General features: G+C 42.4%; 2 protein-coding genes, 2 long non-coding RNA genes, 1 other non-coding gene and 2 pseudogenes across 15 annotated transcripts; 2 read left to right on the top strand and 5 right to left on the bottom strand.

Annotated features, from left to right (window-relative positions):
• Nucleotides 1–3643: 3643 nt before the first annotated feature.
• LOC134476295 (uncharacterized) lies at nt 3644–47307 on the bottom strand. Its single transcript, XR_010047871.1, has 4 exons — nt 47236–47307; nt 10121–10287; nt 9455–9589; nt 3644–5088 (listed from the first exon to the last, which is right to left on the bottom strand). It is a non-coding gene; the product is annotated as an uncharacterized LOC134476295 (long non-coding RNA).
• A 42583-nt stretch (nt 47308–89890) lies between these two features.
• Nucleotides 89891–94228, bottom strand: Rassf10 (Ras association domain family member 10). The gene is made up of 2 exons (XM_063251888.1): nt 92300–94228; nt 89891–90868 (listed from the first exon to the last, which is right to left on the bottom strand). Exon 1 carries the CDS (start codon nt 94014–94016, stop codon nt 92499–92501), a length of 1518 nt encoding a protein of 505 aa, XP_063107958.1. The 5' UTR covers nt 94017–94228; the 3' UTR covers nt 89891–90868; nt 92300–92498.
• Nucleotides 94229–100390: 6162 nt separating this feature from the next.
• On the top strand, nt 100391–105668 carry LOC134476582 (uncharacterized). Its single transcript, XR_010048409.1, has 2 exons — nt 100391–100430; nt 103736–105668. It is a non-coding gene; the product is annotated as an uncharacterized LOC134476582 (long non-coding RNA).
• Nucleotides 105669–184641: 78973 nt separating this feature from the next.
• Tead1 (TEA domain transcription factor 1) lies at nt 184642–431630 on the bottom strand. 11 transcript variants are annotated; one of them, XM_063251898.1, is made up of 14 exons: nt 431499–431630; nt 348723–348978; nt 257005–257069; nt 254268–254330; nt 254116–254178; nt 242163–242174; nt 241260–241394; nt 240295–240341; nt 239492–239553; nt 238309–238433; nt 222067–222240; nt 200633–200773; nt 196851–197003; nt 184642–192174 (listed from the first exon to the last, which is right to left on the bottom strand). In XM_063251898.1, the coding sequence occupies exons 2-14, from the start codon at nt 348877–348879 to the stop codon at nt 192061–192063; spliced, it is 1311 nt and encodes a 436-aa protein (XP_063107968.1). In that variant the 5' UTR covers nt 348880–348978; nt 431499–431630; the 3' UTR covers nt 184642–192060. The 11 variants fall into 11 exon arrangements, with proteins under 11 accessions (XP_063107968.1, XP_063107962.1, XP_063107960.1 ...); XM_063251892.1 differs by lacking the exon at nt 431499–431630 and adding an exon at nt 425887–429825; XM_063251890.1 differs by lacking the exon at nt 431499–431630 and adding an exon at nt 372727–373058.
• A 41608-nt stretch (nt 431631–473238) lies between these two features.
• Nucleotides 473239–510671, bottom strand: LOC134476337 (small ubiquitin-related modifier 2-like; annotated as a pseudogene).
• A 17574-nt stretch (nt 510672–528245) lies between these two features.
• On the top strand, nt 528246–529103 carry LOC101787840 (signal recognition particle 19 kDa protein-like; annotated as a pseudogene).
• Nucleotides 529104–532544: 3441 nt separating this feature from the next.
• LOC111755618 (small nucleolar RNA SNORA2/SNORA34 family) lies at nt 532545–532678 on the bottom strand. The gene has a single exon (XR_002790183.1). It is a non-coding gene; the product is annotated as a small nucleolar RNA SNORA2/SNORA34 family (small nucleolar RNA).
• Between the last annotated feature and the right edge of the window lie 44038 nt (nt 532679–576716).

The raw sequence follows: 576716 nt of genomic DNA on the forward strand, positions 1-576716 counted from the left end.
GACAGGATGCCAAGACTGAAGGGTGCTCTGGGTAAGGGGGAGGGCCTGGGCCCCTTCCTTGGCTCAGTCCCTGCCTGGAAACTATTGTACTTTTGTTTTAAATTCCATTTGTCTTTTTGCATATGTCTAGGAACATGAATAAATGGCCATACTTTGCTTCCAGGGTAATCACATCTTTTCCACTTTTGACCCAAGGTTTGAGACACTGTACTACGCAAGCCCGTCCTTGCTGGGTGTGAGCAAGGGGTGTGCATTCTCCAGATTCTGGAGAAAATGAAGTAATCTCCTGAAGGATGCGTCAGAATTGACAGCTGGCCTCTTGAGGGAAGGCAGGCACAGAGCTTTCTCAACACGCACTGGAGTGCATCATGGCTTTCCAGCTTAGTCATGCAAGATATTTCAATTTCTGCTCTAGGACAGAACCCACCAATTGGCGTGTGGGCATTTTATGCAGTGTGTGTTTCTTTGACTGTGTCCAAGAGTCTTCAATGTAGGTCAAATGTGCCAAAAGAGTTCTTATTCTTACTATCCTCTCTTTCCAGCCTGAAATTGAGTAGATTATGTTTATGCCTCCAGCCCCAGTCTGAATATAGTTCACTCTACTAGGATGACTGCATAGAAAAGAATTAACACAGGCCTACAGCAGAAACTTTAACTCAGGAGGAGAGAAATGGGCCAGTTATTCTGAAGTACAATGTAGATTTTTCTCCCTTTGAAATAAATTTTTAAAATTATTCAAAGTGCTTTTAGAAACTGTTTGCTATGTGTTTTCTATAAGCCAGTACTCAAGTAATCCTACTAGATAAGAACAAGGCATCTTCTTTGCAGCCTTTTGGCTAAGATCAAATTTAAGGACAAGCAAAGCATATTGAAATCCAAGAGGCTAAGTCAGCCACTTTGCAGAATTTAAAATGCAGTATGTAGTGTATCCACTCAGAATATAGAAAAAGAGTAAATGTAGCATTGTACACAAAAAACATATTAATGAGAGAACAAAATAGCAAAACTATACTAGAAAACAGAATATAGATTTATAAGTGAGGGATTAAAAATAATACAGAAAAGAGAGAACAGCATTTATCTGACTACTACTGCTGAGGAAGAAAAGCTGGGCAATAATAAATTAAAGTATTCTGGACTTTACAAAGGAAATCAAGCTAATTGAGTATGTATTTAATGTGGTTTATTTCAAATGATCAACAGCTACAAAACTCTCAGCAATACAAAATAAATTTCAACATAAGCAATATATAATCTAAAAAAGAGACTACTGATAACAAAAACAGAAATTGGCCTTACACTGTCCTTTCACGACTAGGGGTGTTAAAAAGTGTAGGCACCCTTCACTAACTCTGCACAGTGAGTGTAACCACTAGGGCCTGCGAGCACGTACTAATAAAAATTAAAATTCACAAACAGAAATGTCTAAACTGATCTGTGAGAATGAGGGCAGTATCTATAAATTCAGAAAAACTGATTATTTTTGTGATACAACAATGGATACTTAAAAGTGCAAGAACGCAGAAAATATGTCTCACTTCCTCCTCTTAAGAGTCCTTGAGAATCTCTACTAAAACATCACGAAATGAGTCCAAAGGAAGGTCTCAAGGCCAGTAGAAGGAAAAAATTGGGAGCAAGTAGTGATTTCTTTCTTACCCACAGGGGATATGTTACAAAACTCCAAATGGATGCTGAAACCATGGTTGGTACTGGGGTCCTGTAGATATAGTGAACTATGGTCTTTATACATACACTATTATGATAAAGTTTCACTTCTAAGTTAGTCACAGTACAAGATTAACAATTAACTAAAAATAGAACTATTGCAACAATGTGCATGTTCTCTCGTGTGTGTGTGTGTGTGTGTGTGTGTGTGTGTGTGTGTGTGTGTATTTTACTGAGTGTTGACCTCAGGCTTTCACATATTCTGGGAAAATGTTTTACGAGTAAACTACTTTTACTGGTGGCTGCACCTCTAGTCTTTTTTTATTTGTTTATGTTATTTAAATTTTGAGACTGGGCTCCCATAAGTTCCACAGGCTGGCCTTGAATTTGTGATACTCCTGCTTCAGCCTTCCAAGTAGCAGAGGTTATACATAGGTGTACAATCAGCTTGACGTCTGTCTCACCCTCCCATCCCCACTTTTTACCTTTTCACTTAAAGGGCGTATTTTGTGTGACTTCTCTTTGGCATTACTACTATCCCTATCCAAAATACTAGTATCACTGCTTTTGCACTTTGAGGCATTTTCAGGTATAATAGTGGTTGCTTAATCACAAGCAATAAAATACTATGACAGTCAATCTGATAACCATGATACTTTTCTCTTCATGGCACCCAGGAGGCAAAGGGGTTGGGGTCCCAATGTCCTCTTCAAGGTCGCACTCCCAATGACCTACTTCCTCCAATTAGCACCCCAAATACACTCTCAGTAGGGCCAGTCACTGTGGACCAAACCCTCAACTCTTGAGCTTTGCGGGATATTCAAGATCCAAACCATGACATGTGGTCTAGATTTGCTGGACAAAAGGGTGTTACTCCAGATGGAATAGCTTACAGCTTCTTCAAGCTACTCAGAACATTGTATAACCTAAGCTACTTGGTAGGACTTGGATCTTACATGAATCCCAAATTCTCACACTAACTTTGTTGCTTCAGCTGAGCAGCTGCTGGGTCCCCTGGTTCTGCAGTGCACAGAAACCCATTGTAGAAGCCTACCTTGTAACTCTCCTTGTGCAAATACACATATATTCTCTACTCTCTCTCCCTCTTCCTCCCCACCTCTCTTTTGCACATTTTGTCTTATTTCTCACTATGTTGTGCAAACTGGCCTTGAATTTGTTTTTGTAGCCCATGCTAGCATCCGGCCTCAGCCTCCCCTGAGTGCTGGGATTACAGGTGTACACCATCATGCCTGGCAGATTCTATTTCTCTAGAGAACTCTATTAGTACATGGGCAAGTATATTTTAAGTCATTTGGCTAAAATTACTAAAAATTGAGAGAGCTGAGGACGGAAGTACATTTGACTTCTCATTCCATATAATAAAGAGTAAAATTAGTGTTGTATATTTTCTTTTTTAAAAAAATTGTGTTGGGGTTTTGAGACAGTCACATTATGTAGTCCAGGTTGGCTTTGAACTCACAATTCTCTTGCCTTAGCCTCCTGAGTACTAGGACTACAGACCTGTGTTACCCTGCCCAGTTTTATTTAAATAAAACAATAAGTATGCTCTTCTGATTGTCTATTATCTACACATTAGCATTTCACATTGCTGCAGAGAAGCCCTGAACTACTGTTCCCAGGGTCACCTTCCCATGCACTTGTGGGTTGGCTTTTGCCCAGGAGAGATGCCCTTGAGAGGTCTGAAAGAAGTCATTGTTCTTCCGAGATACTTGCAGCTAGAAAACAAGACAGCCCAAGGTTCACAGTGGCTTCTAGGGAGTCCCATGAATCTCTTGCTTCATACCTTCTGGCTCAGGTGTTGAACGTGCGAGTGTTGACCTTTACACCCTGATACTTAAAGTTACACCAGTCCCTGGGTCCTGTACTAAACTTTTCATTCCTAGAATACTCAGACACTTGTTTTCCAGCCTGATGCATTTGAATTTAAAAAGTGGTTTATTGCACAGTCATCATTCACAGAATTTAAAGCAGGAAGTCTAGTTTCCAAATCATGGCAGAAATAAAAGCAAACACAATACTATACAGAAGCCCAAGAAAAAATAGAAAGTCAACAGAAAACTTGAGGCATAAAGCAAGATAGCAAAAATAACAGCAGGCACAATGGTTATGTCAACACATGTCAACACTTTTAAACCCTTTTAATAATTTTCAGATTCTCATTTGGAGTAAAAAAAAACAAGGTGATTCAATGGCTACTTACCAAAGATGACTTAAAATTATATCAAAAGGTTATAAGTAAAGGACGAGGCAAGAAAATGTAAACAAAGGAAGGATTTAAAGTAAAAAGTTTAAATAACATAACCAGAATTTTTTAAACTGTTCACACAACGAGATAACAAATTCAAGCTGGGTTTGGTGGCTTATGTCTGTAATCCCAGGACTCTTGGGAGGCTGAGGCATGAGAATTATTGCTAGTTTGATACCAGCCTGGGCTACACAGTGAACCCAAAGCCAATCTGAACTGCACAGTGAGACCCTGGCTCAAAAAGAAAAGAAAATTCATTCCCTTTATAAAAAGTTCAAATAAGGCTGGGGATTTAGCTCAGCGGCATAAGCGCCTGCCTTGCAAGTGTGCAGTCGTGAGTTCAATCCTGGTACCGATAAAAATGAAAAAGACAAAAAAAAAGTTCAAATAGAGTTTGACTAGCAAAATCAGTAAGCACTGCAAACATTTGCAGACTTCTATCACCCAGCTATGAAAAGGCACAGACTCTATAGCAAATCCAAAGAAATGAAGAGCATATTCCTCTATCTCTTTCTTAGAAATCAGAAAAAAAATTTCCCCCAAAACTCCAACACTCTTCTTATGTCACGCACCAATTATTCCTCAAGGAAATGTGATTGTCATGATTATTTTAGATTGTTCCCTGGGGAGTGAACTGATTCAAAGGGAGAGAGGGTCAAATAAAATGATTACCACAATTCTGTTAAATCTTTAATGTCTGTTTACCCGAAATTTATTTGTATGAGTACTAGGTAAGAATCTAGTTTTCTATGTTTGGTGAATATCAAATTATGTGAATAATGCCTAAGCTTTTTTTGTTATTGTTTTGAAAGTCCACCTTTAAAGCACATGCACACATACTCAAGTACACATGTATGTGTACACATGGAAACACTCATGTGTGAGGCTCTGCGTACTCTTCTGATTCACCCTGTGCCTACTTGTGTACCAAAGGCACAGAGTCTATCCTGCGTGGGAAGGAAGCCCACTCACACTCATTGTGTCAGTCAGCTTTCTGTTGCTGGAACAACTGCGCACAATAAACAATTTGAAGGAGGAAAATGGTTTCAGAGATTTTAGTTCATGGTCTTCTGGCTCCATTGATTGTAGGCCCATGACAAGACAGGAACATCATGTTGGACAGGTAAGGCAGAGCACAACTGCTGAACTCACGGCAGCTGGAAGAAGAGAGAGAAATGTCTGGGGACAAGATCTCTTTGCCTTCCAAGGCACCCTCCCAGTACCCACTTCCTGAACTGGGCCCCACCCTCTAACAGCTACTCTGCCATGAACTCATCCATGGGTCCGTCCACTGATGAGGTGAGAGTCCTCATCATCCACTCTGCTCTCTGGGCTCCACCTCTGAGCATCACTGCACTGTGGATGAAGCTTTGATACATGAGTTTTAGGGAAACATTTTATAATTAAACAATGACACTCACCATTTTTGTTTTCTAAGAAAATATTTTTTATTCTTGCATCATTTCTCTTGGGAAATTATTGGGTCCACATGCCACCATAAAAGAATAATCCTTTGTAATTTTAAATGCAATTCTACTAAACATCTATTCCTTGGGGAGAGAATTACCATTTACATGAAATAAAACCCCACAAATGAGGGTCTCTTGGGTCATTTTTCGTATTTCCCAGACAGATGCCTCATTTGCTTCATATCAGGTCTGTTTGGGTTATCAGAACAAAACATCACAAATGAAGTTGCTCAAACAACAGGAATTTATTTTCCCACAGTTCTGGAAACTGGGAAGTCCAAGATAATGTGCTAACAAATCTGTTGTTCATTGACAGCCAACTTTAAGGGCTACAAACAACTGATTTCTCACTGAGTCCTCACATAGGAGAAACAGCAGAAGCACTCACTGGGGCCTCTTTTATAAAGGCACTAACCCCATTCCTAAAGGCATCACTTTCTTATGTCATCATATAAGGCAGTAAGGCTTAGCCTAAGGATTTTGAAGGACTCCACATTCAGTCTACAGTGTCTCCTAAAACCTTATCTCCAACCATAGTGCCATCGATTGCATTGGGGTTAGAGCTTTCACAGCATTAGGCTTCCTATTGACATTTACAGTGTTAGAAGAGCCCATAATCAGAAGAATGACCATGAGGCAGAGCAGAGTTAAGGGGAGCTTTGAGGAAAAACATAAGTCCATCTCTGCTGGTGCCCTGCTGAGTTGTTTATCAATAAGGGTTTGTTTACAGACTTAATCTCCAAAATGGGTAAACTGACATACATTTCTGCCAGTAAAGCTCCTCCATTCCCACATCTTTTTGTGTCAGTTAAGCTGAATTGTCAACTTGATTGGCTTGAAGGTCTCCTAGGGGATTAGTAGAGCACATTTCTGGGTGTGTCTGGGTGGGCCATGGAGATATGACCCTTGCCCTCTGGCACAGTTGCTCTGTTTTGCTTCCCAGAAGTCACAAACCGAGCAGTTTCATTGTGCCACAGCTTTCTGCCATGATGCTCCTGCCTTGGAGCCAGGCGACCGTGGACTGAATCCTCTCAAACTATAAGCCAAATAAACCATTTCTTCCCTTAAGTAGTGGATGCTGAGTATTTGGTCCCAGCAAAAGCTGACTGATACACTTTTCATCTTTTCCACTTCCAAAACCTTTGCCACGCAGAAGAGCAAAAACCTATAACTTATTCATAGTTGCATGGTCTTGATTTATTAGTGAACTTAGCATTTTTCAAACGTGAATATTTCCTTCAGTTTTCTCTTCCTGGTGTTACTTATTTAACTTTTCCCATTTCTCTACTCAGTGGCTGCCTTTTTCTTATTAACTTAGAAAGCTTCTTTATATATTGAGATACAGGCTTTTGTAAGTTATGTGGTATGTGCAAATATTTCTCCCACGCTAAGGCTTATCTTTTTATATTCTAAAAATAATATCTTTTGATGTGCCAACGTTTTACATTTTAATGTAGCTGTAATTATAACTCTTTTCTTCATGGTATATCTTGTCAAGAAATTCTTTCCTACCCTAAGGACATAAAGATATCATCATATTTTTTCTTTGAATAAGCTTAAAGGATTGTGTTTTACATTTTGTATTTAGGTCTTTAATCCTTCTAAAAATTACTTTGGCTAAAGGGTGAAGTAGAAACTTATTTACATGTTTTCCATTTAAAATTGCAACAGTTCCAACACTGTTTATTGGCCGTTGTATCCTTTTCGTTCTCATTTGTCATATTGCTTCTGCCATATATCACTTTTCCTTTTCATTGTGTTTCAGTTTCTAATTCTTTTCTCTGCCTCTCCAATCTATTGGTCTCGCCCAGCATCTATAGGCAACTTTCTCCATGAAAAGGAAGTGTGTGTATGTGTGTGTGTGTTTGTGTGTGTGTGATGAAGCTGGGGGTAAGTCCTAAGGCAGAGTTTCAAGTCTGAAAGGTTTTCCTTAGCTATTTAAAAGAGGATCCATTTAAAGATGGTCCAGGACCCAAAATATTCAATAGCTTTAAAATTTCGAGTCCTATTGCAAATGGGAAAAATTTTTGCCAGCTATTCCTCAGACAGATGATGAATACTGTGTCTAGAATACATACAACATTCAAAGAAATTAGATGCCCCCCAAATAAAAGACCCAATCCAAAGGGAGCAACTAAGATGAATAGAAACTTCTTAGCAGAAGTGTCAATGGCCAATAAATTACATGAAAATTCACTCAACATTTCTAACCATTAGAGAAATACAAATTAAAATACTGACGTTCCATTTCACTCCAGAGAGAATGGCTATCATTAAGAAATTAAAAATAACAAATGCTGGCAAGACTGCAGGGGAAAAGGAAGCCTTCTATACTGCTTGTGGGAATGTAAACTAGTACCACCATCATGGAAATCAGTAGAGATTCTCAAAAAAAAAAAAAAAAAAGCTACAAATGGAAATTCTATTTGACCAGGTATTCTCCTTCTTGGTATCTTCCCGCAAAAGTTAAAGATAGTATTACAGTGATACATGCACACTCATGCTTATAACAGTGCAACTTGTGATAGCTAAATCTTGGAAATGGCCTGTATGTCCACCAACAGATGAGTGGACTAAAAAATGTAGTATACACAACAGAGTACTCTTCTGCTGTAAAGAAGAATAAACTTGAGTCATTTGTAGGAAAATGGATGTCCCTTAAAACCATAATACTAAGTGAAATAAATCAGACACAAAAGCTTACATATTGCATAGTTTCTTTGTATAAGAAACCCAGAATATAAATAAGGAACAAAATACAATGTAGATAATAGGAAATAAGGAGACAGATCTTTTGCAAATGAGAAGAGGACCAAGGGAAGGAAGCATGGGTAAGGGGAAAGAGAGGAGAAAAAATAATTAGGATGTGTTATGTACATGTACCAACTTCCTACAAGGTGAGGTAATCATTATGTCCTACAAACATGTACTAATATAAACATACAGTTGGGGGAAAAAAGAGTGGTGTTGCTCCAATGATGTAAAAACCTTATTTTGCAATATCCAGGGGTGTGTTTTTTTTTTTTTTTGCAAGAATATGTAAGGAAATTGGACTTGTCTTTTTGGTGCTTAGTACCCACGAGTATAATTACAGCTGCCTTGCAATGATCCAAGTAAGCTGGCTTAAAGGGTAGCTAAAGATGGCATCCTCATTTGGTGATATTAAATGCCTATGGATGGTGGTTCTGCACCTGATTTCCACCTCTACTTTCAACTCTTCTATATTTTATATTACTTTATATTGTATTATATTATTTTATTTTATTTTTTGTCCTGGGGATTGAACTCAACCTTGCGCTTGCCAGGCAGGTGCTTATGCTGCTGAGATAAATCCCCAGATCTCTTCTATATTTTAAGTATTTTTTTTACAGTGCACATGTGTTGTTTTTGTCTGCATGTCTATCAGGAGTATGCTCAGCTATACTAATAAAAAAGCCAACTGTGGCCTAAATAAATAATTTTATTTGCTATCGGGGGCTCTACTTGGTGCTCTGCCATCATTAGATCTAGGCCTCCATCTTCCTCCTCGTAACCTGACTGTCACCAGATAGCTGCTGCTCTCCCAGCTCTCATTCCCATATTAAAGGAAGAATAAGAAAAAGGAAGGAGGCCATGGCATCCTTGTTAGGAAAGCATAGGCTTTTCCAGAAATCCTTCCTGGCAGTCTGCTGCCGCCTTGTGGGGTACGACTACCCGCTTGGTGCAAAGGAGTGTGGGGAGGTGAACATTTCAATAAGGGGCCACAGTTGAATGGAACATTGTAAGGCTGGGCTTGTTAAAGGATAGTCAAATCTGGACTTGTAAATAAAGTTTTATTGAAATGCAGCAATACTCATGTATATATGTATATATGTATAGTCTATGGCTGCTTTTGCTAAACAGTAGAATTGAGTAGATGCAACAGGAACCACAGAGCCACAAAGCTGAAAATATTTACTACCCAGCCCTTTACATGAGAAATTTGCAGACTCCTAATCTAAATATATGCATCCCACCAAAAAGTGACAGGCGTTCAAAAAGAAAAACAAAAAACGTGAATTAGAGAGGAACTTACTGGAACAAATGTCCTTCTACGCAGTTTTCAGGCCCTGCTGGGCACTGGCCCTGACATCAGAGGGCATTGCTATAATCTTCCTTATTGGTGCAGATGAGAGATCTCCTTGGGTTTCTCGGGGTCCTTCTGGGGTTCCTTGGAAGGAGAGGTAAGGAGAGAAGGCTGGGTGAAGTCACCACTGAGGGAAAGGGAAATGGTCCTGCAAGCTACAGAGAGGAAATAGCTCCCACTGTGACAAAGACAGTGCGTTGACTTGCCCTCAGAAGTATGAGCCCAGTAAGCTGCAGTGTGAATGGGGAATGCTTTTCTTGATCCCAAATTAGAAAATAAATCACATCTGGAGCTAAGGTGCCACAAAATTCTCATACTAGTCCCTGGTTGGCCATAACTCAGTGAGGAGGGTTCACACAAGAACAGGAATCCACCGTTAGTCAGCAGGTGGGGGTGCTTCCTACAGTGACTGACTAATGTGCCAGTTCATAATTTACACTCCAGATGCCCAAGGGAGTGGTTTACTACTGAGGCCAACCGTAGACCCATGGCCAGCAGGGAATGCACCTTCCTTAAGTCTGTTAGACGGATTCATTTTCTTTCTTTTTTGAAAAGTGTTACTGGTATACTTTTGATCTATATATAATGCTCACATTCTTCTTAGGGAATTCATACCTGTACACAGTACATCTTGATTCTTCTTTCCCCCATCTCCTTTCTCTCTCTTCAACCCTTCTTCCCTTTATTTACAAAAGCTTCCATTTTCAAATATAACTCTGACCAGGGGCATCAGTGAGTTTCCAGGGAGTGAGCTGTGCCGAATCAGGTCACTTCTGGAGCTCCTGTGGGAGGAAGAGTGTGGTCTGCATGTGGGCACTACAGCGTCACCGGCTTGGAGAGATGCACACCAGTGGAGGGAAGAAGCACTGCCTTGCATGAAGCAGACTGGCTGCAGAATCATTAGCTGCCTGCATGTGGCTTCGGCCAATCTCTCCAGCCTCCTAATCTACCTTTACCAAAGCTCAAGTCCACTCAGCCCTAAACTTCCCCATGACCCTTTTCCTGCACTGTCCAGGCTTCCACTTTGGCATAACAGAAGGACCAACTATTTATCACAACAATTCCTTATTGATGTGATTATCTGTTTTGGTTTTCCAGTTCACCTATCAAAATTGTGAATTTTTAAAGAGATGCTCAGTAAGTTCTATGTTACCAGCACAACTCCTTGTGTATAGAGGACACTGAATAAGGTTTTGCATTTTGGCCCAAAGTCTTTTTGCAGGCATATGGTGGCTGTAGGCTTTGCCTAGGATAGAGAACTAAGCAAGGTAAAGCATGGAAATCTTTATCAAACAGGTGGTACTCTACCTGAGTCTCTGATGCCCAAAGTAGAATTAGGTGGCATAGGAGGGTGAGCTTGCTGGGGAAAGAAAATGGTACCTGCAAATGCCCAATGCATGACACAGTGTGGTGAGTCCAGTAAAGTAGAAGGAACCTAAAAAGGAGAGGCCAAGTCTGGTTAAGCAGGAAGAAACTGACCTGGGCAGACTTGTGAGCTAAATCAGAGACTCCAAACTTCATCTTAGAGCTGAGGAGGATCATTGAAAGTTTGTAAGCAGGTAGCAACATGGGCTGACACTGCATTTCAGAAAACTTGCTCAGTGGCCATGACTTGGAGGAGACGCTGGACCCAAGAATCACATGACAGTAGGAAGTAGAGAGGAGCAGCTACTTGCAGAGGGGCTAGAAGACAGGGCCACAGGACTTAGTGTCTGTGACTTAGGATAGAGGGAGGTGGATAGAGACACTGGCTTGGCAGCTAGGTAGAAAACAGTAACTTTTATCAAGATGGAGCCTCCAGAAAAAGAGTGAATGTGTGGACAAGGACAAGTATGTTTCTGGGCGTGTTCTTGCCACGTGTTTGGCCTCCCCAGTGGGAGCTACGTTACCCTCTACAGAATAATAATCAGCTTCTACTGCATGCTAAATTCATTTCCTTCTAACATCTACTGTTGTTGCTAAGAAGTAGAAAGCTGGTCTGATTTTTATTCCTCTGTCCCTGATTATTTCACTTCTTCAGAAGTTTTATAGTATCTCCATATGTGGGCTTTTGCTTTTTCTTTTGAGTTCACAAGGCCTTCCAATTCTAAGTCTCATGACTTCTTTCTATAAATTCTAAGTCGCATATCTTCCCTCTACTATGGAAAATATTGTTGTACTATTTATTAATTCCCTCCTCCTTGGCTTTTTCTCTTTTCTTACTTTTTGGAACTATTAGGACATTGGACCATCTGACTCAGTTCTCTGTGCATCTTTTGTTTTCATTCATATTTTCTATAATTGTGATGTTTCTTAAATTAAAAAAAAATTTATTTCATCATCTAAACTTTAAAAAATATTTTTGGCAATAATTTTCTTTTCATTTTCCAAACTTCTTTCTCTCTGGTATTTTTTTTCCCCCAACAATGCTGCTCTTAAAAATATTTTTTAAAAGAAAGACACAAACTCCTTGACTAACCCAGAAGGCTCTGCCTCACCTGACCTGACTTCCGCCTGTCATGGTGGATCCAGCACTCTCGCCCCGTAGCTTCTAATGCTTGGAGCTTGCTCCTGTTCAGAGCATCCCTTGTAGTCTTTTTCTTCCCTCTGCTTAAAACAACACTTCTTGTCTCCACACGACACTCCTTGCCCCTACTTGTCCTTTATTCCAAGATACAAAAGCCTTTTTGTAAATGTTGCAGTAAAGTTTTCACCCAGTTCCCATGGGTTCTGTGAATTTTAGAATACTCATCATACATTTTTGCTTGTTGATGTGTTAATGCGTTTGGCTCTTCTTCATGACTCCATGACCCATGATTGGCCAAAGTGGAAAATGTTTTCACTTAAACTTACCAAAAAGCATTCATTGCCTAATTAGTTTGTACGTATTAACTGGGATGACAAAAAGAAGCATCCATATTTTTACTGTGATAAGAATACATATCATGGACTCTACCCTCTCAACAGTTATTTGCATAGCAGAGTATTGAGGGTAACCACAACGCTGTGCAGCAGAATCCCTCCAGAACTCAAGAACTCATTCTGAGGATGCTTTTGGCACCACTCGTCTCCAGCATCTGAATTCTCAGGTGTGCGCAGCGTGGCTGCTCTGTAAATGCTGGTGAGATTCTCAGGGCTGTGGAGGAAGATGTCACCTCTGCACTTTGTTCTTTCAGTTTCCCAGTGAGGCCCACAATATACTCAAGCATCTAGGACAGGAAATGTGGGAGGTACACGGGACAAGTGTCTTCAGCAGAGCTCTGTTCGCCTCCCTGATGCAAAGATTAATGATTGTCCAAAAGCATTTGTTCTGTGCTGCAGGCCCGGAAGCTAAACACTGAGGCTCTCCTAGTGCCTGTGATCTGACCATCTCTCTGTGGAACAGCCATGACCTAAGCCATAAAGGACAAAAGGAGGAGCCTGCACAGGAAGCCATAGAAGGTTCTGCACATGGAGAGCTACAGCAGGAGGACACAGCCAAGCCACAGCAACACAGGAGGGAGAGATCCTGGGAAATGTATGTCCGGACTCCACCCTCTGCCCTTCCTCCCATCCTGCACCCAGTGCTTTCCACTGACTTTGCCCAACAGGAAGCTGGAAGGCAAAAAAGTCCACAGACGCAGCATCCTGCCTAGGCCAGCTTCCTGGGTACAGGGAGAGCAGAGTGCATCTGGGGGACATCAGGAGGGAACCAGCATGGCAGTGCTGATCACTTAGCTGTTTGCATGGAAAATCAAAACACCAGAGGATTGGCAATTTGGGGGCACAGGAGTGGGGTGGGGAAGGGGTGGGACCTTTTAATAACACCGGGTTTTCATAGATGTTTGGGAAGTCTGTACAGTCTTTTCAGAAAGCAATTTGGGAGCATGAGGAACTTTAAAGCTGTTATAACTTTGGTAAAGCCACTGCATTCCAAGCAATGCATTCTAATGAAATAATCAGATTTGCACAGAAAGACTTACGTACAAGACTCTTCAGGGCATTACTATTTTGGTAATGACACAATTTTGAAATAATTATAACTTCTAGAAAGGGGCAAGCAGTTAAATAAATGGTGGTACATTCATAGGACGCTGAGAAGTTCTAGTTTTTGCTGGTATGCGTGCATAGTCTGAGCTGAGAGGTACTACAGGTGAAAAACACACCTTGGATTTTTTAAGACAGCACACACACATTTAAAAAAAGAATGAACATCATCTCATTTAACAATTTCTACACTGATAATATGATAAAATTATATTTTGGATATGTGAGGTAATAGAATATATTATTAATATTAATTTGACTTGATTTTGTTGTTGAAATATAGACATTTGAAAACTTATAGTACTTCTCTATTGGACAATACTATTTTGGTCAAAATTACAAGATAAAAACAAGTATGCTTTTTTCAAATAGTATTACATGGCAGGATGTTTTGATGGCTTAATATTACATGTGAATCCACATACAAACTGATAATGGGGCACTCTGACATCATGGACCTCGTGGTGAGATGTACCAGGAACACAATATCACTCGGGAAGTTTTCCTGCCCAAAGTACATGACCTGCATCTAATCAGGAGGAAACATCAGACAGCTCTCATTGAGAGGCATTCTAAAAACACTAGCCTGCCCTCTCCAAAAATATCAATATCATAAAAGATAAAGGAAGATGAGAAATGGATGTTGATAAAAAGAATTTAAAGGAACATAATAGCCAATTGCCATGTTTAAAAAACAACAGTTGGCAAAGTCTGAATGTGAAATGTGCAGTAGACAATTATATTTTCCTTTTTTTTTTCTTTTTCCTTTTTATCGGTACCAGGGATCGAACTCACGACTGCCTGCTTGCAAGGCAGGCGCTTATGCTGCTGAGCTAAATCCCCAGCCCTGACAATTATATTTTCAATGTTAAGTTCCCCGTTTCGACCATTGTGCCATGCTAAGAGAAAATTCTTAGTCACAAAAATATACACTGAAAGATTTAGAAGTAAAATGCTGCAGTGTCTGTAACACATTCTCAAGTAGTTCAGCAAAATTTATTATAGGTATGTACACATATTTGGGAGGCTGAGACAGGAGGATTGTAAACTTGAGCCAACCTGGACACTTAGTGAGAATTTGTCTTGAAATAAAAAATAAAAATGGCTGGGGATGTTGCTTAGTGGTAAAGAGCCCTGGGGTTTGGTCCCTAATACTACTCCCAAGAAAAAGAGAGGAGAAAGTGGGAATTCATTGAGTGCTTTTTGCATCTTTTCTGCAAGCCTAATTTTTTTTTTTGAGAGTAAGGTTTTAAAAACTATTTTAAAGTAAAAGTTGTTTTTTTTTTTTTTTTGTCTTTTTCCTTTTTATCGGTACCAGGGATCGAACTCACGACTGCCTGCTTGCAAGGCAGGCACTTATGCTGAGCTAAATCCCCAGCCCCAGTAAAAGTTGTTTTAAAGCATAGAAGAGACAGGACTGTGGGAAAGTGCTTAGAAGCATCTCATTCCCAAACAGTAGCACCCTTAGATCGAGGCAAGATTGGCCCTGGCCTAGGCCTTTTACTTTGCGGTGGGGTGGGGCTTCTGTGCTTCTCTAGCTGTGTCCCCTGCCACACACAGGATGAATAATCTTCAGGGCCCAAGGGATGTGCCCAGCCGGGACCTATTTCCCCACTGCAGTGCGTGCTCCTGGTTCCTGGGACCTGGCATATCCCTACCATGGGACCCTGAGTACACCTATGCTCTCGTGTCTGTTGCCCAGGTCCATCCTCCTGTAAGCAGAACACAGTGATTTGTTATTTGGAGAGGGTGGGGCTGCTTGAAGCTCAGGCACCAGGCCAGGGTGTCCACATACAGGATGGAGTCATCTGTGGGAAGAGAAAGACAACAGGCTGCGGGTTCCAGCGTCCCCAGTGTCCCCAGAGTCCCCCTCTGGTATGGGACTTTCAATATGAGAAGTCTGAACTCAGGCCTGCACTGTAGATCCTTGGGAAGGTGTATTTGACTAAGATAAGGTTAAACCAGACAGTTTGCCAGCCCGATGTATAGTTTTTAAGTACTTTTGACATGTGGCCCTTGGTCGTGCTTGGGGTATGGGCAGGAAGAAGTCATGGAAGCCTGATTGTGTGGCCCTAGCATGACCTCACCCCCTGTCACCTCTGAAAAGGGCCCTGCTGCACCCTGGAGAGGTCAGAGCCCCTTGAAGGTGTGGGGAAATTGGGGGAACCTGCACCCCACACATAGTGAGAGGGGAGGACTGAGATCACCCAGTAGCCCTGCGGGGAAAACAAACACTTTCCAAGAAAATCTCTCCCAGGAAAAGGCAGGTCACAGCCAGAACAAAGAACTCTTTGTCTGGCAGGCATCTAATCTCTAGCCTCAAAGCAGTACAGATTATCTGGAAAACTCTTTTGAGTTATCTAATATCCCCACAGGGGCCTGTAGGTGGGACCAATTGCCAGGATCCTAGGGCAGGGACAAGGAACTCAACTGAGACCCTGAGACTTTTCCGGATTTTCGGAAACTCACCAGGGCTGAGAACAGAGCTCACTCACACCCCAGGAGGGCTTCCAGAGCAGACACAGCCCTGGGGGCTCCCGAGTTTAGTCCCTGGTGGTGACACTTGCTAGCAGGGCCACTGTGAAGAAGGCACAAGGTACCACGGAGTTGATAGTTATAACCATTTTAAAATTAATTTTTTTTTTACTTTTTCCTAGGATGGTGATGCACGCTTATAATCTCAGCACCAGGAGGGCTGTGGTAGGAGTTCAAGGCTAGCCTGGACCATATAGCAACTTCAAGACCAGCCTGGAATACACTGTAAGATCTTGTCTCAAAAAATAATTATTTTTACTAGTACACATATGCAGTGCACAATGATTACACCCATCTTGGAGAGCTGGTCCATGTACAAATATATCTTAATTTCTATCTCTTTCCCTTTCCCTCCGCCCACTCCTTCTATCTCTTGGTCCTCTTCTGATTTGCAAAAGGCCTATCTCCCTGTTTCCTATTATCCAGTTCTTTTTGCCCTTTAATTTATTTATATTTTGGGTTTTTCATATAAGAGAAGTCATGTGGTATTTAAGCTTGTGAGTCTGATTTATTTCACTTAACGTTATAGCCTCAAAGTGCACCCATTCTCTACAAATTACTCAGAATAGCATTGCATCATGTATACGTAACACATTTCTCCATCCATTCACCTGGTGATAGTCATATAGGCTGTTTTGAAGGTTTAGCTGAACTATAATGCAGTATCTTTTAACCCTTTCGGGAAGATAGCTAGAAGGGGACTAGCTGGGTTGAATAGAATTTCTATTTTTAGTTTTTTGAGAACTCTCCATACTGATTTCCATAAGGGTTATACAAGTTTGAGGTATAGAAGGGCTCCTTTCCCCTGGAGCCTCATCAGCATGTATTTTTCTGTTTCTTGGTGACACTTGTGAAATCTTGTATGGTGGGCTCGTTTTTCTCTCAGCTCCCTACTTGAAGGCAGCCTCTCCAAAGCCTCCCCAGCCCTCTGGGAGCTCCACATCCTGCAACTCCAGCCCTCCTCTGTCCTGTCTGGACTCCACCCCTCTTATTGATACAGTTAAAGCACAGTGACCTTATTTCCTCCTTTACTTATTTTTAGTCTCCCTGCTATTGGGCAGTGCCTTTAAAAATGGCTTGCCCAATGAAAATCCTCGGTCCTTGTCTTGAACCAAGAATTGGGCAAGACAAGCCAAAAACAGTGCCAAAGGTTATTTTAAAGGTGAGGAGTGAAGGGGTAAAGGAACAACGGACTCTGCAGAGCAAACCTGGACTGAATAAAAGAGAGAGAGAGAGAAAAGCAAAAATAAAAGTACACCCTGTTTCTGAAGACCAGGGTGGGGTACTGTGGAGAGCTGTGGTAGCGGGCTGCAGGCTTGGTGAAGTCCACATCTGGTGGGAACCTGAGAGACGGTCTACACCTGGGGCATTGGCCTTGTCCTGGGATCTTGTAATTGACGAATCCTTCCCAGGTCTCCAGCCGGTGCTGTCACACCCTGCCTCCTATGTCTCCTGTGCCCTTTTCGAAAACATGGCTTTGTTAGAGGAGAAAATTTTACCCCAATCCTTCAGTGCCATAGCCTTGGCCCAGTGCTTGACAGAATACACTTAGTCAATAAATATCTCTGAAAGGAGTAAAATTCATACCTGTAACTCCCCTTTCTCAGGCTTGCCCCCTAAGTTTCTTCCTGTAGCAGATGTCAATAGCCAACAACCTTTCACGGTCACTGAACAGGTGTCAAACAACCCACAGAAAGCCAGGAACTAGCAAGAAATATCTGGTATTCTAAAATGTCTATGGTTCAGTTTACTGTTTCCGTGAAACACATGAGCAGAAATTTAGCAGCTTAAAACAAAACCAATTTCTTCCTTCCATGTGTCAGGATCTAAAATGTAATGGCTGAGCCAACTCCCAGGGTCACAGGGGTGAAAACAAGGAGAAAGCAGTCTGTGTCTTATCCAGAGTCTTCACCAGGGAAGGAGATGCTTCTCTTCCACTCTGGCTGTTGGCAGAACTCAGTTCCTATGGCTGCAGGACTGAGGTCACCGCCGTCTTGCTGGCTTTGACTGGTAGCTAGAGCCCCTGTAATGTCCTGGCTGTACGACCTCCTGCAGCTAAGCATGCAGATCTGCTAGGGTTTGGGTCTGAAATGCTCCCTGAGCTCTGACGTGCTGAAGGTTTGGTCTCAGGGGCAGAAGAGTTCAGAGGTGGGGCTCTGGGAAGATGACAGGCCATGGGGGCTCTGGCTTCACCATGAATCGACCCTTGATTGTCTATAATTTGATGGCATTGTTGGGAGGCAATGAAAACTTAGGAGGTGTGGCCTACTTGAAGGAAGTAGGTTACAGGGACTTGCTTTTGGGGGCTGTGTCTCATCCCCAGCTCTTTCTTCTTTGGTTCTATTTTCTCTCTCTGCTTCCTTCTGTCATGAGGTGAACAGATTTCCTTTGCTGCAGCTTCCCTCTATGATGTTTCTACCTCACCAAAAAGCACTGCAGTCAGCTGACCATGGACTGAAACCTCGAAACTGTAAGCCAAAATATCTTTCTCCATGACATTGTTTTTCTCATGGCAACAAAAAGCTGGCACAAGAACTCCTGCATGTTGAGTCTGCTCACATTATAATTTCTCTGACTTTTCTTTCTATTGCTGGCTTTGCTTTTTAAGAGCTCAGGTACATATATCAGGTCACCTGCAATATCTCCCTGTCTTAAGGTCAACTGTGCCCTAAGCTAAAACCAGGAGTAAAATCCACCATACTCACAGTTTCGGGAATTATTCAGAGAATTTAGAACAGGGTCAGGAAATATTGAGGCACATTGCGGAAGTCTGCCTGCCACACTCAAGTTCATTTTTCTGTCTCTTTGTATTAATAAATGTACGTGTGTGTGTGTGTGTGTGTGTGTGTGTGTGTGTGTATAAAATCAGTTGAACAATTCATTGCCAGGGGTATGAGTCAGTCAGAGAAAGCAACCAGAGCTTCTGAATTTTTTTTTTTTTGAGTTTTGGCTTCTCATGTTAAAAAATAAAAAGGACAATTAGATTTACTCAATTGAGCAGCTATCAGAGCAAGTGAAATCATGTTTGAGTAAGTTCTCGGTCTAGGGGCTCAGACAGGGATTCACACTGTACAAATCCTGTGACTTTCAAATCAGGAGTTTCACTTCACTGAAATAAAGCTTTGGGTTTTGTGCCTCTGCAGGGCTTGTATCTCAAGGCGGAGAGATTCCCTTTAAGACGTTTAGCCTTGATTTCAGGTGCTTGCCCCTGACAACATTGATACAAGAAACCTCTTGGTCACGAGCTATCAGCTCTGGTGAAGGCGAGGGTGGAAGGTCCTAGCAGAGAGCTAGTGGCAGAGTTAAGGATGTCCAGGGTCAGGAACCCTGTGGTGGCAGGAGTGTGCATAAACGTCCTGGAGCATGACTGAGAACAGATCCAGGAAGCTCCAGGAATCTCTTCAGCAACAGGAACACTGCGCAAAGTGATTTCAGAGCATCGTGAAGGGAACCGCAGCCTGACCCAGGAGGTAAGGCAGAAAGTCAGGTCTCATTTGCAGGAGCCCAGAGGTTCTGGGAGTTGGATGACTGTGGAAGGGGACTGGGCTTCCTAACTCAGGGCAACAGAGCTGTCCACAAATATCCCAAAGGTCTCCTCTGGGAGCTGGGCTGGTTGAATTTCCCTGTTGCTGATTCAGGACTAAGGTGGAGAGGGAAAAAAGGGGATGAGGGGCAGAAGAGAAGAAAATATTTAGAATTCTTTTTCTGACTTCTTTACAAACTGAAGAAAGAAAATATCTGTGAAGGTTGTGGTGGTGAGATATGAGGAGGTGGCGTAGGGTGTGTGTCAGAGAAAGACAGAGGAGGGACAGACATGAAGGGGGATGGCACTCAAAATATCCAGCCAGGGCACCTTTCAAAGTGGGTCAGGCAAAGACCTAAGCTGAGTAGGAGGCAGCCAGGTCTTTTCAATGCTGAGATAAAGTCAAGGTGTCTGTCCTGCCCAGGACATAGGGCCATCATAAAACCTGGTCCAGGAATTACTTCCTAAATTGCAGGTTCCTTAACCCCATCCCCTGCTGACAGTACCCTGTTTGCTACAGAGGCATTTTTGCTAAGATTAAAGCTGCAAGGTTATGGAGCCCAGGGCGATAGGTCTCCTCAGTCTTATCCTTTCTCAAGACACTTAGATTTCCATCAAAACCACTGATGCTTCTGCAACTGGACACTGATTCAGAAAGAAGAGCCAACATTCTCCCACCAGCCCAAGACCATCAGGGGAGTCTGTGGCCCAGTGGGAACATGTGGAATTAACCTGGAACTGTGTGGAGTCAGGAGCAGGCATCAGACAGAGCAACTGCTCTAACACCTCGACTGCCTGCTTGTGTCCTGACCTGAATAGCAAAGCCTATAATTACCTATGCTGATCGTATTAGAATTAGCAAATCAGCTAATAAAGTTATGTGATAATTAGTTGTAAGACAAAGCAAAACAAAAATCCTGGTCTTGCAAATTCTTTAGCTCCCCATTGTGCCCCTCAGAGCCCCCCCAGCTGCCTGCCCTGAGTGTTTTGACCTGTCCTACCCACCTTGCAACTAAATGGAGACTCTGTGTAGATGAGAAAACCAGGGAAAAAAGAGGAGAGGGTGGAAAAAGAGAGGCAGGAGGAAAAAGTGGGAACAGATGTTACATTTCTCAACAAATAATCTGGGAAATTGTGAGCAAGGGTGGTATGGGAAACTAAGTCTGCCATCAGCATAAGAGAATGAAAGGAAGGCAGGAAAAAGGACCCAGAAAGGTCTGGCAGTGGGGCATTTGGAAGGTCTTTTGGTTTTCTCTGATACTTATCACCTATACAGAATTCCTACCATGCTGTGTGGTAGGGGAAAAAAAAAAAAAAAAAAACAGACCAATTCTGGACTGCTTGGCAAAGGATGTAGAAAGGACACCCAGGAAAAGCAATGGATACCCCGAGATGACTTTGCAGTCCTTGGTAGGAAGTTGGTAAACTGAAGTGTGGAGCTGCCAGCTCCAGGGGCTGAGGACATGGTTGAGGCCATGATCTGCGTAACAGGACAGCTATTTTCAACTCCAGGTCCCAAAAGAAATGATCCTCCTAGTTACACAAGAGTAAAACTCTCTCCCCAGAACCATGATGTGTCCCAAAATAGAGTCCACAGGGAAAATGAGGCCTCAAAGCTAGCAGAGAGCTGCTGAGAGGCAGCCTCATGCAACAGTGCTGAGTGGGGCAAGCTCCATGGAGAGCCCTTCCTCACAGTGCTAGGTTCCTCAAGGAAGAGCTGGCCAGGCCCCACTGCAAACAAAGTGAGCCACGGGTGGTGAGGAGCACATGGAGCACCCAAGAGAAGGGTTTTCCCACCTCATCTCAGCCAGCGTAGGATGCATCAGCAACAGACTTCAGGTCCACGCAATAATCTGAATCCAGACAGGGTTTGGGTCACTGACTTTGACTTCATTTCTGTGATCCTGTGGCTTGATGACAACCAGACTCAACTTAGACATATTCTTCTCTTTCAAACATTCTGCTCACTCGGGGCCAAGATCTCTTATCTCCTTGGGCTCCATGTTGTAATGGTTCCAAAATTGAGCTTCATAGGCCTCTGCCTCAAGTCCTACACCCATTACATCACCTGGTAGTCCATCTCCCACATTAAGTCCTGGCCTGCCTGTGCTTGTTCTTTCCCTTCTTGGGGCTGGATCCTGATTTTCTGTCTCCCTGGGGTTGGGTCACTCCCTAAATGCTCATTGCTCTCCCTCTGCCATGGATTCCTGGGTACACACCACTTCTAAAAGGCTCTTGTGCAAAGAACTTCACATTTAGAAAGAGAAAAGCTCTTTCAGACTTAAGGTTGTCTTGGAGGTTGCTCTCCTGGTTCTAGAATCAGAAATTTGCTTCTTAAACTCTGGTAATGGTTCTTAGGTTAAGCACTGACATTTAACAATATGAAACATTGAAGACTGGACTTGAAACTGCTTGAAGCTGTCACTGACAAAACTGAGAATGAGCAAGCCTGTGTTCACTAAGGACAATCATACCCCAAGAATGTGAAGGGTACAATTGGGCTTCTTTATTTCAGTTGCAGTCAGTAAGCATGTGGCTTTGTCCTCCCGTCAATTCTGCTGTGACCAGAGAGCCAAGCACTCAGCTTTCATCTTAACTCATTACCTCATGGACCTGTCTTGGCCTGAGTTGGTGATGCCTTTAGGACAGTATCTATCCATGTATTTATGGAGTATCTTGGTTACTTTTCTCTCATTGCTGAGATGAAATATCTGACATCCAAGATGAAGGAAGCAAAGGTTTATTAGCTCACTGATTGTGGAGGTTTCAATCCATAATCAGCTGGCTCAAAGGTAGGTGTGGCACTGGGGCAGCACTTCAAGGTAGCAGCCAGAGCAAAAGGGAAAAAAGGGGAAAACATGCCTTTTTCCCTCTCTTACATTGCCCGCCAGCTTCCCACCCCCGGGCAGGTGCAGCACTCACATTGTCAGTCCCAATGTCAAACAATGAGCCAATCACAAATGCTAGATTCAGCCACATCCATGACTGCATGAGGCTTGAAGAGTCCATCCAAACACAAACCATAACATGGAGTCATTATTCAATAAATAATTGCAGTGATCTGCTATGTGTAAGACATTGGCCTGAAGTTTGCAGCTTCTGCAGAAATTAGCATGGAGACTTTGCTAATCAGTGGAGACTTTTGCCTTAGTTTAAATCCTGGGATTTACCACAGAGGAGCTCTATGATTTATCTGATCATTAACACCATAATGCTTGTCTATTATCTCTGGGGCTGTCTGAACCCCTTGGGGTTGTGTCAGGACAATTTCTCCAATCCCAGCCCACCTAGTCCAGAGTCTTGGGTTTTAAAGGATCCAGCTCCTACTGGTGGTGTGATCCGAAGCACATCCCTCGTACAACCCTTTCCCAAAGCACAGGCCTGAACTTCAGCTAGGGAGCAGGGCTCAGCTTGAGAATCAACAGTGGGGCAGGAAGGGCTGCTGGACACTGTCTTTCTCTCCTTGCTTCTCTTCCAAATCTGTCATCAACCCCTCCAGGCTGTGCGAAGAGGGCCCTCATGTTGACCCATGCTCAGGTGCTTTCCTCTTGAGAGTTGAGCCCTCTGGGAGCCAGAGAGGTTCAAAGGCAGTTCTATTGTGGGTTCTGAGGATTCTTGGGATCTCAGACGTGGGAGCGCACTTTCTAGCCAACATTTTGCAACTCCTTCCAGCTTCCCCCAACAATGCCCCATTCAGTCTTTCCTGTCACCTCCACACTGGCAGGTGGCCCTCTCCGGCAGTGTCCCAACTCCATGCTTGTTATCTTCCCAGGTTATGTTTATCCCGAAGGAAAAAATCCTACTTCCTTTCACATTGATGCTGGCTTGTTGCTCTTCACTTCACTGCCTGTGTGAGTGACCTGGTGCCCTTTGCCTTTTAGTAGGAAGCAAGGCTGGGATTAAGCCCACGGCTCTACATTCAAACTAACTTCCAAATTAGGGAGCAAGCATCCCTTTGTCCCAACAACTCTCCTTTCTTTCTATAGAGAGCTCTTCTCAGTCCTCATCTGAGTCCGGGAAGTTTATATTTATAATCCCATGGAAAATTTATTGGAATTCCAATAAGTTAATTCCAATCTACCACTTCCAGTGCAACCCATGGTGAGAATAAAGACACTGAGACATATTTATAGTTATGGGGAGCCAAGAGGGTCCTAAGTCCAGCTAAGATGGTGGTTCACCAGAACAAAGGCCTTGCCCAGGGTACAACCTGGATTTTATTAACTCTTGAAGAAGGGAGTGGCCTGATGATGAGTGACTGTGTGAAAGGCACGAACTACAGAGTGCTATGAGCTGGCTTAGATAGATGGCTAGAGATCACCTCTGCACTAAGCAGAGGGAAAGATATGCAGAAAGAGTAACCTGCATTACACATTTGAGGTAACATATAATGTATTGGGGCTGATGCTTTAGTTCTAATATGTAAACTTTTCTGTCTTGGAAAGTCATAGCTGCTGTTACTTCTTCTGTTTCTTCTTCTTCTTCTTCTTCTTCTTCTTCTTCTTCTTCTTCTTCTTCTTCTTCTTCTTCTTCTTTTCTTCTTCTTCTTCTTCGTTGTCGTCATCATCTTTTGAGACAGGGTCTCACTATACAATTCAGGCTGCACTTAAACTCACTTTGTAGCCCAGGCTGGCCTTGACCTCACAGCAATGCTCCTGCCTCAGCCGCCCCAGTGCTGGGATTAGTGATGTGCACCACTACTCCTAGTTTTCATGGCCTCTTATCTTGAGGCTCGATCCCAGTTGACAGCGTGGAGCAGGTTCTTCATCCCACTCAACCATGTGTTTTGGGAGTCACAGGACAGAGAAATAGCATCTGTCACCCAGCTTCAAAGATTATTCATCAACCTCCCAGCTAGCCCTCTTTGCATTACTTAGAGCCAGTTGAAGGGATAAGGAAAAGGCCTAGCCAGCTCTGTGCACATCAGTACACAGAGCTAGGGTTAGGGTTGGCCAAAATGGAGATAATTTGTCTTTATTCAAGGAGCGTCATCCAGGTGGTTCTCTATGCTTTCTGAGTTCTGCCAGTGCCCCTCACTGGAGGTGATGGGAAATGAAGAGAAACACCATACAACTTCCTACTGAACTGTCAGTTCTTATCTCAAGGACTCCCCTGAATGGCCCCTTCTCATTTTGTGTTTTGTACATGAGCCTGGATAGGTTAGTATTTGCTGAACCTGCTTTTGCCCACCTTTGGAATGTCCTGCAGGGGTAAATTTAGCATCTCTTTTCAGGATATGTGGCCACTTCTCACCTGTCTTTGGCTTTCATGCTTCTTTGCCAAGATTTTGGGTTACCAGAGAGTTCCATTCAGTATCACTTTATGCTAAGAAATCAATGCCCCAGAGCACCCTCAAGTAGGGACACATTGGTGTACTAACACTGCTGACCTAACCAGACTTCTTCCTGGTTACTCTGTGTCTATGGAGGCACACAAGACCCACAGGGACCAGAACTCTTAATGGACATTGCTGTGTAGCCCTTCCTACTGGGCACAGCCATAAACCAAAATTCTGATGTCCACTTCTCAGTCATAAAGCTGCTGTGATTCTGTTGCTGCTTATCAAGTTCTATTGTTAATTGTTCACTGTCCTGGAGTAGATATGTTGAAGTTCTCATTCTTTTTATAGTAGATCTTACTATATCTTGCATTTAGCAAAAAAATCAAGAAGAGAGGAAGCATTGCAAGGAGAGAGAGAAAGGAAGAAAGAAAGGGAGGGAGGCAGGCTTAGAGTGGGGAGGGGGGAAAGAGCAAGATAAGTGTCCCGGGATGAATGCCACCTTCAGGCCTCTCACCAGTCCTCAGAAACCTGGCTCTCCTAAGATTCTCTTTACCTCGCCTCCCCAAATGTCTTCCAGCCACAGCATCCGTGTCATCCACTTCATGTCTCTTGGCAGTTTGCTGAGTGAATGTTTCATGCTTACTTTTCTATGCTGTGTTAATTATTTTTCTCATTGCTGAGACAAAATCCTGACACCCAAAGTTAAAAGAGGAAAAGCTTATTAAGCTCACAGTTTGTGGAGGTTTCAATTCATCATCAGCTGGCTCCTATTCAGGGTAGCATCACAGAAGAGAAACAGTTCATGGCAGGCAGAAGGTTTCAAAACAACAAGGGACAACCACAGCTCTTTCTATCCCTCGTATGCTATCCAGGCTAGTTAGGTCAGGTAGCAGTCATACCCTTAATCCTAGTGACCTTGGTACTAGCATTGCACCATGAAGTAAACCTAGTGTCACACACTCTAGATCCAACCATCTCTTTAAAAGCCCCCCTATGATCAGATGAGGCTTTAGGGGGCCATCTAGACACAAACCATAACATGAGGGTTACATATATTTTACTTTTCTTTCTCTCTTGATCCTTTACATTCTCTTAAGTTTAGTTATCTCTTTTGTTTGTTTTTTTTTCCTTCCTTTCCCATCTGGGCCTCAGTTATACCAGAGATCCTGAAGACCAAAGATGTTTCTGAGCCCTGACTAAAAGCTTGAAATGTTCACATCAGTGAGTCCAGAATACTCTGTGGCTTTGCCTCTTCTGAAAAGAAGGGGACCCAGTGCCAGCTCCAGGCCACACACCTGACGTAGTCACTTTGGTGAGGGCTGTGGACATCTCACCCCACTGCCTTGCCTTCCACCTCTGTGCATTCTAACCTGCTCTACCTGCACCACCTGGCCTGTGTGCTGTGGGTTCCTTCCAGCTGTGCAGTACAGCTGGGACACCCAGGTGTGAGAAACCAGCACCCTCCCTTTTCCCAGGAGCACCTCATCAACAGCAACTCATGGGAGCTGGCAGCTAAAGGGCCCATTTTCTTGTTCCCTGAAGAGGAAAATTACACTGCTCCCAGAGCCATGTGGAGGAATGAAGCTCCAGTGGCCTTTGTGCCTGCCTTTTGTGCCCTGGCTGTCACCACTGTCTCAGAATATGCTTGAAGAGGAACCCAAATCAGGAATGTTTCCAAGCTAGAAACAAACTGATCACGGACAGATTAAAGAGCTACCAAACTCTGGCTGGGATGGAACAGCCTTCCCATATTGATACTCAGCTGGTCATGTAAGACGGCATGGACAGGAAGTAGTTAGGACAGCAAACTAGAAGCGGGCACCCAGGAAAGTGGGGGGAGTTTACTCTTCTCTGCCTTCCCTTCCTGTTCTGTCGTGCTCCCCTTCCCTCTGCTCCCACTCTGGAACAGGACCTGGCCCTGAAACTGAGCTACCCGTACCCCAGTTTCATGCAGCAGCTGACCTGCCTGGAGGTGCCTGTTCCCCCGCTCTCTGCCGTCCTGGGAGCTGGTGTGCCATGGTCTGTGGGCCATGCCAATGTGCCAACCATTGCCTCAGGTCTTTTGGAAAGAGGTCAGCAAAAGTCATGAAAGATTCAGGTCCTAGGAAATATATCTAAAGTCAAACCTACGCATTTATTTCCTCTTGTCAGATGACAAGAAACCTCTTATCTGTCAGCTGGGTCAAGATGATGAGTGACTCATTATTTAACATTGGTAAAGGTGATTTAAGGGCCTCAGATAAAGCCGGTAAAATGCCTACTGAAGCAGAGATGGGCAAGCCCCATTCCTCCCTCCCAGCGCACCTGAATCGCAATGGGCGGCTCTTTCACTGCTTGCCCCAGATTCTTCAGAAACCTCCCAGGTTTCCTTAGATGCCCTGTGACTGGGGTAGCGGTGGCCTGCAGGCAGGGGCTGACCCTGCAGCCAAACACACCCGTAGCTCCCAGTGTTTGGAAATAAGAGGCTAAGGGGTGGAAGCTGGGGGTGTAGCTCAGCAGTAGAGCGCAAGTTCAGCATGCGTAAGGCCCATAGTTCGATCTCTAGTATGTACACAAAAAAAAAAAAGCAGAAAACAAACCAACAAACAGTGGGAGATGAAGGAGAGGTGGGACAGTGCACACAGCAGCACCCTACATGTCCCCACTGAGGACATGGTGTCTGGTACCATTGGTGGTACCATGGTGTCTGGTACATTGAGAGTGTGCATTTGGGGAAGGGCACAGGATAGAGTGGCCTCCATTTCTGGTGCAAGAGTAAGTTTGGGGTGGGAGGTGTGCCCGGAGGGTGCCTCTGTTCACAGAAGCAGTGTCTGCGGTGCACTGGGTTGGGTGCACGCATAGTCGTGTTCAGAGCTCAGTAGTTGGAGGGATGCTTTGCTGGTACGTTTAGCCGACGCACTCGAATTTTTTCTGCCAAGAGAATGATTCGCATGTATGTCTTCATTGAGGGTAATTATTTTTTAGCACCTTGCTGGGCATGCTGGGTGACCTCATCTCAGGAAAAAGAGCTTGTCTCCCTTGGAAGGAAAGTAAGAGGAGCAGCCTCCCTTCTCCTGTCTTAGCCAGAAATTCCTCATCTCTCTGTGTCTTGTTCTCTAGTGAGTCACTGTTTTACCCATAAAACTCATCTCGGAGAATATTCCAAAGGTGTTTCTTTTTAACAGAGAAACAACTTTCTAAGGCAGGAAGAAGAGCATTTCAATTCTCCTACTTTTAAGTCAAAGACAAGTGGTATAAAACTATATTCAGTAAGTACAGCTCACCCTACAAGTGTCTTAGACTTCTGGCTGTAGACAATGTAAGGAACAGCATGAGGCAGAGACCAGCTGAGACCATTAGGCTATGTAAAGACAACATAGTACGGAATTTATTGTGCTTGGGGACAGGCAGACAGAAGGTTAAAAGGTCATCTGTATGGAACAAAGCGATGTAGGCTGTTTTATAAAACTTGAAAGAAGACAAGGAACATTAGGCAAGATCTCAGTAAACCTTGGTGGTCAGTGTTCTCTGGCTGCTTTATGCCTCTGTGGACAAAGTCCTAGAGGAATCTGGTGTGAAAATTTGGGCATCTTTAGATGTCCAGGTGTTTGCAAGATTCTGTGTTCCACTGTCTGTCCTGTAAGACATCCTTCGTTTGCTAAGGGTACCAGTGTTGGGCTGAGAACAATGCTTCTGCTGAGAGACAGGTTGGGACTGGGAGAGTCGTGTCCCAATTGGGCTTTACAGACAGATGGGTGGAAGAAGAGGTAAAAAGAAGAAAGGGAAAGAGATGGCCCAGAGAAAGGGCCCTGGGGACAGGGGAATCTATGGGAAATGGAGCAGTGACAGAAACAGAGACAGAGGACATTGGAGCTAAAGAGAAGGAGAGGGAGAAAGAGAAGGAGAAGGAGGAGAAGGAGGAGGAGGAGGAGGAGGAGGAGGAGGAGGAGGCGGAGGAGGAGGAGGAGGAGGAGGAGGAGGCGGAGGAGGAGGAGGAGGAGGAGAAGAGGAGAGAGGTAGTCAGAGGAGCTCCACCAGGGCTCCCTCACCATGCTGGCCTCTTCTACCTCCACACCCTCCACCCCACTTCTCACCATCCTCCCACTACTGACCCTGCTCTTACAAGGCTCATGCTGACCACATGCGCCCAGGTATGTGGCTTTTTCTCAGGGAGCCTCCATCTTGTATCAACGCCAGATTTGATCCTGGCTCTACTCCCCTCTCCTGGCTGGCATCCATGGCCTACCCAGAAGGCTGAAGGGACAGTGGACCTGAACTCCCCTAACCCCCAACCCTTACTATCCTTGCCTCCTTTCAAGTTTTATAAAACAGCCTACATCGCTTTGTTCCATACAGATGACCTTTTAACCCTCCGTCTGCCTGTCCCCAAGCACAATAAATTCCGTGCTATGTTGTCTTTACATAAGCCTAACGGTCTCAGCTGTTCTCTGCCTCATGCTGTTCCTTACATTGTCTACAGCCAGAAGTCTAAGACACTTGTAGGGTGAGCTGTACTTGGGGCAAGAATAACAGATGAGGCATAGCTTACTTCCCACACTGGACTTGGGCTTTTTCAGCTGTGCACATAGAGTGTACATGTGTACTTCTGTATGAAGCCAGAGGCAGCAATCCACCAGGATCTATCTATTTACTTGTACAAGCAGGTGTCACTACCCTGGGAAGCTGCCCTTTCATCCATTCCCTTCTTCTGATGAGTCTTAGTCATTTTCCTCATTGCTGGGACAAATGCCCAACACTGGCAACTTAAAGGATCAGAGGATTACTTTGGCTCAGTTACACAAGTTTCAGTTCACGTTCACCAGGCTTAAACACAGAAATGGCAGATGAAAGGGCTTGGCACCAGTCAAGCTGCTCATGTCATGTGGATCAGGAAGCAGGGACAAAGGGAAAGGCTGGGGAAAAAGATAAACCTTCCAGATCACCCAAGCCCCATGACGCCTCTTCCTACCAGTCCCTGTCTCCTAACAGCAAGTCAGTTATGTCACGCCCCACCATTCAATTACCTTCCAAAGGCCCAGGTGTGCATAAGAGATATTCTCCAGGAGATATTCTAGACAAAACCATAGCACCCTGCTCTCTCACTGTCTATGAACAACCTTCCCAAGCCTGGCCTTGTGCTCTCTCGTGTTTACCTCTGTAGACCAGCCTTGGCCACCCATGATACCCTAAGGCCCAAATGTCCCCCAGAGTATGGATGGAATGTCTGGTTCATCTCAAACTAGGGGGTGGAGACTGGTGGGAAACACCTATCTGTGATGGGTAGACAGAGTTGGGTTCCAGGCCCAGCAACAATGCAGATCTGTGGCTTTGCAGAAGTCTCCCTGGGTTTCACTCTGCTCATTTCACCCAAAATAGGCAAGATAGGACCTGGCTGAGCAATGTCATGAGGCCAGGAGGATGTGTCTGCGGCTGGAAGTTCTGCAGGCACCTCCCAAGCACTAGGGATCCAGTGGCCTCATGAGGAGGATGCTTCTGGTGGCCAGTGGCGGGTCCGACTCTGGGAAGTTGACAGAAGTTAAAAGCATGGACTCAGGGGACAAATCCTGGCTCTGCTACTCACTGGAGTGCTTCTGTAGGTGAATTATTTATTTTTTCCTTGCCTCAGCTTTCTTAAGTACAAAATGAAGATCATAATAGTAATCACTGTAGAGCTGTCAGAGGGGTTAGATCAGATACATTAATGTGAGCTGCTTGCAACCATGCCTACCATACAAGTGTTATATTTAATAAACACTACATTCATTATTAGTGACAGTTACCAAAAAGTTACACACCAATTTCTACCCAGAAGACTGGTCACCCTGTGGTCTCTAGGAAAGAAGCCTGAGGATGGATCTGCTGTGCCTCCCACCAAGCCTTGCTTCATCCTGAGGGCACCACAACCATCTCCAGAAGTAAGACAGACAGGTGCCTTCCCCTCCTCTTGGAGCTCTAGAGTGGGGCCACTTCCTCTGGCCCCACATGCACCCAGGCCCCTGCGGTAACCAGGAAATAGGGATGTGCTTGTCTGGGCAAAGGGATGAGTGAGGGAAAGGTAGAAACACTCCCAGGCTGCCTCACCTGCTCTTAGATGTACACATGGCATCTCCAGGTGACTCAGCCATAGCCATGTGGTATCACAAGTTTGTCCTAGCATTGTGACCAGGAGGTGGGGGAAGATGGGACTTGGAGAAAGAAAGGAATGAGGGATGAGGCACCTGCCTGGTGCAGAAGGCTGTGCTTCTTCTAGGCACAGAGGCCTCCGGGATGTGGCTCTCTGGCTGCTGGATAGAAAGGACAATGTGCAGCACAGGTCAAGATGGGGAGGGAGCAAAGGAAGGCAGTCACAGAGCTGGGGTGGGAGGAAGACAGAGACCAAGGTCTAGGTGAAGGGCATGCGGAAGGAGCCCTTCAGGTGAATTCAACTTTATGCATGAATTGCCCAAATTTGGTGACCAATTAGGGGATGCCAGTGAGGAGGAGCTGAGAGTCGAGGGTGGCCCCAGTCTCCAGATGATGGATTGGAAGGGTTCAACTGTGGCAGTCTCTCTGCATGTCGTGGTGCTGCTCACATTGGGGACTCAGCCAGGCAAAGACTGGAGTGTGACGTCCTTACTTCTGTTGACGGGCCATGCTGGGAACGAGACTGCAGACCAAAGGATGGGCAGGGTGCTCCAAAAGTTACACACTCATTTCTACTCAGTCACTGGACAAGGGAGGCAGTTTCCATCTCAACCAGATTTCAGAAGCAGAGAGGTTCTGAACTCTCCCAGGGAGACCCCGGGAATGAACCACCAAAAGATCTCTTTTTCCTTATTCCTCACAAATTTACCTAGAGCATGGGAGTGGCACCGGTTGAATTCTCTCTCAGGCTTATTGTGACACCTGTCAGCTGACTGCTTTGTACATAAAATGGGGATGGTGATAAAAAGAGAGATAAGTTAAGCAACATATGCAAAGTGCCTCGCATAGTGTTTTGCACTGAAGTAGGAAGTTTTTAATTATGGAACATTCTCGAGTATGATAGCGAGTACCTGTAATCCCAGCTACTCAGGAGGCTGAGACAAGAGGCAAGTTCCAAGCCATCCTGAGCAAGTTAGCAGATCCTGTATCAAACTAAGTAGAAAGGGCTGAGGATGTGGCTCGGTGATAGAGACTTGCTTAGTATGCATCAATCTGTGGATTTAATTCCCAGTATTGCACTATGAAAATCAATATTGTACTGTGATTATCATTATTGCATCCTGATCTGGCCTCTTCTCTCTGTGACTGTAATATAACAACAGTGCCTATCTTCCTTCTCCCTTTAAGACTCACCCAAGCCCCAGTTGTATTCTTCTCACATACCCCAGGTCCGAGCAAGTCATTTTGGGTTCCTTGAATGGAAGTCCCAGCGAGAAAGAGATCAGAGCACAGAAAAATGGGATTGCATCAAACTCAATTATGTCCCCCAAGCCCACTGTACATTGAAAACACATTTAATGCACCCAACCTACTGACCATCACAGCTTAGCAACACTACATGGTAGGTCTTGGTTATGTTCCTGCTAATTTTATGGCTAATGGAGCTGCAGGTCTCTGTTACTGCCCAACATTATGAGAGACAATTATGTCACCTATCACTAGCCCAGGAGAAGATCAAAACTCAGAATGCAAAGCCCAGCGTCTACTAAGTTGTTATCACTTTCACACCATTGTAAAGTTGAAAACTCATGTCAGAACAGGGTAGGTGAATCAAGGACCCTCTGCACACTCATGTGCATGCATGCGTGTGTGCGCGCGCACACACACACACACACAGTGAAATATTATTCAGCTTTTGCAAAGGATATTTGCTGTTTGTGACAGCAGGGATAGACCCAGAGAAGAAAATATCAAGTGAAGTAACACAGACACAGAAAGAGGAATGATCTCACTCACAGCGGAATCTTGAAAAATGATCAAATCAGTAAAAGGAGAGAGTGTCGGTCACAGAAGGTAGAGATGTGGGAGGTGGGAGGAAGTGGAGCGATGCTGATCTAGGGTGCAAGCCTCAGTTGTGCAGGATGAGTAAGTTCTTGGAGCTCTGTCTTCCAGCACAGGGGCTATCGTTGCTAAAAATGCGCTGATATTTGAATTTTGTTCAGAAAGTGGCTCTTAAGAGTTCTCATCCCGCATCACCCAAAAAACTATCTCTTTGAGGTGATGAGCATGTTAATTAGTTTGGTTGTGGCAATCATTTCACAATGTATACATGTATGAAAACATCAAGCACCCTAAATTTATGTGGTTTTTATCTGTCAATTATGCGTGTGGGGAGAAAGAATGGGGGGAAGACCATAAGGGAGAGAGAGCGAGACTGCCATTTATTGGAAGATGAGTTCCAGGCACATTTCCACACCTGGCAGAATCCTGGTGGCCCTAGAAAGAGGAGGCAACTTGGTGCTTCCTTTACAGAAAATGTAAAGTGAAATGTGAAGAGACTAAGTGTGTAACTGAAGGTCATGAAGACCTTCTATTATACACTTAGGAGGCTGTCTGATTCTGAAGGATGAACCCTTATTTCTGGTCATCATGATCTCATAAAGCTTCCTCTCCCCTAGATGGTGAGCCCCTACCTTGGAATTGCCCAGAGAAAGAAATCAAGTCATGCAGAACCATATGACTTTCCATAGAGAATGCTCGAAGGACCAAAGTGTGTCTTAGACCTACATAATCTTTGGGGCCATCTTTGGGGAGCAGACTCCTTATTTCTAGAGAGGCCCCAATGCAGCCAGGGTTGTGAAACAGGAGATGTATGGAAGGATCCAGGCCAAGAATGCTCTTGGGTGGGCAGCTTATATGAGCTTATATGAGCAGCACCTCCACTATACCCAGAGCTGTTGCCCAGGCAACACAGCTTCTGCACAGCCAAGGCTGTGACACAGGGGTGCTCCTAAGTCACGAACCCTCACAAGTGCATGGTTGTGGCCACATTCTGCCTTGACTTAAGCAGACACACCCTCATCTGCCTGGCCCCTGCTTGCTAGCCTGCAGCCTTGCAGGAAACGATCATGGCCAGAGTCTGGATCGAAGGCCAAGCTCTAGCATTTATCAGCCACAGGTGTGGGGCAATACTTCTTGCACTAGAACCCTGTGACATTTGCCTCTGGTAGATGGGGATCTTGAGCTCAAAGAGGACACAGAGGTAAATGGCAAAAATGAGTTTTGTATCCAGGCCTTTGTGATTACAAATTCAAGGCTTTCTCCAAAAGCTCCTCAATATCCAGCCCAATGAGATGTCACCTATCACTAGCCCAGGAGAAGATCAAAACTCAGAATGCAAAGCCCAGTGTCTACTAAGTTTGCTAAGGAAATCTCAGCAAACAAAGCATCTTAGCTTATTTTCCTGCTATCCAAAACACAAACAACCAAACTCAACCAATTGCCAGCTCAATATATTAGGCAGAAGAGTTTGCCCTCCGTAGAACCAGAAAACAAGCCACCTCTGTCCCTTCAGGTCCACTGATAAAGATACTCACAGCTGTGTGACTGCATCCCCCTGGGGGATCCCACAACATCCTCTTGGGAGTATCTAGGTCAGCACAGACTGGCTATGCGAAGGCCTCTACCTTGGGAATACAGCTTCTCTCGGGAGTGCAAATGCTCAGGAATCACTCATGGTGGTGGGAGACTGGGAAGGGAGCAGAGGTGATCTGGCTACCCTGAGAAGAGTTTCAGAAAGGCACAGGTTGGCTAAAAACAATGCACAAGTTCCCCAGAAATGGAAAGCCTTCCGCTCTAAAATAGAACTGATTTGCTCACTGTATATGGAAAGGGAGCAAGCCAATGGCCTCTGGAGCCTGGGCTGCCAGCCAGCACCCACGTCTTACACCCCGGGGTGCACCTTCTCTCCCACTTTCCCTTCCTGCTCTCTTTCCCAGGAGGAGCTGGAGCTGTGCTTGGCAATACTGGATTTCAGAGTTCAGAACGGCAGGTTAGCGTTCAGTCATCCATTCAGCCATCCTGCCAGGCACTGGGGTGCTTAGCACTAAAACAAGACAAGACATGGCCCCTGCCCTGTCAGGCTTTGGGGAGGGACAGGTTTGGAAGCAGGTAGATTTCCCAGCCCAGCATTTACAACCCAGTGATTTCAGCAGCTCCTCAAGTCTCCACCTCTGTTCCCGTGCATCTGAGGTGTGTGGAATGAATTCTTCATGGAATTCAAGTGAGTGAAAAGATTTCATTAGTAAATGTGAAAGTGCTTTGCTAACCATAAAGATCATATCGATCATAATACAGTTAATAGTGTGGCTGGCATTATGATCACTGTTACGTTCTTCCGTTCAGGAAGTTTTGTCTATTTGATCTGCCTATTCTGTCCGGAATGTGGGTAATATTTTATGTGGCAGACCTCAATAATATTGATTAATATGCTCAGATCATTAGCCTACTCCTTTACCTTAAAAAATTTTATTAAGCTCTAATTCACATATTATTTAGTTCACAAATTTAAAATATATAATTTAGTGGTTTTGTTTTTAAGGTTATTCTCAAGAGTTGTATAACTATTACCACAATCTAACTTTAGAATATTTTCATCCACCTTTCTAAAAAAATTCTCTACCCATTACTATCCATTCTCTCTTATGAAGCCCTTCCCCATACTGCAAGCAAACACTTTCTACCTATTCTGGGCATTGCATATAAAAGAAGTCATATAAGCTGGGTGTGGCTGCGCATGCCTGAGATCTCGGCACTGTGGGAGCCTAAGGCAAGATGAGCACAAGTTCAAACCCAGTCTGGGAAATTTAACAAAAACCTACCTCAAAAAAAATTTTTTTTAAAGGGCTGGGAATATAGTTCAGTATGAAGGCCTTGGGTTCATCCTCCAGTTTTCAAAATAAAAGTAATAAACAATAGTAATAAAATAAAAGTCAATTTACTTATTTTTGGTCACTTTTTTGGGGGGGATGCTGCATGCAAAATCTTTCTAAATTGGTTCTGCCTTTTAAAACATGATCTACCCTCTAAACAAAACTTCGGATAGCAAATACATGACTTTAATTCCAAGTCAGGAAAAAAAAATCAATGAATCATCACCATAACCTTAAACGATCCAGATGTCATTGGAAAAAGTTAACTAAGCCATCCTGCTGGGGCAGAGATGGAAGCAGGTGCAGTTTCCAGCTGGGAAGGATGGCAAGTAAGCCAGGGAGATGACAACCTTTCTCTCTCTGTCCCCAACAGGAAATACTTGGTGGGGGGCTGATTGTAAAGCAGAAGGGAGTAGAAAGGTGTGCTCAGGAAAGATGACAAGAGTGATATTAACTGCTTAACTGAGGAAAGAAATTGACATGATACAAATCAAGGGACTAGAGCATGGCTTCCTGGTCATATTTCAATTTGAAACTTTTTAGCTAAGTGGATTTCATTGTCACCTGTAAAAGCAGAATAACATTAAAGCTTGCCTTGTTCTGCTGCCCTGCCCTGTAAAACAAAAGCCCAGCTCCAGGCAGTTGATGAATCTGGAGGAAGGGGCACAGGATAGGTGGTGGCATCCACTTAAATCCCTTCCCTGGCAAGAGCAAGGGGAGGACAGGAAGCCCCTGCAATCTTTTTGGAACTCTTGCAAAACTGACCTTTTGCAAACAAAATTAGCTTCCTGTCACCTTAGAACAATATTGACATGGCATGCCCCAAAGTCTAACACTGCCACCTCCTCCTCCTCCTGCACCTTCTCTCCTCACTTACCTGCACCAGTCACCTCCCTCTCCCTCTTGCTGTCCCTGTGGCTGGCAGAAGCCATTCTCTGCAGGGCCATCACCATTCCTGTCCCATATCAGGGGCCCTTCCTGCCCCCCTCTCACGTGATCTACCCCACCATGCTCCCTCTTATGGTTCTAATTTCAGATGAAATGTAGTAGTTCTACAGAGAAGTCTTCTCTAGTGACATCATCAGAGACAACTCACACCCCAGCCTAATCACACTCCACCGCTTACTCCAGTCTTTTTATAAGCAGGGCTTTTTATTATCATAGCTGCATTCAAAGGCTAAGTAATGAACTTGCGCCCAGAGTAGCCATATCATGAAACATGAGGACACCACGAAGCATGAGGACACCATCCCAAAGCATGAACCTACCAACCAATCCGAGATCCGGAATAGTAACAATGTCCGGTTTCTTTTCTGCATGATACTTACTATTGGAAATACATTGCATTTGTATTGTCTCTGTTTTCTATCATTCTTACCCAAATGCCAGCTCTGATGTATTTTATGAATCGCTGCATCTCCCAGGGTTAGAATGGTGCTTAAAAATCACCCATTCGTGTATGAATGCATAAACAGGATAAAACAACAAGGTCAGAGGAATAGGGTGCCAGTGGCGGTGGGGTCTGGGCTTTCTCTGTCTCCATGCAGAGATCCACCAGCCCACCAGATCCCACAGATGTGGCCACTCCCACCCCTTTTCTGAAAGCCTAGTTAATGTGCAGTTGTGTGAGGCGAAGTGTGACATGTGCTTATATACACGGAGGCACACCAGGCAATTTACGTTGCCATTTTAAGGCACAATTTCCGTGCCTGGTAGAGCAGAGACCTTAATACATATTTGCAGATGCCCAGGTTAGAAATGAGCATTCAGCAAACCATAATCTCTTTACCCAGCCCTGTGTCAGACTCAGAGCACAGACTCAAACATTGTTTGTGGAAATAAATTCAAAGTCTGAGCTAAAAAAAAAATAATAATACCCAAGTTCTATAAAATAACACTGAGCCAAATCAACTGGTAAAGGCATGTGTCCCAGCCCTAGGAGTCCTATTGTCAGGATTATGGTGGATCTTGCTGGGAGTGCGGGACTCCTGAAAGTAAGTTCTTTCACTTCCCAACATCACATTTGGCCATAAACTGATCAGTGGACTCATCCATTTATGAATATCATGTCCCAGTGACCTAGTCACCTCCCAATATCGCCTGCCTCTGAGTGCATGAGACATTCAGGGATATTTAGATATAAACTACAACACTAGCTTGTAACAGAAGATGCACCCTACCCCCAACTGGTATACTTTAGTGGGTTAGCTGTCCAGGTAATTGTTCCTATTCCAGGTCTGGTTGCTTCTGTCTTTTAGAAACAGCTGTGATGCAAAGCTAGTTACTATGATGCACGCAGTCCCCAGTTGACAAGCCATTCTGCTGCTGTACATCCTGCTTGCTTATCACACATAAGCCCTAGACCACCAGAGATCAGGGCCTGGTATTCTGGGAATGAGCCCAATCAGTGCCCATCAACGTAAATAAACCTGCCTGCAAATCCCAGGTGTCGCTTCAGTGTTTCTGTTTGCCATTGCAAACTAACTTAGGAAAACTGGGAATCTGATCATGAAGGAAATAACAGTTTCAAATACAATCCCTGGTGATTTGGAAGGAGGCATTCATTATCAGACATCTTAAGAAAAATAGAGCTGAAGAAATGAAGAATTCATTTAGCCCGTGTCATGGTTTATGTGGGTGGCCCCCAGGCCTCATGAGTTTGCATTGTGCATTTGTGATTGGTTCATTGTCTAGTGCTTGGATTGATGGTGTCAGTGCTCCACCACATAGGGGTGGAGCCAGCATACAGTGTAATGGCAGGAAGAAGGTGTGTGTCTCTCTCTTGCAGTTTCCACTTGCTGTTTGCAGCCACCACGAACTGTGGCCCTGCCATGCTACCCTTCCTTGGAGCCAACTGAGTATGGACTGAATCTCCAAAAACTATAAGAAATAAACCTTTCCTTTCTCAACTTTAGGTATCAGGTATTTTATCTCAGCGATGAGTAAAAAGTAACTATGACAGCCTGTATTGCTAAAACATTTTTATCATAATCTACAGTAGGAAATATGTTTTACATCACAATTCAGTACCCATATATATACACACATAATAAAAATAACTATTTAAATGCTGGTGTCAGAGCTGGGCATGTTGGCTCACACCTGTAATCCCAGCACTCGGGAGCCTAAGGCAGGAGGATCATTGCAAGTTTGAAACCAGCCTGGGCTACAAAGTGAGCACAAGGCCAGTCTGACCTGCTTAGAGACCCTGTCTCAAAAAGGTAATAAATAAATAAAATGCTGATATCAATGCATTCTATTGATTTTATAACTCACTTAAAATCTGTGATTTGCAATCTGAAAAACACTGTGCTAGTCTCCTCCATACACCATACCTGAAGCCCAGGCAGTCTTCATGGTCCGGGGTGAGTCGTAATTTGTAAAAAACTGAGAATGTTGACGCTGTGAGCTCTGAAGATGAAGTAACCCTGGCTCACCCTCCTCACTCCAATGCCAGGTATTTGGCAGGAATAAACCAATAGCAGATGGTCAAGAAATTGGTAAAACCACGATACATGAAAGTTATAGCTCCCAGAGCCACTTGGCAATGAATGGTGCCTCCTAGCCAGATGCAGCTGTGCACATCTGTGTCTCCAGCTACTTGGACCTGAGGCAGGAGAGTCGTTTGAGGCCAGGCCTTTAAGGCCAGCCTGGACAGCATAGTGAGACATTGTCCCTGAATAAACACCCCAAGAATGATGCTCCTTTCTTACACAAGCTAGAGCAATCACACTACGTTGGCTATAGAGAAATAGCAGCAATTTCACAGTTCCGAAGGAGAATAAATCTTAATCTCAAATGTGAAAATAAAGTGATCTGTACAGTACTTTAGATAATTACACATTGCTTCGTGAATGAACATCCTCTGCTTTCCATGGTCCCTTTCACTGGCTTGAACATGCCTGGCTGAAGACTCTTCTTTCTCTGCCTAACGGTGGGCTGGACAATTAAGGCTACAAATGCATTCAGGTAGAATCGATGAAATCATCCACAGGACTCCCTTCTCTCCACTGTTTCAGAGTAGCTTTAAGAAGTATAATTGATAAACATTATACAATAAGTCACACATATTCCGTATGCATGTTTCCACACAAATGTATACCTGTGAAACCATCATATAGTCAAGATAATACAAATATATTATACTTAAAAGTTAGTTTCATTTTTCCCTTTTGTAATCTCTTCCTCTAGTCTTTCTCCACACACTTTCTTCCTCCATTGCCAGGCAAGCACTGTATAAGTTTTCTATCACTAAAGAATAATTCATGTTTTCTGTAATTTTATGTAAGTATCATATAAGCATATTTACTCTCTTTTTATCTAGCACTTTCCACTGAAGATCATTATTTTGATCTTTACCTAAGGTTATATTTCATTGTTGTAGGAACTGGCCTTCACACAAGGCTATATCCCAAGCTCTATTTATTTTGTATTTTGAAACAAGGTCTGATTAAATTGCCTAGGCTGTACTTGAACTTAGCAATGCCTCCCGGTGTACTAGGGCTACAGCTGTGCATGCCTGGCTCATCCATGTTAGACTCATTCCTTTTTGAGTAGTTAAGCAGAAATATTTCATTCATATGCATATACCATAATTTGTTTATTTGTTTACCTATCAATGGGCTTTTGGCCTATTTCCTGTTAGGAATATTATAAATAAAAGTGGTACAAACATTTGTACATAAATTTTTAGATGAATATATGTTTCTCATGGATAAAGATCTAGTAGTGGAATGCCTGGATCACCCAGAAGATGTTTATTTCCTTTATAAAAACCTGCAAAATTGTTTTCCAAAGGGTTTGTTCCATTTTACATTCTCACTCAATCATACGAGAGTTCTAGTTTCTGCGTATCCTCACCAGCATTTGGGAGGACAGTTCTGTGTGTATGCTGTGTTTTAAGTCAATTAATAAATGTGTGTTGTTCTCTCACTGTGGCTTTAATTTGCATTTTCCAAAAGTTTCCAAATCATTTAATGAGCTTATTTGTCATCTACATGTACTTTTTGGGGGTCTGTTCTAGTCTTCACCTTTACAAAATGGGTTGTTTTCTCATTTTTGAATTTGAAGAATTCTAAATATAAATCTCTTATCAGTCATACATATGTGCATTTCTTTTTGCAAATATTTTCTACCAGTCTATTTCTCTTCTTTCTCTTACAGAATTTTACATAAAAGAACTTTTTAAGTTTAATCAATCTCAGTTTAGCAAAAGGTCACAGAGGATTTTTTCCTGTGCTTTCTCCTTTCAGTTTAATAGATTTAGGTCACACAATCTATGACTAAATTGAATTCATTTTTGTGTGTGATGCAAAAGACAGATAGAAATTTGATTTTTTTTGCATGTGGATATTTAATTGTTTCAGTACCATTTTTTAAAAGAATCCATTGTCTGCTGGATTCCCTTTGCAGCTTTAACAGAAATTTGTCATGGATTTATGTGTGTCTACTTATGTGATTTCTACTATGTTCTGTTTATGTACCATCTTTGTGCCAATATAATATTTTCATATTATAACTCTTAAATATAATAACTCTTAAAATCAGATAACATTATTGGTACTCTAATCTTAATCCTTCACAAAGTTGCTTTGACTATTGTAAGCTCTTTGCATCTCCATATAAATTTTAGAATTAGCTTGTCCATTTTTACCTAAAAAGCTTGGTATAATTTTGAACATTCTAGTCTATGAACAAAATACATCTCTTCCTTAATTTATTTAACTTTTCTGAATCATTTTCTATTACTTAGTTTATAGATCTTAAACATCTTTGTCAATTTCTCATTAAGTACCTCATAATTTGTTGTGTAATTATAAATACTATGATTTTTATGTTAATTTTGGGTTGTTTGTTACAAATAGATAGAAAAACAACTAATTTTTAAATAGTAATCTTGTACCTGGCAATCTTGTCAAAGTCACTTATTTGACCCAGTGCATTTTTTATAGGTTCAGATATGCTACATAACTAAACATGTCACCTGCAAAAAAAAAAAGACTTTTACTTCTTCCTTTCCAATCTGAATGTCTTTCTTTTTCTTGGCTCAATGCCCTGGCTGCAACCTTTGGTACAAACTTGCAAGAATAGAAATACTCATGATATTATTTTACTAGCATTTTGGGAGAGAGAACCAGGAATTGAATTCAGGACCTTGCACTTGTCAGGCAGGCACTTGTGCCACTGAGCTGTATCCCCAGCCCTTTTATTAACATTTTTATAGATACAGACATTCTCTTTCCTTCTTAATCCAGCCAGAGTCTTCTTAATTCTTTTCAAGTTCTACAAATTACTGATGCTCTTTTCTATTTTTGTATTTTTCTTTTATTTTGTTATATATTCATCATTATTGAGCTTTTCTGATACAATCTCCATTTGCTATTATTCATCTAGTGTATTTTCCATTCTATTCTTTGTAGTTTGACTTGATTCTTTTTATATATTCCACGTCTCTTCTTTAAAATTTAAAATGCAGTTATACTAATTTCTTTCTCTAGTCCCAACATCTGTGTTTGTTCTTTGCTGGTTTTAGCCATTTGCCTTTTTGCCTCATGATGAGTCCTGTTTTCTTGTTTCTTTACATTTCTGGAATTTTTAATTGGGTGCTAGATACTGTGAATTTTATCATGCTACAAATGGAAAATTTTTATTTTCCTATGAGCATTCTTACACCATATTCTAGTTAAGTTACATGGAAACAGTAATAATTTCAGGTCTTATGATTCATTAGAAGAATTCAGAGCAACATTCAATCAGGGATAATTATTCACCACTACTGAGGCAAGTGATCTTGCAAATAGAAGTATTCTTGCATATAAAAAATGTATCTTGTGAATAAAAAGTATTCTGTCTAATTACCCATGATGTGTGCATTTTCACTGTGTAATTGTGGGAACAAGACAAGAATTTGTGGCCCTTTGTGTGCATCTAGAACTATTTGTCTAAACTCTTTGGATGGCTCCTTAAGCCAAGAGTTGGGGAATTTCCTCACACATATGTGTTGGTCGTTACCTGGTAAAATCGTGACAAAGCAGATCTCAGGACTTTTGTCTCTGTGCAACTTTCTTTTGATAACTTTCCCCATCCTGCATACTGTAGTTGTTTCTGTCTCCTCATTTCTCTGTTCGATCTTCTCAACTCTGGATTCTTGTACTTTGACCTGGGAAATGTGACCTGGGAATTTCAAGGCAGTGAAATTGGGAATCACTCAGGAATCACTGCCTTTCCCTGCCTGATCTCAGTGTCTTCAATACAAGTCTTTTATCTATTTTGTCTTTTCTTTGTTGTTTCAAGTAAGAGGGTGTATGCAGTGACTAATACATCCATCTTGCTCAGAAGTGGGGTCTCTCTCCATTTTCCCCTCTTCTCTGCATGTGTCTTGCATAGGATGACTCCTTAGGAATTATCTACAGGTGACAAAAGGATCACAGTACTCTTCATTGGTCTAGGTCACATTAGTAATATGATTACATGTAATTTTTTTTAAAAAGACCACTTGACTCATTGGAAGCCTAAGAATTTTTTAAAGTTTAACACTTATGTACTGATGTACAGAAACTCAAAATTGAGTGAGTTATGGCTATGTTAACTGAAAAAAAAACTCTAGCAAGACTAACTACTCTGTCATCCTGTTGAAAACTTGATGTAGCACCTCTCCCTGCAGCCTGAGGGCTAAGAGCAGGGTGGGGTAGGGCCTGAAAGGGGTACACAATCCAGTGTGTTCATCCCTAGACTCAGAAATTTCAAAAGACTGACTGGTAAATGGATAGTCATAAATTTGTCTGTGATGCTTATCTTCAGAGATCTAGAGCAGCACTTGAAAGGCAATAATATAGATGTAATCTTAATTTCAAACAGTGCCAGGTGGCAGCCAGAGAACCCAAGATTAAAGTCTTCCCCTAGAAGCACCATCTTGCCATGTTCTGTTCTTGTCTGTGAGCAGTGAGCTTCAGGGCTCATTGCCCTGATGGGGAACTGAGCCACAGCGGCTGCAGGGAACATGGAGCACTGGGCTTTGAGAAGACAGCCTTGAGATGAAATCTCAGTATAGCCAGTCCCTTGTTCTGGGAGTTGGGCAAATCAATCAGTCAGTCTCTTAGAGTTTCAGTTTTCCCAGACTGTTCCTAGGACTGTTGAAATTACTACATGTCACACAATAGAATAAATCAGGAGTTCTTCCCTTTTTCAAGTCCATTCAAATCATCTGCTTTCTGTTAACAATCCTCTCCCACCCACTGATATACAGTGCAGTTGCTTATCTTTCAAGTTTCTTATTTTTTTTTAAAGCCATGTTTACCAGTCTCAGGAATCTTAGCTAAATTTGTGTGAAATCTTTAATTTACAGGCCTGATTACTTCTAGGGATGGTTACTCTCACCTGAGCCATTTCAATCATCCTAATTTCACTCCCCAAGAGCAATGGCAGAGATCTTCATGACAGTGCTTATTACAAGGCTTTGGGAATTATGTTTTATTTTTACTGGCTGTTCCACTAGAAAATGAAACCCTGAAAGGCTAGGAATATGTATTTTTCATGTTGGTGATACTAAAAGCATCTATATTAAAGGGACTATAGTAAGGGTTTTGTAACAAGAAATGAATGACGAATAGGTTAATGAAAAGGCAAATAGTCATGACCTCCAGAAAGTTTATTCCTGAACTAAAGACCAGGTTAAACTGAGAATAATTGCTCACAACCTGAAGAACATACAGGGAATTCTCTCTGGAAACCAGATGCAGTAAGATTGAGCAGAAGGAGCATAGACTCCTGAGAGAGACCTCAGTTCAAAATCAGGCTCTTCCATGACACTATTGTTAGGGTGCAATTATATGATTAGTAAAGTCACAGTTACAAAATAGCAGCCTTTAGGTATTTCATAATAATCGCTAGAGATCAATAAGAGCTCTTGCTGTGACCATGCTCCTGCTGCTTGTCATGTAGCTAGCTTGCTAACTTCAGTCAGGCTTGACTGAGTCCAGATGTTTTTCTTCTGATAACACACTGGATCAGCTTGACTATTCTTAGTTTATGTCTTCCTTAGTTAAGAAAATATATTGCTTCTAACTGGCTTCAAGGACTTTGTTTGGAGCAAAGTAACTCTGCCAAAGACACTTGTTAACTCTGCTTGCTTTGCTTGAACCACCCCCCCCCCCCACGCCATCTCCAGGATGTTCCTATGTTATGATAAACAACTCCTTTTAAGCAAAAGTATTTAGAGTTAATTTACCAGACAATATGACTTAACTCATATAACCAATCATGTAGTGCCTAGTACACTTCCTGCTTGCAAACTGTATTTAAACTGAACCCAAAACTGCCTCAGTGCTGATGACTTGGAACTGAGATTTCCATCAGCCCACTAGTGCCTTCTAGATTCCTCAGTATAGAGTCTTCTGTTTGGTAAAATGTGAGACTTTTCTGTTTGAAGACCCTGAGAGTTTAGGGCTATTTGTCATTACAGCATAGCCAAGATCATTCTTACTTACACAATATTCATGGACTATGGAAATAATTAAATGAAATGTTTTTAAATTGCCAAGTTTTCATGCGCTTATAGCTGCTGAGTTTAAAAAAGATGCAAATTTTCTACTTTGAATACAGCAATAGCACTGTAAAATGTATTATTAAGAGAAGTCTCAGCGTCAGAAACTCTTAGTGGAGTTGTGTGTGTGTGTGTGTGTGTGTGTGTGTTTGTAATATGCAAGAAAGTGCAAACTAACGGAGGACTGGATATCAGTACTTCGGATATCAGTAGTGCTGGCTATCAGTACTTTGCAGGGTGTTCAGATGGCAAAGAGAGTTAGCAAAAGGAGAGACCAGTTGGAGCTACAGGAAATAGGGAAGGGCATATTAATGAATCTTAAACATGGAAGATAGAGAATATTGAATTCCTAAAAATTCTAAGACACATATAATAACATCTTAATCTCTTCTTGTAATTATCTGATATGAAGTTGTTTCACAGTATGAAAACGTGTTTTTTTTCTTTTCAGGGGTTATAATATCATCAAAAGAGTATGGCTTAGCACAGTTCTTGGCACATAGTAAGGACTCAATAAACATGTATAAATAGATGATCGGGCTTTTGAATTCCAGCTCTCCCTTCCTGTGTGACTTCCTGTGTGACTTACCATCTCCATGGTTCAGTCTCTACATCTTAGCATATTTTGCATTTAAATGTGGCACACAGATCCACATGGTGGCTGTTCAATAAAAGGAATACTCTTGCTTTTTTCCATGTTGTAGCATGGTTTTCAAAGCCATCAGCATTTATACTCTTCACACTGTGTGTGTACATTCTTGACATGTAAAGAGGTCTCTAATTTATCACTGTCACAAGAACTATGCTAACAAACATTTGCCCAAGCTTCTTGCTGTTGTTGGTATTTTCATTAAGACTGACTTCAAAGTTTGGCTTCACTGAGTCAAAGGTAGTGAACACATCCATGGAAGGATCAGTCCAACAGGGGGACACAGGAAGCAGAATGAGGCCTAATTATAAGGGTCCAAATTCAGCTGATGAGCTTAGATTAGATCAACAGATCTGCTTAGGCTTGTTGGTAGATTCTGTGTAGCAAACTTGTTTTCCAGTGAAAACTTTCCAGGTTTTAAATTAACCTCCAGTCTTCCATCTCACAGTTCTTCCCACCTTCCAGACTTAACCACCATCACCTCTGGGGCGACTTCAATGCCTTATTAGCCACTGATACCATCTCAGGTGGTGTGGCTGGCTAGGGTGCTGGTTAATCATTTCCTGTGCATTGTGTGGGCCTGTTCTTGCCTCTCAGGTGTGCAGGGTTCCTTTGCACATCTTTCTATTCAAACTTTTCTACATGTTTGTCGTCTAAGTTATTCAGCCTGATTCAAGTTACAGCAAAAGAAAGTAAAATCTGGAAAGAGACAGCAGTAATAGATGGTGTTTCTCAGAGTGAGATGGAAGCACACAGCACTCCTCTTGGAATCAAATATGTGTGCATGTTTGTACACACGTATTTTTATCTAAATTTTTACTCCCCAGTATATTCATCTCATTAATAATTCAGGACTAAAAGAAAACTCACAATCTACTGTCTCATATTTGCTTTAACTCAGTGAATGGAAATACCACACATGCCACCAGGCAAAATAGAAACCAGGGAGCCGTTCTTGATGCCCCTTTTCCTTCAGCACCCCCATCACTTCCAATCCATCATCTCTCAACTCCTAGCCCACCCCTGCATCAGCCCACATTTCTCAGCCTCCACTGCCATTCAGTGGCTCAAGCTACCATCATTTTGCTTGGACTCTTTGGAAATGAGGGTTCCTGTTATCACGTGTGCTGCCAGGATAGATCTCCCTGAAAGAAAAGACAGGTTTCCAACTGTGGAGAGAAAAGAGATCAGACAGTCTCCAACTGCTAACTCCTGCATCCCTTACCAGCTACAGGCAGCCACCTCCCCCGGGGTCATGCCCTTCCTGGGTTATCCCAGGTGACACAATAGGAATTTATAAACCTTGTCTTAGTTACTTTTTACTCATTGCTGAGACGAAATACCTGAAGCCCAAGTTGGGAAAGGAAAGGTTTATTTCTTACAGTTTTTGGAGGTTTTAGTCCACACTCAGTTGGCTCCAAGGCAGGCGGGCATGGCTGGGCCACAGTTCATGGCGCTGCAAACAGTAAGCAGGAACCAACAAAAGAGCAAGACACGCCTTCTTCCTGCCATTACATCACATCCTGGCTCCACCCCTATGTGGGTGGAGCACTGACACCATCAATCCAAGCACTGGACAATGAACCAATCACAAATGCACAATGCAAACTCATGAGGCCTGGGGGCCACCGACATAAACCATGACAAACCTGGTCACATCAGCCAGTTGTGGTACAAATTTGACTGTCAGGTCTACTTAGCAACCAGAAGGCTGGCTGAGACATCATCAGCTGAGGATCTACCTAATACCTGTACCTGGGATCCCACTCTCATCCACCTCCACCTTTCCTGTGTACTGCAGCTATGGCGATCTTTCCTCCACTCTAGTGAAGCAGTCAGTTCGTTGCTTCCAAGCCTCGGTGCTGCCCAGCTGTTTCAAAGTTAAAGAACAAAGCCTTAAACATGGGCAAGATGCTTCTTCCCATCCTTCCCTTCCTACCTCACTCAGTCACATGGACTCTAGTAGATTCCTAGGGTTGTGACAATAAAATTCATAAACTAAGTGGCAAAAATGACAGAAATTCATTGTCTCACAGTTCTGGAGGCTAAAGATTGGTAACTAAAGTGTTACAGAGCTGAACGTCCTCCGAAACCTGCGGGAGATCCTTCTGGTGGCCTTCCAGCATTTCATGATTTACTGGCAGTCTTTGGCATTCCCTGGCTTGTGGGTGCGTAGTGTGGCTTCTGTCTTCCACCATCACATGCCACTGTCTGTATTTCTGTGTTCACCGGACTTTCTTCTAATGGCATCAGCAGTCATATTAGATTGGAGGCCTACTCCAGGGTGTTACATCTTAATTAATCGCATCTTACATGACCCTATTTGCAAAGAAGCGCAGGGCTGTGGTTTGAGTGTGTTCTTCAAAGGCTTGTACGTTGCAAGGTTGGTCCTTATTGTCATGGTGGTGAGAGCTTTAAAAGATGAGGCAGAGAGGCAGGCCATTAGTGGTCCCTCTCCACTTTTCTCTAGTTTCCTGTTTACCAAATGATCTCTGTGTGTGTGTGTGTGTGTGTATGTGTCTCTGTCTCTGTCTGTCTGTCTGTCTCTCTCTTTCTGCCCACCACCTGCCTCTGTGATATGTCCTCCACGAGGTCCTTACCAGAGCCAAGTTGGTGCCAGCACCACGCCCTTAAGTCTTCAGCATTGTGAAATAAACTTTTTTTGAAATGTACCCAGTCTTGGATATTTCATTACAGTAATGGAAGACAGGCTGATGCTATCATATTCTGGGATCCAGGGGGCTATGATTTCAATATATCTTTTTTGGAGGACACAGTTCAACCTGTAACACTGATACTCGTTTGATCCCTGAAAGTCTTCATACTCATCTTGCTTCAGGTCTTATGTATAACCCGTCCAAACTCCCCATTCCTTCCCCAGTCCACTTGTTCCTATTCAAGACCTTATCCTCTCAATCTCTGCTAAAAATTCATTCTCCTTAGTCAGATTTTTCTATCCTCCTCCTACCTTGAGCTAAGTCAGCTCTTCCCATTCATTGTACCCTGTATTTTCTTTCTCAGTGTATATCATCACTTGTAATTATATATTTTTGTGCAAATCTTTTAACCATGGCTGACACATGGTTGTATGCTCCTGCACCAGTACACAAGCTCCTTAAGGACACAAAGGTTGCCCCTGGACACCACTGTCTTCAGTGCTGAGCCTGAGCCCAGCACACCCTAGGTGCTCAGTAAGTAGTTATTAAATGAGCAATTTCAGAAAACTCATTGAGCTATTGGGTTTCATCTCTCCGTATAGTTTTGAAGTTGTGAGCGCTCTTGCTTCCAGATGTAGTGTTCTGCTGACCCAGTCAAGACAACAACATAGAGAGGGAAAGGGGCAAGGAAAATAAGCCCCAGACAGTGGTTGAAGTTGATTCCCAAGATCTTCACATGAAACAGAACACATCCCTAGCAGTCAGACCTGTTTCCAGCAATCTGCTGGAATTCCTACCCAACATGGAGCATGGGCTAGGACTAAGCTATCTTCCTGAATTGTGAACTTTCTTATAATCAGGACTGTACAGAAATCCAAGCTCCTCACTGGGAGCATGCCAGGAACTTAATGAATACCAAGGGGCAATATGCAGTCCATTGCATATACTGCCTTAAAAGCAGAGGCTGTCTCATTCATGCAGTGATACCCTAGCAGAGGAGCAACACAAATGCTCTAAATACATGAAAATACTATAGGAAGTTAGGATTGGAGGAAGTGGAGAAGATCTAGCTAAGAAGGGCTCTCTCCTCCCTGTCACAAGCTCTAGCTAAAGCCACCCTTGAATGTGACTGACATTTATCCAGCCTGAATGTGGCTACAAGTGTTTCCCATGGGGGGGGGGGGCGTGCCCCACCCCAAGCCCATAGCGCTGCACAGTGCCAGGGGAAGGACCTGTCTGGAGAATCAGGTCTGATAAGACTCATCATATTTTGAATTCTTTAAAAATGCTCATCTTTTGTACCTTCCCAACTCCTTGACTTTCCTCATAGAAGGCCTCAGGGAGAGAGAATACAAAGAGAATTTCCAAGGTGCAATTTAGCTCTGGCAGTCACAATTTAGGCAGCAGGATAACAGCCTTGCACCCCAGGCCACTCCCCTCTCCAGAGATGGCTTTCTCCCTCTAGAGCTACGAGGGTCTAAGCTACAGGACGTGGCACCATGAGCGCTTCCAGTCCCTTCTCATGCTGGAGCAGGTGAGCCTGTACTACAAGGAAATGAAGCGGGCAGAGTCAGGGCCAAGACCTCACCCTCCAGCCAGGAAACAGCAGCGGACTGAGCAAGTTTATCAAAGAGATTAATCTAAGTACTGATTTTAATATTAAATTGAACATCAATTTGAACAGTTAAATTGTCTCTTTGCTGATCAGTTGGGTCTGGGCTTGGGAGGAAGGCTGTATATAACCTTGGGGCATAACACCACTTTTGCCATAAAGATGCATTATTGTGGGTGCAAAATATCCACACTTTTCTTTAGAGTATTTCTAGTGATAAATTATTAATTTTAATTTTACGAGTTTTATTGGATTAAACAAAGAGCCCTCAGCAGGAAAAATGTAAAAAAAAGAAAGTATAGAATTTTTAATATTGGGGCTGGGGATTTAGCTCAGTGGCATAAGTGCCTGCCTGGCAGGCACGAGGTCATGAGTTCGATCCCCAGTACCGCAAAAAAAAAAAAAAAAAAAAAAAAAAAGAATTTTCAATATTGATTGTTTATAAAAAAAAGCATGAAAAATTTTCAATATAGACTATACCAATAGAACTCTACAAAAAAAAATTAAAATAACCTTTACTTCAATTATCATACCTGAAGCAGTCTTCACATATGACAACAAGTTCCATACACATGCGTCACTTACACTGACAGCACACGTGATTTGCTCTCCTGGCCTTTTTGTAGGACATACATGATATCTTTGTAGACTTGCTGTTTTGTGATGAGGCTCTTATCACATTACAAAACGTGTAATTAACAGGAGCATAAAATATCAACAAAGTATTAAATTCTATATACATATTGCACGCTTAGAATTTTCTTGCTTACAAAACTAAAAGAAAAATCAGGAAAACATTCCTATGTGAAAAACAGTGAAGCACCAATAGAACTCTATAACAAAAATCATCTTTGCTTCCACTGTCGCACCCCAGGCAGTGTTCACACATGACAACTGCATGCTCCATGCATACATCTCAATTACACTGACAACACATGTGCTTAGCTGTCCTTTCTTATGTGGCAGGCCTGTCACCTCTCTTGTCTTCCTGTTCTGTCAGGAGCTTCCCGCTATATTGTGCATTGTGCACTTAACGGGAAAATAAAATATCAATAAAATAGCAAATATGTTTGTAATGGGTAGTTAGAATAGACATAAATACTTTCATGTAGGTTATTGACTTGCTTACAAAACCTAAAGAATGACATCAAAAATAAAAACCTTTGTGAACTACAATGCAAACACAAACAAAAATCCACCACAGAAATAATTTTTGTTTCAACTGTCATGTCAAGGCAGTCTTCACACCTGACAACTGCATGCTTCATGCCCAAGTATGGCTTAAATAGACAGCACAAATGGCTTCTTTTTCCTGTCCTTTCCTGTAGAGCACTTTGACATCTTTTTGTTTCACTGTTGTCATAGTAGGTCCTTGTGAGGCTGTTCCTGCCTGTTCACCTGACAGCTCATCAGTGTGCTCCACGATTTTTTGCATAATTCCCTGGGCAGAAACATTTTGTTTTTCCTCTGCTGTAAATGATGTCTTAGGAGTTCCAGTCCCAATCATCTAAGAAAATTTCATTATATTTTTCACTTGTTATTTTCTTTGTAAACTATTAAAACAATGTGCATGATACATGTTTAGGATCAAGTAAAAATCATTGGCCAATGCTTTGTGTTGCCAGTGACATCATAATTGCTGCATAATTCATCAACAACATCTCCCCCATCTTTCATTTTGTTACAGGAAGTTACCACCTCAGACTTCCATTTTGTAGAGATTTGCCTATCAATATTTCCAACATGGTGCAATACTGACATCAGTAGTACCAGTTTGTTTTTCATTGCCATATACATGAGGTCAATGCTATATCTTTTTGAAACCCAAAGATTGTACTATATAATTGTCTGTTTTGAAATTGCAACATTTCATTTGAAATTTCTGTTTTGTTCCTGCGTATAAGTCCTATGCTGGTCAACTTGCACTCTGTTAGCAAATGTAATATCAATTGGAAACTGATAAATCAATGGTTGAATGTCACATTCTGATTATTTTGTGAGATGGAAGCAACAAGTCTTTTCACAACATCATTGGTTTGGTTTATTATTGTATGAATAAAGACCTGGTGGCTGAGTTCCAGGATAAATTTCTAAATTTAAAGCATAATGTCTTTGCATCTACAAAGCCATACATTTTTATGCCATATTTTGAAAGTGCGGGGGCGGGGGAGGATATATTGCCTGAAGCTTCAGTGACCATGAAATGCTGCAAAATGCTCATCAATAGTCAGGTATTCATATGGTATGCAAATTGCTTTACAATCACCCCAAATTTCTCAGACTATGAGTTAATAGCAGTTAGATTATCAGTTCCTTCTCTTTCTTGGCAGGCGGTTTTGTCATCAAACCTCAGGCAATTTTGAAGAAAACCAAATCTTCTCAATGTCATCATTATTCTAACTGGTGCCCACACCCACTGCTTATCCTTAAGTCTTTTACATTCTTGCAATTACCAATGGAAAGCCCTGGTTAGTACAGAAGACCTATGAATGCTTTCCTTTCAGTTATCCAGGTGTCATAATAAACATGTTTTTGGGCGCAGCTACTGGTGCATACAGAACATTTACTTGTATTTCAGCATTTGTGTATTTCATGACATCTTGTAGAATTTCATCTGTTACAAATAATTTCCAGTGTTGTATGACAGTACTGCCATTCTGTACAACAGGTTTCACACCTGACAAAATCATCACTATTTTCAGACCTAGTTCTAACATTAGATTATTCCATTTGGTTGCATGACCATTTTGTACCATTTCTACTAGTCACATATGTACTCACATTGCTGTTTTTTTTTTTTTGTCATCTGAATCAAGAAGTTCTGCATTTTCTGTGTCTGTATTGATCAATTCTTGCTTTGGTTCACTGTCACAGAAACTTTGGTTCACATGGCCAATGTCAAAGTCATTATCATCTTTATCATCCATGCATAAGTGATCTGATTGTTCACTTTTGACCTCCTTCAAAACTTATAAATCTGGTTTTTCATGTGCCATTATACTGAACTGGGCTACTTATATCAGAAAAATCAAAAGAAAACTTTTTAAGAAATAAATCCTAAATAATAATCCTATGCCCAGATAAATAATCCTATGCTCAGAAATCAGTGATGAGCATTTCATAGGTTAAACTCACCTGTTGCTGCTTGGATCTCCTCTACACACCTTGCCATTCATCTGTCAAGTGGGTGAATGCACAAATGGGTTTTTGCTTTCCTTAGGTACAGCTACCGTGAGTCACATCCACATTCCATTTATGGAAACATACATGTTTACAGAACAGAAGAGGGGTGTGGGCGTATTTTACCCCCTATGATGCTCAAGTAAACATATGCAAGACCTGTTAGATGAAGAATTATGTGGGTTAAAACCCTAGTTTGACACTTTTGCACACATGCACACACCTTGCTCTTCCTCATACTAAGTAGCTAAAACATGAAAATTGCTTTCTGTGTCCCCCAGTTATAGCTAATGAGACACACTGTCTGCTACTACTATGCTAAAATACAAATTTACAGTAGAAAAGTGTGGGGTGGGTTATTGTAATCCAGTGTTATGTTCCACAGGTTTTATGTAGAAAAAAAATATTCTTTCTCTAGGCATCCAAATATATGGCATGAAGTTAATGTTATGCTTCTGATCCACATGAACAAAATGACCACAAAATCACCTGTTAGAAATTTCAGCAGCGTTTTAACAATTATACAACCAGTTGCTACTGGGATGATTGGGTTCTATCCAAAAGTCTCTACAAATAGGCCCACTGCATTGTAGAAAATCTAGGAAGAAACTCAAGCAGTGAACCAGGATGGTAGATTCTTCCAGCAGTTACTGTGTTCCTCATTCATGAGAGAGGTGCTCACACTGGACGCTCAGTCAAACCCACCCTTTAAAGGACAGCTCAGACTGTCTACCCATGTGGCACCAGGCAGCTTCCATAAAGAGGGGACCTGCTCACTCGTGCCCTGCCCTTGGGAACGCCTGTAGGAATGTGTCAGCAAAAAGGTTTGTTTAAATGACTAAGTCCACAATATATGATAAACCCATGTTGCAAAACTGTTCATTTAAGGATAAATATAGTTCCAGCAGGGAAAAAAATAGTACACAATTAAAACACCTCCATGGATCTGGTGTTCATACCTGTTCCTCCTTGCATAAGCTAAAGTGTTTGTAGCAGTTTCTTGCCTGTTCTAGATGCCCCCTTTCCAGTCACCCCCCTGGTTCTGCCACATATCTTTCACATTTGGGGCTAGGCTATGTGCCCACCTTTCCAGCTGGTCCATAGCACAGGGTACTTCGCTGAATCAGGACTGAAACAGCGACAGTCAATGAATTTCAGTCCTCTTGCCTACAAAGTCTTCACCTTCTACAATTCTGGATATCCCTGGGCTTTCTTCTAATGGCTCAAGGATTTTAATAGGGAAGCTATGATTGACTTTTTGTGGAAAGTTATTTCATCAAATGCCTACAGCAAAAAACCAATGAAACAAGCTTTTCATTGTCCTAAAGGGATGGATGGGTTTTCTACTGCTCTAACTGCTAAGGAAAGAGGTCAAACTACAGCTAGGTGCCTCCACACCCTACCCCATATACAGAAGCTTTTATCCTGAAAACTGTGTATGTCACACTGTTAAGTGTTCCATCAGACAAGAAATAGGAATTTAAGATTGTCCATTTGCTTGTTTGACGTTTTCTTTTTTTAGCTTTATAATTCTCTTGGCATATGTAAATAAGCCCATTCTTATACTTGTACACTAACCTACATCCTTACTGTTAACAATTCTTAGCATTCAATATTATCACTAAAAATCTCTACAAGGTAGCAATCCAGATCTCTAGAAAACTCCTTGAGGACAGGATGTTGCTTTATACTTTTTTGATTCTTCCATGCTAAGCCAAAATAGCTCTTACTTTGATTTGACATCACTTCATATCCATTTAGCATTTGGTATCTAGCCAGTGTTTGCTAAGTGCTTGCAATAGGCCTACGCCTTTCTTATACATTATCCTGTTTAGCATTCACAGTACCATGGGAATTGCGGGCTAGAGTATAATCTCAGCTTTACAGATGAGACAACGCTGTTTGCAAGAAGTTAAGTGACTCGCCCAATCACTCAGCTAGAAGGATGCAAAGCTGGATTAAGAGCCTGCTCTCTGTGATTTTCCCACCCCACAGTTGTCTTCCAGAAGTAGGTCTTACCTTAAAGATGAGTTTCAAGACTGGGAGACTGGCCTCAACCAGAGGGAGTTCTTGACTGGAAAGGGGCAAGCTCAGTTTCATGGGCCAGGACCTAGAGACCCCAACTCATGGATGGCACCAGGCCAGCAGGTTTCCAGGTTTCTGGCTACATTAGAAAACAGGTCACTGAAGTAGTTTCTGATGAACATGGCAGGGCAAAGTGGACTCATTTCACAAAAGAGAGAGATAGAGGGAGATGAGGTCTGATTTTGTTACAGTTCAGTGGGCCAAAAATCATCCAGGCTCTTGAGTGCCTTGAGGTAAGAATTGCCTTGCACAGACTCTGTAGTAAATAGCCAGGTTTACTGAAGATCACTGGGAAGGGAGCAGCAGGAACAGGGGAAAGAGAAAAGGGCACAAAGGACCATGATAATGCAGGCTTCTAGAACTGAAAGGCCAGACACTTCAGACTCTTTGGTACCTCCTGTTGAATGTCTCACTGGCACCAGTGCTGTGCTGCCTAAGGCATGGCGCTCTCTTGGGGTTTTGTTATTATGCTTTGTTATTTGCTATTTTCTTTAAAGAAAATAGAAGCCTGGGCAACCATGAAGGTAGTGTTTGCAGTTGAATGTAAGGAAAGAGTGACTCCTTCAGTTCCTTTGTTTCTAACTCTACTGGCTGGGCAGAGACCTCTCACAAGGCCCAGCCAATGGTTTCAGCATTAGCACTTGACTCAAGAGAGTAATACAAAATCCAGGATGTTTTGGGGGCTTGGAGAGTGGACAGTGTCACACCCTGCCCATCCTTAACTATGACTATGCTGAATGCCAGACACCATCCTTTGAACAAGCAGTGGAGTCAGCTCACATTATACAACCAGGTTTGGCTGAAAAGAGAAAAAACAAATGGATGAGCCTGAGTCAGCAAGGACCCAGGGCAACTTGTCTTCCCACTGCATATGAGTCCCATGAGAGCTGAGATCTAGATTTTTCTGTCCACTCCTTTTCTCAGGGTCTTGAAATGTGCCCGGCATAAGCATTCAGTGGAAACACATCCAATGGATGCTTGAATGAATAGGCAAAAGAACCAAGACACTTGGGGTACCGATGTGCACAAAATCCCACCTCAGGGAAGTGCTTTTGTAAAAAAGCCTCCTCTAACCCCTCACCAGTCCCACACTTTTCTTTAATGCTCAGTTTCCTGGAAAAAAAATCTCTACAGGATCTCCAGGCATTGCCCTGATGCTGCACCTTCTTTCCAAAGGCAAGAAAAACTTGTCTATCAAGTTTCCCTTTGCTGCGGCAGAGGTGACTGTCTATGGCTTCAGAGCCCTGGCCCTGTTCAGCCAGGCGCTGCCACATCATGCTACTGCTCCGAGCTGGAAAGGTGGAGCCAGTCTTGGACGTCCCAGCCCTCCCCCCTCCCCCACACCTTCATGCTCCTTCAAGGCCGTTTGTCTCCAGGGAGTCTGCAGCACTAGTGACGAAGAGTCTCACAGACTCCTACTCCAAACACAAGTTTCTTAACTGGCAGAACCTCAGTTCTCTTATCTTCAGAATTAAAATAACAATAGTGTCTGCATCTTAGGGTCACCATGAGAAATAAATAAGAAAATGTATGTATGGTATTTGACAGATAGTGAGAGCTCGGTGGGCAATAGAGAGGGGAACTTGCAACTTCCCTCTTTTCCCTCTGAAGATTTAATGGATTTATGTTATGAAGTACATTGGCAATTGGATAGTGGCTGGAGGTATGTAAATTTATTAATGTGCAGAAACAAAGGGGCCAAGCACAAAGAATGAGAGTCAAACAGGCATGGGCTTCTGGAGAAGGGAGGCATGAGGGCTGTGGACAGCTGGAAGGGGAGGTGCATAGCCAGCAGGGGTGTCTGTCATGCACATATAGGACACACAGGACACAGCCACCTATGGCAAATCCTAATCCGTTCTTCCAGTGGAGAGTTTTCCCAGGCAAAAAAAGGAGCGCAGGTAGGAAAGCCTGCACTAGCCCTTCACTGGTGTGGAGAGAGGTAAATTTCTCTGCCCCAAAGGATGGCTTCCCTGAGCCACTCCAATGTCCCCAGAGGTCTGCATTCTTCTGAGCAACCAGCTTGAAATATGTCAAAGAAATATGTTTAGTGTAGGGTTTTTGACTTCTCCAGGTAGCTGTTATTCCTCCTGCTTGATATGATTTGTTCTTGTGCTTTTGTTGTAGACACAACTCACTAAATAAATGGGAAAAGCTCACTCGCCATTAGTAATTGTCTCAGCAAAAATCATGTTGAGCTCTGTGCTGCGTGCAGATGGGACAGGGAAGGTTTGCGAACATTGGGAGTGAGTTTGGAGTTGTCTGGGCCTTCATTTATGCGATCTCTTGGATGAATCACACAGCCTCTGTCTGCCTATCTCCTTTGTAGTTTCCCAGACTCAGCCAAACATAACCTCCTCCAGGACGCTTTCTCTGACTGGTCACATCCTGGGTTGCGTCCCCAGAGAGCAGCGTGTAGAAAATCCTAAGGGGATATTCTTGGGATCAGTGCCCATGCAAGGGAGAATCGGAGCACAGACTGGATAGAGGCTTGTCCCAAGTGAAGAGGAGTCAGGCAAGCCTTGATACCCCCGAGTGAGAGTGAGTGAATCACAGGATGTAGGCTGCCTCTAGACGGTGTGACCTTAGGTGAGGCAGTTTCCTCCACAAAACAACCCGCAGAGAGGGCTGGCAGCCTGGGGGATCTCCGAGCAAGTGGAGGAATGATCCTTTCATTTAGCACAGGAGATCTCAGTAGCGCTGCAAAGTGTCTACCACACAATCTAACCCAGTTTTTACTGTGAATAAGGACACATTAATTCTGACCTGCTGCCTCCTTTGCCTGCCTCTCAAGTGTGGTATTACACAGGTGGAAAAGTGGGGGAAAGGAATTTATGGAGTCCCTAAACATTCAGCCTTGAAATCTGGATGATCCAGCTCAGAGTAGTAAGGTTGTGCGGGGTAGGAATCTCTCCCATCCCAGGGCTCCCGATCCTTCCTTCATTGCAAAGCATTCCTGGCATCAAGGCTGGAAGCCAATTCATGTAGCAAAATTTACAATAAGCCAAGTGAGTCAGAATACGTGAACTGGGAATCATGGAAAAAGTGGGGAGGGGTGTCATGGAGCTTATCTCCAGATGGCTGGACATAGCTTAGGACAATTGTTGATACATCTGCTGCTTTTCTTGAAGGCAGAGGAAGGCCGGATGATTTCAGTCACCCTGAAGAGGACAGGACATTGTTCCCTGGGTGGATGGATGGACCCTGCACCATAAGTTGTGTGGCAACCTAGTGTCAGGAAGAGCAGCTGGCATCTCCAACAAGACTACATTCAAGATGCATTGAGTTTAAGTGGTCATTTAAGTGGACTCTGGTACTGCACAGTGGACTTGCAAGCATGCTTCCAATGAGAAGCTGCTCTCAGGAAACTACCACTGCCTTCCCACCTCAGAAAATCCAAATTTTGCAAATAATGCAAAATTTACTTTTGTAAGTTCGTATTGCAAGGGCTCAGGTGAAGTGATTCTGACCCTGCTGTGTCTGTAGAATGAAACTGAGAAATCTGTGAATACAGGGTGCTGTTGATGTCCAGGATTTTGTTAGGGAAAAGGAGGGCACAAATATGAATTGGGAGCAGTCAAGAAAGAATCCCACGGGCATGAGAATGGAGAAATCCATGTAAATTCATGATTCCCAAAACCTGTATGTGTGTGCAAATAGCCATGTTTAGTGCACACGTACATATATGTACATTTATATACATGCACGTTTTCCAGCTCTGTCTACAGAACGAATCAAGAAGAAAAGCCACCTCACTAGCAATGAGCACACATCTTGACCTTTAACACCACTCCTCCCCTCACAAAAAAATCAAACTCCTTGGCAAAATGAATGATTCCAGGGTTGAGGTAAGGTAGAGACCCAGGAAACCTAAATATCTTATTATGCCCAAAAGTAAGGAAGAGAGAGAGGAAAAGAGAGGGTTGAAATGTACCACAAGGACATGGGAACCAGATTAGAGGGAGCCTTACTGGGCAAATCGAAAATAGCAGTGAATTATAAATCATTTTTAAAAAGCAGAAATGCAGTAGTGTTCACCAATAATGAATGAATAAATAAATTCAGGGGACGGCAGAGCTCTTATTTTTTGCAAATTTTGAGGGACGAGCTAGTAAAAGCACAGGAAGGGCTACAGTTAAAAATCGTTAAAATTGATTAAAATCAGTTAAAATCGATTAAAATCAGTTAAAATCGTCCGTTTTGCAAATATGGTGATAATGACAGCATTAGGCAAAAACCACAAAGGAAGCTAAATCTGGGGAGAAATCTTGGTGATGAGAAGAGTATGTTGAACCATCTTTAAGTGTTTCCTATAGATTATTTATTAGTTGCAAGGAAGGAAAAAGAGTTGCAATTATAAGTGGAAAAAATAAACAACAACTCAACTGGGTGACCAAAATGAACATCACCTAGCTGAATAGAGGGACATCCTGAGTAAAGGGACAGCCTGAGAAGGGCACAGCATCTCTGCAGGATTCTGCCCGGGCAGAATGGTAAAGAATTGTCAGGTGGAACTAACATGAAACCCATTCTGTTGACACAAAGAGAAGAAGAGCTATATTCTTCAAAAATGCTAACTCCATGAAAGACAGGGAAAGACTGAAGGCCAAGGACAGACAAGAAAAGGTGTTAGAGAGGAGGTGAGGGAACCAAAAGTCACATGTGCTCTTGGCAGCATATAAAATGGTGCAGCCGCGCTGCGTAAGAAAATGGCCCTGTGTTTCCTCAAATCTTAAACACAGTCACCTGTGACTCAGCAGTTCCATTCCTACATACACCTCCATACCCCAGAGGAATGAAAACATATGTTCACACAAAAACATGCATGTTTATGGGCAGTATTACTTATAATGGGCAAAAAGAGGTTTACAGGCAAATGTCCAGTAGAAGACCAGACAAACAAAATATACTACATCCGTACAATGGGTCTTCTCTGGGTATAGACAGGAAAGAAGTACTGACACTCACTATGAGGTCCACGATGGTTGAAAATATTGTGGTAAATCAAAGAAGCCAGTCACAAAAAATAATATATCACATGATTGCATTTATATGAAACATCCAGAGCAGGCAAATCGATAAGGACAGAAGGTAGACCAGTGGTTGTCTCAGAGTAGGGGAGAAGGGGATGTTTGTTTTAGGGTGGTAAAAATATTCTAAACAGGCTGTATTGCTGGTTGCACAATCCTATGACTCTCTAGAAGCCACCGATTTATGCACTTCAGAAGGGTGAATTTGTGGCATGTGAATTATATCTTAATAAAGGTGGCTTTCAATGTCTATTGCTCTTTTATTTAAATTACTCGCATAGCAACAACCTTTAGCAGCATACTGTAGAAAGAGCCATTTCTAACAATAAATAAATAAAACATTCACGAAGATGACTGGAGAAACACAGAGCCATCTGTGTCCTTGGAGGTGGTTTTAACGGAGAAGTAGAGGCAGAGGGGCCTGGGTTACAGGAATGCAAGCCAGGGAGCAAGGGACACACCTGTGAGAGGATGGAGGAGAAGGGTTTTCCAGCGAGGGAGAGCAGCAGCGTGCCTGAGATGGGGAGGATTTGGTGGGAAAGGTCCTGGGGGCGACCCAGGAACTGAGAGAAGATAATCCATACAGCGAGGTCCAAGAGGAGCTCAGGGACCCGGAATCCATGTGATGGCCAGAAACGTACTTTCTCCACGACACCAGAAGGGAAGGAACAGGATGGATGCTGGTGCGGCCACAGTTGGGTTGTGGCTCTGGCGAGATGATAAAGCTTCCCATCAGCTGGCTTCTAATGCAGAAAAGAGGAGGGAAGCATGGGAAGGATGGTGGGGTTTATATCCTATGGCTGCACACACTGGGTGTGTAACCTTGGCAGTGTTGTGAGCTTCTCCGAGCTGTTTTCTCCTCTGCACAGGGAAAAACACCTTGAAGTGCTCTTGTGGAGATGAAATGAGAAACAGGTAAAGCAGAACCGCGCGCCAACCCCACGGCAGGCTCCGTTAGTTCAGTTTTTAGCTTATTCCTATACCCACGCTCATTCTGCTGTCACCCCAAAGTCACACAGAAGTAGGAGCTTCTTGGAAGTGGCAACTTTCTTTCCTTCATCTTTATGCCCCTACGACCTGTGACAAAGCCTTGGCACATAGTAGATGCTTGATAAATATTTATTTTCTCAGTTCAGATCATTTCCTCTCTCCTGATAGCTGTCATATAGATAGCATGCTGGGTATTCTCACTCATGTCCCATCAGCCACTTTTCACAGTGACGTTCTATGGGGCATGGTGTCATCTTGGCTTGATAGATCGAGTTCACGTCATCAGCTACCGGTGATGAGATGGATCCCCAACCAGTGTCCCCTCACCAGCTCCTGGCCATCTTCAGTTGTAGTGTTGCTGCTGATTCTCCCCTCTGAGGCTGGTGAGGCCAGCAAGTCTCTGGGAACTTGGCAAGGGCACCAGAGCCAGCCTGGCCCTCAGCCTTCTGCCCCACCTTCCCCTCCCTACCTCCTGCCTCCCAAACTAACACTTTGTGCTTAGCCTCACTATCAGTGGAGTTAGAGTCTTTCCTCTCAATATTTTCAGACCCAACTGCAAGTGTTTACAATAAGGGAATGAAGGATAACCTTGAAGACTAGTATGGATTATCGCTCCAAGCAAGCAAAATCCACCAGACAGTGCTGGCCTGATCACGACAGCTCCAGGGAGAGGAGGACCACAAATTCACTGCAGCTGGAGAGGGAGGAATTGCAAGGTCAACGAAGAACCTGAGTCTTCTGCTGTGTCTGGTCCTTTTTCTTTATTAAAATCTTAATCATGAAAAGTTTTAGACATAAAGCTCTACAGTAGGGTTACTGTGTAATGACCCAGTAGAGACTAGTGTCATGGACCCGTGTGTACAATTAGCAAGATTTGGTCACATTGGCTTCATCTATCTAATTTTTTTAAAATGCAACTCCTTGACTTCCTGTCCTTTCATTCCCTGCTCAGTTTTATCTTTTAAACATGAGCATTTATTTAACCTAAGTGTGGGGCCATTTCTTTCTTTTTTTTAAAATTTTTATTTAAAAGTATACAACAGAACAAGGCAGAATAAAGCCAACTAAGATCGTACAGTGAAATTGGTACAGAACTTCACAGCAGGTTACCGGGATAACAGTAATAGGTATCACAGTATATTTTGTTATCTTTATAATAGTTGTTCTTTCAATCCCGTATATCAAAATGAGATGAAATATAGAACACTATAGAACTTATCAAAACAGAATATTGAATAGAGCAGTACCATTAATCAGAAAAGAGCAAAAGAGTAATAAAAATATTTGCCTTCAAAGAAATGGTAGAAGGAAGTCTCCCTTATTTGCTATGGTCAACCTCCCAGGAGGTGCTCAGGTTTCTGGTTCCCATTTGCTAACTGGGCGTTGGGGTGAGGGGAGGGGGAGGAGAAGGAGGATAGGGGAAGTGGGATATTTGACTCTAGGCCATGTAGCAGTAAGTTCACTATTGCTAGGCAGGGAGGCAGAATGGTCATTTGTTTTCACAGCGTCCTAAGTTCCAACATGGCGCGGATCTCAGGAGACACTGCTAGTTCCCTGTGGGGCCATTTCTATAGAGAACACGTTGACAGTAATCTGTCACAAACATCTAATTCATCCCCATATTTAAACCCCTCTGGATGGTTTTCTTTTCCTTCCTTCCTTTGCTTCCTTTTATGCTGCTTCCTTTTTCTCACCTCTCTTCCTCCTTCCCTCTTTCCTTCCTCTTTTCTCTCCCTCATCTTCCTTCTTTCCTCTCTCATTCATTTCTCTCCCTTTCTCTTTCCTTTTTTATCTCTCTTTTCCTTCCCCTTCGGTGTATCGGAGTCCTAATTCCAGACCTTCAGAGTACACTTGACTATATCCTTGAAACGCTGTAGACTATGTACCTTGTTTCCTTGGGTTTGCTGCTATTGTTATTTTTTGTTTGGTTTTGGGGATTTTTTTGGGGGGGGGGTGGTACTGAGGATTGAACTCACAACCTCATGCTTGCCACGCAGGTGTTTGTGCCACTGAGCTGTATACCCAGCCCTCTCTCCCTTGGTTTTTAATGCCAAGATTTTGGAGAGAACCAGGTTCCTTTTCCTGTCAGAAGTCCCAATTCCAGGTTAGTCTAATTGTTTCCCAGGAGTGACATTTAACATATTCTCTCTCCCCAGTAATTCCTGTGAACTAGAGGTTGGCTTTAAACGTTCATTTACTTCAGGTGTCTTGGTCCTAGCACTGAGATGGTCTTGTGTTCTTCACATGGGACCATATCTAAGGCCACAACTCCCTCTTCTACTCTTGGTGATGCTGGTGATGGCAACATGGGTCAGTGGGTCCAATGGCTGCCCTCTCCTGTTCTGGGGCACAGCACTGATGCGAAGATACAGAGATCATAAAAGATGCTTCCTGTCTTTGAGAAAACTCGCTGGGGCAATGGAAACAAAGGGTGAGTTCTGGGCCCTTCCCCAGAGACAACTTCCGCTCTATGCACACAGCTCTATGAACCCCTATAAATACCACCCAAGACCAGCAGAGCTTGAAGGGCCAGGCATGGCTCGGCTTGTAGCTTGCAGCCTCACAGGGGTCTTGGAAGGGGTGCATCATGCACTTCTTGCTCTCCTGGGGAGTTGCAGTTTCTTAATAATCATAAAGCAAGGTTCTCTTGAAAAGTTTGGCTTCATGATGCAATAGGAAACTGCACTTTTTATTTTGTTTATAAGATTTTAAAAAGTAGAAACACCTATGGAGTGAAAGGGTCTTGGGCACAGCTCCTTTAACATTATACATTTCCTGAAGAAAGAAGCTTAACGCCTCCAACCACCAAGAAATGATAAGACAATAGACATGTAATTACCCTGATCTTATCAGTACACACAGTATATGTGCACCATACTATCACACTGCACCCAACGAATATATGATTGCATGTGTTCATCAAAAAAAATTTAAAGTACATTTAAAGAGAGTGAAATAACTTAGGCATTAAACACTTGATATGCATCGATTTATCACAGTACATCCATACATTCATACAATAAGATCTAATGCTCAAAACTGTCTTCCGGCTGTTCCTCTTCTAGGTATCTTTGTGATTCCTCTGTGTGATTCTTCTTCTAAGTATCTTTGTGAAAGAGTTAAAGACCTCATGCTATAAGTCTCCTCATGCTATAAGCATGTAGTTAAAGACCTACATGCTTATAGAGGCACAATTCATAGTAGTTAAATGTTGGTAGATTAACTAATGGTGAACATATAAGACCGAGTTCAACTGAATCAGCGTGGTGCTGGGTGTGGAAGGCCCACCTGAGGATTGATGTCAACAACGTAAAAAGGAGAACTAAAGGGGAAGAGGTGTGCTGTTGATTTCCCTGGTAAAGCTTGTCATGCTCACTGGCTTTCCTGATGTGAACTCAGCTGTTCTCACTGTCAGAGGAGCTCAGGACAAAAGGTCTTTTGCCTGAGGGACCATACACTGGGGAAGGGGGAGTGATCAGACATTTCACAGACTACTGGACATGAGTTCTGAACTAACACTGATGCCAGGGGGTCCAAAACATCACAGTGGCCCGCCAAAAACAAGAGTAGGGTCCTATGGAGGTCAGGTGATCAGTGGAGTTTTAGCAAAGGTCTGACTCACAGTAGGTCCAGTAGGCCCTTAAATCCATGCTGTTCCAGAATGTATAATTAGAATCCAGGCCCTCAGCTGGATGCTTTGGGTCTCTAGTGTGTGGCTAGATCTCCTGCACTCTTTTACATTTGACTCTTTGGGTGAGTGTTACAAAATAACCCTATCAATTATGTGTCCTGTATTAAGTTGCTTCCCTTGCCAACCCTGACTACAACACTAAACTTGGAAGCAGGCTATATGTTCATCAACAGATGAATGGGTAAAGAAAATGTGTATTTATATACAAGAAGTATTATCCTGCCATAAAGGAAGATAAACTTGAGTCATTTATAGGGAAATGGATGGACCTTGAGACCATAATTTTGAGTGAAATAAATCAGACACACAAGCTTAACTATCACCTAGTTTCTCTTATGAGAAGCCAAGATTACATGTAAAGAGTAAAATAAAAAAGAGAATAGGAAATAGGGAGATAGATCTTTCCTAATGGGAAGGAACCAAAGGACGGAGGGAGACAGAGGGAGGGGAGAGAAGGGAATGAAAGAGGAATTAAGATGTGTTACGTATGTGTACCGACTCCACATGGAATATAAACATTATTGCAAACATGTGCTAATTAAAAAACTGTTTATAAAAAAACTGTCTTAACACCATGCATCCACATGGAAACGGGGGAGACTTAAATCTGTATTTGTCAAAATTAGAGCTGTACAAGTTGATTGGCTTGGCTTTCACGCCCTGTCCCAGTGCCTTGCTCTGTGTGGCTCTGCAAGCCCAGATGGAGGACTGTTGTGTATTCTGCCACTGTGCAGGGGTAAACAGAAATGCAGCGGAGCTGCAGATTTAGCTCAGCGGCATAAGCACCTGCCTAGCAAGCAGGCGGTCGTGAGTTCAATCCCCGGTACCGATAAAAAAAAAAAAAAAACAGAAATGCAGCATGTGACCTGCTGCTAGTGTTCCCACCTCAGTGAAAGTAGCCCAGTGGCTTCAGACGCTCTGTGCCTTTTGAAAGGGGTTCTGCCCAGTTGCCTGGTATCCTGGGCCCTTCCTGGGGCTGTAAAGAGTGGACATAGCTAAGAGCCACTTTTATTGTAGATATTCATGCTTTGAAAGAGCAATGCAGACACTACTGCAAAGACTCCTGTTTGTATTTCTAGCAAAAATGCCTCGGTAGTTCTGGAGCTGAAACGAATTCATTCCTTCACCTGCCCCTCCTTTCCCATTTCTTCTGAATTCTGTGCCAGCCCTGAAACAACAAATGACACATCCAATCCAGAAGCTGACAGCTGGAGCGTAGGGCCACAGCCTCTTGGCGGCCCCACCCACTGCCCGGGGAAAGCTCACTCTGGTCCTCAGGGGGGCCAAGGTCTTCACACAGGGTGGGAGCTCAAATCAAGTTCCTTGACAACTTCCCTGGAGCCTGGGGAAGCAAGGAGGGGACGGGACTCTCTCCTGAAGCTGTGGCCAAACTGCCACCAAGGCCCAGCGCCCCCACACTGGGTGTGTCACACCCCGCCACCCAGTTTCACACTGCCTTTCTCTGTCCCATTGCTAACCTTACATAACTTTGGTTCCCATACAAAATAACTCCCAGGAGGCTTCTGAGTGTGTGCGTCTGGGGATTTGTGAAAAAATTCTGAAGACTCCACAGTAAGAGAAATGCAAATCCTCATTGCAGGGAGGAAGGGGCAAGTGGGAGTGGTGTTGTGTGGCACACGCTTGTGCACAGAATGTCCCTTGTAAATGCACAGGCCGTGAGTCCTTGCAGTGGCACAGATGAAGCCATCAACAGCTGCAGACACCATCCAATCTCTCCTTGTCTGGCTTCCAGCAGTTAGACATTTGAGTTGTGTATAGGCCCTCGTGTTTGGGTCATAAAGCAAGTCAGATGTTTTTCTCCTTTTAGCAAGAATGAGGAAAAGATGGGGAGACAGCCACCGACCTACAGCATTACTGAGTCCCTTCCTCATGCTTAGTTCTTCCTCTGGGGCAGGCTGGCCCCGCTCTGCCCACCAGATTCCATCAGCAACTCTATCTTGCTGTGTGTGCTCTGGCAGGTGCGGCCATGGGGACTCCACCCCCTCATGCTAAACTTGGGACGACAACACCTGGTGCTCATAAATGTATTGCCAGCCTTATATAAACAAAGAGAGTCTGTATGCAATCTCGGCTGCTAGCAGATATTTATTGCTGGTTAATTCTCTTTCCCAATACACTGAAAATGTAGAAGCTTTCCCAGAAATCACCAAACCAGTGTGCAACTCTGGAAATTGGGTGTCACAGTTCAATTTCCTGGATTTAAATCCTGTTTCCTTTTCCAAATAGGAGAAAAACTCATGCAGTATTAAGGAAGTGCTTGAGTTGAAATGTGCTATCCTTACTCTGATGGGTCCTGGAAAGTTCCGCTCAGCACACAGCTCGCGAAGTGAAGCAGGTGACACTTTTGTAAATTCTTCCCACCCTAAGAAGGTGAGTGCCATCAGGACTTCTGGGGGTGGGGAGAAAGACAATGCATGCTTTTGTTAGGGACTGACATTTAAAAGTGTTTGATTGTTCAGTAGATGTTGTTTGAAGAGTCACTTTACTACAATTTAATGGTAAATTCCATTCTAGATTTCTTGCCAACAAATCTATAAAGCTTTGTTCGAGACTGAAAGCATTCAGAAGCTTTTTTTTTTTGGTTTTTTTAAGTTGGGTGTACATTAAAAAGAAAAGAGAAACGAGGCGGGGGGGACAGGGGCAGTGCTGTGGGTGTACAGTGTGGGTCTGATGTGAGAACTGACTGGCCAGCCCAAGACCACTCCCATTAAGAAAGGCAGCAAAGGCCAGCCCAGCCAGCGGAGCAGAGGCAGCCCAGGTGCTCTCTGTGCCTCTGCTGCAGGTGGCCGTGTTCCTGACTCCTGCTGTGACCTAGTGTGATATGACAAAGCCCCTTCCAGCATATTCCTACCCCTCCCCTAACACCTGCTCCCCAGGCACTGCTATGATGTCAGAGGGTCACATCCAGCACTGGCACTGTAGCGTCAGGCTCGGGAATAAGCGTGGAGAGCTTCCCAGGCTAGTGTCCACAGATGCCACCTGGTCAGAGAGTGGTCAGAGGTGCCTGAAAGATGACAGCCACCACGAACATCATGCTGAGTGAAAACAGCAAGCTGTGAGAGGAACAGGAGCAATAGGAAGCGATGTGTGGGGATTTTAAAGCACAACTGTGTTACGTATTGTTTAAGAAGGAAACACACATGAGAACGCACAAAACCATAACGAAGGTCCATGTGCATCAGCTCCGGGGCAGTTAGCTCTGGAGGAGGTTAGAGAGATGCAGGAGGGGAGGAGGCCGGCCTCACCTGTATCTGAATTATTTAAATTCAAAAGAAAGCGTTCTAGGACTAAGATGCCAAGATATTCAACCTTCATTAAGTCTAATTGATAGATACTTGGCTCTCTGCTATAGATTCAGGACTTTTCTGTTTTTCAAGTATTTTGTAATTTAAGTGTAAAAATAATGGTACACGCATACAGGTAGAATACTTCGTGGCCATCCAAAAGGGGGAGTTCTGTATAGATTTTCAGAATAATATATACACAAAATATTTAAATCAAAAGACAAGATGCCATATGGTGGACTGCTATGATCTATTTTTGCTTGATATTACACACACACACACACACACACACACACACACACACACATCTCTTTAGAGTTTGCAGGTCTAGTCAAAACCACTCCCATGGGCTCTACATTCTATGCAACACCTGACAACTCCACGGGGATGTCACTCCCTCATGGCATCCAAGCCCTGCTAGGCCCCAGACCACCCTCTTTACCTTTCCCACCAGATATTCTCTCCCGCTCTTGCCCATCGCAGTACGTCACTATCCTCTACCAGTCGCTCAAGTGAAAATCCCAGGAATCAGTCATGGGCCTCCATTTCCCTCAAGCCCTGCCTGCCCTGCCAGTCTCCAGACTGCCCTTCCTGCTGCCTTTGGGGGACACAAAATTCTTCTATCCTAAGCCATGCCCTAAGGGACAAGGCTAAGGAGCCCCCATGGCGACCATGTTTCCCTTTTACATAGACAGTATAAGTCAAGAACCAGGCGAATGTCACCATGTTCCCGCTGACCACTTGTTCTGAGACTTCTGCATGAGCTCTCTTTTAAAATTGCTTCCTTCCTGTGCACAGAGGTATGCTTGTAATCTGGAGGCTGTGGGAGGACAATCACCAGTTCAAGGCCAGCCTAGGTTATATAGAAAGACCTTGTCTCCAAACAAGCAAACCCTGCTTCCTGTTGCTAACCTTTGTCATCTAGGTACTAGTTACTTGGTACCAAGGTTACCAGGAACTTGCTTACTAGGTACTTGCTGAGGAGCCTTAGGGTTGGAGCCTACAGTCATGTCCTCAGGGCGCTGTGTGCCCTCCTGTCAGAGCTGTTTTGTCTCCTGAGATGCAGCTCACACACATGGCTCATTTCAAAGTCTTCGGGGCAGGAAAGCTGAGAAAGCTTGCTCAGTACGTTTCACTCACGATTGGCTCTTGCTTCCAGATAAACTCCTACCTACCCATCAACACCCACCTTAAACATCACATTTGGAAAAAAAATTCCCCAGTTTGATCAGTCTGAGTAGGCAGTTCTTTTCTTCTCTTTGGTTTCCCAGAACACACCAATTATTTCCACTTTAGCACTTCCCATATTACCTTACAATTATTCATTTACTTGTGTGTCTCCCCAGTTGAATAACCGGTTCTGCCAAGGCCAGAAACATACCTGACTCTGGCTAGCATGAGGTCTGCCATCCTCAACAGTGGTCAGCTATGAGGGCTGGGTAGCTTGTTAGGGCGGATTAAAAACTGGACTCCCCTCTTTTCTCCCGTTTGACCATGTGAAGTTTATTAATCCCTGGAAGCCTCAGTTTTCATATTTAAAAGAGATCTATCTCTAAGGGGTGTTGAGAAAATTAAATCAGATATTACACATAAAAATTTTACATATAAAAGGTCAAGGCCGTGTGAAGAAGGCTTGGTCAACAGTCCGTGGTGCTCTGGAGAGGTGGTGGAACCTTCTGGAAGTAAGATCTAGTTGGAAGAATCGGGCCACTGGGGGTGCACTCTTGAAGGAGACATTTTGTCCCTAGCTCCTTCCCCTCTCTGTTTGCATGAGGTAAGCAGCCTCCTCCACCACCACACCTTCTGCCATGATGCTCTCCGCCTTGTCACCAGCCCCAAACCAATGGAGCTGCAGGACCATGGACTGAATCTTCTGAAACCATGAGCCAAAACAAACCTCTCCTCCTTCATGTTGTTTACCTCAGGTATCTTGTCACAGCCTTGGAAATCAGACTTAATATAAGACGGCAACTGATTTATGCTGAAGAATTCTTAACATTCAATGTTATTATTAACTGCACGCACATAACAAATACTATTAATTGCACACATAACAACTAAACAAATAACAAATAAATAAATTAGGCCAATAAATATACAGCCTAATTTCAGACTGCAACTCCTTCATGCCTGCAGAAGACGCTATATGAATGCAATGTAATAGGAATCTCACTGGCATAATGTCTATTTTTTTTTTTTAGTAGAATACAGTTAAAAATATCTTCCTTTATAAACTGCTTCCTGAGTTTGTAATAAAGAAATGCAACTTAGTGGAAGACAGAAGGTCTTCGAGGGTGCGCTTCACAGTCTACCTGTTCGGGCAGGTGATTTTCCTCCCGGAGCCTGCGAGAGACAGCTTAATAGGTGGTCCTTAGAATAGACGCAGCTGATTACACTGCACTTCAAGGGTGTTTCAAGCTTACATTTTTCACTTTGTAATCTTCTACACTTATCCTCTCCTGGCAACTTTTCTGCTTACTCCTCCTTGAAGTTGAAGAGAAAGACATGTTTTAATCAAAATTTATAGGCTGTTATTCTGCCTCAAGCTCTTCATTCTTTCTGTAGGTACCACAATAGCAGCACCAGTTCTGGAAGGGCCTCGATAGTATGCCAGGAAGCCCACTGTGTGCATGTTGCTTGGTGTCCACATGCCGGACAGACCTTATCTCTCCTCCCCCAGAGTTCTAACACAGCAGATCATGTGGTTTGTTGTTTCACTGTCTTCTAATCTCCTTCCCTCCTCCTGCCTCTCGACTCCTGGAAAGGTAAGGGTCCAAGGGCAAAGGGTTTTTTTGTTTGTTTGTTTCCTGAGACATCTCAAAAGCTCAGAATAAGGCCTGGCACATAATAGATGCTCAATAAGCATTTTTAAAATGAATGCATTGTTTCAGAACCATGAAGTAGGCAGTATTTTCTTCATTTTGAGGATAAGAAAACCAGGACCCAAAAATGTAAAATTACACAGCTCAACCATGGCCCTTGGTTCCAGATTTTTCTGCTTTTGAATCGATTTCCTGTGTGGAGCATGCCTTATTGCAATTGATTCTTCTCCATGCCCGGGCTGCTCTGAGACAGGATTTGAGACAAGGGCTCTGCAGTGCCAGGAATTCATGTGACCACGTTGACAGATGGGGACAAAGAAGCAGGCGGGCTTCTGGCTACAGGAGAGAGCTTAGCATAAGAGTGTTCGGCCCTAACTCCCTGGCCTCCTCAGAACTCCATTTCTCCTGGGAGCCATGACTCAGTATAATCTCCTCAGCATCTTACAGTATCCTTCACTCAGTGCCATGTCACAGTGCCCAGGCAAAGGTGCCAGTTCTTTGGAGGAAGGTGCTGAATAAATACCAGGGGTTATAAGGTACATTAAGTTATTAAATGTGTTATAATGTGCATTTATTACCACGGATTCCCTTTAATGTCAGCTCCTAGGCAGCTTGGTCTGCACCTGACCTCCCCCTGTTTTGTCCATCGCTGTGACAGTATGTTTCTGTCTAGACCTGTGGTGGCGATCCTGTGGCACGGGTGCCGCAACAGACTGTTTGTATCATTGAAATCTAAAAGCTTCGCCTTCGCTGTTCTAGACTGTAAGCTTGTTTGGTTCCCCTAGCTGTAAACCTGGATAATTATGATTAACATCTATTTCCCAGCTCTGAGAAAGATGCACATGTAAATATAGATGATAAAACGCTAATCTACTGTGAGGATTGTCACTGTCATCTTGGACTACCCCAGCCACCAGTCTCATGGCTGAAATTCATGCTTCCCGGGCCACCTTACGCTTTGCCACTGTTAGCATTCAAGAAGACAAGCGAACCTAAAGACTTGGACACCTATGTCCTTTGGTGACACCATGACATCTGAAGGTCACCATACAAAGTCTTTCAGTACAAACAGGGGCCCTGTGCTCCCTGGACCTGCTCCCCCAAAGGCATCTCCTGAGCAGTCACACGAAGCCAGGAGTCATCTGCCGGCCACACCCACGACCCATTCCCTCTCCCTTTGCTTGGTCTCTCCCTCACCCTGGCACGGCTTCTCCTTCACCTGCCCAGTGAACCTTTTCTCAGCCACCAGGACTCTACTCTGTGTCACCTATCTGGGGACACCGCCCTCAACATCCTCTGATAGCAGGAGGCCACTTTCTTCATGTAACCACAGCCCCTGGTGTGGTTTGGACCCATCCTTGTGCTAAAAAGGAAGCTTCACTAAGTCAGTTGCATTTAATTAAGTTTTGGAAGCGAGTGTCAGCGAGGCCTATCCGTTCCCTCGGGCAGTCGTAACTAAGCGCCACAAATTGGGTGGCTTAAGACAACAGAAATTTATTGTCTCAAAGTCCTGGAGGCTAGAAGTCTGAAATCAAAGTGTCAGCCTGTCGTGCTCTGACAGCTCTGGGAGGATCCATCCTTGACTCTCCAGCATCTGGTGCTGTGTGGCAGGCCTAGGTGGCTTGGTTGGTGCATACATCACTCCTATCTTTTCCCAGGGTGTCTTCGTGCCAGCCTCTGTGTACATCTCTGTTCTCAATTCTCCTTTTTATAAGGGCACCAGTCACATGTGGTAGGGCCCAGCCTAGTGACCTATTTTAATTTGATTACCTCTATATAGTCTCTACTTCCAAATAAGGTCACATTCTGAGGAATCGGAGGTTAGGACTTCAGTAAATCTTTGGAGGGAGAGAAACAATTCAGGGTGCAACCATGAGAAATCGTGTCACCTGTCCATTAGCTTTCACTTCAGACCCACAGACCATCAGGACTCTCCCAGAGGATCTTCCTTTCCCCCTGGCTCACTGGCTCACATTCCTGCCGTCCTCAGTCCTCACCTAGATTCGCATAGGCTGTTCTGGTCCTAACATGTGACACTTGTCATGTGTATCTTCAATATTTTCAACAATAGAGCCAGTAAGATCAGGCATTTCCTGTATACAGCACCTTGGTTAGGAAGAGGAGCTGGAAGCCAGGAGTGGAGGTGCACATCTGGAACTCTGGCTTTCCAAGAGGCTGAGGTCAGAAGGATGCAAGGTTGAGCTCAGTCTGGGTAATTTGGTGACTGAGACAGATCCCGTCTCAAAATAAAAAATATAAAAAGAGATGTAGCTCAGTGCAGAGGCCCTGGATCCAATCCCAAGAACAAAGACTGAGAGAGAGAGAGAGAGAGAGAGAGAAAGCGTCTGAGGCCCATGGAGGGATGGATCCAATTCACTGTTATATTCCAATGCCAAGCTCCTATGTGGCACACCGTTCATTTTGTCAAATACCTGCTAACTGAATGGCAATCTCCCATTGTGTGCATTCACCACCTAAAACATAACTGCCACCCTAGGGGAATGTCCTCAAGAGCCTCTCAGTTCTTTCCATCCTGCTGGCCACCAAGCGAATCACACCTGGTGCCCGGGTGTACATGGGGCTGTAAGTCATGAGGTGAAACACGCCCAGTAGTACAAGCTGAATGTCACATCCTGACAAGTCAAACCCAGCTACCCAGAACCTGGACTCTCCTTGAGCAAGACCCTTTGTCACCCAAGCTGCTTAAGGTTAGAAAAGAGAGAATCCTGCTGGGGCCTCCAATGGAGTCCAGCTCTTGTGGTAGGGACCCTTGAGCCAAGGGGTGGGACTGCCCCTCTGCCACAGACCTGGGAGCACCTGATGACACCAGCCTATATGTGGTAAGTATTGGCTCCCTGCATGGCTGGGCACTTGAAAAGGGCTTCAGGAAGAATGACCTCTGTAAAAGGGTGAATACAACATGTGATCAATATATGCAATGCTTACATTTTTAAAAAATTTACTATTAATTGCCATTAATGCCCCCCAATACCCCCCCATGCTTTGAATACACTTATCCCTTCTTGGCACTTTCTGACACCATTCTGGAAGGCTGCTTTAATGAGTGTCTGCTCTCACAAATGTGGTCAGAAATATGGTGACCACTGCATCCAAGTGCCATCCAACAGAAAGGCAGACGTGTAAAAACGTGTCTGTGTCCTTAGCCACCGTATTCATCGGCTCCATCCCTGTGAGACCTCTGGCTCTTCCCCAAATCAAAATGACCATGAAAGGGAAAGGTTTTAAGTTGATTCAGGACATAAAAGCCACCATGCCAGGGCAACTGAAGACGTTCAGTAGAGGACTTCCAGGACTTTTTCAAAAAGCAGAGTAGACTGAGTGCGTTTGAAGTGAGGAGAGTATTTTGAGGGGGACCAGTGGCAATGTATCTTTCACCGTAGCACATTTTAAAAATTAAACATTCACTGTATTTTTCTATTACACCGCATAGGGTTTTTTCCCAGGTGAGAAGAAGAGAGGAGCGTTCCAAACAGGGGGTCGGGTGGAGACAGCACAGCACATTCAGGAGCCCTCTTCAGGGTCAGTGACTCCAGGGAACCACAGGGATGGGGAACGGCCTGTCGCTGTGGGTTGTGCAGGACAGTGCTGAGGTGTGCAGGGAGTGTCAGAGAGTTCGCTGCTGCTGAGCAGGGCAGGAACGTGGTCACAGTGTCAGGCTTGTTCACCACTTTCCTCCTCAGTGGGTACCCAGTGCAACCTCCCCAGGTCACAGTCCTGCTTCCCCCTGACTCCCACCGTAGACCTTGTTTCTCCACCCCAGTTCTGATATCGCCAGGGGCTTTCAACATCCAGGAAGATGTATCACTCAGCACCTTTGGCCTCTCAGCTGCAGTGAGATTCCACCTTGGGCCACCCACTCCCAGGGCTGTCCCCTGGACCTGCTCCACCTCAGGAACCCACCAGAGGCCCACTGCTGCCCTGCTCTGTCATGACAGGCAGCCAGAGGGATGAATACATTGTGCTCCTGCTTAAAGCTCTTCTCTGATTGGCAGGGCGCTGCACAAAAAGCCAAGCTCCTTTCTGTGGCCTATGGGATCCCAGGCGCTGGCCACGCCCATTCTGCAGCTTGTGCCCAGGCCTCCTCCCCGCCCCTGCCCTCCTCCCTCTGTTCTTCATCCCTTTGCACTAAAGTACTCTGATGACTTCTCTAACCTACCATTCCCACTCACTCCACAAGCCACAGAATGTGGCTTCATCTCCCACCAGGCCACTGACATGCGAAAGTTAGGTTTATAAACTTCCAAAGCTGATGGGCACAGGTAGCCATCTTTGAAACTCACTTCCTCCTAAACATGGTGTCCGTGGTCTTCCATTTTTCTTCTTTTCTTATTCCTGTGTTCTTTCTCAGTCTTTGTGGACTCCTCTATGTCCACCGTATGAAGGTCACTCTTCTCCGAGCTATCTTAACCCTCTTACCTCCACACTTCACCTCCATCCACGTCCACAGGCTGGGTGAGGTGGTGCACTCCTGCAGTCCCAGCTGGACAGGAGGCTGATGCAGGAGGATGGCAAATTTAAAGCCACCCCAAGCAACTTAGAACCAGTTTCAAAACACAAAAGTATACAGGGCCAGACATGTAACTTCAAGGTTTGATCTCCAAAACAGCAAAAACAAACCAAAGTACTCACCACCAAATCACCTCCACTCAAGTATGGCCAGACTACTCTCAGAAAAGCCCCCAGCCTGTCCTTCCATATGTCCAAACTGAACACCAGGCGCCATTCCTCCTCCTCTACCAATGGTTAATCACCGATGTGAGTGAGAGACATTCCTAAATATTTCCGATTCCTTGGCTTCTACCCGTTTCCCAGGTCAGCCCTCCATATTGCTCTTCCAAATCCTTAGACCACCTGATGACTACATTGTCGGCACTTGTTTTTATCTGAACCCTGAAAACCCATATCTTATTAAACTTAAGCGCTCCTTGCCTGCCAGACTATCAGTGAGGTGCTTGTCATGGGCATCTGCGATTATATGAGTAAGAGGTGCACAAACAGGACTGGTGTGTCATATCTCCCAGCAACGCCTTCAATTTTAAAATTGCTAATCACTTTTTCACACATTGTCTCAACTGTCCCCAAAATACTAGGAGACATTTATGGTTGTTCCTAACCTTTTGACGAATGTCACAGAATTCCTAAATGCAAAAGTCTTTAAACCTGTGAGTCCAAATCTTATACATTGTACCAAACCATGAAGCTTTTCTCCACAGTTGCGTTATGTATTACTATTGAGTTGATTTTATTTATTTCCAAAAAAAATCCTGGTTGAGTCTCAAGGGTTTTTTTATCTGTAATAGTTATAATAATTAAATCTCCCTTCCTGTTTTCAGGCTACTTATTTGTTAAAGAAGTCAGGTTTTTGTCTTGTGGGGTTGAAAATCAATATGGATTTGACTGATTACATACCCAGAATAACTTCACACATCTGTGTCTGTCCTGCCAGTTCCCTGCAACATCCTCAAGAGAACTAGACTCTTCTTAAAAAGGAGCCAGTGATTTTGGTGAAATATTTTAAGCAAGGCTGAGGGGGTTCTGCTTCATTATCCAGGAGTTGCTGTCAGCTGGCGTATCCTGCTCATCATAGCATCCATCATGGGTCATCAGGTATATTGATTCATTAAGGTTTGCATAAAAACATTTTAAAATTTTGATCATTGCTTCTCCTTTTTTTAGCTAAAATTCTTTTGTAAAGAAATTTCCATATTCCCCCACCCCCACCCCACCCCCATCAACTGTTGATGACTTAGAAACACAATGTGTACAGGAAAGGCAGCATAAATGTTCTTTTTATTAAACTTTCTGGAAACAGCATGGTATCCTAGCAACCCCCAAAGGTAATTAACAAGTTAGCCTTCTTGCTTTCTTCTTTTGGTAGTATCATTTCCCATCTCTAAATTTTTATATTTTTCAGGAATCCATTGCAGTTGTTACTTTCTGTAATGATTGATACATTGTGTCAACTTGAGAAGTCTAGAAGCTTAGCAATTCTACATCTTGGAGTGTAGAGGACAGGCCCTTACTAGGATGTTGTTCATTGTGGCAACTTGAGAAGTTCAGAAGTTTAACTAAGTGACTTACCAGGGGGCCAGGGTCCTCACTTTGTAAACATCCTGAGCCTGTGCAAGAGGAGGGCACAGAGAAGGTGTGAGTACTACACCCACCTGATGTGAGGGTGGCCTGCATACAATATGAGACAAAAAGAGGCTTGCTCTCCTGTTTTTTTGCTGTTGTAACTTTGCTGTCTTGTGTTACCTTGAGCCATTGTCCCTCACGATGCCACCCTGCCTTGGAACCAGCTGATTATGGACTGAAACCTCCACAAACTGTGAACTAAATAAGCCTTTCTTTCCTTAATTTGTAGCATTGGGTATTTTTTCTCAGCAATGAGAGAAAAGTAACTAAGACACTCCCATTGAAATTCAAAATTTCCCATCTTTAGCCACTGGAACCCTTGGATCCACCAAGATCTTTAGACACAATCACAAAGTTTTTAATAATTTCCTGCTTTCTAATGCATAGATCCACTAAACCTATCCTTTCTTACCCTGTACTTGAAATCTCCCTTACTACAAGGAACTCTGGACCTTTAAATGAAAAGTTATATTTAAACACCACCCTATAGGCTCTTTAGTTGTGGGTGGTCATTGATTCCAGAACATTCTGGTGGACAGAGCTAAGAAATGTATAATTTTTAGAACTATAAAAGTAAGTATGGGTTCTCAAGAAAAAATGACAGCTTGATAGGGGGCTGGATGGAGAGCCTCTGTGGGGAAAGCAGTTCAGATGCCAGAATTTGACAGCATGGAGAGGGCCAGACGATTGGAGGATGATTTTTATTAAACCAGGAGGAAACTGAAGGGAAAAATAAAATTAAGAAGATGAAGAAAAAGCATGGGGAAGGGCTGTAGCCTGACACGCTCACTGAGACCGGTTGTGTTGGCGCATCCTAGAATTGGTTGATCCAAAGTCCTGCTGAAGCTGCAGCTGCCTATAACCGGAGTCGATGATGAGTCCCGGGCCCTTGGCGGGAGGACGGGGCATAGCGTGGAGTAGAGCCCAGAGGAAGAACTGCATTGATTCCTGGTGAGTGCTGGGGACTGGGTCCTGCGGCTGCTGTCGCTGGCTAGAGGACATCTTGGAGCTGGGCAGAGCCCAGCACCGCAGCGGCGTCAGTCGGCTGCTCCTGGCCCAGAGAGGACTGGTGGGCTCTGCTGGGGCTGAGCTACACCTCTGGCTGGGACCCAATAGCCAGGGACAAAAAGGTCACGATTCTGTGACGTCCACAAGTTACAGCTTAGGTCACTGAAGGAAATTGCGGGTTGACTGGCTCAGAGGCTTGAGGCTAGCCTGAACCGTCCCTGCATCCCTGCTGCATATATCTCAGATAACAGCAAATTGGGGAGGGCAGCAAAACCCCGATCAGCACACTTTGGGAAGACCCTAGGCAATATGGAGAGGGCCAGAGAGCCCCAGGACATACCTGTCTGAAAGAAACCAGAAACATGACAAGAGATAGAAATTTAAAAAAAGAAAAAACCTCCAGATGCAGTGCATTAATCATACAATATTAGACACAGCATCAGTGGACATAAAGAAATACCTTCATGACCTCATAGATGAATTTAAAACTATACTTCTGATCCAACTGGGGCAAGATATAAAAAGATTAATTAAAGAAATGATAAGCCCCGCCCAAGAGAATACAGATGGAAGAATGGAGGAACTCAGAAAAGGAAGAGAAACCTTTGATGAAGAATATAAACAAAATCTAGAATACATGAAACAGATCCAAAGAGATTACCAGGAAACTAAAAACTCCATTGAAAGCTGGCAAAATGCCTTGAGAGAAACTAATGTTAGCCTTTTGAAACTTGAAGAGAGATTTATGATGTGTGATTGTGAAAGAAAAGATGTCTTAAAAATAACAAGGAATCCGGAAGAAATAATTCAAAGGCTAAAAGACAACCAGAGGATCTTTAACTTAAGAATAAAAAATGTGAACGAAGAAGCAGGAGTAACCACAAATGAATTACAAAGACTATTCACAGATATAATTAAGGAAAACTTCCCAAGCATAGAAAAAAGAAATGATATCCAGATAAATGAGGCATACAGAACTCCAGCCACCTACAGCCAAAACAGATCTACACCCAGACATATAATAATCAAGATTCCAGAAATCCACCACAAGAACAGAATGTTGAAAGTGGCCAGAGAAAAGAAGTAGATTATCTACAAAGGACAAATCATCAAAATAACGACAGACTTATTAACACAAACTCTCAAATTGAGAAGAGGCTGGGAAGAAATAGTCCAAGCCCCGAAAGAAAATAACTTCCAACCAAGACTGATGTACCCAGAGAAACTTTCTCTCAAAATTAATGGAGAAATAAGATATTTCCAAGACAAGGAGGAACCGTGGGAGTTCATGGCCACCAACCCAACCCTACAAAAAATACTGAAAAATATTCCAGAGAGAGAGAGAGGAAAGAATACCAGGATTCCAGCAACAGTGGCAGAGAGGCCTCAATAAATGGGGCAGACAGTGTAATCAAGGAGTAAAGTGGACAAATAATGTAGCAGAAATAGAACAGCAGAAATGAGGCAGAGACAGTAAGCTATAATCTTTAATATAGATAGCCTTGATACACTAACAAAAAAGAAACACAGGCAGAGTAGATTTTAGGAGGCAGGATCCATTGAGATGTTCTGAATAGGAAATACACTCAACCTAAAAGAGGATTAATAAACTGAAAGTCAAAGATGAGAAAACAATGCTATATGTGACAGGAAACCAGAGAGAAATAGGGACAACTTGTCTAGCAGCCACAAATAGGGTGGAAAGTTATGACAATTTTGTGCAGTGTAGAACTACACAGCTGGAAGGAAGGAAAACCTTTGTGGCTTTAGCACGTAAAGGAGTACAGCCCAAGATTAAGCTCAGGAGTAAAAAGGTTCAGCAACACTCAGAGATAACAGGTTGAAGCCCCTAGTCTAAAAACTAAAGGAGCTAGTGGGACCCAAAATATACCAAGTATCCTGAGAAGGGGAAAGGTGAGAAATTGCCTAAAAAAGGAAAGCAGAGGACATTGTTAAAAGTGTATCAGAATTTAAAAGCCACAGAAGTCTTATTGCTCTGTTTAGTTTGATTATATTTTGTTCTGGTCTGTCTACTCATATGAGATTTGAGGGCACAGACAGCTAACCCAAAAATAACAGGTTATACCACGGTAACTCTCCTTAATTTCCTATTAACTTAAACTGAAACCCTGTATTACTTACATTGTCTTACTATGACTGATCTTATTTGAAGCTGGTTTGTTAGACCGTGATTTTGCCTTGACTGATTTTATTTGAATTTGTATGCTTGGTAGTATCAAGTCTAAGAGGGGAGGCAACTACTCTGAAGATGACAAGATATAAAAGATATCCATTCCAGTTTTGATTATTAACTGCTTTCAAGTCCTATAATGTCTTCAAAGTTGTGTTTTTATAAAAATAGCTATGTAATGCTATGCTTAACTATATAATACCTGATGACATGGACAATTCTATTGAAAATAACAAGAGAAAGCATAGTAACTACTGTAGATTACCTAATATTGTGGTCTTAGATGTCTTTTTCATTGCATGTTTTTCTAGGAATTTGTTTTGTTGTCTTGTTTTGATCTGTTTTTCCCTAAAATACAGAAAGGATAGATATATATGTAGAAATTCACACATGGGAAGAATTCCTAAACTATTTGTGGGACCAGATTATATAATACACGATGTAATGAACAGATACTCTGAAGAAGACACACTAAGAAACCCAACACTAATTCTGTAGTATTATGATATAAAATCTAGCAATACTATTTTTCACTGTTCAGAGTGATATTAGTCTAGTCTCTTATGTTCAATTTCAGCATACATAAAGACAGCTACTTCAAAGAGAATGAGAGACATTATGGTAGTCATTACTGACTTCCCCAAAATCAGGTCTTAAAGACCTAAAATGCCTTCATCATCCTGTAAGGATTTGATTAGTTCTATAATGTTCAGTATATATTCAATATGTGTGAAGATGGGGACAACTATCTGGAAGAAAACTAGAGACAGTAAGATAGACAGTGAAGATCTCCAGTGGACTTGCTTTGAAATCTGTGTTTCTTTAAATTGTTCCCTTATGAACTGTTTTGTTCTGTTTTGACATGTTTAATATTATCCTCTTTAAGATAAAAAACAAGTGTGTAGGACTAATAACCATATTACTAAATTTTGTTGGATCGTTGAGCGGAATTGTTTGCAGTGTCATTATTTGAATATCACTTTGTATGCTTTAATTTTGGAACTTGAACAACTATTTCTAAGATGACAATATATAACTTATCAACTAGTGATTTCTTACTGTTTATTTTTCTGAAATTCTGTATTATTTCTACCTTTTTTTGTTTTTTTCTCTTTAAATAAAAAAGTAAGTATGAATTTATTGTATTTTTACTTACCTGCTTTCTTTTCTTGCTTTCTTAACATATCATAGATGTTCTTTTATGTCAACAATGTAGACCTACATAATTTTAAGAGGTACATAATATAAAAGAATGAGATTATAACTTAGTTTTTATACTGAAACGTTATCTAATTTCTCACTATTGCAAGCATTGCTAAGGGAGTAGCATGATCTTAGGTCCTTGTCCACTTGTGTAAATATTTTATCAATTCCTAAAAGTGGAGTTGTTGCCTTACACAGCATGAATTCAGATGGATTAATCCATTTAAGGGCCCAGTACTAGCACATGGCAGAGTAGTCTTAGTTATGAAACGTTCCCTGTTTCACACACTCTTGTTTTTCAGGCCTAAGCCCTGGGCTTCATACACATCACGGCACAAATGTGACATTTGTGTGTTGACCTGGGTTGAGCAAATCCACACCACGAAAGTATAGAGGAAGAAAAGCGGCGGGGGGGGGGGTATCTCTAGGCCAATCAGCGATGGCAAAATTTTAGAGCATTCAGTGATAACACATAGCCTTTATGACACACATGCCATGGGTTCGCCACCAGTGCAAGGGACCCTTGGGAGAGATTCACACCTCTGGCCCAAAGAGGATGAGAGAGACACAGGAAGTCAACCTGAACCCAACCCACAGACTGGAGCCAAGTTCAGCTGGACCTAAACTGGGTCACATGTCCTCAAGCTGACTCACAGAGAGGCAAAGTGAGAAAAGATGACTATGACCTTAAGAGGTGCTGAGATTTGGAGTGGTTCATGGAACTGTATTATTATCTTATCTTTTATTAGAATGACTCAGCTTTATAAAGCTATCAGTTCTGGTCAAGTATACACATTTAACACAATCAGAATAATACTGATAAAGGTTATAATTAGCTAAATAATTCTAGAAATTAAAACTATAGATAGCAGTATGAAAGAGAAATCAGAAACATGAAAGTAGTGTGTTAAGTTCTTGTCTTGCTTGAGGGCAAACACAGATGCGACAAATTTATATATTGGTCCAAAAAAGTAAATGCAGGCATGGCTCTTAGTAAGCCTGAGAGAATTATGAGCAAAATTAAATCTACCACTTTCAAATCAGCCAAGATATTCTACCCATCCAATGAAAGAGCAGTAAAATCTTAAGTGACAACAGTGTTCGGAATGGCAGAGCAAGGCCCTCCCAGAGCCATTTGCCAATAAAAGCAACAAAAACACAGGCAATAATTATAATAGTAATCCAAATTAACTCATGCTGGCAATAATCCAAGGCATTAAAAAAAAAAAAGATGGAATCGTAGGAGGAGCAGCATGTTTTAGGGTGTATTCATTTACCCTATTCCCATCTCCCTCCTTCGGGCCCACAGTAACCTGGAAAACCAGCAACCCGGGAGCTACAGCAGATGACAGATTGGTGTTGGAGCTGGATAAAATGCCACTGTCTGAGAGCCACCATTACTGATCTGCCTGCCATTCCCTGGCAGGGATTGTCCTGCCTCAGTGCCACACTCACTCTTCCTTAGAATGTTGGTCAAAAACAGTTACAGGCTACTGGTTTAACACCACGGCTGCTTGAAGCTGTGATGATCATTGTGAAAAAACAAAAACCTAATAAAAACTAGCCAAAAGAAAAGCTAGTGAAGTAAGCATCAACAGGGCATTTTGAAAATCTCTGACATATCCCTAGTCATCTAGAAGGTCTCACACTATGCAGGGTGATACCTGTGCTCAGGAAAGGCCTGAGGAGGGCCTGGGTTCTGGAGTTAGACTGATCTGTTGTCTCTAAGCAAGCTTGAAAGTGAGAGCTAACACAGAGCTGTAAACTGAGTCTCTGAGTGGTGAAGACACAGCCCGACTTACGTAGAGGCCTCCCAAGGGTGAGGGGACTCACTGACATTTATAGACATCACTGTCCAACCACGAATGACCACTAGGTTACCTAAGCAGAGACCTCAGCGGCCACATGGCAGCGTATAATGACTTTACATGGATTAATTCAAGAAAGCCATGAATCAAACAGAAATTATGACAAGAAAGAAAAAAGACAAAGAACAATAACAAACCGTAGAAGAGAAGACTCTGAGTTCCTGATGTATTATTGTTTTCCCATTCAAGAAAGTAGGTAAGAGGAATTCTGCACAAGGAAGTTCAGATGTAGAAATTACTAGACAAAGACTAAATCACTTATGTTAAAAATGTAATGAACAAAGAAAGCCATATCTAACAAAGTCAAGTATGGAAACAATGTCACAACAAATAAAGAGCACAGGCTCATTTTAGATTTAAAGGCAAAAACAGGTTAAAAGTGAAATGACGGGAAAAGATTTTCCATACAAATAGTAATCAACAAAGAGCTGGAGTAGCTGTATCAGTCTCAGACAAAATGCAATTTGTGATAGCCATCTTCCCATCCCTGTGGCAAAATTTCTGAGGTAAATGATGTGAAGAAGAAAATTTTATATTGGTTCATGGTTTCCATGGTTTCGATCCATGTTTGTCCAGCTCCACTGCTTTTAGGCCTGAGGAGAGGTTGAAATCACAATGGGAAGCATGAGGTGAAACAAAGCTGGAGGGAGAGGTAGAAAGAGACCCAGGGACAGACATAGTCTATGAGGACAGGCTCCCAGTGACCTACGTCCTCAGCAAGACTCCGCAAGTTTCTACCAACTCCCAACAGCACATTACGTTATGCATCATTCGTGGATTAACCTGTTCACAGAGTCAGAACCTTCACAACCCAGTCACCTCCCAAAGGCTCCACCTTTGATCACTGCTGCATTAGGGACCAAGCCTTCAGTACATGAGCTTGTGGGGAACATTTAAGACCCAAATTGAAAAGTGTTGCAAGAAATAAAGGATGTTAAATACTGAGAAGAGGATCAATTCACCAAGAAGTCATAATAATTATAAACATATATGAGGTAAACACTAGGGCCCAAAATAATGAGGCAAATACTGACAGACTTGAAGGGAGACATAATTCTACAAAAATGGTTTGTGACTACTGGCCACTTTTAATAATGGGTAGAAATAAAGAGAGGACTTGAACAGCGCCATAATTTGATTATATCTAACAGACGTGCAGATCCAGCACTACTGCACTGCACAGATGAATTTTTGCAAATGCAAGTGAAATATTCACCAGGATAGATAATATTTTAGGCCACAAAACAAGTAATGAATTTAAGAACTGGAGTAAATGATACAATGATAAAAATTATCTTTTCTAATCATAATGGAATAAACCAAAAACCAGTAACAAAAACACCTAGAAAACTCATATGTGAGAATTACCACACTCCTAACAAATGGATCAAAAAAGAATACAAGGGAAATTACAATGTCTGGAGGCAAAACAAAAGCACAACATGCGGAATGTAACAAAAGCAGAGGTAGGAGGGAATTTTATAGCTGTAAACACATACATAGAAAAACAAAATGGGAAGAGAATGTGGCTCAGTGGTAGAGAACTTGCTTATCCTGAATAAGGTCCTCAGTTTCATTCCCTACGCTGAAGAAAAAGAAAAAGATCTGAAAGCAGTAACCTAACTTTACAAGTTAAGGATCTAAAAAAAGAAGAGTAAATGAAACTCAAAGCTTGCAGAAGGAAATAATACAGATTAGAGCATGAGTAAATAAAATGGAGGATAGAAAAAACAGAAATGAACCTAAAAGTAATTTTTTTTTTAAAAAATCAACACTCTAGAGAAATTCTTAGACTAAGAGAAAATAAGACAGAGGACTCAAAATATTAAAATAAAGAATGAAAGTGGGGATCTCAACATATTGACAATGTAGACAAAATATTCAAATTCCTACATACCATCTAACAAAACTGTATAATAAAAAAGCAGAGAATCGGAATATGCTTTATAAAATTAGTAAAAAAAAAGTTGAATTAGTAATTAAAAATCTAATAAAGAACAGTTCTTAATCATATGGTGGGTTTTAGCTCAGTGTACAAGTGCTTGCCTGGCAAATGTGAGGTCATGAGTTCGATCCCCAGTACCCCCCCCCCAAAAAAAGCAAAATACAGGTCACTGAGAGCAAGAAAATGACTTAGATAAAAGAGGATTAACACCAATCCTTCTCAAACTTAAAAAAAAAAATTGAAGAGGAAAGAACATTTCTTAACTTACCCCATTTCAGCAATACCCTTAAGCCAAAGTCAGAAAAAGACACTAAAAGAATAGAAAACTACACATCCGTGTCTCTTAGGGATATAGATGCAAAATCTTCAAAAAATACTAGCAAGCTGAATTCAACAGTATATTAACAGTATTACATCCCATGACCAGGAAGGATTTATTCTAGATTGCAAAGGTGGCCTAACATATAAAAATCAATCAATGTAACACAGCATACTACCAAAGTGAAGGAAAAAACACATAACCATCTCAAGTGATGCAAAAGAAGCAACCAACAAAATTCAGCATCCTTTCTTGATTTAGAAGCAACTTCTTCAACATGACCCAGGCTATGTATTTAAAAAAATCCATGCACAGCTAACATTAATCTCGATGAAAGAATAAAAAGCTTTTTGTCTAAACTCAGGAACAGAACAAGAATGTCTGCTTTCAGCACTTGTATTCAACATAGTATTGAAAGTCCTATGTCAGAGAAATCAGGCAAGAAAATGAAATAAAAGGAATCTAAATTGGAAAGGAAAATGTAACATTGTCTCTGTTTGCAAATGACATGATCTTATGCGTAGAACACGATAAAGATAACACATATACATAGCTGCAGAGATTCCTAGAGCTAATCAACAAGTTCAGCAAAGTTGCAGGATACAAAATCAGCACACACAAATCACAAAAATTCTACACATTAACAATGAATAACATGAAAAAGAAATTAAGAAAACAACCCCACTTGATATAGCATTAAGAGAAATGAAATATAATAAAATACTTTAACAAACAGGCATGGAAAAACTACAAAACACTGCTGGAAGAAATTAAAGACAGAAAGTGGAGAAACATACCATTGATGGTGGTTCGGAAGACTTAACATTCTTAAGATGTTACTACTGCTTACTATCATTTGGATCTAGCATGTCCCCCAAATTCCCCTGTGTTAAGGGCTTGCTTCTCAGTGTGGAGGTGGTAGACACTGTTTGAGGCAGAGCCTCATACGAGGTTCTTAGGTCACTGGGAGCATGACCTCGGAGGGGATTCTGGTTCCTTCCTCTTTTCTCTCTTCCATCTCCAAGCCATTAGGTGAATGATTTGTTTCACCATATACTCCCTGCTTCAACATGATGCAAAATAAAATAAGATAGAAGAGGATTCTTTCACAAATGAAGAGTGGTCTGAATGAAGAAACAGAATCAACTCAATGCTTTAGTCTTTAGTAAAAGTTTGTGGGCCTGAGTTGACTTGGATCCAGATAACTAATAACTTTAGGAATCCTGCTAAGAAATGAATCCTGAAAGCCATGGAACATTCTAGAAATGTCTGGAAGATATGCTCAGGTATGCATAAGGGACAGGCTGAGACAGTGGCCCTAAGCATCCCGTGTTGTCATGAGGATAACATGGCCAAAGATGCACTGAACCAGGTGTGCATGGCTGACCCCACGGCACCATGGTCCTTAGGAGGCCCAGAAATGCCTCCCTCCAAGGAATCCCTCTTCCCTGATTCTCCTGCACCCAGGGACCTGCCAGAAAGAAGGTTCCAGAACAGACAGGCACCACCTTCCAGATGTGACTATGACAAGCACACAGCTGCCTGCCCTGGGAGACAAGGACTCCATGCTGTTGATGGTACACCCGTGCTCTGAAGCACAGAGGTTGTTCAATTAAAACCTTCATGCTAGTAAATGGGGTTTAAATTTTCGAGAAAAATTTTTCCATTGGCAAAGAACTCACTTCTCATATTCACACAGTAATTTCTCTTCTTAGGCTTTTTGCTAAGTCCTCACCTTGTAGATAATTACTAGCTCTGGGGTTTGAGGAAAATCATTCCACCTCCCTGGTGGAGACACTCAGACAAGACAGTGATCATTCTAAGCCTTTCAGATACCAACACTGTGGAGCCTGTGAGGGTTCTTTATCAGGTGTGCAAAACACCACGTGAGTTTATGTTCCGTGTGTGGTACCCAGGGCACAGGTGAGGAAGTCAGGCTTGGGTTGGAATCCTGCATCTCCTACTTAACAGCTCGAGAATTTAGTTTGTTGGTCTGTAAAAACTGAATGTCAAAAAGTTTCATCTTGCTGGGAAGAGGATGTGGGGGTGGAGGAGATGGAAAGGGAAGGAATGGGGATGTAAAAAGGGTCCAGATGCAAAGTACATGCAGTGATTTCCCACTATGCATATATTTAGTATGTATCACAAACAGATACTAATAAAAGGGGAACATCTACCTCATGAGATGGACGCAGAGAGAATGTACCTGTGAACACTTAGTACAGGACCTGGCATTTAGAAAGCAGATTCCTTGTCCCCTTCCTTCCTTTCTGTGTAGAGAAGGCAACTTTGTCGAATCTTGCACTCAGGATATTTCAGACTGTCGTAACCAAATCTTGCTTTTTCAAGAATTTAAGAATAGTCTCAAATCCAGTGTCATCTCTAGAAAAAAATCCTAGAAAACTCTCAGCTGTTTAAGGCTGCTAATCAACTGAGCTTATCGTGTTTATTTTATTTAAAACTAATTTTTGATAGAGGTGAGGAAGGAGAAGCAAGACACTCAAATACATTTAATGTATTACCTTCTCAGAATAACCTTTCCCATTAGACTCAAGGGCAAAAAGACAACTCTTTCTAAAAAATCTAGTTGTCTTACTTATTTCCTTTACCCTGCTTGTGTGGAGTTTTTTGCCCTTCCTAGTCTTAGACCATTGGCCAATTCTGATAAGAGATGAAATTGTGACTAAAACAGGTGCTCTAGAAAGGGGAAAATCAGAGAAAAGCTCAGGAGCCTTTAACAATTTTGATCTGATGACTCACCCTTTCTGTTGTAAGGCTATTTTAGGATAGCAATTATCAGCCCAGGCTTCCTAAGCCCACAACAAATTTGATGTTTGTTTGTTTTGAGACAACGTTCCTCTGTGTAACTCAGGCTGGGTTCGAACTCAGATCCTGCTGCCTCATCCTCAAGTGCTAGGATTTCAGCATGCGCCACCACCTGTGCTTTCATGAATTAATTTTGAATAAAATAACCTCTAAGCAAAATATAATATCTAATGAAAACTAAACCATGGCCAAATAGCCATTCTCATACATAGTTGATAGTAATTAGAATAACCCTCTGAAAAAGCAACAGCATTTAAGTATTAAGCCTCTAACTATTTGTCCTCTTTGACTGGAATATTCTTTTTCTGGACATCTGTCTTACTGTAGAGAGGGAGAAAGTACATTTGGGAAGCAAATACATGCACAAGTGATTTTATCATAGCGTTATTTTATAATAGTAAAAGTGTATGGGAAACAACCCAGTAACATGAGCTGAACAGTTATATAAACTATATTCACCAGATGAATGGCTCTCTTTACAAGGTGTCTCCCAAACACTAAGTATTAAAGCATTTATGCAATCATATCAAAATTGCTTTTTTTTTTAGACATGATCTTGTTAAGTTGCCCAGGCTGGGCTTGAATTTATAATCCTCCTGCTTAGCTTACCAGAGTGTTGGGTTTACAGGGCATGTGTAAGGACATGCAGCTATGTTTCATGAAAGACAAGCAAAATATGAAATCTCCAAAATTCAACAAGTGCTAAAGGAAAGATACCAAACTGTGATAGTGTCACGTTTTGGGTGCTAACAGATTTAGAGTGACTTTTCTTTCTCTGTATTCATATTATTTTCAGATTCATCCCAAGGACTTTTCTAATCAGTTAAAATAATAGCAATAAAAACATATTTTATAGAAGGAAGTAAACAAACCTAGAGATACCATACAGAACCTTAGGTTTGGGAGATGGCTGAGAATGCAATAATTCAGATTTTTGAAATACAATAGGTTGTTTCAATTTCAAAAACAGGATGGGGCTGGCTGGTGAGGAGCCTATCTATGTGTCCTCTTGTCCTCAAGCTTGCTTTTCCACCCTCCGGGACCTTGGAAGGGCCTGGATTCCCTTTTCCCAGGGGTCCTCATATCCTGAAGCTGGGTGCCCAGTGCTACATGGGCCTTGTGGAGTAAAGACTACACAAGGGAACAAAAGTTGGAACACATGGAGCATTTTATTAAGCATGTCCCCGCATTGGCACTGTACCTTTCCTGGGCCAGCAAAGCTCTTCCTAAAAGGAACTATTGTCTCCTCTCCCCACCCCCATCCTCCTCTCTCCTACCCACACAGAGAATGCCTTTTAGGAATATAATTGATTTGGATGAAAGCAAAAATGGGCAGCCTGAGCTGCCTTTTGTTAGAAATAAAGCCTCCCCGGGCTGCCTGAGACGTTGACCAGGCAAACAGCTTCAGGTGGTCAGAACAGGAAAGGTTCTAGAAGCAGAGCCCGGAACACCCCAAGGGCCTTCTCTCTGTGAGGTGGCTTGTTGGCGTTACAGGCTTCCAGCATATTTGCTGACGTCAGCAGCCCATCAAAGTTTAAAATAATAACAGTGAAAAGGAAAACAGCTCCTTTCTGCCAGGCAACCTCTTCTGCCAACTTCTGCCTTCTTTCTGAGTTAATAAACATCCAAGAACCACTTCCCCTCCCACCCTGGAGGGGAAAAAAAGCACAATAATTTAAAAACCACCAGGTCAGCCCATTTCCAGGAGAAGCCATTCAGACAAGTGGCATTTGTCATACATGAATTAGGATTTTACCTTAGCCTCAGAATAAAGCTATCGTTGGCTTTGTGTTTATGGGATTGAACAATGGAACACAGTGGGTTTATTCCTTGTTGTCACCAAGCTCAAGACCAAATCCACGGATGTTTCTGAATCAGATGTAACTTTAAGGCAAAAACCATTACGCCAAGTAAAGTCTTTGGAAAAAATCAAGTTAGAAAAGGGCTTTTTATTTCAGATTTTACTTGACGACCTGAAAACTGGCATGCGTGCTGTTACTCCATGGCAGTGGCAGTCGAGGTGTGGTCATTCCTCAACAGGGGACAGTGCAGCTGGTGACCAGAGACCAGAGGAGGTCAGGACAGGCTCCCGTGTCAGCACAGAGGGTAAGAGAGCATCTGCATCTCCTGAAAGCAAGGCCTCAGAAGTTATCTCCACGTGGAGCCCTGAAACAGGAGCGGGTGGCCTCTCCAACAGCTAAGGAGACTGCAACTCCTGCACCCGGCTGGCACCGCACACATACCCAGTGTTGATACCTCCTTAGGTTAGATTAGATCCCACATTCCTCAAACAACTGAGCTCCAGAGGGAGCTCTGCCAACAGCTTCCTTCTACAGGGCCAGCAAGCAGCTAGCACTGATAAGTTTGAATTCAAAGAACTGTGATAATTATCCTAAGTGCTGACCAGTTCCATCATCAGCTCCTGAGAAGGTGTCTCACTCCCTGTCTCCTAGCAGGACACAGGTGTGTGTACCAGACAAGGGTAGCTCAAGGCCTCCTCGGCTCACTTTCACATGCTTTTATCCATGGCTAAGCACTGGGGTTAATCCACTTGTCACCAAGGTGCATTATGAGCCTTTTTCTTTTCTTATTAGCCCCCTTAGTAAAGCTTGACATTTACACTACTTCGATTTAAGTTTGACCAAGTAATTCACCTCTGACCAGAGATACTGAAGTTAGACTTGGGTTTGGGTAACATGTGTTGAGGTCATGGTTAGTTTTAATTACAGGGCTCTGTTTAAAAGCTGGGCACCATGCAAAGATCTTTGCTTTCAAGTTTGGGTTTAAACCAAGGTGCTCGTTTAAACAGCAAATATAGTATGGAAAGTGAATTCTACGGCTCCTTTTTTATTTTTTTTTTCTGAAATAACAGCGACTGAGTCCATGAAGGAGCAGTATGAACTAAAGGACAACACACCTGCCTCTCAAAGAACAGAACCCAAAGGGCCCAGATTAAATTTTAACCAGAGATAATGTTTGCCAGGATTTTAGATCTCAAACGGGTTATGTTTAGCTTCTGTCATAATAAAAGATAATTTTGGAAAAAGCAGCCCATTTTAACACACATTGTGTTTACTGGGCGGAAATACAGAGTTAGACTTCGACACAGTTTAGCCTTTAAATGAAAATAAACGGCAAGTAATTCCGCAGATGGGTAATTCCCCAATCTGCAGAAATGTAAACAGCCAGGATCTGATGCCTATCGGTTTTATCAAAGATGTTCAGTAAGGCTGGGGCCAACACCAGTGCGTCCTCTTTGGCTAGTTTTAACACGTTTACAGTCACAATTAACATTCAAGGAATTTCCTTTTCATCCAGGCGTTTAAGAGCACTTTATGCCACCAACTAATATAGTTCTAGCTGCCATAGTCCTTCCCATACCGAAGAGTGGTGAAACCTCCACAATACTTTTTTTTGTTTTCCGTTTTGAAATTGGGCTTGGACCACGTCAATTTCCCAAGGGTGTTTGCTTTCCAATAGGGGTGGGGTCCTCACCCCCTCACTCCTTTCCCTCAAAAGAGCTTGGAATGGAGCCCAGCTTCCTCGCCCCACACTCACCCTGGAGTCAGCGGGGCGCCGCTGCCCGCTGCGCGACAAGTGTCCCCAGCCATCTCTGACCGTCTGGGTCAGATCTCAGAGCTGAGCGCTGCGGCCTGGAAGGAGCTCCCGGCTCCCTGCAGCCGGATTCAAGTCCCTGAGCCGCGCGGCCAAGGCACGCTGCGAGACAGAGATCCGAGCGTCTCCCTCCTAGCTCCTCCTACACGAGGGATTCGCACACCGGCACCGAGTCCGAGTCCTGGCTGTGCATGGAGCTCAGCCCCGTGTCCGAGTCCTCGTCGTTGCCAGGACAGCTCTTGGCCAGTCCGCGGGCTTGGTCCACCCACACCTCGGTACAGGTTTCAGGCCAGGGCTCCCGCGAGGGTGCGCCGGGACCCGGAGGCCCATCCCGCCCCACCGCCGGTTCCAAAGTGTGCAGGGTCTGGAGGAGGCCCTGCAGCTCGCGCTCCTTGCTGTCCCACTGCTGTTGGCTGTAATCCAAGTCCGCCTTGACGGTCTCCAGGTCCGTGTTGAGCCGCAGCCCGATGTAAAGGCTGGTGCTGAGCTGCGTCCTGACCCGCTCCTGCTCCAGCAGCAGTTCGCCCTCCGGGCCGCCGCCGTCGGGCTCCGGGGGCTCCTCGCGCGCCGACAGCTCCTCCTTGCGCCGTTCCATCCACCTCTGGTTCAGCTCCTCCTGGATCTCGGTGGAGAGGCGCTCCAGCAACTCCTCCTGCTGGGCCCTCTGTTCCTGCAGCTGCAGCAGGTCGTCGCAGCGCCGGGCCAGCTCCTCCAGCGCTGTCGTCTGTGCCTCGCCGTCCAGGGGTGCAGCCGCCTCCGCCGCCGCCGGCTCCTTCTCTGGCTCCTCTCCAGAACTGGGCCCGTCCAGCTCGACACCCATGCCCATCAAGTAAGTATCCTGCACGTAGTTGACCCCGTGCCTCCGCATGCGGTCCAAGTGCACCTTGGCTTCGTAGCGGTCGATCTCGCGGTCGAGCTCCCGGAGCCGCTGCACCTGCTGGCGGATGGTGTGGTCCTGCGACAGCACCAGGTGCACCAGCGTCTCCATGCGCTCCACTGATGCACTCTCGGGAGCGCGGGGAGGTGGCGAGTAGGACGAGGCTGTGGACGACGACGTGGACGAACAGGGCGACGGCGGCTGCAGCTGGCGCCGCCGATTGAGCTTGGCCAGCTTGCGGAAGGCCTTGCGTACCACCCGCCGCTGTTTCTCCTGGGTCATAGCCAGGCTGGGCCGCACCGGGGCTCCGCGGGCCAAGCAAGGCCGCTCCCGGCTGAGCACCACCCGCGCCTCGGCGCTGCGCGGGCCCGCGTTGGGCAACGACGCCTCGCTGCGCACCAGCACGAAGCGCACATTCTCTTGCTCGTCGCCCCAGGCGGCCCACAGGCGCAAGATGCGCGTCTTGTTGGGCAGGATGCGCTCAAAGCCGCGCCACTTCTCCACGATGCAGTAGCACTGCGGAGGCCCACACAGCATGCCCTGGGACAGCGCCTCGTCGTCGTCCTCGTCGTTTTCGTCCAGGGGTTCGGGTAATTCCTCCTGGCCGGGTGGGTCACCGGCCATCCCCTGTCGCTGGCCCCGCCGCTGCCTCCGTCGCCGCCGGCAGCCGTCCTCCAAGAGCACGCGCACCACGTCCGAGCAAGTGGTGCGGCGGGAGAGGCCGGACACCAGCTTCTCCTCCTGACAGATCCACACGGAAATCTTCTTCTCCGCAGGATCCATGGTGCAATCAGCAAACCAACAGCCAGCCGCAGGTCCAGCCGGCCCTGCTGGGGCAGCCCTGGGATTGCAGAATCCGTGGTCCTGTCCGCGGCGGCGCTGGCCTCTCTCTCCCGCTGCGTAGGGAAGGCGGGTGCAGCACTGACCTCGGCCCGGACGGCTGGCGCTCCAGAGGCAGTGCGGCCGCCCGGGCTCGGCTCCTGCAGCTCGGCTCTGCCCACGGTGCCCGAGGCCTCCGGGTTTTGCTCCTCCCCGCGTCGCTCCACCCCTTCCCGCTCTCGGCGCCCAGAGCTGCTGCCCCGAGCCCCGGAGGCGCGGCGCAGAGACTCGCCCCTCCCAGCCTCGCCGCGCCCCGCCTGCATCTCGCTCGCGTTGTCGGCGTCCCGGGTCCAACTCAGCTCCTCCGCGAGTTGGTGCCCGAGGGACTCGGGGATGTCTCCACTGCAGGACCTGGAGCTTGCGACTCCGCAGGTATCAACTCTGAGTCTCTCTCTGCCCGCTGGCCCCGCCCTTTTTCTCTAGAGGTGACTAGACGCACCTTCCCCCCAGCCTCCAGACCTGGCCTTGCTCCTGAGGGCATCGCAGGCTGAAGAGTGCACTTTGCACAATTGGGGAAACTGAGGCATCCGGCGGTATCTAACCAAGACGCTGTACTCACGTTGCCTGATGAGCTAAGAGCTGTAAGCGCTGCCTCTAAGCAGAAGACCTCCGGTCTTCCGTGATGGAAAGAAATATTGGCATACTTAAGCAGAAAAAACCACCAGCAGCGGGCTCCGTGAGTTTACATAGGTTTGGAAGGGTCTAGGCTGAAGGCAACTTCAGAGGTGGCTCCGCAGGTCGTGCCTTCTTCCCACGCCCTTCTTGGCAGGGAAACTCCCGATTGTACTGGGAGTTTGGGGCCCAGGCCCAAGGTACGCTGTCTTTCAAGTGTCCCACTTCCACAAAGGGAAACTGAAGTCATTACCTTGACGGTTTCTGGCGTTTCCTGGTATCCAGATGTGGTCCAGGTGTGTAAGAGCCTCGTTTCACAGCATACCAAATCCGCAGCCACCATGGAGTCCTGTCAAAAAGCTCCCCTGCACGGATGAGTAGACATTTCTCACGCGATGGCTTCTGAATTCTTCTAAGGAAGGACAGGAAGTTTGAGGGGAGCTCAGGAGGATACTGCAGAGGCATCCAGCCCCACCGGGAAGATCAAGGCTGTTTATGGGTCTCTCATCTTGGGCAGACCCCAAGAGCTGCCTATCGGAGGGAGAGTAGATGGAGCTGAGGGGAGGACACATTCATGGCGGGAGGAACCAATGTGCAAAGTTGAGATCAAAGAACAGGCAGTTTTTGGGCAGGTGAGTTGACCTGAGCTGTGTGCCTCACAAAAGCTGGATGGTTGGACAGGAACCAGATGAGGAATGGGCTGTATTTGAATTTATCCCAAGGACAAGAAGTTACTAAGCGCTGATGCTGGGATCAGAAAGGTTGCTTACTTAGCTCTGACCTTAGGAAGAGTGTTTACTCTCTGTGAGCCTCAGTTATCTCATCTATGAAATGGTGGTAATAAAAATACTTGCCTAACAGGACTGTTGCAAGGATTCCGTGCCTGGACCTGGTAAATCCACTATGGTTTTATGGGAGAGTGGGAAACCTCGGGGTATATTAGTTTCCTACTGAGATCTAGTAAGCTATCACAAACGTGGTGGCTTGAAACAACACCCATATGTGATTTCACTATTCTGTTTGTCACCAGTCTTGCTTGGCATGGCCGCTGGGTGCTCTGCTCAGTTTATCCCAAGCCAAAGGCAAGGTGTTGGCTGGTTTGAGTCATAGGGGAAAAGCACTTTAAAACTCACTCACATTGTTTTAGAATCCAGTTCCTTTCAATTGTAGGACTTAAGTCCCTGTCTTGTTGGTGGCTGTTCAGCAGAATGTCATCTTCTAAGGGCCATTTACAGGCCTTCCTGTAGGCCATTCCCCACTTTAAATTAGCAAAGGCAGGTCAAGTTCATACAGTCTCTCTAATGTCCACTTTCTGCTACTGGCTGGAAAAACACTTTGGCCTTTAAGAGCTTGCTTTGCCAGGTCTAGTGTAATCCCTCTAGGAGGGTGAAGCAGAAGATGGCCAGTGTGAGCCCAGTCAGGACAACTTAGAGAGATCCTGTCTCAAAATAAAATGAAAAAATGTTTAGAAGAAGCTGGGGGTACAGCTCACTGTGAAGGCCCTAGTTTAAGCCCCAGTACTGGAAAACAGCCAAACAGCTTGCTTCATTAGGCTAACCCACCTGCATACTTCATTTTGAGGTCAACTGATTAGCCACCTTAACTACTCTTCAAAATTCCTTTTTCTATGCAATGCAACACAGCCATCAGAGTAATGCCAGGGGTTGGAGATCAGGTTAGAATTCTCTCCAGCACAGGACATGACACAATGAAATTTTCACCTTAAAAGATTGCTGTTTGCACTGGGGATAATTGGTGGGAGTGAGATTGGGAGACCCTTTAGAACAGCCACCCCCGACACGTACAAGTTTCGTGGAAGACAGTTTTTTCACGAAGCAGGGTTGGAGGCTGGGGATGATTCAGAGGAGGGCATGACCTAGATCCTCTCCGTGCAGTTCACAGGACACTTCTCACTCCTCTGATCCGCCAGGAGGTGGAGCTCAGGCGGCAGTGAGAGCTTGGGGAACAGCTGTACATGGAGATGAAGCTTCAGTGTTGTGTTTCCTGTTACGTAGACCGGGTCCTAATAGGTCAGGGACTTATCCCTGTGGCCCTGGGCTTGCGGACTGCTGCTATAGAGAACTGTCACATTCATTCAAGGAAGGAAGGGGTAGTGGCATGCACAGAGCACAGGGGTTGTGATAGGACTGGACAAAACAGTGAGCGATCGAGGAGGTGGGAGAAGCAGGACTTGGTGACAACCGAGGAGTCCCCTGTCCCTGGTATGACAGACAGCAGATGTCTCTTGCAATCTGAGCCAGCCCTCCGCCCCCAACTCCTCCCTCCTATGCTTGGGTTTTGCTTCCTCCTTTCCTATCACACATGCCTGTTAGAGCTCTGTAGTCAGTTGGCATCCCTAGTGGGTTTTAAGCTACACGAGTGTGGAGATCATATCTGTTGTGTTTACCTGTGAATCCTCTGCATTTAGTGCAATGCCTGATACACTCTAAGTTTTTTCAGTAGTTGTTCAAGACATAAATGGGTCAAGGAAGGTACCATGCATTCTAGTAAATCAGTACCTCCCTAATCCGGAACAGCTCCTGCATCTTCACGCACCTGTGCTTTCCTTACCAGTTAGGATCCCCCTTAAACACTTTGAAAATGCCCACTCTTTCTTCCGGAGTTCAGCTCTAAGCCCACCTGCACTGCACTCCTTTCTTTCCTCCTCCAGGAAGAACTAGGTTCTTGCTTTACTCCTGCCCGACTAATGCAGAGGTGTCATTGTTGCCATGGGTTTTTTAATCTCTGTTTACCCAGATGAGAGTGAGAGCTTTCCAAGAAAAAGGACTGACTCTGACTTGTTTGTGTGTCAGTCTTCAGTGCCTAAGTCCCCCCCCCACACACACACACATACACACAGGCTCTCGAACTTTTCCTGTGCTCCCCAAAACACTAAGATGCATAATTAAGATGCTCCCCTCGTGACAACTTCCTTTTAGGGCAGGACAGGTGTGTGAAATCCCTGTGCCAGGAGTGATACAGATGAAACTTCTGCCAGGCTGGTTAAAGGGTAAAATGATTCAGGAGTCCTGGGAAGACTGGAGAAGATGGAGCTTCCGGAAATGAAGAGGAGAGGCTGAGGACATCTGTGGCAGGGAAAAGGACATGAGTTAAAGTGTTAGCATGAGCGTCAGGTGTCAGTGTTTCAGGGGCACAGCCTGGGATCACCATGCTTGAATTTGCATACGAGCTTGAGGTTGTGAAAAACAACTTATACTTTCACTCAGCACTCAGCACGGCAGTGACCAAGTGCGTGTAGGGTTTCCCCACCCACCAAGCAATCAATTCTGCAGCAGCCACCAGCTGGGCTTCTTCTAATTCAATTTCATTCTGACGCTATCTACCTGGAGACGGCATCAGATCCCACAGGTGTAGTGTTCAGTCCTGGGACCGAGCTCCCCTTCCTCAGCTGTCAGTCACAAGCTCCACTGTAGTGCATCTGTGCTTCTGACTGATCAGCTACCAATCCTGGCTTCCACATCCCCCTTACAGTCTCATTGGGCTTGTTAAAGTGCTTATGAAGGTTAGGGAAATGCTTCAATTTGCTAATTTCTTATAAAGGATCTTATAAAAGCTACCAAGGAACATCAGATAAAGAGATGCATGGGGCAAACATAGAAGAAAGGGGAGAATTCCCATGCTTTCTCCAGCAACACCACCCTCCTGAAACCATCCTCCACGTGTTCAGCTACCTGCTGCTTGCCAAGCCCTGCCCTTTGGGGGTTTTATGGAAGCTGTCTTCTGTAGGCAGCTTTGATGGAGCCTTTGGCATCGGTGGCCAACTTAACATCCCGCCTCTCCCCTCTGCCAGGAAGCTGAGGAGTGGGGCTTGGACGTTCCGGCCCTCTGAGCACAGTGGCCGGTTCCTCTGGCAACCAGCCGCATTCTGTATTTATCTAGAGCCTTTCCCCTAAATCATCTCATTAACAGAAGGTCAGGCATGTTAGAAAGAGCTTGTAAAGAAAATAAAAGCCTGCCTTCCACCTTTATCACTCGGAAGTTGTTCTGTAGCTGCTTCAGGAATCAAGGACAAAGGGCCAAATGTTTTCATACCAAATACACATATTGCTGTAAGTCATTTAGGAAATTAGAAAGGCAATAGGATCTATGAGTCAGGAACCGTGAACGGAAACGGAAATGTGTGCAATCATGTGTGTGCTGCATGACGCTTCCCTGAGCGACACACCACATAGAGGAGGGTGGTCCCATGTGATCATAATGGAGCTGAAAAATTCCTATCCCCAGAGATGCTGTAGCTGTCGTAGTGTCATCACGGTGCATTGCCCAGACCTACAGCACTGTGTATCATGTACAGTTATGTACACTGCACAATAATTGCTAATGATAACAAACAAGTATGGTTTGTGTTTATGCTTTTGTATTCACAATTCCACTTTCTTATTACTTTAGAGTGAACTTCTACCAATCAAAAAACAGGTTTGCTATAAAACGGTATGTTGGTAACAGTGTCACACATTTTGTACTTACTGTTTTGTCCATGATGCCTGTAGGTTACCCTATATATATAAAAAGAGAGAGAGAAAGGTAGGCTTTGTGTGCAGTAAGCTACACCATCTACTTTTGTGTAAGTAAACTGTACAATGTTTGCACAATAATAAATCATAAATATTGCATTTTTCAGAATGAATCCCTATCACTAAACGTACATCATAATATCACATTGACTATGAGTTTTCTAAGCCTCAATTTTCTTATCTGGAAAATGAGATAAGAATAGGAACTTCCTTCTAAAGTTGCTGTTACATGAAATGAAATAACAGGCAATATATAAAAGGCCTGTAGTGAAAGAACTTTCATTCTATTAAATGAAATAAAATAATGTACAGTATCTAAAAATGCCTGGCACCTAACAAATACCAAATAAAACACCTTCCTCTATGTGTCGCGTTGGGCCTGGGGTGAGGATGTGTTAGTGAACCAGGCAGCCGTGGCCCCTGCCGTTATAGAGCTCACAGTCAAGATTCATTTGGTTTAGAACTGTGTTTGTTGATAAGTTTAGGCTGTAGGAACACATGGAACCAAACATGGCTTAAACATAACCAAGGTTTGTGTTTCACTCCATCATAACAGTCAAAAGCAGATGTCCTACGAAGTAGGTGGCATTAGTCCATGCAATGACACCGGGATAGTTCCTTCCATCTTCTGATCTTCTGGCTCCCAAATCACTTAGACATCGTCACCTACTTCTGGCCAGTTCACACATATATGTCACTCACCCTGCAGCCCTGCAGCCCTTTGAGTTGTGAAACTGGCTTCCACAAATCTTCCCAGGCTTATATCATTCATTCCCAGGAATTTAATACTATTGATATGTGCCATGGCACCCAAGTCTATGCGTCCCTTCCAGAGTTAACTCTTGATCTCCAGTTATCCGAGGCCCACAGCTTGCTGTATGACTCCACTTGAGTGTTCCCCAAACACCCCAGATCTTTGTCAAAACAATAGAGCTCAATGCATCATTTTTCTTTCCAGCCCTGTTCTGCCTCCTGCAATATCTGTGTCAGAGAAGGATCCTACCATTCACCAGGTAAAACCAGAAATCTGAGGACTACCCTTGTTCATCCACTGCTTACCCCTTGTGCCTAGAGTAGATGTAAGTTCTGTGAAGACAGGAATTTTTACCTGTTTTGTTTTCTCCTTTATCTCAGGTGCCTTGCGCATCCAGCTGTACTCAGTAGATGATCAGTAAGTATTTATGGGGTAGATGAATGAATGAATTGCCTTGGCTCATACACTTGTCACTTCTCACCTGGATCTTGCACTATTTTCCCATCTCATTTCCCTGCCTTGGTCCTGCCTCTCCCCAGTACTCCCCACTAACAAATGCTCGGTGTCCCTCCTTTATCTTCGAGTTCACGTCCTCATCAGGGCCTGAGAGACCCCTCAGACCCTGAGACCCCTCAGGACCTGATGTCTGCTGTACCTGCAGCCTGTACCCTGCAGCCAGCATCCTCGTTCACATGTCACCTTTGATCACCTGGTCATTTCCTATCTTTCAAGATTCAGCTTCACTGTCACTGCCTTCTAACACCCTTCGCTGGCAGCAATATCCTTTCCAGGAAATACTCCAAATACCACTGTGCCACATCGGTGGGTTGGATCCATGGCAGGTGTGATACACTTGTGTTAGGAAGAACAGTGGAATCAGGAGGGTGAGTAATAACCTTATGTGTCAGCCCATGATCACTGAAACACTCTGACATAAATCGAGGCGATGCCTCTCTGCATATCTCAGACTGTTTTTAGTCTTCACCCTCAAGACTGTAATGCAGTAGCCACTGAACGGGTGTGGCTGTTAAACTCCAAAACTGTGTTTTTCTGAACTGAGATAAGCTATTAGGATAAAATACACACTAGATGTCAAGGTCTCAGTGCAAAACATCTACAGTATTACATGAATGTATCAGATGGTTGAGATGCTAAAGTGATGCTCTTTTGGACATAATAGGCCAAGTCATCAAAAGTATTTTCCCTCTTTATTTCTTTTTGATTTTGTCTTGTGGTGTCAGGAATAAAATTTAAGGCCTTACACATTCTAAGCATATATGTTTCCACTGGGCTACATGGCCAGCACCTTTCTGTTTCTTTCTTATTTTTTTAAAGCATGGCTACCATACAAAAATACCGACGAGGCTTTTTAAGATAGATCTGCCTGTCTAAAGATCCAGAAAGTTGGAGCAAACGATTTGAAATGTCTTAAAAGAATATTTATCTGTCTGCAGTTTGGCAATCTCCACAGAGAACCATTCCATACTTTTTCTGGATTTGTAGTTCAAGGATCTCTTCTTTTAAAATGTTTCTTTTCTTTTTTTCTCCCTCGTAAAAGTTGCTTGCTACAACCAAAGCCATTGCCTTTAGGGAATCTACGAAGCGTATGTCTGGGGGCTGCCTACAGTTGGAGCCCAAGGGAAAGGTCACCTCGTAGCCAGGCCGTCCACACCCTTGTTTACGAGCACCCCCAGTCTCTGATGGGAGACCACGTGGATTTGGGCTATGCTCAGAACCAGAAAAATACAAGAGCATCACATTAAAGCTGATTATAGAAAACTAGGCATATGACAAAGTAGGGAGACACTCATGAAAAAATGAATGAAAAAACACGAAAAAATCAAATTCATAAAAGAGAGGTCAAGAAAATGCCCACAGCAGAATTTGACACTTCTATTTGAAAACACGCATATATATTCACACAAGGACTCTAGAGATAATGTAATAACCCAGGAGAAGAAAGTAGGTTCTAAAAGATTGTGATGTAGGATGCTTAAAGAACTGACAAATTTTATACTAAGAATGACAGTGCACACCTGTACTCCCAGCTACCTCGAGGTAAAGGCAAGAAGATCACAACTTTGAAGCCACTCTGGACACAACTTAGCAAGACTTTGCCTCAAAATAAAAAATAGGTAGGGCTGAGGATGTAGCTCAGTGGTGGAGCATTGCCTAGCAAATATGAAACCTTCCATTCAATCGCTAGTGGTGAGAAAAAATTAAAATAGAACACTCCCAAATTTTAGTTTAAAGAAATCATGGAAAATAGATGATAGATGTAAGATATTACAAAAGAAAATAGACAGACAATAGAGTGTAAGATATTACAAAAGAAGAGACTCCTATAATCCCAGCACTTGGGAGGTTGAGGCAGAAGAATCTTTTGTGACTTCTAGACCAGCTTGGGCTACTAAGTGAGCCCAAGGCCAGCCTGAACTCCATAGAGAGATCCTGCCTCAAAAAGAAAAGAGAGAGAGAGAGAGAGAGAGAGAGAGAGAGAGAGAGAGAGAGAGAGAAAGAGAGAGAAAGAAAAAGACGTAAGTGGCTAACAAATACTATATGAAATAATGCCCAACCTTGCCTGCAATCGGGACAATGCAAATTTAAATTAACAATTGGTAAATTTAAAAATTGTTAATATGTATCAATGCTGACCTAAATGAGGGAAAATACCCTCTCTCAAACAAACATTACTGATGTAAGTAAATATATCCATTTTGGAGACAATTAGGTAATAGCTATTAAAAATGAAACTATACCCGTAAAGTCTGATGGAAGGAAGGCACGCGGGTATTCCTGGTGTTTTAGCAAAAGAGTGGAAACAGTCAAATTGCCTACTGATGAGAATGACTGTGTGACCTGGAGGATGCCCATCATGTCTTAGCCACTTTCCTAGTCACGGAGACACAGTATTTGACATCCACAATTTACAGGAGGAGATGTTCGTTTTGGCTCACAATTTCAGACTCTCAAAGGCAGGAACGGCATGGTGGGAGGACTTGGCACAGAGCACAGCTGCTCAGGTTATTGCTGCCGGGAAGCAAAGAGACAAGGAGGAGACAGGGTAGGAGATAAACCCTTACAGGTCTCGGCCCTCAGACCTGCCACCTCTGACCCATCCTCACCTTCCCGCAACTCAATCAGTCATGGAACTCATGGGCAGTAAATCTTCTCATGAGTACAACTCACCATGATCCATTTGCTTTCCAAAAGCCCAGGCTCTGAATGCATGAAACTTTGGAAGGACATGCCTGATCTTAACCATAACACCGAGCATGTTCGGTACAACAGGAATTAAATCTAGTAAAGTGGATTTATATGACTAGACAATAATACATTTCCAAGACATTGTTTAATGCAAAAGGCAAGTTTCATAATGATATGTATAATGAGGTCCCACTTATCTTTTCAAAACACATATGCAAATAATAAAATCATTCTGTAAGTTTCCCAGGGGTACAGATACCTGTATGTGCATGCATTGAGAAAAGGTTTAACAAACACTCCACGTGGGAATCCCTCCTGGAAGAAAGCAGGCATTTGCAAAGGGAGTGACGAAGGAGAATTTGGGTTTACATTGTCCTGATTTTACAAGAAGAATTTGTCATGTATTACTAATTATGCAATTACAAGTCAGAACTTTTAAAAGTGGAAGGATTGGGTTGGGATCACTCAATTCTGGTTCTTTAGATGTTTCTTTACTACCTGTGTCCTTTTTTCAGCGAATCCAGCTGCCAATATTCTGTGGCTTTCTGTTCACTGAGCCGTGAAGGACCTTCCACAGCCTGTGATTTATCTATGGGAGTCCATGGGAGTGCTTGGCTCACAGCACACCTTTACCCAGCTAGCGTCAACTTCCTTCTCCAGGGAGCTGTTTGGAAAACAGCACGGTTCTCACAGGGTTGGCTACACTCTTTGCTAAATCCCCGTGTTACCTCTCAAAGGGGGCTGTCATTCTATCTTGTGGTTTTTGTAGTCATTTATCTTCCTAACACCTAAGAGAGGTAAGCCACAGTCCCTTACCCATGAGAAAACCGAGGCCACTGGGCAGAAATTGGCCAGTGTCCCAGCTCCCAAAGCTCTGTGAAAGCTGGCATTTTGTCTGCCTGTCCAATCTGTCAGTCACAGTTCGTGGTTCATGGCAGCTAGAATATTCAAAACAGGAACATCCGCTCTAATTATGTAGAGCCATGTGAAAGTGTGACTGAATTTTACTGCCTAAATCAGTTCTTTGAAATGATTAACCCCAGAGAAGAATCTGGCAAAATGTGTTTACAGAAATTTGTAGGGGTTCTCAAATGCACTAGGGAAATCTGGGAACTTCTCTTGTCCAGAGGAACCCACCCCAACTAAAGTGAGCACTGGGCTGGGGCAGAGATGCGGGATGTCATCACAAGGACATGGTTTCTTCAAAGGAAGTCAAAAGCCACCTGGCCCATGTTGCCTCTGGTGTTTATTAAAATGCAGATTCCAGGCCTGGGGATATAGCTCAGCAGCCTAGCACCTGCCTGTCATGCGCGATGTCATGAATTTGATTCCCAATACAAAAAAAAAAAAAAAAAAAAAAACCCACCCACTAAAATGCAGATTCCTAGGCCTTCCTGGGATTGAGTAAATCGAAAACCCCAGGAGCAAATAAATAGTCTACCCTGGTGATTCTTATGCATACTGAAAGTTGACGCTAACTGTGGTAGGAAGAAAGAATTAGAGACAAGAATAGTCTTAGCCAGAAAGCTCTTTAGCCATCCTGTCCCCTAGATGGCAATGGTACATGCACATCACAAGAGGATGGTGGCAACATGTGACAGGCGAGAAAGAGATACCCTAGGGTAGAGGAAGAACAGAAGAGGTCAGGCAGAGAAGGTGAGGTGCTGATCATTCATCACCCCCTTTAGAATCTTGCGTCCTTGGTGGAAGCCTGGGCTACCAGGTGATAACATAGAAATCTTTAGGTAACAGAGTCTAAAGTAGCAGTGACTTCAGTCATCTGAGAAACATTCAGTAGGATCGTTAGCAATTTTAGCCTTTGTGCCAGCAAAATTAGCCTAGTGTCTGATTCGCAAATCATCCTGAGAATGTAGAGCATTGACAGTCTGAGAGAAGTCTCCGGAGCAAAAAGCAGCACCTATTCAGTGTCTATGATTTCACCATCGAAGACTATGTCAAAGGGGTTTTGTTTGACTAATTTTCATTATTTGTTGTTACCCAATTAATGAAACATGATACTATTAATGAGTGTGTGAACGAGACAGAGTCTTGGTTGCCACATTTAAAACATTCCCAGCTTTTTCAGAGTAGAATAGTCCTGAGCTAAAGAGTGGCCTTTCTTCATTGTGGAGAAATACTACTCTTTCTCTCCAAATTCCCCAGCAGCGAATCATTGTGTGTCAGCTGCTCACCCCGCAGAACACAATATGAGGTCTGTGCTTGAGTTGGTGTTATTTTATATGTGCAGAATGCTAGCTCTCTTTTTCAATAAATTAATTGAGTTGAGAGATGCTTTAATGCCACAAGCATTGGTCTGAACATGTGGTTGTTCTGTAGCTGTTGTAAACTACAAGACCTCAATGACTCCATTTAAGAAATACTTCTGTTTAGAAGAAATTAAACGACTACATGGACTCTTGGATGCAAATAAACTTTCAGATAATGAAACTGTATTCCCAAGGAGATGTTCTGATTTTCCTCACTGAGGAAGAAACGGAGACATGTTTATATTGTCATTATGTCCATCCGGATAGAAAAGGAAGACTGCTGGCTAGATAAGAAAAATAAGGTTACATCTGGGCAGCCCAGCAGTCTCCCTGCCTGCTGAAGAAGCTCCTCTTTGTTTCATCCCTGAAGTACAGTGTTGTTTTCTTGGGCTCCTGCTCTGAGTTAAACCTGGGTTAGACTATGGATCCCTGACACTTGATTTTGTGATTGTGAGACCTACACAAATGCAAGTCTAGAACACAATTGGCTCCTTATTACTGTAAATCGCCATGAATAGGAAAGAAGCCACTTGAGCTTACAAAAGTGCTGCCTGGTGGTAGCCACCTCTTTTATACTTATTGTTTAATTATAAGGTGAAATCAAGGAACTATCAGTCTGTGGGCATCTGTGCCTTTTGAATATACATTTAAGAATTATACAAAACAATTTTACACAAAACAAAACCATGCCCTGAAAAATTCTTCATCCCTATGATCCAGCAAGCTCCTTTTTTTTTTGTACCAGGAATTGAACTCATGACTGTGTGCTTGCAAGGAGGCACTTATGCCGCTGAGCTAAATCCCCAGCCCCTAGCAGACTCCTCTTGTGATTTTGCAAATACCCAAAAGAATTGAAAGCAGATAGCTGTATGCCTGTGTTCATCATGGCATTGTCCACAGTACCAAAGGGGAAGGTAACCAAGGTGACCACTTATGTATAAATGGAAAGTCACATGTGGTATATTTGTATAATGAATAATTATTCAGCTTTTAAAGGAAGGAAATCCTGACACATTATTATAACAAGGACAAACCTTGTTCGTTATGCTAAGTAATACTATGCTAGGTAAAATAAGGTAGTTACCAAAAAGACAAATACTCTACCATTCTACTTATGTCAGGTATCTAGGGTGGTCACAATCAAAGAGAGAGAAAATGGAATGGTGGTTACCAGGGGCAGAGAGAAGAGGGCCCGGAGTTATTGTTTAACAGGTGTAGGGTTTCACTTTGGTGAGATGAAAAGGATTCTGGAGTTGAACAGCAGTAATGATTGCACAACGCAGGAGCGTACCTAGTGCCACTGACCTGTGCTTTTTAAAATGATTAAGATGGCGTATTTCATGTTCTCTATTTTACCACTCGATCATTTCTTAAGAGTATCTCAGATTGTATGCCAGCATTTTTATGGAAGGAAACTTCAACTTTTTGAAGAAAGTATAAAAGGCTTTCCAAATGACTTTCAAAGTAAACACAATATTTCATTGATTCCCCGGTTCTTTCAAGAAACCAAATTTCTGATCTCTATTCATTTGAAGACAACATTCATCTTCCTTCTGTCACACCATTCCTGCCCGCCTGTGTGTGGCTTGGCTTTGTTAGTTATCTGTGGGTTTATTGCTCTGGTCTTTATCAGAAACTTAGGTAATTTGTTGCAAGTTTTAAGTTTGAAAAAAGATAGCTGGGAACTGATAAGTCTCTATGTTGAGGAGCCTGTAGAGACACAGCATATTTTATGTTGACATAATATTTGTATTCTTAATAAGACTCACATTCTACCTACTTCTCAAAACTAGCACATGCCTGCTGAAGTGTCTGGGGATGGGAGACAGGCATACATATGATCCGGGTAGATAGATGCTTGCTAAACATTAGCAAAAAATAGAGCCAAAGGAGAACCCAAAAAGATTCTCTTCATCCATTTCTGTTCCGTGAAACACACTAAGTTTCTAACCAGGTCTCTCAGGAGTGACAAAAGACCCTTCATGTGACCTCAATGCAACTGAGAGCCAAGGGCAATGTGAGATGTATGAGGTTTCCTGAATTAGCGTGCTGCTTACAGTCTACTCTTTTTATAAGCAGAAGACAAACACTTTAAAATAATGATTAACAATGTAGCATAATGAATACATAAAGCAGTAACCTAATCATTTACCATGAGCAAGTATGGCGCACCGTGGATGACTGTGTGCAATGTACTTGTATATGGCTGGCTGCACAGCAGGTACTTTTAAACCTGCATCGCTACAAACATGCCTTGTCCCAGGATGTTACTGGGTAAGAGGAACTTTTCAGGTCTATTAAAGTCTTATGAGGTCACAACTGTTTATGTAGCTGTGATTGTCTAAGTTGTCATTATGTGGTCCATGGTGTGACTGGGGGTTCTATTTATCCCTCAAAAGGTTAAACCCCACCAACCATGAAAGCGTGTGGAGTGACTGCACCTTCCTTCTCCCCTTTCCTCTCCTTGCTGTCCTGATTTCGTGTGGAAATACAAGGGGTTGTGGGAGGCTGAATCCACCTTCAGCAATGGGAATGGATCACGTTCCATGTGGCTTAAGTCTCACCAATCAGCACATTCGTTCCCTGCCCAGGGATTGGTTCCGGTATGGACACGTGATCTAAGAAGGTGTGGCTAGAGGAAAGGGGCGGACATCTGCCTCCTAGAGCATCTGGAAGTCATTCTCAATCAGAAAGATCTCCTTCAATCTGCCTGAGAGGCCACACCAGGAAACAGAGCAAGAAATGGTGAAGGAGACATTGGTTCCTGGTAAATTATTTGAACTAGCCCGGAAGCTTTTCAAAGTTTCGTGGGCTTTTCAATAACATGGGCCAGTAAGTTCCCTTTATTACCTGGGCCTCTGTTACCAAGAGCCAAACATACTGATACACCATTGACCCATGTCAGATGTCCCTATCAATTTACAGGTGGGAAGACAGTTTCACGGATGCTACAGGGTTCACTGCGAGGTTCACCTTCCCGGGGAACAGGCCTAGGCTTCTCTCCTTCTGTCCCAGCCGTTTGAGCATGTTTCTGATGCATTCGGCACCAAGGACCACAGTGTTAACTCTCCTTGTTGCTAACCACTAATCACTGTGCTCTGAAATACTGGAAGTAATTTCCCTTGTCCTTGACTTCCGGCAACCAAGCTCGTTGCTTTCTAGCCACTCTCCATGTGATGGGCTGCTGTGATCTGTTAGAAAGAAGAGAGGCTCAAAGCATTGTTGAAGGTGTGGGAACCACATTTATGAATTTTAGTTAACTTATGACTACTTTACCAGCAACTTCGGCTCAGTTTTGCATTCTGTTTTCTATTTCTTCTAAACTTGTCAGGCACTTTCCTTTCTTGGTAATCATCCTTCAGTACCATTTCCTACCTATCCAGAGCTCAGCCTCACTTCCCTGTCTTCTTGCCTTTGGAGCCTTGCTTGGCAGCTAGAAATTTCCGATTCTTGGACTCTTACTTTGAAAAGCCTTTCATTTTTATCTGCGCATCCTATCTCCTTACCCAAACATTGATCTCACTTATCCCTAAGTTAAATTTTTAATAAAATGTTCATCAAATCTTCAAGGAAATGTCCCATAAAGGGGAAGAAAAGAGACAAGGAGGAGCCATGTTTATCGTGCAAGGAGAGGTGCTGGATATTCAGATATTATTTCGATGAATTCTGACAACTATAGCATGGGAAGCACGTGGTAGTATCCCAGCCTACAAATACAGAAGCTGCAGATAGGAGACAGTTACGGTTCAGTCCCACACCTCAGTGTGCACAGTTCCAAAGATACTTCCTTCATTGTCTGAGTTAAGCAATCCGTTTTACCCCTTTTGCACCAGCTCCAAATGATAATGACCTCCTGGGTCTGCTGTTGAGAAGACTGAAGTCACATCTAAGCTCAGTGGGAGAGAGAATACAGATGTCTGCCAGGGTTGCTGGAAGACAGAGTGACAGTCCACATGCCACAAACTCATCTCTATTTGCCTGTGGTATAGCCAGTTCTAGAAGTTTCTGAGGAGGGATAGGTACACCAAGAAATTCAGCTATGAATGTATAAACTATAATCTGTTGGAAAAATAGTTCTGCTTCTACTTTGAATTTGCATTTTATATCTGAGAAAACTGGAAGTCAAGTACTCATTGTGTACTAGGAAGCAGATTATGAAGCACTGATGGTGAGAAGCTCAGGTTCTGAATTGACCACAGCATTTTTGCGTGGACTGCACTGGGGCGGCATCCCTGTGTGCCTTTGTAGACCAGTGACAACACACTTTACTCCATGCATGTAGCTCTTGGAGTGACCCCTCCTCTCAGGAGGAGCCAGCTCAGCTGCCACTGCCAAGGAAGTGTGACACATACCCAGAGAGTAAGACCTTGTCTCACCTATGTTTCTCTGAAAGGCAAAAGATGTCAGGCCAGGGAAAAAGGGAGCAGGTATGGGAAGCGCTGCTTTGTAGCTGGTTCATCAGACATGACCTCATCTGCAGACGAGAGGGCACTGGAAGTTGCAGGGCAGCATGTCTGGTGATTACAAAGATGGTGCCCTCAAGTGCAATTGTTCAGGAATTCAGCAGGGTTAAGGCTGAATCAGGCAAAATGCCTCTCATAAATACTGAATGAACAAATGAGTATATAGTATAAATTAAGGCAAGTTATGGATTCAGGAGATGTGAGCCCTATTTCCTCATCTGGTGAATATCTATCACAATGTTGCTGGGGGAGGAATCTTTGTAGAAGGCAGGGAGGCAGAGTTAGAGTTGATCTGGAGGTATAGGAATTGGGGGCTAGAGGAAGCCAGAGTATGAATGAAGAGCTTCACCAGGAGACAGAGGGCCTCTGTCTAAGGGTGGTGCTGAGGCCGACCTGCGAGGCTGGACAGGTGGAACTTGCCCATCAGGACAGAGTTGGGCAGTAGAAAGAGCGGCATCTCCAAGAATGAATAACAGTGCGACACCAGATCCCTGCAGCCAGTTAACTATCATCTCTAAATTACAGAGCGCTGCTTCCCAGCCCTGAGTTCCAAAAGAATCACCAGGAAGATTTCCAGTCCTTCCAATTCCTAATCTTTCCTTCAGAATTTGAATTTGGTTGATCTGAAACAGGGCTCAGAAATCAGTATTTTCAAAAAGATCCAGCATGCTACAAAGGTTGGGAGTCTTCTTTACTCAGGCCATAATATAAAGCAAGTAAATCTATAGGATCCACAGCTGGACTATGAAGTTTTGAAGGAACTCAAAAGAGGCATTGAGAGATGATTGATCCACACCCTGCACATCCTTGATTTCCCACCAGCTGCTCTTCTCAGGCTCTGACAGATTGTCCTTGAGAGTGTCCCTAGAGGGACACTGGCTAATACACTCACGGAACCAAACAGGTGAAACTAAGACAAAGAATAAAATCTCAGAATCTAGGTGGCCTGTGCTGGACGGGGGAAGACCACACTGAGGGTGCAGCAAAGCAGAAAGAGCACCAGGCAGGAAGTGAGGCGCCCTGTCTTTCTGCACTATCATACTCTGTGTCGTGGTAAAGATCTAAAAAGCTTCAGATACGCCTAAGTAAGATTACTGGGTTGTAGGGGCCTGTAGCTCACTTGCCGTGAAGAGATGGAGTCTTGTCAGAAGAGATGGGTCACTAGGGGCATGACCTGGCTGTCTCCTGGCTCTTCTCTCTGCTCTCTGCTTCCTGGTCGCCATGGTATGAGCAGTCCTCCTCCATGCCATCCTGCTGAGGAGCCAGCAAACAGTGGACTGGAAAAGGTGCCAAAATAAACCTCTCCTTCCTTAAATTGTGGGTGTCATGTATCTCGTCCCAGCATCTAGGGGAATAACTAAGTCCCTGCAATCTTGGGCAAGTCCCTCCACCTCTCTGGTCTGAGCACGACCACACATCCACTTCCATCTTAAAGTTTCCTTCCATTTTATGACTCTCTGAGTCTACATTCCTGGAAAACCCCTGCCAATCAGAATTCGCTAGACTGCTTCATTTTTTGGCTACATAAACTTGAACTTATAGTTTTATCCCCCTAACAACATTTTTTATATCACTGAAGATTTTTATATAAAACTTTTTATAAATCAAGATACCTTCTTCCTCCCAGAGAAGGAACACACAATCCCAAAAGAAATGGGATATTAAAGGAGCTTCCAATATAAAAGGATTCTTGAGGCTTACTGCAGGTATGGAAGGATACAGGTATAAAAATTAAGAGAGGATTTTTAACACAGGTAATCATTCCCATCTTCCTAAAAACTTTCTTCCTTTGGCTTTTGAGATCTTACCGTATGAAAGACTAAGTTTCAAAGTTCACCATCATCATGCAGAAATTGTAAATTAGAAGAGGAGGAAGAAATAGAAATAATGAGTATTCGTGTAATTATACTTGTGCACATAACATGTACGGGAGAAACCACGCATCCTCGTTTCTGTCACTGGCTACTCACCCTTTTGCTTCATTTGCGCTCAGTCAGGACAGGGCATCCCTGGGTGGCTTCTTTACCTGGTAGCATGACCTCAACTTTCATTCCTAAAGGCTCTGAGTCTCCACTGGTGCTGCCTGGTTTTTCCATTGAGTTTTACTGACAGACATGAAAGTTCTAAGCTGCAGCCCACAAAGCCCCTAGGTTCCCAATGAAGGCTCCCGTCCCTTCACTGTGTGGCAACAATTACCCAATTACCAGCCCTTGCTAAGCGGATCCAACCACCCCTACAGGCAGAATGACTTCCTTCTTGGCTTTCTGTTCTAGTGGCCTTACCATATTGATTCAATTTCATGGAAACTGTTGTGTCTGCAGTGGAAGCATTGCTACACTGGGTCCTTGGACCTCCAAGATGTCAGTGCAGATTCCATGAGTAAGCTACTAAGGGACAGAGAGGAGCCACTCCTGCTCCCTCCCCCCATACATGGACCTGTGCATTTTGCTTATGGGCAAAACAGCAACATGTCTCATTGCTATTTCAAAATGCATACCGCATCCCACAGAATCCTAAATTTTCATTGTGCTGTCTCCCAAATGGTGCCATGAACAGTTCTTCAAAGCCTGTTCCTCTCCACCATCTGTATGATCTGCTGCTGCTTATAAAATCAAAATGGTAGGTATACTACCACCACCACTCCCAAAAAAGTAGAGATCCATTGCCTTATTTCTTTTGCTGTGGAATGCATTCCTTGATTGCAATTAATGCTGAGAAAATCATGACCAGTCAGTAATGTATTTTGCAAGTTCATGGAGTTGAGACTGAGCCCAGTGTTAGACATCATTAGCATCAGTTGGAAGGAATTAGCAACGAAGGCCTAACAGGACAAGGGCCTCCTGAGACTCAGAGCCGTTATCTCCCTTCCACGCATGCTAGCAGGAGCTAAGAGCATGGCAGGGACAGAGGTTTCCCAGAGACACACACACAGAGCAGAGGGGAATCAAGAAAGAATAAAGTTTGGTCCTCTCCTACTGCTGCACTTTGGCCTCCAGCCACCCCCAACCCACCCCCTACCTGTGCTCCTCCTTCAGCATCTGAAGAGACCACAGGGCAAAAGGGTAAAGGTGATTCTTCTGGGAGGGGTCAGACTCCCAAGGCCAAGAGAAGGCAAAGAAAGGCAGATGGTGGGCTTGGAGTGGAAGTGGAGACCAACACGTAAGAGGAATAATCCAGGCAACAAGATCTGGAGGGACTTTCTTGCAAGTTTGAAGGTTACGGTAGAAAGCTGAAGGGTTCCTACTCTCATTTCTTTCCAGAGGCTCACTGGAGCCAGAGGTGGGTGGCTGGCCGAATATCTGCTGCAGAAGCAAAGGCCCTGAGGGCACTGCCAGCCTCTGGACACAGCTCTGCAGGCTGCCATGGTAGCTGTGACCCCGGGTAGCGGTTAAGAAGCTGATCACAATTTAGGAATGGAATAAAAATTTAAAAGACTCTTTAGGTGGGCATCTGGCCATTTTCGAACAAGCTGAAGTTCTAGAACCAGAGAGCTCTGTAATCAATCAGGAAAACCTTGTTTCTGTGAGGTACAAAGAACATGGTCCCTCTTTGCAGGAGGCCAAAGGGATGACTCGGATGTAGAGTCAGACATGGGGCTGCTGCTAGGAGTTGGCGGCTGTTAATAATTGGACTACAACGTAAGCAGGGAAAAGAAGAAAAAGATGTCCAAAGGGAAAAGAAGGGTGATGATGATACACAATATAACAGGTTCCAACAGGCTGTACTCCACCTTCTGTATCTTGTCCTTCCGGCAACCAAGCCTGAGCCTTACTATGAGCAGCCACTCAAGGATGATGGATAAAGACACAGAAGCAATTCCAGAGGGCAGAGGTTCTGAGGGCTAAACAGATGCCCACATAGTGAAGTTATCAAGTGAAACTTGAAGTTTTAATCTGAGGATGCAGATAGGCGTTTACATCTTTGGGATGGGGAAATGGAACTGCAGCTTAATACTGTGGAGAAGTCTGAGGCTGTTTGGAGTGAGACAGCTCAGAAAGGGAGTGACCAAGGTCCTGCCTATGAAAGTCTGAGCGCATCTGCTTTCCCAGAGAGAGGACCAGGTGAGGAGGGGGGCCTACACGGGACCACTCTCAGGCCAACAGCCCCAGGAGGCTATGGACTGAGATCATAAGAATGGTTAACCTTTCCTAAATACTTAGGATATGTCAGATACTTTTGTAAATCAGTTATCTTTGTTTAGGACCAAAAAGCACCCCCCAAATAAATCCATTCAGATTTTGCAGATGTAAAAATCAGGGCTCAGAGAAGTTAAATAGTTTACTCATAGTAGCAGATCTAGGTCCTGTGAAATTGAAGTCTACATTCTTATTTCCCAAGGTCACCAGCTTCCCAGAGGGTTCCCAGTGATCCTGGCTTTCTGGCATTTATCCTGTGTGGTCGCTCCCCTCACTGTGTGTGCGCCCCATATGATGGTAAGCATGATTGTCTGGAACTTCCAAATCGATGGTGGCTGAAGGCAGCCGCGATGGCATGAGAAAAGACCCAGCTGATGAACTGGCTTGAAGCTCTCGCCAAAGCCAGTAAGGAACTAAAGTGAGCTAAGCAAATAAATAAGCCCCAGGACGACCCGCCAGCTGCCCACAGTCCCTCCTGCGTTTCATCCACAGCCTTTGGGGAACCTCCTATAAACTGCACACCTAAACCACACTTGAATTTCTGACCTACAGAACACAGTGCACTCGGGAGCCTAATGTCTTTCTCCAGGTTCCAAAGATTCTAACCTGGCCCTTGAAGGTCGAGCAGGAGCTCAAGGGCAGAGCACATTAACAATCAGAGGCTGCAGCTCAACAGCTTAGCTTCTTTCAGTGGGAGCCACAAGAAAAGGATATTTAGGAAGCAGAAGGAAATTTGAGGACAAGCTGTGCGAGTAAAATTGTAGAATGTTATTCAGATCATGTTAACAAGCTGGGACCCCAGACTACAGATATAAAGAACGACTGACCAGTAACAATAATGGGCCAAGGCATTGATGAGGGGAAATTTTCTAAAAAGATATAAAATCATAGAATTGGAAATGCAGTAGGGTACTTATTGTACTATTAGGAGAGCATGAACCCACATAAGAATGGGGAGGGACTGGAGAGGAGAGGATGGTAAAGAATAAAATTAAGGAGAAAAACGGTGGTTCAACACCACAGAGGATGTCAGAGGATGTGTGAGAGAGAGAGACAGAGAGACACAGAGAGATCTGACACAGACACATTTGTTTTAATTTGTTAGTACTTTCATTCTTGAAATGTAGGACAAGTCCTGAATGGAACACAAAAGAACCCATGAAGCAAACCTTTTTAAAATAGAACACTTTCTTTTTCCCCTGCCTTTTCTGCCCAGGGAGAGAGTTAGAGCTCGCCTCCGCCTCCGTGGGAGCTTGCAGGTGTGAATGTCTTCTGCTTCCGGATGCTGGGACTCCTGGGGGCTGCTGGGCTCTTAGATTCAGGGCAGGGCAATTGAGGCTTTTGCACCTGGGATTCTAGGCAGGGACAGCAGGGCAGAGCAGTCCCCACTAGGGACAAATACACAAATGGGAGCTCCAGCAGGCAGGAGAGAGCGTTCATCCATCCCCCTGCGCTTCCTGCCTCCTCTTTATTAAAGACTTTGCCTTCTCAGGTTCCTTTGTCCACAGCCTCCGGAAGAAGCACAGGCTGCTCTGGCTGCAGCTTAGGTTCTCTTGGTAGCTGCTTAATCATGGCCTGGATCACTGCTGGAGCTCAGTCTTCATTTCTAAAGGTACCACCTGGGGAAACTTCCCCTTCTACATTGAAATGAATGAAGAGTTAGAGATGAGTCCTGGATAAGCAGACCCTTAAGGCTCACAGATAAGCAGAACTTGCTGGAGTGGGAGTTACCGAACCTTAGTGAGAAGTGACGGGGCGACCACTGCAAGGCAGCAGTTCTATCCACACATAGACCCGTCTGTCTATCCCCACTGCCTGTCCCTGCGTCCCTACCAGAGACTCAGCTACCAAAGAACAAGACAGACAGCTTAAAGACAAAACAACTGTGGGTTCAACAGAGGTGGTGGGAAATGAAAACAGGGGCGAAGCCCCCCATTTCTCCCTGTTTCAAGTAGCACATATTGTTTTACATTTACCTTGTGTGTGTGCACACGTGTATGTATATATTTATTACCATCTGTCTCCCTTCCAAGTGAGAAGAACTCCATGACAGCAGGGCTATTTTAAGATTCATTCATCTCTACCTCCAAGGTCTGGGGTAGAAGTGGCACTGGATAAATATCTGTTGAAAGAGAGAGAGAGAGAGAGAGAGAGAGAGAGAGAGAGAGAGAGAGATGACCGTGGAGCTAGACTCTCAGGAACGTGGGCCTGGCAAAGACTTTCCGATCCAGGCCATCAGACTGACCACACACTGCATTTATCTCACTTTGTCACTCTAGTTAAAGACCCACGGGGAATCCAGCATTCTTTGTGGCCACAGACATCTCTGGGGTCAACAGCAGTCCACCCTGATCCCACTTTACCTACTCCCCAAGGACAGAAGCTCATATGTCCAGCAGTGAGAGCTCAGGCATTAGGGACAGTGAGCAGATTTTGGGGTCAGGATAGTCTTGGTGAGTCCACAAAGTCCTGGGCTTAGGACCATGGGGAAAGTTCTGGAAGCCAAACCATGTTTGTGTATAAACACAGTGTAAGCTTTCTGTACAACCAGGCTTGTGTCTCCTTCTCCTACACCCACTGGCCTTATGCTCCTGAGGACTGGAACTTGGGCCAGACATAGAAGCCTCATTCAACAGTGTACACATCCAGTTAGCCATGTCCATGAGCACGAATCTGTGCTGGAAACTGCTTCTGTGTCCTCAAGAGGTGCTGACTTGTGGCTACCAAAATCTTTTACTGCATAAAACATAGTTCTCTAAGGAAATGACATTCTGACAGCTGAGTAACATCAAGGTCTGGTGTGTAACACAAGCTGCTCCCGAGTTGGGACTGGTGTGTATTTGCTTAAACGGTTAATGATCTTTGGCCAGCCTGATTCATGCTCCCTGAAGACAGGCCTATTCCAAGCATTTTAATAACTCTTCTACGCAGGGCTCTAATTCTGCTGCTTTCATGGTTGTTGCTTTGTTTCTTAGTTTATTTCTGCCGTTTCCTGTGAGCTTGCTTCCTTGTGTGGCTCTGAACTCTGGATTTGTGAGCCAGTGTTTGGTGTGGCTTGAGTGCATGGCTTGGGTTAAGAGTGTCATTTACCTCTGCCAGCCTTGCTGCCTGCTCGGGGCATTTTTCCTTTTGAATTACTGGGGCCTCCTACACACGCGGGTAGTACAAATCTGAACCTCAGTCCCCAGTACCTGTGGATGTATCCTTCAATCTTTAGTTATAATTTCTCAGAAGGTTATAATTTCTGGCTACAATTTCTCCGAAGGGAATATTTTTTTCCTACACGGAACCCTTTACAGATAGGCATAATTTTTCCACATGTGCCCCTAACAATATGGTCTTCATATGGTGGGGGGGGGGGGTCTGTGTTTAAGGTCTTGCTTCTATTCATGGATGAATAATGAAATCTAAAACTGAAGACCCTGTTTCTACAAACAGCCTGAATATCAGATACTTTTGGATTACCAACTTCTACTCAATTTTTGGAAGCCAAGCATTTCTTCTTTATTTTCTTTTTGCAAATTTAGTTATGCATCTTAACATATGTTAAATTTTTGTGGCAGTGCATACCACAAAATGCATGGTAGCTCAGTGTGAAGGCCCTGAGTTAAAAAAAACAGTATACCAAATTTATCCATCATTTCTAGGTGTCCTGTGGCACTAAAGCGTATTGAAGAATTGAATGTCTGCATTCCTCCCATGATTATTTTCTAGTTGCTCGTAATTCAAGGTAACTGTACACACACTGATTCAAAATGAAATCAATTCATTTTTCAAAACATACAACAAAAAATGTCTTAGCCTTCCTACCAGAGCCAGAGAAGGTCAAAACACTATGAGTTATACATCTTAACACAATTTCACATGCCACCATCATGTTGGTCCCCACAGCAGTGCTATAAGATGTTGTTATTTCCATTCTATAAACAGGGAAGCTGACTTGTTGGTAAGTGACTTATTGACATCACATATCTAATCAATAAGAGATCTAGCACATCAATCTGACTGCAAAGTCTGTGCTCTCCCCTCACCATACTGAGGGTTCACAGTGTAGTCCAAGAAAACAGATGTGTCAGACAAAAGCTCAACACCAATAAAGTAGAAAAATAAAACAGGGCTAGAACTTCAAAGGAGGAAGGGACCACGGGCCATGGAAGGAGGAAGGAGTCACTCTGGGCTTAAATTCATTGTCTCAGTGGAGAGAAGGGAGAGGTGCATTCCTGGCAGGCGAGAGGGCATACCAAGACAGGTGGGAAAGCACACACATGGGGCCCCATGAGTAGCCCAGTCACGGTCATGCACAGCTGTGCCGCGAGATGAAACAGGAAAATCTCTAGGCAGAGTGTGGAGCACCTTCCCTGCCGGTGGGTTCAGAGTGTGTTGAGTAGAAAGTGAAGAGCCCTCAAAGGCTTCTGGATGGGGAATGACATAGCCAGGCAGTGCTCTAGGAATATGTACAGGGAAGGCCATGCACAAGGCAGACTGGCTAGGGACAGAGTGGAGGAAAGGGAAGAGCCCGGATTGAGGGAACCCATGCAAATCAAATGCAAAGGACAGACAAAAAGATGTTTCTCATACTAAGGTTGCCACAGCCAGTGGTTCTTAATCAAGCAGCACAGCTAGTCAATTCGGTGGGAATCTCAGATGTCACCAAGGATACAGCCAATGTCACCTCCTATCGACTCAGTGTCAGCCAGACCACTGGGGCTGAGTCCTAAGGACAGAGCTGCCGTCATTGTCAGGAGAAAGGGGTCAATACAGGCCACACCCTGAGCAACAGCACTGCCCGTCAATGCTGAGGATTCCAAGTTCTGCCTCTCAGTTCATGGGTAAGTGTGACATGGAGAACAAAAGAACCACCGAAAAGACAGGTGCAGAAGTATTGTAAGTGAGTGGGTCCAGTACCCAGGGTCCAGACTCAAGGCTTGCTTTAACCAGCTCTAAGGTGTCACACACACTGTGGGTCAGCTTCGTTTAAAGATGTAGGGCTAAGGTGAGCAGCTTTAACCTCTGAACTGGAAAGAGACACAGAGGTTGCATCCTCTTCCCTAATCGGCCACGTATCTCTCACAGCACTTACTGCATTGGGTTAGGATTGCAAGCGTTTCATATCCCTGTTCCTCATGAGACGGTGCCCCACTCTGTGGGCAGGGGCTGTGTCCTATTCATTACGTTCCTGGCCTCTAGCACAATGCACTGGACGGAGAAGATGCCCAGGTAAGAGTCTGTGGCGGCGTGGTCTAGACTGTGTGCTGTGAGAGTGATGAGAACTGGTCGATTTCTAGATACATTTCCAAGGTAAGATGAAAAGGAGCTCCTAATGGATTGGGTCTGGAGCAGGGAAGCAAGAGAGGGGTCAAGAATGAGTCATGATTTGGGGCTTGGGAACCTGGAAGATAAAGTGTAATCATCTAAAATGGAGAAGGCTGGAAACAGGACAGGTTTCTGAGAAAAGATCAGGGGTTCATATTTGAACACATCGGCCTTGGGGTCCACTTGACATCTAAGTGACTCTGCTGAAAGGGAATTGGCTTCCCAAGTTGAAAATCCTAGAGGTAGGTTGGAACTAAAGATGTAGTGTGGGAATCGCTTGCCTAAAGGTGACCTTAAAATTGGGTGTTTCTCTAAGGGAGCGGGCGTGAAGGGACCCCAAGGATTACAGGATTCCTGGAAAACTACAATGCCAAGAATTCAGGGAGACAAGGAGACATCCACAAAGAGGACTCATAAAGAGCAACCAAGGAGAGGCGGAAAAGCAAGAGAAAGCTGAGTCCTGGAAGCCAAGGGAAAAACGCCAGTCTCAGAGGAGCTGTTTGAGGGAATTCGCACGTGGAGGTCCTCAGTGACCAAGATAAAGCCGCAGTGGGGTTAAAAACCTGGCCGGATGGGTTCAAAAGAGAAAAGGAGGAGAGGATTGGAGGCAACCAGCACAGGAAGCTCATTATGGGAGCGTTGTAAGGAGGAGCAACACGGCGGGCAGTAGCTGGAGGGGAAAGTGGGGTCAAGAGAAGCCAACTTGTTCCAGACGAGAACAGTGTGAACGTGTTGCATGTGACCCAGAATCCAGGAAAGGCTAAGAAGGAGGCTTTCTGCAGCACGTACGCAGGCTTGACTCCTCAGCTGTGAGTTCATGTCTTTCCTTGACTCTTATAAGATACATAGTAGATGCTTAGTAAATAAAACGACTGGCCGTAAAGAGCTTTGTAAACTCTGAGCCAGAGTTTCTTTGGTTGAATGAATAGTACTGCTTCACGGGATAAATAAGATAAGGCACATATAGTACATCGTCCAGAGGTGTTGGCAAGCAGTTTATGCTCAATATAGTAGTTTTATTATTGGTCCAAAGTTTTTGTGTCACAGATAAGGTGTAAAAGAAAGCGGCAGCCAGAGGCAGACATAACAGGTTTTTGGACTCGTCTTCCTATACTTTTTCCACATAATCGGAGACATCACCTACAACACCCAAATAATGTGGACATGGTTATAGACTGGTGGAGTTGAGGAGAACCTTAGATTTTAGGAATTCTGCAATCTCTCTGTGACCTTCCCATGTGACAAGCATGTATTTGCTGTCTAATCTGCCAGGCCACGCACTTGGCTCTGTATTCCTCTCATGTGTTTCCAAATTCAGGTTTTAACTCTTTGGATAGCAATCTTTGTTACTCATCTTTTACCCAAGCCAAAGACAAAGCTCTGCTGCATGTGTTTATTGTTAGTTACCGCGTAACTCGGGATGGCTGAATCCCGGGTGACAACAGAGATATAGCTCCAAACCATGATTCTGGTCAATAAGATTAGAAATTTTTATGAGCTGGGAACACACCCTCTCTTGTTGTACTAGTCACAGATGACTCGCCCGTCTTTTCAGGATGAATGGAGGATGTTTACCTTGGCCAACGTTTATTAGTGGAGTACTATAGGCAGCCATTCCTTTAATAAGACAGTAAATCTTCAGCAGAGTTTATAGGTCGTCTTTCATCCAAAGACCTCAAAGAAGTTTGTTCATTATTAATCACCCAGCTTGCCCGAAGAGGCACGCGATGATCATTTCAGAGAGAGAGAGCGCGAGAGAAACTGAAGTTCCAGCAAGGTCTATATGACTTCTAGGGTCATGAACAGGGTCAGAATAAAAAGAGCTGGGCACCAAGGCTAAATTTCTGTCTCTCAGGCCAAAAGCCCGGCCCTCCCAACCAAGCTCTCTAAACATTTCCTTTGCATGGAAAACATGATTTGCTACCTTGGTCTACTTAGCAGAAATAAACTCTGAACCTTCTACAATGACATGGAGAACTTGAAGTTTATTTTTGAAGTTACTTCAAGTCATAAAATGCTTGATTCACTGTATTAAACACCGGCATTGACTTGAATAAATCGCTTTGTAGTCCTAATGATAGCTTGGATTTAAGTGCTGCCTGTGCGCTCAGAGGCAGAGCAGTTCACAGGCTTCTGAGGACCTTTGGTCTCTTTGGCTGCCCTTCTTTCTGACTTCAGGTTCTTTTTTCTTTCTCATAAGTCTTTTCTCCGCTTTCTCCTTTCCTCCATGTGTGCCCTTACCTCTCACAATTCCCTCACATTTATCAGGACCTCCCAACACAAGCTCCCTGCTTTAGCTGACTATGAAGAAAGATTTCCAGTGCCTTCCATGGGTGCTCCCTTAGGGATGAGCCTGAATTTTATGTTGCTCATTGGTTGCTGCTACGGTTTGGGCTTGTCCCCCACAGCTCATGTATTGGAAGAGTGGTCCCCATGGTGGTGACATTAACAGTTGGTGGAACCTTAAAGAAGGAGACCTGATGGAAGATTGTCAAGGGACCTGACACAGGGTCCCGGTCAGTGCTCAGGAGAAGAGTGTTATATAAGGGTGAGCCTGGCTCCCGAATCACCCTCTGGATTCCTGGCTTCCTTCTTATACACGCAGTTTCCAAGATATCACCGTCACAAGGCGATACAGTTGGAGGGCCCAGGCTGAAGCTGACACTGTTCTATTTGGACTTTCTACTTCCTAAACTATAAGCAAAATAAATTTCTTGTCTTTAAAAATTACCCAGTCACAGGTTTTTTGGTTTTTCATTGTAGGTTTTTGGTTTTTGGTGGTTGTTTTTTTGGAGATTTTTGTTTGTTTGTTCATTTTTGTTCTTGTTCTTGTTTTTGCTGGCTAGAATTGCCATCTTCCAAAATCTGCCAAAATGACAAAGCAAAAGAAGAAAGAGATCCAGTATACATTCTCTGGGCCTACTAGAAAACATGGGGTTGTTCCTTTGGCCACAAAAGGGTAATACTGTAGACATCAAGGGGATGGGTACTGGGTAAAAAGGAATGTCACACCAATGTCACCATGGCAAAACAGGAAGAGTGTTCAGTGTTACCAAACACGTTGTTGGCATTGTTGTAAACAAGCAAGTTAAGGGCAAGATACTTGCCATGAAGAGTAATGTGTGTATTAAGCATATTAAAGACTCAAAGAGTCACGATAGGTTCCTGAAATGTGCCAAGGAAAATGATCAGAAAAAGAAAGAAGCTAAAGAGAAAGGTACCTGGGTTCAACTAAAGCTCCAGCCCTGCCCGCCCAGAGAAGCACACTTTCTGGGAACCAACAGGAAGGAGCCTGAATCGTTGGAATCTGTTCCCTATGAATTCATGGCATAAGCTGGGGATAGAGCCCTGCCATTCGGGACCTAATTAGTGGCTAAGCGTTCTAGGGCCTACTTAAAAATGAAAAATCATCCTGTGTTGTAAGGATGGTTTTCGTAGTTATATAGGTGTGTGGTACCTTTACCTCAGTAACAAATATTTGTATCAGATTTTCATTCTACCTGGTACATTGTGTCAGTTCCTTACTCTTCAGTGTTTTTCTTGATGAAAGATACTGCTGAGGTACTGTGTAGGTATGTAACCAAATGGCCAAATATTTATGAAATATTTATTATATTGGCTTCAAGATGTAAGTTACCATGGGTAAAAGATGTGTCAAAATAAAATGGAAGTCATTTCAGTTAAATAAATGGGAGTTTGTTTTGTTTTGTTTTTGCTTTAAACAATTTATTTAACTGAAATGGACTTCATCGTAAAAACCAATGAGAAGGGAAAATGGCAGCACCCAGCATGCAGGCCTGCGGGGCCACGCTGTGGCCAGGGCCGCCATTTCATCCCGGAAAAGCACTGGAGGCTCCGCTTCAAGAACAGTCTCAGAAGCTCCACTGCCAGCCTCCCAGAGCAGGGCTAGGGAAGGGCAGTCCAGTCAAGGGGGGTGCCTGCAGGTGGGAAGTGGCAGGAATTCTGCTTGGAGGAAGGTGCCAGGACTGCCTGACTCTGCTCTGGCAGCAGCAGTGACTTGCTTCCACCGTGACAGGCCTCTAGACTCCTGCTGTCCCGGTCTTCCAGGAGGAGCCAAGACATGCACCGTGGCCTGGAACCTGAGGGAAGGAGCCACAAACCAAAACAAGTAAATTTTTTTGTTTGTTTTTTGGTAATGGGGATTGAACTCAGGACCTTGCACATGCCAGGCAAACACTTGAGCATCTGAGCTAAATCCCCAGGCTTTTTTACTGTTCTTCACTGTGATTTTATTTTTTATGGTCATCATTCTTTTAAATTTTTTTATCTTATTTTTCTTTTTCTGTACATTACTCCCTATGCTCTTATCCTATTATTTTACACATTCCCTTTTAAGTAGGTCTCTGTGTACCCACATTTTGCCTACTTACTTATCTGTTTTGTTTTTACTCCCCCAGTATAGTTTTTAGAGAGTAAGGAAAATCTCCCCTGATCATTTACACCCACTTTCTGCTTTTACCCAACTCTCCTTGCCTGCCTTCTTTCCCCTGTGTTTTTCTCATTCTCAATTTTAGTATTCTCTACTCTCTGCCTTTTCAATTGACTCCTTTGATTTCTCCTCTAATATTTACATCAAGTGTAAAACCCTCCCCATCCCTCCTCTCACTAGTAATTTTTTGCAATGTTTCCCATCGTCCCTTTCTAAATGTATACCAACGTATCCTAATGTCAGCAGAGCCCTTACCTCTCTCCTATTTCCTCTCCCGTGCCACAGAGCAGAGGACTTAGCAAAAAATGTTTTTCTTTTTAGTTCTATTCCTTGACTCTTGCCCTTTTTGTCACTACACAAACTCCAGGACTTCAGATGATTGATTCTATAAAACTACTGTTGAATGTTGTTTTTTTACCAGTAGTGAAGACACAGCCAATGTATTTTGTGCATATTAATAATGGCTTAAGGCTTGTGTTATAAATTATAATATTTACACTGTAGCTGTGGGTTTCTTCTCTAAGCTAAAGGGAGACCCAAACCAGGGTTTTATTGTACATAGTTTATCAAGCAGCCCTGATAGATTCCACTGCAACACATTAGCCTGTAAATGCTGTAGTTGAGTTGATTACATAAGAATGATACTGACTCAGAGGACAATTGAAAGCCTATAAATTTATCTGCCAAACCTACCATTACACCCAGGCAGAGGGACAGCATGTGTTCTTAACCCAAGATCACAGACTTGATCAGATTCTTCAAGAACTTCTACAGCCTGGCAGAAAGAGGCCCTGACTCTGAGTTAATCCCGGTTTTGCTGCAGAATCCCCATATGAGTGAATGGAGTGTGATCACTCAGACTCTCTGGCAAAAAAGTAACTTGGGAAATTGCATGTGCAATGGCTCACTGGAATATCTAGTTGGTATTCACAGTGGATGTTTTATTGGTTTAAGTTTTTGTGTATTTCGCTAATTAGTAATGAGGAGTGGACTCCTATGGTTTCATGTATATACTAGGTTGTTACAGTTGTAGAGTAGCACTTCATTGGCTCTGATTTAATAGGCATCTAGGTTCTGTCCCTCATCAAGAGACTAAGCCAAAGTGGGGAAGAGTAATTATAAGGACTATCATACAGAAATGTCATAAGATTGAAAATGTGGATGGTGCTATAGGGACAGAGACAGAATCGCTTAAAGTAAGCAACATAAATTGCAAATACTAGAACTAGACATACAAAGATGACAATAACTCACGAGGAGACCACATCCTACTAAAAACCCCCATATAACCACATACTGGCCTTGCTCCTCTAGTCCCCAACCAACCATAACCCTTCTGCCCTCAAAAAGGGAGGACTTACATAATTTATATTAGTAGGAGAATCATGGGAGGACATAGAATATTTCTGAACACCCTTTCAACTCCCACAAGGCAAAACAAAGGGCCACAAAGGAACAATCAAACACCAGATGGCAGAAATCTATGGAAAGCTCTTAGAAGAGATGAAGAAAATAGATGAATTCAAAAAGGAAATAGACCAAAAGTTTGCAGCAATAGCACTCAGTATGCCCGCAGTGAATTTCAGGGAAATAGATAAAAAACTGACTGAACTAACCAAGGCAACTCAAAACTTGAACAACAAATTCAACAAAGATACAGAATCCTCTAAAAAAAAGTCAGATGGAAATATCTGAAGTAAAAAACAGTGTAGAATCAGTACATTCTATAAATGACCACTGTGAAGAGAGAGTGTCTAATGCTGAAGACAAAATAGTGAATTACTGAAAGTTCAAAGAAGCCAAAAAAGAGAGAGAGAGAACCAAAGATGACTACTAGCAGCTACTAGATCACAGCAAAAAAACTAACCTAAGACTAACTGGAGCTAGAGAAAAGCTAGACGACTGCACAGAAGGATTCCCCAACATGCTTACAGAAATTATTGAAGAAAATCTCCCAAATAAAAAGATTTGAAAATGCAAATAAAGGATGCTTATAGAACACCAAATAATTATGATGAAAGGAGAAGTTCACCGAGGCATAACTTCATTAAATCTGGAGATCTATGGCAAAAATTAAAGGCAGAAATTTAAAGGTAGCCAGAGAAAACTAAAATAATCACATATAAATGTAAACCAAGTAAAATCACACCAGACTTCTCAGCACAAACCCTCAAGGCTAGAAGGAGGTTGGAGTGAAGTATTTCAAGTCTTAAGAATAAAGAACTTCCAACCTAGATTAATTTACCCAGTGTTGTGGTTTTTTTTTTTTATTTAAGAGGAAAAAGAGAAAAACACAAAACAAAGCAAAGCAGTGTAAGGTTACACATAATACAGAACTACAAAAAAAAAACATAACAGTAAGAAATCACCTGTTAATAGATTACATATTATCATCTTGGAAATAGTTGCTCAAATCACAGTATCAAAGAATACAAAGTAGACATTCAAACAGAGAGACTGCAAACAGCTGTGTTCAACATTAATATAGTCAGCTATTTAACACCCCTAAACACACTTGCTGTTATATCCGTTAGAGCTCTTTTTTTTTCCTTCCTCTCTTTTTTACAACAAAATTTACACATTTTGGATTTTATTACTCCTTAGTTCTTATTACTTTTTGGGGGGGGGGGGGGAGAGAATCAAGTCAAACATGGCAAAACAAAGCTGTCAGTCAAAACCAAGGATAGACATAGCACATGATGTAGAACAGAGTACAAAGTTATTAACAATGGTTATCAACGTTGTCTCTTGTTTCCTTAAAAAGATTTGTCTATCTCATTAGATATTATAAAGTTGGACAAAACAGTAGAGAACAAGACCAATAAAACTTAGGCATTGTAAACATTACAGAACTTCCAAAGGAGACAATAGTCAAACCAGAATGGGCATCTTAGTGAATCTTATTGCCTTCAAAGTAGTTGCCTATACCCTCAGACTTGATACTATCGCACAGAATGGAACAGAGTCTAATCAGTCAAAACAAGATCGTGGGAGTATTACAGGACTTCAAAACAAGTTAATAGGAAATCGAAAAGAGTTACTATTATATATCCTAATTTTTTAAATTTTTCCCTTAATTAAAATAAACATAAGAAATAACTAAATAATTTTTTTAAAGAATAGTAGTTACCATAGTGTCTGTCTTTTTCCTTGAAATATTTGGATAAAACTTCATATACTATAGCTTCAAATATTTCCATATCAAGAAGCCCAGAATAAAGCCTTTCTAATTAATAAGTGAAAATTTTATAAGGCTTCAAGGCCACATAATGGGGAATCATGATTACCACATATTTTTATATATTTGAATCATTACTTACATTAGGGAAACTATTCGGTATTCATACATGCGAGATTGATTTATTTCACTTATGAGTATGGTCTCAAGCTGCGCCCATTTATTGATAAATATCTCAATGTGGTCCTTCTTTATAGCTGAATAATACTCCATTGTATAGAAATACCACAACTTTTTTATCCATTCCTCAGTTGATGGACACTTGGGTTGTTTCCAAGATCTGGCGATTACAAATTGTGCTGCTATAAACATAGGTGCACATAAATCACTGTGGTATGATGCTTTCAGTTCTTCTGGGAATATGCCTAGAAGTGGAATAGCTGGAATAAATGGGATTTCCAATCCCAACTTTTTGAGAAACCTCCAGACAGACCTCCACAAAGGCTATACCAGTCTACACTCCCACCAACAGTGCAGGAGAGTTCCTTTTTCCCCACAGCCTCTCCAGCATTTGTTGTTGTTGGTTTTCTTGATCCTGGCCATTCTTTCAGGAGTGAGATGGTATCTCAGTGTGGTTTTAATTTGCATTTCTCTAATGACCAATGATGATGAGCATTTTTTCATGTATTTATTTGCCATTTGCATTTCTTCCTCTGAGAATTGCGTATTCATCTCAGATGCCCATTTTTGGATTGGATCTTTGAATTTTGGAAGTCTGAGTTTTTTTAATTCTTTATATGTTTTAGACAAGAGTCCCTTGTCTGAGAGAGAGTTCACTAAAATCTTTTCCCAGTTTGTGGGTTTTCTTTTCACTATGCTGGAGATTTCTTTTGACATGCAGAAACTTTTTAATAAGAAGTGGTCCCAGTTATTGATTCTGGGAAGTATTTCCTGTGCGGTTTGAGTCCTGTTCATGAATTCTCTACCTACTCCTATGTCTCCAAGGTTTCTACCCAATTTGTCTTCCAATAGATTTAGTGTTTCTGTTTTAATATTCAGATCTTTGACCCATTTAGATTTTAATTTAGTACATTGTGATAGACATGGGTCTAGCTTTAGTTTTCGGCAAATGGAGAGCCAGTTTTTCCAGCACCATTTATTAAAGAGACTGTCATTCTTCCAGTGAACCTGCTTGGCTCCTTTATCAAAGATAAGGTGGTTGAGTGTGTTTGTAGTTGTGGTTGTATCTTCTAATCTATTCCATTGATCTTCGGCTCTGTTTTGATTCCAATACCATGTTGATTTTACTACTGTTGCTTTGTAGTATAATTTCAAGTCAGGGATTGTGATGCCTCCTGCTTTGTCTTTGCTGCTTAGAATTGCCTTTGCGATTCTAGGTCTCTTCTGGTTCCAGATGAAATTTAGGAGTGATTTCTCTAAATCTATAAGGTATGTTGATGGTATTTCTATTGGGATTGCATTGAATCTGTATAAGAGTTTTGGGAGAATGGCCATCTTCACAATGTTTGTTCTTCCTATCCATGAGCAAGGGATGTCTTTCCATTTTCTGAGATCATCTTCAATTTCCTTTTTCAGTGTATTATAGTTTTCACTGTATAAGTCTTTCACTTCTTTTGTAAGAGTAATTCCTAAATATTTCATTTTTTTGCTTGCTAATGTGAATAGTCCAATTTCTCTTATTTCCCTCTCTGTGATTTTGTTGTTTGAGTATAGGAATGCTATTGATTTCTGAGTATTGATTTTGTATCCAGCCACATTACTGAATTTATTTATTGTATCTAAGAGTCTTTCAATGGAGCTTAGGGAGTCTTCTATGTAGAGTATCATGTCATCTGCAAACAATGACAACTTAACTTCTTCTTTTCCTATCTTTACCCCTTTTATTTCTCTTTCTTGCCTAATTGCTCTGGCTAGTACTTCCAGTACTATATTAAATAGGAGTGGTGATAAAGGACATCCTTGTCTTGTGCCTGATTTTAAAGTAAAGGCTTTCAATTTTTGGCCATTTAGTATGATGCTGGCTGTTGGTTTGTCATAAATGGCCTTTATTATATTGAGGTAAAGACAATCTATTCCAATTTTCTGTAGAGTTTTTATCATGAATAAATGTTGGACCTTATCGAAGGCTTTTCTGCATCTATAGAAATGATCATGTGATTCTTATTTTTGGCTTTATTGATATGGTGGATTACATGTATTGATTTGCGTATGTTGAACCATCCTTGCATTCCTGGGATGAATCCCACTTGGTCATGGTGTATAATCTTCTTGATGATTTGCTGGATCCTATTTGCCAATATTTTATTGAGGATTTTTGCATCTGTGTTCATTAGGGAGATCGGTCTATAGTTCTCTTTTTTAGTTGGGTCTTTCTCAGGCTTTGGTACTAGAGTAATATTTGCTTCCAGGAATGACTTAGGAAGGATTGCTTCCCTTTCGATTTCATTGAATAGTTTGAGGAGTGTCGGCATTAGGTCTTCTTTGTATTTCTTGTAGAATTCTGCAGTGAATCCATCTGGGCCTGGGCTCTTCTTGATGGGCAAGGACTTAATTACATTTTCAATTTCAGTAACAGAGATTGGGTTATTCAACAGTTTTACATCCTCTTGATCTAGCTTTGGCACTTCATATGCTTCTAAGAATCTGTCTATTTCTTCTGTGTTATCAAACTTTTGAGAGTAGAGGTTTTCGAAATAGGTGTTGATGATCTTCTGTATTTCTATTGGGTCTGTAGTGATTTCTCCCTTTTCATTTCTTATTGCATGAATTTGAGCTTTTTCTTCCCTTTTTAAAATAAAGTTGGCTAGGGGCTTATCGATTTTATTTATTCTTTCAAAGAACCAACTCTTTGATTTGTTGATTCTTTGGATTGTTTTCTTAGTCTCTATTGCATTGATTTCTGCTCTGATTTTTATAATTTCCTCTCTTCTTTTGGCTTTGGGCTTGACTTGCTCTTCTTTTTCTAGCTGTTTGAGGTGTAGCATCAAGTTATTTATTTGTATTCGTTCTGTTTTCCTGATGTGGGAACTCAGTGCAATAAATTTTCCTCTCAGGACGGCTTTCATTGCATCCCACAGATCCCGGTAAGTTGTATCTGCATTTTCATTTTCTTTTAGGTATTGTTTGATTTCTTCTTTAATTTCTTCTGTGACCCACTGATTACTCAAGAGTGTGTTATTCAGTTTCCATGTGTTTGTGGGATTTTTGCAGTATCTTTTGTCATTAATTTCTAATTTCAGAGCGCTATGATCCGATAACATGCAAGGGATGATTTCAGCTCTTTTGCACTTGTTTAAATATGTTCTGTGAGCTAATATATGGTCTATTTTAGAAAATGATCCATGTACTGCTGAGAAGAATGTGTATTCTGATGTTGTTGGGTGGAACATTCTGTATATGTCTGTCAAACCCATTTGTTCACAGGTGTGATTCAGTTCTGTTATTTCTTTGCTCATTTTCTGTCTGGTTGATCTGTCCCTTGGTGTCAGTGGCGTATTAAGGTCTCCTGTTACAATTGTGTTACTGATAATTTGAGTTTTCATTTCTGTTAATAATTGTTTTATATAACTGGGTGCTCTGGAGTTTGGTGCATATATATTTAAGATAGTTATCTCTTCCTCTTGGAGTTTTCCCCTTACGAGTATGTAGTGACCTTCTTTGTCCTTTATGGTCATTGTTGGTTTAAAGTTCACGTTGTCTGCAAACAGAATGGCTACTCCTGCCTTTTTTTGGATTCCTGCTGCATGAAGAATTGTTTTCCATCCTTTGACTTTCAGTCTGTGAGTATCCTTCTGGGTTAGATGGGTTTCCTGTAAACAGCATATGGTTGGATTTTGTTTCTTGATCCATTCTGCTAGTCTGTTTCTTTTGATTGGTGCATTGAGACCATTTACATTAATGGTTATTACTGTTAAATGCTGGTTAATTGTAGGAATGTTATCTCTCTGCTGTTGCATCTTTATCTTTCTGTTCTGTTTAATTATTTGCTTTGCTTAGTGGTTTTTTCCTTTGTGTATCTAAACTGTCTTTCAATATTTTTTGCAGGGTCGGTTTGGTGTTCATGAAGTTCTTCAGCTGTTCTTTGTCATGGAAGTATCATATTGCACCATCTATTTTGAATGATAGTTTTGCAGGATATATCAGTCTTGGTTGGAAATCATTTTGCTTTAGGATCTGGAATACTTCACTCCATGCTCTTCTTGACTTTATCGTTTGTGCTGAGAAGTCTGCTGTGATTCTGATAGGTTTTCCTTTATAAGTGATCTGTCTTTTCTCTCTGACAGCTTTTAATAATCTATTCTTGTGTTGGATTTCTGGGATGGTGATTATTATATGTCTGGGTGTAGTTTTATTTTGGTTATGACTGTTTGGAGTTCTATATGCTTCACTGATCCTGATATCAGTTTCTGATCTCATGCTTGGGAAATTTTCAGCTATTACTTCTCTAACTATCCTCCTGACATCCTTTATGTTGTCTCCCTCTCTTTCATTAATCCCTATCATTCTTATGTTATTCTTCTTTGCATCGTCTTGCAGTTGTTGAATTGTTGTTTCCTGATTCCTTGTTATTTTCAAAAGATCTTTCCTTTCCTGTTCACTAGCTGCAATCATGTCTTCAAGGTCTGAAATTCTATCTTCACTTTCATTAAGGCGGTTTTTACAACTTTCAGTGGAGTTTTTTATTTCCTGTATATCTCTGTGCATCTGCATTATGTATTCTGTTTGTTTCTTATATTGGTCGTCTAGGGATTCTATCTTTTTGTTTAGTTCCTCCAATTTTTTATCTGTGTTTTCTTTAGATATATTTAGAATCTCTTTCATTTCTTTTATCATTTCTTCTTTTATCTGGGAGATTATTTCGAGTTTGAATTTCTTTAAAGCTTCCTGGAGTTTCTTGTCAACTTCAGTAGCTATTGTGTCCGATATATGAGGTGGATGGGATATATTTTCTTCTATATACATTGCTCCTAGGGTTTCCTGAGATGGGCTGGAGGTTTGAAGTTGTAATTTGGTCTTTCGTTTTGTCATTTTCCTATATTTCTGTGTTTCAAGTGTTATTTGAAAGCTTCCTCAGGATCTGTTGAAAATCCCCTTCTATGTTTGGAGCTACTGAGACTCTGGCACCGCGCTACCCCAAGCCATTGGGCCTACAGAACCAGTGGCCCTCCTCTGCCTGCTCAGAACTCCGCAGTTCCAGACAAGCTGGGCCTCAGGGACACTGTGCGCCCACCTGCCCCTTGGAAGATCCACAGCTCTTCAATCGCAGCTGGGTTAGGGTGCTCACCACAGGCCGCAGTGCCTCAGGAGCCTGTGATCCCTCCCTGCTTGCAGAGATATCCACAGTCCTCCAGACAAAGTAAGGGCCTTCTGCAGGCACTCCAGATCTGCCCAGCTCCTCCTCTGCACGCAGATGGCTAGGCGCGGCTGGGCTCGGGGGGATAGTGTAGGCCCGCCCACGCGTTGGGAGCTCAGCAGACCTCCAAGTGTAGCCGGGGGGCATGGGGAGGCGGCTGTAGTGGCCTCTAACCCACTGCTCCACTTCACTGCACCCAGAAGCCTGGGGGGTCCGGAACAGTCTGAGATTTGGGCAGCGTGTTGTGGTTTGTTTAAATGTCGCCCCAAAGCCTCATGGGATCATGGGGGGTGGGCCTTTCTAGGGCAGCTGAGTCTAGCGTTTATGATTGGTTCATTGTCTAACACTGGGATTCGTGGTGTGAGTGCTGCACCTGCCCAGGGGCAGGGAGCCAGCAGACAACATAAGGGAGGGAAGGAGGTGTGCTTATTTCCTGTTTACCCTGCTTCCTCCTGTCACTTGTGGCAGCCATGAACAGTTGCCCCTCAGCCACACAAGCCTGTTTGGAGCCAGCTGAGTATGGAGTGAAACATCCAAAAACTATAAGCTAAATAAAACTTTCCTTGCCTAATTTTCGGCACTAGATATTTTGTCTCAGCAATCAGAGAAAAAGAACCAAGACACCCAGCAAAGCTATCTACAGAGGACTGTCATGTTGCCGTCCCCAAACCTAAATGTGACTGTGCTTATCTGCAAGCAGTGCAGGACATATAGACATGACTTCCCCAAATTGGCTTTCGACAGAACAGTGAGTCTGGCTGAGGCTCATGGAAGCAAGCAAATGGCATGTTGGGTTACCATTGCTGCTTGCCAACAGCCACAGTTGAGCCCAGATAAGTGGGCTCTGAGATTGTGGGACTAAGATATGAGATAACATTTCTCCTGAGGCCCATGTGACTCCAGAGAAAATTCCTTGCCAGAATTGGCTACAAAATAGTTTATTCATTAGCTATCAGGGACCTGGCCTAGATCCCCAATCTCCCAAACGAGTGTACAGCAAAGGCTTAAATAAATGAGATAAGTGGTGTGATGTTAGGGGTCCAGGAGGATCAAAACCCCCTGCAGAGTTCAAGACTCTGGATGCTAAGACAAGGCATGTCTCTGGGAAGCCCGTATTTATTTAGTTTTTCAACCAAGGAAGGGGTTAGAGTAGAAAGTTCAGGAAACTGAACAGTTGTTGTGGGAGTGGTTCAAGGACTTTTCCAAGTAACAGATTATGTTTACTTTATGAGAACTATTTTAGGTTAATTAAGGAGAAGTATTTTAGGAGAATATCTCCATGTTGCTTTTCAGTACAGGAGTGAAATGCCTGCAGCTACAGGCTTTATTTAGTTAATTGGAGTTGGAGCCAGGTGTCCTCAGCTGTGACCTTATCTTGCCCTTTGAGGTGTCTCTTTGTTCTTGATTCGGCCATGCCTCAGCCATACTGCAGCCATGCACATGTGTTCAATTTCCAGTTTCAATGGCTCCCAACACTGCACCATTCCTGGAATCTAAGCTGGCTATCTCAGATAGCCACTGTAGCTGCTGTTATCTACCTGCCATGTTCTCTGATACTCTCTATCTATCAGTGTTTATCGCCTCAACTGTCCAATCAAAAGACACAGAGTAGCCAACTGGATCAAAAACAAAATCCAACAATCTGTTGTATTCAAGAATCCCATCAAATCCAAACAGATACTCACAGTCTTAAAATTAAAAGATGGAAAACAACATTTCATGCACCAGGAGCCCAAAAACAAGCAGAGGTGGCAATTCTAATATCAGAAATGGTAAATTTCACATTACTATGAATTAGGACAGACAAAGAAAGTTACTAAATAGTAGTTAAAGGAACAATCCAACCAGAAGAGATAAAAACATTGATAAACATGTGCACTGAATAATGGAGCACCTACCTTCAAAAGATAAATACTACTGAAATTAAAATATCAAATAGCTATTAACACAGTCATAGTACGGGATTTCAATATCTTACTTTGTCAAAAAGATCAGCTAAACAATAAGCTAATAAATTTTCAGAGCTGAACCACACTCTTGAATGTATGAATTTAATAGATATACAGAGTATTTTATCCCTCTACAAGAGTATACATACTTCTCAGCAGTACATGGTATACTTTTCCCAAAACAGATTACATACTAGTCCACAAAGCCTGCTTAAGTAAATTTAAAAGTACTGAAATTACCCCATGAATACTATCTGATCGCTGTGCAATGAAAATAAATGTCAACAGCAAAAGAAAATTTGGAAGAGGCAAAAGCTCCTAGAAAATCAGCAACATACTCCTAAACAACTAGTGAGTCACAGAAGAAATCAAAGGAATTTAAAAATTTCTGGAAGTTAATGACAGTGACTGTACAACTCAACGAAGCCTTCGGGACACTTTGAAGGCAGTTCTAAAAGAATCATTACAATCATTGCTCACCTTAGGAAAACAGAGCAAGCCCAAATAACTTAATGAGAAATCTTAAGATACTTGAGAAATAACAACAAACCATCCCTAAATTGAAACTAATGGAAGAAATTGTAAAGATGAGAATAGAAATTAATGAAATTGAGACAAAAAAGACCCCTGACAAAACAAATCAATGAAGCAAAGAACTAGTTCTTCAAAAGAATAAACAAAACAGAGAAGCCCTTAGCAAGACTCACCAAGAAAGAGAAAAGACTCATGTAAATGCAATTAGAGATGACAAAGATGCAATCACAACAAACACTGCCAAAATCTAGAAGACAAACTGCCTCAAAATTTATGTTCCAATAAATTAGCAAATTTTAAAGAAATGGACAGATTCCTAGACACACAAACTACCAAAACTAGCCCAAGAAGACATACATACACTTAACAATCCAATCACAAGCAATGAAATTGACTCAGTAATAAAGAATCTACCAAGTAAAAAGAAGCCCAGGACCTAATGGATTTATGGCTGAATTCTACAAAACCTTTAAGGATGTTATAATACCAAATACTCCTCAAGCTGTTCAAAGAAACTGAAAGAGATGGAGTGCTCCCAAATTCATTTTTGGAAGCCACTGTAACCCTAATCCCAAAACCAGATAAAGACCCAACTAAAAAAGAGAACTATAGACCTATATCTTTAAATGAACATAGATCCAAAATCTTCAATAAAATATTAGCAAATAAAATGCAGCATATTATCAAAAAACTAATACACCACGATCAAGTGGGTTTCATCCCAGAGGTACAAGGATATTTCAACATATACAAGTCTATAAATACATTACACACATAAACAGCAGCAAGTTAAAAATAAAACCTACATGGTCTTATCAATAGATGTGGAAAATGCTTTTGATTTTCCTGTATGATTTTTAAAAACCTGAAGAAAGCAGGTATTGATGAATATGATAAAACCAATTGCCAGAATCATACTAAATGGGGAAAAACTAAAGCATTCCCCCTAAAATCAGGAACAAGACAAGCATGTCCACTATTACCTCTGCTATTCAACATTAACCAGAGCAGTTAGACAGCAGAAAGATATACAAGGAACGCCCACAGAGAAGAGAGAACTCAAATTGTCATTATTTGCAGATGACATGATGCTCTGCATGGAGGAACCAAAGAATTTCACCAAGAAGCTCTTAGAATTAATGACCAATTTCAGCAAAGTAGCAGGATACAAGATCAACACACAAAAATCCTTAGTATTTGTGTATACCAACAATGAATGGGATCAGAAGGAAACTATGAAAATAATGCCATTTAAAATTACTTCAAGAAAAATGAAATACTTAGGAATTAACCTAACCAAAGAAGTGAAAGACCTCTACCATAAAACCTACAGTACTCTGAAGAGGGATACTGAAGAAGACATCAGAAAATGGAAAGATATCTCTGGCTTTGAATAGGCAGAGCCAGTACAGTGGACCCTTGACTTACACACTCAATTCATTTCCAAGGGCTGGTTGTAATCGAACCAAGTTGTCAACTGAAGGCTCAGATTCCTCTACACAGCCTTTAAAGTCTCTCCTGTGTGCAGTCAGCATCTCTGTGTCCTTAGACATAGTCCCAGGAGCTCTCAATTAACCTCAGACAGGAAAGGATGTTGAAATGTTCCTCCAGAATTTTCTAAGGGCTAAATCTTTAACTGAGACAATCTGGAACTACAAGCAGCAGGCATTCAGCTCATAACTCAAGACTTTGGTCTTAAGTTAATGCTAAAATTCCAGCCATAACCCAAATTGGCCCCATGTCAGGCTGGTTGTAACTCCAGAGTCCACTGTGTCATCAAATGGTCACATTTCTAAAACTGCCAGACAGAGTCAATGCAATACTAATCAAAATGCCAACAGCATATTTTATAAATCTAGAAAAAACAAACCTAAAGTTCACATAGAGCCAGAAAAGACCTTGAATAGCAAATGTAATTTGGACCAGCTTTTAAAAAAAGCTGGGCTAGGGATATAGCTAAGCAACACAGCACCTGCCTGGCAAGCACAAGGTTCTGGGTTTGATTTTTGATACCAAAAAATAATAAAATAAATACTAGGTGACATGGTAATACCAGGCTTCAAACTATATTACAAAACCATAGTGATAAAAATGGCATGGTATTAGAACAAGTGAATGGTACAGAACTGAGGATATATAAACCTCCCTAGACATACTAAACTATTTGATCTTAGACAAAGGGTCCAATAGCGTACACTGGAGGAAAGACAGCCTATTCAACAACTGGTGCTGGGAAAACTGGTTATGTGTTTGTAGAAGAGTAAAATTGGATCCTTATCTTGTACCATACACTAAATTAAGATAAAAATGGATCAAAGATCTAAATGCTAAAACAGAAACATTAAATCTCCTGGAGGACAAAATAAAACTCTTGCAGATGTAGGATGTCATGGTTTATGTTTGTGTCCCCCAGGCCTCATGAGTTTGCATTGTTCATTTGTGATGGTTCATTGTATAGTGCTTGGATTGATGGTGTCAGTGCTCCACCCACAAAGGGGTGGAGCCAGGATGTGATGTAATGGCAGGAAGAAGGTGTGTCTTTCTCTTTGCTGGTTGAGTTTGCTGTTGGCGGCCGCCATAAACTGGAGCCCAGCCATGCCTGCCTGTTCTGGAGCCAACTGAGTGTGGACTGAAACCTCCAAAAACTGTAAGAAATAAACCTTTCCTTTCCCAACTTTGGGCTTCAGGTATTTTATCTCAGCAACGAGTAAAAAGTAACTAAGACAGAAATTTGGTACCGAGGAGTGGGGTCATTTGCTGTGACTATACCTGGCCATGTTTTTCAAGAGGCTTTGGAAATGGCTTGTGGGCGGAGTTTGGAAAGGTTTGGACATGTCGCCTGGATGCCTAGAGCTGGAGCAGCTTAGGCTGTTCTGTAGAGGAGATTCTGGTCAGATCTCAAGAGACCAGAAAGCTGATAGAAAGCCTGATGGTAAAGACCAGGATTGGGAGGTTTCTGCTGGGAAGAAGGACTGCATTGGTTGTTGGACTCCTCATGATGTGTGTTATGGCTTGGCAGAAAGTTTGTCTGCATTTGCTCCTGCCCAGAGACTTTGCCTGAGACTGAGACAAAGGGCAATGGACTGATTAATCTTGAAAAAGAAATTAAAAAGCAATCGAACATTGAGGCTGTGGCATGGCTATTGTTGGGGGCTTTTAGCCAGCTTTATGTTTCAAATCAGGAGCAAAGAGCCCAGCAGGATAATTTCCAATACTGTGAGTTTGGCCCAAAGGAAGATTCCAGGAAGGGTGTGGATTGTAAAGACAGAGTTGAGATTTTGATTCCTGAGGAGAAACAGAGAGATAAGAAAGACGGCCCTGGGGCATCCCAGGAAGCAGGTCCCCACCCTGTGCAGCCTCATAGCAAAGATGAAGAGTGCCATGCTCCAGAATGGCGACAGAGGCCACATGAGGTTCCAGAATGGCAGCAACACAGAGAAGCTTTCCCTCACAATCAGGTAAACAGAGCCCTGCAATCCAGGCAACTGACCCCTACAGCCAAGAGAGAGAAAAGCCTGGCTACTGCTTCAGCTAACAGCAAACCTTGGCAGCATCCACAAGGTGCTAATTTTAGGTGCAAGGAAAATGCACGAATTCTGAGGGTAAGATGGCTTCCACCTCGATTGCAAAGGGCCTGGGAGGCCAAGCAGTGTGCCCCTGAGAGGGCAATTTGTGAAGATGTAAATGTGAAGCTGAAGGTGCAGTGGAGACCCCAAAAGTTTGTAAAAGCCAGGAATGTGGGTGATCCAAGGAAAGCTGCAAAAAGCGAGCAGAGAGGATTTAAGAGAAAAGCTGCGGGAGTTGAAATCACCAGAAGTGCCCTGGGAATCACCCAAGGCTTTTTGAACTTGCAACCAGATTGCTTCAGATGCTGAGCTTGGAACTCTAGGACTTAATGTTCGTCCTGCTGGATGTTGGACTTGCTTTGATTCCAATGCCTTATATTCCCCTGTTTGTAACTTTTGGAATGGTAATGTTTATCTTGTGCCTTTGCATTTCAGAAATGTTTAACCTTGTTTCTTTTGTACAGGGGCTTACAGTTAAGAGTTTGCCATAGATCTTGGAGGAGACTTGGGACTTGGACTTTTTAGCAATGTTGAAGCTGTTAGGAGTTTAGCAACTCTTGGAGGTGGACTAAATGTCTTTTGTATAAAGGATGTACATGAGTCCTGGGGGCCAGGGGTGGAATGTCATGGTTTATGTTTGTGTCCCTCAGGCCTCATGAGTTTGCATTGTTCATTCGTGATGGTTCATTGTATAGTGCTTGGATTGATGGTGTCAGTGCTCCACCCACATAGGGGTGGAGCCAAGATGTGATGTAATGGCAGGAAGAAGGTATGTCTTTCTCTTTGCTGGTTCGAGTTTGCTGTGGGCGGCTGCCATGAACTGCAGCCCAGCCATGCCTGCCTGTCTTGGAGCCAACTGAGTGTGGACTGAAACCTCCAAAAACTAAGAAATAAACCTTTCCTTTCCCAACTTTGGGCTTCAGGTATTTTGTCTCAGCAACGAGTAAAAAGTAACTAAGACATAGGAGTAGGAAGGGACTTTCTAAACAGAACCTCAAATGCACAGAAAATAGCAACAGGCAACAAAAGGAATTATATCAAACTAAAGAACAAAAGAGTCAAACAGTAGAGTGAAGAGACAACCTACAGAACTGAAAAAAAAATTTGCAAGAACTCCTCAAAGGACTAATATTTAAAATATACCAAGAACTCAGAAAAAGTTAAACCACCTAAAATTAAAAACCCAGTCAAGAAATGAGCTAGAAAAATGAACAGACACCTTACAGAGGAAGAAATACAAATGTCCAGCAAATATATGAAAAAATGTTCAACATCTCTGGCCATTAGAAAAATGCAAATTAAAACACCACTAAGATTCCCTCTTGCTCTGGAAAGAATGACCATCAACAGGAAATCCAACAATAACACATGCTGGCATGGCTGTGGCTAAAAATGAACTCTCCTACATTGTTAGTGGGAATGCAAACTAGTACAACCATTATGGAAATCAGTAAGGAATGTTCTCAAAGGATGAGAATTAGAAATCCCATATGATCTAGCTGTGCCACTATGTATCTTTCCTAAAGAGCTTAAATCATCATACCATATTAATATTTGCCTGCCAATATTTATGGCAGCACAAATTGTAATAACTGAATCCTGGAAGTGGACTGTATCCCCATCAACTGATGACTGGATAAACAAGATATGGTATCTGTATACAGGTGAGCACTACTCAGCTATGAAGAATGACGAATGTGAGGCATTGTAGGAAATGGATGCACCTGAAAAACAATGTTGAGTGAAATAAATTGGACACACAAGCTTGAATACTGTATGGTATCCTTCATTTGAGTGAGGCAAACTACAAGCAAAGAAAATTTCAAAAGACAGATAAAAAGGGACAAGGGCACAGATTTTGCACAATAGAGAAATGGTACAAGGGAACAAATGGGGGTGATAAATGAGAGGAATAAAGATAATGCCATGTACAGGGACATAATAATCAGTGTAAATATGCTAAGACAAATAATATCGACAGGTGATTGGGGAATCAGAGGAGGAGGGAAGTGCAAGGGTATTAAAAAAAAAACTAAGCTGTAATATGTACTTGTAATCACTCCCCAACATGATTGTAAACTTCATGAAATACAAACATTTACTAATAAAATAAAGAAGAAGAAAAAGAACCAATTAGAACTCCTCACACATTCAAGCCCTTGCTTAAGTTTCCCAGCCCCTTGATCTTTTTTTTTCTTTTTTTCTTTTTTTTTTTTTTTTTGGTGCCGAGTATCGAACTCATGACCTCACGCTTGCCAGGCAGGCACTTAAGCCACTGAGTTAAATCCCTAGTCCCCTGCCCCTTGATCTTTAGATTGGAGCTTTATGACCGTTCTGGCCAAGGAGAGCAAGGGAAGGTGAGACAGTGATCCTCCCTCCCCCCTCACTAACCTGCAGCCTGAATATGGACATCACATCTTCCAGATGGTACAGCCACAAGACAGGGGGTCTTAACCACTTGACTTCAGAGTTTGCACAAGCAGGAAACAGACATCTATACAAAAAACTCCGAAACAGGTGACACTCATATATCCACTGGACTGGAAAGAGGGCAGTTCATGATGTGCAGTGGGAAAATCCTAGTAAGCTGGACAGACCCGTGATAGCTTAGAGGGTGGATCATGAGCCCCCTGAGTTCATAAATCTAAGGCAGGGGCATCAAGCTTCACTGTAAAGAGCCAGATAGTGGAGATATTTAGCTTCCGGGTCATAAAGTCTGTTTTGCAGCTACTTAACCTTCCCATTATGGAGTGAAAACAGCCACAGACCATATGGAAACTTAGGAGCATGGCTGTGTTCCAACAAAACTTATTTACAGAAACAGACAATGCTAAGTTCTTGTTGCCTTTAATTGCATTTGGCAAGAAATTACAGTCGAGAGATAAATTCAGAAAGCACCAGCTAGTTTGCAAACAGAAATTAAAGAGAGAAATTGGAAATATGGTCTCCAATTTTTCATTAGCTCTAAGTGATCTAAAAATAGTGCACAGCACATAATGCCCCTTCCAATAAAGAGAAAGAATAAATGTAGAAGGCAGAACTTCCTGGAAAGCAAAGGTGGGATGGGAGGGGGAAGGCGGGGACTAAGAGTTTAATAAAGTCCCTAAGAAAATGAGAGGCAGATATATGGAGGAAGAGCCAAGCGACTGTGAGTGCAAAGGCCTTGGGACAGGAGTCTGCCTGGTGCCCTCAAGGAAGTGCCCTGAAGGAGTATGCCAGTGTGACTGAGTCAGAAGGATCAAGGAACAGGGTTGTAGTGATACAATCCAAGATGGAGCCCATTGGGCACCAAGAGGTCTTGGAGCATAGTTCACACAGGGCCTTGTGAGTAATTCTGAAGATGCTGATTCTTATTCTGAGTGAGTTCGGCAGCCACAGAAGTATCACAGTGAACAGGCACATCCTGCCTGATGCTTTTAGAAGGATCATTCTGGCTACTGGCATGAGACAAATAGAGGAAGGGCATAAGCAATGAGACCAGTCAGGAATCCTGCGCTCATCCCCATAAGACATCATTCTTTTATTCGTTCATTCACTGTATAAGCTAATTTTCCGTGCGTGTGTAAGTGCACATGTGTGCATGCACACGCAGTTGAATGCAGGGTCAGTGTACCACTGAGTGACATCCCCAATCCTTTTTATTATTTTTTCATTATTTAATTATTTTTTGTACCGGCAATCAAACTCAAGACCTCGCACTTTCCAGGCAGGCGCTGTGCCACTGAGCTATATCTCCAGCCCTATTTTTTTTTAAATTATTGTTTTATTTTAAAGAGAAAAAATTAAAAATAGCAATAAAACAATTTCAAAACAGGCTAGCAGGAGAGTAACAATAATTAATACATTGTGTATTGTTGTATTCATAATAGCTGTTCAGAGTACAAGATACAGGAATGAAATATTTTCCAAACTATTAGCACAAATCTTTCTTTTCTTTTTTTAAATTTTATTTTAAAGAGGATAAAACCAATCAAAACAAACTAGTGTAAGAGACACAGAACTTCAAATCAGTATGAAATCAACAATAGTTACCATTATGCCTCCTGATGTCTTCAAAATAGCTGCAGCTAACTTCAGACATAGTAAAAATCAAACCGAAAAGAAAGAATAGAAACAATAAAAACAAAACAATTAATGCAATAAAGGACTTCAAAACAAGCCAATAGTAAATCCAAAATCGCTACTATAATATTTCTTGCTATCTTTGAAATAGCTGCTCCCACCATCAGATTTGACATAATCAAACGAAAAGAAACAAAAACTCAACCTAACAAAACAATGGATATGATATAGGACTTCCAAAACAAGACCATAGGGAACCAACAATGGCTGCAACTCTCAGAAGAAGATTCCCCCCAGATGTCACCCTATACTGCTATCCTCTGAATCTAAGATCAGACCACTGGCCCTAGACCTGCAAAGTCAGTGAAACATCAAAGCACCACAGGCATCCAATTGCATTTCACCTCCATAGCTATCATCACAGCCTGTGTTTCTCTGGATGAGCCGGTGCTTACGTTGGGCTAAGGGGGTGGGAGGCTGGTACTTCTTGTTTGAGGGACTGGTGTCTGCCTGTTCCAGTCTGGTGGTGGCCCGTGCACGGCGCTGGTTCCCAGACTCCCTAGTCCTATTTATTTTGAGATAGGGTCTCCTCAAGTTGCCTTAGGCTGGCCTTGAATTTGTAATCCTCTGGCCTCAACCTCCCAAGTAGCTGGGATTAGAAGCATGCATCACGCACCAGAAATCTCTGAGTCCTAACTGAGAAGATCTTGTCAAGCACAGTGAATCTCATGTCACAGACTGATTGTGGGGTTTCCTTCCAACAGCAGTGCTGTGTCTTGTGCTATGGAAGAAAAGCGTCATTACCGTACTGTGGTAGGATCCCACACTTTCCTGAGAAAAATCTTTACTTTAGGGGAAATTTTTAATAAAAAAACTTTGGCTTAGGAATTTGAGGAATGATATTTAAGATGGATGGTTTCTTCCTTATGTGTTATCCAACAAGACATTTTTAATGTAAATTTTGCTCACTACAAAGAAATTTAAGCTGAAAACAGCTTGCTATTTATGACGCTGGAGTGGGCTTTAGGGGGAAAGTCTATGAAAGACATTATTGATTTAAGTGGAAATGTGAGGATAGGGGACTATAGATTAGATAATATTGATGCCGAATTTCCTAAATTTTACAAGTGTAGTAGCTAATGTGAGATAATATCTTTGCTCTTAGGAAATATACATTAAATTATTAAAAATAAAGGGGCTCATATACCTGGAGAAGCATGATAAGTGGAATTTATGCTCAATGGTTCAGAAAAAATACAACCCATATATATGTGTGTGTACCTAGGTATGCATATTACATATACACATGTGTATATGGAGAGATGTATATGTGTAAGCATAAGTATATGCATATAATGTATATGTATGTATATGAGTGTGTGTAAGAATGAATAGCAAAATAGTAACAAGTAGTGTTTCTGGATAAAGTAATACTTGTATACAAAAATTGTATATATTCACTGTGAAATTTGTCTGTTATATTTGAAAAATTATAAAGGTTTTTAAAAAGTCTGATAACTAATCCTAAATCAAGTTTAAAAAATGAATTAAAAAAAACCAAGCTGGTCAAGCTGCATGGCCTCTGCCCCAAGTGGCCCCAAAGGACAGCTCTGCCTGGTGGGGAGGAGGGAGGCACAGAGCCTGCTCTGTCCATATGTCCCCTGCAGCCAGAAGCTAGGGAACCCTCCCGTGTCCCCTGTGAGGCCCGGGCTCCCGGTCTCCTCAGTCACGGGCATCACCAGTTCTCCTGTGCAGCCATCCAAAAGGCCAGGGAAATAGTTACTGCCTCCAGAGACTCCGGTTGGTTGGGTGTGGAGCTGGTGAGTGGGGGACAGGAGGGTGTGTCTCCCGGGAGAGTCTCCGGTGCTGCCAATCGGGGAACCTCTGGGCTGTGCGCAGCACAGAGCCTGATGGGCAGGGGTGCAACTGGTGAAAGTGCCACCCCCACCCCCAAAGACACAGTCCTGAGTGCCACAACCCCAAGGATTGAAATCCTCGAAATCACACTCCTCCAAGGTTAAATTCTCAAATGAGAAATGCTGAAAGCCAAATTTCCCAGACCACCATTCCGATGGGGTGGGAGAAAACTGGATTCTAGCAATGACACAAATTGCAGTTCAGAAATGTGTCAGTGTTTTGCTTTGGCTGATAAAATCCTAGGTGACCCATCTTGGTTTCTGATCGATTTGGTCAAGAGATCTTTGTGTTCCCTGACCACTTCGGATGTCTGATTTCAGTTACACCCCCGGTGCAGACAGTTACCAGCCATAGTAATGCACCTTGCACTCTTTGACCTTTCTCTGCAAATACAACTCATCTGCTTGTAACTGCTGTACTTGAGCATTTGTGTTTGCAAAATATGCTATTATTGCCTATTTTACTATATAAAGTGACCTATGAAGTGTTCTTTTGTGAACGCTTATTTTTAAACAAAAATAATAACATAAAAGTTATGTAATTTTTAAATGTAAGAAATGTATTATTTTTTCCAGAAGTATATTTTGGGGATTTTTTGTTTTTGTTTTTGGAGCTACTGGCAATTGAATCAGTCTCCACACTGAGCTACATCCTCAACTCTTTCATTTTTGAGACAGGATCTCACTAACTCACTAAGTTGCCCAGGCTGGGTTCAAATTTGCACAATCCTCCTTCCTTACAGGCACACCCACCATGCCTATTTTTGGATATTGATCTATTAGGGCTTAGACTTTAGAGGATTTTATCCTTCCGGATTTTCACAATTATCCTTTGGGGTTAGGATTATGGCCCATACTCCTATGTAAAAATCTCCCATGTCCCTGGAGAGAGTACACTTTTTGATTGGCAGCTATACGGTGGGCAGTGTCCATTCAGTAGCATTGTCCAAGCCACCTGTTGCCTCCAGGGTTTCTTCAGCACAAAAGCTGGGCACTGAGGAACAGTAGGGCCATGGGGTATTGTCCCAAGAAGGAGGCCTGCACGAGGGAACGTGGTGAGAAGGAGGCCCAGCGTGTTTTCAGAACCTTTCCTTTTGGTTCCCAGCTCTGATCTGCAGGCAAATGCTCTACCCCTGTGCTAGACCCCTGCAAGACACCCGTGGTCTATACTGGAGGCAGAGGCCAGTTTCTCTAGCAGCCTTAAAATCCTAGGACACAAGAAACACCTGAAACAGGCCATCAGAAGACAAGTCCCAAGCAAGGAACAGGGAGGTCAAGCAGAGCACTCCCCAAATCTGTCCTGTCACACAGATGGGCTTTTTCCTGTCCTGGAAGTCACCTCCTCCTGCATTCTCCTGGACCAAGTTCTTCGCACCGCCTTGGAATGCCGGCTTGGAACAGCCTCTGGCACTGCGGAAGGCACCACACTTTTCATCTCTAATCGCTCCTGCTCCACTATTAAAAGATACATTTTCAAAGCAATGCAAGCAAGTTACTCATTCAAATGCTGTTAACAAATAACAGGACTTAAGTGTGTAATAGGTAGTTACTCTGCTTTGAAAATTTGCCCCGAAGAGTTAAGATTTCTGCTTCACTGGAAATTAGAGGGGAGGTAGAGAGGGGTGTCCTCGTGGGAGGAATTTTTAGCCCCTGGAATTTTATGTCTGATCTCCCTCCCTTGCATCTGAGCTGGAACGTGAGATCAGCAGGAGATTGCAGGAGAGGGGAGGCTGGGGACAGTTCTGGGGCCTGCAGGTGTTCTGTCCCTGTGCCAGCTCAGGAGGGCTGCCCCTGCCCCGCACCAGCCTGCAGACACCCGTCAGGACTTGCTGGAGCCCAGGGAAGGGGAGTCGCTTGTAAATTACCCTCTGGATCCTCACTCAGGTTGGATCTGATCGTAAAGAGTGGGGTGGGGAGGCGATGAGGTACCGATGCAGTCCAGGCTGCTGGTGGAGGGCTGGGCAGAAAAACCTACTGTGCAAAGGCTGAATGTCAGCGATAATGTGCCACGACTTCCCAGTAAACTGAGGCAGGACCCACAGCTCAACATAGTGCCTGTCAAGAGCAACCTGAGCCAAAAACAGAGAGACTGTGACCCATGTTCTATTTTAATATTGCCCCCCCAGGACTGAGGATGAACTCGGGGTTTTTACCTGCTCTGCACTACATCGCCATCCGCTTATATTTTTGAAACAGGGTTTTTTAAATTGCTAATTTGTTCAGGCTGGCCCCAAACTTGCCATCCTCCTGCCTCAGCCTCCCAGAGTGTCAGGGCTTCAAGCATGCACTATCATATCAACTGCTTTTTCTTTTTAATAAATATTTCCTAAAGAACTTACCACAAGGATCGAGGACAACAGTACCCTCCAGGTAAGCTGCATATAGTGAGTGTTCAGTACAGTGGTACTTGGTAAATGTCAGTTTTCTGCTGAAGTTTAAGAACACACATAGGCCCCGGGATGACTGGTAAGACGTGCACCCCGGGAGTCCTGTTACAGGGTCAGAAATAAGGTGACAAATGTGAAGGGTGTCAAGATCCCTCAGGGAGGTAGAAGAGGGGCTCACCTGTGCCCAGCACTCACCAAAGGCTCTCAGGCCTGGCCTTCCGTGGACAGATCTGAATTTACAAGAGCACTCAGGGTAAGAGAATTCAGAAAATATTTATTGAAGGAAGAAAGGAAGATTAAATTGGAGGTGGGAGGGAAGGAGATAAGCTTCGGGGGAAAGGGAGAAGGCTTTAAGTTTCCACTTGAGGGGGCCAGGGGACTGCGGGGGAAGGGGCCAGGGAGCTGGAAGGAAGGGGCTGCTGCCCTGGAGCCCCTCAAAGCTCCAATGAAGGTGTGACGAGGGGGAAAGTTTCCAGGAAAGATAGGAGTCAAGGGTTAAGTTCTCAAGTTGTCTGTGTCTGCTGAGGCGGCAGGCTGAGCCAGGAGAAATTCAGTCCCCTCAAGGTCCCTTTTCCCACCGTGAACTTGACCTCAGGCACTCTGGGCCACCCACGATAGAGTCTGGCAGATTGTAGCTGTAGAGGCACACTGGAGACCCAACCCAGAACTTTACATATCTCCCCTCCAAATCTAGGAGCCTAGCTTGGCTTTCTCTGCATAAATCAATCCCCTTTCATGGTTCTTGTCTTGGATCCAGTTGACATCAATCTATATCTTCATAATAAACTTTTAATCAAATTTGCATTTACCTACTGATTTTCACACCCAGCCTCATTCCAAAAAAGAGATAGCAAGAACTAGAGGCAGCTTCTAAATGTTCAAAGTGATACCTGCTTTGATAAGTCAGACTCGCCACCCTCTTCACAAATACCCTGATCCCCAGCCACAAAGAGAGAGGTTCTTTCTAGAGTTGTTGTAAAATCAGTAATAAAGCACTTTGGAAGTCTGGCTCCAAGTTTTAAAATATGGGAGGAGTATTTAGTGGTTTTCCGAGGAGTTTCAGAAAGTATTTTGGACCTCTTGGTCACAGAGCAAGACGGGCACACTCTTCTGAGGTTGACAAAGGAGAACAAAGCTCCTGAACTATTAGATGTCCCAGTATGAGTTCGTGTTCTCTAAAATCGAAGAATGAATTTTAGAAACAACCGAGGTTAAGAGCAGAAAATATTCATTGAGAGGAAGAAAGCTTCTGTCTGAGACAGAGACAGAAGGGGTCCCAGTCAAACACTCTGTTTTTTCTAGACTTTTATAGAGCAAAAACACAAGCTGAGAGGGGACCAAGGTCAGGAAAACCTGGGAACTGGCAAGGCAGACAGGCATGAGGTGGGACAGACTATGGTCAACCAATAAGATTAATTGTTCAGGTAAAACTGACCAAATCATGGACAAATGGGGAGGTGAGTCAGATACTAAGCAGACAAACTTAAAGAGCAGTGATTCTTGTGATAGCTCGGATCCCGGAATAAAACCCAAGGAAGCAAGAAATTAAAATTTGGGGAGCAAAGGCTTTATTTTAGGCCAGGCCTGGTGACACAGCCTCCGGTAGCCAATTTGGAGACTGCGTGCCTGACAGCTAAAAGTCAGGACTTTTATCTTGTAAAAACCACAAACAGCTGCTGGTTTCACAATGCAAGGAGGGGGGCTGGGGTGCACTATAGGACAGGAGCATGGCAATTGCATTAGGAAGAGCAAAGTTCAGATAAGGGTTGGGCTAACAAGCAAATCTCCCTGCATACAAGCAAGTTTAGATTGGGCAAACATCTTCTTTCCCTTAGCAGAGAATAGAGAAGTCTAGCAGTAATTAACAACCCCTGTTAGCTTATTTTAGCACCACATCTGTTATTTGTAGAGGGCAACAATGCTTAACGTATCAATTAGGTAAGATTTTACAATTTTTACAGAGGAGAGCATTTCTTAAAGAACAGCACATTTTATTACAGATAGCTGGATGAGGGGTAGGGAAGGGGGTTATAAGAAGCTGATACCTAAGGCTTTTACAGCTTTCTCAGGAAATTGAAACTTAACCTAGAAAGATAGGAAGGGAAGGGGGGTGCTGAGCGGTGCATACAAAACAGAAATGAGGCGCAATGGTTAGAGCTAGGCTATAACATTCCCCTCTGATGTTGTGACTGAGGTCAAATCTTTGACCTAATTTTTTAAGATTTTGAGGTATAGGCTCGTAGGCGTGCTGGCATAACATCATCAACTTTATGCCTTGCATTTGTTGTCTGACATACGTAGTTATTCTATTAAGTATACAAGGACCTACTGTGACCAGGAGCAGTACCCCTAACAATGGTCCAAGCAAGGGCAGGAGAGAGGGCAGGATTCCATTCCAGACACTCCATAAAGGGTTTTCAAATAGCTCTCTCCTCCTTTTAACTAGGTCTTCCTGTAGTCTCTTGATTTTATCTTGGACAATGCCAGACTTATTTACATAAAAGCAGCATCGTTCCTGCAATGCCACACAGATCCCTCCTTGTTCTGCCATTAGGAGGTCTAGTCCCCTTCTGTGTTGGAGAACTACTTCAGCCAATGAGTCTATTTGGTCTTGAATGACCTGAATGGTACTAGATAATGCCTGCACATCACTAACGATCTGGTTGGAAAGTTGGACAGAAACCCCTACTCCTGCTACCCCCATACCTAAGGCTCCTGATATTCCTAGGCCTACCAATAAAGGAATAAATTGAACTTCCCTCTTTGATTGGCCCATAATGTAATCTAAACTAGGAATGGGGACAGGCTCATCCCCGGGTAGGATCTCTATATCAGGCAATAGGACAGCTGTTACACATATCCCTGTCCAGTTAGTTGGGCGGAAAGTATAGGCCATATTTCCTCCACAAATAAATACTTGCCCTTCGGCAGGATAAAGGGAGGTAGTCTGGTTAACTATGGAACTACAATTAGTAAATGCAATGAACCCCACATCAATGTTGGAGGTATCGTTATGAAAACCTCCTTGGAGACAGAGAGAGTCCTTGAAGCCTACTGGTTTTTCTCTAAAGGGGGGACCAGCACTACAATTTAAGTAATCTTGTTTCTCCAGCATAGTCAGAGAAACATTGGTGGGGATCTCAAGGGGCATGGAGGAGCCCTGTGCCATGCATAACCAGCAATCTTCAGCCAAAGTTGGGTTGGAAGCATTTAAGGCTTTATGAGTGGCCTCTAGAATATCAGAAGTTTGAGCATCCAGATCAACTGCCCGCGATTTAGGCAGCATCAAGAGGTGGTAATGTATCTGGGGAAACATTATTTTTATTAGCTACTTGACTCATTCCTCAACCATGAGTTCTCTGATCTTATCTCGAGGGCCGCCCCCATCAGACACATGTATAGGGGCCACCCTGCTCCAGCACACTGGTTTACCAACTGTGTCAAGACATGAGGCTTGGGCATACTTTGAACTTCCTATTACTGTCGGATTGGTGGACCAATCACCTCCAACACTTCCAGCCCGTGTCCTCATAAGCTCAGCAGTGAAGTAAGTTTTGCTATCTATGCCTATACATTCTTGTACAGAGTCATAGCAGGAGGAATGCATTTCTGAATACTAAGAACAATTCTGAGGGCATGGCCCTGGCTGGCTGCCTTTGTTAGGTATCATGTGGGGCTTTAACATACACATCCATCTTTGAGTCAAACCCCCTGTAACTGAGGGTATACAAACAAGGAATGCTAACTTGTCCCCACAATCTGTCTAAAGACTGTATGCATACAATTTATCATTTGTGTGGGAAGGATCTCGATCCTTGTTTTCTACTGTATGTATAATCCTCCCCCCCAGTTGGTGTCTTTACCTTTAGTAATATAGCCCCCTCCGCAATCACAGGAGTTCCCATACAAAGATCTTAACAATTGTTCTTTGCTTACAGGGGGACCAAAGCCACCGTGCAAGGTTGGCATCAATGTTATTAAAATAAAAGCAAGCAAGCTAAAACAGTTCATGCCTGGCATAATCTAAATATGCTTTAATCAATTTTAACTTTAAGGAGTTACCAGTCTGCTGTACTATCCATTGAGAACACTCCTTGCTGTCTGTTGCTTCCAGTGGTTTGACGTGGGTATGGTGAATCCACATAGTCTTTCCTGCTACCTTGACGGAGGTGGGAGTGCTGAGCACCATGATGAAAGGTCCTTCCCAGCGGGGTTCGAGGGAGTCACGGTGGTGGTATCACACCAAGACTGGAGTCCCTGGCTGGATCGGTGCCTTGAGAGGCGTCTCTGAAGGTAGATCCAGGTGTTTTTGTCTAAACAGCTGGTGGACTGAAGTCAACATGGGTTGGAGAGCCTGCAGGGACTTAATGAGATCTTGATTAGTTATTTCAGCTAGTTTATCTTCTGACAATCTTGGGACCAATGGCGGAGTCTTCCCAAACATGGCTTCAAAGGGGAAAATTCCAGAAACATATGGGGTACATCTAGCTCTTAACAGTACAAAGGGAAGAAGGCTCACCCAATTATTGCCAGTTTCTAAAGACAGCTTAGCTAAAATGTCCTTGAGAATTTGGTTCATACGTTCTACTTGCCCTGAGCTTTGTGGCCAATAGGCACAGTGGAGTTTTCCAGTTAATCTCTCTGATGCCTGGGCTAACTTTTGGGTGACTTGGGCTATGAAAGCTGGGCCATTATCGGACCCCATTGATAGTGGGAGGCCAAATCAAGGTATGATCTCATGCAATAGCTTTTTAACTACCACTAAGGCTGACTCGGACTTAGTAGGGAAAGCCTCTACCCAGCCAGTAAAGGTGTCTACTAATACCAAGAGATACAAGCCCCCGTAAACCAGGCTTTACCATGTCCATGAAGTCTACTTTCCAACGTTCTCCTGGAACATTCCTCGATGTCGGGTGGTCTCCAGTGTAGAGCTCTTGGCTGAGTTGACTAACAAGCACTGTGGGCATCTGGAGCTCAAAGAGGTGGTCAGTTTGCAGAGTTTTGGAATAAAAAACGGAGTTCTGAACAATTCATCAAGTTTAGTTCCCCCTAAATGGGTAGTTTGGTGAGCCCATTGTAACAGCTCCCATCTTAGTGCCTCCGATAACAGTTCTCGTTTATCAGGTAACTGGTACCTGGGGTGGGGGACTTCGCTCCAAGTTGAGATGCTAACTGTAGGTCTTTCTTTGTGTAGACTGGTTCTGACAAGGTCAGAGGGACTAGCATAAGAGCAGTTACCTCCTTGGTTGGCCCCTCTGATGTAGTGGCTATTTTTTGAGCGGCCTGATCTGCCAAATTGTTTCCTAGGGTGAATAACAGCAACCTGCTGAGGCAGCCAGACTGCTGTCAGCAAGTCTAGGATCTGTGGAGCATTTTTTTTATCTTAGTCCCTGCCGAGGTTAAGAGACCTTGCTCCTGATAGATGGCTACATGTATCTGTACAGTAGCAAAAGCATATCTACTGTCAGTATAGATGTTTACCCTCTTTCCTGTGACTAGTTTTAGCGCCTCAGTCAAAGCAATGAGCTCCGCCTTTTGGGCAGAGGTGCCAGGCTCTAACCGCTTAACCCAGGTACCTCCTTTTCAGTGGTCACTGCTGCCCTGGCCACTCGTTTGCCATTCTGGATGAAACTGCTTCCATCGATGAAATAGTTGTCGGGATTTCCCAAAGGCTGGTTGGTAAGTTCAGCCCGTAGGTTCTGCTGCAGTTTGAGGATGTCAGCACACTCATGGAGAAGTGTCCTTTATTCCTCCAGGTCGTCATCAGGCATAAGGGTGGCTGGGTTTAAAGCTGAAGAAGCCTTGAAAACTACTGACTCTGGGTCTAGGAGCAGGGGCTGATAGTGTGAAATTCTAGCGTTCGAAAGCCATTTTTCTGGAGGGGTTTTGATAAGAGTCTCTAAACTATGGGAGGTCACTACAGAAATCTTCTGTCCAAAAGTGAGTTTTTTAGCCTCTTTAGTAACATTGCCACAGCAGCTAGGATTCTCAGGCGGGGGGGGGGGGAATCCTCCTGTCACTGGATCAAGTCTTTTGGAGAGGTAGGCTATAAGCCTCTTTCAAGGACCAGTGTCCTGGGTTAGGACTCTTTTGGCAATGCCCTTGAGTTTATCTATGAACAAGGTGAACAGCTTGGCAACGTCAGGGAGTCCCAGGGCTGGGGCCTCTGTCAAGGCCCACTTGAGCTGCTGGAAGGCCCATTCACATTTATCGGTCCAGTTCAGTGAGTTTTGAGTTTCTCCCTTACGGGAGTCATATAAAGGTGAGCTTTTCAGTAAAATTTAGCCTACAGTATCCAACTGCCCCAGAAACTCTTGTCTGTTTTTTAAAAAAATTTTCTCTCATAGAGCAATTCTAACACCTTGGTTATCTTTTCATTGGTAGCTTCTTGTAAATTCTCTCAGTTCTCAAAGACCTATCTCTATTAACTGGATGAGGGGCATTTTCTCAAATCTCTCAAACCTTTGCAATTTTTGTCTAACATGTGGGGCCGACTGAGTTGCAAAGAGAACAAGTGGCGATACTCGGGGAAACCTCCTTACCTCTGGATGTCCAATTGGGGTGGGACAAAAGGAAAACATAGTTTTGGCATTCTGGATCAGAGAGCAGGCTTCATCTGGATGGCACACCGCTTTTTGTCCCAGGGTGCCACGTGGCAGGCTATCATTTTACTGAAATTACATTCTTAACAAAAAAGGGCTTTTTCATAGGTAACAAAATTGTGCCACATAATCTCCCAGATGTTCACAGCACATGCAAGAACTTGTATCTTATCTCTATAATCACCTATAATCTCATCTTAATGGAAACATTTTGCAGCAAAGGTTTACCGATCTTATGAATACTTCTACCCAAACTGATCTAATACTGTCAAATTCTGAACACATTTAATTATTTTTAAACCTGTTATTTGCAGTACTATAAACCAAAACAAATAAAATTCACATCCTCTTGAGCTTTCTACAACTTACAATATACCCTCAAGTTGAGCTTTTATCTTCTTCCACATTCTGGCACAGCCAGACATTTTTAATTGAAGACAAAACCACTTTCTTTGTCCCTCTTTTTCTTACTATTACCAGTCAATTACCTTTCCTCTCACTTCTCAGCGAGATTAAAATTAAAACTCTCAACAAAACCCTTGAAGTCACCTTTTAGTAGTCTAAAATACATTTAATTATTTTATGTCTTTTTACCACATTAAAATGCTGTATTTAAAAAAACTATAACCTGTTAACTGGCTCAAATATAGTATGACCTGGTTTTTACTTGGTAAAGTTGATATGATTCTTAAAAACCACAAATATACATATATATGTGTACACATGTTTACATTTTAACCAGAAAAAAAATACTTTTTAAAAAAGGCATGCCAAGGTTGCAAGTAATCAATTGAGGACTAAAACGTTAAGCAAGGCACCACAACATTAAAGACACAGACAAAGGTTGCTTTGTGCACAGTTTGGTGAGCTAAAGGAAATAATTTTTTACTATGAACCTTGAGTCTAATAAGCCATATGGATCCTGCAACAGAAATGGGCAGCGAGCCCCTAAGTTAGTAACAAATTCAAACAGGCAGACAATTCTAAAGTGAAAAAACACTGAACATAAATATCTGAATCCCTTTGTCCATTTTGGGCTCGTAGAAGGGGTTCCTAGGAGAGAATGTTCTATTAGATTTGGGGTAACCAAAAGGAGAACAATTAGAACAAATGGACACACAGACAGACATACAAGACAAGACAAGCTGCAGCAAAAATGGCCTTTGCTCAAAATTGGTCAAATTTTTGGAGGAATTAACAAATTAACCAATGGAGTGGTTCCCCACCCGAGGCAGAGTCACAAATGGATGAAGTTCATCCCAAAAACTATACAAATGGACAAGATTTGTCCCAAAAAACCAATTGACTCTGTCCTCGGGAGGTCCCCGCTTCCCAAATTGAGGGTGTCCCCTCCCCAAAAGTACAAACTGACCACGGCCCAAACAAACCCTCCAGAGTACTTACTTTCAAATGTTCAGAAATGAGTCTGGGGTCTTGCTCTCATCCCGGATGAGCCCCCAGATGTGATAGCTCAGACCCCAGAATAAAACCCAAGGAAGCAAGAAATTAAAATTTGGGGAGCAAAGGCTTTATTTTAGGCCAGGCCTGGTGACACAGCCTCCGGTAGCCAATTTGGAGACTGCGTGCCTGACAGCTAAAAGTCAGGACTTTTATCTTGTAAAAACCACAAACAGCTGCTGGTTTCACAATGCAAGGAGGGGGGCTGGGGTGCACTATAGGACAGGAATGTGGCAATTGCATTAGGAAGAGCAAAGTTCAGATAAGGGTTGGGCTAACAAGCAAGTCTTCCTGCATACAAACAAGTTTAGATTGGACAAACATCTTCTTTCCCTTAGCAGAGAATAGAGAAGTCTAGCAGTAATTAACAACCCCTGTTAGCTTATTTTAGCACCACATCTGTTATTTGTAGAGGGCAACAATGCTTAACATATCAATTAAGTGGGGCTGGGGATTTAGCTCAGTGGCATAAGCGCCTGCCTTGCAAGCAGGCAGTTGTGAGTTCAATTCCTGGTACCAAAAAAAAAAAAAAAAAAAAAAAAAGACAAAAAAATTATATCAATTAAGTAAGATTTTACAATTTTTACAGAGGAGAGTATTTCTTAAAGAACAGCACATTTTATTACAGATAGCCGGATGAGGGGTAGGGGAGGGGGTTACAGGAAACTGATACCTAAGGCTTTTACAGCTTTCTCAGGAAATTGAAACTTAACTTACAAAGATAGGAAGGGAAGGGGAGGGCTGGGTGTCGCATACAATAAGGTGCAATGGTTAGAGCTAGGCTATAACAATTCTTCCTGTAGAGGGTTGGGATGCTGGCTCCTGGCTTCCAAGGTGATCCATGCTGATAGAACTGTGGGGGGACCAGCGGCGGCTGAAAAGAAGTATGAAATATAAATGACCTTTATTTTAAGAATGTGGGGAGAGACCCTCTGACTCCCCAGAGCGAGGTATCTCCCCCCAGGCCAGGGTCGGCAATCTCTCTGTGGAACATGTAGAGTGGAGGCATATAAGTAGCCAAGGTTTGGGGTGGAACCTATGGGCCATTAGTGATGCACAGGTAGCCCATTGGCACTAGTTTGGCGCCAGAGGTAAATTCCTAGGGGTGGGGAAGAGAGAGTCACAGGTAAATTCCTAGGGGTGGGGGAGATAGGAGCTCCTTGGCTCTACCTGAGGCTTTACCGGCTACAGTGTCTGGCCTGGGCCAAAACTCTTTCACATACCTATTTAGAATATCACTCCCTGATGTTTATAGTTAGGGTATGGGTGCATTTGCTTTGCCTTTCGTTTTGGGATCTGGCCCACAGTGGGAGGTGTCTGTCTCCTCCAAGGTCACAAGATATTTGGTCCAATGTGCCAGCTCCCCCAAGAGCCCACCCATCTCACTGCCTATAATATTTCTAACTAAGCTGCCTAAAACAGGGTTGACCTAGGTCCACCGTGAAAGGTTTTTGCCCTGGTATAAATTACTGCACATCACCACGGTGGTCTAACATGGCAGAAGGCCAAAGTGACGACCACTTCCTCCTCCTTCCCCCTCAGCCTCATTGTGGCTTCCTCTTTCCTTTCCCATGCCCACAAGGGAATCCCAATCAATTTCCGGGGCATCATCAATGCCTGCCCCAAGTGCTGCTTCCCGTCAGAGCTTATAAAACCTCCTTCCACGTTAGTGTCGTGCAGAGGAGAAATGCCCAACCCCACGAGTGCTGCGCTGCTCTCCACGTCCTCCATAAAGGCCACTTTTTCTTTCCTCGTGTTTTTCTATTGCGCCGGAAACCTCTAACACCCACCCTCCAGAGCTTCTGAAACGGCCCCACGCTGTGATGCTCACGCTCAGGCTGTTTGGATTCAGAGTTTGGGGCATGCAGAAGTGTGAGCGCCTTGATATGAAGATGGGGTCTTAGATGAGAAGAAAAGCGAGGTGTAAGGTCTTGTTGGAGAGCGGTATTTCCTTCAAACTGGAGGGCAGGGGAGTGGAGGAAGGGATCCCCACACCAGGCCAGCAGAGCCCCAGAGCTTTCCAGCCACACTCGGATTCCCGCCCACCAGGAGCCCTTGATCCCACCGAGCTGGAGGATAACGCTGTGCTCCGAAGCCACCTGGCCTCTGCCCAGCTCGGCAGGCAGGGTGCAGCTCTGACCTTGTGGGGTGACTTCCGCAGGCCCGGTGCAGCTCTGTCCTTGTGAATGACCTCGGAAGTCCCACCCTCGGGGGCTCCACAGTGTGGGAAATCGGCAAGCACCCCTTTCCATATTTGCAGTGGTTCCATTTGTGGATCTAGAATGATCTTCAGGAAACGCAAGAAGGCTGGGAAGGGCCCAGCCGGACTCTGGGCCAGATCCTTAGCTCAGAGGGCTAAAGAGCAGCGAGGGGCACCGAGAAAGGGTGTTGGGCTCAGGAGCCGTGTTGACATGAACTGGGACATCTGAGAGGGGCCGTGGGGGCGGTGCGGAGAAAGGGTTGGTGAGGTGCCAAGGACGCAGCTCCGGCTGCCAGGCAGGGGGGAAGGAGACTGCAAGCAGCAGACCTGGGCTCCTGTGTCCTGGCCTTGTACATTCTCTCAACGCTGGATAGTAAATGTTGTCTCCACCATGTTACAAGCAAGGAACTCGGCTCAGAGAGCCGGAGGCAACAGCCCAAAGCCCACAGCTAGCTCCGCATGGGTTGAGCCCAGGCCAGGTGACGCTAGCATCCTGGGCCCTGGCCCTGTGGTCCTGGTCCTCCCCTCTGTGCAGCCCCATCTCGAGCTCTGTGTCCCCTGGCTGCCCCAGCAAAGCGAAGACAAAATGAATCGACCCCTCGGGTCTTGGTGTGCCTTGTGGTATGTGATCCTATAGACTACAACATTTCCACTGAATACGAAAAAAAATCTCAGCTCCATTTTTTTTTCCTTTTCTTCCTTTTAAAATTTTTGTTCATTCATTCTTGTGGCACTGAAGAGTGCGCTTAAGGCTTTCACACTAAACTCCATTCCCAGCCCTTCTTTTTGAGACACGGTCTCACTAAGTCACTGAATTGCCCAGACTGAACTTCGGTTTCAGTCCTCCTGCCTCAGCCTTCTCAAATGCACCACCTTGCCCACCTTACTTGAACGCGGGTTTGTTCGGGGCTACCTTAGGAGGTTACAGAGAGCTGTCCCAGGACAGTATTCCCGAGGCTCAGATCAGCGCTGAGCTTCCCGTTGGGAAGTCTGAGCTTGAGGGAGAGCACTGTGTGTGACTGCAAACACCCTTTCTTAGAGCGATGAAAGACACTAGGAGGCCATCAGGGACGGTGTGGGGGGTGCGTATGTGCCCTGCCTCAGGGAGGCCTGGGCACGGCCCAAGGCAGTGCTGTCTCCCCCAAGAGTTCCCCCCAAGAACAAGGCAAGACGGTTTTCTTTCTTTTTTTCCGTTTGCAGAAGCAAACTAGATTTGTAGGCACGACTCTTCTCAGGAGTAGGTGGACGAGGGTTCGAACCTATGGCTTCCCAAAACACAGCTTGTGACCTGGCTGTGCTGCCTGGCGTTGCGGTTCTGGGTGCAGCCTGCTCAGCTGGGAGGCCTAGCTGCAGGAGCAGACCTCGACCTGAGCTGCCTGGCACACGGTCTGGGGCACCCTGCACTGGTCGGTGTGGTCAAGGCCAGAGGAACAGCTGGGAGTCCCAAAAATGGCACAGAGCAGGCGGTGCCACCCACCAGCTCCACGCAGGATCTGGATTAAACAGACCAGCAACACTAGCCCCCTGGTGTCGCCGCCGAGCACAGACACCTTCGGAGAAGCGGCCATCCAGGACCCAGCGAGAAGCGCGCGGTGGCGGTTTGCTGCCCTCTGCTGTCCACATGGAGAACTTCCCGGGACCTAGCAGCCTGGGAGAGTGGGGTTGTTCCAGGCCGGGCTGCGCAGTGGACACCTCGTGAAAGATGCATTCAGAAGTTCACGAGGTGCAACAGAGGATTGAGCCAAACCGCGGTCACTCTCAGAACGGCCCTTTGAACCTGCATGTGCTTCTTGCCCTGAAGCTGGACTTCGCTCCTGCTTCCCTGCTCCTGATGTGAAACTCTAGGTCTGTCTCCACAGTCCCCCAAAGGCTCCTCGTCTCCCCAACCTCAGTGCCCTTGGGACGTGCCACTGGCCACACTGGCTGCCAGGCAGCTGGTGCGGGAGCCCGAGAAGACAGCCCGAGGGTCGGTGCCCTTTCATGACCGAAGCGGGGAGAGGCAGGGAACGGGTGTGGGCCTCGCCTCAGGCCCCTCAAGCCCAAGTGGCCGTCCACAGCCTGCTGGATGAAGAATAACCCCCCTGCACTTTGGGGAAGGTCTGGCGCCGGCCCGCACCGGCTTGTAACCCCACTTCCTGCTCCCACCTGGCTCTGGAACCGTCCAGGGCTGCAAACTTGTAAGCCAGGTTTGCTTCCACCTCCCAGAGCTCCTCAGCCCCATGGCTCCTCCCCGTCCTTTCCCTTCTTCCCTCATTTCTTACCTGCCCTGCATCTTTCACTTCGTGTTTCTCCTTTTTCTTTTCTTCTCTCACCCCTTTATTCTCTTTCCTCCCTCAAGCTTTCCCATCTATTAATATGCAGGTTGAAGTCAAGGTCTTTAGTACATTAGTTATTGTTATTTTCCAAGAAATATTTCTTTAAAACCGACTACAAGTAGAATGCCTTAGCTGTGGTTTCACTTCTTCTGGTTTTAGTTACCTGAGATTTGTTACCTGCAGTCAACCATGTTTGAAAATATTAAATGGAAATTTTCAGAAATAAGCAATTGATTTTAAACTGTGGGCCATTTTGAGTCTCACTCTGGAATATGAATCACCCCTTTGTCCAGCGTGTCCACACTGTATACACTACTTCCGCACTTGTCACTTAGTAGTCATCAGGGTTATCAGACTGACTGGCTGCATCACAGGATAGCCCTGCTTTTACTTATTAATGGCCCCAAGCATAAGAGTTGTCAAGGCAAAGGCATTGTATGCCTTCCCCAGGGCTCACAATGGGGAAGGACAGATGAACTTGTCCCCTGTGGCAAGGCCGCATGGTCCTCTCTCTTCTCCTTGGCACATACAGGAATGCTGCTGCCTGTAGTGTCAGAAAAACTAGGGGCGTTGACCCATGATGCTCCTGAATAAGGGGAGAGGGGCTACTATATTAAAACAGTGCAACCACTGACCTCAGCCACACCTCTCCACATAGGAAGCCTCCAATCCAGATCACAAACAGCCCAAACTTCCTCTATGAAGCCACTAGATGTCATATTGATTTCACAGCAGATCTGGGAAAAAGCCCCTGCAAGCCCAAAACATGCAAAAAAAGGAAAGGAAAAGAAAAAGCACCTAAATGCTATGTAAAAGGAAACATCTCAATAGTTACCCTTGATATATCACATTAGACCTCTACTTCTAGGACTAGACACAGTTTTACTGGATGAAATAATTTTAAAATGCCACTATCTGAGAGCACTGCAGAATGAGCAGGCAGGTTGGGAATGGGGTGGTGTGTCTGTGCATCTTACTTACATCAAGGAGAGAGAAATTATAGGAAGTGGGACCCCATTTTTGCTGCGTTAGCCAGGGAGAAGCCTCAGTCAGGGTTGTGTAAGCCTCTATTGGTGCTGGTGGGAAAATAGCCATCTTTCAGGCTCATGAAAACAGAAAGCTGAGTCCAAAGCCACCAAAGGCTGAAGAGGGATTCCTGGAATGGAAAAAAGCAGGAAAGAGATCCCCAAGTTCTATGTTCTCCTGCCTGTGAGAACAGAGGGCTGAACTGGGTCCCAGCCAATGATCAAAGAGTCACAGAAAGATTGAAGCTGCACCCTCCTCCCCAGCGGAGTCTGTGGTTAGAATTCAGTCAAGGAAGACACCTGCTAAAATAAAAGGAAATTACACTTATTAGAGAAAATATCAGAAGGTAGAGTCTCTCCACCTTACCTTTGTAATGCAAGCAATCAAAAGTAACTCAGCCTACAAAGAGCTGGTGTCGTTCTCCACCAGGCAGGACCAAGGGCAAGACGACCCACAAGTAGGATTTATCAGCCAAGATGGAAAGCTGCTGTCAGAACCACTCTCACCATGTGGGTCCCACTGCTGATTCTGTCACTAATGGCGAAGGCCTGAATTCTTTCCTCCTGAGACCAGAGACAAGGCGAGGGTAACCACTTTCACCGCTTGTGTTGAATTTTATCCTGAGATCCTTGCCAGTTCAGTGAGTAAAAAAGAAACAAAAGAGATACACACTGGAAAGGAAGAAATAGACTGCCTAATTTTGCAAATGAAAAGTTAATGTAATGCTTTTTTAAAAAAGCCGTCAGACCTAACGCATGACTACATTGTATGACTATTGTGCTATATAGTACAGAATGTGTCCCCAAGTCTCCTGTGTTCATAAGCGGGGCTCTGAAAGGTGACTGGGTCGTGGGGGTGATGCACTGGTCAGTGGATGGACCACTGGTGAATTCATAGCTGAATGTGCCATTGGGAGGTGGAACCAGTCCGACTCTGAATCTCTCTGTATAATAATTAACCTTATCAATGAATCTGATGCAAGCAGGAATAGTGGAGGTGAAAAGGGACAAAAAGAATAGAGATGCGTTACGGACACGTGCCAGTTCCCCGCAATGCACATGATCTTCATGTACTACAGACACGTAGTAATAAAATTTTTAAAAAATAAACCCTCGGGGTTGGGGATTTAGCTCAGCGGCATAAGCGCTTGCCTTGCAAGCAGGCAGTCGTGAGTTCGATCCCTGGTACCGATAAAAAGGAAAAAGACAAATAAATAAATAAATAAATAAACCCTCGTGGTAGGTTAAAAAGAAGGAGGCCTGGTGGGAGTCGTGACCTTGGAAGGTTTGTCTCTCTCTCTCTCCCTCTCCAGCTCCTCCCTGCTCTCTGCTTCCCTGATGCCGGGAGACCAGCAGCTCTCTGCTGGTTCTTCTCTGTGATATTTCTGCCTTGTGTGGGCAAACATGGAGATAAGGTCAATCTGCATGTGTCAGCTGAATTTCTATATACCTGCAATAACAATGCAGAATGAAGCTTCTAAAACTCCATTAAACATAGCCTCAAAAATATTTTTAGAAAGAAAATTGACAGGGGCAACTCAAGAACCCATCGACAGATGAATGTATAAACAAGATGTGCAGTATAAACACAATGGACTATTACCGGGTCTTTAAAAAGAAGGAAATTCTGACACATGCAACACAGATACAAACTTGAGGTATTACACTAAGTGAAACTAGCAAGTCACAAAAAGGCAGATACTGCAAGATACTGCTTCTATGAGGGGACCAGGATAATCAAACTCACATAGATGGAAAATATAAATGATATTTGCTAAGGGGTAGAGGAAGAGAAAATGAGGCGTCATTGTTTAATGGGTACAAAGTTTTCACCGAAAGATAAAAAGAGCTTGATGTATGAATGGTGGTGATGGGTTTACAATGTGAACGTTCCAGTGCACTAGCCTGTATACTTAAAGCTAGTTAACATTGTGTGTACTTTGCTACAGTTTTTAAAAGGTTCTGGAATTTGAAGTTTTAAGTGATTAAACACTGGAATTTAAAGTGTTAAGTAATTAAAAATATTTCTAAGACTAAGTTTTTAAAAATTTGATACTATAAAATGTGTATGGAAAGTCAAAGGACCTAAAAATAGCTGAAGAAAGAACAAAGTTGGAAGCCTTAAGCTACCTGACTTCAAAATTTACCATCAAGACACAGTAACTACAACAGAATGTTATTAACTTAAGGATAGGCATGTAAATTGATGGAACAGAATAGAGACTTGTTTTGTTTTGTTTTGTTTTGTTTTGTTTTGTTTTGTTTTTGAGACGGTGTCTTAGTATGTAGTTCACACTGGCCTTAAACTTGCAGTGATCCTCCTGTGTCAGCCTCCTGAGTGCCAGGATTACAGATGTGTACCACCACAACTGGCCAGATATCTGGTCAGTTTATTTTCAACAAGACGCCAAAGTAACTTAACAGAGAAAAGATATTCTTTTCAACAAAGGGTGCTAGAACACCTGGAAATGGACACACACATGTATTTCTTCTATATAAACATGTATATAATATAAATGCCCTCTAAATATATAATACACATATTCAACACTTATTTCATGCCATGTGCAAAAGATTAAAGGCATATAGTCCTAAATTTAAGAAACTATTGACCTTCTAGAAGAAATCACAGACTATCTTCTTGACACTGAACTGGGCAATTATTTCATAAGTAGGGCACAAAACTATAAATCAGATTTTAAAAAGATAAAGTTATACTCTATCAAGATTAAAAGCTTTTGCTCTTTAAATGGCAGAGCTAAGAAAATGAAAAGACAAGCCACGGATTGGGAGAAACTACTGGCAATGTCTATCTGAGAAAAGGACTCTGTCTAGATTATATAAAGAATACTTGAAACTCAATAATAGAAAGAAATCATGAAGAATGGGCAAGATATCTAGCAATCACTTCGTGAAAGAAAGCATCGAATAGCAACAAAGCACTCAGCATTACGAAGTCATTCAAGGAAGTTCAAATTAGAAGCACAATGAGATTGAATTACACTTCCTGTAGATGCTAAATTAAAAATAGCTCCAGTTCCAAGGAACCCCATTCATTGCTGGAGGCAGTGCAAATCTGTACAGCCAGGCTGGAAAACAACAGGGACTGGAAAGCTGATGATACGCTTACTAAAGGCTCAACAACACTCCTCCTGGAGAGATGGAAGCCTATGCTCTTGCAGAGTTCTGCACACAGGTGGTTACAGCAGCACTATTGCTATCGCCAAAGTCTGGGGACAACTCAAGCACCCACAAACTGCTAAACAGAGTAGTGCATCCCTACTATCCGAAGCCACTCAGGATCAACAGGAATGAGCTACCCCCCTACGAATGATTATGGTTGCATCTCAGGCATATTTTCTCAATAAAATGAGTCAAGTACACTGTATGGTTCAATTTATGTGAAATTGTAGGAAAGGCCATCATATAGGGACAGAAAGCAAATGAATGTTTGCCTGAGGCTGGCAGTCAGGGGAGAGAACTGTCTGTAAAGGGAGAGGGGCAGCCTTCATGGGAGATGGAGGTGTTCTATGTTTTGATAGTGGTGAAATTTGCACAACTGTATATAATTGCCCAAACTCATCACATTCTATAGTTCAAATAAGTGAATTTTACTGCATTGTAAATTATACTTCAGGAAAGCTAGATTTAAAAGTAAACACCACCAAAATCACAGTCAAAGGGGTGTTCCTCACAGCTGCAGGGCATTGCATTTTGATACGGTTTGGATCTAGCATATACCATGGAAGTCTCATGTGTTTAGAGGTAGGGGCTTCTGGGAGGTGATTGAAACACGGGGGCACCGTACTCATCAGTGGATGACTTGGGGGATGAGTTCGTAGCCCAAAGTGGGGTTAGGAGGGAGGGCCTGGCTGGAAGAGGGAGCGGGTCCCTGGGGCGGGACCTTGGAGGATGTGGCCCACTCTCTGGCTCCTCCCTTCTCTCTCTGCTTCCTGACACTATTTAATTCATGAAGTTAAGAATAACCATTAAAAAACAGAAGGGAAGAAGTCATACTGAGCACAAACTAATGAAGTTATAAACTTACTAAAGACGAAGCCAAATGTTAGTTCTGTGAAACAATGTCAAGACAGAGAACATGCCTATCAGATGACAGTAAGACTGAAAACAGGGATACCACTTGCAGTCTTACAGATATTTATAAAAATGTAGCTAATAAAATCACACCTTTATAAACTTTATGCCAATAAATTTGTAAATATAAATTTTAAAAGTTCTTAAAAATTGTAACTTCAGAATATGGTCTCACAAAGATGTGGAAAAACTAAATAATAATCATAAAATCGTTAAACAAATTAAACAATAATTCCCAATATATTCACATGGGAAAGCCCAGAGGGCTTTAAAGAAACAAAATCTTGTGATCTTATATATAATATTCCAATGTACAAAACAAAGCAAACTTAGATCTCTGACAATGCAGATCCTGAAGCAAAGATAAGTGTCTAATTCCTTATTTGGGAGAAGCAAGCTAAGGACAGTCTGGGTCAGATGAAATGGAGGTAGATGACATATGTCGTGATGTATTACTATACCAACTATTACCTCACAATAAATCAAAAGAGACATACAGGCTGAGCATCCTTTACCCAAAGTGCTTGGGAGAAGTATCTCAGAGTTGAGATTTTGGAATATATAGACCTAAATCTAAACAAAAGACCCATTTACACTTCATTACAATTTACACTCGTAGCCTGGAAGTAGTTTTATATGGTATTTCTAGTGCACCTGTTGTGTGACTGTGACCTAGCTCATGAGGTCAGGTGTGGGGTTATTCATTTGTAGTCTCATGTCAGCACCAAAGAAGTTTTGTAGTGTGGAGCATTTTGGGAAGTGGAAGGGAACCCTAGCATGTGTGGGGTGTTGACTGAAGGAGGTTTCAAGGAGGCAAATAAGAGAATCTTGAGAAGATGCCCCAAATTTCTTTCCAAGCCAGGTGTGGTGGAGCATGCCTGTAATGTCAGCACTTGGAAGGCTGAGGTGAGAGAATTGCCAAGAGTTATAGGCCATTTTCCACTCCTGAGTATAAAATTGACAAAATGTGAGCAACTTGAGTAAATAAAACCTAATACACGATGACAGAATGAGACTCGTCCAAGGAATGTAAAGTTAGTTTAGCATTAGAAAATCAACCAATGTAATTACACTAACATGAAAAAATCATAGATCAACAGATGAAGATAGATACACTTGATAAAAGTCAATGTCTGCTATAAACTGAATGTGTATGCCCTTCCCCAAAATTTATATATCAATACTCTACTTTCCAGTGTGATAATATTTGAAACCAAGGCCTTGGGAAGATGATTAGGGTTATATGAAGTCATGGGGGTAATGACTCTGCGAGATGAAACCAGGCCTCTCCTGTCTCTACTATGCAAGGATACAGCAAGAAGGAAGCATTTGAAAATCAGAATTTGAAATTTTACAAGAGACTCTTTTTTATTGATTTTACCTTAATTCCATTGTGATTAAAGAACATCATATTCTGCGTCCTTTAAAATATTTTTTTAAAATTAATCTATTTTCTCTCATTTTTTTAAATTAAGGGAAAACTAAATTAAAAATAGCGGGACATATTATAGTAACTTTCTTGGTTTTCCTATTAACCTGATTTGAACCCCAGTATTGCTCTCCCCATCTTGTTCTGTTTGATTATTCTATATTCTATTTTGTTTGATAGTATCAAGTTTGAGGGTATAGGCAACCACTTTGAAGGCAATAAGATATACTATGATGCCCATTATGGTTTGACTATTATCCTTTTTTTGAAGTCCTGCAAGGTCTTCAGCGTAGGTTTTATTGGTCTTGTTCTGTACTGTTTTGATCAATTCTATTATACCTGATGATATAGACAACTCAATTTAAAAATAGCAAGAGGCACAATGGTAACCACTTTTGATCACCTGGTATTCTATTTTTGCATCATATGCTATGCCCACCCTTCTGTTCTAACTGACTCTGTTTTGCTTAGTCACATTTGGTTTTATTCTCTTCAAAAAAAAAAAGTAATAAGAACCATGGGAGTAATAAAACCCAAAAAGTCTAATTGTTATTGTAAAAAAGAGAGGAAAGGAAGGTGGACTAAGGGATATAACCGCAGGTTCGTTCGAGTGTGTAGGATGGAAAACTATATTACTGAGCTTTTGTTGGATCATTGAAAGGAACTGTCTCCAATTTCACTGTATGAATGTCCACTTTAAATGCTTTAATTTTGTAATTTGGACAACTGTTTCTGGGAAAATAATATGTAACCTATTAACTGGTGATTTCTTACTGTATATTTTTTTCTTGAAATTTTGTATTATTTGTACCCTTTTACTGCTTTGTTTTTTATGTCCTTTTTTCTCTTTAAATAAAAAAATAAAATTAAATTGAGATTTGCTTAATTTGTAAGTTTAAGGTTTTACATATGTTGCTCCATATGTAATTAAAAACATGAATTTGAAGGTTGACAGATACAGCATACAAATGCATACACATGGATTATATTTATATACAATTTCTACATATTTCTTGGTATTTACTTGTTTCATCAACTACTGAGATGTATTATTTTAATTTTTGTTATTTTCTTATTTCCATCTCATCTCTTCTAAGGCAAATTTATTGAGGCATTCTTGTCTCCCCAAGATCTGCAAAATATTTCTATCTTGCTTGATTAAGAGTTAATGATGGGGGAGCAAGATGGTGGATAGATAAGTAGCAAGGTAAAGAACCTCTCTGAGAGGGCTGGGGGTTTAGCTCAGCGGTGTAAGTGCCTGCTTGGCAAACGCAAGTGAGTTCAATCCCCAGTACAAAAAAAAAAAAGTGTGATTAACATGGATGGTAACAAATGTATTGACAGCACTCCTCAGAATAAATCAAAGAACCTCTCTGAGAGACACAGCTCAGATGCTAGAATTTAACAGCATAGAGAAGACCACACAAAAGGAGAAGGATTCTCATGACCCAAGAAGAAACTAAGGAAAAAGAAAAAGAAAAGTGTGGATGGAAGGCTGGAGCCAGACACGCTCTCACCAGAGCCAGTCCAACTCATGGTCTCACTAAAGTCAGGGATTGGTGAACCTGAGGACCTTGGCAAGAGGATGCATCACAACAGAGAATGGAGCCAGCATGGAGATCTGCACTGGCCCATGGTGCGTGCTTGGAATTTGGTCCTCCCATGGGAGGCAGTGACCAGCTGGGCAACATCTTGGAATCGGGCAGGACAGGCCTGAACTTGGAACTGTAGTGGCTTTAGTTGGCTGCTCCTGGTGAGGAGCAGATTGGTGGAAAAGGCTTGGACTGAGTCCCGCCCCTGAGCAGGACCCAATAGCCAAGGATGAACTTGCCTCTGAAGTTGTTCTGAACTGGTTGCATCCATGCAGCACACACTAACGTGGTGAAGACTCCCAGAGGTTGACTGGCTTGGAGGGGAAGGGCCAGCCTGCACTGCCCCTGCTCATACCTCAGTGGTCAACAGCAAACTGGAGAGGGCAGCAATCCCTAGCTAGCATGTTTCACAGTAACCATAACCAATACAGAAAGGGCCTGGAACCTCCACCATATACCTGTCTGAAAAAAATCAGAAACATGACAAGAGAAAGAAACAAGAAAAAGTCTACAGCCACTAACCCAGGAAATATGGGTCCAGAAGAGTTAAACACAGAAGAGATCAAGGGCAGCAAACGTGCAATATCAGACATGGCATCAGCTGACATAAAGAAAATCTTCATGACATTAGAGAAGAACAGAAAATATTAATGGCATGACATTATAGAAAAACAGAAATACTAATACAAGTAAAGCAAGATATAAGAAGATTAATAAAAGAAATGCTAAGTACCTCTCAAGAAGATGCAGATTGAAGAATAGAGGAACATAGAAAAAGGAATTTTTTAATATTAAATGAAGAATATTTTAAAAATCTATAATACATGAAGCAGTTTCAAAGAGATTTCAAAGGAAATTAAAAACTCCATTGAAAGCTGGCAAAAATGCTTGAAAGAAACTAAAGATAGACTATCAAAACTTGAAGACAGGCTTGCAATGTGTGATTGTGAAAAGAAAGATCTCTTAAAAAATAACAAGGAAACAGGAAGTAACAATACAAAGGCTAGAAGATGACAAGAAAATCTATAACTTAAGAATAAAAACTGTGAGTGAAGATGCAGGGATAAACACAAATGAAATACAAAGGCAATTCATAGAAATAATTAAGGAAAATTTCCCAAGCATAGGAAAAGGAAATGATATCCAGATATATGAGGCATACAGAACTCCAGCCAGCTACAACCAAATTAGATCTACATCCAGACATATAATAATTGATTCCAGAAATCCAACACAAGAACAGAACATTAAAATCTGTCAGAGAAAAGAAATGAATCACCTATAAAGTAAAACCCATCAAAATCACAACAGACTTCTTGATACAAACCATCAAATCAAGAAGAGCTTGGAGTGAAGTATTTCAAGCCCTGAAAGAAAATAACCTCCAACCCAGACTGATGTACCCTGAAAAACTATCTCTCAAAATTAATGGAGAAACAAGATACTTCCATGACAAAGAGGAACATGACAATCCAACCCTACAAAAAATACTGAAAGATGAGAGAGAGAGAGAGAGAGAGAGAGAGAGAGAGAGAGAGGCACCAGGGTTTCAGGAACAGTAGCAGAGAAGCCGTAATGAATGGAGCAGACAGTAAAATGAAGGGGAAAAGTAGACAACCAATGGCAGAAAAATAGCAGAGCAGAGATGAGGCAGAGAAGGTTGGTTATAATTTCTTAACATAGATGGCCTTGATACACTAACAAAAAGAAACACAGGTGAGTAGGTCAGGAGATAGGGTCTGCATAGGGAATATAATCAACCTGAAAAGGGTTTATGGACTGAAAGTCAAAGATGAAAAAATGCTTGATGTAACAGGAAACCAGAGAGAAATAGGGGTATCTCATTCAGCAGCTGCAGATAGATTGGAAAGACGTGACACTTTTTTTTTTTTTTTTTTTTTTTTTTTTTTGCAGTGGAGAACTACTCAGCTAAAAGGAAGGAAAACCTTGAGGCTTTTGTAGGTAAAGGAATACAACTTAAAATCAGTCTCAGGTGTAAAAAGGTTCAGAACCACTTAGGTAAATAGCGGGTTGCCTCCCTAATCTAAAAACTAATGGAGCTAGTGGGACCCAATATGTACAATGCACCCTATGAAAGTGCAAGGGTGGTCTGGGAAAAAAAATGCCAGCTTGCTAGGGGATCGAGCGAAGAGTCTCTCTGGAAAAATTATATTAGAAGCTAAAAAATGACAACATGGAGAGGGCCAGACAAATCGATAGCAATTCTTATTAACCAAGACAGTACAGCTGGAGGATTTAAAGGCGTGCTGAGACCATGAATGCTGATAACGGGAGGCTGCAAATCCCACGCATTTAAAACAACAAACTGACCTGTGGACCCAGCAGGAAAAGCTGAGTTGCTTTTGGTGACTGCGGGAAACTGAGACCCGGGACTCCGAGTAGCAGCCAGGACTGCACCGCTGCACCAGAGGGGATGCACAAGGCTCTGGCATTTCAAATCTAAACGGTACACAGATATCTGAATGTTCTGCGCTGTGCCGGGAGCGCACGCTGTGCACCGTTCCGCGCTGTGCCGGGAGTGCGGGAAAGGTGGGCAGCTTGGTGTGCGGTGGTCCCGGAATGAGGACCTGCGCCGGACTCTGGTGAGTACTGGGAACCCCGCAGCTGCTGGGGTTAGCCAGAGAACAGCTGGCCCGCCACCACAGGGAAATCAATAACACAGAGTCTGGCGGCAGACATTTTAGTCTGGCGGCAGAAACTGCAGCTTGGTGACATCACCAGGTCCCCCTGTAGGGAGGGCTGGTGGAAGACATCTTGAATTCTGGCAGAGCCTGATTATGTGCTGGCTTCAGCTCCACACAGAGAACTTAGTGGGAGACATCTTGATTTTGGGCAGATCTGCTATTCTGGTGCTTCTGTCACAGAGAGGTTTGGAAGAGAACGGCTGGGATTTGGGCAGAATCCTGTGCCATAGTGACATTACCCAGCTGCTTCTGGTACAAAGAGAACTGGCAGGAGCTACTGGGGCTAAACCAAGCCTCTGCTTGGGGCCCAATAAGCAGATACAAAATAGTCACAACTCAGTGACAACCAGAAAGTACAGCCTAATTTATGAACTAACTGACACAGAGGCTAGAGACTAGCCTGTACCACCCCTGCATCCCAGCCTACCCCAGATAACAGTAAATTGGGGAGGACAGCAAAAACTCAAGCCAGCATGCTTCTGAAAGGCCCTAAGCAATTCGGAGAGGGCCAGGGAACTCCAGGACAGTCTGAAAGAAACCAGAAACATGACAAGAGATAAAAATTTTAAAAAAGTCTCCAGCTGCCCAACAAGAGAAAATAATCCCAGGAGAACTAAACACTGAAGAGAACAAGCACAGTAACCATCCACTACTCGACACAGCATCAGCCGAAATTAAAAAGTACCTACATGATCTCATAGAGGAATTTAAAGCTGTACTCCTGATCCAAGTGAGGCAAGATATAAAGAGATTAATTAAAGAAATGACAAGCCCCGCCCAAGAGAACACAGATGGAAGAACTGAGGAAATCAGAAAAGAAAGAGAAGCATCTGAAGAAGAATTTAAACATAACTTAGAATACATGAAACAGATCCAAAGAGAATATCAGGAAACTAAAAACTCCATTGAACACTGGCAAAATGCCTTGACAGAAACTAAAGACAGCCTTCTGAAACTTGAAGAGAGATTTAGGGCCTATGAACGTGAAAGAAAAAGCCTCTTTAAAAATAACAAGGAACCAGAAAGAAGCAATTCTAAAACTAGAAGATGACAAAAAGATACATAACCTAAGAATAAAGAATGTGAGTGAGGAAGCAGGAGCATCCAAAAATGAAATACAAAAAATATTCACAGATATATTAAAGCAAAATTTCCCATGTATAGCAACAAGAAATGATATCCAGATAAAAGAAGCATACAGAACACCAGCTACTTACAACCAAAACAGATCTATGCCTAGACATATAATAATCGAGATCCCAGAAATCCACCAAAAGAACAGAATATTAAAAGCAGCCAGAGAAAAGATGCACGTTACCTATAATGGGAAATCTATCAAAATAACAGCAGACTTATCAACACAAACTCTTAAGTCAAGAAGGGAGTGGGGAGAAATATTCCAAGTCCTGAAAGAAAAAAATATGCAACCAAAGTTCATATACCCATCAAAACTCTCTCTAAAAATTAATGAAGAAATAAGATACTTTCAAGACAAGGAGGAACTGTGGGAATTCGTGGCCACCAATCCAACCCTACAGAGAGTGCTGAAGGACATTACAGAGAAAGAGAGGAAGAGATATCAGGATTCCAGCAACAGTGGCAGAGAGGCCTCAGTGAACGGGGCAGACAATGGAATGAGGGAATAAGGTGGACAAATTATAGCAGAAAAGTGGAGTAGCAGACATGAGGCAGAGACGGTAAGCTATAGTCTTTAGTATAGACAGCTCTGAAACTATATTTTAAAAAAAGCAGAGGTCATTGCTAATGGTGTATAATGATTTAAAAGACACAGTAGTCCTAGTGCCATATTTAGATTGAATTTAATTTGTTCTGGTCTGTCCACTCATGTCAGATTTGAGGACACAGACCTCTAGAACCAAAAATAGCAGGTTATACCATGGTAACTATCCTTACTTTCCTATTGACTTAGACTGAAATCCTGTATTACTTGCATTGTCTTACTATGACTGATCTTAATTGTATCTGAATCATAAAACTATTGGTTGGCCTTGACTGATTCTATTTGAAATTGGTATGCTTGTTAGTATCAACCCTAAAAGTAGAGGAAACTACTCTGAGCATCACAAGATGTAAAGGATATCCATACTGGTATGAATCAGTAACAGCTCTCAAATCCTACAATGCTGTCAAAGTTAAGTTTTTATAAAAATAGGTGATAGTATGTTTAACTATAATAAGCCAGTGTTGTGGACAAATCTATTGAAAATAACAAGAGAAAACATAGTAGCTATGGAAGATCATTTATATTGTAGTCTTATATGTCTTATCCATTGCATGTTTTTCTTTTTTTTTTTCACTCTAAAACCATTTTTTAATAAAAAGAGGGAGGTACATGAACAGAAGGAAAGAAAAAGCAAAGGTATTAATATTGGTGAGTCCGTGGCCGTGGAAAGCCTTTGCTATCTTTTATTTATTTATTTATTTTTTAATTTTATTTAAGGAGAAAAGAAAAAAAAAGCAGGGAAAGGGTACAAGTTATACAGATTTACAGAAAAAAAAATGAACAGTAGGAAACCACTAGTTAATGGATTACATATTGTCATCTTAGAAATAATTGTTCAAGTCACAAAATTAAAGCTTGTACAGTGGACATTCCAACAATGATACTGCAAAAAGTTCTGTTCATTGATCCAATAAAACTCTGTGATATCATTTTCTATCTTATACACTTAAATATACATGCAGTTATATAGTTTGGAGCACTTTCTTTTCCTCTCTTTTGTACCATGACTATTACACATTTTGGGTTTCATTGCTCCCATGGTTCTTATTACTTTTTTGGAAGAGAGTAAAACCAAATGTGACATAACAGAACAGAATCGGTCAAGTCAAAAGGGTGGACATAATAGATAATGTAAAAACATAATACAAGGTGATCAACAATGGTTACCATAATGCCTCCCACTATCTCTAATAGAATTGCCTATATCGTTAGTTATAATACAATTGAACAAAACGGTAAAGAATAAAACCGACAAAACCAAAACATTGGAGACATTGTAGGTCTTCAAAAGTAGATAAAAGTCAACAAGAATGGGTGTCATAATGAATCTCATTATCTTCACAGCTGATGCCTAAACTTTCGAACCTGATACTATCCAGCAAAACAGAATAGGGGAACATCAGTTAAAAACCAGATGGTGAGAGTAATACAGGGCTTTAAATCAAGGTAATGAAAAGTCAAAGTGGGTTACTATAATATATCCTGCTATTTTTTCCTTTAATTAAAAGGATAAAGATAAAAAAGTAAATAATGGAGTGGAGATTGAGATAAAAGAGGGCATAACAACGAAACAGCGCAGATCAAAACATAACCATTTAAGCAGAATAGTATTTCACCACCAGATAATCCTAACCTAAAAGTAGTTACCATATTGTTTCATTCTTTGAAATCCTTGAGTACAACTTCGTATACTGTAGCATTAAGTATATCAAAACAATGTAAAACCATTCAAGAGAATGACAGCATTACAGAGTATTTAGAATCAGAAAATGAACAATGGTTTCTATATAATCTCCTTGTCTTTAAAAGGTTTTTGCTTATACTATCGTACATAATAAAATCCAATAAGATACAGCCTATTTAGACCATTGGAGACAGAAGGACAAAAGCTAGATGAGACTTCAAAACAAGATGATACTAAATCAGTATTACCTATTAAGATGTCATTTTCTCCAAAATAGCTGTTCCTATCATCCAATCTTCTCTGCCTCATTTCTGTTGAGCTCTTTTTCTGTCAGTAGCTGTCAGTTTGTTTTCTTCATTTTGTTCTCTGCTCCATTCGTTGTGGCCTCTCTGCCATTATTTCTGGATTCTTTGTATTTTTCTTTTTTAGAATATCCTGCAATACTCTCTGTAGAGTTGAATTGGTGGTTGCAAATTCCCCCAGTTCCTCTTTATCCTGGAAGCACCTTGTTTTTCCATCAATTTCCAGGGACAGTTGTGCAGGATATCTCAATCTTGGCTGGAGATTATTATCTTTCAATGCTTGAATTATTTCCCCCCCACGCTCTTCGTGATTTGAAGGTTTGTGCAGAGAAATCTGCTGTAATTCTGATGGGTGTTCCCTTGTAAGTGGTCTGTTTCTTGTCTCTTACAGCTTTTAATATTCTGTTCTTGTATTGAATTTCTGGAATTTTTATTATTATATGCCTGGGTGTTGCTCTGTTTGGGTTGTAGGTAGCTGGGGTCCTGTATGCCTCATACATCTGAGTATCTTTACCTTTTGCTAAATTAGGAAAATTCTCCTGGATTATTTCTGTGAGTAGCTTTTGTAGTTCACTTGTTTGTGTCCCTACTTCTTCTTTTATGTTCTTAATCCTTAAGTTATGGATCCTCTTATCATCTTCTTGTCTTTGTATTATTGCTGTTTGTTTCTTTGTTATTTTTAAGAAGTTTTTCATTTCATTCTCCCATATTACAAGTCTGTCCTCCAGTTCAGATAGTCTGTCCTTAGTTTCTTTCAAGCTGTTATGCCAGTCTTCTATAGACTTCTTAGTATCTTGGTAGTCCCTTTGAACCTGCTTCACGTATTCTATGCTTTCTCTGTTTTCTCCATCAAACAATTCTCCCCTTTTTTTCTGTTCTTCCATTCCACCACCTGTTTTTTCTTGGGTGGTGCTTAGCATTTCTGTAACTATTCTGCATACTTCTAGCTTCAGGTCGTTGATAACTTCATTCCTGAATTGGTCTATGAGGCTCTCTATATGGTGCCTTATGTGTATTGATGCGGTGTCTGCTATTGCCTGTTTCTCAGAATTGGGGGCCGAGGAGCCTTTCTTGTTGCTGCCTCTTCCCATGCTGCCTCTTCTTCTCTGTTCCTTATATATGCAAGCTTATATAAGAGGCCCAGCTTCTCTCCCAGTCAGCCACAGCCTGATCGAATTGCGCCAGTTAGGTGTTCCCGCTCACCGCTGCGCACCAGGGAGTTACGGAACAGGCAGCCTACGCCTCTCCCCTCCCGGCCACCGTCAGGCTCTGGGATCTGGGTTGGAACAGTCTACCAGGTCCGCTGGCAGCGTCACGCAGGCCAGGCACTTTTCACCAATCCCGCCCGAGAGGGGGATGTGTGGCTGGAGTCGCCACTGCGCCCTGCTCCCGCAGGACTGCTCGGGCCCAGAAAGTCCTCTGCTGGAGTCAAACTGTGGTAGAGTGTCAGTTTCTCTCACTCACCTCACCACAAGTCAGTGCACACCTCCCTGCCGTTCGCAGATTGCCGTTCTCAGAGCTTCTGCGCGTCTCTCTCCTTGCCGAGCCACTGTAGAGGCAGCCAGCCGCCGCGCGGCGGGAAACCCAAATCGCGGCTTACAATGGCGCAGGGTTCAGCCTCCACACCGAGGCTTTTCTGTTCCTGTTTTAGCACCAGGACTGCATTCCACGTTGGTTTCTCTCAGCCCAGTTCATTCCTGAGTCAGCAGAGCATATCTCCACCTGCTTATGTCTCCTTAATCCGCACCATTCCTGGCTTCTGAGCCGAGTCTTTCAGAGAGCCTCTGGTAGTTGCTGTTATCTGTCCGCCATGTTCTCCCAGAAGTCAGCCTTTGCTCCCATTGCATGTTTTTCTAGGAAATTGTTTTGCTGTCTTGCTATGACTTGGTTTTCCCTATAATACATATAATATTACATTTCCCTATAATAATATAGGTAGAAATTCACACATGGATTTTTTAAAAATTATTTACGGGAACAGATTATATAATGCAAGATGTAAGGAACAGATACTCTGAGGAAGAGACGCTGAGAAACCCGAGGCTTATTTTGTAGCATTATAATATAAATTCTAGCAATTTATTGTTTGCTGATTAGAATGACATTAGACTGGTTTCTTCACTTCAACTTCAGCATATGCAGAGATGGGGACGGCTATCACAAAGAGAATGAGAGATGCGATGGTAGTTGGTATTGTCTTCCCTAATTTGGAACTTGAGGACCTAAAAAGACTTCATCATCCTGTAATGATTGGATTAGTTCTATAATATGCAATAAGTATATAAAGTGGGTGAAGATAGGGACAACTATTTGTAAGAAGCTAGAGACAGTTAGATAATGAAGATCTCCAGTGGACTTGCTTTGAAATCTGTATTTCTTTAAATTGTTTTTTATTCTTTTTTATTTTTTTTTAAATGTTCTGTTCTGTTTTGATATGTTTAATCTTACCCTCTTTGAGATGTAAAACAAATGTGTAGGACTGATAATCATATTACTGAGCTTTTGTTCGATCATAGAGCAGAATGGTTTGTAGGGTCACTTTTTCAATGTCATTCTAAATACTTTAATTCTATAACCTGAACAGCTATTTCAAAGATGACAATGTGTAACTTATCAATCAGCAATTTCTTACCTTTTGTTTGTCTGTAATTTTGTATTATTTCTACCCTTTTTTTTAATCTCCATGTATTTTTTTTGTTTCCTTTTCTTTAAAAAAAAAGAAAGAAAGAAAGAAAGTGCAAGGGAAAGAACTGTCTAAAAAAGAAAGGCAGAGCACATTAATAGTGTGTCATGATTTAAAATCCACATTGTTTTCATCGCTGTTTAGTTTGATTATCTTCTGTTCCAGTCTGTCTACTTGTACTAGATTTGAGAGCAGAGACAGGTATTCCAAAAATAGCAGGATATTGTAACCATCTTTAATTTCCTATTAACTTAATCTGAAGCCCTTTATTACTTACAGTGTCTTATTATGACTGATCTTATTTGAATCTGGTTTGTTAGATCACTGTCTTGTCTTGACTGATTTTATCTGAATCTGTTGTTTGATAGCATCAAGCCTGAGAACATAATCAACTACTCTGAAGACAATAAGATCCACTAGGATACCCATTCTGGTTTGACTATGACCTGCTTTTGAAGTCCTATAATGTCTCCAGTGTTTTGTTTTGATATTGTTTTGTTCTGCACTGCTATGTTCCATTTTACTATGCCTAATGATAAAGACAATTCTACTGAAGATAAACAAGAGACATCATAGTAGCCATTGTAGATCATCTTGTATTGTGGTTTTAATTATGTGCTATGTCCATCCTTTTGTTTTGAATGACCTCATTTTGTGTACTTTCTCATTTGTATTTGTTCAAAATAAAATTTTAAAAAAAGAGGTAAATGAGGTCAAGATGCTGGAACTGCCTTGGCAAATGTTATGGCTTGTGTCTGGATGTCCTCCCAAAGTCTCATGTGGTCACAGGGGGCAGGCTTTTCAGAGGCAGCTGAATCTAGAGTTTGTGATTGGTTCACTGTCTAGTGCTGGTATTAGGGGTGTGAATGCTACACCTGTTATAGGGCGAGTAAACTGCATACAATAAGAGGGAAGAAAAGGTTTGTCTCTCCTACTTTGTTCTTGTTACTTTTGCTGTCTTCTGTCACAATGAACTATGCCCCTCTGCCATGTACCACCCTGCCTTGGAACCAGTCAATTATACACTAATACTTCTACAAACTGTGAATTAAATAAGTCTTTTTCCCTTCAACTTTTTGTGTTGTATTTTGTCTCAGCAATAAGAGAAAAGTAACTAACACAATTTGGTACCAGGAATGGGGTCATTACTGTGACTATACCTGACTATGTGGTTCACAGGTCTTTGGGGGTGGCTTGTGGAAAGAATTTGGAAAGGTTCAGAAATCTCACCTGAAAAGAAGAGCTAGAATGCCTCAGGTTGCTCTGTATGAGAGATTTTGTTCAGAACTCAGAGATCAGAAAGCTAATAGAAATCCTGCTGGTAAAGACCAGGCACAGGAAGGACTGCTGAGAAGGACTGCATTGGTTGTTGGACTCCAGATGATATGTGTTATGATTTGGTAGAAAGTTGGTCTGAACTTTGCTCATCTCTAGAGATTTCACCTGAGAGTGAGATTAAGGGCAGACTAAATTAATCTGGCAGAAGAAATGTCAAGGCAGCCAAATGTTGAGATGGCAGTATGGACAATTTGGAGACTTTTAGCCAAGTTTATGTTGATAATCAAGAACATAAAGTGATTCAAAATGTGAGTTTAGCCAGCAAGGAGTTCCAGTTAAGCTGTGAACTGTAGTGATAGAGCTGGGGAGATCTTGGTTGCCATGAAGGAATAGAAAAGATGGTCTTTTCAATAGAAAAGATGGTCTGAATGCATCACAAAAAGCAGCAAGTCTACACCCACTGCAGCCTCAGAATCACAAAAGCAAAAGATTTTTGAGAGTAAAGTTGCAGAGCACCATGTTCCAGAATAGGAGGGGCCTCACCATGTTCCAGAACAGGAGTAGCCTACAGAATTTGTTCCTTGGAATTGGATTCAGAGCCCTGAGCGATTCAATCAACCCCTACAGGCAAGAGAGAGAAAAGCCTGGCTTCTGCTCCAGCTGGCAGCAAACCTTGGCATCATCCATGTGGTACTAGTTTTAGGCACATGCAGAATTCAAGAGTGGTAGTGTTAAGAATGTTTCCACTCTAATTTCAGAAAGCCTCGGAGGTCAGGCATTGTGTCCCAAGAGGGAAGTGGGGTGAAGCCAAAGGTGTAGTGGAGATCCCAGAAATTTGGAAAAGCCAGGAACACGGATCATGTAAGGAAACCTGAAAGGAGGGAGCAAAGTCAGCTCAAGAGACAAGACATGGGAGCTACAACCACTGGAAGTGCCATGTGGGCAGAGCCATCCAAGCCCTTTGGAGCCCACAATTTGCCACAGGTTGTGCTGGATGCTGTACGTGGAGCTACAAGATTTAATGTTTACCCTGCTGGATTTTGGACTTGCTTTGGTCCTATTCTTTTGTATTCTCCTGCTTGTAACTTTTGGAATGAAAATTTTATCTTGTGCCATTGAATGTTGGAAATATTTAACTTTTTTTCATCTGTACAGGGGCTCACAGGTAAGAATCTGCCTTACATCTTGAAGCCTTGGGACTTGGACTTTTCAACAACGTTGAAATTGTTAAAAGATTTTCGCAATTGCTTAGAGATGGGCTAAATGCCTTTTGCATAAAAGGATATGCGTGAATCTCAGTGGGGCCAAAGGCAAAATGTTATGGTTTGTGTCTGGAAGCTCCCCTAAAGCCTCATGCAATTGGGGGGGGGGGCTTTTCTGAGGAGGCAGTTGAATCTAGTTTGTGATTGGCTCAATGTCTAGTGCAGGGACTGGGTGTGTGTGTGCTGCATCCAACCTAGGGTGAGTGGACTGCACACAATCTAAGGGAAGAAAAGGCTTGTCTGTCCTCTTTCACTCATTGCTTTTGATGTCTTCTGCCACCATAAAATGCTGTCACTCTGTCATGTGCCACTCTGCCTTAGAACCAGCTAATTATAGACTAAAACATCTACAAACTGTGAGCTAAATTAAGCTTTCTCCCTTCAACTATGGGTATTGGGCATTTTGTCTCAGCATTGAGAGAAACATAACTAAGACAGCAAAGTATTGAAGCAGAACGTTTACCAGGACAATGCTCATGGGATGGATCGATAATTTAAGACCAAAGCCCTCCCTGCATCAGCATGTGCCCCAGAAGTCTGTAATGAATGCATTGGTGATTGGGTACCAATACTGCTGAGAAACTCAGAAGTGACTTGCTGACCAGGGTGGATGGCAGGGAATATTCATGTTCATTTTCCTTGAGCAAACAGAGATGTTAAAATCCTGAAATAGCAGGGGCCAGATGGCAGGGCTTAGCTGTCAAAGGCAAAGAAGTAAATACAACAGACTCCAAGCAGAGGAGCTCCACAGTGTCTGTGGAGATGGCTAACTAAACCATCGGAAGACAAAAATATAAGATAGAGGTGTTACGGTTTAGATCTAGAATGTACTTCCATGTATTCAGAAGCAGGGATTTTAGAAGGTGATTGGATCATAGTGGCACTACAGCTGACTTGCTTGATGTTAGAATGTGGAATCCGGGCTATTACCCAGAAAGTTGAATCTCCCTCAGAGGCTCCTCCCTTCTCTCTCAGCTTCCTGCCTTCAGGTCAGCCATTTATGGACTGAAACCTTTAAAACCAAGAGTCAATACAAACCTCTTTTCCTTTAAAGTTGTGATTGAGTGTTGGGTATCAGTGACAAGGAAAATGACTGAGACAGATTTGGTACTAGGAAAGTGGGTCCATTGCTGTGAATACGCCCAACCATCAGGAGCCTTTGGAACTGGTTCACAGGAAGTTTGGAAAGGTTTGGAGATGTCAGCTAGAGAAAACTTGGAATGTCATAAACTGTTCTTAAGGTGAGATTCTGGTCATAGCTCAGAAGAACAGAATATGGATAGAAATATAGATGATAAAGGGCAAGGCTACAAGGTTTCAGTTGGGAACAAGAATTTCCTTTGCAGCTGTCACCAGAGTCCTAGGAGGTTTCCAAAGTGGCACTGAGAAGCCTAAACACATCCCACCTGCAAGCCAAGCAGCAGGCTTGCTGCCTCCTAACACAGTCTTGAAGATGAATCAGAAAGAGGCATAAAAGGATTTGGCAGAATTTTTAAAGTGCACATGAAATACAGTGCATGCATCAGAGAAATGAGACACAGTAGTTTGAGGCTGGGTCACTTTTAAGAATTTTGAGGGTTAAAATATGCAAACTTGTGAATCTATGGGAAGAAGGGATTTAATTTATAGATGAAAAGTGACAGCACTTTCTGCAGGGCAAGGTATTCATAGATGACAACCATAACAGGTGGTAAAAATGTAGAGCCTTCATAAGGGCAAGTCTTATATTTTACAGGTGAAAAGAGATGGTCTATACACTGGTGAGAGGCACATTTGCAGGAAGAAGACACTTCCCAGGCTTGTTATGTCTTGGGAAAAATTTAAACAAGGTATATGTACCGATACTAGTTCTTTTCTTAAAAAAAAAAACAGATTTTCTTGTCTATTGTACCTATTTTACGTCTTCTACTTTACCTCATTTGGACTCAAGGCTATTTATGATTGGGTGGAAAATTTGTCTATATTTTACCCATGTTCTAAAAATCTGCAGGAGACTGAGATTAAGGATTAATTTGGCAGAGGAAACTTCAAGGCAGTCCAACATTTAGGTTGTGGCATGGATATTGATGTCCACTTTTAGTCACATTTAGAATGAAAATTAGGAACAAAAAACAGAGATGCAAATGATGCAAAGCTTGGCCACAAAGGAAGCACTTGCAAAGTTGGTCCTTGAAGATCATGGTTGTTGAAAAGATAAACATTGAAAAAAAGCCAAGTGCTTGCATCAGGACAACTGGAAAGAGCTTCATGACATCTTTGGAATTGGCAAGACTCACTTTTTTGGAAGCACAACAATGTAAAGGGTTAAGTGTATAGTCTTGAAGACTGCTTTTAGAGTCCCAGGTTGCCCTGCTCAAGAGTGGCCACCTAGGAAAACAGGTTTCCAGGAATTCATTTCACAGTTCTTAGATGTCAAAGTACTTAGAGATCTCTGCAGCAGTTATGAAAGGGGACCCAGATACTGCTTCAGCGGGTGGCAGGTTTGGTATCATCCACTGTGGGCCTCTATAATTCACATGGTTCTAGTTTTGTGGGCATGCAAGAGCAGGAGTTGTAGGGTCAGGCAGGGTTCCACCCAGATGTCAGATTTTAGGGCAGGCAGTGTGCCCCTGAGATGGCAATACATGAAGCTGTGAGACTACCAGAAGTGTCACGGAGATCCCAGGAATCTTGCAATGCTAGATATATGAAACATCTGCTAAGGAAAATTGCAGGTGGTGAGCACAGTGACTAAGAAAGAGGGCATGAGGGCTGCAACCGATGTTCTAGTGTTAGGGCTGCCCAAGCTCTTGTGAGTTCACTTCTCACCACAATCAGCTGTGTACTGGATGCAGATATATAGGGTTTAATGTTTGCCCCATTGGGTTTTCATCTTCTTTGGTTTAATTCCCTTCCATCCTCCCTTTTGGAATGGGAATATTTGAAATATTTAATTTTCTTTTTACAGGGACTCACAGTTGAGTCTTCCTTGAGCTTCAGAGACTCTGGTCTTGGACTTCTCAGCAATGGTAGACCTATTAACTCTGTGGTGATTGACAAGACTAATTTTGTATAATGAGATAAGCATAGGTATTTTGGGGATATTACTGTTTACATCTAGAATGTCTCTCAAAAGCCTCACTGTTTAGAGAAGTGGTGACTGGATCATGGTGGTGCTATACCTGATTTGTCTGGAAGTAGGGCATAGATGGAGGTGGGTAACTGGGAGCATAACCTGGAAACACAGATCTCCCTCCCCAGCATTTCCTTTCCCTCTGCCTCCTGGTTGCTACAAGATGAAGTTATCCTCTGTCCAGACCCTTCTGGCTGTGGAGAAGCCAATTATGGACTGAGACTTCTAAAACTCATGAGCCAAAATAAGCCTCTCCTTCTTTAAATTGTAAGTGTTGGGTATTGTGTCTTAGTGACACAAGTTACCAAGACAGATGAATACCTATTAGGGTGTGCTTGACTGTTTTAATCACAAAATATCAAGATTGGGTGAGAAAGCACGAGGAATGAAGTGACCATTTCCCACCCATCCTTTCCAAACCTCAGCCTGTTCTCAGAATCACAGCCTAGAGGGCTGGGGATTTAGCTCACTGGCACAAGCACCTGCCTAACAATTGCAAAGTCATGAGTTTGATCCTGGTTAAAAAAAAATCATAGCCTATGGAGTGGTGGTTGTTCCAATAAAACTTTATTCACAAAAAGTGGGGTAGATTTGGCCCATACCACAGTATCCTGCTGCGACTTTGGGCAGGTCAATTTTTATAAAAATGGCATGTGTACTTGCATGTGTAACCTCAATTTGTGTTTTTTTTACACTTTGTATCTGATAAATTAGAAAAGCACATTATACTGTTCATATCCTTTATACCTTTTTTGGGTTGCCGGTTTGCTTTTTCAATGTTTAAAAACCTCCAGGTATAGTAAAGAATTTGCCCAATTTGAGGTTACGTTATTAAGTACATATAAGATTATCTTTATTTCTCATATCTTGAAGTAACATTAGATTTAGCAGTTAATCTTTGCCTTGAGCTATATCCCTTTGAGATAAAATACATTAACTCTTGATGTTCTGTTTGGTAGCATCTATTTTTTATTTATCCTCAATTTTTCTATGCCTTTAATTTTAGCTGGCTTTATCAATTGCACAGGGTACAAATCCTAAGTCTCAGCTTCTAGGAGCATATTTACTGAAAAGGTGCAGTCAATCCACCAGAAGCCTATTTCCCTACAGAAAAACATACTCCTCTTTCCCAAGAGTATATGCCTAGCATAAGATAGGCCATCAACCAAAGGCACCAGTCTCCCTCCAGCTGCTTGAGTCAGTCACCTATGCACTACAGCCTTCCTCACCAACAGTGGCCATCTGAAAAGATACTTATTAGCAAGGCAAGCACATGCTAGTTTTCTGTTCACGCTCTCCTCTAGAGCATCCTAGGATTTCAAGCAGCTTTAATTTCAGAGAAATAGAGAAACAAGACACTCTGAAGTCTGGTCTCATACTAGGTATCTCAGGATATACTTGGTCTCACCAGTGACACCCAGTGTCAGAAGCCCAAGGTCAGTATGACTTAAGTTTTTTCTCTCTTAGCCTTAGCTGCTTCACAGTACATGCAGTGTCCAAGAGTTCATGCTGAACTCTTGGGTTAGGGTGACCTTATTTAAGGCCCCACCTCTTAGTCCTAACTTTTGGATGAGCTGGCCTTCTAGAGCCTCAGTTTGGAGGCAGTAATGTCCCTGGGGCTATGGCGATGGCTAAAGGACACAGTGTATGTGCAGTGTACCAATACAATGGTCACAGCAGTCAGCACCAAGGGACCATGAATTGATGGTGTGCATGGGTATGCTGTAGACAAGTGGATCACAAACTCCTCAGAGATGTGAGGACAAAGGCCAGGCCATAGCACAAGAACACCAACACCGGCCAGGGAGGATCACGCTATTACCTCTGAATCCCCACTCTGTGCTCTGCTCCAGGCTCCTGTATGTGCCCTGCAAACCAGGTTGACAACAACAAACATGCAATGGTTGGGTCCATGTGCTCTTTGCCCAAAGATTCTGTTGTGGTACATGGGATATAGCTTCTCAGGGTACGTTTGGGCCCACATAAGCTGTTCTGAAAAATTTTTGGTTCTAAAGAGGCACAGAAAGTCAAGGGGCTGGGGATTTAGCTCAGCGGCATAAGCGCCTGCCTTGCAAGCAGGCAGTTGTGAGTTTGATCCCTGGTACTGATAAAAAGGAAAAAGACAAAAAAAAAAAAAAAAGAAAGTCTGATGGACTACCTTGTGGTTGATTTTAAAGCACTGTTAGGTATCATACCTACTCCCATTACTGGACTGGGCCTGGTGGAAACCATCAGATGGAGCAAGGTGTTTGCTTCTTTCTCCGCACATCCAGCACCTCATTCCCCGCACATAAAGCACATTTCATTCTCAGCAACACACACTTTTGCAGATAAAAAAGGTGACCCACACTTTCATTTTCTTTATTTTTCATTGATAACGTATGAATACAAAGTTTCTAGAAAGCTACAAAATGTCTACCACTTTTATCAAGAAGGCATCAAAATGTGTCACTTTGCAAAGACATGAAAACACCTGCAGGAACTGACACAAAAATAGCATTTTTAGAGTGATGAAATAATTGCACTTAACTGTCATGGATATTAAAGTTATCACACATATGTACCGCGAAAGCTAGAATACATATTTTTTTTTACAAAGCACTTTATAAAAAAATTCTCTGCACACAAACCCTATAGTTTTCATATAACTATCATACTAAAGATAAATTCACTTTAAAGCCAACACTTAGAACATTTTTAAACAAAAAGGTACCAGTACCTAAACACAAATGTTAACAAATACAAGAATACTGTACTGCCAAGAGGTTTAACCAAATGCCTTTTGAAGATTTCTGCAAATAGCTTAAGGAAACGTGTGTGAATTTGCCCACCCCTCCCCATCTCTCCAATCAACCCCAGAGGAACCCATGTCCCAAAGGCAGGTTCCACGGCCCAGTCCCAGCAGCAGTACAATATCAAAGGAACCACTGACCAGATGACACGCTTACATCACAAGCCCATTCTATACACGAGACACACAGACTGTGAGAATCCATTAAGTCGCTTAGAACATGAACAAACACACGTGGCAAAAACCAATTTACATAAAATTGGAGCGTATTAAAGAAGTAAAGGCTATTCAGGTTTTTTAAATGTTACAAAAAATTTTTATAATTTTTGAGGCACGTACTGTTTTTTGTTTTTACTTATCTTTTTTTTCCTTGTTTGCAATTATAAGCGTACTTTTTTAAAAAAGGTATACAGAAGTAAATCTTATAAGGAAGGAACAGGGAGACAGATGCACATTTTTTTAAAAAAAGAACAGTTAACATGAATTTACACAGTGAAAACTAATCACAAAAAATGATTAATGCAAAAAAACGAAAAAATCAGGGACTGATTTCCAATTGATTGATGCCTAGATTCTGTCCCCTCTCTTAGAGAAGGGGACAGCAGAGCCATCTCATCGTGGAAGGCAGATGAGGGTCAACCAGAACACAGTGCAGTCTAACAAATTCTGATCCCACCTGGTGACAAACAGGAGGGAGCGTAAATGCCGTTTCCAATACTAAAATGACTTAGTGTGACACGAGAGACTCAATGCAGATTCACAGAGTAAAACAAGTTACAGCTTAGGAAGTAGGACAATAAATACAAATATTTCATCTTATTAAGGGTGCGTGAATTCAGTGAAACTACCTTTGCAATGCATACATTTGAAACACAAAACCTTCATTGTTAAAGATATAAGCAAAGAGTCTATGAAAGGAAACTATTACCAAACAAAAACACAGTAACAGCTCAAAAGAGGAGCAGGAAAACACACATTTGACTAATTTCTTCCAAGTTGTGGTATAGTCCTGATGGGGTGAAATTCAGAATTCATGCAGCTAACTCAACTCATATACAGTAATTTTTCTTTTCATTTCATGGTGTTTATGACCTTCCACAAGGACTCACAACTTGGGGTAGCATTGCACAGCCTAAAGAGGCTACAGACACCAAAAAAACAGACAGAACAATGTATTACGAGAGGCTAACTTTCAAAGTTGTCTGATGTTATTTTGACATCAATACTAGCAGGAAAAAAAAATTTTTTTTTCCTGGCTTCTTTTTTTGGCTGGTGTTTTTTGTTTAGTTCTTTCATTAGTTTTTTTTGCCTCATCCCTTTCATTCCTCTTCCTCACCTCTATCAGTTTTTCCCAGTTTAGACAAGGTTTGGATAAAAGCCGGCACGGACTGAACAGCTGCCCCTTTCGGGGGCTGGAACGTTCTTTGAAAAGGTCGAATTGTAGATGGTGTTCTTTGGAAGTTTCTCATCACATGTTCACATAACACTCAGAGTCAACATTTTTTGCCCTCAGAAGAACACTTCAATTGTGACGACCCTAACACATTTTTTTGTTCTGCACTGTCATCTCAGTTTGAGGGTTCCAACTTCTGAAATGGTAATATCATGTAAACCAGGTAAGTGCGTGCTGTCGTGTGAGCGGGAAAGGAGTTTCCCCAGAGACTCCACAGACACAAGGAGAAGGCGAAAGCTCTCACATCTGTCCACTGGCCGAGGCTCTGTTGTCTGTGCGGAAATCCCTTCACATGGACGCAGGGCTGGTGACAAGCAGAAGCGACGCGCTTGGTGGTCGGCACACACAGCACAACAGATGGGGGTCCCGCCTGCTGTGGTGTGCTCAGGGTAAGCGCAGGTGGGGTCCCCACAGAGCAGGAGGCAGCCCGGGTACGCTCTTGTGAACAGAGGCCTGTGGCTAGTTACTCATCCCAGTAAACCAAAGGCATTATGGTGATCTCAAAATATTTTTGGTCTCTCTACAAATTATCGTTAGTTAGTATGGCAGCACTTTTCTAAGCTGGAATCTCAAACCAAAGGCACTTTCATGCTAGAGTGCAGAAGATTCACAAATAGCTAAGTATTTGGTCATGAATTCAAAAGGCAACAATAAAAGTACAACTTACTTTTCATAGTAAACTACAGAGTTGCAACCTTTTGTTTTGGTATAGACATTGGAGAATGTGGTCAAAGAACTGACTTGAATTCAGTTTCAGAATTTAGACCAAGTCACCAGCTTCCAATAGAACCAGAGAAAAATGGGCTTAAGGAACAAAATAATGAAAACTAGTTTTTCTTGTCCTGTTTCAAAGACTGGGCCAGTTCGTGAGCAGACACGAGACGGGTGTGAGAAGGCTGGCGGCACGACCAACGTATGACTAAGGCACTGCTTACTGAACGCTTTGGCAGCTCTGAATTGAAAACATCCTCAAAAAGGAACAGTAGTAAGAGAAATGCTTCCAGCTTACAAAAGGGCTCACGGTTCTGAGGCAGCCTCTTGCACTGCAGAACCTACAAGCAATGTCTCCGAGTTTTAAGGCTTTTCAGAAATGATGCGTGCAGGGCTTTGCCACAGAAACATCAACAAAGAAATAAGCAATGCAGACACCCCTAATGTCACTGGCGTGAACACCGACAGACAGAATGAGCTCTACCCTTCGTCAGGACACGTGTAGTGTACCAGAGCATATACAAAAGAATACAAATTATATGTACCTGGTTTGTAAAACTGACATCAGCTCATAACATTTAAATAATTTACGGTTGTACAAAAACAACGGCGAAAGCCACCACAGTATTGAAACCTTAAGAAGCCTTGGGTTTAAAAGTCATGGGAAGACTTTTAACACCAAGTGCTCAGATCAGGGGTTTTGGCTGGTTGGAGGGCAGGACTTCGCTGCTGGGATGCTCAGCAGAGAGAAATTTGACTCAGGGCCTGTGGCAGGTGTAATGTCCTCCTCAGAGGAAGCAAAAAGGCTCATCAGCTTTTCCTACCTGCCTGTGGATGCCTCGAAGGCCAGGGCTGGTTAGGGGCAAGCCATGGGGCAGCAGGTGACACTGGGCTGCTGCACTGCTCCCTGTCCAACCAACCCAGTCCATGCCTTCTTGGGATCAGGTAAGCATAGAGCACCAAAGAAGAATGGCCTCTGCAGGAAGAGGCGAAGGAGTAAGGAGGCAGAGCCCAAAGAGTCCTCACCCTCCTGTCACCAGCCTGCAGGTGACTTGGGCAAGTCATCCCGCGTCCTCTCTGGGTACCAACCTTCTCACCCACAGGATGAAGGAGACCGACCTGTGCTCTCAGTTTAGGAAAGAAAATTGCAACAAACCCTTTTCTGGAACAGATGGCTCCCTCTCTCCATCCCTAAAGATGAAAAGGAAGTGCTTTGAAGGTTCCATCAAGTTCTACAAACAATTCTGATGGGAAGGCAGAATGTAGAATCACCTCAGAAGAAACAAACTGAAGTGCTAGGAAGGTTTGATAATGACATCCATGAGCTTATGACAATGAAAATTACTGGATGTTTTGTTTTGTTTTTTAACTCCTAGTAAACTGAGGGCTGAAAGTCAAATCGGAAATGCTCTTTAAACAGGTGTTGATAACAGGGATGATAGTGACTGGCTGGTTTTTAACTTCTCCAGAGATGAGCACAAGAATTTTTGTAGCTAGAGAGACTGTTAAGAGAAGCCCAGAAACAGGAAGAAACATGAACATAATGTCACTTGATTAATATTCCCACCTGCTTCTTGAGGACTTGAAATAAGGATCCCAGCAAAGAGCTTTCACAAGGTGAAATGGAAGGGAAAACCATCGACAATGTGCTTATGCGACCCTAAGATTCATAGCAGTCACTTCAGATTAGGAGTGATGTTGACATCCTTGGGACTTGTGGTAACATCTGAAAACCCTGTGACCTGTGACAACTGGGGGAAGAGGTTGCTTCTGGGTATAGGCTAGTAATATTAGCAACCCCCTAACAATGCTCAGAACAGCCCCACACAAGGGATTATCTGGTACAATATCAAATAGTGTTGAGGTGGAAAAACCCTGGTCTCAGGACGTCTGAACACTCTTGAGATTCTGGACATGTTCTGAAGTCCTGGTTGTTCTTTAGATCTCTTATTGTGATGGAAATAAATTCCACCAAAGAGAGCTCTGTTCAACAGTTCCTCCCTGTGGAAAAATGGCCTCCAAACTCTGCACTGAGAATGCAACTTATTCCTGCCAATGTGGAAGTGAGGGGCCTTAGGATAGAGTGCACCCAAAAAGGAGTAGTGGTTGGGTCTTGCAGAGGCATCCTTGTCATTTAGGAAGCTTTCAAGACAAAGGGAGAAGGAACAACCACATAGGACACAGGACTGAAGACATGTGGATTAGCAGTGAGGAAACACATCCCACCCAAGGGCCTGATTTAGAAGAAAACAGGAAAAGCGAGCCCAAGAGTTTAGGGTAACTCACCAGTGGTTAACACAAGGAACATGTTTCCTGGGGAATCTTTATGAGACTTTAAAGTCTTACAGATGTTTTAAAAGCCAAAAGTAAATTTCAGTGTCATTCATACAAATCCCCAAAACTCGACTGCAAGGGCCCTGAAAGGAGGATGTGGGCAACTAGGCAGGGACCCAACGACAGGGTTATCTACTAGCTGGTCCTTCTGGGTTCCAGCCTTCTTTGTGCTTTATCAAGTAAACCCCAAGAGCCCTCCTAATGGCACAGAAGAGCCCCATTACCATGGAACATGAGCCAGGCATCTTGTTCCTGAAGTTATCCACAGGAGAACTTTTGCACCAGCTTCTAAGTCCTGGTCTTAGAAGAGTGAGGGTTCCCTTCATGAAATATGCAGGAAATAGAAGCCAAAGTAACATCCCTAAGAGGTGTGTGCATCAGAAGTTACCGTAAATGTCATGACACTAGAAGTTGTTTAAGTGCTTGGGCTGAAGACCACACTAAAGAGTGGGATGCTAGGTAATTCTTCTAGGTCTGGGTTGGAACAAGGAACAAAGGTAGTCTTGTTTTGGAGGCAAGAGGAGCACTGCCCTGCTGGTTTGCTAATAGACTTGCATTCCAAATGACAAAGTCTGTACAGCCTCTTTTGTTCCCAGTGACTAGGGAGGTGTATGGGAGAGGCCAGGCTTAGTCCAGGGTCATGCTGTTTGCTACAAGCCAGCTACATGGTCTCCTGTATGACTCTAAGGTCTGAACAGTGTAAAGCAAGGCCAGAGCAGGTGGCGGGCCAAGGATGGGGATGTGTAAGTTACTTGGAGGTGGCAGAATTAGGTTTTTATCTTCTAGCCTTGGTGAAAAAATCTTGAATTCTTTACAACTTACAAAATGTATTTCGTGCTCTACTGTGTTCACATATTCCTAGCAGTTATAAAAACACCATTTTCCTCTGGAAAGTGGAGGGGCAGTCCCCTCTTCTCTCCCACAATGAAGCACTTATGGAAACAACCCAAGACATGTGGTCACATGAAACCAACCTGCCTGGGCAACACTTTGGAATATCTGGATTGGAAATTTGAATCTCTCCTGGGAAGAGACTGAGCCTGTTTGAAAAGGTCAGAGAGAAGTAGCTAGGGCCTCTTAAACCTAAGTCAAACAAGTGTCAATGTCACCTGTTGAGAGACATGAAAGAAATGGATGTTCTAGGAGAGAACATAGCTAAGTCTATAGATGCAGACTGGGAAACAGTACTTGTCAGCACCGTACAAACTGAGTGACACCAAATCAATGTTCAGTAAGAGTGCTGAGTAACCATGTATACACGGAAGCGTGCACATATGCAGTACACACACAGGTACGTACACACAGCTATAGTCGCTGCAGGTTCCTATGCGCATTGGGTCACTAGAAAGAAAGGATTTATCCACAGGCTGGTGAGGATGCTCGACTTTTCTGGGGAGCAGAGATGCTAAACCTGATGAGCCTTTTCTTATTTGTTTGGTTGATGAAATTTTCTCCCAGCCACAGGATTCTCTATACTTTGCAGCTCACAGTGCAGTATTCATGCCAATTTAAAATTTTGCTATTAAATTTCAAGTATTTACTCATCTTGATAAAAATTTTGGTTGTCCATATAAAATATAACTGCACACAAGACTATAAACATTTTAAGTTTAGATTTCTCAGTATTTTTATCTACTTATTGCAAAAGAGCCATATTTTTTTCATTAAATAATCAATCATCACATTAGTACAATACAATTTTACATTTTTAAATATACTATCTATGTTAAGGATAAGGGGTGAAATTTTCTTCCTTTGTAATATCTGTTCAAGAGTTTAATGGATTAGGAGATTAGTTTTTACCTTGAGGAAAAAAAGTACAAATTTGTCTCATTAGGATATTTCTACCAAGCATTTCTTAAGGCTATAGTTTAACATTTGGTTTCAAAAAGAAAGAAAGATTTCATTTAAAAAATAATTTAGTGAATTACATTCTTTCATAACTTCCACCCTAATTAGTTACAAAGATAAGTCTAAAGATTCTTAGTTTTGTGTACTAATTTACATTTATATTTAAAGATTAATTTTACTTGTATCTTAAAACAAGAATTTTATGTTGGAAAAAGGAGAACTAAATACATTTGTATAAAGGCAGTAAATGTCCCATGGCCAATGCTCTGTCTTAATATTTTCTACCACAATAAGTAACAGGTCTCTGCAGAGTGACATGGGTTACTAAGGTTCACCTTTCCCGAGGAATTGTGGGCTGCAGATCTGAAGAACACACAGAAACAACTCGATTTCTCTTTTTACAACTGTACCAGAACTTCACAGCTACAATGATAATATGAACACATGAAAAAAACGACTTCACTCAAACAGGATTTAGAAAAGTCGGGGTGACCTCGGGGCCAGGGCACCACCTGTGTGGTGAGGTTTACAGTCAGTCATTCGATAATGGAGAGAGAGTGTGTGTGTATGTATGTGTGTGTGTGTATATACAGATATCTATATATATAAATAACCATGTTCAGTCCTTTACAAGCCTGTAAATATGATGCTGTGCTCCATGTTCACTATTTGAAACTTCATATACACAGGCCATGCAGAGGAGAGTTTCTTGTGTATCCCTGTTTGTTACCACCTGTTTAAAAAAAAAAAGAAAAGAAAAAGATACAGGTACATGACACCATTCAAATGAAGTCACAGTGCACCTGTGCCCACGGAATATGATTTAAGTGGCGAGGAGCAGTCCCACTTGGCGGACTGCTATCTGTTCAGCCTGTAACACACATGGCAAACTACAGGCCCCACTTGAACCATCTAAGCATGACACCATAAGGCAGAAAGAACTCAGAGACAAGGCTCACCCGCCTCATTTGAGGCCAATGAATTCAAACTAGGATGTCCTGTCTGTTCGTTTGTTTTAAAGCAGGTTTCCTTACAACAGCTGGGATTTTCTGCAATTCTGAATCAGAGGGTAATCAGGTATCCTATGTTACTGTTTCCTAACTTACTATTTGTATATTTAAATGACAAATAATAATAGTAGACAGAAATTTAAAGGGTACAACGTGATGTTATGATACATGTATATACTGAGGAATTGTTAAATCAAGCTCATTAACACACTCATCACCTCTTAATTTTTGTGGTGAGAACATCTGAAACTTCATTTCACCACAGCCATGGCAGACATGGGCTCTGTCGGTATGCTGCTCACCACCGTGGTAACCAGCGGTACCTGGACTCAAGCAAAGCGTCTGCCAGGTAAAGAACGGCACGGGCAGGTAGGATGAGGTCCCCCTCCTCCCCCATCTCTCCTTGTGCCCACAGCTTCACCCTCACTCAGACCTGAAGCTCCCTAGCCCACGTCAGTGAGTCCCCTGCCGCCTGCTGCCTGCCTCACTGTCTCAGACCTGTGCCCTCCTCACAAGGAGCCTTCTTACAAGTCAACAGAATCAAACGTCCTCACCCAAAACACTTCGTGCCTCTTTCTGCATTTGAAAGCATGCTGCTTCTGAAAGCCTAGTCTCGCTTGTCTAGATTTAATTTTCCCCTAATATACCAGGCTGCTTCACCCATGTGAAGCTGCCCTTGCCCTTAAGGCATCTAAGTTTACAGCTTCTAGCTAAAGTGCTGATTTTTCCCTATGCACTTGTGAGATTTTTTTTTGTTTTTAAATACCCATTTCATAGAGTGGACTATAAATTCTGGAAGAATTGAGACCATGTTTCCCAGGAACTAGTTTAGTGTGGCAGACACAGGCACTTGATAAACATTTGTTGAGTGAATGGAAATTCGCGTAAGAGCCAACATATACAGAGTGCTTACTATATGTCTATTGGCTATCAGATGCTTCTCACAAATCGTCTCTTAGGACATCATAACTCTGTGAGTGCATGCTGTTATTACTACTCTGGGACAGAGAAGGAGCTGCTGGGCGAATTAACTTGTAGTTAATTAGCCTAGAGTGCCCTCTCCCTCACGTGTTCCCTCCTCAAAACACCTTTCCCCACCACCCCAGGAGGAGACTGGATCATATTGTCCATAGAGTGGCCAGCTACGGTTTTAGATCCCATTCACCGAGGATGACATGATGAATGCTGGCTTCCTTCCTCAGACCTCCAGCGTGACGTGACTGCCCTACGTGTCTAGCTCCCCCACAGCACTCCTAAGGAGAGCTGGAAATCTGAAAAACACGTGCATATCCTTTCCGGCATCCTATGCTTCCATGGTGCCTGCTTCCCAAACACAGCACAGCTGGCACTGCCTGGTATCTCAATGGCATCCTTGTCTGCTTCCTCACCCTGGCAGGTCAATAGTTACTGGGTACTGAACTGTGTTTTACTCGAACTGCTTCCCAGAAGCTAAGCCAATCTCACTGGGGTTTAGCTGAACAAATTAAAACATTTTCTGTGGTCACCACTGAGGGGGAGAATGCAGACATGAACATCTTTTTTATAAATGGAAGTGAAAACTGAGTTCTGAAGACCTTAAATGACTTACCCAAGGCCATGAGGTTGAGTTGGATCTGAAGCCCAACTCTTCTGATTTCATGATCATAAAAGATCCTGCAAAGTATCTTTTCTGTCACTTCAAGTCTTAATCTGTAACTGTCATTGGCTGTGACCTTGGGTAGGCCTAACACTTTTCACCCATAAGAAGGGGAATAAAAATGATCTCATAGCTTTGTAGTGAGAACTTCAGAATAACATTTATGAAAGGTCTATAGGGCACAGTGTCTGAAACCTCTATCTTCTTACAAACTACCAAGAAAACAGTGCTTCTAGATTTGACTCTGTGATTGAGATTTCAGAGAAGAAATGAAAACAAAAACATGTTTTAATCAGCTGGTACACCTGACTCGTATCTCAAAAGACAGTGGTGTCAAGCACACCAGTGCATGCCAGTAGTCCTAGCATTCCAGGGGCTGAGACAGGAGGATCACCTTGAGTGAGGCCAGTCTGGGCTGCACAGTAAATTCAGAGCCAACCTCAACTGCAAACTGAAAACAGGACAAGGCAGTAGAAATACTTGGTCCACTATTCAACTGCTGTCTCTGTTCTGTTCAGTCATCACTAGGATGATTAGATGACTCTTATTTTCATAATCCAAGAGTGCTAGCTTAATTTCATATTTTCTAAGGCTATATATCATTTCTGGTGGATATTTACTGATACTTGTTCATCCATCAAAGAAATGCATTTAATTGCTCAATGACTCATTTTGAAGTTAATCTAACCCCACTGAGATTCCTGGGTAACTGCGCTGGCTGAAGTCATGTGTGTCCCATGACAGTTACCTGGGCTCTGTGGCAAACTGGAACTCTGTATCATTTCCTGGTCATATTCATCCTAGCTGAGATCTGGGAGACTGAGTGTCAGGGACTGGAGTTTATCATATTGCTAATGTGCAGAAAGAGACCCGGACTGGTTTTTATGCAACAGCTTAGGCTCCCTCTATGGGAGGTGGGTGCAGCAAGAGCTCCAGATAATGCCTGGGGCTGTTTAAAGGCCACAGCAGGATGTCCACTTCTCTCTGTCCACTGGTATGCTAAGTAAGGGAGCACTTCTGTGACTAGCCCCTGCCAGCACCTGTGCTGTGGACTGGTCTGATTTCACCAAAAGACCACAAGACACAAGGACACTTAATGAACAGTAATTAAAGAGCAGATATTCTAAAACTTCCCCCACACTGCTAGTTTCTAAACTTTAGAGGCACTCAGGCACATTCGGGAATCCACTGAAATTTTCTCCCTTGAATAAATGTCTACGCCAAAATTCTGTTTGCCAGGTACAGGCTGATAGTGCCTCTGCAAGCCCTGGGCCCCCAAAGCTCCTCTGCAAGTTGCCAGCTGCTGTGGCACAAGGTCCTGGCTACATTGTTACAACTATCTGAAAAGCTTTAGAAACAGACCAAAAAACAAGATGTGGGGCCTCAGCCTCAGATTTTTTTAAAAGTCTTCTGAAAGAATCTAATATGCAAAAGTTTTAAACTTTTCAATCTGATCTGCTAAACAGTGGTACAGGGGAGCTACTCTCATGGAAGTTCTTCTTACATGTTAAGGTATTTTGTGAGCTCAACAACCACAGTTTAAAATTGCCTAGAGTGGGGGTTACTTACCCCATGAAAACAGGCAAAAATGGAGATAGAAAACAGGTTTTTAGAATGGGATGGGCAGTTTAACAAGGTTTTCTTTTCTTTTCAAACAGCACTTTACTGATTGAGAACCACTGCCATAAAGGAATAAACAACAGATCAAGAATTCCTACTGTGAATCTCCTGGTTCTTAATCCTTGAAGCAGGCCTTTGGAGGGCTGAGTATCTGACCACAAGTTAGCCTTTTCAGCAAAATTGTTTACACAAAGTTTCTTAGGGGGCATTTTCCCTTCAGTTTAATTAAGAAATGTTACTTTATAAAAATGAGCCTTATCAAACTCATTACTTCATTTTTATATTTTGAGAACAACACTGTAGTTACTAGCTTTTCCAAGTTCCCAAATGCCATCCCCGAGAGAAATGTGTTTTAAAGTTAAATTTGAGAGAGAACACCACACACACATCCCCCACTGTTGGGGAGTTTTCCCTTTGTGGATCTTCAGTACTGCCATCTCTTCCTTTCCCTCCAGGTACCCATTAAGTTTTGCCTGTATTTTTCATCTACATAGGACAATTTCCTTCAGTTCCTGGTCACTGCATTCCATTCTAATTTATATTTCTTTTGGTGCTGTCACTTCTGTTTTCTATTTTAAGCCATGTTTCTTTTTTACAAGACCTTGGAAATCCTTCATGAAATGAGTCAAGGTATGTTTGAAGTACAACTCTATTGACTTAGCTTCTGTTTTACCTATGACATCTATCCACATACTTGCTGAGGTAAGTCTGGCTAACACTGGAATTATGCGGAGAAACTTAAAAGGAAATGCACATGCCTGAATCCTCCCCTCAGAGATTCTGATGTGACTCACCTAGGATGCAGTCTGATATTTATAAGGTCCCCAGGTCTTTTTAATGCGCAACCAGAGTTAATCCAGGACCACCACTTTTACCATCTACTGAAATCGCCATTTTTCTGCCAAGCTTAGACACCTCAGCCAGGTGAGATCCTGTCCCTCCCACTGAGTCCAGCCCAGATGGGGCCTAAGAGCTCACAGGTGCTGTGAATCAGCTGCTAGCTGACCACATGACAGGGGCCCCAGGTGAGAGTCATGTGCCCTTGGCCAAGGCCTCAGTGCACCCCAGGCTCACTTCTTTCCTTACAATCAACAAGCCTCAGGGCAGAGTCCTGCCAAGGTAGGAAAGAGACAAAATCATTACCAATAAAATTGTGAAGTTTTCCAAAACACTGTTCATCATATATTTCTCTGGTAAGTGTTTGAGCTTGTGGATGAAGTTGATCATATATTCACACATCGGGGAACGGTTTATTCGGTATACAAATCGGCCATTCTCGAACCTTGCATACTCCGTCTGTAAGGACAAAAGGATGTGAATGTGTTTATACTTGGGACTTCAAAACACCACCAACAGCCACTGCAGTCATACACTGCTACTCAACTGCTTCGAAACTTCTGAATTTTGAACTCCACACATATTGATGCAAAAACTTTTTCTGGGTTTGTTGGAACTCGGCTGGCAAGCTAGATGTGTCAGTGTCGACTGCCTTGTAACTTGCTACCTTTTCCAGCCCAATTTTTTCTTACCTAGTTAAAAAAAAAAATCCTAGATCCAAATTACTCCATATACATAATCTGTTACTTTTCTCGATGTTTAAAAAAATAGGTAATAAGATGGTAGTTAAAGAATGTTTTATTTTCTTATTAATATGTTTGCAGTGCATAATGTTTACATGCCTTGTAGGAAATTTGTACATAAAAAAACACTACAGCATTTTGCTTAGTAATTCTCTACATAAAGGAGATCAGAGAGAACAGGCCAAAGGAAGTTTCAGTTCTTCAAGAACCTGCAAAAATCCCTCTATCCTATCCCAACAACAGTGCAACTGACTTCTCAACCTCAGGGAAAGCTAGTTACCTCACACTGACTGTGAGACCCTGGATGGAAGGAAGGAAGGAAGGAAGGAAGGAAGGAAGGAAGGAAGGAAGGAAGGAAGGAAGGAAGGAAGGAAGACAGACCAATCTACAAGCAGTTTGAAGACCCCTGAGGAAATATTTAAATATAGGAAGTACTTCCAGATAACCACAGATGACATAAGAAATAAAAAGGACATTATAAGCTTCATAAAGAGCAGTGAAAAGGAAAAGACATTCAAACTTTTTAGACAAAATAAAACTTTATTTGATGAAAATTAGGGAAGTAGTCTCGTGTCTTAATCATTAATAATGAAAAACTGCAGAACTAAGTACACATTAAAAAAAAATTTTTTTTTAAAACCCCACAAAAGAAAACCAAACCACAAATCAAAGGAAACCAAGAATGGGAAATTAATAATGATAAAAGCACAATTCAATGAAAGATAAAGTGTGGACAGAAAGCATTTAAAAACTGGTTCTTCAAAAAGACCAAATAAACCCTTTACACACTTAACAAAGGAGAATAAAGAAAAGAAGCGAGACAGCAATTACAGCGAATAGAGATCAGAAGCGGGTACTTCACATGACTTGAAGGAAAATGAAGCAGAGCAAACTTAAGAGAACTGAGTCGCTCCCCAGAAAACACAAATTACTAAAGCTGAATCCTAAAACACTGAAAATGTCAGTAGACACTAACTGTGGATAGGCCCAGGATGAGGGATCTGTTTAGTGATACCACTGGGAAGAGATGGTAGTGACAAGGGACAGGATTCAACCACCTGCAGGTCAGCTCCGGGGATCCATTGTGCAACAGTGATTATCGCTAATACCAAGGTGTTTCATTCTCAAACACTGTCAAGCAACATTTTAAGTGTTGTCATCACAAAAGGGGGGTTCCATGTGGGAATTAACTCATTTAGCCATTCCACAATGTATGTAACACTTCAAAATACCATGTTATACGTGGTCAATACATACATAGAAGAAGCAGCACTTTAGCATAAAAGCCAACGGTAAATAGAACTCTAAATGGCAAAATGCCCATACTGTCATTAACATCATGGCTCTACAAGGAGATCTGCCATCACTGCTTCTTCCTCCACTACTGTGTGGCTGAAGGGCTAGCAAATGAGAAAATGAGAAAACAGTGATTTAAAAACCCGACACAAACGCTGGAAGAAATTAAAAGGCTTCTTCTCTCTCTTTTTTTCTGTCACTAAGATTACAGACAGAAAACCAAGAATGTAGTGAGGAAAAGAATGTGAGTTAAGCGAGAGATGCCACTAGAATGGCCACACTGAAGGCGGCTCTTCAAGCAGGTGGACTGTGAAAACCCAAGTGTCCTTCTCCATTCTAATAATCAGAATCTAGAAACACACAACTGCAACAAGTTACATAGTATATATTCAGAACTATATTTGACAAGAGACAAAATACCTAAATGAGACAGAAATGTGAATAGGAGTAGGACTGAAAGATTTAATAATGTGTCGATTTTCTCCCAAACAACATTTAAATCTAATGCAATTACAATTAGATTGCTCAAAGTTTTTGTTTCTCTTTACATTTTAAAAATGTTTCCATTGTGTGGAAATAGAAATAGATGCTGGTGACTAGTTCAGAAAATACGTAGGGTGCACTGGTGAGGTATAATGGTGACAATGGTGAGGTTGGCTGGTGTGTCTCACACTGTCTCAGAATCTCCTTGAAAGCCACCATGATGAAATTCCCCAGTAGTGGGACCTGTAGACACGAAGAGAGGTGGAAGAGAATAGAGCCCAGGAACAACTGCCAGGATACAGTTCAACTGGGAAAAGCTGAATCACATAAGAAATGGCTTCAACACAAATACCTATCCATTGGAAAGAAAATATAAAGAGCCTAATATTTCACACCAAAGTTAGGTACACATTCCAAATAAAGTAAATAAATTTAGAGTGAAATTCCACCTACTGCAGTCACACTACCTCTCCATGAAAACTGCTGGGATTTTATTGGCAAAATGCAACCTTTCCCTGCTCCCTGAACTTCCAAAGAGTTTCAGCTGCTTCATCTGCAAACACCAGAAAACCAGCCCTCAAATCCAGGAACACAGGTAACCTCACATGCACCTGGTCATACACTTCAGTGACGATCAAATCAACTCACTGGGCTCTTCTGCCCCACAATCCCAAATGCCACCCTGCATTTAGGTCTTAACAAGCACCCTCCCCATGGAGCATCCTTTCTCATTCCGCAGCACAAAGCCCGTGCCACTGTCAGATGAGATCCTGTCCTCAGAGGTCTGGACCAACTGCAAATAAAAACTACCCACTGAACAAGGACTGAGTGGGGGAGAGTAGAAGACACTGGAAAGCACAGCTATGCAAGAAATGCCAACTGAAAATCCCAGCCTTGTGGGAGAACGAGGCAGGAGGATCACAAGTTTGAGCCCAGCCTGGGCAACTTAAGACTGTTTCAAAATTTAAGGGGCGGGTTGGGAATACAGCTCAGTGCAAAGGTCTTGGATTCAATCCTAGTACATGAATCAATCAAATAAACTCTGGTAACACAAACATGGAATTCTCTAATAGGAGGGGGACAGAAAATGTAAATGCTCTAAGGACCTATTTGACCCAAATATAGAATTAAATCTATTTAAAACAATTAAAAGGAAGAGAGTAGAAATGGCAAAAGCAACAATATCAAACTCAAGAGGTCAGGGGTAAAGGCAGATGCCAGTCAGCTGCACACCACCCTGACAGTTCTTCACAAAGGGTAGCTGTGCCTGCACCAGGAGGTACAGGCCAAGGCCCACTCCCAGACTCCCAAAGAAGCCGCACGCCAAGGTGCTCAGGTGGCTGTACAGTGCTGACTTCAGACGGAGAGAGGGCTGATGTGGGACTTCCTCTCTGCTTCCAAGGGCTTCCAAGTCATTTTGCCTTTTAGATGTAACAGAGGTAAGACTGAGAAAAGGGGCGGGAAAGGAGAAGACACCAAAAAGTCCAACTCCCTGCCCCTGTGAACCTTGAAGGGCAGGCAGCAGCTGGCCTGGAATGAAGTTCTGGTCTGCGGAGGCCAACTTACCTCTACTTTTTCTACTACTTGCTTCCCAAAGGAGCACACTTTGGTGGAACAGGTGACTGTCATGTTTTCAGAACTCTCGTACTGACTGGTTACACCATAAAAAGCCCCAGCATCATCTTGAATATTGCAGTTTAAGTCGGCCTGTTGGAAAGGAAATGGGGGTGGGTTATTCTCTCATCCCAGTTGTTATGGCGACAAGCGGCCAGTGCTAGAGGGCAAGGCGCTCAGTGGCTGGGCAGCGAGAGAGTGGCTCAGAGATATCTGTCTAAAAACAAGTGTCCAGCAGTTACTTTCTGTAGAGGATGCTAACCTGCAGAGTCCTCCCTGGAAGTGATTTGCTACTTGTATCTATTCTGTTTACTTTCTTGCAACAAAACATCCATAGGTCTGAGATGTGTGCAGAAAGCAGGACATGAATTCACATTCAATTTTTTTGAGAGACCAAGAACAGGAGCTTCCATAGCCAACTAGCCTTGTGTTATATATGTAAAACTGAAACTTTACGGGAAGCGATACCATCCAGAGGGGGAAAATGTCTTGTAAAGACTGGCTTACAAACATGCTAAATTAGTGCCACTTGTTCCATACATTTTTCTCAAGTTCTTGCTGTGGGAAGCCTATGCTAGATCTCAGACAGGGCCAGGCCACAACCTAATGTGTGAGACAGGTACATACATAAAACAACTACTATGCGGGTAGACGGTAAATAACACATCAAACGCACCAGAAAGCAGACAGTGTAAAGGCACTGTTCCTAAAGAAGGCACCGTAAGGTATGGTTGTACACGATCTACAGGACATGGAGCCACTGCAGCACTTAGGTCACTGCTATAATCTGAATGTCCCCCAAATTTGTGCTGGAAATTCAATCCCCAAAGCAACAACAGTGTTGGGAGTGTCTGAGAGGTATTTAGGGTTCTGTTTTCATAAGCACACTAACCCCTGTATAAAAAGAGCTCCCAAAGTGAGCTATCTCTCTTACCACTCTGCCTTCCACAGTGTGAGGCTGCAGCGAGGAATAATTTCCACTATTTACACAGCACCCTGTCCATGGGATGGCAACTTAGCACCACAGCTGAGGGCTGTCATTAATTACTTGCAGATCCCCTCCCACACACCAGGCTCTTGGAGAGGCTGGGAGAAGAGTGAACAAAAGCTAAGCTGGTGCCTGCTCTCCTGGGGCTAATGATTTAGCAAGTAAGGCATGAAGATGAGAAGGAAGTCCCACTGACAGACATACAGAGGGACGGAGTCAGAACAGAGTAGGGAGGGGCTCTCCAAAGCTCTACAGCTTGGATCTAAAGAAGGAGGTCCTATGAGGCCGAGGAGCATTCCCTAAGGAGAGACAGAGCCAGGAAGCAGGACTGTGAAGGGGTGGGTGAGGTGGGGACAGCAAGGCTGAGAGGAGCTGAGAGGCAGGAGGCTGTCTTCCATCCTGAGACCAACAGACCGACTAGCTCTAAGCAGGCAGGGTAACAGCAGAGACTGCGAGATCCAAGCTAATGAGATTAGATCCAAAAAGGCATCTCGAACCACAATTTGGAGAAGAGAGAACCAGCACAGACACAGACATGGCATCCAGCATAGCCACTGAACTTCAAGAGGCCGCTATGAGGCGCATCATAATGGCTCTTACCATAGGAGGTAGGATCTGATACTCAAATGAGATTTTCCACTTTGTGAGATTTAACACATTCGGACTCGCTAATTTCAATACCTTGTCAGGTACTAGCCACCATGAAGATAGGAGCCCATCTATTATTTTTAAATAAAGACTTGCATTGAAATTTTTTTTGCATTGAATATTAGAAACATGGCCATCCCGTGTGGCAAAACTTCACATTTTTCGCCTTCAGAGAACTGTGTACTTTGTATTCCCCTTCTTACCTCATGTGCTAAGAAATTCCAAGTTCCACTTAGTGTGAACGACAGTATAGTAATTCCTTGTCCCGGGCACTTCTACCATCTGTTGTGCAGCTCTTGGTACTACTGGTTTCCATCTGCCTCTACTGGCACTTTGTCTGGTTTTACAGCATCCATAAATGCAGTATGCTTCCTCACATTTTGGAACAGCAAGGGGCATTAGTCATAAATAAATAAAAATGCCCACAGGTGCATTCTTCTGGCTTTCAAAGGTTTAACCTTTGGCTCCACAGAAGAGCACCAGAGTGGAAAATGAGGCTTTTCCCTCACTGCACTCCACACCTGAGCTTCCCAAGCTGCGCTGCAGCCCCCGGAGAGAACAGGGTCTCGCCATCCGGGCACTAGGGAGCCCAGAGTCCTGCACTGATCATCGGGCTGCACCCAAGGGAGCCTGGCCTTGCTCTGATCATGTCCTGGAATACACAGCACTGCAAAGCGGCAGGTGTTTGTGGTAATGGGATATTAGTGATGTTCTTTTTACGGGGAGGAACTCATATGCTCTCAGTACTGTAATGTTAGTTTATATCAAACAGGTCAGTATTTTTCAAAAAGTTTCAGTGTATGTGCAAAGCAAAGGGGAGAGAGATTTGTAAAATGTGTGTACAGTTTTACTTCTACCTGTGAATTTATTCACCTCCCCAGAAGTAACCAGGGGTATGTAACTCTCAAGGGTCCCTGTATACGCAGCAGATACTCAAGCATATATGGTTGTTGCACAAACAGCACAACTGTATTTTTTTTAAATCTTGCTTTATAATAATAATAATCCATCTTAAACCCTAAATAGTACTGATAGAGGATAGTCATTAAAAAATACAAATGGCTGCACTCTTTCAGGGTTACACGCTGCCCTGCTACACGGCTGCCCTGCAAGCTATGTTCTACCGATTGAGTACTCAGGGTGTTTCTCAACGACGTGGTACTAACAAATTTATGTTTAGAAGAAAAGATGGGTATCAACAATTGTTTTTGTTTTTCTTTCTTTCAATTTTAAGAAACTCGCAGCTTTGCAAATGAGTGATTATATGCTATGAAGATACTGTGCACTAATACTGCAAATTTAATATGCTAATTTAAGCTTTTTAAAATATCAAATTCTTTTCAAAGACTGGTCAACAGTCCAAGCAATTTGGTGTTTGTGGTGTAAAGAAGGATGTGTGGGAAGGAACAAATGGAATAAATAATGGAGGCAGGAAAGTAAATGGAGTGAAATCGTTATTAAAAAGTGTTACTCTCTGCAAGGATTGTTGGCTGGTGCTGTAATCCCAGCACTCTAGAAGGCTAAGGCAAGACTGTGGCTTAGGACGAGGGATGAAGGTTCAATGCCAAGGCCCAAGGCTCAATCCCTACTTCTTTAATACTTTTTTTTTGTCTTTTTCTATCAGTATCAGGGATCGAACTCACAACCACACTTGCAAGGCAGGCGCTTATGCCGCTGAGCTAAATCCCCAGCCTCTCAATCCCTAGTTCTACAAAAATAAAGTGTCAACCTCAAGTTACTTAAAATACACAAAATAATCTCTTTTTTTTTTTTTTTTTTTTTTTTTTTGGTACCAGGGATCAAACTTACCACCTCATGCTTGCCAAGCTGGTGCTTATGTCACTGAGCTAAATCCCTCAAAATAATCTCTTAATGTACACAATTTAAAACCATTAATCTTTAACCAAGTTTAGACTGGCGTTCAGCATGATCCTGAGTTGCTGACAATTGTCACAATCCTCACAGTTCCTTCCTTACTGCCTAAGAAGTCTGCCTAAGAGTCTGCCTAAGAAGCCAAAGTGGCTATCCTATAGCAGTAGTGAACCTAGCAGATTTGACAACCAGAGAGGATCTATTACTATAAATTAGCACTCCATTTCAGCTGTTTAACATCGTAAATATAGAGACTCTGAGAATGCGAGAACGTAAATGACCAAGGTCTTCTTCCAGATCACTATGTGATGCCGCGGCTTATTTACAAATCTGTTTTAAGGAGCGGGAGGGGTAGCACGGCAGGGGCTGCTGACTCTCAGCTTCACCTGAAGCCTCCTGGAAGGATTCCAACTGCCAAGAACCTACTCTGGAGATGAGTTCTACCTTGAATTCTTGTGTATCACTCAAGGATCAGTAACACAATGGACAGATACTACATATGCTAAGTGAAACTTGACTGTGTCAGTCTTACGGGCTTGGGAGCCATCAGAAAACTGGTGGGATGTACTTTTGGGTGTGTGTGGGTGGGTCAGAGAGATGCGGCTCCTGCTCACCTGCTCTGACTCCCAGCTGCTGAAAACTAAGCAGCTTCGTTCCACCACTCTTTTGCCATGATTTGTCTTGAAGCCAGCTGACCACAGACTGAGCCCTGTAAAACTGTGAACCAAATTAAATCTCACCTCCTTCAAGTTGTGGTTGTAGTTTTGTGTCTGGCAATGGGAAAGCTAATAAACATACATGGGTACTTTGTATACATAAAACATTCAGTAACTTCAATTATTTAGGACTTAGACCCACACAGGATTTGATGACTATTTCACCAGTGACATTATTTAGAACACCAGATACATAGTAATAATAAAAAGAATAGTTTTAAAGAATGGTTTTGCCATTCTTCATGAAGTCCCCACAGACAAGACAACCTCCTAATGGGCTGCATCTGAATCAGGTAAGTCCTACCACCTCATCCTTGCTTCACCACCATCTCTCAGAACTCCCCAACACCTTGACTGAAGTTTAATTTGGAATGGATGATCTGCAGTTACGATGACATGAATTATCAAGAAAGAAGTTATTAAAGAATATTCATTATAAAAACCTACTCCCAGGTCAACAACTTACGTAGCTTTGTAGTTGTTTCTTTAGTATGTTACATGAAACTGGAAGTAAAAGATGCATTCAAAGAAGTACACAAATCAGAAGTTTCTAGTGCAATTAATTTTCAAATGAACCAGCACCCAGATGAAGAAACACAAGTCCCTTAAGATACACTCCCTCTGGGTCACAAGCACCCCCTCTGCCTCAAGGGTGGCCATGGTCCTAAAACATCGCATCTTAATTTTCTGTGTTTTGAACTGTAAATAAATGGACTTGTGTATGCCTGGTTTTGTTTCCCCACCATTGACTCATTCACGTGAGTGCTTTGTGGGGTTCGTTCACTCTCATTACCGTGGACTACACTGAACAAAAATGTCACAGTCTACCCATCCCATTATGGTTGAGACTTTTGGGGTATCAGCAAATCGCACCTACTCTGGACAATCTTGAACATCATTTCATGAACACACAGATGAGTTTCTGGCAGGTGTTCCTGGGACTGCAAGTGGTGGGTCATAAGGCCCATGTGCACTGTAACCTTTATCTAGATAAAAGGAACAGATTATTCTGGAATTATTTTGCTTTTTCTCTTTTTCTTTGTACAGTTTGGGGAAAATTTATAACTATCAGTGTAAATTTAATAGGTTACATTGTAAAAGTCTTCCCAATTAATGGTAAATAGCCAATCCGCTACTACCACTCCTTTGCAATTACCCTTGAACACAAGAAAATAATCATGCAGCCATCCAACCATAGTGTAGCTGCTCTCTAGGAATTTTCTAGGAGGTGGTATTTTCATGTGAAAGACAATTATCTGTCAGCTGATGGTATTAGGACCATTCCAGAAAGAAATTCAGAGGCTGAACTCCCCAGAAGCAAAGGTAATACTGAAGAAAGAAGTGAGCCTTAGACCAACAACAAAGGAGGTGAACCCTGTAATGAGGGCAGGATTCCTGCACAGCTCATTACCCATCCCACTGCTGACACATCCCCCCAGCGAAAACACAGGGTGTAAAGCAAACCTGCTTCCTATGGCTCTGAAGGCAAGAAAATCAGGACTGGACTGCTTAGAGTCAAACTCTCTCTGCTTAATAATCAGTTTTCACTGACCATGAAATGTGTTCTAAAAGCAAATACATATAAAAATCCAGGAACCAGCTAAAACCCACAAAACATACTCCCCCACACACAATGCATACAAACAAGCCATATTCGATACTGTGCGTGCTGGGTTTGAAACACTCTCCAGTGCCAGTGGGGAGGCCAGTGGGGTGATGGGCCTTTCTAGGAAACCTCCTGGTTTGCCCAGCATGAATTACAAATTCAGTTCAGAGGCTCGCTCTCTCTTTTACCTTCCAGCGCAGAAACCCTATCCTCATCACCCAGATCTACACTGTCTTCGGACAGGAGAAAACATCACTTCACTGGCTCTGCTGGCTATCAACTATTGCACAGTTCTCCTTCCTGTCCAAAGTGCTTTCCACTGTGGCTGTCACAAATGGCTGCAAATTTAGCAGCTTGTAACATCAACTGATCTTGTATTTTGGTAGGTCTGCATTCAACTTATCAGGCTGAGATGCAGGTACTAGATGGATGGATTTCTTTCTGGAGGCTCTGGGAGCCTTGTGTCTTCTATATTATAGACAGCTACATTAGGTAGAAATATAGCAGTCAGATAGTGCTGGGTCCTCGGAGAAGTCAGTGCAGAAGATAAGAACATATTACAAATGATCAGAGGTGCACTGAAGGCCAGGCCTCAAGACAAAGCTGAAGTGACTACACCTACACACTTCCCCATGGGATAAACAATGATGATCGATATTCTATACAGGCATCAGCCACCTGGGTGGGAGGCCAAGACCTTCCTTGACCATTCCTTCCAGGAAAGGTCCTTGTTCTTTCCATGTGTACTTATTATGTGACTTGCTGGCCCACTGGATCAATACAGCCCAAGTGACTGTACTTGTAATCATATTGTTAACTACAGTTTTGTCCTACTTTATACCCACCTCACGATTTTGCTCTATAAGACTTCCTTTGAGAAGTGGACTCACAGTCAATCCACTTTCCAGGTTCCCTCCTGTCTTGCTTAGGCAGGAGCTGTCTTTCCCTCAAAAAGTTTCCTACTCTTAAACTCTGTTCATCAGAATTCATTCTCTGATTTTGGGGAACATGAACTTGGCATACCATACATCTAGCAATCTGGGAGTTATATTCCCCTGTATCATTTGAAGTCTTATATCATTCCTGTAACATTCCCAGCCCTGGATTTGTTTTGCTTCCATCTTATACTTTTAAGGAGCTATTCAACTGCACTGAGCCCACTCAGGTAATCCAAGCAATCCACCGGAAGATTAGCAACACTACTTCCCATTTGCTGTGCCATCGGACATGTTAATGGGTGCCATGAATATGGATATTGATGTGTTCTTTGGCAGCCCTGATTCTGCTCACCACACATGGTAAGCCTCAATCAAATCACTAGAACTTCAGGTACAGTTTCTACAAATCTGCCTTCTCAGACCAAGAACCTTTCTATAGGACAACTCTGCAATTCTCTCTCACCTTTCCTAACATCTTCCTCCTGCTCCCTTTCACAGGCAAAGGGCTCTTCAGTCCTAGCTGCTTCCCAGGATTCAAATACTGCATCTAATTCTATTTTTAAGCCTCATCCTGTTTCAAGTCTCCATTCCTTCTAGTCTAGGAATCTGTGGGTGCTGCCTCTTACTGTCATTATCTCATCCCGGAAATCTGACTGACACATGGATGGCAGCGTCTCATTTTTCACATCTCAGTCCACAGAGAACATGACCAGTGGCTACAGGCCACTGGGGCAAGGGGTGGAGACAACATATATGAAACTCATCTGTGAGCTGTAATGAGCTGTACAAATGACAGCTGTTAATACTACCAACAGTCGTTCCTATTAACTTGTCAACTTGAAATATGGACCAGGACAGAGCCTCAGGTCTCATCTACTGAGACTGTCCTCACTCAAGAGTAGACAGAGGTTCATAAAAAATAAACATGATGGGATAGCCATGACAAACACAGGCTGGGTCCTGATCCACATCTGTGTCTGTGGCACAGATACAACTGGCATTTTCCCATTTGTGAGTTTGTGAAAAGGTTTACATATTGGGCCATCCATACTGCTCTGCTTGAACAGGTATAGAATTACCATCTTTTCCACAAAGCTGTGATTAGAGATGCTACAGAGTTCTTTCTGGAAATAAGGCAAATGTTAACAAATGTGCATTGAGTGAATTAAAGACATTACCCTATTTATAAGCAGGGCCTGGAAAACAACGGGAGGTGGAAGCAGAGGCAGGTCTTGAAGGCAAGCAGATGGATACAGAGCATCAGAGAGCAAAGCAGCAAACCACCACCCAGAGGTCCCTTCCTCTTTGCTCTCTGCTCCCAGGACTGAAGCAAGTACAGTTAAGTCGCCACCCAGGAGGGCCCACAGCTTCTGCTCTATGACGGCTCACCCAGTGAGCCTGTTTACGTGAGGATGTGTTCCACACGGTTTAATCTTCTTTTGGTAAATCTGAAAAATGCAACAGTCTTAAAAATATGATCATTCCCATCTCATGCATAAGGAAAAATGAGGCCCAGCCCAGGTATGTGGGACCCTGATTCCTGGGGTGAATGAGGGCTGGGCCAGAGGCAGAAAGATCACGAAGTGAATGCCAACCCAGCAGTTGCCAATGGTTCACAGAGCAGAGGCATCTGCTGATCGACAATTGCTTTGTCCTAAGTTTTCCTCCGGAAAAGCCCATCAAAACAAAGGGTAGCAAATACCCCTGTGGCAGGGGCTTGGGGTCAGGAGCAGGCTGGGGACACTCCCTTCGTATCCACCCCTCCTTTCCATTCCACCCAAGGGCTTGGACAGGCTGTGTAGGAGGGATTACTTGGTTGCAAAAATGAAAACATCAAGAGGATTGTTCCTGACTAGAGACAGCATAATAGGCACTGATGGATGCAAGGAGACGCGGGCATTTTCAAACCACCACTTTGAACCTCTCCTCTGCATCCTCTCTGAGACATGATCAAAGGACTAAGATTTCAAATTGTGAAGCAATTTTTTCCAATGGCAGCATCTGGCTTCTTGGCAGGCGGTACCAGGAGCTGAGCCCCCGCTGTGGGCGGACATCCAGGCCTGCCACATGGTGAGGTTCGGCCAGGCAAGGCATGCAGCTTGCTCGGGCCTTGCAGCTGCTCTACAGGCGCCAAAGGACAATTGCTCCCACTGGGCTGTGCGCCCTCAGGCAGAAAGGCCCCAGGACAGTACTGAGCTGGGGAGTCTGGAGGAAGCTGGTGGCCAGTGGCCCTCCCCTGCTCATTTGCATACATCTGCATCCTGGCACAGACTCTGGGGTGCATCACTGGCATTCAGAGACCTGGGGGAGGGCTCAGGGTGACAATGGGACACTTCCCCAGAAAAAGTCTGCATTTGGGGAGAGCGAGGCGCTGTCCAGCAGGGAAACATGTATCTGAGCCATTCCCCTCATGCCATTGTGCTCTGCCCAACACAACAGGACAGCAGATGCAGCTCTCTGGCCACAGCTGCTTTAAATAATAATAATAGGACTAAACTCTGCCAGGCCAGCTCTTCCAGTTACTTCTCACTAATTATGGCATATATTTACATTTACAAAATAGATGATTTTTAAAAACACCATGGAGAGCCCCTTTATTGTGCAGATTGGCATCCCTATTTGAATTTCATAAACATTTAGTACTTCAAAGAATCTTAAAAGCTTGCTCTAATTACAATATGCATTGCTTGAAGGGCTGCCTGTTTGCATTGCAAATTCCTACAAATAACAGCATTTGTTTTTAAAAGTTCAATTAATGCAACTTTCAGGTAGCTACTACTGGTAACTGCAGGAGGCCAATGAGCCCAGAGGTCAAACTCAGCCCCAGCTCCAAAGGTGCTGCTCAGGCCAGCTCTCTAGGAGGCAGAGAGCAGTGGGTGCCAGGGCCAGCTCTGTGGTCCTCTGGTGCATGAACGCTGGCCTGGCCTGGCTTTCCCAGAAAATGGGACCTTCCTAGCTTCATGCAAGAATTATCCTTCTCAGCTCAGCACAAGACCAATCCCCAAGCAACCAGTTATATGTAGTTAAATAACACTTAAGATACTGGCCACCTATCTAAATTTGCACTTCAGATAAAAACAACAAAGTTTTTATATATACCTGTTACAAATACTGCATGGAGCATATGTCCATTAAAAAAAAGTATTCACTATTGACCTGAAATTCAAAATCCACTGTTTACCTGAAATTCAAATTTAACCTGGCAGCCTACAATTTTTACTTGCTAAAAATGACTAACAAATCATCTTTACTTTTAAAAAAATTAGGACTTACCCTCAAATTCTAATTGATGTTAGAAAACATCTTACACTCAACATATCTAAGGAGAAAAACTGAGGCTGCAGAGAAATACATGGAGCTAATTCTTTTTAAAGTAAAAACAAACTGTACCTGAGTATGTACAATGTTCTCAGATACAGAAAAACCTAGAAGAATGCATTCCACGCTGCAGGATCTGGCTGACAAGTACATGTGTGAGAGAAAGGTCTCTTACTCTTTATTCCATACCCTTTTAAATGTTTTAACTACCCAAGAAGCCTGTGCACCTCAGTTCTTTCCTTCTCAGGCTCCTCTCCTGGTGGAAGCTGTAGTGGAAGCAGGCAGCAGGTGAACTGCCAGAGCAATGCTGGAAGGGCAGTGCACTGAGCTCTGTGCCTGCTTTCCCCGGGCTCCTGTTTAGCAGCAGCTATCAAGAACAGGAGCTCAGCATAGAACCCAGGCAAGGGAACAACACTTACTGTTCTTCTATTCAGAGCTTTGTTGTTTTTTGATGTCAGGGATCAAACTCAAGACTTTTATGCTTGCCAAGCAGGTGCTTGTCCACTAAGCAATGCCTCAGGCCTGGGAACAGCATTTAGAAAGCCCACAGAGGCCAGAGATATAGCTCAGCGGCACACCCACCTGCCTAGCATGTGCAAGTTTGTAAGTTCCATTCCTGGTACCACAGGTAGGAAAGACTGGTTCCTGGGCTTGGAGTGATGTTAATGCCCAGGGAGCCAAAGGACTCAGCAGAGAAAGCATTTTAGGAAAAGCCCTCAGGATTCTTCCAGGATCAAGGTGACTCCCACTTTAAGAAAGTCTGCCTCAGTGTCCTAACGGCTGAGAGTTAAGGTTTAAAAATTACCGTATCTGTGGCATGGCGGATACACAGTAAGGGGCTAGCAAAGAGGAGGAAGTTTCTGCGCCCATTTCCCAGATTTTCCTGTTCTGTGAAATCCGTCTGTTTTCTCTGAAAACCTCTTCCCACTACTCTTCATGGGACCAAATTCTTTCAAGGTTCAGTTCAAATGCTGTCTTTGAGGAGGTGCTCTATAACATTCACAGGCCCTACAAGGTTCCCCAATGCCTCATATTTCCACAACAGCCTCTACCTAGATTTCCATCGCAGGTCCTCCCCAAGGCACTGTCATTTGCCTAGCCCAGCGTAGGTCTCTGCTAAGGGTGATTCCCAAACAAGGGTCAAGTGCTGAGATGTAGGAGCCTGGGGGCAGAATGCCTGATGTGTAGCAACTTCTCCAGGACTGTTTACTGAAAGAAAGTACCTGTTCACTCTGGCAATTAACTTCGAAAACTTCAAAACAATCTGTTCTGCACATTACACTGTTGGATAAACAGAAAGTTACAGACAGAGTCCCTGTTCCCCTGGGGAGGCCTACAGAGAATATTAGGATCCACAGCTGGGGAACAGGAAGGACTGCCAGTCCTCGAAGCACTAGTTCCCCGGTTCTTGTGCATGGAATAGTAGGTCCTGCCCATCAACAGACAGTTTTCCCAGAAGTGAACCCTACTTCCATACCCCACAAGCACCTCCGAACATGGTGCTGTTTCTTGCCCATCTTTCTTCCACTTAAATCACTCCATCACTGTTGTTTGGGTAACTTCAGAACTTAACATATTTTGAGATAAGATAGAAGTAGGGAGAAATGGAAAACATGCTGAGTTGAAAGGCTTTTTCTTACTGATAGCAGCTGAAAACATGTGGGTAGTGAATGATTCCATGATGCCAGCTCCCTCTTCCAGGAATAGAAACAAAGACGTCTGCTTCCAAATGATAGACTTGAGCCTACAATTCCAACCCAAATCTTGCAGAATCCAATGAGAAACAGGCTAACACTCCAAATGGGGTCCATCCTTCCAGTTCACACATGAAGCCTGCTTATTCTCCTTAAATAAAACCCAGTTATTTTATAGACACTGGCTGTCACTTTTCTGAACAAATACAATTTCATTCCTACACAGATAAAAAGCATCTTCTAAACGCTGCCTTCTTGTCAAATAACTTGAGGCTTCTTTTTCTGTTTTACAAAATTTTCTTCCATCTGCTATGGTTAGTAAAATCTAGCTTTTCACTCCATTAAAAAGAAAATTGGTTAACAAAATAAATTGAGGGCTGGGAATTTAGCTCAGTAGCTGAGCCTGCCTGGCAAGAGTGAGGTCATGAGGTTCTGAGTTCAATTCCAGGTTCTCTCCCCCAAAAGTAAACTGACTGACATATTTGTTAATTGTTCACAGTGAATGATTGTAATTCCAATAGCTTTAAAAAGAAAATTATTATTAATAACCATAGGGTAATGGCATGTGTCTTAGTTTCTAAGTGATAACTGACTTAATAACGATGGAAAAAAATATTAAATACATATTTAAAAAGTCTGTTATAACCTGACAAGAGAATACATAGTCCCACAACTTCACTTTGATATTAGTTTCTTCTTTATTATTCCAATTAAATTTTAAGAGACTGCTATCATACTAAAAGTTGTTATGAACAGTTTGGGCTATAAAACTTATGAGTAGTTGGTTAAAAAGCATGTAACTTTCATTAGATCAGGGTTCCTGATCTTGACATTCTTCAGCCATACTAGGACAGAGAACAGAATTTTGAGATCTCTTCAAAGATATTAGTTCCATCTGCATTCGTTATTTGGCTTAATCCATCATTTTATTTTCATAGTAAACTTCATATGGCTGGAAATTAAGTCCTGATAGTCAACTACAAGTGCACTTGGGTTTTTCTCTTTTAGTCTCCATGTCTTCTAGCTCTGGGAACCACTGCATGGTTTTTATCTTAACCACACTCTCTGCACTATTGGCAATCCATCTGCAGAAATGTTCCCGCTGCAGGGAGACCCTCTGCACGCCCCTGGTGATGGACATCCTTTGTGCTCAAACAGCCTGTCATCCCTGTTTTACAAGGAAAGAAGGATCATCTCTGCCAGGGACATGTGTTGGCTTCAGTTGTGACAAATCTGATTCCACATTCCTCTTCACTCACAATTTCAGTATTACATCAACATACAATTTTCTGAGATGTTTTAACTAAGGATTCAAATGTGAACTAACATTCAATGGCTTGTGGTACCAGCAGTACAAATCGCTCAGCTGAGGGGACAGGGGATGAGCAGACTCCTGCACTAGTTAGGGTCTTACAACAATAACTGGGTCAAGTTTCCTTCCTTTGGGGGTGGGCAAAGCGGTTACAAGGTCAATGGTAAGAAGCATTCCTGTTACAGATCTGTTAAAATGGAAACAACATATTGCTTAACCTTAATAATAATGGTTGTTTCTTTGAAGAATGCAGCAAGAGTAAAGGCTGCTGAGTAGAAAGAAAAAGTACCTGCAGAGGTAGAGAAGTTAGAAAGCAAAGTGACAACATAAGGTTGCTTCGTGTTTTAAATTATGTCAGTGAAGATGATGACCACACCTGATCTATTCATTCATGTCTATAACGATTTTAGAAAGCAACCTGAACTATTTACACACATAAATGTTTATATAACCATATTAGCTAATAAAGTAAATATGGTTAAATTATGACATAGCCAATAAATAGGATATTATATAGTCATTAAAAATGATAAATGGGCTGGGGGTACTAGGGTGTAGTCATTAGTTGAGAGTTTACCTAACAAATACAAGACCCTGAGTTTTATCGTCAGTGCCAAAAAAGTAAAAAAGGTAATTAGAAATATAATGACACTAAGTTATGTAAGAGGCTGCAAGGTTTTCCTTCACTAAAACTGCACACTCTCAAGATACATTAGGTTGTATTCAACATACACTAAGAATGGAATTAAAAGTTATCTCTTCCTTAAAAAGCCTACAGAATTATAATGTAAAAACTACTCTGCTTCTATTCTGAGTAGAATTTTATTGACATCTCTGGTAAGATTAAAGATCCAATCTCAATTTCCTGATACAAAGAGAGAGCATCCCCAAAGCAACAATTGAAATCTAAAGATTTATGAGTACAGGGATAATGTTCAAAAAACTTTATAATTATGAAGCATTTCGGATTCAGAGGGCTGAATTAAGGATGCTAAAACAGGAGTCTATGTAAGTATTTCAAAATCTGAAAAACTCAAACTTCGGCAACACTTCTGAGGCCAGGCATTTCAGATACAGCTACTCAACCTGCAATGGAGGTCTGTTGCCCCATACCTTGTGTTCTTTTATGTCAACCAGGTACTGGCCGCAAGAGGAGATACCTGTGTAGGTTCAGAAAAACCTGTCACGCTCGTGGGTCCTAGGCACGAGAGGAGCCACAGTACCCCGTGAAGGGCACAGGGCTGGTCAGGAGGCAGAAGTCAGGGAAGAGCTGGGGCCAGAGCCCTCCCTGGGGCTCCAGGGAAAGGCACAGGTGTGCAGAGTTGGATGAAGAGCTCAGAACTGATTGGCTGGAAGGATCCTGGCTGGAGTGGCTTCGTGGGCATTCCCTGGCCCCTGGGAACCTGGCCTGGGATGATGAAGAGGGAGGCACATGCCTCACTGGGCCCTGGACACACGGAAGCAGTCTGGCTATGGACCGGCAGGGCAAGTACTAAAGTCCCAGTGCTGGATGAGCCCTTTGCTGACTCTAAGAACTGACCAGAGCCACAAGGGGCCATGTCTCCTGAGTGAGAAAAAATTGTTTTTGATTAAGATTCAAAACATAATATACACAAACACACAGGCACACACGCTGTAGGCCCATGTAAACACCCACTAAAGCCTCCTGTAATGAGGGAGCCCTATAGAGAAACTAACTACCCATGCTGCTATACCTCAGGTATCACCACTGGCTCCCACTGAAGTAAAATCATACTAGCATAGTCCCTGGTGACAGACCCCTGAACAGGCCATGTGTAGTTTATATGGAACAGCTGGATTCCAGAGCCCAGCAGATCTGGCATTTATTAGCTGTGTAATTTTATAGGAATCTCTGTGACTCTCTGAGAACTTGGTTTCTTTATGTGTAAAGTGGGGATAATCAGGGCCCCTTTGCTTCTCTTCCTGCAAAATCACCTTTCCTCTCACTGAAATTAAATATAGTGTATAACACGCAAGCACAAATCTTAAAAAGCCAAAAGCAAAAGGTGATAAACACAGGTTGACCATCCTTAACCTGAAGTCTGAACTGCTGTAAACTCCCAAATCTTTTGGGGGTGGGGCTGGTGGGGAGAGGGGTATGGAGTTCTGAGAATTAAACCTACGGACTTTCAACTGAGCTGCATGCCCAGCCCTTCCTGTCTTGAGAAAGGGACTTGCTAAGTATCCTAGCCTGGGCTCCAACTTGTGATCCTTCTGCCTCAGCTTCCCCTCAACCTCTCCCTACTCCAGTGCTTGCGGGAGGTGAATGCCTAACGCATCACTGGAGAAAATGAAAAATGCTGCAATCACGTTTTAAAAGTCTGATATTCTTAAAGGTTAAACACAGATTTCATCTAGCCTGGCAATTCCAGTGCTAGGTGGTGATCCCTCCCTGTAAAACCACACATCTACTCATCTGTACAACAGACTCCATAGAGCATTATTTGTAATAGCCTTAACGCCAGCTACCCACAAGCCTATCACCTAGTGAGAGGATAAGGAAAAATATATGGCTTATCTGCACGGTGAGACTGTACTTGACAGCCGAAGGGGGCTACCTGCTAATTCATATTACCAAAGAATGAATGCATCTCAACATTATTGTAAGGAGTCAGGTGCAAAACATCCTAATGCCATTTATGTGAAACATCTAGAAAAGGCCAAAACCATACAGACAGGAAGTAGATTAGTGGTTCTCCAGGATTGGGGATGGAAAAGTGACTGATAACAAATAGGCAAAGAACACCTTATGGAGGGAGAGAAACACTGCAAATTTGATTGCAGTTATACAACTGTAAATTTCTTTAATCATTATATACTTCTTGTGAGCAAATTTTATGGCACATAAACTAACTCAATAAGGCCCCTTTAAAAACAGAGCTCACCAGATAGTCATTGAGAGGAGCTTGTGCATGTCCCACATGATAAAGGCATGAGATTATAAGGCTCACCTGGAACTGGACATCCACGGTTCTACCATTCATTTACATTTTGAATCTCTGTTGTAGGATGCCTGTCAGAATCTCCCACCAAAGAACCACTGAGGGACTGCTGCTTGGCTCTCTGTAAAGCAACTGGCAAAGGGCCACGGTGCCTACACCCCGGGCTAAGGGCAGGTGCTAGCTAGTGGGAGTGTGTTACTTAGGGTTATTTCTGCAGCAGACTCCTTCCTCCCCACATCTAACCAGATTGAGCCTACTTTGGAGGAGGCAGACACCCAGGAAACAATTTTGGGAACAAACAAATGAGCAAAGATTTCTGACAAGCTAGAGAATTCTAGTGAGTTAAAAAATAGGCAAAAGAGAAGACAAGGGTCTAATAAAGGGTCTCTGTTGTAATTTACTAAGTTCACAGAAAAACAGGAAAATCTGCCAAGCAAGTTTAACATAGAAGATACATCAGAGGAAATGTTAGACTTACTTCAGAAGCACCCAACAGAACCCAAAGATGGAAGCCAATGAGATTTCAATTGTAAACCTAATTTAAATTACTTTCTTTCATTTTGACAGTTATGGCTGAATTTCCTTATAAAGGTTAAGTACTCCAACAATTATACTGAAAGAATGGCTTTGTTCTATCATATTCATAGAAGTGTTCAATTTTAATCCTGTAAATTTTCATTTAATAAATAAGTGTCTAATTTCAGAGTAACTGTTTCTAAATTCACACATCTCACATTGGCCACCATTCTCTTTACATCTGCATTCTAGACCTCAATACCCAGAGATCCATGAATGAAGAACCCTATTACTAAAAGCATTTATTAAAATCACCCTCTGAGAAAAATGGGAAAATTCTGGAGGGGGGGAAAAAAAGGCTTTCTAAGCACCCTGGGTATACCAATTTACATTCAAAGAAGACACTAATTATAAGAAATGTTATTTAAAAATCACCATTGTTCAATTTGAAAATACTAAAGATGGTTTCATCATATAACTTCTAAGTCATTTTTAATTAACCTGGATCAATGATCTCTTCTTACAACTTTCACAGTTGTGGCCCTCAAACTATTTAATTTCAGGTCCCTTCATCGTCTTAAAAAAGTGAAGGCCTCAAAAAGTTTTTGTTTAGAGACTGGGAATTTAGCTCAGAGATGCAGTGCCATCTGACAAGTACAAGGTCCTGATTCTTGATACCAAAAAAGAAATTTTGTTTTGTTTATTGTAGATCACACAAATCTTTGCTTCCTATACTGGACATTAAAACAGAAATTTTCAAAGTATTTATTAAATTACTTGAAAAACTAGCCTCAAAAAATAAGCTCATTACACGTTAATATACAGCTTTTGAAGAAAGTAAGCATGACTGTATTTAAAAAGTAATTGGGGCTGGGGATTTAGCTCAGTGACATAAGCACCTGCCATGCAAGCAGGCAGTCGTGAGTTCGATCCCTGGTACCGACAAAAAAGAAAAGACAAAAAAAAAAAAAAAAAAAGTAATAAAGATGGCATAGCAGCACAATTTGTAATAGCCAGATCTTGGAAACAACCTAAGTGTCCATCAGCTGAGGAATGGGTAAAAAAGTTGTGATATTTTTATACAATGGAGCACTACTCAGCTATAAAGAATGATCACATTGAGATATTTATAAATAAGCGGACGCAGCTTGAGATCATATTCACTCATAAGTGAAATAAATCAAACTCACATGTATAAATACCGAATAGTTTCGCTAGTGTAAGAAATGATAAGAATACATAAAAGTATGTGGTAATCATGATTCCCAGTTATATTGGTTTGAAGCCATATAATGTTTTCACTCATTAACTGGAATGGTTTTAATCTGGGTTGTTCGATTTTATTGTCTGTGATAGTATGAATAGCTATTTTGAAGAAAATAAGATATCATAATAGCTAGTACTGATTTAATATCATCTTGTTTTGAAGTCCCATCAAGCTGTTGTTCATCTGTTTCCATTGGTTTTAACATGTTGCATCTTATTATACTTTAATATATGTGATAATTTAAACAAAATTTTTTATAGGCAAAGAAAGATATAATATAGAAACCTTTGTTCTTTTTCTGTTAGCTGGTTCTAAATACCCTGTAATACTTTCATTCTCTTGAATGGTTTCACACTGTCTTGATATGTTTGATGCTATAGTATATGAAATTATACTCAAATATTTCAAGGAAAGAGACACTATGGTAACTACTATTATGTCAGGTTATCTGGTGGTGAAACACTATGATGTAAAATTATTCTGTTCTGACCTGTGTTGTTCTGTTTTTCTGTCCTCTTTTATCTCAATCTCCCCCTTTTTTTCCTTTTTTTAAAAAAAAATTTAATTCATTTTTTCTTATTTTTTTAATTAAGAGAAAAATAAATTAAAAAATAGCGGGATATACTTTAGTAACTTTTTTATTTTCCTATTAACCTGATTTGAAGCCCTGTATTGCTCTCCTCATCTTGTTTTGACTGATTTTACTCTATTCTGTTTTGTTTGATAGTATCAAGTTTGAGGATATAGGCAACCACTTTGAAGGCAATAAGATTTACTATGATGCCCATTATGGTTTGACTATTATCTTCTTTAGAAGTCCTGTAAGGTCTCCAATGTTTAGGTTTTATTGGTTTTGTTCAATTCTATTATACCTGATGATATAGGCAACTCTTTTTAAGATAGCCAGAGGCATTATGGTAATCATTGTTGATCACCTTGTAGTCTGTTTTTACATCATGTACTATGTCCATCCTTTTGATTTGACTGACTGTTTTATTTTGTCACATTTGGTTTTATTCTCTTCCAAAAAAAAGTAATAAGAACTGTGGGAGTAATAAAACCCCAAATGTGTAATTGTTATTATAAAAAGAGAGGAAAAGAAAGTGATCTAAAGGATATAACTGCATGTATATTTAAGTGTGTAAGATAGAAAACCATATTACTAAGTTTTTGTAATCACTGATCAGAACTGTTTGCAATCTCACTGTTTGACTGTCCACGTTGTATGGTTTAATTTTGTAATTTGAACAACTATTTTTAAGATGACAATATGTAATCTATTAACTAGTGATTTCTTACTGTGTATTTTTTTTCTTGGAATTCTGTATTACTTGTACCCTTTTACTGTTTTGTTTCTCTTTAAATAAAAAAAGTAATAAAGATGGCTATACTATTTCACATTTTGCAATAGGCTTTCCAGAATATTCTGGCCCTTTTTCCATAATGGTACATCAAAACGCACATCTGAAACTGTATTAATGAACTTTGTGTACTTTGCTACCCTAAATTCCACTGGTCTCTAGCAAAATATTGAAATATGGTTTTTTTTGAGAACTACTGTGGATCTCATCAGAAAAGTCTTTTTATTAAGAAGCTGTCAAATTCACTGAGACAGAATTTCCTCAGATTCTAATTTTTCCTTGCGAGGTCAGATTTTATCTTTGGCAACAAATAGTGTTTTTCTCTATGACATGACTGGCTTACTGAATTCATTTTGAACCTGTGTTAAAATAATATTTAAGATGTCATACATTCAAAATGTATGTGCAGTTAGGGGTAAAGTCACTGCCTTGATTCCTACTGAGGCCTGAGCAGTTGTGCCCTGCTGCTTTTTACCATCAGCGTGGATATCAGTGTAAATCATGCCATGGTATTATAACAAAAATAGGCTTGACCTTGGTAATCCTGTAGGTCAGTGGTTACATGTAAAACTGCTATGTTAACAAATAACAACTGATTCCCCAGTTACTAGCAGGCAGTCACTCATCTAGAAAACAAAAGTGATTATTACTGCTTTTTCAGGCTTTCCACATGCTACCAAATGCATAAACATTATTGTAAGGAAAAGGCTAACTCCAACCAACCGTCAACATGGACACATAAAGTGAAATCTAGTTACCATGGAAGGGCAAACTAAACAAACTTAATATGCAAATTTCCCCCCATGAACTTAAAAAAAAAATGAACTTTTTTTCTCTAATTCCCTCATTATATCATATGTGCTGGGCTTCCATTTGCTTGGTATTATACGGACAGGCTAAAGTTGACAAGCCCTGGGGCCAGAGTGCACAGGATGCCTACCAGCCAGGACACAGCGAGGAGCATTAAAGTCCGATAGATCTGATTTCAAGTCTCAGGTCCTCCACCCACAAGCAGCCTATCCTTTGTCATCTCCGAACCTGTTTTCTTAGTTGGATATAAGGCAACTTCCACTGAACCCCAAGGACTAAATGAAATGCGCGTAGCATTTAGCACAGCTCCTGGCTCACAGCAAGCATTCAATAACATGGAAGCCATTGTGTGAATGAGGTTCCCTGTGGGCAGTCAGAGGCCAGTCAGGAGTACCATACAACCTCCAAATAATTATGACCCAGCATGGGGACTGGTTAAGTACAAAATGCAATGGGACTAAAAGAAAAACTAATGGCATGCTTAAATGAGAGGGTGCTGTGGCAGCAGGAACTGGCTGGGGGCCAAAGAAGAAAAGGAAAAGACAAATGTGTAGGAACATGTGCAAGGTGGAGAACAGGATAAATAAGTGGGGCGAAAGGTTCAGACAGGACTTACGAAGACAACACCCTGGAACTAGGTCATTTAGGCATCTCTAAGTCCCTGTAGCTAGGCCTGCTCAGACCCTTTAATCCCCATGTAAACTTGACTAGTAGATGAGGGACAGCAAAGCTTTCCCCAAGGTGTCAGCATATTGGCAAAGACCTAAAACAGGGGGAATCTGCCTAGGCTCTCTTCAAGCACAAAGGAAGTATTTGCTGGGCAAAGACATACTGAATTCTGACACTTAGAAAATCCTGAGGCACAAAGCTTTATCAGTACACTAACTTCGGGTCTTTTTTTTTTTTTTCGTCTTTTTTGTTTTTATCGGTACCAGGGATTGAACTCACGACTGCACACTTGCAAGGCAGGCACTTATGCCGCTGAGCTAAACACCCATCCCCTAACTTCGGGTCTTTTACTTCAGCAACATTTAGACTGCTTTGCTTAATGGAGTGAAAAGAGAAAAAAAAAAAAAAAAATCACAGGGGCCCATGTTTTCCAGTAGAACTCCAGCCAGACGAGAGCAGCTATGTAAGTACACCCTGAACCCTGAAGAGGCTGCCGGCAGCTCTCATCCTTGGCGGGGCAGAAACTGCAAATGCCACAGATACACTCTGCAGACGCATGAGGTCAGGATGAGGGCAGCCCATAATCCCTGGCAAGTACACAGAAGCACACCAAGCCGCTGCCAGCATGGACCCACGACCAGTGGCACCACGCCTGAGAGGTGAGAATTTAGGCACCAACCACAGGAATTACGGAAACATTGTACTCACCCAGAATTTTACGAGGAAGAAGGCATTCTGAGGGCCCTTTCCAAATAGTTCCTTTAAGCCACCTTTCTTTTCAGGAAATTTGTCATAAATCTGACGTATATCCACTGATTCGAGCAATGGGTCACTGTAAGAATGGTTGGCATGCCCAATGTGCACGAAGAGGTGTTTGTTGTACTGTAAGAAACCAACAGAAACATTCCCATTACAAACCCTTTGAGCAACCTGGGGTGCAGCGTCTTGAACTGGGTAAGAGCAGCAGTCTTGACATCCTGGAGTGAGGCCTTGAACAGCCTAGTGTTTGTGCCTTTGAAAAGGTGAATACGTTAAGAAAAGCCATTAGCTCTCAGGGTTAAAACAATCATTATATTTTATTGACAAGGTCACATATTTCTCCAAATGCCTTCAAAGGGCTTTCTTTTGCAGACAAAGTAATAAACATAAGTGCAAGCTACCAAACCAAGAAATAATTTTATGACCCAGTTTCACCTGAATCAAAATGACAATGACATTCTTCATGGCCACAGAGTAAGCCCAATGAGAAATGTGTGTAGTTAGCTAACATCACCTAGAGTACATTTTGCAGCCCTCTTCCCCCAGCAGCTATGAGGATGGACACAGCTCCTTCTTCTAACAATCATTAAGAGCACTCAGTCTCTGTAACCAGTTCCCTTAGGACCCATCTAAAACTTTTGTCTAAGGGCTGCTCAATGTATTATTGTCAAAAAGCATAGTGGATCCACAAGTGGATCCACATGGTCAGTAAAAGAGGACACAAGTCATTACTTAACAAAAACTACAAAAGAAAAAAAATCCCTCAAACCCTGTGATATCATTTAACTTACAAAGGACACGTTCTTCCCTTGCCTTGGTGTAAGATGTGACAACTTGACCACAAAGGAACATCTTCAGGTCCAGATTCTCAACCCAGATGCATCCCAATTCCCAGGCACTTAAAATCACCAAGGCCTGAGCCCCATCCAGACAAAACTAGAATCCCTGGGATGAGGTGAGGCATAAATAATTTTTAAAGCTCCCTGGGAAAACTCCAATGTACAGCCATGTTTGAGAACCACCAGTTTCGATACCACTGGCACAAACATTCTCCTCCAAACTCTCCATGCCTGCATTAACATCAACGGAACATGGCATGATGAAGCCCAAGGGTACATAGGTTCCAAACCCCAACAAGATTCACAAGAGAAGCTCCTCTTCCCTCCTCCATCTAGCAGTCCCCAGCAACTACTGTTCTTCTGAGTAGCAATCCTAAAGCAGCCACAAATAATGGAAGGCTGAGTCAAAGCTTCCTCTGGGACAAAAACTAAACACTGGTAAATCAGACTGTGGGGTCTGGACTCAGCCTCAGCCTTGTGCAGCACAAGACTTTGTGCCCACTGCAAACAGAAATGACAGTGGGTAAGGGTCCCTCAAGAGTCTAAAATGGGGGTGGTGATGATATCTGGCTCCTAGGATCATTAGGGGTTTAAATGAGACACGACACGCAAGGAATACACCAAGGCTCCTAGATCTAATAAAGAGGTAAGTACATGACAAATGCTAGCTGTTAACTATACTCCCTTAATTTTCAAGATTCACAGTGAATATTAGCACATTAAGAGCACTGACAGGCTGGGGGTATAGTCTTCTGTAGAGCACATGCCTCACACAAATAAGGTCCTGAGTTCAATCCCTCTCATGCAAAAGTGAAAAAAAGAACACTGATAAAAAAAGCATTTTTAAACTCTGTATAACCCAAAGTTCATCAAACTCAACCTCATAAGTAAAGTATATCCTGAGAAGATCTGGGATAAATCCATCACCTTCTGTGCCTGTGGATCTATGGCCACGATGCAGAAAAGCAGGAGACCGGACACCCATTTGATGCCAGCATTCCACACATGGGTAGTATCACCTGGTCAGTATCTTCTGGGGCAGGATCCGGCCCTCTCCTACGCAACATTAGCACCATCTGTATCAAGGTTTCCAAGACTAGAAAGGTTCCAAGTGAAATAAAAAGGGGGGACCTAGCCAGCCTTTACTCAGACCCAGGGGCAGGAATTAGATACTGTGCCTTCAGGAAATACTGACAACTTGTGAGCCACAGTGAAAGAATATTGTGTGCCTGCTTTGAAAGACACTAAGAGGCACAAAGTCAAAGTCACTCTGCTAGCGAGGGAGGTGAGGTTATGAGAGTGTCATTTTGGTCTCGTTACAGAATTTCTCACATGTAGTCACATCATCTTTTGAATTACAAACAAAAGCCCACAGAGAGATATGAGGTACAGTTGTGACTAGGGAGCTATTTAGTCTCATTAGTGGGGCCAAAGGAAAAACTAAAACAGGCAAAGTCAGGGGCTTAGATCCCCGGTAAAAGCAATGAGACATGAAAAGATGAGTGTGGAGTACAAGCCTGAACAGCTGAAGGGAAAAGGCCTTTCTTTAACCAGATGCCTGGCTGTCAGGATGTCTATCCGTTCAACTTTTACTAATAACACCTGCTTAGCGCTAGCTGCCAGCCCTACCCATGTCTGCGAGCACCACTTCCATAAATCCTGTTCGAGGCAGTGAGTCTGCAGAAAGAACGGTACACGGCAGGGCCCTCAACACCAGTGAATTAAATCCAGGTCTCCTGGGTGAGCTCAGGCAAGGCCACAGCAGAGTGTAGTGAGGACACTGAAACCTGATCTTGCTCTTGACACTGAAATGCCCCTGTCCCCTACTGTTGGAATGGGGGACTATAGTTTCTGCTCTTTCCTTGTCCCTAGGTCAGGAAGGTCAGGAAGGTCCTGAGGGTAAATTTCATCTAGGTTCCATGGGGGCCCATGACCGTGTAGCTGAAAAGGTGCTGAAACAAAGCATGAAAACTAGGGCCAGACCTGCACCTGAAATCTCAGTTCTTTCACAGGCACACTGAGAGAGCAGTGCCTGTAAAGAGAAGATTGTTGTGAAGATTAGAGAAAATAAAACAGACGGTGCCCAGCATTTCCCTGGTGGAGAGGGAGCATTCAATAAGCTGTAGCTGCTGAGATTACTACCATCAGGGTTATTACTGTGTGAGATTAACCAGATCCTAGGGTTAAAAGCAAAAGAATTTTCCTGCTTTAGCTATCCCTCCTGCTTAGAGACAACAAAACAAAACAACCCACCATGAATAAGCCAAGGGCTGGAAGCAAGAGGTGAAGCCATGTGACTGTTCAAATCCTTGACTGCAACTCCCTGGGAGGCAACTGCTGGGGCGGGGGCCTCACCTGGGCTGAAGGAAAGGCAAGCACTTGAGTCTTCAGGTAGGTGCCGTGTGTGTGTGTGTGTGTGTGTGTGTGTGTGTGTGTGTGTGTGTGTAAGAGCAAGACAGACAGAAAGTGATATCTCAGGTAATCCTTGAAGGTAATCCTCATGACAATGCCATAGAAGGTTTTTCAAAAATTATTTTACAGATGAGGAGACAGCTTAGAAACAAGCCGAGCTCACCGAGGTCACATTTCCAGCCATCTCTGTGGAATAAGAAGAGCTGTGCATCCGTGTACTCATGCCCCATAGTGAATGTAATTACTGTGTGCTGCAAACATGAACTCATAAAAATTTAATTACAAAAAGAATAAAATGTGGGTTTGCCAAGGCCGCAGCCCTTCACTTGTGCAGACACCAATCATACCATCTTCCTGAAGAAGCTGTCAGAGTCCTTCCAACTCTTGTCAACTTTTCATGACAGTTGATTTGAGTAAGAAAATTAAAAAAGTTAAATAGTTTGTAAAATTCTATGAAACCAAACTAGAATTTGGGACAGACAAAATGATTCACAAATGCATCCAACAAGCCCCCAGAGGTTTCTAATTTGAGGACATTACTTCTGTGCCCAGGTGACAAGGACAGAGAAGGGGCAGGCTATCTCTGCCAAAGGAAATCAGGCCCTGACTCTCCGACCTGGTAACTTGAAATCAGACCCTGAGCACTGGCCACTGAATGGTTTTCTTCCTGCCAAGAAGTGACTCTGTTTCTAAGAATACAAAAGACTACAGAAGGTGTCCTGGAGACCACAGTACTACAACAAACAGACCTTGGTTGTCCCCTTAATTCAACCTGCACAGGTCAGAAACACTGCTGTCCCCACATCTGAAAGGCTGAGAAGAACGAATCTACCTGGTACATTTGGGGTTCAAGTTTTAATGAAATTAAAACCTAAAACCCATTTGGTGAAGCTGTAACTGCTTCTCATCCTGCCTGTTCTCCTTTAAGGGAAGAAGTATGGAGTGGGTTTTTTTTTTTTTTTTTGCCTGCTTTCCTTCTTCCCATATAAGTCCCATTTTTTTCTCCACAATGGTACTTTCCCTAAATTACAGGTGGCATACAAGACCAAAAAAGGCAACTTTATTTTACAGGGCAGAAAAACATGCTCTCAGTGGAAAATAATTATTTGGGAGAAACAGAGCAAATGTCAGTAAGTCACATTAAGTCAAAGCCCAACACTAGGTTTCCTTAATACTCAAAGCACAGGTAAACTTTGACTTATGTAATGAACAAGTCTCATCAGCACAGCCAACCCTCAACATATCAAGGACATCAACTGAAATAGTACTCATGCTGCATATTTCTTTGAAGGACTTTAGAACCACCAGGATACCTACTATTCCTTTTATGGTAGGCACAGGAAATGCATGAGCTCTCACTATAAGGTGCTTATCTTCATAGGCTCTAAAAAGTAACTGAATAGAAATGGCTTTTTACTCCTATAGCCAGAATCATGTTGCCCATATAAACATGTGCTCCTATATTCCTATAGAGAAGATAGGGATGTTAAAGGTAGCCAACTACCTCTCCTGCACACCGTACGGTTTATATCAGTATTCACCTGCTACTTTTGTAAGAATGACCTTATTCTTACAAAAAGTGTTATTCATTAACACAGATAACCTATGCAGAATCCACCTAGAAAGTGTGGAAAAGTTTTCACAAATTTAAGGTAAAAACTACGACGATCACTAAGTTAGTTTTCCATGTGTGTGAGCAGAACTTACTGTAAGCTAAAGGTCAGAAAATCGACCTTTCTTCTAACTGTTCTCAGGTAGCTTCAGGATATGTTCCTTAAAAAAAAAAGAGTAAATAAAACAAGAAGTTGGCTGCCACACAGTGAAAATGTAAAGTTGGCCAGGGCAGCAACTAGCCAACTCCAGAGGGGCCGAGGGATACTCTGATTTAGCTGGCCATCTGCAGAGTTGTGTTAGAAACATTGGGGATATGCTTGATTAAGGATGTATTCTGAAAAACTGAACAAGCAAATAAAAGGGTCAATGACATGCTCCAGAAAAGCAAAGTTTTGTAAGTTAAATGAATGATTCTATCACATTGCTGTGTGAGAAATGTACACGAGGTGTGTAACGTAACTACTAAATGTCAATTAAACCAGAAGTTGTGTACAACTACACTGGGAAGCAGGAAGAAGGAGTGAGTGGAAAAAGCAGGTGCATGTTTTTACAGAGCTAAATCCTAGCCTTCTAGAGTTAGGAGTTAGTGTATCTAAAACTGACACAGAGTGACACCGTGTAAACATGTTGGTTACACACACGCAGATACACACACACCGCAACGGCTGCAAAGCTGCACAGCTGTCCCAAAGGACTGGGACTGGACAGTGAGCAGTCACAGGGCATCCATCAATTAGCCTGCTACTTTTCTTTATGGGTCACATGGTTCCATTTGGCTTATACACAATGCATGAGTATTACTTTATTAACTTAAATAAACAGTCAAAAACTAACTTGGAACACCATGGGGATTTTGAGGAAGGGAAAAAACTATAAAAGGAAACAAAAATATAACTCCAGGATGTTTATTCTACATTGGCCACAAGTTCCCTGGACTGCAAAGGAGCCTGGGTCAGATTGCAAAGCTTTCCTGCAGCTCAAGTACTCAGGAGTGCTGAACAGGAGCTGGGCGCCTGTGTGCATGTGGAGCTCACCAGAAAGACAGACGCCACACCTCGGGCCAGAGGGCCCCACAGCTCTAGGGCTACTGACACACTCTTTATGCACAGGTTTCTATCTTGGTTTGTCTTTAGGCTGCTACAATCCCTCCAGTTATTCTTTACAGCAGTGGCAAATGGTGATAAATATGACTGTAATCCTAAAAATTCAACCCATCTGCTTGCACAGGTTATTTAGAGTCCCTGGGATGGGAGAAACGACTTTCCTCCTCCCCACAGCTGTTCTGAGGCCCCTTTCTTCCTGGCCCCTGGCACTCTTTTGCCCAATGCTGCTAGGGAAGTTGCAGATAGCAGTGAGGAGACCTGGATTCTCTATCAGTTGGGATTTGGGTCACTTCCCAGCTGAATCACCAGGTCAGACAATTCAGCCCTTTCTGCTGCAGTCCCCACAGCTGTAATGCAGGGGAGTCATAGTCCCTACTTTGCAACAGACTCAAGATCTAAAGAGAAGATGCAGAGAAAGTACACAACATTGTACCTAGCATACAATTCATTAGTCCGAGTAATGGTGACATTTCTTAAGGCGAGATAATCTGAAATCAATGCTGTCTTCTGGACAGCTACAAAACGGAAATACAACAGTGTAAAGCAGAAATGGAGGGAGCAAAGTTTCAGTTGAGGGTGATTCCTACCAATCTGCTATTAGTGAACTGCAAGACAGCTAAGGTGGGGAGCTGTGGTCTAACCACTGCACTTCCCTTAGGGACGCGGTACCTTCTCCAGATTCCTATACCCTGAGGTCTGCCTGTCAGGAAAATAAGGTCTGCCCTTCAAAGTGGGGTGGGGCAGCTTGGACACTGCCCCTCAGTGACAGTGAAAGCAGCAGAACAGCTCAATTCCCAAAAGTAGTCACTGAGCGTTTATTGTCTTTTCTTTCTCCCCTTTTTAAAAGAACTGCTAATTTGTTCTATCCTAGAGACCTATGACGAAGTGACCTCTTTTTCAAGAAAAGCAAAGCACAAGTCCTATAAATAAATGTGTCCTCCCATAGCCACAACACAGCATCTCACCACCTAACCTGAAGATGGCGATATTCTCCTAAACTTGTCCCAAAAATTCAAAGTATTTGAAGAACGCAGTAAAACCTTGAAAAATGACTGCTGTCAAATAATACCAAAATAAAAATTATAATCCACTTAGGAATTTAAAGAAACCAAGACAAATAACTCATGTCAAGGGATGCTAATGTACAAGTTGGAACAGAACAAGAACAAATCACCCACGTTTGCCTCTTGTCAGGCTTCTCCCTGGACTCTGTGCAGCCACCTCCAGGGCAGCTTGAGTAGCCTCTGATAAGCCCCCAGGCTCTGCAGGGATAGAGAATGGATGTGGAGCCAAGCCAAGAAAGTGACTTGGGAGGAGGGCCCTTGAGGGACTTGCACATTCAACTCAGGGCAGGGGATGGGGAGAGCTGTGCTCTGTGCGTACCAGGGAGAAAATGAGCGAAGCAAGCTCTCCCTGGGTTCACTGCTCAGGGCAACAGCCTGATTCCGGCTTCCTGGCCCTGCATGCTGCTGTGTCCTTGGCCTCCGCTTTTCCCTCCCAGAAGGAAACAGCATTGGGAGCACTTCCTGCATCTCACACCAGGATGTGTCAACCTGAGATCTCTACCACTACCTCTACAGACAGACAGAATGCCATTTATTGGGTGCAGAAGGGTAGCTGGATAGGGCCACTGGCTAAGTATGGGTGGCCACTGGTAAGGCAGGCTGGTGGCAGGCAGGTGGGGAGCTGACCTGCCAAGGAAAGCAGATGGAGCCTGGTGAGGCCTCTGTGAAACGTCTATAAAACCTGGATTTCCAGATGCTTTCAATTGCTTAGAGGATGAGATCCCAGAACAACTCAGACAGAGTGTGGCTGCCGATACAGAAGGGTGTGTGCTGCTCAGTCAGGACAGTGTGGCATCATGTAAAACTGCAGAGGAAAGAGGTCCCCACCACACCCACTGTTGCCTCCACCCCTGAGGACGCTCTGCCTCTTGTACCCTCCTGGAAGACCACTCTCCGAAGAACACCAAGAGAAAAACCTGGAGCGGCCCCAAGGCTGAGCCACCCTTGCAACCAGCTGCATCCTTCCTGGAAGAGGCCAGCCCAAGTCTACTTTCTGACCAATTGTTCTAAGCAAGAAAGGAACATGTTAATGATACACGTGTCAGAATCCAGGTTCTGCTGTTTTTGAGCTGAGTGGCCTGAGGCAGCTGCTCAGCCTTTCTTAGTCTTGGGCTTCTTCTCAGCACAGGGATGGCTCCGGGGCTGTCAAGTGTGAAGACAGCTCCTGCAGGGTCAAGTGTGAAGGTGAGATGAAACATACACTGCTAAGTTCTAGGCAGGTTCCTGTGAGCTGCCCTGGTGCTGGTGTGCTAGGTTACCATAAGGAATCCACATGCAAGCCCAGCATTGGGGCAGAAAAAGCAGCAGTTTTCTGAAGGATGAGAAACTGGAACTCAGAGGTCCAGACTCAGGTAGCAACTCTGCGGGCTGAGGAGCTTGCTGGGGACATGTGCCCTTCTCTCGGCTGCACAGGACACAGGCAAGGTCCTCTTGCAACCTGGACGTGGCCCCTGGCTTCTAATCTTAATTCTTCATCCCAGTCGCCCCACAAAAGCCATCTCTGCTGCCCTCTGAAGCAGGCCTCCTCGATGCTGCATTTCCTGAGCACTTCTGGTAATGTGTTTCAAACCAAAGTCAAGACCTGTATCCTGACCCAGCAATTTTAATGGAGCTAAAAATTTAGACCTTAGAAGGAACTATGAAGATATGAAAACTAAATCATCCATGGCTCCTGTCTGACCAAGCGCTTCATGGAAAACAACTAGGCTGTCTGCAGGATGTAGCCGCAGAACATGGGCTCCCCTCGGTTCTGGGAAATGTGGACTCCCACCACATATCCCATATGCCCCCTCAGTGCCTTAGAAATGAGGAATGGGGAAGTATGGAGCTGGACCCCATACTTCCCTCTGGTCAGAGGTGCTTCCTTTATCCAACCCAGGCCACCATCAGGGATTCTCTGTTCTCCAGGAGCCCAAATCCAGTGTCCTACAGTTCCTGTTTGTCCAAATGTCCCTCTATGAAGCAAACATCCTACCTGCCCACCTTCCCAGCAAGCAGGGTCAACACAACAATACTGTGACGGTGGACTGCTGTCACTCCCTTAAAATTCCTCACCCGACTACTTAACCCTGCTGTGGACTAACTGTGTCTTGGGCTGAGCTACTTAAAACTCTGAGTCTCTGTGTCCAAGATCAGTTTTACTCTGAGAAGAAGAAACTTCAGTATCACTCAGGGAGTTCTAAGTGAGCCTGGTTCCTGCCCTGTTCGGTGACTCGCAAGATTGTACCAGCACACTGGGCCTCACAGACAGTCATTCCACTAAGTCTTGCCTCTCACAGCTCCACCAGGCCTTGGTGGTCCTCTCCTGTCACCTGGCCAGCAGCATCTTGCCTACTTCTGCCCCTCCTCTAGGCTGCTGTAGCCATGCTCTCCCTGAAGCGCATGGTGGATCACAGTCTCTTTAAAAGGTAGGTAGGGTGGAAAACATATATTCATTTTATGAGAATTTCTGGAAAAGATTCATGAGAGAGCTCTAATGGCAGTGGTTGTTTTCTTAAGGATGGAACAGGATTTGGAAGGAAGGGAAATCTGCATGCCACTCTGATACTTGTGGCTTTCTGACTACATGAATTTACTACCTATACAAAAAAGAATTAACTTCTAAAAACTGCAGCTCCCAGCTGAATTGCAATAGAGTCCAAGCAACTGGTGAGCACACTGTCCCAAACCTGGTTGCTGTACACATCTCGGGCTCAGCTTCTCACTGTAATGCTGTAAGACAGATTAAAAAACCATGCAACTCGTGCTTGGGATGGATTCGCCACAGTAATGCTGTGTCCACATCACAGATGGGAAGTTGAGGCTGAGCTGCGACGTCACCTGCCCACAGTTGGCAGAATTCAAACATCAGCCCCCACTTTGTCTAACAGGAAGATGTATCCTGGAGCCCAACAGAAGATGTGTTCCCAAGCACAGCCTGCATCACACTGCCATCCCTCACTCCTTAGCCCAAGCCCTGAGAAGAATCACAGATGGGATGGAAAAGGAACTCAGTGAAGAAAGTCTGGCCCAACTCCACTCAATATGAAGGACCATGGCATCCAGCTCACTCAGGAAGCTCATTCTTTGTGGGCAGCTGTCTTACTTCAGAATCATGCTGGGTGAACAGTGCTCCTGATTAACCTAGTCACAGTTGCGGGAGGGAGGCGATTCCAGAAAGCAATTTCCATGCTGAGTGCTGGAGAGTCTTGAGGGGCACGGGTGCTGCTCCTGTACTGCATCATGGGACTTTCCTTCTTTGGGGGCACATGAACACCTTTGCAAAATCTAGAAGATAATCTCTTCTTCTCTGATTGTGTGACTCTTACCTACGTAAACCATTCTGCTCTCCTGCCCTGCTCACAGCCCCTGCTCACGCTGGCACCTAGGGCAGGCAGGCAGTAAACACGCCTGGGAAGTGCGAATAGACAGGGGCTGTGGAGCAGGAGGGGGCCGTGAGGTTGAAGTTGCTAGAGCAGCCATGCCTCAGGGCTGGGACTGGAATGGGCTAGGCTTTATGAGCAAAACCACTCTCCACGCATATACAGCATGCAGCTTATAGCTTGCCAAGTTGAGTTTTCCTGTGTATAAAGCAGCAGCTGTCCAACTGGGCCTGCAGAAAATAGACCCTGATTCAGGGTAAGCCCTTTTCAATAGCCTACCCCTGGGTGGAAGTCCTGCCCTTTACACTTGAAGTCCTTTGATATGCAACAGTGAAATCATGTAGTGTATTTTCAAGCATTGTTAACAAATAGTCTCTGTTTTTGAGTCTGCCTTCCTTTCTTCACCTTCTGCTGTTTTTCTCTTAGCTTCTAGTGGAGCCAAAGGTAACAGAGGGACTGACTTCCTGGTTCTCTACCAAAACCAACCACCATCAATTCCACCAACTCAAGGAAACACTGCCACATGGTGCTCCTGGTGTACACAGCACACAGGGCCAGCAGGGGGCGTTCAGCCACTTGTGCCTTGGGCTGCAACAGGCTGCTCAGATTCAAATGGACCATCCAGTCTTGGGGTCACAATCTCAGGATATGGAGTCAGCAGGCCTCATCTGAATCCCATTTCCAACTTCAGCTGGCTGTCTCACACTGGGCAAACAACGGTAACTCCACAAGGATTACACAAGACAGTGAAGGGGCTGGCACACAGAAAATGGGTAAAAAGCGTTGGTCCTCACTAATCCACTAATACTAGTACAGCTCTTGCTGGAAGTGACAGAATTATGAAGTCTTAGGGGAGGGAAGAAAAGGGGAAGAGGATGAACACAGAGTGAAGATGTGTTAGGAACCTGTACCAGCTCCCCATGATGAATGGAATCATTATGGACTGTAAGCATATATTAATCAAAGTTCTAAAACAAATAAATGAAGCCAGATCGTGGTAAAAACAAAAACATGAAGCATTTAGTGACACGTGTGGTGAGCCTAACAGTGAGTTCCCAGAAATGTTGGTACTGCTGGGAGGCAGCCCCGGGCTGAGCAAGAGGCAAAGGACGCACTCGGCCTTGTTACCCAGGTGTGCAATCAGGACTATTCTCCTCTTGGGAAAAGGTCCCGGGGGTTCAAAGCTGGTTAGAGCCACTAGTGTAAGTCAGAAGCCTCCTTAAGCCTCTTTCATAGAAAAGAATACAACTGCCTGCCTCACAGACCTATGGTAAGGATTAAAGCAATCACTGAGAAAAATAGCATTGCACCTGGCCACTTCATTTGTTTGTGTTTGCCCTGCCTATTCTCTTCTTGTGCTAAAAATATCATAGCACTCCATGATTCCAATAAGCCTTCGCCATCCTGGAGAACCAGGGTAGAATGTATGTACTTGTCTGTGTGGAGCAAAGGTTTACAGAATTCAAATGCAAAGTTTAATTTGTTTAAGGCCATTTAATTATTGGTTATTCTGCTGGCTTCTTTATTAAATCAGTGCGCTTAAGGTTTGATGTTAAGTTTTAACCACAGTATAACCAAATGTGTTAAAATATACCAAATGAGTATCTTAGGTGGCTTTAATTTGCCCATTGTCGAAAGAAAAATAATTGTAAGATTAATGTCCAGGAAGTCACATACACACACAACCCATCCATGTGTTCAAATTTTTCAGCACGACCTTGGTCTAAAAGCACCACCACACCTCTATTGTGACACCACTGGGCGTTTATCCAGTAAAGAATATCTTACATGATTTGAGAGGATGCTGCTTGAAACACTGTCAAACACTTTAAACAATTTTGTTAATTTCCCCTCCTTTTAATTTGTTAATCCCCATTTTTCCCCCAGCACAATAATCATCCTTCAGATTCTCATTCTTACATGAGTACTAAAATCAAATGTATATCCTGTTTCCAATCTGCCATATATTCTTTTGTACATACGTGGCTCATTGGCATATGACTGCAAAGTAAGTTCATAACATAGAAACTTTAGAAGCGACAACAAAAATTGAGACTGAGGTAACAGCAACGTAACTTCACCATCAGCACTGGCTGGCAATATCTGACAGATCATAATTAAACACTGTAGACAAGTCAGAAACACTAATACATATATTAGCGGTATTACTATTTTCTGCAATTATACGTTTTTAATTTAAGGAGCAAGTAACTTTCAATTGTGAAGGGCTGTTGTTCCAAGCACCACTGAGCAGCCCTTGGCATACGGTAGTGATTCTAATCCAACTGTGGATCAAAATTACCTGTGCCCTGGTTACCCCTATACTACACATATACAGACTTATCTCTGTCTTAATTCCCTAAACGCTACAGTACAATAACTACTAGCATTCACAAACATCTGGTATTGTAAGTTGCATGAGGTCTGATAAAAATATATGGTGAATATTTAAATCTTAAAATTTATTACAGTAAAAGAGACACTGCCATTAATCCCCCTCAATATGCTCCTCCCTGGTGGTCCTCTGATACAAGTGTCATTATGACAAAAAATGAGGCACATTTCTAAAAACATTACGGTATGTCCATAAGGTACTATGCGATTTCTGGCTCTTCCTCAAAGTCAAAATGATCACAAATTGTAGACATTTTGAACTTACGTAGAACATCAAGGCAACCACATCTCTGCAACTACAGAGACTCAAGAAAGACTTCAGAGACTGCTTCGGAAAGTGCACCTGAGGTGAGGGGGAATATTTTCTCTTTTACTGAATATATTTTTTTAAAAATTTACATACACACTGTCTTTTTCTATCATATTCATAGAAAATGATTTATGTATGGAAAAAGATAAGAACAGTTCTTAAACAGTTACCACTTCATTTCACATAAAGGACTGGGGCACCCATGTGGGCAGGGACCACAGTATATATATGTGTATGTAGGTGCATGTTTGTGTGGTGGTTGCTTTGTCTTCTCCTAAAGTCTGAGCTCTGTGAGAGAGAGAATTCCCTTCCTTTGCTGCTGAATCCATAACCTCGGATGCTGTGGCTGGCACACAAGTGTTTAAAAGGTTACTATGTCCCTCAGTTCCCAAATGAGAGCCCCTAAAATAGAATCGTCATTTCCTCAAAGGACCCAAGGGTGTTGATTTTTCATTTAAGGACCCTTTAATGCAAGTGCTGGGGTCTAAAGTATACAGCCCAGCACTGATTTCAATATTGAAAAAGCCAAATCAGTGGGACCATTCTGATACAAAAGCGCCATTCTGATCATACAGGGATCATGGACCTCTGGACTCCACTGTGACATTTGGTAAGCGCTGCCTGGCTAAACAGTCACCAGCTTCACTTACTGCTTTGTACACTTGGGTTCATCAGCTGCAGAATGTTCTTCTTCTTTGTTTGTTACTTCTTCCCGCGAGCCTGCCTTGATCTCAGTCCCGTGCTCGCATCCCTCCTACCTAATAGGCAGGCGCCTCCCAGTGACTCCTCCTGTAACTACTCATTTCCCCCTCTCCAGATGTCACACTCTGCCAGGGCACAGCAGGTCCCTCTTGTCTCCCACCCCTGACCAATGCACACAGTGCTGAAGTGTTTAGAGAATGGACGGAACAAATCTGCCAGTGATTAAAAATTGTCAAACCCGGCAAAAATGGAAGAACAACCTAAGAGCAGCATTCTGGTCCCTGACAGATCCACAACGGGAGAGCACAGCAACTGTCAGGGAGCTACTCCAGCTGGCGATTATACAGTCTACTTTTTAAGTCAGAGCAACGAAAATGATTTGGGGGATTTTGTTTTCTACCATCTTGAAAGCATGTCCCTGTAAAGTGACCACATTGAGAGGCAGACAGAGGCTTGCTTGCACAAGAGACAGAACGAGCAACCCAAGAGAACTTGGAAATTGGGAAGCAGTGTTTAATAGCAGGGAGAAGAGTACAATGAGACACAAGACTTGGGACTGGGTGTGGCTCAGTGGGGAGTGCTAGCCTAGGGTGCAGTGAGCCCTGTCCCCAGCAAAGAAGAGAGGCAAAGGGAAAGGGAAAAGAAAATGAAAAGGGAAAGACAGAAAGAAGGAAGATTCAGAGTCCTGGCTCCTCTCTGTGTACTAGCTAAAGATCGAGTCAGTCACCTCATCACATGCCAGGGCCTCAGTGTCTTCACCTGTAAGATGAGGAAAACTGAGCCCATCTCATGGCACACGAAGAGGGCATGGGGGAGTAGTTGACAGCAAAGTATTCTGTAAACAGCAGGTACCACACAAACAGGACTGCAGCCATCACCAAAGAGGCCTGCATACTTCACAAACAGAACAGGAAGCACACAAAGCCAGAGGCTCTTAGAGTGATTGCTGGAATGCTCCAGCATGGAGGGCTCCTCACCTACCAGCACTGCCCTCTTGTAAAAGCAGGCAGCTACTGGAGAAGGCTGGTGTACCTCGGTCTCAACAACTTCACCTTCCTCTAGCACCCTGACAGGCTCAGAGGCCTGCTTTACATCACTTTCTTCATCTACGGTGACTTGGAAACCGCTCTGCTTTCCCACAGGGTAGCAGAGTTCACAATTCACAGGCAGGGAGGTCAGGGAGCCATATGTGGGCGCCCTGTCTCGGCTGCAGTGAGGGCTGGGCAGGTCCCTCCAGGCAGGCCTCGCTCTAGCACAGCCACGAAGGCTGTCCACACAGGCAAAGCACAAACCCCCACAGCGGGCAGCACCACTTGCTCCATATCTCAGTCATTTTCAACAGCCTGTGAGCATGTACATGACACCTTCTCCTGATAGCAGAGTGACAGCAAGGCTGTCGACACGCAGCCAGCGAAGCTGGGACCTCTGTGCGGCTTATCACCCGAGGTGGCACAACGGGGAGGCAAGGAATGCAGAAAGGAGCTGGTGGGCCCTGAAGACAACTCATGATTCCTCCAGTGTTCGCCCTGGACTCACCCACACACAGATGCAATGCTCACACAAACAGCCAAGGAGTGGGTGTGAGGAAAGGGTACGGGGCTTGTGGGATGGGAAGGAAGGGAGGATCACATATGTATGGGCAAGGATGGGACGATAAATACAAGATGGGGTGGGGGAGAAGGAAAAGAAGAAAATGATAAATAGAGGCCAGATGACAATGTTATTGGTATTTGATATTATAACGCTCTGCAGTCTATGTTAAGCTGTTAAAGTACCACTTTGTTACTTCACCTTAAGATAACAACTTGCTATTTTGAGAAAACATATTTGGAAAAGCGGAACAGAATAATAGCTGACTGTTTTATATAGAGTTTTGAAGACTTCAGTCTGAATCTTTAGTCTGTTAGACTTAACGTATGTGAGTTTGGAAAAGTTACTTAAACTCTCCGTTTCCTCATCTACTCTCACAGGCTTTCTGGGAAGATAAAATGGGATCAAAGACCTCATACCACAGCACAGTGTCAGTCGCAGAGCAAGACTCAATCAATGTTACCGGCTGTTGATTTTTCTTCTTGCAGTGCTGGGCATGGAACTGAAAGCCTTGCTCACGCCAGCCCAAGAGTGGGATCGAGGGTCCTCTCCCGAGGCTAAATACTCCCTGCAGTGTATGAGGTGAGCAGCACTGACCCAGCAGCCCTGGGGTTCTCCTCACTGCCAGGGGGAACGCCCTTCCTTCTTCCTGGCAAAAGGGTGCTGGCTGCCGCAGGCTGCTTTGATGTGGGGCTTCTACCAGGCACCAGGGAAGAGCCAGGATGAAAGACAAGGGTGGGAGAAAGTGAAAAGAAGCAGGAAGCAAATCCAGGATGAGCACACACCTCTGGGCACACTCACCGAGTCTGGGTCTCGCTGCTGCTCGAGAAAAGCTGAGAACTCCACCAGGCGAAGCTTGGTTGTGCCAATGGAGCGGCCCTGCCAGGCAGGGACGGAGGGAGCTGGGGCTGACGCAGGCTCAAATCCTGAAAAACCAATGTCACCTTTATATCTGGCCTCTGTTGCCCTCAGGCCTCAGACCAGTACAGGTGCAGGGTTGTTTGAAATGGATGACCTCAAGGGGAAGGCCAAGAGCCCCCAGCAGCATCTAAGGAGGAACTCAGCCAGGTAGTGGTGACATCCGGCGGAGGCTCCGTGAGATGAGATAGGAACCAGCTGGGCAACTGCAGTGCATGAGCTCATGAAGCCACCTGTGGCTAAGGTTAAGGCTGCTGGCGAGAGGACACTGAATCCCAGACAAAAGACCCCATTTAAGAACCACGCCATGAATGGCTGAAGACCCGGGTGGAAGTTTCCAAATGCCTGTGAGACCAGACATGCCATGCACTCCTTGTACTCGTCCACCTTCTTCGTTAAGACTGGTCCCAGAACTGTATCATACTCCCTCAGGAGGCTCCAGAGAGCAACCTGTGAGGTTTTTCTCACTTGGGGCCTCTATAGTGGACAGCAATGACTTTTTGCACTGCACTCAACTAAGTGACTATGCATGTGTGGAATGGGTCAGTATGGGTAGGGGTGAGACAGAGGACACAATGGGTCCACCCAATTCCTGATTTCTATTTTGGCTTCGGTGCATGCTCTTCGTTGCAGAAGGGACCCTGAGAAGGGGAATTACACTAGGAAAGTGAGAGTACAACTGCATCTGTGCTCACGACAGACTGCCTCATTCAGCCAGTTTATAATGAGAAGGGAACCACAACTTCCCCTCTAAGCATGACCACTGCCCTGGCGGAAATGATCTGCCTTCCTGTTTCTCTACAAACTCTTCTTTCAAAGAACACTTGGGAAATGAGTTAGGGGACTTGGGCCCAGGGTGGAGGACACCCCTTGTGGCCCTCTTGAGCTCCAGACCACTGCCACCCTTTAGATGAGCAGGGGTAGAAATGGAAGCCAGTATTCCCAAGTGAGAGGAGATACGCAGCTGTGGTGAAGACAGCAGCACAAGCTCTGGAAAGCAAAACAGGGCTGGCTGTTGGCTGCGGGGCCACATACCTCCCCCGGAAAGAAAGCTAAGAAGACTCACCTGGAATGGGGGCTGTGACCGCAGGCTGGATGGGGTAGGCCTGCTGCACGAAGGGCTTGACACTAGGGGCAAACAGGTGGCAAGAGTCATAAATCATGGGCACACACGGTCCAGCCTGCCCGGCCTCTCTGTAGGGATCCTGCATTACACTCTTCAAGTGGACAACCAGCAGCCTGATGTTCATGGCAGTGACATCTGCCTCTGAACCTTTTTTCATCCCCACAAAGACAAGAGGTCAGTAGCTATGTCCAGGCAAGGCCTACAACATGCATCAGACTCTCCTGCTCTGGGACACTTAGGTCAAATTCTTTTAATAGGCAGGGATTCCTTTCTGCTTTTTTTTTTTTTTTTTTGTACCAGGGATTGATCTTTTCTGCTTTTATTCTCAAATTGTTCTTTTCTTCTGGTGGCCTGAGCCAGCTTCCCTGTCTCTCAAATAATTTGCAGATGTTTCTCTTATCCCCCCTAACAGAGGGAAAGGCAGAATGGAAAGAACTATAGGATTCCTTCTGTTGCCCTTTATCAGCTGAGGAAGACCCCAAGCTCTGCCCTCCAGAAGCCACAAAGGGACAGGAACCCACTTCCTGTTCCCAGCAGAATGACCATCAAGCTAATGGGCAAGTGAGGCACTCACACCTCTGCTGGATCTGAGGTTGGTCTCTTTCCTGCTACTAACCTCAGGAGATTGTGGGACAGGCTGCTGCAGGAATCCGTTTAACCCCCCTTTTCCCTCTAAGTCCTGACACAGTTTGGTACAGGGAGGACTTTCCCCCAGGGTAGGCTGTCACCAGCCTCAGACTTACTCTTGTGAGGATCCTGGTTGTCCTGTTTGTATCATTCCAGGCCAGAACTGGAAGACAAAAGCAACAATATCTTAAGCACAGTTCAGGTTGCGTACACACTGCAAGCCCTGCTGAAGGACAGCAGTTTCCCATTTCCTACCAGCTGCAGCAGCATCTTCTTGATCACAGATCTGATCACCACGCAGTGCGTAAGATTACAACCTACCCTTGGCCTAGCAACGCAGGGCTCCCCTTATCCCCTCTGCCCTGAAAATCCTCGGGGTGGGGTGGGGGTGGAACACCCAAGGCCCAGGGAATGGTGGACACAGCACAAAACGAGATGGCGAGGGGCTCAAGAAGCAATATAGGCCCCCGTTTTGCTGTGAGTATCCCTGAAGCCTTTAGTGTGTGCTGCTCCCACCAGAGAGGCTGCCTGAAATAAACGGGGAAGCGCAGCTTTCAAAGCCACACAGACCTAGAGCTAACCCTAACATCACTACGGCCGGCCTGCCTGCCCCGAGTTAAGCCGCACCAGCTCTTGTTTTGCTCCCAAGCAAACTCAGTTCTCGCATCTGTAAAATGGCAATGACAGTAAAAGGCATTTAAGATGGCTGTGAGGGCTGTAAATATTATAGCATAATGCTTCTTAGCCCTTGGTATATGGTAAAATAAAAGTATTACTACATGCTCTGTGTCTTTACAAGGCTAAGAGCCATAAAGTGACCTGAGGATGCAGGGACAGAGACAAGGGATGGGGTGGGAGCATGGGGGGCTTGAGAGAACAGAAGAAGTAGGTTACAATCCAAAAGGGAACCAGAAAAATGATACTTTATTCCCTGTCTTCAGGGACTAAGATTTCCTCTCTCTTGCTCCCTTCCTTTCTTTCATAAACCTGACCCATCTAACAGGAAGTGCCAGGTGGACGGTTTAATGCTGGCCTATACCACACTCGGCCATCAGCAGTCCTGGGCCTGCTTCCTACTTACCCCCGGAGCCCCCGGGAAGGTGGGGCGTGGGATCCCAGGCAGCCCCAGCTTGTTGTGAATGGCAGTGGCAGAGACGATCTGGGCTGACGACATGGCGGCCATGTGCTGGAGGGCCTTATCCTTCGCAGTCTGATCCTTGAAGGTGACAGTGACACACTGACTTAATAGAGAACGCATGGCTACCAGGCAGGTTAAACAGCCACAGCCAATGAGCCACGAGCACATGGACTAAAATACAGAACCACGAAAGAGGCCGGAAAAGCAAACATGCATGGATAACACGGCCAGAAGGCTAAAACACACTCAACCTACCGTAACACTGCACATTTGCTAAGAACACCCAGTGGCAAGGTTTTTTTGCTTTTTATCTTATTTCATTTTCCAACAGAATGGGGAAGCCTCTGAGAATGTCGACAATGAATTTACTTTCCAGCTTCCAAAAAGTCTTTCCAATTGCTTAACACACTAAGGGAATGGCTGGGTGAGGCCATGCTTACAGCAGGGGAGAGATGTGGGTGTGGACTGGGGACAGTGTGCAGGGAGCTCTACCTGTGTGTACTCTAGCTTCAGGAGGCCACAGTCCCTGGAGCTGCTGGGGTCACAAGAGGCCAAAAGCCCCGGCAGGCACCTAGCAGGGGCAGCTCAGAAGCAGCGGGCAGTGGGGGACGGGCCAAGCAGCATGCTGGCAGGGCGCATGCGTTCTAGCACATCCTCACCATGGGTTTAAGGCTCTAAGGCCTCTTAACAAAAGCCAAGGACATGGGGGCAATACAGGTAGGTGGTTTCTCCTTTTGCTAAATAGGTCTTTTCTAGAAAAGCCAAGACTAGTAACACAAAGCTAGCCAAAAAAGTCTGCCAAGCACAGCTAAAATACAGAATACTCAGTTTAATGAAAATACTTACCATGCTTGTTACCTGGATACAATAATAAACAATTGTTAAAAAAGATTGTATACAAAAGCAGGATTACTTTTCTTCTTCAGTTAAAATGTATACAAACACAGTACTTGGGTACAATAAAATGTACAGGAGTGTATCTTTTTTTCCCTCTTCATTTTAGGCATGTATGCTCTACGCTGGCTATTTAGAAAGCCAGTTATCAAGGCCACCCAGTAAAAGCCACAGTTAAAAAACTGTCCTCCATTCCCGTAGGCCACCAGATGCTGCCCCAGGACAGAGGGAGTGACAGGAAGATCCCTCTGGCAGGCCCTGTTGGTACAGGCAGACCTGTGTGTGTGGGCCAAGCGTGCAGAGTCCTGGATGCAGGCAGAGGGTCTGTGCTCCTGGTCCAGACACCACCAAAGCCAGAACAAAACGATGACATCTAAATAATGCAGCACCATGGCTGCCATCAGAGCTCCTGGTAAGGGACGGTGAAAGGCAGCTGCAGGCTCAGATGCTGGACACCAGTTGAGGAGGCTTCCATGTTTACAGAGCCAACCAAAGGTGAGGAGTAAACACTCCGAGATGCCAAAGGCAAGGCCAGAGGAATGTGAAACAACCTCAGCCTGAAAAACAACGCTGGGGCTTCTGGGACTCACTAGGTTCTATTCCAAGGCATGGGCACCACCACTCCGCCCTTAACTTGTCGGGACCGCCATGTGAATTTCTTGAGAAGTTACCTTAACCCTTGAAAAACAGTCCCCCATCACACACACACTGGTGCGTGCACAAGAGGAAGGAGGGAAAAAAGGGAAAGAGGAGGAAAAGGAGCAGAGTTGATTTAAGGCTTGCATAAATTGTTATTCTGTACAGTTTTATGGCTCACAACTGAAAAATGAATGAGCCCAAGTACAGCTCCCTACAGGCATCCACAGCCACTATGACCATCTGTAACAGCACACGCTGGAGCAAAGGACATGGGGATTGCAGGTCCTGGTAGGAATGCAACCAGGTGACTCAGTGCCACCTGTTATCTCCTCCTTACAGTATGACACTTTTCCAGGTGAAGCTCCATTTTCTAACCTGCTGTATGCCCTAATCTGACACCAGCTTCCTCAGGCAATATTAAAAAATAAAAATAAAAATGAAAAAGTATCTGACACATTTCAAATGAAGATGCTAGGAAAAAATATACAGGAAATCTTTAAGGTGACAGGATGTGATGCTAAACCAGTGGGAGTGTGACATGCACTGAAATGGAAATGAGCCCCACAAGTACAGATATGAGTGCCGGCCACTCTACTCGCAGATGGTCCTGTGGCTTCCGTTGACCCCTACCTAACCCAGTCCATCAGAGGGTCATCTGTGGACAGAAAACAGCTCTGGTGATACCTGCTATATCCGTGGTCAAGAATACCTTGACATCAATACCAACTGGACTTCTCTTTGGACCAATCTCATTAGACTTGAGCCCTGAAGCTACTTAATCCCGTTATGAAATGTTATAAAGCTTCCTGAAGTGATTTCTGAAACTGAGGTAATGGCATAAGTGTAACCACAGGTGCCTTCCTCAGCACACAAAGGCCCTATGATGCCTCTGGGGCCTGGGCTAGGGGACCTTGCAGACTTCCGGCAGGACTGATGCTGTGAATTCTGAAGAATAAAAGCGCTTATGGGGATGGGTCTATTCCAGAAAACTGTGGCGGGGCTACTCACAGCCCTGTGCCTACTGGACAATGCACACTGAGGACAGGTGATTCTGTCGGCCCAGGTACAGGATCTGCTGTGCGCACTGAAGGGGTGGGGGACCTTGAGAATCCAAAGTCCAGCTCCACCTGGAAAAAAGGCTCCCCACATTTCCATCATCCATTTTCTATTAAGTGTTGCCCAGAATGTGGTACTCTGCCAGGTTTATTGAACAGTTTCTCAGGCTAGAGATACAGCTCAGCAGCACAGTGCCTGCTTGGCAAGCGTGAGGTCCTGAGTTTGATTTCCAGTACCAAAAATAAATACATAAATACACACATAATAATAAAGTTTCCTCCAAATTTCACAAACATTTTGATGATTCCATTTGGAACAGAGACATCGGTCAATGCAGGAAAAGAGAAAAGGAACTCATTTTTTATGTCACACAGCCTCAGAACGTGATCCTTTTCTTCTGTTTAATATTAGACGCTTATTACCCAGCATTCAACCAGGTACCTAAATGAAAGCAAGAGTTCAAAAAAGGAGAAGGGGAAAATAAAGGTCTTTATAGTGCTGCATCTGAGATGGCAACTGGTACAGCTGTGGGGGAGGCGAGAGAGCGGGCTCCGACCTGCCCTGTCTGACAGGCAGGCACTGTGTTCCTGTGGGCAGGTGACTTTCCAATTTCCTTCATCTGCCAAATGAAGAGGCACAGCTTATTCTCTAATGTCCTTTTGGTTTTAAAAGTATTTGTAGCTACGAGGGTGAGGTCCATTATAAAACAAACGCATCTTAATATATAGCCCAGAAAATTACTAGGGGAAGACAGCAGGATTGAAAGTGTGGGCAGCTCTTAGCTGCCTGCCCTGATAAAAGACAAAGCCAAGTGTAAAAAGAAAATTTTATCTCAAGTAGTGGCTCTTTCTGCACTTGACCTACCTATCTGAGAATAGGCAATTTTCTGCAAATGGACTAAAATGTCTACACCAATGATTTCTCACCTTTTGCAGTGGAACAACTCTATTCACTTAATTTTATAGCACGGCCCCTTCACCTGCGATGTATGTATGTGAACGTGAAAATGATTAATTTTTTTGATGTTGTTTAAAATCTAAAGTATCTTAAAGGGAGATAACAAGCACCCCCAGGACTCTCTGGAAATCAGAACTGAGAGCCTGTCTGCAGACCCACTTACCCTGAAATGGGAGTTAGGAAGAATGTGGAGTTAAGAGATTTCAATGGACAGATCTCTCAATTGTCACTTTCAGCCCAGAGTTACATGCCTGGGTTTGGAAAAATTATAACTCTAAGTGCCAGACCTGAGTAAATTGCTTCTCAGTGTCACTCAGGTCTAATATCCTGGCCTTTTACACATTCTCCTCCATCTCACACCCATGCTAAAGGAGAGGACGCCAATCTAGCCAGTAAGTGAAGCACATCTAAAAATCTGTACTATCCTTGTATATTAATTTAAGATGCAGTCACATCAACATCTCTGACTGGATGAAATTTACAAAGGATGAGCGTGTTGTTTTATCTTGGAAAACTGTTATTTAGTCAATATTGAGTTGTGCTCTACAACTCTTCTATTACAGAAGAGAAAAGGGGGAGTGGGCACACAAACACAATGAGCAGCAGAACAAACATGTAAGCCCCTGTATCTCTAAGATTAGAAGGAAGCAACAAAAGCTGAATGTTTGGGGATGGGGGCTGGGGTGGTAGAGAGAGATGGCAAGTCTCTCTCTGGTAGCTGAACCCTAACTTGAGCCCTTACTTGCAATAAGGAAAACAATTATGGAGGAGGAATCGAGCCCTGAGACTGTGGATGGGGAGGTAGGATGGGTGCTAAGAACAAATGTGGGCAGACAAAGCGCTCTGACTTGAGGTGCACATCTTATTACCCACTCTGTTTTCCTCGCAATCCAATTTCTGGCACGCCATACCATCAATAGCCTCCCTGCCCTGGCCTTGTGGTCCAGCAGGCTGTGTCAGGCATAAACTCCTCAACCCAGAGCCTTTCAAATTGCTATTGTTACTACGTAAACAGGCTTTCATATTTCATAAAGCAAGGCAAGGACGCCACTACAACTCCGTTCTGCTGACCCTTCTCTTTATGACTGAAATGGACACGATGTCTGGAAAATGTCTGCGTGTGAGACAGTACCATTATAAAGATACAAGGCAGGAAGAGGCACTTGCAGAATGCCAGAATATCTTAAGGATCAGACTCCGGATATCATAAGGATCCTATCCTCCTTTCTTCCCTCTGCTTCCCTCACTTTTAATTATTCTGTGAAATCAATCATCTCGTACTCGTTAGGCATTAACCACAGACAAATTATAAAGGACACAAAGGTCACATGCTTGCAAATACTACACATTATAGCTGCCATATACAAGACGCTAAGGACATTAATAAACACCACACAAAAATCAACATAATCTAGTTTATTCACAGGCCATCATTCCAGAAGTTAGATACCAGTTTAATTTATTCATGGGGATGTCTATCAGTATACAAGGAAAAATACAAAGACCATGAATTCAAAAACTCTTGACAGTTATTAATGCTTTCAGCCAAAATATACTTCCTGCAGCAATATAAAAATATGATGCAAGGTTGGAAAGATAGCAATTGGCTTGAAGATCACTTTTTCAGAGAAAAACAAAACAAAAAACATCTCCCTAACAAGTAATTTTGCAGACACGGTTTCTAATCTTGCACTATCTGAATTCAACATGATCTCTGCAATTATTAGCCATGGCCCTTGAATGGATAAACATCACCGAACTACATGATGGTTCTGGAGAAAGGATGGAGGGCACTTGAATATTTTCTAGCCATGATCTCTCATTTGCTTATTATTAGAGAAGGCAGGAGTAAATACAAAAGAGGGCTACTCTGGTCAGGCAGCAGCTAATGTGGAGGAGAGAAGGCACATTCAGGCTTCTTCTGACTTGCCGCCTAATGAGTAGCAATTAATTCATCTTATTGTATTTCCAAATGCCAAAGACTCCATTCACATCAAAGAAAAAAATTTTCAAGGCTTTTACCATTGTTCATTTTTAAATGTACCAAGCTATATTTAGTATTTTGTAATTGTCCACAGCGTTTCCTTTAATTCTGATGTGGGCTTAGCATCATAAAGGAGTGGAGATGAAGAGACTGGTAGGTGTGCCTTACGACTCTCAGGAAGCCTGCCATGCAGGACAGCTTTGAGCCATGTCTGGGTGTTTGGGATAAGGGCACGCTCTGACCTCAGTCTCTTTTTATCTAGTAGTTGACAGCGAAAGGCAAGAGGTGCCTGTCCCCTGGGAGTTACTGGAACCTGCCTAGACGTGAACTCCAGAAAGAATATGTTCCCCTTCCTCAGTTTCCATTAAGCACATGGCCACAAGCCAAAGGAGGGCTTAGTGGCGGGTTATAAATCATCCTCCCTGCACTGACCAGCACTTTTTGGAGAGACAGTATGACACGGTACAAACAGACTGGACTTTGGCCCTACACACCCAGGGTACGATTCAAATTTTTGACCCCTGGCAAAGACATTCTGAGCCTCAGCTTCCTTTTTGACAAAGCAAGGTCAAGGCCACCCATTTTGGAGACGGCCTCAAGCATTCTATGCAATGCCCTCAGCCCTATGATTTGATGCACTTTGCAGCTGACCCAGGGATGTACCATCCAGACTTCATGCTGCTCAGGAGCTCCGGTACTCAATACATAATCTGGGTGGATCAGTGCAATTTTAAGACAATTTCTACACTGTAGTTGGGGTTTTATCAACTTAGGGATTTAAAAATGTAGAATGAGGCTGCTCTGTTATCCTTCAGAAAAACATCCAAGCCTAGCTCAGTACACACAGAGAGGTGACAGTACTCAATACCCAGGCTCACACTATCAGTCCTGCACTACCACATCACTAAGGAGAGGGTCTAATTCTATCATGCTGAAGCTGAGAAACTGTCTCCAATCTTAGTCTTAATGCAGTTAAATTAAAAATATGGTAATAGAAACATCTTTAGGAGACAGGCTGGATGTTACAAATGAAAAAGGACTTAGCAAAGTTTGGGAGACACCAGGAAAGACAATGATCCCCATGACTCTAAAGTTGCTACTCAGGCATCTCGCTCATCTCCTGGGCAGGACCCACAGCAGGCATTAGCAATGTCAACTTTAAGACCTCCGCTTATTGCAAGAAATGACAGATTGGAAAGAAGAGGCCCATTCGGTAATCAAATCACAAAGGCCATCAGGGCAAAAATGAAGAAAACGGCCCCAGGGGCACACATGTAGCTCGTGAATTAGTCACAGCGACTGGACACAGTGAGAAAGGCTCAGGGCTTTCCTGCTCTGCTGGGATATGCAATGTCAGCAACACTGGCCCAGGGCAGACAGACACAAGTCTTCCTGCCCGGGGAGTCACACACTCACCCACGCACACTCAACTGTGATGCTGAAGAAGGCTGCTCCACCTTCCCACGAAGGGGAAGAAAGTCAGCAGCGCAGCAGTGGTGTCTGCAGGCTCTGGCTGTGGCTCTACAAGCCTCCGACACCAGCAAATAAAAGCTTACTTTTCTTGCTGATGGGGATGGGGAAGGAGATTTCTGGGGAGAGATGGGACAATCTCTCAGGACAGCTGAACAAACAGAGACTCAGGGCAACTCAGAGTTGCTACTCTGAGTAGGCAAGACAGTACTGAGTATGAGAATAGTTCTGTATTTCTTCTACACGATGGGCTAATAAATCCCCAGAGCTTTAAAAAAAAAAAAGCAAAAATAGTCAATGGCTTTTTGGGAAATTAATGATGAGCGAAACTGTTCAAAATAATTTCTAACACTGTAAGCTAGTCCTCATACCAAGCTGCTATCACAACTCAATCACAGATGCCAGTAAGAGGTCAAATGGGAAGAAAGGGGAGATGGCGGATGTGGGTGACGCTGCAGTTGATACAGCTGATGACACAAAATCTGAGGGAGAGCTCGAACATGGCACACTTAGGACTCTTAAATGCACAGTCCATAAATCTATAAGCGACTTGTCTATTTTAATTGCATGGGTTCATCTTCTACCATGTAACTGGAATCATGCCAAGCTATAAAGTTCAGGATCATCTAAAACATGTCTCCTACCTGAAGAACAGTGCTCAAAGGACTCTGTCCAAGCAGGGGCCACACACGTTACACCACATGGCTGAGAAATTCTTTCCCGAGAGCTAAGCTCTCTTTTTACCTCTCTCCAATTAGCACACTTTTTCTCTCTTAGACACTTGAGCCAGAAAGACAAAAATCATACCCTAATGTGTATGTTTAATTTCCAATAATCTGGTCCTCTGGCCACAAATGCCTGTTCCGTCTTCACAGGTATGAGTCTCAACAGTCTTCCTGCTCTTCCAGTTTCTCTGCTCCTGGTTCACAGTCTCCTGGACTCACTCCCTCATTTTTTTTCCTACACTCAGGCCTGGGAGTCAAACCTATGGCCTTGCACATACTAAGCAAGTGTACTACCACTGAGCTACCTCCTCGACCCTCCTCACTCTTTCAATCATCCCAGATGTTTTACTGCCCTTCAACCATCCTGTATGGTCATGGTGTGCATTTCAGGTCATCCCAAATTGTGGACCAACTCTACACCGACTTAGGCCACTATAAACTGCCAACGCTAGTCTCACATTGATGCCAAACGCTGGAGCACAAACTTGTGGCTGACATCGGGTAAACATTCAGGTAATTTTAAGGAAGAGCCCAAAGGAGAAGAGAGTTTTCACTGGATTTGATTTTCTCAGGGACACATAGGGAGACTGAAGATGGATGGGAAGGAAGAGTGGGTAGAGAAAACAGGGAAAAGTACAGAATAATGCTCTACCATTTGGCTACTTCACTTTGAAAAACTTAACTGAATTATGCCATAGTGAAAAATGATCCTTTTACATTCTACAAACCTGAGTGTTTAGTATGTTCTCTGTCTGGTCTAACTTTTACATATTTAAAATTTACCAATAACGAAAAATTCAGTTAATTTTGGTGTACACGCTCAGTTAATTACTATTGCTCTACGAGAATGCAACTCTTCCCAAGCTAAGTTTTAAATGTTGCTATTGAAAATCTTTTTTGAAATGTTCTGGTATATAATTTGCAGAATTAATGGACAGAACTTGTAAGCATAATCTACTCTAAAAACAGAAAGGAAACGTGGGGGATATAGTGACACAGCACCTGCCTCGCAAACACAAGGTTCTAGATTCAATGCCCAGAACCACAAAAGAAAGGAAGAAAGCATATGGAGAAGTCAGAACACAAGGGAGTGGGAAGCCACCTGAGCCTGAAAAGAATGGCTGGGAGCCACACAGTGAGGCCCCAAAGTTGCCCCTGGCCCAGTCCCCCACTTCTCTTCTCCTACGAAGGACCATCCATCTGCCTCCAGCTTGGCCTCCTTCTTATTAAGCCATTCTTCAAAACCCAGCTGCAGTGATCGTCCCAAAGTATGCACCCAAGCTACCTACATGTGCTCCTCAGCACCCACAGGTGTACCTGCATCAGTGAGGTGATGCTAGACTTCCCTGTTGGGCTCTTCATATCTCCCACTGCCTACCTCACAGTCTCCCAAACACCCCCATCTCTGGAATTGTTAGCCTTCCTCTGTGCTGGGTTCAGTGACCTCCTCTGTGGAGCTTTCTTCAATTCTTCCAATATTAGAATCAATCCTTCTTTTCTCCAAGTGGCCTTTGTATGACCCAGTTTAGTTTCTACTGCAGAGGCCCCAGCTATGGACAACCTACTGTAAAAATTAACAACCTCATTCTTTTTTTTTTTTTTTTTTTTTTAAACTGGTACCAGGGATCGAACTCACGACCATGCGCTTGCAAGGCAGGTGCTTATGCCCCTAAGCTAAATCCCCAGCCCCTCTACTGAGAAAATTAACGGAAGTTTTAGTGTTCCCTAAGAATACAGATTCGGCATATTCTACTCTGTGTGCCCAACATCTACGAGGGCCTAGCATACCTTGGTTCTCAATGAAACATAAGTAGGCTGAGTTAAGTATTCTTTCCCATACTTTTTAAGTTCAAATCTATGAAGAAATCTTACACATGTGCTAGAATAACGTTCTGTTTGCTAAAACTAAAATAAAAATGAAGTCCACACACTTTGGGAGTGATCTGGGTCACCAAGAAGCACTCTTGAGAACCATGACAGTTAGCAAAAACACAGAGCTGACCCTGGGGACCTCATTCTATCAGGTTTTCAACGGAGGTGCTCTGCAGCTAGGATGACTCATCTGTGACTGTGACATGAGGATGACCACTAGCTCATGAGTCTAGTAGTTTCTTCAGAGGAACAGGCTGTGCAGGCTAAACTGAGAAACATGTGCTTAAGATGTGGCACATGAGCCGTCCTGTAATGGCTGGGAGAACAGCACAGGAAGTAGCATCTCCTTTTCCCTCTGAGTGTTGGGCAGGTACCCTGGGTTTGACTGGTCAGGAAGTAAAGGACAAGACATCCAGAGGAGGCATAAGTCAGCAGTATCAGAAGCAAGCGGCCAATGGCTAGACAGCTCTCCTTGACTGCTCAGATGCACTAAGAGTGGGGGACCACGCAGCTTTGCACCTGGGACTGTATCAGCCCCAAAATTATAGATGGCCAATAGTGTCACTCACACTGAAGTAAACTGAATCATATGGACAAATGACGTCTACACTCTGACCAAGCACCCAAAGGTACAATGTTGGGGTTAATGGAGGCTGGCCAGCAAGGGCTCTCTGCCAGTGCCAGGTGAGGTGCACGGTCCTCGCATAAAATAAAGCCTTCTGACTGAAAACATTCTCCCATCTCCACCTGATGAAACCCCATCCGAAAGAGCAGAAGTTTAGGATGAAGAAACATCCGTGTTCAAATGTTGCCTCTGCTCCTTATTAGGCTTGGCAAGTTTCGTCAAAGTCAACCAAGTCTTTGAGCTCCCATTTCTTCATACTGTTCTTGAAATTGGAGTACACCCCACTAGGACATGAACTTATCAGGATGAAAAAGCAGCTCTGCATTAGAATAAAACTTCTACTTTGTGATTCTCAGACTTAGAACGCTGCTCAGGTTCCCTGGGATTCCCAACATATAGTGCTGCAGCTCTTCCTGCTAAGGCTTAGGACCTATGCCCTACTGTTCACATTTCCACTGCGATGGCCAGTTCTGTGACAGGGAGTTGGCTACTAACCGCCCACCCATGAATGCTAAGTACAGGACACTCAGTTGGTATCAGCTGATAGAAAAACAAAGGACGCTGCTTTTCCAAAAAGGAGTGGTAGGGAGGGAAGAAAGACATGAATGGCGAGAAAATAAGGTGGTTCTTGGAGCTCAAATGCTGAACCAGCTGCTCTCTGACAGCCTGTTCCCACCTCCTCCTTGTGTCTGCTCCAACAAAGAGTGGGCCAGGTCTGGAAGGAGGGGGAATGAATCCTTTATTTAAAAAAAAAATTTTTTTAGAACAAACAAATATATAGCTATGCCAGTTTGTATTGTTTCTCTGGAAGAAAATTCTTAAAATCTCTAAGCGATTTTCCTGTACTCCATGGTGGTCCCTCCTGAACAGAAAAGCATCATTTATCATTTACACAGCTTCTGAGCCAGGGCTGTATGCCCTGCTGAGTTGACATGAAATACGCAAACAGTACAGAAACAGCAATTCATAACATCATAGATGGCAAAACAAAATGGTATCTAAACACTTCTTGGTACATCATTAATTCATTAGCTCAGAGAAACTAGAAACAGAGTCAGAACTTGAGCAAACACAGGGGTAGCTGCATCCACATAGAAAGTACCGCCCCTCGGGTTAAAAAGCAGAGTCTAGGGAGTTAGCGTGGTCTTCCACTGCTCAGCCAGTGCAGCTCCGAGCCAGCCACCATCAGCCACACGTGCGAGCCAGCGAGCCAGCATGCTGCCCCACTGTGAGGGCACACCCAGTGCTCCTTCCTGCTGCTAGTCCTGTGCCACAGCCAGCTTGCTGGGAGGTAAAAAATGTCAAAGGACTCAAAGAGAGCCCCAGTGCTCAACAGTGGGAGCTGAGAAATGACACTGTTTGTAATGTGCAACAAAAACACAGATTTAATTAATTTATTGGGGAGGGACACGTGGGAAAGGCCACACTGTGGTCTAAAAATTAATTTTTACTCTAGACCAAACCTCCTCCAAGCAAATCATAGGCCCATTTGCATTATTAGTTGGGAATTATGGAAAAATAAGCATCAGGTACATTCTACTGCAAATCTTAGAAGCAGGGAGAACTTGTATTACCAAATTATCAGCTGGGGGCAGTAGCATACACCTATGATCCCAGCTACTGAGGAGGCTGAGATAGGACTGCAAGTTCCAGGCTAACCTGGCCAACTTGGTGACCCCTTACAGCAATGTTTTTTTTTCAAAACATTAAAAGGACTGTGGACACAAGTAAATGGCAGAATGCTTTCACAGCATTTGTAAGACACTGAGTTCAATTCTCAGTATCACACACACACACACAAAAAAAGAAAAGTCTTCATTTTTGCTATTAAATGTATTTTAAAAGTCTGGAGAATGAAGTCCATATTTTTTTAAAAAAAATTTAAAAACTGCAAATGGAAGCACAAACATGAGTTGGATCAAGAACTTTTATGTCTCTAAGAACCATTTTTTTCTTGCCAACAGTCACATGTCAAATTTCACTTTTAATAAGAGTGTCATGTCCTTAAATAATATTAAGCAACGTAGAAGAACATAGCAAAAATACTCTGTATTGAGTCATGAAAAAGGCGTATTTTTATAAATATTCTTGAAAATTCACATCAAAAGCACAAATTAAAATTACTAAATATTTTTGAGAAGTAATTTCATGACCACTAAAAAAGATTTTTTTGAACAAATATTGTCTTTATTAACTTTGTCTCTCTGGATGGTCTTTTTAAAAAGGGGAAAAACTCTCCTAGCCCAGGACTGCTTGGTGGATATTTGAAGGTGTTAAAAAAAAAAAAAATCACATTTCTATGCTGAAAAGTTATCAAGACCAGCTCTCTGCTGCATTTGCATGTTATTAGGAACACAACCACGCACACATACACACACCCAGGCACACGCACACACGTACAGAGTTTAATGTGAGGCTAGTAGAGAAAGAGAGATTAGACACAAAGAATGTAAACAGCTCTAACATGCAAGGAAACTAGGTTATGAGAATCCCAGCACCAGGCATTCACCAGTCACCATGGAAAACAGGAAGTGAGATGCATAGCAACCACAAGCCAAAAAGCAGAAAAGCGCATACCTTTAGCTTGGAATGAAAATCACGAGATTTCCTTCTGGCAAGAACCTGAATGTGACTAGACACCTGCAGGGTAGGGGAAGGGAGGAAAACAAAGGAAAAGCCTGTAACCATGGAGATGAAAAGCCCCCTACAACTGGGCAAGCCAGACGTACCTTAATGGCGGCTTGAATTTCTCGAACTTTCTTTCTTGCTAAGACCTGTATATGACTAGACACCTACATTGTTCGGGTTTATGAAGGGAAACAAAACAAAACGAAACAAAACAAAACAAAAAAAGGAAATCAAATATAAAATCGCTACTCCTTGGGAGGGTTGGGGAGGGGGAGGTTATTTGCATCTCAACAAAGCTGAGCAGTTAGGAACACACAGTCCCGGCCAGACACCAAGCCCCCAGCACTGCTCTAAGCTCTTTAGACTGGGTCATCACTGCAGTGACTTGATTCAGGATGAAAATTAGGCTCATCTCCACTTTCCCACCTGGGAGCAATCATGGGCACTGGGAAAAGCTAATTTGGGGAAGGGTGAGAGGGGGAGAATAGGGCTGTTTGCTTTATAAAATTAAGAAGATGAGGGTGGAGGTAAATGAAAATATTTACAGCATCTCAGTATCAGGAGGGAAAATCCCTTTTCCTCAATTTAGAGGAGAATATCCATAAATTAGCACATTGTGCAGAAGCAAATAGCTGAAGCTGTCGGTAATATTCCAATCTCATTAAGAGCTCTGGATTCTGTAACAAATGTTAAAATAATACTGACATGTAAATTAGATCTCAAAGAGAAATGGAAAGACCCAGTTAGCAGAGTGGGTTTTCCCCCCCTTATAAAATATCTTTAATCCTTCCACTCTTTTGGGTATTGACTGGGTGCCAAGTAGATTTGCATATTATTACAAAGCAAAATGTGTGAATACAGCCAGCCAGCCATCCTGTTGAAAATCTGGGTTGAAAACCACATGGATTTGCTGAACAACAAATTCACACTGGAGAGGTATCACCAACTGCTGCCTAAAAAAACCCCAGGATGCTGGGGTGTGGAAACACAGCCAAGCCCAGCTTCTGAAACACAAGGGACTCCAAGGGATAGACAAATTTGCATCTCTTTTGGTGGGACTTGGTTAAATTTAGAAGCCTCCCCCAGTGCAGGGGTCATGGGCAAGTGACCAGAGCTCAGAGGCCAGCAGACAGTCCTGACCTACCGCTTGCAGTAGGTAGGGAATTAGTTCTGTCTGCTTTGGAAACGCAGAACCTTCCATTCACAAGTTAGCAACTTTGCAGGGGATTCCCTCATTTCAAACTCTAGTGACTCTAAAAAGATTTATGAGAACAAAAGAGCCTTTGATCTTTCAATTGGCCTCTGTGTTTCAATTATTCAGTCTTTTTCATTTTGCTTTGGTACTTTTTTCAAGTACAAAGAACTAGGGAGTCCCCCATTCTCTTCATCCCTCTGTCTGGCTCCTGCTGATATTTATTTTCACCTGAATTTTGTTGTCTGTGATTCTAGGAGTGGATGAGGGCCGCTATTGGGGAACATCCCCCAAGCAGACAATGCCCTGCCTCAGGGCTGGCAGGAGGCCACCCCATTCCTGCTGACTCAGCATCAGGTCCCAGGCACAGGGAACATTCCTGGGGAAAAGTCCCAGCCCCTGATCCACACTCAAAGAAACCACTCCTCCAGGGAGATGAAGCCAGTGTTACTAGTCTTAAAGAGACACTGTTGAGCTTTTTGTTTGATTATGTTTTTTTTTTTTTTTTTTTTTTTTTTTAATTTTGAAACTAAGTTGCCCACACTGGTCTCCAATGCATGGATGGATGGCTTCCTGCCTCAGCCTCCGAAGTAGCTGAGATCACAGGCTTGTACCACCAAGCCTCAAGCTTAGTTTTTAAGATCCATGCCATATCATTCAGCGTAAGTCAACATTAAAAATAGTTTTTAATCTGTTAACTCATGCAGGAGGTGTTTTTGTTTTCTTTTTCTGTTCTTACATTTTCCATTTTTAAACACCGATTTTTTGTTTGTTTTTTGTTTGCATTTTGAGACAGGGTCTTGCTTTGTGGTTCAGGCTGACCTTGAACTCCTGGTGATCCTCCTGTCTCAGTCTCCCAAGTACTGGAATTGTATAGTCCTGCTCCACTCAGCCTGGCTAAACAATCATTTTTTTTTTTTTTAACCCTTCCAGTACTGAACTGGGTCACACATCAGAGTTCAGTAGCTCTGTGTCTTACAGATGCAGCTCAGGTAGACTGCAGAAGGGTGAAGGAGCATTTGTAAGTTGTAACTTCATTTCAGTCCCAGCAGCCAACAAAAAGCCAACACTTAAGAAGGGACAGTGTACTTACTGGATGCACGTCATTCTGTTTATATTCAGGCCAACACTCAAAGCTTCCAACATTACTTTTTCATTGAAAGGATGATTAATATGATTAATGTTCCAGGCTGTTACAAAGCATAGATCTCAAAGCCTACATATCCCCAGGAGTTAAGTGGGGGAAATGTATTGCCATGATACCACATGAAATAAAAGACTCACTTTAACCAGTGAGCACAAACTTACAAGTGTAGTTATATCTTGCAGCATTTGCAATGTTGGCAGATGCATGTTTTGGGAAAGAAATATCAGCTTAGTAACATAGTGCAAGGACAGTTCAGACACCATCCTTAGCAGCCAACTTTTTCTACACTGGATGAAAAAAACTTGGGAGACCACAGACTGCAGGGTCACTGAAATGATGAACAGTGAAAACTGAGCCAATCTGAAACATCTCCAATGCTGACATCCTCAGAGGGATCTGGAACTGGGGGCTCCTCCGAGCCAAAGCACAGCAGCCACTGCAGCCAAATGCCTCTTGGGCCATTCACTGACATGCACACCGCCCAGGTGGGTTACTGTACCTGCTTTCTGGTCCTCGTCTTCCCTGTCCTGAGTTTGATGTATCTGGCTATCAATTCATTCCTACCTGAAAGAAAGAAGAATTTAAGATAAGGTGGGTTTTAAAAAACAAAATCCAAACCAGGGATTTTAAAATTGTGGTTACTCATTTATTCATGATAGAAAAATAAACAGTACAGCTCCTTGAAAAAACTATGTCTGGGGCTGGGGATTTAGCTCAGCGGCATAAGCGCCTGCCATGCAAGCAGGCAGTCGTGAGTTCGATCCCCAGAACCGATAAAAAAGAAAAAAGAAAGAAAGAAAGAAAAAACCATGTCCATCCACTGAAGACAGAAATCTATCTTTTAAAATCTGACTTTTTTTTGTTCGTTTACACGCCTGTATCTACATAAGGATAGATTCCTCTAGAAGTAAGGAAAACTCTGTTCTGTTTCAGTCTTTAATTTCTCAGTCATTTTCCTCCCCGTCCGGGCCTCTAACCATAGACTCCTCCACTAAAGAGTCCCTCGAAGCACAAGAGAGTAAATGACAGCCAGAGAGGCCCTACAAAATGAGGGGCCGAGCCCTGCTAAAGCAGGGACCCTAAAAGGAACTCTTCATTGCACTGCCTGCTGACTATACATCTGCAAGACTGCATGCAGAAGGGAAAAGAAATGACTCAACCCCCTCCGATCTTCGTACCTTAGCAGAGGAGGGGTGTGTGCCTGAAAAATACTTCCTACCACAGCAGGAGACTAAGCAGTCTCAAATAGGTAACTTGAAGAACTATGATCTAACAGGAAAACATATCCCCAGAAGCTATGTAGGGAAAGATATTGCTACCATATGAAGTCAATACAAACTTCACAAGCCCTGGGTCCTTTTAACGTAGATTTATGACTTCGATTTTCTAACACTAAGAACTGAAAAGATTTTTGACATACGCTGTACAGTAAATGAACACTTTCATTTGCTAATACTCCTTTACAGGTGGCTGAAGCCAGCTCCATCTTAATAGGAGCCTTTTTCGGTCAAGAAAGCTTCAGGTCTTCTGCAGTAACATTCAAACCCTGTTTGGACATCCTGACACTGTAGCCAGGTCCTACTTCTCTTTCGAAGCCACTTTAAGGTCACAGCCTCAGAGAAATCTTTGGAAACCACTCAGCTAAGTTTGGGCTCCTTGCTCAGTAACACACAACCCTACTGCAACACAACCTGCATATCACCTTCCTTGCTAAAATACGCCAGCCACCATGGAGTAAGCTATGTGACTCGTGTTTGTGGTGTGAATTCCCAGACATACTGCACAACTGAACAGGGCAAGACTTTTATCTTGTTACCCCAGTCTCAAGGGCAACACCAGAAGGCGATTGGAATCGTGGAATCTTATGACGAGGCAGTACCTGAGTCACTCATTTCCACCTCTGAAATTCTAAGTCCTCCATAAGCTTAAGCCAACCCTTTGAGAAATGGGGCAGTAGCCCATTGTATTTTGAAATATACTCAGGAATAAAAAGGTTCTATTTATACGGGGGTTCACGTAACTTTCATCCTCAGATCCTACTTGCTCCCCTAAACAAGAACAAGGCTGGTCCCTTGTGCATGTGGCTGGCTGCTTTTCAGGTCCTCCTGGAGTCATACACAAGCTGAACCTCCTCTGTGCTTTTGTTATCTGTGTGACAGGCTTTGGAACATTCCCAGATACTATCCTGTGACAGTCCTTTGTCTGTTTTCCTTTCAGAACCTGGCATCCAGAATGGTAGGAATAGTCCTGCTACAATAGCAGAGTATGTTTATCCTCTCCTCCTCCTAAACACTCTACTGTTAATGCAATGGAATATAGAATTAGGGTATTTTAAGGACCTCGATAAACTGTCCAGTTACATCAACTTGAATTCCTATGTCTTATTTACAGCGGCTTTCCCTCAGATACATCTCTGGTGCTTGGCCTCAATAACACCAACTGTCCTTGTAACTACGGTGTGTGGGTCTCCGGTCTACACAACACAGTCTTATTCTGTGGCCGTAATCAGAATTCTGGTCCATTAGAAATGTGAACCTCTGAGCCTCTAGCCCCCACCTCAGTTCTACTGGAGGTTGAAAACCTTTTATCTGAAATGTGTGAAACTAGATGTATCTTGCTCTTTTTTGGCAGGAGTGGGGAGAGATCCATCTGGTCTTGTTCCCAGTCTTTCCATGCATCGCTGGGATTTTCAGACCCAAATACAGAAGCTGACATTTATTTCCAGTGCATTTCATCCTGTTAAATTCGGCCTATCATTCCAGCTTGTAAAAAACCTCAGCTCCTGATTCTGTCACCAAATGTACCTGTTAAGGGTATAGAAAAGGACCTTTAAATTCAGTTTCAAAGATTGCTTCCCTAAGTATTCTCTTTCAAACTTCTAAGAACTACCAATATCTCCTGTAGTGTCATCGCGTCTACTTGTCCATCTCTCAGATGGCTGTACAGATTTTTCAATTTGTCTCAAAGGCCGGCTGACAGCAGAGCCCAGCCACGAGGCCTAATTACCAGAAGTCAGACCTAAAAGACAATGTCTGCGGCTGAGCCAAGCATCCTCCAGCTCAGGGCTGCACAGTGCACCCTGTGCGGGGCTGTCTGAGTGGCCAAGGCAAATAAATCCAAGGCTCTGTATGACATGCAATTTCATCGAACCTTGTTCCAGCCAGCAAAAGAAAAATCTCCTCCTGCCCCAAACTCATTTTCTGCAAATGCAGACAGAATGGTTTGATAGGGGTGACATAAAACCTACAGCATTTTTAAAATTTCTGATGGCACTTGGTTGAATGAAGGAGACCCATGTCCAGGATAGATACACTGGGTGACGGTTCTTACAGTCTAAGCAAATGGGGGCTGCTGCAGTTAAACACTGTCACACTTTCAATCCTACTCCTATTACAGCTCCTAAAAATCACTGCTTCTACTACTACAGGCTCTTCCCAAGACCAAGAGCTTAACTGCTATCCCTGTTCTGTGGAAAGCAGGTATCCCTCCTTTTGTACCATGTCCCAAGCCATGAATAGTAATGATTTAATTACTCTAAATGTTAGAACTGTCTGCTCTAACAACTCACAGGCACCTAATAAATGCTTCAATATTGCTCACAAACGTAGTAAGATTTCAATCTCCCTAATCTAAATCAATTACTTCATTGTATATCTTAATTTGAAAATACAGGCTAATGTGTTGCCTAGACAAAAACTCCTTTAAAATAATTATTTGAAATATCAAACATACAAAAATCTTTAAATCAAAAGCATCAATGACAGCTTTGGTTCTATTAAAATTTTCTATATTTAATTTTAATTTTCCTAGAATTAAGATATATTTGGCCATTAGGTAAATAAGTAGGTAAACACCACTCCAAACAATTTTGGAATATCTATTGGACTTCTAGGGGTTGTGTATACACTGGGATATCAACTAGGTTCAGTTTGAAGTCTTCTCTGCTGTCCTTATAAGACACTGGACTCAGATGTGAATTTTACAGCTCTGTTCTCTAAATGAGGTGGGCTGAGATATTCCACAGGCCCTAGGTTTTGAATTCTGTTACTAAAGCGCAGAATTCTCCAATCAAGGACCAAGAGTTCAATAATACTAACCATCACCCATATAACTGGGATAACAAGCCACAGTGATTCAGGAAATCTTCCCCAAAGTACTGGAACAAAAGCCAGATCGTTAGCGACAGACATTTCCTCTAACACTTTATTATGAAACACTTTAGACACACAGAAGTTTCTTATAGAAAGAATTTTATCCTGAACACTATATCCCCTACCTAAATGCTACTATATTGAATATCCTTATGTGAAACACGTGAAACTATATGTAATTTGCTCTTTTGTTGGATTCTGGAAAATTTCCATACAGTGAGTAACATGGGAGACAGAATCTAAGTGTAAACATGAAATTCATGTATGTCTCACATACACCTTTTACAAAGAGTGTGAAGTAATTTCATACACTATTCTTGTTGCACCTTTTTTTTACCTGTGACTTGTCACATGGGCCAGGCATGGAATTTTCCACTTGTAGTGTCTGCCAGCACTCAAATATTTTGGAGCATTTCAGATTTTTGGATTAGGGGTGCTCAGTGTGTAAGCATTTTTTCTACTCTTACTCTACTACCTCTCATTCCATCTATCACTTCTCTATCCATTCAGCAACCTATCTTACTTAACTGTTGCCGTCACCATTTCAAAGTTGCTGGTATGATAACACTTTTGCCAAATACTTCAGTGTGCATGTCATAACTAGAGAGGAAGATGCATCTGACAAGAAGAATGCAAGTGACGTAAGCTGAAGACCAGGGATCTTTACCTTCTTTCTCACCCCAAGCTCCCTATTCCCACCACAGGCTCTCCTTCTGAAACCAGGTGTCTCCAGGTCACACGCATGGCATCAAAGCCATTCCCAGCTCATTCTTGAAAAGAAATGAACAGCTTCTAGAGCTGAGGGGTCATGTCATACTTCACCACTTAAGCGTCACCACACTACAGCTTCTCTGGAGCACAAAATACTCTGCAGAATTGCACAGAACATCCCTTCTCCAAGGTTGAGCAACATTTCCACTTGCCCTGGTTTTTCCCACAGCCAGCTACAAAGATTAACACTGCCTGAGCCGCACCTCACCAAGCACAAAAATCAACTGACTTGATTTTTCCTTTCTTTTAAGCTGCATGACACAACTGAAAGTGAGCCCATCTCTGGCTTCCCTTGCATCCTGGGTTTGGGTGACATTTCTTGATAAAGGAGCAATATAAAGAGAGAGATTATAGCAAAAAGACACAGACTGTGCTGGGCTGGCCTCACCCAGACTGAAGACTGGTTAACGTTGTTGTGGGCTGTCTGTGTAATGGGATGTGGCCTCAGGGTCATGTTTGAGGCACAGCAAATGCAGGGTCTGTGGCTAGAAATTGTAGCCCAGAGACTCAGCTTTAACACAGTAAGAGCTACTTTGTAATTGAATGGAGTCTGGGAGCCACAAAGAAAGAAGCACAAATGGAATATTCCTCTTCCCTGGCTGCAGCCAGGCCTGAGGCAAACCTACACCCTGCTAGGGCTGACCTGCTTTTGGCCCAGGGAAGGAGTTGCAGCTCCCTTAATGGGAGACACCTCTGCTTCACTCACAGGGAGGGATGCATGTGTAAGGAGCCCCCATCCCATTCTTTTATGTTAAAAGAATGAGAATCAAGGAGCAAATAAAGCTTCACCACACTGCTATAAGCCGCATCTAATAGGTTGCAGCCACAAGGTCTTCCAACCCATCCCCCAAAGCCCGACCCAGCCCAAAAGACTATTAGACTATTCTCTTCAAACACTTTCAGCATTCTGAACTCTGCACCTGTGTGAACAATGGATCTCATGACCACGGGGTCCCAGTACACCTGGATTTTGCTTGCCTTTCAAACACCTTGCTTGCCATGAGCCTTGAGCTGCAATGAGCCTCCAGGCTGTCCCCTTCCCTAAGCACCCTTGGCCCTTGACACAACAACAGCATGTCTGTCTTTGTTTGTCCTTTCCAGGCAGATCAGCATATGTGAAATGCATCCATGTTCCCATGTTTGAGGCTCCTCCATCCCTAAGGTCCACTTTGACATTAGATCATCACCATAAAGTAAAACAAAGAAAACAATGATCCAGTGGGAAGAAGCCAAGAAAGAAGCTTCTTTAAGGTGAAACTACCATAGCCTTTGGCTCCTAGGATGCAGACATCTTGTGGTTCTGTCTTGTGATGCCAGGAGTAGAACAAAGCACAGAGAGAGCTGTTTCAGAAGTGCTTTTTCAGGAAAGATACTATAAGATAGCATGAAAACAGTTTTTAGCTTTAGGACACATTTTCATCAGCTGAGTACACCTAAAGGAAAAAAATATCTTAAGATTATGAAAGCCAACAATCAAAAGGCACAGATACAGGCAACACTACAGGACCCAAGTGTCACTGGTTAGTAGAGGTGTACAGAATGGACGTGTTTTATGACGCCATTCAATTTCCTGAAGATCTGAGGTTGCAGGGTTGTGGACCAGGCAGAGAAGGCAGTAATGCTCTTTGTGAACTGCCATGTGAGGAGTCAACAGTTAACTATGTCCTGCGTACTACTGCCCCCATAACTTTCCCCAGCAATACCAGGGAAGGGGAGGAGATCTGCCAGAGCTTGCCAGCTGCTACCAGTCAGACACCCACTATGCAAGATATGTACAAAAATGACAGGAGTAAAAGGTTGCCAACTCTGGGAGCTTGCCCTGTCTGAGGAACTCACCCATACAGTCGGTCAGAGTCGGATGGGCTTACTGTGAGCTCTTTCACTACCCAATCTGTCTCCCACACACAGCAGGCCACCCCATTCTAGGGTCCATTTATCTGAATGATGACAAGATACATGCCTACCTCCCCCCCACAATCACCAGACAGGAGGTTCCATGGATGCACAGAATGCAGCTTGGTGCTGAGAACACAGCAGGCTCTCATTTTAAGTGCAGGCAATCGGAGTGAATGACTAAATGTGAGAGATGGAGAATCACAGTGGGAAAAGGGCCACTAGGTAGAGAGAAGGTAAAGCTCACGGAAAAACTGCATCCCGATCAGGCTCTGAGCATGATCAATGAGGCAGTTGTGAGGCCAGGGTCACAGTCAATCCTCAACATAAATCATTGACTCAAACTCAGCGCCAGCATGGAAAATCACCAGAAAGTCCAGGCAGCCCATTCTGGTTGTCAAAGGCTGGTACTGCACGTTCCAGAACTAAAGGTTTACAGAAAGAACTGATGGCCTTTGGGAAGTGAACAGTGGTGATTTCCAGAGACCACCTGTCTCTCATTCAGCCAGGAGTGGATAAAGATCAGTTTTAGAAGGGCACTATATTAAGCTCTGCCTGGTTAATAAGGATTTTACCTCCAATCCCTGTAAAACGCCTGGCAATGACTCAAATTCCACCTTCTCAGGAGTTTCTATTGGACACTGCAGCTGATAACATTATCAAGCGACAGCCTCATTAAGCACTGTTTTTCTTCATTGTCAAAAGGCAGCTTACTACCAACTACACATTTGCAATGGAGTCAAGGGTTGAAAAGAGACAAACAAGTAAAAACAAAAAAATCTAAAGCTCTGCATAAAATACTACACCTTGGGTGTTGCATAGAAACTCTTTTCACTGTTATTATTTCTAGAAGAAAACTATGCATAAAGTTTTCTAATTGCTCATTCTCTATGAAGCAAAAGATATGTCAGACACCTTTTTAATCCTCCTGATGAATAGGTTAACTGGCTTCATACTTTTAACTATGCCCTTCATTATTCTTTGTACATAATATCCTTACACAAAACAAAGATGGGACCTTGGGACTTTGGCTCCAAGATCTTCAATGGCTACCTATCTCCTAGAGTCTGTGAAGATGAATAATCAAAGTCACTCCAGGTACAGCTCAGATGGCATCTCCTGCACAAAATGTGCCCAGAAAATGCACAGTACATGTGGGAAATTGTGAATTAGGGAGTGTGCGCCCCACAGCTCACTTTTGGGTCAGTGACAAGACCGCAAAACAAGTGAAACAAAAGATAGTGTGGGTTAAAAACAAACCACTTAGGGTATAAGAAGAATGATATCTTGACTCTGGGTAAAAAGTAGTATGACAGTCACCACTATGTCTTGGTTTGGGAGTTGTTCTTTACTTTCTCATGGGGCACTGCCCACAGTCTGACCCTAGTAAGGATGTCTTGTCCAACGATCTTAAGCTAAAAGCCCTGGTCTGTATCTTTGGATCTTGGTTCTCACATTCTCATGGAGTACATGAGATTTAACAGAACCAGAACTTGCTGCCCCAACTGTGGTCTCAAAATGTGACTGGTACCCCTAGGCTCCTAGGTGCAGCCTTCAATCTTGATGGCTCCTATGACGTATCTCTTTCACGCCCACATCTGATCACGTTGCTTTCCTACATCAATAGGTCTCCACCCAATGTAAGAAAAACACAAACTCCATATCCTGCAGTGGGTCATGCTAGGTTAGTACAAAGTGCTTCACAACACTTCCACAGACCAGTATCATCTTTTCTACACCTCTATGTCTTTGTGTAGCCATCTGTCTTTAAATGGTCTTTTCTTTCTCCTTTGTCTGCAAGCTCCTGTTTACCACAATGAGCCCCCATTGGACTACTTCCTCTATGAAGTCTTCTGGGAGCCAAACTTTACTTCCTTTGTACCTTCAAATACCCAGCACATACCCTGTAGCTGCTGCTCTACTGCTACACTGGGGTTGCTTGTCCACCAGACCGTCCAACCTCCTAGGAAGAGTGACTGCTCCATGGTAAGCACCCATCTGATTCTCTCTGACTTGCATCTAACACTCACTGAACAGGCACTCAATCCAAGTTTCTAATGAATGGATGAGCCCATCTCTTCTAGAAGAAGAAAATAAAAAATAATTTACAGAAAGATTATAAACCCTGGTCAGTGCTGCAAGTATCACCTAAAATCTGTAAGCCCACAACTAGTTGTGGAGGGGGTGCGGAATGATGGTGCAGACCTTCCTGCTGCTCTTGGCTTGGCATGCTTGTGTGTGACCAACACCACTCTCTCTCCTTCTTTGTCCCCCTCCCCCTCCCCTGCCACTCTCCCACGCCACAGTAATAGGGATCTGGTCCAAACAAAGTTAATCTCAGCATTAACCCAGGGAAATCTTGTTAATGTAAAACTTTACTAAGAACACTCTATTTATTAATTATTTGCCTTTAGAGAAGTGTGAAATCCACTTGTTGGAAGTGTTCAAACTGTTGGTGTTTAACAGAAAGTCTTTAATGGCAGTGATGCTGCAGGCTTATGGGGATTAGGGGATCTTGTGTGACACATGCATATGTCCGGGTGTTTTAAACAGTGCTGGGTATACAAACCAGAACTTTTAGCAGTCAGGCAAGCATATTCCACTAATCTAGACCCAGACAATCTGCTGGTTTTTTAACTAAGATGTATGACTACTGGGGGGAAGCTGGACTGACTAGGTGAGTAAACGTGGGCAGCAAAACTTCTCTGACCCTCTACATCCTCCCTGTAAAACACAGGTACCAACACCTACCGTAAAGAGTCCTTCGATGTCTTAGCAAATGTTAAGGGGCTTTTAAACAATAATGTCCTACACTAGGTTTAGATGTTTTCATTGCCTCAACTGTCATATAAAGTCCTAAGAGCATTTAACGTAACTTTTGGTCCAGAATACCATCCACTTGACATCTAGCACAAACCCTATGTTTTTATTTTCAATGTTATTGGAATTCAACACCTTTTCCATGTCCCACTACAAAGGTTTTCAAAATCTTTGTATCACCCTCAATTTTCAAAATGATATAGCCACAAAACTGTCTCCTAGTAAAAGTTGCCCTTCATTGTGGTGTTTCTAACATTAAGTGTATACTACACAAGCTACTTATTTGATATAATAATATTTTAATTTAAAATAGATGTTTCATTCAATAATATAGCAGCAATTAGGTTTTTAGCAAGGGGCTAAAAGTATAACCAAATTTCTCTTATTTTGTGACAAACTGTAAAGTCATCGCTATGAATAGGGATGCCCCTTCCTGGATTTCCAGAATTTAGTTCTGAGTGTAAAAACATAACTCCCACTAGAAGAATTAATAGTTCAGTTCTATAACTACTAAGCAATAGCCGCATAAAGATGAGTTATGCAAGCCTTGAATCAAAATGCCATTCAGCTACGTTTACTTGCACTTAGAAAGCATGGCAGAGAAAAATGTCTAGGCACTTAGTAATTCTTTTAGAGATAATATGGAAATCATGAGGAGAAGGCCAACATTTTTTAAAGGTATTCAAACTGAAGGGAATGAAACTGAGGGTTAAAATCCCTGAAATGAGACAGAGTGGAAGCAGAGGCGTTGTGAGACAAGATGAAGATGAACCTACTACTTGGGGGCATGAGACAAAACACCCAACACATGTATGTGTTTCACCTCCACACTCAGAAGGGTCCCCTTTTTAAAACGCTGCTGAAATTAAGGGTCCAAAAGAAGGGAAGAAATTTGTCCCCAAATCCCAAATTAGTTAAATGGTAGACCTAGGATACACAAACCCAACTGTGTCTTCCAAGATTATTATTCCTTAACCTTACACCAGCTGCTCTGAAAACAGCATGTGATGTAAGAGCTTCTCACCAAATCACTATTAAGTCGTTAATGTGAACAAAATCTTAGAAGGAGGCAGAATTCAGCCATGAAATGGAATGAATGAGTACTAAGGATTGGACCTTCTATCCAAGACTTTGTTGTTGCTGTTTTGGAGACAGTTTCAGCAAGTCGCTAGGTTGTTCATGCTGGTCCCAATTTTATAATCTTTAGACTCAGCCTTCCGACTTCTGGAATAACAAGTGTGTGCCATCATGTTCAACTTCACAACTGTTCTTCATTAACCCAAGCCTTCACAGTCTAGGGCCATACACTCCCCTCGCCCAGCACAGAACATGCCCTGCTTGGAGGGCCTGTGCTGAGCAACGAGGAAACAGTCTGCCCTCATGTAGCTAACGGCCTCAGAGGACACAGAAAGCCAGAGGCCAGGCAGTGGCAACCAAAGAGTAACAGAAGAAACACCAGGGAGTGGTTTGAGATCAAAGTCTAGAGGTGTTTCCTCCCAGACTGCATGCTCTGGGTCACTGGCCCAAGTGCTCTATTCATTTCCAACTGGTCTCAAACCCAGGAGTGGTCCCAGGTGACACTGTGTACACTGCAGCAGTCTATGAAATGCCTTCTCGCCTAGATGACAATCAATCACCAAACTACACCAATCATCCCCGCCTGGGGAGTTTAGATTTGGGACAGGCAAGCCATTTTTATTCTCCTTTCAATTTCTAACTATAAAATCACTAAAATGTTATGCACACAGACTACTTTTCCTTTTCTCCTGCCACTGCCCACATACACTCCCCCCTGGTCCCCTAAGCACGCTCAGTGCTTATACAACTCTGGGTGCTTACTCCCTCTGGGTGAAACAACCTGCCCAAGTGTCTCCCTGCCTCCATGGTCCTGCTCAAACCCGCTGATCTGTTATCTCTGAGTTGCTAAGACTTTGTGGCCAGCACAGCCCTACCACCTCAGCAGGGAGTGTGCTCTTCTCTCTGGCTCAAGATTCTTCCTACACCTCCAGCATGGAGCTTTCTGTGCCTTGCCCATCTTCTCATCTTTCTTGACAAATTATAAGCTTCATGAAAGCAGGACCCTCATTCTGCTCTCAAAGTGCTCTGTCCTTCCAACCTCTGGCGCTGTATTAAGAACATGCCACTTAATGACTGCCCTACTGCTGATTATAGCCACATCCCAAAGAAAAGAGAAAAGCCTGTTAAGCGGGAGGGAGATGCAGCCGGAAGATGAGGAAAAGTCCTGTGCTGGGAAGGAATGCTTGTGAAATGTTGAAATGCCCAGGAACTTTCTTCTCCCTGAGCTCCCAGGGAGCTCAGGAAATGTTCACAATCACAGCTGAAAAGGGGATAAAAAGCAGGGTGTACATTCTATGGGAAGCTGGAAAGTTTAAACCTTTCCTCCTTCAAAATTCACTTGGTCTTGTCTTTTAGTTTTTGTGGTTTTTTTGACTTAGTGGTCTTGCTGTGTTACAAGCACAGGCTGATCTGGATCATGAACGTGTGGGCTCAGGTGTTCCTGAGTAGCTGGACTGCTGGCCAGCATTAACATGCCTGGCTTCCCTTCACTAATTCTTAATCTACATCAATCTCAGGTGTACGACCCTTCCTCACTCGACCACTGATGTGGAGGGTAACAGTCAACATTTAATTGAGAAAAACATATTTCCAAGTAACATTTCTATTTCACCCAAGATAGAAGAAGTAAGAATGAACTGAATGAAAGGCAGATTACTGAGCTAGGTCAGGGCCATATTCCTGTTGGCCCTGACATTTTCTAAAGACAGGACTACACACTTTCAACGTGGCTTTCTCCGCAAGTTCAGGACTATAGAAAAGTTTAGTTTTCCTTTAAAGATCGAGCTCAAACTCCTTATTCCTATATGGCCCCATCATTGAATGTTGCTTTGTAAAAGATATCTCACAGTGAAATTATCGGCAAACCCTTGTGTGGATAGAAGGTTCCACGAGTCAACAACAGCTTAAGCAGTTTAAATCAACAAGCAAGATGCCCTCTATTTAAATGCTATGAGTGAATCTAATTTAAGCCTTTAAAAATCCTTTGGGCAGGTGTTTAAGCTGTGTACAGACTGAGCCTGTGGAGGCCCTGAGGGTGGGAGGGAGAGCACCACTCTCCATGCAGGCAACACTTTGTTCAGACAATCTTCCTGCAGCAGGTCATGTGACAAAGGCCAAATAAACAGCATCTGGGGATTTTCAATTACAGACCTTCGCCCAGCATGCCTGCACTGTAATCTCTACCAGATGAGGCTCAGGCCTCCCTATTTTCAATAATTCACACACTGTGTACACATAACATGACAATAAGGGCATTCATGGCGCGGCCTGATTCGTAGATCAAAGCCAGCAAAGGGCCAGCTGTAAGCATGCTCGGCTGCCGGATGATTCGTGCTTTTCACAGGCTTGGAAAGACACTCCATGGGACCTGGCAAGCCAGCCTTTTTCCTGTGTGGTATGCTGAGCAAACTCTGAACATGAACGGTGGTGTCCTTGGGGACAACCAGAGAGGCTACCAATTCCACGTACACTTGCAAGTACTACTGAGAAAGCTTTGAACGCCAATCTTCTCAACAAGCTGCTTTTTGGCTAGTGCAAGATCTATGCAAAAGCCCACAGTTCTCATGGGATTAGATGGTTCTCAGAAACAAACCTGCTCTAAAAAGCTTAGAAAGTTCCTATACTTAATAAACCCTCAACCAAGTGCTCTAGTTTACAAACCCACTGGCTATGCCGTTTCTAGTCAGTTGGCTAAAGCAGATCCAGATATAAAATTAGAAGGCGCATTTTCAATGCGTGTCACAGAGCGTCAGGTCTGGGAAACGAGAGAGAGGACACTGTTGTTACTACTGAAATCCCTACATGTTAACTCAATTAGCTTGGGTGCATAGACTAATGCATTGAGTCACTGTCTGTGTTTGCGCAAGCGCGCAGAGTATGCTTTAAAAGCATTTCAAATTCTCAAGTCTACCACTCTCCCAATCACTCATGCCCTACTGTAGGGAGAGCTATAAGTGGAGGAAGTAAGGATAACGCTTCCTCCTATAAAGATTTCACACTCGTCAGTCAGGCAGGACCCAGGAGACAGCCATAATGGTGACTTCCTTGGAACAAACACATGCTGCTCACCAGCTGTGGCTGTGTGTCCTTACCCCCTTTTCTCTCTCATTCAGAACAGTTTCCTCTTAATCACAATAATCCCAAAAGTGCTAAAACATATCAATCGCTGGGTAAGCCCTGCCTACAAAGGACCAGCCGGCTGGCTTTTATGGCCTTGTCCAACAGCAGCTGATAGTTCATTCAGTGACAAATCCAATTTAGCAGTTACAAGAGGTTTAGCGTCCCTGAAAAAATATTGGGGTTGATCTGGCCCTCTGAAGTCAGCAAATGCTCCCTGCCACGCTGCTTCAGAGACCTCTCTGCTGTCAGATTCTGCACATCTATGACCAAAAGCCTCAGTCTTGCACCCCTGAGTCCCCTACGAGCCATGGTGGTGATGGTGCAGGCAGCAATTTAATCTGTGAGTTAAAAATGCAGGCAAGGGGGCTGGGGATTTAGCTCAGTGGCATAAGTGCCTGCCTTGCAAGGAGGCAGTCGTGAGTTCGATCCCTGGTACCGATGAAAATGAAAAAGACAAAAAAAAAAAAAATGCAGGCAAGAACCACACACAGAAACTGAATAGTACAATTTTCACCATCACCTCCCACAAACAAGGACAAATGCTAAGAGATAAAGATGATTTTATTCTTAATCTTAGGTCTTTAGGCCAATTCTAAAAAGTAAAAGTCAAATCCACTATGAAGGTTTTACTGCTATATTAAAAACAACACAGATAATATCATGATCCTGTAATTAAATTACTCATTTCATTTTAAACAACAAAATGTTAAAAGAAAACTTAATTCCTGCTGAGGGAAAGCAAGAAACTGACACAAAGAAAAATTTTGAATGTTTAATGTACATTCTTGACTGATAATTATGTAAATTCAAGTTTAAAGAATCTCTAAATAACTTGGATAAATTAGCCATAAAAGGAACTCATAACCAACAAAATGTCATTTTTAAGCCACAAGGTAATTTATAAAGTAAAATAAAAAGGAAATGACCTAATGTGGTCATAAGAACATGGAATGGTTATTCCTTTAATATTAGGCTTTGTAGTCAATGCTTGGTTATTTATCCCAGTTACACTTTTAATGATACAAAAAAAGTGACCACAAGAGACATCTGGCTTTAAAAAAATTTTTTTCAGTGCCTTAAATGATATACATGCAATTGTAGCTGGCACGATGTCAATGATGGAATATTCCATACAATGGAGGGTTTTTTTTTTTTCATGCGGTTTTAAAACTTTATTCTTTTCTGTGGATTTTTCTAAGGCACAAACTGAAAACTAAAATAAAACAAACACCCCAAGTCTGCAGCCTAGAAGATATTTTGCTTCCATGAATAACAACTCATTAGGTTAATATTTTGTCAGTGTCACTTGTCACAACAAAAGCAGCTGCATTTATAATTTTCTCTAAGACTAGTTTAATTAAAATTCAAAAAACCATGACAAAGTTATACTGAATTTCATTTGCCACATTGCAATTACTTACTTTGGAGCGGACTATAAACAGTATTTTATTACATCCACAAAAATGCACTTAAAAGCTAACAGTAATTCACAGACATTGGAAGAACTGAAGGAACAAGTTCCATCCCTTCCACTTTGAACAGAGCTGCTTCCTGCTTTAATGTGGCCTAAGAAAGCAGCGACCCATGAGCTCTCCCAGTCTGAGGCATGGCTCAGCCTACGTTTCCTTCACTTGAGGCAGAGTTTGGGCTTGGGCTCCCTAAGAACACCGATTTGGCAGAGCCAGATCTGTGTATTTCTTCCCAAGACCAATAGAAAGAGTCTGGCTTGGCTCAGACCCAAAAATCAGACAATAGAGGCTGCCAGGCATAATGGATGACTTAAAGGATTTAAAACTACCATTTGCATCCTTCCAGATAAACAATTAGCTGAAAAAAAAATGTTGTGTTTTTTTTTTAAATCAATTTTTTCTAGAAGCAACTTTATTGTTAATCTGCCTGGCAGGGGATAAAGAATTTAGTGAAATTAGACTCAGGTTAAGAACATTTACTAGCGACATTTTCTAGCTTAAAGTATATCCACTGGAATGAGAAGAATCAAACCATTTAATATAGATTAAAAAAAAAAACAAAGTTTTTTTAAAAGTTGGGAAAGGTTTAGAAACTTATAACTCCCTTAAACCTCATATATCAGAAGAGTTTTCAATGGATGTGTTTTTCCCCCATCCCTTCTTCATTTTCAATGCACACAAATCTAAAAGGCAGCAAAATAAACAAAAAATCATTTATGAATCAAGACAGACAGGCACAGATGTGATTTAAGCATGAAAGAAAAGAGAGGGTCTTCAGCCACGGTTGCCAGATAAAAATCAGTGGTTCTGAAACTGCATAGGAGCAATCTTAAACTGATCAAGACCTAGGGAGAACGCATAAGACAAGCCAGTGAAATATTTTGAAAGTTAACCTGCGTTTCTCTGGAATGATTTACAGGACTGGGCAACAGTACTTCCGCAAGTTCACCAAGCCTTCATTAATAAGGGAGGCAGCAGTGTGGTTTCCGTGGCAACAGAGGCTCTCACTCTCCAGCAAGCTTAGTGCATAACCACCAAAGGTTTTTCCTCAAATCTTAACTTCCTGTTTGCAGGTGTTGACAAAACCAAACACACTCTGGCAAATAGTACAGGGACTTCCATAATAGATTCTCATAACCTTGGTTTTTATCAAAAATGACCTGGCAATATTGCCAAACTCTACATCTGGTCCTTGGTGCAGAGGTTTGTATAACAATTCTAAAAGAAATTAAAAGCCCCCTGAGAATGTTCAGTGAACTAAATATATTTGCTGTAATATTATAATGTGTTACAACAAGCTCCCATGATTAGCATTAGTCTGCTTTTTTTTCTGGGCTGTATATGAGTGATTTAGGGTTTGGAATCTGCTTGATTAACAGATTTTGATAGCTAAGGAAATTTGACTGTAATTTTAACATATATAAGCCTGATGCTTAGACTTTATGAGGTGATGATACATTTTCAAAGAGTACTTTCCAGATGCCTCCATATGAACAGAGAAGTGCAGGAAAGTGTGGACTACAACTGTCCCTAAAAGCCGTTGGCTTTAAGAAAAGTTTTTAACCTTCGTGTGCCTCAATTTCCCCCAAAGATCTAATATCCTACAGGACTATGATATTGAATGAACTCTAGCTATTTTCATATCCCTTCCAAACATGTGAGGAACACCGGAAACGATCTGCATTGTTTGATCCTGTTTCCATTTCCCTCCTCCGAGCACTGAGGCTGGGTTCCCAGCATGTAAACCAAAGGAAGGCCACCTATCTCCTCAGAAACACGTGCAGGTGAAAGAAGACAGCTACCACAAAGGAAGCACAGAGGAGGACAGGGTAGGATTCTTGGAAAACATCAAGATAGTGTAGTTCTACACCAACCCCTCCAAGAACAAAAGGAAAGCCAACATTCACCACAGAGTTGACCCCAAGGTTTCCAAGTGGAAGGAGATGAAGTGCAACCTTATGTTAAGGTAGAAGACCTGAGCTTTTCACCCAGCACTCAACCCCACCATCTCAAAAGCAGTGCTGAGGACAGAGATGCTCCACAGCCAGCAGCCGCTGGACACAGGTTACGGCCACGACCTGGGGGAAGCAGCTAAAGGGGCTGAAGAAAGAAGAAAAGGCAGCCCCTCTGTACCCACTGAGCCCACAATCTACTGATGCCCCCGTGAGTAAGAGAGGCAGGTGGGAAACAAGGCACAAATACACTGGCATATATTTTTCAGCCTTTTCCTTTTTAAGTCTATTCCTCCACCTTCTTTTACCTGTGAATAATTTATAGCTTTAAGACCTTTCTCTGCATTCCCATAGTGCATCCACAAAATAATGTGCCACCCCACAAGGCAATTCTCATGCAGGTACTGCCTTCAGCTTGTTTTTGTGTACATATATGTACTTTAGCAGACAGTAACAAATTCCTGACAGCTATGGTTGATAATCTGAGAAGAGAAAACATGCTCCATTTCAATTTCCAGACAGTTCTAGCTCAGGAACACACCAGCTAAAGGACAAGGAGCAAAACTTCCAGCTGTTAAAGCCACAAAGCTACTTTAAAGAGGAAATGATCAAACCTCTACCAGAACTCTAAAAGTCACTGCGTGTCTAATTTCACTCTATTCCTGAAGTCACATGCAGGAAGCCACTATTTTTAGACCAACTTCCTCAATATAAAATCCATGTCTCATTTTCTACCTCAGAGAAAAATTAGAGGTCCTCTCCCACCCGAAAAGAAGACCTGCAGAGAGCTCTCTATGCCTTTTAACATAGGATATCCATATTCATTAAGAGCACATAGCCAAACCCTAGACCTAGGCAACCAACAGACGGTCATTTATTTCATGAAAATTAAACTGTAAAAATTTACTGAGCAAGATTAGTATGCAGGAACTGTCATCCCAGTATATGAATGCCAAGTGAGTTTGCTCTACAGGTCTACAGACTGTTAGCTGAGAACAGGTAGGAGTAATTATATAGCTTGGTTTATGGGGCAAATTAGATTATCCCAGTGTTCTAGCCACTCGTGAGTAATTTACCTAAAATGCATGTGACAAAAAACAGAAGATGAGCAAGTTAGACCACTACACTAAGCGTTTAAGGTTACATCTTGCAAACAATGGAAAGTATCATGAGATGTACTCAAAAAAAAAAAAAAAAAAGATGTCTAAACATCTTATTGAATATTAGAAGAAATAAGCCCAGCTATGGACTGATGGCCAGACTAACTGGAGGGAAGTACCTAGAGGCAGGGAGATAGGCAAAGAGAGCAAGGCCAATAGCTCACTAAGAGGTCACAACAGCCTGAATCTGAGAGTTAACCTTGGAGAAAGTAAGAAAACTGAATTCAGGGGCAGAACGCTAGGTCTTCTTGACATATACTACCTTAGCTCAGGAAAGTTTTTGTTTGCAAACAGCTTTGTTCATGAACATAAGCAGTAGGCAAAGTTTTATTTTTGTTTGCGAACTCTGCAATGGATGACAAACGTGACTGCAGCGATCTTTCCCACGCAGACACAAAAGGGGCCATCTTTTCCAACACTGTAGACCCTATTAAGTCCACTGTCCTTGGTATGAAAAGCCAGGAAGGATTTCAATGGCCGCTGGTAACTTTTAGCACCTAGAAGGTACCAACATCAGGGAAACAAAGAATACTTTGGGAAAAGCAAGCGACAAGAGCAAGGGAGAAGGTGAGATTCATTTTGGGTTATGTGGCTTTGAGAAAATGAAAGTTATGTACACATCTGATGCACAGTGGGATGTACAGAGATGGAAAGCAGAGAGTCCAGCAGACCCAGAGACAGGGTCTGGCTATCAAAAGCATGCCACTAACAAGTGAACTCTTGAGAGTCACTAATCATACCCAGCGAAAGACTGGAGAAGGAATAGAGAGCTGAGAAGAGAGGTCTGAAAAGTGGAATAAAGGCTGAGAAACAGAAAAGGAAAATATATACTTGATTGAATAATACCATAAAATTCAAGAGTAGACAGTTTTACACAGAGAGTTCAAAAAGTCAACTGTTTAAAATGCTGGAGAGAGGTCAAGCAGGATAAGAGGTATGAAGCTATGCTATGGAACCCATCAAATCACATCTCCTAACCACTCTAATAATAAACATCCTCATGCAAAAGGAGTTATGGCTGTATGAGCTGCCTACTTATCAGTTTCAACTAAGGTGAACCTTGTTCTGAGACAGGAGTGTTCAAACAGGGTTTCAAGAATCAAGAATTTGTTTTAGATTTGTTACTAAGCTGGTTTTGTATGCCTGGACTCAGGTCACTGACCAAGGGTATGGAAGAACGAATGTAAACAAAATCCAAGGGCAGTGGCTCAGTGGTGCATGATCAGGGATAAGTAGAGCTCACAGAGCAGGGTCTTTGGCAGAGGAAAGGAGAGGAGGCAGAAGGACTGACTTTCCCAAATCTGTGCAAAGGCCAGGGTAGAGAGTGATCACACTATCTTGTCAAGTACCATCACCAGTAGACTACAGATACAAAAATTTGGGGGAAGATAGATGAGAACATTCTGTGAGAATTCATTAGATTTTATAGGTAAAAAAAAATCACTTATATTTTATCATTCCTAAACTGTATGCCATGAATGAACCGTTTAGTGAAGTTTTAATCAATATAAATGTTCGTGTGTGTGTGTGTGTGTGTGTGTGTGTGTGTGTGTGTATACATGTACAAATAAATGCAGGGTCACACACAGTGAAATATGCATTGACACAACACTGGCTATGGCCTCTTACTCAAAAATCACTAACAGTCCAACCACTGGGGAAATAGATACCTAACAGCCATTGATGTCACACTGAGTATCCAAAGGTTACTCTCTTGCCAGTGAGGTCCTCAAGAATGAGCCCCCCGCCCCCAGGTAAACCCCCAGCTCTACCCCACCAAGTCTGGCTTCTTCTTGGCTTTCACTAATTCCTTCTGGTCTTCTGAAGTAATCTCATAAGTACTTTCCTTCTTTATCTCCCATTTCCTCCCACCCTGTCCTCCCGTAAGATCACAGATTGATCTTTCTCAAAATAACTTTAACTGCCTCACTTTCAGGACCTTCTTCCTTTCCCTTGGCTTCTCATCTTGCAGCACCTTACACCTAAATGCCAACTCTTACTACTGCCTGCAAAGTTCTTTTTATCCAGCCGTACTCAGAAAACCAAGCTTGGCAGCACACCAGAAAGTTAGGGACTCTAGTAACATTCCTAACAATCTCATAACCTCACCACATTCCACACTCATCGTTTCCACAGCCACCTTCTCTACTGGTCTCTGAGGTACTGCACGGCAAGAGTGTTAACTAATTTCTGAGCCAACATCATACTAAATGGACAAAAACTGAAAGCTTTCTCTCTAAAACTGGGAATAAGGGATGTCCACTGTCTCCACTCTTACTCAACACAACCCTGAAAACGTTAGCCAGAATAATTGGACAAGAGAAAGAAATGAAAAGAATAAAGACAGGAAAGGAAGAAGTTAAATGGTCATTATTTACAGATCACATAATACTGTACATAAAAGACCTCTAATTTCTATAACCCCAACGCTTCAGCACATCTAGCCCATACAACAGGCTGGATAACTGTTGACAAAAAGAGTGGATGAGAAATATGCACAAAGTATACACAGTACCTCTAAAGTCAAAGATATTCAAAACATTTTTCAACTAAGTTGGAATGAAAATATTATGTTGGAAAAAAATTATTTGGGAAATTTCCCAAGTCTCTGAAAAGCAATTCTCAAGAGTTCTTTTAAGAGTTGCTTATGCAGTGACATGTTTTCTGTCAAAAGAAATTTATTAGCCTATTTCCCCAGGTTGAGCCACACATATTTTCTGTTGAGAAACTCTGTAATTCCATGTGCATGGTTTCTTGTCTATCCAAGCATCCTGCTACAGAATGTTATTGCTCTAAAATCAACAAGCAAGCTAGGGATATAGCTCAGCGGCGTAAGTGCTTGCCTGGCAAGTGCAAGGTCTCAAGTTCAACTCCTGGTACCAAAAAAAAAAAATAATAATAATAATAATAATAAAATCAACAAGCAAAAAATAAAAATATATACTGCCTGCACTAAGAAGAACTCTCTGGCAACTGTGACATCAGAGAATCAGGAGTATTTGGCTCCAGAAGACACGTTAGGGGTCATTTAGATAAAACTTTCAATGGTACAGGTCAGAAAATCAAAAGTGAAGAGAAGGCAAAGATCTATCCAAGGCCCCAACACTGAGACATCAGCAGCTGGGAAGAACTGAGCTCTTACTCTGAGGTGACGTGGCACTCACTTTAGACCCAATCCATAATAAAAGCTTTATTTTACAGGGACTTTTTATTTAAAAAGGCAAAATTAATCTTCATTATGCATCTCATCATTATAGCAAATGGATGAAATATGTTCTGAACTTTGCTTTTTAACATGATTCAAATTAAAAATCTTTTGATAGAGAAAGCTAAAGCAAATATATTTGGAATTGTGTTCCAGAAACTACTCTGATCTCAACTACATAATCAAAAAACTAGATCCAGGGGCTGGGGATTTAGCTCAGTGGCACAAGGGACTGCCTGGCAAGTGTGAGGTCATGAGTTCGATGCCTGGCACCAAAAAAAAAAGTAGACTCTGATCTTCTTCTGAAACCATCAGGGCTAAGGATATTATTAGAGCCCATAAAGCATCACCCACTGTTATTGCCCTAAGACAATACAGTGCTCCAAATGCCCCTAGTAGTGCCATCCTGCTTATTACATGTTTCTCCCAGAGACTTCACAAAGAGAAATACATTATCAACACAGAACCTAAAACTTCTGCCTTTAGGAGTCACAGGAAGATGTGGTATGTCATGAAATAACAGTAGTTTCAATATGCCTGGATTCAAAAATTGCTCTGAGGTGGATAATGAAGTAAGTATCTTTCATTTAACTGGCTTGGTGATATATAACACAGCCAAAAGAGGTTCGAGACCCTCACACATGTCAGTGATAGACGCTGTTTTGAGTCACTGCTTTACCCTGCCCTGTGCAGGATCATCTGCTAAGGAGGGGACCGCACACAGTTCTTACTCACTCAGAACAACCTTTCCTAGGTGGCCACCTGGAGGGCAGGTGTTCTGGTCCTCCGTTCATAATCATGGGAGACAACTCCAGTGTCTCCCCGTTAATGTAGAACAATTCTGTAACTTTGATTATATGGAGACTTACTTCCTTATACTAATATGTAAAGAGCTGACTATGGTACTTCCTTCTTTCTTCAATTGGCTGTAACCATTACAAATAAGGCAAGCTGGTATGTAATCTCTAAAGCCATCCAACAATCTCCTGTTTCCTCACATAGTGCTCTCTGCAAAAGATATGAACACTGCAGGATGTTAGAGCCAGTCAGCTCCAGGAAGGTCAATTGGGTATGAGTCTCAAGGTAAAGAGGCTACGACTTCCCAAGGCACTAAAGTTTACATATCAGAAAACAATTCAGTTGCTACCTTAATTGAATTATGAAAATTAAACCTTGCATATCCTTACCTCTGCATTTTGCAGAGATGCTTTTCTCCCTACCAGGCTAGCCAGCTCAAGTTACTCGAGTAATTCCCGTCATCCTCACTGTCACTCATCCCTGAGGCACCCCCTTCTTCACAAGATAAATTCTGGGAGAGGACGAAGATCAAGGCCTTTGTCCACACATCCTCACAGGAATTGAATTTAGGAATCTTCCCTTCCCACTGGCTGCCCTTCACTTAGAATATGTCTTGGTGTCTTTATCCTCGCTGTGGGTTGCACTGGAGGTGGTAGATTGGACTTAACTTGTTGGGATTCCAATAGCGTCTCAATGGGATTGTAAATATAATTTTTTGGATTGTGAGGAAGACTACAAAAGGGATTACAATACTTGGATGACTGCATACAATATTTGGGATTACCATAGATTTCAACCCCACAGCTATGGAGTGCCTCTTCTACCTTGCTACTCCTCTAATCTCCCTCCTATTCATAAAATATGTCTGAATCATCTTTATTTTAGCTGTTAACACATGCAGGATAACAAAATGCAAAGTGTATTATGCAACTCTTTCACTGTCCTAAAAATGCCCTTATATGTATTTCCAGTCAAATCAACATTGAGGCCTTTAGGAAAATACTGAATAAATCTATCTTTCATTTTCAGGGTTTTAAACTTTCATAAAGGTTCCCTTAACTTGGTGCTTTCCAAAGAGAAGGAGCCTGATGTCTTTGGGCCATTCCTATCCCAGGTCATGGTCCTGCTGGACGGTGTGTTTGGTCCTTGTGTGCCTTCCTTAGGAAGTGTATGACGGAGCACACGATATTCCACCAGCCAATGCATGGTGACAGCTCCGATCTTTCTACAAAGATCCACACAGAGAAGTTTACCTAAAGAGTAGTTCGACAGTTTAGGAGAGGCACTGGTTTAGGAAGTATGCAACTTAGTTCAAAATCTAGTTTAAATTCATCTGAACCACAGTCTTCTTATCTGGAAACAAGGTTTAAAGCCCCTTATGAAACTAATAAGAGGACCAATAAAGAACATTCCAAGTACAACACAGTACTTAGCACACTGTAAATGTCAGTTGTGCTGCAGATCAGATACAGAAGGAATTCCTTTCTCATCATGATTACAACTTTTCGATCAATTGTTTAAATTGTGATCTTAATACAATTACTCCCTTGGGCAAACAAGCCCAAACCTCAATGTTCATCACTATTAGCTAAAGAGGAACTGAGAGCTCCAGTTCTCCAGTATCCTCTTGTTCCCCTCAAGGTACCAACTGAAGGAACAGCTCCAGGATATCAGAGGCTGATTCATAAGAGAAGAAATGGAAATGGTGTGAGAAAATGAGAAAAGGCTCATCCTCACATGTAGTCAATCAATGAGCTGTAAAACAATTAAATACCCATTGCTGCCTATAACAGCCCTCTGTGTTCCCAGCACAGATATTGCTGTCAATGGTTTAGATATTTTTAGATAGTAATTTGATTTTATGTATCAACAAAGGCTTAAGAATAATCTTTGCTCCCAAATAATGTAATTTAGAATATATCCTCAAATCTGGGAAGAAAGTTACTCTAAGATAATTGAAGAGTTAGCTCAATGGAAAAAGAGAAAACAGTTAATAGAAATGCACTAATTTAACAATAAAGATATAAATTGAGAAAGCAAACAATCATACAAATAGAATGATTAAGACCATGTGAAGAAAATATATCAAAACACTATTATGGTTGTCACTGGGTGCACATACATGGATAGGCTTTCAGTTCTTCATCTTTTCTCTTTTGGCTGTGTTTTTGTTTTCCAAGACAGAATCTCACCATCTAGCTTACACTGGCCTGAAACTCAGGATCCTCGCGCCTCAGCATTCCAAGAGCTGGGATTATAACTGGCATGTATCACCATGCCCTGCTATCCACCTACTTTTTGTTTAGGCAAATCTATCTAACCTCACCTGCTGAACACAATACCATAGAAGCTGTACCCAGAGGTGGGGTGTGAGAGGTGGGCAAGAAGCCCAAGCAGAGTCGCACAGGTGTATGGGCTTAGGCACAGGTCCTGCCATCGGAGGGCAGCCAACTCCATCAGTGATTCTCACTTTCTGCTGACTACATTTCATCCCGTTTTCACATCTAACACTAATCCAAGGACGAGGAACCATTGAATTCTACAGAGTTGATACTGTTGTAAGACTGTAATTCATGTCATACATCAAGACCTTAAAAAAGGGAAGGTATTTCAAAATCTAGTTACAATAAACTAAGTATCCACCACATTGTGTCATGTCCTTTGAACTGCCAAACACATATCCCGGGACACCTCTCCATTTGCTCTTTGCCTGGCCAACTTTTATTTCTATACAGTAAGTCCCCAACTTATGAACATTTGAGCTGTGAAACTTTAATGGATAGCAGACCTAGCCTTACAAACATTCATCGAGGACTGGGGACACAACTCAGTGGCACAGCACTTGCCTAGTAAGTATGAGGTCCTGAGTTCAATACCCAGGACCAAAAACAAACAATCATTGGTGCAAACAAATTGTGTAAGTTACTCACAGGTCTGATGGACATTGTCACAACTGTGCACGGTGTGATGGTACACAGTAGTGCAGTGCTCAGAGTCCAGGATATCAAAAAGCAACACGAAAAGCCATGGTGATGTGGATGGACTTCTAAGAAGTACAAAGCAATGTATGCTGTGTATCTGTGTCAAAGGTATATAACACCACTGTCAGATTACAAATGTTCACCCTGAACGGAACCTGTTTATAAGTCAGGCACTTACTATACTAACTGCTACCTTTAGACCGCCCTTTTATCCAACACATCTGTTCCTGTGTGGAGTGTGTGTGTTTAAGAACAAATGATCCAGAGGCCAACTTTCATGCCCATCAATGACCACTGACATGTGTATTATGGTCTGAATTCATGTTGAAGCCCTTACCCCCAGGGTATTTCAAGAGAGCACCAAAAAGGAGGTAATTAAAGCTTACATGAGGTCTAAGAGTAGGGCCCTGACAGGACAGCGCTGTGACCAAAGATGAAGTGGCACCAGGGATGCATGTGCACAGAAGAAGGGCCATCTAAGGACATTGGCAGGAAGGCAACCATCTACAAGCCAACAGGGAGATCTTCAAAGAAAAATCAGGCCTGCTGATACCCTGGAGCTTGGACTTCCAGCCTCCAGAACTGTGAGAAAAATAAGAATCTGTGGTCTGAACTGCTCAGTCCAGTCTTCTGTGGTGGCGGACACATACAAAGAATCAATGGTCAAACCAGTCTTGTCCACTACTGAGAACCCAGTACCTGCCACAGCTCAGGGGCTCAATGAAAAAATAACAAAATGTCCCTGAGCAACTGTTGAAATTAAAACATGTTAAGCATGGAACCCAAAAGCATGATGAACGTGGCCACTTTCTAGGTTAACTAAGTAAGCAGAGAGGAATGAGAGGGAAAACAACTAAGCTGCTTTGTTCTACTCTCAACAGTTGTAGTGTAAACTTCCAGACATTATAAATAGTTAATTTCAAGATAATTATGGATACACAGTAAGTTAATTAAGTTGTTTGCCTTTATGCACTAGGGTATATGTGATTGTGACTGGATTGAGAGAGAGTCACCATGGGATGCCTGGTGTTAATTAACTTGCACTTAGTTGCTGAACATAAAAAGAGTACATACTGAGACTGAGTGAGCTAAGTTAAAGGAAACCTTGCATTTCACAATACAATGCTTTTCAAATCATTATAATGAACGGACCACTGTGTTCCACCTTTCACCCTATTATTTCCACAACGTGGTGAGAATTCATAAAAATAACTTTTAAGGCAGAGGAAACTAGTAGGGGAGACCTAATGCATAAATGGGAGTGTTTCCTATAGCTTCAAGTCAGAAACTGAGAGGCAGCATCCAGATGACTAGATTCTGACCACACTGCATACTTGGAATCTGCGGAGAGGAGACTGGAAGTACTCTCATGACCACTGCTACCGAAACAGAGGTAACTTAGACGATGGGTCTGTTGACCTGTTTGACTTCCAGGAGCCTTTAAAATGCACGCGTCACAGCATCTTAGATTTCTAAGATGTTCTATTTTTATTTGCCAATGTGCCCCCAATAAAGCTGGGGAAGGGAAAGCTAAAGGTAAAGAGAGAGGACAAGTAAAGGAAACAGACAGGAAAAGGGAAAGATCAGGGAGTAACTGAGTGGTAGACAGGGAGAAGAAAAGGAGGAAAACAGGAAAGGTAACAAAATAGACTTTTCCGCAAGAAACAACATGCAGTCTGGTTTCCAGCTGGCCCACAAAATCTTCAAGGGTTTCTACGTGCAGGATCAGTCCTCAAAAGCCCACCCAGCCCCTAAGAGAAGGACAACTCACAGCAACTGCCTGGGCTTGAAGGCAACTTCCCTGCTTTCCTTCTAATCTAATAAAAGGCACTGATTTTCCTCTGCCCTCTTCCTTACCCTAGAAACTCTGTCTCCGGGGCCAAGTCTCAGATCCCCCACACAAAAGATGGCCAGGTTACAAAATCACTAAATCCTCTTTTGGCTCCCATTTCAACTCTCTCAGGTCTAGGTCAGGAATAAACATGCAAATTGAACACATTCATGCTGTACTCAGAAACACTTTTACTAATCACTACAGGAAGACAAAAATATTTTTTCTTTTTAAAATAATTTTACTTTTAATAGATAACTTTTACATGTATTTGTGGTGTATAATCTGATAATGTGGTATATGCACATACTGCATAATGAGTAAGTCAGGTTAACTAACATAACTATCATTTCACATATTCTTGGGTTTGTTTTTTTTTTTTTTTTTTTTTTGGTTTGTTTGCTTTTGTTTTTACCGGGATCAATGTCTCCCTATATAGTGCAGGCTGGTCTTGAATTCAACTCAGTATTGCCCAGATTGGCCTCACAGGCAACTCACAGTGATCTGCCTGTCTCAGCCTCCTGACTCAGCACCCAGACTCAGCCACAGGCACGTGCCACCTTACATATTCTCTCATCATGGAGAACATATTTAATATCTCTTGTAGTATTTTCAAACATAAATTATTAGCCAACATCATTAAGCTAAGCAACAGGCCACTAAAACTTATTATTCTGTCTGATATTTGTGCTCTCTGACCAACATCTCCCCTTCTCCAACCTTTCCCCCAAAAGAAGGCTATGACTTTGAGATAAAAACCCTAAAGAGCAGAATGAAGGCATCCTGGTTTACCTTGTCAAACAGTTCTCTTCCTCCACTTCTCTACCTACAGGTTACGAAAAAGTGCCATGTGCTAGGCCCGTGGCAACTTAGGAGCCAAGGTTTACTTGCTTAATTTCACCATTTAAAATGCCACTGCCAAATGCATTTATTCTCTTACAAATAAGAAAACACTCTTCAAGTCTAAATTTTAGGTGTATGCAGGATAACGAACTACTGGCGTCACTGGAATTTATCCCCAAAGCCAGCACAATCCAGTTTTATCTCTCACTATGGCAGACCTGCTGCTTTCTAGTTGGAAAAACAAAAACGAAGTTTAATGTTACACATATTCACTGTGGTACTGACACATAAGCTCCCACCAGCTCTCAGTGACTCTATGAGCTGTAACAGTAGCTCACATCTACAGAGGTGACAATCTCAGAAATAATAGCTGCCTCATGCAAGTAAAGGTTGAGTTAAAAAAAAAATCAAAATCCTCCAAAGCATTTTCTCTATATGTAGTTGTATCCACTATCTGATTTTCAGAATCCTTGGAATAGTCTAAATCTGTCTGTAATCTGCACCAAGTATTGAGTATCTCCTGCATACACCACAGGCACCATGCAGCACACTGAAACAAAAACCTAAACAGGTGCTACTGCTACTGCTAATATCTCACTTTAGAGAAGAGGAAGCTGAGACTAAGACTGGTGGAGGAGCTCACTTGAAGCACGCGTCAAATCAACAGCAGAGCCAGGATCTCAGCCAGCTCTATCAAATCGTACTGCCCTTAAAAGGAGGTTGCATTAGATGTTCCAAAGTCCCAGCTGCCCGTGTGTAGCTGTCCCAGCCACTGTCAGACCCACATGACCTATGCTAAAAAAGGATGAACAGTCTAAGGAAATAAAATCCTGCCAGAGAATCTATTCTGCCCAAATCACACCTCACTCCTCCCTCTCCAAAAGTGAACTGAGTGATTTATCTTCCACACCTCAAATGGTTGGTTCTACACCAAATCGTAATTACCCCCTAGGGCTGGTCGCCAGCCACTTATTCACACTAGCTATGATACGCATTGCATGACATCCAATTTGATCCAAGTCATCTTTCTTGGATTCAAACTCTAAATTTTCATTTGTGAAAGTGCAACTACTGCAACTCAATCCAATAAACATTTATTAAATCCGTACATAATTACATGTATCAAGCATTTAGATGCAGCCCTTGCCCAAGGCAAGCTTAAAGGCTATTTGGGGAAACAAGCAACCAAATGAGTAAACACAAGGAAGGCAGAACTGATTTGGTTTGAAGAATCCAGAGCACACATGCAAGAGATTGCAGAATGGGAATTTCTAAAACGGCTAATGGGAAAGAGAACATATCAATTACAAAAAGAAGACACATTAATATTAAAATCTGGAAATAACAAGCATGTCTGTGTGACTGGACAGGCAGAGGGAATAAAGAAGAGGCAGGCTGTAAACAAGCTGTATGTAAAAACTTCATCCTGTAGGAAAACGGGGCCAAACTTCCCCCCAGGAGCATGGTGACAGGAGTGCATTTAACTTTCTCAAAGGTGAGGCGATCTACCCAAACATTTGGCAAGATAAATTCTGCATTTTCAGATTTTACACATCCAGTCTGTTCAATGACTAGGAACAAAATTTTTTTTAAGAGGCTGAATGCCAACATCTTTCTTTGTTTTGAAGTTCTATTTATTTTTATTAAAAATTAAAGACAGAATGAAACAAAAAATGAATAGAAGTAATAAAGATCAGAAAACACAATCCCTCAAACTGTCAGCATCATTTTTCATATAGATTAACATTTTGATTCTTACATTTTTATAAAAATAAAAAACTGAGAAGAGTCTAAAGAACTTTGATAAAGGAATAAAATTAGAGCGCCAACCTTCCCCAATCCTACAACTTATCACAAAGTTACACCAATCATGACAAAATGGCATTGATGTCAAGATAAGACAACTACCAGAGTACCAACACAAAGTCCCAAAATAGATACCCACATAACAGACATTTGGTTTCTGGCAAAGATGCAAAAGTAATTAAGTGAAGAAAGGACTGTACCTGCAATAAATATACTGAAACAACTGGATATGCACATACAAAAAACCCAAAGCATATAGCACATCAAAATGTCTTAAAACATTCCAAAGTCAACTTAAATAGCTCATGTGGGTTAAAGTGAAGGCAGGTGTGGCCTGGGTAGTTGCATGGCTGAAGTCATTGTCTCTGGGACAAAACACCTATTTTTTCCTTATCATAGTAATGAAGTAATGTGATGATTATGTGCGTGTGACATTTATTCCACTAATAAGCATGTTTTCAAGGCACATCCATTTACCTATGAAAATGTCCAATTTATCATACTTTATGGCTGAATAGTATTCCATTATATAGAACTATCACATCTTTTTCATCCATTCCTCAGTTGAAGGGCATTTAGGTTGTTTCCAAGACCTGGTGATTACAAACCGTGCTGCTACACAAATGGGTGCACATATATCACTGTGATACGATGTTTTTAATTCTTTTGGAAAGATACTGAGGAGGAGAATAGCTGGCTCGAATGGGACCTTCAATCCTAGTTTTTTTGAGGAATCTCCCACACTGATTTCCACATTGGCTGCACCATTTTGCATTACCACTAACAGTGGAAAAGGGTTCCTTTCTCTCCACAGCCCCTCCAACATTTATTATTGGTTGATTTCTTGATGACAGCCATTTTTTCTGGGGTAAGGTGAAATCTCACTGTGGTTTTAATTTGCAGCTCTTGAAATGGTCAATGCTAATTTTTTTCAGGTATTTATTTGCTGTTTGTAATTCTTCATCTGAGAAGTTCATCTCAGATACCCATTTTTGGATGGTCTTTAAATCTGAGAGGACTGATTTTTTTCTCAGTAAACATCTCTCTTTTTTTCAGTATTTCAGCTCAAGTACAGCACTCTCCTGCTCTGCCTGTTACATCAAGTGGCCCATTTTAAAACATTTCATCACACCAAGGCCAAACTTGCATATCAGCACATCTCTTGCAGGTTGAATATGATGCTCATTGTTAAGATGATTTGAATTCCCCTCAAATCTTTAATTCATTGATAAATTCTTGATTAAAAATACAGACATTTTGTCACCCTTACTACATTTACCTCATCTCCAAACTCTCCTGATTGTGTGAACGCAAATGCTGCCTCCTCTGTCTGGTCAATTATTGCATGGACACAAGGGACCAATTAATGCCATCCATAAAAGCCTGAATCATTCTGTCAATTAATGAGAACTAACTATGTCATCAGATATATTACTAGTGAGCAAGTCTATTTGGTTGCAATATGTCTTGAAGGAGAGCGGAATCAAATGAATCACAATTGACTTGGACAACTGCTAGCATAATTTCGGAAGATGAAAAGACAGATGTGGTAGTTATTAGTGGTCCCCTGAGGAATTACAGCCAAGCAATTGTAATGTGCTAAGACTGCACTAGCAGGTGCCTGCAGTACAAATCAGACAGAGGGTTAAATCAATATTTTCAATTTCTTAGAATCAATCTGGTGTTTGAACAAGATGGAAACTTGTTAGCAATTGGCAGGATGTGTAAATGAAAAGTCAAACTTCTTATTATTTGTTAAAAAGGAATGAGTGTACTGCATCATGCCCTTGGCACAAGGTAATGCTTTCATGATCCAGTAGCTGGGGCATTCACGGAGAATCAAGCAGTTCTTAAATTTTAATAGAGTGCAAAAGGTTAGCTTTATAAAGGCTGAACATTCAAGATCTTTAAAAAATGATTGAAGTGTCAATAGGAAAGTTTTGAGCCGTGACAACAGTATAGTTATTAATGATTAGTGCAAGAAGCAGAAGGAAATGTTAAACTCAATAGAAAGAGGGAGAAAGTAAGTCTCACCAAGAATGTGTGGATTAGGCACAGCCTTGGAAACATTACTGCCTTTTCTGTTTTATCAAGAAAAAGCCTGGCTTTGAAAGCACTGACCAAAATCTTTGATTTTTCACCCCAGTCTCCTGTACTGTATTTACAACCCTTTTGAACATCTGCATTAATTAAGCAATTATCTCAAACAATGTTCCACTGCATCTTTTATTAGTTTGCTTGCTTTGAATTTGGAGACAGGAAATCCTACATACGATCAAAAATCACGAAGATGGAGCATACATGGAAAGAGCTTGGAAATGGGAACACAGTGTCAACTTGCAACCTAACGAATTGGTGAACACACATTAATTAGCTGAATCACTATGGAGGGCAAGGTGAGCCACTGGAAGGAGCAGAGAGTGGTGTAACTCTGGGACCTGCCGCTTACTCACTACTGCTCTGGGATAAGTTATCACTCAGCACTAAAACTTGGGCAGGTGTCCTACCTGTCACACCTGTTGAGAACCATACATTTCCTGTGGGCATATCAATTAGAAGAGCAAAGGTTTCCATTTTACACCCTATTCAAAATAATACGGCATATTTCCAAAAGTAAATGCACATGTGTGCATATATAAATACATATATGAAACTTAAGGCTAATATAAGCAAACTAAGTTTATAACTAATATGTGTACACTATGAAACTTAGTTTATAGGCAAACTAAGACTCTACAAGATATTTCTTTAAAATTTCTCTGGAACCTACTTTTAAAAAAGACAACTAATTCAAACGAAGATTTCATGACTATGCAAGGGCAAGATTTGTAAGACACAAAGATCATGAGGCAGCACATCAGCCCTGGAGGAGTTGGAGGGGAACATGTCCCCAATTAATGAGAAACAAGGCAGGTCTAAGCTGCAGGCACAAGGGGAATTCAAGGAAGTAGGGCAAGGGGTAGCTCCACAGGAAAGAACTTGGAAGTGGTAATAACTGAGATGAACTCTCAAGCAGGGCAAGGTTCAGACAGGCCTGGGAAGGGGCAGGAAGAGAAGAGAAAGACAAGGCAAGCTTCAAGCAGTAGGGACCATAGAGTGTTGTCAGGGAGCCAAAGGAGGAAGGTGGGGGAATTCCAGGAAGAGAAAATCTTCCCCTAGATCAGGGAGAAGGGAGAACATGGCTTCTCAGCACAGAACTGGACTGTGGGGCAGAGAAATGGGAAAAGGTACGAAGTTGATCGCGCTCAGCCAGGGAAGAAAGAGAGCGGAAGGGGACCAAAAGGATAGTGTGGGCAGGGGGGCAGCACTCAACTCCACCCCTTCCTGCTGCTTGGTTTTCCCATTTGAACTGGCCACAAATAGAAACTAAAATGTTCCTATATGAATGTGTATGAGATATTTATAACTAATGCACAATTCATATAATTTATACAAAGTTAAAATATATGTATTATGTATATAAATATCCTATATATGCAAACAAATTTTTTTAATTAAACCCACACAAGCCACAAGGACCTCAGAACAAAAGGGGCTGTGCTGGGCTGAGATAGGGGAAGCAGCCCCGTCTCCCAGGGACATGTGACCCTGGCATCAGGGGCACCACTCCTGCCAGTCTCTGAATATGAAGAGGAGAGGCTGGCCCTCAGCCCCCTGGCCAGGTCTGGCTGGACTCCTCTTTGGCTCCAGGACGCAGGGGCTAGGCTTATCCCAGGAAAGAGGCAGCAAAGTACCCAGGTGTCCATTAAACAAAGTAAGACAACCAAGGTGATGGAGTTGGGACAGTGGGTGAGGGGTAACCTACTCCCTACCAGGAAAAATGCAATTGAAATTGAGAAACAACAAGGTAAGTAGTGCTAACTTTGCCAAGGTATGCAGAAATTATAATAATAACAGAAAAAGTACTAGAATTCACAGCAAACACGAAAGAAATTCATGAGAAACACAAGACATCTTGAAATACACAGAGCAGAGAAAGGCAAGCATGAGCTGGCTTCCTGAAACACATCAGAGTCTCCCTGCCTCCGCGCTCCCTGTTGGTTCCCACATTACCCACAGGGATGCGCCTACCAAAGGCCTTTGTGGAACCCTGCAGGGTGGCTGTCCTCACTTCATTTGCCCAGCAAGGGAAACTACTATTCAGTCCCCAGGAGCCACTTTTTGGTCTGTGTCACCCTCCTCCCCCAACCATACCTCTGGGGATTCTCTTCCAATTTCAAGAAGTCCAACTTTCTGTATTCCCCAATGGCCCTCTGGCTTCCCTTCTCTGGCAGGTCTCCTTCAATGACCCCACCCCAAAGGCTCAGCTTAGCAAAATCCTATTATAAAACCTCTGACATTAGAAATGCCCTCGGCTACAGACAGCTACAAACCCTCAGCCTGCCCAACTCATCCATTAAATAGTCCTTAAATGCTTTGTGCTGGGTATTAAAAAGCAACAGATGGGCTCAGGATTCTCAGGACACCAACACATGTGTCCCTATATGGAGATTATATAATAGGGCAAGGTAGAAGGAACAGCCTTCAGAATAGTCAAGGGTTAAGTAAGCACTAGTGCTTGTACCTTTGATGGTTACGTCAGTAAACATAACACATGTTCATGCTTACCTACCGTTCATGCTACCAGCATATCTCCATAAATGCATGGATAAAGGAAAACAATGGACTAGCCAAGGATCAATACGAACATCATCAATCACTGTTCAAAGCCAGCAAGAACAAGAACAAATTTAAGATGATTCCCTTTGGTTTAGATTTTACTTTTGAAGAAGAGCACTAAGATAAGCAAAGCCTTATGCTTTGATCACTGCTGGTGTAACTATTCAAAACAGTCCAATTGCTCCCACAGGCCTGGTACACACAGGGCAGGGCCCAACAGGCCAAGTGGAGGGTAGCCGGGAGAATACTAGGTAAATGGTGCTCCTCCAGAGGAGCTGTCATTCTCTCTCTGTTTTCTGAGTAAACAGCCTTAGCCAGCACCACGGGAAGCTCGGAGAAGTCTGAGGTAAACTTGAGACTGGCCTGCAGAACTGGTCTACCACATCAAAATACATGGGATAAAACCCCTGGCCACAGTGGGGGGCAGTGTGTGCACCTCTGAGATGGACACTGTATTTGCACCACCATGACCGTAACCAGTAGTTACAAACAGATAGCTCAAAGGCACTAGGGCTAAAATCCCAGAAAAGGGAGGTGGAAAGAGGAAACAGGAAATTTTCTTTGCAATATTTTAAAACCAACACACACTTTAAAAAAAAAAAAGTGAATCTGTGTATGCTCCATAAACATTATCCGCTGCAGGAATAGTGTGCATACATGAGAAATAGATTTTTAACTCATGTATTTCTGCTCCAATTTGATCGCACAAGAGTTTGAGGCAGGATCCAAAAGGTGCAGGATGAAGAGAAAAACTGGAGGGGCAGAGGGAGTACAGTTATAGAGCAAGAGATTCAAATCAAGAAACAAGCACTCTAATAGGAAGAGATCCATACTAACCCCAGGAAAGGAATAATAATGAGCTGAAAGATCACTCACTTGGATAGATTCATGTGCACTGCCAAGTTAAAAAATAAAATTTAAATCTGCACACAGGCAGCACACACCTCTCAGATAAACTCACACTGCAATAGACAATACACACTGCACTTTCACAGAAAAGAAAACTATGTCTTTAAGAACTTCAACTAACAAACACCAGCTTTTGAAACCAAGGTTCAGCAAAGAAGAACCAATAAAAATGCTGTAACTTGACACCAACCCACAGAGCACAAAAAGAAAGGAGACCAGCAGCGCCCAGCTTGCAGGACAAGAAGCTAATTGACTTGAATGTCTGCTGCATAAGCTATAAAGTAAGTGCATAAAGAACAATATGAACATACACACCACCACCAGTTATAAAAAGGCCTGACTGTCCGACGCCACGTCGCACACCAAACAAGGGGGGCAATTGTTTCAGCGGCTCCACACAGGAAGAATGGATAATCCGTGCCCTTGTGAATCAAGTGTTCACCAGGAAGAGGTCCCCGTCCCGCAGGAGTGGCATGGCAGCCCCCCACCCCTCCACAGTCAAGCTGGGGCTGTAAAGATCATTACTGACAACTGTGATGCTCCAAACATATTCTTCAGCCAAATGAGCCAGTAATTTGCTCCCCTGGGGGCCCCTCTCTTCTGCTGAAACACATACTTCTAAGTTTCACCAACTGCTACTTTCCATTACCAGGAAATGTCATTTTCTCTCAATCATTTATTTTTTTCCACTGGGTGAGGAGGATACAAAACAACCCCTGCCAAAGTGGAGTGGAAGTGACAAATGCATCCGCTGGAGTGGTAGTGTCACAGAGCAGGCCACAACACAGTACCAGATCCATAAAAGTTGGTCCAGAGAGTCTGGGAAAAGGCAGTGAGGAAGAAATGCATTTGCTGCTAGGATCTTGCTCATTCTCCAACATACTCAATATGAAAATAACGTTTTCACCTGTATCCTAAAAATCTGAAAATCAGCAGAATGCACGAACTGTCAGCAACGTAAGCAAACACAGCAAAGGAACACCCACGGAACACAGAATTTACAGACCTGAGTTCAAATCTCTATCCTCCCCATCAAGAACTGTTTCATTTTTAGCAAATCATTAAATTATCTAGTCCTTACGGTTCCTATTTGTAAAATAGAGATAATAAGTGTGCTTCTCTCACACACCCACCTTTTTCTCAGGGTTGTTGAGAACAAAATGAGATTATTTCTATAAACTTTATTTGACATGACTGTAACTCCACAGCTTCATCTAAAAGGTACCTGGAAGATGCAGAGAATTGACTGATACAGTTCCTGTCTGTGAAGAACTCATAAATTAGAGGCAGAATATGTAAGTTCAGGGCTAAAGCAAGATCAGGTAAGGTTTGCTGGAGCTAGTAAATCTAAACACTTTCCCTTCACCTCACTCAATTCTTCTACACTCAAGAAAATCTACTGGGTTCTACCCAGGAGGCTTACAGCCCGAAAACAATAACAACAGAACTGGTGAGTGGCATCTCACCATTACCCAGAGGTATTCTTGGAGACAGAGAGTTGAGAGAAATCCCTCTTGCCCTTTAGTTACTCTATGAATTCAAACCATGGGGAGGATAGCAGTCCCAAAGGAAAGCACGTCTTGAGTAACAAAAAGAACTTGCTTCCAGTCCTTTGCTTCCAGCTCATTTTAAGAAGATAACGGCATGCAAGACAAAACTTCTAGAGCCTATGCCCTAAGTCCCAGGGCCTGAAAACCAAACCGTAACAGTATTAAATGACAGTGAGTTTCTATCTGCCAAGTGCAGAAATATCCCTTTAACTATCTTTTTAAAATTGATATTCAAATCAACCCTATAGGGAGAAGTAATTCTCTTACCTCTTTTTCAGAGGAATTGAAGGACTTGATGATAGTAAGTTACTGCACCAAGGTTTGTATAGCTAGTAAGAGGTAGATTATGATTTGAACCCAAACAGGCTCATTTCAAATTCCTTCCTATTCTTTGCACACCTTGATTTTTATATTTGTTGGGTCTGTACCATTTGCCACTCTGCTTGTTCTTCAAAAACTACTTGCTCACACATGTTCTTTGTATAAAGACCAAAAATACTAAGGGTCCCCTCCCCAGAGACTCCTTAAGCACAGTTTTGCAGAAAAAAGTATAACCCAAGATCCACGGTGTGTTAGGAGATTTGATGGGATCTAAAATATTCCATGAAGTTTTAATAACTTTTAATGACGCATTAAACTAAAACCTTACAAGGAACAAGAGAATATAGTAACTATGTTCTCTTTTTATCCAATGAATGAAAAAGAATTAAAAGACAATATTCAATACTACCAAACCCTCCAGAAAGTAATCTAGTGTTCTATGCTTCTGAGTTTATAAGAATGCTCTCTGCCTAACTCAAAGTCATGAAGACTTTTTATTGTGTCTTTTAGAATATGTAGTTCATTTAAATCTGATTCATGTTTAGTTATATACTGTATATAGTGTCAGGCAAAAATTGTAAATTATCTTTTTCACATGAATATATCCAACTGCTCTAGCACTATTTGTTAGAGACTAGGGAATTGAACTGAATTGCTTTGGCACCTTTGTGGAAAAGTCAGTTAACAATAATGTAACGGTTTATCACTAGACTCTCAGTTCTGTTCCAGGCCCTATATTTATACCAGTAACATAGTCTTAGTAACTGTATCCTTGTATCAAGTTTTGAGACCAAGATATGTAATTCTTCTCACTTTTTTCTTCCTTTTCAGCACTGTTTATTCTGAGTCCTCTGCACTTCTATGTAAGTGTCAGGAAGCCAATGTTAATTTCTACAAAAGAAACCATACTGGAATTGTTACAAGGATTGTCCTAAATCTTTAAATCAGTTTGTGAAAAATTAACAATACTCAGTCTTACAATCCACAGAAATGTGACAGCTCTCCATTTATTCAGATCCTTAATGTTTTATAAGTCTTATACTTATTTTGTTAGATTTGTTTCAAACAATTTATCCCTCAGTGCTATTATGAATGGAACTGTTCATGTTATTTCAGATTATTCATTGCGAGTATGGAAAAACAGATGATTTCTATATGTTGATCTTTCTTTTGCCCTGTCCACCGTTCTGAACCAGTTATTAATAGGTTTGTGTTTATACAGTGTGTTCCTCAGGACTTTCTCATACAGCCCCAACTTGTCTGCACACGGAGACAGTTTTACGTCTTCCTCTACAATCTGGATGCCTTCCATTCTGAGTCCACAGTGTAATTCTGAACAGCAGTGTGACAGTGAACATCCAGGTCCCTGCCTGCTTTTCTGGATCTGAGGAGGAGGCCCTACTCATAATTTGTGTGTAGAAGTCTACCCAAGTGATTATCTTCCCTGACGGGTTACGTAACAGAGCTTGTTAATTTTCTTAATATGGCAATACTTTTTTTATACGATCCATGAGCACACACAAATGCAAACAAAATATTTAAAAAACAAATTAATGTGTTTTATACTAAGAACTGAAAATATCATCCAGTAGATAAAAAAATGGAGTTACTAAGAACTGAATATACGAAGAGGTAGCACCATTCACTGGTAACCACTGCTTTGAAGTGGGGAAAGGGCAATATAAGGTAGGCTGAGAAGGAGCGGCTGCAGTCTGAGAGACGCTGCCCACTGCCAGCTCCCAAATGAATGGGCGCCAGGCTGGCACGGTGCAGGACCAAGATTACCCTGCAAGGTCAGGGTGCGATGGTACCGACAGCCGCTCCCCTCCACCGAACGCAGAGCACAGGACTGGGAGGAACTGGTGTTGAGAAAGCCTCTCCCCAGCTCCCTGCCAGGCAGCCAGGGGTGAACTGGTGGGGGTCTGGAAGACAGGGAGCCCCCAGTGGGAGCTCTCTCTCAGCAATGCTCACGCCTTCCTCTCTTAAGGGAGCAGCAGACATCTTTTTTAAAGCTTGGTACCCAGATGGACACTATCAGGAGGCATCCGCACTGTTAGAAAGAACTCACTGGCTCCAAAGATCCTGTTTTCTCTGAAAAGTCAAAGTTTAGGTGACCCAGCAAGCGGCACAGCTGGGTGCTCAGAAGCTGGGTGTTGGAGGCAACTGCAACTCTGAGGATGCCCACACATGCTACCCAGCACAGGGCCCAGATCCAGTACCTGCACGGGATGACTGCTCTTCAGGCTGAGGGCTGAATACCCACTGCGTGCAGAACCCAGGGCACACAGTATGTATTTAGCTATTTTCAGTTTCCTCTATTCCACTGCACTGTGCAATCAACCTCATAGAGAAGGACAGATGACTGAACAAACTAGACATTAAAAGGGGCGATTCCAACACAGAATGAACACAAATATAAAGTCTCCCTCATGGGACTTAAAATCCAGCGATAGAAAAAGAACTGGAGAATTGGAAACATGGTCGGAACTATAGATCAGGTCCTAAGTTTTGCAGGAGTCCCCATTCTCCAGTGTGCCAGAGAAGTGAGGAGCTACCACTGCTTAGTTTACCCAAAACTCAGGCCAGATACATACCTGGAGCAGCACAGTGGCCCTCCCCGAGCACTCGCCACTTCCTTCCACAAGAATCCATTCTGGGGACAGAAACTCCTCACACCTTCTACACTCCCCAGAGGGTATCACTGTTGCCTCCACAGCACCTGTGCCTGAGCTGAAGAAAGATTCCCTCTTCTTTTCCTCTGCTAATGGAACTATGGACACGAAAATCTGACCCCACCATACTGCAGTTCCCCAAGACACAGCAAGCTTTTATCATCTAACACTAGTGCCAGCCCCAGCCTTCTGTGTCTTCCTACCTGCAAAGCTTAGTCCTCTCGGAATGGTTTTCTTGCATCTTGAAAGCATCCCTGGATGGGAAAGTATAGAAGTAAGGACCTCCTAGAATGTCCCCAGCATCACTCTTATGCAGCAGCCTGGGAAGCCTATCTGCCCTGGGAATGATTTCCAGAAGATCCCAGCTCTTCTCTTGCAATGGCCTCACTGAGGCCTCAGCATGTGTGAACAAGACTTTGCCTAGAAAGTGGAACATTTTCTAGGCAAGGAAAACACAGCTCAACAAGTCATATAACCGCCCAAGATGACATAGCTAGCAAGTAAGTGCTTATTACTTTGGCTTACGATGTAGAAAGACCCTCACATTGCCATATAAACATCCTACAAGGCTTTATTCATCATTAAACATTTCCTAAAGAGCTCAAGAACATGGCCTAATTAGTGAAATACAGGAGAACTGGGACTGTGGCTCTTTTCTTCACTGTTACTACTATCAACAGATGTGCTAGGGAATAATAAAAACTACATAACAAGAAAAAAAGAGACATATTTTTTAAAAACCGTACAAATGCCTACTAAGAATTTTATCTTGAAATGTAAAACTGAGAATTAAACAGGAGCTGGGCTTTGAATTGCTCTTTTAGTTCACTTCTCTGTGCAACATGTAATCAGACATACTCTGAAGATTATCCAATAAGCTGTGACAAAGCACGTCATTAGATAAAAACATGAGATAATTGCATGGTTCTTGGGTTAGGAGTTACTAATATGGATGCTAATTTTCTTTGTGAAACACACTGACACCAGAACGAGAGCTCTCCTGACACTGAAGTTCTTTCAGCAGAGCTCTACCAAACAGCTGTTCTCCACGGCAAGAGTTAGAGCACAGCCTGCTCTAGCTGTGCCCTTTTGTCCTTTGATCAGTTAAGACTCTGCAGGCAAGGCTTCTGCACCCATTCCCCCTCAGTTCCACTTCCACACCGAAGCTGAGGACAGGAAGTTTAGGACAGGTGGTCTGTGCCCTCACACTGGCAGTAGTGACAGGGTGGATACAACATTCACCTCCCCTACCCCAATGCCACTCTCTGGCCAAGGGCAGGTGTATAAGTACATAATGATTCCTTCAAAAAGCTATTTCAATAACTGTCTCCATTTGTGAAAGTGATGGTCCATCCATAGGACCAGGATATGAGAAATTAGACCTCTTGATTTTCTACAGTTGAAGCAAAGCAGTTAAAAGAAAGAAGAGAAAAGGGAAAGTAATTAAAAGCAAATGGGAAGGGAAAGCAGGTGGGAGAAGGGCAAAGGAAGCAGATAGAGGAGAAGGCAGGCAAAGTGACAGAATGTTCTCACATGTGTGCACTCTAAAATACCTTTGTCAAAACTCAGTCAATCAGTATCCGGCTGTCGTACCACCCAGGATGATCAATGGACTAAAATATATATATGAAACTGATCTGAGTTTTTCTATAAGTCAATTTTTCCCATTTTTAACTGAGCATCTAGGATGTACCTAGCACAATGGAGTCAAAAGATAAGTGATGATCGTCTAAGAAAGCTCATAGTTCAGGGGTCCAAAACTTTCCCATAATCATCAAGAAGGGTGTGCTGGGGAGGGGGATTTAGCTCAGTGGCATAAGTGCCTACCTGACAAGCATGAGGTCATGAGTTCAATCCCCGGTACCACCAAGGGGGTGGGGGTGGGGGTGGGGTGTGCACTGTATGCGTGCGTGCACATGTATGCATACAAGAATGTGCAACACATGGGAAAACCCAAGGTACATAACAGAAGACTTACGCATTTAGTTTAAGTGTGACCTGTGAAATCACCTGTATAGAAAGACACAGTCTCTCAAACTCCAGAAAGTATGATGTACACAAGAATGTACCAGAAGAGCCCATCTCCACAAGGCTTACCATGTAACTTGGATCCTGCTCGGGGTGAGACTGCAATCAGGTCCTCAGAACACCAAAAGACTCTATTAACCATAGAACTCTTTAACACTGATGCCAAACTCTAGGCTTGCCATCCTAGATGAACTTCCTCTGTTAGAGCATGTAAGTCTCATACACTGCCAAATGAATGCAGACTATGTACCATGGTGAATATCAAACTCAGCCCCTATGTGGGGGTTATTATGGGAAAGGACCTCTAAGCCAGACTGCTTGGATTGAAATCCTACTTTTTCCACTTATACTGGGTATAAACTTCGGTGTCCCTTAATTTCTCCAGTCCACTAAACAGAAACAATGATGCCTATCTCCTTGGGTAACTGAAAAAATTAAAATGAGTCCTTTCATATAAAGTAAGAATTATTAAAATGTTTTAAGTATGATGATAGAAATTATATGGTCATCCCCTAGTAACCATAAATGACTGGTTCCAGAATTCTGAGGACATTGAAATCTGCAGACGTTCACATCTCTAAAAGCAGCCATTCCCAGATTCTTTAAAATACTTAATACAGTGTGTTTCGCAAATAGCTATTTTACTATATTGTTTAGGAAATATGAAGAACAGGGAGAAAAGTCTACGTGTTCAGGGCAGGCACAACGTTCATTTTTCCCAATATTTTTTACCTGACATTGACGGACTCACGGCATGCGAAACTCACATATATGGGGTGCCAACAGTGTGTTTTTCCCCCACGTACACAGATAAAAACACAAAGACTCTCTGGCCTATGCATGTTGTTCCCACTCGAAAGTAATTCCTTAAATTTTACCCTTTATTATCATCATGATGTAATAATTAAACTTACTAGCTAAAGCTGGGTGTGATGGCATATGCACGAAATGGGTGTTTTAGGCTGGAAAATTTTAAGTTTCAGCCCATCCTAAACAACTAGGAGGAAAAAAAAAAAAAAAAGCAAGCAGGGGAGGTAGCTCAGTGCAAAGGCCCTGGCCTCAATCCCCAGTATTACCAAAATGAATAAATAATAAACTTCATGGGTGAAATACCCAGCTGCAAGTAGACCAACTTAGTCACGCCACATAACCAGTACGCTGACCCTGAGGTGGCTTCCTGGCACTGTGTCACCTCTGTGCACCACTGAACAGTCATTTCCTGTAGGGAAGTCTTAGCTCAGTGTTGACTCGACTTCCTCATGGTAGCAGTGCTCCCCACTCCCCTTCTGGCATTCCCACACTTTTTACTCACTTCATGGCAACAGGAGAATCTGATGGTTACCGCCTCACAATCCCAAATAGGAGGCAACCTATTTCTGTCCCGAAGATCACTTAACTTCCCCAAAGCCACATGGGGAAGGTTCTAATTTCCCAATGCATGCTGAAGAAATTTCCAGTAAAGGCCTCAAGTTATGTTCCTACTAGATAGGTGAAAACACTGAGAACTTGAATTCTGCCAGAGATCTATGTCTATGTTAGGATGCAATTAAGGGAAAAAATATATGTATTTTTCTACCGGAGGGTATTGCTTTTGACAATTCCTAAATACTTTTAGGATTCAAAGATTACTAGAAGGGTTTTGTGCTAGGGTTTTGTGCTTGCTAAAAGAGCAAGAAAATGGGAAAACAGGGGCCAGAATTCAAGCATCCAGATTCCTGATCTTCATAGAAGGAATGGCAAATCACTCATCTGGAACAAGCAAGGTCACTAAAGCATCATCTCAGGCACTTCCACTCAATGGGTCATCATACCAGGCCCTGAACACAGGTGACCCAAAAACAAATACAGCTTTAGACAGCAGTAGAGAAGTAGACGAATTATATGGTAGGCACCGTGCTTCCAGAGGGCCTGATCAGCAACCAGATCCATCCCCCAACCCCCTAGTTGGGCAGACAGGCTAGAGGACAAGCCAAGGCAAAGACCAAACAAAGCACGCAGAGAGGAACAGAGTGCCAAAGGGCCACACACCTCCCTTGCCTCAAGCCTTTCCTGTCAATAGCCAGCAGCTCTCTGAAATCAGGGCAGACTGAGATTCACAATACACCTCCTAGGGGCCCCAGGTGACCTGCAGACTCACCCTTATCGTCTTGAAACTGTTCAAGCTTCATTTCTTCAAGACCATGTGCACTAATAGCACAAATCATGGTAATAACGATCACAAATTAATTTGGGAAAACTCAAGATGGCACAGTCCAAACAAACCAAGGGTCTTCATTTGTCTGGGTCCCTTCTGTTCCTTGTCCTCTTGGTGGAGGAATAGACATCACTTTGTATGCTACTTTTTCTCATATAATTGCATTTCCTCTCTCAGCCCAACATTTCTAAAAATGCTGGCATGTTCCCATTCCAAAGCCTTCTTTTAGGATGCTTGGGTTCCATCACTAATGATCACAACTGATCTCAAAGGGGCTCCATGACATGTCTGACTTGTACCATGTCTGAGATCATGGTCTGGGTGAGGAGAATGCTTTGGGGGTGGGAAATAGGGAGGAGTAGGAGGAAGAGGAAGAGAAGAAAAACAACTATGCCTTTCTTCTCAAAACACAAAGTACTATTAGAGACTAATTGTGGATGGCCCTGTGCGTGAGTAGGGTGGAGGCAACATGTGGCCACGATGCTGCTGTGCATGTGAAGCCACTCTGTACTGCCCCAGAAAACCAGTGTTCTGTGGGCTTTAAGAAATTACTGTGGACCAAGACCCTGAGCAGATTTCTCTCAAACTGGGTCATGCCACATCTTCCACGTACACTTCCCCTCTTGAGACCTCTGCCACGTGCTTCTAGACTGATGGAAAGTTTTACTGCACTGCTTGGCACACGGTGCCCTTCAAGACCTGCCCTTCATTCCCTTGGGCTTCCTGCCCTGAGCTCCAGCCTCCCAGGAAGCAGGAGAAGCTGGGTTGTCCTCAAGGAACTCACAGTCAGAGTAGGAAAAACAAAGGCTTTAAATGTATGCTGTGTCATCTGAAAACCAACAAATTTACCTGTGAGATAATAACACCTTCTTAGCCTGCTGTTTCAAAAGGTCTAGAACTGGCCAACATATCATAAAAGAATACTGCTTTTTAAAAATATTTTTAAACTGTGAAATACAATACATACACACAAAAGTGCCTAAGGCATAAATGTATTGTTGCAACGAAGGGTTATAGTCACATAGATAACTAATTTTTGAAAGATTTGTTTTACATATTCCCTCTACCAAGGCACCAGGAATGACAGCACCATGCAGTCTCCCAGTCCTTAGTACAGGAAGAGATGACGAAATTCAAACTTTCCTCTTAACTGGCTCACCATCTGCTTCCATACCCCACTGTCTGTATTTCAGTCAACATGCACTCCAAAGTGTGCAAGACAATCCCAAATCCAAAGTTTAGGTTTTACATTCTCCATAAACCATCAAAGGTGTCCCAAAGTCCTGTAGATTTCTCAGGCTTCTTGTGAACTAGAGAACAACAGGAAAAGCCTTGAGTATACCATCAGCCCTAATTTGAAGTTCAAATTATAATCACTGCTATTCAACCTTATGTTCTTCACCTGCTTCCTATTTTTAGTTCTCTTGCAAAACCTGTAAGGACTCAGTCACTTCATCCCCAAGTCAGGACTAGAGTGACTCATATAGGTTTCCTCATTTCCCCCACTAAGCATGATAAAGGCCATAAGCATTTCCGGTGCAATTACAAGTTGCATCTGCTCACCCCAGCTTGTGACAGCCTCCAGACAATTTTACACTGCTCTGGTTCAGTGTCTCCCTATCGCACTGTAAGTTTGAGAAACCCATAGACCTTCAATCTCCTTTAACAATGACGGCACTTATGAAAGCTGTGTGAGGAAAGAGGGGATAGCACCCAAGAAAGACATAGGAAAAGCACAGTTCTGTAGAGCTAGACTTGACAGACTGCATGGAAGAGAGATGGAAAAGAAAGCTTTCAAAAGGCTTCCCCAGCCAAGAAGCTGGAGTGGATAATAAGTGCCATCAAACAAGACACTTCCAAGATCCCAGGCAGACCTCAAAGCCTCCCTGCCTCGACTTTTTTGTCTTTGAGAAAATTCCAGAACCCTTTGAAAGAGCTTAATGAAATGTGGCCCCATAGAAAAATTCCAAATCACAGCTACTCTATTAAAAAAGAGAGAGAGAGAAATCAAAGTAATAAAAGCAGGACGCAAAACTACGAAAAAGTGTTTTAAAGGATACATTGACAGATTTAAAAGTCCAGGTATATTCTAAGCACACACACTGGCCAGGTAAGATATGGGTGAAAAGTAACACGTAATTTCATTCTAACAAGAGTTTGGGACAAAGGTTAAAAATAAAAGGTGTTTAATGATTACTAGATGCAACCACCCACATGTATGAAAAGTAATGAGAACATGTCTTTTAATTTCCTATAGGTTGCCTGCCAAATTCCTTCCTCCTTCATAAGAAGACAGAATCTGCAGTGTTTTCTTTGCCATACAGATACACCCCATGTCATTATAAACAAACGCTGCTTTCTCTGCAACTAACAACCACAATGTGTGGGTAAGAAACCTCTCCAGTGTAAATCCGTGGGGACAAGGCTGCATTGTGGGCATTAAATAATTATAACAATCTGACATGAGTCAGAGGATTGTTTCTCAATGGCCCTGTTGCACTCCCAACTTTAAAGTCAACCCCAAACTCTCTTTCCTGGCACTCTGTCCATGTGCTAGGCTATTGGGAAACAATTCTCATTCTTCATAATTCAGTCCCATTGCAAGGAGCTGGCAACGTGGGCACTCATGAAATATTAACATGATATGTTGATTTTTTTTATAAGTATGGCGAACAGTGGTTCAATTATGTTACTGTGAAAAGCTTTTCATAATTCATTTGGGGGGCATCAAGATCTCATTTCTGGATGGCCCGTGGATGATGAAGTCAACAGTTTTGAAGAGGTCGGCACTCACAAGCACAGAATAAATTAAATGTGATAGATGGAGTAAATACGCTGCTCACAAAAGAGAGAAAATGTTTATATCTAGCAAAATAATTAAAATAGCATACAACACATCCACAAAGTGGGAATTAAGTGCATGCCAGGTTCTCTCCAATACCAAAAGCAAAGTCCCAAATGCTGGAAATTTATTTATTCTCATGCTGATCACTATTTATCCACTCCTCAAAAATAAATCTTGTTAACTTCTAGATGACAGAAGAAATGTCTCAAGCTTATCACTGTTCTATAGTTCCTTTAATGCAAGAACATAGTTTATTAGAAATTCTAACTAAGAAGTGGGAAAACAGTAATGTGGCAAAGAATATAATTCAGTCCAAGTAGGGCAAAGCCTGAAAGAACAAAAATCTCCCGGGCTAGTGTGAGCCCAAGCAGTGCTCAGCCCAGAGACCTGCTGACCAAGCAGCCAGTGACCAAGAGATACATTTCCCCTTAATCCTGCAGTGTGTATGAGATTTACACAGATTCTGGAAGAACCCTTCATCAGATGTGGTAACAAGTACTGGTCCATGCCGGCTTGGTGAACAGAAAAGGCACTTTCAAAAATGGGTAGGGGGTGTCAGTTCTGAGTTCTTGACTTTTTTGTTATAATACTGACATGACCTCTATCTGGTTTTTCGCCTTTACTAAACTGTGGGTATTTCAAAAGCAGAAACTGGGTCTTATTCATCATGAAGTTTCTTTCCTTATCATTGGGGATTAGCACAGTTGTAGCAAATCAGTAGCCACAGAACTCCAGCCACTCAAGAAGTCTCGCTCCTGGTCTAGATGCAGAAACAGCATCACCAGGAGTTTAAAAAAAAAAAAAAAAAAATTGGGGCTGGGGATTTAGCTCAGCGGCATAAGTGCCTGCCTTGCAAGCAGGCAGTCGTGAGTTCAATCCCTGGTACCGATAAAAAGAAAAAGACAAAAAAAAAAAAAAAAAAATCACTCAAAAAGATTCCTTCCTGATCTTTATAGGACCAGGGGTCCAACACAGAAATGCCCCAATAAGTGGACAAATGCTTTCAGTTACTTTGTGCTTGAAAGCTAGTAGGAATATCAAGATGGACAAGGAGAACTAAACGGCTAGAGTAACCCTGGAGCTCCCTGGAAAACAAATGTGTACTAGAAAGGAGAATCTTGGGGCAAATGAGCAACAATCTTGGCTCAGGTGACCTGAAAACTGGACCATAGGTAAGACAGTCACGCTTAGAAACCCCACAGGGATTTCCAGAGAGCCTAATGGGAATCTGGTCACACAGACACTGGAATGCAAGAGGGTGGCAGCAAGGTGGGCACTTCATCCTCCCTCCAGTCCCAAATGGAACATGGATGCACAAGTGTTGCACTGACTAAAAACCAACCAAGGACAAGTGTGGCATCAAAGGAAGTGGCTCTGAGACATCTGGCATGAAGTCCATTGTCCAATAAAGAAGAAAGGACAGGTTGGTCTCCATCTGCTCAGCCTCAACAGAGGCCCCACCTGGGCTCCTAAGAACCCTCGATTTGAAAAGCTAAAAAGACTTCAGTCAGGGGAAAATCAAAACCTGAAGTTCTGTAATAAGTCATTTAAGATCTTATTTGTGATCTTAACTTGCTGTCTTCTTTCTTTTCTAAGCCAGTGAGGTACCAGGAATTATTTCATCAGTCTTTAAATACAGAAGGCAACAATGTCTACGTGTTGACATGCTCACACCTGCTTTCTTACATGTCTGGTGCTAAAAACACAGGAGAAATGTCTCCTTTATCCTCATCTATGTTATGAAAATCTGTGTAAATAAGACTTGCGCATACATACTCTAAAACTGCCTAAGTCCTGTGATTTTTAATGTGTATGTGTAGATGATAATTTGGCCCAATTACCACCATTCACTAGGCCTACTTACTACTTTGGTACATTCACTAAATGGATTACCTGGAACACTAGTTACAGGGCCATGACACCTAGTCCATGCCCAGGGTTAATTAAGGAGCAAGGTCAACGTATGCATAGTCCATTACATTTCTAGAACCTCTTCTTCTTTTTTCCAGAATCCTCTATTTAGTAACTCTATTTTTTGAATGATTTTAAATGTTCTACAATCAAGTCAGAATAAAAACATTTTTGAGGAATGAAAACCAAACAGAAACCACTGAAGCATGGACAGCTTTGATTGCAGAGGCTGCCAGGGGCCCTTCCTCTTCTTTGGAGAGCTTAGGGAAGGAAAGAAAGGCTTCCCAGCCTCCAGGGCTTCCACTCTCAGCCAACTGGAAGAGAGAGACGCACACCTTCCATTTTGAATGGATCATGGCTAAGATGTGGGAAAAGGGGCTGTGGAGCCACAGAATGAAATCAACTCTAATCTACTAATAAAAACAGGCTTTGATGCTGGCTAGATGCCTACTTCACCCTCTTCTCAATCTTGGTTTATCAGCAACAACACCTCCACCTCTGTTAAGCACTTAGTCAGGAGCTGTTAGACAACCCAGTTCTGCACTAGGCTGGCTGTCACTCCTGAGCAAAATGAAGAGAAAAAAACACATGCTTTGCAGGAAAGCTGCATTCCCACATACAGGACAGACACACATGCATGCGCACATATGCACAGAGCTTTGGGACAGTCATAGGTAAGAGTGACTGAACTCAGAATTCCTGGAGTTCCTTGCTCCTCTCACTTATGATGTGACAAGTTTCCCAACATATCTAAACCTCTCCACCCTTCCTTTCTGCTGTTTGAAGTTTAACAGGACAATCCATGCAAAGATCCTCCAATGTTGCTATGTTCTTCATTGACTTTGACTTCTGAATCACTTCTGATCTGGTGTTCTCCTCTAAGACACCTGGGCAGATAACTGGCACTCATCATGGGCTCCCTGAAGCCACTGCTGGCCCAGGCCTAGACATCCTTTCCATAGCAAGTGTTCCAGCAAGTCAGCAGGGACTCTCAGGGGTCAAGGTTTCCAAATGTGCCTCTTCTGTACAGGCCAGCAGCCCCTTGAACATTTACACTGTCTCCTAGGACTTTCTAAGGCTCCTACTGACTACATCCACTTCATTTCAAGGGGAAACAAACTGCCTTCATAAGCCGGACTGATGTCTGGGGGTGTAGCTCAGGGGTAGAGCACTTGCCTAGCACACATGAGGCCACAGGCTTGATCCTCAGCCCCCTCCCCCCATACACACACACAAAAGCAAATAAATGAAGTAAGTAAAATAGCTGGAGTGGAGCTAGGACTCAAAACAGCTCCCATGGCCCAGGACACACCCACTGAAGACAAGCTCCTCTGCACTCAAAGGCCACCTAGCCCCCACACAGCCTTAATTCCTGCCACAACAGTCAGAGTGTGGTCTCCATCCTGTGCCAGACCCTCCTTCCACGGAGAGGACAATGGCGGTGAGGCCACTTTCCACGCCTCCCACACGTCAACCCTGATGACCAAGGAGGGGGCGGGCAGCAAGCAGAAGGAGAGGGGGTAGAGCAACTGCTCTCAGAACAGTGTGTTTGTTTGTGGTGACTGTTGAGAACCTGCCTGCAGCGCCAGTGGGGAAAGAAACACCCTCCTTGTACACTTGTTCAGGGGCCCAGACTTGTGGTCAGTGCCTTCCAGCCGTGTCCAGGAGAGCTGTGCTGGTTTGGACCCCGCCTGCTCTCTTCCATCTTCAGCAGTCACTCAAGATACATGGCCAGCAGTAGGGGGGACACACCCCAGTGGAATCCAAGCAGGACTTGAAATTCCACTGAACTTGAGCCTGGCATGCTGCCCCCACCCTCCACACCCCTACTTCCAAGGACAGCAGAGATATAAGACAGACACACACACACATACACTCTTGAGTGTCTACTCGGAGCCACACACACAGTGGACATCAACTCAGGGTCCTAGCTCAGCACACGGAGGTTCAGAGAAGTCACAAAACAGTTCCCACAGTCACACAGCAACTCTTCTCTCACAGAGAATGCTCATTTCCAGAAATGAAACATACAGGTCCTGGCTTTTATCATACATTCACCTCTGGGGTAAAAGACACCCAACGTGTACACATGCTATTCTCCCTGGCTCACACTTGGGACCCAGAGTCAGTATGGAGCGCCTGGAGGGCAGGCTGTAACCCGCATGCTTTCTTCACCTTAGCAACTTTTCCTTCCCTCTGATCCCCTGAATGCGACTCATTTGAAGCTCTCTTAAAGGCAATTCTCTCACTGGTTGATTAAAGGGCAACATTTCCATAATTTCACAGGGAAAAGAAACTCACACAGCTTTCCCTGGCACCCTCCACCTCAAGTCAGACTGCAGAAGGTATTTCCAGGTTGCTGCAAGCCTCCAGCCGTTCCCACCAGTCCATGTAACTCCAATTCCTAGCATCACGCACATTCCCAGGGGCCTGACTCCTACCCCAGGGCCCAGGCCACTCTAGCCATTTGTCTTGCAGGATCCACTGGCACACGGCTACCCAACAGAACCCAAGGACAAAGGTTCCCCAGCAGCATCTGGACATCAGTTATTCTGCCCTTAAATACTCTCTCTGGTCAAACAAGTCCAGTGCCCTGCCATCCGCAGAGCATCCTGGTCACTTACTACAGACCCTCTCCTTTATACCAGGTACCTGCTACATTAGCCTTTCTTCCCTGTCTGGCCAAGTGCCTTAAAAATGCTGTTTGACTTCTTTCTGCATTTGAAACCTCACTGGGTACAGAGTTGACCAGCACCAAAGCCTGTTAGCCATAATTCTCCGGCTTACGTTCCTGAGCCCAGAGAGGTATCTAGCAGCCATTTCCCAAAGGGAGCCATGCAGTGAAGATGCACGGCTTATATCCTCAGGTCCTGAACTCGGTGGATTCACACTTATAAGACAGACTGAAGAAAAACCGTGGGCTTATAGCCTTTCCTAGATTAAGTTATCTTTTAACACATTTCATATTGAGTACTATATTTGGAAGACTGAATATCAGTAATAATTCAGAATTCCATTCACTCTTTTTTTTTTTTTTTTTTGCTTTTAAAAAAAGTGCCAATATGAATCTGTCCCTTACCATATGCATTTATCACATATGTGTTGTCCACATAAGGCTGAGAGCTTCTGCAGAGTAAGGGCAAACAGGTTCATTTCTCCATCTTACAGCAGCCAGCAAAGAATTAAGTGCCTCTTCACTGTCACCTTCTTGAAGTCTTTTTTTGTTTTGTTTTGTTTTTTTGGTACCAGCGATTGAACTCACGACCTCACGCTTGCCAGGCAGGTGCTTATGCCGCTGAGCTAAATCCCCTTCTCCTTTTTGAATTCCGATGACAATATCAGGCAGGGGATTAGCCACCAATGCTATGACACACTCTTCCAGTTAACCACTGAAATCCTGCCTTTCACTCACCCATCTACAAGTGCCTACCCTAGGAAGCCATCAGTGAGTAAGTGGTGGCAAGAGAGTCATTTTGCCACCATCCCTGCAAATCCAGCAAGCAATTTTCTCAAGTTCGTCCACCACTACAAGCCAAAAGTCCCATGCTCAAAAGCCCATATGCATCATAAAGACTATTTCTGAGCAGGGCCCTGGCCCTGAGGTGACTACCGGCTGGTGCAGGGCTGGCCTGTGTTAGGTTATCTATCCAGTTATAGTTATGTGTCAGTACTGGCAGCCAAAGAATGGTTTTGATGAAGGGTCTTCATATCCGGTCACAATGTCCCAAGAAACGATAACAAACTGGCCTTAGAGCAAAGGAGCGGGTGAGGTGGTTCATTAACTAAGGCAGCCTCGTGCTTGCAGCACAGGTAGTATCTCCCTCCTCTCTACCTACTTGTTCTAGCCAGTGATCAGCCCTGCACAGGACTACCTTCAGTAAGAAGAATGGATGCGGAGCAGGCTGCTAATCAGTATCCTCCAGAGGTGTGGGGCATTCAGTAGCTTCGAGCAACCTGCCTACAGAAGACTCTCATCTCGCTCACCAGCCTAGGAAAAGAAGGACTACCGGCTGCCACTGGGTAAGAAAGAGGCAGTGGCCACAGCAATGCCCCTCAAGGTCAGCAAAGAGGAGACAGGGCACAGACTAAGACCTCTATGTTCAAGGCTACAGAAAGAACTTCCCATCAGGGACTGGGAACATCCACAGTGACACCATGGATATGCTCATCAGCCTGAAAAGCCCAGGGCAGGCACCTGTCCACTGCGGTGACCTTGCCAGCACAGCTCCCAGCCTTTAGATGACCAGTAGTCCTGAGTCTTCAAAGACACCCAGAAGGCTGAGAGGGAGGAAAACACGTCTCAGTCAGGAAGGCTGGGACAAAAGCTTCACAGCACTTCTGCAAGCAAGTGGCCAGCACACCCTTGTCTGAGGAAATGGGGAAATGACTCGAGTGCAGGCTAGCCATTGTCCCAGGCGCAGATCTCCACAGAGATAAAGCCCCAGCATCCATACTGTACCTAAATTCCCAAGCTCCTGCACTCCTAACAAGTTCTCATCTGTTAAGAGTAAGTTAGGATTAGGAAAAGGGTTTTCATTATTTCCTTGTCCCCACCCCTCCTGGCTACAGCTCTAGAAAAGCCTCAGGAGCATTTCCATAACCACACAGCCAACAAACCTGCTAGGCGCAGAGCCCAGAGTATATGAGGTGAAGCCCAGCTCCTGGGCTGAGCTGGATCCGGAGCTTGTCCTTAGCCTCTCCTGCATTCAGAAGTCTAAGTCTCCTGGGCTCTTGGCAGGGGCCCAGCAGCCTCCAGTGGTAAAGCACAGGAAGTTGGATTTCGGCAGCCCCTCCTTAGGCTTAAGTGGGGACACTGTCATTTTATGCCTGCCACAAAGAGGGGCAGTATTACAGAGGGTAAGAAAGACACTTGTGCCTGTTCAGAAAATTCTGTAAATCAGGCTTGTTGCTTGCTTCCTGCTGTCTCAAAGGCTTGGTAGCTGTTTGAAATCCACCTCTTCACAGTGAGTGGGATGACGGGTTGTGCTCTCCAGCCAGCCCCCTGCTGGGTGCTCTTATTTCTTGAAGGAACAAGGGGAAGCAGCCACTGAAGACAAGGCTGGACTGTTGCATCATGGTGGTTCATTTGGGCACCAAGGATGCGAAAATGGAACCTGGGAGAAGTCTGCTGCCCAGGCCACAGCCAATCCCAATTTCACTCTGGGCTTTATTTTATAAGCCTGCTAAGACATGTAATTACACTGTCTATATTTGAGCCCAATAGTTGAGTATTCCCAAGGGAGTCTCTTTAAACATAAATCACTAAAAATAATGATAGACACAATCATTTGGAAAGTGGGATACATGGTGTTATTTGAAAACAAAAGCAATTTTCTTTCTCATCTTTTCCCCATGTTTTGTAAGGCTGTGTACTGTATCCATTTGGAAAAGAAGTTCTAGTTTTTCTTTCATCCTCTTACGTTTGATACTCAAAGAGGAAAAAAAAATCCTTCAAAACCACTTTGCAGACAAGGAATAAAGCTCATCTAAGGCTGTGGCTGTGGGTCCCCTCTTCAGATGGGCAGGATGAATACCTGCAACCCCCGCACCCACAGGGCACGGCGAAACTCTCAGCACTCATGCAGGACTGATCACTGCGGGACACTTCAAAGCATTACCTACTTCACCTGAACAAGTAGATTCCAGGAGCCAGCAGTGGAATTCTTGCAGTTCTTCACAGTTTACACAACTTCTCACGGAGAGGTTCACTTAATGATACCTCTAGACAAACCCTCAGGCCTCTTTTAGACAAATGAGCTCATGATGATTAACAGTTTCCATTTATTAGATGTTTACAATGTGCTAAGCCCTTCACCTGTCCATATCTTTTCATCCTTACACCCATCTTGTAGCATAATCAACCCATTTTACAGATTAGAAAACTGAAACTTGGAGATAGGAAAAGTGACTTGCTGAAGCTCACACAGGCAAACAAGAAGTGCCAAAGCAGCAGACAAAAACAAGGATTTTGATGTCAGAACCCAGCCATCCAAACGACACCATTACACTACACTGCCTCCGACCATATGCCACATACAAAGACTCTTGATGATGCCCTACAAAGAATTCATTCACTTCCCAAAACAACTGTATTTAGGCCTCACCGACAGACAACTATATACCCAATAGTAAAACAAAACATTGAATGCTGATCAGCTCTACTTTGCCTGAAAAACTCATAGGATAATAATCATCTTATTCTGATCAACTCAACACCACACATAAACATTACAGCTTCAAAATACATTTGCAAAAAAGTGACAGCTTTCACACTTGTGGATTTTATTGTGAAAATCTGTACAACATTTCTGTCTGTGCTGCTACACTTGGTGTTTTCACATCATTTTAAAACAACCTACAACACAATTTTCTTCCCTGGAAAACTGTATTACATTTGATTCTTATTGCAACCCAATATTTTGTAAAGTTTCTCCTCCAAATAGCCTCAGGATTTTGCCTATGGGAGCCAATCTACCAATTCATGTGCCTGCTCAGCACAACCTGCAATTCTGACAGGCAATCTCACTGCTGCAGAGATTTTACACAAGTCTATGTGCCTACAAACTACAGAATGAAAGTTGTCCTGATCTGATGATGAGTGCCTATCTTTTACTCAGTGCAGACTGTGATGATCACTTACAAGGCTAAATAGCAACAGGTACTTAGACAAGCCCAACAACTCAGCTGAAACTACAGTTTCAAGCTCAGACTTCTGAAAGTTGACTCAGAGTTGATCACACTTTTTTACTCATATCCAGAACAGCTCTCATATATCCGTGCTGTAGACTTCAGAAGGTGCTGGTTTGCTCTTTTTAATCTCTGTACGGAGGAGGACCCTTTGAGGGTCAGGGGGAAATCCCATTCAATCACCCTTCCCCTGCCTTTCAGACCATGGACCAACAACCAAGTATCTGTGTCTCTAGAATTTCTAGCCCAAGAATGCCATTTCACTTCCAGAGTGGCCACTCCCGATTCTGCTCTCTACTGGGCAGACTTTGTGTGTACCCTTTGGTGCTAGGAAAAGCTCAGGGAAGTTGTTCAAGGGAACAGAGAGTGTGTGGGCCTGCTTGTATCATCTATAGCTTCCAAGTGTGCATTTTGAGATGCAGAGCCAGGGGACAGTGGAGTAGTAATTTGAACCTGGACTTCTAAATTACTATTTAAAGTATGTTTGTCACAGTAGGCAATTACAAAGTTTTATTTAACAGGTGTAATACCTTTAATTTTTAAATATTTCAACATATAGTGTATGAGCTTCTTTCCATATCCCTGCCTCACGCTACACAAATATCAGGAGCAAGTCTGGCCACAAACACTAGAGTGCTGCCATTATAAAAGGATTGGTGAAAAGCTCACACGGGCTCTCAAAATTCACAAACCAGCCTGTTGATTCAGGCATTAAGAATCACTCAGCAAAATGCCTAGTGAAAAAAATAAAACAAACTTTATAAAACTACCTAATCAACCTAGCAAAGCAACAAATGGAGCTATAAAACTAACTTGATTTAAATAGATCAATCCTTTGAAAGATACAAAGTGTATCAATCAATGTTTCAACAAGTTTCTGGGTCTACTAATCTTTATCTAATCACACAGCACATAATTCTGCAGACAGTCTCAATTTCTAAATCGCCTTGGGTTGTGTACAAACTATGATATGCAACTCTCACAAAAACAAAAGAGACCTCAACTATGTCATCACTCATGGCAATCTGTACCATTTTGAAAATTAAATATTTTGAAAATAAAAAGAATTCAAGTTACACATAGATGTAGGACTCCAACTTTAGGAGCTCTACAATAGAGCTAGGTTTTTATAGTAATTGCGATACTTTTATAATGGCTAGGATGTATGTTATGTAACCTTTATTTCTGGGTTCAAAAAGAAATTAGACACCCACGATATATAATTACAACACAGCAACATAGTCACTTGGACCTGGGCTGTGATTCTGAAGAAAAGGATTTCTTGTAGTTAAAGCTATCTACCTCATAAACTATACTTACAAATGTTCTAATGTTTCTAAACTGATGCATTCAGTTATCTCCCAGAAGAGATGAGTAATATAAAATAGACATAATAATTGTGTTACATATCTCCTTAATTACTAGCATTTGTCTCATAGAGATGACATATGGCTCTATGATAGAACTTTTAAAAGAGATTCACTGTATTATTTGAGCTTCACAGCAAACCACCAAACGGCCACTTGACCCCTGCTTAAACACTATATCCTAAAGCAGAAGCCTAGACCACCTTTATGGGACTATTAGAAAATACTCTTTTTATAATTGAGCTGAAATAGTATTGCCATTTAAGATGCTAGATTTACGGTCCAAAGGGCAAATCTGCTTCTCCTTGACCCATAAACATCTTTGCAGGTCTTTTAAAATAGATTTTATTTCTTTGCTAGATCTTTTCTAAAGCAAACCAAATATCCACCAATCCCTGCAATGATATGTGTGATACATGATTTCTTGTTCTCTTTGTTTTCTGAGTTGTTCTCTACTACAGAAGCTTCACAATTTGCGCACTCAATGGGAGCTTTCTTTTGTTCACCCTTTATCCTTAGCACACAGAAAGGTACCTGGTTTAGAGTACACAGGAGGGGGCAAAGCAGGGACAAACACAGAGACCCCTGCTCAGCAGTGCTCTGTAGTGGGCCTCCTGTAGCTGCACAGCCCAAGTTGAAGGTCACACCTGCAGGTACCATGTGTGCAAACTCACCGTGATCTCACAGCCAACAAATGTCACCCAGAACTGCAGAGCTTGCTGTTTCTTACCTGGGACTTCTGGGTACCTCTATCCCTGCAGACCACCTGTTTTCTTAGATGAATCCTTATTTCTAGCATGGGCAGATGTTTAGACTCTGAACTGGACTCACACCAAGTGCACTTGCTCTGTATGAACTTCACATTATCTCAAGCAGGACACCAGGCAAATGTCAGCAGGGGCAGAGGCGAGGAGACAACCCCAGAGAAAGAGGGATCTCTCTCCATCATTGCTCTCACCTCAGGTTTTAAATCAGTACAGTGCAGATCACAGTCCTTGAAAGCAGCCACAGACTATGCCTCTATTTTTGAAAAGCCAAGTATGATTAAATCGAATGCCTTGTTTATCCATTACTCTAAGTTAGTTTTCTGCTTGATAAGCTTTACAAAGAAAGGAAAGGAGCTAGCCTGGAATGACCTATTCTTAGTGAACGCATGCTGGAACTAAGAGATCTTTACAACAGAAAAGCCAGGCTTTTCAGCCCACATCTATAGGAGCTAAATGCTGAAAGATAGTCCATTGAATTTAATCCAATGCCATACGTTGTTAAAGGCAGAAAGCACTTTTCCCCACAGAGGTTCATTAAAAAGGTTTGAAAAATAAAAACAGCTTAGGCACATGTCTTTCCAAGTTAGTATTTTGAAGAAAACAACATTTATTTAGGTATGTAAGTTCTGGTGCATGTAAACTTAAAAAGTAAACTCTACTCTTTTCTCACTGCATCTAAGACAAGCTCACAAAATAACTGGGCTTCATGACCTTCCAGGACATAATTTAAGTGGTCTAATTATGGATTCACCAAATTCTAGCCAATCTTTTTAGTAAATGACTCTCATACACTGCAATCTGTTATACATACCCCCTAAATGCCACCACCAAATCCACGATACTACTGAGCTTCAGGAAAAAGGTTGTGCTTTGCAAATCAAGAGATCCAGATTGAAATTCAATAACCATAGGCAGACAGCAACTCTCCAGAATGCTGGCTACCCAATTATAAAATGGCCTCGTTTGTAGGGCTGCCATAATGGGCACAGGAAATCTCATTCCATGAAAGACCAGCCCAGTGTCTGAGCCCTGCCAGGTACTCAGGAAATGTGATCACCTTCTCTCCTTCCATCTCCCACCTTTATAGATATGAGATAAAGCTCCTAAAAAATTCCCAGCATGGTGGGTCACACACGCAGCACTCCATCAATGAAAACTGTGGAAATTACATATTATCTTTGTGACATGGCATATGGAAAAGCCACAGATTACCCCCCCATTCTACCAACAAGCCATCTAAAATGGCCCTCTTCTCACACACAATCAACTTAAACATCTAAGCCACAGGTACGAATGAGAAGCCCTTCCTCAGTAAGACTGAAAACAAAGCTGCTCTGACTAATTCACACATAGACTCTCATAATCTGTCATCGAAAGGCCTTCAGAAATGCCAAGACCCTCAGGGAAGTGAAATTTCCTCGAATGTGCAGTAGCTGAGAACACCTGGAGTTTCAAGATGACTAATAATGGAAATGTATTGTAAACAGGGAATATTAAAGAGCTCAGAAAGCCTCTCAGGAAAAGGGGATAAAACCCTCACAATTCAGAGCCAGGTAGAGAGAATGACAGTTTTCTGGTACACAAAAAAATATAGGTGAAAATGTTAGGCATGTGCAACTTTTGTTTTCAGAGAATTCAGAGCCCAAGACCATCTTGCTAGAGAGAGGGCTCCCTGTTTCTTGCTACCATGGTGTTTTTTCTGTCTTGACAATTCACTTCCCCAACAGGCACGCAGCCAACTCAAATGAGACTCAGAGCAGTGAAAAGCCCTTCAGGTAAACAGTGTGATAAGCTAAACTGAAAAACTAGACAATGTTTTTGGACTATGAGGGAGTTGCTATGGAGACAGTTGCTAATTAACTGCTTTCAACCAGGAGAACAAAGGGCTCAGGGCGGGCAGGCCTCTATATCTCCGCATGAGCAATGCTTCAAGCTTGCGTAATCGGCAAGTCGGTCATATCTGGAATACCTGAGACACTGCTGGGTCTGCTGCATGCCTGGAGAAATGATAAAAGTGCATTTTCTTCATCTTGACCTGGATTAATAGCACCTGGCCACCAGTACCTCTAGGGAGCAAGCAGCACGGAGAATGTAGATTTACAGGCACCAACTCACCACCTACCACCAGCCAGGCACTTGCCCAAACCTACCTTCATCTCCGTCTGAAGACACAATAGAACAATTTGAATAAAGGGTCAGGAACAGAAACTTTCTCCAGGAATGGAGATGGGGAGTAATGCCTAGGTCCTAGGACATACCCAGCACAAACTACAACTCAGCTATATCCCTAAACAAAACATAATTTTTAAACTATTGATTTCACTTTACGTGCTACATTGAAGAAAAACAAAGTTTTAAAACCCACAAATTCAGTAAGAATAGATAAATTTCATTTGGGATTTAATCTTCCTCATGTAAAACAGTGACTGGGTATCAAAAACAAAAAATAAAACCCATAATAATCCTGTATTTCCAAAACCCACACACTGTGCACACTCAATGAATAGTAAAAAAAAGATCTGATTGTAATCTGACTTATCACTGATGGATTTTCTCCCGTATCCCCATCCTACTCTGACCTGCTTGGCTAAGACGTGGTCTCATCTTTGCAAGTTAAACCAGTGTCTGGAGACTAAAATGCTCTGTTCTAAGGGCTGGTCTTTGAGCTGCACCCAGTTAAAATCAAAGATCTGTATTTCCTTCATGAACATTTAAACTAAAGCGATGAATGTGAAAAGTTTAGCACAAGGATCTCTGCCTACTACTCAGCAACCCAAGAGCACCTATTTCGGCCCTATTTCAGGTTACACTAAACATATCTGCTTAAGTAAATGTCAAACTCAACTAAGCTATTGTATGATAACTTCTGCCTCCCCAGAACAAAATCAAATGGCTTCGCTTTTTTTCACTCTTTAAGAACTATGGATCAGTGTAGCCCATGAGCAACCTCCATTACCTAAGGCCAGATATGCACCTTAAACATATTATGAGTCTTAAAAAATACAATACGAATCTCAGTTTGACTCTGTGACAATGTACATTAACACTTTCAGCAAAGTCTGAGTATCTTCTGGCATTGCTGAAATCCACCCACAAGCACACAGTTTGGAGGCAGGCATGCCCAAGATCAAAGCCAGGGTGAAACCAGGCTCCAACTCAATGGGGCACCAGCTTCACAGTACTGGCTCCTCTGAGCATCAAATTTCTTATCTGCAAAGAAAGGATACCAACACTTATGTCAGAGAACTGCTGAAATAATCAGTGAATTAAAGTGTTTAATACAATGTCCAGTCTATATTAAATGTTCAAGAGATTGCAATTATTAGTTTCTTAAAACCTGCATTTATTTACTACTTTTCTTTAAAAACTAAAGTACATTTGCTGGAAGTTCTAGGTTCTACCACTTCAACTAACATCATGAAAAGAACAACCTTCCTCTCTTCACACAGGCCCAATGACGGCAACCACCACAGAGAACTTGATGGGTTTCTGATACAATGAAATCCAGGCCCAGCTGCTAAGTAAAACAAACTCAGTCTTTTCCTGTGAAACCAAGGAGTTAAATTCTTACTATGCGGATGGCAGCTTTTTCATAAGCCTTTCAGCCCAAACCCCTCCCTGCCTGGGTTAAATTTCATCAGCCCTTGCCCAGGGGCATCTCGCCTCTTCTCATTTCAATCTCTTTTCTCTGCACTTCCCTGGCTAAGTTTCCATCAATCCTTCCAACTCCTCATCCACCTGTCTGTCTGTCTATACATCCATTCATCCACACAGTCAACATGAATGTGCCAAGTTTGTGCCAACCACATGGCTTTGGGAACACAAAGAAGTAACAGACCCTGGTCAAGAGGGACTCTTAGCTCAGTGTGGGATAAAGACAAATACACAGAAGACACTTGGCCTTGTGCAAGAAGTGTATGGCTCTCAGGGGCAGAAAACGAAACAGGGGTAGATAAGATGCCCAACCACAGCATTCCCATAGTAAGTCCAACTCCCACTAGAGGAGAAATAAGGCTCCCGAGTTCTTTTTCCTTTTTTTGTGCCACTGTGCACTTTTGCCACATTTGTTACTGTCTCTGTGTGTATGCTAGAGGGGATGAGAGATAGAGTGGGAGAGTGAGGGGCTGACCACTGATCGGCACATTTCAGTGTACTCCTCAACTGACACCCAGCTCTGCAGCTTGGCTTGCTGCTTCCTATCACCTAACCAGCAGTGCACTGGGAAAAACTGGGTCCCAGGTCAGTGCTCTGCAGGGCAATGACAGCTATCCAAGAGGAGAAGCCATACCAATTTGTGTGTATTTCTACGTCAAGCACCTACCAAGCCTCCAAAGCTGCTCAACAAAAGGTTGCTACACTGAATAAAACTGAGGTCTAAAGCTTTTCTTTGGGTGGTCAATTCAAGATCACAAAGCAAGAAGTAAAACAGGCTTAGAGCCCAGAGTTCTGACTCTCATTCTCTGATATACCAAGTACGTATCTTTCCTAGAAAAGACAGTCCCACTCTAGGGGTGAGGAGTAATCATCTTAGACATGGCAAAGCCTTTTCCTGACAAGTGGTTGCAAATCTCTCCTTACAGCTTTTCGAGTCATCTGACATTGTAAGCCTGTGCAGGTAAAACTTAGACCATTCTCTAAGACCCATGTTTAATTATTACCATTTTGTGCTTGTTCTCCTGGGACGTCAGAGTCCACATCTCAAGAAAACCTACTCCCTCCAAACAAAAGTTTTTACGCATCTGTTACCAAAGAAAAATGGGAAAAAACTAATAATACCTGATTATCACCACTCTTTCAAAAGACTTCATTTTCAATCCTCCTATATTTTCCTTCTACTGTGTATGTGTGGGGTGTATGGGGAAAAATACAACTCCTAATTTGATCCAAGGTGGAAAATAACTTCAAGAAAAACAAATAGAGACCAAAGGACTTTGCAAGTTACACACAGCATAATGAAGTGGGAAGAGCAAAGGATTAGGAGAACTTGGGTTCAAATTCCAATGTATTAATCGCGTTAAGCACACATTTCAGTCTTTTAAGCTCTCTAAGCCATTTATTTCGTTTGTTAAATAGAAATAAACAACAACTCTTCTTAGGGGTTGCTGGACTACAGGAAATAATATTAGAAAAAGCAACTGTGAAGCACTCTAAGGGTTTGGGTTTTTTTTTTTTTTTTAGCAGATGTTAAAACTCAAGCATGCACACACAGAGCCATCTGTTGCCAATCTCACAGGGAAATAAGAATACAGCCATGACTATGAAAGGAACCAGAAAGATTATTTAAAGCCATAGAACTAGATACTTAATTGGGAATAACAGGCATTTCATCCTCTGAATAATTACTGGAGACCAAAAAATATGATTAAAATTATATTTTTAATTGTGTTGAATTAGGTACGTGATTGGTAACAAGTCCCTTAATCGCTTTCTATCCCGTTCATCTAAGAAATGGGGAGAATGCACATAAAGTACCCACCTCTCAGAGTTGCTGTGAAATTTAAATGAATAGTAGTCATAAAGCACCGATATCAATGTCTGGAGCATTTCCAATTTGATAGGTAAGTAGGTGGATACAAACAAAAAATAAACACGTGTCTCTCACTTTTCCGCACCTATTTAGTCAGATTTCAAACTGCACCAACACCATGTGTTGCAACCTCCAATCTTTACCTTAACACAGAATCAGCAAGCCAAGTGCCAGTCTGTGTTGTTGCTGTTGTTTGGTTGGCTGCCACTGTTTGTCCCCTCAGGTGGAAAGGTCAGGGGAAGAGGAGATAAAGGCAAAGCAATTCATTAACTTGACACTGTTTCACTCCGAAGTGGGACAACTGGGTCCTGAACTACCCAACATTCATTTCCACCGCCAGTGAAACTCAGGTTCCTTGTATGGAGACATTCAGGATTTGATACAACACGTGTATACCAAAGAAAGAGAGACCACTGCTTTTGTGCCAAATTTAAATGTAAATACGAGGTGATTTTTCCCATGGTAATCACAGATGAGAACTTTACTTCTGGCAAACATACTGTAATGCATTCTTAGTTTGCACCTTTAAGTAAGAATATCTGCCACAGGTCCCAATTCCCTTCATGCATTTATTTGGCAAGAAGTACTAAGTTCTTACTATGTCCAGACCAGTGCCTTCAGAAAAGGAAAAAACAGAAATCAGATCCTCAACCTTGAACCAGATAGTTTAATCCCAACTGAAGCCTGGTTTAAAGGAGTTGAGGAAAGAGAACACGAGCTTTCAGAACTTGCATCTCCAAAAGATTCCTGGTGATGCCAATGCTGCAGACCTATGGGACACAGGCAGGGGAGTATAAGGGCAGAATACCTTGGCCTCAGTATTTCTCATCATTCTCCCACCTGATTTTGAGTCCCTGGCCCCCGAAGCTTACAGGAAAAAGAACTGGCTTTAGAGTCAGACTGACTGAGTGATAATTATGCTCCTAACACTTCCTAACTGTAACCAAATCCAAATTACTGATCTGCTTGTAATCCTGCACACTTACATAAAACTTAAGTGGTATGTATTTAACTGAATTCCCTAAACTTTCTAAACCATTGGTGCCTCAGCATTTGGCCATATTTGGAAATAGTGTCGCTGAAAATGCAACTAGTCAAGATAATACTAGAGTAGGATAAACCCTCAATCCAACAAAACTAGTGTCCTTAGAAGAAAATGCAAAGACATACTTGGAGAAAACAGCACACAGACAGAAATCGGAGTCATGCAGCTGCAAGATAAGGAAAGTCAAGGCTTGGTGACAACACCCAGGCTAAGAGGAAGGCAAGAAAGAGATCCTGCCTGGGAGACTCTGGCTCTCCTGAGGCTTTGTCCTTGAACATCTCACCTACACAACTGTGAGACAATAAATGTTGCTTTAAGTCTGTGCTATTTATTATGGCCGTCTCAGGAAACCAATATAATGTGGCATTAGCATCTCCTTTGCCAGGCTGCATGAGATGAAGTGGGCTACAGGCAAGTGAAGATGCCCACCGTGCTCCTTGGGACACCATGGACTTCCTTGTTAGAAGTTCTAGGGACCCAATTACAGTGGAATGTGCCTGTAACCCAGACTACTCCAGGGACTGCAGCAGGCAAAGCCAGCCTGAGCAACTTAATGATACACTGTTACAACCTAAAATTTTAAAGAAGTGGATGCAGCTCTATGGTAAACCACTTACATAGCAGCGCCATGGCCTTAAATTCAGTCCTAGGACCTTTTAAAAAAAAAAAAGAAAGAAAGAAAGAAGAAGAGAAAGAAAAAAGAAAAGAAAAGGGAAATAGAGCACAAAACTCTATTTCCGCTGCAGGAAAAACAAATGTACAGAGAAAAGCATAATGCGTGCACCTGGCCTCTTGGAGAGCATTCACAAGCTGCAGCCCAGGCAGCTGAGCTGCCCATTATGTGCCCGCATACCTGCTGTGATGCTCCCGCGTGGGCCACCAAGCCTATTCTGGGCAATGAGATTCTGACAAGCAGTCCAGGAGCTGCACTGAGCTAGAGGAACAGACCTCAAAAGGCTCAGGCACCTCCTGGAGAGGAATAATCAGTGGCCGGTTTGAGTCTGGGCTCTTACTTAGGCCAGCTTGTTACAAATGCCAAAGGAAAAGATTCCAAAATAGAAATATTGAGGGACTCTCCAAATGTAATCTACCTTGATCACTCAAAAGCAATCAATACTTGGAGGGTTTCTCCCGTCTCTGCATATATATGTAGCATACAGAAGCCAAGTGTGGTGGTACAAAGCTGTAACCCTACAACTCTGCGAGGCTGAAGCAGAAGGATCACAAGATCCAGCCCGGTCTCGGCACCTTAGTGACTTAGTGAGACCATTTCTCAAGATTTAATAATAATAATAAAGATTTTGGGTTCAATCCCCAATACCATCAAAAATAAAAAAGAATATATGGAGAGTGGTGACGAGTCAATTTTCACTCTTTGGAGCACATTTCCTTTTGAACTGGTACCTTGGCTCTTTCACTAGATCATCAGAGAACCACTAAGAGCTACTATGTGCCTAATGGTAAAATGTGAACATGGCATAGACCATAGGGAGGTTCATGATCTGCTGGAAAGAGAAAAACTAGTTAACAAGCATTTACTGGATGCTTAGGACATATCAAATGGGTCAGAGAGAACCCAAGAGACTGACACTCAGAGCTATCAAGTAATCTCTGCAGGGTAAAGAGGTAGGATCTGAACTATTGCTTTCCAGTCCTGTTTCCTTCCCATTATACCACAGCTATTGCCCATCAGGTATAGCCAAAGCAAGCAAAATTTAAAATGGGTTTGGAGTAAAGGTCAAGGCAATTTTACTCCCTCCAGAGCCATAAGAATTAAATGTCTATTATCCTTTCTAGTGTTTGGAAACTGAATTGTCAAAGCAATGTATTGCACATACATCTCAAGGAATATCCCTTCTCTGATGTCTTGCAGAGGGGATGGGCTTTTGAACAGTGAGTTGTATGAAATCACAGCAAGCAAGCAATCTTTGGACGTCTCACTGATCCCTGGGGCTCAGCAGCAGACAGATCATCCAGGACAGCTCTCTTTGGGTTCATCTCCCACACCCAACATGCTTTCTGTTTAATAAGGACCTTACCTTATCATGTCAGTGGGGATGTAAAAATGCTGTTTTTAAAAATGAGTGGGGATTTAGCTCAGTGGCTTGCAAGCAGGCAGTTGAGAGTTCAATCCCCGGTACCAATTTAAAAAAAAAAAAAAAAAGTAAAAATGAGTGTGTGTATCTGTAACACATGAAAAGAGTCAACACTCCACAAATTAATAGGATACATAGCACTCTAAAGGAAAATTTGAGTGAAATACTAATCAAATAATATATGATAGAAATACAGATCCATTTAATTATTTAAACAAACTTGTAGCCAGAAATACGAATCAAATTAACTGTAAGATTTTTCTATCAAAATAACCAAGGCATTTTAAAAATTAAGTACCTAGCATCAATCAGACTGCAGTAAGAAGCATTTTCATTGCCTTTTTAGTAAGGTGGACACTGGTAATTTAGTTAATACCATCACAGTTCTTAAAGAAAACAGTTCACCTTTAGCTATACCTTAGCACTTCTTGGAATTGGTCCTAAAGAAATATTCAGGTATATTACTTAAGCACATTTGCTTAGTTATTTGTGGAAGGGAAAATCCACTTTAACTGCTTAAAAATAGGCACCCAGTTGAATAAAGTATATTCAAGTACTTAAATTTCTAGGCAATTTTTAAAATGGCTTTCTAGATTTTGCAACATGTACAGGGGCTGGGGATTTAGCTCAGCGGCATAAGCGCCTGCCTTGCAAGCAGGCAGTCGTGAGTTCAATCCCTGGTACCAATAAAAATGAAAAAGACCAAAAAAAAAAAAAAAAAGATGTACAAAAATCTAATCTAAGCTATGATCTCAATGTTCAAATATATAAAAATTAAAAGGCATAAAGATATAGAAAAAGACACATATAATATTAAACTAATTGCCAAATAAATGCGAAGAAAAAATGTTTTATTTTGTACTTTTCTACTTTTTAATGCTAGAATCAGAAGAAAAAACAGTAAATATGTGTTTTACATATTCCCAGCTACAAATCAGAATATCATGTACAATACTACCAAAGTCCATTTATCTGTAACATACATGAACATAGTCAACACTTTACAAATTAATAAGATATATAGTACCCTGGGCACACCCCCAGGCCTAGGACTTCTCTGAGGACAAGGCAGCAGAGACCTGAGAACAGCCCCACATCTCAGGGCTTGCACAGAAATGAAGGCCAACAGGCTTACACGAGAGAAGGCAAATAAAAGTGACAAGTGCTTACCCTTGCCTAAGTTTCCTATCTAGTCCCACATTTTCTTCATAATACTAGGCAGGACAGTCTTCTCTTTTCCCTTATTTTCCTTTGCTTGTAAAGGCCTTCAGAATCTTTAAAACCAACCATCCTCCCCCACTTCACACTGAGGGAGGGGCAGATGACAGGCGCCTGGAGAGAAATGACCTGAAGCAAAGAGGCAGTCACTGTGTATCCACCAAACAGAGTTTGATGGAAATCTCCCCTAAAAATGCTTTCATCCTATTTCTGTACTCACCAAACAACTTTCTAATCAAAGAGGGGATCTCAAAGTATCCCCATGTACCTAAGGAGTGTCCCAACCAAGAACATGTCTGACCTCCCATATCCATTCTAAGTGCCCGAAGTAGCTTTAGTTTCAGGGAGGACTGCAGTCCACATCTAGCTCATTGATTCCTTTGCTATTATTCTTATTATTCCTTGGGCTTTTAGGGTTCTGTAATCATGTGCTATGATGCAGCTAGAAGTTTTGGTTTAACCTGCTTTGCATATAAGAAACATTTCACCTCCGTTGTTCTGCAAATAAATAGAGCTGTCTCCTTTGTTTTTCATTGCTTCCCTGCTGCCATCTAGCTTTATTTTGCCTATCAGGAAGTGTTTCCCCTACTTCCTTGTAGTTTTCTTAGACAGCACTTGTATCTCAAATGTAAAAAAAAAAAAAAACATGTGATCACAGAATTGGTTTAAACTGCCTCCAAATCTTAGACAAGAAGTTCGATCTCAAGGTCAATGTGACTGACTCCTAAGCTTTGTTGCAGACACTCCTGAAACGTTCCACACCCATACCCACCCACCTGCAACCTATCACTAGTTGGAACCAGGAAAAGCCTGCTGATCGGGTATCTTAGTCATAAGAAACTTCTCCAAGGAGGACGTCCCCACCCCTGAAACTGCAAGCTCCTTATCAGGGCCTTACAGAGATACCATTCCAGCACTGCCAGAATCTTCCACTAACTGGGAATCTGCCTTCAAAAGCTTGATGTGTTTATCTTCCACTAACTGGGAATCCGCCTTCAAAAGCCTGATGTGTTGACAGCAACTAACATCATAACAAGAAAGGGTCCTTGCTAACACAAAGCATGTAAGAGACCAAAGTCTGGAGAAACCAGATATCTTTGGTGTAAAGATTTTTATAAATCTCATTCTCAGAACATAGACCAAACTTAGGCTGTTCTCCCAAAGATATAAATGAGGGAGGCGAAGGGTCTGGCATTTCTTATACTGAATGTGGCATTTCTTACAACCACATCCTAAAGCTAATGGGAGGGTAGCATGCCCCAGACAATCCGCGGGGTGTTCTCATTCCCCATCTGTGACTGAGACTGGAGCATTCAGAGGCAGCCTCGGAGAACACTCCTCCAAGAAGATGTGCAGTATGTGCACGTCTGCAAGGATACAATGCTTTGATTTCTCTTGGACGGACAGACACCGAGAAGTGGAATGAGTCTGCCTTTAACACAGGAACTATGAGACCCTTTCCCCAAGATGCTGCACTGCCTTACATTCTCACTAGTGACATGCGAGGGCTCCAGTACTGCCCACTCTTGCCAACACTTGTTATTGTCTTGTTTACCAGATGAAGAGGTCTCTCACTGTTGTTTTAATCCACATGTCCCTAATGGCTAATAATGCTGAAAACATTTTTCAGTGCCTTTTGGCTATTAATATGCCTTCTTTGAAGAAATACCTACTTAGATTCACTCCAAGTCTTAATAATAGGCTTCCCTTTAAATCTTGATTCGTCTGAGGGTCTGATATTAGGTATGTGGAAAAGAATACAAAGATCTCTTCATTCCGTTTCCCTTTGCCAACACAATTCTATGTGCCCTCTCTCATTCTCACTACACAGGATGATGGCAGCTATATTCTCTTAAAAAATTTAGACAATACTACCTGAGTAGCAGAAAACACGTTAGTCTCCCTCAAAAAGCTCACTATTAACAGAAGAAACAAAACCCAAGAGATAAACTATTATGTCACTTAAGCTGGGTATCAGATCCACGTGTTAATGTCTAAGCCCAAAACCCAGGCTCTGCCCTTGATGGAAGAAACATCCCTTAAAGGGTGAGCAGCAGGCTGGAGCTGCCAGGGCTCACCCTGGGCTCAGGCATAGCAACTGCTTGTGAAGAGTCAGAGGTTGGTACCTGAGGCTATAGACAAAGAGCTGAAACCTGTGGCACACACAGTCTCTGCTTAGGCGGGAAGCTGTCACCAGCAAGTGACACATTTAAATAGCAGAGCAGGGGCTCAAGCAGCCCTGGCCTGACAAAGGCTACCAAGCAGCTGGAGGCCACAGCCCCCACTGGGGCATGTCTGCTCCACCGAGCAAGCATGCCAAGCAGAATCCAGGCTGCAGGAGAGTCTGTGTACCAGCTGAGACCCGGGCAGGGCCAACTCGGGGCAATGCCTGCACTGGCCCAGCTGAGCCCAAATGCACACTCCACCAGGCTCAGGCTTCCACATGCCATGGGCTCCTCCTGATGCACATCCACACGAGCGAAGAACAGCCCAGGAGATGCTTGGCTTGCATCTGTTGATGCTAATTATCAACCTTGCTGCACAGCCATCTGGAGTGAGATGCGGATAGAAAGGCATACTCCCAGGACTCTGGGTTTCTCCTTCCCAACTTTTCTGAGCCAGACTTGCCTGTCTGCTTCCCCTCTCTCAAGGCATTCAAAAGATGCTGGTTCCATGTCCACAACTTGAATTTGGGTGCCCTTGGATATCATGTACTAAAGTAAACGGTACAGTCACAGTCAGGAAATAACAAAAGCAGTGCCAACAAAACCAAGGTCAGCCCCTGTGCTCTGACAGTTTACCGAGTGCCAGTACTGTCTAAACAACCAATATGACTTTTCTCATTTAACGGGCACCATTCAGGAGCATTTTCTTATTTCCATTTTACAGAGACAAACTAAGTATTAGAGAAATCAAGGTCACTCAGCTAGCGGTGCTTAATGCTGGGGCTTTCTAAATCGAAAGTAAATGATAATCATCCTGGTAAGGGGTCTCAATTATATGAAAGTGCTTTAAGTTGAATTTTAATCCCTGGTTAAGAAAACTGCCACGCTCACCAGCCTATTGATGGGTTAAGCCACCATCCACAGAGTGCATCCCTTTTTACTTATACCACATGCATCCCTCAATTTTGACACACACACTGCCCTTTAGTGAGCGTTTTCCCAGAGGTCACCCCTCAGATCCATGTTCTTAGTGCCAGGGGTGGCACAGAACTGTCCTACAGCAAAGTCTGCATGAAGGAGTCCACTTCAAACATTGAGTAAGACTTGATCTATTCTTTACCACTTTGGATGTGCATTTTCATATTTGGAACGTGTGTGCTGTATTTTTTTAAAGTGTCTCATTTTTGTACCTTGTCAACTAAATTTTATGGACATCCAAAAATGTCACTATGCTATTAGCACTTAGCAGCACTCACCAGTACCCTGTCCAAACCAACAGGCCTGTCACTGATATTTGGAAAATATCTGCCGCTCCTGTTAGAATTCTCTCATCATCATCAAAACTGGCTGACATTTAAAATAATTTTCGCTACTTTAAAAGCCAAGCTTTTACAGACTCAGTATTTTTCTCCAAAGAACATAATTATTTTATGAAATCAAAGACCTCTAGTCCTTAATTTCATCATTGTTTATGTATAAATGTGAAATATATTGGCTTTGTCTTTTTTAATCAGACAACTTCAGCCAGGTATAACTGTAAAGGTTCCAGCTACACAGTCAGCTCTTTCTTTGCTCTCCTTTTCAGATTGGAAAAGAAAGACATGCTTTCAAGTTCACAGGCTTTTAATTTAATTAGTCCACTAAAAAGTAACTTCCTTGTACACCTGGTGAAAATGATACCATTTTACTGAGCTATGATTACAAAGGATGCTGAAGGTCCTGTACGACACCCTGCCACCACACCTCATGGTGTATCAGGGAGCACCAAGGAACCAGCAACATCTCAGAGGTCGGTATCAATGGCTGGACAAGCACAATGTGTCTCTCCCTGCTAGCAGGAACATCTCACTTCAATGGGGAAGTGAGTGAAAAAGGAGAAAGTCAGAGGTCATGCAAGGTGCTGTGTGTCCAGGTGGTAATGTCTCTTTATGCCCAAGGCCACTCAGGCCTGAGATCTCACTGCCTCCCATGAAGGACGGAGGGGGAGACTTGGACCCAAGCCTTTCTGTCTCTCAACCCAGCAGCCCGCAGCCCTTTAAAATCCTAACTCTAGCGGACCCCATTCTGCCCACAGCCTCCCAGTGGCCTGCAGCTCAGTGAAGGCCTCAAGCTTATGGAAGACCTAAGGCTCCAGGAGAGGCTGCCCGCTCTGCCTCTGCGTGAGTTCCCCCTTGTGACTCCACTCAGGTTATCTTGCTCCCTGACCTCTGGGGGACCCCGGCCTCACATACTCTTCCCAGCGGTCTGCTTGGTACATATCCTCCTTTCCTCATGTCTCCCAATCTGCCTCCTTATCTCTGTTCTCTGTTCTCTGCTTTATTTTCCTCTTTACCACCCTGACCACCAAATGTATCTTACTTATTTCCTGTCGCCCTTATTAGAATGTACTCTCCAGAAATAAGATCAGGAATTCCTACCTTCCCGCACCCTTAACAACAAGTACCCACTGAACTGAATGACAGGAGCACTGAAAATGGTTACACCAGACTCTGGAGGTAAACAAACCTGGCCAGTCACTACTAACTGAAGCCCCCACAGAAAATATACTATTTCATGCAACACAGCTATATTTAAAAGTTACTTTTTATGTTTATGTACACATCTTCTATTATTACTTGCTAACTCTTGTGGGAAAATGGCTAAATTTGGCCAATGGTACCCTGGGGAGAGAACCATCCACAGATGTAGTCTGTAGACCCAATGACCTTTTCAGACCTTTGTCACTAGCAAGCCATGATGATTTGAATTCTGCCAGAGCTAAATTTTTTAAAAAAGAAAAAAGGCAGGGTATGTCATTGCAGGCCAAGAGAGCCACCAGGCAACGTGGTCCTCTCTCCTCTCATGGAGTACCTTCTCTGCCTAAATCTCCGCCGGGCTCAGTCTCAATGAGGCCCAGCTGCTCACATCCCTCACAACCTTCTCTGTGACTATGGGAACCACTTGCTGCACTAGCAGGAGCCTGCAGCCCACTTGGGTTCCACTGAGGCCCTGGCTCTCAGAGCAAGAGGCCTCTCACAGCTTCTGAGTTACCAGCAGGCCACCTTATGCTTAGAGTGAGAATGTTGGTTAATTACAACACACCTGCACCAGCTGCTGGAAATCAAAGTTCTTGGACCCAGGCTCTGAAAGTCATAAGCTTAGAGATAAACACTCTCCCTGTTTTTCTCTGATTTCCTAGCTCCTGGGCACTCAACATGGAAGAGCTCCAAGGTTTCTGCTCCGTACACCAAATCTCACAATGACCAAGGTCATCATAAAATACCCATACCTAAAGTCATGTGAGTCTTGGCCCTGGGGGGAATAAAAGCTGAACCAAAATGGCAGGCACCAGTAAGAAATCACATTTTGATTTCTCTGAGATGGTACCAATTTATTTCTGTTCTCTTAGTATCATTATGAACACTGCCCCATTTACTCTCTTGGGAGTCCAAGTCTGAATATTAAATGATACGGCTGACTGGGTGCTGTATGCCTGTATTTTCAAGTACCCAGGAGGCTAAGGCAGGAAAGACAAGGTCAAGGGCAGTCTAGACAATTTAGCAAGACCCTATTTCAAAAAAAAAAAAATTGAAAAAGGGGTAGGGATATAACTTGATGGTAGTGCACTTGCTTACATGTAGAAGAGGCCTCAGTTCCAACCCCAGCACATTCTTCCAAAATGAGATACAGTGACCCTGGCACAGACCAAACTGAAAATTACCTCTGTGCCCTCAAGCCCATCATCTATTCGATAGGAGGGAACAGCCTTGTAGGAGTAGCTGCAACCAATCCAGCCAGCTCGCCCCCAGAGCCGTAAACAGGCAAAGGGCATCTCTGAGCTGCAGCTTGCAATATGAAAGCTGAGGAGGTCGAGCTGCTCTCTCTAGATCTCTCAGCTCTGAATTCTAAAAGCAGCTGCAAGGCGCCTGCCCTACACTCCCACCCCAGCTTACAGAGCACAAGCAGCCACACATCTCTAGAGTTTCCAGAACAGGCCACCAGAAACTCCAGTAAAGCACAGACATGTTCACAACTAGGAAACAGGTCTTTGATATGACATAGAGTGATGGGCCTTGTTCTTTATACAGGTCACACTCATACCTCTGAGTGGTCTCCACCTCCTTCCCAGCACTTAGCAGGCCCCAAAAGAGGGAGTTCAAGCAGACTTTAAAAGAAGCCATCCTCGAAGTTCCCCACACCCTGACAGGCCCCACAGAGCCAGGAGCTACAGGCAGCCTGGCATTACCACAATGATCAACAGCAAGGTTACCCTTCTAGGCTGAAGAACCCTACAACCAGAACTTCCAAGTGGAACTTCACAGAACTCCAGGGAAGCCAGAAGGAAGGAAATGACACAAAGTGCCCAGACCAGCTTTGGCTTAAGAAAAAGGAAAGACAGCTGGATGTGGTGAAGCACACCTGTAAGACCAGCATTCAAAGGCTAAAGCAAGAGGATCACAAGTTTGAGGGCAGACTGGACAAGATCCTGTCTCAACATATAAAGAACTGGGGATGCACCTCAGTATGAAGGCTCTGGGTTCCACCTCCAGTACTGCAGAAAGAGAAAAAAAAAGGAAAAGGAAAAAAAAGGAGCCCAACTCCAAGAGTATCACCCATGAGCACATCCTAGGAAGCCACAGAGCGGAACAGGCCAGAGCATTTAGCACTTCCTGAAACTTACAAGAAAAAACACCCATTAGCACACCACCAGAATATGAACCTAAACATTTCAGCATATCCAGTACAATGAAAACATAAAATTCAGCTCCCCTGCTCCCACATTAGTAAGGTTTCAGTCAACCTATAAGATGTTTACTAAGATGTTCACATGGGATGAGCTGCATTTCCAGAAGATGACTCTATTTCCATTAAGTTTTCCCCTTGTCCTTCCTTTTCCTCTGCCTTTCTGTCCCAGTCTCATTCATTTCCAAGGCCTCAAATCTAAACCCTGCACTGATGTCTTCCAAACTGTAAACACAATCCTGAATCACAAGTCCCCACAGATGCTCTACCCATGGCGAACCTCAAAGCAGTAAAAACTCCATCAATTCAAACTCAATACCCTACCCTACCCTTTAAAACCCCTTCTTCCAAGTTGTACACTGATCTCTGTAAGTGACACTGCCACCTATGCCCATGAAGATCTTATCTTTCTCCATGCCATCAACTCTTATATTCCTAGAACTGATAAGTCTTATAATAACTATGATGAACCTCTGTGGCCTTACCATTTTAATTCCTACCAACATTGCACAGGGGTTCCAATTTCTCCAAATCCTCACCAATATGTATGAGTCTGCCTTTTTATTTTTTTATTTTTATTTTATCTACTTATTTAGTCTGCCTTTTCATTACAGCCATCCTAGCAGACATAAAGCACCATCTCACTGTGGGGTTTTGTTTGTTTGGTTTTTTTTTTTTGTCTTTTTCCTTTTTATCCGTACCAGGGATCAAACTCACAACTGAATGCTTGCAAGGCAGGTGCTTATGCCGCTGAGCTAAATCCCCAGCCCCCTCACTGTGGTTTTAATTTGCATTTCCCAATGGCTAATGATACTGGACATCTTATTTTTTATTATTTTTATTTTTATTTTTTTGATACTGGACATCTTTACATGTGGTTCTGACCACCCATGAATCTTCCTTGAAGAAATGTCTATTCAGATCTTTTGCCCATTTGTAAGGAGATTAATTTACCTTTTTATTTAAAAAGTGAAAAAAATTACATATTCTAGATACAAACTGGTTGCTATAGTTTGTACTGTAACTGTCCTCTCAAAGCACAAGAGTAAAGAGTTGGTCACAGCCTATGATGTTATTAGGGGGTGGTGGAGCCTTTAAAAGTGGGGGGGGGCCTAGATGGAGAAGCGAGCTCACTGGAAGCAGGTCCTTTAAGGTCATACTGGGACGCCAATCCTGTCTCTTTACTTCCCAGCTGCCATGCGGTCTTCTCCATCCTGTTCTCCACCACAAGGCTATGCTGCACCGGCCCGAAGCAACAAGCTCAAGTGACCGTGGACTGAAACGGCATGCCAATATAAACTTCTCATCTTTTTAAGCTGATTCTCTCAGGTAGTTAGTATTAGAGATAAGAAAGCAAACAGGTCACTTAGCAGATTAATGATGCGAAATTTTTTCCCTCACATTCTCAATCTTTGATGGCTTTTTCTGAAGCACAAAGACCTTTAAATTTTGATTATGCACCAATTTCCTTTTTAATTTTATCACTTACTGTTTATGTCACGTCAAAAAAGCTTTGCCTAATCCAAAGTCGGAAAGATTTATTGCTGTATTTTTATCCAGAGTTTTATAGCAGTCTTACATTCATGTGTATGATCCTTTTTGGTTGTTTGTTTGAACTTAATTATGACACATGATGCTAGGAAGGAGTCTACTGTATTACTTGCCTTGGGTACCCAGTAGTCTCAACATCATTTGTTAAACAGATTATTCTTCCTCCATTGAATTATTTGGATATATTTGTTGGAAATCAACTGACCATAAATGTAAGGGCTTGTTTCTGGACAAAGTAATATTAGGCTCAACGAGTAACTTGGGTATGTTGAATATTTAATACATTACTCCAAAAATACCTATGTCCAATTTATCCCAGTACCACACCAACAAACTGAACACAGATACACCAAGGCAGTATCACACTGCCTTCATCCAGACTGTAGTTTCCTTGTAAGTTTTGATACTAAAAATTGTGAGTTTTCCAACTTTATTCTTTTCTACTCTGAGTTCCCTAAGTTTCCAGGTGAACTTTAGGATTAGCTAGTCAAAGAAGTAGATGCAGGATTTTGATTGGGATTGCACTGAGTCAGTAGGTGGAGCAAACGAGACTACTTTTATCTTAACAATGTTAAGTCTTCCAATCCATGAACATACAACAACTTTTAATTTATTCATGTTATTTAAGTTTCTCTTATAATTATATAAAAACATATAAAATATATAAAAAATATTTTACAGTTTTGTTCTTTTTTCACATTTATTCTGAGCATACTGTTGTTCACTCTATTATAAATGGAACTGCTTTCTTAATTTCATTTTCAATTTTTTATTGTGAAGTATAAAAACAGAATTGATGTTTATAGTTTATCATGTATACTGAGCCCTGGTGAAATTGTTTGCAAGCTCTAATAGCTTTGTTTTCCTAACTACCATCAAAACCAGAGACAGTATTTTTTCCTTTCCAATCTAAGTGCCTTTAATTTCCTTTTCTTGATCAATTTGCTCCAGTTAGAACTTCCAGAATAATGTGGGATAGAAGGAGTGAAAGCAGACATCTTTATCCTATACTTGAACTTAGGAAAGCAGTCAGTGTCCATGTTAAGTAGCCTAACCCTAACATAGGCCTAATGCCTTTTATCAAGTGAGAAGTTCCCCTCAAGGTCCTCGTTTGCAGGGTTCAGACTTTGCCAAATGCTTTTGTTCTACTGACAAGATGATGTGGTCTCTCTGTTCCTTGTTTTATGCTATGGTGTATTATATTAATTATATTAATTAATTTTCAGACGTTGAACTAATCTTGCATCCCTTGCATTCACTTGTTCATGGTACATAATCCTTTTCATATGTTTATTCATAAGGGTTATTGGTCTATAACTTGTTTCCTTATGTGCCCTTATCTGATTGTGCTAACAAAGTAATACTAGGCTCAAAGAATAACCTGAGTGTGTTGAGTATTTAACATTGTTCCACTTAATCCTCACACTAAAAGTTTGAAATGAGCACTAACATTGGTCCCATTTTTAAGTGAGAAACTGGAGGTTCAGGAATATTAATTTGCTCACGAGTATACACAGTCAGGGAAGGAGAAGAGCCAGATTTGAATGTAGATAACCTTTCCTCCTGGAGTTGGACCATCACAATGAATGCACTTCTATGGGTTAACAAGCTCCCTTAAAAAACTAACCAGCCCTAAGCAGATTTTGCACCCTGGTAACTCATCCTAATGACCACCTCAGTGAGCTTTTACCCAGTTAATTACTCCCCTTAAGTGAATCACTCATGATTAACAAAGTCATTATAGAAAAATCAGAGGCAAAAGTAAACTTTGGACATCTAAAACTAAAACCAGAATCAACCTGAAAAGGTGATATGTACACATACATATGCATGTACAATCCCTCCCTGAAAAAGTGATGTGTACACAAGCATCTACAGTTTAACATCTCAAACAATCTTACAGGCATAGTTATTTATATACTAGGAAAAAATAATTATCAGAAACGAGCTTCCTAAGACTACCTTATTCTATTGCCAGTGAACTGTTCTCATTCATAACATCTTAAACATAGGATAAGTCAGCAGGTATAATGCAAAAGGGTAAACACAGGAATTGGGTGCAGCTGGTCCCATCTGATGTTTTGTTTTCATGAGGAGGTTCCTCAAGATAAAAAGATCTAATGAAAAATATTCTTGAGCTGTGTCTTGTTTTTTATCTATAAAATTTAAAAAGCTGCCCTCATTATTTCATGTTATAAATGTGACCAAAATCATAAGAATAAAGGAAAGAAACCTTCTCGAGATAAAATATAGACTTATTGCCACCTCCAGCTTCTACCAACTCAAAGCATTTTTGAGGGTCTGACATGTGCTGGGTTCTCTGTAGAAGATACTAGATGCCAAAGCCTCAGCACCAAACAAGAACAGATGGATGGACAGATGCATGGACGGACATACACATACACACACACACACCCCTAAAGCTAAGTCTGACAGTTCTCACCAGTTTTAAAAAAAATGTCTTAAAGAAACACAAAAGAAGAACCAACTAGAACCACCTGTAGAAATTCAGAGAGAATGAAGTGCTGCTTAACAACATCCTGGAGGTCCAGGAGGAATTTGAGACTTTTTAACAGGTGGAGCTGGGGGTGTAGCCCAGTTTACACCTCACCCGGCATGTGCAAGGGCCCAGGTTCCATGCCAGGGCCACCATCAAAAATGAATGAATGAATGAATGAATGAATGAATGAATGAAAGCTAGTTAGCTAGCTAAAGGTATCTCAGAAAAAGGTTGATTTTCCCTTTTTCACTATTTACCTGGAATTAAATCTCCCTTCCACAAAGGCAGGCAACAATGTGGGCACAGGACAACTATTTTGAAGGAAGAGACACTGTGGTAACACTGTTGATTTCCTGTTGTCTTGTTTTGAAATCTTGTATTGGGGCGAGGGGTTTAGCTCAGCAGCACAAGCACCTGCCTGGCAACTGCAATGTTGTGAGTTTGATCCCCAGTTCAAAAAATAAAAAGTTCTTTAAATAAAATTTTTTAAAAAAGAAAGAAATCCTGTGTTGATTGCATTGTTTTGTTCTGTTTTGTTCTCTTTAAAATTAAAATTTTTTTTTAAAAGTGTGGGCATAGAACCCTGAGCACAAAGCATGGGTTAAGAGCTCAGGCTCTGGACTGCAAGTGACCTGGCCTCATAACTGGTGGGCTCTCCTGTTGCGTTGCCCTTTGTAACTCACTGAACTTTTCTGGGATATAGTTTTACATCTGAAATATGGAAATAATAACAGCAGCTATTCCTATGATCCTATGAGGCTTAAAGTGTTTAGAATTATACATATCACACTGGAAGGTCTAGGATAAATATGCATTATTCTGATGAGCTCCTCGCACAAAACTGCCCTGTCCAGTTAGTCCAGGCCTTGCTATGTTGTACATTTCAACAGGCCCCTACCACAATGCCTGTGTTTTCCCAGTTGACAATTAATTCCCTTCACTGAGCCAGTGTTCATGCCTGCTGCCCACGGATACATGAGGTCTAAGAGAATGCTCCCAATACACACAGTTTACAACCCAACTAAATTAAAGAGCATCCTGCATAATAATCAGGATCGTGTCACCACTGCATTTTGTATGCTGCTGTGAGACAGAGCTACGCTGACACATCTTAGCCCAGAGACTGCAATAATGGTTGAATAAACATGCAATCCGACACCTCACATCTGACGTGTCATTTTCCCCAATACTTTTTTCACAACTGAATGTTTAAGGTGGTGGCTACTTTACAGATACAAATGTCTTTATCAGGACGTTACCATGCACCAACCTCTCTCCTTAAAAGCAGTTATAAATGACAAGCTTTTCTAAGCTGAAATGGAAACCACTGTGTTTGTAACAGAACCATTCATCTAAGAGACAGTTGCTAAAACTCATCTCAACAACAGCAAGCAAATCAGACAGAACAATGAGACAGCCAGGGAAGAGGGCAGGCCAGATGAATACCTGGGATCACCCTAAAGTGTTAGGAAACCTCAGGTTATTAACATATGTCAATAATTGATATGTTAAACACTACCCAGAAGCTACAAGGCTTTGGAGTGATCAGCTACGTTTCCTCTCCAGAGCCTAAAAGTTCCTCTAACTTTTCAGAAAAGGACAACTTTCTAAAAAGTTTTTCAGCTTATGAACAGTTCACTGCCTATGGCAAAATGGCTACAAAGCTCTAAAGAAAGATTTTAAACAAACTGAATGTCCTGGACAGCATGTTTCACTGCTGTGCCTTTCAGACTGTGTTCTAAAAGGCCAAGAGTGAAGGGTCAAGACTTTAAAGAAACAATGCCCATATGGGCTTTAATGAAATAAATTTGATGTTATGACTCGGCTGGACTGGAAGGATTTGAGGAAAAGGAGGTAGGCAGATGCAATAATGTGAAATACAACTGTGATGACATATAACTAGCAGTTACAATCAGGTGAGAATCTGCAGCTTTCTGTAAGGTCCCCTGGGTGTTTTCATCTAAGCCCACCCCACCTCCACCCAAAGGCAGCACAAGTAGATTACTTGCCAGAAATCTGATACAAAGAATAACAGGGTCCTCAGAGAAACTACTGGCATTTATTAAAAGAGGGCCCTCCCGACCCAGGAGCAATAAACCACATTCAGCCTCAAGCAGAATGATAAATCTTGGCCCAGCAGAGATGTGGTTCTGAGTACCCTGTTTGTACTGTGAGCCCAGGGATATCCGAAAATTGGGTGTGAACGTCCTCTCTTTGTCCTTAGAATAATGTGACTTTTACTCTGGGCAACTGACTGACAGACCCAAGTGGCTGGGACACCTGTTAACCTCTGGGACTTAAAACCTATAATAAGAACATCCTGTTGTTTCTCCACCCCAGCACAGCCACTGTGACCACCTGTCCCCTGAGCTCGGCACCCAGGTCACCCTCACACAGAAGGGAAGGCTGCTTTCTGAGCCCCACGACCCTGCCTTGGCTCCTGACTGAACCCCAGGAAAAAATGGTTTGTATTCCAATTCTTGATACTTTTCTCCATATTGCTTTAATAGGATTTTACTCAGAGGAAAAAAAAACTAACTTGATATAATTATCTTTTTCCCTGACTCCAAAAGTAACGCATATTCACTATATTTTAAAATCCCAGAGGCCATGGATTTAGCTCAGCAGCACAAGCACCTGCCTGGCAAGTGCAAGGTCATGAGTTCAATTCCCTGTACCAAAAATAAATAAATGAATAAACTAATAAATAAAAATCCCATTAACACAGAAACCTATAATAGAGGGGCTGGGGATTTGGCTCAGCGGCATAAGTGCCTGCCTTGTAAGCAGGCAGTTGTGAGTTCGATCCCCGGTACCGATAAAAAGGAAAAAGACAAAAAAAAAAAAAAAAAAGAAACCTATAATAGAAAAATGAGTCTCTCACAATCTCCTACCCCTGTGGTAACCAGTAGGATGGTGTAAGTGTCTCTAAGTTTCTTTTCTAGGTTCCTCCCTAGTTTCCTCACATACTTACATATTTAGAGGAACTGGGCTGCAAACCGACAAAATGCTGCTATCACTAGGGTAATAATGATAATTTAGGTTTCTAAAAGTCAGTGTTAAGAGTCAGGGATATAGTTCAGTGACACGAGTGCTTGCCTACATTGCAAAAGGTCTTGGGTTCCCACCCCAGTACACAGGAGGGAAAAAGAAAAATATACTTGAAAATCCCTTAGAATCAATGGAACAAGATATGAATAAATAACAATAAGATGCACTCTCGTGTGGAATGAAAGGTCACAGTCACAGAGGAGTAAGAAAGTGAGGCTCAGGGAAGAGGGGTGGGTGGGGGAAGACTAGACAGCGTCAGAATCCAAGACTATGCTGCAACACAGAAGTCCTTCCACTCCCTCCTCTTTGGAGCTGCAGAGCGGCTGCCGTGTGGCTTGACGCAGCTCTGCCCAGCAACAGGCTCCCATCATCTGTGACTCTGGTCTGTGAAGGTCTGCCTTGGATCTCCCCTTGCCCTATTCCTGCCCCTTCCCTGGTAGAGACATGAGATAGGAGTGTGCAGTCAAAGTCCTCCCTCAGCTAAACACTGCTCCAACTCCAGAAGCTTAATCCTGTCCTGTGGCACCAATGTGCTCTTTCCTACCTTTCCAGCATATTCTGAAAAGGCGGAAGTACCTCAAAGTGTTATTTCATCAGTCTGACTTTCATATACATTTGTGTTTTCTCAATACTAGTGAGCATTACGGAGAAATATGTTTACATGCCTGCTTCTAAGTCTTGCCCAGTGACTCACAGGTGTACTGCTTGGGGCCAGCTGAAGAGTTAAGGAAGGAAGGGAAGGTTAACATTTTCTTCTTATACCAAAGTTACACCATTTTCTATGATTCATATCAGGGCCACATTCTTCATTTCTACCACCCTCTTTCCACTTGTAGCCATAGTCATGTCCTTCTCAAAGAAATCTCTTCAATATTTGGGTCACTTTGGTACCTTACTCATGAACTCACATCAAAGTGATTAACCAATCCAAGGCTGATGAGCCCAAAGATGCTTTATTTCCTCACCTCCAGTGGCCATCGCCCACATGTACATCAGCTGACCACATTTACAGCCACACCTCGAAACTCATCGCTTGAAATCTTGTCATTTGCAATTTCAAAGGCTGTTTCCCCTGAATGTGCTCACGGCCTCCTATCCTGCCACCTCTCCTTAGGGTCCCTGGGCAGCAGCCTGTGACCAAGTCCTTCCAGTTTCACCTCATCCCTTTCCCCACTGAGACTCAAGCAATCACTAACTCACTACTTCCCAAGCATGGTACTGTCAAGTTGCGGATAAACTGTGCCAATGGCTTCCTCAAAAGGAGCACTTTCTATAAGAAATTCATACAAAATGGATTACAGGCTTCAAGATCAAATAAAAAGCTGTAAAACTTTTAGAAAAAAACGTAGGAGAAAATGTTCAGAACTTAGGGCTAGGCAGTGACTTAACAACAGAAGCACAATCCACAAAGGGGAAAATTAAGAAATCAGACCTCATTAAAAATCAGATCTCCCATTCTGTCAGAAGTTATGCTCTGGAGATGGAGCTCAGTGGTTGACCACTTACTGAGTATGCACAGGTATGGGTTTAATCCATAGCACACAGGAAAAAATAGTTTAAAGTTCTTTTGCTTTTACCCATGTGAAGATGAAAAGATAAACAAAAGATGAGGAAAAAATATTTGCAAACTATATATCACACAAAGCATTTGTATCTAGAATAAAGAATCCCTAAATTTTAACAGTAAAAATACAGATGCCATATTGCAACTATAGACAAAAGGCACAAATCTCACTGAAGAGGATATACAAATAAGCACATATAAAGATATTCAGTATCAGCTGGGGATTTAGCTCAGTGGCTTAAGTACCTGCCTGGCAAGCGTAAGGTTGTGATTTCGACCCTTGGTACAAAAAAAAGATGTTCAGTATCATGTGTCACTAGAGACTGGAAAATTAAAACTGCATGAGATATCAATACACACCAATCAAAACAGCTACAACAAACAACAGTGACAACACCAAATGCTGGTGACAATTCTGAGAAAAACTAGATTGTCGTTGACAATGTAAAATGATACAACCATTCTGGAAACTGGATAGTTTAAAAACAAAAGCTAAATATATAAATACTATATAACCTGATAATTGTGTTCATGGAAATTACACAGAAATGAAAATTCACATTCTTACAATTTGCACGTGGGAAGGTCAAACCCTAGCATCAGCTGAGATGCCATCAAATGGGTAAATGATTACATAAACTGTGATATACCATTTAGTGATAGAAAGGGACAAACAAGTGATATATCCAGCAACTTAAATGAATGTTCACGGAATTACACTGGATGGAAAAGAGCCAGTCCCAAAAGGCTCCCTATATATAGTATGATTCCATTAATATAACAGATTGCCAGAAGTTTGGGAAAATGTAGGAGAGAGGAAAACAAGAATTTGGTATAGCCATAGTAGGACAACCCCAGAGATCCCTGTACTGCAACTGTCCTATATCCTGACTGTGCCACAAACGGACAGAGGGATACGACTGTACACAACACACTTACATAGACATGTCCAAGTAAAACCGGGGCCTGTGGCAAGGTCAGTACCTTGTTTGTACAGCACTACAGTTTTGAAAAAGGTAACAGGGGGCACATAAACACTACTCTGTGTACTATTTCTTGCATTTCAATTGTGCTTCAATCTACAACTATCTGAATAAAACTTTATAATTAAAAAAAAAAAATAATGATCTCCTTCCTCCTGTGTGCCCTTCATTACCCAGCAATACTTTTGCTGTTTTTGTGTTTTGATGGGGCGGGGGCGCTTGTCTCACTATGTAGCATTCTTTGGCTTACCCCTGTGCCCTTAGATCTCATTCTTATAATGTGTATAAGCCTGCTCTACTTTCCAAAAGCCATCAGCCCACCACTGCCCATGAGAGCTTTAATTTTCACTGAAGAAAGAAAGCAGTAAGATCCTGACTTGACCCATCGTCTCCTATCATGCATCTGAGCACAAAAAGCTGCACTATTGGCCTGAGGATTTAGCTCAGCAGCGTAAGTGCCTGCCTGTAGAGCAGGAGGTCATGTGTTTGAACTCTGTACCAAAAAAAAAAAAAAAAAAAAAAAAAAAGAAGCCCCACTACCTTTAATTTTCTTTTGCTCCAACAAATACATCCCCATGTCACAAACTCCACTCCCTAATTAACCAAAGGGCCCTGTCTCTCCAAATTCCTAAAAGAAGCCTTCTCTTACCCTGTCTACCCTTTAAGATCCTTCTCGTCAGACTGTACCTGTTCCCAACTGACCCATGGCAATGCCCTTCTCAGAGAAGAGAGGAGGGACACACTAAATAATGAAGCCACCATTTCCTGTACCAAAACTTTGCAAGGACCGCTTTAGGGCTTTGTCACATGCTAGGCTTCTTATTATTGACTTTAAAAACTGTGGTCTTATGTGCCTTCAAACTCAGATTGTTGCCTAGCCCTATGGCTCTCACACTTGGCCACTCACCTACATTTTAGCCAGGGAGGTTTTGGAATTAAGGCCCCCTGGTTCCCTGAGCTTTCGAATCAGTATCTATCTTTTGAAACTCCCTCAAATGTTTCTGTTGATGACTCTCAGGCTGGGGAACCACTGACCACCTTTTCTCTAAAAAAGGTAACCTCTTTACTCTCCCACAGCTACAGAAATTCCATTTGAAATCCACGCCTGTTCTACCCCTGCTAATCATAAGCCTGGACAACACAGGCCACTATCACCTAGCCTCACACCTCAGAGATCACTCTCTGATGGTGAGTCCCCAAACAACCTGTGCATCTCCATCCACCCCGCCTGAGCTCCAGGCATGAATTTCTACCTCCTTATAGGCCAGCCCCATCTGAGTGGGCAACCAGTACCTGGATCATGTGATGAAACCAGCTTCAAACCAGCTTCTCCTGTCTCCACTCCCCATCCCATTTCACAAGTCTGCCACCCTCCCCACCACACAGGAGTGGAACCCTGAAATCAAACTCCTACTCTTTCACGAAGCACATCCGATGGGCCAGTTCTGTTGGTTCTCCCTCTGAAACTGCCACCAGAAATGCCAGTGCCCAGTATAGGTTACTGCTCACCCACAGGACTACTGCAAGAGCCACCTAACTCGTCTGTACACCGTAAGGTGGCTGGACACGATATGGGCTGAGTCATGCCTGGTCCCTGAAGCACCAAAGTAGCTCTGCTCTGCCCTGCGAGTGAGCAGCACACCTCGGTGTGGCACACATGCTATCCGTGACACTGCATCTGTACTACTTCCCGCTCCTGCATCCCTCCCCACAAGACATACCTCACCTCTATGCACATCCGAGCCATGCTTTCAGGCCACCCTTCCTTTACCATAACATGCTGCTTCCTTCTGCCCAAGATTCTTCCCGCCTCTGTCTCACACCATCCAGACTCTACACCTGAGCTCCAGAAGTCATCTAAGGTTATGTGCAATAGCCATGTAACTACACAGAAATACACATTCATTTTCTGGGAAGAAGATTCACCTCGATCTCCATCAGATTCTCAAAGTGACCTGTAATCCAAAGGAAGTTAAAACTCACGGAATGGCCCTCCCCCCCCCCAAGCCTAAAGGCTGCACCTCTCTCTCTCTCTCTCTCTCCTCCTCTCCCTCCCTCTCCCCTTCTCTTCCCGACCCCCAATTCTGCCTTTCGCCCTCCAATTCTGCCTTTCGCATTCACTCATTCTCCAATATGTACATGTGAATTCTTCAGTCATACATAATCACACTTTTTACACCAAACTGTGTGTATCTCTAGTGTAATAGTATCTTTTCATAGCAATACGGAACAGTATTGAGTAGTTTGATGTAAACATCAGCTCTACAGATTATTTGCTCTGTGATCTTAAAAAAGTAACTTGACCTTGCTGGGCTTTGGCTTCCTCAGCTATAAAAAATAAGGATAATTACAGTACCTTTATCATTAGAGGTAGTTACAAGCAACGAAAATACTGTACAATAATGGCAAAGTATCTGGCTCATGGTAGCTGCTCAAACAGGTCATCCATCTGAATTATCTTCTCTGCTTTCCTCACCCGCAAGCCCTCATTGAATGATTTACAAAGCTGTGTCTTCCTGAATCCCAGGGTTCGTCCACTGCCATAGCAAAGCAATTATAGAGTATAACTTGGTAACAGTTTAGCATTATTTTCTTTTTTCCTCACTTACGACCAATTCTCAAGCCATCTTTAATTGCCTGTTTTTCACCCTATTGCACAAGGGCTCACACCTTGCACACAGACCATTGCATGCCCCCCACGCAGCAAGCATCCCAATCAAAATGCCAATGACGCTGGCTTTGCAATTTTCATAGACACCAAACCATTTCAAAATCCCCCATTACTCATCTGTTCTAAGGATTCCAGAATTAACCCTTGCTTTCCTATTATCATTACTCAGAGCAGAAGTTCTTCCCACCTATTCAACAAACATTTGCCAACACAAACTGAAAAGCCAGGGGTTTTCCTTCTTAACAAAACAACAAACACTTTTCTCTTCTCCTCTCCCCTTTTCTAGCTAAGTTCACTAACAGCAGAGGTCCTTGGGGCTTAAGAGGACTCACTGACCACCTTTCTCTCTTTTAACCAGTAATTCAACGCCATGTACACACAATTCAACAAACACTGCCGACACCTTCTGCATCCCAGGCTCTGGAACAGCCTGCAGGAGACAGACGGTGTTCCTGCTTTAGGGAGCCTGCAGCTTATACCATAAGGACACAGCTCTTATGTTTCCCCTTTCTAACCAATCAACCTGAGTCAACAGGTTAGAAAGGGGAAATGAAAGGTGCTGAGTTCACCTGGAGCACCAGGAAGAAATGACCCCAGCTCAGGTCCCAAGGGTTTCCTTCCCAGGGCCTGGAACTTTGCAAGGCTCTGATCCTATAGCATTTGCACCTCAAGGGCCTTTGGGGACTTTGCAGACACAGTCACCTTCTTGGTCCCCAGAGACATTCAGCAAGAGGCTCTCATAATGCCTAGCCTGCCCAGACTGCATGTAGGATCCTACGGCACTACAACCTTTCTGACATATTCCTGGCTACCACCAGGGCCAGCCTTGTGATCTGGGACTCTCCCTGCCATGTTACTTGAGATGCTTTCTTCCTGCCAGCATCGTCCCAGGCGTCCTGGACTTCAGTAGCCAAGAACAGACTTCAAAAGGCTAAGTGGAAGGTAACCATCTTCAAAGAGCCCTCAGGCTTCCCAGAAATCTTTGGTGTCTGGCCCTGCCTCAGGTCAGTTTCCTGCAAATGAACTTGTGACAACTCTGCAAAGGCAAGGGACTGTATCTGTCTGGTTCACTGCTGTCACTGACAACCTCGAGGACAGGATTGAAACACAGCTGGTGCTCAATACTGATGTGCTGAACAAATATACAGTGGCCTCTGTCAAGAACAAAAGCACAGTGGAAAGATCCTGGGCTTCAGAATCAGACACACTTGGATTTGGGATCTTCTTGTGATACCATTTATACTGGCCAAGTTCAAGTATACCATCCCTTCTCAGCCTCCTCATCTGTGAGCAGCAATCACAACCCCAACCTTAGAGCATCGTTAGCAGCATTAGTTGGAAACAACATGTAAAGCTTTCAGCACAACACAAAGTAGAGAATGAGTCTTTGTTTTTTGGTTCATAAACATTCATGTAGGTCTCACTGGATACTACATGCCATTCAAACATAGAAGAAGGCATCACAAATCTCAGTTAATTCATTTAATACTCGTAACAATACAATGAGAGGAACTAAGCTCCTTTGCTGCTGAGGAAACTGAGACACAGAAAGGTGAAGCAACTTGCCCAAAGCCTGAAATCTAGACGTGCAGGATTAGGATTTGTAATAATTACAAACCTTGTTAAGTCCTATGGAAAACAACCCATGCAAGCTGGTTTGTGTCTTAACCTTCGTTTGATTACAGGGGAGAGTCAACCACGTCGCAAGACCGGTGTTTCAGTTACAAAAGATGCAGATCCAGGTATTCCCATGGCTCCCTGCTTTGTTATAAACTAAGCCTACTCCCATGAAATCTAATTTCGGAGAAGTTTGTTGACTAAGAACTTCCCTCTCATCCTGTCCTCCTGCTACCTCCTTCCCCCCACCCCACCAACTCTCCATCTACCAGGGGAAGGAAGGGGGGAAAAAAAAAAAAAACAGCACACAGCAATGCAAAAATAAGATAAGAAATGAAAAAAGAAGACAGATGAGAAAGGGAATGTCTGAAAGAGCAAACAACATGTCCCCTTAAGAACAAAGTCAAAGGAGGTCTCAACACCACCCTACCCCACCACAGTAATCTGTAAGGACAACTGCTGCTACATGTTTGGGAGCCCAAGGCCAAAGCAATCTATCCACATAGAGATCAACTACATTAAGTCCCCGCTCCCCTGAAGACCAAGGTAACAGAAAGAATTAAACCATCTCCTCCAACGGACAAAACCTCATCATAAAGACAGCTTTCCATTCCTTCCCTTTGAGATTGCATTTGCTCTACTGCCAACCACGAAGGAAATTTCATTACAAAATAAATCACTCGACCTTGCTTCTCCAATGGCTCAGGATAAGTGACATCACAAAGCACTCTACAAATGCTCAGAAACATCAGAATAACCCCTCACAGAAAAAACACTTGGTGTTTCACTTAAAAGACATTAAATTATTTTGATTTTTACTGCATGGAATTCCAAACGCTTCCAATATTTTCATTTTCAAAGCCCTTAGAGGAAAAGTATGCTCCTAATACCTTAAGAACTGCTCGCTGCTTTCTGGTCTGGTTTGTGTCCTCAGTCATGTATACATGATGGAGAGCAGGCCAGAAGCCAAGGAACGGTAGCTCTGGCCCCACACTGCCCTCGTGACTATTCTCAAGTAGCTGAGGCCTCGCTGTGCAGGCTCCTCAATCAACTTCCTCTCATCCTCAGACTCCCAGGAAAATCAAAGGCAGCTTTCAGACACGGAAGGCAGTTCCTCTGAAGGAATCCACCTTCCATAATCCAACCAGCCACCACGTTTTCTTGCCATGTAGCAGAAGCTCCCTTGAGCTGATCAAAGGTAAGGAATCTGGTGGGGAAGTTTTCTCCCTGGGGAGTCTGGGGTGGCTGCGCAGACATCTCATGCACCCAGTCAGAACTACACCCTGACGGCTGTATACTATCCCTGGAGAAAGTCCCACACAAGCTGGAATTCCTAACATGGCTTGCTCAAAAAGACTATCTGGGTCTTATTTTAAATCAGATTGACCATCAACAGAGTCAGTAAATAAACATGTTGACTTGAAAGTGAATCCATACCTCAAAAAGGTATGCATTCAGAAAACACTCAGAATCTAAATATCCAGGTGCTACAGACATGTTCCCTCCACCAGCACCACGTTTCCCAATAACTGATCGCTTTGCTGAGTTACAAATTCCCAAATCACCACACCTTAAAAAGCAAAAGTCTAGGGGCTGGAGATTTAGCTCAGCGGCATAAACGCCTGCCTTGCAAGCAGGCAGTCATGAGTTTGATCCCCGGTACCGATAAAAAGGAAAAAGACCCAAAAACAAAGCAAAAGTCTAACAGAACACAGACGTCACCTACTTTACCATCATTTTTTTTAAACAAAGAGTGGGAGGAACCAAAGCCAAGGATAAAACTATTCAAATTCGATGACAAAGTAACTCAAATCCAGTTTCTCACCGTTCATCTTCCTAGTCTGCTGTCTCTGAGACACAATTACCCATGGGGACTCCTACACAATTATTTTCACAAAAAAAAGTATTTCTAAAATTGAGTTCAACAGAACTGGTCAAATCTACCATGGCTGCTACTGAAAACGTAGAATCTCAATGGAGAACGAAATAAAACTGGAGTTAACAAAAATTAGCTTTTGTTCTAAATTGTATTCTTAGCCTCAAAACCCACTCCAGAGGGGGAAAATGCCTTTCCTGGGACAAAGTGAAATGCAGTGTTATTCCCAGCTAGGCTTCTCCAACTGTGTGCCATTATTTTACATTAGAACAATTACTGGGTAAGTAAGAAGTAGCTGTATAAGGTAGTATCCTAAAGCCACCATTCACTACACCTGACAGTCACTTTCACTGGGGCTCAAAGGTCAAAGCACTTTTCTTGCCTTACAGAGAGGGAAGCTGCATCTTCAGGTGTGAGGACAGGCCTGTGTGAGCAAAAGTGCCAGGCTAAAGAAGCAGAGCCAGGACCAAAACAAAGATACCCAAGGCCCTAAAACTTTCTCCCCACAGCAGGGAAGGTGTTTCATACTGACTCCATTTCACTAGATATAAAGCGTCACTGGCTACAAAATGTGTGATGAGAGCCTAAAACAAATGCTGAAGGTTTGGGTCCTCCAACTCTGCTGTGTATGGTAGGCTGCGAGACGCCAGTGCTGCAGAAAGCAAAACCTTCCTTGTTTCCATTACATCATCCAAGATGGGGGGAGGGTTGGGGCGGGGGCACAGCTGGTGGCAGCTGCACTACCATCTGCTTTCCCCTCTGCAGTGTACTACTTTGAGCTGTAGCCTCCTACGGCTCCTGAGAGAGGAAGCCCAAGATTACAGGCACAACACCCTATTATAGAAAAGAGTTCAAATTATTCAGGAATAAATCACTCTTGTGATAAGTTAACAACCTCAGGTAAGTTGCAGAGCCGGTTCTCCTTGAGTTGAGGTTATTTGTTTACATCTCTTTAGACCCAGCCACAGTGTAAACTCTGTCAACTCCATGTGCCCAATTAGACAAGCAGAATGTACAAGAATAACCACCTGCCATCTGCTTCCCAAAAGGTATACAGCCAGAACATGCAGGTCTGCAGCTGGGCACATTTACCGAAAGGAGTAGGGACTGGGGGGTGTTGCACAAACCCAGCAGACAAGCCTTTGGTGACTAGATGGGTACTTGGTGCTGCCCCTGGCACCCTAAACTGACTGGTTAATTGGTCTTGCCCTCTGCACTCAGAACAGACTGTGCCTCTGCAGAGGGGAAAAGTGCTAAGGGGAGCCGGGCTGGGTAATGCCTCTCTAGCAGCAAAGCTGAGTAAGAGGAGGTTCAGAACTGATTAAGTTCATGAGTATGGTTTATCTGGCCTGTAAGGAGTTGTTTTAAAAAAATAAGTGCTGGCTTTTTAAAAAGAGTAGCTCTTATACGTACATCTAGGTTAGATTATGGGCTCTTCTGGGGGCTGGGGGGAGAAAAATAAGAGATTTCTCAGCAGGAGGGCCCCTGTCCCCCACCGCAGTTACCATGCTCCCTTTAGACTGATCCTCCGTACTGAAGAACTTGTCTACACCTGTGGTTTCTGCATATTCCACTGCAACTACCTGTGTTGCTACCTGGACCTCAAGCACTTCTGATGTAACAACTGCACAGGCACAGAAAAAAATGTCCAGCAAATAAGTCCTCAGTGGTCCCTCATTGATACTTCTCTTTAGCCAAGCCTTGGTTTTGCAGATGAGCAACTATAATTCTGCAAGGATCATTGAATCCAATCCAATGAAAAGATTCATGAGAAGGCCAGCTGAATCTCTCCCCTGCCATGCAGTGGGTTGTGGTATTTCAAAGCAGCGTTCCAAGCCACTTACCGTACATTTTGCCTTCGTCTGATAAGATGATTTTCCTCCTCCCACATGGCGGATAGATAGCCAGAGCCTCCTGAAAGCTCTGCTCAATGTCGGGGCTCCAGACTCCTTCTGCGTCATTGTCAATCGGCTTATCTGCAGAGTCACTCATCCTTTCCATGTTTTCGGCAGGGCTCTCGCTGCCGCTCCAGCTGCTGGGCTCAATTTTGGCGGTTGGATTTTCCAAGCCGAAGCCTGGAGCCTTTTCAAGAAAATAAGCCTAAAAGAGAAATCACAAAACAGTATGATCACTAAATAGTATAGGCCATGCTAACCACAAACACACAGTTATTGCTAATTCTGCAGCATGTTCTTCAGCCACTCGCCTTGCTTAGAGAATAACTCCTAGTGAAGAATATAGAATTCTGAGATCCAACTGGCCTTCTTCTTATGTAGCATATTAAGGACTCATACAGAAATACAGCAGCAGGCAGAGCTGGATAATCATCACAGATGACAGGAAATGTTCACCTAAGAAGACCACTCATTCCCCGGCCTTGCACATTTGGAGAGGTTTAGAGGAAAATCATTGATTAAACGTTTACTATCTACCAGGGCACTCGGTTCAATGACAGTCAAAGTTCTACAGCAGAACAAGTTGCTTAGAAGAGTATCAAGTAAATAGAAGATGTCAGCTTCATCATAGCAACTGGGATCTTCACTGAAATGTCAAAACATTTCAATATGAGATCAACAACACGCAAAATAGTGGCAGGACCCTACTGAGTCGGCCATACCACCTGAGCTGGACATTTGCTGGCATCCTCCGGACTTAGCATGCCACGCTTCTCCTAAAATACAACCCTGAGGCAAGAGCCAAGCTGGCCCCAGCCCCACTTTTCTACAACACCTACCATGAGGGCCTGGCGCACCAGGGAAAACAGGCTCTACCTACGTGACGCGCTTCGCTTCACTGCGTGGCCTACTCTGATCTCCTGACCACATGAAAACAGCAGCAGCAGCTTGGGGCAACGGTCCTTTACTTTTCTGAGGCACTGCGAATTACACAACCCAAAGAAATCTTTCTCAAAAATGTATTCCCCTTCCATTATGCATGTAACCTATGGTCAGGAATGGATAAAGCTTTCTAAACGAATGTCACATTGGCATAACACCAGTGTGAAAATGATCTAATCCGGCACTTCCTGCTGTCCTGAACACTAACATATCAATATTCCTTTGCTGGGAAGCCATTAGGTCATTAATTCAAAGCCCTCCCAAAAAGAGGGGAAAGAATTGTTCCGAACTGTTCCTACTGACTGACAGAAAAAGGGAGTCAGAAGCCTAATAGGGAGGGCTTGGTGTGGCCACTGTTCCTCCCCTTTTCCACCCCTCCTTGAGTCTGCACCATATTACAAGAGACACCCAGGAAGGAAGCAGGTGCCGGTGGACCACAGCAAGCAGCCCACCTCTGTTTCCTCTGTGTCCTAGCTGAATCTGATTCCCCGGCCCTCCCCACTATGGATCTCAAAGCACCCAGGTGGAGACACTCAAGAGGAATATTACACAATTAATGACCTAGCTAATGGGTACTTCTGGCTTCTCTTTCCAACAAATTCTCTTTTTTGATTTGGTAGCACTAGTTTTAAAACAACAACCAAAAAAAACCCTTCAGGTTGTCTGCCTTTAAATGCTGCCACCGAACTACCCTTCAGAGAACCTGTCGGCAAAATATTCACTGCTCTTTACCAACACAAGTACATTTACAAGGGACTTCAAAGATTACCAAATGCTAAGGTCTAAATTATGCCACAAGAAAGTATTTTGTGAATGACCCCCAGATGAACTCTGCAATGCCTGGAGTGTGGGCCTTTTGAATTCTCAAACTATTACATTTTGTGTTGGGATCTAAGAGTCTTCTAAAGTTCAAACTGAACTACTCACTACCCAAGAGTTTGTTTGATTGCCACAGCAGCTTATTGGAGAAATTATGAGAATGAAAGGAACTCTTTGGTAGAGGTTAGCCCACCCTCTTCCCAAACAAAACGAAAAAATAAAAGCAAAACAACATACACACACACACAGAACCCCAGTCCAGGTCTTGAACTCCTGGCATTCAGGACAGAATCATTTCACTCCAGGGAACCGAATTTTAAAATAAACACTGAGGGGCTGGGGATTTAGCTCAGCGGCATAAGCACCTGCCTTGTAAGCAGGCAGTCGTGAGTTCGATCCCCGGTACCGATAAAAAAAGAAAACGACAAAAAAAAAAAAAAAAAAAAAAGAAAAAAATAAAATAAAATAAACACTGAATGGGGTATGGTAGTGCACACCTATAATCCCAACACTCAGGCGGCTGAGGCAAGATGTTACTGTTAGGTCTGAGAGAAGGGGGAGGAGAGGAGAAGTCCGTGGGAGGTATGGAGCAGACGGCCGTGAAAGTAGTGGTCAGCGGTGGCTTTATTCCGGGAATGCGGGGAGGGGGCCCCCCGCCTCCGGCCCCGGGCGCAGCATCTCTGCACCCGGGGCGGGTGGTCTCTCTCTCTCTCTCTCTGGCGAACTCCCTCTGGCGAACTCCCCCGGACACGTGGCGTGGGGGAATCTAAATAGCCTAAGCTTAGGGCAGCACCCTAATGCCATTAGAGATGCACAGGTATCTCATTGGCGCACAGGTCCTTAAGGATGGGGATATAGGGTTACAATCAAGTGCAAAGGGGGCAGGGGGGGGAGGAGTTTAGCTGCAGCCTTTTCTGGTTACAGTGTTTCATCTGGGCCAGCAACTCTTTCAGTTACCACAAGTGAACCTGGGCCAACCTGGGCTACACAGTGAATTCAAGGCCAGGCTAGACTACACAACAAGACCCCATCTCAAAAAAAAAATAGGAGCAGTAGTAGTAGTAGTAAATGTCCCCAGGGCTCTGCTACTATATAGCAGAAGGATGGAATCCAAGGCAAAGAGAAGTGGCTGGGGGGCTGGAGCTCTGTTTGCCTAGAGAAAATACCACACAACTGAAAGCCACAGAGTAACCAGACCCGCGGATACCAACAACCCCCCTATCCAATGCCCCAAGTCCCCCCTAAAACTCAGCAGCCAGTCCCCATGATTGCTGGAACAAAACCAGTGACAGAACCCACTATTTCCTCAAGACTCCACCTCCACACTGGCATGTTGAAATTCTCCCGTCCATCAAGCTTTCAAAAGTCATTTCAGGACTAACTTCTACTCCCCTTACCCTTGAAGGTGTATTCATCCCTTAAAGGAGCACATGTCTCCCAAAACACTTAGGAATGCGGGGGACAAAGTGCAGGTCCTGGTTATCTTTCAGAGTGGACACCATGGTCCCTCTGCCCACTGAATATATTTCAGTTTGTCCACAAGTATCAGTCAATGGTACCCACAGCTGAACCCGGGATCCTGAAGGCCTCCAAACTCCCACCTCTATGGGGCTGTTCCTGAATCCTGATTCTTATGCAATTGGTTTCAGAGCTAAACCCAGGAGTTTACATTTATTCCTATTAAATGTTATGTTTTTTTTACACTAACCAGGGCCACAGCTAGTAGGATCCTTCTAAACCCTTTCTGCAAAGACCTTTGTCCTCAAATACTGAACAGCCCCTGAAGAGCTGTCACCTAGGGCAAGGCAAGCCCATCTGTGGATGCTCCTAAGAAGATTCTGACTCAACGTGAGGAAAGCTGTTCTGACAGCTGAACTGTTGGGCGAAGGCAGACCACTGCGGAACCCTCACGTGGAGTCTTATGGACACCGCTCTGGTTACTTCCAAGGCCTGGAGTCACCATCCTTGGTTGTTAGGGGAACATGAGATTACAAGCATTGAATGCTCCATATGTATTCAGGAAACAAAGACACTGTTCTACACACTCCCAAGTTCTGATTCGCTTACTGCAAAGGAAAGAACTCCATCCAGGCTCTTGTGATTTGGTCAACTGGCTCAGCAGGATGGAATTACCTACTCTGGACACAGCCCAGAAACCACCAGATACATCATCTGCAGGGTTATTCAGGCCCATGGTTTTACAACCCAATTGTAAGATGAGCCCTGTATGGGCAGAAAGTTTCCGATCACAAGACTAGCATTGGCTGAAAAAACGCTCCCCATCCTGGATACTGAAATAACCATTCTGGCATTCTGTGCCTCAGCTCCAACTCCGTCTCATCCTGCAAACTGTTCTTGGATCCAGTGGCTCTGAGGGCACCAGACACACTTTAAGAGTATCCTAAAAATGTGTAGAGCTAGTTAATTAGCACTCAAATCCACCTGGAATTTTGAATGTACAGCAATAAGCACCCACTTAATACCAAGATAAGTATCTAATCAAGTGGCTCATATACAGAATGTCTGTACTACAGGGTCAGGATCTCCAGTTTGCATATATTTTCTGAGTAACACAGTCCACTTCCCTTCATTTCAGGCTAGAGGAATCTTGGGAGGGTGGTATTAAGATGCAAATTGAGCTGGGTTCCAGAGTTCGCAACCCAAACTGTATTAGTTAATCACTCAGAAGTGCAAGTTCTCACTTGTAAAATGGAGACAAAAAATTAAGTTTAAAATACAAAAAAATCATTAAGGGGTGGAAAGACCTACCCCTTAGGGCTACCACAAAGTTCCAGTGAGATGGTAAAGGTACTCTACCATCCCTAAAGCAATGAACAGGCACTTAATTCAAGCCCATCTTCCCTAGAGGGTGATCTGTGCTTCGTGATGTCAAAGTACCTGCTAAAAATAAGATGGTGAACAAAGACTTGCACTTTCCCTAAGGGTTCACTTTGGGAAACCAATCTACAAAGGATCTTCTTAAAGTCTTTAAGATTATCTTGTGGGAAATTTAAATTGATGACAAACACCTTTATTACTAGTACCCTTCAAAACCAAATTTTTTCATCGGTTCAATAGTTTTCACATGCTTAAGGGCAGGGTAGTTCAGTGGAGCAAACGTTCCACAGAATACCTCCAAGGAAAGAAAGCACACAGGAAGTCCTGCTTATTGATAACAGACCTCAAAATACACGGGTATCATGCAGCCCCAAGTGCCTCAGTTTCCACCAGAAACACTTTTCTTCTGGAAGCTGCTCTTTTCCTAAAGTTCTTCCCAGCCACACTACAATAAACTCCAAAAGCAGCTGTTACCAGTAATCCGAGTACCCTGCTCGCTGCCCCAGCAGACACACTCTGTAAATGGATAATCCTTTCACAATTCCCACTGACAATTCGGGAACAGTCACAAGAGTCCAGGAGCATGACATCATATGTGCTTTGGGCCCACACATTCTATTATGAGTGGCTGGATGGAGATAAAGGGGGAGAACAGTCAGTGTGTGGCTTCTGGTACCACCTGCACAGGCAGAAGGGGATAAGGTGGGACATGGGATCTCGCAGCTTTTTTCATCTATTCCCATAAGTCTCTCCCCATGCAGCATCTCTCCACTTTTAAGTGATTTAAAGGCTTTTAAATAAAAGGGTTAGTTTTAACCAACCATAATGATTAATGAAATGCCACTAAACATTTGGGTTCATCAAAAAAATCCATTCTTTGTTTTAACCTTAGTAGTCTCTGAGGCAGTGGGAAAACACAAGACTGGAGTTAGGGTTTTGTCCACCTAAGTAAACCAGGATCTCATAACATTGTGTAGGCCCCATGAACCTTAGTCTCCATCGTCAACCCTGAAGGAAGCCAACCCCATCATTCACTGCTCTGTATTCCCATAGACTCTACCTATAATAGAATTCAGTAAGTTATTGATCCCTTGCCTATACTCCACTGTCTCTGAGGAGAAAGACCATTACATTCATTGCAGTATCCCCAGTGCTGGTACAATACCTGGTACCCAAATATTCACTGAATAAAACAACCAAAAACCAGATGGCACGAATGCTCTTTGATAACAACATGACTAAGCTTATCCACAAACTTTCCATGAGAAGGAGAAGCATTTTGGCTACTTTTTCTTCCCTCACACTGACTGGCAAAAGATTCAAATGAATACTACGAGAGCCCTAAAGAAACTACCACAAACCTGAGATGTAGCTCCATAGTAGAGCACTTGCCTAGCATCCTCAAAGCCCTGAGTTTGATTCCCAGCACACAAAAATAAGGGGGGGAAGAGGAGCTGGGGATTTAGCTCAGCGGCATAAGCGCCTGCCTTGCAAGCAGGCAGTCGTGAGTTCGATCCCCGGTACCAATAAAAAGGAAAAAGACAAAAAGGGGGGGGGGGGAATAATCACATTAGGAAGATGCATTAAGACTGGTACAGTGTGGAAAATAAGAGTTGGTTAACTATCTGGGCCAACTTCTGATATACCAATCAATCATCACTAAAAACTAATGGCTATTCTATGACAGAAGGACAAAAAACTCTTGAGTCCTCTCAAAGAGGTAAGCTGCTTCTGTCACAAGTAAATCTTGTTTTAAGGTTGAGTATTTTATGTCCTCTATCTTTCTTTGCTTTTGACCCCCAAGGAAGAGGAAATCCACAGGGTGACAGCTATAAGAAAACTATAAGGGAGACAAAGCAATAAAGGTATATAGACCAGAAGCCAGGAAAATGGCCAAGAAAGAAATCCCAAAGGAGCAGCATGGCAAAGCAAATCTGAGGTGAGTGAAAGACACAAGAAATGTAGAATGGAAATGGGTGGAAAGCTCAGCACCGAGATACCTATTACCTCCGGCCTTTGCAAAAGTCGGCATGGTGCATGGATTTAAAGGAGAGTCAGGTGTTTGGATTGGTATTTATAGTACATAACTCCACCAAGCATTTGATGGCTTGAAGGTCACTGTGATCTTAATGTAAGCCAAAATTTTTCTGTAAGAGAGAAGCTGCCTTCCAACAAAAGGGGAGAGGAATGCTTTATTCCAACATGACTTGGTGCCTCAAATCTAAATCCCACTTCCAATGAACCAGATCTAAGTAAGCACTGCGACAGGATCTTATTTCATCACTGCTCTACCACTGTGGGTACTATCCTCTCCCCAGAAGATCCACAGATTTAAGCTGAAGTCACTCAAAATCCTATGCTTCACAGAATCGGAATCTTGGAGTCACTTCTCCAGTTGGGGTGAGTATTCCCCAGGAACCAAACTCAACCTACAGCTTTGCTACACAGTGGGAGGCAGGCAGTGCTGAATTCTCATCTCTGCCATGACTGACATCATCAAGCACAGCTAATTAATTCCTAATGAATAGTGATGATACTGACTCACCTCCCTGGGCAGTTGGGAGGAATGTCAGGCAATAATGATGGTTAATTGCTTTTGCATATGTAAAGCAGAGCATGTAATTATTTTCCTACCAATTCAGACACTAGTCAACTTTGGTAACAAGTGGCCTGAGTAATCCAGGTGAGAATCAGCAGACTGGAATTTGCCTACAGCCACCAGAGACAGAGCTGCAGAATATGTCTCCCTGTCTGGGACAGCAAAATTCTGTGGAAAGGCAGGTACTGAGAACTGAGACCACATTAGCTCCTCAGCAGTAACACCCAGTGACCCTGGGTGTTACATGCCTCTGATTGTCAACAAGGTTTTCTCTACTTTCAGCAGGGAGTGGATAATTACTCCTCATTTTCAAAACTTGCTTCCATATCAACAGAATCCCATCAATAAACCAATACCTCCTCACCAAGCCTCCAACCTAAGCACCCCATTAGAGGGCTTAACATTACCATCCTGAGATTCCTTGATTAATTCTCTGCTCCATCAGCCCTAAGCATTTGCCCAGGTGACAGCTCAAAACAAGCTCTGATTGGTTTCATGCTATGCACTTCTGATGGACCCATTCCACATTACCAGCCTTCAGGGGGACTACCTTTACCATCCCAGTAAGGAATCTGTTAGCCATTGAGGCATAAATCCTGCGCCTTTCTTTCTCTGGTCTCCACCAGTCATGCTGATTGGAGTTCTCCTTCATCAGAAAACACCTTCAAACAGTATACGAAGTTGTACTCAAGGATTTCAAAAAAAGACAATATAGTAACTACTTTTAGGTTAGAATTATCTGGTGGTGAAACACTATTCTGCTTAAATGGTTATGTTTTGATCTGCGCTGTTTCGTTGTTATGCCCTCTTTTATCTCAATCTCCACTCCATTATTTACTTTTTTATCTTTATCCTTTTAATTAAAGGAAAAAAATAGCAGGATATATTATAGTAACCCACTTTGACTTTTCATTACTTTGATTTAAAGCCCTGTATTACTCTCACCATCTGGTTTTTAACTGATGTTCCCCTATTCTGTTTTGCTGGATAGTATCAGGTTCGAAAGTTTAGGCATCAGCTGTGAAGATAATGAGATTCATTATGACGCCCATTCTTGTTGACTTTTATCTACTTTTGAAGACCTACAATGTCTCCAATGTTTTGGTTTTGTTGGTTTTATTCTTTACTGTTTTGTTCAATTGTATTATAACTAACGATATAGGCAATTCTATTAGAGATAGCGGGAGGCATTATAGTAACCATTGTTGATCACCTTGTATTATGTTTTTACATTATCTATTATGTCCACCCTTTTGACTTGACCGATTCTGTTCTGTTATGTCACATTTGGTTTTACTCTCTTCCAAAAAAGTAATAAGAACCGTGGGAGCAATGAAACCCAAAATGTGTAATAGTCATGGTACAAAAGAGAGGAAAAGAAAGTGCTCCAAACTATATAACTGCATGTATATTTAAGTGTATAAGATAGAAAATGATATCACAGAGTTTTATTGGATCAATGAACAGAACTGTTTGCAGTATCGTTGATGGAATGTCCACTTTACAAGCTTTAATTTTGTGACTTGAACAATTATTTCTAAGATGACAATATGTAATCCATTAACTAGTGATTTCCTACTGTTCATTTTTTTCTGTAAATCTGTATAAATTGTACCCTTTCCCTGCTTTTTTTTTTTCCTTTTCTCCTTAAATAAAATTAAAAAAAAAAAAAAAAAAAAAAAAAAAAAAAAAAAAAAAAAAAAAAAAAAAAAGAAGAAAACACCTTCAAAAGGACAAGGCCACAAACCCAGTGACAAGCAATCTGACTATTTTGATGCAAAGGCCTGATATCCAGCTGAAGCACTTTCAAGATGAGCTTCAGCTGAGTGCATGACCTGTCGCCCAAGCCATGAATCTGCAGGAGGTGGACAATTTACCTTAGGAAATCGTATTTCACACCTAGAAGCATAAGTTTCTTTCCAGTTCCAAAAGACAAAAGCTCCACAAGGGTTCACCACAGGCAGATATCAGGTTTTTTTTGGTTTTTTTTTTGTTTGTTTGTTTGTTTGTTTTTGTCTTTTTCCTTTTTATCGGTACCGGGGATCAAACTCACGACTGCCTGCTTGCAAGGCAGGCGCTTATGCCGCTGAGCTAAATCCCCAGCCCCCATGGGGATGTCAGTATTTTGAAAGAGAAATGTACAAGCACAAAGAAACCCCAGGACTGGCTCTTCAGTTCCAAAAGATCAACAGGTAAACACAGGTTTTAGGGCAACTAACCAACCATAATGCTTGCTAAAAATAAGGAAGCAAACATTAGGAAAGTAATACTCCTTTCTCAGCTGGTAAGGTTCACCACTGGATTACCAGAATATTTTAGCTTTTTTTTTTGTACTGGGGATCAAACTCACATGACTGCACACTTGCAAGACAGGCGCTTATGCCACTGAGCTAAATCCCCAGCCCCTATTTTAGCATTTTCAATCATAGTGATAATAAATTAAATGTCAATAGATAGCTTGCTAGGGGTGTTGATGCTCACCTGTAATCCCAGCACTCAGGAGGCTGAAGTAGGAAGGTCACTTAGAGTTTGAGGCTAGCCTGGGCTACATAAGTGAATTAAATGCCAGCCTAAACTGCAAAGCAAGATCCTGTCTCAAAAAAAAAAAAAGTAGCTCACTTTAAGATATCAACATACTTGATAAATACATACATTGTGTTTGGCTAAACCCTACAACAAGCATTTCAAGGAGTCCATGATAGCCACATGCTGAGGGACTACCTACAAAGAGCCCTGTATCAACACAGCATTCTCCTGGGTGGCAAATCTATGGGTAAAGACCTGGAGAGTCATTCCTGCTTACAGAAAGCCAGTGGAGACTCACCCAATGTTACAGTCTGTTGCCAGCCAACCTAATGATATGTTGGCTCTGGAGTCACTCCAGGACCCAACAGCTGACCTGCTCAGATGCGGCCCCCTTGGCTGATTCACAACTCTTACTGTGTTGCATCAGAAATGGTCCTGCAGCTCTGCATGCAGAAATGGTAGGCGGGCCTTCTTTTCTAGCTTCCATGACTTAGGATACTTCTCTCTTTCCAGCCATACTTCCATGTATCCGACATTATTTACATGGGCATGCTGGACACAGTGGAAAGGTAAAAAGTAAATCCACAGTTCACTTCTCCATGGGTCATTAACTAGTCAACATGGAAAGCCTGAATCAATATGGCACTTCAGTGAAGACCTAGCTCTGCTCTCATTCTTCTACCACATACACTGAGACTCAAATGTTCTCTGAAAAACCCAATCAACCCACATGGATCTCATCAGCACTTAGAGCAGAAGATCCACAATCTAAGCTCTCACACTCCCAGGAGGAAAAGAATCCTCTTTGCTGCCAACTAAAGTAATTAAGAACAGGATGTGCCACTACATATTTTTCATCACAGTAGGTTTCAAGCAATTATTTTCTTGTATGGGTATTGGGTGTGGCTTATCTATCCCTGCCCATTTCTAATGAATCTGAGCATGCAGATCCTGATAACCATCCCAAATCATATTTTTTGAGTCCCAAGATAAGATCATAAAACTCCTAGGGAGCAGAAACACACTATGAAACTTCTAGGAGCAATATCATATAACAAAAGAACATTGGATAAAAATGGAACAACGTAATAGGCAAAACTATCCTTTTGGAATAAGTCCAGCTCTTATACAATACTAAAGAAGAAAAACCAAAACTGAATGTCTTATAGAAACCTGCATTAAAATTCCTTGCAAAGCTTAGTCATTAACAGTGTGCCATTGGCATGATATGCATGAAATAGACCAATGGATCAAAACAGTCTAGAAACAAACTCAGTCAAATATGTTCATTTCAATAGTGACAAAGATAACAGTGCACTGCTCTCAGTAAAAACTTGTCTTTCAATAAATGAGTCAGATTAAATTGATGTATTTTTTAATATAAAAGCTCTTAACCCTATATAATCAATTTTAGATCTGAATGTAAAAATTAAAATGATAAATAATTTAGAAGAAGCCCAGTAAAGTATCTAAGTAATTTTAAACTAGGCAAATATTACTTTGAAAGGACAACAAGTAGCTAGATATACTGACATGTGCCTATACTCCCAGCTACTTAGGACACTCAGGAATGAGAATTAAATGAGCTCAGGAATTCAAGGCCAAAAACAGAAGAGTGAGACCTCAAAAATCAAAAACTGGACTGTACTATTACCAAGAACTTCCTAACACTGAAAGAACTACCAAGAAAAAGAAAAGCTAACCACAAAATAAAGATCTTTGCAACACATTTAGTCAATGGACTCACATCCTTAATATACAAAGAATTCTCACAAAACAGTAAGAAATCAGAGAACAGGGCTGGGGATTTAGTTCAGCGGCATAAGCGCCTGCCTTGCAAGCAGGCAGTCGTGAGTTCGATCCCTGGTACCGAAAAAAATGAAAAAGACCCCCACACACAAAAAAAAAAAAAAAAGAAAAGAAAAAGAAATCAACAACATAAGGGGATAAAAAGTAAAAAGTTGCTATCGTTCAATGATAACCAAATGGCTAATAAAAGGGGAGTTGCATACCTAGTTATCAAACAAACACAAATTAAAACCAAGTGACATCAAACCCAGGCACTACACCAGCTAAAATGAAAGACAGATAATATCAAGTGATATCAGGAACATGGAACACCTAAAACTCAAAGATCACTGACAAGAGGGTACATTGGTTATAAGCATTCTGAAAAACTCTTGGGCAGTACGCAAGTACTATAAAACTGATAAGCATACCACAATATGTTTTGTGAACTCAGGAGCCGTATGTGGATAGTGGCCACACGTTCTGCAGCACAGACAGAAAGCCTTTTCCTCCCCTCAAAAGTTCTGAGACATTGCTACTATACAGCAATGAGAATAAATGAATCACAATTACTAGTCAGGGCTAGGGATTTAGCTCAGCAGCACAGCACCTGCCTGGCAAGCATGAGGTCCTGAGTTTGATTCCCAGTACCAAAAAATAATAATAATAAAAAAGTAAACAATTACTGTAACAAAATAGGTGAACTTCACAAAGGTAATATTGAGTGAAATAAACCAGATACAAAGGAAAACATTCATTCCTACTGTTCAAATACTGACAAAACTAATCTATATTGGTTCAGTCTTTGCCTAGCATGTGTGAGGACCTGAATTTAATGTTCAGCACTACAAAAAAAATCACACACATGCGCACACACACACACTCAAAGCAGGGGGAGACAGTCCTTCAGTGGAGTTGAGAATACTGACTGGAAGGCTTCTAAGGTTCTGGCCATGTTGCTGCAGACCAGTGGCTAGGGAGCCAGTGTGTTCACAATGGAAAAACGTTAAGACTCAATGCATGCAGTGTTGCTTGCACTTGACTAAAAATTGGGGAAAAAAAACATTCCCCCTTCAAAAAACACTGTTTCCATACCTTTCTGATTCTACAGTATCCTTACAGAAAATTTATTTCATAGCTCTAAATGAATTTTTGCTTTTCCTGAATGATACTTTTATGGGCTGCCATCAGCACACAAAGAGTTAATGGGAAGCAGCATCCTATGAGATTAGTCACTGGATTTAGTCCAAGACACTGAGCATGTTGTTCATTATGTCACATACTACTCTTTATAATCCACCCCCCCCCCCAAAAAAAAGAGCAGCCTGTAATCAACAGAGCAGCCTTCCCTTTTTTCACTAAGTACCAAAGTGCACTGAGCCTCAGTCGGTCTGTGAGTTTCATTTCCTTCCCAGTCCACACTGGTCCTCGCCTTCATCTGGGTCATCTCCTTTCCTCCCTACTTTTATGTTGCTTTACTGTCCTGCAAGCTACTTTAAATTCATTCTGAAACAAGATGGGTGTCAACATGAAAGTGAAATGATTTCACTTCTTCTAGCTGTCTCAGTTTAAAGAGGTATTATTGAATGCCTCCCCCACCAATGTACCAAGTGGTAGAAATTGATATAAACAAAGATGTTATACTCCTGATCTGAGCAAGCATCCTGTCTTACAGAGAACAAATACGATTAATGATCTCAAAACTACACACACACACACACACACACACATACACACACACACACACACCCCAGGCTGGATGCTTAACCTGATCTCTTGTACCCCTACGTTCCCACAGGCAGCACCTTAGCAGGCCAGTAAATCTGGACTTAAACTCATCCACCATACAGGAATGATTTGCACATGTGTCACCCCTGCCAAGTGCTAAGATCTCTAAGAACTGAGTCTATGCCTTTAGTGACTTTTCTATCCTTGACATTTTACACAGTGCCTTATACATACCAACTGATCCCTCAAAATGATACTGAATGCAAACGAACGAATGAATGACTAAGATGTCACATGCTGCACTGGGGGAATACTTATAGTACTGCTGGAGCATAGAAACAGGAGCCTTTTCTGTCCTACAGGTCAGAGTTTGGGAGAGGGAGCAAGTTATGCAGCTAATGACCAGGAGAGCATAGAACAGGAAGCTCTGTTTGGAGAAGTCTGGCAAAGAATGCAAAGCAGAAATACTGGGGCAGAGGCAGAAGGACTGAAGCTAGGCTGTATCACAGTGGGGTTCAGAAGCCAAGTGCAGAAAATGGAATGCTTCACAGAATGGGCAAAAACACCAGGGCTGTGTGAGCCACTCCTAAGGATTTATGCATGTATTTGTCTGTCTCTCTGTCTACTGGTGGGAATAAATGATAAAGAACTGATCATTTTACAAATCTGCAATCAGAAAATTTCAATCGAAGCATCTTTAATGTGGTCCAAGGCCATAATAGTTCCCTAAATAAATTCAAATATTACAATGTGGCATGTCCCTTAAGCATTCTAAGTTTATAAAGGCAAGAGCGTGACAATCCATAAAGACACTAACAGTGTATATAGTTATGTTTGCTTAAACAACTCAGAACCACAGGATTAACTCTGCTCAGTAGCCCATTCATTCATTTCTTCCAATAAATTGCTCATTGGCCTCTGTCTTCAAGCACTAACATCATTCTATTCTCCTGGCCCCAAAGAGAGGCTATGAACTTAGACTATGGTCATGCCTGACCCCAGCCGGGGACAGAAGCTACCCTTCCCTTCTTATTCAGTCACTCACGTTTATCAACATGTTGTGTGTGCCACACTGTACAAAATCTAGCAAAAGCCCATACAGGCTAATGCACAAATTAACCAAAAACAATGCCTGCTCATTAACATCCGTAAGTTTCCAATAAACTAAATCCCTACCCTTCAAATAAGAAATACAATCTGCCGCTTACATGATACAATGATGGAGGAGCTGCTAAGACAGGTCTCACTTTGTCAAAGATGAAAGAATTCAGGGACCAATTAAGCCCCAACCTCATGGTACTCCCTGTCCTCCAAATGGAAACCTACCTGCTCCTTGGTTTACACCAAGTTCAAAGTCAACAGAAAAGATCTTTAGCACTCTGGCTGGAGGTTGGTTGGGGCAGGCTAAGTGGGTAAAACTTGCTGTTCCCTCGTCAGACAATAAGCCATTCACACAAGTGAACAAATATTCTGTGAGCACCAAGTGTGGGCACAGGCTTGCATCGAGTAGTCCACAAGCACTTGAGTGCGTGTGGTGATGCAAGACCCCCAGCCCAAGAGAGGCACTGACAGAACCGCTGAGGTATCCACTCATCCAGGGACCCATTTTTGACTTCTGCCTTCACCTTCCCCCAGCCTGGGGTGCTCTGAAGGACAGCCATCCCCAGCTGGCAACTCCTTTTTCTTCTCAAACACACTCACACCCTCCTCTCCATCTTTACTCCCACCCATGAGTCACTTGTTCCAATGAAAAAATGCAAAGGCCACATCTTGATTCAATCTACATTTCTGCAGCTCCACGAGGCATACACAAAAAAGAGGAGGGGGACGTATTTCCTTCTAGGATCTTCCTCCTACAGATTCTACTAACCCTGGTACAGGATGAGGAGAGCGAACCCTCAGTACCTTATCGTGAATCAAATTAAACCCATTTCCAATCACACATTTAGCCCTCCCTCCTCTCAAGCAAATTTGCTAGAACTGATTCCCTCTCGGTTCAACTACTTCACAGTAACTCCACTTACAAATGTGATCTGAGAGGCTGAAAGGAAACCTGTGACCAAGACAGGGCCCTGGGACACAGCTCAGTGGCTGAGCACTTGCCTCACATGTGTGAAAGGCCCTGGGTTCAATCTCCAACACTGAAAGAAAAAGAAACCCACAGCCTGGCACAGTGAGTGCCAACCCTTTCAGGATCTCTTCTCTAATCAAAACATGCCTATGGGGGTGAGGGTGGGATGAGAGCTCCTGGATCCCTGAGAGAGCTCAGTCCCACAGCCCCTCTCAGAAATTCCACATCTGAGAGAACCTGCACTCAAAGGAGAGTACGGAAGTCACGCTTTCACCTGCTCTCCAGACCTAACCTGTCCTCTTGACCGCCTCTCTTCAAGTCCGCCCCACTAACTTGACTCCTTTGCAGAGAGAAGACCTTACCTTTTCTCTAAGCTGGGCGAGGCTCTGGCCCCTCCCATCATCACCACTGCCAATAACATGGTTCTACCAAGTTCCCTCAGCCTGGGCGACACAAGGTGTCTTCAAAGTTTAGGATTCTAGGCCCTGACGCCAATAGTACTGAACTGGAATTACCAGGACACGTATTTTTAGTGAAGCTCTCTGCCCTAGCCTGCAGCCAAGAGACATTTCCTTAAAATGGAAATAGGATTGTATCATAACCAATTCATTCTTCAGTCCTCAAATCTACAGCATGGCACTCTCGGCCCTCCACACCTGACCTCAGCCTGCTACCCCAGCTACTTGTCCAGGAACCCTATATTCTGACCCTGTGCCCATTTCTCAGTGCCGGGGTAAAGCTGGCTACTGTCTTAATCCCTCCAAGTGCCCAGGTCCTCCGTTCAGATGCATTGCCTGTCCCTGGCAGTCTGTCTTATGAATGTCTATCAGTCTTTTCAAAGCCAAAGCCACCAGCCTGTCCTGTGGGAACCTTAGCAGACTTCTCTCAGGGAAATTGTTTCAGTCTTAAACACACTTCCAATAACGTATTTAGTACTCTAATTTCTCTTAGATTAATATTTCCCAGCTTGTGCATATGCTCCTCAGCATTTCTATGTTTAACAGCTCCTCATACCTGTACCTGACAGGTTGTCAAAACATCAAAATATCTGCTGCCGTCCTAGAACACCAAAGAGTATGAATTTCAAACTTCCCCAGTTATTTACTGTACTTCAGTTTCATTTTACCCAAAACTGGATATAATAATACTGCCTATTCATTATACTCATTATAAAGATTAAGTGTGATGACACAAAGTACTGAGTCACTATATACACTATTTTAGCTCAATGTTTAGTGTTTATTTAGCTAAGTGCTCAAGTGTGTGCCTGAAACACTTCAAATTTTCATGTAACTGCTAAACAAATGCATAAAACAATAACTAATATTTAGAACTTACTTTTTAAATAATTACTATTTAAATATCTGCCCTCTGCTATACCACCAATTTTCAGAAGGCAGGGGCTTATCCACTTCTGCACCCCACCCTAACCCTGGCTTAGTTCAGTAAATAACCTGAACATGAAATATTTTAACAATTTTGACAACTCTTAAGAAATTCATCCACATCTGGGCAATTATGAGGGCGACCTCAGACATATCCTAGATGAGACCCATATGGCACAAGAAGTTCACTGGCTTCAAAATATTCCCATGGTTTCCAAAAACCCTATGGAGCTGGCCTCTAGCTCAACAACCCACTGTTTTTCTGGAACAGGGCCTGCCACCTGCTGAATCACAGTCTGAGGTCTCATTGGTGGCAGCGACACTGCCTCAGCAGCTGCCCAGCCTGGGAAGGGAGCTGCCACAGGAAGCTGCCTAGGCAGCTCTAGGTCAGTTCACCCCCAGGGGCCAGGGGATGCTCTGGGCCAGAGTGTCAGGTTACCACAAAAATAACAGAGGGCTGCCTAGTGCCAAGTGCAGGAGGGAAGTGTCCAGGAGGTGACAAAGAGGAGCCTGGGAAGAAAACAGACAGACATTTGAATAGCAGTCAATGCTGACCTGGGTTTTAAGAAATGTACTTTAAATTCATTAACTATGCTCCTCATACATAGCTCCACTACCACCCCTGCAGTAACTCATTCAGCCAGTATCCAACAGAACACCTATAGTCACACTAAACTGCTTGTAAGTGCCTTTAAAGAATTGCTTTAGGGCAAGCCTCAGACAGTGTGGTCGTTAGCTTTCCCACTAACACTGAAAACGTCAGATTTGGGTCAAAGAAGGTGTTCACAGGAATCCCCTCTCTGCTACTACTCACTTTAATTCTCTCAAACCTAAATCCAAACAGGATGGAGCTAGTTAGTCTATGGTACAACAAGCAGGTCTTCAAGAAAGAAAAGGCCAACAAAAAGCATTTATTTGCTATTGTTTCTTCCTAAAATGAAATCAAAGTTCACTCCTGTGCTTCCCTCCTGGAGGAAAGCTACCAGCTTGATGTGGTTGGCCCAGCCTGGATACTGCAAATAAAGTTAACTTCAATCACTGTAAGGAGTTAGCAGGGTATTGATTCTCCATCCATTATTCTTTCATCTTGGTTTACTCCATTCACGATGCCTCTTTAATGTACTCCTGGCAACTGTTTTACAAGTGGGTGGGTACAGACCCAGCTACAAAAAACATGCCCTTCTCCAGGTCAGGCAGGTAAACTCTTCTCACCCGGTGTATTAATTACATTTCCCATTATACTCTTGTAAGTGTGAAAGAATCTCTGGATGCTCTGACAGGCAAAGACTGAGCTAACTCTACCAGGTTCATCAGATTGACAACCTCAAGGTACTAAAAAGGCAGGCAAGAAGGAAAAAAAAATTAAACAGAAAAATACATTCTGTAAGCTTTTTAAAGTTAATTTGGATGGGGAAAGGATTCCCCCAAAATCACATTATCTTGTACTTACTGATTCATGTTTCCCTTGAAAATATCGAGGTGGCAGGTATTCTAAGGCACGGCGGTATTACGAACAAGAATCTATCCAATGCGAATGCGGAAAAAAGGCTTTACGAGGACAATTTCAGAGGCAGCCACGTTAGCACTAGACAAGCAGACTGTGTGTGCATGGTTTATTTTATTTTTTTAAGCTTTTAAAAAACGGCCCTCTCACAATCAAACTGATTTTAAAAAAACAACTTCACAGGGGACCCTATGGCTGGTAAGAGTTTGAGTCCTATAAATTTAGAAATACCACAGAAATAATGAAATTCACTGCAGTTTGATCCTGCTTTAAAAACAGCCACAGCCTACCTCCCAGAAGACAGGCTCTTATCCACCTTGCTATTCCTCGTGTGGTCAGAATTAACACACTTCATGCAGGGCACATCACACCAGGCAATTATCAACCAGCACTGACTTTGCTAAAAGATCTTTAATAATCCAGGCTTTTTACCATAAAAGCGCTCATTATTATCCCAGCTCTCTGAGCCTGTTCAGCGTGCCTGGTCACTTACACAAGGATGAGCAAAAACTGTGGACTTGACTCATCTTTCCCAGCTGTGTCTCCCAGGGAGCTGCTCGTGTCTCTGCAGCATGATACCCCACACTGGCCCACCAGGTTTAAAATTAGCCAAGCCCTGGCAAGCTGTGGGTAACCTTCTGACAAGGTTAGCCAGCAGAGCCGAGGAGAGACATTAATAAGAGGCCAAGTGAAGCCTTTCAACAAGACCATCAAGGGCCTCTCAGAAGCCTGGCCGTCTGGGAGCAGGATTGGGGTAAACTGGGCAGCGCAGGAAGAGGCTGACTTAGGCTCTTATTTTTATCCCATCAAGTCAGCAGCTTCCTTTACAGGCCACAAACACAACCTCCACATTCAAAGTTTAGATACAACATATCTACCCAACACCCTCAGTGATTTTTTTAAAAATGTAATCGGATTAAAATATTTCTGGAGTAGCTCTCATTATAAAGTTAATATCCATAGATAACAACAACAGAAGGAACACAGAAAAACATACACAGGAGAAAATAAGCGCTACTTATGTCCCACTGAATAACAATCAGTGCTAACCAGCCATTCTGATGTGTTTTCTTTCACTAACTTGTTTTTCTTCCTTGAGTTGAGGGGATTTCATTGCCCACCTACTATTTCACATTCAGTATTTTCCAGAGTCTTAAAAAAGTCTTTGAATGCATGATTTTAGGAGGTATATAGCATTCCACATTGTGGATATACTATCCTTTATTTCTTCATAGTTGGGCATTCAGATTTTGCCCAACTTATCCCTGTAACAAACATAATCATTTCCTAAGGACATGTTCCTAAACCAAAGGGCATGAACAATTTGAGGGCTACTGGTACTGATTGGGGCCCCACAAAAGACAGGCTCTTTATGCTTTCCGGACTTACCTTAAGCGTGTTCTGAATAAATGAGCACGTGTCATTGATTTTCAAGTAACCCTAAATTCTGCTGTGACTTTCCAAACACCTGGGAATAGATTGTTCAAAAAAGACCACCTGTCAAAGGTAATGCAGGGCTGCCCGCCGTGCCCTCACCCAAGAACACTCGACCTGGGCAGCCACGCTGGCTGTTCACCATGCTTAAATACCTCTGCAAGGGCAGGCCAGAGGAGAGCAATGCTCCAGTCTGCTGAACGCCCATTCTGCCAGTTTCCAAGGTCCTGCCACTATTCGTCAGGGTCTTGGTAAATGTCTGGTGCCCCTAGAGCCTCTAGTAATTTCTGTGTCAATGCCCTTCCTAGCTGGATGTTAAATATTTTAAATATCACCTCTGTCCACAGGCAATGTTTAACTTGAGCTACTTTTTAAACCAGGCAGTGGTGCCTATGTCTATAATCCCAGCACTCTAGAAGACTGAGACAGGAGAATCATGAGTTCTAGCCCAACCCTGGAAAACTTGATGACTTTGTAAGACCCAGTCTTAAAATAAAAAATAAAAAGGGCTGGGAATGTAGCTCAGTGTGAAAACTCTGGGTTAGGCCCAGGGAAATTATCAAGACTACACCAAAATGTTAAAAAAAATTTGTAAAAAAAATTTTTCAAACCAACCAATCTTTGGAAACCATTTTTTAAAAAATTTTAATTATTATCCCTTCAACACTGCTTCTTAGATTCATCCTATTTGCTAATACTTTATCTTTAAAACTTAAAATGATAATTATTAGGAAGCATTTGCCAAGATGTCTGGCAGGAGACCATTTCCATTAATTTACGCTTTACATTATCACAGTGAAGTGGGTTAGATAAAAAGATGAACTTCATAATCCTAAGAATGAAGAACATAGCACAAATATCAACGGCACTGTTACACCAAGGATGAAAGCTTTCTGCTTAAATTCCAGGTGACTTTGAGGAACTCTGAGGCCATCAACTATATTCTCAGCAAACTAAAAAGCACAAGAAGAATGAAATGTTTAAAAGTCAGAGCTTGAAGTTGCACCTGGACCACTCTGGTATATTTACCTGTGATATATACACAAGCAAGATCTACTGAGTACTTCCCTGGGCTAGGTACACCACTACACGCCTACAAACACCATTTCACCTTCTGCTCTCTTTGTTACGCTTAATTATCTTCTACATAAGACCATAAATAACTATTACATGGACAGTTTCATTTCCTCTGCATGTTTTTACCCACACTCTGGGTAGGGATGCCAAGGCAGGAAAGTCAGCCAAGGAAGAGAAAAAGGACAAACTCGGGGTCTGTATAATCAGACTTTGAAAACTGAGAAAGTGCTAGCCTGGGCTCATTACAGCACTGCCCAGGCGAGCAGGGAGGTCACAGCCCAAGCTGGAAAGAGCTCAAAGACAATACTCACCCACATCTCCATTTTGGAAAAATCTACTACCCTTTTTTTTTTTTTAAAGACAGGGTTTCACTCTGCACTTCAGGACTCACTTTGTAGCCCAGGCTGGCCTCGAACTCACAGCAATTCTCCTGCCTCTGCCTCTGCCTCCCAAATGTTGAGATTACAGGTGTGCACCACCATGCCGGGCTCTACTCCACATTTGAGACACTATGTGAGCTAGAAGCAAGACACAGATTCTATGCCACATCAGTGAGATTCCAATTGACAGAGTCAAGGGTGTGTCGGGTGCGCGAAATCAAAGAGCAAAACTTTAAGGACATACCTGTGGCCATCAATGACACTGATGTTCACAACCAACATTTATGCAACTCTGTACATGAGGTATGGGGCCCAGAACTTATATATTTGTAAGTTTTCTATTTTTTTTTTTTTTTTTAAATTTTGGGGTTTTGAGCTTTTGAGACGGGGCCTTGCCATGTTGCCTTGAACTCACCATGTAACCCAGGCCGGTCTCAAACCCACAGTAATGAATGCTTCTGCCTTAGCCTCTTAACTGGTGGGATTATACCCAGGGAAAGTTTAATGTTTCTTTTTAAATAATGACATGCACAGGTTACAATAGGACATTTCAATATATGTATGGATTGTGGGATGATGATGTAGTAACCAGTATTTCACCTCAAATATTGATCATTTCTTTGTGGTAAAAACATTTTAAAATCTTCTCTTTTAGTTACTTTGAAACACACAATTTTTAACTCTGTTCACCAAGACACCAGAACTTGCTGCTCCCCTCCTAACTTAAACCTTACGCCCCTTGAGTAATATTTGCCCTCCACCACCTACCTGTCCCGCACTGGTAACACTTTTGGTAACTACTTTTCTATGCTCTGTGCCAATGAGTTCAACTTTTTTTGACTGTAGAGCTTCGCTTTTATTATTTTATTTAGTTCTCATCACAATTAATGTGACAAACATGATATTACCATCTCCATTATTTAGAAAAAGGACATTAAGTTTAAAAATATTACTTTGTCTAAAACCATCCCATTAGTCAGTGGTCAAACTAAAACACAAATCTAGGTCCATCTCCTCTTGAGATAGAGGCCTAACTGTGACATAGGCGGCTTCCTACCCCTGGAGGTAATCAATAGCTATGAGACCTTAACGGCAATGCTGCAGACAGGCCCAAAGGAGATAAGTAAGGACCCAACCCACCGCCTGATCTACTGCAGGAGAAAACAAACTACCCACTGCAGGGCAGGCTTCGCCTTCTGTCTGTGGGACGTAGGAAGCAGCTAAGCACCAGAGAAAGAAGCGAGTACACCGTCAAAGTCGCAGCTTTGCTCTTTTGGCCTCCAAAGGCAGCTGACAAGCAAGGCTGCTGTGGAATCCAGCCTCTGGCGACCACATTGCCTGCAGAGCTGGCACGTGGCAAAAACCATGCTTCCTCCTGCTGCTCCAAAGCACAATGGCCAAGGGTTTCTGCCCTTCTTTGTATTCCCTGTACCTGCACTTTTCTCCAACACAAAACTAACATCTGTGATAATTAAACAACCCACATTTATTTTGGAAGATAGCAGGAACACAATCAGAAAAGGAGATGAATGGAAATTCACGGAGAACAAGCATATGGAAGGAGACAAGCAGCACACTTAGGTGTTATTTTAAACCTCCTAATCAGCAAACCTCTGAAGACAATAATCACATCTGTAGACACAAATGGACTTAGGGATGGTGCTGGGGTGGTGGGTTGGGAAGATCCAATTAGTCACACTTGCTCAGAGCCTCAAAAGACTTAAATCCTTTGACCTACTAATCCTAACCCTAGAAAACTACCAAAAAGACAAAAATCCAATGGAATACATACATATATTTGCATAAACGTGTATATTGTAGAATCAATCACCTGTACTATGAGAAGAATGACTAATAAAATCGAAATACATAAACGTAAAGAAAACTGGGCTTTCCTTTAAAGGAATGACTAAAAAGAACTGACACATGAAAGAACGCTTACAGAATAGCAGCATTAAATTTTGAATAGCAGATTATCTACTTGGCATGAGGTTCTGGCTTCAATCTCTAGCACCAAAAAAATAAACAAAATCTATAGGGAGTCTAACTTTAGTTTTATGCATGTAGTACATAAAGTGAAATTAAAAGAGAAACTGCTAAGTACTATGTTAGGAAAGTGACATTACAGGTTTTTTCCATGTTTTTGTTGTTTTTGCAATTCTAAAGAAATAATTCCATTTTTTAAAGAAATGCTAAGTAAACCTCACACATAAAGTTCAAGGTGTCTGACAACTTGAATACTAAAAGAAAATGCTTAAGAGATCAGAGAGACATGCCGATTTGAACCCTTCTCCAGGACCCAGGGAGCCAACCTCAAACTTTGTAAGTGTAGTCCTGACCTTCAAGCACACACACAGACACTGCAGCCCATTTCAGGTAAACCAAAGGTCTGACCCACCAAACACTACAGAAACAACACTGGTCTCAGAACCTTACTGCGTTCTAAGCACTCACTCTCTGCAACAATCGTATTACAGAAGTATTATTGTTACTCTCATTTGAGAGGTGAGGAAACTTAGACAGAAAAAGAATATAAGTTGTTCCACATCACTGAGATCAGAGGCAGAGCCAGGACTGGAATGCAGGTAGTCTGACTCAAGCCTACAATGCAAGTTACCACAGCAAACTGTCTGTACATACAGCCAAGACCACTGCCAATGCAACGTTCTTCCTCTTGTCTGCAATGTCTTTCCTCCCCTCTGCCACCAATAGAGCTCTGACACATACTTCTGGGGCAAACTGAATGGAGAAGCCTTCCCAGGATCTCCTACCCACCTGTTTGTTTTCTCTATAGCCTCCCAAAACTGTATGTTTAACTTCTCCTTCACCAATACGTATTGTTTAATAACCAACAGTGCCTACCTCTCTGGGTGGAAAAGAGATACAGGCATTCTTCGTATCTCCAGGGACTAGCATGATGACTGGCACCTAACGAAAAAGAGCCAGGGTATATGAATGATATCTCAGTAAAGGAACCAGAGAGCTAAGTAACATGTTGGTCAGTGAATATTTCATGTGCATTTGGAGTTAAAATAATAAAAGCTTAGCCAGGTATGGCTCACGCCTGTAATCCCAGCACTCGGGCGGCTGAGGTGGCAGGATCGTTGCAAGTTCGAGACCAGCCTGGGCTACAAAGTGAGCTCAAGGCCAGCCTGAACTGCCTAGCAAGACCCCCATCTCAAAAAAAAAAAAAAAAAAATAATAATAATAATAATAATAATAAAAGCTTGAATATCACACAGCATTTTAAAAAGGCAATTTTGACACATGCTGTAACATAATAAATCTTGAGACAATGCTAAGTAAAATAAGCTGGTCATAAAATGACAAACACTGTATGATTCCAGGCATATCCAGTATCTAGATTCGTCACACTCATAGGAACAGGAAGCAGAATGGTCCTTGCAGGGACTGGAGGGTTAAGCAGGTACTGAATTTCAGTTTTAGACATCAAAAGAGTTCTGTGGATGGATAACAGAAGAAATGCTGTCTATATATGCACAGTACAATGATGTGAATGATAGCACAATAATGTGAATGTAATCAATGCCAGAGAAATGTGCCCTAAAAATCATTAAGATGCTAAATTTATATGTACTATACCAAGATTTAAAAGGTAGGTAAAATAGACTGACAGATAGACTGACAGTGGCATCTCAAAGCCAAGAAATCAGATCAGGTCAAACTGATAGCTACCTTGCCTTCTCAACACCACTCACTGCGGGAAGGCACGACATCTGATAGATATTTCACACATACACAACTGCGGAATGCATCTTTCCAAGCATCATCTCACTCCAACAGAAATACTCTTCCATGGAGCCTTCCAGGATACCTACGTCCCTCTGAACAGTCCTGCTGCACACTCCCCTCGCAGTGCGGCCTTGCATTAGGGCACCTTTGTAATCTGCAGGAAGTTGGCCTTTCCAGAGTCTAGCTCAGAGGGCGGTACCCTCATTCGTGTCGCTAGAGTATTGGCTCCGCACCCAGCACTTTTCAGGGAGTCAATGTATGAACAGCTGACAGGGTGAGGCTCAGAACTACCCTGGTTCCCACAGCTCACATAACAAGAGGGCCACCTTAAGAAGTGGTAAGAAAGGCCAATCAGGGGCTGGGGATTTAGCTCAGCGGCATAAGTGCTTGCCTTGTAAGCAGGCAGTCGTGAGTTCGATCCCTGGTACCGATAAAAACGAAAAAGACCAAAAAAAAAAAAAAAAAAGAAAGGCCAATAATGACCCATAGAAAATAGAAAGATTTACTAACCTGAATACGAAAGGAAAAAATCCAGATACAGATGAGTCCCAGAGAGGTCCCTAGTTGTGGTTAGAAGAAAGAGGAATTTGTGAAAAAGGTGACTTCCAGAATCTATCCGGCCTCAGCCCTACCACTGAGTTAAAATTCAGCCCATCTTCTGAGCGCCCAGGATAAGACTCAGATGCCAGGTACAATGTGAGGGCTCAGGTACGGAACCCCTTCAAACTGTCTTGAGGTCAAAGGGAGTATTTTCCTCTTTGCAGGAACAAAAGTTTAAATTGCAGTTTGATCCGCTGTCCACCACCTATTCTTTGGGCTAAAATTAGAAAACACTTTTTACAGCTGCTAAATCTTTATCGATATTAGAAGTCATCTCCAAAGGTACTGGGCCAGTAATTGCTTTTCTTCACCAATTCCATTTTCCTTTCTTAGAGGCAGCTGGTACACCTATAACATTTCTTCTACATGTTTCTGCTACATAAATTACTAAATTATCCCTAAAACTCTTCCACTATATACTCCTTCAAGTTTATTCTCAGTTTATGTTTCACATAAGAGAAACAAATTTTTGAATCAGCAGAGCAAAGTATATTTCCCTCTTACTCCCCAACTACTAAACAAACAGTAAGACATGTGAAAAGGTACGCATAAACCAGGCTCACTCCGACCTGAGCGGGAAGCACAGCCACCTTCTTGCGCAACTGAGGGCAAGCCACAGAGATGACCATCCTGGGACCCTTGCTCATTACACAGAGTCCTTGCACAAACCATAGCGTTTGAGTCACACTCAAAGAGCTAAGGGATACCTGAAGATCTAAGACAGAGGAGCTGAGATGCCAAGTGCATTTTTAATGCAGATGATGATTGTATTTTTTTTACTAGTTTTTCACTATTTAGAAAAGCATCCTCATAGAGGAAGTTTTGTGAATTGTGGAGTCAGATATATAAACACACAGTGCAACTCTGAGGAGCTTAACTTTTATAAAGATCGAAAAGTAATATAATTTGCAGCAATTCCTTTTTTCTCCTCAAATAGCCTCATTTACAAACAGGAAAGCTGAAATGTGATTTTCAGGTAGCTTTCAATTCTATTTCTGCTCCATTCATCTATTCACCAAAATAAGCAAACCTCCAGCTTAGTCAGAGATGCAACACCTCAGAGATAAACGCTTCTGAAGTTCCATAAAATATTACTGACCATGGTATATGAATGCACATTCTAATATCACTTTTTGTCTAAAAAAAGCAACTAATTCTGACAAATAGAAGTGTAACCTTATAACCACCTATCAAAAGGCATTTTTCAGAAGTGTATCTTATTAAAAAATTATAAGTACATTTTTAAAGATAAAAAATGTACTTTCACATTTATAATGACTTAGTTAAAAGAAACAAAATTCATTTGGGAAGTTCAATGATATTCCCCACTTGTCTTTGTAATTTCTGCTTTAACTTTCATACTGTGCACAGCTAAGAATCAAAAACTAAGGTTCCAGCTAGAGTCCATCACACACCATGTGACCTTCAATAAAATTTCTAAATGTAAGCTAGGCCTAGGATCATAGGCCTATGATCCTAGCACTCTGGGAGGCTGAGGCAGGAACATTTCAAGTTCAAATCCAGCTCAAACAACTGAGTGGATAAGCAAGGCCCTGTCTCAAAATTTAAAAAATTAAAAAGAGGGCTTGGAATTTAGTTCAGTGGAAGGACTTGGGTTCAATTCTCAGTACACCTACCCCCCAAAAACCCTAAGTTTAATTAATATATTTAAGCATTATTCTTCGGGCTTTGAAGAGTCTACCTGAATATGACACTTACAAATATGATGAATTCATAGATTAAGACCAATCATTTAACTGTCCTCAGTGATTAAAAGGGGTACCCACTTCTGTCTCCACAATAATTCTTCTTTCTTTTTCTTTTTTCTTTTTTTTTTTTTGGTACTGGAATCGAACTCATGACCATGCGCTTGCAAGGCAGGCTTATGCCACTGAGCTAAATCCCCAGCTTTTTTTTTTTTCATAGTAATTCTTATATTCAACAAAACATATAAAATCTAAATTCAAATAGCATTTCAAATTATTTCTCTTCTGTAAAGAAATTCACTGTATTTTCAAGGTATACTGCTAACCAAGTAAACCTATCTGCCTAAACAGTTTAAGATAAGGCAATAACCAAAACAATAGGAAAAAGAAATAACCTTTGGTCTTAAAAGCTATAAACATGTCCTCGTATTCCAGGTTTGAATGAAATACACTGTACATGAGAGGAAAAAAAGGATGCATTTAGAATGGGAAAATATTATGTGCTAAATCAGAGAGGAATCTGAGAGGCCAACTATTTTCCAGAGTAAACAATTATTGCAATTATATTAATATTTTAAGAGATTTCACAATTCACACACACAGATGAAGTGCTCAAGGGACCGCCTTACTTTTCTCTAGCTGGAAGATCAAACACTGTCTCCAGTGTCCAGGTCCTAGAAGACTGATTGAGACACAGAATAGGCACCTGGGTTGCTCACAATTTAGCTGGGTGTCACAAAACACATGCAAGCATGCAGTAAGCTTCAACAAGTCTGCAGCCAACTTCAGGCTAAGCTTTGTGCTAAAGAGATAGAGATAAGTAACAAACAAACTCCTCCCTCAAAGATCTCAGTCCAGCAGGAGACAGATTCATCAAGAAACAATGCTAATGCATCCCAGTAAGTGCAGTGACAGGAAGATGCACTGAGAATGTAGGGAGCAGAGCGGCTGATGTTCAGGATGGAGGGCCTGTGTCAGCGTAGGTCAAGCATCTATCTGTCTGGTCACAGCTGTAAGCCCAGAACCCTAAACAGTGTGTGGCACATAGAATGTATACAATAAAAAGCAGCAGCTAAAGAGGCAGGGACAGCAAGCAGAAATCTGCTAATTCATAACCCTCACAGAGGATCTGAATGTACATTCAGCCACTTGCAGCTGTGTGTTCTGCTACAGGGTGTGACAAAATGACAAACAGAACAGTGGGCTCTACCAAAGGCGTTAACGTCAATCCCTGCTCTTGGGAAGATTCTACAATTTTCCCAGTGCAATCTTCTGGCCAGGGCAGAAATCAGGAGTGGCCTAAAACTACAGCAGTGGGTAAGACTTTTTTTTCCCTTTTTCCGCTTTTTCTTCTTCCTTTTCTGATCCTTGCTGCAGTAACCCTGTTTCAGTGCCAACTGAGGAAAAACTCAGAATAAATGAACCAAAAAGGAAGTAGGGGAGGAAGGGAGAGGAAAAACAGAATCCCCTGGCTGACTATGGAGAATGCAACAGATGATGCCATCGGTGGCACAACGAAGCCCTCACATTTCTAACCTGGAAAAGAGTGCGGCAGGGGAGTCCTGAGTGAGACACACACACACACAAGAAAGATTTCAATTTCTGTCTGGTCTACTGCTCTTCTGGCTTGCCTCAGTCAGATTCCTGACCATTAGCCTGAGTTACTTCCCTCCACATCTTCAAGCTTTAGTTTCTTTTATTAAATGTTTAAAAATGGAGAATATTAACACTGGACCCACACACAAAAAGTAGACCAAGCTAGTTTTAATGTAACTTTAGATCTCCCACTTTAAAAGATCCATATGGGAGCTTATGTGTTTCTGAGCACCATGCAGAAGTGTAGGTGAGGATGCACAGGTACTTGGGTATATGTTCTACACCACACATGTCTGTCATGTAAGTAGGCAAGCATTAGCAATGCGTCCACATGCAGCACACAGTCGTCTTCTCAGAGCCAAGGAAACTAGAACAGATACCACCACCACACCACAGAAGGGAGATGGACAGGTAAAGTGTGCACCCACCTGGGAACCTGCAAGCTTGCATGCTCACCTGACAAGATTCCACCCAAAGAAGAAGCTGTTAAAGTTCCCAAGCACCAATGTGCAAGGCTGGAGTGACTCAAACTCCCTGTGGATAGAGCAGGCCAGTAGAAACCACGAGGGCAGAAACTGTCCAGGGGTGGGAAACAAGGGCCCAGCCCTGCACTCAGCCCTAAAATAAACCACAACTACACCAGATTCCACAAAGGCCACTGCCATTTACATAGACACAGATGTGTAAGACTTCACCTTACACTGTTTTTGGTGTGTTCCCCAACCCAAGAAGAGAAGAACAGTGATATTCTTTCTTCTCCTTCTCAGGCAAAGAACCAGAGCTCAGGAATGCTGTTTCCCCAACCCGCTAAATTTGTTCATCTCAGAAAATGGAGACAGGTAAGACCCTTCGCTGTGGTCACTATTTAACATAATTGTCGAATATGAGGCAGCTAGTTTCTGGTCATCAACTCTCCTAGCAAGTATCTTCTGCCCCGGTTCACTTTATCCCAATTCTCATCTTTCGACGCCTTGGGCATTTACCCATATGCCTTGAGCAAAACTCCACTCACTGTCCCCTGGAAGACATCAAGATTATCTCAAGAACTAGCTCAACACCATATAACCCTGAGTATCATGGAAGGAGTGTTTAAATTCCTCTTTACTACAATAAAGAATAAAAATGATCAAGATCCAGTGAATAGCCAGGCATGGTAGGGCACACCTTTAATCCCAGCACTCAGGAGGCTGAGGCAGGAGGGTTGTTCCAAGTTTAAAACCAGCCTGAATTACAAAGTAAACTCAAAGTCAGCCTTACTGCATAGGAGACCCTGTCTCAAAAAGACAAAAAAGAATAAAGATCCAGTGAATGTAGATACCAATTTCCCAATTTGATGGTAATCACTGTGTACCATGCACATCAACAAAAAAAAAATTAGATAAATTCCTCTTTCCCACAATACTACCTGTGTTACCCAAGATCTGACCAGTATTGTCTCTCCATCCTTACTGTAAACCCCTCACCACACCTCAAGTCTGTATTTCTTTACATTCCTCATCACAGTGATAATCACTACCACCAAGTCTTAACTCTTAAGAGTTAAATTTATTTTCATGGCAACATGTCCTGGGTACCCACCAGTAATGTCTGACAAAATAAAAGTAAGGGGGCCAGAGAGTAAGCTCAGTGATGCAGTGCCCACCTGGCAAGTGTGAAATGCTGAGTTCAATTCCTGGTACTCGGGGAAAGAAAGAAAGTAAGAATTGAGTTTTAAAGAGAACTAATAGGATACAGTTTTGATTTTCAAATAATTTACAAGCAAGGAAGACTGAGATGTAAATAACTTCAGGGATTTGCTGAATCATTTAACACTGGAATTTACCAGTGACTTGGAAGGAATCACGACTATGTTCTGTTCCTGATACAATCTCAAAGGATATAATGACTGGCTGAGTTTAACAAGGTGGAAATTTAGTAAGGACAAAGGTCAAGTCATGCACTTAGGAAAAAAAAATCAACTCACAAGCACAGGATGCAGTGGATCATATGAGAAAGTCTTAAGGGACTGGGGTGCCCACCAGCTCAGTGACTCACTGTGATGAAGCTGTATAAACACCAAGGTAGCACCAGGCCGCCCTGATTAGAAGTGAGGCATTGGGAGGAAGGAAAGGGACTCAAATCTGGGTTCCAGGGACTAAAGAATGGTGAACGGTCAAAAATGAGCGTGTATTTGAAAGAGCAAATAGGACACAAATGAAGCCGCACCCACGGAGGAATGGGAATGGCAAGGCTGGACAGTGAATGCCTTAGGGACCCATGAGCGTTAGCTTCCAACTACAGTTCTGAGCTTTACGACTCCACCGCAGAAACAGTTTATCTAACCTATAACGCAGAGATTAACCTACAAGGGAATTTATTATAGCATGGCTTATACCTGCCAGAAAGTGGAAGGGCACAGGCAAAACATCAAACAAAAGGGAATAACTTACACATTTTATTATGAAATTATGTTATAAATGGCATTAAGTATTTATTGATATGAATTATTCAATAAAATCCTGTTTATTCCTCATGACAAAATAATATACACAAATAACAGCATTTAGAAAAAAAAAAAAAAAAAAAACAGCAATACATACTTCAAAAGCTGAACTGAAAACAGCCTGGCCAGGCACAATAGGACATGACTGTAATTCCAGACACTCAAGAGGCTGAAGCAAGGTTATAAGTTCAAGCTCTGCCTAGGCCCTCAAACAAGAGCTTCTCTCAAAATATAAAGGGACTAAGGAAGTGGCTCTGGGTTCCATCCCCAGTATGGGGAAGAGGGAAGACTCCCATGGGACAATCCCGATCTGAAAGGCTACGTGGGGTACAAAGCTAAGCAACAATGCTGAAATGACTGGTAGCTGTAATTTTTTCAATACTGCTTCATATTCTGCTTCTCTATTTTTTTCAGTTTCTTATAATGGACATACATTGGAAATTTGGTTAAAAATAATTTTAGGGAGCTAGGGATATACCTCAGTGGCATAGCACCTGCCTGGCAAGTGAAAGGCCCTGAGTTCAAGTCCCATTTCCAAATTTTTTATTATTTTACATTTTTCGAAAACAATTCTAAGTCACCTAGTTATGTCGTAAGAGTAATCAGACTTATGCTGCATGGTTCCATTAGAGGAGGAGAAAGAAAATTAAAATTTGTGGGCAAAGAGTCTAGGAGACCCACATCTGATTTAAATTTAAGAAAAAGGTCTGTAAGTGACAGTCTTTATAACAGTGAGCTCCCCATCAAAACAGCTGTGTATCTGAAATGCAGCACAACTATTTAGGATACAGTGTAGAACTATTATTTAGGATAGAGTGTAGGAGAGCGTTCTGTGATGTCATTTAGGCTTCTCCTAAATGACCTTTAATAAAGTTCTTTTTATCTCTGCACTCTAATGCCATCACACTACCTGAGTCAACCCTGCTCCAGAACCCACCATACCTCTCTTTCTCTCTTGTAAGTTCAAATCCTCAGTCAAGATGTTAAGATCTGCCTCTCTGCTGCCTTGCCAAGTCAGGGGAAAGTAAATACAGCCAAAAAGAAATCTCAAATGGGAAGCAAGTTCAAGTCCCAGTGGTACCCCTACGAAGTGGTAACCCTACAAAGAATACAGTCCTTAGACTAGTAACTTTATTTCTAGGAGCCTCCATGTCCTCAACTGTATGTTGAGGAAATTTGTTCAACTGCAAAAATCTAAAAATTTAAGCCCACCAAGCATTCTGTAAAGTGCTATACAAGCAAGGGCTTCTGGTGCAGCCCTGAGTGGTAACTGGTACACGATAGCTACTTAATTAATGTTTTATCAGTGATAAATGAACATTACTTTGACTCACTATGATGAACTAACAGGTGTGCCAACACACATTAATAAAATAGGAGGGAAACTGCCATCAAATATGCTGGACCTAGTAACTGCCACTGATATAAAACTGGTTGCCTTAGTGAAAAACATTGCAGCAACTCTGAAGGCTATGGATTGACAACACAAGGGTGTGACAGGCAACATATCCCAGCCTTACTCATTCCGGCAAACCTTCCTTTCCAGGGTTATCTCTTAAGAAAATGAGCTGGCAATCTAAGTTGAGAAACAGGGACCCAGACATTCTCCACTGTGACAGCATTTAAGAAGAAATTGGATGCCCAACTCTCAGCAAGACTTAGGGATCTCACTGGGTTGGAACCAGACAAAACTAATTCCAAGAGCCCACAAGATTCTATTAGAGTGGTTCAAGCACCACATCTAAGAAAAAGCCCTTTACACCTACTGCTTATCGTAACATAGTATAGTAATGAGTATTGATGAAGATGGGTCTTGATATTTTCTTTGTGATGTCTGCAAATTTCCTCCAAATAAGGATCCAGGCAGACTTCCATCTTTACCCACAACCCCTAGTGCATTCTGGGTATTCACTGAAGATTTTGTGATGTTTGGACTGAATCCTAACAGCACCCTGCTGAGGTGGGAGAGCTAGCACCACTGGCGTCACTTGGAAGGTTCACAGAAATACAGACCTTAGACCTGAACCCGTCCCAAAGCCACTAAATCGGAATCTGCAACTTAACAAGATGCCCAGATGATGCATATCTACTAACAAAGCAATGCTGACATTACTGCTCCACTGACTCCCCTCAAAAGCATGCAAAAGATTTGCAGAACTCTGATACAACTCATGATCTGAAGGCCCAGAAGAGGGCCTCATTCGTTCATTCACCTGTTTGAAAACTACATATTAAGATCTCAAGTAGTCCAGGTACTTTTTTAGGCACATCACTGAAGGGTAAGGCTCCTTTAATGTTAGAGAGAATCACTCACTATAGCTGCTTCTTCTCAGAACACATCTAAGAACAATTTAAGTGCCTCTAAATTCCAGCTCCTTATGAGCATTGCAGATGTCAGGACTAATACCTCTTTATACCTCTTCACAAAGCATCCTAGATGCCACCCACACAACAGCCAAACCCAGTGGATTGGGCGGAGACCCTTTCTATTTCTGCAGGTGCTACATTCCAAAAATGCTTTTTCTTACAAAGCATGGCAAGAATTCTACACTTAGGGAATCCAAGAGGTTAACTAAGGGCCTTATTTTTCTCTGGGGAGAAAAGAAAATAAAGAACTTCTCACAAACAGGTTTATATTTTTAAAATGCATTTATTTTATCAACTGCATGCTTGCAAGTCAAACATCTCAAAGACATTTTGCAGACAGATATTCTGGGAACACACTGGAGGCAGCTTATTTATCTGCCTCTATTACAAGACTAGCCCAAAGGGATGAGTATCAGATGCTATCTCCCACTGAAATAACTGGCTGCCTGGCTGCCAACCCTATGCCAGGTCACAGCTACCTCAAATATCCCTCCTTCAAACTGCCAAACTGCGTCTGCCCCTAGCCCTTTGCCCTCCATCAGGAAGCAGTATAATGAATACACAGGTGCAATATTCATACTGAACACAGCCACAATGATGAAAACCCCTGGGGACAGGTAGGATACTAGGTAAACACAGATTTCTGTTCTCACTGTCCAAAACGGAATGACAAAAGTGCACTCCATACTCCAGACAGCAACAACTATCCCTTAGCTCCCTTCTTTACTGCCTTTAAGTTCTGTTTTGATTCACAGAATTTAGCAAATAGGAACAGCTCTACCTTGGCCTGGTCAGAGAGCTTCTTGAGAGCAGGGGTTATGCCCTGCTCATCAGAGCGTCCCTGCAGCCCTGACCCATACACCTATCCAGGAAATAGAAGTAAAATTGCAATTCATTCACCAAGCATTTATTTAATCAGTTTGAGGAATACACGATGAAATGCTTGAAGACCAAAAAAAAAAAAAAAATACATTCTTGCTGGCCTTTTGAGACTAAACAAAACAAAGAACAAGAACTAGGAAAGCCTAGATACTGACTTCAACGTAAGGGGCAAGGGAATTCCCGGAGTAGAGCAAGCCAAGCACAACAGAACAGGAATTTTCTTATCCACAGCATCTCACACAGATCTGCCCTGCAATTCATTGTGCACTGAAGGCATTTCCCACACTCCAGATTCTCATTCTATGAGTGACTAAGTTTCTAGTCTGAGTTTGGAAGTACCAGTGCTCAGCATGGCTGGTATCTAGTATGTTAACCCTGAACTATTTTATTACAAAAGGAACAACAGCTCCTAATGATACACACTTTATACTGAACATTTCATAAAAACACTTTTTACAGGAATTTTAACCTTATTCTCCACTTTACTGTAGGTGGAGGTTAATTAAGGTCATGCAAGGAGGCTCAGGGAAACAAAAGGTTTCCACAGATTGCACTCCAGGGAGGATCCCATTTCTGCACCCTAAAACCTAATCCTATCATCACCCCTCTGCTGGTTCACTCCCTCCACCCCCACTTACCATCCACAAAAACACCTCCATCACATCACCATCTCACTTTTTTTTGAGACAGGGTCTCACTTTGTAGCCCAGGCTGGTCTCAAACTCGCAGATCCCCCTGCTTCAGCCTCCTGAGGGCTGGGTGTGAGTATAGGTGTGTGGACCACCTCCCCCAGCTCATCTCACATTTTCTAATAGTCTCATTTTAAAAGAAACAGCTGAAATTCACTCCAGTAATTTATTAGCCCAAAATGTACAAAAAGTATCGCACAACTTATGGTGGATATAAGCAAAATTGTTAGCAAACTATCTTCATTCTCTTTTCCTTGCACTAAGTCTTCAAAGTCCAGTAGTCATTTATCCCTTCTTTTGCATCTCAGCATCTCAGTTTGGACTTCCAGGGCACTCTCTCACACCCACCCCTGCCTTTGTCTCCAAGCAGATGACACCTTTTAAGATGCGTATCTTCTTGCGCGCGGGAAGGGGGGGGGCCTCATCGGGATCCAACTTAGGACCTCACACTTGCCAGGCAGGAGTTTGTGCCACTGAGCTATAGCCCCAGCCCCACATGACACCTTTTAAGTGACAATGACTTCAGCTGGACTTGAGAAATGAGGTTCCAGCTTTCACTCAAGACCATTTTCCCATTTTTAAAGTATTCATCCGCAAACTTCCAGTATCATGGTGGGTACTGCTTCTTCTAGGAATCACCCCCAACTAATTCCCCTCTGCTACGTATGCCCTAAGCTACCGTGACTTCACTCATCCCTGACAGCTCAGCCATGCTATCCCTGGATCTGTTCTTTGGAGACAGGTCTGTGTGTGTTTCATTCACAGCCTAACCCTGTCATCAACCCAGCACTGGCTCCAAGACTGTCAGCTGCATGGGAAGACAGGTGGATAAATGGGGTTTCTTCTGACACAAAATCTCTCTCACTGGGCCATAGTTTCCTCATCTGTAAAATCTCCCAGACCCCTGCTGGCTCTGCAGGTCAGTAAGGTGTTGCACAAGGATCTGTGCTGCTTACACTAGGTGACTGGGCCAGCTGTGTATTTATACTCAGTCCTCCTGCACACCCAGCCCTAGCAGGAGTTTGACCCAGAAGGAAAATCTACTTAGACTATGCTTTAGAGATTATTTATCTGAACCAGGGCAGACTTTTTTGTTTTTAAGTCTCCAGAAACTGTGAACTTTCGCTATTCTACTATGTGACAAAACGTATATATCATCTTTCCTTTTTTTTTTTTTTTTTGTACTGGAGATTGAACCCAGGGCCTTCACACTGAGCTATATCCCTGGCTAAAATATTATTATTAATATTATTATTGATCTTGAGAAATGAGCCCAGGCTGGGCTCATTTTTGATCCTCCCACCTCAGCCTCCAGAGTACACGACCACACCCAGTTCTTCTCACACAATTCTCAAACAGCTTATCTGCCCGGCTGTTTCTGTATGAAAACATGGAAAATGCTACATTTTGTCCTTAATGAATAAATAGCATGAAAGATCATAACAGTCAGATTTCTGCATCCCACAGTCTGGGTTTCTCATCATACCGCCTTTACGGTGATGGTGAACCCGTTTTCTTACCACTACACACCTCCGATTCATCATCCCCAGAATGGGGAAAACAAGATAGGCAATTCACCAAGTTGTTGGAATGTCAGGTTGCCTTGAGCCTGTGAAAGTGGGGAGGCATGAACACTCAAAGCCAATATAGCCACCACCAAGGCTCTGGACTGGGGAACTCAACAGTTGGAGCCCTGCATATACTTCCAGAGTAACACCAAACAGGCCCAGGATGGAGGGCTTCACACAGCCAAGCGAGCCAGGGAGGGCTCCTAAAGAAGGGTGGCCACCCCAGGTGACAAGCTCTGGTGCCTGATCCCACCAGGAGAAGGCTGTGGGGGAGGGCTGCCTCCTAGAGACAAAGGAGGAACAAAGGAGCTGCCTTCCCAGGAAAGACCCCGAGCAAAGGCACTGGGTGTTCAATTTCCATCCCCAAAGGGCAGCCACTGGGCAGGAGCCCCTTCCTCGGTGAGGCCAGGCCAAGCCAGGTCATGGCGGCAGAAGGAGGGGCATCATGCCTTTTCTTCCTTTCTTTCTCCTGTGTTTCAGAGGTGCCTGAACTTTCCCAAACTGGTTCTGCCCATTTCCAACAGGAACTAGGCTTGCGTGTGCGTGCACATTTTATTATTTCGGAAGAAAGCATTTGCAGTCAGAGAATGAGTCATCAGTAATCCTTGTCAATTTGCCAGCAGCCTGCCCCTCTTCATTACAAACGTAGAGATAAAAGCTCTTGCACTGCATTAGCTGGCATACGCCTCCACAGACAGCACAAATAAATTAATTGTGCCTCATCTCAAACAGCCCGAGAGGTGTGCGGGAGGGGGAAATATGCTTCGTCTTGTTTCATTAACAAATTAAAGTGAAACAGAGCTGCCGCCACTGTCTTCAGAACATAGACCCAGTTATCCTGCCAACTTCAGATTCTCCTAACAGGCACTGCTAGAGTAGCATCGCCTAAAGAGAGAGCCCCTAAGGTGCAGAAAGTGGGAGCTGGCGTCCTTGTGTGTACTTGGGGGAGGGGGCCTGGCAGGGTCTGTCCTGCTGATCTCAGAGGCCACTCTAAGGCCAGACCTGCATTTGGCATCACCACTGGGAGCCTGGGGAACAATAGTCACCCAGCAATTGCTGGACTGCTGCTGCAAAGGGGAGGGCATTTCAATCATTTACCCCAGGCAAATAAACAAACCAGTCCGGTGGCCACGGTATGCACAACAGAGTGAGGGAGGCTGTCACCCAGCAGACTCCGTCATACTGGGGATGGTGAGCATTCCAGAAAGAACAAAGTTTTTCAAGGCCAACTGGAAAAACAAGTCGGACTCCCTTGTACCACCAGCTAAGATTACACCCTCAACACACCTTTCTAAGATTTCATGGGAGATGTTTGCTTTTCCATCAGTCACAGGCAATGTGTTACAATGCTGGGATTTTCTTTATCCTCATGCCATATTGCATAATTTAGGAAATCTGTATTTTGTAAGTTGAACAAACATGACTAAAAGCTGGTCCTCTTATGTCTTATCTCCAGAAAGACAAAAATAGTGCTTATAAAGGAGGAGGAGACAGGAAATGTATGAGGGAATGGGGGAGACACCAAAGAAAAATCCAGAAGGAAAAGACTCTCTACTTTGTGAATACCACCCTATTAACTTGTGACCTATAAGGAAGTTAGGACTGCAAACAGCTAATCCAACCATAAAATATATCCAAAGTATTTATTATACAGATGGGACTCTGAGCTTGGTTTTGTTAGTTTAGTTTTCTACGTGTAAAATCCAAGAATCTGAAAAATTCTACACAGAAGATCTGATTGCAACCAAATAGGACCTGGCTAAAGAAAGCAGTTAAATAAAATCATAAAGAGGAAGAAGAAAAAGAAGAGGAAAGAGGAAAAAAGAAAAAGAAAAAAAAAAAGAAATAAACCCATATGTAACGCTTCCATCAGCCAAGAAAAACCAATTTAACAATGAGGCACCACAAAGCCAAATCTTCGTCAGAATTACAATATGTAATGCAGGCCAAGATGCTGAAATTGGTAGATTCTTGCACTACTGAAGGTACTGTAAAGTATGGTGCAACCCTTTTGGAAAGCAATTTAGTAATACCCATCAAGAAAGGGGGAAAAAATTATGCCCTCTACCCCAGAAATCTTGCTTCTGGGAATTCAACCTAAGGAAATAATCTATAATAACGATGAAGTTGTATCTCAAAGTATCATTTATAATAACACAAAACTGTAGGAAAAAATCTAGATGTCCAATAATAGATGAATGGTTAAGTAAATTCAGCATGTGGGATGATAGATTTTAAGAGCATTAAAAATCATCTTGAAGACTATGTAACCATTTGGAAAGCATTTACTTTAGGTTTACTGAAAAGAACATAATACAAAATTGAGTCTACATATGATTACATCTCCATAGAAATATGCCAGCACACAGACAAAGGCTGAAAGTTAAAATGAAAACAGTTGTGTTGGGGAGCACAGTTCTTGGGTGAGGGTTTTTCCTTTTCTTTTTTTGTAGGTTTCTTTTAATGTGGTTATAGTATGTTTTTGTGAAGTAAAGAGAAGTCACAGAGTACATATACAGCTGTTCAACCCACATTCAAAGAATGAATCATAGATTTGGGAAATATTATGCTATTTTTTGGTATGCACCAATCCCTAGCCCTAGAGCCTCTTTCTTTGCCCATCCCACCAGTTATGTCACTCACACTAAGGAAGCTGACAGCTCAGAGAAGTGGCCTGCATGAGAGACAGGAGGCAACCTCAAACTCCCACTGCAAAGCTCTGTCCCTCCTGCCCTCTGTAGCTTCTAATTCCAAGGCTGCTTCTCCAGGAATTAGTTCCCTCCTCATTTCTCATTTTCTTCCAGTGTGCATCTGATACCGTTTGAGCCATGTGTGGTTCACGGACCACCTGCAGCCAACTCACCTGAGCTGCAGGGTAAAGCCCCAATGACCAGCCTAGTGAGTCCGAGTACATGAAACTGAGCCACTAGAATCCAAATATATCCTCCACAGCTATTCTTATACAGAGATAGCATCTGCTGGGATGGGGGGGTACTCAGGAGCTTGTACTTCCTCAAATGAGATTTTTACTACAAAGTGATTAAATGTTTAAAATGAAAGAAGAAAAGGATCTGTTTCCCAGCCCCTTTTTACCATGAAGTAATTCCCAGACTAATAGACAGGATCCAATTCCACATGCCCTGTGCTCAGCATAGCACTGGGAACATAACAGGTGTTCAGAAATGCTTGTTGCAAAAACAGGAGACTAAATGAATAAGTGAGCTGGTAGACCGGCTCTGCATGCAACTCTATTTAGTACTTGTTGGCTAACTTGTCTGTCTTCCTTTCTACTGGGTGGGCTCCAGCATGTAGAGGTAGGCAAATGTGCACATCCTTCTTTTAGTACTGCACAATATCCCCAGATGCTCCCAGATGCAAGAACAGGACCTGGAGAGACTGTGTCCTTCGAAAGAGTGATTAAATAAAAGAACAGTAGGCACTAGCAAGTGCCCCCAAAAATGAGAGTGCTACTGGATCAAGTCATCTTATCAATAAAAGGATTCTCTTCTTACAGGAAAAGGACAAAAGCAAGAAAGAAGCTTTCCTTGCCCTGGGCAAGGTGCTCTCATCTTGCAGGTCCTCAGAGAAAACCTCACACCTACAGGGAGGGGGCAAAGGAGCTACTAAGCACCCAGGATTCCAGAATACACCTAAGACACAGGCAGGCAGTGGGTGAGCCTGCACTCAAACCTCATTCTTTACTGTCCAACTAAATACAGGGTAGCCAAACATGCAATGTAAGAGAATAAAGGAACTTCAAGTTCAACACACAAAGGGAACTAACTAGGCCAGGACACAGGAGAAGGGAAGGGCTCGCTGAGTTAATTCTGAAGATCTTTTCAGAAAGGCACCCAGACTGACCTCTGACTAGTGGTAAGACAAGCAGGAAGCACACTTGCTGAGGTATACCTCTACCCCTGCAGCCTGTGGATGCTGGGGGAGAGCCTCAAGTCATCATGGGGTCCTATTTCTTCCTTACTGCAATAACGGTAGTGCTGATGCCACCCCCAAATTACCAGTAAACATCTCAGTATCAAATGCACTTCAACGTCAGATCATGTGCACAATTCCCCTAATTAACATTACTGGACACCTACAGGATCACCTCACAATTTAGTCCAGAGCCAATTTGAAATCAAACAGGTGAGTGTTCAAATCCTGCCTTCAACCATAAAGTGGGAAGCTGAGGCACAAAGATTACAACTTCAAACCCAGCTAGGGGGACCCAGTGCCTTGGTGACATCCTGTCTCAAAATAAAATAAAACGTAAATAGCAGATTTAGGATGCAGCTCAGTGAAAAGGCCCTGGATTCAATCCCCAATGGGGGGAGGGGCGCGGAGGGAGATAATTACACCACTTTATATAGCTGTTTTGCAATGAATGCATCTGAAGAACTTCCATGGATGCTGGCACACACTACAGCTACAATCAATGATGCTGCAACAGTTACTGTAAAATCAGAGCACCAGAGGTTTCCCCTAACTCCAGGCACACAGAATAGCTATGTGTTCTGCATTCTCTAAGAATTTTTGCCCATTCCTCATAAAAAGCATCATGTATTAACACAAGGCATACACTTGTTTTTTTCAATAAGCACAAAGTAACTAACTACCCACTCTTCCCCCTAAGAATCAAACCTTTTAATGATATTTGGATTAGATTTAACATTAAATGCAAATTGATCCGTAACTGTAGCCTAATTTGGAAATAAATATGTCATAGGTTTCATTCATTATTAGTCAGAAGAGCAACACATTAAGAGGAGCTATGCCCCATGCCAACAGGCACTCTGGGCCGGCACCTAGCCTATCTGCCCCCCCACAAATGAGGACGTTAGAATCCAAAGATTCCTTCTAGTTAAGAGAATCTACATTCCAAAGAGTCTCTCAATCCAAGAAAATAAGTGTAAACTGGGTGTACATGCCCATAGCCCCAGCACTCTGCCACACTGAGGCAGGAGGACTACAGAGTCAAGTCCTAACTGATCAATTTAGCAAGACTCTTAATCTCAAAATTTAAATCAAGAAATAAAAACATTTTTAAAATTTAAAAGGGCTGAAGATATAGTCAGTGCAAAGGTCCTGAGTTCAATTCCCAGTACCAAAAAAAAAAAAAAAAAAAAAACATACACACAAAACTCCAGTAACAATTTACAGAGCTGAGGCCGGGATGAAGCAAGACTGGGTCATGGCCTCAAGGAGTTTCCAGATTAGGGACATACCCCGGCTTGCAGAGTAGAAGGGTTCAAATGACCTGATATACACCAGCTACCTGGTATTTGTTTCTCGAACTCTGACTTCCCTTCTTTGGGGAGGCCCTGTCCTCAGTGCTTCTTTCTCAAAGTGTAATTTTCAGGTCCCAGAGTCCCAGAGCACTTAGCTCAAGATGGTACAGCTGGCCAACCAACCTCACTGCCTTTGAACCAATACCCCCACCCTTTCCCCAATTCATGTCTTTGCCCAGATCAATTTCTGAAAAGGCTGCCAAGATTTATCTCAGCACTGCTTGTCTTTTTCAGTGCAAAACAACCTTTGTTCCTAGCCCAGCCTTTCCACCAAGTAATGAGAGCGAACATGAGAAGAGATGGTTGTATGACACACCAGGGACATGGCTCAGGAAGCTCACCAGAAATCTCCCACCCGCATGGGTGAGTGTGTGAAGAAACTTCCCTCCCTCACACCGTGAGGTAACAACAATCCTCCATAAGCCAAGGCCAATCATCCCAAGCGTTCCTTGTCCTCTGGGCAGAGCCAAGATCCTCAAGCACCTTCCACCGCCTTCCAAAACCAGTCTCTTGTTCACTCTGGTCAGAGTACACTCTACAGCGGCTGCTGTGGTTTACAAGACCACAAAGAAGGACTTCGGGGGTAACCCAAGCCAGGATGTCCTCTTGTCCTAATTTCTAAAAAAATGTCACCATCAGAGAAGACCCAGAAAGAACTGCATTTCAGAAGACAAGATCAATGAGAAGGGAACTAGGGATGGACGGACAGGAAGAGAGGAGAGGAAGGGAAGTAAGAAAAGCTAAGACAGGATATGTACGTGTACCAACTCACCTTGAAAAATGTACTCATTATGCACTGCAAGCACTACTACTAAAAAAGGTGCTCAAAAGACATGGACAACCCCACTTGCCACCCAGGACACTTCTGAGCAAGGTTTTCAAGCTCTTCAGAGCTTAAGAACTGCCCTAAATGGAAGAGCCTGCAATGACACTCAATACAACACAAGGAAGCGACCCTCACTCTCCTCAGCCTAGACAGGGCAGAGGAAAATACCTAAGTTATGTCATATTAGGATCAAGAGTAATGAGATACATTTTTCCCTTAAAAAGTCGTCTGAACATAAACTGGCCTTGGATGTACTTGAGACACCTCCAGGAATAAGAAAGACAGAGTGCCATTTCAAAAAAAGAGAAATGGACAGAACTGGACTCAGAAATAATACTCTTACACAAAATCAAAGCACTCTTCTTACACAACTTCATACTTGAATTCATCAATAATTCCATCTAAAAACAATGAGAGGAATCAGAATTACTGTGGTAGAACCACGATCCCAAAAACATGCTAACCAGGCCTTAGGAGCTGGAGGGGAATCAGGGAATGTCTGAGGACGCTGACAAAGATACCAGCAGCAGTGGCCTCTCCCTCTGAGGAGCAGCTTTGCACCTTGCCAAGCACTGTCCCCAGGCCTAGTCTCTGGCACACTCTCCAAGACAAGTCCTGGAAAGAGACAAGGACACCTCTCTCTTCTGCACTGAGAACTTGGGAGCCTGCAGAAAGACTCAAACCCAGCAAGGGATAAGTCTAGCTTGTGAACTCTGGGTCATGGAGAGCCAAGGAATCTCCACAGACCACTACCCACGAAGAAAGCCAAGGACATCTCCTCAGGACAGGCTTGTGAGTCTGTGGGAGATGCAGAAGGGGGCCAGAGGTAAGGAACTTCTTCCTTTACTGCACAAGACCTGTGTGCTAGCACAGTTCTGAGCACTTCATGTACTTTAAAGCCCTGGCGGACAAGCCAGCAAACAGCAAGGGTTAGTAACACAGCCAAAGGCAGAGAGCTGGTGGACCTCATGCCAGGTCACAGGGCCAGATGCTGCCTTCTGACCACTGAGCTGTACTGTACTGCCTTGATCGAGGTGTCAGCGTTAGTGACTCACACCTGCTGGACCCTGGGTGAGGCACGGGTGCAGAACCTAAAGCTACGGTTTAACACCACGTTTTCTTGACTTCTACATGCTTCCCACTTTCAGAAATAAGGTCACCATCACCTTTCCTCCTCTGCTCTCCCTCCCTTTTTTCCCTCTTCCATTATTGCGTTACTGCAAGAGGATCCTGTATTAAGGCAAACGCTACTTTGACATAACCTAATAACCACCCATCTCCCAGCATTCAGCAAGAATGAATGCTACAGGGCACACATGCAAACTTGATTCTCAGTCCAGGAGTGATTTCTGTGGAGGTGTAATTCCATTGTCTACCTTACCAGGCACATCCTCTATCCATAAGACATGAAGCTTCCATCTGTCATGATACTAAGGAATGAAAGGTCTTACCTCCTACCCAGGATTCAGGGGCATCTGAGACCCATCTAGCGACAGAAAGTCAAAGCTAATCTGATCTTTCCATTTAGACACACACAATTCCAAGCATGCACACAGCTGCATGCACAAGGCCCCTCTATACCAGAGGCACGTAAGTGTTCACATCCAATCCTGCCAGTTACTTATGTATTAGTCCCAAATTACTCTGGATATTGTAGTCTATGATCATTATAAACTGCATTCATTATAATATTGACTCTGCCCAGACCTGACCACTAATGGTTCCTTTCCTAAACATCTACAGATCTACATAGGAACCCTTCTTGTTGAGCAAACTATAAGATAGGGGTCTGTAACTGCATTTTGGACAGCTGAAAGGTAGCACCTGCCACTGGTCCTGTTTATCACCTAGTAGGAACAGATGCTGTGACCTCAGGGCAAGAAGCCATTCAGCCCATAGTGGGGAAATGAGAGCCAGGCTTCTGTGATGTTCTCTGCTGATGACTTAGGAGAGTGTTGGCAAACTGTGGCTCACAGGCCAAATCTGGTCTGCCATCTGTTTTTATAAAGGTCCACAAAGGGAGAATGGTTTTTATTTTTAAGTGACTAGAAAATAATCAAAAGATGATACAGGATTTGTATTTCAATGTCCACAATAGATTCTTGTTGGAACACAACCATGGAGAGAATGGTGGAGTGAATTATCTGCAGTATTTTGAAACAGGATCTCTCTATGTAGTCCCAGTTAGACCCAAACTCCCCGTGTACCCTAGGCTAGCCTTGGACTTGGGATCCTCCTGCCTGTCTCTCCAGGGCCGGGATTACAGGCATACTTCACCACATCCAGCTCCAGCTAGAGTTTTCAACAGAGTTCAACCTGCTTTTCCTTCTGGCCCCCAGTCGGAAGTGGACAGACAAAGAGTCAGAGAAGGACAGGAAGCCCACCCCAAGTTACCAGGCTATGACCCCTGTGTGAGGTTTCTTAGTGCAAAGGAGGAAAAGGACAGTCTCATTTGGGGGAAAGGGTGGGTGGGGTGATATAGTAAATAAGCACAGTATATTTCTTTTTGCCAGGATTTGGAGTGGAGGCCAGGGATACAGCTCAGTGGTACACGTGCCTTCCTGGCAAATGTGAAGTCGTGAGTTCGATCCCCAGTCTAAAAACAAACAGAAAACCCCAAAATAAACCAAAAAAAAGAAAAAGAAAGATTTGGAGTGGGGTGGCCTTTGCTTTAATAACAGATTATTCTTGTTCTTTTTTCCCATCTTTCTCTGCCACATCTGGTAAAGGTTGGGTCTCTAGAACAACAGTTGTCAGATTTAGCAATTGTAAATACATGACAACAGCCAACTGTGGTAGCCTGTAATCTTAGCAATCTGGGAGGCTGAGGCAGAAAAATCCCAAATTGGAACCTAGCCTGGGCAACTCAGCAAGACCCCATCTCCAAGTTTTAAAAAGGGCTCTGGATGTAGCTCACTGCAAAGGCCCTGGGTTCAATCCCTAACTTGGGGGAAAATAAAAGGAAAAAGAAAACAGAACACCTCACCTCTGCAAGTTGAATGCCCTATAAAAAAATTTTTTTAGTAAAAATTAGTCCCTAATATTACTTGCCTGAAATTCAAATCATGGGAGTACAGAAGAGTATGTACTATTTAGCTGATATTTGAATTTAACTAGGCATCCTGTATTTTAGCTGGCAACCCTACCTAAAACCCGAATCACTCAGAAGGTGACTAAACCCGGCCTGTTCAGGCAGATCCCCTACACACAGCTCTCCATGTCGGTGGTCCTGCCTCGGCAGCCTCCCAACAACACGCACAGCTCCCTGAGCTCCACTGCGTTAGGCCAACCTTCTATGGCTTCCAGAAACAAGCTTGTTGAGCACAGCCATGTCCGCCACCCCACTGACAGCACCACAAACAGCCCTTGACCAAAGGAAACTGTGTCATCTCCTCTGCCCCTGCAGAGACACGTGTGCGCCTCCTCCCTGGTCCCCAGTCCTTTCTCTGGTCCCTCAAGGGGCTCCCCTACACTATCCGATGCAGCAATAACCCCTGTACGTGGAGACCCCTGGGGAAGAGGTACCAGAACCATACTGTTGGACAGTGCTAAACAGAAGCCAGAGGCAGCCCCCCACTCACCGGCAGCTCCATAAGGGCAGCACTCTGGTCTCTTTAACCACAGCGCTATCCCTGTTGCTTACAACAGTGCCTGGACCTACTAACGGGTAACAGATAACCATGGGATAGTTATGGCTTGAACTGTGTCCTCCTCCCCTCAAAATACACTGGAATTCTAACAAATACTAAAGAGAGAGACTCTTGAAAGAGGTGATTAAGTTTTTTTTAAAAAAATGAGACCAACAGATGGATCCTAATCCATGACTGATGGCTAAGAGCTCGGAACCCATCAAGAGACACCCACTGCACCCACAGAGTGATGCCACGGGAGGGCATGCAAGGCAGACAGCGTGCTCAGGAGAAACCCTGATTTCCCACTGTAGTGTCTCCGGGAGTCTGAGAAAATGTTATTTTGTCATGGCAGCTCTGGGAACCTCCAGGGATGAAGCAAATGAGAGGATGAGCCCATGCCTGGACATTCCATTACATCTTCTGACCTATACCCACGCTGTGACACCCGGCCCCAACTAAAGAAGCCTCCCACCAGAGGCCAGCTTTTCCAATTCAGCTTGGACCTCCCCGACTCTTTCAGTGTTACTAGAGATTGAACCCAGGACCTCTGCACTGAGCCCCATCCCTTCTCTCTCATCTTTCATTCTGAAACAGGGTCTAAGGTGCTGTGCTCAGCCTTGCCGAACTGTCCTGCTTCAGCCTCCCAGAGTGTTGGGATGACGTCATGTCCCGCCATGCCTGGCCAGGTTCAAAGTTTCCTGTTGTTTGCTTTTGTCAGTTCAAGTGCTGCTTAATTCTCACTTTTCCCACTGGATCTTTCCAGACTGTTCTCTTCATTTGCTGTCTATTCAAAACTGCCCCATAATACTTGCCTATCAAATCATAATGGATTGGATTTATTCTCTTATGAATTAAAAACCCATTCTTACTTTACTTTTTTCCTAGTTGACGAATGATGTATTTCCAAAGGGCAAAAAGAATAATGATAATAGTAAAAATACTATCAGGAATGATGGTGTGGTTGTGCTGCCCGTAATAACATTTTTGTACTGAATCTGATCCAGCCAATATGCCAAGCCCTTTACGTCGATTCATCTTTGAAGCAAGTCTTCCTTTTTGTCCTCTTCTGGGAACTGATCCCAGGGACATGTTCCATGGAGCCATTATCTTCAGCCTTTTTTTTTTTTTTTAACTGGGAAGGAGGGTCTGGCCAAATTACTCTGATAAAATTCAAACTTGCAATCCTCCTGCTTCAGCTTCCTCAATGCTGGGATTACTGGCATGCACCACTGTGCCTGGCTAGCCTTCGAGACAAACATTATTTTTCCCATTGGGGATTTAGCTCAGCGGCATAAGCACCTGCCTTGCAAGCAGGCGGTCGTGAGTTCAATCCCCAGTACTGATAAAAATGAAAAAGACAAAAAAAAAAAAAAAACCAACCAGAAGGCTGGCCACAGACTGTAGGCAACCTGCTCAGGGTCACTAAGCCAAGCCCCAAATTAGCTATGCATAGAAGCAGCTAAAAGGTGATTGGGGTTCACGGCAAGAGGCTCTGACATGCAAGTTTCCAGAGGCAAAATGGCTCAGGGAAGGAAGAAACCTCAAAGTCCCTGTCACTTTACTTTCATATGCTGAGAATGAAGAACAGACATGGAAAGTGTCCCTCAAAAAATGCAAACTATTCAAGTGCATCCTATGGACAAATCATCCAATGGGCACTGCAGCTTCGCCTGGCGCCTAGCACTGGACTAAGGTGAGCAGAAGGGAAGAAGGGAAGTAGAGAGGACGGGAAGGTTTGGCACATGTGACCCTGGGTGGTAACAGAGGAGATGTGGACATCTGAGAAGGTCTGGCCAGGAGTGAGGACAGTGACTTTCCAAGCTTTCTTCACTGTTATTGCTGTTAATCTGTAACCCTCCCTCCCGTTGCTGCTACTTTACCTTGTTACTCTGTTACCTTTGCTTCTTAATCAGTTTCCTCTTGGTGATTCACATTAAAACGCTCAACGGGTAAAAGGCCTGTTTGCTGGGCTTCAAGGAACAAGCAGTGCAGGTGACAGAAAACTGCACCTCATTGCACCCCTAGTCGTGGCAGAAGGGACAGAAAGGCTTGAAGTTGTTGTGGGCGTGGGCAGCACCAGCTGTGCCCATACAGGACACCCGCAGAAAATATCTGCAGTCCCTGTGCAGGCTCATGGGGTGACACATCCCAGTCAACCAAAGCAGGTGAGCTTGGTCTCGAGAGGGCATCTGAAGGTGACGTCATCACCGGACTGCTACCTCAGTCTCTTCCCAACTCCTGTTCTGGTTAGGACTTCTGTTGCTTAGGTACCAGACCAATGGGTTACCCTTATTTCTTCTTTCCACCCTCTCTGCAAGGGCCAGACCACCTCTTCCTGAGCCAGAGCAGTGGCTCCCGCAGTGCTTGTCGTGGCTCTAGTCTCTTACCCAGTAATCACTTCTTTTACCAGTTTGAAGTCCAGTGAGCCAGTCAGTCACCAAAAGGTAACATCTAGACTCCCAAAGATGGCTACTAGCAGTAGAGCCTGAAAACCATTCTAGCCCTGCTGTCCATACAGAATGGCTATGCTTTCCCAAATAAAACCACTTCCCACCTTTATGACTCCATATCAGCTAAATAAACCCCGTTCCAAGAAGTTCATCTCCATCTCGTCCACGTCCTCCTTTCCTCCTCTACCCACAACTACTCCTGACAGTAACTTGTCCCCACCACCATGACAGCCTTTCCTGGGCATCCTACACCCATCAGGCTCTTCCTGGGGTCTTACTCCACTTGCTGCAAGGACACTCTGTAAGAACAGCATTGTCCTGTTTGCTCACCACTCTCCAGTGCCGACAACAGTACCCGGCTAGATGAGGGGCTCACGCTCTATTACATAAATGAACATGAGCATCACTCCACTCTCACTGGAAGTGCTGCATGAACCATCAATCTGAGCTCTGAACAGGACCCCTGTCTCACCCATCCTCAGACCCAAACGCCTGGTGCCCAGCGGACACCCAATGTGTCTGACGCACCATTTTCATGAAGGACACACATACAATTCCATTTTTCAAACAAATTTTTAAAACTTTATTATTTCTTTGCTCATTATTATTTAGGAAGAGGGGAGCACAGATGTGTTGCAACTGAACTTTTATGAGATCAAAGAGTTTCCTCTTAGGAAAATCAGCCTAAGAACCAGAGAACCTTAAAAGGAAGCCCAGGCTGACTGGCTTCTGAAAAATTAAATATCAAAATTGTCCTGGGGCCAGGGATATAGCTCAGCAGCATGAGCACCTGCCTGGCAAACGCAAGGTCCTGAGTTTGATTCCCAGTATCAAAAAAAAAAAAAAAAAACCTATTCTGCTTTCACATTTTAGAACAGTTCAAACAACCAGAAAATGAATCCTCATATAACCCTAAATCCTGAACAGTTGAACATGATTAGCATTTTGTGTATATTCTTCTCTCAACATTAATGTATATAAAACATACACACTCATTTTAGACACGTATCAAAGATAGGATCACACTAGCAACAGTGACTTGTAACTTTCTTATACTCTTTGTCTTCATTTCAAAACAACATATGTAAGATAGCTTCATCTTTTCAACAGTTTAATAAGAGTCTCCTATGTGGTTTTACAGGAAGATATTTAGCTATTCCTTTGTTAATAAAATCACCATCTACTGATAAAATCCCCTGAACAGCATGGTGAGGAATATCCTTGCACACACTCACACACTCCTTAGGATAAGTGTGGGAGCATCAGGTCACAGACCAGGTCCATCTGACAGTTCAATCCCTATTGTCAAAACACCCTCTAGAAAAGCTACATGATTCCAATTGCATATGAAACACCTCCCACCTCGCCCCAATCAAAGCTGTTTTTAGTCAATGCAGCTAACTCCTACAGCAGGACAGACTCTGAGCATAAAACTGCCTTTGGCACCAGTCCATCATCTATGTTCACCTCACTGATTCTTTCCCCTGACAAGTGTCAGGCATTATGCTCTTGCCCAGGGTGCAAGACCCTTACAAGGAAAAAGGTAAGATTTGGACCACTGGAGGCGCACACTGCCCAGACCCCACAGGACAAGGACTCTTCCACCAAGGCCCTTGGCTAAAGGTTCTGTCCACAAGGCAGATCGAGCAAGGTCCCAGGGCTTCTGCAGAGACACTTGTTAGAGAACAGCTGCCAGAGCTCAGATTTACATCCTCACTCATCATTCCTGTCCTCTATGAGCCTTTGGGAACTGCTAGGAGAGACTGGGGCCAAGAGTGAAGATTTTAACTACAGGAAAAAAGTCCTCTGAAATTTAAAAAAATGAAATTAAACAACACTGCTGTCAATCAGTATTGTGATAGTCTCATGCTGTCTGGATCTTCCAGAAAAACAATCTTTAAATTACACTTTCAGTACAAATACTAATCACTACCTGGGTCTTAATTTTCTAAATACTTCCAAACTATCTGTCTTTTTAAACAGAATTCACTAGACATATGTATGATGCTTTTTAAACATCGCAATTCATGTGGAAACCCAACATCCCACTGGGTTGGATGACAGCACTGAACTGATCCAAGACAAGCATCATTAGGGCTACAGAACCTGACTTAGTAAGCCTTTGAAACATTTGTGTTCACCTCCTTCCGCCTTACCAGCTTTCATCCTCTCTAGCAAATACCTCCTCCTCCCTACTTCCCAGTCATTCATGGTGTGAGAAGCAGAAATTAAGCAAGTGAGAACTGCAAAGACTTTGAGAGTAAGCTGGTAGATCTTGAGAATTACCTAGAAGTCACAGGGCCAAGTTTTAGATAGTGGCCCAAGAACCCAGCAGTTCTATTCTGTTGCACAGACTTTGTGAAAATGAATTCAAGTGTCATCACTAAATCTAAATACATGCCTTTAAATGGCTTGCGATAGCTCCATTGGGTGGAGAGATTTTGTTTCTGAAGCACAAAACAGTCGGCTGGATGGCTGCCAAAGCAAAAAGCCTAGGTGGAGTGCAAGGGTGATCCTAGGTCTCAGGTCTAGAGTTTTTAAAAGAACACACCAGCCACATTCCTCCGCCCCACAAGCACAGCAGCACAAGCAAACAAGTCTTCTGCAAGCTTGGAGGCTCTCCTGAAAAACAAGTGCCGCGGCAATTGGTGCTTTCCCTTCCTTAAGCTTTCAGCAAAACCTCCCAACAGCCATCTGTGAGAAGGCAGTTTACAAATCAGAATTCTCCCCCTAGGCGCATCACCTTCTACACAGGTGTAACGCAGCATGGGGAAGAGTGCGGGCGTCAAGGTCAAGCAATGACCACAGGCCAGCCCTTCCTGGCTGGATTTTCCAAAATGAGGACAACACTTGCTCATCTCTGGGAAAGAGGACCACAAGGGAGAGCAAAAGGAATGCTACTGTTACTCTGCCTTGTGACCCTCCCACTGAAATATGAAATGCTCACGAGCCCCAGTAAAGCACATACAGGAATCGGGGTGGGGGGGTCACATCTCATCCAGCCACACTAGAGGACCTGGAGAGTCCGACTAGGAGCCAGGCAACAAGAGGCGCTCAATGACAAATTTCCAACCCTCTATGGAGGATAGAGCTCCACTGTCAGATGGAAATATTAAAGGCAACGGTTTTTAAACAATTTTAGTAGCAGAATCACTCTCCATCAGCGGAAATTATATGTATGATATCAATATACAAAATATATAGTACCGATTTATAAATACAATGAGACAGTTCTCATGAATAGTTTCAACCACAAAGTTCTAAAATAATTCTACTTTGTCCACATATTACACAGAAAGTCCCGATTGACACAGACAATAAATAGTTGCAAATGGTATCTATTTAACCCTTCCCTTGAAAGCTTAGGAATTCACTTAATTAAAGTAACCCAAAAGCAGAACCCTTTAATTTGAAAATTGTGTAATATTTCTTCTTAGGAAATGTTCACCTGAAAAAAAAAAGAGTTGGAAAGTGGTTTCCTCAGCCAAGTAAAGCTCTTATTTTGGAGGAAAATGCGTTAAAATATATCCTATAATTCAAAGGTCAGCTCTGACTAGCCCCAGATAGTGTCAGAAACTGACAGAGAGTCATGCAAAATTTCAAGAATCGAATTTACTTCATTTTGCATATTTAGTTCAAATTAAGTTTCCGTTTCATTATTGGTGGTACTCTTTGTCTTTGTAGGCACTTGGCCTTACTAGTTTAATGGAGCTCATTCAATTTATTTTTTAAAATTCTGCATGACACTCATGAAAGTGGCAATACTGTATTTGAAAGATCTAGAACAATGAACTTTCACTATGTGCCTATGTAAAAAAAAAGAAATTTAACACCTCCTTTGAAATATCTGCAGTTTAGTCTTTCCTTGAATTACGTCTGTATCTGGTAATCTGAGCAACTGTTTTGAAGACAATAACATGCAATATAATAACCATTGTTAATTTCCTATCATCTTGTTTTGAAATCCTGTATCTTTTTATTTTTTATTCTCTTTAAAATAAAAAGAATTATGATCCACTTTCACACAAATAACTCACTAAAAGCAAAGGAAATACCTTAGTATAATATAATGTATTTTATATAAACAGAACCATTCTTAAAGGCTGTCTAATAAGTAGACTTTGCACAGGCAACAAAGTAACTGACAGTGATAGTTCATGTACAACCATCATTTCTGCAATCTTTCCTGCCATTGTTCTCATGACATCAATTACAATTTTCTTCATTTCTGTTTGTGTCAAGTATCTGAAAGAATTGTTCTTATTCGCATTTGCTGATCCAGAAACTGGACTTTTATTCAGCAGGGTGAGTGTTTCAGGTGCTTTTCTGCAATGCACCACTTTATAACTGCACCAGCTATTTCCACAGCAGATACCTCAGGTAGATCTTTGACACCACAAGAGCATTCTTCTATGTTGGACTGCAACTTGGTAACAGATTTCTAGGAATTCTAGGAACAGAGTAAAATCCTGTGATCTAGGAAACTGTGAGAAAGCACTGAAGATTTCTTGGTTCTCCAGAACACAAATGACTAGGAAGAAAAGCAGATTCCAGAGAGTATCTGTCAGCTTAGTTCCTCCTGCTTCATCCTTCCTTTCACACAAGCAGCAAGCTCAGCCTGGAAAGCAGTGAGGAAGCCAAGCCCAGCGCAGCCCTTTCCTTCCCAGAGGATGGAGCCGCTCTCCATATTCCTTAACCCCGTCACCCCACAGATCTCCTCTGTATGTACACTTACGAGGCAAAGAGCTGGGCATGTATGTGGCATATTTTTTAGTAAGCATAAATTATATTTTTCTCTTGAGAGCACCCATAAAGATAACCTGAAGAAAACCAACCATCAAAAATGAGTGAACAATATCAGAACTTAGGACTTGGGTCTGTTAATGAACCATCATAGTGCTAGGTATATGCTTGCTATTATCGCATCTAAGTTCTTTGGCTTGTGCAAGCATGCTTTGAGCTTTTGTATACCGAAGATAAGCTCCAGTTCCTGCCCTCAAGCACCCCAAAGTGAGGTAAATCCAAAACACAGTGATTAATGCTAGTGCAGAGCAGCAGCAGAGAGGGCCATGAAAACATGCTGCTGGAGCAAGGAAGGCTTTTGTGAAATGAGGTCCGCTCTGCAAGAGTGGGGAGGGGGGGAGATGCAGAAGTCACCACTGAACAAAACCTGGTGGGTGGTCGGGAATACCCGTGTTGACACCCCAGGTAGATACAGGCAAAAGTGAAGGCATGGAGGTAGGAAAAGAGGTTGCCAAGTGTGGCTGATATGCAGGAATATACAAGGTTGGAGGAAAGTATTCTTTCTGATCTCTACCACAAACGTGATTCAGGTCCCCTGACCTCAGATACTCCATATCTTTAACTCTTTCTGAAAATATTTCATCTAGGAAACTGGGTGGTCACAATGTATTCTCCCTGTGCCTGCTAGGGGGCCTGTCCAACATATATATTATCTTCCTCTAGGTACAGTGAGTGGAGTGCTCAGAACAAGCCAACCAAAATGCAGACTCAGCCACAAATAAGATAAATATAATACATGTCCTTTAACACGGCAAGAGTCAAGCTCCTCTAACATAAGTTTGTCCATATTCTAAAGTCTGGAGTTTTTTGGTTTGTTTTTTGTTTTTGTTTTTTAATAAGGAGACGAGATCTTACTAAGTCACTAAGAGACCCAGGATTGACTTCAACTTGCAATCCTCCTGCCTCAGCCTCTCACAATACTGATTACAGACACACCACAATGCACAGCTTTTGTGCCATCTTTCAAAAGCACACCCAGGGCTGGGGTTACAGTTTCCTGGTAGGATATTTGCCTAGCATCCACAAGGTCCTGGGTTGGATTCCCAATACAGGAGCAGGACTGAGGGGGACACAGGCACGTTGAAGGACCTATGCTTCCAGGGGATGTGGGATGTTGTGCTCTTTGCCTAGAAAATGATTGCACAAATTTCTACTGCCTGGAGAGTCTGAGATATAGGGGCATCTCCAGCTAAAGCAGAGAAGAATGAAAAGCAGAAACCAGAGTCCATGTAACAGACAGTTGCTCTTAAAGATCTGCTCAAGTTGGGTACCACTCCTGAAGCTCTTTGGGGATCAACAACTGCCCCCCAGTAGTCCCCAATTCACTCTCACCAGCTATGTCTGAAAATCTATTATATATGCAAGGCACTGCAGGGAACAGAAAGCTGTACAAGCCACAAGCAGAGCCCTAACAGTACTTAAAGAGTTCAGGAGGAAGCAGGACAGCTACAAGGGAGAGTAAAATATGTCAGATTCTGTAAGTGCCACTGAGCCACCACCTGACCAAGGAAAGTGAAGACCATTCCTGGTAAAGGCCAGAAGAGCCCAGAGGCTTCCTGAAAGAGACTGCTTTAGCAAAGGGGTTTAAAAAAAAAAAATGGAAGTTTTGACAAACAAAACAAATGGAAACGGCAAACCTCTTTTCTGAGCATCCGTATCACTCAAATCTCACAATAAATAGGTTTACCAAGTATCATCATTCTTTAAAACTGAAACTTCTGAGGTCAAAACAAAGGCTTAGCTTAGGCCCAAGACCTAGTTCTTCCTTGGTTTGAAACACTTTCTAGAGCGGTAAGAATCCTAGTCATCTTCAAAATGTAGTTACTAAAATTCAAAACACTCCAGATTACTACTTTCTCCTATAAACCAACTTTGGTTTTGGTTGACTTTCAATAATTTTGAAGATCATAAACTGGAAGAAGCTTTTATTTAAAGATAGAAAAACCCACTGTGTGTGTGTGTGTGTGTGTGTATGTGTGTGTGTGTGTGTTCATAGCTCCTACTGTTGTCTAAGAATCTAGACTCTAAGAACACAATCTGTCCATACAAAGATAAATACAGGTTTATTAAAGAAAACACAATGGCCCTACAAACACTGTCCAAATATTGCACCCTGTACACATGGAGAAGAGGGTGTTAAACAGGAGCCCCCAGCCAGATCGCTATAGCTTTACTCAAAAGCCAAACAGTAGGCAGGCCTGTACTAGACCCAAGAGACTCCCGCTTTGTCCTGCCCAAGATCTCACCTGTGCACCCTAGGATGGAACAAGAAGACTATAAAGTCCTGCAGTGGAGCTACAGTGATTGACCTCAAAATAACTTTTACTGAAAAAAACCACCCAAGGAACCACTACTTTACAATCTACAAAACCAATGCATTCAAAGTCTCAAAAGCTACTAGAGTTTCACTTGACTCCAGATACAGAGCTGAATCATAATTAAGGAGACAAAAGTAACCGTGCTGTAAGTGACTAACCAATTCCATACAAATACCCAGCACTTCCTGTTCAAGACTAAGGGGAAACAAACAAGATTCAAGAAGCACAATTTTTAGAAGCCTTCCCACTAAAGGAAGAAAACTTTCTAAAATCAGCGTGGCTTTTAAGAATGCTACTAGAAACTGAAATATGTCCAAAGCTTCCCTAACAGTTATACCACTTTTTGTTTATAATTTCCAATGCTATGTAATTTGGTTTCTCTCACTATTTGAGCATTTTATAAGCACTCATGTGTTAATGATAAAAACAAAACAAATGAATCCACTCTTTCCTGTCCATAAGGGACTCATAACATGGATATTTTACCTAAACATGAAAGAATTTCAATGGATGATGCTAATTTCACTGATATCTATCTGAAAAAAAAAAAAGCCCAAACTTTTTTGCAGAAATACTGTATTTTACCTATATTTAAAAAAAATTATCACCAGAACAATCTAAAAGGAAGATTTTTCTACTCAAAGAGGCAAGATTTGATTCCAAGTACAGTATTATTTCTGAAAGCATCCCCTAGGTGACCAGGCCTATGCTGGATCACAATAAATTCATACCACCTTGTCAAATTCATACCTCAAAATATCCCCTGGCCTGTCCTCAAATTAATGGTAGAAAATTAATGCAACCCAAGAGACCACGCAGCAATCTCAGAAAGTAGGCTGAAGTGATCAAAGCCTAGACAACTCCACAGTGTTACTGGCCTCTTGTTTACTCCAACTCACTCAACATGGAGAATCCATATGGCAGGAATGTTCTGAGCACTAAGTAACTGTACTGGTAAATAAAATACAGAGTCTTTTCTTGCTAGGAAGTTTATAATCTAATGGATAAGTCAAGTAAAAAACTAGTTGCATTGGAAAAAATACACAGAATACAGTGAAACAGAACAGCTGTGGAGGCCCATCCCTATAACCCCAGACTCCAGGAGACTAAGGCAAAATGATCACAAGCCCAACCTGAATAACTCAGCAATTGCATAAGACCATCTTCAAAGTAAGAAATATGTTTAACAAATTTTTTTAATTTTAAAAAACTGTGGAAATAGCTCAGTGCAAAGGCCCTGGATTCAGTCTCCAATATTGCAAATAATAATAAAATAATAATGTTCATCAAGGACTGGGGATGTGGCTCAGTAGATCTCTTGCCCTGCATGTACAAAGCCCTGGATTCAATCTTTAGCAATACACACACACAAATAATAATACTAATATTCATCAAATACATACACATGAGAAAAGCAGAGGAAAATCTTTTAAGAGTAATGAGAAATTAGTACTTAGATTATATAGTAAAACAAAGTATGAGCTAGAGTAATTAACAGGTTATAGCAGACACATGAATTTAGTGTAAAGATCCATGGAAAAGTCACTGGAGAAAAGATGAACAGCATTAGGACGCAGCTATTGGGGTCCTACCTCAGTCCCTGCATCATTCCAAATAAATTCTAGACATAGCCAAAAACTACATAAAGTATATTGTAATCTCATAGTTTTATGTGGAGAACATTTTTTCTCTTCCAGGGGAAAGAAGGAAAGGAAAATTGATAAATCTGACTTACAATTAATTTTTGTATGTTTACAAAACATAAAGGGCAAATGAGACACTAGGAAAAACAATACGCCATCATCACCCACCCATGTCCCCTCAGTTTCCCCGAGATAACTTTACAGAAGTAGTTTTCTAAAAACTGAATATGCATAACAATCACATGGAGCCTTGCTGAAATGCAGATCCTAATTCAGCTAGAATAGGGTCTGATTTCAGATTTCTAATAAGTGTCCTGGACATGTCAAAAAGCTAACTCTGTGGACCTCTCCTACATAACAAGGCACTGGGCTAGAACTGAGTGGGTCTGTTAAGGTCTCAAGATTACTCGAGCACCTAAGCTTCACCACTGGAGATGCTGACTTAGGAGATCCAGGGTGAATAGCAGGAATCATGTCCTTTTTCAAAGCTTAATGAGTGACAATGATATTCAGCCTGGTTTGAAAATCAGTGGAAGAGACTGAGTGCCTTATGCTCTTTCCATGCTCTGAGTACTACAGACACACATGCCTGAACTGGTACACTGAAACCATCCCTTCACCACCGCCGGACCCACTGCCTGTCTTCCACCCACAGGTCACCTTTCCCCACCAGAGACTTCTGGACAAAGGGGAGACTACAGAGGTGAGGAGGTCCAGGAGGGGTCCAGTCCCGACTGCAGTGTGCTGTGTGGCCTGGGAGAGTTTTCCAATCTCCTACTCCCTTCCTCCACTTTCTCACTTTGGAACGTCAAGCTGCTGAGAGGGATAAAAGAGTTAACCTCCTGAAACAATGGGGCATCTTACGAACAGCAGGCACTTTCGTTAAACATGTGATAGCCAGAGACATAAAAGCCTGAGCTCCTCATGTATGTCTACACTCCAGTAAGTTTCTACATTCTTCCCCTCTCAATTTAAAAGAAAGAAACCGGGGCTGGGGATTTAGCTCAGCGGCATAAGCGCCTGCCTTGCAAGCAGGCAGTCGTGAGTTTGATCCCCGGTACCGATAAAAACGAAAAAGACCAAAAAAAAAAAAAAAAGAAAGAAACCTCTATATCTACTTTCTAAAAACAGAAGCTACACTTTTTGAGTAAAACAGGTAAAAGCATAATATGCCATCTCAAGTCTAAACTAAAAAATTTGTAAGATGCCAATATAATTGATATATACTGAGATGTACATATATATGGTACATATAAGAGCTCCCCCACACTAATTTTAAATGTTTATTTTACTTTCATGTCAAAGTTTATATCTTCTCTAAATTTTCCTAATTATTTACACTGTCACCAATCCTCATCTGGGGAACTGAGAAAGCAGGCAGGATTTTGCTTCTGGGACCATCCCCCCAGGCACCAGCCTTTCTATCTCCCTGAAAGAGGCATAAACTATAGAATCCATCTTATTGGATCCATTCACTAACAAAATCCACTGAATTTTGAAGATTTCCTGCCAGAGGAAGCTTCAGCAGGTGAGACAGATGGATAGACAGATAACCAGACTGATCATGGAGAGGCACTTGCCAAAGGCCAGCATGCCTTTTACATGGCTCAGAGATGGGAGGGGAAAAGACAGAGGCAGGGCCACCAGGCAGAACACTGAGGTCTAAGACACACCTGACTCACCTCTTTCCAAATGCTCAGCCAACCAGAACTCTTCAGTGCCCCCACGCACGACTGCAGAAATTCCTCACCTGCCACAACCTCAAACCGAGCTTGCCCTACAAGGCCTGACGCTAGGAGGGGCACAGGCAGCAGGGCCCAATGTGAGGGCAAGCCCCTTGTTGCTTCCCAGTTAGATAGATAGTCTAGGAACCAAAACGAAGTACCCTTGCTTGATCCAACACCTACTGGAAAACAAGGTCAGGACAGCTCTAACTACCTGAGTGTAACACCTCTCTGCAAGGGTAACCAAGCAGAAGCCGAGCGCTACCAAACCGAGCCCCTGCTTGCCAGTGGGGCTCCGCCAGCGACGATTTGCTTCAGTTAACAAAAGTCACTCCCACTAACCCAATGGGAGAGAAAAGGGAGTACAAGTTATTATAAGGCCAGGGGTCTACCTTAAGACCCCTGATTCAGGGAATGCAACTGACTCTCCTAAGAGTCAGAAACCAGCAAACAGAAAAACATCAAAAAATGAGACTTTAAAAAAAGGAAAAGAGGATTCCCTACTGTTCTGTCTTGTCATCTGCACAGCTCTGTGCTTGTCCCTATGACATGCAGCTTTGCCACCGCGTCTCTGAGCCCACAGGACAAACACTGACTCCGCAGTTAGCGTCTCTCTGAACCACATGCATGATGAGCATCAAAGAAACTGGAACTGTCACCTAAATCCCAAAATGCTCAGGAGACAGAGTTTAACTGGGCTTGGGTCAGAGTCCCTCTTTGATCCAAATATCAGAGAAAAGGTAGGTAAGCTGGTCTTACTGTCCAAATATCTACCTGTCCAGTACGATTACAAAGAATAACAATATAAATGACAGATGCTGAACTCCGACCTTTCTTAAAGTCACAGGTCTTACAAAGGTATCATCCTGTCTTCTTATCATGACTGCAAGGAAACACAGCTGCACAGCCAGACCCTCAAATCGCACATCAACGTCTTTGTAGCTTGCTTGCTGGTTTTGCTTGGGTGATGGGGGGGCATTTTGTTATTATCAAGTAGGAATTTATTCCTGGCTCATCTTCTTTGTTTTGAAGAGGGTTCTCAGCAGGAACCTGGCTAATACACGGAAAGATTCAGCAAAGCATGAATGCAAGGATGGAGGAAAGATGCAAGCAGGCAGAAACGTGCACACGCACACATGCAAAACACACAACTGGAACCTGAGCATTCTGGGACGAACTCAGAAAATCAAGTACTTTTCCATCCAAAGAAGAATCTGCTCAGAGCAAATCAAGGTTAAATGAGGTCCCTTCTTTACAAAAGCCACTGGATTTTTCATAAAGTAGCCCCAAAGAGTCAGTCTGGGTCTACTTTACCTAAGGCAACAAACACATTCCTCACAGATCACGGGCAGCTCAGGGTGGTTGCTAATAAGATAATCTGTTACAGGAGGCTTACAAATCCATTTGCATTGATTTTAATTAATGAATCTGTTCCTGCCTCTCCCCAACAGCTTGGTCCAGAGACCTAAAGCAATTCAAGATTCTGTCTCTAATCCCAGCCTGAAATCTACATAAAAGAAGTTTAACTCTCAGATCAATACAAGACAAATGAAAATAATTGTATTTGCACTTCATACAGCGTAAGGGAAAAAAAAATCTTTCAACTTTAGGCAGTAACTCTTCACACATTAATAAAAGGAATACATTTTCACAAAGATTTCCAAACAAACTTACCTAGCACTAGGAGCTTTTTCATTTTTAATCAGCCTGACACACGGAAAGCCAAGATCAGACATTATGACTTCCAGTCAGACCTCTAAAATCCAAATGAGCCTACCTTTCCTAGCGGCTTACCAGAACCTCTTAATCTAGAAAGAAGCTGAACAGAAAATTATCCACACACAAAACATAAATGACAGGTAAGGCTGTGCACAGAATTGGCCATTCTTCAGTAAAGGGCTAGCAAACTTCTGCATTCACTTTTAATTTATTCTTTACAAAGACTGAAATAGTATTTGATCCTTCTGAGCCAGTGCCAGCTACGAACTGGAAACAATCTCCATTGAAAAGGCAGCATCAATATGCAACTGCTCATCATCTCAGCTTTGCTCCCTCTTTCCCTGTGACTTCTCATGAGCTTGTCTACCATACTTTCTATTTTCGTAATTCTATCAGAACTTCCAATGACCCCATAAAGACTTCTACTGGGGGGCAAAAAAGGGGCCTCATTTCAGTCCCAATTTCTTAAAAATCTCACAGCTAACCCCATTAGTACAAAAAAAGAGCGTAAGAAATGAAAACTCATCAATTTTTATTTTTTTCCCAAGGTCTGTATATTCACAAAGCATAAAGCAACAATGTGAACCCCTCACACGCAGAAGCTCTGATCTGAGTTTACTCTGACTCAGGAACATGTGTACAAGATGGGTGGAGAGGGGTACACATAAGAAAAACTACACACAAGTCACAGCAGATCCGTTATCTGGGAGGTAAGCGTTCATCTTCCCCTCTACTCTTTAAAACATTTAATAAAAATTATCAAATTGATTTAAGTTGGAAAGACAGGCTGAAGCACTACAAAAGGAAACACATACACATATAAATAAAACCATGACCTGTATAAGGAAGCAGATTTCAAGAAAAGCAAGAGACAGGCAGGCCGACTGCTAGCAAGTTCCTTTGGGTTCCTCACTCTGTCTCTTGTTTCTCTCTTTCTGTCCCTCTCCCCACTGGCAAGCAAAAGAAGCTGACACTTGAACTTTACTTATGGAATGCAAAGCATTCTGCACAGTGACTGCCTGTCCTAAGTTTTAGGACTCCCTGGAACACTACCATTTCATTGGTGTGTGTGTGTACACGCATGCCTATACATGTGCGTGTGTGTGAGTGGTGGCAGCAACTCCCAGCCAGGACTCAGCCTATGGCCTTTCCTGGCCGAGGTGTCCAGGCTGCACGGCAGAGCAGGGTGTGCCAGTGTAGCCCTACATTCAGATCAAGACCACAAATTATAAACAGTTTCAGTAAATCGACTCAAGGGCCTTTGTTCCTCAGACATACATCTTCCTACCGCTTACAAAGGCAGGCAGCAGAACCTAACCACCAACACAGCTATAGCCAGGCTGGGAAAGGAAGTTATTGAAGCCTGGATTTCCTGCTTTTGCTTGTAGCCAAGAACTATGAGGCTTGTAGTGGTTTCAGGAACTGACTCATCTCATGATTCATGGATAAGATACTGCTTTTAATATGTTTCTGACCCCAAGACTTGGAAACTTCAAAACCAATCTGAGCCCTAGATCTTATTTGCATCATGAATATTCACAGCACAATAAGAGGACGCAATTACTGAAACAATAAAAACATCATGCGGACAGCAGGGAAAGTGGAATATGGACATCACATGGGAAGCTGTGATCAAAGCTTAATCCACAGGCTGCGACTTCACAGTGTGTTTGAACTTCCCAAAAGTGGGTGACAGGTGGAATAAGGTTTATTTTTAGATGTCATTCCCTTAGATATAAAAATAGATTTAGCACAGCAATATTTCAAATCCAGCTGGGGTTGTGACTCCCAACGCCCAAGATGTAGAGAAGCACGTGGTTCTAGATTTAACTGTTAGAGCTACAAACTGGGTGTGGGCAAGGTTAGCTGACCAAGGAGGACTGGGTAATAGGGGGCTCATAATGTAACCTATTTCTCTTAAATCACTTCTGGAGGAAGGCGACAGCTCTTCGTCTCCACCCATGCTCTGACTAGCCTTCACTTTCCCCCACTGTACGCATGCACACACACATGCAGACACACACACATGCAAGCGCACACACAGCCCAGCACTAGGAGCGCAGCTCTTGACAAGTACAGTGTCAGGAGCCAGCACCTCTGGCTGCTCCCAGGACATCCCATGGATTTATCCATCACACAGAGGTCCCACGAGGGTAATGTTGCCAAGCCTCCAAAGTCCATGAGCCTTGAGGTCCTTCTGGCCTCCAACTCACGACAGAGCAGAGAGGGCCAGTTTGAGGGATGGCATTCACAAGAGTTCACAGGCCTCAGTGCGAGTCTAGGTGCACAGAGGAAACGAGGGACAAAAAGAAAACAAGAGCACGGACTGGTCTCGTGGGCAAGGGGGTGGAGGAAGCAGTAAGAACAGTTGACCAGGCAAGGCCAAAGTGCAGTGGCTGGCTGGCCGGCGCTGCACGGCCTGGCTCCACCAGCAGATTTACTGACATGACGTCAGTGGCTCCAGTCCAGATTCTTCTTTGGTAGCTTTTACCACTGGCCTCCTGAAGCCTCCACTGTGTTAGGGAGCCACAGGACCATAATGAAAATTCCCTTTGTGAAACCAAGTTTGGAGTTTACCTCGAGGCACAGAGGCCTGCCTTGTGAATTACAGGGTTCTTTACCCTTCTCTGGGTGCCCGAGGAGGGTAAGGGAGGGGGCACACCCCTACAATACTGTACTTTCTTTAATACAGAGGGACCATTAAATGAAGCTTGCTGACTCTGAAAGAAAAAAGGCCGAAGTGGGGGTGAGGAGCATTAAATGTGTATCCAAAACTCCACAGGCCAGGTCCCTGGTTAACTTCGCAGTGGTGCGGGGAGGACAGGGATCTGGGGCCTCTTCACTCACGCTGTGCTGGCTGCACTGTGAATGCAGTCAGCTTTGTTTCACCAACAAAACATAAAGTATTACTAAAGCTGCAACTCCAGGCCCCGAGCGAGCGGAACCTTGAAGAGAGCATTAAGGCTTGTTTTTAAAATGAGGTGGGTTTTTTAAACTTGCTTTTTTTTTTTTTTTTTTTTTTTTTTTTTTTTTGCCTAAGTGCATATTCTCTGATGTACCAATACAGACATGAAACAATTTCCAAGAAGCAAACACAGGAATTACTAAAAATAAGTTTAATAGCAGACTTGTTAAACAAAAAACACTCATTTGAGACTTATAGGCTTACTATCATATTCCCATGGCTACAAAACAATAGCTGTGTTCCATCTAAGGCTCCAGTGCCTAAATCTGCCTAAAACACAAAGTCTTAAACATTTTTTTAGCTCATAAAAATAATGGATTAGTGATAAATTCTTTAAATGACTACGATACTAAATGCATTCTATCTTAAAACACTTGGGAAGAGAGGAAAGAGAAAAAGAGAAGGCAGAGCTTAATTCCAACAGATATGTGTAAATGGCCCTGTAATAGTATCAAAATAAAGTCTGCAATCAGAATGGCTCAGAGCGGTAATAAGATAAGGAATCAATCTTTCACCTCCTGGTTATACATACGAGATGCAGGACAAACTTCCCAACAGACATGAGTCAAGGAACTGACTAAAGCCTAAACAAATGTGAGTTTTAACCTTCAGGAAAATCAAACACAAACCATCCAAGAGTAAATCTTTATTTCGATGTTCCTTTAAGGAAGGAAAAAAAGGACAGGGGATCAGTGCAAGCTGGAAGTGGCAAATCAGAGCCAAAGGGCCGGGCGTAACCTAGGTACACAAGGAAAGCTTTTAGCATGGGTCAAAGAGCGCTAAGGTGTAAGCAGGGGCGTCTTCCCCTGAGGAGGAGAAGCAGCAGCAGCAGTAACTCTACACGCAAACTGTTGCATCAAAATATCACTTCAACTCACAGTGGAGCACACCTGTAATCCCAGCACTAGAGGCTGAGGCAGGAGGATCACAAATTTAAGACCAGCCCAGTAGTTGCCTCACATGCATGAAGTTCTAGATTCAATCCCCAGTACTATAAAACAACACAAAGGAAAAAAAAGCACTATACTGCAGACATGGTTCATTCTAAGTCTCACAATACAAAGAAGCTACTGAAGATGTCTGGGGTCACGTCACATCAAAAGGACTCGGTAGCCAAAAAAAAAAGGACTCAGTAGCCAACTAAAGAAATTGCTGCTGGGTCAAGCAGCACGGCACACAAGCTATCCCAGCATTCCAGAGGATGAAGAAGGATTGCTGTGAGTTTGACGCCCGACTAGGCTTTATACTGAGTTCAAGGCAAGTTTGAATTGCATGGTGAAACTCTGTCTCAAATACATAAACTCATTCATTCACTCATTCATTCCTATTTGGAATTTTTGAGACCTTGTCTCAAAAAACAAAAAATACCAATAAAATAAAAAGTTTAAGAAAGAAATTCCTGCTAGGCATAGTGGTATATGCCTGTAATCCCACCACTCAGGAGGCTGAAGCAGGAAGATCCCTGCTGAGTTCAAGGTCGGCCTGGGCTACAAAGTGAGTTCAAGGTCAGCCTGAACTGCATGGTAAAACTCTGTCTCAAATAAATAAATTAATTATTTCCTATTGGGCCAAAGACAAGACTACTTGAATACTAATAAGAAGAAAAATTAAGTTTTATTTAAATGCATTCAACAATTTAAAATCTATGACTGTAAAATGTGGGGGAGAAAAATTTGTCTTTCTTACACAAACACTACAACAAATAAAGCAAACTGTTCTTTTGGGGTTTTTCTGTCTTTTTCCTTTTTATCGATACCGGGGATCGAACTCACAACTGCCTGCTTGCAAGGCAGGCGCTTATGCTGCTGAGCTAAATCTCCAGCCCCAACAATAAAGCAAACTGTTGATGAGAGAAAGTTTCCCTCTATAAAAGTATTCGAGAGAGGGAACTGGTACACTGCCAGTTTGCCAATGCCATATGGAATAATAGAAGCAGACAGAGATCCATCACTGGTGCTACCATCACTAGAAGAGACGTAATGGATATTATGTGCTTCCTGTCCCCCCTCGAAAGAATTTTTACAATCCGAATTAAATCAAGCCTCTAGATCTAAATTCCCATTTACTGGAAATAGAGAGGATAATGGAACACGATAAACGGTACTGAAAGGGTACAACTGCAATATCCAGGATGAAGGAAATCACACCAAAAAGGCAAGGTTTTCATTTTTTAAAAATTTACTAGGAGAGTAAAACGAGGGAAGAAATCTCTTTATAGTGTTTTAAGATGCGTAACAATCAAAAATAACCTGCTGGTCTTGTCTGGACTCTGACTTGAACAGGCCAACTAGGAGAATGCACTCACAAAACAATGGAAGAAACTGAAAACAGATTACTTTGATATGAAGGCCTTTTTTTGAAGTTCTATTATAATTACAGCATAGTTGGTATTTTTCTTAAAATGAGGTCATGCTTTTTAAACTCACTGAAAGCTCCCAGATGAAATGAAATGAAGCCCAGGACTGCTTCAAAATAAGATGACAAGGGGCTGGGGATTTAGCTCAGCGGCATAAGCACCTTTGCAAGCAGGCAGTCATGAGTTCCATCCCCGGTACCGATAAAAAGGAAAACGACAAAAAAAAAAAAAAAAAAAAAAACAATAATAGTAAGGTGACAGGATAGGGGGCCAGGGTGCAGCAACACCCGAGAGTGCCAAGAGCTGAGGGCCGCTGCTGAGCGGCAATGGCTGTACAGAGTTCACTGGCTTCTACTTCACTAAACTGTCGTATTAGATAAATTTTGAAAATCTAAAATAAAATAAAAAGCCAGGCGTGGTGGCAGCACACACCTGTAATCCCAGCACTTGGAAAGCTAAAGCAGGAGGAGCACACTGTGAGGTTCAAGGCCAGTCTGGGCTACAAAGTGAGTCCAAGGCCAGCCTGAACTGCATAGTGAAACCCTGCTCAGTAAGTGAAGGAATGAATGAAATTTTAAGAAAAACACTGTGCTTGTCCTCCTCCTTCAAAGAGAAGGACACAATGGAAAGAGGTCTTTGGTGATCTAATTCTCAGCTACTGGGTGACAGTAATCACAATCCTAATTATAATCGGCAGCTAGTGCTTATGAGACACTTGCCTCTCTGCCAGGAATTACATAAACCCTCACTTAACCCCACCGTAACCCACGACAAAGGCCATACTGTGTCCATTTTACAGGTAAGGAAACTGCAGTTCAGCAGGATTAATGAGGTTGCCAAGGTCAATGCTTAAGTCAGATGCTGGAAATGTCATTCCGTAGGCTTCATGAGAATGAGTGAGTTATGTCTTTTCAAAACACTAACACCTCTTAAAAGTGCCCCGTGCTCTGCACGCGAAAGCTTCAGTCCAGTGTGAGAAGGAATAAAACAGAGTTCTGTTGACCATTTTTGGTGAATCTTAGGGAATAACTGCAGGGCAGTCCCTAAGACCTAAGAGTAAATAAGGGGAGAAGCGGGAGAAGCGTGGCGCATGTTTGTGTGCGTGTGCATGTGGACACATACCCACGCTTATCGAGAGGAATATAAAGTGTAAGGTAAACTCGAGGAAAAAAGGGGAGAAAAGCAGAGCAGGAACTGCAGCCTGAGGGGGTGCTGGGGAAAGCCTGAAACGAAGCCCGGAGTACACAGGTGCAGGCGCTGTTCAGAGCCCGCTCTCAGAGGCTGAGAACTGGTGGGAGGAAGCAGGCGGCTTCTCAAAAGGTTGCAAGGAAGACACTGGGCCACGATTATTTTCACTTTGAAGATGACCAAACCAAGGCCCAGAAAGATGAAGTGCCTACGCAAGATCACACAGCTAAACAAGCAGAACTGGTACCAAGATGTGACTACAAAGTCACGCTTTCAGGCCTGCAATCCCAGGAGGACATAATGAGTCCAGGGCCGATTAAAACTACATAGTGAAAACTACTACAAGTGAAACCAACACAGATGGGTCTCAAAAAATAAGTCACAGTTTTAGACGACTTTGCTGAAAACAAAATAGCCAGGGCAGCATCAAAACGAGCATAAAGCCCCTCACAGAAACCTGGTGAAGGAGCGCACACTAACCAGGGGGTGAATGAGCGCTACAGGAAGGGAGGAGGGGAACACAGGGTATATAGTCCCAGCCACTGGTCATTAGGGACCCAGCGCCTCCTGGCCCAGTCACCAGAACTAAGGACACAAGAGCACAACACAGTCCAACCAGCCCACTCTCCATGGCGTCAAAAATGAGCGGCAATCCTATTCTCCTACCAGCCCCATTTCCAAGCCTCCTTTTCAAAGGCCTCATTTTTAAGGGCTCTGGGCAAGCACGGCTACCTCTGGGTCTCCCCACGGCTCTCACTTCGGTAGGGAGGAGCAAAGTCACCCTGGGGGGGCGGCTCAAGGTCACAGCCCCAGCTCCCAAGCCAGCATGAAGCCATTTCCATACCAAGGCCTGGGGCAGTGCAGGGGGCTTTCTGGCCAGAGAGTGCATTCCACAGCAAAACCAGATAGACGGGCAGGTCTGGTTCCAAAGCTCCCAAACCGCAGGCACCCCTACCACCTCCACGCACACCCTAACCCACGCACACACATGCACGCCCGGCACACGTGCTCCCACAGGTGGAGCTCTGAGTTCTACCAGCCCCCAGCTTCCCACCTTCTCATTCTCAATGAATTGGGGAGCCAGGACTGGGTCCCCACAGTCCTCGGAAACCAGCTGGAGAGCTGACCTTTGCCCTTGACCAGCAAGACAAGTGGAAGGTTCCACTGCATCACTCCCAACTTTTAAAGATCTTAGCCACCTGTTTGTTTTGAAGATAGAGGAAAAGGGGTTACCAAGATAACAAAACCAAGTTTGCCAGCCCCTCTTTTCCTGGACAAATCCACCATTAGGAGAAGTCTGCCCTTCAATATAATGTAACTTAACTCACTCATATTTCACAATGAAACCTGATAAGCACTTAATATCCAGTCTTTTTTTTTCTCTTAGTACCGCGCATTGAACTCATGACCTTGTGCCTGCCAGGCAGGTGCTTATGCTGCTGAGCTAAATCCCTGGACCCAATATCCAGTCTTTTATTAGCCTAATGGCTGTGGGATCACAGATGTTAAGAACCGGTTTCTAATTCTTGACTCTGTCTTGGCTGGCTGTGTGACCTTGGGCAGGTTACTAAGCCTCTCTGAGCCTTTGCTTTCCTTAGTTACAAAAGGAAATGCTAATGAACTGGCTCAAGACAGAACTAGCTTGTAGGCCTTCCTTTCCTAGCCAAATTCTTCCAGAAGCCCAAGAATTAGCGCCACTATTGGCAAAGGTAAAGAGTGAACGGGGTAGTACTGTGCCTCCTTCACAAAACTCGGCTTTGGGAGGTAACCAAGGGGTTATGGAGAAACGACTCAAACAGCTGCACAGACCTCACCCTACGGTTCAGATGTGCACACGTTCTATCTTTAATCCAAGGCACAGCATAAAAACAGCTAGAGGCAGGTAGAGGATAAAGATTCTTAGCCTGGGCTGGGGTGTACCTCAGTGGTGGAAGACCTGCCTAGCATGCCTGAGGCCCCAGATTCCAGCCCTGGCACTGCAAAAAATAAAACCATAATACACTTGCCCAAGGTCACGGGTGACCCAATCCAAAGGATTGCCACCACGCAGCTGGAAACAGCGGGACCAAGGGCCCAGCACCTGGAACACTCCAACCAGGAAACAGTTTTCCTGAACTCTGAAAGGCCAAATCCAGACACTGCTGCTTCCTCTAAAGCTGACAGATATCAGCCTGGACTAAACACCCCTGCTCCTACCCAAAGCTACTGCTCACAACAAAATCACTAAATAAAGAGCAGTGTCCAAGAAACTGCCAGGAAGTGAGCAGTGTCGTTATAATTACTTTTGTTGGGAGCCAAAGCCCTACAGTACTTTCTAAAATTCCATCTATTTTTCCCAATTTCCTACACTTAGGTACACGGTAGGACATCAGTAGAAGGTCTCCTAAAGATACAGAAAGGTGCCTTCAAAAGCTAAAACATTTGCCCTAGGGCTGGGGATGTGACTCAGGCCTAGAACACTTGCCCAGCACGCCTAAAGCCGTGGGTTCAGTCCCAGGACTGCAAAAAGAGACAGAAACCTAAAAGCCTTGCCCCCTCTGCATCAAATCCATGAAGTCCAAAATGTACTCTGAAATCCCCATTTCATACAGTACAAACCTTTTAGAATTCTACTGGGAAATACGTCTAAATTAAACTTTGTTGGTCTAAAAGGAAATGAAGCAAAGCTGAATCATTATTATGAATGAAGAGTAACTTTTTTATTTAAATACTTACAAATTGATTCACAAAACAGTACAGGGTTTTAAAACACTGGCTGAAGCTAGCATAGGTTTGTAGGAAACTCAGCCTCAGGCCATCCTTCAAGATGACAGCGCTGGGTCGACACGGGGCCCTGCAAAGGCGGCCAGCAGGAAGGGCAGGAGGGTTCCTCTCCATTCTGCCTAATCAAAGGGAGTCAGTCGGTTTCCTGTGAGAGTGACCACGTCACATAATGCATCATCCAAACCGGGACCTTCTGAAAGTAAAAGAAGGTGCTCTGAAGGGTTCTGCCAAGACAAGCGGCATAAAGCAGGGCTGCTAACAAGCAAACAGGTACAAAGCCGTGGCTGAGGACAACTGTTAGAAGGACAAACGTAAAGCAGACAAGGCAGTCAGGGAGACTCAGACAACAGAGACCCTATTAAAACTAACAAAAACTGGTCAGGGCAGGCTGGCAACCCAAAACTGTACATTAACCTGCTTCAAGGTTCCTTTTCTTCCCCTCATCTTAAACCAGTTTACAAATGAGATGGGATGCCTGGCGGGGGGCACAAGCCTTCTTTAGGTTCGCTCCTTCACCAGCTCCAGTTTATCCTGTGATTTACTTCTTGGAGTGTCTTAAAGTACAAGGCGTGCGGATGGTTAAGATGGGAAACATTCATCATTACAGCATGAGTCATTTCACATTACTGAAACTTACTAAAAGATCGTCATTTTAAGGACTCCTAATGATAGGTATCTGAGAGGATCTGTTTTCTGTTTCCTCCCTAAAACCAGTGAACTAATGGGAGATGTGCTCTCTTCTCACTAGGTCTATGAGTCTCAGCCACCTGATTACCAAGGCCCCAAAGCAGGCTGAGTGCTGGGCACCCTGCGGCAGGCATGGCAGGTGCTGCAGAGTGTGACGACCTGAGTCATTACTGTGTTCTTTTACGGGATCTAACTCACCTACCATAAAACGGACACTGTTAACGTACACAATGCAGGGGCTTTCAGTATATTCACAAAGTGGTGAAACTGTTTTTCGGTAGTCAGCTGTCACTCTGCCTGCCTCTAAAATCCTCTTTCCACCACACTCCTTTCCTCCCTCGAAACAAACAAAAACGTTTTTTACTTTTTCATTTAAGAAGAGGCAATCAGAGTAAACTAACACACCCTTCTACACATAGTGCATGAGAGACAACAGGAAAAGATGTCAATAAAATGCAGGTGGTCCCCAGCCTAGGGTCACACAAAGCACTCTGAACTGCTCAGACCAGTCTCAGAGAGTGCCTCAGATCTAAAAACACAAGGACACAGACACACCCAGGACACAAACACACCTGAAATGCAGCTGGGAACCTGAGCAGAGGAGGCCCTCTTTAGGACAGGTGACTCTGAAGCTCAAGCTGCTACCCACGGGCTTCCTTACAACCCACTCACCATGAACACCTACGAGTTGCATGCTTAGGTTAACAAACTCCTCTTAAACATGCGAAAACCTAGGAAAGAGAAGACCTACCTGCACTAACACACGCATGAAAATTACAATTTGAAACAGATTTAACCCATTTATGCTGAAGGCTGCAATTTTTAATTTTTGCGTGAAATTCATGCATGTTCCCCAGAAAACTTCGATGAGCAAGAATTTAATGACAGAAATTTTTATTAAGTCCCACTGTTGTGTTTCTTCGCAAGAATGGAACACTAAGCATGAAAGAATGAAGGCATAAAGAAAGCAAATGTTATGACAGAGGCAGAAATTTAACTGGCAATCTAGAGTCCTTGGAGGTACGAACAGTCTGGGTTTCAACAGTAGCTGGCCTGCAGCTCTTACCTATACAGCCAGCACTTATCTAAACTTTGCTCCAGCTCTTCAAAGTTCATACCATCATACCCATTTTCCAGATGAGGAAACAGAATGCACAGAAGTTTAGCAGTCCATATTAGGCAACAACTAAGAGGGGGAGGGCATGCTGGCAAATGCCTGCAATCCTAGTCCTCTCCTGTAATCCCAGCATTCAGGAGGCTGAGGCAGGAGGACTGCTGGGAGTTCAAGGCCAGACTGGGTCACACAGTGAGTTCAGAATCAGCCTGAACTATATAGGAAGACCTTGTCTCAAAAAACAAACAAAAAAAAAAAAAAAAAAAAAAAACACACTAAGAGGTACACGGAGGGCAGAAGAGGCCAGCTTGAAGGGCTCACCTATTTGCCATCTGAGGCTGCATGGCCTGAGTGGCTGCCAGCAGGGTTCCCTCAATAGCTTTGCTAGCAGAGCCAGGTCCCCAAGTACTGTCTGTCTAGGAAAGGTGAGTTCCACACAATCTTCACAGAAAGGGCTGACCCCCAAGTCAGGTGTGGGGCTTTCAAGGAAGGACCAAAAGTGGTTTTGGAACAGATGAAGTTGCACCTACCTTTCAGTAGTTTCCCTTTGATTCGTTACTACCATCTGGCAAGGAATAACCTCAAATATCTTGTATTTACGAGTGGATTTCCTCCACTTGCTGCATAAGGAAGTGTGGTTCAAAGCAATGAATGGCCAAAGGCTTTACATGATTGCCTCAGCCTCTCCTAGATTTCAAACCATTTGCCTGAGACCAGAAAGAAGTCAGGCTTTTCTAAGAACTGCCTCATCTCCAGGTTTTCCTCTAGAGTCACAGACCTGAGACAGCAGGAAATTCTTAAGAGATCTGGTATACAAGATAATATTTTATTGAGCACTTGTCCAACATAAAATAGGTGCTCCATCTAAATTTACAATAACACTGAAGCTCAAAGACACAAAGTAAGACGGGAATGGTAACCCACAGCTGTAATGCCAGCACTCTGGGAGGCTGAGACAGGAGGATCACACGTTCAAGCCCATCCTAGGCAATTTAGCAACTTATGAGACTCTATCACCACGAAAGATGTAAAAAGGAATGAGGGAGGAGTTTGCTGCTGAGGATGTAGCTCAGTGTGAAGATCTTGGGCTCAATCCCCAATACAACCAAAAATTTAAAAAAAGGAAAGGAAAAAAATTACATTTTAGAAATGAAAATAATTTGTAAAGCTTTAAAAAGGAATGACGATATAGCTGAGAGTGAAGAGTCATACCAGGTTTAATCCTCAGTGTGTTTTGTTTGCAGGGGGTGGAGGTACCCAAGACCACACCACAAGGAGCCGAGCAGAGACAGCCCAGGCGTGACCGACTCCAAACTCCAAATCTGTGATGGCAAATGTACATATCCTGCCTCCTGCATCCCAACCAAAATCCAGAGCCATGGCCTCCTTCACGTCAATCGGCCCCTCCCTCCCTCTCATTACCTTCAACTGCTCACAGTCCAGTTACTGGCATAAACCGTCTTTATTAACATCTGAGAGTCAAGTTCATGACTCAAGAGAATATTTCACTGGATTTTTAATTTATTTTAAAAAAAGAATACAAGATTTAAAAAAAAAAAAAAAGAAACAGGAATTAACGTTAGTTCATATACTGCATATTAGCTCCTCTGGAAAAACAGCACCAAGTAAAAATCCCCCTCTTCCTATCAGGCCTAACTCCTCCATCAGTTTCTGAAGTGTCCCTCAGTCTCCACCTGTGGGCAATGCAGACATCTCATGAACACTTATCTCACTGAGCTTTTGTCCCTTTATTTTGATATTACAAAAGAAAACAAGCTGGGCATGGTGGCGCATGCCTGTAATCCCAGCATTCCAGAAGCTGAGGCAGGAGGATCACTGAGAGTTCAAAACCACCCAGGGCTACAAAGTGAGCTGAAAACCAGCCTGAATTGAACAGTGAGACTCCGTATCAAAAAGACAAAAAAGAAAGAAAGAAAACAAATGATCTTAAAAGCAAAAACATGTAAAAGTGAAACCCTCCACCACTGCCTCAAAGCAGCCCCTATCATAATGCATGATCTCTAAGATCACCATTTCATCAAGCCTAAGACACCACCTGACTATAAAGATGTACCTGAATTTCATTTCGTGGTGTTTTGTTTTGTTTTGTTTTGTTTTTTCAAGACAGGCTCTTGCTTTGTAATTCAGCCTGGCCTTGAGTGCACCATGAAGCCCAGGCTGGCCTTGATCCCCCTACCTCAGCCTCCCGAGTGCTGGGATTATAGACATGAGCCAGAACACCCGGCCGCCTGGCCAAGTTTTATTTCTAAGAAATCCTGTTATGAAATAAATGGCACCAGAAAACTTCCTTATCATTTAACAATACTCTAGCATTGTACATCCGTTGCAACTTTCCACAAATGTCAATCTTGTTCACATAGAAAAAGGAAGATACAGGCTAAGTAAGCAGAGCGTGGCTGAACAACTTCTCAAAGGGACCCCTGCCTAGTTTTCCACAGTGTTGCCCTCAATGGCACGAGCCTACTTGGGTTGCTCACTCTAGATTCTGGGGTTCTCCTCCTCCCCATCATACTCATTCTACCCTTGATGCACACATGCAGTCAAAGGAGGGATCATGACCACCATCTGGCCAAAGATGGCCCCACAGGCTCCAATTTCAAAAACCGTCAGTGTATAAAGGCCACACCCCTGGGCTGGGGATAAGCTCTGTGGTACAGTAGGTGTACAAAGCAAGACTCTGGGTTGAAATGTAAAACTTTCCCACTGGTCTGTGATGATCTGTTGGCATGCCTGTTTCTCTGCTAACCATAAACTTCAGGGGAGTTTACAGATCACCATTCGTTCATCGCTTTTTCCTGATCACCAAATTCTTGGGCCCATAGTAACATCTGTAAATGTTTAAAAAGTCCAGTAGCAAATAGCAACTCCATGGAAACCAGGAGCGTCTGGGTTTCCACGGTGAAGGGAAGAGATAGAAAAGGAAAGAATTAAAAGCAAAGGAAGGCATGCTGTCAGGATCTCCGCTTCTGTTCCTCAGTCCCTGGCGTCCAGGGATCGCAACCAAGGCGCCCTATAAGAATCCCTAAACTCAAAAAGCATAACTTCTGCAGCAGCCAGAACAAAATGCCATCCTCAAACCCAGCCAGCAGACCTGACACACCACTGCAATCACATCTGGAAACAACTGCTAGACTCCCAAGGGGTGACAAGTACGTGCCAGGCACAGAGCTAATTCTGGTGCACTTTATTGCTCTCTTGTAGCCTTATTTTTGAAACCCAGCAAGAACATCAGACTTCCATGAACGATTCCCTGTAAGTTCCTAGCTACAGTACCACACAAGTAACTGAAAAAAATCACAGTAAGAAAAGGCAGCCAGGGCCAGGATTTAGCTCAATGGCAAAACACCTGCCTGGCAAGCATGAGGCCCTGAGTTCAACTCCCAGTACTTTCCCTCCCCCAAAAAAAGGAGGCCAAACTTAATCTGATCTGAGCAGAGGATAAAAATTAAAATGAGTATCTACAACACTGGTTCCATAGACCTCTTAAGAATAAAACACCGCACAGACCCCCAGCTCCCCACATCACTGCAGGAGCGAAAGAAACCAACCTGGATTTGAAGCAGAATCATCTTGAGCTGGCCATGTAAATGGACCTGCAGGCTGTGAGTGACAAACCCCAAAGTCAAAGCGAGAGAAAAAGTGGGATGACTGAAAACAGGCCGTGCCAGGAGACAGCTTCGTCTTAGCTTCCCAGGCACAGACCCTGGACACAGGCGTGTGCTGAATGAGATGGAGACACACCTGGCGGGTAAGCACAAGCCTTGCACATCACCATATTCCCGAGTCACCTGCTGCACACAGAATCCCTGCCCTGGCTCTAGCTCAGTCGAGATCTCCCTGTCAGTTCCTCATGGGAGATTCGATCAGATTCAGTGTCACTGGACATCTGAGTGGTGCTCTAGAAGCATTTCCTATTTCAACAATTCCTGGTCATTGGGAAGCCGATCTTTTCCTCCAATTCACAGGGGCCAATTTCCCGGATTTTGAGTTCCCAGATGCTCAACATGTTTGCATTTTATCATTAAGATAATATTTAAAGGCGAAAGAAACTGGGTGACAGAGCCAGTAATCCCAGCACTCCAGAGGCCGAGGCAGGAGGATCGAGGCAGGAAGATCGCCAGGAATTTGAAACCAGCCAGGGTTACACAGTGAATGCAAGACCAGGCAATACATACATTTACACACACACACACACACACACACACACGTGAATGAATGAATGAACAATGTAAAAGGAAATTAGGGAGGTCCTCTGAACGTTTAAACTAGAAATATTTTGTTGAAATAAAAACAACTTAAACCATATCTCTTTGGTATTTAAAACAAAAGTAAACTTTGGAATTAAAGAAATTTCTTGACTGTGAAATGCAATTCGTGACCCAATTTCCAGTCTTCTCTCATTGATAGTATCTGAGGAAGATTCCAAGATGGGGCTGACATCCCTTCAGGGGATGGGACTCTGACACTGACCACCCATTGTCTCCCAAAGGCTCGGAGATAAAAAGGCAGAGAGGGAGAAAGGATTTGAAAGGGATTCCTCCAAAGGAAGCATCCCTAACAATGGTTTCAGAGTAAGTGAGCCCCCAGGCCCCCCAGCCCCAGTAATGAGTGATCTGCAAAGGAGGCCTATCAAAGTGCTATTGATAAGCTAAATCACCAGACAGCTTATCTAAGGCCCACATCCGCCATATGGTGCTCCAACTTAGGCTGCCTGTTGCTGCACAATAGGCACGCCTACCCAGAAAGCACCTCGGACAGAAACCCAGCAGCGGTGGCATGTGGGGCCGCTCCTGTGTTTACATTTTATTTTATGCCATTATCTTACCCATCCCAGTAGGAACTTGCAGCACACACGCACACATTTAATGTCAAACATCTACCTTACCTGCAGAATGTATGAATGCACGCTGCACGTGTGCACATGCATGGGAACAGATCAGGTGAACAGAGAGAAAACCAGATGTCAACTCCAGAAATGGAGCTGCCCGGTGGGGGGAGGGCAAATCAGGCAGCCTCCCGGCTAGAGCAGCGGGCAGACAATGCACTTTTCTCAAAACACTCGGTTGGGCGGGCCTCGGGGAGTGGCTATTTAAAACGCTTGACTCCTTTCATTTCACCACCATGGAAGTGAATTCGGTTCTTAAGTGCCAGAGCAAATGAAGTCATTTGCTTCCATGCGCTCTCTTTGCGTTATTGCCTTTCCACAGTAGGAGTCAGACTGGATGAAAGTCCAGAGGGTCCACTTGAGTTATTTCTTACAATTAAAATTGATTCAGAGAGGATTTGGGGCTTGGGCTTCTTGAACTTTTGTTTTCTTTGCAAAGGTATTAATATTGGGTAATTGTGTGATTGTTATCAAAGGCAACTCTGCACAAAACGCCATCAAGTCACCAAGCAAAAAACAAATCAGGCTAGCATCCTCTAAAGGCTTGGCTGATATAAAAGACTAGTAGCATTGTCAAATGAATTCTTAAGAATCCTGTAATTTCTCTCTGTCCTCAAAGAGTTTTCTACCTTTGCAGATAGCAATAAAAATGTCCATTTATCTAGTTGACTACCTATTAAAGACATTGGTTTCCAAAGAGAATTCAGCAGCTGTAGTATCAGGTTATACAAAAATGCATAAGATATAGGGCTGCAATAAAAGAGGAAGACTGTCTTCTTTCAGAATAGTCAGACCTACAGACTATTACAGGCACTCATTTCCTTTCACCAACTTACCCACACCTAAGCAGACAACATTCTTGGATGAACTTTTCAAATTTTTTTAAACATTCTCAGTTAAAAAAAAAAAAAAAAAACTCCTTTCAAGTTAAATTGAGATTGCACTTGAACTCCATCCAAGAGCAGAGCTGAACTGAATTATGATAATTAGAAAGCTGTGCCTATTAAAAAAAAAAGCAGCAGTTGATGCATTTTTTAAAAGTTCATGCCAGAGAATATAAGTTCAATATGTTCTCACATAATTAACATTTCCCACCATTAGTGGCCGTTTTTCAGTTTACTTATCAGTACACACAACAGTACCCATCACTGCTGTGCTGTATATCCACCTCGTCACCTTACAACTACATCGAAACCTGTCAAATGCCTGAAAGCAACCAGAATTGCCCACTGGAGATGACGGATGATGAAATTTTTTCACCAGGAAGTCAGCTTTTCTCTTAAATCCGTTTTCTAGGACCCTGTCCCTGAAATGCTAAAAAGAATTGCTAAAGAAACTTTAGGCCAATTCCTTAAAAACTAACATGAATCATTAAAAATGAGCAAAAAGCTTTGCATCAGAATGATAAATACTGGTTTTAAATGGATAGGGGAGTTGAAATCACAGCCTTCTCTGGGTCTGAAAAAACAAAAACTGAAAAAAGCATCTTAAGAGGATTATTTAATCCCTCCCCACCATTATCCAATCAGGAGAGACCAGCACTCTTCACACAGCCAGGACTCCCAAACTTCGGACACCAGGTTTTGAAAGACCTCCCAACTGTGCAAAAAGCCAGTGGACAAAAGGAGAACCTAAAAGTTGAGAGTTACCTGCCCTCACATCCCCACCATAAGGGCATCTCATTCGCTTCAACTAAAATAAAAACACAACATATTTCAAAATTCTCTTCTTCTACACCAAAAACTACAAAGCTTGAAAGTTTCTCATGAAAGTCACATTTCAACCCCAAGTTCAAATATGGAACTGAGCCAAAGAAGTTTATGAAGATCTTATAGATTGAGAGCTCAACAGTTCACAGCTCTGAAATAAAACAAAAAACCCACACAAAACACTCCAAAAATTTAGATCCAAATACTCTAGCAATACATCAACTACCCCAGAAGAAAAAAAGCCCAGAACATTTCTAGTTTCAGATATGCACAGTAATTACAATACAACAGGGTCTAAATTAGGTGTCTGTCTGTAAATTTTTAAAAAACCCAAAACATTAAGTGCTGGGTTAGACTTATACTGCTTGATTTTATCACCTTGATGAATATGAAAGAACAAAATATATCACTGCTGTTTCAAACTTGATTTAGGATCTGATTTAAATACCACAAAGTGATCTGTACCTTCTGTAGACAAAATAAGGAAAAGCACCTTGTAGCTATGAAAGACTATGCCAGCCACTGGTCAATCCCAAGCAGCGGAGCCTACGTTTGTCAAAGGGGTTAAGCTTACAATATATTTTTCTTGCTCAGTTCAGAAGTAGGACATTAGCAGTCTGCAGTTCCAGTCACTGCACTCCAAAGGCTGCAGTGCCCACACTGATTAACAGAAAGGATGGCTGATTTTCTTGCAGTTTAACACAGAAAGCTGGACAACTTGCTTTGGTCAGAACTCTTTAAGCCTTTGGAGAAAACAGACAGACCCTAAAAGTTTTATCATTGACCAGATTTCACACAGCTTTCACTTGGAAGAACAAAAAAACTATAAACACAGATACACGCACATTTCTTTCACAATCTCTTTAGAGGAACAGAACCAAGTACCTAAAATAAAAGTGATCTCGAGTGGACTTAATCATCAATGCCTGAATATGGTCATTTTTAAGTCCAAGACAGCATACGCAGTTATTTGCAACAACCTCTCCAGTGATAATTCAGCATCACAATTTCCACTTGCAAGCAATATAATTATGCTCACAATTAACACATAGTAATAACACATGAGATTAGAGAAATGTAATCCACAGATGTGCAGGCTCTTGCAGGGCCCCATTTCTGAAGCGAGCTACCTGCTAATGCTGTTAATGGCACAGCTCATTTCTTCAAAGGTCTGGCTAACATTTAAACTGCTCCTATTACACACTTCCCTACTGAACATGACAACAGATATGGTTAGATCCTCGTGATGTACAGCCAGTCCTCCCCAATTTTGCCATTAAGAAATGCCTTCTTCTGCTGCTCTGTGCTGTCAGAACCAACAAATCTCAAAACTGTTTATAAACTACTGGAGCTCAAGCAGGAAAAAGTATCTTGAATTTTTTCTTCCTTATGGTTTAATTGTCCTCCCAAATGAAAGGGGACACCAGCTTCCAAACTAAATACAAGAATATATAATTCCTGCTGCAAGCAGCAAATGGAGGAAGAAGGAAAATGGAGGGGAAAAGGAAGCTGACTCCCCCAGGCGGCCCTCCTCCAGGTCACCCTCTTGTGTAATTAGGGTGCTGGGGTGGGAGGCGCTCTGTAGCCCAGCACAAGAGCTGCTCACTGTGAGATTCACTCAAACTAAGCTAGAGTGTCTTCTCTCTTTAAATGAAATGTCATTATATGTTCCGGTGAGTTCTGGGTTTTGTTTCTGTTTTGTGAAAATTATTTTTAAAGAGAGAGGAAAAAACTTAGTAATCTCTCAAACACATTCTCTGGAGTTTATTTTATAAAAGATCACACAGAGGAGGAATTTACACAAAGATTCTTCCTTCTAATTTTTAAACTCTTTTTTTCAAGGCAAAGTGCCTGGAAACACCAGTTTTGTTTCAAACTAGTTTAAAAAAAAAAAAAAAGGATTCTAACACTCCCCTAAAATTGCAGCTCAAATATTTACCATTAAAGTAAAAATAAAATAGTGTACGTTGGCACATCAGCAAGGCCCAGTAACGGATATAGCTTATCAGTTCATTTTTTTCACACTGGCAACAAATAAAAAGAATTGTAAACTCTGTTGAAAACCTGAAACCTAAGAGTTCAACAGAGTTACACATACAAAGAAATACTAAACAAAAATACCTATGACCATTTATGGAAATAGGGAGACTAGAAAAATAAGCCTTCTTTGCCCTCAAAATAATCAACAATTCAAAATCTCACCGATGACAAAGGTTCAACTAAAACCATTTTTCTTTCTGGAATCATTTTGTAATTAGTTCTACTATTGCCTTCTAAAGAGGAAAGATTCTTACCAAAGTTGGATCTTTGTCTGGCCCTTATAAGCATTCAGATGTGCTGGGCCCCGAAGATCCTGCTATTTACAGAAAAGCACAAACCCAACAATGAAAGCTGAAAAACCACGGGCATAGCCTGAAGGCTGCGCCCCCAACTACTGCCTCTCAGTGTCCTAGCAGAGAAGCCCCGGCGCGAGACTGCAAGCCACTGCAGGCTGCAGAGAAAGCAGCTCCCTCCCGGCTCTGGCAGCGAAGAGAAGGCTCCCGTCTCCCGTCTCCCGCAAGGGAGAGAAATCTGTCCATCCCAGCAGCCACCCAGCTCACCCCAAATGATCAGACCACCTAAGCTTCCAAAACAACCCGGGTGGTGGCGGGGCGAAGGAAACATGTGGCTGTCGTGAGCTGTGAGTGTTCCTTCGCTGCATCTGTAGCATTTTTACTATTTTCTCACTATTTTGAAATCTGATAAGCTTTACAGACCTTTCTGTCCCAGGATCTGGGTTCCCTCCAAGGTACTGTTTTTAAACCCTGTCTTTTTTTCATACCCAGTTCCTGGAACATCATCTGTCTCTAAGTTTCCAGTGCTCACTGAGGTCAGTTTTCCTTTCTGCAAATCACAGGCAGCCACTTGCTTCTAAGAAGTTAACAAGCCTCCTGAGAAATGCTGGTGGCTGACATTTCATTGTTTCAAAAATATTTTTAAACAGTGACACCACTCAACTTTAATCTTCAAAAAGAAAGACGATTTTTAAAAAGTGGCAAACTCTGATGTGGATTTTATTTTCGTGGACGCAATCTAAGGTAGGAGCCCCTCCTTAAAAACGTTGCTGTGATTTTTTAAACATACAAATACTGGGGCGGGGGGGGGGGTTGGAAACTCACAGAAGTTTAACTTTCTTTCGAGTGGGCCTCTGGACTTTTCAAAGAAAACAAGTGTTGCTGCTATGAACAAAGACTGAAAGTGTGTTCCCTGGTTTTCTTCCCGTCCTGGGGATCATTTCTCTTCCAATAAACAAACAAATCCTCCAGTATTTCCTACGGAAGAGAAGTTTTCCAGGGACAGTCTCCTCCTGGGTTTGGTGGTAACTGCGACTCAGTCTTTTTTGGACACAATGTTTCTGCTGACTCCTGAAAATTTTCCACTTGAATGTGCAATGAAGCGGCGGCGGCGGCGGCAACGGCAGCAACAGTCCTGGAGGAGCGGCAGAGCCGGTCGTGCCCTCCTTTCATCTTGGAGGGGAAGAAGCGCGCTCGTCTCCCTCAGCGCCGCCCGCGCGGACCCCAGGGCCGGGCTCGGGGGCCGGGCTCCGGGCTCCGGGCTCCGAGGCGGCGGCTCCGGCTCCCCCGCCCGCGCCCAACTTCTGGCTCCCGCGCGCCGGGCGGAGCGGAGGCGCCGGCGGGTGCGTGTGCGCGCGTGCGGGCGGCGGGGCCGGCGCCTCCGGGCCGCCTGTTGCCGCGCGGGCTCCCGGCGCGCGGCCCAACTTGGCGGCCCCGCAACTCGCGCGGGGAGGAGGAGGAGACGCGGGCGGACGGCGCGGAGCCCCGCGGAGCCCGCGCGCCCACACAAAGCGCAGCCCGCCGAGGAGGTCAGTCCCGCCGCCCTGCGCCCCGCGCGCCCACAACTTACCTCAGCGCGGGAGGCCGCGGCGCCCGAGACTCCGAGGCAAACTTCGGCGCCGCTCCCCCGCCCTGCGCTCGCGCCCGGCGCCCTCCCGGCTGCTGTCCCAGGGCCGGGCCACCCCACCCGGCCTCGCGCCGCTGCTTGCTGCCCGGGGCCGGTGGGCGCGCTCCGGGCCGAGGTGGACGGGCTGGGGTGGGGGGTCACTGCATGGCCTGGCCCCGGACGCGGCCGCCCCGGCCCGGGCCCCGCCGCGCGAACTGGCCCGCGGGCTGCTGGCGAGTCTGCAAAGTGCTCGGGGGGCGCCGCGGCGGGCGGCGGGGCCGCGGCGGCGGCTGCAGAGGCTCGGCTCGGCTCGGGCGGCGCGGCGCGGCGCGAGCGATGCTAAGAATGTGCGGAATGAGGACAGGAATGAAATGAACGCCAGGACCGAACTCGCTCCGGAGGGGTGGGGCCTCGGTGACGTCATGCGGCCTGCCGCCCGGGGCCGGGGCGGGGCCTGCCGCCGCCGGTGACGTCATGGGCGCGGGGCGGGGCCGGGCTCCCCCGAGGGGCGGCGGGCGGAGTCTGGCGCGGGCGGGCACCGCCCACCGCGTCCGGGCGCGGGCTCCTGGCTTTGTCCGGGGGCGGGGCGGGGCGCGCGGGTTTCGCTGCCGGGGTCCCCGCCGCGGGGAGCCTGCACTTGTGCGCGCGCGCTGGCTGTGCCTCAGTTTCCCTCTTCCCGGGCGCAGAGAGTCGGGCGGCCGCGCTCAGAGCTCAGGACTTGCGGGAGAAGTTTCTGCAGAGTCCGGGCTCCGGACACAAGGGCCGCCTTCCCTCCCAGCCTGCCGCCGTGGGTCCCGCGCCTCTGACTCCCTGAAAGTTCACGGCCTTCTGAGGCTGCCCCGCCGCTGGGAAGAGGAGCCCAGCGCAGGCGCGAAGGGAATGCATCCCGGAGCTCGCCGCGGTAGTCCTGCAGGGAGGATCGCTCTGGAAATCCAGTGCACTCAGCCCCGCGGGGTGCACTTCTCACAAGTACCGGCTGCGGGGGAAATGCTGCGCCCGGATACTACACGTCGTCCTTGCCTTTTTGGGAAAAGTTCATTTTAATAATAAAAGGATAATTTGAACCCTGACTTTGGAGCTAGTGACACAGGTTTGGTAAATTAAAACGGGGACAAAGTTGACCCGCTGTGGACAGAGTGTGTCTATAAAGTTTTGGGTCCCGTTAGCAAAGCAATTCCAGCGCGGCAGACCTCGTTCTTTCTAACATTTGGCTGTGTTTTCCAGCTGAGGCCTCAGGAAAAATAATAGTGCCTGTTTTGTGCCCGAGGAAACCTTAAGTGAGGAGAGCGAGTGTGACCTCCTGCGGCTTATTTTCTATGAAAATTTTCTATTACTTTTACCAATGCATTTTAATTTAAATTTACGTCGAGGTAATTAGAGTTTTAAAAATAACACAGAGAACCTGGCATGGTGGAGGAAGCCTGTTATCTCTGCAGGCCGGAGGCTGAGGTGGGAGGATCACAAATTCAACGCCAGCCTGGGTAACTTGTGAGACCTTGTCTCAAAATAAAGTGGGGCAGAGTGTGGGGGAGCTCAGTCGTACAGCGCCCCTGAATTCAATCCCCAGTACTGCAAAAAAGAAAAAGTAATGCAGAGAAATCCTTCCTTCACTTGGACCATTTCTTCCCCACCCCATGACTTCCAAAACTATGAAACAATCAGGATATTGACATTGACACAACTGCCACCAATCTTATCCAGATTCTTTCATTTGTGCTTCCCTTTAGTTCGGGGTGATTTTCTCACCTGTGTAGGTGTCCACTAGAGTCAAGTACAAGCACATTTTACTTCTAGCTCATCTTTTTTTTTCTTTTATCAGTACCAGGGGTGGAACTCGCAACTATGTGCTTGCAAGGCAGGCGCTTATGCTGCTTAGCTAAATCCCCAGCCCTCTAGCTATTCTTTAATACATATAGTGAGATTCACAATAGAGACCCAGTCACCTTGGCACTAGTTTTCTAGAATATGTTAGAAAAAGCCTGATGAGGTTGATGTTAACACCGTAGCACACACATCTCTCTCTCCAAACTGCTTCCAAACACACTGGATAAAACCTCAGGGCAGAGCCAGCTAGCCAGTGAGCAATATTTCTGACCCAGGCACCCTTCAAACTCTAGTTCCGGTCTTGCAGCCACTGGGAAATGCAATGTGTCTTCTTTCCTCACTGAATCAAGGAAGTCCTTGGTCTGGGATTCAAATCGCGTCATGGCATGCCACACTTTCTGGCTGGTATTTTCTCCAACTTCTGTCATGTACACACATATTTTGGTGCTTGTCTTAAACACCTTTTCTTTGGGAAAATGGCTCAACTACTAAGGATGCTTCCTCCCAAAATCTTGAATTTCCTTGCTTTAGATCTATCACTTCATTGCCAGTATTTGTGTAATATTGGTGAAATACACCTACATGAACCCATAGAAAGTGGCTTTGTTCCTTGCAGCTAAGGATACCTGCTTAGGGCCTGCTCACTATCATCCCTCCACCCTACTGTTCATATATCTTCTCACTGCTGGAGCTATCGGTTTAGGGTCCATCAGCTGTTCAAACCCCTCCCCGCCTCCATCTGAGAGCAGAGACAATAGCTGCCACCTGCTGGAACATCAGCTACTACTGCCTATTACATATCCATATTTGGCATTTTACATTTGCCATTTTTTAAAATTTTATTTAAAGAAAGACTAAACAAAACGGGTAGAAATAATACACACTTTCAAAGAAAAAATAAACTAAGAAACCACTAGTTGATGTTTACACATTGTCCTCATACAAATATTGTTCAAGATACAAAAGTGGAACATACAAAGTGGGGATTCAAACAGCGAGACTGCAAACAGTTCTGTTCAACTATTCAACAAAAACTTAGTAATATGGTTGTCAATCTTATACACTTATGCATACATGAAGTTATCCATATCTTCATTTATGTTGAGATTAAACAAACCCAAGCAGGTTAATACCACTCTGAACAAAGAATAATACTATCGCTGGGTTTCACATCATGACACTCTGGGATCAGCACTCGGTACTGTAGTGTCTCTTTTTCTTCAAAGTATTTGTTCATTTCATCATGTTATAAGATCAGTTCTCGTAAACCGTTTATAGGTACTATACATGCATGAGTGTCTACATGTATTTCTATCCTTTCTATATTAGAGGGGGAAACAAAACAAAGCAAAGCAAAACAAAACATATTCTTATAAACACATGAAACAAAAAAGACATATAAAACCACTGTACAAGGAGTTCTACCATGGTTACCGTGTTGTTTCTTGTTATCGTCAATAGAGTTTTCTATATCATCAGACATAGTATCATCAATATAGCAGTACATAATAATATTAATAAAAACACAACTGTAGATAGTGTAAAACTTCAAAAACAGGTAATAATCAAATCAGAAAGGGTATCGTAGAGTTTGTCATCTTCAGTGTAGTTGCCTAAACTCTCAGACTTGATACTATCAATCATAACAATTTTAAATAAAATCTGTCGATACCAAACAGCAAACAAACCAGACTTAACTGAGATCAGTCATGATAAAACAGTATAAGTCATCCAGAGCTCCAGATTAACTTAATAGGAAATTAAAGATGATTACTGTACTGTATCCTGCTATTTTTGGGATAGCTGTCTGTGCCCTCAGATCTAGTGCGAGTAGACAAAGTTGGACAGAATAAAATCTATCTAAGCAGAGTGGTGTGAGTAATATGGATTTTAAATCCTGATACACTATTAACAATATCTTCTGCCATCTTTTTTAAGACTATTCCTCCCCTTTCACTCCCCCAGCATGCACTGTGCATTTTTGGGGCTCACCAACACCCTCAGTTTTTAGACTGGGGGGGAGGACCTGCTATTTACCTAAGTGGTTCCGAACCTCCTTCATCCTGGATTTGATCTCTAATTGTATCCCTTTACCTATTAAAATCCGTCTTTCCAACCTATCCACAAATACTAGTCTAGTTGCCTCTATTACTCTCTGGTTCCCTGTCACATAGAACATTGTTTTCTCATATTTGATTTTTGGTCCATAAACCCTTTTTCAGGTTAATTATATTTCCTATAAAGAGCGTCTCAGTGGACCCTACCTCCTAATCTACTCTGCTTGTGTTTCTCTCTCTCTCTCTCTCTCTCTCTCTCTCTCTCTCTCTCTGTCTCTCTCTCCCTCCCTCCCTCCCTTTAGTGTATCAAGGCCATCTACATTAGAGATTACAGCCAACCTTCTCTGCCTCATTTCTGTTATGCTCTTTTTTTGCCATCAGTTGTCTGCTTGTTTTCTTCATTCCACTTTCTGCTCCATTCATTGAGGCCTCTCTGCCACTGTTCCAGGAATCCTGGTACTTTTCTCTCTCTCTAGAATGTGCTTCAGTATTCTCTGTAAGGTTGGATTGGTGGTTGTGAATTCCCCCAGTTCTTCTTCGTCTTGGAAGCATCTTGTTTCTCCATTAATCTCTAGAGACAGTTTATCAGGGTACATCAATCTGGGCTGGAGGTTATTTTCTTTCAGGGCTTGGAATACTTTGCTCCAAGCTCTCCTTGATTTGATGGTCTGTGTCGAGAAGTCTGCCGTGATTTTGATGGGTCTTCCTTTATAGGTGATCTGTTTCTTTTCTCTGATGGGTTTTAATATTCTGTTCTTATACTGAATTTCTGGGATCTTGATTATTATATGCCTGGATATAGCTCTGTTTTGGTTGTAGGTGGCTGGAGTTCTGTATACCACATACATCTGAATATCATTTCCTTTTCCTATGTTTGGGAAGTTTTCCTTAATTATTTCTGTGAATAACCTTTGTAGTTCCTTTGTTTGTATCCCAGCTTCTTCATTTGCATTCTTTATTCTCAAGTTATAGATCCTCTAGTTGTCTTCTAGCCTTTGTATTGCTACTGTCTGTTTCCTTGTTATTTTAAAGAAATTTTTCCTTTCATGATCCCATATTGCAAACCTGTCTTCCAGTTTGGATAGTCTATCCTTAGTTTCTTTCAAGCAGTTTTGCCAGCTTTCAATGGAGTTTTTTATTTCCTGGTAATCTCTTTGAATCTGCTTCATGTATTCTATGTTTTCTTTATATTCTTCATCAAACGTTTCTCTCCTTTTTTCATACTCCTCCATTCTTCCGTCTGTGTCTTCTTGAGAGGTGTTTAGCATTTCTTTTATTAATCTACTTATATCTTGCTTTACTTGGTTAAATATTTCACTTTTGAACTCGTCTATGAGGTCCCAAAGATATCTCTTTATATACACTAATGCCGTGTCTGATATTGCAGGTTTGCTGTCCTCAATCTCTTTTGTATTTACCTCTCCTGGATCAATGTTCTCAGGGTTGGGGGCTGGGGACTTTTTCTTGTTGCTTCGTCTTCTCATATTTTTGATTCTTCCATCCAGGCTTATAGAGGAGGTCCCAGTCCCTTTCCTTGTTGGTTATTGTTCCTCTGAAGCACGCTGGGTAGGTGATCCTGCCCACTGCAGTGTGTTATTGCAATGCAAACAGGGGCAGCATATGCTGGTTCCTCCCCTCCGGGTCAGACAACCTGCCGAGGCCTTCACTGCATTAGTGTGCGCTGCTGGTAGGGAATTGGTTTGGGACAACTTATTGAGTCTCAGCCAGGTGCGTGACCCAGGCTAAGCATACCCCACCAATCTCATCTGGGAAGGAAACAACTGACATGCAATATCAGACACAGCATCAGTGAATATAAAGAGATGTCTTAGGGACCTCATAGAGGAGTTAAAAAGTGAAATATTTAACCAAATAAAGCAAGATTTAAGTAGATTAATAAAAGAAATGCTAAGCACCTCTCAAGACACAGACTGAACTGCTGTTCCTTGTTCTTGCCAGTCCTGCCGGATTCCATAATGTCCCATTGGTGCCCCTTTCCCGGGCAAGGGTTTTATTCCCGGCACTCACCGCAGGTCGATGCAGGTCCCTTGCCGGCTCCGTTCTCCATTGGGCTCACCGACCTCCAGCTTCAGTGCGACTGTGGTTCTAGGGAGTGGAAGTGGCGGGAATTCAGGCACGTAGGAGCACAGCATCTTAGCTGCCTCAATAGTGGCCCCGGGACTGCATGTTTGACTGGCTCTTTTTGCTTTAGTTTCTTCCTCAGTGGAGAGGGTCCATCTCCTTCTGTCCGGGACCCTCCAGGCTGTGTTATTTCAGCATCTGAGTTGTCTATCTCAGGGAGCTTCTGTATTTTGCTCTTATCTGTCCACCATCTTTACTGGAACCTGCATTTGCCATTTCAGTGGGTCCTCACAGGCCCCATGCAAGGCACTGATTATGACTTCCATTCATACAGACAAGGAACTGAGACACAGGGAAGTCACAGGACTTGCCCATGCTTGCAGAGTTCAAGATCCAAATTCCTTCTGCTTCGTATCTGTGATCTGTGCACGTAAGCCCTTGCCTACACTGCACCAAAGCTAAAAGAAAATAAGGCCCCAGATTGCCAGACACTGTCCTAGGTACTTTCCTTAAACTGTTGTCTCAACTGATCCTTCGGAGGTAGCAACTGTTACCATTCTTATTTTGCAAATGAGCAAGCTGAGGACCAGAAACATAAAATAACTCAGGGTTAGATCTAACTGGTAGACGTGGGGATTCCAGGCTAAGTGCTCTACACTCCTTGCTGTCTGCTCAGCAACCCAAATGCAGCACTATGCTAATCTCAAAAGATCAGCCTTCTACAGGACCATTGCCCTGAGATGTAACAATCATTTGTATCTCTATGATACAAGAATTTGCCCTATCCCACCCTTCCCAGGAAGTAGCTAACTTCTAATGCATAAGAAAAACAGTGATCTCTTGGTGGTAACAAATGAGGCTGAAAAAGAAACTTTCAGTCCCCCCAATTTCAGAACTAGAAAAGAACAAGGTCATTAAAAGTCACCCTAAAGCGGGGCGTGGTGGCTCACACCTGTAATCCCAGCACTCTGGAGGCTGAGGCAGGAGGATCGTTTCGAGTTTGAGACCAGCCCAGGCTACAAAGTGAGCTCAAGGCCAGCCTAAACTGCACAGGGAGACCCTGTCTCAAAAAGACAAAAAGTCACCCTAAGGAAGCTCCTGGCTCAGGAGGATTAATGATAATGCTATAAATGGCCTCTCTTCTATTTAGATTGAGCATAACCACTTTGGAAAAGTTTGGAACTGCTTATTGATGTTGAAGATAGGCATACTCTGTGTCCCAGAAGTTTTGTTCCTTAGGAATACACTCAAGAGGTTCAGACGCCAGGATGCCAGAACATATGTGCTACGATATTCACTGGGTAATTTTGTAATAATCTCAAGCAAGAAACAACCCAAATCTTCACAGGTAGTAGGAAGAACAAATGAATTGTGATATAATCATATCACACAGGGACAAAAATTAAAGAACCAAGGGGCCGGGGATTTAGCTCAGTGGCATAAGCACCTGCCTGGCAAGTGCAAGGTCATGAGTTCAATCTCCATTACCAGAAGAAAAGAAAAAGAAAGAACCTTTTGTATGCAATAATACAGATGAAGCCTTAAAAGATAATGCAAGGTAAAAGAAGTAGGAAATAAAAATAATCGTATGATACATTGTATTTGTTTAGAGTTTAAAAATAACCAGGCATGGATGTGGCATATGCCTGCTATCCCAGCACTGGAGGGGCCGAGGAAGGAAGAGAAATGCAAGTTTCAGGCCAACCTAGGCTACATGGTGAGTTTGAGGCCAGCCTGGACTACATGGCAAGACCTTGTCTTTAGCCAGTGCTCTGTGTTTAGCAACCCAGGAGTGTATGTAATCCCAGCTACTCTGGAGGCTGAGGCCGATGGATTGGGAGTTACAGCCCAGCTTGGGCAAGACAGTGCGACTGCTCTCAAAACTTTAGGGCTGCGAGTGTGGCTCGGTGGTAGGCATTTGCTTAAAATGCAGAAGGCTCTAGGTTCAATCCCCAGCACCAAGGAGCAGGTGGGACTTTTCCTTTAATACAATTCAAAATAAATAAATAAAAATATAAGAAAGGGAGGAGGTGCTTAGTATTCCAGGGCTTGGCAACTACAAGGCCCTGGGTTCAATTCCCAGTACCGTCAAAAGCAAAACAAAACAAAAGCTCAAAAGAAGCCTTCCCACAAGAAATGTAAGCACCGTGTACCATACCCGTGTAACAAAGAAAACACTCTGAAAAACGGAAGAAAAAAAACTAGATAAAAGAACATGAAGTAATAAGCAGTAAATTTGGGTGACATTATCACTAGGGTGGGGGTTGTGATAAGGTCAGACACTTGGGAGGAGACTTCTACAGTGCTGCCCCTGTCCTGTCTTTTTCTTTTTTCTGGTAGCGGGGATCGAACTCACGACCACCTGCTTGCAAGACAGGTGCTTATGCCACTGAGCTAAATCCACAGCCCTGTCCTGTCCTGTTTTTTATTGCATGCTTATGTTGTTATTTGCTTGGTTGATTTTTTTTTTTTTTTTTTTTTTTTTTTTTTTTTTTTTGTCTTTTTCCTTTTTTATCGGTACCGGGGATCGAACTCACGACCGCCTGCTTGCAAGGCAGTTGCTTATGCCGCTGAGCTAAACCCCCAGCCCCTGTTATTTGCTATAATAATTCATTAAGCTGTTTTTGTTTGTTTGTTTGTTTTTGACACAGGGTCTCACTTTGTACTTGATGCTGACTTTGAACTCACTATGTAACCCAAACCGGCCTGAAACTCATAGTGATCCTCCTGCCTCAGCCTCCCAAGTGCTTGGATTACAGGCGTGATCCCTGACACCTGCTGTACATCCCTTTCTACATCGATTATTCCCTGTGTCTTCTGGATTTTCAACCTCACTTCACGAGATCCATCACAAGCCTTTCTTCCCTCTTACAAACAATGGAAAAAGGTATTCTGTTCTTCCAAGCTCACTTCCTACTCCTTCCTCTTTTCATAGCTAAACTGTTTTTGTTTTAATTGTCTGCCCCCTTAGCCTTCCTGTCTTTGCCTCCTTGTCTATTTTTTCAATAGATTAACAATGGTTAGTTAATACATTGTGTATTGTTATCTTCAAAGTAGTTGCTCAGATTACAAGACAGGCATGAAAAAATGATCGAACAATGAACTAACAGAGATTAGTAGTATAATTATCTATCTTGTATGTATCTATATATAATCTTCTCCCTTCTTTCTTTTCTCCTTTTCCATATTCCAGTTGTTCTTTCCTTTTGAGCAGTTTCCTTTTGAGCAGTTTGGTCTCTTTTCACGTCCACAGTAGCTATTATACATTTTGGATCTTATTTACTCTTTCGGGTTTTTATATTAGGAAAATTATAAGATGTTTACACATTTTCATCTTATTTATTTCACCTGAAGTATGGTCTCAAATTGCATCCATTTACCTGTAAAGGTCTCTAGTTTGTCCTTTTTATGGCTGCATAGTACTCCATTGTGTAAAAACATTTTTTATGTACTCTGTAGTTGGTGGGAATTTGAGTTGTTTCCAAGATCTAGCTGTTACAAATTGTACTGCCATAAACGTGGATGCACATATATCACTGTGATATGATGTTTTCAATTTTTTTCTGGGAAAATACCTCCAATCCTGGTTTTTTGATAATTGGGACCTCCAATCCTAGTTTTCTGATGAATCTCCACATGATTTTTACAGTGGTTGTACCAGTCTACACTCCTACCAACAGTGGAGAAGAGTTTCTTTTTTCCCATAGCCCTGCCAGCATTTCTTATTAGTTGATTTCTTGATGATAGTTATTCTTTTTGGAGTGAGATGGAACCTCAGTGTTGTTTTAATTTGCATTTCTCAAATCACCAGTGATGGTGAACATTTTTTCATGTATTTATTTGCCATTTGTATTTCTTCATCTGAGAACTGTGTATTCATGTCAGATGCCCATTTTTGGATTGGGTCTTTGAATTTAGGGGATCTTATTTTTTTCAATATTTATATGTTCTAGATAGAAGTCCCTTTGTCTGAGGGACAGTTGGCGAAATTTTTTTCCCACTCTGTGGGTTTTCTTTTCACTATGTTGGTGATTTCTTTTGATGTGCAAAAACTTTTTAATAAGATGAGACTTCAGTTGTTGATTTTTTTGAAGTACTTCCCATGCAGTTTGGGTTTTGTGTTTATGAACTCTGCATACCCCTATGTTTTCAAGACTTCTACCTTCCTAGTCTTCCAATAGATTTAGTGTTTCTATTTTAATATTTAGATCTTTGATCCATTTTGACTTTACTGCATGGTCTAGTTTCAGTCTTTGGCGTGCAGAAAGCCAATTTTTCCAGCACTGTTTATTAAAGAGGCTATCTTTCTTCCGTGAATATGTTTGGCCCCTTTGTCAAAGATGAGATGGCTGAGTATCTTTGTAGTTGTGTCTGCATCTTCTAATCTGTTCCATTGATCCTTAGGTCTCATTTTTGTTTGTTTTTGTTTTTATTTGCCAATACCATGCTAATTTGTTGTGTTTTTTTTGTTTTGTTTTTTTGTTTGTTTGTTTTTTTCTTTTTCCTTTTTATCGGTACTGGGGATCGAACTCACGACTGCCTGCTTTACAAGGCAGGCGCTTATGCCGCTGAGCTAAATCCTCAGCCCCCATACCATGCTAATTTTATCACTGTAGCTTGTAGTATAATTTCAGGTCAGAGACTGTGATGCCTCCTGCCTTGCCTTTATTGCCCAGAATTACCTTTGCTTTCATGATCTCTCCTATCTCCAAATGAATTTTAGGAATGTTTTTTCTACTTCTGTAAGACATTGCTAATGGTATTTTGATTGAGATTGCATTAAATCTGTTTTAGAAGTATGACCATTTTCACAGTGTTGGTTCTTTAAAAACAAGAAATATCTTTCAGTTTTCTAATACCCTCTTTAATCTTCTTTTTCAGTGTACTGTAATTTTAAATATATAGATATTTTACATCCTTTGTTACACTGATTTGTAAGTATCATCTTTTGGATGCTATGGTAAAAGGTGTTGTTTCTCTAGTTCCTCTCTCAGTGAGGTCATTGTTTGTGTACAGGAAGGCCATTGATTTTTTTTTTTTCTTTTTCTTTTTTATCGGTACCGGGGATCGAACTCACGACTGTCTGCTTGCAAGGCAGGCGCTTATGCCGCTGAGCTAAATCCCCAGCCGGGCCATTGATTTTTGAGTGTCAACTTTTTATCCAGCTACACTGCTGAATTTTCTTGTTAATTCTGGTAGTCTTTTGGTAGAATTTTGGGGGACTTCTATGTAGAGTATCATGCCATCTGCATATAATGATAATTTAACTTTTTCTTTTCCTATCGTTATTCTTTTTATTTCTCTCCCTTGTGTAATGGCTCTGGTTACTATTTCCAGAACTATATTGAATAGAAATGGTGATAGTGGACATCCTTATCTTGTTTCTGATTTTAGAGAGAAAGCTTTCTGTTTTTGTCCATTTAGTGTGAAAGCTGTTGCTTTGTCATGGATGACTTTTATCAGATTGAGGTAAAAACCGTCTATTGTGATTTTTTCTAGGGTTCTCATGAACGAGTGCTGGACTTGGTTCTCGGCACCTACTGAGATGATGGTGGGAATTTTGTCTCTGTTTGCCTCCGTGTCTTCACCTGTCCACATGGGCTTGTGTGCTCACCCTCACATCCTCTCAAGAGTTGTCCTCCCAGCTCTGTGACCCAGGGCAGCCATGTTGAAGGGCCTCTCAATCCCTTGGTCTCATCTGGATCATTTGACAGCACTGGTCTCCACCTCCCTGAGACAGTGTCCTCCTTTTCTGACTGCTCTGTCTCCCTTTGCTGACCCATTCTCTTACAGTGACCGTTTTACTTGGTAGTTGTGGGGCGTGGGTTGTCTTCTATTCTCACTCCATATCTTACCTCCAGCTAAGCTAATTCATTCTGCTGGTTTCAGTTATCCTGTGCGTACTGCTGTCTTCCAATCATGCACATGATCTCTCTCTCTCTCCCTCACCCTCTCTCTCTCTCTCCCTCCTCCTCCCTCTCCCTCACCCCTCTCCTTTCTTAGGTCTCCAGATATGTGTATTACATCTCTTGATTCATACAACCATCTGAATACTTGAAGAGTGTCTCAAAAACCTGCCCCAAGCCTCCACTTTCCACTATAAACACAGTTCTATAGAAGCATTTCCCATCTCTACGGAAAGGACCAGAAACTTAGATGTTAGGCTTAGTACATCCCCTTCCACAGCATCCTACATATTTAGGGAAAAACAATGTCCTCCAAGGGTCTGATTATGTAACCTACCCCAGGACCTTTTCAGGCATTGCCAACCCAACAACATGTCCCTCCCACTCTGGATAACTTCAAATTCCTCAAATATGTTATTTGTCCACAGGACTTTTATTTCCTCTTTATAATACGTTTTTCTCTTCTTTATGTAGTTAATTCCTCCCTCCCTGTTATGAGCTCAAATGTTACGATATCAAGGCAATGTTTTCTAATCCACAGGACTCTCTCTTCTGGTTTCCTATTGTGTTAGTTACCTATGGCTGAGCAACAAAAATAGTTCTAAAAATCCTGCTGTCTCCCCAGTGATTGCACCCAGGGCCTTCATGCTGAACTACATCCCCAGCTCTGTTTTGTTGTTGCTGTTGTTATTATTATTTTATTTATTTGTTCCTTTGTTTTTATAGACAGGTTCTTTGCTGAGTCACTAAATTCCCTAGGCTGGGCTCAAATTTGTGACCCTCCTGCTTCATCCTCCCAGAGTGTTTGGGGTTACAGGTGGATGCCACCATGCTCCACTCAAAGCTCATTTTAAGACAGCAACCATCATGTTCTGTCCCCCACAGGGTGTGAGGGCCAGGTGTTTAGAAATGGCTTGGCTGGCCCCTTCTGGTTTGTGCTCTTGCGTGAGATCACAGTCTGATGTCAGCCAGGAACCATTATCTGAAGGTTTGAATGAAAGTGAAGCTTTCACTTCCAGACTGTTTGCTCTGGGAATGGCAAGTTTGTATTGGCTGTTGGTAAGAGACCTCAGTTTCTCTCTACGTAGGCTTCTTATATTTCCTAGACTTCCTTATAACATGTTGACTTGATCTCAAAGTCAAACAGAAAGAGAGAAAGAGAGAGAGAGAGAGAGAGAGAGAGAGAGAGAGAGAGATCATATCCTTTTTAATAAACTAACCTCAAAAGCCGCATAGCATAACTTCTGCCCTATTCTATTTGAAATGAATCACTTAGATTGGGCCCTATCCGGTGGAAGGGGATTAGAGTCTGCCTTTTAGAGAGAAATTGTCCAAAAACAAAATCTCTGCAGACATATTTTAAACATCACCTCACCTCTGCTCTCCCTTTCTGGACTCAGCATAGTCTGTAATTTATATAACCTATAATTACATTACAAAGATATGGGATACACTTGTGTGATTACTTGAGTAATACCTCCCTTCCCACACTCTTTTGGAACAAGAATCCTATTTGTTTTGCTCACTGTTTTATTCCCAACATATTACCTATGGAATAAATATCAACGTTATTAATGACATGCAACAACCACAGCAGCCCTTATGGTTAGGGTTTTAGTTCCCATTTTACAGACATCCCATGGAAAGCCCTCAGAGTTGTATAACTTGTTCCAGAAGCAAAATTCGAATCCAAATCTGTCTAGTTCTCAGTCCTCACTATTTCTACAACTCCAGACTTTGTCTTTCAAAATGAGAAAAAGGAGTTGCTTTGGCCTCGCTAACAAGCTCTCCTGTGTTTCCACGTTGCCTCATCTTCTTGGGAAGCATTCTTGGGAAGATTAACTCTCTCCCCTTTAGAAGTATGGACTAGTCTCAAAGTCAGAAAATCTTGAAATAATTTATTTCCTGAAATAATTGATCTTTGCTCATAAAGAGCAAAGAGAAGAATGTGGAGTGTCAGGAAATACAAGATGTGACTTTTTAAAAAAATGGATGCTTAAATTTCTAAATCTTGCTGTCTAGCATGATGGTGTATGCCTGTGATCCCAGCACTCAGGAGGCTGAAACAGGAGGATTGTCATGAGTTTGAGGCCAGCCTGAGCTACGTAAGTGAGTTTAGAGTCAGCCTGCAGTACATAGCAAGACCCCATCTAAAAAGTAGACACGCAAACCAAAAACATGAAAAAATTAAAATGTGAGGGCTACATTCCACTAAAAATAATAAAAATAATAAATTTCTAAATCTTAGTTGGTTGTTGTGGCTGCCTCGATATCCTGAATCAACTCAAAATATCTATCTTTCGTGGACCTTTTGACCTCGGAAAAGAGCCAGAAGTCACACGGTGCTAGATCTGTGGATCAAGTGGATGAGGACTCATTGTGATGTCTGGAGAGCCTGCGTCCCATTGGATGGCACTCAGCAGCAGCACTGACCAATTAAACTTTAACCACACACCATACACCTTGATCAGCTCTTGTATAAACTGCATTCTTCATTCATTCATTCATTCATTCATTCATTTATAGTATGGAGGACTGAACACAGGGCTTTTGTACTGAGCTACATCCCCAGCTTTGATAGTAATTTATTTTTTAATTTTGAGACAGGGTCTCACTCAACCGCAAAGTTGCCCAGGCTAGACTTCTACTTGCCATCTTCCTGCCTCAGCCTCCAGAATGCAGGGATGATACTTGTGCAACACCATACTTAGCCAGCCCCCCTCTTGGCAGAACCAGTCAACCAGGGCCCCTCAGTGGCAGCACCTCCATCCCTGTAGATGGTCTTAGCCTCTTCTTCAGGGAGAGAGGAATCCCTCAGTAGCTGTTCTACTGAATGGTCCTTGCAACTTTTAAAAATTTAATTAAAATGAAATAAAAATGTGAAATTCAGTTTCTTAATCATGGATCACTTTCTGAGATCTCAAAAGCCACAGGTGGCCAGTGGCTACCATGTTGGATGGTATAAATATAAAATACTTCTGATATCACAGAAGACTACACTGGACAACACTGCCAGAGAACCCTGACAATCTGAGCCCCCTGAAAAGTCCAAGGTCATGGGGAAAATGAGTCAGAGGGCAGCCGTGTAGCTGCCTTCTCTGTGAATAGGAGGAAATTATCCCATGAAGAAGCCCAGCCCACCTTAGGAAGTGGTCTGTAACATAACGGGGTCCTGGGCATGGATTCCCCTCGGCAGGCCTGTGACCTCTTCTCAGGCTTTCAGTCTCTGTTCCACCCGTCCTCTGAGCTACTGATCTCACTTTAAATAACCACCATCAGCCTCTAAACCAGACTGTTCATTTCCTGTTCCCCTGTACTCACTGAGCCTACGCCTTATCCCAGCCTTTAACCCTCCTCTCTGTCTTAAATATTTGGTTTTGATGCTTAGGTCAGCCTTCATTCCTTCTGTCTTAGTTTTTTGGACTTTTTTGTTGCTTCTTTTGGGTACTGGAAATCGAACTCACAACCTTATGCTTGCCAGGCAGATGCTTATGCTGCTGTTGAGCTGTATCTCCAGCCCCACTTCTGTCTTAATATGTGATTTTTTTTTCTTTTCTTAAAAATAACTCCTGCCATCTTCTCCAAAGCCATGTGTTCTGAATTCTATGCCACTTTGCCCCACTGGAAATTGCTTCACTAATCACTCTCTCGTCTTCCATCTTTCCTCCCCACCAGCCCTATCTCTTCAGTCTCAAGGATCCACAACTTCCCTAATGTTGTTAAGAACTCTAATTGCCCCTCTAGAGCCCTCATCCTATCTTCCCCTTCTTTTCTTCTGCACTAGTGGCTCTGGGGAGCTGTCTAAAAATAAAAATAAAAGCAAAACACACTACATGCTCAAGACACTCATGTCGTCTGCAGGGACTGGCTCTCTTTTAACTCAGCTGCTTCTCATTTAGTACAATTTGTTCTAAGTATGCAATCAAGGCTTTCCACAACTGGTCCCTGGTCTAATTTCTTATCCGTTTTTCTATCGCCTTCCAAGCACACACGTCCAAAACAGCCCTGTTCCAGCATCTTTATTAACATTATTTGCCTTTCTAGAAACACTGGTTTCATATGCATTCCATCCATCACTGCAGACTGAGCTCAAGTTTCTACTTCTTGAAAGAGTCTTTCTAATGATGAAGCCCATGATGCCCCTGTCTCTCTGTCACTACTGAGTACACTGTCTGATGCCACCACAGATTGCTGTTGAACTGCAGAGTGCTTCCTGGCAAGGATTAGCAATCACATCTTTGTACTCCCAAGAGTTTTCAGATATGGACTTTTATGCCTGGGGATATTCAAATAGTGGTTGATGGACTGATGCAATGACATATTCCAACATCGCTTCAGAAAGAGCCAGTAGTAAACTATGTGGCACTGTTTTAAATAAGCAGCCCCCCCAAAGTAAAGTGAAATAGACACTACACAGCTATTGGCTATGTAGATTTCCCATGGGTGAAGGAGATGCATCAAAAAAGAAAGCACATTTTTGGAAGATCTTGGGATGACTAATGGAAGGGGTGCTGGGGCTGCAGAATCATTGCTGTTTACAGTTTGTTGGGTGAGAGGAAAATGGGTACCATGTTTTCCTGTTTTGGAAAAGGACAAGGGGGTGGAGAGAAAGAATATAGCTGCTGATGGACAAACGTCTGACTCTCAGCTTCCTTCCTACAATGAGGTACACAGTCTCCTTCTACGCTGTACACAAGTATTTTAGGTCTGAAGGAGTGTTTAGGGGACATTTAAAAATACAAACAGTATGGTGTTGTACGTAAATATAAATTTTGAAAATATGTGTAGGTGCATTTGTGCACATGGAAAAATAACTAGAAAGGTGCCTGGCAAAATATGGACAAGTCATTAGATCGCAGATGATTTCTTTCTCCATTTTTAATTTTTAGTTTTTTGGTCTTTTCTGTTTCTCAAGCTTACATCATTAGGAGTTTTATATAGAAGGTTAGCTAAGCAGCTATGAGTTTTTTAAAAATCACACTATGGACCTCCCAAGTATCTTTGTTTTAGGTAATTTTAATCAAAATCCAAGGAAGAAAAGTAGACCTATGGGGAAGCCAGCCACTATATCCTGAAAAGTCTCAAATAGCTCTGCTGAGAAGTCCACATGGGGAAAAGTGACAGCCTACCTCCCCACCCCCAGCATCCTCACCAACTTGCCATCTGGGTACATGAGACACCTGGGAAGTGGATTCTCCAGAGCCTAAGCCGGGGCCTCCCTCCATCCAAGCTGCTCCCAAATTCCCAAATTTCACAGACACTGAAAGACAATCAACTGCTCTAATCCGCATAGGTTGGAGAGAATTTTGTCCCTACCCTATTCAATATTCACTGCAAGTGCTATTGATTACTAGTCCAAGTGCTTCCTCATGATTACACCCAAGGCACCCATCTTCACCAGGTGCATCATGGTGGAGATGGTGCATTTCCACTGCATCCCACTGCATCCTGCATGCTGCATCATTTCAGTCTATTCTTCTGCTGTTGACGTGAAGTTCAATCACTTGGTTAAAGCACTCGCTGCCATGCTTCTTTCCTGTCAATTACTCTATTTTCATGTATATAATTAATTAGCAATATGGAAAGGAGTTCTTTAAAACCATGTAATGTAGTGTGCTTAGCAAACTTTCACTTGGTTAATTTTTCGTATTTCTACAGATGTCTTGACTCCTGCTTTATTTAAAGGCTATAATTCATAACTATATTTTGGGGATCAAATCATGTGCTTTTGGGCCAATCAGAGCCTCTTTAATAAGCTGCTATTATGTCCTTTAAAAACGTCTCCATCATTTTGTGAACACTTTTTTAAAACTTTTTTTTGTGATTTTTTTATTTTAAAGACAGTAACACAAGCGAAACAAAACAGAATAAACTGATCAAAACAAGAACAATTTAAGTGCTATAGAAATTAAAAACCAGATAATCGAAAATCAACAATGGTTACCATAATGCCTCTCATTGTCTTCAAAACAGCTGCCCATACCATCAAACATACTAAAATATAAAAAGAAACCAATAAAGACAAAACAATGAAAATGATATAGGACTTCAAAACAAGATAATAGGGAATCAACAATGGCTACCACTTTCAGAAGGAGATTCCCCCTGGATGCCACACTGCATGTTGTTATCCTCTGAATAGATGACCGGATTATCAGCTTTAGACCAGCAAAGTCAGTGAAACACTAAACACTACCAGCACTAGGTTGTATTTCACCTCGAGTCGTCACTGCAGCCTGTGTTTCTCTGGATCAGCTGGTTACTTACAGTATGTATGTATGTCTGGGGGAGGTGGCTCTTCTTGTCTCCTAGCCCAAGCGCCAGAAGGAGCTGGTGTCTGGACGTCCCCACAGCAGCCCGCTCATGGCACCAGCTTGCAGGAAGGAATGGCTTCTTGTTAACTTCTTATTTTCCTCCCCCGCAATCCACAAATGGCACCGACTCACAGGAAAAGGCTGGTGTCTGGGTCTCCCCTCAGTGGCCTGTGCATGGTGCCAGCTTGCAGGGAGGGCTTGGCTTCTTGTTGGCTTTTGCTCTCTTCTCCCGCTGTCCCTCAATGGTGCTGACACACAAAAAAGGCTGGCGTCTGCATCTCTTCCCCCAGCAGCACATGCATGGCACTGGCACACAGGCCATTGTGTGAACACTTTGCGATTTTTTGGCACCAAAAATGTTCCAAGCAACTTAGCCATTTCTGTGAAGAGACATAATTCCTCTTAGTGGAAAAAGGTGGTAGAAGTCAAGATCTGGGTGTGAGGTATGCTCATTACACTTGGGTTTCTACTTGTGTATCTTACAGGACAGGGTTAGGTACTATGTGTATGTCTGCACACACATATTTCATCTATCTATCTATCTATCTATCTATCTATCTATCTATCTATCCATCCATATCCATGAATTTATATTGGTACCTCCAATTCCAGCAAAAAAAACCCTTGAATTCATTCCCATCATCATTTATTTTCTGTACTGGGAATTGAATCTGGTGCCTTCTCTCTGAGCTCCATATCCACCTCTAATTCAAACTTTGATACATGGTCTTCCTAAATCGCTAAGTTGGCCAGAATGAGCTCAAGTTTGTGACCCTCCTACCTCAGCTTTCCAGAGTGCTGGGGGGATTACAGTATGCCCACCACCCATGGCCCCAGTATTCCTAAACTGTTATTTGATCAATCCCCTACTGTAATTAATTTCTCTTTAGCACTTCCAACCTCCCTTCTCCCTACATAGATGGTACCTTTATCCCTTTTAGGCTCTAATTCTCCACACTGGGACATCCTTTCTGGCAATGTCAGATGTCCCAAGTGACCCCTTGTATCAGACTCCAGTGATGTACAACACACCACCCCAATCCTTAGCTCATAATAACTGTATTATTTCTTATAGTTCTGTGACTGAGAGGCTTTTCTGCTTGACTCACTGAAGCTTGCTCATTTTAGTCAGTGGACATAGTGGTGCACATCTGTGATCCCAGTACTCAAGAGGTTGATCCAGGAAGACCATTGTGAGTTCAAGGCTAGCCTGGACTACTTTGTCTCAAAACCAAAACCAAAACCAAACAACAACAATAAAAAAATAAAAATAAAAACGTTGCAAAAACGATATGATGGGAGGAGATGGCTAGGATGACTCAGTGCCTCACCTCATGCAGTCTGTCATCTCATTCTTTCCTTGACTGTGGAAGTCTTCCAGGAAAGCAAAAGCCAAAGCAAAGCATACAAAGAGATAACTGCATTCCTGGGCTTACGACAGCCCTAGTCACAACAGCTAAGATGTGGCACCAGCCTAGGTCCCCACTAACAGATGAATGGATAAAGAAATCTGGTACATATATGCAATGGAATATTATTCATCCACAGAGTAGAAAACATTCTGTCATTGGCAGCAAGGTAGACAGAACTGGAGGACATTATGGTAAGTGAAATAAGCCAGACACAGAAAGACAAGTGCCACATACAGGGAACTTGTGGGAATTGAAAAAGAAAAATGTTGATCTGATGTAGCATAGTGAGTACTACAGGTGGAAAAGGCAAAGGGAAAGAGGAGAAAAGGAGAGTAGATTTGATTAGTATACATTGTATGCATGTTTTGAAATATTATGCTAGACTCCGTTAACATGGAAGTAATATTAATTACTACAAATCCAAATCCAAAAGGTTTCCTATGTAAGATAATCTCCTACACCGTATCCTATCAATCAAAATAAGTCAAAGCAGTGGGTGATTATAGTTCACCATGTAATGTAATATATTTTATGGTGGAAGAGAGAGATTCTCATTTCTCATGGCTGGAAGAGAGAGAGATTTAAAGACTCCAAATACAATGTAATGATAAGGGCATGGAAACAAAAATTATCCTTTTATCAAGACTTTCATATACATGTATAGAAATATCACAGTGCATCTCATTGTTATAGTTTGGCTCTGGGATGTCTCCCAAAGGATCATGAGTTGAAGACTTGGTTCCCTGTTGGTGCTCCCGGGACGAGGTGGTGACTTTAATAGGCGGGCTTCAAAGACGAAGTAGGTCACTGGGGGTGTGGTCTTGAAGGGTATATTAGGACCCTGCCTCCTGGCTGGCAAGAGCTGAGCACCTTTTCTTCACCATATGCTTCCCCACCATAATGATTTTTTGGCCTCACCTTGGATCTAGAAGCAATGGAACCAACTGATCATGGACTGAAACCTCTGAAACGATGAGCCAAAATAAAACTTTGCTCCTCTAAGCTGATTTTCTCAGGTATTTTGACACAGTGTTGGAAAGCTAATTGACATGCTCATAAGTATGTACAACTATTACAACTTAATTAAAAATGTTAATGCTTAACAGCATGAAAATGTTTACCCTAATTTGTACATTACACACTATAAATGCACTGGATTATCATAGCATATCCCACAAATGTATACATTTAAAATAATTGGTAATTTTGAAAAACAAAGCAAGTTACAGGGTAGCCCAGGTTCAAGAGATGAAGAAGTAGACCCACCTAATGAAGGCAAGAGCTGTCCCAGTCCAGTCACACACAGGAGCATTGGTACCGGGAGGGCAAATCCCCTGGGGACCATTAATGCAATAAATGACCACACTTCCCCAATGGCACAGTACAAATGCCATTTAAAATTCTTTGTTTTAGGGTTGGGGAGATAGCTAGTGGGTAAAGTGCTTGCCTAGTGTGCATAAAACCCTAGGTTCAATCCACAAGTTCCAGCCCTCCCCAAATCTTTGTTGTGAAATACATACATCATTTTAACTATGTCTGTGAGCTAGGAAAACATAAAGAATCTACAGAGCTCTGAGTGGCACAGAAGCAGGAACCCTGAGAAATGAGAGACGAGCAACACTGCAGAATTGGAGCTCCTGCCTTGCTATCCAGTCATGGGGAAGAGAAACCAAAGCCAAAGGTTGGCAGATGTGAGACACTCAACATAAAGCCATCACACAATGGGGTCATATGAATGACAAAAATGCGTCATACAAAAACAGCAAGAAAAACTTGCATCCTTATTTCGACTATGCTGTTGGGTGTCAGGGAAAGAATCACAAGCACAAACCGACCACCATATGGGTTTACTGCGTTTTCTCAAATGCTAGCTCATGATGTCATTTAACATGGTCCCTTTTGTCAGGCCCCAAGTGGACTGCTCTGAGTCCACAAACGTAAATTATCTCTAGAAGAATGCAAACTTAGTCCAGGCCTCCAAGAATTCTCTCAGATGAAGTTCCAGTAAAAATGAGTAACTCGACATAAAAATAAAATCATAAAACACAGTAAGCATTAAGGCGTCCTCTGTAAGAACCAGCAGGAAAAATATAGCAGGCAGAAGTAACTCCTTCAGAGTTATGGATACTATAAGTCATGGACGTGGAAGTAACTAAATTTAACGTGTGTCGGGGACTGAATCGTGTGTCCCACCCAGATTCATACGTTAGAGCTCTAACTCCCACTGTGACTGTTTCTGCGGTGATGAATTAAGGTTAAAAGAAGTCATAGGACAGAATTCTGATTTTAAAAATATATATACATACTGTTACAGCTGAATGTGCTACAGTTTGGATTTTATGTGTTCCCCAAAGTCCATATGTTAGGTACTTGGTTCCCAGCTTATCCATGACACCAGTGGGAGGGATGTCGTAAAATATTTAGGAGGTGGGGTCCAGCGGGAGGTCTTCCGGTCACTGAGGGCGTGTCCTTGAAAGGAATAGTGGAAAACCCACTTTTTTTCTCTTCGTTCTTTCTCTTTCTCTTCCTTTTTCCTTTTCTTCTTGCTTTCCTTTCTCCTCTTCTCCTTCTTTGTTTTCTGGCCTGGAGGTGAGTGGTTTTTTTGTGCTGTACTGCACACTTCTGGTATTTTTCTGCTTCTCCTCGGATCTAGAAACAATGGCGCCAAATGGGCCATGGATGGAAACCTCCAGAATTGTGGACCACAATAAATCCTTTTCCCCTGTGCAGTAATGGGGATGGAATGTATGGGCACTCTACCACTGGGCCTTGCCTACAGTCCCTTTTATTGTTTGGCTTTGAGACATGGTCCTGCTAAGTTGCCCAGGCTGAACTCTACCTTGCATTCCTCCTCCTTCAGCGTCCTGAGTAGCAGGTGTTACACATGTGTGCCACCCTCCCTGACAAATGTTTCCTCTTTATAAGCTGTTTGTTATAGTGATGGAAAAATGGCTAACAAAGAAAGTGATTGTGTCTCCTAAAGTCTGTATGTTGAAGCCCTAATACCCCATGCGACTCTATTCGAAGATTGAGCCCACCCATACTAAATTAATGAAGGTTGAATTAGGCCATAAGGCTGGGTATAACACTGATCAGGTGGTCCTTAAAAGAGGCAATGCTAGAGAGCTTGCTGTCTTTCTCAGTCACGTGAGGACACAGTGAGAAGATGACATCTCTGAGCTGGGACCAATCTTCCTGGCAGCACAACCATGTAGGAACCTGGATCTCGGACTTCCTGCTTCCAGCTTGAGGAAATAAGTATCTGTTCTTCAAACTACTCACCTGCGGTGTTTTTTTTTTTTTTTTTTGTCTTTTGCGTTTTTATCAGTATCGGGGATCGAACTCACGACTGCCTGCTTGCAAGGCAGGTGCTTATGCCGCTAAGCTAAATCTCCAGCCCCTTCACCTGCGGTGTTTTATAATGGAAGCCTGAACTGACTAATATAATATGACAAACTTAAAATATGCACGTGGAAAAAAATATGCACATGGACTAACCGAGCCAAACTGAAGAGCCCAAATAGAAATTTTATTGATTGACTGATTGATTGATATCAGAGATTGAACTCATGACCTCGTGCTTGCCAGGCAGGTGCTGTGCTGCTGAGTTATATCTCCAGAGAGAAATTTTAAAATTAAAAATTTAATGGTGGAAGCCAGTCACATGCCTGTAATCCCAGCGCTTTGGAGACTGAAGAAGGGAGAGCGCCAGTTTAAAGGCAGCCTAAGTTACGTGGTGTGATCCTGTCTGAAGAAAAAAATTTTGAAAAAAGTTAGATTATACTGCTATAGACCAGTAACTGTGTTATAAATCAAAGAAATTTATGTGGAACAAAAGGACATGAGTTTATGAGATTTGGCAGACACAATGAGAAGGTCTAACATATGTCTACTTGTATTTCCAAAATAATGGAGTGAAAAATTGAAACCCTCATGTGTTGCTTGTGGGGATATGAAATGGTGTGACTACTTTGGAAAACAGCTTGAGAGTTCTTCAAATGTTAATTATAGAGCTAACAAATGACCTGGAAATTCTACCCGTTAGTACTTATACAAGAAAAATGAAAACATAACCCCCATACACAAGAGCATAACAGCATATTCATTATAGCTAACGTGAATGTTGAATAAGTAAAATATGGCATATTCATATGATAGAATCTTTTTTGTCAATTAAAAGGAATAACACATGGATTCATGATAAAACATGAATTATAAGTGGGAGAAGCCAATTGCTATTTATATAAAATTTCCAGAGTAGGCAAACCTATGAAATGCTCATAACAGGCAAATGTACAGTAAAAGAAACGAGATTGGCTATTTCCTGGGGCAAAATGAGAGAAGCCAGTGCAGGAAATGGCTGTTAACATATACATGCATCATTTTGGGGGTGATAGAATTATTGTAAAACTAGATTTTATTAATCGTGGCGGTCAGCAGGCTGATGTAGGAGGACTGCTGTTAACTACACAGTGAGAACCTGTTTAAAAAAGAAAAAACCTGGGGGAGGAGCAAAGATGACGGATAGATTACAACTGGCTACAGAGGCTCCCTGAGATAGTCAACTTAGAATTCAACATAATACAGAGTGGGGAGCCCCAAACAGAGGGAGATGAATTCTCTCATCCCAAGGAGAAATTAAGGTGAGAAGAACCAACCAAACATACAGTGCCGGTGCTATCATTGGAACAGCTAAAGGTTTAGTGTTCCCATCGCAGTGGGCAACTTGCTGACCATCCAAGGTCCTGTCACGACTTGCCAAACTGTCCAAGGTCCCACCACTTCGACTCCCTGGAGGCGCAGTTACTCTGAGTTCGGGGGGTTGGTGAGCCAAACAGAGAGCTGAGTTGGTAGGGTACCTGCATTGACCTGTGGTGAGTGATGGGTGTGAAGCCATTCCACAGAAAGGGGGGCCCCAGTGGACGATTCTGGGACTGGGCAGGACTGGCAACTACAAGGGGCAGCAGTGACTTCAGTCAGTTGTTCTCTTCCTGAATGGGATTGGTGGAGTGAGCTAGGCCTGGGTCACATGACCTGGCTGAGACCCAATAGGTTATCTGAAATCAAGTCCCTACAGCACTGGTGCACACTAACCACACTAACCCAGTGAAGCCTCAGAAGTTTGATTGACCCAGAGAGGAGGCGAGGGGCCAGTACACGCTGTCCCTGTCTGCAACTCACTAGCACACGGCAGTGGGAAGGGTCATCTAGCCTGCATGCTTCAGAAGAATTGTAACCAACAAAGGAAGGAACTGGGGCCTCCTGGAAGAAGCAAAAAAGATGGGAAGAGGAAGCAACAACAAAAAGTTCCCAGGTCCCAACCCTGAGCACATTGACCCAGGACAGGTAAATACAAAGGAGAATGAGAACAGCAAACATGCAATATCAGACACAGCGCCAGTGGATATAAAGATATATATTCAGGACCTCATAGGTGAGTTCAAAAGGGAGATATTTAGCCAAGTAAAGCAAGATATAAGAAGATTAATAAAAGGAATACTAAGCACCCCTCAAGCAGACACAGATGGAAAAAGGGAGGAACTCAAACAAAGGAGAGAACCATTTGATGAAGAATATAAAAAAAAAATAGAGACTACATGAAGCAGATTCAAAGAGATTTCCAGGAAATTAAAAACTCTATGGATTGTGGTGAAACACTCTTTTGCTTAAATGGTTATGTTTTGACCTGTGCTGTTTTGTTGTTATGTCCTCTTTTATCTCAATCTCCTTTTTTTATTATTTACTTCTTTATTTTTATCTTTTTAATTAAGGGAAAAATAAATAAAAAATAGCAGGATATATTATAGTAACCCACTTTGATTTCCTATTAACTTCATTTGAAACCCTGTATTGCTCTCACCATCTTGTTTGGACAGATTTTACTGTATTCTGTTTTGCTTGATAGTACCAAGTTTGAGAGTTTAGGCAACAACTGCGAAAACAGTAAGATTCATTATGACGCCCATTCTGGTTTGACTATTATCTTCTTTGAAGTCCTGTAATGTCTCCAGTGTTTTGGTTTTATTGGTTTTGTTCTTTACTGTTTTGTTCAATTTTATTATAACTAATGAAATAGGCAATTCTTTTTAAGATAGCAAGAGGCATTATGGTAACCATTGTTGATCACTTTGTATTCTGTTTTTACATTATGTACTATGCCCATCCTTTTGATTTGACTAACTCTGCTCTGTTATGTCACATTTGGTTTTATTCTCTTCAAAAAAAGTAATAAGAACTGTGGGAGTAATAAAACTCAAACTGTGTAATTGTCATTGTAAAAAAGAGAAGAAAAGAAAGTGCTGTAAAGGATATAACTGCATGTATATTTAAGTGTGTAATATAGATAACCATATTACTGAGTTTTGTTGGATCATTGAACAGAATTGTTTGCAGTCTCACTGTTTGAATGTCCACTTTATATGCTTTAATTTTGTAACTTGAACAACTATTTCTAAGATGACAGTATGTAATCTATTAACTAGTGATTTCCTACTGTTTATTTTTTCTAAAATTCTGTATAACTTGTACCCCTTTTTTTTTTGTTTTTGTTTTTCTCCTTAAATAAAATTTAAAAAAAAAACTCTATGGAAAGATGGCAAATCAGCTTGAAAGAAACTAAGGATAGATTATCCAGACTGGAGGACAGTTTTGCAATGTGGGATTATGAAAGGGAAAACTTTTTAAAAATAACAAGGAAATAGGAGTAATAATACGAAGGCTAGCAGACGACAAGAGGATCTATAACTTGAGAATAAAGAATGTGAATGAAGAAGCTGGAGTACAAACAAAGGAAGTACAAAGGCTATCACAGAAATAATTAAGGAAAACTTCCCAAACATAGGAAAAGGAAATGATATTCTGATATATGGAGCATATAGAACTCCAGCCACCTACAACCAAAACAGAGCTACACCCAGGCATATAATAATCAAGATCCCAGAAATTCAATATAAGAACAGAATCTTTAAAAGCTGTTAGAGACAAGAAACGGATAACCTACAGAGGAAGGCCCATCAGAATAACAGCAGACTTCTCGACACAAACCATCAAGTCAAGAAGAGCCTGGAGCGAAATATTCCAGATCCTGAAGGAAAATAACCTCCAGCCCAGATTGATATACCCTGCTAAACTGTCTCTAGAATTAATGGAGAAACAAAATGCTTCCAAGACAAAGAGGAACTTGGGAAATTTGCAACCACCAATCCAACTCTACAGAGAAACTGCAGGGCATTCTAGAGAGAGAGAGAAAAGTACTAGGATTCCAGGAACCGTGGCAGAGAGGCCTCAATGAATGGAGCAGAAAACAGAATAAAGAAAATAAGCAGACAACTGATGCCAAAAAAGAGCATAACAGAAATGAGGCAGAGATTTTATTCAAAACTGAAATGATTGATAGTATCAAGTCTGAGAGTATAGGCAACTACACTGAAGATGACAGGACTCTACGATGCACATTCTGGTTTGATAACTGCCAGTTTTTGAAGTTCTATATTATATACAAACTTGTGTTTTTATTAATACTGTTATGTACTGCTATATTCCATTATATTATGTCTGATGATCTAGCCAATTCTATTGGAGATAATAAGAGACAACACAGGAACCATGGTAAAACTCTTTGTACAATGGTCTTACATGTTTTTTTTCATTTCATGTGTTTATAGGAATATGTTTTTTTTGTCTTGCTTTGTTTTGTTTCTCCCTCTAATATAGAAAGGATAGAAATACATGTTAAGACTCATGCATGTGTAGAATCTATAGTTTATGAGAACTGATCTTATGACACATGATGAAATGAACAGATACTTTGAAGAAAAAGAGACACTAAAATAGTGCTGATCCTGGAGTGTTGTGAACCCCAGCAATAGTATTATTCTTTGTTCAGAGTGATATTAGCCTGCTTGGGTTTATTCAATCTCAACATAATTGAAGATATGGGTAACTGCATGTATGTTTAAGTGTAGAGGACTAATAACCATATTACTAAGTTTTTGTTGGATAGTTGAACAGAACTGGTTGCAATCTCACTGTTTGAATCCCCACTTTATATGCTCCACTTTAGTAACTTGAATAACTATTTGTAAGAGGACAATCTGTAATCATCAGCTAGTGCTTTCTTATGGTTTATTTTTTTCTTTGAAATTACGTATTATTTCTATCCATTTTCAGTTTTATTTAGTCTTTCTTTAAATTAAATTTTAAAAAAAGACACTACAGTACCCAGTGCTGATCACAGAGTATCATGATGTGAAATCCAGCAATACTATTATTCTTTGTTCAGAATGATTTTAACCTGCTTTAGTTTGTTTAATCTAAACATCAATGATGATATGGATAACTGCATGTATGTTTAAGTGCATAGGATTGACAACCATGTTACTAAGTTTTTGTTGGATAGTTGAACAGAACTGTTGGCAGACTTGCTTTGAATTCCCACTTTACATGTTCCATTTTTGTACCTTGAACAACTATTTGTAAAACAACAATATGTAAACATTAACTAGTGATTTCTTACTGTTTATTTTTTCTCTGAATATATGTATTATTTCTAACTATTTTCTGTTTTGTTTAGTCTTTGTTTAAATAAAATTTTAAAAAAACATTAAAAAATCCCAAAACCATAACAACAAACACACACATGCACAAAAAAAGAAACCTAGATTTTATATATCAGTTAAAATTATGTAACGTATACAATTTAATTTCAATAATGTTGTACAACTCCAAATATACTAAAAAACTTAACCATTGAACTTTGTAGATTATATATCAATAAAACTTTTTGAAAGATAATAGAGAAACTAGGAAAGGGTCAATATTCAAATGCATGATGACTGATGATTTTCCAGGATATTAAAAACATACATTTTTTTTCAATGCTGGGGATTAAACCCAGGACCTTTGCACTGAGTTATGTCCCCGGCCTTTTAATTTTTTTAGTTTTGAGATGGGGTCTCACTAAGTCCCTAAGCTGCCCAGGGTTTTGGTTTTCCTGCTTCAGCTTCCTAGGGTGCTAGGTTCATAGGCTGCTGTACCTCAGTACCTAGCAAAACAGACAGACAAACACAAAACAAACTAACAAATTCCAAAAAGGAAAAAAAAACAAAATGAAACACTTAAAGGCAGGAATCCCAGCAATCCCAAACAGGGTAAGGAGAAACAAAAGTGAAATCTTCACACATCATCGGGTCACTGAAGAACTTAAAGAAAAAAAGCAAAGATTTTAAAAGCATCCAGATACAAAAGCGCTCACCTATAAAGAAATGTGGACTGCTTGTGAACTTGTCAACAAGAAGGGTAAGTAGGAGACAGTGGATAACATCTTCAGTGTGCTGAGAGACAGTGATCCCAGTGCTAAAGCATGCAGGCACACACACACACACACACTTCAAGCATGGGTTAGAAATGAAAAATCTGAGACAGACACTAGTATGAGAAATAATACTAGCCATGGATCTTCACTGAAGGGAACTGTAAGGGATTTATTTTATTTTATTTCATTTTATTTGTCTTTTTGAGACAGGGTCTCACTATGCAGTTCAGGCTGGCCTTGAGCTTACTTTGTAGACCAGGCTGGTCGCGAACCCTCAACAATCCTCCTCCTGCCTCAGCCTCCCGAGTGCTGGGATCACAGGTGTGTGCCACCACACCTGGTTGCTATCACAGATGTACTTTAACCGGAAAGAAAATAAACCCATTCGGCAACGAAGGAATGACGAACAAAGACATATGGAAGTATACCCCAGCTCTAAACAACCATCATACAAAACTTTCTATGAGCCATGTCCAATTCATGGAGGAACTAGAGATAGAATAAAAAGCTGTAGAAGGTGGAGGATGGGCCCATGTGTCTGAGGGTCCTTGGTTGCTGGCTCCTCGTGGCAACACAGCCTCCCGGAGCGGGCTGGAATTTGTTTTGTGCTGGCTTGACCTGATCCACAGCTAACCTTCTGCCTTTAATTCCTACATCCCAGCCCCCCATTCTCTCCTGGGGCTGGTGGAGGCCCGGGAGGGACTCACAAGGCCTGTTGGGTCAGTTTTTCTTTAAATACTAGAAAGCTTGAACAGGTCTGTGCATGGATTGAGGTCTTAAAATCGTCTGTCTTCCTTCTAACAGTGCTTTTACTTTTCAAGGCTTTTCTTTTTCTTTTTAAAATTACATTAAAGTTTAGAAAATTGAGAAAAGCATGAAGGAAATTCCATCATCACAAAGTGACGACTCAATAACTGAAAAACAAAAAGTAAACTGTCTATTATAACACCACAGATTACTGTAACAAAGAACTGTATTTCTGTCATATTTCCTTTCTAGATAGTTGCTTGCATTTTCAGAATCTACTAGAAAGCACAAATGAAGCTCTGAGGGTTTTTTTAATGCCTAATCTTTCAAGATCAAAATCAGGTCCATTAAAGTATTTTCTACCTTCTTATATGGACAGATATATTTCATGACAAAAACATTACAAAGCCATAATTTTTAAGATTAAAGAGGTAGAGGCCACGCATAGTGGCACTGACCTATTATCCCAGTACTCTGGGAGGCTAAGGCAGGAGAATCCTAAGTTTGAGTCTATACTGGGCAACTTAGCAATTTAGTGAGATCTTGTTTCAAAATAACAAAATGACTGAACTTTATATGTGTCTGTGTGAAAGTTCTGTTGATGGACCTGTGATATTTAAAGGAATAATAAACTAAATTAGGGATGACTGCATATGTTCCACATAGTTTATTTTTTGCCTCTATTTTAGTATGATTATTCATAATCTGATATTTAAAGGAATAATAAACTAAATTAGGGATGACTGCATATGTTCCACATAGTTTATTTTTTGCCTCTATTTTAGTATGATTATTCATAATCTGATCATCTAGATTTTCAAGTACATCCTGCCTTAGTTTGGATCTTGAGCGCCCCCAAAGCTCAAAGCGGAAGAGGTGTGGTCCCCACCATGGTGCTATTGGAGGTGGTGGAGTTTGGAGTGAGTCCTGCAGAGTCCGCTGTGGGAGAGCACAGAGGAAGCCTGGCCTCTTCCTGGTTTTCTTTCTTTTCACCCCCATGACATGAGCAATTTTGCTCTGCCCTACATTCCTCCTGCACAATGTGCCACCTTCCACGGGCCAAAAGCAACAGCACCAACCAATGATGGGCTGGAAATTCTGAAACTGTAAGTGGAAATAAACCTTTTTTCTTTATAAGTTGATTATTTCAGGTGTTTGTTATGCTGATAGAAAACAGACTAAAAAGCTTATTGATCAGAATGCCAACCTGGGCTTTGATGACTTTCGCTCAGTCTTTGTGGTTCTCAGATTATTATCATCATCATCATTATTATTATTTTGGCTGATTTTGGTTTGGATGACTTCTTTCATCTAGGACAACAGCACCTTAAATTACCGGTATAATTTTTAAAACAATACCTAATTTCAGAAATAGAACAGCCGCTTTGTATATCTTGTTCATTATAATGTAGTTAGCTGAGCAAGTCGTTATTGTGAAATTTCATATTTTAAGTTCATCATATTCATTACTCTTACTGAGGATACTGTCTGAGGATACTGTCTGAGGATACTGTCTCATAATGTCTTGTGTTCACGTGGTCATGTAAAGAACTGTGACATGCGTTGAGCATGTTGGCTCTGACAGCAGTTATGAACCTCAAGGGAAATGAAGAGCTGTGCAAGTGTTTTTTACACACACATAGTTTTGAATGCTTGTGATTTTCTGAGAAAGCATAAGGCTCAAGGCTGAGGAGAGAGGATGATTTCCTAGGTCTCAGGGCGATACTGTATAATCTTCTAAATGAAGGAAACAAAAGACAACAGCCAAATCAGAAATCTCTTTGATCTGCGCTTCCAATGTCTTTCTTCTGTCCACTTCCTCAAAAGTCTCCACAATCGTGCATTTGGTGTGTATGATATATACACAGTTTTATGACAGGTGAAATATTAAACATATTAGATTAGGTTATATATTATACTATATATAATGTGTGTATTATATATAGTGTTTACATTATTTTGGCTGGATTACAACTGATTTCGTATTTTTAACTTTGGCGTCTACTTGTTCATTCCTAATACAGAGGGGAAAAAACATACTTTTACATATTGGTCTTATATTGTGTGGTTGTGCCGAGTGCACGCATTAATTTTAGAAGGTTTCACTATTGCTGTTTTCCGGGGCTGGGGAGTGAACCCAGAGCCTCACAGACAGTAGGCAGTCATGCTGTCAGGGCCACATCCCCATCCAACGTCATTATACAGAGTCTTTGGGATCTTTAAGTAGATACTAATGTCATTTGAAAATTGGGACAGTTTTAATTTTTCTTTTCCAGTTTCCATGTCTTTTGTTTAATTGTTTTACAGTGTTGGCTAGCTCTTCTAGGACTATGTTTTCTAAAAAGTGGTGAATATTTTTGTCTCATTCTGGGATTTAGGAGAGCATTAAGTATTTACCATTAAGTGTGAATTAATTGTATGACTTTCTTACAGATGCCTGTCTGGCAAGTGCAAGGTCCTGAGTTCAGTTGCTGGTACAGAACAAAACAAAACAAAACAAAACAATAACCTCCCCCCAAACAAATTAAATCAGTTTTCTGCAAATAATCTTCATCAAAATGAGGAAGTTCTCCTCTATTCTAGTTTGCTGGGATTTTTAATCACAAGTAGAAAATGAATTTTGTCAAGTGGTATTTTTGCAGAAATTGATGCTGTTAATATGGTATATTACATTGATTTTTTTTAATTTTTTGGTAGTGAGGACTGAACTTATGACCTTGCACTTCCCAAGCAGGCACCAGAATATTTAACCCATTTATTTATGTCTTATTTTTTCTCAGTAATCTTTTATATTTACTTTTCTTTCTTTTTTTTTTTTTTGGTGGGTGGGGGATCGAACTCACGACTGTCTGCTTGCAAGGCAGGTGCTTATGCCACTGAGCTAAATTCCAGGCCCTGTATTTTCAACATAAAGATCATACATATCTTTTCAAGAAACTTTCACCAAATTCTTCTATGTATTTGTTGTTTTTGGTCTATAAGTTGAATTATTTCTTTAATTTCATTTTCTAAATGTTCATTGTTAGTATACAGTAATAAATTTGTTTACATATTGACTTTATATTCAGAAACTTACTGAATTTTCTTAAATAGTTCCAATAGTTTTTTTTTTTTTTTTTGTCTTTTTCAGTACCAGGGATCCAACTCATGACCGCACACTTGCAAGGCAGGCGCTTATGCCACTGAGCTAAATCCCCAGCCCCGTTCCAATAGATTTTATGCAGATTCTTTTTTCTTTTATGTGTTTTACTTCTGCAAATAAGAGCAGTTTTAGATCTTTCTTCTATTCTGTTTGTTAGTTTTGTTTTTCTTGTTTTGTTATACTGGCCCAGATCTCCAGTACCAAATAGTAAAAGTGGCAACCGTGGACATTTTTGCAATTTTTGAAAATGTGAGAAGTCATTCAGTATTTTACTTTGAATAAATCTAGGCTACACATTTTTTTGAGGTTTTTTTTTTACATGTGCAAAACCCAGAATATATTTTGATTTTTTTTTTTTTTTTTTTGTCTTTTTCGTTTTTTATCGGTACCAGGGATCGAACTCACGACTGCCTGCTTGCAAGGCAGGAGCTTATGCCACTGAGCTAAATTCCCAGCCCCACCCCCGCCCCAGAATATATTTTAAAATATTCTTTTAGCCCCACATAATCTGACCCTGTGAATTCAAAGGCTCGCTATAACTATTACCAACAGAGAAAAAGTAAAATAATCTACTCGAGTATAATTGAAAATATAGGAAATATTTAAATAAATTTAATTTCAAAGTGTTTTAAATTGATGTAAAATTTACATATAAAAGAATACAGATCTAATGAAATTTGATATGCCTGTATAATTAGAACCCCAATCAAGATACACAACTTTTCAGGCTGGGTCATGGAGTTCAATGATTATTTGCCTAGTGTGGATAAGGCCCTAGATTCAGGGCCCAAAGGTGTGTGTGTGTGTGTGTGTGTGTGTGTGTGTAAGTGCATGTGCGTGTGCGTGCTTTCTATTTTCTCCCTCTATGTTTTATCTTGCCTCTTTTCAGTCACCTCTGACACCTCATAGACAATCACTATTTGGATTTCTGCCACTGTCTTCAGTTCTATCTATTTTTAAATCCCCATACTTGGAATCACACAGCATGAATTCTTTTGTGTTTGGCTTATTTTCTCAGCAAAATATTTTTATTATGATGTAAATTTTCATTTAGTCTCCTATTTGATGGACATTTAAATTTTTTCTAGTCTTTGGCTATTAGAAATGAAGTTGCCATACTATTTCAATACAAATCCTTTTGGGAACCTCTTCATTTTGGGGGGTTAATATCTAGGATGGGAACTGTTGAGTCATGGATTACGTTTATTCTTAATTTTATAACAGACTTTAAAACAGTTTATTGTAGGAATAGTGCTGTTTTCTATTACCACTAGGAATATATAAGCACCAAGTGTCCGATATTCTCCACAACACTTGGTGTTTGTCTATTTAAATTTCAGCTTTTTCTGGTAATAACTTTTCCACCAGGTGAGAGAAGTTCACTGCTATTCATAACCTGCTGTGATGGGCTGTCATTTATGGGAGTTAAATTTAATCTTCCTGCATCTATCAAGACACTTGTATAATTCTCACTGAGTTCAATAATGTAGTCAATTCTTCTGATTGATGTTCTAACAAATTTATTGGAGCATAATTTGCATGCCTTAAATTCACCAATTTTAGGTGCCCAGCTTGATGAGCTCCTGTTCATTTATACTATTGTGTAACCACTCTCACAAGCTACCACCCAAAACCTGTCCTCGTTTCCATCTGGAATCTCCACTCTTGTTTTTCCAATCCTCAGCAAACTCTAAAATGTTTTCTGCCCTCATAATTGTGTCATTTGTAAAAATTTTACATAAATGGAATCATAATTGATGTGTCCTTTCCTTCCTGTCAAGGAACTGTGCCTGCTGTTAACCATGTAAGTAAACCATCTTGGAAGTCAATCATCTTGTGCTCCTGTAGCCTTCTGCTGTCTCCAACCCCACCTGACGTCTTGACTGCAGCCTCCTGAGAGAGTCTGAGAACTAATGTCCCGTGTGTGCGTAACTATCCAATGCCTGGTCCATGGAAGCCTTAAGATAATAAAGATTTCTTACTTTAACCATTAATATTGGGGCAACTGATTATGCAGCAATAGATAACTAACACACTTTCTGGTGGCCCAGGACGGGAGCCACTGGCATTTACTGGGACCTGCACAATGCTGGGACCTGGAGCGCTGGGAAACCAAGCAACTCCCCCCCTCCTGCCATCTGTTTTGTTTTGTTGAACTTCAGTATACATAAAAGTATGGACAGCTGTTTTGAAGAGAATGAGAGACTGTACAACAGCCATTATTGACTTCCTTATTGTCTGGTTCTGAAGATCTAAAACGCCTTCCTCTTTCTGTTCAGATCAGTTTTATACTAGGTTGTTTCATATGAATTCTCTGTATGTGAAGACATGGACAACTATTTGGAAGAAAACAAGAGACAATATGATAGATAGTGAAGATCTCAGGTCATCTAGCTTTGATATCTATATCTCTTACATTGCATTCTTATGTCCTATTTTGTTCTGTTTACTTTTACCCCCTTTAAAATGAAAATTAAAAAAAAAAAGATAACTAATACACTTGGATTGCTGGAATAAGCCCAATTGGTCATTGTATATTATTCTTTTTACCTATATCTGGATTCAATTTGCTCTTATTTTATGCAGAATTATTGTGCTTAGATTCATAAGAGCTAGTGACCTACAATTTTCCTTTCTTATAATGTCACTTTAAAGTTTTAATAACAAGATTACATTATTTTGGGCTGAGGATATAGCTCAATGGTTGAGTGTGCATGGCTGAAGTCCTGGGTTCCACCTGTAAAACCACACACACACACACACACACACACACACACACACACACACACACACACAGAGAGGCACACACATGCGTGCATGCACAATGCTGGTTTGTAAAATGAGTTGGGAGATGTCGTTATAGTTTTAGGATCTCAAAGAGATTTTTTTCCAGGTTTTGAGATAGGATCTCAGCATGTACTCTCCCCGGTCTTGAACTCATTCTGGAGCCCAGCCTGAGCTCAAACTTGTGGCAACCCTCCTGCCTTTACCTCAGGTGCTGGGATTACAGGAATGCACTACCACAACTGGCAATCTAAAAGAGGTTTTATAAAATTATTAATGTTCCTCACCTAAAAAGGGAAGATGGTAGCCATTGTTAATTTCCTATTATCTTGTTACGTCCTGTATTGTTTTCATTGTTTTGCTTGGCTTGGTTTTATTTTGTCTTTTTAAAATTTCATTATATCTGATTGCCCGGGCAGCTATTTTGAAGAAAACAAGAGGCATTATGGTAGCCATTGTTGATTCCCTATTGTCTTGTTTTGAAGTCCTATATTGCTTTGATTGTTCTGTTCTGGCTGGCTTTATTCGGTTCAGTTTTATTCTCTTTAAAATAAAAAAAATTAATGCCCCTTTGTTACATACTTAGATGAACACAAGAAGGAAAAGCACTTAAACCTGGGTTTTCTATGGAGAGTTTATGAATGGCAAGCAGAACTATCTTTTTATGGATATGAGATCATTCACAATTCCCATGTCTTCTCTTGTTTGCATGTTTTTATTAGTACATGTTTGCAGTACAAATTGATTATATTCTTTGTGGGGATGTGGAACATGTACATAACACATCTTAATTCTTTTTATTTCCTCCTCCCCTTCCTCTACTTCTTGGTCCCCTTTCCATTTGCAAAAGATCTGTTTCTCTGTTTCCTATTTCTATGTCTTCTAAACTTAACTTTGGTAACTTTTGTTTGTGCAGTAACATACTCATTTTATCCTTATTGTCAAGTTAATTACCATAAGGTATTTCATAATAGCCTTTTATCTTTCCATCTGAGCAGTCTCAGAATTCATAACTTGTTGTATTCTCTTTCCTGTTTTTACGAATCTTTTTGAGGACTTACTGATTTTAGTAATCTTTTAAGACGATCAAGAATCACCTCAAGCTTCACGTTTCCCCATGGTTTGTTTGCTTACTGTTTTATTTGATGCCTATTCCTATCATAATTTATTTGGGTTGACTTTTTGTCCTTTTTCAGGATTCCTAATTCAAAAATTTTCTTATTTATTTTCAGTCTTTTTCTCCTAATACATATATTTAACGTTGTAAAATCTCTCTAGCCACTGCTTTATCTTTTTGCTCATTCTTATAAGATACATATACATATATATATATATGTATGTATTCATTCACTTTGAGATATTTTCTAATACTCATTATGATTGTTTATCTTGTCCATGGGCCACTCAAAAATGAGTGCTGAATTTCAAACTCTCTAGGGATTTTCTAGTAATCTTTATTCTTTTTGTGGTACTGGGAATTGAACCCAGAACCTTTGCATTACCTAAAGTTTGAAACTGGGTCTTACTAAAATAGCTAAGTTGCCCAGGTTGGAAATTTAAATTAATAGGCTTCTTTCAGAAAATCAGCAAACAGGCAGACAAAACTTTGCTAATCATTGTATCTTGGAAAAGTGTCTGGAAAGTGCCAAGTGCTAAAGATTTAACCACCAGCCTGTGGCATCACTGACCAAAGCTGGAAACTTTTGGAGGTGTGGCCAGGTGGAAGGAAGATAGGTCAAGCATGCCCTGGAAAGGTACATTGGGACTCTGGCTCCTTCTCTTTCTCTCTCCCTTTGCTTCCTGGCTGCCATGAGGTAAATAGACCTCCTCTGCCCTGTGCTCCTGCCATGACAGACTGTAGCTGCAGAGAAGGCCGCTATCTCAATCAACCATGGACTGAAACTTCTGAACCCCGGAGTCAAAATAAACCTTGATACTTTGTAGCCTTTGCACTGAGCTACCTCTCTAGCCCTTTAAAAAATATTTTGTTTTGATACAGAGTCTCACTAAGTTGCTGAATTGCCCAGACTGGGCTCTGGCTTGCAGGTCTCCTGCTCAGCTTCCCAGAATGCTGAGGTGATCGGGAGGAACCACACACCTGGCTTATTTCAATTTCTTGTCCATTTAAACCCATCTGTTGAATTTTTAATTTCAGCCATAATTATATTTTTCACTTGTAGAATTTACATTAGATTTTTCTTTATCATTGCTGGTTCTCTGTTAAAGTTTATCATGTTAATCATAGTTATTTAGAATGCTTGCCTTTGGGCCATAAAATAACATTTAAAAACAATCACTTTTTTGTATACGAATGATGCACAAGCTGAGAAAACATAAAAACAATTCCATTCCCAATAGCTTCAAATAAATAAATACCCATGAGTCAACATAAACAAGTAAGTGAAAGATCCTTCAATGAAAATTACAGACCACTGAAAAAAGGAATTGAGGAAGACCCTGGAAGGTGAGAAGAAGACCCCTGATGTTCATGGATTGGCAGAATTAGTATTGTTAAAATGGTCATATTATTGAAAGCAATCTATAGATGCTATGCAATCCTCATCCAAATTCCAAAGAAATTATTCATAGAAATAGAAAAAACAATCTTAAAATTCATATGGAAATAAAAAAAGGACCCAGAATAGTCAACGCAATCTTAAGCAAAAAGAGGTAGACTAGAAGCACCACAATTACCTGATTTTAAGTTATGCTAAAAAACAAAACAAAACAAAAAACCCCTGTAATAAAGAAACAGCATAGTACTGGCATAAAAAAATAAATGAATAGACTAGAATGACAGAAACAAACCCGTGCTACACCCATCTGATTCTTTTGTTTCTTTCTTTTTTTTTTTTTTTTTTTTTTTTTTTGTGATGCTGGGGATTGAACCCAGCACTTTGTGTACCGAAGGCTAAAGATTTCTACTACTGAGTCACATCCCATCTCTGGTTCTAGATGAAAGAGCCAAAAATAAACTTTAGAGAAGAGTTACACTCTTCTTTAAGTGATGCTAAAAAAACACTAGGTATTCATGTGTAACAGATAGAAGCTAAATCCTTATCTTTTACCCTGTACAAAAATTGATTAAGGGCCTAGGATTAAATCCTAAAACTTTGAAATTGCTAAAGGAAAACAGGAGAAATAATTGGAGTTGTGAATGCAGATAGGAAATAATAGCCAGAATCAACAAATAGAGCTACATCATGTGAAAAACTTACTGCACAGCCAGAGAAATAAACAACAGAGTGAGAGAGAGAGCCTACATTATAGGATAAGAATCTTTGCCAGCTACTCTTCCAGCAGAGGGTTAATGTCCAGACTATATAAAGAACTCAAAGAGTGTAACACCACCAAATCAAATAGACTACTCAATAAATGGAAAAAAGAATCAGACACATCTCACAAGAAAAAAATACATAGCCAATAACTATATGAAAAAATTTTCAACATCTTTAGGCATTAGGGAAGTGCAAATCAAAAAGGCATCTCACCCCGGGCCAAATGGCTATCATCAAGAGTACAGAAAACAATAAACTTTGGCAAAGCTATGGCAGTAAATGCTGTATGGTGTGGTAGGAATGTAAATTAGTGTAAATGTTATGGAAATCAGTAAGATATTTCCGTCAGGAACTAAAAAGAAAGCTATCATTTGATCTAGCTACACCACTCCCTGGTATAGAGCTGGAGGAATAAAGTCAGTGTATCATAGGGATTCCCGAATAGCCATTTTTCTTACAGCACAATTCATAATAGCCAAGATGTGGCATAGGTGTAGGTGCCCACTACCAAATGAAAGTACCAAAACAATGTGGTCTACATACACACAATTTTGTCGTTTATAAGCAAATGTTTGGAACTGGAGACTATCATGTCAAGTGAAAGAAGACAGATTCAGAAAGACGTGTTCTCTCTAATATGTGGAATCTAGAGAAGAGGAAATGAAGGTAAAAGGGAGACTATTACTAGACAAGTGGAAGGTAAAAACGAGGAGCAGGCAGCTGTATCACGGGAAGGAAATGGGGAGGATGGATATGATCAAAATATATATAAGCATTAAAACTCAGTAGTTTGCTGAGTATGGTGGTACACACCTGTTATCTTAGCACTTGGAAGGCTGAGGCAGGAGGATTGCCATGAGCTCAAAGCCAGCTTGAACTACATAGAGAAACCTGTCTCAAAAAACAATAACGAAAAACAAAACAAAAATCCTACGTACAAAAATGATCCCCCTAGTGTTTTATAAAATGAAGAGGCATTAATCGAAAAAAGAAAAATTTTCAATCCCTATCTGATAACCATGATATGCAATTAACTCTTCTATATAACAGGTATTAAAAAACAGACCTCAACCCCTACACCACTGACGTTATCTAACTGATGTCTCCATTCAAAAAGAGTTGCTTAATATGAAACCAAAATATAGGTAACAAATATAAGCTATGCTAGGTCAATTATTTGGGCGTTTCTTACGCAAGTTGACACAACAGTTAACTATCCGGGATCCAACTATCTTACTCCTGCACATGCATCCAAAAAATTGAAAACAGGGTCTCAGATACTTGTGCACCTTGTCTGTAAAAAATTAATGCACAATAGTGAAGAACTGAAGCGAATTAACCAATGTAGGAAACACAGTGGGGCGGGATATTGTTCTTAGATAAAGGGAGTGGAATGACAGGCATCTGAAGTTGGGAGTGGGGGAAATGTAAGACATTATTGCAGGGATGTAGAGTATCAATTTTGCACGATGAAAAGGATTCTGGATCAGTTGTACCACATCGTGAGTGTATTTGATATGATTAAACTGTATATTTAAAAATGGCTCAAAGGATGTGTTTTATTTTGTGCATTTAAAAATAATTTTTGAAAGCTAAAGTAAATATTGAGTTATTGTTTAGTATATTTGTTACAACCAAGGGGAGCTTTTAATAGTTCTCAGCAAGCACAGAACTGAACGGTGGTAATGTGGTTTGCAAAGTCCAGCAATGTGGGATTAACCACACAGAGCGGCATTTTAATGTGGAACTACCCAGGCAGTCTTGAATAAACTTAAATGCGCTGTGTTCTTTTAATATACAGCTGTATCCAATTTGTTGATATTTTATTTAAGACTTTTAATTCTAGGATTGTTTGAGAGATGTGTTTACAAGTTTCTTTTCCTGTATTGTCCTTTTCTAGTTTTAGTATCAACATCTTATTAGACTCAGAACAATTTGAGCATCTTCGTGATCTTTTCCTCTTCTTTTGAAAGTTTATATAAAAGAAAATCATCTGTCTTTTTTCTTTTAAGATTTGGTAAACTTCCTAATATTGATCCTTATTGTGTTTTGGTAGAACATCTGACTAGTAATTCAAGTAGTTGATGGCTTGAGGGTTTCTGTGGGGGTTTTTTAGTCAATTTTGAAAATAAGTTGATAAATTTTTAATTGTATTTCAACTCTGTTGACATAATTGTGTTCCTTATAGTCTGAGGCTTTCAAAAATTTCATACTATTAATATTCTATTGTTTTCTAGTTGCTGCTTACTCTGTCAGTTTATTGCTGTTTCGTGTAAATTATGTCTTTTCTTACTGGTTACCTTTTTGATTTCTTCTTCAGTGTTTCTTATTTTCTTTTCTTTTTTTAAATGAGAAGTTTATTTAAACAACAAGACACTTGACTTAAAGGGAAAACTATGTAGGATTCTTTTTTTTTAAAGAGTAATTTACTCCTACTTAAAGACAGATTGCCCTACATGTAACAGCTATGTACAAAAAAGTTATAAAATTGTCCTTGGTTTTACAATGATAAATGAAAAACATTAAAATTCTCCAATCAAACAAGGTATGCAAGGATTTTTATTTTGTCTTTTCCGTTAAAACAGTGAGAGCAAAATGACTTACTGGAATATAAAGATAAGAGCTGATGAGCACACCACTAATGGAGAAAGGGGATTATTATTCACAGAACCTGTAATTCCCCATCCCATCTCCATTTGATGTCAATCAAAACATATTGTTGGCCATTTAGTAAAAAAAAAAAAATGCAGTATGCTTGTCCACATACACCAGATACTTTATGTACAATAAAGGAATGGGGAAGAGTAAACGAAAGAATAGAGAAAACTATACTGTGGTAGTCAGGATGTGGGGGAACCAAATTGCAGTTTTCTAACTGAGAATGTATTCTTGGTCTGTAAGAACAGGGTTCTGGAGTAGAGTTGTTGCAGATTTTTTTTTTTAGTAGACACCTCGTGTCTGCTGCTGGAACACATCAATTGTATCTTCATCCTCCATTTCCAACTGTGCAGGTGTGTCTGTTTCATTGATTGGCTGTCCATCAAACTGGAATGTGATCTGCCTCATTGGCAAACCCTGGTGTTCACAATAGGCTTTCATTAGTTTACTAAGTGGTGTATGCCTCTTAATCTTAAACTGCACCTCAGAACCATCCTGCCCCACCACCTTCAAATTAATATGGTCGTTGTTTTCAGTCTTGACTCATTCCTTAGCCTTTTCATCGGCCAGAGCGAGCGTCAGAGTCTTTTTAGCTGCTGCTTCACAAATGAGGTACCAGGTCCTCACCAAACGAACACACAAGCAGCACCAGGAGCGGCAGAAGGAGGCAGCAGTGGTGGCCCAGAGAGAGCTCTATTTTCTAATAGTACATCATTTATATTTTTATTTTTACTGTGTCACTCATAAGATCATACAATATGAAGACTGATATTATTTATCAATTCTGGGAAATTCACTTCCATTGAATATTGCCTTTCTGGTATCCTCTGTATATTGTATCTGTATCCTCTGAATATTGTATCTGTATTGTATATTGTACCTGTATCCTCTGTATATTGTATCTGTATTGTATATTGTATCTGTATCCTCTGTATATTGTATCTGTATTGTATATTGTATCTGTATCCTGTGAATATTGCCTCTGGTATCCTCCTTGTTCTGGGATTACATGCTGAAGATATTGGAGCATCTCATTGTGCCCTCTATCCTCCACTATGATTTTCATTACTCTATTTCTCATAAAATCTTTAGATCTGTCTTCTAATTCCGTAATTCTCTCTTGGATGATAATTAGTATGATCTTTGGGCAGTTCATTCTATTTTATCTCTTTCATTTTAGGACTGTTTTGTTTTGTTTTGTTTTGCTTTTGAGAAAAGATCTTGCTATGTAGTTCAGATTGGTCTTAAACTTACTACGCAGCCCAGGCCAGCCTCAAACTCATGGCAGTCCTCCTGCCTCAGTCTCCCAAGCCCCAGGATTGCAGGTGTGCACTACAGCTGACAATCGTTTCTAGTAAGAATTTTCTGTGTGACTTCAAGATTCTTCCCGTTGTGTTTAACCTTGTGACTATGATGTAGCTGGATCACTGTGTTTAACCTTTCTGGAGCACCTTGAACTTCTTGCAGTCATAGCTTTCTGCCTGTTGTCAACTGTCAAAAAGTTTTTGCCACTGAGTTTTCAACTCTTCTTTCTGTTCTTTGCTCTCCTTTCTGATACTTCCCTCACACGTACTTAATGGTGTTTCACGTTTCTCTAACACTGTTTTCCTTCTTCATTTTCTATGTTCTTCAAATTGCATTCGCTCTATTGATGTATCTTCAAATTAGTTGACTCTTGTGAGCGCAAATCTGCTGCTGAGCTGGGCGTAGAGGTACCTGCCTACAATCTCAGCACTTGGGAGGCTGAGGTTGTAAAATAATCAGGAGTTCGAGGTCAGCCGAGGCGACACGACGAATTCAAGAGCAGCCTAAACTACACTCCAAGACCCTGTCTCAAAAACCAAACCAAACAAACTGTTGAATTCCTCTAGAGAATTCCTTGTTCTGGTTATTTTTCAATGACAGATTTCATAGTTTCTTTTAAATAATTTCTACCTCTTAATTGATTTTATTTGATGAGACATCACCACACCTTCCTTTCATTCTGGAAGCCTGGTTTCCATTAGTTGCTTGGGCGTATTTGTAATAACTACTTTGAAGCTTCTTTCTGTTTATTTCCACCACCCGAGGCCCTTGAACAATAATTTTTATTACCTGCTTTCTTTCCTGCATATGGGTTACATTTTTCTATTTCTTTTGACATTGCCTATTGTTTACGGAATATTGGACATTTTAGATATCAGTGTAGCAAGATGGGTATCTTCTGTTCACTGCCCACATGATTAGTATACAACCTTGGATTTTCCCCTTGCTTTTTATCTTTTGCCCTGGTGATCTGGAGGTTACTCCTTGATTGGTTTTAGCCACTTTTAAAGTTTTCATTATTGCTGGGTGTGGTGGTACATGCCTGAAATCCCAGCATTTGGGAGGCTGAGGCAGGAGGATCGTTGCAAGTTGAGACCAGCCTGGGCTACACAGTGAGCTCAAGGCCAGCTTGAACTCAAAGACAAAAAAATTTTTTTTCATTATTATTATTTGTATTATTACTTGTTTGGGAGAGAGTGTCTCCCTATGTAGGCCAGATTGAATTTGAAATACCTATATAGCCCAGGCTGAGATCAAACTCAAGGTGATCTTCCTGCCTCAGCCTCCCAAGTGCTAGAATTATAGTTTTAAAGGTTATTACTAATACAAGTGGACTAATAGCTATTATATACTATGCAATTTTTTTTGGTTTTGTCTTGTTCTATGTTCCTATTTTTATCTTTTTTTTTTTTTTTGAACTGGGGATAGAGCACAAACTTGCACTTGCCAGGTAAGGTCTGCCATTATTTTTTGAGGGTGGGAGACTGAGACAGGGTTTTGCTATGTAGTTATGTAATCCCGGCTGCCCTTAAAGTCACAATCCTGTGTCAGCCTCCTAAGTGCTGGAAATGCAGTTGGGTACCACCAAACTCAGCCCCACTTATAGTTTTTTTCTTTTCTTTTTAAGACAGGGTCTTGCTATGTCGTTCAGGCTGGCTTTGAGCTCACTTTGCAGCCCAGGCTGGTCTCAAACTTACAAGGATGCTCCTGCCTCAGCCTTCTGAGTGCTGGAATTACAGGCATGCACCACCACACCTGGCTCCCTTTTGTAGTTGTAATTGAGCATTTCCTCAGCTGTGTGCTATCTTCTAATAAGCCAGTCAAAGGCAATCTTCATTTGTTACAATGTTTTCAATCTAGAAATTTTTGTTATTTCTTGCTCTCTCTTTAAATTATCCATCTGTCACTACAAGCTGCCTGTCCCTTATATCCCTTACCGTATTCCTAATTATTGTTTTGACCTCCCTTTGTGATGATTCCAACACCCTTGTCATCACTGGGCCTGGTTCTGGTGCTTGCTGTTTCTTAGCACTGTGTTCTTTACTTTTAGTATCTCTTGTCCCTTTTCTTGCTAGCCAGACATGAGGCACCTGCACAGACAGACCTGCTGTTCACAGGCCTTCAGCAATGTGTTTGCCCAGTGCTAGGGAGGGAGGCATCCTGCAGAGGGTGATTGCTAATCAAGCTTGCAGTGGCCCCACCCAGCCTTGCAACTGTGAGCAGCACTGCACACCCCCAGCCTATGGGGAGAAGGTGAAGACAGTGGGGTGAAGTTGGGTCTCCCCCTTCTCCTGTGGAAGGCAAGGAGAGCTGGATACAGGCTTTATTTCCTCCACATAGAGAGCTAGAACCAGCGTGGTTGGGAATTTTCCTTTCCCTAGGTCAGTTGGGCTCTGATAAAACTCCAGCTGGTTCAGCTCTAGTTAAATCATTTCTCCTGAGGGCAGAACTTGTGATAAGAAGAAAGGAATGCATGAGTGTAGTTCAAAATGGTTCCCTTTCCCCATCTCTCTGCCAGAAGCACAATAGGATTTTTCTTTAATAGTCATCATGAGAACCTAACAGAACTCCAAGAGATAAAACTCCTGAAGTGTAGCAGCCCTCATGACTGGGGTCCCCCTTGAATTTTCTTTCTTTTTTCACTGTGGTGTCTTTTTTAAAATGTAATTTAAAGAAAGACTAAACAAAACAGAAAATGGGTAGAAATAATACGTAATTTCAAATAAAAAAATAAACAGTAAGAAATCACTAGCTGATGATTACAGATTGTCTTCTTGCAAATAGTTATTCAAGATGCTAAAGTGGAGCTTATAAAGTGGGGATTCAAACAGTGAGATTGCAGGGGCTGGGGATTTAGCTCAGCGGCATAAGCGCCTGCCTTGTGAGCAGGCAGTTGTGAGTTCGATCCCCGGTACCGATAAAAAGGACAAAGACCAAAAAAAAAAAAAAAAAAAAACAAAAACAAAAAACCAAAACAAAACAAAACAAAACAAAAAAACCAGTGAGACTGCAACCAGTTCTGTTCAACTATCCAACAAAAACTTAGAAATATGGTTATCAATCCTATACACTTAAACATACATGCAGTTATCCATATCTTCAATTATGTTGAGATTGAATAAAGCCAAGCAGGCTAATATCACTTTGAACAAAGAATAATACTATTGCTGGGGTTCACATTATGACACTCCAAGATCAGCACTGGGTATTTTAGTGTCTCTTTTTCTTCAAAGTATCTATTCATTTCATTGTGTGTTATAAGATCAGTTCTCATAAACTGTTTATAGATTCTACACATGCATGAGTCTTAACATGTATCTCTATCCTTTCTATATTAGAAGGAGAAACAAAACAAAGCAAAACAATACAAAACATATTCCTATAAATACATGAAATGAAAAAAACATATAAGACCATTGTACAAAGTTGGTTCCTTTGTTGTCCCTTGTTATCTCCAATAGAATTGGCTAGATCATCAGACATAATTGAATATAGCAGTACATAACAGTATTAATAAAAACACAACTTTGCATATAGTATAGAATTTCAAAAACTGGCAGTTATCAAACCAGAATGTGTATCGTAGAGTCTTGTCATCTTCAGTGTAGTTGCCTATACTCTCAGACTTGATACTATCAATCATTTCAGTTTTGAATAAAATCTTCTCTGCCTCATTTCCGTTATGCTCTTTTTTGCCATCAGTTGTCTGCTTATCTTCTTCATTCTGTTTTCTGCTCCATTCATTGAGGCCTCTCTGCCACGGTTCCTGGAATCCTAGTACTTTTCTCTCTCTCTCTAGAATGCCCTGCAGTTTCTCTGTAGAGTTGGATTGGTGGTTGCAAATTTCCCAAGTTCCTCTTTGTCTTGTTTCTCCATTAATTCTAGAGACAGTTTAGCAGGGTATATCAATCTGGGCTGGAGGTTATTTTCTTTCAGGATCTGGAATATTTCGCTCCAGGCTCTTCTTGACTTGATGGTTTGTGTCGAGAAGTCTGCTGTTATTCTGATGGGCCTTCCTCTGTAGGTTATCTGTTTGTTGTCTCTAACAGCTTTTAAGATTCTGTTCTTATATTGAATTTCTGGGATCTTGATTATTATATGCCTGGGTGTAGGTCTGTTTTGGTTGTAGGTGGCTGGAGTTCTGTATGCTCCATATTTCAGAATATCATTTTCTTTTCCTATGTTTGGGAAGTTTTCCTTAATTATTTCTGTGATAGCCTTTGTAGTTCCTTTGTTTGTACCCCTGCTTCTTCATTTGCATTCTTTATTCTCAAGTTATAGATCCTCTTGTCATCTCCTAGCCTTTGTATTGTTACAGCTTGTTTCTTTGTTATTTTTAAAAAGTTTTCCCTTTCTTGCTCCCACATTGCAAAATTGTCCTCCAGTTTGGATAATCTATCCTTAGTTTCTTTCAAGCTGATTTGCCATCTTTCCATAGAGTTTTTAATTTCCTGGTGATCTCTTTGAATCTGCTTCATGTATTCTATGTTTTTTGTATTCTTCACCAAATAGTACTCTCCTGTGTTTGAGTTCCTCCCTTCTTCCATCTGTGTCTGTATCTCTTTTATTAATCTTCTTATATCTTGCTTTATTTGGCTAAATATTTCACTTTTGAACTCGTCTATGAGGTCCTGAATATATCTCTTTATGTCCACTGGTGCTATGTCTGATATTCCATGTTTGCTGTTTTTGTTCACCTTTGTATTTACCTGTCCTGGGTCAGTGTTCTCAGGGTTGGGGCCTGGGGACATTTTGTTGTTGCTTCCTCTTCCCGTCTTTTTTGCTTCTTCCAGGAGGCCCCAGTTCCTTTCTTTGCTGGTTACAATTCTTCTGAAGTGTGCTGGCTAGATGAGCCTTCCCACTGCAGTGTGCCAGTGAGCTGCAGACAGGAACAGACTATGCTGGCCCCTCCCCTCTGGATCAGTCAAGCTGCTGTGGCCTGCACCACTGTATTACTTTGCACCACCTCCCCTCCAGACCAGCCAAACCTCCAAGGCTGCACTGGGCCAGGGTGGTTAGTGTGCACCATGGCTGCAGGGACTTGACCTGGGATAACCTATTGGGTCTCAGCCGGGTCACGTGACCCAGGCCTAGCTCACTCCACCAATCCCGTTCAGGAAGGCAACAATTTACTGACGTCACTCCTGCCCCTTGTACTTGCCAGTCCTGCCCGGTCCCAGAATATCGTCTACCGGGGCCCCCCTATTAATGGAATGGCTCCATTCCCGTGACTCATTACGGGTCGATGTATGCACCCTGCCAACTCAGCCCTTTGTTTGGCTCCCTGACCCCCGAACTCAATGTAACTGTGCCTCCAGTGAGTCGAAGTGGCAGGACCTCAGACGGCTCAGCAAGTTGTGGTGGGACCCGGGCAAGTCACGGTGGGACCCGGGCAATGGTGGGACTTTGGCCAGTCATGGCGGGACCTTGGGTGGTCGTCAAGTTGCCTTAATTTCTTCTTGGGGCGAGAGAATTCATCTCCCTCTGTTTGGGACTCCCCACTCTGTATTATGTTGAATTCTAAGTTGACTATCTCAGGTAGCCAGTTGTTATCTATTCACCATCCTTGCTCCTCCCCCTCCCTTGAATTTTCATCTCCCATGACTTAGTCATCGGGGCCTGCAGTCTGTAGTTTCCCCCTCTACCAGGGGTTCCGAGAAAGCCTCAGCTTGTGGCTTTCCGCTCAGGTAAGTTGTGGTTCTCTGCATTTACCTGCTGGTCTCTCCAGATGTTGGATGGATGGGTGGTTTGTATAGTCTGCTATCACAGTCGAGCAAGTTTACATTTTTGCCCCACATTTAACCCGAGACAAAGAACTGGAAGTCTGCTCCAGGAGCTCCTGGGAGAGTGCAGTCCTGCAGACTACCCTGGCACAGAGGGTCTTCATTTTTAAGCTTAGCTTCCTAAGAGCTGCCCACAGGGTAGAGCTTGTCACTCAAGCTCACGGGAGTGTGTGTGGTTAGATGCTCTGCTGCAGCAAAACCATGGGTTCAAGGTGGGGGAAGACTGGGAGCTTACAAAGCAGATGGGCATAAAGTGGGACATTAACATAGTTCGCCAATAATATCAATAGTTCAGGTAAAATTGATTACATTAGGGACAAATGGGGAAGCGAGTCACATAGAAAGCAGGCATTCTTACAGAGCAGTGACTCTTTCCTAGGGGGATGCGAACTATTTAGGGGATCAATCCTCAGGATATGGATGCGTTTATTTGGTCTTTTGTCTTAAGGCCTGGCCCACAGCAGGAGGTATCAGTTTCCCCTGCAGTGCCAGCTATCTGCACTGGCCCCACTGAGGCCCTAGCCCTGTCTCATTGCCTATAATATTTCTAACTAACTCAGCTGCCTGCAACACCAGCACTGGCTGTGCTCCTAGGAGGTGTCTCCTTGGCGCTCTTGCCCTGAATCTGTTAACATGCCTGCTCTGCCCTTTTGCTCCTATTATGGAGCTAACAGCCTCCTCTTAACGTTCTCCAACGCACCTGCGTGCTTTTCAGTGCTCTCGGCCATGGCATTCTCCCATCTCTTTCAAACAGCTGGTCCTTTCAGACGGCACTGTGGAGCCCTTGTTTTCTGGGCCTACCTTGCCCCAGGACAGAATCTCGGAGCCTGTACCAGAAGTGGAGATGGAGAAGCACTGTAGTTAGCTCCTGCTCCATGAATGGCAGAGGTTAGGTTAGGTTAGGAAGGTAGATGTCTCATGCTTTCCTGCCTTGAGCTTCCTGGCACAGAAATTGTGCCCTGTGGGTATATGAAGTGATTGCTGGAGGCAGCTGAGTTGCTACAGTTTGCAGTTTGCCTTGCCTCCCAGAGTTGCTGTTCCCAAGTGGGGGTTGTGTGGAGAAGCCACGCCTCTCCCCTTCTTGTGGCTATCTGCCTAACGAAGCTACTGCAGTACGTTAGTAGCTGTCCAGCCAGACCACTCCTCCTGGATTAAACACAAGCTCTAACTGGGCGCTGGAGGGAAAAGGATCTGGTTTTCCTGACATCGTCTTGACAGTTCTTTCTACCTGGAATGGAGAACCATGGAAGTGGGAGTAGGTAGAAGTGGTTAGTGGCTTGTGGAGACTGAGTCAATATATATATTTGGTACCAGGGATTGAATTCACGACTTTCCACTTGCTAGGCAGGCGCTTATGCCACTGAGCTAAATCCCTGGCCAGAGTCAATATTCTTAAATGAATGTTGTTCCATTTGCTGTATGTCCTTCAGACAATTTCTGGAGAATTTAAATTGTGTGGGGTTTTTTGTCTTTTTGGGACCAGATCTCACAGTGCAGTTCAGGCTACCTTGAGCTCACTTTGAAGCTCAGGGTGCTCTTGAACCCTCAATGATCCTCTTGCCTCTGCCTCCCTAGTGCTGGGATTACAAGTGCATGCCACCATGCCTGGCTAATCATGGTTTTCTTGAGGACAATGTTCCGAATTGTGGTTTGCTGGGCCTGGGACACTGAGTTCTTTACTCTGCCATTTTGGAAGTCCTGCCCCTAAGATAATTTGTTGGAAATGGAAATCTTATATAGTAATTTTTCTGCTCTGGAGCTTTTCCTCCTCTCGTATAAAGCAATTTAACGATTTCCTCATTGCTTTTAGATAGAATGTAAAAGCCTTAATCTGGCCAACCTATGTGATCTTACCTACCTCTCTTGCTTCATTTTGGGCTAATTTCTTCCTTATTACTTTCGCATGGCCACAAAAGGTCTCCGCCAGTTCCTCTAACATGCCTAACTCCCTTCTGCCCCCGCCCCTTTTCTGTGCTTGAAAGCTCTTTCATTCCTTATCCTCAGTAACAATCTTGGTTCTATTTGTCCTATAGCCCTCCCAAATGGGCAGGCTTCTCTTCAGCCTAAGAATACTGTTGCTAGTTTACTTGTGTCAAGGACTTCAAGTTGAGTGATGTCAGTAGAGAAATGAAAGGTGATTAGAAGGAGCCTAATCTGTGAATGCTATCGCTCTATGGGGGTCCTATCTACAGCTCCATGAAGCCACCCCTGGAGGTCTTCATGATTCTCCAGGCAACATAAATGACTTGGCTTCTTAGGGCAAAGGTTAGGAGTTCCAGGAAAAAAGATAATGATTAATATATGGAGATGTTCCTCTTATTTATCATGTTTATAAGTGATCTTCTCCACGAAAAACAGCCTGTTAAATTTCTTAGCTCTCTGAGAAGCATTTGTGATAGAACAGTCGGACACACCTCTCATTCTCCTTTCATTCCATGTCCTAACTGGCTTTGTTTAGAAAGTGTGGTGCCTGTGAGGGGCGTGGGTTTGGAGGGTTGAGCTTCCAGCCTTGTCTAGGGAGAGCCGGGCCTTTGCAGTGGGGTCTTGGTGTGCCTTGGCCCAGAGTGACTCAGAGATGTGGGGAACCAGCTGTTCTTCCTAGCAGTACCCCAAGGCCTGGCTGTGACCCTGTTCTGAGGGAGAAAGGCAGGCAGAGCTGCTGGGCTGTCACGTGCTAGAAGCAGGGCCAGCGGGCAAAGAGCCCCTGTGAGAATGTCCAGGGCAGGACTGAAAGGAAAGGGCAGAGAAAGAGGGCAGGTCGTGAAGGCTCAGGGACACAGAGGTACACCGAATGTGAGAGGAGGCCTGCAGTGCGGTGTGAAGATCATCACTTACCTCACAGCTGGTAGGTGAGGCCCTGGGCTCTATCACCATTGCATGTGTCCTGATCACCCTCCAGGCCTGCCCTGCTCTTCAGGCTTGCGGGGTGTGGGCTGAGGAGACACATATGTGATGAGATTTGTACCCACATTTTCCATACCCCATCTGGGGACACAAGGGCTGGCAAAACATGCAAGAGTTTCAGGATTATGTGTGTAATCAGAGCTGCCCCAGATATCTGGAATCCTCTGTGGCCAAGGTTTGGGACAAAAGGACCCCACTGTGCATGGGCTGCTCAGGCCTAGCAGCTTATGTTAGTGTCCAAGCTGGGCTCATTTCAGGTGAAAAGCAGGTGATAGTGGGAATTGGAAATAACAAGCTTCCTAGGAACCTCTATAATCATACTTTGGTATGACTCTAAATTTGTTAGGGTTTTTGATGAATGTTTTCCAAATAATCATGACAATATGGGGCCGGGGATTTAGCTCAGTGGCTCAAGTGCTTGCCTGGTAAGCACAAGGTTGTGAGTTCGATCCCAGGTACAAAAAACAAAACGAACAAAACAAAAGAACAATATGGGACCAGTTTTGGTCTTTTAGGTTAGCAACATTTTTTTTTTTTTTTTAAACTGGGGATTGAACTTACAACCTCATGCTTGCCAGGCAAGCACTTGATCTGCTGAGCTAGATCCCCAGCTAGCAACATCGTTTTAAAAAATGATAATATTCACTTCAACATAGGGAGAGAGATGGATACTGTGAGTATAGGTAGCTGAGCGCTCTGACACTAAGGTGCAACCCTAACCCCCATGAATGAGACTTATATTAAGGAGTTTGACAATATGTATAGGAGGCTTAAAATTAGATTTTGAACGGCTTCTATTGTTTATCATCTGTCCCATCATGCCCTTTGGCTCAATAATTCCATTTAGAGTGATGGCCTTTCAAAAGTGATCAGCTATATAACCAAGATGGTGATGTTGATTTCAGTATTGTTGCTATCAGAATATGGAACTTGAGTGTCTCAAAAATAATGGTTAAATAAGTCACATTCAACTTATGGATGGAATATTATGCCTCTATAAAAAAAGCACATAGGTATTTAAAGAAAACACATAGCTAGCTCAAAGAAAATAAAATATGGATCTTAAATACAAAAGAGGTGCTGACCTTGAATCAAGAGAGAAGCAAATTACAAGCTCAGGAGATGCCTAAATTCCTAGCACAAGACTAATGGGCCTGATAACTATTGTTGTGGGAGAGAGAAACTTGGAGTTATCCACCGTGGGATCACTTACCTTTACATTTAGTGGCTTAAAACAATAATTCTCTGTGCTCTCTCAAGTTGCTGGAAGTCAATAGCATTGAGAAGCCCATCTAGATCATCACAAGTGGGGCGTCTCTCAGCTTGGCCACATGAGAAGGCTTGGCTGGCTGCCCACCTACTGGGCTGATGAGGTGACACGGTTGATGGAAAGAGGCCTCAGTCTCTCCCTGGGGGCATCTCCAGGGCTATGGGGAATCTGTGTTAGCAGGGCCAGGGAACTGGCTTACTCCTGAGCAATCCAAGAGACAGAGGCTGATCATGATACCTTTCACGATTTAGCTTGAGAAGTTATGAAACTCCGTGGCCACTGCACTCTGTGGGGCCACACAGATCTGCTTTGACACAATGCAGGGTTGTGTGTGTGGGGACATGAACCAGGTCAGGATTGTCAGGCCCATCTTGGGGGCCATTAGAGAATGAGGTCATTCACTTAGCCCTGGTACTGTTGGGGAACTAGACCCTAAATCTGTTAGCGTGTATGTGAGATTTTATATTCTATCTCATGAAGGACCGAAAATATCTGTCAGCACTACTGGTCCCTTTGGGGAACAGGGATGATGGCAAAATATTATTCATTTTATGTTGTTTCAATATTCAACTTGATAAGAAATAAAAATTGATTTCGAAAGCAAAAAAAAAAAAAAAAAGAAAGAAAGAAATAGAGGCCTGCATGGTGGCATGTGCCCACAGTCCTAGCTACTTTGAAAGCTGAGTCAGGAGAATTATGTGAGCCCAGGAATTTGGGGTCAGGCTGGGCAACAAGTGAGGCTCTGTCTCACAAAAAGAAAAGAAAAGAAAAAGGAGAGAAAAAGGGAAAATAGCAAGACATTTTAAAAATTACTTGAAAGATGCTTATAGCTTAAAAATAAAAACATAGTAAACTGTTGTTAGGTTATAGCAATACTCATGGGAAAAAGCCCAAACATATCAAAATGAACTGAATTAGATCTGCCTATGCTTATTTTATAGGTTTCTATCGCTTTTATATTTCTTAGATAAAACCAAACAGCTAATTTTGGTTAATAAGATCAAAGGAAATTAATTTTCTTCTCCATTTGATACTTTTTCATCATACTTTTGTTACCTTTTTGTATTTTGATTTTGAGCTTGGGTTTCAGTATGTTACTCAGGCTAGTATGGACCTCCTGGCCTCCAGGGATTCCGCTTGCCTCAGGCTCACCCCCCCTCAACTACACCCCCCCAACTAATTCTGGGACTACAGGCATGAGGTACCTTCCTTGTTCTTGTTTTATTGTTAAACATTAAAACACAAAAGACTTTCAACTGCAATCCAGAATCCGCATTTTGTTTTCTTTTCAGGTATGGGGAATCAAACTCACAACCACCTGCTTGTAAGGCAGGTGCTTATGCCGCTGAGCTAAATCCCCCTGGATTGTCATTTTCACAGGCATGCTTTGGGCTTCTCACAGCGCCCTGCAGAGTGAGGAGCTGTGTGTGTGTGTGTGTGTGTGTGTGTGTGTGTGTGTGTGTGTGTGTGTGTGTGTCTGTGTGTGTCTGTGTGTGTGGGGGGTGTCTCTGACCCCACTAGCTCAACCCCCCTCCCTGTGCTGGCTTTGGAGAGCAGAGAGCTCCAGGGCTGGCAGGCACCCTTCCCAGCCAAAGCTGTAGTGGATTGACAACTGCTGGGCAATTTGTAACACCCAGCTGAACTGAATCAACATGGTGCTGGGTGTGGATAGCCCACCTGAGGATTGTTGCCAGCAGCATAAAAAGGAGACCTGGAGAGGAAGTAGTGTTATTGGTTATCCTGTTGCCTTTGCTTCTCCTGGAGGAGGTTGCCGAGCTTCTTCCGTGATAGTGCTACGAACTTGGCTGTTCTCATTGTCAGAGGAGCTCAGGACCCTTTTTGTCACTGACAATAGCTGTAGTTCACTTTGGGGAGCTCTGGTCCTTACTTTGAGCACTGCTTCCTGGTTCCCGAGGGGAAGATAAGTGCTGTTCAATCTCCAAGTTCATCATTGGAAGAGCTGAGGACCTCACTGTCACTCAGGCCTGATGTGGTACTTTTTGGGGGAGTCTGGTTCTTGCTTTGAGCCTTGTGGCTTCCTGGCTCCAGTGTAGAACCCTCAGGCTGCTGGCACAGATCCTTCACCCTGCTGGCACAGACTTTCTAGCTTCCAACCCAGACCTTTGGGCCTTCCTGGTGCAGACCCATGAAATAGACTTGGATGAGTCATTGTCATGGGCTCTGCGTCTTCAACTGGACTCCTGTAGGACACTGCTACGGGATCCAGGTCCTCAACTGGATTCTTTGGGTCTCTAGTGTGTGAATAGAATTCCTGCAGTTTTTTGTTTGACTCTTTGGGTGACTAATATAAAGTAATTCCATAAATCATGTGTCCTGTATTAAATTGTTTTTCTTGCAATCCCCGACTACAACTAAAGCCCTCCACCTATTGATGTAGCCCTATTTGCTGCCGCAGGAGCGACCTTGGAAAGGGGAAATAGAGTGTGGTTGTTGACAGCCACCAGAAAGGAATGGAAGAGGAGCACCACGCACAGGAAATGTTCAGCTGCCAACACTGGGACTCTAGTGTTCTGGACTGTTTGAAACCCACCCTCACTCAAAGCACATTTTTTTGGCTTGTTTTTTTTCTTTTTTGGGGTACTAAGGATCAAACTCACGACCTTGTGCTTACCAGGCAAGCCCTTGAGCCACTGAGCTAAATCCCCGCAGTTTCTTGAGCACCTCCCACGCTGCAAATCTTTACCTCCTCTGCTCTCCAGGGTTTTGTCTGCCATTCCAGGTAGACACCGAACCCTACAGCAACAGCCAAAGAAAAAAAAGGGGGGGGGGGTAGCGCGTTGGGATCGCTATTTTCCTTTCAAAATATAGTCTTGAATTAATCAATTAGTTTTGAATTTAATCGTGTAAAAATAAAAGTCAAAGGCAGGATAATTCCTGGATGCTGAGTGGGAGATGTTGCCACAGACTGCTGAGATAACGGTCAGAATCCACGGGGTGGTGGTGGGGAGGCAGATTTGCAAAGTAGCCTCACAATGGTTGCCTGCAGAGTCAGGGAGAAAGAATGCAAAACAGACCTCCGTGTGCTGAGATGCTCAAAGGCGTGGAGCTCTCTGCACCGTCTGTTATGGATCTGCTGGAAAGCCTGGGCTGGGAGCCTGCAGGAGCTGGAGAAGAATGTCCAGAGGTGATGGCAAAGACCAGAGCTCCTCCAAAGAAGCAAAAGGCTAGACTGCAGTTTCCCCCTTTTATTCCATCCAGGCTACAAGCCTGTTGGGTGGTGCCGCTGCATCAGAGTGGGGCTCTCCTCCTCCGTTTGCTGTCTACCTGTCAATCACGCTCTGCCACACCCACAACTGGGCTCTACTAATCACTGTGCTTTTAATCCATTGAAGTTGACATCACAATTAACTATCACCTGCTGTTGTCTAGGTTGTATACTAGTGTACATCTAGGAGAGCATCACTGATAAATTAGACATTAATTTTCATGTTCATCACAAATTTCCAGAAGATAGTTTTACAAGTTTGTTTTGTTTTTTTGAGACAGGATCTCACTGTGTAGTTCAGGCTGATCTTGAACTCACTTCAGCTTGGCCTCAAATTCACAGTGATCTGCCAGCCTCAGCCTCCTGAGTGCTGGGATTACAGGTATGGATGTCTAGCTTCCCCAGTTTGAGAAATGTATACTGACGTGTGTGGATTTCAAAGCAGTTGTTGAGACCTAAGGGTTCTATTTAGTAGAAATTGCCTCCTGGCTTGGCAAGCTTTGGTGCCTTGGTGGCTGTGGTATTAACCTTGACTCATAGCCCCAAATGATCTTCCCCAGCCTGGACAGGAGAGATGCTGTGATTGACCACATCTGACTGCTCACATCCTTGGGACTGGGTGTGTATGAATAGCAGCATACACTCCAAAATACTCTTGTGTATAATGAATGCACATTGGTTTTTCTCTAAAATCTTTACTGAAATATGGATATAAATTACTATTGGCTATGCTCATGTTCAAGACGAGAAAAGCCAATTTGCTGTGGTGAGACAAACATGATTGAAATGTTTTGTAAGTACTAGGCGTGATGGTGCACACCTGTAATCCCAGCATTTGGGAGGCGGAGGCAGGAAGATCATTATGAGTTCAAAACCAACCTGGGCTACACAGTGAGCTCAAGACCAGCCTGAAGTGCATAGCAAGACCTCGTCTCTAACTGATTGCATGACTGGAGCTCCCATTTTTGGGCAAGGGTTTTATTTTACTTGTTCTGCAGTGCTAGGGACACGACCCAGGACCTTGTTCATTTTAGGCAAGTGCCATACCCTCAGTCACTGGAGAAATGTTTTAGTAATTATGAGGGGCCTCAAGCCTGGGAGTAGCCCCCATCATCTACCATGCAGGACCTCTTTTTCTCTTTCATCCTTGTCTGCGCTCTCTACCTTGTCAGCTAACCTCAGAAAGAGGAGGACATCCTCAAGATCTCTAGGGCCTCTGAGTGGTATCATATTGCCTTTGAGGAGATATGTTAGACCCTTTTTGTAATAAGGTTCCTATAGGGGGTCACTCCTTAATGTCCTACTTGAACAAACCAGGTCCCCTCACTAAATTTCAAACTTGTGTATGGCTGGTTGTGGAATATCTAAGAGGAGACCATGTATCAAATTCAACACGTTCCCGAAATGACCATATCCATCACCTTCCCATTCATCCCTACCTCCTCCTCTTCCTCCCCTTCTTCCACTTCTATCTCCTCCTCCTCTTCCTCCTCCTCCTCCTCCTCCTCCTTTTCCTCCTCCTCCTCCAGTGACTATATTGGAATGGTGGCCATGAAAATATCTAGCTGATCTCCAACTACAGAGTATAAATAACCAAGGACCCAGCCTCTGTGCTCTGAATCCCATCACTGAATTTGCCCTGCAATCGTATTTCCCATGGGCTGATCCCAGCAGTATGTGAACCTCACAAAAATATCAGGACAGATGGGTTCCTAGGAAAGGGACATGCACTTCAGTTCAAGGACCCCAGCTTTTGGGGCCTCCCTATCTCTCTAGGGTTTTTGCAAATCCTTCCTTGTTTGCACATTTGATACCATCTTGGCATTTTTCTAAAGGACTCAAACTAATAAAAATAGTGCTGGGACTGGAGTAATAGTATTATTGACCTTTTTTCAATGTGAGAGGATTGTCAGTTCATCCTTGCAGGAGCAGGTACCTATTCTGCGAGGGGCTGGCACAGTAAGTGGTCCTCTCGCCAGGGGACACAGCAAGCATTCTATTGGACTACGTATCATTAAGATCTGTTCATCCAAAGACACCACTAAGAGCTTAAGTCAAGTCCATATAATGGAAAAAGACATTTGGAATCCACGAACTTAATATAGCTTGTATATAGACTATATGAATCTTTCTCAGGGACTCAGTCTAACAATCGTATCCTTAGTGAAATACAGATAAAACTGCAAGTTGCTTTAACAAATTTATTATGACATCTGACATACGGAATAAGTGGCTTGAAGAAGGAACAAGTGGGGTACTGATGCTATTTTTTTTCCGTCTTCCAACAAAGATGATTATTTGTAGTACAGGAAATTGATTGCTGCTGAACGAGACTGTTAGCCCCTTTAAACATTTTATTTTGAGACAAGGTCTCACTAAGTTGCCCAGGATGGCTTCCAGGTTGCAATCTTCCTGCCTCTGCCTCCCTAATAGTTGTGTTCCGTCATGCATAGCCCTGAGGCAGATTCTTTATTAACATCTTTCTCTGTTACATAATTTTAATTACATTTGCTTTGGGGGATTGGCACATACACATTCTTACAAGATAGATAACCCAATAGAAAAATAGGCAAAGGTCTTTTAAAAAGCATGTGACAAAGCCAGGCAAGATGGAGCATGTCTGCAATCCTAGTACTCTGGGAGGCTGAGGCAGGAGTATCACAAATTTGAACCTAGCTTGGGCAATTAAGTGACTTGGTGATATCCTGTCTCAAAAAAGGGCTGGCAATGGAGATCAGTGAGAAGGTCCTGGGTCCGTTACTAAAGAGGGGGGATTATATTTTTGTTAATAATTTTAGTATCAAAAATTTAGAAAATACAGGCCAGAAAAAGAAAACATTCAGCGCGAATACTCACTTTGAGTATTTCTCTATGTATTCAGGTACAGTCTTCTCTACGCCCTCAGGAAAACTGGGACCAACCGTAGATGCTGTTTGCAACTGCTTTTTAACAATTATGTGGTCAATGCTATTCATTGCAAACACCTCTCACCTCCTTCACATTCTTTAGCACATTTAAACGGCAGTGCATTGAGACCACCATTACCTAAAGACTCATTTTTTGGGCTTAGGTTGTTTCCAGTCTTTTAAGTACTTACAGATAATAATGTGGCAATCATCCTTGTAACTCAGTCTTTATCCTACTTTCAGGTTTAAAAAACTCGTACAAGTTGAGTGGATGTAAAGAATGCATACAGGCTTAAGGTTTCTTCACCCCATGGTTAATTTTTTAACCAGTTAAGCAACAGATTGAGAAGAGCATACTTTGAAGTGGGTTCCTGTCAGGTTCTAGGCTTGCTGTGAACAATGGCAATGTTGATAGCTATCATGGTGCCTCTTGTATTATTTCATTTATTTCCTATTAACCCTGACCCTGCTGGCCAGGGAGCTACAAAGAGCTGCCTTTTACTAATGAAAAGACAGGTTCTAAGACCTTACTCAAGTGCTTGCAAAAGAAAGCGAGATCCAAAGCCAGGCTGCTGGACATCAAAGCCCTCCCATGTTCCATGGGGTTGCCCTGGAAAATGCTAAGCCCTACTGCGGAATTGTACTCGGGAACTGTAAGCTGTGATACCCATCAGTCATGAGCATGGTGCTCTCTTACTGCTAAGGGACTGATCACAACAGAAAGCCAGATTTCAGTGGAAGACACTGACTCTGGAAGGGTCGGTGCACATGGGGAGGTATTCTGAGTCTGATGGGCATTAGCAGAAGATAAGAATTTGAAATCTTGGGTGAAGCCCCTTCTGATGACATGTCGCAAGCTCGTGTGGGCCTTCTGGGCCATCAGGGTACCAAGCCTTTTGGCCTCATTCCCTGGAGTCAGACTGATAAGCACATTCCAGAAGACCAGATGAAGCTGGGAGAGGTCAGAATCTGAGTAGTTTCTGAGAACCTGCGGAGTTGGGGAGGTTGGTGCACGCTTCTGCAGTGTGTCAGACAGTTTCTGTGAAAGTTTAAGCAATGAGACTTTTGGGAAATGTTCCATGAAACTGGCTCAAGCGGCATCAAGTTTCCATGAAGCTATTAGTTCCAGCTACTGAAAAATAGCAAGAAAATTGTGTTGGGCGGGGGGGGGGGGGGAATCTTAGGGAAACAGTATGTACTCGTTCTCCTGCTGACTTAGTTTCAATACCCTCTCTCCTCAGCTGACAAAGTGGGGAGCCTGGACAGGTAAAGAGAAAAGAGGGAAGGACAGTATGAATAAATGGACAGAAGGCTTTAAAAGACCACAAACCTGGTGCTAATTAAAATTTAGCTATGATTTGTGCCATGTAAGAGTAGTAATAACTAAATACATTCCAGGTTATATGTAGTATTTTTGTGTGAAGTCTATATTCTCTGCCTCATTTAGCGTTCAAAAGCATTCTATAATTCTGTTTGGTTTCTGACTGTCTCCACTTTATAGAAGCAAAACTATATATAGTTCAGAGGCTTAGGGAACTTTTACAGGATTTATTGAGGGGCAAATTTGAATTCAGGTCCATCTAAACTTAATGTGTGTATTCTTTTTTTTTTTTTGGTACTGGGGATCAAACTTAAGACCTTGCACTTACGAGGTAGGCATTTATGCCAGTGAGCTAAATCCCCAGCTCCAATGTGTGTATTCTTAAATGGCAGAACTTGGAGGGCCCTTTTCTTTTTTTTTTTTTTTTTTTTTTTTTTTGAGACAGGGTCTCACTTTGCAGTTCAGGCTGGCTTTGAACTCATGCTGATCCACCTGCTGCAGCCTCCCGAGTGCTGGGATTACAGGCAGGTGCCTCCACACCTGGCTCAGAGGGCATTGCTTTTTGTTACCAAGGATCAAACTCATGACCTTATGCTTGCCAGACAAGCACTTGTGCTGCTGAGCTAACTCCCCAGCTGGGCAATGTTTTTCCTTAAAAGCCAGACTTCGGTTTCCTTCCCTTTAACACAGAAATAAACACATCTATACTGCAGTATTGTTGGAAGGTCTAAATTAAATGTGGTATTTTAGACCAGGCAACAGGTCCTCAAGAAGTACTACTTTATTTCCTGCCCAGTATTTCAAGAAGCAGAGAGGGCATTAGAAAATGAAGAAATCATAGAACTCAGACACCCTTGGTGAGCCTAGATTAGATAGAGGGCAATGCTATAAACCAGATGCAGGATTCAGATTTAACTCTGAATTCTAATGGGATGACAAACCTGAGCCCAGAACTTCTGTGCTGAGACACAGTAAGCTTGTGGATGATGGCACTGTCTGATGGGTGCATGAGGAAGCGATGCCTGAAGGACTGCCCTGCACGGCATCAGGTCACTGAGATCATCTCCAGGGGTGGGTATGCCTTCTCTGGCTTTACCATTTTATTTTATTCACATATCACATTTACCTTTTGAAGTGTCCAATTCAGTATATATTAGTATTTTCACAGAGAAGCACTACCAGCCACCACAGCTGTAGGACTAATTCCAGAATATTTTCATCTCCCCAAAGGGAATCTCATCCTCATCAGTGGTCATTCCCCATTCTCCCCTCAGGCCCTGCAATCGTAATTTGCTTTGTTTCTATAGATTGGCCTTTTCTGCACATTTTGCATAAATAGGATCATATAATACATGGCCTTTGTTTCTGAATTCCTTCACTTAGCATAATGTTTCAAGATTCATCTGCATCGTGTGATAACTCAGTGTTTCTTTCATTTTATGGGTCAGTGATGTCTTACTGTATGGATATAGTACAGTTTGCTTATCCAGTCATTAGTTGATGGATCGTGATTGCCAGGAGAAAAGCCATTATAAACCTTGGTGTGTCTGCTTTAGCATGGATATGTATTTTCAGTTGTCTTAGATATATACCAAAAAGTAGATTTGCTGATTCACATGATACTTTTATGGTTCATTTTTTGAGGAACAACCAAGATGTTTTCCAAAGTGGCTGCCCCATTTGTACATTTCCAGTCCTTCTCTGTTCATATATGTTGTCTTTTTAATGATAGTTGTTTTAGTGAATGTGAAGTGTGGTTTTCATTTATCTAGATACAAATAACCCTGAACATCTTTGCATATGGTTATTGGCCATATGCACATGCTTTTTTGGAGAAATGTCTTTCGTCCACTTTAAGATTGGGTTATTTACCTTATTATTGAGATGTAAAACTCAATATATGTTCTACATACTACAGGTTTATTAGATATATGACTTCCAGTATTTTGTTCCATTCTTTGAATGCTCTTTTTACTTTCCTTGATAGTGTCTCGTGATATGGAAAATATCCTTTTTTACTTGTTTTTTACACATGAGTTTTGCATGTAGTTCTGGCTGGCCTTGAACTCACAGTGTAGCCTAGGCTGATCTTGATCTTACAGGAATCCTCCTCCCTCAGCCTCCCAAGTCCTGGGATTATAGGCATGCACCATCAGGCCAGGCCAAAATATATTTTAAAAGAAAAACTAGGTCTCACTATGCAATCTAGGCTCACCTTAGACTTAGTATGTAGCCCAGGCTGTTCTCAAACTTGTGGTGATTCTCCTGCTCTGCCTCCTGGATGCTAGGATTACAGGTGTGCACTACCGTGTATGCCTCAAATATATTAATTTTTATAAAGTCTAATTTAGTTTTCTTTTGCTACTAATGTTTTTGGTGTAATTAAGAATATATTGTCAAGTTCAAGATTATAAAGAGTTAACCTCATGTTTTAGTCAAAGAGTGCCATAGTTTTAGTTCTTTCTTTTTGGAGGAGAGATGGTTTCAGGGATCGAGTTCTTGGCCTAGTGCTTTCCAGGCAGGCGCTTTTGCTCCTGAGCCAAATCTCTAGCCCTCTATAGTTTTAGCTCTTATGTTTGGGTTTCTGAGCCATTTCAATTTAAGTTTTTGTGAATGGTGTGAGGGAAGAAGCTGGCTTCATTCTTTCACATGGAGATGCCCAGCGGTCTCAGCACCGTTTGTTAAATAGATTCTTTATTCCACATTGAATGTTCTTGTCGTAATTGTCCATGGTCAACTGACCATAGATATGTGGGTTTATCTGGACTCCTAATTTTATTCCTTTGATGTTTGTCTAGACTTATGCTAGTACTGCAGTTTTTTTGTTTTGTCTTTTTCCTTTTTATCGGTACCGGGGATCCAACTCACGACTGCCTGCTTGCAAGGCAGGCACTTATGCCACTGAGCTAAATCCCCAGCCCTGCAGCTTTTTGATTATTTAGAAAAAGCCTTTGTAGTAAGTTTTGAAATCAGAAAGTTTTCCTACTTTGTCAAGATTGTTTTCATTATTTTCCAAGATTATTTATGTTTCTGTATGAATTTTAGGGCCAACTTATTAATTTCTGAAAAAATCCTAGTTGGTATTTTGAGAAGGCTTATGTTGAATCTATAGATCATATTATATTGGAAGATATATCCACAAACATGGAATTTCTTTTATTTATATCTTCTGTTTCCCTCAGCAATGTTTTGTAGTTTTAGTACACAAGTTGGCTTTCCCTAAATCTGTTCCTTTTCAATCTGCTGGCTTTCATTGCTTTTTCTTGCCAATGCCTTCAGTAGGTCCTCTGCTACAATGCTGATTAGAAATGGTAAGACCGATGTCCTGGTCTTATTGCTGACTTTAGGGGCAAAGTGTCTTTCACCAAGGAGTACAATGTCAGGCATGTGGATTTTTAAATAAGGATCCTGTAAGTTGAGGAAGTTCCTTTCCACTCCTACTTTGGTTGAATGTTGTCTTTATGAAAGGATGTTGGATTTTGTCAATGCTTTCTCTGCATCTATTGAGATGACTGTGCAGTTTTGATCAATACAGTGTGTTACACTGATTTATTTTCAGGTGTTGAACAAACCTTGCATTTTGGGAATAAAGGTCACTTTGTCATGATATAGAATCATTTTTATATGCAGCTGAATTTGGACTGCCAGTGTGTTGTTGTGGAACACATCTGTATTTAAAGAGTCACTGACTTCTAAATAAATTTTTCTTGTGATTTCTTTGTCTGGATTTGGTATAAGTATAATGCTGGTTTCAAAGTACGAGTTAAGAAGTGTCCTTCCTTTCTATTGTTGAATTGTCTACTATGTGTGACTTTGATTTTTATACTGTCTCTTTTGTATATAGTGTGTATTTGGATCATACTATCCCCCAGTAAGTCTTTTAATGACAGTGCTTACTCCATGTACATATAGTTTTTGAGATGGTCTCACTATGTAGTTCAGGCTGGCCTTAAACTCATTAAGTAGTGCAGACTACTTGTGAACTCACAGCAATCTTCCTGCCTCTGTCTGGAGAATTTAGTGACTTAGTGAGACCCTGTATCAAAATCAAAAACAGTAAACAAATGCTGGAGATGTAGCTCAGTGCAAAGGCCCTGGCTTGATGTCTAGTATTGAAAGAAAAAAAAAAAGAAAGGAGGGGAAGAGGGGTGAGGGGAGGGAGGAATGGGGAGCGGGGAGAGAGAGATAAGAGAGAGAATAGAGGAAGAAGAAGAAGAAGAAGAAGAAGAAGAAGAAGAAGAAGAAGAAGAAGAAGAAGAAGAAGAAGAAGAAGAAGAAGCAGCAGCAGCAGCAGCAATAGCAGCAGCAGCATAAAAGAAAGAAAATGAAATGAAACTCATCTTCTTTGGAAATGTGAGATAGTACAACCATTATGGAAAATAGTGTGAATTCTTCAAAAAGCTAGAAATAAAAACTATGCTTTAGTGATTACACTACTGGATATACAAGAGTGGCCAAAATATACACTGAATATTTAAGAAAATTTATTACAATTAAACACACCTCCATTAATTAAGCTAAAACTATCGCCCCCAACACGCTTACATTGTTCTTGCCATTTTCTGAAGCAGTCCTGAAAGTTCTCTTTTGTTTCTTTCCAAGGAGTGAGGAAACACATAGTGAATGCTGCTGCCCAGTGCCACTCAGTAGAAAGATAGGTTTCAAAACCATTAACAGTGTCACCTCATCCGCTTATTCACCAGATCTGGAACTGTGTGACACCTAACTCTTCCCAGGGAAAGGTATCCATTTGGACTTGACTCAAGATATTGAGTGAGCCACAAAGCCCAACTAAAGACACTCATTATATAATTTATACCATTGTAAGTATCATCTAAGTTAAATAAAAACCATGTCCTATGGCCAAACCCATCTGGTGAGCACAGTTATTATGAAAGGATATCTCAAAGTGTTTAAGCAAACATGCATTATGAATCTTCAGAAGGAGATGTATTGTCCAGAACAGCTTGACAGTGGGGTCTGCTTGGCCACCTTGCTTGATCACGGGGTTTGTTTTCAGTGAGGCTCACTGTAAGCAAGACGAGTGCCCTGTGGGATATAGGTCATGATCTGTGACTCTAGTCCAATGTTTTACTTTTCACATGTGGTTTAAATTTATCCAATAAGCCAGAGACTTTGTGATGGCTAAAACCCAGGTTCTACCTCTACACCAAGATGAACTATAGGAGGAGGAGGAAGTGTTAGGTGCTAAAACAAACAAGCCCTGAATTTCAGGAGTGTCTTGGCTTCACACAAGTTATTTTTATTCACATGGCAGTCCATATGGGATTGCAGGGCCAGCTTATAGCTTCTTTCTCTTTAGCTAATCCAAAATCCAGTCCCCCATAATTACATGGCTCTCCAAGCCCCTGGGTTGACAGAGTAGATGGGAGAATATGGAGAAACTTCATTTGGTTTTTAGGTTGCTTGCCCAAGAATCAGCATAGCGCAGTAATTGAAAGCATAGAACATGAAATTAGACTTCCTGGGCTGGATTCGTAACTCTATCATTTACTTGTCCTCTTTTATTTTTTTTGCAGTTCCTCTGACCCTGTTTGTTCATCTGTAGATTGGAGGCAGTGATAGAATTATAGGATTGTTTGCAATGGTACATGAGTTAATATTTGTCAAACGCTTGTCTATAGGTCATGACTTCTTTCTATTTTTTGTATGTGTATTTTCTCAATAATGATGATACTCAAGAAAAAGATAACTTTGTGCATTATATTAGTTATACTTGGCTGCAAGGGTAGCTATGTATCTACTTGTCAGTGACAACACACAGTGAAAGGGGGAAGGGAAGCTTTAAATTTTTAGTAAGTAGTCTGCCCAACATTAAAGTTCAGATTTCAGCAGGAGAATGATGGACATTTTTCAAGGTTTTTGAGCAAAATAATAGCAGTAAACTCTTCCAGCTATTTCTCATATTAATTATCATTTGTATAAAATTTGAGTTATTGAAGATGAAGTTTGTATGTATCATTTCATACTGTGAACATGTCTAAGAATATGTACATTTTTAGCTGTTATTGTTATAAACAGAACACTTGGTGGAGTGCCAAGAAGTAGAAAAATGCCCTTTTACTTAATTATATTTGCTACTAAGCAAAAGGAATATATTCTAGGGCCAAATTTACTGAAAAGAGAAATTTTAAGTCTTCCAGAGAAAAACCATAATAGAAAGTTAATACATTTTAAAATGAATGGTATATAATATTCTAAAGTAATTTCTTTCTGTTGAAATTTTAAAATATTTCTGAGATATTTAAGTGATTCTTTCTCTAATGTTCCATAAGATTGTGTATTTCTCACATTTAAATTCTCCTCTATTACAGAACTAATAATTATTTGAACTACATGCAAAAAAATCTCATTTCTCTCAGTAGGCACATGGTAGGATAACATTTCTCTGCCCCTTTTGAAGCCAGGTATGGTCATGTAACTCACCTTGGCGAAGCATCAATGAATGGCGGTCATGATTGTCAGTTCTAGCTTCAGTGTGTTATTTGCCACATTCCTTCCTTAAACCCGGGGAACCATTTCCTATGGCCTCTTCTACCTAGGCCTTAGTGTTTACAAAAAATATAGCCCATATGACCAGAATTGTATGCACAACATCAACAAGAAATAAATGTGTAGGTCAAACCATTAATCTTTGTTAGCTCACCATGGCGAACAATCTTAACTGATGTAAGAATGTCAGATTGTCAAAGGACACCTCTTTAGGATTATCTTCAATGATGTGGCTGTGATGTGTGGCCTGAATGAGTGGTAGCACAGACTACAAGACAGAACATACACTAAGTGACAAGATCTGAACTAGGCTTGCCCTGGTGGAAGCAGAGGATGATAAAGAAAAGCACATCTAAGCCTTGTTCTTTTGTTTTGTTTTTGTGGTACTTCGGACCGAATCCAGAGCTTTCCCGTGGAGTTATGTCTCTAGCCCATTTTTCCTCTTGCGACAGGGTCTCACTGAGTCACTAAATTACCCAGGCTGGGGTCAAAATTGCAATCTTCCTGCCTCAGCCTCCTAGAGTATTGGGATTACAGGTGTGCATGACCAGGTCTGGCTCCTAAACCTTGTTCTTGAACTTTGTGTTCTCTTCTGAGGTGCTGTGTGACTCAGATACAGAGGTGATTTATAGCTGCCCTTGGAAAACACAGCGTCTTTCCAGGTAATGACTTGGCCTCATCTTTAAATGCATTTTAAAAAGTCCAGGGTTAATTATGTTTAATGCATTAGTACAGCTTGCTTAATTGTTTATTGGATATTGTCTTCGGTAGGACTTCTTTCTCTCTATAGGCTAAAATGTCTTCACCATCATCATTACTGGATAATAGTGTGTTCCGTTTAGATTGAAACTAATCATGCTTTAATATGAGGCATTTCTTTTTAGAGTCAATGTAGATTTTCTTCACCATAACAGAAAGAAATACTCATTTCATGGATCACAGTAGAAAGATAAGGTCTGATGGAGTCTGTATTTGTATGAGCAGCTGACTGCAGATCAGTAGCTGTAATATTTGCTGAAACAAATGAAGTTCCAGGGCCACTTGTGTGGATAAGGGTACTGATGTTAAATGCACACCTAACCTGAGGGGATTTCTCAGTGATCCAGGTGTGTCCCAGACATCAGTGAGGTACAGGATTACTTCCACTGTCCTGATCTATAAATTACAAATGTCGCCATGAAGGGACTGAAGCCTTCATAGAAAACTGACTTCTCCTGTGTCATGGTTTATGTTGGTGGCCCCCAGGCCTCATGCATTTGCATTGTGCATTTGTGACTGGTTCATTGTCTAGCACTTGGATTGATGATGTCAGTGATACACCCACATAGGGGTGGAGCCAGGATGTGATGTAATGGCAGGAAGAAGGTGTATCTTGCTCTTTTGCTGGTTCCTGCTTGCTGTTTGCAGCCGCCATGAACTGCAGCCCAGCCATGCCCGCCTGCCTTGCAGCCCACTGAGTGTGGACTGAAACCTCCAAAAACTGTAAGAAATAAATCTTTCCTTTCCCAACTTTGGGCATCAGGTATTTTGTCTCAGCGATGAGTAAAAAGTAACTAAGACATCCTGTATCCATTAAATTTAGTGTGTACTCAGTTCTTTCCCCAAATCACCAGTGAACATGTATGGGATGGTTTGTGTCATTTGATGATGTAATATTTAATATTCAAAACATTGTAAACAGAACTGGGTTATAAAAGTCAAGTCAGAGGTATTTTCTGATCACATATTTTCTCCATCTCTTATCACGTGATGACTGTAACTCTATGAAAAATGGGGAGGAGTACCAAATGGGAAGTGCCATGGTTTGAGTGATACCCTAAATCCGGTTACTTTATATACATTAGCATTTTAGAAATGCTACTTTAAAATTCAGTTGCTATATACATTTATTTGTATTTTTGACTTTGTATTTATAATGGGTAATATCAACTTTATTCTTTTTCAAGTTTGCTTTGGATCTTTTCAGTTTTTGTACTATCCTATACATTTTAGAATTAATTTGTCAGTTTGAGCAATAAAATAGTGCTGGCACTTTGATCAGGGTTGGATATAACTCATAGATGGATCTGGAGAAAATTTGGAGAAAAAGTCATCCGGGATATATCTCAGCAGCATAGGCACCTGCCTGACAAGTGCAAGGTCCTGCATTTGATCCCTGGTACAAAGACAAGTAAGATTTTTTAAAAATTAAATCTTTAAGCCTTCCATTCATGAAAGTGATATGTCCTTCCATTTATTTAGATATTTTTCAGTTTCTCTCAATAAATTTTGTAGGTTTGCAATGTAGAAATCTTGTGTATTTCTCATTAGGTTTACTCCTGAAAACTTGGTATCTTTTAAACCTACTCATGGTAGACTAAAAATGATTTCCAATGATTATATTAAGTCTCAATCTGTGAAATCTATGAATACTGCCTTGTTTGGAAAAAGTATCTAAATGCCATTACAGGTGTTCTTAAAAGAGAAGCCAAAGAGTTTTACATAGATGCACAGGGGAGACCGTCATGTGAAAACAGAGCAAAAGATGTAGCCCTTGAGGCTTGGAGAGAAATAACCCCTAGCCTAAAGTTTGCGCAATTAGCCTTTAGATGTCTGTACTAGTCAGCTCTCCCATTTCGGGAACAAAATACTGGAGACTTACAACTCAAAGGAGGCGAAGTTTATTTTGGCTGGGTTCAGTCCATGGTAGGTTGGCTCCAAGGCAGAAAAAGCATGGCAGAATCACCTGGCATGGTGGTCTAGAAGCAGAGAGGAAAGGAGAGGAACGGACAATAATACATCCCTGCAGGTCATTTTCCCAGTGGCCCACCCCTTCCAGCCAGGCCTCACCCCTGACAAGATCTCACCTCTGAGTACCTGAGATGTTAGGAAAATGTTCAAGATCCAAACCATAAAAGTCCTTGAAAAAACAAGGAATAGATTATCTTTATGTTCTCTAGAGAGAATTTGGCTCTGTTGACATTTGATTTTCTGCAGTGAAGTTGATTTTGGACTTGTGGCTTCAAGAATTATGAAAGAATAAGTATTTGTTGTTTTAAGTCATTGAATTTATAGTAATGTGTTACAACAACTGCAAGAGACTGACAGTACTCCAGGGGGGTATTTTTAAAAATTCAGGCTTATTCAGGTGCAACTTATATGTAATAAAATTTCTTTTTAGGTATACAGCTCAATGAAGTATAACCAATATATATAGTCATGTAACATAGCAAAAAAGATATAAAATAAAGAGATCTTTGTCCCCTTTTAAATTAATCCTCTCCACCCATTCCATTTCCCAGTAACTACTGATTAGATTTCTGCGTCTGGAGTTTGCCTCTCCTAATGTCATGAAAATAGAATTATAGGCAGTCCTCATTTAACAACCCAGTTCCAGTCCTGTGAATAGATCACTAAATGAAATGGTCGCTAAGTGAGGAATTGTATGTGGTGTGTACATTACAAGATTCAGAACAAAGAAATGGTCAAAAGAAACTCCAACCTGATGACTTTGCTATTATTTGCATAATACTTACATGCAGTACTGTAGTGTATAACAACATAAAGCTACAGTACTATACAGTACAATGAGCAAAAATTACAGTACTGTATGAACAAGGTGTGCTGTACAAAAGAAGACAGTGAGGCTCTATTAACAAGATGTACCAGGGCCAGGGATATAGCTCAGCAGCACAGCACCTGCCTGGCAAGCCCGAGATGGCAAATTAGATCCCTGGTATTAAAAAAAAATACAGAACTATACAAAAAGATGAGTCATAAATCCAAACAGTGCCTCTTGGACATAAGTCTAAACAAGCATTAAGGATGTGGGTCATTAAATGAGGGATATCTGTTTTAGACATTGTCTTGGTTAGTTCTCTCTTATTGAGACTTGATGCCCAACATGAAGGAAGGAAAGCTTTATTTCTTGCAGTTCTTGGAGGTTTTCATCCACACTCAGCTAGCTTCAAGGCAGGGTGGCTTGGCAGTCATTCATGGCAATGAATAAACAGGGCGAAGAAAAAGAAAAAAACACACCTTCTGCCCTCCCTTATATTGTATGCCAGCTCCATTCTTGGGCAGGTGTAACACTCACACCACCAGTCCCAGTGCTAGACAACAAACCAATCATAAATGCTAGACTCAGCTGCCTCCATGACTGCTTGAGGCTTGGCAGTCACCTAGACACAAATCATAACAGACATTATATTATCAAAATACTTCAATGAAAATGATTCATTTTTAAGGACATATGCTGTCTAATAACTTTTAAAATACAGCAGCCACCAACAAATCATCACATCAGGCAGATTCAGGCAATATAGGTCTCTCACATGTTCGAAAAGTTATTCAGGAAATCAAGGTTATCTTTGATAGTACAGTGATATGGAAGGTGCTTATCAATAATCATGGTTTCAAAACAGATGTGATCCAAATATACTCTTTAGCAAATCAATAAAGCATGTATTCCTGTATTTCCTTTCCTGGGAATCTTAGCAACTTCAATTAATCCTTCAAGGTTACATTGGTCGTGCAGCTGATATTGCTAGAAGCTGTATTTTGATTGTGTAATTTGGGTTAGTGAAGGAGCTTCTGGAGGTCATTGCAAAGGACCAATGAAAGTAAAATGTTGCTTCTATTTACTTATCAGCTAATAATTATTTTCAGTTTTGAAGGAAACTTGCATTTTATGTGATTGACATAAATTACTTTTATTATAATCTGTGCAACCTCTGGATTCTTTATGAGGCATTTCCTACTGTCTCTTGTTTCTGCTGGATTTCTTTTTTGTCACTTTGCCTCGTGGTATGCCTGGTTATTTTTAGTTTAAGTATTAGACTTTATGTTTGAAAATTATTTTTAAAATCACATGAGGATGTGGTAGATGTACTCTTTCTCTAAAGAGGATATTTTTCATTTGCTTCTGAAAAGTTTATGGAGTAAATAGCAATTTGGAATAACAACCTCACTTCAGCAAAGGAGATAATTTGAAAGTTAGTTGACTTTCATTCCTGCAAGTGAATAACCTCCTGCCTCATCTGTACTTACAGGTTAAAGTCCGTTAGGATTCCAACAGAAAGCATATCCATTTGACAAGCTGCTATCTCTTGGAAGGTCCTGAACATCCCTTTTTAACTCCAGGCCTGTGAGTCTATCAAAAGGCCACTAAATCTCTTAGATAAAATTCTGGAGTTGTTAAGTGTCACCAAGTAAAAGGGGCTCCAAATTCCATGTTACCTCTGTGTTTGTAACATCTTGGTCCAGTAATTCTTAACTATTTTTTTGGCTCTTCAGTACTTGAAGGATAAAACTTTATACATTTACTTATTTAGACAGGATCTTACTATGGTGTCTAGGGTGGCTTTGAACTCATAATCTTCCTACCTCAGTCTCCAGAGTGCTGGAATTGCAAGCATGTACCACCATGCCTGGCTAAAACTTTTTTAAACTCAGTTTTTAAAGACATTTTCAGTAAAGAGTGACTCTGTTATCTAGTCCTGTGTTGCTCAACACCTTCTTCAGCCATTTTCTTGGGTATATTGTCATTTTAAAGTTTGTTCATTTCCTGAACTTTTTCTAATTTATTTTCTTTTTCTTTCATCATTGTCTCTTATTTATTTATTTATTTATTTATTTATTTATTTATTTATTTTGTCTTTTTCCTTTTTATCGGTACCAGGGATCGAACTCATGACTGCCTGCTTGGAAGGCATGTGCTTATGCCGCTGAGCTAAATCCCCAGCCCCTATTTTCTCTTTTTAAAATTTTTATTTTATTTTATTTTTTTATTGGTATCCGGGATTGAACTCACGACCGCCTGCTTGCAAGGCAGGTGCTTATGCCACTGAGCTAAATCCCCAACCCTCATCATTGTCTCTTTTTTTTTTTTTTTGTCTTTTTCATTTTTACTGGTACCAGGGATCAAACTCACGACCGCCTGCTTGCAAGGCAGGTGCTTATGCCGCTGAGCTAAATCCCCAGCCCCTCATCATTGTCTCTTAAACTGTCATATTACAAGATTTTTCTCAAGGGCCTGATAACACCCCACTTGCCAACTGTGTTTTAAGAACAAGACACTGAGGAACATTGGGGATTTAGCTCAGCGGCATAAGCGCCTGCCTTGCAAGGAGGCAGTCGTGAGTTCGATCCCCCATACCTACCGATAAAAAGCAAAAAGACCCCCCCCCAAAAAAAAAAAAAAAAACAGGACACTGAATTGTGATTGAAGGAGGACAGGGAAAAGAAAGAAGAGAGGGGGAGGAGAGAAAGCTGTTGGTGGACTTCATAGATCAGGACTAACTTCACACATCAAAGTGTCAACAGATGTAGATTATTTTCTTGATTATAATTTATTTGTTTATTTATTTATTTATTGTGGTATCAAAGATCAAACTCATGACCTCATGCTTGCCAGGCAGGCATTTATGCCTCTGAGCTAAGTCCCTGGCCCCTAGATTATTTTCTTTTACACAGAGTTATATTCTTAGCAGCCAATGTCCTTCTCAGTTTGGTGACTCATCACTAATTTCTTCAGTGCTGAAGCCAGGACTTGAACATTTCCCCCGTTCATTCATTGAGTTTAGGGCATGGTGTTTAAGTTGATTTCAGATGTCCAAGCTGTGGTCAAAGAACCTGTTCATTTGTACACAGAGTTGTCACTTTTGCTCTCGTGAGTGTGTTTTTCCAAGAGGACATTGAATGAGAAGACTTCATAAAGCACACTCCTATTTCTTGACGTTCCACTCGAAGCATTTCTGTAAGTTCTATAATATTTATATCCCCAAAGAACTCACTTTTCTTGCCTTTGGTGAGTGGGAAATAATCAAGCTATCTTGGACAGCCAGCTACTTCCTCATAGGGGTTTCAAAGTTTTCTGAAGTCTACCTTGGGACCTGTTCAAGATTATAGGGTACTTGTTTTGCTCAGGGATTGTTAGTAACTGGGATTTCTCAAAACAGCATTTTATCTATGGGTATGCAGGAACAATATGGTCAAAATAAAAACTTCCTTTACTTTAGGTGGATTCTGTTGGTCCTAAGTTTACATCAGGAAATCTGGGGCTAGTACCTTGATGCCATTAAATAAAAGAGAAAAAACTTTATAGTTTGAGAAACTTTATGTTTTTCCAGGGCCACTCACTACTATGTGATGTTCAAACTTGGAGGCTCAGTTTCTCCATTTGTATACAAAGGACATAATAAGCCTTAGTCAGTCATACTTTGTGGTAATAGTAACATTAAATACAGCTTTCCTCAGACTCTTCTGTGTCTCATAATTCCAGTGGCTTGAAGACATTGTCAAACTTTCACCCCAGTGGACAGCTAGGTTACTTCCCCCTGCTGTCTGCTGGAGATTGAAAATGTGTCCAGGGAACCTAGATCTCCATGACATGGAAGTTCTTTGGATTGATATCCCTGGAATATCATCTATCACAGAGATAAAGTAGGTGGTCCGAGGGAATGACTAGAGGCACAGCATCTTGGAGAAAAGGTAAATTAAGAGCTAGACAGTTTGTCAAATGTGAGAAACTCAGTTGTGCATAGATTGGACTGAAACTTGAAAAATCAATCACGGGTGAACTTTGAAGTGAGGTTAAGAGAAAGAATTTGGAGAAATTCCCAGAAACACTAGGTATGGCTCTTCTGTTCCATGCAGGTGTAGATCAAGGGTTTAAGGTAGCCTGAGGGTTTTTATTTTTTTCTATTTCAATTTATTTTAGTATAAAATCCAGCCTTAACAGGGAATAAAAAGTAAAAACCTTATTTTTCTCCCTCCTCTTTGAATGCTGTCTGTATGCATGTACATATATACGTAACATACATTTTTAATAATAAGTGAGTTCAGCCAAGCATGGTGGTGCATGCTTGTAATTCCAGCATTCAGGAAACTGAGGCAGAAGGAACAGTGTGAGTTCAAGACCAGCCTGGGCTAAAAAGTGAGCTCAAGGCCAGCCTGAACTGTATAGTGAGAGCCTGTCTCAAAAAGACAAAAAAAAAAAAAAAAAAAAAAAAGTTCATTCAGTCTGGGTCCATAATTTTTAAAGACTTAATAGTACATTTTCAGGTATTGGGGTATAGCTCAGTGGAAGAGCATTTGCTTACTGTGTGAGGCCCTGCACTTGATGCCCCAGGATTGCAAATGTGTGTGTGTGACACAGAGAGACCGAGAGGTCACAGAGAGAGAGAGAGAGGTGTCTCTACATCTACATATATGAGATTCATTTAGTGCATATTTCTTGTGCACAATTTTAGATGATAGAGTTGCAGGGCACAAAACAGAGAATTCCCTTTTCCAAAATTCTTGGCATGTTGCCACACATAGATTCATGTCATTAAAAAAAAACAGTGAAATCTACTTTACAGTATGAGAGATGCCTATTTTGCTTGTCTTGCATTTTTATTTTAAATGTTCCGTCAAAGGGCTTAATCAAGTCCTTTGGCTCAAGTCCAATTTATCATTTCTTCATTTACTATTGATCAAGTCCAATTTATCATTTCTTCATTTACTATTAGTGCTTTTTTGTGTCTTAAAAAAAGACTTTGCCTATCCTACAGTATGGTTTCTTTTAGTGGTGTAATGTTTTAGCCTTCAAGTTACAGAATTCTCTTCTAATGAATGGTCTCGTTTTAAATTATGTCAATTTATTAACACAGAGCCTGATTTGATTCAGAGACTAATCCAGAACTGGGAAATCACAGGATTTTTGCTTGAGGTGGTGTGTGAGAAGCTCTTTACCCTTGCATGTGTGTGTCTGTGTGTGTGTGTGCGCGCACATGTGCATGCATGTATGATGGGGGTGTTGTGACATAAAAACCTAGAATTGCCAGTGGGCTTTACATTAGTCTATTCTTCATTACTATAACAAAATAATGGAGACCGGCTAACTTTATAAATAAGAGATTTACATAGCTCACAGTTTTGGAAGCTGCAAGTCCAGGCAGCATGGCTGCACCTCTTTTTTTTTGTCTTTTTCCTTTTTTTTTATTGGTACTGGGGATGGAACTCACGACTGCCTGCTTGCAAGGCAGGCGCTTATGCCGCTGAGCTAAATCCCCAGCCCTGGCTGTACCTCATTTGCAGTGCCCCAACCCCCACCACATTACCTTGTGGCAGATGGCGATGGTGGCAGCAGATGTGTGAGGAAGAGATGGATTCCCTGAACAGGAAGCCAGAGTGAGGGGTCCCACAATCCCTTCCCAGGACATGCTCCCTTGTGACTTATGACTCTCACCAGGCCCAACTCTTGCAGGTCCTATGGTACCTCCCACTCTCGGGTCTTATCTCCCAACTCCTGATGCTGAGGGATGAAACACAGTCAAACCATAATGCTCATCTTTGCTGCCTGAGAAGGAAGCTGTTACAGAAGAAGGTAGAGATAGAGGATGTTTTACAAAGGCAGATTCCTGACCATATTATGTGAACCCCTGGATCTAACTGCGCCTAAAGTCATATATCCTTGGACATTGCACTTACGAGAGCCAAGCAATGCTTACTTTGGCATTAGGCATTTTGAATTATAGTTGTTTCAACTCTAACTGAATTTTAAGTGGCTAATCAACATAGTGCCCATATGGCATGGTTTATTGAATCAGTCCTATCGTCACTTTACCTGCCTTAAAGGGTAGCCACCAAGCGAGAGAATAGTGATGACGAGGTAGAGGTAGGCTTGTTGAGGCTGTCACTTTTGATCTCTGGTTTTTAAGGCTGATTATTTTCCACTTATGTCTTATTTTCGGGACAACACAACTGAGCCAAGAAGAGGGGACTGTTTCATTGTGATACTTCATTGAAGTTCTGGGGACTATTTCCTTGGGGCAAAGTAGTGGCCGGGAAGGACATCAGGCTGTCCCACATGCCATGGCACTGGTGCCATGTGTGTGCGTTGGTGGGCAGCAAGGCACGATCACATTGCCCTGCATGGGTGCTCCTGAGTTGGCCCTCCAACTCCATGCAATGGCCATGACCATACGGGGTCATGCCTCTACTCTGTCTGTGTATCGTCTCTCTTTACTCATGCACTGTGGAGGACCACCTGGAGGGCCCTCTTTGAATAAAAAGCAGTTATCTTCATTTTGGTTAAACCTGGCCCTATCTCCATATGCTTGAATGTACAGAGCCCTTTCTTTATCCCTCTAAATGGCTTTTAACAGTATAGATAGGGCTAGTTGAGGTGCTGCGTGTAATCCCTAGAGCTAGATGACAGTCAACAGACACTGTTTCTCCGACCTGTGACTCCTAAAAACCATGGTTGAGCCTATGGAATGAAGAGCTACCGCTCCACAGCTGTCAACTGGGATCGAGCCTCCAGATAAGAGACTATGACTTCCCAGGCAGAGAAGTTTACACATCAGAACTGAAGCACAGATCACCTCAGTTGTGTTACAGCCTTTTCTCTGCATACTGCAGGGGTGTTTTCCAGCCTCCTGCCTAGCCCAGCTCACAGTACTCATGAATTTCCTGCCATTCTCACAGTCACTCATCCTCAGACCACTCCCTTCTTCACAAAATAATAAAATCCAGGTCAGACCCTGGTTGAGATCTTTGTTCCCGTGAACCTTCATTCTGGCCAGAGTTAGGACCCCTGGGCTCCCTATAAATATTCTTGCTGTGGGTTGCACTGGAAGTGGTAGATTGGAATTAAGTCACTAGAATTCTAATAACGTTTCTATGGGATTTCTATGGGATTACAGATACAAACTTCCTGGACTGAGACTGGGAAGGGCTCTATAATGTGCCATGTCATAGTCCTCTGCAAAGGTGATCTTTAGACTCTGTCTTCATCACCTTGGCTGTTGCAACAAAGTAACATAAAGTATCGACATTCACTCCTCACAGTTATGGATGCTCAAGTCTGAGGCCAGGGTACCAGCAGGTTGGGCTTTGTGAGGGTCCTCTTATATCACAGACCAGCATTGGTTTTTAAAGTTCTTATATGGTAGAAGGAGGCTAGCGTGCCCTCTGGAGTCCCTTTTATAGGGGAACAACATCCCACTCATGAGGACCCCATCCTCAAGACATAATCATCTCCTCCTAACCCCACCTCCTAAATACTATCACATTAGGATTTCAACATGTGAATTTTGGACAGATATAAATATTTAGTCCAAATAAAATCCAGGTTAGGCCTTGGGCCCCATGAACCTTCGTTCTGGCCAGACTTAGGACCCCTTGGATCCCTATAACACATATTGCAGACCCGGAAATGCATACAGCAAGAAAATTTGAATATAAATCATTATTTGAATAACTATAATGTTCTCAAGACAAATCCCGTGGCAACGACACAATTATTGTTAAGGATCGTTTAGAACATAAGATGGGGCCCTGGAGATCCAAGTGTGCGTCAGGGTAAACTCGAGGCAGACAGATCTCAACACCTGTAGTACATTAAAAACCTCGGGAAGTTATTTCTCATGCCTCAGTTTTTAATATAAAATGGAGATAACAAATACTCCTTTCATAGGATCGTAGAGAGATTTAAATGCAATGAGTTTTGGCAGCAGGACACTTGAAGAAGAGCCAAAGAATGGCAGCAGACACTGTTTTCATGAGTCTTTGTTTATTCGCTGAGACACGGCCAAGTTCTATCCGGGGAGTTCCAGAGCAGTTGTTTGTTTGTTGTTTTGAGACAGGGTCTCCGCAGGTAGCAGGCTGGCCTCAAATCGCCATTGCATTTGTTGCTCCCGCTACTACACCGCCTGCCTGTGGACAGGGCAGTCAGGGAAGGCCCAGGCTGGCCGCTCAGCTGGGGCGCGTGTGGAGATAATATGACACCCTATGCATTCTTTTTCTTGGGGAGCTGGACAATTTTCCTTCCTCAAGCGCTGCCCTAACGTGGGTCTAGGTGGAACTGAGGTCCTCATAAGCGCCGATAGGTCAGGACCCCTCACCCACCTGCGCCCTCACAGAGCCTCTGTCCTCGCTTCCGGCCCGGACTCCCCCTGGTGGCAGCTGCGGAGACAGATCAGTGCCAAGCGGGCCGCAGGCCTGGGCACCGGAGGAGAGGGGTCAGAACTAGGGTGCCCCAGCAGCACAAACACTGCCCAGGATGCCCTCGGCTCCTGATGCCACCCTAGTTCAGGGGGACAGCGCTGCTGCACGCTCCACTCTGGGGATTGGAGATAAATGGGGTGGGGACCAAGCTGAGCGCCTCTGGGAGGGAGGAAGGGGACTCCCCCCCCCCCTGGTCTGCCACAGCTCGCCCACTGCCCTCTGGGCTGGGGTTATGGTGCCACGGCGCTTAGCCAACTCGGCAGAGGGAACACTGTCTCCAGGCGGGCACTGGGCAGCCTGTAGGTGATCCGGGCCTGGTACTCGGCCTGCGCCAGGCTCTCGGCTGGGTCTCTGGTGGGCTCGGTGGAGGCCGCTGCGCAGTTAGTGCACCCTGGCAGCGTGGTGCTTTCATCAGTCATCCCGTCTCAGGGAGGAGGAGACTGCGATTCCGAGATCAGGCTCTTCTGCCAAGGATCACACGCACAGGGCATGGAAAAGCTGGCACTGAAGCTCTCCACGTCTCACGACTTCAAAGCTGTTTTCTTTCCACCAGGCTACCTTACACCAAACAGTAATTATCTGTTACCTGCAGACACCATCAATCATAGGACTGCAGGGAAAACTCGGAATCACAGCGGAAGGGAACAGCCTTATTATCCAGGTCCTGCTTGTGTGTCCTCCCCCTGCTTCGTGCCCATCTCTTCTCCCTCCTCCCCCCGGCTCCGGGTTTGCTCTGGTGCCTTCCTTTTATCCGAGAACCACTGCCAAGCCGCAGTTTCCTGTGTTTTTTTCCCTTATTATCCAGAGAAGGAAGTACTCTAGTGCCTGCTCAGTAATGACTTCGGGACTGTTCGGGTCCCCAGAGTTGGTTACCCATCTCCAAGAAATCCCATAACTTGCTGTTTCTGTCACTCTGTGATGGAAGCTACACAGAAGTAAGACTTTTGGAGCTCCAGTAAGTATACATGATACTTAATATATACACATTCTAGCACTGTTACCATTTAGATCTAAACATATCCCTTCCTAGAGCCTGGCTCACACTGTGAGCCAAAATAAACCTTCCTGCCTTCATTGAGTGTCAGGTGTTTTGTTCCAGCAACAGGAAAGCTGACCCACATCAAATTATATTGTATTATTTATTAGATATTTATAAATTTTCTCCTCACCATAATCATTCGATGAAGGCGAACTCTAAGGATAGAGAGAAAATTAAGATTTGAGAGAGGATAGAATCTGACCAAGGGGACACAGGAGCTGAGATTTGAACCTAATTTGTCTTTCACCTGTCTCCTGCATTGTACTTCCTTCCTGTTTGTGTATTTAATTTTTTGAGACAGGGTTTCCCTACGCAGTTTAGGCTGGCCTTGAATTTACAGCGATCCTCCTGTGCTGGGATTGCAGGCATGTATCACCACTCCTGGCTTTCTTCTTGTTTAAAAAAGTTTTTTTTTTTCTTTTTTAAATGTCAGCTTTAGCTAGATAATATTGATTGACAATAAAATGCACCCATATTAACTGTACAGTTTAGACTCTGGTGGCTAACATCACAATTAAAATATGAAACCTTTCCATTATCCTAAAAAGTTCCCTGAGCCTCTCCAGTCATTTCTACTCAGACCTACCATCATCAGTCAGGGTAACCACCACCTCGCTTCTGCTGCTATGCATCAGATTTGGCTTTTCAGGGACTTCACATAAGTGAGGTAACTGAGCATGTACCCTTTGGGTCTGGCTCTTTTGCTCAGTATATGCTCGTGACAGTTAACCCCATCTTTGCATGTAGATATATATGGTGGTGTGTCCCTTTTTATTACTGAGTAGTATTCCATTGTGTCCATTTGCAATTATTTTCTTTTTTCGTTGTTCTTCTTGACACACATTGGTGTGGTTTCTAGTTTGAACTGTTAGGAAAATGCTGTTACGAACCTCTGTGTTTGAACAAATGAGCTCATTTAGACATATGCTGTCTATCTGTCTCTCAAATACATTAATTTCCTATGGGTGGAACTTCTGGGTTGTATGCAAAGTGTGTAATAACATTTTAAGAAATCGCTTCACTATTTTTCCATGTGGTAGTATTCTGCATTCTTCCCCGCACTGTTTCAATTGTTCTACATCCTTGGCAACACTTAATATTACTATCAGCGTTTTAAATTTCAGCTTCGCACAGACATTTGGATCATGGGTAGTACTGTATCATGATTTCAGTTCACATCTCCCCGAAGTTTAGCAGAACACAGTGTCGGTGTATAGACTGGCTTCCTGGATATTGAAATAATTTAAAGTTAGCTAAATGAAAACTATTTGTGAACTGTATGAAATGGGACATATATCTGCTTTATGGAAAGTGGCTGTTTTGCTTATTTAAAAACAAAATTAAAACAAACAATGAGTTCTTCATGTAGTCTGGATAAAATTCATTGTTAGGTGTGTGTGTTTGTGTATCCTGTATGCATATGTGCATCGGTGTACACATGTAATGTGAAACTGGCCTTTTTATGTTGAATGGTATCTTTCAAAAAGCAGCAATTTCTAGTTTTGAATGGATCCAATTTGTTAATTTTGTTCTTTTTTAATACTTTTTTGTCTTTGCCATCAAAAGCATTTCTGATGATATATTTGTAAATATTTTCTCATATGTTGAGAAGTTTAATAGCTTGTCTCTGTTATATCTTTGATGATTTTGGAGTTGATCTTTGTGTATGTTTGAGGAAAGAACTGAGTTATACTTTCCCAATGGACATGTGAAGATTCCTTGGCAACTTTTTAAAAATTAATTGGCAATATGAAGTCTATTTCTGGTCTACCTTTTTCTTTATTTATGGGACCGCTTTTTATAACAGCAGACTGTCTTGACTTTTTGTAGCCTGATAATAAATCTTGCAATAAGATAGTATATGTTCTCCAACTTAGTTATTTTTCAACTTGTTTTGGCTATTCTATCTCCTTTGGTAGTTTTGGAATATGATTATCAATATCTAAAAATAATCTGAGTGTTTAGAAGGCACTGACATAAAGATATAAATAGCTTTGGGAAAACCGATGTATGACAATATTGAGGTTTCCTATCTATGAGCACAATATCTGTTTGTTTAGGTTTTCTGTGATTGCTCTCAGCAATATTTCACACCTTCTGTTTTTCAAGTCTTAAGTGATTTTATTAAATTCATGCTTACGGAGTTTGTTGTCTTTGATGTTCTAATACATGGTGTTTTAGTTTGTTTTTCCGATGCTGTTGCTAATATATAAAGCTGTGATGGATTTTGTTGATTTTTGTCCTGCAACCTCATTCATCTCTCTTATTTCTTCTAGTAGGAAGACTCCTCAGGGCTGTCTAGGTATGCAGTCTTGTTGTCTGTGATTAGACATAGTTTTACTTCTCTCTGGTCTGTATACCCTTGTACCTTTTTAAAAAAATTTTTGCATCAACTAGGCCTTATGGTATGTTTTCTTCTTCCAAATTTTATGGGGAAAAATTAAGTCATTTACATTAATTATTATGTTAGCTGTAGTGGGTTTTTTTGTAGATGCTGAAGAAACTCTCTTTTAATCCATATTTGCTGTGAGTTTAATATCACAAATGGATGTTGAAGATTATCCAATACTTTCCTAGCCTCTATTGAAATATACTATATTCTTAATATGGTAAATTGATCTTAGTAATAATATTAGGTAATGTTAAGATAAAAAGCCATGTTTACCTTCCAGAAGTTTAAAAAAAAAATTGCTTGATTATGATTACTTTCTTAAAAAGTATTCTGGGTAAAATTTGCTAATTTCTTTGGGAGGATTTTGTGTTTATGTTCATAAAGGACAGTGGTCTGTAGTTTTCTTGTAATGTCTTTGTCAGGATTTGCTATCTGGGAACATTGACTTCATCAATTATTTTCTGAAAAAAAACTTGTATAGGATTTGTTTCTCTTGGAAATTTTGAATATTGAATGTCAAATTCACAAAGGAAGTCGTCTTATTATTGAGATTTCTTTATGTGAAGATTTTTTTGGGGGGTGTACTGGGGATTGAACTCACAAGCTTGCCCTTGTCAGGCAGGCGCTTATGCCACTGAGCTAAATCCCCAGCAAACCTTGAAGATGTTTAATTACAAATTCAGTTTCTTTAATAGCATATAGTTCTCATTAGGATTGTTCTCTCTCTCTGTCTCATTTGTTCATCCAGGGCATCTCACCGAGCTACATGCCCAGCCCTTTTTATTTTGAGACAGGGTCCCACTAAATTGCCCAGGCTGGGCTTGAACTCACCGGTCTCCTGCCTCAGCCTCTTCCCAGTGTATGGGATTATGAGTCCATAAGATTGTGCCCGGCTTTCTATTACTTCTTGAATTAGTTTTAAGTTATATTCTTAAGGAACTTCTAAGAAGTCTTCAAAAGTTGTTGACATTCTTCTGCTCATATTTTCTCATTATTCTTTAAGTATCAGAAGTGTCCATAGTGACAGTCCTGCTTTCATTTCTGATATTAGCAATTTGAGGTTACTGTTTGTTTTTTGGGAAATCTAGCTGGTCACTCACTGTTCATTGGTCATTTTGCTTTTATTGGTGCTCGCTGCTTTTTATTTGCTTTTTTAAAAAATTGTTTTCTGCTTTATTTCTTTCCTTCTACACATTTTGGACATAGTTTGTACTCCTTTTTCTAGATTCTTTCTTCCCCTCTCTGTTTGTTTCTGTAGCAGGGATTGGACTAGATTTTACACCGAGCTGCACTCCCAGCACTTTAGAAAGTTTCACTTTGAGACGGGGTTTTACTGAGTCGCTGAGCTGCGCAGGCGGGGCTCCACTGCAGTCCTCTTGCCTCAGCCTCCCAGAACGCTGGCATTAAAGGTCTGTGCCCCACACCTGCTTCTTTTTCTGGGTTCTTAAACTGGAAACTTAGGTCGCTGACCTCTTTCTTGGCTCCTTGATCCAGTTTATATTTTGCCTTGTTGATTTTCCCTAAGTGGTGTTGTGTTAAACGTTTTGCTTGTTATCCATTCTTTTATTATTTTGGAGCATGTCTTGCTCTCCCTAATGTAATCTGTTTTGATAACTGAAACAACCATGCCTTATCTTTCTTTCATGCTATACAAATATTATTGGTGTGTTCTGTAGGTTTTAGATGGCTTAATAAGTTATTAAAATAAAAGTATTTTAGTTTGCTTGCAAGTACCAGGTACATGTGTATTTTTATGTATCCATATACAGAGAAAATTGCAAAGTACTTATGAAGAGTTGAGTGTAAATTTTCCCATTGATTATCAAAGTCCAGCTTAGATGGTATCTCTTGGTGGAAGGAGTGTTTATAGGTACCTACTTATTCTTTTACTATCATTTATTCCGTTATCCTTATCTTTTTTTAAAATTTTATTTTGAAAGTGGTAAAATACAACAGAACAAGACAGAGTAAAGTCAATTTCACTGTACTAAGATCGTACAGTGAAACTGATACAGAACTTCACAGCAGGTTACCGGGATAACAGTAATAGGTATCACAGTGTATTTCGTTATCTTTATAATGGTTGTTCTTTCAATCACGAATATCAAAATGAGATGAAGTACAGAACATTATAGAACTTATCAAAACAGAATATTGAATAGAGCAGTACTATTAATCAGAATAAAGCAAAACAGTAATAAAAATATTTGCCTTCAAAGAGATGATAGAAGGAAATCCCCCTTATTTGCTATGGTCAACCTTCCAGGAGATGCTCAGATCTCTAGTTCCCACTTGCTAATGAGGGGGACAGGAAAAGGGGAGTAGAGGAAGTGGGATGTTTGACTCTAGGCCATACACCAGTAGGTTCACTATTGCTTAGCAGGGAGGCAGGCTGGTTGCTTGGTTTCCCAGCATCCTAAGTTCCAACATGGCGCGGATCTCAGGAGCTGCTGCTGATTCTCCCCCTGGAAGGGCCGCAGTCTGCCACCCCGCCACCACTTACCAGGGAGGGGAGCTGCTTGCTTCTATTTTCCTTATCTTGTATGTACTCTTGTTGATGCACTTGTGTTATATGATATGTTAAAAAGAAGTTTGTAGTGATCCGTGAACCCCTATGTTTATAGAAGCACAATTCACAATAGCTAAATCTTAGAAGCAACCTATATGTCCATCAACAGATGAAGGGTTAAAGAAAAAGTGGTATTTATGCACAATGGAGTCCTATGCTGCCACAAAGAAGGATAAACTTGAGTTATTTGTAGGTCCGTGGATGCGCCTTCAGACCGTAATATTAAGTGAAATAAACACACAAGATTAAATACCACATGATTTCTCTTATATGGAAAACCCAAAGTATAAGTAAAGAGCAAAATTAAAGAGGCAATTGGAAGCAAGGAGATAGATGTTATAAGAGATAGGGGAGAGAGGAGGGTGGGAAGGAAAAGTGCATACGAAAATTAAGATGAGTTATGTACACGTATAGCCTCCTCGCAAGGAATGTAAACATGTACTGATAAAAAAAACACAAAATAGTTTGCAGGTCCGTCTGTTTTTGTTTATCTTAGTGTTTTGGCAGAAGGGATCCTCTCACGGCACACTGAAATCCCTCAATCAGTGTTTGTTGCTTGAATGAGAGAACGGAGGCCTTTCTCTGCCTCTGGAGTCTGGGGAAATATTAAGAGCCATGCGTGCTGCATCGCGCTGTTTTTCAGAGAATAGACATGCATTTTTAAAATCGCATTTTAAGCGGTCCCTGTTCTGCACGTGTTGCAAGTTACCTCGCTTACTCAGAGTAGGCTCCGGAGTCAGTCAACGTCTAGGACCCAGCAGCGAGCGGCAACAGCACCCCACAGCGTTCCCCCTTTCATCTGTCATGAGAGTTAATGATGTTTGAGGCCACCTCACCTGTCCTGGCCTGTGCTCAGAGCCGGGCGGGTGCACGGAGACCGAGGGGCTGAGCTCTGCTGTTTCCCAGACCTGGACCAGAGCACTTGCATAATAGGAGCTGTCCCTAAACTCCAGCCAGATCAATTTGTTCCCCTCCCCGGGGCTATTGTCACAGTGCCCTTGCTTGCCAAGGCTCTCGAGGAGTCGCCCTGATCGCTTTCACGCGTGGCTCTCTGCGGAGTTCTCTGAGCACTTTCCTACCCATTATCTTTTCTGATCTGCACGACAGCTGCTGTGTATTCCAGAGGGCACCGAGCGGAGGAGGAAAGCAATCCAGCTCTGCCCCACTGCACCCGTTTAGTTCTTGCTCTGCCATGTACAGGGCTATGGAAGTGGGTAAATGTCTTCATCTCAAGGGGCCTCAGTCTTCCCACGTGCGCAATGGGAATAATAGTGCGGACCCGGAGAGCCTCTTGGAGGTGTCACCGTGGGCATAGTGTTTCGTACATGGCAGGGCCTCGGCATGCTGTAGGCATCGTTGTTACTCTGTTCTATTAGGGCTGTGATTATTACGGGTTCCTGTAGCCACTCAGGGAAAATGAAATGAGGCGTGATCATGCAGTAGATTATGCTCACAGATAGCACATTGTGTTACCACTCAACTGCTCTTCTGCACAGCATCTTCTGAAAGTAAGGGCCTCAGGAAGTTAGAAAACTCTGTCCCTGCACACAGCAGAGAGAGAGTTCAGCAGCACAAGCGCCTGCCTGGCAAGGTCCTGAATTTGATCCCCAGTACAAAAAAAAATAAATATATGAGTAAAAGCAAAACCAGAATGATACAATAAAACCTTACATGAAACAAAGACAGTGACTTTAAAGCTGGAATTGGTAGACTTTGTGCTTCTTATGATTGTTTTGGCTAATTTTATTTATTTAGGTACTGGGAATCAAACCCAGGCCCTATGCTTACCAGGCAGGCGCTGTACAACTGAGCTACATCCCCAGTCCTGTTTTGGACATTTTAGTATGAATTCATTCCCATGATTATAGTTCCACAAAGATTGAAGAGGCAGCTACGCTCTGTTCGAGTCAAAGCTCAGAGCAGTGAGTAAGTCAGAACTGAGCAAATCTTTGTCCACAGAAGACTCCGTAGAGGGCCCCCAAGGAGCCTCTGACTCCTGGCAGAATTGGGAGAGGATGCGTGGAGAGTCTTGATGGGGTAGCTCGGGTGTTCCTGGGATGGTGTCAGTGTTAACTTTCCAGGATGGGATAAAGCCAGCCGTACTGGTGCCTGCCTGTAATTCCAGCACTCAGGCTGAGGCAGGAGGGTTGTGATTTCCAGGCAAGTCTGGGCTACATAGAAAGTTCAGGACCGACCTGAACTACATAGCAAGGTCTTGTCTCAAAAAATAAAATAAAATAAAATGAGATTTTGTGGGTATCAGTAGTGGCGATTGGGGAGGCACCCATCACCGAGGGATGCCAGTCAAGTGTTCTCTGTTTAGACTGAATGCAGAATCCATGCTGTGTGGTTGATAAGCTGAAGAGTATTGAATAGGTTGGCTCATTGCTTGTAATCACTTAACTTAAAATATAAATACCAGTTTACATAACTGAAATATAAGCACTAGTGGTCGATAGCCCTTTGGAGATTTTTTTTTAAGGGATCCACGCAGCACTATTTCCCGTCTTCCCCATGTAGGCTTGGAACTAATTGACAGCACAGAATCTAGATAGATGAATATGAAAATGTCATTTTAATTCAAATTAACCCGTATGGAAAATGTGAAGGCTTAGAAATGAAGGGCTTCCTAATCCTGCATTCCAGCACTGTGCTCGGAAGACCCAGGCAGAAACTGGTAATGGGGATTGGGGATTATGTGGCTCTCCTGAGCCTAGTATGAGACCGGCAAGCAGCCCAGCATATCTTCCTGCTCTAGGAAGGCAGACCAGACTGAGTTCTTTCTTCCAAATAACCCGTAGGACCAGTGACTGTCTCCAGGGAAGACAGCGGGTAAGCAGGAGGCTGAGTGCCACTGTGGCGGGGACCCTTCACTCTGCGTGGGGACACGAAGCCCAGGGGAAGGGTGCCTCCGACACCTAGAGAAAGGAGTGGTGAAGGTTAAACGTCAGGCCACAGTCAGCACGCTATAGCAGTGGGTGGTCAGGGCCCTGGGTATTGTTCAGTGTCTTCCCACCACCTGCGAGGACTGCTGCAAGCTCAAACTCTGGATGCTAAAGAAAAGGCATGTGCCTGGAGGAATTTCTTCCTGCTGTTCCATTGATAAAGTTGCCTGTCCTGGATGATGATCTTTAGAAATCATAAAACCCACTTTTGGCACACAGGGCTTTAACATGATCTGAAATACCAACAAATGTTAGCTACCCCCCTTTTGCATGTGGGGATTATTTTTTGAGCTTGATAAAAATGATCCTGTCTTCTCATTTCCATATCTTTCACTCCATTTTTAGAAGCTGCAATTGTCAGGACATATGTTGCATTGTATCCTGAAATTAGTAACTATCCAGGAACAGATACTGGCAGGACGGGTGGGTTTCTGGGAAAGGGTGGTGAGTAGAGATGAGTTGCAGTAGGGGAGGAGGCAGGAGAAAAAGAAGTGGTCTTTTATGCCAATCTGATAAAAGGGCCAATAGGTGCATCTGACCCAAAAGTCAGCAAGAGGGTGGTCCACCTCAGCCCTGCCCAGTCAAGCGCATGACTCTCTGCCAGACCTGGGCTTAGGCCAGTGATGGTGAATCAATGGCACCTGTGCTGTAGCTAGCTGCCCATGGTCACTGAGAGCTTTAAAAAATTTGCCATCACTGATCTGGCCCATATCTCTCCATTCTTTTTTTTTTTTTTTTAAGAATTTTATTATTTTTATTTTTTCCAAATCTATTTTATTTCAAAGATAAAAATTTTTAAAAAGAAGAAAAAATACAAAATTTCAAAACACATCCATTGGGGAGGCAGCAATGGTACATCACCCAGAGCACAAGACATCTGCAGTCAACTGTCCAAACAGTACCAGCACAAATCTTTCTCTTTAGCAAACTCAGAGAAATCAGCAGTATAACTATCTTAGCTTTTTAATATACACATACATACACATATACATATATTTTTTCTTTCATCTTCTCACACTAAATAAGCAATATATTTACACATGTGTCTTATTTATTTCACTAATGAGTATGTCCTCTAGTTGTGTTCATTTACCTATAAAAGTCTCCAATTTATCCTTCTTTATGGCTGAGTAGTACTCCACCATACAAAAATACCACATTTTTAAAAATCAATTCCTCAGTTGATGGGCATTTAGGTTGTTTCCAAGATGTGACTATTACAAACTATGCTGCTATAAACATGCGTGCACATACATAACTGTGGTATAATATTTTTAATTCTTTTGGGAAGATACCTAGAAGGGGAATAGCTGGGTTGAATGAGATTGCCAATCCTAGTTTCTTGAGGAATCTCCACACTGATTTCCATAGTGGTTGCACCAGTCTGCATTCCTACCAACAGTGGAGAAGGGTTCCTTTTTCCCCACAGCCCTTCCAGCATTTGTTATCGCTTGATTTCTTGATAGAAGCCATTCTTTCTGGAGTAAGGTGGAACCTCAGTGTTATTTTAATTTGTGTTTCTTGAATTACCAGTGATGCCAAACATTTTTCACATATTTATTTGCTGTTTGTATTTCTCCAACTGAGAAGTGTGTATTTATCTCAGATGCCTATTTTTGGATTGGGTCTTTAAATTTGGGAGAACTGATTTTTTTTTTTTTTTTTTTAGTTCTTTATACATTCTTGATAGTAATTCTTTGTCTGAGAAACAGCTGGAAAACATTTTCTCCCATGTTGTAGGTTGTCTTTCACGCTGTTGGTGGTTTCTCTTGCTGAACCAAAGGTTTTCAGTAGGGTGAGATCCCAGTTACTGATTCTTTGTGATAGTTCCTGTGCAACCTGAGTTTTGTTCATAAAGTCTTTGCTTATACTAGTGTCTTCAAGAGTTTTACCTACTCTGTCTTCCAGCAGATTTAGTGTTCCTGTTTTAATATTTAGCTGTTTGATCCATTGCAATGTAAATGACACAGGATTTCAAAGCAAGACAACAGAAAATCAACAGTGGCTACCATAATGTCTCTTGTTTTCTTCTTAATAGTTGTCTATATCTTCACACAGAATGAATTCATATAAAACAAGATAATATAGAACTGATCAAAATAGACTGATGAAAGCATTATAAGCCTTCAAAACCAGACAGTAGGAAACTCAGCATTGGCTACTGTAATGTCTCTTGTTTTCTTCAAAATAACTGTCCATACCTTCATGTATGTTGAAATTAAATAATACAAAACAGACTAATTCATTATGGTAACCAGTGTTGATCACTTTGTATTTTGTTTTTACATTATGTATTATGCCCATCCTTTTGATTTGACTGACTCTGTTTTGTTATGTCACTAATTCTACAGTGAATTCAGCAGAACTTGAGCTCTTCTTTGCTGGTAAGGTTTATTTTTCATTTCATTAATTGAAATTGGGTTATTAAGCAGTTTTTATATCTTTTGATACAGTTTTGTGTCTAGAAACACAATGCTCATGTGTTTCTAGAAATCTGTCCATTTCTTCTGTGTTATCAAACCTATGAGAATAGGGGTTTTTGCAATAGGTATTGATAATCTTCTGTATTTCCACAAGGTCTGTAGTGATTTCACCCTTTTCATTCCTTATTGCATGAATTTGAGGTTTTTGTTTCCTTTTTAAATAAAGTTGGCTAGGGGCATATCAATTTTATTTATTCTTTCAAAGAACCAACTCTATTTATTTATTTATTTTTGGTACCAGGGATCAAATTCACAACCTCATGCTTATGCCACTGAGCTAGATCCCTGACCCCAAGGACCAACTCTTTGATTCATTGATTCTTTGTACTGTTTTCTTGGTCTCTATTGCATTGATTTCCACTCTGATCTTCATACTTTCTTCCCTTCTTTTGGCTTGGGCTTGACTTGCCCTTCTTTTTCTAGATGTTTGAGGTGTAACATCGGTTTTTTTTTTGTTTTGTTTTGTGTTTTTTTTTTTTTTTTGCCACCTCAGTTTGCCTTTGGTAAACTGGATATCTGAGTTTGCATCTTATTTAAGTGTCTTCTCACTTCTTTTCTTTTTTAGTTTAATTCCTGGGTGATGATTGTAAGTTGCCTATGAAGGGTTGCTTTATTAGTAGTGTTTAAGACCCTTAGGGTGATGAGTACTTCTCTGAGATATCTTCCAAATGTAGCTAGTTTTTGGGTTTTGAGTCTGTTGGAAAATCTTATCTCTTCAGTTTGTTGGAGATGAGAAGTTGTTGCTTGTTTGGCCCAGTCCCTGGTTCTTTGGCACTGTGTTTGACCCTTAGTTAATCTCAGTCAACAGCTGTTTAGGACAATTATGTCAATTGTGGCTCTAGTGGTACAAATAGCATCAAACATAGTCTAGAAAACAAAAAACTTGGCAGAAGCCCCTTCCTTTGTCTGGAGGAGGAGGGATCCCAGGTTCCTGAGGCACCTCGGCCTGTGCCCAGCCGCGCCTAGCCATCGGTGTGCAGAGGAGGAGCTGCGCGGATCCGGAGCGCCTGCAGAAGCCCCTTCCTTTGTCTGGAGGAGGAGGGATCCCAGGTTCCTGAGGCACCTCGGCCTGTGCCCAGCCACGCACAGCCATCGGCGTGCAGAGGAGGAGTTGGGCGGACCCTGAGTGCCTGCAGAAGCCCCTTCCTTTGTCTGGAGGAGTGAATATTTCTGCAAGCAGGGAGGGATCCCAGGTTCCTGAGGCACCTCGGCCTGTGCCCAGCCGCACCTAGCCATCTGCGTGCAGAGGAGGAGCTGGGTGGATCCGGAGTGCCCGCAGGAGGCCCTTCCTTTGTCTGGAGGACTGTGGATATCTCTGCAAGCAGGGAGGGATCACAGGCTCCTGAGGCACTGCGGCCTGTGATGACATGATACTCTACATAGAAGACCCCCTAAGCTCCATTGAAAGACTCTTAGATACAATAAATAAATTCAGTAATGTGGCTGGATACAAAATCAATACTCAGAAATCAATAGCATTCCTATACACAAACAACAAAACCACAGAGAGGGAAATAAGGGAAACTGGACTATTCACATTAGCAAGCAAAAAAATGAAATATTTAGGAATTACTCTTACGAAAGAAGTGAAAGACTTATACAGTGAAAACTATAATACACTGAAAAAGGAAATTGAAGATGATCTCAGAAAATGGAAAGACATCCCTTGCTCATGGATAGGAAGAACAAACATTGTGAAGATGGCCATCCTCCCAAAACTCTTATACAGATTCAATGCAATCCCAATAGAAATACCATCAACATACCTTATAGATCTAGAGAAATCACTCCTAAATTTCATCTGGAACCAGAAGAGACCTAGAATCGCAAAAGCAATTCTAAGCAGCAAAGACAAAGCAGGAGGCATCACAATCCCTGACTTGAAATTATACTACAAAGCAACAGTAGTAAAATCAACATGGTATTGGAATCAAAACAGAGCTGAAGATCAATGGAATAGATTAGAAGATACAACCACAACTACAAACACACTCAACCACCTTATCTTTGATAAAGGAGCCAAGCAGGTTCACTGGAAGAATGACAGTCTCTTTAATAAATGGTGCTGGAAAAACTGGCTCTCCATTTGCCGAAAACTAAAGCTAGACCCATGTCTATCACCATGTACTAAATTAAAATCTAAATGGGTCAAAGATCTGAATATTAAAACAGAAACGCTAAATCTATTGGAAGACAAATTGGGTAGAAACCTTGAAGACATAAGAGTAGGTAGAGAATTCATGAATAGGACTCAAACTGCACGGGAAATACTTCCCAGAATCAATAACTGGGACCACTTCTTATTAAAAAGTTTTTGCATGTCAAAAGAAATCTCCAGCATAGTGAAAAGAAAACCCACAAACTGGGAAAAGATTTTAGTGAACTCTCTCTCAGACAAGGGACTCTTGTCTAAAACATATAAAGAATTAAAAAAACTCAGGCCTCCAAAATTCAAAGGTCCAATCCAAAAATGGGCATCTGAGATGAATACGCAATTCTCAGATGAAGAAATGCAAATGGCAAATAAATACATGAAAAAATGCTCATCATCATTGGTCATTAGAGAAATGCAAATTAAAACCACACTGAGATACCATCTCACTCCTGAAAGAATGGCCAGGATCAAGAAAACCAACAACAACAAATGCTGGAGAGGCTGTGGGAAAAAAGGAACTCTCCTGCACTGTTGGTGGGAGTGTAGACTGGTACAGCCTTTGTGGAGATCTGTCTGGAGGTTTCTCAAAAAGTTGGGATTGGAAATCCCATTTATTCCAGCTATTCCACTTCTAGGCATATTCCCAGAAGAACTGAAAGCATCATACCACATGTGCACCTATGTTTATAGCAGCACAATTTGTAATCGCCAGATCTTGGAAACAACCCAAGTGTCCATCAACTGAGGAATGGATAAAAAAGTTGTGGCATTTCTATACAATGGAGTATTATTCAGCTATAAAGAAGGATTGCATTGAGATATTTATCAATAAATGGGCGCAGCTTGAGACCATACTCATAAGTGAAATAAATCAATCTCGCATGTATGAATACTGAATAGTTTCCCTAATGTAAGTAATGATTCAAATATATAAAAATATGTGATAATCATGATTCCCCATTATGTGGCCTTGAAGCCTTATAAAATTTTCACTTATTAATTAGAAAGGCTTTATTCTGGGCTTTTTGATATGGAAATAATTGAAGCTATAGTATATGAAGTTTTATCCAAATATTTTAAGGAAAAAGACAGACACTATGGTAACTACTATTCTTTAAAAAAATTATTTAGCTATTTCTTATGTTTATTTTAATTAAGGGAAAAAATAAAAAAATTAGGATATATAATAGTAACTCTTTTCGATCTCCTATTAACTTGTTTTAAAGTCTTGTAATACTCCCACGATCTTGTTTTGACTGATTAGACTCTGTTCCATTCTGTGCGATAGTAGCAAGTCTGAGGGTATAGGCAACTAATTTGAAGGCAATAAGATTCACAAAGATGCCCATTCTGGTTTGACTATTGTCTCCTTTGGAAGTCCTGTAATGTTCACAATGCCTAAGTTTTATTGGTCTTGTTCTCCACTGTTTTGTCCAACTTTATAATATCTAATGAGATAGACAATTCCTTTTAAGGAAACAAGAGACAATGTTGATAACCATTGTTAATAACCTTGTACTCTGTTCTACATCATGTGCTATGTCTATCCTTGGTTTTGACTTACAGCTTTGTTTTGCCATATTTGACTGTATTCTCCCCCCCAAAAAAGTAATAAGAACTAAGGAGTAATAAAATCCAAAATGTGTAAATTTTGTTGTAAAAAAGAGAGGGAGGGAAAAAAAAAAGAGCTCTAACGGATATAACAGCAAGTGTGTTTAGGGGTGTTAAATAGCTGACTATATTAATGTTTTTGGATCATTGAACACAGCTGTTTGCAGTCTCTCTGTTTGAATGTCTACTTTGTATTCTTTGATACTGTGATTTGAGCAACTATTTCCAAGATGATAACATGTAATCTATTAACAGGTGATTCCTTACTGTTATGTTTTTTTTTGTAGTTCTGTATTATGTGTAACCTTACACTGCTTTGTTTTGTTTTGTGTTTTTCTCTTTTTCCTCTTAAATAAAAAAAAAAAAAGAAAACAAAAAACTTAATTTGCAACTTTAGATCATAGGAATAAAATTTGTGATTATATAAAAAATGTAAAACAAACCAGATAATTATATGCAATATATAAGTCTGTAATATGTCAACTTTGTCTTTGGAGTTAACCTTTAAAATGGATTAAGGAGAAAATAGAGAAGTAGAAGAAGAGAAAGATTACAAGTAAGATTGAAGGACAAAGGGGGATCGCACCAACTTAGGTAAACTGGTTCAGCAGACTGAAGGAGAAGAGAGATGGTGGAGATAAAAGGAGAACAGAACAGAGCCACACTCACAAAGGGGTTGGGAACCACTTTCCTATTCATAAAAAAAATGAAGGAGAAAGAGGAAAGAAAAAGACAGAGTCCTGAATGGTGCCACTCTATCCTAGCAGTCAGCCGCTGCTTTATGGTAAGATAGTGGATAATCTCAGCAGGCCTGCCCCGAGACCAGACTCATGGGCTCGCTGAGGCCAAGCACTTTCCTCGGGTCTGTGCTCCGCGGGGAGCTTCTAGAGGAAGTCAGCAGCAGTTCTGGGTTCTGGGTTTATCTGGCCTGATCCAAAATGGCTCCTGGCCAATCGCTGTCTGTCCACAGGAGAACTGAGTCCTCCGCTCTCACTGCCAGCCAGTGCAGCCCTCCATGTCCACTGGCTCCCCTCCACTGCCACATCTCTCTGCAGAGGCCTTTAGTGTGGCCAGCCATCACAGTCGCCATCACAGTGTGTCCCCAGTTTCCAATGGCTCCTCTTGCACAGTGACTCCGTCTCAGAGAAGGTGCTGCTACCACCTTCTTCACTGAAGTTTTTAATCTCTCTGTGGGCTTCATTTCATACTGCGGCTTTTCCCTGGGTCCAGGGGACCCACTTTCTTCCCTCCTTGTCTTCCTCATGATGCTATCTTCCAGCATCTGGATCAGAAAGGCGGTTTTCTCTGCTGCTTACTGCTCTGCCTGCCCCTCCATTCTTACTCTGAGTCTGGATTTTTAAAGGGTATTTCAGCACCCACAGAGTAGGAAGAAAACCCAAGGCAGTCGCATGGCTTCTATGTGTTGGCATAAAATGGGTTGTATTCGGGGATACGTCAACTGTTTAAAAAAGCACAAGCAGCCTATAAAATTACTACTGCACAAGGGAAATGGAAAATTGTACCCTAGGCTCAGAGGAAGATCATTATCTTAAAAAGTACTGAAAAATCAGAAAATCATTTGGAAGACATTTTCTTGTTTCCAGTAAGATGCAAGAAGTCGTGATCTTGACAGAGGGTGAGTGAGCCTTAAGTAGAGATGGCACGAGATGAAAAAAGAGACAGAAAGCTCTCCCCAAAAACAAGGCTGGGATTAATGTTGACATGGGGTGTGGTTTTATGAAATAGAATTGTTCCTGAAGAGATCAAAGCAAAACAAAAATACTTAACTTTTAATAAATAAATAGACTGTTCTTTTGTGGAACAAAAGGACAGCGTTTGGAGATTAGCAAAGTTTGGTATTCATTCCAGGTGACAGTTTTAAAATTTTAAGGGAAACAAAAGCATTTCATAAGAATCCGTGTTTAAAAAAACCACAAAACAAAAGCAGAAGTGATAGATTATCTATCAAGGAACAGAAGTCAGATTGCTCCTTGGTAACACTGAAAAAGAAAATAAGGCCAAGTCTGCGTAGTTTTGAAGGAAAAAATTATGGATCAAAAATTGATCAGAGAGCTAGGGAGATAGCTGAGCAGCACAGCGCCTGCCTGGCAAGCACGAGGTCCTGAATTTGATTCCCAGTATATATATATATATATATTTGATCAGAGAAGTGAGAGAGAACTATAAATTCAAGAATCTTACACTGAAATTCAGTAGAATGGGGCTGGGGATGTAGCTCAGTGGTAGAGTGCTTGCTCAGCCTGCACAAAGCCCTGAGTTCAATATCAAATGTCACACACACACACACCAAAACAATAAAGCAAACAAAACCCCTCCAATAGAATGGATAAGTACTGCAGACAGATGAGCATGTGAACATAAGAGCAGGTCAGAAAACATGCTAGATATTTCAAATGGGGAATTTAATACAGGGTATTCATTACTTACAGAATAGTCTTCAATTTTATATTCAAATCAGCTGGCATTGTCTCATTTTTTTATTTTTGGTGTTGGAGACCAAATGCTAGGTAAGCACTCTGTCACTGAGCAACATTCCACCTGCTCAGGATCTTTTTAATACAGATTCAAATTCAGTAGGTTTGTTGTGGGCTCTGAGATTCAGCATTTTAAAAGATGCTTTGGATGTAGCCAGTACTGCTGATTCCTGAGCCACTTTTTGAATAGTCAGCAAAGAGGGAAGCTGGAGGAACCAGAGATTAGCAAGAACAGAAAGCCACAACTTTCCTTAGGGCTCAAGAAACACAGGGGGAAGACTTTCATTCAATGGTAGCTAGCAAAATGGCGAGGACTTTGACACGGAAGCTGAGACTGAGGAGTAAGGGGCTGCTGGGCAGGATCTGAGATCCCAAGGAGAAACAATGGCTCCTAGAGAACCAAGGGGAGAGGAGGAGCATTGTGGGGTTATGCCCTGGCTGCTTTTCTCCTCCTAATCTCTGATTTCAGCAAGTCTCCCCCATTATTGCAATGAGGCTGCCTTCTCACATGTACCATGTGCCCTCACTGACCCCAGCTTCCGGAGGATCAAAACTTTGAGTCCTGCCTGGGCAATGTGCCGAGACCCTATTGTCAAGTAAAAATTGAAAGAGGCCATGGATGTAGCCCTGGGTTCAAGCCACACACGGATGTGCACACAAAATGTGACTTAGCGTTTTGGGATAATGGAGAATATCTTTACTTTGGTAAAGAGCTGGGCAGTCAGGAATTGAGGCTGTGTGGAAATTGCTTGCGCCACTGCACGTCTCTAGTGGACCAAGACAGGTTTATATGTATCTACCCTGCTTATTTAAATAATAGGAAAACCATCCTAGAGGAAAGTAGATCCCAGTAAGTAAGGCTGTTGAAAATCCTATGGCTACAGAGATTCAAGATGTATGCTCAGCAACTGGACTTAATGCACTTATTGAGAAAAATAAAATGTACTCTAAGGAGTGTTATCCTGATGTTCAATACAGAGTCTGAGCCCGAGTCCAGCGTAAACAGGAAGATGGCAGCCTCAGTCTGGGACAATTCCCATTGCGAAAGCCAGTCATGGTGTGTGCAGCTGAAATGATACCTAAACTAAAAACAAGGCCACAGGAAACAGGAGGTGGTGACCCAGATCTTCAGCAAGAAGATAGAAAAGGAAAAGGGAAGGAGGAGGAGGAGGAGGAAGAGGAGGAGGAGGAAGAAGAAAGAAGAGGAGGAGACCCACCATGAGCATCAAGGATGTGACCCCACTGCAGGAGGTGATGAAGGCGTCTTTGTTGCTGAGAGAGACAGCTTTTCATTTCTGTCAATCACTTGAACTAGGAACATTTGTCCTGGTGTCTTCATCATGGGAGTTGACAGTGAATGAGTACATCACAGTACAGCACAGTGGAAATTTGCATGTAGCTTTTGTGCAGTATAAAAGAAAAAATTTGTCAATGAAGAGTTTCTGTGGAAAAAATATTTTTAAATGGGCAGTGGACTATTCCAGAAGTTGATGGAAATCTGTATATTTATATTTCAGATAATAACTTTAATAAGGTTTGAAAAACATATTTTGTTCACCTTTTAAGTTAAATAAACTTTTGAACTGCAAACAACTCAGGAGTTGATATTATTATAAATATTTATAAGCTGTAGTATATGTGGAACTATATAAAAGTGGCCTTGACAAACAGAAAATAGCAACCACCATTTGTCGAACACATCCCATGCCAGACACTGTGCTATTTTACAAGACACTATTTTATTTCATCTTCCTAACCACCTACAAGATATTCATCTCACTGGCAAAGACCTGAAATATGTCTTTCAGGTGGAAATATGCTTCGAAACTCGTACGTGGGAGGGCAAGGGTGAGACCAATGTGTTTTTACCACTCAATCTAATTGACTTTTATAATTTGTAAAACACTAGTTTTAAGTTGAATTTAGTAAGCCCTTTTTTCCCTCCTGTTTCTAATTTAAAGGAAAAAGGAAAAGAAGACCCAAGCTGTGAACAACAGAAACCCCTCCAGGAATGTCCTTGCCTGCCAAGGTAAGCAGAGCTGGGCCCAGGAGGGTGGTGGTGGGAAATAAGTCCCAGTGAGAGCCACACGAAAGCTTGTCAGCTTGAATCTGCTGCTGTGCCCGCTCACAAGACACAACTGCTACATTTTCAGGAATTTTGTAGCTGATCGGCAAGTGCAGACATCATTAAAAATGACACCGTATAAACTTAAAATTATATTAAAAGCAATGGTAACAAACACCCCAGACTTAGCATTTTTAGTTATGTCACTACATATTTTACTGTTACTTATGCTCTTGAGTTACGGAAATACAGTGTAGCAGTCTTCTTCTGGGCACTTTCTCCAACTCTGTGTTCAACCATATGACATGGGCAGCTGGCTGTGGTGAAGCATTTACACCACGGAAATAGGCAAGTACTACAGACCACCCTGCCCTAGTGGAAGCAGGTTGCTGAACATCTGTCGGCATCCTACTGGCTTACTCCCTGGCAAGGGTGCAAGCTCAGGGAGGTGTATGTCGAAAACCAAAGGATCACATGCATTAAAACACCGGTTGCCCCTGGTTGCTTCTCTCCATTGTTTGCACAATTAGTGCTCACTGGGCTGAAGAATGGAGTTTCAATATTTTGCAAGTGGAAATATTTGGCATAGGTATCATTTGGTTAAAAAAGGAAAGAAAAATTCTGGTGAGGGTGTAGTCATAAAACAGTAATACAATATTATAAATCCAAGAGACAAAAGGCTTTAGGGAATAGAAAAAACACAGTAGTATTCTAAGTAGTTATAGATGGATGGTAGTATCATTTTTTCCTTCTGGTGCTAATTAAACTTGAAAGTGATATGTGAGGTTTGATATATGTTTATAAACCTGCCACCTGCTGCACCCCACTACTGCCCACTCCACTGCTGTCCCACTGGGCCTCATTTATGGATATAGAAAACTACAAAACGTTTATGAAAACGTTGCAGTATTTTTGAGTTTTTTCATATTTAGGAAAGGGTCTCTAATGTTGTCTGAGACATTATAAGCTAATTGGGATATAATGTGGCAGTGGAGTTTTACTTAGAGTTACAGCCAACACCTGGATTTTGGTTGTGCTTATAGGTTTTCATGAAGAGTTTTAATTGGCTTTTGGAATCAGACTCTTAGCAACACAGGTAATAAGGCAAAGAATATGAAATTTTAAGGAAATGTTTCTTTTGAGTTGTTTGGATAAAGTTGGCTAGCCTAAATATCTGGTGTTTTCCCTGGAACATCTTTTCTGGTTATTTAAAGTCTTACTTGTTGTGACTAATTACAAAGTAATATGTGCTTGTTGCAAAAATTAAGATCACACAGGCTGTGAATATCTTATAACTCACAACTTAAAACTTTGAGAGAATACCCCATAAACACTTTTTATATATTCCTAGGATTTTGCTACTGATTTACACTTAGCATAAGTAAAGATGAAAATTAAATGAGGTAGTATTTCTGCTTTTTTGTTCATTTTTAAATGACATGTGAAAATATAGATTATATAGATGTAGGTATACATTTTAATGAACTATAACTGAACACTGGTGCAATCTCTATTCAGGCTGACAGACAAAACATTGCCTGCACCTTAGAAGTTGTCTGTGCTCCTTCAGAATCACAAATATTCTCTTTTCCATAACCTTGATTGTTTGTGACAATCTGACTTTTGTTTGTACTTGCATCACCTGACCATTATTTCTTAAATAAACTTTAGTCCCAACTATTTTGAGTTTTATAGGAAAAACTTCATAATACATTTTGTTTGATTTTCTCCATTTAACATCATTAATGATATTCATTCATATCACTGCAAGTAACTTGTTCCTTCATTTTCGTTGATACATAGTAGTCTGTTGCATGGATAGAAATCTATTTGTTTATCCATTAAACTATGGATGGCATTTTAAACCACTGAAAGGCAGTTTTTTAATATTCTGAATAATAGTATTTTAAAGAATTTTGCATGCATCTTCTGGTGGAAATGTGAGTTTTTCTCTGATGTGTAATGAGGAAAGGATGATTGCATCACAGGGTTTGCACATGTTCATTGTACTAGGTAATGTAAATTGTATTCCAAAGCAGTTTTTTTTTATTTTAAAGGGAGTAAAATTAAACACATATTAAACAAAATGGAACAAAATAGGACATAAGAAAGCAATGTAAGAGATATAAATTTCAAAGCTAGATGACCTGAGATCTTCACCATCTATCATATTGTCTCTTGTTGTCTTCCAAATAGTTGTCCATGACTTTACATACAGAGAATTCATACAAAACAACATAGTATAAAACTGATCTGAACAGAATGAGGAAGGCATTTTAGGTCTTCAAAACCAGACAGTAGGGAAGTCACTAATGGCTGTCGTAGTGTCTCTCATTGTCTTCAAAATAGCTGTCTATACTTTCATGTATATTGAAGTTCAACAAAACAAAACAGGCAAGAGGGAGGGGATTGCTTGGTTTCCCGGGGCTCCAGGTCCCAGCATGGCGGGGGTCCCAATAAACGCTGGTGGTTCCTGTCCTGGGCTGCCATAGCCTGCCACACTCACAGCCACTCACCAGGTGCGGAGGGGTTGCTTCAAGCTGTTTCTTTCTAATGAATTGACCATTTCACTCCAAATTCTGAAATGGCCAACAGACCATAGAAAGACATCTCTTTAGGCTCCTGTTTGAAACCAACAGCATCAGCAGCTGCTGGCCTTGATGCAGGGTCAGTCTAAAGTGGTTTTGCCAGCTCACTGTCCACTCACAGTGGTTGGAGGTCCTGTTTCTTTGTATTCATGCCAACAGTAGTTTTTATCAGAATTTAAAAACTTTGCCTCTGTGTGATACTGTAATTTTAATTTGCACTTACTAATTCCTAAGGGGACTAAGGTTCTTTTCACACGCTTATTGGCGATTTTAATTTTCTCATTTGTGAACTGTCTGTTCATTTGCTCACTTTTTATCTTGAGTCACTTTTTGTTGAATTATTCTCCAGTGTTCTTTATACAAAGTTTTCTGCTTAAATCTAAGAGCCCATTGATTAACAACTATCACTATTTTGTCACAATAAGAAAAAAATAATCTGGCATAAGTGCCTGCCAAGGCACAAGGTTGCAAGTTTGATCCCTGGTACACACAAAAAATGATCATTGTCAGTTAAGTTATAGACCTCTATTGATCATAGTATGCATCCCAATTTCTATTATAATAAAATGTGGAAAACTGTTATAGAAACAAAGAGCAAGATATTCTACGTAAAAGACCTTTTCTAGTTACATGTGTTGCAAATAGCTACTTTGTGTTTATGGCTTGACTTTTCTCTCACTTTAAAGTTTCTTTTGATTTATGTCAAATTTGCCTACCTATTTCTCTGATTTTTTTGGTATATCTTGTTTAAGTCCCTCCCAACTGTGAGAAATGAAGATATACTATTTCCTAAACTCATTTGCTCCTCTTATTTCATCTTTGATGTGATTCAGTTGAGTTTTGATATGGTGTAGAGTCAAATAACGTATGTTTCCTTATGTCCTATTTTTTTATTTTCCATTATTTGCCAGCTTTTGTACCAGTACTGTACTGAATTCCACGTAGCTTACCATCTGTTACAGCAAGTCCTTATTTGTTCTTCAAGGGCATTGTGGTTTTCTCTTGGCTCTTTGCAAACATTTATCACAGGCTCAAAAATTCCTCCTCTTTTCCCCAAGAAACCCCAAATTGTTAGGACTTTGATTAGGATTACATTCAGTTTGAAGAGAAATGATATCATAATGATATTGTATCTCAATCCAGTAACATGATCTGTGTCTCTATTTTGGATTCCTCCTTAATTTCTCTAGGTAATGTTTTATAATTTTGTGACTATCTTGCATATTTTTTGTAAGATTTACTTCTGAGTATTTTTTTTTTTTTGTCTTTTTCATTTTTATCGGTACCAGGGATCGAACTCATGACCACCTGCTTGCAAGGCAGGTGCTTATGCCGCTGAGCTAAATCCCCAGCCCCCACTTCTGGGTATTTTTAAGCTATGAAAAGAGGTATTTGTATCCTTGTGTTTAGTTGGCTAATACTGTATACAAAATGTAACTGAGATTTGTATATTGCCTTGTATTCCCCAACAATTTACTAATTCAAGCTTATTACTACTAATAGTTTATTTGTAGATTTAAATTTTTTCTATGTGTGCAGGGGTGACATCTGTGAATAATATCAGTTTTTCTTCTTGTGTTTGCCATTATACTTCGAGCATCTTCCTGAAGGCCCATGTGTTAACTGCTGGGTGCCCAGGCAGCACTATCGGGAGGAGTGGAAGTTTAGGAGGCAGGGCTTTGTTGGACGGCCCATAGGTCATTAGAGGCATGGCTTTGGAGGTGACTGTGGAACCCTAGTCTCTTGTTCTTTGCTTCCTGCCTCAGGAGGTGAGTGGTTTTCTCTGCTGGGTATTTCTACCATGTTGTAATGCCCTCCTGAGAGGCCTGCAGCAAACAGACACTGCTTTTTGAACTGGAACTTCCAGAACTATGAACCAAAATAAAACTTTTCTCTTTATAAGTTAATTGCCTGTGGCATTTTATCATAGTGTTGGAAAGCTAACATATTCCTAATCTGAAAAAATGATGTTTAGTAATTTAATGATAAGGTAGTTGCTTTTGGGTTTTTGTGTTTGTAGTAAAACTATATAATACTTTTTTTGTACTCAAAACCTAGCATCATGAGTGACTGATTAGATGATCTTTAGCAACTTTCTGTGCATTGGTGTCCTGATCAGAAAAAGGAACATCCTACTCTAGATTCCCTCCCAGACAACTGGGATGAAGATGAAGTGCTAATGCATTAGGTGAGACATATAATCCCCAGCCAATGAGAATGCATAAACGGGAAAGGGAGCAGGGCTTCGTGTCCTCTGCCTGAGGTGGTGATAAGGCAGAACCAGTGGCCGCATGTAGGGTCAGGGGAGGCTGAGAAACCCAGGAAGGTGCAGCAGAGGGGACACGTGAAGCTCCTGACACTGTTTATGTCATGGGCTGGTGGTGTCAACTACGTCCACGACTTGTATCCAACCTTAGGTTGAATCTAACGCTTAGAAAAGGGCCAATGTGGAGCAAGCTCTCAAATGCTATTAGCTGAAGGGCAGTTCAGCTTAAACCAATTTTTTTTTCTTACAGACGCTAATCTTTGTGAAATGCTTAGAGGAGTCTTCCCCACTCAGCTATTATAAAAATAGAATCCATCTGGATTTTATTTTGGTATAAGAAGTGAGGTCAGAATCATGCTTTATGTTTTTCCAAATGACTTGACAGCAGTCCAAATACTTTGTATTGAATATTTCTTTTGCTTTGAAATTTGATTTATAATACATTAAGCTTGCATATTTATTTGCTAATCTATTAACTCTTCTTGTATAGCTACAGATACTGTTGTAATGGGATGAGAATCATAGCTTTGTGATAATAAAGTATTGTAGGACATTTCCATTTCCTGTTCCTCCTATTTGAAGGGATTTTCCTGGTTATTTTTAAATTGATAATTTTGGATGAAATTAAGAATCATTATTCATGCTTTTTCTCCTAAAAACAAACCCATTGGGATTTTGATTATGAATACATTTAACCCATACAACCCAACAATTCTTCTATTATCTACTCAAGAGAAATGAAATCATGTCTACAGAAAGACTTCATGAGTTTAATGTGGGAAAAATTTATAATAATGAAATATAAATTTTAAAAACAAGCTCTCTTTTTCTTCATTTATTCAAGATTTAATATTTATGAGTATAATTTTATAGTTTTCTACAAATATCAAACATTGCTTGTTATTTCTGGGTGCTTTATGTCTTCCTATGCTTATGAATGGAATGTTTTCTTTTACCTGTATTTCACTTGATTAGGGCTTGTACACGAGGAATCTCTTTTTATAGAGACATGTTTTAGAATATTGTACCCATTTTAAGTGTGTGGTTCAATGACTTTTAATAATATTACCAAGTGATAGAATGATAATGATTAGCTAGCTTTAGAGTATTTTATTTCTCTAATAAGATCTTTTATGGGTATTTATAGTTAATCCCATTCCCCATCTTTTCCTGAGTCAGTATCATTCTAACGTTCTGTCTGTCTGGATTTTCCTTAACAATTCATATAAATGGAATCTTGTAATATGTCCTCTCTGTCTGGCTTTCTTAGCATGTTTTTCAGGATTCATTACAAGACAGCATGTAAGATACTCTTCTTTTACTGCTGAGTATTATGCTGTTGTTTGGTCATGCTGCATTTTGTCTGTCCATCCACTAATGATGGAGATTTAGGTTGTTTCCAGTTTTGGGTCATTATGAATAACTTTACTGTGAACATTTGTATGAAGTCGCTTTTGTTTGTCTGATGCTTCAGATTGAACGCAGGTCCTTGTGCTTGCTAGGCTAATGCCCTCCTATGAAGTCTTTCTGCAGACATGATTTCATTTCTCTTGAGTAGATATTAGAAGAATTGTTGGGTTGTATGGTAATGTGATATTAACTTTCTGAGAAACTGCCAAATTGTTTTCCCAAGTGGCCTTACCAATTTACATCCTCACCAGCAATTTATAAGGGCTCTCTATTGATTTTAAAATATTTATTTTGTACATGACTACTTACTAGGGTAATGTTTTATTACCTAGTAGTTTTTATGTTGATGCTCATATTACTAAATATTCTCAGTTTCAAGTGGCAGCATTCCCACTCAGGCTAGCTTAACAAAACTGTGTCTATAATTAAGAAGAACAAAGTGCTAATCATACACAACTACAATTCAGGGACTTAAGAGAAATTAGAAAATCGCTCAGCTCTATTATTTATTTATTCACTATGGGGGATTGAACTCACGACTTGGTGCTTGCCCAGCAAGCACTGTGCTGCTGAGTTGTATTCCTGGTCCTCAACTATGCTTTTTAATCTTGACAGATTTGGTGATGGATAACTAATGATGATGTAGTTTTTATCCTTTGACTTCTTTATATAATAAATTATTGATCAGTCTCTATTGTGGCCTCCCTTAAATCTGCAAAAAACCATATTTGATCAGGTTACATTATTTTACATACTGCTCAAGTTTTTGCTAATACTTTTAGAATTTTGTTTTTTTAAACTTGCCTTTCTAATACACCGATGAGTTTGAGCTTGATTTTCTTTTCTTTCTTTTTTGGTACTGGAGATTGAATTCATAACCTTATGCTTGCCAGGCAGGCACTTATGCTGCTGAGCTAAATCCCTGACCCAATTTTTTGTTTTTGTATTGTCAGCCAATTTGGTTATTAAAATGATTCATTCTAAAACTAGTGGTGATTTCCATATTTTTATTCATTTTAAAATAATATAAATATTCTAATAATACATCGAATAGTTTAGACAAAGCTAAATTCTAAACCTACTTAGATTTTGTGCCATTTTCATTGGTAGATTTCTTGTCATTTTACAGCAGATTTTATAAATGTTTTCTTGAACTTTTATACCATTTCTTGGATTAATGTTGAAAATTTTAATTTTGTTGGGAAATTATTTCCTCTAAGCTCTAAAATTTATGACCATGGAACTGAATGTGATAGTCTCTTAGTTCTTTTAATCTCTATTATATCTTTGGTCAGAATTAGCTATATCAATTTATAATCCCACCTAAAATATAAAAGTAATCCCTTACATCTGTTTCCTTGTCTTCCAGTCTTGATGCTCTCTGATGATAAAATTTTGTCAAAACTGCCATACAAAATTTATCATATTAACCTCCACTCCCCTGCTCAGAAACGAAGGTCAATGCATTTCTATGAGTTTATCACCGTCAAATGTATATTCCCAACCTTTGCTTGCCGTAACCATTTATTTTTAACTTCTGATGGTGGGCTACAGTCCACAGCTCCCTTTCCTTCCTACTGATTTGGCTGAATAGAATGAAAAAAAATAGCTGAAGATTGAAGAAACGGCAGTGGTGGTGACATTGAGGAAGGAAGTCAAATATTGAAGAACAACCAGTATGAGAATAAATTTCCTAGTTTTGCTTCCTTCTTCCCCTCCCAGATTTAACTCAGGGGCAGCCCCTGCTGCAGCAGTGTGTGTAGTGATATAGATGGCAAAAACTCCAAAAAAAAAAAAAAAAAAAAAAAACCCTATTGCTTTTGACCCGAGGGCTAACCAGGAGACCTCTGCAGGCCAGGGAGTGCAGGAGAGAATCCTAGTTGTTACTCTTTTTTTCCCTTGCTAGAAAAGTGTCCCCCAACGCACCCCCTGAAGCTGCCCTGTAAGACAGGTGTTGGTGACGGTGCACATGCTTCAGGCCTTGTGAGAAGACCACTCTCTGAGGCCTGGGAAACTGGAAGGTCCTGTGATCTGAGAGTTGGGAAAAGTCCCTCGGATTTGGCCAGTGGCTTCCTTACCCTGGCCGTGGTCCCAGTCATGTGAAATTATGTGAGAGCACAGAAGTTAAAGATCAGGGAGAAAACTGATAGGTGTTTGGATGCATGTAACATGCATGTATCTGGTCAAAGAAATGAAGAGATTTGGAAAGTGTGGAAGAAATCCAAAAGGAGAGAACTGGAGAAGGGACTTTTCTAATTATGTATGACCCAACCTGGATCATCCCTTAGCGGGACCTGAGTCAAACAGACCCAAAGAAAGGTAACATGGGCTCTGCGAACTGGACTGGAATATAATTCACAGCTCAAATCTGGGCTTCACGAGTGTTGCTTGCAAAGCTAATGGAGTATAGTGAAGTCTTTATAAATTCAGTTGACATTAGAAACACAGATGTAGAAAATAAAGCTGAATTTAGAATCTAAATCTAAACAAGTTTACTGCCAAAATCTGCCTTCTCCATGGAATTTTTTTGTTTTGTTTTGCTCTTTGGTACTGGAGATCAAACTCATGACCTCACATTTGCCAGGCAGGTGCTTATATACAGCTGGGCTAAATCCCTAGTCCTCTTTTTTTTTTTTTTTTTTTAATCTTTTTGAGACAAGATTTCACCCTGCATTTTTAGGCTGGCCTCAAACTCACAGCGATCTTCCCTCCTTAGCCTCCCTAGGGCTGTGTGACTGTGCCTGGCCTCTCCATGAGTTTTAATAGAACTTGAGGTCTCAACACAGTATTTAAATCACCTAGAATGCAATTCAGCTTCGCTTGATGGCAGAGTTTAGAACTAGAGCACCCCCCACCCCCCAGCCTCATGTCTGGAAATGAGATGAATGGGTCATGGGGCACAGTACTGTACTCCCCAGTGGACTCACTCGCTGGTGATTTCTGTGGCCAAATGTGCTGTTATAAGGTGGTACCTGGCTGGAGGCAGGTCACTGAGGGTGCGCCCTGGAAGGGTATATTCTTCTCATCCCCCCTCCTTTCTTTCCTCTCTGCTTCCTGGCCGCCATGCTGTGAGCAGCTCTGCTCCACGGTGTCCTCCTCCTGCCATGCTGGCCTCAGGGCCAGCCGTAAACTGAAGCTGTGAGGTAAGACGAACCTCTCCTCCTCTGAGTTGTGAGTGCTGGTCATAGTGTGTCAGGGAGGAAGTGACTAAGACACTCGGTGTTCAAAGCACCAGGACAGTGTGGTCAGTTCTGAAGACGAAGGGCAGAAATACTAATTCCATGGTGACCCAGATGTTAGAATTACTGAAGACTTTAAACAGCTATTGATAACTTGAAGAGAATAGAAGACAAAAGTCTCTAAAATAGAAATGGAAATTTCAAGATAAATCAATGCGAAGTTCTAAAACTGGAAAACACAGTATCTGGAATGAATGGACCAGAGGTCCAGGAATCCATGAAAAAATATTAAGAGAGCTAATATGGTTGCCATTTGAACCCAGGAAACACATAGGAAAGAGAGATTTAAAAAATAGTTGAAGAAATAATGGTCTTGTAAGGCAAACATAATTTTATATTCCAAGATCACTGACCCCCAAACGACACAAATAAACTCCATTTTGTTCATTGTAGCAAAGTTTTTTTGTTTTGTTTTGTTTTGTTTTTTGTCTCTCTGGGTAGCCCAGGATGGCCTCAAACTTGTATCTACCCTCCTGCCTCAGCCTTCAGAGTGCTGGATTACGGATGTGTGTCACCAGGCTCATAGCAAAACAAAAACCCCAAAGGAAATAAATTTTGAAAGCCCCTGGAGAAAAACGGCACACAGCACAGAGGGGGAAAATGACTTTGATGACTGTGGATTTCTTATTAGCAACTTGGAGGCTAATAGATGGTAGCATAAAAATTTTCAAAGAAAGAGAACTGTTAATCCAGAGTTCTGCATCAAGTAAAGAAAATGAAAATGCGGGAATAAAGGAAAACATAAAAGAATTCATCACTCTCAAACCTCATTTTTATGAAATGTGAAAGGAAGAGGAAAATGATACCAGAAGATCACTGAATTTCTAAGAATGAACAATAACAGAAATGGCCGGGGCCGGGGGTATAGCTCAGGGGCACGGCTCCTGCCCGGCAAGTTAGAGGTTCTGAGTTTGATTTCTGATTCAAAAAAAAAAGGTAGATGTTGGGCTATATCTAATAGATTATTTTTCTTAAGTTCTTTAAAATATGTCTGAGTGTTGAAAGTGAATATTATGAAATTATCAGGTAGGATTTTCATTGTATCTGAACATAATATGTACTACACAGGAAGTGGGAGAGTTAAGGGAGCGATGAACTGAAGGACATCTGCACTTACCTGATGTGGTAAACTATCCTCAGGAGGCCACGGAAGGGCAGTCAGGTAATCCACAACGCCGAGAAACACTATGCTCCCAGAAATACTCAGGGAGCTGCCATCTACCCTGACGCTGTGTAGCCACTTCAGTTAGCTGATGGTGCTTACCTTTTTTTTGCATATATTTTCCCATCACTTTACTCTGTGTATTTATATTTGAAGTTATTTCTTATAGACAGTAAATAATTGGACCTCATACTTTCCAACTTGGCAAATTTTCCCATTTAACTATAGCACTTACGTTCCTGTATTTATTTATATGTAATATGATCGTTGATATGACTAGGTTTAAATCTATTACCTATTTTTTGAAAAAGGTCTTGTTTAATCTTTCCTTTATCCTCTCGAGCTTTTTTGGCATTAATTGAATATGATTCTGCTGTGTCTCCTACGGTGGATTATTAGCTGTAACATTTTATTGTCTGATAAGTTGCTTTAGGCTTGGTTTCTCATGCATATCTTTAACTTAGCACATCTATCTTCCCTCGATATCCTATACTTAGTGTAGCGTATAAGACATTTCCAACAGTGAACTTGCATTGCTTCCTAAACTCTGTGTTATTCTCATATGCTTACTTTTTTTAATGTGTTATGAAACCCATATTAGTTCCTGCTTTGTTTAAAGAACCAATTTAGGGCAGGGGTCTAGCTCAGTGAGGGAGTACTTCTGTGCATACACAAGGCCCTGGGTTTGATACCCAGCACTGCAAAGAAATTATTATTATTTGATACCAGGATAAAACTCAATGACCTCACATTTGCCAGGCAAGCGCTTGTGCTGCTGAGCTAAATCCCAGGTCCCAGGAATTATCTTTATAGGTATGTATATAGTAAAACTCTATAGTTACTATTTCTGGGGTGCTTTCCTTTTTGTTATCTCTTGGCTTCTGCATGTCAGTATTTCTTATAGGATAGGTCTTCTGGTGAGTTCTTTCAATGTTTGTGTAACTGAAAAAATTATTTCACTTTTTTTCTTTTTTGATGTAGTACTGTGGATCAAATTCAGGGCCCTGCACATGTTAGCTACTTCTGAGCCAAAAACCCAGCCCACATCTTTGTGGATTTTTGTGTGTGTGTTTGTTTTTTTTAAGATAGCATCTCACTATGTAGTGCAGACTAATCTCAAACTCACAGCAACTCTCCTGCCTCAGCCTCCTCAATTCTGGGATTATAGGCATATACTACCATGCCTGGTTACATCTCTGTTTTTGAAAGATATTTTTTACTGGGTGTAGAAATCCAGACCAACAACTTACTTTCTTTCAGTATTTTAAAGACACAATCTGTTTTCTTATTATCTGCATTGTTTCTGGTGAGTCATCTTTGTTCACACACACACACACACACACACACACACACACATTACATATTGAGAGGGGTATGTGTGTATTAGTCTACTATTAACTTTTTAAAATTATTATTTAAAGAAAAAGAAACAAAAAAACATGGAGAAAAAAGGGTAGAAATAATTCAGAATTATAGAAAAATAAACAGTAAGAAATCACTAGTTGTAAGTTAAGTTACATATTGTCATTTTAGAAATAGTTGCTCAGGTTACAAAATCAAAGCATACAAAGTGACATTCAAATAGTGACACTGCCAACAGTTCTGCTCAATGATCCAACAAAAACTTAGTAATATGGTTATCAGCCCTACACACTTGTTTTTTATCTTAAAATGAAACATATCAAAACAGTTCATAAAGAAACAATTTAAAGAAATACAGATTTCAAAGCAAGTCCACTGGAGATCTTCACTGTCTATCTTACTGTCTCTAGTTTTCTTCCAAACAGTTGTCCCCATCTTCACACACATTGAGTACATACTGCATATTATAGAAGAAATCATTATAGGATGATGAAGGCTTTTTAGGTCTTCAAGATCTGACATTGGGGAAGTCAATAATGACTACCATAGTGTCTCTCATTCTCTTTGTGGTAGCTGTCCTTATCTTTATGTATGCTGAAATTGAACTTAAAGAGACTAGACTAATATCACTCAGAACAGAGAATAATAGTATTGCTAGATTTTATATCATAATGTTATAGAGTTAGCATCGGGTTTCTTAGTGTCTCTTCTTCTTCAGAGTATCTGTTCATTACACTTTGCATTATATAATCTGTTCCCATAGATAGTTTAAAAAATTCTTCCCATGTGTGAATTTCTACATGTATATCTATCCTCTCTGTATTATAGGGAAAAACAGATCATAACAAGACAACAAAACAAATTCCTAGAAAAACATGCAATGAAAAAGACACATAAGACCGTAATATTAGGTGATCTACCGTAGTTACTATGCTTTCTTGTTATTTTCAATAGACTTGTCCACATCATCAGGCTTAATATAGTTAAGCATAGTATTACATAGCTATTTTTATAAAAACACAACTTTGAAAACATTGTAGAACTTTGAGAGCGGTTAATAATCAAAACTGGTATGGATATCTTTTACATCTTGTCATCTTCAGAGTAGTTGCCTCTACTTTTAGACTTGATACTATCAAGCATACCAAATTTGAATAAAATCAGTCAAGGCAAAACTGCGTTCTAACAAATCAGCTTCAAAAAACATCAGTCATAGTAAGACAATGTAAGTAATACAGGGTTTCAGTTTAAGTAAATAGGAAATTAAGGATAATTACCATGGTATAACCTGCTATTTTTGGGTTAGATGTCTGTGACCTCAAATCTGATATGAGTGGATAGACTGGAACAAAATAAAATCAAACTAAAAGAGCAATAAGACTAATGTGACTTTTAAATCCTGATACACTATTAACAATGACTTCTGCCTTCCCTTTTTAGGCTATTTTTCACCTTTTTCCTTCTCAGGATGCTTTGTATGGTTTGGGTCCCACTAGCCCCTTTAGTTTCTAGGTTAGGGGGCCAGCCTGTTGTCTGTCTGAGTGTTGCTGAACCATTTTACCCCTAAGCTTGATCTTGAGCTGCACTCCTTTACTCACTAAAGTCATAGGGTTTTCCTTCCTTCCAGCTGTGTAGTTCTACACTGCCCCAAAGTGTCATAGCTTTCCAACCTATCTGTGGCTGCTGGATGAGTTGTCCCTATTTCTCTCTGGTTTCCTGTCACATATAGCTTTGTTTCCTCATCTTTGACTTTCAGTTTATTAACCGGCCTTCAGATTGAGTGTATTTCCCATTCAGAGCATCTCGATGGAGCCTGCCTCCTAATCTACTCTGCCTGTTTTTTTTTTATTTTAGTGTATCAAGGTTATTTATATTAAAGATTATAGCTTACCGTCTCTGCCTCATGTCTGCTACTCCACTTTACTGCTATAATTTGTCCACCTTACTCCCTCATTCCACTGTCTGCCCTGTTCATTGAGACCTCTCTGCCATTGTTGCTGGAATCCTGGTATCCCTTTCTCTCTCTCTCTGGAATGTCCTTCAGCATTCATTGTAAGGTTGGGTTGGTGGCCATGAACTCCCACAGTTCCTCCTTGTCTTGGAAATATTTTATTTCTCCATTAATTTTGAGAGAGAGAGTTTTTCTGGGTTCATCAGTCTTGGTTGCAAATTATTTTCTTTCAGGGCTTGGACTATTTCCCCCAGGCCCTTCTCGATTTGAGAGTTTGTGTTGATAAGTCTGTTGTTATTTTGATCATTTATCTGTTGTAGGTAATCTGCTTCTTTTCTTGGATGCTTTTAGTATTCTCTTCTTTTGGTGGATTTCTGGAATCTTGATTATTATGTCTGGGTGCAGATCTGTTTTCGTTGTAGGTGGCTGGAGTTCTGTATGCTTTATTTATCTGGATATCATTTCTTTTTCCTATGCTTGGGAAGTTTTCCTTTAATATATCTGTGAATATTCTTTGTATTTCATTTTTGGTTACTCCTGCTTCCTCACTCACATGCTTTATTCTTAAGTTATGTATCCTTTTGTCATTTTCTATCCTTTGAATTGTTTCTTTCTGGTTCCTCATTATTTTTATGAGGTCTTTTCTTTCACAATCATATATCATTTATATATCATAAATCTCTCTTCAAGTTTCAAAAGGCTAACTTTAGTTTCTGTCAAGGCATTTTGCCAGTTTTCAATGGAGTTTTTAGTTTCCTGGTAATTTCTTTGGGTCTGTTTCATATATTCTAGGTTATGTTTAAATTCTTCATCAGAGGTTTCTCTTTCTTTTCTGATTTCCTCCATTCTTCCATCTATGTTCTCTTGGGAGGAGCTTATCATTTCTTTAATTAACCTTTTCATATCTTGCCTCACTTGGATCAGAAGTACAGTTTTAAATTCGTCTATGAGGTCATGCAGGTATTTCTTTATATCTGTTGATGCTGTGTCTAGTATTGGATGGTTACTGCACTGATTCTCTTCTGTATTTACTTCTCCTGGGCTTGTTTTCCCAGGTTCGGCAGCTGGAGATTTTTAAAAATTTCTATCTCTTGTCATGTTTCTGGTTTCTTTCAGACTGGTGTGTCCTGGCGGTCTCTTGCCCTCTCCATATTGCTTAGGGTCTTTCTGAAGCATGCTGACTGGAGTTTTTGCTGCCCTCCCCAATTTGCTGTTATCTGAGGTAGGCAGGGATGCATGCACGGTGCAGGATAGCCTCCAGCCTCTGTGCCAGATAATCCATAAGTTAGGCTGTACCTTGTGGACATCACAGAGTCATGACAATTTTGTACCTGCTTATTTGGTACCAACCACAGAGGCATAGCTCGACCCCAGCTGACCCTGCCAGTTCTGTCTGTGCCAGGGGTGGCTGATTGATGTCAGGTGCCAGGCTCTGCCCAACTCCAAGCTGTCCTCCACCAGACCTCTCTGCACCAAGAACAACTATCTAATGTCACTGTGGCACCGGATTCTGCCCAATTCCAAGATGTCCTCCACCAGACCTCTTTGAGCCAAGGGTGACTATCTGACGTCACCATGGTGTGGGCTCTGCCCAATTCCAAGATGTCCTCCAGCCAGCGACAGCAGCCACGGGACCCAGTCCCTAGCACTCACTAGGAATCAATGTAGATCTTCCTCTTGGGTCCTCTGCACACTGCACCGTGTGTCTTCACTGTGTTCCCAGCACAGCATGGATTGGTCAGAAAACTGTGCAGTGTCTGGCTTTGGAGCCCAGGAGCTTCTCGAAGTCTCCCCTGGCATGGCCAGGTGGCTCTGGCTACTTCGCAGAGCCCCAGGTCCCAATTTCCAGCAGTCGCTGAGAGCCAATATAGCTTTTCCCCTTGGATCCACTGCTCACTGCACCGCATCCTCCTGTTAAGGGTCCTGGATTCGCTGACTCCCGTTATCGGCAGCCACGGTCTCAGAGTGACTTTGGATCCTCCAGGCGAGCCTAGTACAGCATGGAATGGATCTCAGTGAGCGCATCAGGCTTCAGCTCTCCACCTGCGCTTTTCCTTCCTCTTCCTAGTTTTATTTTTCCCTTCAGTTACCACCTTGGCTAATAAGGATCCTTATCCAATGTTGTCATATTCTAGCATCTGATCTGATTTCTCCTCAGAGACTCTGCATCCAGTCCCCTAGCAAGCTGCCATATTTTTCTCTCTAGTCTACTATTAACTTTTAAAAAGATCATCCTCATTGGTTTTGGACAGTTTGCTCATTGTTGACATTGGTGTGATTTTCTTCATATTTCTTGTGCTTGGGGTGTGTTGAGATTCTTCTGCAGGGTTACAGTTTTCATCAAATTTAGAAAAATTCATGGCCATTATGTCTTCAAATGTGTTTACTGCTCCTGTGTTTCCTCCTCATAGATTCAATTACAACCATATTGGGCCGCTTGAGATTTTCCAACAGCTCACAGGTGCTCTGCTAATTTTCCTTCTCTTTGTGATTCTCCGTCCTCCCCTCCCTCTCCCCTCCCCTCCCTTTTCTTCCTTCTCCCATCTCCCCTCCTCCTTTTTGGATTGCTTCTCTTACATCTACAGGTCCTTTAATCTTTTCTTCTGTGAAATATAATTTGCTATTAGTTCTCTCCTGTGTATTCTATCTTACACATGGTAATTTTCTTACCCATGGTAGTTTTATGTATTTGGTTATTTTGTCATTCCACTTCTCTACTTTTTTTAGTATGCAAAATATAGTTACAATCACAGTTTGAATCCTATACTTGTTATTTTTACTATCCGCTGCCCTCTAAGGTTTGATTTCGATTCATTTATTGTTACCCTTACAGATCGCATCTATCTCACTTGCAGTATTTGGGGATTTTTGAAAGGATCCCAGACATTGTGCAGTTTTCTCTGACTGAGCTGGATGTTTTAGGGTTGTTACCTTTGCTCTAGATATGGTTGAGTGACTTGGAATAGATTGGGCTTCTCAGGCTTCACTTTTACAATTTGTTAGGTAAAGTGGAGCAGTGCTAGGAGAGGGCTGATTGTTCCTCCTTATCCAGTCCAGCCTCTTCACGGTTTCATCTGTCCCCAAGAATCAAAGCTTCTGGTCTGGCTGAGGGGAGTCTATCTGCATGTGGGCATTAAGCAGTGTCACAGCTTGGTTTTGTGGGTGGTTCTTTCCCCAGCCTTGGCATGCTACTTCACACACACACACACACACACACACACACACACACACACACACACACGGGCTTATCATCGTCAGCTGGATTGTCAAGGTTTAACTTTTGCAAATCCCTGGTGAGGACTCTTTTCTCCAGAATCTGGCTTCCAAATGCCACCTACCTTGGTCTCCTCAGACTCCCAGTCAGATGTTCTCAAATCAAGGATTATTATTTCCTTTTGATGAATAGAGCCCTTTTATTATTGCCATTATTATTAAGGAGACATGGTCTTCTTTGTCCATGATAAATTTCTCGTTGTAAATCTTAATTTAGTAATAATCTGGTGTCCTTTTAGTTATACTACCCGATGTCCCCTGGAATTGTGAGGTTCCCATGCTGGCTGGTGGGAACATGAGCTGGATCTGGTGACCAAGTTTGAGATTGCTTTTCTAGATGATCTTTCTTTATCCTGGGGGTTTCCTCACACACATGCTCTGATCTGAAACCTGAGCCGGATGCTCAGAGGCTCTGAAGGTCTTTGGAGCACTCTCTTACTGAAGCCTTCCCTTTTCCGGTGAGCTCTGTCCAGGGAACTCTGTTTGACCACAGTAGCTGCGCATCTCCCAGCTGTCTGTGCTTTGCAGTCTAACGGGGTCTGTTGACCTCTGCCTGGGTCCTCCCCAGTCATCCATCTGGGGCAGATATGTGGGGCTATCACTCTTAGCTGTCACTTCATGGAGTTCCCAGACAGCCAGTGGTCAGAGCATAACTTTGAAATTTGTTTGTCCTGTTTTTGGTTATTTGAGCTGAGAAGGAAACCCAGGCTTTGCTATATTATATTGTCCCAAAGTAGAAGTCCTCCAGGATTTTTCACGCTGGCGAAGTGTCTGTTTTTTACGGACACAGACTGTATCTGAGATTCTGTGTGGTGCATGTTAAGGTTTAACTGGTAAATTATTTTGTCACTTTTGACATTGTTTTTAAAAAAAAATTTTTTTTTTGTCTTTTTGAGACAGAGTTTCGTTGTGTAGTTCAGGTTGGCCTGAAATTCATCAATCCCCCTGCCTCAGCTTCCCAAGTGCTTAGATTATAGACATGTGCAGCCCTGCCTGGTGATGTTATTTTTTATCATTAGCCCATCATCAGTACTTCCTTCTTGTCAGAATCCTGTTCTTCCTGAGTGTGTGTCCCTCAGGAATAGTTTTATTTTTCTGTCTACCAGATCATGTTAATTTCTCTATTGCACACAGTTCCTATCACGAGAGCCCATTGAAGATGAACTTAAAAATACATGAAACAGTTGTTAAGGACATTACATGTTTCTGGTGTTCTGCGCTCACAGGGAGAATGAGAATGTACATTTAGGCTAAACCCGGGGCTGGTGCTGGCCTGAATATTCAAATGAGCGAGTGAGACTTTTCTGCCCAGGGCCTAAGAGAAGACAGGCTGATCGCCTCCCACCCCTTGTGTGCTAATGGATGACTTTTTTCCAATCCTGGAAAGGTGTCTCAGTTCCAACCGCTGGTATTACTCAGGGTTTTTTCTGACTTCACCTGGGTGTAGAAACCCAAATCCCTAGATTATAAAATCTAGCATTTTCTTCCCTTCTTATAGAAATTTCAAAGCCAGTTTCCATAGGTGCCCATATGTAATTTTATATATAAAGGACTTTTCTAGGAAGAAAAGATACAGTTCTCTGGAAGGTATTCATATATGCGTAAAATATGTAACATGGAAATTCACTTTATATATATTTTTTACTTTATCATAAATATATTTATATTTTATGTCTAGTAAAATAACTCAGGGCTCCACAAGCAGAATATAAGAGCTGGCTATGACTGAGCGCATCCAATTTGGAAGTCCTGGTTCTTTCCATTAAACTATGCTGCCTCCCCCATGCGTGTAAACTACACAGGATTCTCGAGAGAGGAGAGTGAGGTGACATTATTATGGTCTTTTTGAATGAACTTTTTGCTCCTGAATTTACCGTAATTTCGTTGTGAGAGGAGGATACTATCCATGGTTAGATGTGTCTATGTGTACACAGCCAAAAAGGGTTTTAGTGACGAAGACTCTGGCTCCCTGTGACAGCATGGCAGATGTGGGAATGAGCTGGATTCTGGTCAGGACACTGTTGAGCAGGGTAGAGTTCAGTGAAATTTTTCTGTAAAGAGATAGAGAGCAACTCCTTTTGGCTTCAAGAGCTGCAGTTGGCTGACTCCTGCTTTTGAGTCTATTCTGTGGTGAAATGCCACAATCACACAGACACGTCCACAAACAAAGGCTTGTTTGGTACACGTGGGACCCCCAGTCATGTTGCAGGTAGGGAGAATCTGGTTGGCCACTCTTAGGACTGCAGGAGAGCAGAGACGATGAGAGGAGCTCTCTGTTACACAGCTCTTCTATTCTTACCACAGACTGAATGCACAGAAAAGCTAAGCAACATTGGCATTAGCTTTTCCTAAGACAATTATACTGTTCCATCGACTTTTTAAAACATTTTATTTAAGGAGAAAAAGAAAAAAAAAGCAGAGAAAGGGTACAAGTTATACAGATTTATAGAAAAAAATAAACAGTAGGAAATCACTAGTTAATGGATTACATATTGTCATCTTAGAAGCAATTGTTCAAGTTAAAAAATTAAAGCTTATGAAGTGGACATTCCAACAGTGAGACCAAACAGTTCTGTTCAATCATCCAACAAAACTCAGTAATATCATTATCTATCTTATACACTTAAATATACATGCAGTTATATTGTTTAGAGCACTTTCTTTTCCTCTCGTTTGTACAATGACAATTACACATTTTGGGTTTTGTTGCTCCCACAGTTCTTACTACTTTTTTGGAAGAGAGTAGAACCAAATGTGACATAACAGAACAAAGTCAGTCAAATCAAAAGGGTGGACGTAATAGATAATGTAAAAGCATAATACAAGGTGATCAACAATGGTTACCATAATGCCTCCCGCTATCTCTAATAGAATTGCCTATATCATCAGTTATAATAAAATTGAACAAAACAGTAAAGAACAAAACCAACAAAACCAAAACATTGGAGACATTATAGGTCTTCAAAAGTAGATAATAGTCAACCAGAATGGGCGTCATAATGAATCCCACTATCTTCACAGCTGTTGCCTAAACTTTCAAACCTGGTACTGTCAAGCAAAACAGAATAGAGGAACATCAGTCAAAACAAGATGGTGAGAGCAATACAGGGCTTTAAATCAAGATAATGGAAAGTCAAAGTGGGTTACTATAATATATCCTGCTATTTTTTAATTTATTTTTCCCTTAATTAAAAGGATAAAAATAAAAAAGCAAATAATAAAATGGAGATTGAGATAAAAGAGGGCATAAGAGCAAAACAGCACAGATCGAAACATAACCATTTAAGCAAAATAGTGTTTCACCACAAGATAATCCCAACATAAAAGTAGTTACCATATTGTCTCTTTCCTTGAAATCTTTGAGTATAGCTTCGTATACTGTAGCATCAAGTATATCAAAACAATGTAAAACCATTATGAGAATGACAGTATTACAGGGTATTTAGAATCAACTAACAGAAAATGAACAATGGTTTCTGTATAATCTCCTTGTCTATAAAAGTTTTTGCTTATACTATCATATATATTAAAATCCAATAAGATACAACCTGTTTAGACCAATGGAGACAGAAGAACAAAAGCTTGATGAGACTTCAAAACAAGATGACACTAAATCAGTATTAGCTATTAAGACATCATTTTCTCCAAAATAGCTGTTCCTATCATCCAATCTTCTCTGCCTCATTTCTGTTGAGCTCTTTTACTGTCACTAGTTGTCAGTTTGTCTTCTTCATTTTGTTTTCTGCTCCATTCATTATGGCCTATCTGCCACTATTTCTGGATTCTTCATGTTTTTCTTTTTTAGAATATTCTGCAGTATTCTCTGTAGAGTTGAATTGGTGGTTGCATATTCCCCTAGTTCCTCTTTATCCTGGAAGCACCTTGTTTTTCCATCCATTTCCAGGGATAGTTGTGCAGGGTATATCAATCTTGGCTGGAGATTATTATCTTTCAAAGCTTGAATAATTTCCCCCCACGCTCTTCGTGATTTGATGGTTTGTGCCGAGAAGTCTGCTGTAATTCTGATGGGTGTTCCCTTGTAAGTGATCTGTTTCTTGTCTCTGACAGCTTTTAATATTCTGTTCTTATATTGGATTTCTGGAATTTTAATTATTATATGCCTGGGTGTAGCTCTGTTTGGGTTGTAGGTGGCTGGGGTCCTGTATGCTTCATACAACTGAGTATCTTTACCTTTTGCTAAATTAGGAAAATTCTCCTGGATTATTTCTGTGAGTAGCTTTTGTAGTTCATTTGTTTGTGTCCCTAGCTCTTCTTTTATGTTCTTAATTCTTCAGTTATAGATCCTCTTATCATCTTCTAGTCTTTGTATTATTGCTGTTTGTTTCTTTGTTATTTTTAAGAAGTTTTTCATTTCATGCTCCCATATTACAAGTCTGCCCTCCAGCTCAGATAGTCTATCCTTAGTTTCTTTCAAACTGTTATGCCAGTTTTCGATAGAGTTTTTAGTTTCCTGGTAATCTCTTTGAACCTGCTTCACATATTCTATGCTTTCTCTATTTTCTCCATTAAACAATTCACCCCTCTCTTTCTATTCTTCCATTCCACCATCTGTTTTTTCTTGGGTGGTGCTTAGCATTTCTCTAACTATTCTGCTTATGTCTAGCTTCAGGTCATTAATAATTTCATTCCTGAACTCATCTATGAGGCTCTGGAGATAGCGCTTTATATCTATTGGTGCTGTGTCTGCTATTACCTCTTTCTCTGGGGGCCGAGGAGCCTTTCTTGTTGCTGCCTTTTCCCATATTCTTTGTTCCTTATATATGCAAGCGTATATAGGAGGCCCAGCTTCCTTCCCTGTCAGCCGCAGTGTGATTGAATTGCTCTGGCTAGGTGTTCCCGCCCACCGCAGCGCACCAGGAAGTTGCAGACCAGGCAGCCTATGCGGTGCCCACCCCTCCAGGTCAATCTACCTTCAGGCGCTGGGACCTGGGTTGTGTTAGCCTATTGGGTCTCAGCCAGCAGCATCACATAGGCTAGGCACTGCTCACCAATCCCGCTTGAGAGGGGGATACGTGACTGAAGTCACTTCAGCGCCCTGTTCCCGCAAGTCCACCTGGTCCCAGAATGTCCTCTGTTGGAGTCTCCTAGACTGTGGAAGAGTCCCAGTTTCTCTCACTCACCGCAAGTCAATGCACAGCTCCCCACCCGTCCTGCTTTCAACTCCGTTCACTGATTTGCTTTCGCGCATCTCTCTCCCTGCCGAGCCGATGTAGATGCAGCAGCGGTGGCAGGAAACCCAAATTGCAGCTTCCAACGGCACGGGCTCCAGCTTTGACACTGAGGCTCTTCTGTTCCTGTTATAGCACCAGGATTGCATTCCCAGTTGGTTTCTCTCAGCCCAGTTCATTCTTGGGTCAGCAGGGCATATCTGCTCTTGCTTATGATTCCTTACTCTGCACCATTCCTGAATTCTAAGCTGAGTCTTTCAGAGAGCCTTGGTAGCTGCTGCTATCTGTCCGCCATGTTCTCCAAAGTCTCTCCATTGACTTTTTGAAGCATGCTTGTTTTCCAAGAGCCTGATGGGGCTGGTAGAAAGACAAAAAAAAAAAAAAAAAAAAAAAAAGTTGTGTTTTTAGACAGTTATATGTCAGAGAAGTGTGGGTGTTTTAAAGAAAAATTTTCAATAGTTTGGTTAATTTTAATTTTTTTGTGTGTCTTTTTCGTTTTTATCGGTACCAGGGATCGAACTCACGACTGCCTGCTTGCAAGGCAGGCGCTTATGCCGCTGAACTAAATCCCCAGCCCCGGTTAATTTTAATTTTAATGCTTCAGTAATTTTATATAAAGACCAGGTAGCTGGACCAGTCATTAAGTTCCCTTTGAATTATCTTTGATCTTAGTTTCATCAAGGGTGCTGCAGGGGTTTTAGGGAACCCCCAAGCTAACTGAATTCCTCAAGACCCTGGGGCTCGGAACAGGTGGGTCTTCAATGACAGCTTCTTGAGTCCTAACATTTAGATCCTATTTTGATGATGTGGCAATTACAGAAATCATGATGAATTTCAGCTTTCTTCCAGTTTAGACTAATACTTTTTCTTTTTTTTAAATTGTCAATATTTCCTTGTATAAGTGCTGCTGCTATTTTTCTCTCTTTTTTCCTGCTTTCTAGTTACCTTTCTATTTTTGTGTTGATAAAACAGTAATTGTTTTTATTTTCTAATCAAATGTTTAAATTAAAACATCTGTGTTTAAATTAATTTAAATTAATTAATTTAAATTAAAACACCTATTTAATTTTTGAATATGCAATACCTTCCCAGGTGTCAGTCATCAGGAATTCTAAAACAATCTCCATCCTCCAACAAGGTCTTACATTTGCTCAGTTCCTACAGTAGGTGATACTGCCATTACTTTCTTCACACTCTTTTCATCGACTGCTTAAGCATATGTAAGCAAATGCTCATAACGATTCTGTTTGACATTGTCTTTCTCATGCCAAGGCCATAAGGAAAACTCTCCACTATTTTTTCCACTACTTTATGATTACGTTATTTCACATTTTCAGATCTGATGCTTTGGAATCAATTCTAGTCTATAGAGTAGGTTTGGGTGTCCTTGTAGTCTGTCCACATCATTATTCGTAGATTCTGTATTTACACATTTGCTTATTTGCTAAAATTTACATGTCACCCCCAATTCAAACTAATCTCTGTGATATTTTTGCGATCATCCTCAGTTTTAAAAGGAGAGGCAAAAATAAATAAATAAATAAAAGGAGAGGCAAAGAGCCAGTTGCTCAACACATGCAAATTCCCAAATAAGGCTGAAGTAGCCTTCTGGTCTCTAGGGCTAAAAACAAATGTCTTCTCAAAGTAGTACCACAGTTTCTCCCCCACATTTTCATGCTGTTTGTCGATGCCCTGGCATGGTGTTGGAATGCTATCGGATATCCTGCAACCATAAGAGGGCTATAATATGCTTTATAAAAAATGTATTTTAGATAAGCTTAGATAAGATATGAGTGATGGTAGAGAGGCCACACTGACTCCATTTTGTCCCAGGCACATCTGGTTGACAATGTTATGGGAAAAGTATAGGCCTTGAAACATCCCCGCTACCTCCCCGACCCCAAGGTAAAAACATGAGGTTCTGTAGAGTCAAGAAGTAAACAAGTTTTATAATCTGAGCATGCACAATTAGAGTTTCTTTGTTCTTTATCTCAATAAAAACTACTTGCTGAGGCTGGCTAGGTGGCAGCCATTTTGCTGACCCTTAGTGTGTGCGACCCTTTATTTTTTTCTTTGCTTACAGAACCCAAACAAGTTATAGCACTGTTGGCCATGAACTCAATGTTCACAAATCAATAATATACATAAAATAAGGTGTTTTTGGACAAAAGCACACATCAAACTGGCTGATGTATTAACCAGTTGATGAAAATGTTGTGATCAGAGACTCGTGGGAGAAATGACTTGGTATTTACTAATTCTGTGTTCAAGAATTACTTATAATGAGAGTCCACTGGGTATGTTTAATGAGGATAGCTATGTGGTTGCCCTGATCCAGTCCCTTAAAAAATCCTTTCCCCACTGATTGGAGCTAAGTTATCTATCATACACTAGAAGCTTCTTACTCTGTTCCACTGGTCAGTCAGCACCAGGACTCCAGTGCTTTAATTACTGAAGCTTTATAAATAGTTTAAAAATCTTCAAAGCCTCTGCATTTATTTTTAAAGGTTCCCTGAAGACATAGCTAAAGCTAGAGATATGTATTTTCTTGGATATTTTTGTTTTTGTCTTTTACATAAACTTCAGAATCATCTTGACTAGTTATAAAAAATGCCTGGGTATTTTTGAATTAATTTTCAAATGAATTCAGGCATAATTGACATTTGTAATGTAAGCCTTGTTACCTATGAATGTGTTTGGTCTTTTGTACCCTTCAGGAGACTTTAAAGTTTTTTATATAGGCCTCGCAAATTCCTTTAGTAATAATTTCATTACCTTGACTACTACCATTCTTATGAGACCATAAATCTCATGGCAGATGGGAAAAAAGACATGTATTTCTGAGCTTAATTATATGAGGAGAGGATTCAAGAATATGCTTGCAATTCAGTTGCAGCCAGAACTGTGGAATGAATTCTGCAATCAGAATCATGGGAAGAATTAAGTTTGTGAACATAGGTACTACCATACTCATTTAGTCTCACAACAATAATAGAAGATACTTACATCATCATCACCCCCTTGCTACAAATGAAGGCGCTGAGGTAGCTATGGACTGGGGTTTGAACAGCGGATTTATTGTACGCTGGGGGAAGGAGCTAGGATTCAGACACAATAGGTTGGGACTGGCTTCAGGCTCCCTCACTCACTGGCATTCTCTCTCTCTCTCTCCCTCCTTCCCTCCCTTTTTCCCTTTCTCCCCTCCTCCCCTCCCTGCCTCTCCCTCTTTCTCCCTCTCCCTCTACACACACACACACACACACACACACACACACAAACACACACACACACAGACACACACACACATACACACACACATACACGTATGCCAAAAACATGTATACGCATTTCAGGAAAAGAAAAACTTGTGTAAGTATTCTAATACAAAGTTTATTGAGACATCATGAAGTTCATGCAATTTACCCTTGCCCTCTACCTATTACAAGAGGTCCTCAGCCGGGTGTGGTGGCATACTCCTGTAATCCCAGCACTCAGGAGACCGAGGCAGGAGGATCGCTATGAATTCAGGGCCAACCTGGAGGCCAGCCTGAATTGCACAGTGAAACCCTGTTTCAAAAAGACAAAAAGAAAAAAGAAAAAAATATCCAGTTACAGTAATTGTTGTCCTAGGGTCCTACACTACATTAGAAGTTATTCCTCCTCTCCAACTCTGCCCCTGGACCCATTATCCATCCTCTGTTCATCGCCTTTCCTGTCCGCTTCCTGGATTCTTGCAACCACTACCCTACTGTCTACTTCTGTGAAGCCAACTTGTATCTTACATCTATAAGCGAGAATAAGCTGAATTGTCTTCCTGCAGCTGACTTATTTAAGCTAATATCTTCCAGTTCCATCTATGTTTCTGCAGATAGCATGCTCTTAACTGGATGTGTTACATGGAGAAGCAGTCGTGTAAGAGCCAGATAGACTATTTTGACCCCAAATGTGAAAATTAGCATGTAGAAAGTGAATAACTTTCAGGAAAAAATCGTGATGATTCTTCACTGTTGAGGAGGATCTAGCTGGTACCGTGGGGACTGAAAGTAGACTGGGATATGTGACTGGAGAGTCACTTTGCTTAATGAGGAGCAGCCCCTCGAGATGGGGCAGGGGTGGCATCACACATGGCTAGGGAGCCATTGAACGATGCCCTCCTGCCTGGAGCAGAAGAAAAGGTACAAGTGCCACCTCCAGCCCTCACCGGAAGGCTTTCTCTGACCTGTTCCCGAAATCTCGGGTCTCTGCTGACACCAAAATGATTGACAAGCCGCTTTGTGAACGATTTCATCTCCAGGAATGTTAAGAAGCAACCCAAAGAAATTCAGCCCTGTTTCTTAACTCCAATCAATAAGCAAAGAGTGGCTGGCTTAATAAGATTGGGAAGAAGTCAGATTACTTATAGCTAAAAATCTATAGAAATGATTTAGTCAAGTGACCTTTTCATCTCATTTTATTAGACACGAGGGTACTCAGATGTGTATCCTAGAATTCAAGGTGAAGGATTTTAAGTAGGTAAAAGATAACGTGAGCATGGTTCTGTAGCTTGAAACTATGGAAATAAAAGAATATAAGGAAACTGACACTGATTATGTATTGACTGTGGCCCCTGGGGCTTTATTTTTTCTTTTTCTTTCTTTCTTTTTTTTTTTTTTTTTGAGACAGAGCCTCCCTGGATTGCTAAATTAACTAAACTAGGCTTGAACTCCTGATCCTCCTGCCTCTGCTTCCCAGAGTGTTAAGAAAACAGGCGTGCGTCACCTTGCTAAGCTCCCTGGTGCTTCATGTATGTGTTGCACAGAAGTAAACAATTGGGGTAATAAAACATGATGAAAAGCCTAGAAATCAACCCTTGTATTTGTAGAAATGTAATATTATGACAAACATAGCTCATCAAAGAATTCTGGTGAGAACCCTGGGTTTTTGTTGAAAAGTTAGAGCTCAGGTTATATCACCAAATAGATTCCAGATAGAGTTCAGTTACACATACAAATAGGATAGTGGCCCCCACCTGTGAACCAGCCGGAGCTCGGACTGGGGAGAGCCAAGATGCTGGGGGGAGGAGAACAGCCCCCTCTCCAATATCCCAGCAACCAATTCGGAGGAACTGTATTGTTTTGATTGACTTTACAAGCCTAAAGCTGGGTACCAAATTAGAGTTCGACAATATGCAATATAGTAACTTTTGTAGATTTCCTGCTATTTTATCAGTGTCTCGTTTCATTTTATTGCTCTGTTTTATTGCCTTCAAATTAAATTTAAAAAGAACAGTGGAATAAAAAATGGAATACTGTATCATTGTGGGCAGGAAAGGACACAAAATTCAGAAAACATGTGTAGAAGGACATTGATGAATTTGATTACCATAAATTTTTAAACTATCAAATGAAGAAATATGTAAGACCTTATATGAAACTCCTTGCTACATTTATAATAATATGCAGTGCTCCTAAAACTCAATAATTAAAAGACCCAGTAGAAAAAAGTGGTCGCCCTCTCTGATTTACTATCATCTTGCTTTGAAGTCCTAGCATGCTTTTGTTCTTCTGTTTCCATTGGTTCTATCCTGTTGTGTCTTATTAGATTTTATTATGTATGAGGTATAAACAAATTTTTTAAGGAAAATGAGAGAATATAGTAGCCATTGTTCTTTTCCTGTTATTTGGTTCTGAATGCCCTGTAATACTTTCATTCTCTTGAATGGTTTTATACAATGTTGTCATGTTTGATAGTATTGTGTGTAAAGGTATGCTCAACTATCTCAAAGAAAGACATTATGGTTGCTACTGTTGATGTCTGGTTGTCTTGTTGTGCAGTGCTGTGTTGCTTGCATTGTTTTGTTCTTTTTTTTTTTTTGTCTTTTTCATTTTTATCGGTACCAGGGGTCGAACTCACGACTGCCTGCTTGCAAGGCAGGTGCTTATGCCTCTGAGCTAAATCTCCAGCCCCATGCCATCATTTTTTATAAAGATGAAAAAATACCCAAGTATGTGGTACATACCTATATTTACATCATGCTGGGAGACTGAGGCAGGAGGATCACAAGATTAAGCCCAGCCTAGGTAACCTAGTAACTTAATGAGACCCTGTCTCAAAACAAAAGTTTTTAAAGGGCTGGAGATATAGTTCATGTGAAGGTCCTGGGTTCAGTCCCTGGTTCCAGTCACTGCTTCTAGGGTTGGGGTGGGGAAAATAAAATAGTCTCTTTAAATGCAAAAAATGAAATAGACACTGTTGAAGACCATGTAAGCATTAGGTGACCTAAGAGACTGGCATTCATGGTCCTCCCTTTCTTCACGGAGTGTCTTCTGTGTGCCAGGCTCTGTCTCAGCGCTGGAGATGTAGTAGTAGATTGCACAGAATCTTCTATTGAACAGGGAAATGCTCCAAGGAATGTTGCTAAGAAGGCAGTTGCAAAACAGTGTGCCTATAATGAGTCTATTAATGATGAAAATGAATAGCCATATCCCAAACTATGGGCATGTTTAATGCCAAGAAATATAGGAAGATTCCTAGCAGGCTGCTCTGTCTCCTTTCACCTTAGGGTTATTGTATCTTACAATCTATGGTGTCTCAGACTGGATAAAATATGGCAACGGCAAGGGTTACCGTAGAGAGGGGATCCATGCTTAAGGATGACGAGACACTTCTGTGTTTGTTCACACTGTTTGAAACTTCAGTATGACACAGCAACAACCAACGTCTGGCTCAGGGAGGAGTGCAGTCCTACCCTGGTGAGCCGCATCCTGAGGCCCAGGTAGACAATTCTCCATTACAAACCAGGCCGGATCTCCCTCTGTTCAGACCCTGGCCTGTGCTTTAGGTGATGTTCTCTTTGTTATATGTAACAGAAAATGATTTATATTAAGTTAATTAAAAAAAAGATTGATGGAGGATAAAGATAAGGATACTGGTAATGGCAGAACCTAATGGTTCATGCTATGACCACATCTGAGTGGATTTGCCCTTGGGAGCTGAGGACAGGGGCTTTCAGTTGTGTCTGGCCTGGTATGGTTTTTCTGGGCGTGTTCCATTCACCTGGTCAGCTCATGCCTCTTTTTCCCTCTGCAGAGGCATTCAAGTTTCTCTGCCTAGGACACAAGATGAACATACACTGTGCCAAGTCTCAGCTCTTTAACTCAAGTCACCAGTAGGGATAACCAGCATCTTTGGACCCAAATCTAATCTCTTGGGGAGGAGAATCTGAGTGGTTCCATGTGGGGCATGCGTCCCCAACTGACCATTTGGCTGTGATGGGGCTGGGGTCTATGTACAGATGTTGCTCCCAGGCTCTATTTTGTGGCCAAAGGATTGCAGGTGTTCAGGAACATACACTATGCTCTAGGCAGGGGACTTCATCTTCATGGTTCACAGATGTCATTTCCATATGTGTCTTTCTCTTTATTCCTGTTTTGGACCTAAAGGTGCATAGCGATTTGATGCCCAGTGGCATCAACAAACCAGGATGCCCTTTCTCTCCCTAAGAAACTGTGGTTTCTCCCCAGATACCAGCTTCTTTGTAGGCTTCTCAGCCTGGTTTGGTGGCCTCAGAGAATCTTGTTTTGCTATCATCAAGGGTATTCCTTGGGCAAGGCTCCTTGAACCAAGCCAGCAACCTACTTGCTCATTTCTTAGCCTTTGGAATGGGACGCAAATGCATCGTTTTGCAAGCACAAGAGAAGACGAAGCAGAGAAAAATTGACTCCATAGCTTCAGATGGCTCCATTCTTGCCATGTCCTACCCTAGTGGTGTTAGGTGAAAGTGGTGGCAGCCAGAGTTACAAAGAAAGACTATCAGAGCGCACTTCCAATTACCCCTGGTGACGTTTGCCACCTCCTGGGAAAGCCGGCTCAAACAGGAAGTATGTCCCCAGATGACTGGCACGAGGGATGGAGGTCTCTGGGTAGTTGGGCAACTCCAGGTTTGCGTTTCTTTTTCAAATTAGTGACAAAGAAACTTTATGAGCTGCTCTTAGGGAGAAAATTTGTGACGATGACAGCCTCTAATTTTAATCTGAAAATCCCCCTTCTGACATCGTCATTATGATCCTATGCAGCCTTCCTCTTCTATTTTTTTATTTTGGGACAGGGCCTTGCTAAGTTGCCCAGGCTGACCTTGAACATACCTTTCTCTGGCATTGGCCTCCTGAGTAGTTAGGATTACAATTGTGGGCCACTGTACCCAACACCCCCAAAACCTTTTCTAAAAGAGAGACTTGGCAGTGAAGAATTTGAGTGAATCTTGCTAGGCTTTAGAGTGACTCTGGTCATGACACGAAATATTTAAAAATGGAAATGCCATGGGTCCGAGTTTTCTTTCAGAAGAACAGAGAAAGTGCCAGGGAGGGAAGGTGAAGGGAAGAGGGCTGGGCAGATTCCTCTGAAGTCATTTTCTTGAGTATGAGCTGTTGAAAGAGAGGAAGATCACCCGAAGGAGTGGAATCCTTAACAACCTGCTTCTAATTAATGGACTCGGTGCCATCCTGTCCCCAAAGTAGCCCGGGCGGCTGTGAGAAAGATCAGGACGGTGCCAATTTCTATTCCTAACCTGAATTTGAACAAGCCCAGAAAGGCCGTGCTCTGAGGAGCATCGCTGAGCCAGACCCCATGCATTTTTCCAGGACTTTGGCTCCTTTGCAGTTTGCCCTGTAACTCCCACACATTTGCTTCTTAATGTCCCAGAGCTCTCACTGCTGCAACATTCCCATAGGAATGTGGCCGCCTGCCAGGCGACCTCCAGTGCATTCCATTCATCTGCTTGGCTGGGAGGCAGTGACCAGGCCAAGCTGGCCGCTTTGCTTAACTCTTTGGGCCCCGAACTAACCCTGAAAGGAATCCTCAAGATTGTTGGACTTTTCCAACAAATATGAGGTTAAACAGATATTAAAGCAAAGGAGAAGTATTTATTTATTCATAGGATCCCATCTGGAAAACAACTATTTTTTGAAGTTAGCCTAGTGAAAACCACATTCTTTGATTTATTATGAAATCACCCTCCATCAGAAAGGCATTTTGAAGTAATGAGGCTTTGGGAGGTGTGACTAAAGGCAATGTGACCGATTTTTTTTTTTTTTAAAGCAACCACATCAGAATGTAGCTTTCCAAAGGAAAATCCTCTCCCAAGTAATGCCAGGGGGCTACTGTCCTTACCTCCATGATACATTGTGGCCCGTTGAATTCCTTAAGGGATTGGTCTGGCTCACTCACTGTTTTCCTTTCTGTTTATTGTTTGTTTTGCATATGTTAGGTACCTTCTGTGGGCCAAATATTCTGCTGGGCCCTGGGGAGAGAGGCATAAGAAAGATACAGTCTCGGGGAGGGTTCAATCACAGGGGCCAGCGGAAAAAGTTAGCCTGACCTGAATTTGAATCCCAGGGTAGTCTGCTGTGGATTGTGTAACCCCAGGCAACTGTCTTAGATGCTTTGAGTCACAGAGCCCTTGTTTTTTTAACTGGAGGTGGTAAAGCCTACTTCATAGGATTATTCCGAGGAGAAAATCAGATGCAACAAGTAGCTAGCAGTGTTAACCCAGAGGTACATACAGATTAATGCGTGGCACGTGAAAATGTTTATAACTGTTTCAGTTATATAACTAGTTTGCCTGTCTCTTTTCTTCAGATTAGACCCTGAATATACTTTTGGAAAAATTAACTATTGGGCATATGAGTGATCTAAAGCATCAAACTGGAAGTGTTAAAAATTAGATGATGAAAACAAAATTTTCCTTCCCTTGTCTGTTACTGATCCGCTCCCCTAAGATAATATGACCAGGATCTTGTATACGTCCCCATTTGCCTGTATTTCTTGGACAATGGTCATAGCAACATTTGTTGCTTATTCTATTTTCTTTTCTGCCCAGCTATAGTGAGGCATAACTGACAAGTAAAACTGAACGTATTGAAGGTATAAAATGTAATGATCTGACATTCTTATCCATTGTACAGTGTTTAATACAATTCAGTTAGCTAATAGATCATTACCTCACATAGTTACCATTATTTGTGTGCATGCAATGCCTGTGTGGGCAGTAAGAACACATAAGACCTTCCAGTGATTTTCAAATACACAACATTAACTATTATTAACTGTAGTCATCATGCTGCCCATTTGATCCCCAGAACTAATTCATCAGCAACTAAAAATTGGTACTCTTTGCTCAACATTTCCATCTCCACCAGCTCCTGGTGCCCACTGTTCTGCTGTTTCTATGAGTTCAACATTTGTGGACTCACAAAGAAGTGAGAGCATGCGGTATTTGTCTTCCTGCCACTGTTTATTTTTCATTTAGAATAGTGTCTTCTAGCTTCTTCCTCATTGTTATGCATGGCAGAATTTCTTTTTATGGTTAAGTAATAATCTATTTTTTTTATTCATCTGCTGATGGATGGTTTAGCATAGTTTCCTTGTCTGGCTATAGAGCTTCAATGAACGTGTGTGTGCAGATACCTGTTCAACATGCCTATTTCATCTCCTTTGGGTACAAAGCCGGCGGTGGGGTTGCAGGGTCACGCTGTAGTTCTAGCTTTAATTCCTAAGGAACTCTCTATTCCCTTTTCCATGATGGCTGTATTAATGTGCACCCCGCCAATGTGTACACTTGTCAGTGCCTCTTGCTTTCTTGGTGACAGCTGTCCTCACAAGGGTAAAGTGCTAGCTCATTGTGAGTTTCATTTGCATTTCTCTGATGTGTAGTGATGGGGAGCACCTTCTCATGTATCTGTTGGCCATTCGTATGTCTTCTTTTGAAAAAAGGAAGTATTTGGTAATCATCATGTGCTTTAAAATTCAGTTACTTGAGGAGTCCTGATATTTAGTTATATACACTCCTTACATATTTTAGGTATTTACCCTTCTTCAGATATATGGTCTGAAATATTTTTTCTTTTTCCATGGGTTACCTTTTCATTTTGTGGATCGTCTGCTTGCTGTGCAGAAGCATTTTCGTTTGAGGTAGTCCTGCTTATTTTTGTTTTTGTTGTCTGTGCTTTTTGTGTTATATAAAAGTATTTTTGCCCAGACCAATGTCAAGGAGATTTTCTCTTAGGTGTAGGAGTTATATAGTTTCAGGTCTTACAGTTAAGTAATCCATTTCAAGTTAACTTTTGTCAGCATTGTAAGATGGGAGTCCAGTCTTATTCTTTTGCATTTAGAAAAAGTTTTCTGAATACTGTTTATTGGAGACTAATTTTTCCCTATTGAAGATTAGTTGAGCATATAATCATGGATTTATTTCTGTGTGCTCTATTCTTTTTCATTTGTCTGTGTCTGTGTGGTAAGCCATTACCATGCTTTTTTAATTACCATAGCTTCATAATATAATTTGCAATCAGAAATCGTGCTGTCTCTATTTTCATTTTTTTCTTTTTCAAGATCATTGTGGCTACTTGAGTTCTTTGGATGTTCCATATGAGTTTTAGGGTTATTGTTCCTATTTCTGATTATTGCATTGGATCTGTAGATCAGTTTGAGTCATTGTTGCTTATTCTTTTCAAATGATTCCATGGTATCCCATTGACTGAATGTATCCTAACTGATTCAGCCACTCTCCTATCAAGAACAATTAAATTATTTGTAGTCTTTGGCCATAATAACAACATAACAAAGACTATTCTTGTGCTTAGGTTAGACTATTTCTAGCCAAAGAAGGATGCCAAACCAAAGAAATATAGTAGGCTTCTTACATCAGCCCTGGCAATATCAATGGAATAAGGTGATTATTTTTAAGCAGAAAATGCTGGTCTAATTGAGTACATTCTACATGTTTTCTCAAAAGAAAAAAAAACTCACTATTTTGTTCTTTGATTGTTCGTATCATCCCTAAACGCTTCCCATCTGAAAAGTGCAAAGTCTATGTAACAATACAAAAATGGTGACATTTTAGTCCACACATGTCTTAAAACCTTTCCAAGACATACAATAAGTGGCCACATTTTTCTGTGGTTGGCAGCAAAGAGTCAAGGATGCAGAGATTCCAGACAGCCAGTCTAGAAGCAGCTGTTAAGAAGATTCGCACTCTAATTTGCTGCCACAGCTTGAAGCAGTGAAATGTATTAAAACGTGCCACACTGGCCAACACGGGTTCAATTAGATGAAGGTTGCCAACTTGGAAGGAGGGCAAATGGTCCTTGGTGACCATCTTCACTGATGCCTGGGCCTGCACAGGCTATACATAGAGCTGAATTTGAGAGAGCATATACGTTCGGTCCTGGCACAATTCAAGCACAAATAAGACCCCAGGATTAGCTTTCCTGGAAGCATAATTATTCTTAAGCCATGTGAAAGGCACAGGGGAAAGGGAGCAGAGGAATGGAAGTCTTTCTAAGAAGTCTCTGCTGTCGGAGGCGCAGATCCTCAAATGAGCTCCATGCAAATGAAAACCGGTCCCAACACCATTTTGAGCCAAAGGAAATTCTTTAAAAATGTCAGATAAATAGTTTCTCCTCACTTCTCAGCGGGCTCAGTTATCGCTGCGATCCAGATCTGGTCTCTCCGCAGTTCTGGCAGGGTTAGCTTGGACCAGCTGCTGTGATGAAATCGCAGTGATTCCAGGTTTCCCTCAGCTCTGAGCGGAGCCAAACGCAGACCGGGCTTCTAGCATCCGGCTTCCTTCATTGCTCTCTTTCCAGTCCCTCCCCAACTTTTAAGCTTCTTGTTCTGTTTTTTAACTGAGATGAGGTAACAGAGAAAAACCCTTGTAGGGCAGCCCAGAAGCCTGAAGAGTGTTTATTTCAAGAAACTCGTAGTAATTCCCCAGTCGGTCTGTTTAGCTGGGCTGCATGATATGACCATTGGCTGACATGCATTGTGTCCAGTGACACACAGGGCTTTATTTTTACATATATAAATGCGTTCATATGTATATATGTATTTTTGTGGTACTAGAGATTGAAACTAGGGCTTCCATACTAAACTACATTCTAAGCCCTTTACATTTTTGTTCTGGAACAGAATTTTGCAAAGTCACATTGCCCAGGTGAGGCTTCAGCATGCAGTCCTCCTGTCTCAGCCTCCCAGTGTGCTGGGACTGCAGGCATGCACCGCCATGCCTGACTCATATGAGAAGCTCTCTAGTAGGCTCCCTACACGACAGACTTCAGTTCATCACTCAGTAACAGAGTTGGGAACTCCTGTATCATTATAAAGGAAAAAAATAGGCTTCAAGAAGGTTGATTCTTTTGTCTTAGGACAAACAGCCAATGAACAGAGGTACTAAGATTTGAATATCAACATGGGCTGACTATTGGTTTTCTGATGATTTTTTTTTTTTTTTTTCTTTTTTGGTTCTCTGGTGATTTACACTATGCTATGGCACTGACCAAAAGCCAAGAAGACCTTACTTCGAGTCCAGGAAAAGAGGCAGGGACAAGAAAATTAAGGGAACAAAAGGAAGGTAATAGAGCCTGCGGGGTGATCAGGCAGAGGTAAGCAGATAGAATACATGGAATAAAACCACAGCCGCTCCATTTGGGCTCTGAAAACATCATGGATCCTGGGAGAGGACTAGTGGAAGCTTATTGATCGAGTTGCTTTAGAAGAATTTCCAGGAGCTACCACAGGGACTGAGGTGTTCTGGGGGTGCGGTGGGGGTTGCTCGAAGCTCTTTATCCCCAAGGGAATGGAGAAACCTCCTTGTGTGCGTTCAGCATTGAAGTAACCCTGCACTCCAGGGGGTGTGGATTCCAGACACTGTCCCAGGGCACAGAGAGTCCTGCTGTGTGACTCACTGGGGCTTAGGGAGGGCTGTTTGGTATGTTTTTATGATGCCTTTGAAATAGGCTTCCTGGGACAGATGGTGGCTCATTGCTCAGCAACTTCTGCTCCCACCAGGAAGGTGGCAAGGTGCGTGTTTAGGGCATACAGTGTCTTTCACCCAGAGTAGGAATGGACTTTGACCAGCGTGCTCCTCAGCAACATTCAGTGATGTGAGTCACACAGCACAGCCAGCGGGACACTTCTGAGGAAAGCTGACCACAAGTATCTTCATTTTTGCCAGTGGGATTTCTGACCAGGACCTTCCGGTCACCCTGGGGTAGCTCCAGAGGCCTGGAGGTATAGAGAGTGCTGGTATAAATGCCGGATTCCAGAAATGGCTCCATCAGTGATTCTGACCTGAGGAAAAATTCATTATCAAAAAAAGTATAGAAAGACAGCCCCATTCCTGGATAGGCAGAACCAATATTGTGAAAAGGGTCATATTTCCAAAATTAGTATACAGATTTAACACAATCCCAGTGAAATACCAACAGCATTGCTTACAGAACTAGAGAGAATTCTAAAATTCATATGGGACAGAAGAGACCAAGAATAGCAAAAGCAATCCTGGGCAATAACAGCAAAGTAGGAGGCATTATAGTTCTGCAAGTTATATTATAAAGCTAAAATGATAAAAAAAAAAAACAGTTTAGTACTGGCGCAAAAACAGACACATGGATCAATGCAACAGAGTAGAAGATAGAGAAACAGCTTGAGATACATTCTGTTGTTTGATCCTGATAAAAGGCTTAAAAAATACATGGGAGGAAAAATGGTCTCTTTAATAAACGGTGTTGGGAAACCTAGTTATTTATATGTAGAAGATTGAATCTAGACCCATCTCTCTCACATGTACAAAATTAAAATTGAAGGACTCAGAGATCTAAATATTAAGACAAACAACCTGTTGGAAGATAAAATAGGTTCAACTCTCGAAGACATAGGCATAAGCAAGGACTTTTCAACCAGGATCCCAGTGGCACAAGAAATAGATCAGGAATCAACAAATGGAATCGTATTAAATTGAAAATCTTCCTCACAGAAAAGAAAACAACCATTGGAGTGAAGAGCCAATCTACAGAATGAGGAAAACTTATTTTTGCCAGCCACACCACAGACACAGGATTAAAATCTAGAATACATAAAGGATTAAAAAAATTAGATTCTCCAAAATAAAAAGATCCTATCAGAAATGGGCACCTGTAATGAACAGACACTTCTCAAAAGAAGTACAAATGGCCAATACATACATAAAAAATGTTGAGCATCTCTTTTTAAAACAATCCTGAGATTCTACTTTGCTCCTGAAAGAATGGTTATCATCAAAAATTCAAAGAATAACACATGCTGGTAAGCTGTCGGTGTGGGGTTGGGGGGAGAATCTTTCTGCATTGTGAACTGTACAACCACTGTGGAAATCAGTGTAGACATTCCTCAAAAAACTAAAAGTAGAAATTCCATTAGACCCAACTATTCCCCTTCTAGGTATCTTCCTGAAAGAGTTAAAGACATCCTATTCCAGGGCTACATGCATATCCATGTTTATAGCAGCATATTCATAATAGCTAGGAAACAGCCTGTATGTCAACCAGCAGATGAAAGGGTAAACAAAATGTTGTATTTATACACAACAGTACCATTACTATTGTATTTATACACAACGGTGCCATAAAAAGGATAAATGCAAGTCATCTGTAGAAAAATGAATACACCTTGAGATCATAATATTAAGTGAAATAAATCAGACCTATGGGCTTCAATTTCACATGGCTTTTCTTATGTGAGAAATTCAAGAAATAAAGAGAAAAATAAAAATAGGAAGTAAAAGACGGTAGGAAATAGGGAAGAATGTGATCCTTATATACTGCAAACATGTGCTAATAAAAGTAAGAATTCAAGAGAAAAGCAACCCCCTCCCTGCTATCTGACTGTGGGTTCTCACTCTCACCTTTGAGTCAATTTGTTGGTACTTAACTTGAGGCTTTCTGATAGCCAAGAGCAGCAGAAAGGAGAAGGCCTGCCTGGCTTTCACCTTACAGGGGAAGGGCAGTGTCCAGTGAATGGAGTGGAAAAACCAGAAGCCATAGACCAAAGTGGTCTTTTGGTAATGACTTTTGAGACCCACATACTCACCTACTGGCTTCTTTTATTTATAATCTGGAAGGTTCCATAAGGTGAAAGATTGTAATTGAAAGAAATATGGTGGACTCTGAGTTAGATGGACCTAGATTTACTCCTGGCCTCGTGAATCATGTGATTGTGGGAAAGTTACTCCCCATGAGAGTCACTCTCTGGTCTGGCAAATGGGGCACAAATAATTATCCTGAATCTTGACATAGACACTCTGTGTTCATAAAATGCATAGTGTATTATATGTGCTAAGTAAATATGAGAATGTAGAGCAAAGTAGGCGCTATAAACATAAGAACCAGAAAGTCCCAGATTATAAACTTGAGAGTAGGGGCACTGTCTGAGTCAGCCTTGTACCCCAGTACCCTACAAATTACTTGGCACATGGTAGGCAACCCTTAACAGTTTGTTGCATTGAACTGAGCTGATGATATGCTGAGTGTTGTGTATATAAATCATTTTTAGATACTCTTGGGGCTATAGAAACAAATGAGATGCCAGTTAGAGTCCAACAGACAAGCATTCAAGGAATTTAGTGCCCCTGAAGTTTAGTTTCTTTTCCTGCCAGATAGAGAAAATAGCCTCTACTGGGGTCAGAGATACAGTAGTTGGTCAACTCTCTGGAAACTGTTCTCTTTTTCCTTCCTGACATGATAGAACCCCCAGTTATATTTAGGAATCCCATACCTCTTCCTTACGTTAATGGTCTTCATTATTCAGGCTGGTCATTCTGGTGATCTTGTTCCCTTTGCCTATAATCAGTTTAGGGGTAGCCATGAAGTTCTGTTCTGACCAAGGAGACTTCAAGGGACCTCACTAAGGCTGCCGGGAAAGATTTTGTTGCCTTACAAAAAGGGAAGAAGAAGATATATGAGAGAAACATGCACACACAATACTCTTCTCTTTTTCACTGACTGTTCTTCAGGCTGCTGCGATGACTAGACATAAGCAGCCATCTTGGGTCTATGCGGAGAATCATACCAACCCACTAAGCATGCCAGAGTTGAGAGCTGGAAAGCACCTGGCGCCTTGTTACCATCACTGAGCCTCTGAATTAACCAGCCCATTCCTACTTTTTTTTAAGAGAATAAAATCAAGGAAAATAAAACAGAATAAGACCAATAAAAATAAACTAGTATAAGTGATACAGGACTTCAAAATAATACAAAATCAACAATAGATACCATGATGCCTTCGGTTGTCTTTAAAGTAACTGCAGATACCTTCAGATATAGTAAAAATTGAACAGAACAGAATAGAATAAAAACAAAGCAATGAATGTAATAAAGGACTTCAGAAGAAGCTAATAGTAAATCCAAAATGACCATGATAATATGTCTTGTTATCTTTTAAATAGCTGCTCATGCCATCAGATTTAACATAAACAAAACAAAGGAGAAAAAACCCAACCCAACAAAACGGTGAGAATGATATGACTTCCCTGTGGGGATCATCTCCTGGTGAGGCCTGGTTCTCTTCCACAGCAGTCTGTGAATGGCACTGGCTCACGGAGAGAGGCTTGGGTCTGGCTGTAGCAGAGGCCCACATGTGGCGCTGGTTTCCAGGCCCTATTGTTAGGTGGGTGAATCTTCCTTGTAATTTATGCCAAGTAAGTTGACCTATCTTTCTTATAGGGTTGTGAATGTTGGCTCATCTCACTATGTAGTCTGGGAAACAAGAGTGTCACCCTCTAGAAATATTGTAGGAGGTTTCCTGCTGATTACAATGCAGATGAATTTTCCCCAGGGGTTCACATGCAAAATCTTGGTCTGCAGTATTGAGAGGTACTGTGAACCTTTAAGAGGCAGCATCTTTGGTCTTGAGGGCATCCCCTCCCCCACTTCCTGTCTCCACCTGAGGACCTGCGCCAACACTTGCTTCCACCTGTACTTGCAGTGATGTGCCATGCTCACTGCAGGCCTAAACATGATCTTGGGCTTAAACTTCCAGAACCATGAGCCATAACAGACCTTTCTTCACTTTATAAGTAGCTGCCTCAGGCATCTTGTCACTGTGATGAACAACTGACTAATACATCACCTTGTTTGGGAGATGCAGCTGGTCCTTTCAAATGTTGGCATTCTCTGCTCCTGTGTTATCCACAGAGCAACTCTGAACAGCATCAGAAGGAGCTTTTCTGGGAATGAGAGGCAGCATGAGGATCTAGAAATAGTGTAGGATTTGAAGATAGAGATCTTGAGTTTGACCCTGGCAATTCCATGCCAGCTTCTCAGCTGTCATCAAATCACATACTATTTCAGAGATTCAGTTTTCCCACCTGCAAAATGGGGCAAAGCATAGTCCTTGGTCAGGTAAGGATCAAATGAAACAATATCAAAGTGCTTTATGATGTGTACTCCTAGTCCTAGATAATGATTCCAAAGAAAAACCCATAGAACTGAACAAGGGGTCCGAAAGTAAGGCTCTTCTCTGTCTTGCTGAAGAGAAGAAATGAGTGGACATTTGTTGGAAAGCAATTAGGGGAAAGTGGTGGTCTTCTCTAGGAAGAATTTTGTTCCTTTACTCCTCTCAGCTTTGCCAAAAAAAACACGACTCTTAAGTAGCTCTAAAGAGCAGTACAGCTGAGAACAGAGGGAAAGGCCATGGAGTCCCTTGGATGGTGACCTGCTGCCTCTCACTATTAATAGGCTATAAACCTTGGAGTGGAGCCCAAGTTCCCCTGCAGCAGAGGAGTCAGAATGCTGCCTGACATGGTCTGCAGGATGCTTGTGATCTTGGATTTTCTCAGTGAAGGAATTTTTTTCCCTGCTGATCTGGCCTGACTGAGCTGCCTCGCACAGAGACCCCGATCTTGTAAGAGTCATTTGTTGATCTCTTTCTGGGTCCTTAGACCACTCCTGCTGCCTGGACACACACATTATCTCATTGCACCATCATCACAACAAGCAAAACTATTGTACAGAAACAGAACCCCGCTCGGAGAGGTGTCATGACCTTTTTGAGGTCACACAGAGAGGGTGTTTGGTTTTGGGACTCAATCTGTCTGTGTGCAAGGCCAGTGCCGTAACCTCTGCATTCCATTCTGAAATCTGGGACCGTTCTGGGCCTTCAACAAGGCCACCCAAGTTCCTTGATCTTGCCAGAAGGAGCACTGAAGACTGTGGGGTGAAGTGAGCGATCAGTGACATATGGCCTGGCACCTGACTCTGGAGGTCCAGAAAAGTTGATGCATCCACTGGCACAGGGTCTCCTCCTTTCTCTTTGCATGGCCACAGCTGATCCTATAACTTCCAAGCTCAGAGATCTTTTGAGACCCTCTGTGATTCCTGATACAGGACAAAACAAGTCCTCTGGCCTAGGACTTCTGAGGTCCTTCGGTGCCAACTCCTCTCCTTGTGAAATTACCCCTAACTCTGTTCCTTCTGTTCCAACACAAATCTGTGTGCAGATCCCAGGTCAGATATTCTGGGGGAAAGGATTGTGTCCAATGACATTCAGACTCCCAGAGCCCAGCCCAGAGTCTGGGGTAGCTGTGATGATCAGGGACTGCAGGGAAAACTGTCACCCTTGTCAAAAAGTCTCAGATGAGTGACAGGGAAGGATGGGGTCTAGGATAGACGGACAGCCTGGTTGCAGACAGAGGCTGAGTTCTGGAGATCTTGGGACTTGGGTCTGGGCTGCTCCTGGAAGGAGTCCTTCTCTAGTGGGTTTGACACAAATACTAGACCAGGAATGTCGGTTCTGGTGGGCCTGCCTGCCTGTGCAGCCCACAGTGGAAAGGCACTGGATCAGGTGCCAGAAGTTGGGGTGAGAGCTGATATGGTGCGAAGCTCTTCCAGAGAAGAGCAAGTCTCCTTAAGATGCCCTCTTGGCAGACAAAGAATACGAAAGCAGGAACTTTGAACTTGGCTGCTTGGCTTGCTGTGAAGACTGAGCATTAATCTCATCGTTATAGTCTGTCTAGGTTGATTCACTTTGTCATCAGTACCTTGAGGGCTCTCGTAGGGCTAAGTGAAGGATTTGGTGGGAACCACTGATTCCCACACTTTGCAGTGAGAATCTTACACGACTTAGGCTGCATGCAGGCACCTTTTATAGGGGAGACGAGAAGGACTGAGATTACAAAGTGAATCATCACCTCCTTTCTCAGGCAAGAGTCCTCTCCTTCCAGCTCCTGTCATTGCCTGTCACTGTTCAGGTGCCTGAGTTGCTCCTTCCATAGACATCTGCAGGAAAGTCTCAGTCTTTTCAGGGGCTCAGTTTGCTCTGCACACAGTCTTAGTGAGTTAGTTACCAAAGAGGCTGCTCGAGACCTTAGCCCCAGAGTATTGGGGCCTGGATGTCAGTCATTATGAGCTCCTTCCAGCCCTGATGGGAGAGCCGTTTCCACACTGTGGCTTCTCACTGTGTGACCGCAGCCTCTGGGAAGGCAGTATGGGGCGTTACTGTCTGCTCATACCAGTCTTCAGCGTGCACGCCTCTCCACTCTGGGGTGTTCCTGTGCAGCTCTGAGGAGTGGGAAAATCATCATCCCTGTTCCTCAGAGGAGACTCAGAGGGAAGCTGCACCCAGGACCAGAGCTGGAACTGACTAGAACTGCTGGCTCTTATCAGGGCTCTTTCCTTGGTACTCAATTCATGTCCTAGCCGCTTCAAGAGCACAGCATGTGCCTGAGGGCTTCCCCTGTACCTGTCCCAACCACTAGGGCACTGGAAGCCACAGGATGCCCTTTTGAAGAAACACGTATTCACCAGTCATGATGAACCAGTCACTGTGGGGATCCGAGGCTTTGCCGGACGTGTTGCAGAGCACGGAGAATCCTGTCCAGCCCTGAGTGTGGGTCATCTCGGGACAGTCACATCAGGGCACTGTCTGGACTCATTATCCTTGTCTTGCAGCCTTTCTGGGGTTCTTGCACCCTTCATTGGTCCTCCACTGGGGACGGCTTTCATAGACACCCCAACTCCAGAGGCTTCCCAGGCTCAGCTCTGTCTTCCTTTGATTTTCACCACTTATCACTAAATTCAAGCTGTGTTTCCCATGGCCTGGGCCCCTAAATGTGAGAAGCAAGGAAGTCGTGTTTAATGGGAACTTACTGTACAAAGCTCTGTGATGAAGCCTCTCCTTGACTTTGATCTGTGCATAAGCCTGTGGGGATTTATTCTCATTCTCACAGCTCAAAACATGAAGGCTTAGAAGGTCCTCAGAAGGTACCTTTCCTAGCTCACTGTGGTTAATAAGTGACAGAGCCAGCACCTGAACTTTGCTTTCTTAGCCACTCCTTTTCAGTGTCCCCCACTGTCTCCTGAAGAAGTTGGTTGCAAATATGGTGGCCACTCGGACTCACGCTCATACTTGGACTCCACTGTCTCTGGAGTCCTCTGCTGAGCTCTCCAGACTTTTCTGTTCTTGGAGCCCCACTCAGTCCTTCCTGATTTTACCTATGGAGAATCGAACTAGCACCCAGTTTCTTCCTCCTAGTTCTGCAGCTTAAGCCTCCTATGGATCCGAAGCAGGACAGGCATCCATTCCTCCTGTTTGCTGAGAGAGCTTCTTGCATTGCTTTTTGGGCCCACTTGCAAACTTTCTGTACCATTCTGTGTGTGCGGTGGGCTGACTTATAGATGGCAGTATCTGGGCACCCTGGCCACTGGCTTCCCACTGGGAGGCCCTGGCTGGAGGCTGGATGGCCTGAGGAGAAAAGGAGGCTGTTTATGTCTCTGCTTGTCTCCCTGCCTGGCTGTTTGGCAGGACAGAGTGGATTCCTTTGCCAAAGCCATGGCTTTTGTCCTGTGGTCTTTTCTTCTGACTGTAGATCGTGTTGGGTTTCAGTCACAGACTTATGTTCCTGCTTTGCAGAGCACTGGCCATTTGCTGCTGTCACCAGACCCGTGTCATCCCTTACCCCTACCCTAACTTTGCAAATAGTCTTTTGCTATATTCTCATTAATAATCTCATGGCTGATTTTCCTCCCTCTGTTTGAAAGGCCCATCTGTTTCTGCAGGGACTGGACACAGACAGAGACAAAGTGATTTGCCAGAGGTCTCTCAGGCACTTGGAGCTGATTCTTGAGCTGTGATTTCAGGGCTCTTTTTTGATGATGTACATCCTGATGCTCCCGGGGCTAGCCTGGCTCCCCAGCTTGAGCACTTTGCTCTGAATCTTTTATCGTTCTACCCAAGTCCTCTCTCAGGCTGGGCACAATATAACTTGTATCTGAGGCTCACCATTCCCTACCTGGGTCATTTTTGAGGGACTACTCTCAACCCTTCTCAAGTACACGTTTCTGAATGTCCCAGCATTTCCAGGTTGGGTGAGATCCCTCACTTTTTGCCTGTGGCTTCCCCGACTTCTGCAGAGCTACCACTGCTGACCCCGGTACATGCCAGTCTTCCAGTCTAGAGGCCAGAACTGAGGCCTTTTTTGGCCTGGTGCTCAGCCCTGACCTTCAGGGACTTCTCTGCATCTTTGAATCCCCAAGCTCCTTTGTCATTCCTCCTCTCTGCACAATGGGAGATATTGAACCTCATGTCTGCCTCTGGGATTATCTCTTCCCACATCCACTTCATCCAAACCCTGTCTAAGCTCTGCGAGTCCTATAGCACTGTCCTCTCCTGTGCTGGCCTTGACTGGCAGAAATCTGGGATCTCTGTTCTTTAAGGAGTATCACAACCAATGGCTTTATTTTGGCTGATCAATGCTGACACTTGTAGCTCTGGAGGAGAGCTGAGGACGGCCAAGGTGCCAGAGCCTCCAGGAGTGAGCAGGCAAGACGATGGTCAACGAGCTTTCCTTTGGGAAGTGATAATGCCAAGCAACGAGATACAGCTCAGGCGTATTGGGGGATGGTGAGAGGCCACAGCTTAGGGCCATCACCTGTCAGGCCTCAGCCTGAGGTTTAAGTAGCCTCAGGTGGCCAGGGCACTGTGCATGCAGGATGCAAGGAGGCAGAGATGCAGGTGGAAGCCTCATCATCAGAGGTACACAGAGCCTGGGGTAGGTGTGGGTGCTGGGTGGTGTGGGCGGCTCTGGTCTTGGGCTCACCCTGCAGTGTAGTAAGCGCCTCCTTCCTGTCCTGGCTGCTGTGTAACAAAGGGCTTTTTAAAAAATGTTAATTTACCCTTCATGTTAAGTGACTTTAATTGCACGTATTTATAGGTACATGGTGTGTACTGCTCAAATCAAGCTAATTGATGTTTCCATCTCCTTATCCTTACATGGTGCTTGGAGCCTTTAAGTCTGCCTTTCCTGGTTATTGACATGACTGCAATGTCTTTCTGTGAAATGCACCCCGCTGCCTTGCACTCTTCTCATGACTTCCTTGTTGTGTAGCACTCTGCCTCTCTGTGAGCCATGTCTTGGGTCACAGCAATTCTGGATCTGGAGTGCACATGTCCCCGGGGAGCGACAGGGCATTGGTTGAAATCTCGAATGTCCTTCTGGGCTGCTTGGGTTAGTGGGGCAGCTGCCAGAGCTGCCCTGAGGAGTGAAGAGGAACTTGACCTGCCAAAGGGGCAACTCTTCATAGGGGCCACACTGGGCCCTAAGCAAGGCCCTGCCCAGAGATGCCCTGTCTAGTATGTATCATAGAAGGACCCTACTTCTCCAGAAGAGCAAGAGTGAATGTAGCATTGTGCAAGGGTACAGGCCTGGGCCTGGATGGGAGCTTACTCTGTGCTGCCAAGCTGGGTGGTCACAGGTAGCTCAATCATAGCCCTTGGGGACCGTTTGACCATCTGTGTGAAGTATGGCTGGTTACATCTATCTCATGGGTGACAGTCAGGGGACATACTTGTATACAGTGAAGGTATTCAAACAGACTGTTGACTTCTGTATTATCTCACAGAAATACAGGGCAAGGAGGCAAAGGCCCCTGGTGCAGCCTTGTCACTTGTCAGCTCCGTGTGCACCCATAGTGTCAACCTGTGGGCTGGGGTGGACGGCTGAGCACTCGCATGTTCAGCCCTGGTACTCTCTCACTCTCTCACTTCTCTTGGCTTTTTAAGAGCATCAGGCTGGGTCCGTATGAATCAGGGCGCTTACTGGGAAGGGAGTCCCCAGAACACCTGTGAGACTCTGCAGCTACCTGCTGGGAGCTCAGAGCACAGGAACAAGACCTGCGAGGGTGCAGGGACAGGTGGAAATAGGAGACTGGCCATCTGTTGGGTCCCCAGGAGAAGGTGTGTGGACTTGTATCTTAGGTACAGTTTCCTTCAGTGAGCCCAGGGAAGAGGGAGAGACTGTTATGGGGAAGGAAAGAGAAGGAGGAAGAAAGTCTTGGCCCCAAGGGGACCTGAGAAGCACCATGGCATTTACCCTGCAAGCCCTTCCTGCCTCCAGACCTTTCTTGAGCCCAGCTTCAGTCTGCTGACAGTTTGGTTTTGAGCCTGGCCTGGTCTGGCGTTTCCCAGTGCAGAAGAAATTTGTGT

The sequence above is a fragment of the Cavia porcellus genome, unplaced genomic scaffold (genome assembly GCF_034190915.1).
Source record: "Cavia porcellus strain 051 isolate PalLab524CR breed Dunkin Hartley unplaced genomic scaffold, mCavPor4.1 scaffold_6, whole genome shotgun sequence".
NCBI classification, from domain to species: Eukaryota; Metazoa; Chordata; class Mammalia; order Rodentia; family Caviidae; genus Cavia; species Cavia porcellus.

Excerpts from the sequence above, each read along its gene's own strand:
- Rassf10 (XM_063251888.1), bottom strand. The coding sequence starts at position 94,016 with ATGGATCCTGCGGAGAAGAAGATTTCCGTGTGGATCTGTCAGGAGGAG.
- Tead1 (XM_063251890.1), bottom strand. The coding sequence starts at position 372,780 with ATGCTAGTCCCTGGAGATACGAAGAATGCCTGTATCTCTTTTCCACCC. Across the intron at positions 348,979-372,726 it reads TCTCTTTTCCACCCAGAGAG|GCTTATTTTCTTGAAAAGGC; the intron begins GTAGGCACTGTT and ends TTTCTCTTTTAG. Across the intron at positions 238,434-239,491 it reads GGTCACAGCCCCCATTCCAG|GATTTGAGCCTGCGTCAGCC; the intron begins GTGAGTCTTCTT and ends TTGGTTTTTCAG.